We start from the raw sequence: 506,128 nt of genomic DNA on the forward strand, positions 1-506,128 counted from the left end.
TTTTTTTGACAGAGAGAAATCACAAGTAGACGGAGAGGCAGGCAGAGAGAGAGAGAGAGAGGGAAGCAGGCTCTCCGCTGAGCAGAGACTCGATCCCAGGACTCTGAGATCATGACCTGAGCCGAAGGCAGCGGCTTAACCCACTGAGCCACCCAGGCGCCCCTCAATTCTTTCTTCTTAACCTGACTATCTATGCTGGTGGTCACTGATCTCAGGATCCACAGAAAGGTTTTAAAAGATAATTCCTAGACCCATATAGCAGATTTTCTGAAACCTCAAGAAAACCAATTCTTCCAAATTTCAAAAATATAGATCTTGGAGATCAAGTCAGGTACTTGAGTGCTTATAAATAAAAGCTTTCAGAAATTATTTTTGGGGTTTTCTTCAACACTGGGATATCAGTACCTCCTATGAACCTGATATCTGGGAGGAGGACTTCAACCTATATTTCTTCAGGGATGTCCTAAAATCAAAGATCATACTATTTGGGAGAAAATTCCTGGAGACATTTTGTATTTCTATGGTCTGTTTAAAATTGGCCACTGAACCTTAGACCCAGTGATTCACAGTCTCACTGACAGTTCAGGCACAGGCCCTGGGCAGTTCCATAATGGTTTTCTTCTCTAATTCCCTTTGTTTTTTCATCCATTCAGTCTACTTAAGAAGTTCTGCATCACAAGAGCTATTTTTGCATCTTCAGTGATTCTGCTTGAAAGTCAACTCCATAGGGGCACCTGGGTGGCTCCCCTTGGTTAAGCATCTGCCTTCAGCTCAGGACATGATACCAGGGTCCTGGGATCAAGTCCCACATTGGGCTCCTTGCCCAGGTTATTTGACATGATGGGGTGGCTGTGAGATAGCAAATAGGTGGCAAGAATAAAAGCCCCATACTGTATTTTGAAATATTTTAATTTTTAAAGATAAACTTGATGACTTTCAAGCTCATCACCTTTTTTATTTCTTTGTTAAAAAGCTAGTTTTGGATACTGGTTTCCTTTCACATGGAGATACTATACTATAAATGATACTGGAAACAGCTTTTCCTGTATTCTTTCCCATCTTTGTAAATCAATCTTTAAAGGAGGGATTTACTTTTCTTCCATTTTCTAAAGGATGACAAAGACCAATAAATGGCAGTCTCAAAGGGAAACCACAACTAATATAATGCCTAAAAATTTGTGAAAGAACAGACTTGAAGAAATTACTCTATTTCCTGATCGTGTTAGTCATAAATGAAATGGTAGCCAGTTTTTTGAGATACTCCATGATGAAGACCAATTTATATTAGCAGAAAATCATGAGTATCCTATTATATACTATATTTTTCAAATGTGATAGATATTTAGTTAGCTTTAGAATGTAGATTTTCTTTTTTCAGTAAATGATTAATATGACTCTATTAAGTTTCATATTGAAACAGTATAATTAAAGGTAAATTTAAATACACATGTATGTACTTAATAAATAGTTACCATACTAGGAGCGTTGCTTGCTAAACACTCTTAAGATCTATCTTTGGCTGTGAACATCTTATGGGTGAATGAATATGAGAAATAGTCCCCACTGAAAAAGTAGAGTAAGTCACAATTATATATAAATAAGAACTCAGTCCAGTGGAAGAAATCTCATTTTTTCCAAACATAAACAGTTTTCAGAGCTCCTCTTTCCAGAAAGAAAGCTCAGCCATTGTCAAATAATATGCGGTAAGCTGAACTAACTTCTTTTATGTGAAGCCATAATTAGGGATACAGTCACCGATATTCAGAAACGTAATCTTCCCCTTGATGTCCTATATCTCTATGTAAAATTGCGCTCTTGAAAACGACAATGCAAAATGATAACTCAAAATCAAGATAGTTTCATTTAAGTCAGTTTAACTAAAGTATTCGGATTACTTTGGCTTTATAAACCCAATCAGTTCCCTGTTGGGAGTCACCTAACTCCTTTCAGCAATAAAGTAAAGAAAATTTAACCTACTAAATGTATATGCCTTGTGGTTCAAAGTTAAGATAAAAAAAAAAAGTCCATTGTGGGCAAAGCCAATTTTGAGCCATATGTGTAGTTGAGTGATGCCTATTCTTATAGAATTCAAACAAGGAACCTGACTTTTTTCTTTAATTTCTACTTACATATTATAAATAAAGTACCCTGAGCTACACAGATATGTTCCTCATTTTAGCACAAATTTTTAAGGTTAGATAATTGATTCTAAGCAATGAATGACCACTTAACTTTTTTGTAATGACAAAATTCATTGCTTAATTAGTAATTTCTGTGATCTGATAGAGTAATTTGGATTGTGTAATTTGGATAGATAATTGTGATTTGGATAGAATAACTAAAACAAGGGATTAACAAGCATCTTTGTGCCCCAATATCACAATATTTCAGGACTAGAAAATCGTGGTACATTTAGAATGCTCTCATTTTACAGACAATGAAAGGCAGTATACTGTAATGGCTAAGAACAAAGTTCCTGGACTCAGAACCGGCATCAGATCAGATCTGCCACTTCTTGGTCAGTATATCTAGATAAAGTAAAAATTATTAATAGCATATAGCTTAACATTTATTGGATACTTACCATGTTCAAGCACTGTATTCATAGCACTGTATTCAAGCACATATTCATATTCTTAATGAATTCTCACAACTGTATGAGGTGTAGGTATTATTATTATCCACAGTATGAAGACGAGGAAATGAAGCTTGGCAAGTTTGAATAAATTGCTTAAGTTGGTAGAAACTCTGGTACTAAAATCATATTGGATTGAGACTAAAGACCATGCTATTATGTGCTACCTGTCCAGTAGTTTTTCTTAAATGTTCTTGAGTCTCAGTTTTCCCAATGGCAATGTTGTGCAACAATATCTCACTTGTGATAAAGAAAGAAATATGTAGTAGTACCTGGAAAGATTAAGCCCAAACTCTCAGTAATTAAAACTCATTTCTTATATCCAACCCAGTGATTTGTTCTTGTTGTTGTTGTTATTAAACAGTGTGTCACTTGGGCTTCATGTTTATTTCAAGCTGATCAGTGTGTATTGATAATGAGTTTTATTTGTTGACAACATATTGTTTCACAACCCTTCTAATCTTATTTTTAGGGCACACAAAACTAGTTTGAAACAACCTCGTATTACTTAAGAAAATGAGATAATCTGAAATATTTAGAAAAGAAGGAACAGTCTCCTGTAAATTGCACAAACTGTGGAATTCAAGAGAATTAGAGTTTCTTGAATAAAATGTGAACAGAAGCTTATTGGATCTGATTTGTCCATCTTATTTTGAGTTCTAAAATTATAACTTAGAATTTTTAGTAGGAATTTTCTAACTGATGAAAGCTGGGAAATTAAAATATTCCAAAATCTTGTTATGGTAAATTATTTGAGACTCCATAATCATACTCCTCAGCAGTATCCCATAAATAGCTAAACTCGGACTTACACTTTTACCATATTTCTCTAGATAATGATGCAGGGACTGATGAAGTGGCAAAATGGCCCGATGAGCTCATCGCACTCTGGGTATGGAGGGAGTGAGTGCTGCTTTTGGCATGCTTTGGAGTGGTGTAGTACAAGTCATTTAACATCCAACAATGAACTAATATATGGGAAAGTTGTAAAGTGCAGTTCAGCTGAGAGTTATTATGGCTAATGCTAATTCAATTCTATTTCTTTTGCTCTAAAGTGAAGACTAGGATTGGGAAGTGCTTTGTAAACATACAGTCACTTATGGATGTATAATTATAAAGTAATGAATTCTGCATTTTTCATTTTCATTTCCTAAATGTTTTCAGCAAACATTATTGAGTGCCTAAATGTTTTAACATATAAATGTTTCACTTGTATGTCAAATTAAACATTTCAGAGAGAATAGGAATCAATGAGTTTTCACCCAGTGTTTTCTCCTAACTCTGGAATTATTGTCCTAATATTCACCCTGGCCTAATGCCTCAGTTCTTTCTTAGAATGCTCAGAAAGCAAGGAATTATTGTCACACAACTTGCCTCATGCTGTGTCCTGCTTTCTATTGCCAATTGTTTCTCACAGACCTATTTTTGATTCATATTTAGAAATGGGTAACTAGATAGAGTCGTGAAAAGTATTTTTTTAGATTACTCTCTCTGAGATTAAAATACAGTAACCATCCAAGTAGAACAGGTTTTTAAATAAATTTTCTGAGCTCCTTGGGACTACTCCCTGATAAGGATCTAAGAATGAAAGAAATGAAAGGGAAGTCCTCTCGTCTACCTTGAACTTCATTTTGTTGCCTTTATATAGCAAAACAAAAATTTTAGGAGAATTCTTTGACTGTCTTTTTAAATAGGCTATCAGAGTTTCCAAAGGTTTGTTTTTGTTTGTTTGTTTGTTTTTTTTGTCGTCGTTGTTGGTTTTTTTGTTTTGTTTTGTTTTTTGGTTTTTGGTTTTTTAAGTTTAGCACTAATCTCATACTTACAGGCCTTCTTTTCAGAACTTTCTTTTTATTGCCAGCTTTCTAAAGAACTCAAGTTTTGTTTAACTGCTTTGCGTAGTTATTATTAGCACAGCCCATTAAAGCCCAGTGTTTACCTTCTTGGAGAGACTGAAGCAACAGGGCTGAAGTGTTCACTTGATTTGAATTGAAAGATTGCAAAGCAATTAGAACATAGTGTATTTGGTTGGGAGTCTGAAGCATCTGTTTAAGCATTCATTCTATACGATGTCATTCGTAATTGAAATTAGAACCAGTTAGCCGTAATGCTTTTTTAGGGTCCATTACTGAAATTGTAATACTAATGTCAGTCCATGAATAAGGCTTTGAAATACAGGATAGGAGAATCTGCTTCCTAATTGGCAAAGTTTCAGGAGAGGAAGAACACTGACACATTCACATCCAGAGACTAAAAGTGTAACTGATGTGTAATTTAGCAATCTGCAATCCAAGAAAGTGTGTTTGCTGACAATGGACTCATTAGAACTTCTCTTCTACTGCCAAGAGGCACAGGAAAAAAAAATTAAATTTTTCTGCCAGTTCCTAGTGTTGATGGAGGAATCTAAGTGACCTTCAATGGGCCCATGGTTAAAAGGAAAGCTTTGTTTTGTGTTCCAGGAGGCCTGAAAACGGTCATTTTGTAACTCAATAAAGGTGTGTGTTCTAGGAAGTCAGAGGAGTTATTTGTTAATACACTAGGCTCCAACAGAGGAAGTTGGGTTAAATATGTCAGTAGAAAATTTATGATGCATGCAGGAGGCTTCCTGAGTTTAGGTTCCTGAGGGATTCTGTATTAATAGAGAAAAATCAGAAGGAAAAGCTTTAGTGTGAGACTCGAAATAGGATGGCTCCATGAGCTTTATAATTAATTTGGGATGAATTTTCTCAAAATAAAATTTACTGTTTGAGGCTAATTCAAATGATCCAGTTAGTAACTTACTGTACATAAAGCCAAAAAGTGTGTATGTATATTTGTAACCAATTTCATTATTAATATCTCTTGTTAGTTGAACGTGACCATTACCCTCTGCATTGGAGGAAGCTATACATCCTCACTGCTGGGGTACATATTTCTTTCATATTGCCATAAAACATTACCCTACAATGTTTTCCAAAAACCTATCACTGTCTTTTAGTTTTCTTCTTTTTAATTAAAAGAGTTGTTGATGTTTCAAGAAACCTAGAGAAAAATCTATAGCATCATGACATATAAATACCTTAGATTGCTAAGACATAAGGAATTTCCATTTGGGTAATAATTTCCACGTCTGCATTATTTTAAGAAAGCACTGAAATATGTTTTGAATATTTTACAGAGTGGTTAGAAAATTATTTGTTAAGGATTAATCTTAAGAGTACAATGCAAAGTGAAATTGTTGCAAGGTGTAAAGATATTCATGCAGTCAATTTCAGCTGACAATACTAATTTATAATAAGAACTAAAGTTATTCGTGTATAAATTTCCAACACTGAAAAACTAGGTAATTGGTATTTTCAAGCACTTACTAGTCTATGGGTAAAGATAAAGTAAGATTAGCAGTAAAAATTCAGACATCGTTTTCCCTGGGCTCACAAAGAACGATTGCTAGGTGCTGTCAGCGCACTACTGGGTGTCCTCTAGGTACTGGCATGTGTATCAGATATGTTTGACATATTTTTAACTTAAGGGCTATCAAGAAGCCAAAACTACTACGTTTTCTAAGCAAATACTGCCTCCTCACCTTTATGTGTTACTAAATTTGAAGGCTCAAATAAAATGCTGCTTTTACTCTGAATTTTAGTGGAAAAGCTTTTTGTAAAGAAATGTATGACTCTGAATAATTTAAAATAAACTCATTTTGTTTTTCTCTTATTATCCACTTTATTTTGTAAAGTGAAGAATTTTAGATAGTCTGATTAAAGCATTTTTAATAACATAAATACTGTTTATTTCTTCACAAAGTTGTTAAAACCAATTTAAACATATCCTAAAATAATAAATTCCCTATTTAAAAAAAAACAAACTTTTTTTTTTAAATGTTCTTTATAGAACTTCTGTATACAACTTCCAGTAAAACACAACTCTGTCCTTCCAGTCACTTGGGCCAGAATCCTTGAAATTTCCTTGACTCAGATTTTTCTCTCATACTACATTCTAAATACCAGAAACTTCTGATGGCTGAATTCTCCAGATCTAGCCAGAACTTCTTTGCTGTTTCCACTACTAATACTCTGTTCCATGGCATTGTCACCACATCATGGATTATTCCAACAGTCTCTCCTTAAATGGTACCCTTGCTCATGTTCTCTGCCTCTAAAATCTGGAAGAAAAAATATTCCTTTTAATATGCAGGCTGGATCTTGTTACTACTTTGTTTAAAACTCTGCCATAGATTTCATCTCACTTAGACCAAATGTGACTTTACATGATCTGCCTTCCCCATTCCTCCTCTCCAGTACATCTTCTACCCTCTTCCTCACTGTCTCTAAAGCACCCATACTGGCCCTCTTACCAATTCTTTTAGGGACCAAGGCACATGCTGACATTATGTTGGCATTGAGCCTCTCTCTAACCATCTGATATTAATTAGCACACACACATGCAACACATATTCTCTATATTATTAAGTTGTTTTATTTATTTTGTGTATTATGTCACTCACCAAATATTCACTGTGTACCTGTTATGTTCAAGGCACTGTTTTATGTATCAGGGATATACTACTCAACAAAAATAGTCAAAAACTCTGTTCTCATGGAGTCTGTATGCTGGTGGAGTTACATTTTTTTGTGGCCCTTATGAAAATGTGACCATATATTTACTTAGTGGGATTTTAGCCCTTCAGAGCTTAGAATACTCTTTGTCACATGGTAAGCACGATTTTATAGCTGAATAATAAATGAATGAAAAGGGATACCAGGGTGGCTCAGTTGTTAAGCCTCTGCCTTTGACTCATGATCCCAGGCTCCCAGATCAAGACCTGCATCAGCCTCCCTGCTCAGTGGGAAGCCTGCTTCTCCCTCTCTCACTCCCCCTGTCTCTGTTCCCTCTTTCACTGCCTCTCTCTGTCAAATAAATAAATAAAATCTTCAAAAAAATCTTCAAACAAAAAAAAGAATGAATGAATGAAGTAGTTTAAGCCAAAACTGAGTTCTGCCATCCCTCTTCTACAGATCAGAATTGGAAAGACGTCTCTCTAACTAACCTGATATCCCTATAACAGATAAGCTAGGATTCTCATCAGTTATCCAGATTTGGGGATCTGAATTTAGGTGTTTTTCAATAAAAGATCAATATCCCAGATGTAAATATAATAATATTTTTATTTATAAAATCAGCTGAAGTACATATTAAATAATTTCAGTTAAAAAAAGGGTGCTATAAATTGGTACTCATGCAAGGTTGTTGGAAAATGATATAAGAAATTTCTGGAAAGCAAATTTGGCTTTGTATAGGTTCCCCCAGGAATTCAGCACCTAAGAATTTATTCTAAGTAACAAGAAAAGCCTACAAGTTATGTACAAAAGTCATCATCCGGGTATTATTTATAATAGTGAAAACTTTGAAGTAATATACCACCTGACGGAAAAGATAAATACAAGAGAAAGGTTAAATAAATTGTGGCATGTTCATATAGTTGAATACTATGCAGGTATTAAAATCATATGTTACAAGAATATTTAGTGATAATGAAATATATCCGAAATAGAAAAAGAAAACCCTATATAGAATTGCCTAAGCAGTATGATCTTGATGTTCTGATTATCTCATAGTACAAACATAAAAAAAGTGATAATAGTTACATATGGGTGGTGGAAAAATGGATACTTTTCACTTTGGATTTTATCTGATGAGTTTTTATTTCCTCTTTTATGTTTTTTTTTTAAACATTTCTAAATATTCCTTAGCACATGTTGTTTTCATAAGAAAAAATATCACATTATTGAATTTTTAAACTAAATGAAAAGAGCTCAAATCCTACCTCTTCAGATAGGTCATCTCTGGCACTCCATAAAAAAATAGTACATACCTACCAATAATCATTATTTCTATCATTTTGTCCTATTTCAAACTTCTTTACATTTTTTGCCTCCTGACATATTATGTAAATGTTGATTTGTATTCCGATTGTCTCCCAATCTATGCCCATTAATATATAAACTTCCTCAGAACAAGAATTTTGAATTGCTCTACCTCATTTGTACCTAAACAGTGTTTGGCACATGGTAAGTACAGAGTAAGTATTTGTTGATTGGAGAAATAAATGAATGGGTAAATCATTTAATGAATGAATCATTGTTAGTTATGTAATGTTGGGCAAATCCCTTAACTCTGGGTTTCAATTTCCTTATATATAAAACAGGGACAATAATAGTATCTCTCTGTGAAATAGTAAGAAATACATATATTGGTCTCTGTCTCCAGTTCTTGACACAGAGCTCCTAAAACCCTTGAAAACTCCTAAGTGGTAAGAGCACTGGGACCGTCTTTTGTTCTATTGAGGCAACTCTTGGTGGGCTTCTAGATTGCTGCTGGATAGGTGCTGATCACCAGAAAGACAAGCCCTGACTTTCAGCTTAGAATTTTCATCCCCACCTCCCATCCTCCAGAGAGGAGAGAGAAGCTCAAAGTGGAGTTAATAAATTGATCATGCCTATGTGAGGGAGCCCATATAAAATCCCAATGGCAGGTGTTTTGGAGAGGTTCCAGGAGGACAAACATACCCACATAAGGAGAATGACACAACACAGCTTCAAAGGGACAAACGATCCTGCACCACTAAACATAAATGTTTCCCTGAGTTCTGTGAGCCCCTCTAGCAAATGAGTCAAATCCAACAAGGTGATCATTGGAACCTTCCATCTATAGTAGGTTGGTCAGAAGCACAGGTGACAACCAGGGTTTGAGACTGGCATCTGAAGTTGGGGATGGGGAGGAAATTTTGTGGGACCTAGCCCTTAAACTGTGGGATCTGGTGCTACCTCTAGGTAAATAGTGTCAGAACTGAGTTGAATTGTATGCCACCCAGCTGGTGTCACAGAGTTGCTTGGTGTGGGGGGAAAACCTCCATACATCTGGTGATCATAAGCATCCTGTGTGCCTGTGGCAGTAGTATGGAAGTAAAGGAGACACACAAGAAAGAAAGACACAGGAGATGGAAAACCAGGTGGTTTTTCTTATACCCTATTTCATGAAAGTATGAAGAAAAAATGAGAAAATAAATGTAAAGTCTATAATACCAGTGCCCAGCACACAGTAACTGCCCTAAAATGTTAGCTATGCTATTTATTAACTGGTTTGTCTGCTATTATTTATATGACTCTATCTCCTGCGAACCACTACCCCACCCTTGCTGGGTTATGAATAGCTATATGAGCAAATGCTTCAGTTAGTTTCATGTTTTACATAGGCTTTTACAGAGCTTTACATATAGTAGATAGGATGGGACTATTTATAAGTATAAAATATATTAATCATTTAAACATTTAATTTTTTAATAATGCTTTAGAATCTTTCTGGATAATCTTTTATCTAATATACTTTGTTGTTTATGGCTAAAGTAGTATACTAAAAGAGATGATCATTACAACACACACTTACATATACCCCACGTACATATCATATTTAGACTATATTAAATGGGAAATAACTACAGCAGAGAAATAGTGAAAGGCTGCTTTCATAGGTTAACTGAGATCTTCCAAAGATGATGCAGTGTCTAGTCACCTCTCTATTCCAGGATGTCTATATTAGGGAGAGATATTTTGGCAACTTTCAGCTTGCTGTATGAAGGGGTGAGAAAATAGATGATGTTTGAAATTAAATATGCCAGGAAAAATAATGAAAATTTTAAAGCTTAAAAATACTGCCTGATAAATTTATTTCAAGCCTATGAACCAGCTGTTGGTGTGCCTGGCTTTGAGAGCTGGCTGCCTGTATCCCAACTTCTCTATAGTCAATGGCCTTGCTTGTCCAGCTGAGCTACCAAGAGTCTCCAGTACACTTTCCAGTTCCAGTGCTCTAATTATATACCATTTCGCATCTATAATGACAGTGCACTTGATTGTAAGACTTTTGTGGGAGATGGTTCAACCTGCTGTCATGATAAAAAGTAGAATGCTGATTAGCCACGGATGTTTTGGATTTTTTAAATTTCCATTTTGAGAGATTATTATTGGGAAGAAGACATGAAAAGAGCATGAATATTGCATTTTCATTTTGTTGTGATTTTTCTTTAGTATCTATTTTTCTATAATGTATAGTTCTGCTGACAGGACCAATGTTTATTATTTTCTTTTACACTTTTGGCAAAACTCATAAAATTACCAGGCTATATTCTTTAGATTTCACTCACATAAGTTTCTTAGCAGGTCTGTTTTAATTCTTCTTTCACTTTTTCAACTTTGTGGACGAAGCTTATTCTATCAGAACTAAAAATATGCCATTCAGCACCTCAGTCTCATCTTATCTGTTCTTAGCATTATGAGAGAAAATTCGAGCTAAATAACATGAAGTAGCATTTAACTATATGAGGCCAGATGTCAAACTAAACTTTGTACATTCTACTGATGAAAAGTGAATTTTATCCAAAGGAAGAACAGCTGGAACTAGTGCTGTTTTCTTTCTAATAGAGATAAAATCCTATTATAAACAACTCTGGAAGACACCTGAGTTGTTCTGTTTCAGTGGAATTTTACTAAAAGTAATAGAAGTCTATAAATCATATTCCAGTCTGCATTAATAGAATATGAAAGTGACACATGGAACATGCTTGAAACTCATTAGGAAAGAAAGAGTCCAACACACACCCACTTTACTCTTTTTTCCCTCTAAATGTTTGCTCTCTTGACTGGTATTTTTGTGGTGGTTTGCAGATTATTTAGACTTTAGGTTGTGGAATATTCGAGTGGGGAGGAACTAGGTGGAAACAAGTGATACTTCATAGGAGCGGAAATAAAGAACAAAGGGCTTAACTACAGGGACTGTCTCCTTATCCTTTCCACTGAATAGTAAAGTACTGAATGAAGCAGTTTGGTTAGAACAGGGACTATCATTTAGAGAGGAAATCAGATAAAGTTCAGACTATTTTTCTTAAGGAAATCGTGTAATTAGTTGAAGAAAACATTACTGTTTTCTTGGGCAGTCAACCAGGACATAGGTCTAATTTGGCTGAATAGAAATAACTGAAGGTTTTGGAGGGGCGGCGGGTGGGGGGTGAGTTAGCCTCGTGGTGGGTATTGTGGAGGGCATGTATCGCATGGAACACTGGGTGTGGTGCATAAACAATGAATTTTGGAACACTGAAAAAAAAATGAAAAAAAATTATTTTGTGCTAAAGAAAAAAAAAGCAAAAGATTTTCTGCTGATATTGTTGGACTGGTATTTTACCTGTAGTTTCTGGTCTTGGCCTGAGAAGCATTTCTTTCTTAACTGCCCAGGGCCTTAAAGCAAAGGAACAAAGGATGCAAGTTCTTTGTCAAGTATGTTTACTTATTGAGGAATTGGTATCATTTGTGCTGTTATCCAGTTTGTTTTCACCACCTTATTCCACAGATGTCAAAAAGAAGAGGATGTCTCCTCCATGTACTTATAACTAATTTGTTTCTCTTGAAGTTATGTCTAGTGACTTACCTTCTCTGAAACTGCATATCTGGAGAACTGTGCCTAGTACTTACACTATAGTACCTAGTACTATATAGTATTTATTAAATATATATGTATAACACATTTATTTATTAAAAGACAAGAGTTTTATATCCCTGCCCCTATAGGTTCTATTGTCATATACTCCTCATGTTTTTGGCATTTGCTGAAAATGGAATTTGAGGAATGGATTTCTTGAGAGGAACATACCCCAAGGTTTTTGAATTTATTTTTGTTTTTTACCTACCATTTAATATGTGCCAGCTCGTCTTCACACATGATCTCACTAAAAGCCCACAAAACTCTATTGAATGTAGGGGAAAATTTGCCACCCCAAAATATGTCTCTTTGACATGTGGATTATTTTAAGCTGATTATTTTTAAGAAATAGAACATTCAGGACAAAACTGACCTTCCAATTAGCTGTCTAAAGGAATCTGGAAAGTAACTATCATCATAGATAACTACAGTGTAACATGAACTAGATGCTGTAGACAGGGAGAAGCTTAGCAAGGTCTATTAAAATTACTTTTTATGTCCTGTTATTTCTGTTGGTCCTGCAAACATTTGTTTATTAAATATTTACTTTTTTCATCTTTCTGTATATTATCTTCTTTCATTTGTAGTCCCAGATTCTTATCCCCATCTCCTTAGCTCTGGATGGCATATAAGCCTCAACTGCCTGACTGCTTATGGGCCTCATTTTCTTTGGGAACCCCTGTGTGTATGGAATTAAACTTGATTTTCTTCTGTTTGTTGGTCTTATGTCAATTTAATTCTTAGAATAGTCAAAAATACTTTTAAGGGTAGAGAAAATTTTTTTCTCCCCAACAGAATTATTGTGCCCATTTTAGAAATAGGAAACTTGATGCTCAGAGAATTGTATGGCTTGTCTATGGCCTCTTTATTGGTAAATGGCCAAGTTAAGAGTAGTAGAAGCTTCAGTTAGGAGGGACGGAAAAGAGTGATAAAGGAGATATTTTCTTCCTTTGGGTACATAGTCCATAATGGTGACTTTTCAGTGTGTTTCAGATAGTATGTCAACAGGAAATTTCTTGGGTCAGAGGAAAAGATGTTTTAGGAGGTAATATGAAATAAATTTGTTTAAAAAAAAAAAGGTGCAAGAGATTTGGAGAATTGATGTAAGACAGTATCTTTTTGTTGTTTTGTGTTAACTTACCTGATCATTCATCAACCAGAGATTTGCTCATCCAGTACTGTATAGTATTAGAATCCAAATCTTTCTATTACAAAGCCCTTACTCTGATTAACTATATTATATTGCTTCTCTAGTTCTCCATTCCAGATGAGGCATATGCTTGTGGTTAACTTTTTGTCTCAGTAGCCACCTAAAACCCCAGGAATTCTAATCCAAAGAATATAAAGGGAAGAAAACATGGATATCAGTTATCTTCCTCCCTACATACATTTTCAGAGCTATGGTAGACTGAAAAATGACCACCCAAAGGTACCCATATCCTAATCCCTGGACCTGTCAATGTGTTACTTTATATAGTAAAAGCATACTTGCACATATAAGTTAAGGATCTTTAGATGGGAGAGAATATCTTGAATTATCCCAGTGGAGCAGATAATCACACGAACCCTTATAAGAGGGGAGCAGCAGCGGTGGAGTCAGGAAAAGAGATAACCATGTTAAGACACTAGTGTTGAAGATGGAGGAAGGATCTATGAGGGAATGCAGGCAGCCTCTAGAACTTGCAAAAGTGAAGAAATTACTTTTGCTTTAGAGCCTCTACAAGGAACCAACCCACGTGACACCTTGATTTTAGGATTTCTGACCTCCAGGACTGTAAGAGAATAAATTTTTGTTTTTCTTAAGCCATTGTTTATGATAGTTTGTCACAGTGACAGTAGAAAACCTAATATAAGTGGTTACTAGAAAACAAGCTTTCCCTTCCTTCTCTGGTGAAATGTTTAAAAGAAAAACAAAAAACTAGCTAGGCTTAATCTTACCAGTGCTGTATAATCCGTACAACTATTAAAATATCTGAAGTTTTCTTGATCTACTCATGGAACATACTAGAAATGGTTCAGGGACCTATGTAGAATTTACCATGTATGACCTACTTTTCCCTGTCACTATGATGCTTGAAACATTGAGTCTTCTATTTATCAATCTATAAATGAAAGTAAAGCATTAGGTTGCCCAACTCGTAGAAAAGCTGTTTGGCTTCATTTGTTAAAGTGCTGTGAAGATAATAAACACTAATCTTTATTTAATCAACTAGGCAAGAAGACAATTAAATGAAAGACTAGGAGTGTGCCTGGTAGCACAGTATCTGATGGAGTTCTGTAGCTCAATCCAACAGAGACCTGCATTTAAAATACAGTTTTTATAATCTGCCCTATCAAAGTGATAAATTAAGGTTTAGGGCTTCCAATTCCTTGTTTATCTCAACTACTTAAATTCAATTGCTTTAATTAAAATTGCATTGAGAATGCATTTTCCAATTTAGACTTTCACAGGCCTTTGGGGGTTTTGTTCTATTACATCCTTTTCATGTTATACTATTTGAATAATCATCACTTAATTTTCTCAACAGTAAAAAGAAATTCTCCTTCTCAAATGAATAGTTATTGTGTTTTAACTACCAAGTCATACAACAGATCAAAAATTGGTGATTGCTAGGTTAGCTGTGGGTAGAGATATTTTATAACCATTTTAGCTCTGAAATCTCCTCTACTTTGATCTCAAAGATTATATGCAGCATTATAACATTGCAACAAAAAGGCATATTGCAATTCAATAGAGTAGCAAAGAGTAAGTATACACCAATAACCAGGTCAATTTAATATTTCCTTGTATTTTGATAGTCAAAGTGAAGAGTATGACAACAGCAAAGTACTACAAAATCTGTTAACTAGCCCCTCAGGAATAAGTTTGGATGGATGGCCATATAAAAGTCCCACCCATCCATCCCTTACCCCTTCATTCTAGACAATGAAAACTACCAAGTCAGAGGAAACCCCTTCTACCTTAAGGTCACAGCCAACCTCCCTCCCTCCTATCTTCCTTCCTCACTTCCTTTATTACTACCGCTTATATTTTAATATAATTTCAGACTTGCAGGGAAATGTCAAAAATAATGTAACAGCAACAACTATGTTGTCCCTTTATCAAGATTCACAAATTTTTACATTTTGCCCCATTTGTGTGACCATCAGTTGCTCTTTTTTTGTTTCTGAACTTTTTGAGTTAAGTGGAAGGATCATGCCCCTTTACTTGTTAGTACTTCATTATGTATTTCCTAAATAAAAATGCATTCTCTTGACAAATTATCAAAACCAGGAAATTTTAAAATGATGCAAATATTTTTTTCACCCCCCCCCCCAACCGTCCTGTATCCCTGGGTCTCTACCCCAGGGAGCCCAGTACAACATCAGCGCCCTGGTCACCATTGCTACTAAGACCTTCCTGTGTTAAAATCGGCTACGGGCACTCATCGCCAGCATCCGTCGCTTCTACCCAAAGGTCACCGTGGTCATCGCCGACGACATCGACAAGCCAGAGAGCATTAGCGGTCCCCACATCGAGCACTATCTCATGCCTTTTGGCAAGGGCTGGTTTGCAGGTCTGAACCTGGCCGTATCCCAGGTAACCACCAAGTACGTCCTGTGGGTGGACGACGACTTCGTGTTCACCGCGCGGACGCGGCTGGAGAGGCTTGTGGACGTGCTGGAGCAGACGTCGCTGGACCTGGTGGGTGGTGTGGTGCACGAGATCTCTGGCTTTGCCACCACCTACCGGCAGCTGCTGAGCATGGAGCCTGGTTCCCAAGGCCGCGGGAACTGCTTCCAGCAAAGGCACAGATGAACTCGTCGGCTTTCCAGGCTGCGTGGTGACCGACGGCGTGGTCAACTTCTTCCTGGCGTGCACCGACAAGGTGCGCGAGGTCGGTTTCAACCTGTGCCTCAGCCACGTGGCGCATCTGAAATTCTTCCTGGATGGGCTTGGTTCCCTTCGAGTGGGCTCCTGCCCAGACGTCGTTGTGGATCACGCATCTAAGTTGAAGCTGCCTTGGACATCAAGGAATGTGGGGACAGAGATGTATGCCCGCTACCGCTACCCAGGATCACTGGATGAAAGTCAGGTGGCGGAATACCGCCTACTCTTCTTCAAACACCGGCTGCAGTCCATGACCTCGGAATGAGGGCCACTCGGGGCCTTCAAACTGTCAAGCTGGGCCTGCCTCCTTGTCCCTGCCAGGAATTTCTAGCAAACCCCAGCACCCAGTGACCGCTCCACTGACTCTCCCGGATCCCCTTCAGAAACTTATCCCAAGCAGGGGCTTGTCCTGATGGCACCCCTCCTTTCTGCGAGTGCCCAGGGATGTGATGGAGCCGTAACGGTCCCACAGCCAGTGCCAAGTCCTCCCCCCACCCCCTTTGTCATGGGGCAGGAAGTGGGGGGGGGGGTCACTTTCCAAGTGCCAAAGAGCCCATGGAGACTCTAAGAACCTAAAGTGGAAATACTCTCATCTCCTTGGGACTGAGGGGGTGGGAAAGTCCCTGCGTGTATTCCTAGGGCTGTACCCCCTCCCGAATCTCTGGATCCAGGACTCTGTGCACAGGCTCTAGCCCAACCCCCATGGAGAGAACTGGAGACTTCAGGAGTGGGGGGGGGGGGCGCGGGTAAACACACAAGTGAAAGTCATTTTTAGTTGTGTCTGCAATGCTGTGAGCATGGAGAAAGGGGCACCAGGGATGATCAGTGGCGGACACCCAGAGGTTCACTTCATGAACCCCAGAGGTGCTCAGCTTTGTTTTATTAATTATAAGAAGTAAGGGGACTCCTCAAAAAAAAATCTGTAATTAATATCCAAATTTTGTCAAAGTTCCCAATAAAATACTTTATAGCTATAATTTTCCTAGTCCAGTATTAAGTAGTACAGCAAGTTGTTATGTCTTTTAGTTTCCTTTAATAGGAAAATTTTAAGCTTTTCTTTGTTTTGCTTGATCTTGACATTATTGATGAATGCAAGCCAGTTACTTTGTAGAGGATCCCCCAGCTTGGGATTCTTTTTTTTTTCCTCATCATTAGTTTCAAGTTAAATAGTTTTGGTAAAAAGGTCATGTTGCTCTTCTTCCTTAGTGAATCCTATTAGAAGGCATTTAATGGTTTCCTAATGTTTGTAATGTTACTTTATCATTTTTTTATTGTGGAATCTACCAGATTTCTTTACTCAGAATTTACTGTTTTCCATTTGTAATTAGTAAGCAGTTTGTGAAGAGATAACTCCAGACTATAATAATATTTTGTACCTCATAAATCTTTAATCCACCAGTTTTTTAATCCATTGATTATTTTCTAGCTCTTTATTCATCAGTTAACATCCCACTGTAGGGAAAAATGTTCCCTTCTGTCCCATTTATTTATCTACTCATTTATATATTTATATCAGTAGAAATCCACAGATATATATTTTAGTTAGTGTGTTGTAATCCATTACTATATTTTTTTAATACCCAAATTTTTCCAAATTTGACTACATTGACCACTTGAACCCCATTCAGTATGATACCTTTGTCCTTTTGACATGACTCCATCTCTTTTGAAGCACTTCCTTACTTCCTGGCACACCAAGTTAGTCCTGGTTCTTCTTGTATTTTCCTGTCTCAGCCCTGGAATCACTCTTCTCTCTAATGTGCCATGGATCATTTTAGTGAGTAATGGTATTTAAAAACCCCAGATTTGAGTCCTGTATTTATGCTTATTGCTGCTAAATGAGGTCATTGATTGCAGGTCCTCTCCCATCAACAAAGGATATATGTATGTGTATATACATAATACATACACATATTTAAATGTATTTTCATATATGCTTATCTATAACTTTATATTAAAAACCATGAATTCCTGTGCATAGCTTAATCTAACCACCCATACCACATTCTTTCCCCAAAGTTGTCAGCTCTTAACTGAAAGAACTTGAACTTGACTTCAGATTTCTGACTCTAAAATTCCTCATTCAAACCCAGTGAGATTAAATTTATTGTTCAGCCTCCATCCACTCTATAGATATACCTTCCACTTTCTTCTCCTCCATCAGTTACATTAATTGAATTCCCCCATCACTATTTATTCTTTCTTAAAGAGATGGTTAAAACGAAGGTTACTTTGTGCATTCATATTTGACAAAAGATTGCAATTCTTGTTATTTTTTTAGGTCATGAAAAATGGCTTGTAATATATTTTTATAATTTTTTTATTCCTTTTTTACTCTGATGAGTGATACAGTTTGTAAATACAGAAATGGATTTTCTCTTCAGTCAACTTCCAGCAACTCTGAAGTGATGTTACAAGTGCATGTTTTTCACATCTATTAATTTGTTGACTTCCTTTGCTTTCTATAGACCAAATATATTCCCTTCTAAAATGTAAACTATATAGCTAGAGTAAATACACATCACACTGTTTCTCCTGTTTTCATTTCATTTATAGCACACCAGATTTTTTTCCACACCTGTTTTAAGAACACTTTCATTGGACTAATTGAATGAAGCAGATTTGTGGCATACTGTTTCTTTAAATCCTTGAAAGAATAATAATTAGGAATAAGCACAGAACATTCATCAATGTTTCCATCCAACACATGCACATTATTTGTGGGACTTTCAGAGGTTCTCTAAGGTGCCTGGAATCCTCCTCTTGATACTGCCCTAATTGTGGAAATTATCAACACAACTCATTATTTACAGCCAGGTTTTAGAAGCCTTTCCTAACTATTAGCCTTATTTGCTAAAGAGCCTGTTAAAAGTGTGCATTTGAGTCCAGCACTGGCAAAGCCTTGTGGAACTCTAGGGAAATAAAGACTGCAGTACAGAAAATTCAGTTCAAATTGATTAAAGAAGGTTGTTAAAGAAGAAACCCACAGTTTTGTTCAATACCAGGCCTGAAGCTAGAGCACTGTATGTAAATCCTTCCCATTACCACAGTGAGCAGCAGAAAAAAGTTATTCTGATGTTTATAATATGAGATATCAAACTATGGTGACTCCTTATTTTTAGCAAAGTCCATGAGATTGATATATCAATAGTTCTTCTTATTAGGATTAATCATAATACTATATAACATACTACTTTGAAAATATAAGCCAAAAAGTTTCTGCTTTACTCGTTTCTGTAATACAAAGTCTATGAATAAGCCACTACTTTTTAATACTTTTTTCTTTTTTTTCCCTCTGATTAATATTTTAAAATTATTTTTAAGGAATTTAATTTTTAAAATAAGAACTGTTTCTGACTAGACATGAGAGTCAGGGATCAGTTTCTCTTTAATTAGAAATTCTCTCCTCTGTAGAATATATTAATTGTTTTTCCTTAAAATATATTTTTGCTCCGGGCAGATGATATCAGAGTAGATAGAACCCTGAAGGCACTTTCATTAACAATGGAATTAATAGCAGTGTTTAATTTGTAAATATAACTCATATATAAGTAGTCTTGGAATGGTTAAATTGCAAAACTGCTGAGAGAGAGAAGGAGAAAAATATCTGATTGTAAAACACAAAATATACCAGACTATGATTTCTGCATGGAGAAGAATTTTACTTGACAGACAGCATAGGCATTGTTCTCTTCCAGTCCTAAAGCTAGAGCACTTTTATGTAGACCCTTCCCACCATCACAATGAGCAACAGAGAGGGGAAATTATCTGACTTGTACCAGGCATTTTAAAGAGCTTATAAATCTGTATTTCAAGCATCTCATGGAACTGTGTAGCATAGAAAATGGGAAAAGGAATAACTGTAAACATACAGGATATTTAAGATGAAACTACTATTTTCAGAAAGAGAGGGAGATCTTAATTCTTTGAGAAGGAAATGACTATTTGGTTATATCCATCATGGCCACAGAATTAAACAAGAGATGGATCAGTGGACAATGTAGAATAACAGAATAGTGAAAGTATAAGAGCATTGAATTAAGGATGGAACAGAATAGTCCTTTAGCCATACCCAGTCTTATTCTTCCACCTGGGCAATAGGGTCTCTGTACTAGGCTCCTGCTTTTTGAGCTCTTCTGGCTATATTCCTTTTTATAAGGTGTGGAGTCCACAGGACTGAGCAGGTGTATCAATCCAGAGATCACACACATGCTCTGGCACTTGGGATCTGGAATTCTCTGCCCAAATAGCTCTGAACCTGCTTCCAGGTCTATCCTTTTTATAGTAGAGTGTGTCATTGGGGTACATAAGAAGTAGCCATCAGTTGGAGGGCTGGTGGAAGGAGCTTGGGTGTATATACAAGGTAGACCTGGGAACAGAAGAACAAATGGGTGAGCTATGGGCTTGCATGTATGTGTTGGTTCTCCTCCACCTACTCCAGAGTGACTTGGAATAATCCAGTTCAGTAATTTTATTTTACAGTTAGGGAACTGAGGCTCAGAATAGCATCATTAAACACTAACTGATAATCTGTTTTACACCAAAATAAAAGTAATTTAATTGACCTAAAAGGTAGCTCTTAATTAGTGCTAGAATTTTTAAGAAGTGATTTTCAAAATTTTTATTCCATACATGTGTTCTGGTTTTGAGGTTAAATGTGTATTGATTATTCAAATGCAGATAGGTCTAAGAGATACACACATTTATACATTTTAAGCTAAGCTGGTTGATAGCTGAGAACTTTGAAACAGAGTACAATCTGTAAGCCTGCAGTTTGAAAGGTAGTATGCAGGGGCAGGGTGAGGAGGTATGCTGGCAAGTGAGATGGAGGAGGGCCAAAAAATTTTGCATGTTAGACAGTTTTGCCTAAAGCCAATCCTATGTGCCGGGAAATGCTGACTGGAGAAGAAGTGGCCCAGTTGAAACTGCAAGCAAAGAACATGTTTTGTGACAAACAGGAAATGACAAAAATAACCACCTTTTCAACACAAGCATCAGATTTAAATGATTCACAATGAATTTTTCATCTATCAATTATTTTTGCAAACTAGAAAGTCATGGATAACAAGGATGCTTCCGTATGTCACTTCAGGGGACTGTTTAAAAATAGAAGACTGCCGGAAAATAGGGGAAGCATAATCAATACTGTGATTAATGGCAGTAATTTCACATAAACATCTGGGCAATTAAAAACGCCCTGTAGGAGGTGTTTCACATGCGACTGGTGAAGGAATGAATGAGTTTCAAATCAAACATCACTGTCAGTGTATTAATACTTTGCAACCACAAACAAATTCAAATTGGAACAGTTCCAGCTGTCAAATCTATTTTAAAAAAAGTCTTATTTAGAAGGAAATACACTTTGGATCACCTTTTCATTCTATAGTCCATGTTCATTAAATTAAAAGCACCCTGCCAAATATGTACACACATATATACTATCTATTGTGTCCCCAAACTTTGGCTTGGCATTATGGGAAATGATAAGACTGTGTCACATGGCCCCTGCTCCCAGGAAAGTTAAAATTTTTGTTGGCTAAGCAATTAATATTCTCAGGGAAGGATTAGCCAACAATAGCAAATAACTGTGTTTCCAAACTTTGGCCAAATATCAAAAATATTTGAAGTGTTTGTTAAATTTAATTCAGCAAGCCTGAGGTGGAACTCAGGAATCTATGACCACTCAGTGCCTTAAATGTTCACTACAGTTAGCAATCTTTGAGAAACACTGCAGTGCTGAATTTAAGAGAATATGATGTGAAATCAGTATCTAAAATGTGTGATTTAAGAGATGAAACTCTTTTACTACAAAATAGCCCCCAAAAGAACTGTTGTAATATCAGCTTATTCATGTTATCATATAAGTACTTGGTTTTTTTGAAGCCTTGTTATCTTAATAATCCTCTCATATCAGTCATCTGTAGAATCCTGGGACAGAAAAGGACTAGTAAAACAATAATTTTGTATAGATGGAGAACAGAAGGATCAGGGAGATGACTTACCTAGTTCCCAAAATTTAGTCAGTGATTCACTGGACTCCTATCCACCTCTACTTACCATACTACACTACCTCTATCAGTGAAAAGTGAGAAAAAATTGGAAGTGGTACTATTAGTTAAACTAGTTTAATAGCTTTGCCTCTAGTTTAAAAACTTGTATATCTATTAACAAGCCAGACAACAATGTCACATCTCTTATATTTTTCAGAACAAAAAGTTCTTACATCTCAAATATCATATTTTATAATAAAAATTCAAACTATAAGCAATACCATTAGTTAAGTAGATATTGATTTTAATAAAGAGAAATCATTGTTGTGAAAATGATTACTCTGTTTCTAAAAACCGAGACAATGAAGAGTATCCACTGACAAACAGGTTATTGTGATTCCAGTCTTGTCCCCTTCTACTCCCAGATCATCCAGTGAAACTATTAGCCACAGTCTGTGCGTCAGTGTAGACACTTGAGACCGTCTCTCTTCTAACAAAGTGAAAATTTATCACTGGAAGAATTTCTTTGCCCCACTCTCCTTCAGAGCCACTCCTGAGTTGGACTCTTACACTACAGCAGTCCTTTTCTGTTGGTACCAGCATTTCAAAGAACCCATACAACAAGCCAGAAATTCTTCCTCCTGTTTGCTGCTGTAACTTGGTTGCGGGTGGTGGTGACTTTGTAGCAGGTTCAGGTAAATTGGGAATATGCATTACTTTTGCATGCAGCTTGTGTATTCATGACCTTCTTGGACTTTATCCTGTATATTCCACTTCCCCTTGATAATGGAGTCCTGCTGATGTGCTTAACTTTTTGGCATGGTACAACAGGTATTCAATTCATGGAAAATGCCAACACTTGTGGTTGGTGGTTTAATATCTAATACAGCACAATAACAAGTCAAGAATTATTTCTCAAGATGAGAATAGTTACTTTATTAAAAGTGCATGATTCTTGTTACAGAGCTCTGAAGATTTTTCTTATCACAGGTTTGCTGTATGTTGAATCTTCTAAAGACAGTTTGAACATGAGAAGGTGTACTGTGTAAAGATAGCTAGATAGCATATTGTTCACACTGTGGACAAATATCTCTTTCTCTGAGCTGCACGCAAATTTAGCAGTTTTAGATTATTAAGTAAATGAATTAAAGAGCTGTATCCACAATAGTACATTGCCTCTTTCTTTCTTTCTTTTTTTTTTTTTAAGATTTTATTTATTTATTTGACAGACAGAGATCACAAGTAGGCAGAGAGACAGGCAGAGGGAGAGGAAGGGAAGCAGGCTCCCTGCTGAGCAGAGAGCCTGATGTGGGGCTCAATCCCAGGACCCTGGGATCATGACCTGAGCTGAAGGCAGAGGTTTTAACCCACTGAGCCACCCGGCACCCTACATTGCCTCTTTCTTGATGGCAGTGTCTGTAAGGTATAGCAACTTATTAATAATTTATTGTTATTAATTTATAGAGAATATTCTGACATTTCCTGAACAATTAGACATCTAGAAATTTCTTTGTCTCATATTCATATCTCATATGTTGACCTGTATGCATGTGCATCTCCTGACTGTTTTATCACCATTCTGTCATCAGTGTAGTTGGCAAGTTAGAATTGTATGTAAGGGTAAGAAGGATTTATTTCTCTTCAAACTAAATTATAACACAGTTTTGATATACCATGGTGGCACTATGTCAGAGATATATGACTCTTCTTGCCAAGTGGCAAGTGAATCTGATATTCTATATTAATTGGAATAAACAAACAAACAAACAAAAATCATCTGTTAGATCAGTAGCTACAAGTTAAGTGACAGGGACTGTAAAGTTTATTCCAATAAAGAGATTACATCTGGAATACCCATGACAATTTAAATCATCATCTGATTATCATCATCACAATCCACTGCATTCTCCAAAACCCATTCATATTCTTCACTGGCTAAGGCAGAGTATTATATTGTTATGTTTTGAATTTTTCAAATCTCTGATGATGGCTTTTGGCTTTAAGTTTTTAATGCATTATTCCAGAGATATAGTTTTAATTTTTGTATGAATAGGGCACCCTGGGATCTTCCACTGGGTCGTATTTATTATAATCACTCTTCACTTAGATGGATACCCAAGAAAAGACTATCAAATACTATAGGTAATATTCCCAGTTCATTACGTAAATAACTATAGTATATGCTGTGATCCTTTTGGGGCTACCTTGAATCAAAATCTCTTTCCATTAGATACCTGCCTAGAAGTTCAGAGTTGCTATTTTGATCCCTAGGAATTTGGGTTAGAGCAAAGTCAGTGTTAAAATATCCATGAAAAGACTAGCTCTTTATCTTTATCTTACTCTGGAACATGTTTATGCTGGAAAATGGCCTTTAGGAAAGGGAAAAGGAAAGATTCACCATCACAATTGTGAGGTTCTTCCTCAAGGGTAAGCAGATGCTTCATTTTTATTTCTATAGATCTTGACTCTATGAACAGTTCAGGTCTAAAAACTGATTCAGGTCAACTGTGAAAGCTCTAGATCTCTAATGAGGCTTCAGTCAGGCCTCTGTTCACCAGGTTTATTATTTTTTCAGTCCTTCACTTCAGATAGAACTTTATGGGATGATCTTTATTTTGCTCTCAGGGACTTTTATGAGTAAATAGCTACCTCCAGAGATCCACTGATTTTAATGGTAACCACACACCCCTTGTGCCTCTGGTGATCATTTACTGTTACTTGGGCTTTTCCATTCTCGAATTCTATCATTGAAACAGTAATAGAATCTTCATTGAAATAGCAAACCATTTTCATCTATAGTTTATCTTACTAGCTTTCTGACTTAGTGGGGAATAACCACTAAATAGTTCTTTCAAAGTGGATAATGCTCCTCCTTTCACAAAGACAGCCTTCTGGGCCCTCATCTGGGATTATGTTTGGGTGTGGTTGAGTGAGTCACGTGTGATATATTCACCCCAACATTCCATCTTACTAAGTCTTCAGATCCTTTTTCTTTATCATACCAAGGAATTTGTGGCATCTCATCATCAGTTATGGAACCAATCTTGATTCCAGTTGTACAATATTCCCTGCTGCTTGATCTAGTTCATTTGTTATAGAACCTCTAGTAATTAAACCATATTGCTAAATTTAGCCAGTTAAAAAATATATTATTCCCTTTTTGGTCCGGCACCTTCAGAATCCATTCTCATACATATTCCCTGGAACCTGGATGCATAAAGTAGCTAAATTTTGTAACTTTGGTATGTAACCTGTTTCCTCCTGTGTTTGGCGTTATAATTAATTCTTCCTTAGGGCATGTTAGAATATGACTCTAGTTTTTAGATCTGGAGACAATTAAGGTGGGGAAGGGAGATACTTAAGGTTATAGTAGACTGGAAATTTGAGAATACTCTGAATACCATAAAGCCTCCATTTTCAATGACTATAGTTCTGTTTTTTACTAACCCAACCTTCCATTTTATGTAATATATCTAATGAAGCTGTGAATTAATGGATATTGAAATCTGGCAACATATTTAGTTCACTCAAACCTGTGATTGCAAAAATTAAGAAATTCATAGGAAGTCCTTAGTTTTCGGTAAATGCCTAAGCCAAGAAAATATGAATATAACTTACAATTTTCATTCTTTAAGCTTTCATATGATATTAGAAGTAAAATCTTTAGCTTACTGTTTTAATGTCCTTCATGTCTTCATATAGCTATGTAGTGTAGCAACGGGGTCTTCTGAAGCCTTGCCTTCAGTTGTACCTTATTCCAGGTAAAGTAGGTGATAATTTGATTATTTGCCTCTATTTTCCATTAGGTATCAAATATATATCTCTTTAAAATAATTTTCACTATTCATTGTCTAATTAGTTCAGATAAACCATTCCCAATTCTCCTATCTCACTAAGCTTCTACCACCAATGACTGTTTCACTCAAGGGTATTAGTAGAATGGCTAAAAAAACCACTGTGGAGAAATAGACAGCAATACAATAGTAAGGAGCTTTAATACCCAACTTATATCAATGGACAGATCATCCAGACAGAAAATCAATAAGGAAACATAAGCCTTAAATGGCATGTTAGACCAGATGGACTTAACAGATATTTAAAGAACATTTTATCCAAAAGCAACAGAATATATATTATTCTCAAGTGTACATGGAACGTTTTTCAAGGTCATATGTTACAGCACAGAATAAGTCTTAATAATTTTAAGAAGATTCAAATAATATCAAGTATCTTTTCTGATCACAGTGGTATGAAACTAAAAAATAATTATATGAAGAAACTGGAAAATTCACAAATGCGTGGAGATTAAACAACATACTACTGAATAACCAGTGGGCAAAAGAAGATATTAAACAGAAATAATAAAATTTCTGAGACAAATGAAAATGGAAATCCAACATACCAAAATTTATGGGATGCAGCAAAAACAGTTTAAGAGGGAAGTTCTTGCCTATGTTGAAAAACAAGAAAAGTCTCAAATAAGCAACCTAACTTTACACCTCAAGGAACTAGAAAGAGAAGAACAAATGAAGCCCAAAGTTACGAAGGAAGGAAATAAAAAAGAGCAGAAATAAATGAAATAGAGATCAAAATGACAATGAAAAAGATAAATGAAACTAAGAGCTAGTTCTTTGAAAAGATACACAAAATTGACAAACTTTGAGCTAGACAACTCAAGAAAAGAAAAGGACTCAGATAAATGAAGTCAGAAATGAAAGAGGAGATGTTAGACTAATACCACAGAAATAAGAGACTATAATAAACAATTATATACAAACAAATTGGACAATCTAGAAGATATGAATACATTCTTAGAAACAGAGAACCTGCCAAGACTGAATCAATATGAAATAGCAAATCTGAACAGACAAAAGTCCAGGACAAATGGGTTCACATTTAAACATGAAGTAATACCAATTTTTCTCAGGCTATTCAAAAAATAAATAGGCTAAGGAGAACTCTTCCAATTACATTTTGTGAGGCCAGAATTACCAGAACTAGACAAGGACACCACAACACAAAAAAGAAAATTACAGACCAATATCACTGATGAACACAGATGCAAAAATCCTCAACAAAATATTTGCAAACTGAATTTAACAATACATATTCAAAGAATCGTACACCACAGTCATATAGGCTTTGCTGCAGGGATGCAAGGATGGTTAGCTTCTGCAAATCAGTGTGATACACCACATAAACAAAATAAAGATGAAAATCATATGATCATCTCAATAAATGCCGAAAAATTGTTTCACAAAATTCAACATCCATTTATGATAAAAACTCTTCAAAAAAATGGATATTGAGGAGATGTACATTAACATAATGAAGCCTGCATGCAAGTCCACAGCCCACATCACACTCAATGGTGAAAACTTGAAAGATTTTCCTCTGAGTTCAAGAAGAAGAGAAGGATGTCTACTCTTGCCAATTTTATTCAATATAGTATTGGAAGTCCTAATCAGAGAAATTATGCAGTAAAACTAATAAACATCCAAACTGGAAAGGAAGAAGTAAAACTTTTGAAGTTTGCAGATGACATGATGCATATGAAGACTAAAGACTCCATCCTAAAGGCTCCATCATAAAACTGTTGGAACTAATAAGAGATTCAGTAAAGTTGTAGGATACGAAATCTACACAAAAATCTGTTGCATTTCTTCACATCAATAATTATCAGATAGAAAAATTAAGAAAATAATCCAATTTACAATTGCACTGAAAAAAAAACCTAGTAATTAATTATAAAAAAGGAGATAAAAGACTTATATATTGAAAACAAAATATTAATAAAATAAATTGAAGAACACACAAATAAATGGAAAGGTATTCTGTGCTCATGGATCGGAAGAATTAGTATTGTTAAAATGTCAGTATTACCCAAAGCAAACTGCAGATTCAGTGCTATCCCTATCAAAATTCTAATGATATTTTTCACAGAAATAGAATAATCTTAAAATTTGCACGCGCGCGCACACACACATATATATAATAGAATATTATTCAGCCATAAAAAAGATTGAACTCTTGCCATTTGTAACATGGATGGACCTTAAAGGCATTATCCTAAGGGAAGTAAATCAGGCAGGGAGAGACAAACACTGAGTGATCTCTCTTGTATGTGGAATCTGAAAAACAAGTGAAAAAACGAAGCTCATAGCTAATAGAGAACAAATTAGTGGTTGCAAGAGGCAGGGGTGAGGAGTTAGAGAAATTGGTGGACTGGTTTTTCATTTGTTTTAGTTTACATACACTGAATGAAAATGGAAAAAATAGCATAAGTCTGCCTGATTTTATTTAAAAAAAAACTGCATTGAAAGGGTAGTTGGTAGGTCATAGAATCACCAAGTAGGCTGGGCAAAAAATATTCAGAGGCATCACATCCTTTCATGATCTAGCACTTGCCTAAATCTTTGAACTTATTTTTTATAATTCTCCTTCATGTCCATGGGGCCCAGTTCCAGAATAATTAATTTTTTTTTTTTTTTTTTACAAATGTGCTATGCTCTCCTATACTTGTATGGCTATCTAGAAATTATAACTTTTGCCTAAAATGCTACTTTCCTACTTTTTAAAATGCATTACCCTTTTTATAAAGTCTTTCATGATAATCCCAAATAGAGTCACCAGAGAGATTCTCTCATGATTTTGTTATACCTGTAAAATTACAAGATTTTTCATATGACCTATCATATGTTATGTTACATTGTGCTCTATATCTTAGGTTATATAATATGCTAATTACAGTGAGGTACAATAACTTAGGAAAGTTGACTCCCATACTTTGCATATCCTATTCTCTGTCCTAGGTAATATTTAAAATGTAGTAAAGATTTAATACCAAAGGAACAGACAAGTGAACCAATAGTCATCTTTTCAGAAAGAATAATTTATCATTTCACTGTAACACCATTAAATTGACATATAACATGTTAAAAGCTGTAAGTATTTCTTTAGAGCCTACAAAAATTTGTATCAGATCTTGAATGTTACCTATTTCTTCAGGATTCGTACTTTCTGGTAGGACATATGACCTAGAGTTGGTTGACATCCTGTTCTAGTTTAATTTTACTATTACTCCACTAACCCTTCCTCTGACAAATATTTTTTACACTCAATAAACTGAAACATCTATCTTTCCTAAGCTGTTATCATCCAAAAACATTTGACCAAGTATCTCTCTAAGGCAAGGGTCAAGTGTCCTTGAAAAGGGTTGCCAAGATTTTCATCACTCCCTTTTTTCTCTGCCAAGGGAGGGACCACAAATGCTACAAAAGAACGGTGGAGAGTGGAAGTGGGTGAAAAGAAAAACTGCAGTCAAATTAATATGATTAATGTCCAGAGGCAGAGGAAAAGCAGTGGAGTCATGGGCAGAGCATCCTTACGTTCAAGCAAATTTTGGACTTGCTGACCATAGATAGATTTTGTGCTTTCACTTAAACTTTGTATTATTGGATTAATGCCATTAAGTCATTTAAAACATCATTTAATGCTGAAATAACACTATAATAATTACAAGCATTCCCACCCTTATCCCACTCTCCTCTTCTCTAAGCCTCTTTTAATGTTTTTGGCTAATTTTTTTTTCTTTCTGGAATTGAACACCTCATTATTTCTAAGTAATACGGATGTACTTTAAATCAGTTTTAGACATCATCTCTTGATTTCCTATTATGTTAGATGAAGACTAAACTGTCTTCCTTTGTCATCTCCCCTGCTTCCCCTCCTTCATCCTCTAAATATAGTTTATTAGAGTTTTTGATTAAAGGTTCAATTTTTACATTATCATGCCTATATCTATTCAGAACTGAGCACTGAACCGGACCTATATTTCAATTTTTTAAAACTGTTCCTTAAATTAATATTTGCCTAGTTTTTACAATTGCTTCATTCTTTATCTATTGCTTATTATTCTTAAGTCTAGGTACAATTTCCCACAAAGTCAATCACATCAAGTAATCTCTTGGTTTCATTTTGTGTTTATTTATGAATACACACACACACACACACACACGCACCCGTACTAGAGTTATCCATTTCTCCTATTTAGACTAGCTGTTCTCTAGGCCTGTTATTTCAGGATCTATCTTTGTGTTATTGTAGGAAATTTCTTTGAATTTCTCAAAAAATGGAATCTCTGTTCCTCAGATCTTATGTGTTAGTATTCTTCATTTATTTTCATGTTCCAAAGGAGCACATTGCACATAGTTTCATAGGTTGGAAAAGGTGGCACAATGACAAAAGTCATGAAGATGGAGTCGTTAACATGCTTCTCTCTTGGTCTCCCTGCTCCAGTGTGAACTGCTTGTCTTTATGACTGGTGCACCACTATAATCCAAGAGTCCCTCACCACCCTTTTGGATAATCCCTTTACCTCTTTCTTCCTTTTGTTGAAAATCCTGTTCTTCTGAATGCAGTATTATCTTGGATTTCTCATTATTTAGTGGAGGATATTGTATAGCTGAGAAATGAAACACGGGAAGAAAAAAACTTAACTTTGCTTCTAGTTTATTGAGTTTTTAATTTTCCTATCAAGTTTTAATTTCTATGCAAATTATTTTAAAAATTGTTCCCTCTAAGAGATAATGATTGTTTTGAAAGTTTTTTTTAATGATGCAGTCTCTTTCCTTCTTGTTATTTTTGTGTGTGTTTGTTTCTTTGGGTCACTATGGTTGTTTGAACTTTCCTTTAGATGCCCAGAAATCCTCAGTTGTCTGATCCTGTTTCACAGGAGGAAACAAAAAACTAATAGGAAACACTGACTGTATGGGTGGGACTTGTCAGTATGAACTTTAATAAAGGGTAATCTTGCTGGCCTTTTGTTGGGGAAGCAAAATATTGCATATTTTATTGTTTTTCCTCTTGGATTGATCCGACTTACCAGAGAAGAGTATTCCATTTTTTTTCCCCCTCAGTGGGTTAAGCCGCTGCCTTCGGCTCAGGTCATGATCTCAGGGTCCTGGGATCAAGGCCCGCATCGGGCTCTCTACTCAGCAGGGAGCCTGCTTCCCTCTCTCTCTCTCTCTGCCTGCCTCTCCATCTACTTGTGATTTCTCTCTGTCAAATAAATAAATAAAATCTTTAAAAAAAAAAGAAAAGAAAAGAAAAGAAAACAGCAACAACAAATTCTCCCCCAAACTAGCTGATGACATCCCAATGATGAAGCAGACGAAGTCTGGAAGGTGCCTATATTAACATTCCAAATATGGAAGTTCATTTAATCTTCTCTTTTTGGTAGAGAACACTGGCATTCCCCAATTCAGAGACCTTCTTTTACCATCTCCACAGAACAAACCTTGAGTTATTGGCTGGTGAGAGGAAGAACAGTTGCCCAAGGGCAGGGAGGCCTGGACAGGACCTAGGGTATTTAACTGTTTCCTATAAACGGTATTTAGTTCTACTTTATTCAGTTTTGTTCACCTCATTTCCACAGCTACTTGGTGCTTCCATTCCCTGAGCCTTCTACATTCTATGTGATGTATTTTGAGGTTGTTCTCTGCTCCTGACAGTTTATATGACTCCTTGGGTCTGTTAAGCCAGTTACCAGATGTCCTCTTTTTTCCAGCTTCCCAAATGTTGGTGTTGGTCTTCTCTCCTGTATTCCCTTTTCCTAAGTCTTTTGGAGGAAAAAAAAAATGAAAGGAGAGAGGAGGGGAGGAAAGGAAAGGAAAAAGAAGAGAGGAAAAGAAAAGAAAAAAAAAGAAAAGATCTATTTCCTATAGTTTTAGTAGGGCTTTGGAGGAAGTGAAATTATATGCCTGTTCCTGATTCATCATTTGACCTGAAAGTGTTGCTAATGCTTTTAGACACATGTTACATGCCAGGTAAAATCTATAAAGCATTCTTTGGTGAAAGCTATTGTTAGTGTAAGGGCCCAATAACTGCTCTAAGCAACAAATAATTTTTTTTTTTTAATAGGGAAGAATTTCACAGCTATTTTCGGAGTTGCTTTTTAAAATTTTTTATTTTTTAAATTTATTTGACACACAGAGATCACAAGTAGGCAGAGAGGCAGGCAGAGAGAGAGGAGGAAGCAGGCTCCCTGCTAAGCAGAGAGTTGGATAGTTGGGGGGGGGGGCGGGGAGCTCAATCCCAGGACCATGAGATCATGACCTGAGTTGAAGGCAAAGGCTTTAACCCACTGAGCCACCCAGGTGCCCCAACAAATAATTTTTTAAAAAATCTGTTTCTTGCTGTTGAACTATTTATCTGTATCTTTCCTTTTGTCTGTGACTTGATTCTTTCCTTTTTGAACCCCTGTCACCAAACTTACTTATCTTCCATATTGAGTACTATGTCGACATCCTATCCTATAGACCCAATACTAACCCTGCAAGAATTTGAACTGCATTTCCCTTCAGGAAGGCAGAATGGTTACTATTTCAAAGTTTTTTTTACCTTGTCTCTTTTGTAAGGGAATATAAGAAAATGAATAACCATTTCTCTTATATCTGTGTACACATTTGAGTAAGAAGAATTTGATATTTTGAGTATTTTATTTTTATTTTTATTTTTTTAAGTAGGCTCCATGCCCAGTGTGGAGCCCAGCATGGGGCTTGAACTCACAACCATGAGATCAAGACCTGAGCTGAGATCAAGGTCTGAGCCACCCAGGCACCCCACGTTTTTTTAAATATTTTAAGTCCTGATAACTGTTCTCTAATCACTGGTGCCTCCCAAACAATCTTCCCACTTTTACTTGGCTACTGTTGCTGGAAAATTTCCTCTGGTTGAAAAGGTGTTTAGTTGAAGTAAAAGATACATATTAAAAAAAAAAAAAAGTTAGCCTAAGCTTGAGGCTTTCTTTATGATTTAATAAACAATATTTAAAGAGCTCTGGAAAAAAGTAATGCCTTGGAAAGAATCAACTGCTTAAAAGATTTTATCTTGGAAATAAATACTTTAAAATATCTTTATTCAAAAAACTCCTAGAAAACAGGTTAGAGAATATATAATGAAGCAAAATAAAACTTCTGTAATAACAGAATTTAAAAATACCATTTGATTTAGTGTAGTAAGCATTTCTAGAGCTTCTTCATTCAAGGCACTGAATTAGAAGCTACAGGGGGGACCAACAAAGCAAACAAAACAAACAAAACAAGAAGAATGCAGTTCCTAAGAGCTTAGACATTCATAAGGAATAATGGCTTAAATTCACATAAAATTATAGATTTTGCCTTAAAAGTTGCATGAGTATGATCATATAACTTACTATTAAAACTGGAAGATTTCCAAAGAGAAGGAGGGGGTGCAATATTAATAATTATACTGGGGTCACTCTAAGCAAAACAAATGCAAGGAGATAAGACGAGGTTTCAAAGTTGGTGGAATTTTACCTGTTCAGTGAGATCAGGGAAGATAAGGAAGGGAAAAGTGGAAATTCAAATTTGCATGAGCCAAACTATAGATGAGGGGTAGCAAATATTTGGATGGTTTGGGTATAAAAATAGATACTGGTGAAAAAGTTTGAAAAGCAAGTTAAAAGTAGATTTTTAAAGGTCTTCTTATAAAATCTTTGTTTTAATAATAAAATCTTAGATATGATTCAAACTCTAATTTGGAAAGATTGTTCTGCCAGGAATGTGTAAATAGGCTAGAAAAGAAAGAGATTGAGTTAAGCAAGAAGATTCAGTTATGAACCCTAACTAGAACAAGAATGTCAAAGAGAAATGAGATGCCAATAATACCGTTGAGGCAGAATTCATAGACGTAATAAATATCAAAAGGGGGACATCAGAGGCAAAGGGAAAGGGAAAGGCCAAGAACACAATATTTTCATGGATAAGAGAATTTAGTGCATTAATAAATAATTCAGAAGGAAGCATTCTTATTTTGGGGAAAAAGGGATGTTGATTCTTTATATTTAGCAGATTGAATGTGGGAAGCAGAAGAAAAATCCAGATTAGTGGGTCCAGCAAGTGGGTGGAAATTGTCAGTCTGGATTTTTGAGACATCCTATCCACAAAGCTAAAGCCATGTCTATGCAGAAGGGTCCAGGAGAGGGTGTAGAATAAAGGAGATTAAGATCATAAAGGGGACTTACATAAATTAACAAGAATTAGTTTAAAAAGTTAGATATGATATGGAGAAATATTTTTAAGCCCTAATATCTAGAAGCCAACATTTTCCTGAGCACTGACTATGAGCTAGCTTCTGTAGCAGACTATAGGTATAGAAAAGGAATAAGAAATTAATAGGACCTGACTAGGGGAACAGAAGGATTAATAGCAGAGTTACTATCAGTATTAAATACTCTTAAGAAGCCAGGTAATATAGGGAATCAGACTAGATTTAGTTATAAATATATTATTTAAATTTAAAGAAATAAGTGTAAGGAGTGCCACAAAATTATAAGTAAAGAACGAGTATAAAGAACACATGATAGAAGTGAATTATATCTATATTTTCAAGGAATAGAACAATTAAGTGCGGGGAAAGAAGAGAGAGAGGAGGTGGAGGTAAGGAGGAGAAGGAAGAGGAAGAAGAGGGCATCAAACTGGGTGGAAGTTATGCCCATTCAAATACTTTGTGTAAAAGATTTAAAATATGCAAATGTTGTCACTCACCTCAGTAGTATTTATGTTTCCATAGCATGCTGGTGTCATTTTAGTTTGGTCCTTGATTGTGGCAACAATCATGCAAGATAGGTCACATAATACTATATTTTGATATTAAATAAATAAAATTCAGGTATGGAAGAAAAATACTTTACTGGATTAGGTCGCTATTTTCTGGTTTGTTTTTTTTCTCTTTGATAATAAAAACAAGGAATATTTATTCTTTTATTTTCTTTTAAGATTTTATTTTTTTATTTGACAGACAGAGATCACAAGTAGGCAGAGAGGCAGGCAGAGAGAGAGGAGGAAGCAGGCTCCCCGCTGAGCAGAGCACCCGATGCGGGGCTCGATCCCAGGACCCCGGGATCATGACCTGAGCTGAAAGCAAAGGCTTTAACCCACTGAGCCACCCAGGCATCCCAAGGAATATTTATTCTTGAATTCTGCCTGATTATTTATGGTTTCATGTTGACAGCCTTATAAAAATAAAGGTTATCTTTTGTTTAAAAGCCTTCTACAAATACAACAAATACAAATACAAATTGTTGCTTGTCTAACCTTTTAGGTTCTTATGGGCAGACATGTTCCAAAAGTCCAACAACTCTTATCTGTGAGACTTCCTTTAAACTCCTTTGCCAGTTCTCAGGGATGAACCTTAGAAGCAGATTTCAAAGAACTGAACACAAACAATTCTCTGTCACTCTAGTCTACTGTTTATTACTTCAGACAATTAAATCCCTTATGATTGTCTTAGCTACCTTGCTTCAGCTCTCCTCTTTTACATTGTTTGATGTTGTAAGATATTTAATAGTTGATCCTGTGTTCAAAATAATTTATGAAAATGTAGATATGGAAATGTTTACCTTTGCTTATGTTTTTTATGAGTCAGCTCTTTATTCATGGCCATCCTTTACTGTAGTCCTATTATTTGAAAAAAAAAAAAAAAGTTCTTAAATGGGATCCTGTCAAAGACTTTTGACACAAAAATTAACTACTTTGATTAAATTTACCTAGACAATCATGATGTATGACTTTAAACAATAAATTCTATTCACCTATCCAAAAATTAATCTTTATTCTTGTTAGGTAGTGATGAAGTCTTAACATATTCTGTGTTCATGGTTACTTGCCTGAAATATATATGAGGCAGTAATGCTTCCTGCTCCTCTCCTTGGCCCTTCACATGCATCTAGTTAGTTAAATAATTCTCCAGTTGATATGGCAAGTTTAATATACTTGCTCATTCAGAGAAACACAGGAAGTTTTGGCCTAAATTTCTTAAGAATTTTCATTTTGTTTCATATCGATTAGGAAGAAATAGGTAATAAAGTCTACTGCTATAGATTACAACTTCCATATTAGTTATAAATGTATATATATCATTCATTGAGTAAAACCACAATGTCTATGAACTGTTTTTCTTTTCTCTTATTTATTGACAGTTTTTTTTTTTAATTACAACACAATGAATTGATGGTAAATACAGAAGATGCAATAGTATAAAAAGCCATTTAACCCTTCCCTAGGTTAAGACACTTACAGCAGACAAAAACTGCCCCACCCAAAATTCCCTCCTTGAATGGAAACAAAATAAATATAAATTAATAAATACAAAACAAATCACTGCACAGCCCTTAACTCTTTGATTGCCATGGCAAGAACCATGCTGATGATTCTAGCTTGTGACATTTGTGTGGTTAAAGGTTGCCGCAGCAGTCAAAGGGTTATAGCATTGTAAACATAAGTACTTTGTGGAAAAGTTCAGTCATGTTAATGGTCTACAGCGATGAGATTAATAGCATGACCCCTTGACCTTTAATGACGCAACATTATAAGGAGTTGAAGAGATAGTAGCTTGGTGAGCTGTTACATAGACTAGTCAACCATTTTATTTAACAATGTGCTATGAGGCCTTGATTTACTAATAAAAGACAACTTGTGAATAATAAACACTGTTCAATGCATTGATCAATAAAATCAATGAAAAAATTAAGCACCACAAAATTTTGCCTGATTATATCTGACAGTCATAATACACTTTAGCACCATTTATTTAGCCTTATATTTGCACACAAACAAGCTTTGTGTTTGTCAGTAGAAGCTATCTGAAAAAAAAAATATATATATATATGCCAGATTTAAGATGTTATAAATGTATAGAATCCTATGTGGGGGAAAAAAAAAAAACCCAAACCAAAACCACTAACAACTTGCAAACCTTAAAGCTCATTCAGCAAATAAATGTGTTATTTATTTCTTTCCTTACACACAGAAGACTACATATTATCAGAAACTTAATGAAGTAGTGTTGAGTGTAATGTGAACAATCCAAAAGCTCAAAGTTACATGTTAATATCCTCTCCATAACTGAAAATATCATGGGGAATTAAAATAAAGGCAAAGTATTGTCAGACAACCAAGAGATAATAGCCTAAATATTTAATTTCTTAGTGTTTCTCTCTGCTTCATGTTTTAATATTATTTAAAGTCTACATTAATCTTATGTATTACATTCTTTTAATTTCCCATAACCACAATATAGAAAGGAAAAATGATTTTCATAAAAAGCTATAAAATGTCTACTATTTACCCAAGAGACAACTTTCCTTTGCAATTGCTTGCATCTCATTCTGGCTCTGAAAGACAAATGTATGTGCAATTATTTTTTAATATACCATATGGTATTTATTTGACAAACTAAATTTATGGGAGCTTTTCCCCTTTAATCTGTATCTTAAATATGTATGTGTATGTATATACACACACATGCATACATACACACACACTCCATACACACACACAGTATGTATTTCCAAATCTATATTACGAGATAGCTCATATGGGTGGAATAAATTGTGTTCATTATCATACTGATCCACTACTGGAATCAAGATAATGTTAATATAGATATACAGATTTTAAAACATCTTGAAGATATATTACTACACTGATGAAGCAGGCAATTTTCTCAATATCAATAATTGATTCTTTTAAAAAATCATCAATAGACTATGGACTATGTTTTTGCTAAAAATTAGGTTTATTAAAAGTTATAGTAGCACAAATTTGAACTAGTAAACTCCATTTATTTCCTCCCTATAAAAACAAGATATCTTTGTTTAAAATTATATACCTAAAAAAAAAATCTTTCAAGATTTTAAGCCTGAAGCAAATTTTTTTGGGTGAGTCTCTAAAACCCCTGAAAATAGAGGTCCACAGTAGAAATGCTGATGCAGTCAAAACCAATGCAGCAAAAAGCTGCCACTATAATACACTTTATTCTTTTATTCTCTCTCTTTATAATATATAATTTATGTAATTCACACATAAAAGGAAATAGACAAAGAATTGAGGTTTTAGGCATTCATGTACACATGATGTACCTTAAACAAAACACTATGTTATGGTATTTACTTTCTGGTATAATTATTTAATATACATTCTCCAAAACCAAACTTTCTTAGCTGGCTTATCAACAGACAACAGCCTTCATACTCAGCATTTCACTTTCCTCAGGGGAATAACTCTAAAAAAGTTAGAATCCAATGTAAGAGATTGGAAAATGTGTGAAATTGATTGGGAGCTGTCTTTGCATGAAACTTGTGAAGGAAATTACTGAGGAACACAAACATTTTCTGGGCCCATGTCTGATATACGGTGCTGCTCAATTCTGGTTTTCATAAACAGAAGGTAAAATCAAATCTGTAAAAAAAAGAGGGGCAAGGTAGAAATGGAAAGGAATGCAAAATGGGGACAGACTACATAAGACAACACAAAACAATATATCTCTCCCAACCATCTGTATTTTGGGGTGACACACAGAAAGCAAACAAATAATTTCAGAATTGGAGGAGCAGAAAAACCAGACACCCAGTCATCCTTGTTAAGAAATCAGATTTGTTTGAAAGTCACAAAATAACTAAGATTGTGAAATTTTGTATTTCTGAACATATAAAAGAATAACATATTCCACTTCAGACAGAAAAGAAGTAATAAAATAACAAAAACAAAAACAAGTCTAATTTTACCCAGGCAGTAGTAGTACTACTAAAGAGCTGTGAGAAGACGGGCAATAATGTGGCCGCAGTGATGTTATTTCAGTGGTAGCAAAGATTATGACATTGATTTAAGGACTGAATCAGTCACTCAGGGAAATTGTGTTTTACCTTCACAACTGGGTTATCAATATATAGAGAGGGAACAAGTTCAAACTGGCATTATGAAAGAACAAATGAAACATGCATTCTAGTGACTTTGTAAATCGACAGCTCACACCAGGCTTTATTCATCCATATCTTAGCAAGACAGGCCAACATAGAAACATATATTCATACAAAATGTGGCAAGTACAAGCAGCACCATATCCTATCCTAGGAAAAAAGCATCCTAGCATGCAGTCACATCTCACCAAAGCTTCATCGTATATGAGGCATTTATAAAAAGGCCTGTGTCAAAAAGTGTTATGCCTGGGATCAAATCTAGCTACAGACCAAGTACTACAGATATGTCTGTATTTCATGTGTTTTTTTTCATGGAGAAAACCAAGTAGATAAAATACTCAAGAAACATCTTCGTAAGTCAAAAAGTTAATCATTTTATTCCTTGCACCATTCTTTCCTTCTGGTTTTTCTATGTGAAATAAGGGTTAATGACATCTTACTCTGAAACTACGTGGCCTAACAGGATACAATTATCATATTTTCAGATCTATATTTAATTGATTTTCTTCTCCCTTCTTAAGGGCATATAAATCCAGCTCTATAGCAGAGCACATGGCAAAGTTTTATGAATCAGCATGACGTTCTAGTTTATGATGTATATGTCTTACAATGCCCAGTGTGCCTTCAATATAAGGCCACATTGAGTGCAAACTTGAATATTATCCCCAGTCCAATGTAAGTATAAGACAGATTTTTAAGACGCAGTGCTCTTTAAATTGGAAAGGCATAGAATCTTTAGAAATCTTCATAAATATCTTTCTTTTTTTTTTATACTTATGCGCTAACCATGAATTAACTGGGTGGGCCCTCATTTTCCTAAAAGAGCTTCAGTTTTGTACTGTTTTACAGTACTCATGACTTTATACCCTTACTTCATATAAAGAATTAGCGTTGTTTTTTTAAAAAGATGCATGTTGCTGTCCAATTATGTGCTAAAAATTGAAGGCTGCTACATCAGTATTCTACCAGAATAGTGACACATTTTATATCTGTTTTCCACTCAATTTTTGTGAATTTGTCGGGTTTGTTTAAATCAGTGTTCATTCTTAGGCTTTATATACTATTGGTTTAAGTTTCAACATAGAAATATGTATAAAATATTGAAAGAGATATTTGTAATTGATGTTGTTCATCTGAACTGAAATATCTCTGGATCATTTCAGAATGATACCAGTGGAAATACAAAATGATTTGAGTAGGACAGAAAGACAAAGGTTATCATTAGATGAGATTAGAACACTAAGGCAACTTCTTTGCTACTATGCCAAGTGTTTATGTTATATGATTTCTGAGGTAAATTTCTATCCTAGAGAAATGGCTTTTCTTAGGAGATTCTAACATATATCTTTCCAACTGAGATTACTGAACACCTAACTTTTGACATATTTATCCTATAAGGCAGTGCATTACTATCAGATGTATTTATGTAGGATAACATCTAAAAACCAGTGACTAATTATATACATTGATATATCACATACCCATTACTAATATGAAGAGCTTGAAATTGTATTTTTCTCTATTTTTATACTTGCTAAAGTAAAATTTCCGGTTGTATTAAGGAGTGCTGTAGTTAAGATTTCATATTTTACAAAACACTCATTTTTCTTTTTCCTCCATTTCCATTATATTTAATAAATATAGTATTTAATTTTCAGATTTATGGTGTGGTGCTCCATCTGGTTGCTGTTTATTATATAAAGTTCTAATTTTTAAAATATAACTGATAAAATTTTTTCAGATGTAACTTTGGTTCCCTTTTCAGCAACAAGGAACCTAAAACATAGATACACATCCTTTGCCAGTTATAACCTACAGTCACAATAAATCAGTATCATGAAGGTGCAGGAGATGCAGTGGAATGATTAAATCCTTTAATACTATTGACTTAAAACCTTTTGTGATATCATGTATTGGCTGAGTTTATATTTACAGCTATTTAGAAATAGCTTATCTGAATTTAACATTTTCGGTTTAGACGGCATGTTCTGTTTGACATCTGTGATATTTTGGAATGTGCTCTTGAGAGCATCAAAAATGAAATGAGCTCTTCACTATGTTTGCTGAAAAAGATTTCACCACCATCCACGAGGTTGTTTCAGTATATGTTACAATCTCACAGACTCAATACTATCATTAAATCACCGCCTTTATTAGTTTCTGGAAATAATTCCAAAACTTAAAAAAAAAAAAAAAGATCTTTTCATGACTCTTGTGTTAACTCAGTCTACTTGATTTTAACATCCATTTCTCTTCAGATAGCACATTGAATTTAGGCAATATGGACACATATGTTACTCTATGTAAGATTCACAAAGTGTGGGCATGTATTTGATACTAGAGATATCAGCATAATATGCAGAACTTGGAAGTATTATATTACTATACCTAGGATCCAGTATATACACATCATCCACATATTGGAACTACCAGTGAAGTTGGGCAATGTTCTCATCCACCACATTGCATTTTTTAATCACCCACAGAAAGGGAATAAAAATAAGTATATTGTATCTGAAACAAATTGTGTCAATAGAAAAAGATTACAAGCAATCTGACTAGTAAAAGTAACATTTGCTTATTTCAGTAAATCAGTCTCTATCCTTTATTACTTAGTAATTATTTTCTGTAAATTATTACTTAGTAATTTATTACATCTGATTCAGAAAAGCCTCGCCCTCTGATTTATAACAGAAGTTGTCTTTGCTAGTATCATATAATGTTCTCTAATTTATCTATGGTATCTCTGCAGTTGTAAAGAGCTTCTGTATTCACCTGTTCTGATTGCCATGTCAGCAGACACTTTGTTCTAAAAGGAGTCAATAGTTAAATTCATAACCTCCTCTACAGTTTTGATGTGCATTTACTGCTTTATAGGGAATACAGACTGACTGGCTATTTTAATACTTCATTTCAGTCCACTTAATAATATATAGAACAATAATTTTGGCTAAAATTATAAACTATAGAGTTAATTTATGTAAGGAACATTACCTTGTTTACATTTGTATTTATATTAAAGTATTAATAATGAAACAGAAGAATTATGTTTTGTGATCATGAATGTGTTTTCATTTTGAGAAATCCTAGGTCTGAACTTTCCATGCTATTAATGATGTTTGATGAAAAATATTTGATAGATTTTATGTTTCTATAAGATACTGAACTTGGTACATTATGTTGTTGACCCATGGAAATTTACTCCACATTGTTTTTGAATCACTATTCTTATTTGCTGGACCAACTGGTCTCTCTCTCTTTCGTTATTCCAATAGGATTGAGACTTTTTCCCCCAAACCCCAAGTGGAAGAGGAGTAAGGAACCATACTCACAAAGTGCCCTGTGTACAATAAACAAGTAGAATCTTGATGTTTGTGATTATATAGAACTTAATATTTTCTTATCTCTTGTAGCCTCACAGCCTGAAAATTTATTCTATTAAAGAGAGAAGCTGTATATGCCTTTTCTTATTGTATAAATCTCATCTCATATTGAAGTAAATATGACCCAACACTTATCCATGACATTTTCAGAATTCAAACACAATGACAGGGTCTTTCCTTTCTTAATACTATGATTATTTTCTAGCCCTTATATACTTATAGTCTTATGACGAATCAGGGTATTGTGACAAATGAGTAAGAGGCAAAAGATTGCTTCTTCAGGTTTTTTTCTCATTTAAAAAAAAAGTAAAATCAGTGTTTAATGCAGGTTGATGGAATGCCTCAATGATTTACCCATGTCCCCAAATGACATAGTTTCTCATTTCTGTGTTTAGCAAAATAAGATTTCCAGACATCTTTTTTCTTGACACCAAGGTCCTAAAAGGATTAAACCCTCCCATAAGCAAACACTGTGTAAGTGAGCTTATGTATATAGTTCTCCATGCTCAGTAGAAGTGACTAATTCTTTATAATATCAGCATCATCTAGAATGGAAGCACTGAAAGCAATAGGACTGATTTTGGTCCTCTCCCCATGCTTTCTTTCTTGGCCTTCACATACATAATCTCTGATATCTTGTCAAAATACAGTTTGCATTGCATAATGTTTTGCTGTAAAGCCATTCCTCTTTTTTAACTGTTCTTTTTTTTCTTATCCTTACATTATATATGTTCCGGTTGTAAGAAATAACAATCTGCAAAGGCTTTGCAGCATGCCACCCATGATTACAAAATATTTTCCCAAACCAAATCATAAACATGTTGTTTAACTGAAAGACATTCTAATTTTCATGCTATGTTGAGTATAAATATAAATTCAAGGCAGCCAAACTCTCCCATTTCCAAATAAGAATATGTACCTACACTCATTAAAAATCATCTGGAAATGTGTATTATTAGCAAATGAGTAAGAAATTTTCACTAGTATAAAATTCCTGCTTTATATAAAAGCCACACTGGCCGTTCAAGTATTTTGAGGTTTTTTTTTTCCCCTATAGTTTTATATTTGTACTGAAAATGATGAATTTAGACTTGAAATTATATTAAAGGAGAATTAAAAGTCACTTCTACCTATAGGGCATTTTTCGAGTGTGCATGTAAATGGCAAAGTGTCCATCTGCAGATCCACCATCAACACTCTTTCTCTCTCTCTACTCTAAGGAAACAGCTCATGCTTACTAGGGTTTTAGAGTACAGTTAACACTCCAAAGGAGAAGCAACACCAGATTTCCTTCAGTTTGTGCCAGTTTGCAAGTTAAAGGTCAAAGGGCAAAGACATAGAACAGGACTCTTCAAGGAAAATTTTCACAGAAGACAATGTTTAAGTTGTTGTTAATGACAGTCAACAGATCAATAATCAAGTACAAGGCAAGCTGTTCATTGTTTCAAAAGCTAATCCCCTCAAAAGCTGGCTTTCACACAAAGCCAATGTCTGACTCATGGGGTGCATTCGGTCTGACCATCTCTGATAAGTTCACAGCCCAGTGGCTGTAAAGCCTTTCACTGCAAGAAGCAGCTCCTAAAAATCAATAAAGAGGTCTGTCAGTTGCTGACTTTTCTCTAGGAAAAAAATATTGATACAAACCTGCACTGCAGGTCACATGAAAATGACAATACTGCTGTTAGGACAAATTACACTCAACAATGAAATGCTTTGGTGGTCTCTTGGCTCTGTCAGTGATCAAATGGATGGCTAAATGCCAGAAGCCACTCTAACCCTTTGAGAACTATGGTTGACATGCAATAGGTAATGCACTGGAGGATATTCATGCAATCTCAGAGTCATCATTATAAGTCATTTTTAAAATGGCAATGCTAACTGCATGTACCAAGGCAAATTGAATTTTCATGCAATGATTTTAAAACAGAAATTCAATATGTCTAAGGAAAAAAAAAGACTTAGGCTATTATAATCAGTTCTTCAAATAAAATTTCACTCTTACATTTTCTGAATAAAATATCTTTTATTTGCCAGGAAAAATTTTGGCAAGTAACATTTCTGTTTGCTATAAATGCATTTAAGTAGTACCGCAAATTACTTAAAAATTACATGGGATTATAGGATGTCTGTTTTAAAAACCTGAACTTCTTGAACCTGTGTCTGTTTTTACCATTGTCCAGTTCTATAATTTACTAGATAGCAAGACTGACAATCCTAAGACTCTGAAAGCTAGTCTGATAGTTCTCAAAGGGTTACACCAATGTATTACTAGTGTCACATATCCTTGCAAAATAACTGTCACTTTAAACCACTTTGGAGACATACTGCTTCTTGCTCTTAATGAATATTCCTGACAGACCCATGGAAGGCCTGGGGCAATGGCCTAATACAACTTGGGGAGATTATCACAATGATGTAGGGTCAGGTGGCAGGAAGGGGATTAGAAACACTTCAAAACAATCAAAAGGTCCTGTTTGAATATAGCTATGAATATAAATGTGATGAAACATTGAGGACATAGCTGAGAACAGCTGTATAAAACGAAAAATGGATGTATTATTAAGGCTGTTACTATATTGCAGATATTTTGGCCCCTTGTTTGTTGGAAAATGGCTGTCCCAACAGTCTAAAGTCCTGCATGTGTATTCCAGATCTCCCACCTGACAAAAATGAAGTGTAGGTAGGAGACTATCCATAGCAGTCAGAGAGCTATCTTCTTTGGAGACAAAGCTGTTTTGGGTCTTCACACTTTCCTGAAAGTTCAATTGTGGGTTTTTTTGTTTAACCATTTTTTTTTTCTTTGCTTTAAAGCAAAAATTCATGGGTTTTTCCATTTTGCTTTTTTCCCCCAGATATGGGCTCAGGCTTCAGAAGAAAAATAATATTGGAAACCTTTAAGAAGAATCTTTTTTCTTCTTTTTTTTCCTCTTCTTTAGTTAATCCTGAAAATTTACTGGGCATTGAGCGTGCAGAGGAAAGGCCTAGAACTGAATGACAAAGAAAGACAAAGGACTGAAGAACGGCAGATACTGTGCATCATGGAAGCTTCCCCATGAGTGTATTTCCACTCATGTGCAGGACCAGCAACCCTCTGGGTTTGAAAGGTCAGCCCTGAATCAGGCTGCCACAAGCCTGCTCCTAGCTAGGAAACAGCATAACAGCTCTTGTCTTGAATCTCAAGTTACCACAAACTCCTGGAAAAGAAAGAAAGAAAAAAAAACCCTACATCACACCCACTCTTGCATAGAGCGTTTACAGTACAGTATGTGGCGGGGTGTTCCTTTCCTCTTGAACTGGAACACAGTGTAAACCAATACAAGGAGGCATAAGGCCAAGATGCAGGGAATGACAATAGCTATGGCTTTCACAGTGCTGGCTGTGTTGTCCAGTTTGATGACAATGTCTACATCGTCTGGTGGGCTGTGTCCTTCTTTATCTCTGTCTGTTGGTCCATCACAGCCCATAAAATCCTTGAGGATGGATCTGGGATATCCAGGTTCTACTTTGAGTATCTGGTTGTTGAATTTCCAGTACTCCTTTCCTTTGTAGAAATACGTAAAGCCTAGAGGGGGAAACACACACACATAGGTACCACTTATTTTGAAGGTGTATATGTATAGAAATTCTTATTGATTTAAATTAGGCTACTTTTTAAAAGATGTATTTTAAGGCCTTTCCATTTTGGTAGGAAGAAAACATTATCTTCAGCTTAGCTGTCTTTTGAAATAAATCTGGCTGGTATACTGTAGAAGTTGTACTCTCTAATGCCTATGGAAAGCTTAGCCAAGAGTCAGAATATCCATAGAGGACTACTGAAAGATCATGCTGAACACATCTTGTCCTAATCTGGAAGAAGAGCTTTACCCTGTTTCTTACTTGGAAGGTTGCAGTTTCAGATTTACCCATCAGGGTGATAATACCAACTTGTACTGAAATATGCTGAGACAGCCTTATGAACTGAAGCACTATGTGCCTGCAGAACTGCTGTTGAAGACATTGTACAATGCACCCGACGAGGCCACTCCATGAAACACCTCAGGGGAAATTTCTAATCATCTCAGAACTGGGAGCAGTTGTACTTAAACAGTAGGTTCGCTTTTGTCATTTGGACAAGAAATCACAACAATTTGTAAGTCATGAAGCTATGGAGATGTTTTCTTTGCTAGGAATCTTAATAAGTAAATAGGTATTTGCTTTTCATCCAGAGCTCCTTCATGTCAAGTTTCTTTGTGACTGCACTTTTTGGACTTAATTCCTGCTTTGAGACAAAATTCAAGAAACCAAGAGGAAATACTTTAATGTTATCATGACTTAAAAACTGTATTTTAGGAGCTATTTTGAATAGTATGCCTACTTAAGAGTTCATAATCATTAATGAGGGTTTTCTATATCCTGTATTATTGAGCACTTATTATGGAAGAAATATTGTGCTTAAAGCCCACTAAATGACATATTTTAATACTCATAACCACTCTGTCAAGTAGAATTATTTACCTATACTTTTCAGGCAAAGATACTGATGCTCAGAGGTAAGATACTATGTCCAAGTTCTGGTGAAAGCAGAAATTAAAGCTTTATCTAGTTCTAGAGCCTGAACACTTAATGATTTTCTTAGAACTGTGTCCTTTAAAGATCTCCTGTCATTTAACAAACACTTCTTGATTAAACATCACAGGTTGTGATAGGTAAAACCCATGCAACAAAAAACTGACACCTTTCAAAAAAAATTCATCTAGAATAGACCATCACTTCAGGTCACTTCATTTTGGAAATCATTCTGTTCAATGACATAAAAATCTGCTGTTACTTTTTATTTCAAAGGGCAGTTTTGCAATCAGAGTAACATGCCAAGTGAAAACAGGTGTATGTAGATTCAAATATTTCAGCAGGGAGCTGGTATTTGATCACGCTAATGAAATCCAATATAATTACTCAACAAGCTTGGATGAAGAAATGTTGAGGACTTGCCAAATAATAGTACATTAGACAATCACAGTTGAATAATGGCATTGATTTAGAATTAAAAAGACCTTCAAAACAGGTGAACATACTTCTTATATTTATAAACTGGAAACCCAACAGCTAGAATTATCTTCATCTTTAATTTTTTTGTCAAAGCTAATTACTGTGAACCTCCTGGGTAACATACAAAAGTCAGAAGTTTCCATTTTAATATTTATGCAGGGCAAATTTTATAGTAGCACATTCCATATACAGAAGTAGAATGGTAGTTTATTGAGTATATTTGTTAGAGATAACAAGTCTGGTGAGTAGAAGTTAAATAATAAAGGTATTTGAAAAGAAGTGGCCTGCAATCTTGGTAATAGGAATCTGTCAAACTTTGATCCCACAATATTCATCTCATTCAGTAATAAGAAATATGAAACAGCAGTTGGTGGAAGAAATGTTGATGTACTCATTTTTTGTCCTTTTTAAGAACAGCTTTGATGTTAAACTCTTGTAGGTGTTATGCTTATTAAGAATAGCAACTTCAGATGAATTCTTACCTGAATTATTATTTTTTGAGAAATCCTGAGAAAGAATTCAGTGGGTACTGTAATGAATTATGTGGTGATTTTTTTTCCTCCCATATTTGACCAGATTTTACTCGTGACTTTTCTGGTGTTTAGTCCTAAAATGTAACAAGACACTGCCCATCATAATTGTCTTGTTCTAACTTAGTAGATGTCTCTGGATGATAGTGTCTATGTGTTCTCTGTCTTCCACTTTTATGTGTTTATTAGTAAGAAGTTAATTAGTATTTAAAAAATGTGAATGAATAACTTTGCGTTGTGGAAATACAGGTCTGAATCACAGTTGTACATTTTGACAGAGAATGAGCATAGGGAGTAGGGACTCAGCAAGTCAACAGAATCAAGAGTCAAAACTATTTTAACAGCGATCAGCAAGATGAAATGCAACCGTTTGAATAGTGTTTTGTATTTGCCTCAAGATTGCATTTTCTAAGGAAGGCATAGAGAATACCTAGGTGGTATGGCTTGACAGCAATTAACATAGAAACAATTTGAAGGAGAGGGGATGCAGCAGTTCTTTACTACAACTTTAGTATCTGTTAAAAATTCACTGTTGCTTAAAACATAGTCAGATAATGAGTGCCAGGAAGAAATCATTCCACTATATTCTGCATGAGTCAAATCTCATTTAGATTATTGCATTTTCAAAGACTAAAAGTAAAGAGAAAAATGAAAAAAACTGTTAAATCAAGATGGTTTTGCGAAAAGCAGGAGGATGATGGCTCAGGAAGATACATTCTGAGAAAGCCTGGATTTGTCTAGTATGACAAGATAAAAAATTTAACCAGACATGACAAATAATCAGTTACTTTAATGATACACCGTAGAGAAAGGTGTTAACTTTTCCTCTTTGGAGATAATGCATTCCAGCACATTCAGTGGGGCTAGAATGTTCTAGTTTCAAACCTCAAATATATAATCTTACCTTTTTTTTATGATTATGAATAAGTTGCTTAAACTGATGCCAACTTCCTCATTTATCAATAATAATAAATGACATAAAAAGGTATTTATGTTAGACAAATTATATAGTGAATTTATGTAGTATATCTGATATATGATAGTCATTCAATAAGTAGCACAAGTGTTCATATTTATGAAGATGGCAGAATTAATATCAGTAGGTGTATATGGAGGCACATTCCACCTTAATATGAAAAATATCCTTCAAACACTTATAGCTGAGTTGCTGAATTTGTGGACTTTCATTTCTTTGTTTAAAATTACAAGTAGAAGACTCCAAGGAAGAAATTCCTACATTGATGGAAGAATAGACCAGAGAAAACATTCAGTGTTCTACAATCTCCAACTTTTATGACTATCAAATTTCATGTGCATAGACTTAAAGGGAATTACTTTGGGTCAAAATATAAGTATAAATGTATTTACTTAATAATTTGAACTTGTTATCTTTCTTACATAAACCTAAGGGAAGAAATTGTATAAAATATGAATTTAAGGTAAGAAGCTACAAGCAAGAAATTTGTAGATAATAAAAAGTGGAGAATTTGCTGTTGATAGACCAAAGCCTTCCAGATTCTTTGATATTGCTATTGCACAGAACAAGGCTTCAGACAGATGAAAAATCTCTTTGAGGGAGGGAATTTTTAGAATAATGGAAGGATAAAATTAATTTATATGACCAGTAATTATTGAATGTTTAGTATGTGAACTACCTTCAAAGACTTTATACTAGAGGGGATAATGAGCATATAAACTGATCATTATAATATGAGATTTGAGTAGAAGGGATGGAGTAATCACAAAAAGATATTCAAGGGGAATATTCTGAAAGATGAAGAGTGAGTTCAGTGTTGAGGGATATCAAAGAGGGGGCTAGACCAGGTAAGGTCCAGAAGACATAGATATATTGCAGTTTCATCTGTAGTTTCTATTCACTTGTAAGCATTGATTTTCCCAAAATGCTTCGTTTGTCAGGATTTTACGAAGTTATTTTTTTGTTATGTGAAAAGAAACCGTGAAATTCTGAATATAAGAAAACTTTTTTTTTCCTCTTTTGAAATTGACCCTTGAGGTGGGAAGATCATGGGGAAATGCTCATGGAAATATGATCTTGGCAGTCTCAGTCCTGTATTGTACAAAACAAAATTTTCACCTTTGTAAAAATTGATAGTATTTTATTAATTGTATTACTATAACATAAAAAGGATATAATTACATATTCTGACTTTAAAATAGTTGTTCAGAAACTGTTTCAAGGTTGTTTAGAAACTGTTTATGAAAGAGTTGATTCAGTTCAGAGTATACTTCCCAGCACAATTTCACTGATTTATACAGGATATTACTAAATATTCAGGTGGAAAAGAATATGAAAAATCATGGGGTGTGGGTAGCAAGAAGATTTTTTTTTATTATTTATATATATATAATTTTATAAAATATCTCAGGTATTAGTGGCCTTGTAGATAGAAACAGGGAAAATGAAAACCATTAATGTGATAAGGATTTAAGATTATGTGTACTGTGTCTACTTTTCCATCTTTTGAAATAATTTATTACTTATTTTATTTTATTTTTTTAAAAGATTTTATTTATTTATTTGTCAGAGAGAGTGATGACAAGTAGGCAGAGAGGCAGGCAGAAGGAGAGGGGAAAGTAGGCTCCCTGCTGAGCAGAGAGCCTGATGCGGGGTTCGATCCCAGGACCCTGAGATCATGACCCGTGCCAAAGGCAGAGGCTTTAGCCCACTGAGCCACCCAGGTGCCCCTACTTATTTTAAAAGTTATTTTTATCTTAAAAGATAAACTCAGTTTAAAAAATTAATAAAGGGGCGCCTGGGTGGCTCAGTGGGTTAAAGCCTCTGCCTTCGGCTCAGGTCATGATCCCAGGGTCCTGGCATAGAGACCCATATCGGGCTCTCTGCTCTGCAGGGAGCCTGCTTCCTCCTCTCTCTCTTGGCCTGCCTCTCTGCCTACTTGTGATCTCTGTCTGTCAAATAAATAAATAAAATCTAAAAAAAAAAATAAATAAAAATAATAAAATATTAATAAAGATAAGAAATTATTAACCAAACTTCCTAGAATTAATAACACTGCAGTTAAGATCTTGGTTGAATTTTCTTTGCATTATTTTTGTATGGTATGTGATAGCTTTTATTGACGACAGTTTAAAGCAGTGGTAAGACTTCTGTAAATATTAGCTAGAGTTGGTTTTATCTGGGCTTTAATAAACCCCTTTATTCTAACCTCAAGAAATCCCCTCTCCCTCTAGTTTCTTCCGTGGTGACACCTATAATTCATAGGGGTGATCTCAATTTTCTGCCTCCATGTGATCATTTTTCACATTTCTTTTTTTATTTCTTTGTTCTTTTCACCCTCACCTGCATAGTTTGAGTTTGGGGCCCTATTTTGATCTGATTAATTGCCTCCAATGTGACTGCACTGTTACTTCCTTCATTTTCTTATTGATACCCTCTTGACAGCTATGTCTTCATCTTTATCTCTCCTCATCTATGGATTTCTGCTTTGATCACATACAGGCTCTCTTAACTTTTTCTGAACCAATAGAATATACACAAAATTGATAATTCTCAACAAGTGCTATGATCAGGGCTTCAAGTTTCTTTTTTACTTTGCCTCTCCCTGTAGCATACTGCATGTGGAGCACTATCATACAGAATATAGTATGTCATTTCATATAACAAGGGTCAAAATACAGCTTGTGTACTTTGGCTTTTCTGACTGGTGTTCATTGATCCTGGGTCACAGTTCCTTCAGGTGTTTACTCAGTGTATAGTTGTCTTAAACTCTGGCAATATGCTGATTGTTAATTGTAGTCTTCCTTGGTGCTGTTGATTTTTCATTCTCCTCCCATTTCTTCAGTTAACTTTTTTGTTCTTTCCTCAACTGATGTATTTAATTTTGTTTTTATAAGTGATGTTAATTTTATTCTTGTTGCATATATGTTACAGATTTTTCATTTTGAGGACTCAAAATGGTATATCATTTGAGGACTCAAATGGTATATCATTTTCTTATGGCTCCTATTACAAATCATTTGATGGGGTATGTTTTTGTATATATTTTAGAATGATTTATTTCCTTTGTTCTGGAATATTGTGTATAAATCCTATTTTGAATTATTATTATGATTTATTCCTATTTACTGATTTCTGAATGAGGAGAGAAATGTTGAGATTTTACATATGCCAACAGATAGGAGTGTATGGGTTCTCCCTCACTTGGCTGAAACTCAAATCCCGAGATGGAGAACAAGGAACAGGGGCAGCTCTCTGCTCTGCTTCTTGTTATTAAGCAATCATACAGTCACTTAGCTTGATTGTGTTGAGTTGGGATCTTCCCTGTTTGCTGACACTCTAAGCCAAAGATGACATTGAAAAATTAAAATCTTCAACATGCACAATTGCCAGGTATCTTTGTGTCTCAGCCCATATGTACAAAATACCTTCCTTGTGACCAGCTCTGTCCCCTGTATGTCTGTTACTAACTTTATAGGCATTTTGATAGAAAAATAGGTGATATTGCTTTGAGGGTATCCACACCCTCCATTTTTAAAAAATTGCCTCTATTTTTTCCTCATAAATTGAAATAAGCTGAGGTTAGAAAACATCTGGAGCATAATATTAAACATAAATCTAGGATGGATAGTTCATGTAAATATAATACATGATAGCCCTAGTATGGTACTTTCTAATGATTTAAATTAACTTTGTGAAAAATTAAAGTTCATTGTTGAAATAGTAAACTCATGAAATACATAATGTACGTGCTGCATACCATTTTCTTTGTGCACAAAGGCTCCTTGAGGAGATTCAGGGATACCTTTCCAGACTGTGATTGGTTTGGGATAGCCAGGATCCATGGTCTTCATTTCTTCACTGTATCTCCAATACCTAAAAAGGATAATAAAGAAAAAAAAAAACAAAAAAGTGCATAGGGAAGGAAATTATGTATACACAGTAATAGTATTCATTGACTCCTTGCCGTATACTATTGTTAACGGTTTACAGGACTCAGTAAAAACACTAGAAAGACAGTGGACACAAACAGCAGTCATTCTGTTTCCTTTCTTGCACATGTTAAAATTGAGTATTGTTACTGTATATTTATTCAGTCTGTTAAAATTAATTTAAAAATTCTAGCTAAATACATTGTGCTTGCTAAATATATTTGTTATCACTAATCTATGGATAAATAAGAGGTTTTTATCATTTTTTATAAAACTTGCTTAGGCAGCAGAGCACTTTTTTTGGGGAATCATCTTTAGCAGAATCTTTATTTATTTATTCATTTAAGAAATATTTACTGAGTACCTTTTATGTCCCTGGCATATTTTAGGTGTTAGAGATACAACTTTGAACAAAACAGATATTCTCCAGCTCTCATCAGTCTTACATTGTAGGATATGTACGGTCATAGGCAATAAAACAATTTCTTAGTAAATACATACTGTGATAGGAGGTGTTAAGATTAAAAAACAAGCAGTAAATTTAGCTAGGAATATGGAGAAGCAATTTTAATTAGTGGACAGGGAGCCCTTTCTTTATCAGACATTTGAGCAGAAAGGAATAAGGTATGACACATACCTTATTGGGAGAAATACTTTCCAGGTAGAGGGACTAGTTAGTGAAAAGTTACTGTGGCAAGCACAAACTTGGAGTACTTAAGCATCCACAAAGAGGCTAGGGCGACTAGGATTGAGTTAACATATGGAAGAAAAGGTCAGAGTGGGAACCAGAATCTAAGATTAGATAGACCTTTATACAATTGCAAAGCCTCTGGTTTTCCACTAAGGGATATGTGAAGCCAACATAGATTTTGAGCAGGGAAGCTTCAAGCTATGGCTTATGTTTGAAAGGAATATGCTAGCTGCTTTGATTTAAATAGACTTAGGGGGTAAAATAGAAGCAGGGATACCAATTCAAATGTCACTGCAGTAAACCTTGGACTAGAATATAAATTGTAGAGTTAATGATAATTCAAGAGATTAGGATATATTTTGAAGGAAAATCCCAAAGAGCTTACTAATGTATTGAATGCAGGATGCGAGAGGAGGAAGTTGAGCATAACTCGAGAATTGGGGCCTGAACATGTGGAAGAATAATGTTGCCATTCAGTAAGATAAGGAAATGGGGGAAAGTAAGTTGATTTGGTTGGAAGAATGACGAGTTTGGCTTTAGATCTGTAAAATTCAGGTACCTGCAAGACATCAAAGGGAAGAATTGTTGATGAGGCAACTGGGTATCTGAGTATAGAGTTTAGGGCAGGTCTTGACTGGAGCCCTTGGTGTATAGATAGGAGAACCAGATAAGAGGAAAGCTTGTGAAGAGTCAGAACTCTTGGATCCCCATGCCTTCATAGAGTGGCCCATGAACCACTCCCACAGAACTGCTAGACATCCAATGAATAAACTGTAACAAGCCCTACTATCCTGGCTCATTATTGTTTAAAATGTTCTAAGAATTAAATGAGTTTATGTCTTGAATGTTCAAAAGAAATGACAAAACTGGAGTGAAACCATTGATAGTTCACAGTATATTGCATACTTTAGGCAGCCATATGATCTATGTATTATCTCATTTAATCACAATAAACCCATGATAGTCATCAGTGTCCCCTTCTAAGAGAAGACAATTCTAAGAGGACAGTGAGGGTTACATTTATAACCAGTTCTATCTGACTTTAGAAGTCCCTACTCTTGGGGCACTTAAGTGGTTCAGTTGGTTAAATGACTGCCTTCGGCTTAGGTTTTGGGATCAAGCCCCATATCAGGCTTCTCCCTCTCCCTCTCATAGGCCCCCTGGTCTCTCTCTCTCTCTGTCAAATAAGTAAATAAAAAATATATATATATATATATTTTTTTAGTCCATACTCTTTTCTCCAAGTGCACCAAATATGTTTTCCAAATTTAAATTTATGTAGCAACCTTTTGTCTTTTTTTCCACTAAACATCTCTTATCATTTGCTAAAGCTAGTGTTTTACCAACACAGGTTTGGGAAGTGACATACTTAATGCATTATCTTGGGATTAGGCACTTTGGCTGAAATCAGAAAAAAATTAAGTTTTTCTGGTCCTTTTTAGATTTTTTTTTTTAATTCTAGGCCTATGGAAGATTCTTATTCTACAGAGTTATGGGGTTTTTTACATTAGGTTTTGCTGTAATTCCCTAGAAATATCCAGTCAAGTAACATCTGGAATATTAGCAACCATTCCATTCTCAAGGTTTAAATTATTTTTAATTTTTTTTTTAATTTATTTGACAGACAGAGATCACAGGTAGGCAGAGAGGCAGGCAGAGAGAGAGGAAGGAAAGCAGGCTCCCCACCAAGCAGAGAGCCCGACGCAGGGCTCGATCCCAGGACCCTGGGATCCCGACCCGAGCTGAAAGCAGAGGCTTTAACCCACTGAGCCACCCAAGTGTCCCCCATTCTCAAGGTTTAAATGGAAAAGAGAAAAAGATTGTTTCAGGAAGTATTCCAGTAAGTAACCATAAGGCAGATTTTATCCAAAAAGGGAAATACCCTCTTATAGGTATTTATTGCAGATTCTTATCTCAAGAGAATGAGAACAGATCTGATGGAAAGGTCAGGAAAATCTTCATGGAGAAGACTGAGCTAATATAAAGGAGATTGGGCCTATCTCTTTGAAGACAAGTTGGCAGAATCATTAGCGTATTATCCTACCAATTTTGAAGTATATTTTCATTCACGTTTAGTTCATGGGAACATCTGGTTTAAAAATATTCCTGAATATTCTTTTTCACAGACCAATTCTAGAATGCCATACTTTAATGGGATCTTGCTGGATACTGAATTCAAACTGAAAAAAAAGTGGCTTCAAGGGTTATTTCACATGACCCAGCCATTTCTTCATCCTAGTTTGTCTCATTTCTGTACTACGAGTCAAGACTACTTGCTTCTCTTAAGTTACACTTAACACTAAACATATAGGATGACTTCTTTTTTTTTTTTGTACCCAAATAGTTAGAAAAAAAATTATACTTTTCAGAAACATTCTTAAACATGCAGCAGAATTGGAAATATTAATTTACACTGTGTTGGATAATTTTAAAAACATATATTGAGTAATTCATAAACACACAAGTTAAGCTGGAGAAAAGAAATTGTTCTTCTGTTTGACTCTTAGTGGTAAAAATAGTAAAAACCAAAGTGGATCTAAATTTTGTCTTTCATTGAAAATATCTTAAAATTCTTAAAAGTTAAGCTTAGAATGAAGTATGGCAATAGAGTCCTGTATATATTTGTGAGAAGATGCTGACAGATGATTTAGAAACATAGCATTTTAGAGTTAAATGCTAGGAGGATCCAAAATGTATCCAAGTATCAAATTATAGTGTATTAAGAAAAGGGCAAGTAGGAATCTGAGGAACTAAGTTCCAGGCGATATGTAAAATAGTGAAATAGTGGAAATTTTAATCTTATTTTACAGATCTATTTAAAGAGCCATCATTTCAGCTATTTTTCTGGCTCTCTCTATACTTAGGAGATTTGAGGTAGGCCCCTACTCTTAATGATGTTTACCATTCTCTATTATGTACCTCAGACTGATCTTTCCACTGAGAAGCAAACTCAATTATCCAAGTACCTACTTGATTCATCCAGTTGGTATGTAAAATAAGCATCTCAATCTAAATATGAACATTTCAATCTTTTAATCCCCTTTCCCCTGTATTTTTCCCCTGTCTGCCCTATCTCCTGAAATGGCACCATCTACTCAGTTTTTCAGGTGAAAAACCTAGAATTTATCTTTAATTTTCTTTTTTCTCACCTCTAGGATCCAAGCTGTAACAAAGACTTGTTCTGATTACATTCAAAATATATCCTGTACCCACCCTTTTTGCTCTGTCTCGGCTACTGCCATCGTATCCCTCTGTACTACTCCAACAACCTGCCAGTTATTCTCTTTGCTTCCCTCCTGAAGCCCATTCTTCATACAGAAACCATAGTGATGTTTGTGAAAACAAATCAGGTCATTTCCCTTTCCTCTTGAAAATTCTCCAATGCCTTTCCATTGTTCTTAGAATAAAATCCAGTGTCTTTGCTATGGTCTATAGGGCCCCATTCAATCTGGTCCCTACTTACCTATTTGACTTCCTTTACCACTTAACTTGCTATTCTCTAGCCAGAATGTTTTAACTGATTTAAACATTCCAGTATTAAAGTTTTTGCACACTATGTCATCTGCCTACAATATATTGTTCCAGACAGCTTCATGTGGCTGAAACTTCACCCGTTCAAGTCCCCACTCTAGTGTCCCCTTCATAAGTGAGGCGTTCTCTGACTTCCACACTAATTTTCTAAATGTTCCTTACCACCCATGATCTCTATCACATACTATGATAAATCAAATTTATTTCTTTGTAGCATTTCTCAATGTTAAAGTTTCAGACTCATTTACTTGTTTACTGTTCACCATTGTCTCCTTTAATAGAAGTTAAGTGCCATGGGAGCTGAAGACCTGTCGTCGTTCCTAGCACAGGTCACAACACATATGCTCAAAATATTTTTTTGAATAAATGAATTGAGGGTATGCCAGGACTACTATTGAAATCCTAAGGAAGTAGGAATTAGAGCTATTGAGAGTGGAAAAGACTGTCTCATAGTCATACTTCACCATGGAGTTGGATTAGAGTAAGATGAATTCCTACTGTGGAGTGTAATTGAGTGTGTCTATACATTGGGTAGGACATGAACAAGATTCAGGGCTGAAATATGGTAGCACTTGGACCAAATCTAATTTAAAGCTGTGCTTTGTTTGTCTAGCAAATTAAATAAATGATTCTGGTTTTGAGTGCTTTTCTAGTGTATTTGTACTTTCCAGTTCACTACAGTACCCATCATTTCCTACTATCGCCTTAACATACTATTGCTGTACCTAGTAGTTTATTTCTTATTTGCCCAACCCTTTAAAGCAATTGAGTATTTTATGCCTGGGCTAGATTATTTCTAAAACCCTTTCTAATCTTAGTCTTAGAGAAATGGAAACCTGTTAATCAACACCCATACCCCTCACCTGCCCCGCCACCCTTCTTAAGCAGAAATATTGCAGTGGGAGAAAAAGGAGAAGTAAGTAAGGACAAAACAATTTCTCTCAAAAATATACATAGAACATAAAACATTAAAAATTGATAAGTATTAAAAAATATACAATATCTATAAGGAAGAAAGACAAACTGAATTTGTATATAAAAGTGACAACCAAGTTGTTGTTTATATGTTTCAGTTAGGTAGTTTATTGTCTTGTCCATATACTTTTAATCTTGAATGAATATACTGATAAACTGTAATTTTGGAATTATAGAATTATGTGATATGAATTAATCTGCTTATAAAACATCTATGACTTATGAAATCATACGTAAGATAATACACATGGAAATTAATAGCGTGCAAAATATAAAAATTGAACTTTTAATATGAAAGCAAAAAAAAAAAGCCTTTGTGAAAGTGTGCTTTTCAGACGAGATCGGGCGCGTTCAGGGTGGTATGGCCGTAGACGAAAGTGTGCTTTTCAAATAAAGTTAAGTAAAATGACAAGAAAACGTATTACAAGATTACATAAAGACTGCCTACACAGATTTATAAGCATGTTAAGCTTATGCAGAAGAGGAAGAACATCTACATTCAAAGGTCATATTATTTATGTATATACAGGAAGATTTATCTTGAATATTATTTAAAAATATGTTAAAAATATTTTTGATTTCATTAATTCTTGTCTTTATATTCACACAGATTCTTAATCAACAGTACATGTCTATTATAGAGTAGAAATATTAACTTCAGTTAACTAATCAGTTAACTATTAACAGTTAACTATTTTCCTCATGTGAAATGTGTACTGACCTGTCCCCCTTGAAGAAATAGGTTTTCCCAACGTCTTCCCACCAAATGGCTGAATCAATACCATGCGGAGGAATTCCACTTCCAAGAGTAATCAAGTCGTGAGGATAACCGGGTTGAAGAGTTGTATCCTTAAACACCCAGTATTTATTACCTATATGAAATAAGTGCAAATGCAGAATACAATAATTTAATGTTAGAAATTAGAATATATTTATTAATGCAGTGTATTTAAAGTTACTTTAAATGAAATCCGTAAAATAGGTAATAGTCACATTTGGAATACAGATGTTGCTGTTGGAAGATTATCTTCAAAAGTGGATAAAATGAGTAACTATTTAGTAATAGAATTAGAATTTGTGAATTAATTTAAGAAATAAAAAAGATCTACAACTTGCATAATACAACAATTCTGAATCAAGAATCAGGATTTTTCCTCTAGGAATTAGACGTGCTATTTTTATTTAAGACTAAATCATTACTGTTTTATGCATTCTACATACGCTCAGATTGCTTTATAACCTCTACTCTATTGAAACACATCCTCCCAACTGATCCTTTCCTATTACTATAAAATTCACAGGTTCCTTTAATCTTAATCATCCTTTTTCTTCTTCTTTTTTTTTTTTTTTTAAAGACTTTATTTATTTGACACAGAGAGAGAGAGAGAGATCACAAGTAGGCAGAGAGGCAGGCAGAGAGAGAGAGGGAAGTAGGCTCCCTGGTGAGCAGAGAGCCCGATGTGGGGCTCGATCCTAGGACCCTGAGCTGAAGGCAGACGCTTAACCGACTGAGCCACCCAGGTGCCCCAAGTTATCCTCCTTTGACCCTAGGCTCTCTTTTAGCTGTTGTGCTATCCCTCTTTTTAAAGAGTGGAAACCTAGGGGAGGAGAATTTTAACCCTAACCTTTTTTGGAATTGCTAGAGCATGGCGATATTAAAAAGAAGACAAAATTAGTCAGTTTTATTTCTGTTTTGAAATTATCTATAGACAACACACTTCCTCATGTTTTATGTCTCTGGTAGACTATGTCTACCACTTGAGTAAGCCTCTCAAGTAGTCTATAACCATTCCTCACACCTACTTTCTAGTGAAAGTAGATTCCTCACACCTACTTTCTAGTGAAAACTTTTGTTTTTGAGTCAGCAATGTCTTTCAAGGAAACAGTTCTCTAAACTTACCTATTGACACAGTTGCCCACTTAAAGCTCTTCTCTCTCTAAGCTGCTAGAAAACCATTTTGGGGGGTGGGGAATCTTTTCTCCAGTTTTTCCATTCTGGGCTTCCCCCCACCATCAGTTCTGTCTGTCTCCCTTCAACCCCACACTCCAAGTCTTCTTCCCCTGGTCCTTCTGGATCTCTCTGCAATTAGTATCTCTTATCACTAACTCCTGGAGTTAACATCTGGTAAAGTAAAACAGTTAATAATCTATTAATATCTGACAAAGTATCCTATGTTCTTTTTAATAGATGCAAACCTTACTTGTTAGAGTATTTCAGTACTACCCCTAGATGAGGACTAGGATAGCCTATAGCATTCATATTACACCTTAAAGAAATTAAAAAAAAAAATTAAAACCATGCTCCTGCCTAAAATAACACAACACAAAGCAAAAATAACATGTTTTCAGACTAGATTTAGTTAGGTGTCTCTAGTTTGTAACAGGAGTAATCTTATTTAAATACTTCAAGAGCTTCTACTACCATTTAATATCATTTTTAAAAAAGATTTTATTTATTTATTTATTTGACAGAGACCCAGTGAGAGAGGAAGCACAAGCAGGGGGAGTGGGAGAGGGAGAAGCAGGCTTCCCACCAAGCAGGGAGTCCGATACAGGGCTCGATCCCAGGACCGAGGGATCATGACATGAGCCAAAGGCAGACACCCAACAACTGAGCATTGTTTTTTAAAAAACAACATTTATTGAGTCCCTTCAGGGTCCTAATTATCATGTTAGGTACTAAGGACACTAAAGGGAAGAAGACAGACCTGATTACCATATTATCATCACATTCTAGTGGATTGGGCAGATGAAAATCAAATGTACACAAATATAATTGTAGTAGTTGAAAAACTACTGAATGCTACAAAGCAAACATGTCAGGGGCTGAGAAAAAAGAAATCCCAAGGGGATAATTCTTTCAAGTAAGGAGATCAGAAAAGCCTCTCTGAAGAAATAAAACTTAAATCAAAATTTAAGGAAAGAGAAGATGATATCTATGCATTGAATGTCAGGAACAGTATCCCAAGCAAAGGAGTTTGGTGTGATTAAAAATGAAAAGATCAGTGGAGTGTAATGAACAAGAAGAGAGTGGTACTGGAAACGTATATGGTAGCTTTCAGTCTTATTTTGAGTGCACTGGGAAACCATCAAAAATACTAAACTAATGGAGAGGTATGATGTGTTTTATATTTACAAAACATGATTTTTTTTTTTGTCTTTTGTGGAAAATGGACTATAAAGAGAAGAATGGAAATGAGAAGACCGGTCAGTGGTCTTTTGTAAGAATTAACTGAATCATTCATTGACAACTTAGTACATTTACTAGGCAATGTTTTAGGCACTGGAGATGTAGCAGTGAATAAAAAGGGTAACATCTCTGCCTTTTGGAGCTTAAATTCTAGTGAAGGGGTTTGGGAAAACTGACCTTAAACAAGGAAACAAAGGTAGTTTCAGAGAGAAAATTATTGTAAAGATACAAAAAAAAATACATTAATGTAAAATTGATGGGATTAGGTCGGGGTGTTGCTTGTACTGGACACAGAAAAGACCCCTTTATTCAGAGGACATATGAGTTGTAACTTACATAATTCAAAAAAGCCAGAACAGTGAATATGGTTTGGAGGGGTAGAAACACCAAGGAAAATGCTCTAATGGGAAGAACCTTGTTAGAGAGGTAGAACACAATGTTGTAGGAATGTGCTAAGGACAGAGGCAAGGATAATGTGGTCTCTGTCAAAATCTAAACTTTATTCTAAGTGAAATAGGAAGCCATTGGATAGTTAAATTAAAAAGTTTCTGCTAATAGCCTGAAACAAAGTCACAGCAATAGTGGTGGAAGGAAAAAAATGGAGTCATGACACATTTTAGAGATGGCACTGATAGACACCGCTTTCAGGCTGGCTGTGGAGAATTTAAAAAAAGATAGTATCAAGAATATCTTCAAGTTCTGACTTTTGTCAACAAAAGAATAATAATTATATAAAATAAGCCAAAGAAAACTGGGATATATGAGCTGTAAGGGGTTCAAATTGAGAGTTTGAGATGTGAAGTAAGCAACCGGATATATGAGTTTAAAGATAACAGTTTGTAAGTTACAAGCATAAATATGTTATTTACTAATTTAGGATTTGAAGAAATTATCCAGGGAAGACTATATAGAGAAGATGAAGAGGAACCAGAATTGGGCTTCTAGAAATATACGGCCCTCAAAGAGACCACAAGAGAAGAGGGAAGAGTAGGCAAATGCAAAGGCCGCAGAAGAGGCAAGAAGACTAGTCAAGTAAAAGAAAACCTTAGAAGCCAAAAAGAGAGTGTTCATAGATGGCTGTCTCTAATCCAAATAGCTCTTGGGAGCCAAACAGTATATATAGCTGCCTACTGGGATTTTCTACAAAGCTGATCCACAGGTTCAAATCTGAACTAATCACGGGACCTTTCTTCTTGTTTTCCCTATTTAGGTGGCTGGCCTGCTAATTTCTCAGTGCATCCCAGCTGAAACCTCCCTGTTTATTATGTTTCATATCTGATGGATCATTACATTCAACCGCTTTGATTTCTAAACTTTTCCTTAAACCGCTCGCCTGCAGTCAATTCTTATTGCCACTGACGTAGGTAAACTTCAGCTACCCCTTCTAAAGGTAATTATTCTGTTTACAAGCTCTGAAGTAGGTCCCACTATTCTCCATATCCTCTCTATCTATTACCATCCAAGACGAGAGCCAGTCAAAATTCTGCAGAGTTATGGATCATAGGTTAGGCAGATGAGCAGCGATGAACAGAGCCATTCATTTTTCTTTCTTGGGAATGTGACCCAGGGAATATTGAGAGACATTCCCACTTAGCGGAGGGAAATGCCTATTCATTACATAGTATGAGGCTTGAAGAGCCATGATGGCCATAGGCAAGTGTACATTATGAGGATGTATAAATTGAGTAACCAGAGAGGGGAACCAAAAGAGAAAAGAGAATGGAGCAGAAGCAAAGAACAAAGGTACAAACAGGAGAGAGACCAGGAGGCTTTTTAGAGAAATGGCAAGTGTAGCCGGTTCTTGAATGACTTTCTGTCACATACCCACCCCTAAGCTCAATTAATCTGGTTGGGTTTATTTTTCTTTTAACTGAGTAAGATTGTTCAGTATTAATTTTTGGCCACCCACACATCACACAAGGTATTATGTGCTTGAGCCCCCAAGTCTGTTAGCCAGAGTCGTCAATCATTCTCTAGATGAGGACAAGATTGCTGTCTTCCATCCCTGTGTCTTAAGAGCAACACTTTTGTTTTCTAGCTTACAGTATTTCAGTAACCTCCTTTCTTCTCTCAGTCCCACTTTTATCTATCTTCCATAAAGTCATTAAAATGATCTCTCTAAAAGGCATACCTGATAAAGAGAGATAAGAGAGATAAAATTATCTCTTTTGTTTAAACATTTCAGTGGTTTACCATTGCATTCAGCATAAAACACAAACGCATCCATATGTCATCTCAAGGTTCTTCTCAATGAGTCTCTTATTTCATCTACATCTTATTTATTTCCATTTCTGGAAAATGGGTTCTCTTTCAGAACTTGGCTTAACATCATTTCTCTGGAAAGCAGTTCCTATATGAATAAGGTAGGCCTCTGACATTGCCAGAGTATGTAGTCTTCTCCTTTACCATATTAGTTAGTACACTTTTAGTACATATAACTTAGTACTTTAATGGATCACAAGCCTGTCACCTGCTCTAGCCTGTGAGCAACTTGAGGACACACACTGTGTCTAACACCTTATATATAATGCCCAGAAAGTAGTAGGTACTTAATAAATGATTATAAATTCAAAGACCTATGTTTAATATTACATGAATAACCAAATAGAAGATCAAAACAAAAATGGAAAGGCTACATAAACAACATTGTAGGCCTTAGTCTTGAATCTTGTTCATAGAGCAGAAAAAAATGAGTCTTCTAACCAGTAACAAGTCAGAAAAAATAAAAAGGCATGTCCCAGTATTGGGTGGGAGGGTCATTTAAATAATTATATTTAACTGTGTATTGGGAAATAATACCATAAAAATATATCCCTATCCTGAGCCATTGTTTAATCTGAGTATTTTATAAAGAAAAAAACACCCCAAGGGCCCAGATCACTTACTTGCCAGAGTTAGTGAGATGGAAAATCCAGACCGCTGTTTCCCAACCTGTTCTTTATTTTAGTCATATCTCTACAGCATTTAAAATAGAGAGTCTTTAAAACAATACAATAAAAAGAAAGTCCTGTTCTATGCTAGACTCTGCCTTAGTGACTATCGCATTCTTTCCTTTCATCTCAGTTTTATTTAGGGAAGAATAATACAGTTCCAGTGCCTTCCATGCTTGGTATTTAGAGTAAACCTGTTATCTGCCAAACTCGGTTGGTTATGTCTTCTTTTAAGCAGCAATATTCTATTATCCTTTAGAATACTTCCGTTTGCAGTTCCTTATCTTTATCCTATCCATGAAAATTTCTTCATACTCTTTCCAGGCCTTGTACAGTGATATTACTAGGCTCACAGATACCCAGGATGTCCTGGTGCATGTAGAATGAGAGTATGTTTATAGAACCTGAGTTTATGTTTTCAGGGTGTCTCAGAAGGGAATAATATGTGAAAAAAAGAAAAAGAATTACAGTTCTTCCAGGAAATTCTTGTTTAAAAAGAAAAAAAAAAATTTAAAAAAATGTGTTTTAGAAGTACTTCCCTATACTGTTGGTCAAGAGTTTTCAGTCAATAAAAAGGAGAAACAATGAGCCTCTCAACTTTTAATAATCAAGGCCTTCCTACGAAAGATTAGCATTCAATTAGCATGTATCCCCCTGTTAGGAACATACAGCAGGGGATTTTTTTCCCCCTTTTTAATGCACTTATAGTCCCTTCAAAAAAGAAAGCAAAACAGGAAAGTCATCAGCAAACATTTCCTATAGAGTTTTACAATGAGATCCTGCAGTTATACACACAAAAAATTAAGAAAACAACACCTTGCCTGCTGAGTATTTGTGGCTTAGAATTCAAGAAAATAACTCAGCAATGATTATGAGTTACATGTTTAAATTTCCAGGTGCTTATTAATAAACACCTAATTAATACAATTATACAACTCCCTTTGTATCTTGGTAAGATTTTCACATGACAAAGTTGAAGTAACTTTCTCTTGTTAACAGTTTTGATTAAGTATGTGAGATTCATATGCAATTTTTTTTCTTTTAACATTGGAGAGGTAGATTTTTAACTACCTTACCATCAATGATCTGATTCTCAAGGAAAATATTGCCTCTTTGGCATACTGAAGGCATTTACTGGATTTCCTATGAGGTTCACACATTCTGGAGCAAGAGGAAGGAACTGGTCCTTACTGACATTGTACTTGGCAGAATGCAGAGGAAAATATCAACAAGTCTGAGTTAAAAGACAGAGAAGCCTTATAAATAAAAAGAATAACCTAGAAGAATGTTTACAGTTGGAGACAACTTTACAGACCATCTATTCCAGTAATTCACCAATGAGATCCATCCATCCATCCATCCATCCATCCATCCATCCATCCATCCATCCAATGTCAGTTTATTAAGAGCCTCTTATAGCCTGTCACTGAGCTTGGAGCTGTAGGTACCAATGAAAGAAACACAGATTCTTACTCTTATAATGCTGATGGAGCAGCAGAGGAAATAGGCACTAAGCAAATAATCTCTTGAAGAATTCTTAAATTATATGCTTATTCCTACAAGGAAAACTGCATTGTCTAGTGACTTTTTAAAATTTTTATCGAGCTAAGATTCATAACTTCTTTTCTAACACCCTTGAACTGGCTCATTGTTACTAATGAGGAAGTGCACTTTATTGTTCACATGTACTGGATCAGAAAAATGGTTGAGAATCCAGCCCAACACCTTTATTTTACAGGCTAAAAAGGGAAGTGATGTACTTAAAAAAGCACACAACCAATTTCTAATATATTTGCACTACAGTCCAGGTATTTTAATTCAGTGTTCAACTTGCTATTCCAAACTGATTCTCTCAATAGAACACATTTACACTCTGTCTTTCAGAATTGGTGATGATTTTCTGCTTCCTTCCTGCTTTATCAGTAATCATTCCATATTTATTATTAGAACTGTTTATTAATTAATCCACTGTATTCTTCTCATGGCTTGTTCATTACATCCTCAGTAATCAGATACCCTTTATAATTTATTAACTAAAAAAAATTTTTAGTTACTTTTTTTGTCTTATGGAGGCCACAAAACTCTATTTACGCATTTTTTTTTTTGTATCTTCTATTATAACATTGGTTAGTAAACTAGGGCCACCAGCTGTTGCCTGTTTTTGTAAATAAAATTTTATCAGAATACAGTCGCATCTATTTATTACATATGGTCTAGTCTGCTTTCATCCTACAATGGCAGAGTTTAGTAGTTATGATTGAAAACCATATGATCCACAAAGCCAAACACATTTGCTATGTGTCCTTTTACATTCAAGATCAGAACATTAGTTCCTTAAAGGCTAAGATTTCATCAAATAAAAGAAGGCTGCATTTAGATTACTTAACAACTATTGTTTATTGGGCTAACTATTATTCAACATTGACATATTCTTAAAGAAAACTTCAGGGATTAATAAAAAAAGTAATAAAGAGTTAATATTTTCTGTATTAGAATCTATGATTTAGTGGACTGTTCAACAGTCCTGAAAGCAGGTAGAACTAAGGGGTGACAGCTCTGCCAATTATTAGCTGTGGCAAGTAACTAAATCTGAATCTTCCTTTCCTATTTTGTACATTAGATACTAACATTTTTCACTTAGAGACCTGGAAATAATGAGATATCAAGTGTATAATATAGCCATACTATACTCAGATCATGGTATCCAATACATGGTACTTACTGTTTTTATATAATGGAATATTATACTGTTCAAATTTCCTTGATACCAATTCAAATAAATAATATCAATAATAAGTGATTAAGTACACTGATCTATGTTAGTGCCAATTATTTGAATTAAGTGCTAATTTCCATATTGTTTGTAGGCTGGTTACTCAAGAAATTTGAAAAAAATGCCCAACTACGGGGATTGTACAGCTTTTTGTTATCAGCATTTATTTTGCCAGGTTCTACAACATCATTTAGTGAGCAGAGAGTTTTGAATATTTCCACAAATGTGGCAGCCATTGACTCGGCAGCTTCTTAGACTTCTCTTCAAGAAAGAACTGGCCTATTTATCAGCTGAATGCCTTTGGATCTGATAATTGGGCCAAGAAGTCAGCTAAGTGCTTTGGGATGGGCCAAAGCCATGATCTCTTTGGGCATCGTCCAGCCAATGACTGAGCATGGCACATCCTAAATCCTGGCCATTTTTCTGCCCTACATTGTAACCATCCCTCAGAATAATATACTACTTAAACTCTAACTTCAACTAATGAGGAGTTGTACTGGTCATGCAAGCATGCTTAAAGATGACGTTGAGAAAAACACCTACTGGCAGAGGCCTCTGATGGAGGGGATGATACACGTCCTTGAAGCCAAACAGCTAGGAACACCTGGCCGGCTCATGGTGGAACATCACCCTGCTTCCCTTTTTGTCTCCCCTACCTCAGAGAAAGCTACCCGCTGAGGTAATCCATTTAAGTGCATTTGCACAACTATGAATACCATGCTGCTGGACCAGACACACCCTACTCCTCTTCTTTACTTGTTTACCTCTAAAACTTGTGACCAACAGATGACTAGACCTATGGCTAATGTATAACCTTCTTCTTTGTTTTCTTGTATCTAATAAATACTGGATTGAGGAGTTGTTCCACGCAACAGTCCTTCCAGCTCTGGTCCCCTGCTCCCATTCTCTTAGAGCTGACTCGTTTGTGCCTCATTCTTCTCCTGTGTGCTGTTAGGAAAGCCGCACTGCATGAGACTCCTCTAACAGTCAGTCTTTGCTCTCGAGCTCTTTTTTGGTTTGCCAAGACACTGTCACATCTACAGCATAGTCCAAGGCTTTCCAGGCCAGTCTTGTCTTTTCTCTCTTTGCTTTTTACAGGCTTACTTCTCTCCTCATAACGTTATTTCAGTGTTTGCTTCCCAGGAAACTCAAACCTGACACAGTAAATAAAAGGATATGATAAAAGTTTTTGAAAATGAGAAAAAAATTAGACACAAGATTTACTGATGGGAAAATACTGTAGTTTAAAATGTAATGCTATGATGAGTGCTGTGAAGTGTGTAGACCTGGTGATTCACAGACCTGTACCCCTGGGGCTAATAATACATTATATGTTTATAATAAAATAAAAAATAAAAAAAAATGTGAATAAAAACAGACATAGTAAAAACATGGAATTTTTGAATTGTTATAAATAAGTAGAGGCAAATGATCAAGGAAGATTTTCAAATACATGTTTGGTCCCTTGGTTTAGATGATTACTTCATATATATAATATATGTATATATATTGTATATATATACTTCATATATATAATATATTACTTCAATATATAATATAAACATTAATATTAAAATCAAAATATTAAAGTATAAGCACTAATATAAAATTCATATATTTATATAAAATATAATTATAAAATTATAAATATTTATAATTCAAGAAAATAGCACAGTTCACATGTTATGAATCCATTTTTGTGTGTATCAAGGGCACTGAATGTAGATTCCTTAATCTAGTGTAGCTCTTTAGGAATAAATTTTCCATTATCTCCTATAGGGTAATAAGTAATCACTGTATTCATTTATTTATAGTAAAAGATCTTTTAGGTTATCTATTGCACTATGTAAGCTACCTCAAATGAACTTCATTAGCACACCCTAAACTTCTCAAGAGTAAAGATCTACAAGAAGCAAAAGGAAATTGCTGATTTATAGGAGTATTTGAAATAAAAGTATAATGCAAGTTATATACATAATTTTTAACCAGCTATTTTCCTTGCCACTTTCCAGTGTCACATATTTTAGACAACTCTTGTTTTTTTGATATACATCTTTTATTCCTCTTATTCCTAAACTTTATTACCCTGCTCTTTAACATCCTAGGTATTTTGCTTCCAATTCCATGAATGATTTTTGCCTCTTGAAACGAAACTGTCAAAACAGGATAAGTACCACTTAAAGTTATTAAATGATAGAAACAATATAAATTTGAGACCTTTTGACTACTTGACTTTGACTGTTACTGATTTTGACAACACTGGAAAGTTCATTTTAAGAGTTATTTTCAGTTCTTGAGAGAATTGCACCAACTCAATTTTCAATATTGATTTTTGATATTATTATCTCATAACCATTCAGCCTGAACATGGCTAGTAATTGAGAATATAAACATCTAGGTTGATTGTACTTATAAAATGTTACTCTATTATATTTGATTTACCTGAGTGATGTTAAGATAGCTGACTAGCGAAAATTGTATGGCTTCTATACAGGCTTCACACTCAAATATAAGCAGCTACACTGAGAGGAACCTTGATTAGTAAAGGGAGATATTGCATACTTGCTTCTTAAAAACAATACATACACATATACATATGTGAGGCAGAATGAAAAAATTCCTTAAAATATTTATCCACTTACTTACACCTTTATTACACAAAAATCTGAAGGCTCTTAAAGGAAAAATATGTGGCAACATTACAACATAACTAAAAATTAGACAAAAAATAAGAGTAGGGAAATTAGAATAGAGTAAAAATAACATAGATAAGCTATATAAAATAAAAATGATGAAATTATTTCAAGTGCAAGTATCAGCCTATATTTTATAGTTATTCCAATATAAATACTTATTAGAAAATACATTTACAACCATTAGAAGCAGTAAATTCTAAGATTAAATTGAAATTATGCTTTAAATATATTTTCAGTAGATAGATTATATTAAGATATAGTTAATTTCTCATACTACTATTCTCAATGATACTAGAAATGTAGCCAAGAGGCTGCTGGTAATGAGACATCTCTGCTAGATGGGGACCCTCTGCTTAATTATCACAGAGCTCAAATAAGGGACTGAAACCAGCACAGTGTTAATTTGGATGCTCATAATTAACATGCTGTAGAATAATGCAGGAGTCAAATTTTACTACCCATAGTCACCAGTATATTAAATTTATGATATACTTACTTAAACTATTCCAACATAAACCGATGTTCTTAGTAAAACTGTTTTTTAGTAAAGCTGTACTGTCGTACCATTAACATGCAATAGATAGCACCTATTTCGGTATATACTACGATAAGTTTTCACAAATGTATGTGTTTGTCAAAATATCAATATATCAAAATAACAAACATATGCATCACCCTGAAAGTTTTCTCAACCTCCTTTGTGTTCCCTCCTGCTCAATTCTCACCTGACTTCAGGCAACTTTCTGTCACTGTACATCAGTTTGCATTTCCTCAAGTTTAATATGAATACTCCTTTTTGTCTGAATTCTTTTACTGAGCATAATTACTTTGAGGTTCATCCATGTTGTAGTGTAAATTCATAATTCATCCTTTTTATTGCTAAGTAGCATTTCATTATATGGATATAATGATCCATTCACCAGTTGAGGATATTAGAATTACTTCTGATTTGGGATGATTACAGATACATCTGTTTGGAGTATTTCTGTAGACGTCTTTGGACAAATGTTCTCATTTGTCTTGGGAAAATACCTATGAGTGCAATGGCTGCATTATCCAGTAACTGTGTATTCAACTTTTAAAGGAATTGTCAACACTTCGCATGATCAGTGTTTTAAATTTTAGCCGTTCTATTAAGTATGCAGTAGTATCTTAATTGTGTGTGTGTGGGGGGGGGTGAGTGTTTTAAGATTTTATTTCTTTGAGAGAAAGAGAGCGCACAAGTGGGGTTGGGGTAGGAAGAGGGAGATAATCCCAAGTAGACGCCACACAGAGTGAAGAGCTCCATGTGGGGCTCAATCTCACGACCCCGAGATCATGACCTGAGCCAAAACCGAGAGCCGGACCCTTAACTGACTGAGCCACCCAGGTGCCCCCTCATGGTGGTTTTAGTTTACATTTCCCTAATGATTAATACTGGTAAGCATCTTTTTATGTGGTTATTTACTATCCATATATCAACCCTGGTAAAGTTGCTGTTTAAATCCTTTGCTCATTTTTATTGAGCTGTTTCTTTTCTTTTTTGGTTTTGAGAATCCTTTATTTCTTCTGGATACAAACCCTTCATCATATATATGGTTTGCATATACCTAGTGTATGGCTTATCTTTTTATTAAAATTGTCTTTGAAGAGCAGACATTTTTAACTTGATAAACTTCAGTTCATCAGTTTTTTTTATGGATTGTGATTCTGAAATCAAACATAAGAAATTTTGCCTACACCAAAGTCACATATACTTGCCTCTTACTTTTTTTTTTTTCTAGTTGTTTTATAGTTAAAACTCCTACTTAGGTTAGGACCATGTAATTTCTGTATATGGTACAAAGTTTGGATTAAAATTTATTTATATTTGCATATGGATATCCCATGTTTCAACATCATTTGTTGAAAAGATCATCTTTTCTCCACTGAATTTCCTTTGTACCTTTATCAGAATTATTTTTCCATCTTTTTTGTCTTTAGGGAGTCTGTATTCTGTTACACTGATTTTTGTTAATCTTTACAACAATGCCACATTTTCTTCATTACTGAGCTTTAAAATAAGACTTAAAGTCAATTAATGTTTTAGAAATGGTTTTATCTATACTAGATCTTTTCCATTGCACACGAATTTTATAATCAGCAGGACTAAATTACTACAAAAAGACTTGTGGGGATTTGATTGGTATTGCACTTAATGTACAGACAAATTTGGTGACAAATTTGGTGAGTGTTGTAATAATATTGAGTTTTCCAAACCACTAATAAGACATATTTGTTCATTTATTTGTCTTCTTTACTTCATTTAGCAAAATTTTGCCTTTTCAGTGTAGAGGTCATTCATGTACCTTTTGGACTGATCCCTAAGTATTTAATATATTTTTTTAATATTTTATTTATTTATTTGACAGACAGATCACAAGTAGGCAGAGAGGCAGTCAGAGAGAGAGAGGGGAAAGCAGGCTCCCTGCCGAGCAGAGAGCCCAATGTGGGGCTCGATCCCAGGACCCCGGGATCATGACCTGAGCCGAAGGCAGAGGTTTTAACCTACTGAGCCACCCAGGTGCCCCAGTATTTAATATTTTTGATGCTACTGTAATTTTTGAAAATTTTCAATTCTTGACTATTCTTTGCTACTATGTGATGGGAGACAATTCTCCGTAAAGTCACTTGATTTTCAGCATGCCTGATGAACACAGGCAATGACTGCTTTTGTTTTGGACTACATTTTTAAAGATATTGATATAGCAACAATCGGGTTATAGAGTGTGTCTCCTTCACAGCTAAGGAAAAAGATGTGCTTATTGTCCAGTATAATAAAGAAAACGTCTCCCTTTGGGGTAAAATTTAAACAAGCCGGGCACCTGGGTGGCTCAGTAGGTTAAGCAGCTGCCTTCGGCTCAGGTCATGATCCCAGGGTCCTGAGATCGAGCCCTACATTGGGCTCCCTGCTCCATGGGGAGCCTGCTCCTCTCTCTCCCTCTGCCTGATGCTCCACCTGCTTGTATTCTCTTTTTCTCTCTGTCAAATAAATAAATAACATCTTAAAAAAAAATTAAACAAGCTTACTGTTCATTATGAAATATTTGGGTTCTCTAAGCTTGGGGTTCCTCTCCTGCAATGCAACTGATTACATGTACAGGATTCACCTGGACCTCTTCACATTACCCTTTGAGGCTCAGGGGACTCATACACATGGCTATACTCTAGCTACTGCCTCTGTCTCTGTCTTCTTCTCTGACTTGGAAATCTTGTGTTTCTGCCAACATCCATGAAAGTGAGGCAGGCTAACATGTTAGCTTATAAACGGGGTAAAATCTCAGACCTTCACAGTTTTTGAAAATATAGAGAAACACAATTACTTTTTGTATAATGGTCTTACCTCCTGCAACCTTGATAAATTCATTTGTTCATTAGAAATAATGCATTGACTGCATCTAATTTTCAACATGGACAGTCATACTATCTGTGAATATAGTTTTATTTATTATATATCTTACCTCATTATGCTACATAAAATCTCCAGTACAATAATAAATAAAATTGATATACGACATCTTGTCTGTTCCCAAGCTTATGGAAGAGGTCCCATGCTGTGAATTTGACCTCATTGGGTGAATATTTTTGTATCCTTAGAAATATTCTTGAGATTTGTCCTAGGATTGATACGTGGAAACAATGTGATTGCTTCAGTCTTTGAAGATTTTTTTAAGGGTAGGAATGGAACATTCTAGATAATCACTCCCACTACTTAAGTAAGACCCTTTTCGGTGTTCTATCCAATGGCCATGGAGTGGTAGCAGGTAGAAATAAGTACTGTTAGTGCTGTGTATCAGGACCTGTTCTATTTTATCCTATTAAGTGATTCTTACTCTATACATCAGTAGTTTCCCTACATACATATGCTGATCAATTCCTCCTCCCATACTTTAGGGGATTCCTCTGCTAATTTCTGTGTCTGCACTGTGCAGCTCTCTCCTCTGCATTGTTTTTTGTTCCGCGCACTGCAGCTACCTTGTTACCCCTTGACTCTCAGTTCTGTTCCTTTCAACTGAGGCAATCTTCTGAACACCACCTGGATTCTCCTAACTTCATCCATAGCCTGGAAAGTTTCCCAAAACAGGAAACTGGGACAATTTCCAGGCTCATTTCACTTTGTTTCCTGACTCTCAGGTTTACTACTCTTTGTTTCTTGCTGTCTGCTGTCATGAAAATCATGGTTTCATATACTTTCTCCAATTGTTGGTAGATGTAGTTAGGAGGATAAATTTGATCCCTATTATTACATCGTGGCTGGATGTAGAGGATACATCAATATATTTTGATATACTATATTTTAACATACTGAAAAGCAGTAAGATTCTGTGAAGAATGTAGAGGACAATTATAGAGGACAATTCTAGAGGACAAGTTGCTTACGTTTTCATAATTTATGTATTGACTACTCCCACTCCATATGACATATATGTACACATATAACTTCACCTAAACTTTTAAAAATTGTATAAATTATACCAAAATGTTAACTTTTAGTCAGATCTATGGCTTTCCATTTTTCTTAAGATATTTATAACGATTCATTTGAAAATAACATATTATGCCTATTTTTATATTACTAAGATAGTATTTAGACTTTATAATTGAACACTCTTTTTTACTTATATTGAAATCCATACCTTCAGATTTTTAGGAAGATGAAACTAAGGCTAATACTGAGTACATTTAGGAAATGCATGATTAAATAAGTTTATATCCCAACACAGACTTTAGTTCAACAGGATGAATAATAAAAGGCAAAGCTACTTAAGTACAAGTACTATTGCAGAGTATAGATGAGAAGAAGAGAAGAAACATAAAGGAAAAGAAGGGAAAGACAAAGAGAAAGAAATTGAAGGTAAATAAAGCCAAGCGAAAAGCAACCTAAAGAAAAGTAATATTTAAGTCCGTTAGTAGCAAAGGTCCAGTATGGCCAGGACAGACTAACTTTGATACAGCTGTGAATATGGATACAAATCAGAACTGGAACTTTATTCTTTATTCATTCAGTAAATCTTTGTTTAGTGTTTACTATATTGCAGGTATTATTTAAAACAGAGGGCAGCAAACTAGACCAATACCTATTTTGTACAGCCTATGATCTAAGAAGAATTCTTACATTTTTAAAGGTTAAAAAAGAAAGGATATGTAATAGAGATGGTGTGGGCTGCAAAGCTTAAAATATTTGCTATTTAGTCATTACTGAAAAAGTCTGTCAATCCCTGGTTAAAGATATGGGGAATACAGCAGTATAAAAAAAAAAGAACAAAGGAGAGAAGACCTTGCACTTATGGGGCTGATATTCTAGTAAGAGGAATATAGATAAGCAATAAATAAGTGAAATATATAGTTTTGAGATGGTATGTAGATAATTAGAATAGGAAGGGGAAACTGGTCTGCTAGAGATGTGGTTTAGACTGTCGTATGGCCCATAGAGCAAATGAGGGGATAGTCTTAGGATGAGGAATGATTTGATTCCTCAGAAGTGCTGTACTTTTGAGGTGAGAAAAGTCATAAATAGATGGTGGCAAGCTGAGATGGTCATTTTGATTGTGATTGTTGTGGTGGGGGTAGCAAAGGGAGTGGTAGATAAAGTCTAGCGTTCTGAAGCTCTTAACTCTCCTGCCAGTGGTAAGGTGGATACTAAGGAAGGGGTGGTCTTATTGGGTTACCCAGCTTCTGGCTCCCTCTAGAAAAGCAAAGATATTTGGAATAGGGGATCTGCATATTCACGGCTGGGTTTGGAGAAGGTTTACTGGAAAGAACTGTGGAGAGAAAAGTGGAGGAAGGAAGTACCATAGCCCGGTCCTTGGAATGACACGAGTTCTAAGATCAGGCATTTCCTGATACTGGCAGTATATCAGAAGAGACCACTGACAAGCACAGCGTTCCAGAATTTGAATAAATATGTGGCAAGAAACCAAGTTATTCCTATTGCTAGCATCATAACATAAGAAACACCATACCAAGTTAAATCATACTCACCCATATTGTTTTTATTAAAATGTTTGTTAAGCACCTACTGTGACTAGCACTGTTCTAAGAACTGAAAATACAGTAGTGTGCAAGAAAATATGGATAAATCTCATGAAATTTACATTTGAATGTTGTAGGTAACTTCAGATTTTCCCATGTGCTGTGCTGGAAGTTGTGATTTCCATGTGCAAGTTGGTAGGTACTAGTTTAAAGAGGAGGGACAGAGGGACATTCTGAGGTGGTACCTTTTCCACTGGCTGTTGAAAAATCAAAAGGAGCTTGCCCATTCCACGAGTGAATGGGTGAGAAGAAGCAAAATGAATAAAAGTAAGAAGTCCCTAAGGCAGTAAAGAGCTGTCAGAACACTGATTTATGACTATGGCAGTTTCTGCTCAGGCAGTTTTGTCAGAGAGCACTAAGGATCCAGTGGAGACAATGCCTCCTGGGATGGCCTTCAAGCCGAAAGCTACCTTGGGCTTATTCTTGTTTATTCTTCCTTTGTTTCTGTTGCTACTGTTCATAGGACCAACAAAGAGTGTAGGGGAGGGTAATTTCCTTCCAAATATCATGCCCCTAAGATTCAGAACCTTTACATGGTGTCCTTTCTTTGTCCACAGTGGTATAGTGCATGTCCACTTCATTTATATGCTTATTTTAGATAGCAGGAGGGCAATAAATTACCAATAACCATTCTAGTAATACCAGTAGCTGAGATTTATTGAAAATTTGTATGTGCCAAACACCTCACATGTAGTAATTTATTTAGTCCTCAAGCTAATCCTGAGATAGGGAGTAATACTAACCCCATTTTTCCAGATGGAGAAACTGAGACAAAGAGAATTAAATGATTTGCCCGGTACATACAGCCATTAAGTGTTCAAAACTGGCAGTATGATGGCAGAATCCTCATGTGCTTAAAACTAATGTACTAAACCCCTTCTTTCCTCCAGAAACAATTTGTAAAGAGAAAATAAATCCCACTTTCATTTATATGGATAGTTTGCATCTCACCTAAAATATCACAAGTGTTTCTTATACTCTACATTTTCATTATCCTCATCATTACTATAAGTTCATTTAGTTTGAAGTTGGGAACAATTGTTTTTTTGAGGTGTTAAGATCCCCTTTTTCTTTCTTTCTACCTTCACGCCTGTTTAAACTTCTTTTCAGCTCTTTAGGCTCTTGGCTAATACATTCATTCCATCAGTCACTCATTCAGTCAGTCAATCAATTGATATGTTCTGCACTCTAGATCTCCTCAGTTTCAGCTCAAATATTTTTGTTTGTTTCAAGTTTTTATTTAAATCCTAGTTAGTTAATATATGGTATAATATTGGTTTCGGGAGTAAAATTTAGTGATTCATCACTTAATGTAACACCCAGAGTTCATCACAAGTTCTCTCCTTAATGTCCATCACCCATTTAGCCCATTCCCTCCCTTCCTCCCTCCATCAACCCTCAGTTACAAGTCAGTCCCCGGTTTAAGATATGGGAAATGTGTAACAGCATTTCTTCTCGCCCCCCTTCCTCTATATTTATGTTTTGTGTCTTAAGTTTGTTTTTATATGATGGACTTATTTCACTTAGCATAATACACTTTAGCTCCACCCACATCATTGCAAATGGCAAGATGCAGTCAGTATTTTTGTATCCTTGGGTAAATACCTTTGGGTAAATACCAATTGCTGGGTTGTAGGATAGTTCTATCATATCTTTTCCTCATAATTCCATCAATCTTCCAACTCAGTCTCTTTCTTTTCCCTGCGTTTCCCCCCACAGGTTTATGACTTACTGTTTAGAAGCAAATTTTAAGGATGGAATACCAGGCACTTGACTAAGTTCACTTTTTAAAAAAATGTACTTTATTTATTTATTAGAGGGAGAAAGAGAGAGAGAGCGAAAGCACAAGAAAGGGGACAGATAGAAGGAAAGGGAGAGGGAGACGAAGACTCCCTGCTGAGATCAGAGCCCAACCCGGGGCTCAATCCCAGGACTGTGAGAGCATGACCTTAGCTGAAGTCAGTCACTTAACAGACACCCAGATGCCCCGATAAGTTCATGTTACCATGTAATCTTACTTTTGCATGCCAGACAGTTAATATTTGTGCAATTAAAACGTGTCATTTAGATAAATAACAACCAATAAACTTTACGGGTTGAAATTAATTGGGTGAATTTTTTTCCTACTCATGAATTTTCCTCACCTTTATGAGCAATTTCTTAGTTTACTGGAAACTAACAAACTTACTAAATCAAGTAAATTAAGGGATTATACCATATATGAAAATAAGAAGTAATATAGGTTTCACTTTATAAAAAATAGCAAGTAACTCCAAATACTTTTTTAAAAAACTCAAAAACCTTTAGTTAGTGACTAAATGACTTTTTTGAAATGAATAAATGACTTTTTATTAGGAATTCATTCATTTCATTTCTTTTGGTATTTTAAACCAAATCTAAAAAACTCTAAGAAATCACACAATGCCTTCTAAATTTGACTTATATATGAGAATGCCATATAAGAAAGCATAAATTAGAGAGTTAAACATTATCACTGATTTTACTTCATTTATATTTCCTTTTTTCCCTTTTCATTTATATTTCTAGTCTACATGTACAGTTCATTTCAGAAGCTCAATTAGCTACCTAACTTCACTGAACATGTTTTACTTATTCATCTCTATGTGTGCTACAGAGCCCTGGAGAAAACAACCAAAATATAACAGATGAAGACATGGGAAAAATTCCTTACCTTTAAAGAAGACAAAATTCCCATCACTGTTTTCATAAACTGCATCGATACTAGGAGGCAAGCCCCGCCAGAAGTAAGTAATTTGCATGGGGTATCCATCCATCACCCTGTTGTTCCTCACTCGCCAAAACCACTGGTCCTGCAAACCAAGCAAAAGCATCTCTCAACAAACATGCAGGCCTCCTTAGCATTTCCCTGTGCAATGGTGTAACCCTTCTAAAACTAAACTAGTGTCATTTTCACTGTCTCAAATCAAAAACATCAAAGAAACAGCTAATCAATTTGCTTACAGTGATGACAGTTGTTTTTGTAGCTAACTGTCCAATCTCTAATCCATACAAGGTGATTAAAAGATAATGTAAAAATATTTAACTTCAACATTTTACATTATCTCCAGGGCTTTTAGATGGAAAAAAGAGAAGTAGTACAGACAAGTCCTTGCCAGATTTGTGGATTAAGTCAGTATTCCTGAATAAGAGAGCAGCATATGGACATGTATACATTTACAGACACAAACTTAAAATGTTAGGGATGGAATAAAGAGGCCATCCCTCCTGCTGTGCCCACATTATACCCATCGTCCCCTGTAACTGTAAGTAGTGTCCTCTTTCACCCTCAAATACGTTTTGGTTTGGATGATAAATTATATGGTCACCCTAAATGAACAAAGTTATCTTGAAAAAAAATTATCAAAGTGATTCCAGTCTGCGTCATCTGCCTCCCCAATATGCTCTCACAATATCTGGATCTTACTCAATCATAGCATCAGTTATTTTATGTAAGAAGTGTCCACTCTTATCTCCAGTGAAAATATATGACTTGTCTCATAGCAAGTGCTTATAAATGTTGTTGAATTAATCATTAGCTTGCACACAATATGTTTCTCCATAAATTCTTAGTAATGGCATGACATTCAATTATTTTCCATGGAAAGTTTCAGAATGAAAACTATTCAAAGTGCTTTAATATTAGAAAAATTAGGTAAATTTTGAAGTATACCCTTTTACTTCATTTCAAAATTTTGTATTTACAAACAACATTTCACTTGGAAAACATTTATTTGTACTACTTAGATAAGTATGTTTCATGAAAATATTTCCAATTTCCCTTACTTAGATATTAACAAATGATTTATTATAGGGCCTTCCCAATCTTTTGGCTTACAATAGTTTTAACTCACTAGATTTTCTAGGATTTGTGAGTTATTCATATAGTCATTCATACACACACACACACACACACACACACAGTCAACTGGGGATTCTTGGATTTCAGGTGATATGATAAAAATGAACCTTTCTCCATCTAAACCAATCCAAATATAAAAATTTTCTTAGGAATCTTTGGGTAGTTGCGCTTCATTCTAGTTACCTTGAGTTGTCTTCTCTATGAACTTTGTTATTTATAAAAAGAAGGAAGTAGCTTAATTAACACCTCTAAGTTTGTATCCTATTCTTGCTCTGTCCCTTAATAATGGTCATCCAGGTCAAGATACTAGTCATTGAGTTATTACAAACTAATAACTGACTTGTAGTATGAATACTGCCTTATTTTATTTTTATGTAGGCTCCATGCCTGGTGTGGAGCCCAGTGCAGGGCTTGAACTCAGAACCCTGAAATCAAGACCTGAGCTAAAATCCAGAGTTGGATACTTAATGGACCAAGGCACCCAGGCACCTCTAATTACTGTTTTAAGGATTTCCTGAAGACCTGGCACACAGTTGGTTGTTATTATTGTTAAAATTATATTGAAACTCGTTATCTTACTTTCCTTCACAATTCTGTTTACAGTTCTGCTGCTCTTCTTTGTTCTCTCTTCAGATTTCAGCCATATTATGGCTCTAGCAATGCATCTCTCTCCTACCAATATCTTCTTACATTATTAACCTCTTCTTGATAATTTTTATGCTACCAGCTAACCTGAATTAATACGTATCTTGATTCACATATAGTAGATACATTAAACTGATTTTAAAATACAGAGTTATTCTGTGAAAAGATTGATCCAGGAAAATTATATGGGCATGAAGATCTAGGGCTTACTCCTATAGTATGTGAGCAGATGATATTCTGATTATTATTTTTTAAAATAGATTTATTTATTTATTTAGAGACAGAGAGAGAGAGAGAGAGAGAGACATGGCAGGGAGGGGCAGAGGAAGAGGGAGAGAGAAACCCAAGCAGACTCTATAGAGTGTGGAGCCCTAAGTGGGACTCCAGGCCAGGACCCTGAGATAATGATCTGAGCCAAAACCGAGAGTCAGAGGCTTAACAAATGTGCCACCCAGATACCCCTCCACAAAAAATATTCTTTCTTTTTTTTAAAGATTTTTATTTATTTATTTGACACAGAGAGACACAGCTAGAGAAGGAGCACAGCAGAGGGAGTGGGAGAGGGAGAAGCAGGCCCCCCATGGAGCAAGGAGCCCAATGCAGGGCTTGATCCCAGAGCCCTGGGATCATGACCTGAGCCGAAGGCAGATGCTTAGCAACTAAGGTACCCAGGCACCCTCACATAAAATATTCTTAAGTTATTGTAACGTATATCCAAAAATAATAAAAATGGCTAAATACCTACTGGACCGTGACAAAGAAATAACTGACCATGATTATTAATGGAACAATGAAACGGAAAGCTCTCTGAGCTGAAGGATTGGAAAAAAAAAAAAAATCGGGGAAAAAAAAGCCTGAACCATATTCCAGTTTTTCTCAGAGAAGCACTTCACATTGTTCTGTCTACCCAGTATTGAGACAAGGCCAGTGGCTCTTTGGAACAGCCATATGCTGCTATGTAAAGATAGGAACACAACTTCAGCTTGCCACTAATACAGGAAGAAACAGAAATTTTGCCTCAAGATCAGCCAATTTGCAAAAATTCAGAAAGTAATACGGAATAATAGGTGAAATCAGAACGATTTCTCATTGACAGCAGCCTTGGCAGAGAGTGATATAAACTGTCGATATTCAGGTTGTGCTTCTATTCAACTTATCCACACCTTCCCAGAGTGGTAGAAAGCAACGGTACAAATAAGTTAGCAAGCACTCTCTCACAGAGGATGTAAACATATCCTAGTCACTATAGAGTGCCATTTCAGAAATTGAGCTTGTGAACGATTCGTAGAGAGAGGATATTTAAAATGTTATTTAAGTCTCTATGCAAATTTTCCTTCTAAGTGAAACCTCCTCTGAGCGCACAATCTAAAATTGAATTCCCTCACTCCGCCCACCCACATGTGCTTTCACTCTCCCTCTCCCTTGCTTTATTTCCCTTCACCACGTCGATCGCTGTTTAACACAGTACATGTTTTGTTTATTGTTCATTCTCTCTCCACTAGAATGTAAGCTCCATGATGGCAAAGTTACGTTTGTTCATTTGTGGCTCCCCATTTCCAGAAAAATATCTTGCACATGGTAGGAGCTTACTAAATAGTTCTTAAGAGCAAACACATTTAAGGAGGAAAGGACAAAGTAAAGGTTAAGTTATCCTTTCAGAAGTCAAAAGCTATGCAGATGTCACAAGAGTACACAAGTTCCACTTGAACAGGCAGACATTTAGTATATATTCCATTATTTAGAAAGGTATGATATATCAAGATCTTTGAAACATGCAGGGGGAAAAAAAAATTGTTTCACCCTTCCAAACACTGTAGCTTTTGTTTTGGCCTTCGGTATAAAGGGAAAGAAGGAAGAATCTGGGCTCTAAATCTGTTGTTTCTATCTTGCCACTGGCCTTTTTTTGGCTACAGCCCTTATAAAAGGGAGTGGAAGGGGTGGAAGCATACCCTAAAAATAATCAAAACTAGCACATTTGCAAAATCAACTCATGAAAAAAACAGTGCTTAAAAATTACCAAAGAGGAATTCCTACTTGAAGACCAATATTTCTTTAGATACAAGTTTAGATACAAACTTTAGATACAAGTTTACGCAGATTTGTCTTTCCATGTAGCATGGGACCCAGGCAGAACACTTTGTTTGCAAAGATAAATACACAGAGTATGGCAGGGTGTACACCATGAGGCAATAAGGAGAAATTTAGTTTGCTTTTTTAAAATTCCCTTTAAAATTCTGTATTAATACAGGCATATTGTTTGCTGACAACTCTAGAGAAAAAGTATCCTCCTGCTGTCTGAATATGAAGATCGGTTATTGATCTTCTCTCGGGAAAGGGTGCTATTTTCAGACCTCTTTTTAGAAGCCAATTAGTAAACTTGATCTACTTTGGCTTCTCTTCTAACCTATAGATTCATTATTTAACCAAAAACTTGATGTAAATCTACGAATACCTCACATGTCTACATGAACATTTCCAGAAAGCATCAGTTGCTCTCTCAGCCCTCGCCTGCCAGGCCACTGTGGGCTTCCTCCAGTCTTCCCTACCTCTGAAATAGCATCTCAAAACTCTTGATTCCTTGCCATCATCACTGTCACCATCCTACTCCGAGCTGCCACTGTATTTCACGGAGATGACTGCAATGCCAACTCAGAGCTACCAATTTGCCTCCTACTGCATCTAAAATGGAATTCAGACTCCGTCCGTCTCCAGCCCCTGCGCCAATTGCAGGTCCCTTTTGTGCTCTTGACGCTCTACCTGCATCGGCATCCTTTCAGTTTCTGATAGAGTAAAGCTCTTTTCTTCCTTAAGACTTCTATACCATTTGCTCTACTTTGAATGTTCTTTCCCTTCCTCACACCATTCATCCAATTAACTGTGAATCACCTATGCATTCTGGCTGAAATTTCCTTTCCAAAGAAAGGCCTTACCTGACCCATGCCTGAAATTAGGTGACACTGTTTATACTGTTCCATAATAGTCTGTAATTTCACTTTACAGCACTTACACCATCTGTTACCATACCACCATTTTTTTAAAATAAAAGATTTTATTTATTTATTTGACGGACAGAGATCATAAGTAGGCAGAGAGGCAGGCAGAGAGGAGGAAGCAGGCTCCCTGCCGAGCAGAGAGCCCGATGTGGGGCTCGATCCCAGGACCCTGAGATCATGACCTGAGCTGAAGGCAGAGGCTTTAACCCACTGAGCCACCCAGGCGCCCCAACTATATTACCATTTTTTAAAAAAGATTTTATTTATTTATTTGACAGACAGAGATCACAAGTAGGCAGAGAGGCAGGCAGAGAAAGAGGAAGAGAAGCAGACTCCCTGCCAAGCAAAGTGCTTGATGCGGGGCTCAATCCCAGGACTCTGAGATCATGACCTGAGCTGAAGGCAGAGGGTTTAACCCACTGAGCCACCTGGGCACCCCTATATTACCATTTTTAAAGTGACACAGTCTCCCCCCTGCTCCACTGTGCTATATGCCCACAGAAGTAGGGACAGTATATTTTGTTACCATTGAATTATCAGCTTTGGGAACTTTGTCTGGCATATTGTGGAGACCTACACATGCTTAATAAACACATTTTTCTATTTTTTCATCAAACCACCATAGGATGACATTGTTCAAACCAAGGTAACTGCTTAATATGAGTATCAGACTATTTACTAAAATGGCATTCTTATCAAGGAAACTCACTAGCTAAGGGGAAAAAATATAGAAAAATGTTTGTTTATAAATACAGATTTCTTTACAGGCAATCATGTACTGTTTCTGGGGATGTATGAGTGGCCAAGAGAGTGTCTGGGAAATATGTTCAAAATTAACGTAGATCCTGTGAAAAAAAAAATCAGGCATGTAGTAATAGCGAATGAAAGACAAAGTCACGGCAATAATAAGGGAAAAAGCTATTCGCACGAATGCTTAAAGGGAAGAGGAAAAAGTAGTGGCCTTCTGATTTGTATTTCCTTCTACTTCTTCTCAAAGCCAAAGGACACCTGTGACAGACCCAGCTGAGTGCTTGCCACCCTGGGGCCACCCTTGCTAGCCAGACTTATCAAGTGGCCTCACAGAACTGGAGTGTGGGAGGCCACAGTGCGTATGTCATTATGTACATCTGAGCAAGAAGAAGGAAAGAGCAATGAGTTCTGAGCCTTGGACAGACACCTACATTTTACCATCCGAGGTCACTGTTTGAAGGGGCAGGCAGAACGAAGGAAAATTTGAGGATAAGATGACTGATGGCCATGCTGGAGTTACAGAGAGAAAAAGTCTATCTTGGTACAGCTGCTATTGAATAGCTAACACTTGCCCCATTCAACTGATGTATTGCCTTAGACTTCAAAGCACAGAGTAAAAGTTAATGATCAGAATTTCTTATAAAATTTAATATTTAAGCAATGTTTAATAATGGCATATGCTTGACAAAGCTCATACATACTTACTGAACCTATTTGGCATAAAAATTGATAAATACAAATTATTAGGTTAACTTATTCATTGTTAGCAGTATACAGTACTAAAAATCAGCCCATAAATTAGCTGTTTAAAAAAGAAAACATTCTATATTGAAGTAACTACAGATTCACATTACACCTATAAGAAATAACAGATTCCTTATATACTCTTTCTTAACCTTCCCCAATGATAACTCTTAACATAATTATAGTACAATATCAAAACTAGGAATCATACCATCACACTATTAAAATTTCACATGCACTAGTGTGTATATGTATGTAGTTATGCTAAATTTAACCTGTAAATTGTACCTTTACAACACAGAGATACGGTAGTTGCCACCTTAAATAAGTGCTCAACATTGTATCAGTCATGATGGCAACCTTGGTATTATATGTAATGCAAGAAAGAATAGCTAAGCATTAAAGGCCACAGAATAATTCATGAAGTAAAAACAGGTAGAAGCCAAACGTGTTTAAATTAGAATCTAATTGAGCCTTTACACCTAACTTATTTCTTATAGGAAGAAAGGAGTTAAGTTAATGACACTGAAAGGAAACAAACAAATACATTCCAGCATGTGGCATAGTTTATAAGACAAGTGACCTGGTCTCAACAAGAAAACAGTAACAACAACAAAAGCCATTGGGAAGAATTGTCATTTAAAAACATCTACGTAGATTTAACAACCAAATTCAGTGCACAGATAGTCCTGGATCTGGTATTTAGAGATGAAGTCTTCTGCTATCAACAACTTTCTTTCAAATGTTTCACCAAAAACTTGGGCATGCATGCTGTATTGCCTTCTGTCTCTCTCTCTCTCTCTCTCTCTCTCTCTCTCTCAGGCAAGCACTTAAAGTTGTTAAAGCATTCTTCCAACTTCTCTGTATTTTTGAAATTTTTTATAAGTTTAAAATATATACTCAGTTTATAAAAAAACAGAAAATACATAGGCAATTCCCTTATGATAAAATATCATGATATTATATCTAAGTATTTGCAATGGTTGTATCGTATTCAGGCTAGCCAATGTAAGATTATTAAGCCTCCATTTGAGCCATTTATTTTCATTTTTATTTTTTAAGATTTATTTATTGATTTGAGAGATGGGGGGATGAGCAGAGAGAGAATCTTCAAGTAGACTCCCCATTGAGCACAGAGCTAGGCTCTGGCTGGATCCCACAATTTATGCAATTGTAACCTGAGCAGAAACCAAGAGTTGGAGCCTTAACTGACTAAGCCATGCAGGCACCCCCATTTTAGCCATTTAAATTTGTTACTGTAAATAATGCTACAACCAACATCTTTAGGCTTTAAAAAAGAAACAAAACTATGTCCGTGCCATTTAATTAAGTGTAATTCATGCTCCACTCAACAGTAACGTGTGAACTGAAAATAAAAAAAATCACACCTTATAAAACTTTACAAATATATTATAAATGCACTAATTTGATTTCACACTATTGTATTCAAATTTACTGCCTGTACCAAGAATTATAAAGGGTACTGTAGTATTTAAAGAAAGAGAACAAGGCCATTTACATTTAATTAGCTATATTTCTTTTTCAACACTGGGAAGAAAAAGTAAATTTATAACTTGGAGGAAAAAAAAAATTCTAAGGAATGCTTAATAGATCTATCTGGCAAAGACAATGCCATTCTGGGAAGCTTTCATTATCTTATCACAAGAGCTGACACAAACTGGCTTTTGTTATATAAACCTTAGGAGAAAACCTGTTCAAAGCAACCACTAAAATATACTTGCTTACAAAGGCAGTCATGAATTTCTGCAATGATTTTGCAGGCACAGTTTTCAGAGATTAACCAGATGTAGGGCACCTGGGTGGCTGAGTTGGTTAAGCATCTGCCTTCGACTCAAGTCATGATCCCAGGGTCCTAGGAGCGCATCCTGCATTGGGCTCCCTGCTTGTCAGGAAGCCTGCTTTTCCTTCTCCCTCTGCCTGCTTCTCTGACTACTTGGGCTCTCTGTCTGTCAAATAAATAAATAAAATCTTAAAGAAAAACAACAACAACAACAACAAAAAAGATTAACCATATGTAGTTCTGGGAGAAGTAATGCTGCTGTGCATCACAACAGGTCTGATGGGGAGCAGAATATGCCATCCCCAAAATGTGCCTCTTTGGCATGTGGATATTTTGAGCTGAAGGCAATCAAGACCCAGCAGTTTCAAGAAAAAATTTTGCTTCTCCCTGAACTACCTAAAAAAATTTAGATGGTGGCCTGGTGCAGAAAGAGAGCTATTACCAGAGATAACTTTTTATCGGAACAACCAGTATGTATGGCACGGCAAATACCTAATTACCAAACATCTGCTTTTCTTATGTCCTGTGAATTACCCTCTTTCCCTTTGAAGCCCCAGGCTCCTTTCCCATTTCTTAGCGCGAGATGGCATATAAACCTCAATTGTCTGGTTTACGTTTGGGTCTTCTATTTTTATTGGGCTCCACAGATACAGAATTAAATTTACTTTTCTTCTGTTAATCTGTTTTATGTCAATTTAATTATTAGATCAGCCAAAGAACCTACAAGGAAAAAAAGGAAAATTCTTCCATCTCTATGGGTCAAATCACTTTGCATAGTGTCTGCATTTTTGAAAAATGTTAAAAACACAGATTAATGATAATAGGGGAAGGAAGTAACAGTAACAGGTGACTCTTTCTATATCATTTCAGAATGCACAATTCTGGAATATTCCTTAATGTCTGACTATTTTCAAGGAAGAATGAAATGTAAATTATTCTAATAAATAAAATATATTTGTGTTTCAAAGGAAGGGAGATATGGCCTTTACAGAATATTTTGTTTACTACTTATGCTAAATATACACAGTAACTTTTATAGTCTCCAAATGTTAAAAAAAAAAAAATCCTTTGTTTTTGATTTAGATTGAAAAATCTGGACACCAAAAGGTTGAGTGATGTGTCAGATGTGGATCACTTTCTTGTTAATTAACATTTATTTAGTCCTGACATAGAGAATACTAATTTTTGAAACTTAAGAATTCATAATTATTCATGTATAACACATAATAACAAATATTTATGGTTTTTAATTCATTTATATATGTGAATAATGAATGGTGAATAAGTGTTGCTTAGGTCGTAGAACAGAAAGATCCGAGGAGAAAGAGAAAAATCAATGTGTGTATGTTGACCCTGTTTTCTTTTTACATCCTTACCTTTGTTCTTGTTTCTTCTTGTATCCACTCTTGTTCAGAAATCACTTTGTGATGGTTATGATGCTGGAAAGAACAGTGGACTAAAAAATGCTTCATCAGCGCACTGCACTTAAGGTAAGGAGCCTCAAATTCCAGATGTAATTGCACCACACAGTACTATGACATTTTGCTTTCCCCCCCTTCTTTGGGATCTGAGGATCGTGAATACTGGCAGAGAGATTAAATTTCAATTCACATATCATATAATTAAGTGTTGAAAAATATAAAAGGTTTCATTCCTCCCGCTACACTAGCAGTTCTGGATTCCAAAAATATGAACTCTTTAAGAGTGTACATTCAATCGAGAGGGGAGCAGAGGCAAACAACTAATTTCAAAAGACTGTGTGAAATGCTGTTATCGCTGCCTCTCTAAAATGGGAACTACCATTTAGTGAATATAATGAGCTGGAAAACAGCTGTGTCATTAGCACACCTATCAAGAATTACCATCACTTTATTTTTGACCTGAAGAAAGATGCCTCATTTACAATAAAAACTATGTTCCTGCTGAATAAAGTATATGGCAATTTTTACTCAAGGTACATAGGGCAGTGTATTCAATTTAGTTTTTAACCACCCAATCTAGACTTTCCTCAGTCGTTTTGCGATCAACTCATCAGGTTTTATTTTCTTCATAATACCTATTGTACTATGAAATCATCTTGTTTATTTGCTCAGCTGTCTGTCATCAGAGTATGCACCTTATCTATCTTATTCAAACCCTGTACTCCTCAGCCCTGCCGCAATGGCCAGCACTAGGTATTGAGTAAGAGTTCAAGGAGAAAATCAGACAGTGAAAAGGAAAAGACAGGACCAATCTTTTCCTTGGCCCGGATGGAGGGGGACTGGTTTGGTCAATATTTAACTTAAGCTGTCGCACAGAAAGGCTTTCTCAGACCCTCTTTATTGCCCCTGTAAACACCAAACACCTACCAGCTTACTTAGACCACTGTATGGAAATGGTCCATTTGCCAGTTTGTTTCTCCATGTTACCCTTTCCCACGAGTACCATTATCATTCTTTCCTTCCCACCCCCCACCAACCCCACCTTTTTTTTAAAGACTCAATTCAGGCTTCACTACCTCTAGGGATATTTACTTAAAACGAAGGCTGTATTCTCCAAGGACTCTTATTGCCCTTTAGGTGATCTTTCCATTTATTCCCATTGCATCTTGTAGAGTGGTTGGAGGTGGTCACAATGCTAGCACATGATCATGCCATAAAGGGCAGAAAAGAGATGCTTCATAGGAAAAGTCAAAGGTTGAGTTAGTGCTCTGGATGCTGCTGCTGCTGCTGCTGATAATTATTATTGTTATTATTATTATTTTGGCTTCTTCTTCAATCACAAAAGGAAACTCACTGAACTCAAAGAAGGGGATAGTACAGGCAATCAGAAATAAGAATAACACGCTGAACAGAAGAGTCATCAATGGATTCCACTTAAAAGCTGAGCAAGTGCAGAGGCTTGGGCTGTGATTGGGGAGGATGCGGGAGGAAGGCAGGAGGCAGCCCAGGAGGGAAATGTGCCAGGGGGAAACTTTTTTTTTCATTTCCAAGGGACACAAAGTGAGTTGTCAACAATTACATGTTAAAGGCCTAAGTTGAATTAGAGGTTTGCTCCTAAGAGATGAGTAGATTGGGCAGAGAATTCCCATGAAATTACAGAGCAAAAAACCCTGAAAGATTCCTAAGTGACTTTGTTTCAGGGTTCAGGAGCAGTTGTTGCCATAACAGGAGAAACTAATCCTCATTACCATTGCCTAATTGCTTTATGCTAATATGGTCTTGAAAACATTCCTTCTGTTGCCAATGTTTTGCTGTGGTGTATTTACTAAAAAACGAGTTCAAAAGGTTACTGCCCTTCCTTAAACCCAAAGAAAATTGTCAACAAACTCCATGTAATAAAATAGTGACTGAGTTCTCTGGCAGATCTGAAGAAGTCAGGTTATCACCATTAATAAATGGAAAGCACTTGTGCTATTGTTTCATTTCTACCAAGTAAAACAAACATGAATAAGCACTATTTTCTTAGTTTTTGGGAGGGAGGAAAAATTTCTCCAAAATAAAAATAAATAAATAAACTTTCCTAATCATTCAGTTAAATAATAGAGCCCCGGACAACTATTGATGGCCAAATAGCTTTTGAGAACTATTCTAAGCAATAAGGAACCTAATGACAGAATATTAAACACAGTGTATATTGGATTTGATGTTTTGACAAAGTATATTAGTTCAACATGGTAATATTTTTGCATAAAAGAGATAGAATGTCTCTTTTCACTTGGCTGGAAGATTCATAATTTGAGAGGAATTTCAGAAGCTTCTGCAGGTAAAGAAGGATGTGTTGCCTATGCTTTCATAGGTAAGTTTTGGGGTAGTGTAGAAAAGGAAGTTGATGCACCAAAGGAGAGTACAAAATAATCTATGCCCCATCAGGCAGAGGGTGATGATGGGCAGGAGGGGACATATCTTTTGGGGAGAAGAGGAAAGGAGGTTTGAAAACCTGAAGTTTAAGTGGCAGGTGATGGAGATGGATACTCTCAGAGGGGCGGAGTGGAAACTAAGGAAAGAGAGGCAATTCTAGAATCAACTGCACAGAATACACTACGAAATGATGAAAAGATAGCAGCTTGATGGTGCATCCAATGTCAGGTCAATAAAATAGAATATATAAGAAAACGGATATAGAAATGAAGGACTAAAATTAGGAGGAAAGTAAGTAAAAAGAAATGAGAACTACTGATGAGGGAACAGAAGGCAAGCAGAAGCTGACACCCTGCAACTTTCTCCTTCCCCCCACTCCAGGGTGGCACAGGTGTGACATCCTTCCCTGCATCTCCCAACTATCCTAATGTTAATATGTTGCTAGAGGGGGAAAAACAACCTTAACCTAACAATGGCAAGGTCTCCGGTATCTTGTAGGTCCTCTTTAGCATATGAAAATCCTTTTGAAACTTCCCTTGTCCTTACCTCGCCCAGCCCCACAGTATAGAATCAGCCACTTGTCACAACCCCGGTACCGTCGTTCTGCCCACAGGTCTTGTGCCCAGGCTTTAATAAACCACCATTTTGCACCAGAGATGTCTCAAGAATTCTTTCTTGGTCACCGGCTCCAGACCTCACCCCAACGAACCTCACTTATATCCTAAAACTTCATTATTATGGGGCCGCCTGGGTGGATCAGAGGGTTAAGCATCTGCCTTCTGCTCAGGTCCTGATCTCAGGGTCCTGGGATGGAGCCCTGCATTGCCCGGGGCTCTCTGCTCAGCTGGGAGTCTCCTTCTCCTTCTCCCTCTCCCTCCGTGCTCTCTTTCTCTCTCTTAAATAAGTCTCTTAATTTTTTTTTTTTTTTTTTTTTTTTTTTAAGAAATGAGAATTAGAAGTGTCTGACAGAGATTGTGCTCTACCTGGGAGGGTCAGAAAAGAAAGCCTTAGGGATTTTTGGAGGGCAGCACATTGGTAGTGCCTGGAGAAAAGAAGGAATTTGAGTTAGGTAAAGTAGTAAACACTAAAAAATGACACACATTCCTGAGAGAGGATATCAAGTGAACAAATCAATATTGCAGAAAATAATAAGCAAATTAGGTGTTAAAGTAATAAAAAAACAAGTGTTAAAAAAGACGAGTTTATGTAAAATATTTAAGTCTTGGAAAAATTCCTCCCTGCTCAATATAGCATGTATTTCAAATGATCATTTTTGATATGCCCATTTCAAATTTGTCTATTGGAGGAGATAGATGAAAGTTTCAGTATAATTGAAACTGTGTAACCCTGCTTGCATCTCTTCAAGAGGATTCAAATTCATGGAAGTGAAGAGAGGAAACCCGATTATTTACTTGAGCAATTTAATTTTTTTTCTGTCTTCTACTTATATATAAAGACCAAAATAAATTCATATTTATCTTTTTTGGAGCTTTTCAACTTTTCTTGATTTTTATTGTATGGTTAAAATAGAATTTTGCAATTGTAATTCATTTTACAAACAATGAATATAGATGAATCTCACTTTATGTCACATATCTATTCCTGAAAATTTGGTTATTGGTTATTATATGAAGAAAGTACTATTTGAATTGAACTAAAAGGGTTAATATTTAAATGAGTGTTAAAAAAATGAATCATTTTACTCTAAATATTCTATATAAAATGAAATAAAAACAATATAAAAACATTGTCGTGACATGATGTTTCTGAATGTTAGATATTTGTGGCTCAGATTTTTTTGTATCTGGCAACATTTAGAATATTATTTTCTGAAAAGAAAATAATGAGTTATCTCCTGCATAAAGTGAGTGAGTTGGTGACATATGGTCCAGCTCACCTATCTTTTAGTGCTCAAACTCATTAACAAAAATTATCAGTCATTTGGCAATTAAAAACATTATCTGTGTATTACCGATAATACTAAAAAATGTGTCCTACAATATATTTTTATAGAACTTTACAAAATATGTATTGCTGCTTTCAATTCCAAGCCAAAGTTGAAGATGAGGAAAAAAAAAAGATGGCCTTGGGTAATATGGTAATTATTACTAGCTTTCATGGTTCAAATAGGTCTCATATGATACAGTTTATACAAAATTAATGTGACTATCAATAGCCATTCTCAAACATGTATATATATTGAGCTCAATCTGCCAAACTAGAATAACAATCTATATTGTCTCTGGAAAATCTTGGAAATCTTTCTTCCTCTTTTTTATTAACCTTCTTAAATGCATTTCCACCTGTAATAACTTCATTCATTATCACTTTGATAGCTGATTTCTGCAGATTTTTTTTAAAATTAGTAACGAGCAATCATAAGTAAATAAAATAGTCATTGCTATGATAAAAAATGAGATATTTTCTACTGTTAATGACCAATAAATAATACAGATTATCTATTGCTTTGCAATATTTTTATGCTATCATTCATTCATTCTTTCTCTCTCTCTCTCTCTTTTTTTTTTTTTTTTGGTACACCAGTAATACCTACTTTTTCCCCCAGAAGATCCTTTCAGATTTTTCCTCTTCAATCAGATTCTGTCACTGCTTTTTCTTACTAGTCAGAAATGGTGGAAATTAAGACTGTGAATGCAAAACACATCAAGGGAACAGAGACTAATGCTTTTCAATTTAATAGCTTTTTGTATATTGTTCTGGTTTAGTTCTTCCCTATGTAGAGTATTGCACCATTACCTCCAAAGTCAAGGAGAGAAAACTAGACTTCAGCCTTTGCCACAGGAAAAACAAATGAGAAGGTGCGCTGGCAGCAACATGACTAATTTATTATAAATATATTGTGTTTAAGATATGCTTTTAACCCATAAAGTGTAAATTAAGATATAAATGTTTCATTTTTTTTAAAAGAGTTTATTTATTTATTTGACAGAGAGAGATCACAGTAGGAGAGAGGAAGGGAAGAGATCACAGAGAGAGAGGAAGGGAAGCAGGCCCCCTGCTGAGCAGAGAGCCAGATGTGGGACTCGATCCCAGGACCCTGAGATCATGACCTGAGCCCAAGGCAGCGGCTTAACCCACTGAGCCACCCAGGCGCCCCTGTGTTTCATTTTTTTTCTAAAGATTTTATTTATTTGACACAGAGAGATACAGCGAGAGAGGGAACACAAGTAGTGAGAGTGGGAGAGGGAGAAGCAGAGCTCCCCCCACTCCAGGCAGACGCTCAAGGGGCTCAGCCAACCAGGTGCCCCTAAATGTTTCATTTTTACCTCTTCTAATACTCCAAAGGTGTGGCTTAAGAATTTTAAAGAATTAATTAACTTGTATGGTCCAAAACACTGATCATTTATTTAAAATTAATTTTCTAGACCTGTTTTGTCAATATGGTAGCCATTAGCCACATGGTACTATTTACATTCAAATTAATTTAAATATAATTTAAAAAAAATCAGTTCCTCAAGTGCACTAGTTACATTTGAAGTACCTAATAGCCACATGTAACTAGTGGCTACCATTCTGGACATCATACATACATAAAACATTTTCATCACTGCGGCAAGTTTTATTAAACAGTGCTGCTTTAGTTCCTGATGAATGTTATAATTTTTTCCCACATCCTGATTTGTTTTAAAGCTCCTGTATTGCTAATAAAATAAATTCCTAAATGCAGTAGTGGTCCAAGACTATGTGAAAATGTTGACTGAGATAATCCTAAGGCACTAGTGTTTCTAGAGCCAGTCTGTGGCAGAAACACTATCACTATTGATCAGGAACTTGGAATGTTTCTACAGCTCTGCTGGGCCAGTCCCTTGAAATGTTAATTGTGGTATCATAGGTGGAGGCACCATAGCTAAACTTTCAGAAACAAAAACGTAACGTTATTTAGCTGTGAGTCAAACAGGAATGTTATTTCCTCATATCTTTACATGGCTGGTTAATTTTGCTGTTTAAACCTGCACTAAAATGTCGCCACTTTAGAGAATCCTGCTTGACCATTTAAACTACATTAGCCCCATCCCCCTGTTTCAGTCCTAACTACTATAATATTGCTCTGTTGCATTTTCACCATTGCATTTATTGATTCCTTCCATACTTGTGTATATTTATTTGATTTTGACTGTCCCTCCTCCACTCAAATAAAGCTTGTTACAGGAGAAGGATTTTGTGATGTTCACTGCAATATCCCAGATCCTAGAAGGCTGCCAGGCAAAGGTAGGAGCCTTATAAATATTTATCACACAGATCAATGAATGCATTGGACAAGAGATGGAGATTAAAGTTATTCATGGTGAAAATGTGATTTTGTAAAATATAAAGGTATTTTTTCCAAATAAAAAATACATTTACTCTTTTCTTCCATTTGATCTTTATTATTAATCTCCAAACTTTATATTTGAAATGTGGTAACTTCAGAGTTATATTTATACAAATAATTTACCTTTATGAAAGTTAAATAAGAAGTTGGCTTATAATCGAGACTGGCCATCTGGAACAATAACACACTCAAGAGATGGAGGGTATCTCTTGGGAAACTGGAGAGGCAAATCTATTGAAAAATGATAAGGGTATGTAAGTCTCAGATCCTCACTATTCTAAAGAAATCCTCTGTTAAGTGGAAATTTTGTTTTCTTTAATTTTTTTTCTTGCAAGATTTTATTTAAATTCAAGTTAGTTAACATTGTAAGTGGAAGTTTTCAAAATGGGTGATTTTGACTGTACGTTGTCTAGAAAAGAGGGTACAAGTAGGCATATTTTGGTGAGGGGATTCAATACTAGGGAGTATGTATCTGGAAAACTTAACTGATGTAACCATGTACAATTTCAGCTATGTGCTAGCAGTTAACTCTGGGAGTATCAAGCTATCAAAAAATGATGACTCCAAGGACACCATTAGGATTGTTCAACTGCTTCAGAAACAGCCTTCTGATTATTCTATGGCTTATAGTGAAAATTTTTCTTAAGCATTTTTTTGTGATAATTATAATTATTACTATAAATTGATAAGTTGTCATTTTAGCTCATGCATCAGCCAGTCTTTTGTGACTTTAATTTGTTAACTGAATTCTTTAGAGCCTGAACTACTGAAGCAGACTGCCCATAAAGCCAAGGACTATACCTTGAAACACAGTGACTTTCTCCACTGAATAACAGTTGGTCTCCATCCCAGACATTTTTAGCATCTCAAAGTACAATGCAATTCTGATTTACACTCCCTTAATTTTCTTTTATATCCAGATTTTGGTGGTTCTCTGCATATTTTACAAATGCAATTTAATGTACAAGATTTTTAAAATTCAAAAAATAACACAAATAATTGTTGATATTTTTAAATAACCCCCAAATGGCATTTTTCAAGAAGAGACATCATTTTACATCTTATGTGGATAGGCAGATTACAAATGCTGAAGCCTTATGCCTTGTTTCAGGAATGTCTGGGTTACTGCTGAACATAAAATGCAACCCTTAATAGTGTTTTTTTCCCTTTTATTTTCATGTATATATTAGCAATTTCAGTGATACTATATATGTTTCATGTCTGAAATGCGTAATTAAAGACCTTTAAGAAAACAATCTGTATATGCTGTATCAGTCTCTGCCCAAAACTCACACTGAATTCTCACTTTAATATGAAGTACCATAACATTTATTTAGCATAAGGCGGGTCTATCTTGGGCCTAGACCAGAATGGAATATGTTACTGGAAATAACAGAAAGAACTCTTTATTTCATGTACAACATAACCACATACTGTGGGTTTTTGGGGCAGCATGATGGTATATTTTAATGTAGGATAATTATATTCATTTATTTTCCCCAAACATGCTTTAACTCTAAAATAACTATTCTACATTACTTTCCCTTATATAACTCAACAAAATCCTTGCAAATAACAAATACGTGAAAGATAACCATAGGATTTTATTTACAAATATTATTACTACCAAAATAATTTATTAAGATTATTTTTGTGCTATTATTAATTTGTAGACTAATTTCTTTTTTTTTTTTTAATTTTATTTATTTGACAGAGACAGAGATCACAAGTAGGCAGAGAGGCAGGCAGAGAGAAGGGGGGAAGCAGGCTCCCTGCTGAGCAGAGAGCCCGATGTGGGGCTTGATCCCAGGACTTCTGGGACCATGACCTGACCGAGGCTTAACACACTGAGCCACCCAGGCACCCCTGTAGACTAATTTCTAAAAAAATTATAATTATCTGAAATTCTTGATAGCAATTAGAACAGTAAAAAAGAGTATTAGATAATGTTATTGTTAACTAATTTTTAAGTTTACATTGTTTTCAATGCCAAGTAAGAGGGGTTACTGCTTTATTTTCAAAAGTTTTTATTGATCAAAATGTAAAACATGAGATAACCAAAAAAAAAAGGTACTTTTTTCCCTCTTGCTATGTTCTGATTATTCTTTAGTTTAAGGACCCAGTGTTCAAAATATCTCTTTACTTCTATAATTTATAAAATATGTATGTCACTGCAATACACAGCTCTCAAGGAAATAAGAGAGGTAGATATTGACCAACAACACATCCTAAATGAAGTTATGTCTTTCTTTCCCTCATCCAACACTTCAAAAACACAATTTTAAACTGAAAGGTCAGCAATAGGAAAGTTTGTCCATTTTCTTTCCAGGTCTCATGGAAAACTGTTAGTCCCTTGTACTGGAGTGGCAGTTAATAGGTTTTACTTGGTGTGCTCTGCAAAGCCTCTCTGTGTGCCAACATGAAAAAGCCTTTAAAGGAATGTCAGCAGCTTCAGAAACTGCTTGTCAAAAGGTTTTCAGTTTTCTTTCTTTGGCCTTCGTAACCACTTTCAAAGACTTATTTCATTCCTGTAGTTTCCATATTATTAATGCATATAGCTTGCAACAGTAATTCACGGTGGGCCACATGGTTACAAAATTATAGAGAGAGTTGATTAGGTACAAAAATAAAAGGCAGAGCTTCACAGATTTTACAGTACATTAATATTTTACTACTGGCGATGGTTAGTGGTATAGCGGAAAAGAAGGCAACAATTTGCTGAAAGGTATTTTAAAACTATTAATTTTGCCTTGAAAATTGCCTTAAAATTTTTGCAAGTTTATTGTAATTATTATAATTACAGACAGACTGAAATGTCCAAAGGTTTTTTTTTTTTTTTTTTTTTTTCTTTTACCACTGAAGACAAAGCCAAATAGCATAGTAAGGAGTTTTGATTCTGGATTCTGGCTTTGGTCTTCTGTATATCAGGGTAATTCACTTATCTCTGTGACCTAGGATCTTAGAGATATATGACATCAACACCTTACAGAATGGAAGTTTTGAGTTTCTCTCAGTTTAGACATAAAACTATAGGGAAAATGGGGATTGTCAACAAGCTTTCAGCTCTGCTAAAACTTAATGAAAATTGATAGGAGTGACCATTCTATTTACAAATATTTAAAAGATGAGCAACAACAGAAAACCCTCTTGATGAATTAGTGAGTATTGTTTGTATGATGATTTTCTGCTTTCACGAAATATAACTCAACTGAGTATAGATCTTAAATATGAATCTAGGCCTAATTATCAAATGATTCTACGAAAATGTAAGGGTGTCTCTGAAAGTGTCTTCTTGAATAACATGGTCAAGTTATTAGCTGACCATTAAAAGACTTTTCAAGTAACTGATTATCTAGAATTCATTCATTTAATAATGACTTGTTTTTCACCTCCAAAGGCTAGGTGCTTTGCTAGACATTGGGACTAGAGCAATAAATAAGAGAGAGGTATAAAACAGCCAATTATAACTTGTTAAACTTCTTACTGCACACAACTTCTTACTATTTGTATCTTATAAGGTTTCCAAACAGATAATGTTATTCCTAAAATATCATTAAAGGAAAAAAATAGTCAAAATGACATTTATTTAGGTTATTGTACAGTACTCATTGCTTATGTCTATAATCTCTTATTCACAAATGTAAAATTCAGACAGCTTGAAAAAAGAAAGGTATTTCTTGAGTTGGGAACAATTTAATTGGCAGAGAGCCTGATGTAAACTGACATGAGACTTTTTAGAGACTCTTAACTCTGGTTTATTGGGACAACTTGGAAGTTTCGGTGAAGAACTAGAGAATCCGATTATGGGTTGTTTCCCTGGATCCCATAGGGATATTAAGGAAGAAATGTTTAATACACTGTATCACTAATTAAAAAAACTGTAAAAATGTCCTGTTTGGCTACAACGTATTAAAATGAATCAGTACTTCAAGTGTCTTTATTTCAAATTCAAATGCTAATGACATTTTGATCAAAACTGAGAATTTTATTTCCTGCTTTCTTGTTTCCTTAGAGGATCACTGCATTTGCTTTTGGCCTTTTGGTGTTTTTAAAAATAAACAAGATAAATAGAATTAGTTCAAAAAACAAGGAAATTAAGTTCCTGGGTCTTTCATCTGAGGCCTTAGGTATAGAATTTACTGCTAGACTAAGTGTTATGTCCAGAGATAGCCCCTGTTAAGGAGATTGATTAGAAGCCTTCCCAGCAGGCAATGAGAAGGCTGAGAGACTTCATTAAATATTCAACTCTCACCTGAAAGTCACAACCTCCTATTCCAAGTACCATCTAAACGTGGAGCTGTGTGAGTGTATATGTATCAATTTTTTTTTTAATTCCCAGATTCACTCGTCATTAGAAACATGAGAAAATATCTTAGTAATTATAAGTTCTAACACTGAAAACACTGAACGTGATCATCTTTATCAGGTTCAGTAGAGCAATCTTAACCTCAGTCTTTGAAATTTGAGCATATGGCCTCAGCAGTGACAGTTTCAGTGTGAGGGACATTATTGAGGCAAACTCTGCCTTCCTAATATTGGTTCCTATTCTACCTCCACACATACCCAGAATATGCCCCCTTCATACTGCAGTGTTTTAAATATTTGAGGTCACCTGCCATAGGCCTTTTAGGAATCTCTATTGGAAAATCAGTTATTTTAACTTTTCCTATGAACTAACTGTTGTTTTCCCCTGTGAATTAACTTTTAATATGAGTTTTGATATACCAAATTGGGGAAAATGTTTAATGATTTTAGTTTAAAATTTTTACTATTTGAAAGAAAAAAAAAACAACTTATGCTTAAGTTAAATCAGAATACGATCTGTATGTATCCTTAGTAAATAAGTTGCCAAGGATTGTTTCTATGTATAATTCATGCTACTCAAACATTCTGTTCAAACTATGGGAATAGCTGGGACATGCCTTGGGACATGAGAACACCCCATCTTTCCAATCTGAAAATGAAAACCAACCATAAGGAAATTTACATATAAGTTTGCTAAAGAACTACAAAGCTATGTTCAGATTCAAGAAGGTATTCTAGTAGAAAAGACGATACATTATAAGCTATTTATTTTTCAGAACATGAATTTAAACTGAAGAATGTGGAGCTGTCACTGAGATGAAGAAATTTTGGGGATTTGGATATTATCAAATTCCTAGAATTAACCAAACTGAAGTTAAGAGCATATAGTCCTCAGATTTCCAAGACCTCCTAAGCTTCTGACCCCAACTACAAGAAGGTAAGGTCCAACTATAAAGTTAGATACAGGAAAGACTCTGCACTGAACCACTCTTATTTCTCACACCAACTACAAGTTCAGGGGTTCCAAAAACATTCTAAGATTTGAAGACTAAAAAACAAAAACCAAAAACCAAAAACCCAAAACCAAAAACCCCCAAATCACTGGAAACTATTATACTTCAAGGTTTTAATTCTTACAGGGAAAGAATGCAGATCAAAAATCAACCAAATGGGCGTGCCTGGGTAGCTCAGTGGGTTAAAGCCTCTGCCTCCAGCTCAGGTCATGATCCCAGGGTCCTAGGATAGAGCATCGGGCTCTCTGCTCAGCGGGGAGCCTGCTTCCTCCTCTCTATCTCTGCCTGCCTCTCTGCATACTTGTGATCTCTGTCTGTCAAATAAATAAATAAAATCTTAAAAAAAAAAATTCAACCAAAGGAAGAGATTTGTAGAGTAGCATCTGAGAAGCTTCCATTAGGGGTGCATTAGCATGCTGGTATCAGTGTATGACAATATCCATGGGCTACTGCCAAACAGGGAAGGGCACCTGAGCTTCAGTGTCTTGAGTTTTATCAGTCCTTTATTTTGCAGGCATGTCTGATTGATTGGCTGTCCACATGACTGGATTCAGTATCTAGGTCAATGGATACCACATAACCCAAAACCTCTACCCACCCTAAATCACATTTTTTTCCCTAAACAAAGACTCCGCTATCAGGTATGACAGGGAATAGCTCCATAAAGCCCATGGCAAAAGGCCAGACCTCCTTTTGGCCTACGAAAGTATTTAATTCAAGGCTCAAGGACAGATTTACAAATTTAAAAATAAAAACAAAACCCTGAAACCAAACACTTAGTTGGAAATTCTTAACATTCATTCATTGACTTTTAAGAAAAGGAAAGCAAAGTAGAAAACAATTTTAGCGCCCAGTATCAACATGACCCAGCTCTAAGTTTGATGTGAAAGTAAATCCAAGTGCAGTGTTAGGAAAAGCAATTTACCTATATAAAAAACAAAACCAAAATAAGTAAATAAGTTTATAAATTTGAAAAGAAAATTACAGGTAAACTTATGAAAAGTTTTAGATGTCGATAGAATTATATGACCATTATCTTGCTCTCATTCAATGAATAATAAATGCATGTGTTCTTTAGGATGAACTGTTTACCTTAATCACCATAATTATAGCAAAATAAGTGATCTGTTATTAAAATATCAATTTTTTCTTAGAATTGCTGTAAAATAAGGGATATATTCAAAATTAATTATTTTCATAAAATCTAACTTATGTAATGCTTCATAAGAGCCAAGGTATATACATATTCAAAGAAGAATATAAGAATCAGTTTATTCACTATGGAAAAACAGAAGTCTTTAGGTGAACGCCAAAGAAGATGAGGAAAATAGGTGGTTATTTAGTTAAAACTTTACTTCCCAACCTTGATTTTAATTTGTCATACTTTTCAGGTTTCATATTGTTCCTGATAACTGTTACTTTGGTAACTGTGCTCTTTAGAAACTTAGTTTTTAAAACCCCTATAGCTTCCAATATAACATATATTGACTTCGTGAACTTTAAAACTGTAGAAGTGACATATTGGGTGTTATACCTTAAAAAAAAATTCTAAAATTTGTGCCAATCGTGGCAACATCGTTCATTAGTGCAGCTCTTTTAAACATTCAAACACATTTCACATATCTTATCTCATTGTGAAATGGATTATCTAGCTATTACTGCCTTATTTGATATCTCTGAAATATATAGTCCAAAAAGGAAATGCTCTTCATGTTAACAATATTCTGGCACCAGAACCCATGCCTCTAACTTTTAGTCTGAATTTCTTTTCTACAGAATATATAGTTTATCTTACATGAAATAGGGGATAGCTCATTGTTCTTTCAAGTACCTCTTCCTCAGAAAAGCCTTCACTGATATTATTGATCAGGTTTTAAAAACTAAAACAAAACAAATATTTATATGTGTTTACTGCACCATATACTTTCTTTTCTTTGAAGTTACTACAGGTATAATTTTACTTGTCTTCTGATTCGGTGATTAATGTCTGTTTCCCACAATGAGTAGTAAGCGCTTTAAGCAAGTAGCACTTGGGCAGTCACAAGATTCTAATCTTAGAGAAGAAACTCGGGCTTAATTGTGGAATCCTGGTCATACAAGTCTCCAAAGCCTGGGTTTTCCATTTTTACTTTAACCTAGTATATTTTCTTAAACACAACAGAGACTCCATACAGATTTTCAACTAAATTAATTAAATATGACTATGTGTCAGTTACTACTTCCCATATTTTCCTACATAAACTATTTCCCATATCATATATTTTTTGCAAGGAAAGAAAAAACTCCCAAAAATACCCAAGAGGGAAGTAGAGGAATTATCCTTATTACATGTACATTTAGTAAACTGTAATATTTTTTCAATAGTGTTCAGAATTCTCATCACAAAATTTATTTTTTATCCTCCTCAACAGAGAAACTAGGTTGATACGCATGATAAAGATATTTTAACTCAATTACAGTATTACAGGACAAAGTTTTAGGAATAAACCAGAAGCTTCAGCATTTCTAATTCTGACATTAACTTGGAAATGCTAGTCTCTATTCCAAGGGACTTTAGGATTATGGAAGAGGACATTTATGTGTAAGTGGCCAGCTCTTATACCAGTTCCTTTGAGCTTCAGCTCAAGTATATAAATGGTCTTTGTTTGCATTTTAATGTTCTCACCGGTTACTGCTACAAATCATAGCACTTCACAAGTAGTGCAGCAAGTGAATGCAAAGACTCAGCAACTGTTCCAGGTGAGATGCGAAAGAGTAGTGCTTTCACAATAACCACCTTTAATTCTCCATAAAAATGCTTCCTGTCCTGACAGATTAAGAATATGATGCACCTCTCCTTGAGTGAAGTTTCAGTAACGAATATTTTTACAGAGAAAGGGAAACACTGTAACTTCCTTCTTACAAAGAAGTCTCAATATTTTTAATATTCTTGAAAGACCTGGTACTTTTTCCACCCAGTTCCTGGTAGGATATCTTGTTCTTTGGCCCTCTCTGAGCCCTTCATAATTTCAGCTCCCTGTGACATTTAAAGGAAAGCTTGCTTGCTTGCTTGCTTGCTTTATTTATTTATTTGTTTGTTTGCTTTCAGATTCAGTCCTGGCCCCCTGTTACTCATTGTCCAGCCACCCATTCCTAGAGCAGCACTCTTAGAACTGCTCTTTTGTCCTGATCTTCAGATCCCTGTTTTGCTAGTTGTCTTCAATTCCAGCTTTTAGGAATGGGACTCAGTCTTGCTTTAAGCAGCTCCACTCCCGAGAGCCAGCATTTGCTCAGTGGTTCTCATTAGCTCTATTCCCTACGTTCTGTTCCTACCTAGTCACTCCTGGGTCAAGTCTGCTGGCCAGTTAACCTAGCCTGCAGAACCAAGCCTTGAGTTCTCAACAGGGCATATAAGGCTCCTTTATGAAGGAGTCTCACTTGTGTCTCTCCAGCCTTGTTTTTAAATTTTCTTGCTTTGGTTTTTAAAACAAACTTGATTAGCTTCCTACTGCACCAGACCCCTTCTTGGGGGTTGGCTAACTTTACATTGCTGGGCTTGAGCTTGGCTAACTTTACATTGCTCTTACCGATCCAGATTAGATGCTCTCTCCCAGAAGTCCTTCGCAGTTTATGTGGCTTTCCATTGTGTCCTCACTGCACTCTGTGCCTTACTTAGCCTATTACAGCACATCGTGATGCGTTATGGTGATTTAGTGACTGATATCTCCTCTGTTAGACTGTTATCTCACTGAAGGAAAGAACTGAGGATGACCTGGTGATCACATCATTCCCAATGTCTAGCTTTTCTTTGGTAGCCAGTCAAAACTTCATTAAAGAATAAAAAAGAATGATTAAAAGAGTACTAGTAGTTAGTTTCTTAAGAGCAAGGACTGTTGTCATAGACTCCTCTTTAAGTCAACCATAGAGCTTTTCACAACATTGTCAGTGCTAGTAATAATAACAACAACGTCATCAACAACTATTAAAACAATAAGAGCAGTTGCTGAAATTACCTGAACAGCTATTGTGTACCAGTCTCTGTGCTCAGTGCCTTGAACAGCCTATAGTTCATCAGTGTTTATTAAACTGACAAACATTGCTATATGGCAGTCCTCATGGTATATAAATTAATAGTACTCTGGATTAACAGTCAAATATCACGTCCCTTTGCATGATTTTAAATTATTTCCATAGTGAACTGAAAAAATTCTCACCATGGTGCCTACAAAATGGCAAAACTGTAGATAAAGAAAATATTTAGTGAGCTTGATTCACTAGAGGCTAATCCTACTCAGGATTAAGGAATAATCCTCATCTAATTGGACATCTTTGCTAGCCAGGTTAAATTATATTATTGAAAGTTGTTAATGCAATTTTGAACAAGGACATTTTTTGTCACAGTCCAAGGTAAAAGTCATTGAATACTTTAATAGCTTTTGCCTACTTGTATTTTTTGAAATGATATGGCTTCACTGTCACTTAATATGGTACAACTTTCACCATTACTGAAGTTCTCTTATGCCACTACATTTTGAGCTATGGAATGTATATATAATATCACTACACTCCAGATTTTGAAAACCTACTCACAATTCCATCATTCTAAGATTTGTCTAACATAATTTTTCTATAATTTCCCTGTTTTGTCAATACATATTTCAAATAATGCAATTCATGTTATGTAAAATTTTAAATTTTACTATTTTACACTTGTGTATACATCATAATCATGTTCTATTGTTTCATACATTCTCCTTTTAATTAACCTTTTAAATATTATATTTCTTTGGGATGATATACTATTTGCTATACCACTACCATGTTACCAGATAATTTGGGTTGCTTGCCAAATTTTCTCCTACTGGCAAGAAAGCTGTGATTAATATCATTGCTTATTATATTTTATTTTAAGATTATTTATTTATTTATTTTTTTATTTGACAGAGAGATCACAAATAGGACACAGAGAGAGCGGGGGTGGGGTGGGGGGGGAAGCAAGCTCCCTGCTGAGCAGAGAGCCTGATGCTGGGCTCAATCCCAGGACCCTGAGATCATGACCTGAGATGAAGGCAGAGGCTTAACACACTGAGCCACCCAGGTGCCCTGAATATCATTGCTTATTTTAGATTTACTTTATTATTTCAGGATAAATTACCATGCAGGGGATTACTAATCTGGAAACTATGCACACTTTCCTTTTTACTGTAAGATATACTAATGCTGTAGTTTAAACTACATTTGCTACTGATACAAATTATAACTTCTTTAAAATAGTCATTTAAATAAACATAATATAATGCTCTGAAACTTTAAAGTATCATGAGAAGCACGCATAGAAAAATGAACAAAATAGCCAAGAACCTCCCCCACCAAAGTTAAATGCAGAGAAGATAGAGTTAGAAGTAAAAACATTGTTCATTAAAAAAATAAAAAAAGATTTATTTATTTTTTATTTGAGACAGAGAAAGAGTTTTGGGGAAGGGTAGAGAGAGAGACAGAATCTCAAGCAGATGACTCACTGAGTGTGGATCCTGCCATGGGGCTCGATCCCAAAACCCTGAGATCATGACCTGAGACCAAGAATCCTATGCTTAACTGACTGAGCCACACTTGTGCCCCAAAATATCATTCATTTAATAAATATGTATTGAATACTGCCAATAGGACAAGTACCAATAATTACGTTTAATCCTAAGAGTATTTTCTTATATCAGGAAATATATTTTTCAATTATATAGTCAAAGTGCTTATTAGAAAAGCTATATTTCACTTTTGACTGTGGTTCAGGACATCTTTCTTAGCACCACTAATGGTCCCCTACCCCACCATCACCAGCACTGATTTTCGAGGAATTTTTGAGGTAGACTGACACATAATTTTCAAATAATGATTGCTTTGGCCTCTATTTTATATATTTCCACATGTTTTATATATTTTCACATGCAAAAGATAAACAGATGCTTCAAGAAATTCTGAAGAGCTGGCTAAAGAGCTGTTTAAATAACTTCACATACTCCACAAAGCACAATGATAATCACAATATTGTTAACTGAAAGTTTAAAAAGGGAATGGAAAAAATAAAGTCTCATTTTTGCTTTATAGAAATATAAGAGGTCGGGGTGCCTGTGTGGGTCAGTGGTTTAAAGCCTCTGCCTTCAGCTCAAGTCGTGATCTCAGGGTCCTGGGATGGAGCCCCATATTGGGCTCTCTGCTTGGTGGGGAGCCTGCTTCCCTTCCTCTCTCTCTGCCTGCCTCTCTGCCTACTTGTGATCTCTCTCTGTCAAATAAATAAATAAAATCTTTAAAAATATAGATATACATGAGGTCAAAAGTAGCACAGTCACAAATGCCAAATATAAAAGAAAAAAAATTGGAGAAGTGCTATTTTTAAAACTTTTAAAATAAGGGAAAATATACATACTTTGTATGTACAGTATAAATCTTATAATAAACCGCTTATTAATCTTGCATTAAAGTAAAAGTGCTATGAACAATAAATTGTGAATGTGAGTACTTTCTTTGTAAAAATCTCAGTATAAAGCTGTAGATTATGACAAAAATGGAATAAAATTATTTTGATATTGAAAAGACTTAGATTACTCATAATTGTAGAATAGAAAGATTGGTATTGCTTGGAGTGAGGGTTTTTCAAATTAGCTCACAATATACTTTCAGAAAGCACTTTTGCATGACTATATGGAACTTGTCTATTCATATTATAAATTTATATCAAACTGTACATGATAAAACATAGTTTAGTCTCCCATATATGCACTGGAAACAAAGATATATATGTAATTTTTAACTTTTTTCCATTGAAATATAGTTGACACACAATGTTACATTAGTTTCAGGTGTGCAACATAGTGATTTTTTTTTTTAGTATTTTATTTAAATTCTAGTTAGTTAACATACAGTGTAATATTAGTTTCATGTGTAGAATTTAGTAATTCAGCACTTACATACAATACCTGGTGCTCTTCATAAGTGCCCTTTTTAATTTCCATCACCTATTTAACCCATCCCCCACCCACTTCCCCTCTGCTAACCATCAGTTTGTTCTCTGTAGTTAAGAGTCTTATTCATGGGTTTCCTCTCTTTTCTCCCCCTCATGTTCATTTGTTTTATTTCTTAAATTCTCCATGTAAGTGAAATCATATGGTATTTGTCTTTCTCTGACTGGCTTATTTTGCTTAGCATAGTACTGTCTAGCTCCATCCACACTGTTGCAAAAAGATTTCATTCTTTTTTATGGCTGAGTAATATTCCACATATCATATATACCATATTTTCTTTCTCTTTTTTTTTTTAAGATTTTATTTATTTATTTGACAGACTGAGATCACACACAGGCAGAGAGGCAGGCAGAGAGAGAGGGGGAGGCAGGTTCCCTGCTGAGCAGAGAGCCCGATGTGGGGCTCGATCTCAGGACCCTGGGATCATGACCTGAGCTGAAGGCAGAGGCTTTAACACACTGAGCACTCAGGCGCCCCTGTACCATATTTTATTTATCCATGTGTCAGTTGATGGCCACTTGGGCTGTTTCTATAATTTGGGTATTGTTGATAATGCTGCTATGAACACTGGGGTCTGTGTATCCCTTCAAATTAGTATTTTTGTATCTTCAAATAAATACCTGGTAATGCGATTGCTGGATCATAGGATAATTCTATTTTTAACATTTTGAGGAACCTCTATGCTGTTTTCTAGTGTGGCTGCACCATTTGCATTTATGCTGTCCTCACCACAGATGTAGCTACTATCTGTCACCATACAATGCTAATACAATACCATTGACTCCATTTCCTATGTTGTACTTTCATCCTTGTGACTTATTCATTCTGTAATAGGACATCTGTACCTCCCACTCCCCTTCACTTATTTTGCCCATTCCTGTACCCCCTCCTCTCTGTCAAACACGCATTTGTTCTCTGTATTTATGGGTCTATTTGTAAGCATATATTAAATGTTCTATTTCATATTATTAATAAAAATAGATTTACTAAATCCAAAACAAGTATCCAAAATATATGCTTAAAATGTTTGAAGTTACCTAAAAATAAGGTGACTAGTGAGAAGCTTGGAAACATAGATGACTGTGAATCCATTCTTCTGAAAACTTAGACACTTGCCCCAACAGTCAGGAAATATCAGTAAAGAATTTAAATATTTCAAGAAGTAAATCTTAAGCCATAGAGAATACAAATATTTTGAAAATTAATTAATATTGACATTAAAATTCAATATTACACATAATTCCAGTTGTTTCCTAAAATGTTTACTTACCTAAAATATTTGAAGGTCTGTGATTTTGTACTACAAGGAAATTTAATTAATACTCTGCTTTCAGTGTCTTGGCGATTGTTCCCTTTGGTCTAATGTGAATCTAGCCCCAATTACAATATACTATTAATATCAGTTAATACTTTCTGGCAGTACAGAATCAAACTATGACTCAGAGTAATTTTAGATTACCCTCTGTTGTGTAATTTCTTTAAGTATTTCTTTTTAAAATATTTTTTGGATTCTCTGACAACCAAATATATATATTTTTAAGATTAAATTATTTGAGAGAGAGAAAGAACAAGAGTGCATGAATAGGGGGATGCACAGAGGGAGAAGATCTTCAAACACTCTCCCCGCTGAGCACAGAGCATGACCCAGACCAGCTTGATCCCAGAACCTATGAGATCATGACCAGAGCAGAAACCAACAGTCAGATGCTTAACTGACTAGCCACCCATGCACCCCCCTGTGACAACAGAATATTTTAAATTATTTCATTGAAAAAGGTGATAGGAACAACAATAATCACAAACCATTCCATTCCTTTCCCTTAAAAATATAAATTACAGCCATTTTCTGTGATCTTTACTCACCTAAAAGTTATTATTATTATTATTTTTAAAAGATTTAATTTATTTATTTGCCAGACAGAAATCACAAGGAGGCAGAGAGGCAGGCAGAGAGAGAGGAGGAAGCAGATTCCCCGCTGAGCAGAGAGCCCGACGCGGGGCTTGATCCCAGGACCCCGAAATCACGACCAGAGCCGAAGGCAGAGGCTTAACCCACTGAGCCAGCCAGGTGCCACTAAAAGTTATTTTTTTTTAAATAATTTCAAACAACATGGGAATGTGAGTTAATGAATATAATGAGTAGTTCCGAATGCCAAGTCTGTCTTGGGACAAAAAAAGCTACCATTTCCGGAGCTTACTATATACCTATGATGGAATTTGTTAGCCATTATATAGATAAGGAAAATAAGCTCAGAGATATTTTTAAGAATATTTATTGTCTGCTACATTCATGGCATGGCACAATCCACCAGTAAATACAGGAGTAGTTCCAGTCCTTGTCTGGAGCCTATGACAAATGGGATCTGACTCCAAGTCTATCTCTAATGTCTAAAAGTGAGCATTATCCCATGCTGATGGAAACAAGGACATAAACGTATGAAACAAGAATGAATGACATCATTAGGTTAAGAGCTTGGAGAGAATTTTTCCAACAAAAATGGCACCAAGTTTATATAAACCACGATAAACTCTTCTGAAATTCTACAAATATTGTTGTTTCCTTTCATGTATCTAGCCCCATGCAGACCTATGTAACAGGAGACTGCACAGGAATAGAGATTGGAGATAGCCTGCTGCTGCTTTACAAACCACCACAGAAATCTGGAAGGTACACGAATATTTGGTATTTGACAGGGAAAGACCCACAAAGCCAGGAGTGCCTGGCAAGTTCAAATACAGCAGGAAGACAAGGGTGCCTGGCACTGAGTGAGTAAGAATGAGCAGACAAAGAAAAGAGGGGGTGAGACCAGAGAGGTCAAGCAAAATGCAGGGATTACGGAGCCTTGTGGGCAACTGAAAGAACCTTAGCTTTTTGCCCCAGCTTTTTATTTGTCTATTGACAAATAAAATGGTGTGTATTTAAGGTATCCAACTTGACAATTTGTTATAAGTATACACTGTTATATAAGTTATAAGTGTACATTGTGAGATGATTACCACAATCAAACTAATAGACCTACCATGCCTTACATAGTTACCTAGTTTTCTTTTTTTTTATGGTGAGAACAACTGAGATCTACTCCAGCAAATTTCAGGTAAGTGATGCATTTTTTAGCTACAATGACCATGCTGGATATTAGGTCTCCAGGACTTATAACTGAAAGTTTTACTCTTTGTGCAATGTCTCCTCATTTCCCCACGCCCTGAATCTCATTCTCTCTCTCTGTCTCTCATAAAATATCTTCTTTTATGAAACAAAACCACCATCTTGCAGATGAAATTGGGTCATACCCTGTACTTACTAGGCTTGGTTAATGAGACATTGTACTTTCAATGTAAGTTAAGCTAGTATTAATAAGGGCAGAATCTGGACAGATCTGTTTCTATGGAAATAAAAGGAACTATGATTTTTCAGTAGTTAGTCATAAGTGAAGATGGTCATGTTTAAGAATACATAGTTTTGTGATGAATAAACATGAATGGACAAGAACTTAGGAAACAAAAGGACCAAGTGCTTTCTGTGTTGGTTTGCTTTCTTTTGTTGTGTGTGTGTGTGTTTCTTAGTAAACAATGAAATGCTTTCCTTAAGAGCCTTAAGCCTTGCTCTTCTCTAATTGGGAAGACACTTGACTGTACTTCCGCGAATGCTGTTCCATGAAAGCTCTGCCTCTTAACACTGTCATTTCTAGCTTTACTATAAAGCACTGGCCTGTGTTCCCCTTAATAGAACTGGTCAGCTGCCAAATGAAACCTGTGTGTGTGTGTGTGTGTGCGCGCTCATGCACGTGTCTGCAGATGCTAAAAGAACTCCAGGTGTGCGTACAGTTTATCTTCCTAGCTTCAATTTCAGGAAGAATAGTTACTACTGCATTCTTTCCCATATCACAAAATATTGTGTGCTGAAACACACCCTATACAAGTTTGGCTAATACTGCTTTCTTTTACACCTATTTTACACCTATCTATTTTAAAATAGCTAAACAGTCAATGCTTTTATCTTATAGTCCAAGAGAACTTTGAGTCTTCATTTGAACGATCAGCTCTTCCTGTTGTCAGATTAGTCACAACAGCAGCTCCTGTGATACACACAGTATAAGCTCTGTAGGGAACACTCTTAAGAAATCACCTCTGTAGAGGAAGGACAAAACTTCTGTTGTATCACTATTTTATTTTTCTGTTCCTTGGTATTTTGTTTTAATTTTCATTTCCTCACTTTACATGGTTTACGTTCCCCAAAGATTATGAAGCTGCATGGAAGGCTTAACTTTCTCATGTGAATATAGCTAGGATTTTATCTATAGGATAGGACAGAAATATATATATATATATATATATATATATATACACACACACACACACACACACACACATATGTATACATATATATAAAATTAAAATATGTGTTATATTACATATATGTACTGCTTACTATATTTCCATTTAGAAACATATCCAGGTGAACTCACTTCAAATAAATGAGTGTCTGCCAAGCTCATTGTAAATCGAATTTCTTAAGAGGACACTTGCTCCCAAAAGGAATTATGCTACGACTAACATTCTAAAGAAAGGCTCCTAAAATTATCTGATGATGTTACCTTTTACTTATATCTAGATCTTCAGAATTTAAATAAAAACATACACACAGATTTTAAGTAAATCATACTCCTGGAAATCTTTGGGAAAGGAATAACAAACTACCAGAATATAATATTTTCAGTAATGACATATTGGTTGATTACTGTTATATAAACACAATAGTAGCTGTGTTTTCATTAGCTAATTCTTATACTGAGATCCTTATTCATTAGCTTGAGCATTATGAAGCCCATGTGAACCAATCCCTGCTTTGAATAAGTTTATAGTCTAGTTAAGGAGTGCACTACCATGAGAAATAGAGAAGATAGAAATTTAAAACATGCTAATTGAATGTAGAGAATAAATATAAAAAATCGCTAGAAAGAGATTTGGGGTTGAAGAATAGTTGGAGAGGGGGGGACATGTGGAAGACATTGAGGAGGGGAGCTTTAGATAAGCAGAGGCTTGCAAGGAAGCCCCAAATATTAAAACCAAAGTGAAATGAGTGTTGCTTGGGTAAGGGTTGAGGAGAGGAAGAGGTTTTTAATTTGTGAGGAGAATCTGTACTGAAGAAAAGTAGAGAATCAAGTTGCATGAGTAAAAGTGAGATCAAAGAGTGGGTGATCTTAAAATATACTTGAAGGAATAGTTGATAAGGAGCAAACTATGAAACTAATGATGAGTATATTAAAAGAAAACTTCAAAGGCAGGCATGCACCAGAGAGACTGGCAGAGAACAACTTTAGGCAAGTAGAATAGGTACAGGGAAATGGCATTAATTTGAGGTAAAGTTAGTCTAGTCTATTTAGGTAGAAAGGGATAACTTAGGGGGCCAGCAGTTATTAGTAAAGGAAAACAGAATTTGTGGATGCTTTCCCACATGGTTCAGTGACCCATGGGGAACCTCTGTGTGAGGCACTTCGAAAGCTAGAATGTAAGCTCCAAGAGGCCAGGGTCTAGCTGTTTTGTTTACTACCACATGGCCAGTGCCTAAAACAGCATCTCACAGTAGGAGCCCAATAAATATTTCTTGCATATTTACTATTTTCAAATATAATTTAAAGCCTACCACCTTTCATGAACTTTCCCCTACTGTTTCAGGTAGCAAAGCTTAGTGGGAAAAAACACAGATTTTAGAATCAAATAGACCTGCGTTCACCTAGTGACTACTACTACTTACAAACCTTGTAACTCAGACAACTTAACTTTTCTAATTCTCAGTTTTTTCATTTGTGAAATAGAGAATTCTGTGCATCTTGTAGAGTTATTATCAGGTTTAGAGATTATGGATGTAAAGTCCCTATGTACATTCAAGGACACATTAGTTACCCAGTCCTTAGTAGCTATTAATTAAAAGCAGGTATCATTCAATCATACTTTCTTGTTTATTTCCAATCTATATCATTTGTCATTTTGCGCTACAGTTAGTATGTCTATCATCTCTCCCTCAATACACCAACTTTTTAGTATATCAAATACTAATTTCTTTAATATGCTTAAGAAATTTTTCTCTAATAATACAGCATAAGCTTTTTCTCAGTCAAGGTTTCTTGAACTATTCAACTGGACTTCAGTACTTTCTCTTCATGTCCATGTTGTACCTTTTACTACTACATCTTGAAAGTACCTAAGTTCATGTTTGTCTTCACTCCTGGAATATGAGCTTCGTAAAGACAGAGGTGCTACCTTCTGTTTATACATCCCCGGTGCCTAGTAAACTACCCGTGGCATTATACAAAAGAGGAGATGAGTATGAAAATTATCAAGTAATGTGATACAAAAATCCATCAAGTAAGTGGAGATTAAAAAGAATGCGATGCCTATCAGAAGATATTCTCAACAGTAATTATTATTAGAAAGATGGCAAGGACCAGTGGAAAAAAACTGAATTCAGTTAGAGTTTAGGAACTCTGTCCTATAGAGTTTTGATTAAGGAATCCAAGGTAACATTAGAGGTTAGAGAAACAGACCTTACTCATATTTTTCATATACCTGTTTTGATATTAATAATAGTGGCTACTATATTCTACGTGAGAGCTGGTCTATGTGCTTTTTATCCATTCCTGATTCCAGGAACCAGTGATCACAAGACGTCATTTTGTCAATCCAGAACACTCCCAGTGTACAGAGCAGAAAAGCTGGTGAAAATGATTATTACACTTGAGGATACCAGTCTTTCCTGAGATTGGCCATCTAGTTAGACAGATAGGAAGGATGGAAAGGATATACCCAGAGTCCATTTAACATCACATTCTCAGATAAGTTTATCACTTTGTTGCTATGACTATGATATCAGGGTATAAAGCCAGGATGTTGGAATTTGGCCAAAATGGAGAAAACAAAATCCTTCAAATGTCATTTGGTGTCTTGTAGAATAAACAAATGACTGCATTTTGTTTTCATTTCAACTATTTGCTGTGGGCTGAGCCACAATGAGTAGCTATATATAAAGAGAGAGAGAGAGAGATTTTATTTTTACTCCTTGACTCTGAATTTATTTATCTACTTAAATTGAATGGGAGATATCTAATTAAGCATTGCAGAGCATTTATAGAATTCAAAAATGTATTCATGTGTTTGAACAAAAGCATCGATTTTTCCTGGAAAGTATGATGCTCTTGTGCATATTATATCAAATCCCAATCTTGTTTTCCAATAAAGGAAATAGAGTACTTTGTCTATTAAAAATTATATGAAATCTATATTTTTCAAGTATAGCCTCTGGTAAATAGGAAATTCTGTATAAGTAGGACAATATTTCATTATTTATTGATTCACATCTACCCAAAAAGAGAGTACGTTATTTTCTTTTTAAATGGATGGTATTGGTAAAATGTGGTTATTTTAATATGCTAATGCCAACATAAAACTTATATTTTTTTTCACCAGTTTTTCGGATCAGTTTACAGTATTGAGGGAGAAAATATCTTTCACTATTACACCATATTCACTTTTCAACATTACATTAAACTTACTTTGTAAGTTCATTATGTAACTTACTTGAATACCCTGCTTGTTTGTGTTGTCTGAGAACCTAATGGCATTAAAAGGCACACTTAGCAAAATGTAATACTTGTTTTACTTGTGACCTTTTTAAAAAATAATATAAATCAGGTATATAAATGCCTGACTGAAGAAAACAATAACATATACTTGCAAAATCAAAATGATGGTTTCATATTAACTCAAATTTCTACCACTAGACCCCAAACAAAATGATCACTACTACTTCTAAAAAACAATGCTCTAACTGTCAAGTGGAATCATAGGGATCTCATAAAGATGAGCAAATCAAAGATAGAACAGTGTTAGCGCGCCTGGAAGTGGCTAAGCTCCCAAGTAAATCATCCCTATTAGTTCCTATTCATGATTTCAATTATGCTTTTTTATCTGTTCGTAACATGCAGCATTTTCTTACCCTCACATTTCTAGGCATTTTAGCTTCTGCTGACATAAATGCATTCCTCAAATAGAATGTTACAGCAATCTTCTGCTAGACATTTAAGCCCATTTGTGCGTTTATTTTTTAAGATGCTTTTTTGAAACTTCTAACTGTGAGAGGTCTGGGAAGGTGGTGCGAGAATGAATGAGAACTTGTTTTCTAAAGCGACACCATAGACACTTGATCTACACGTTAAAAAAAAAAAAAAAAAAAAAAAAAAATCACAGCCTCCTACCTTGAAAACAAACATCTCCCGGCGAAGAATAGCTAGAGTGTTAAAGTTCCCATCGCAGATGTTGGGTTTGGCTCCAGGATAGGAAGGTCTGCCAGTGGGAGGCCGAGGAGGTTTGGGCCTGTCATTCTTGCGTGGGTCCGCGGGAGGAACGGAGCGGTGTGGGGGCACTGTCGGTAGAGGTCTTGTTGGTGGAGGAATCTTGTCAGGTGGACCTTTGAAAATATGAGGAAAGCACTTGGTTCACTTAATACTAGAACAGTGCTGGGCAGTCTGCTGCCGAAGACAATCACTCACTCATGAGGAGAGGGCACAGACTAAGTGAGCTAAGAAGTCTTTAAGCTTGTATGTTTTCTGAAAAAACAAACCATCGCACCGACAAACCACTGCCAAATCTTAGAAAGTCCTTATCATGCTAAGTTCTGAATCCAAGTCACTGAACTTTCTTTGTTAATTTTTAATGACATTTTTTATAGCTTTGCAAGAGTCCTTATTGGAAAAGCTGCTTTCAAATCTTTTTTGGAAGTAGGTGGTGTATAAATAATACATAAATGAAGATGAATACTGGAACCATGCATGTAAGCTCCACCAAAGTTAATCCTAGATTTTCACAGACAATGATTCTATGCAAATAGTTTTAAAAGATAAACATTAATGGATCAAAGTTTATTCTACCCTGTGTCTCCAACTGTATTTATAACCTTTTCCTGGCTTTCATTATTTTCTTTTAATGACATGTTTTGACAAATTGCTAGATGATTATTTCATTTGAATACTGAATCTAAAATACCTATTGATTAAAATGCCACTAGTAAAATATTAATGTGAATAAGTATTTCTAAAAAGAGGTCTTTAAATTAAGCCAAAGTTTACACATATAATTTGGTACAGATGTAAAGCATCATTCCTCAAGGGATTTGAGTTTTTAAAAAGAAATAGAAAGCTGTTCACACTTAATATTTAGATATGGAAAGAATATTCTTTTGCAGACCTTCAGTCTAGACTACTAATTCATGAGGTCATGAGAAAGAGCCTTCCTAACCTCAGTTAACCACGTAGGAGGAATTCCTGATGGTACAAATTAGCCTATAGGCTAGTGCGTTCGACACATGAGCTACTTAGTTTGGACTCTGAGACATTTCCCTTTTCTCCGTATCCCCCAAATAAAGAGAAGCACAAAAGTTGATTTTTTTTTCTCCAAATCCTATTTTAACCCTGAGAGATCGGTTACCACTGAGATATTGAAATTGAAAAACTAATGAATGCAAAACAAATTAGTGAACTTAAACTATGCTATTTAAAAATGCAAATGACACCTTCTGGATACTGGATATTAACATACAGATAACACACATCTGCTTTTGTATTGTAAAATGGAAGCATCATTTCATTAGTTTAGTAAAGCATACTCTATATGTAAATTACAAATGTCAAGTTCTTAACAATTATGTGTGAAATGAATGTCTTTATAAAGGTCAATGGTTCTTTTGAGGAAGTTAGGATTATAGTAAATTAGTAAATATGTAGAATAGTCTTTCTCCCTTTTGTCTTCATTTGTATTCACTGACTGAACCCCATAAATAAAAATGATCTTAGTATATTAGAAGTTTATTTTGAATTATGTGTAAGTAAACTTTGCCATTTGTTAAGTTCCACTCCCATGTTTGTTAACTTTCACCGAGTCAATAATTACATGCTTTTGAGGTCATTTTATTATAGCCATTACACAAGAGTATTCTCTGCAACCTCCAAAGAGATTGATCTACTAACTATTTAACTATAAGTATCATAAACTGAGGGTAAATCTGTCAGTTTTTATCCCAATCTCAGTATCTTTTAAGAAAATCTTAAATTTCTCACTGTTTTTATTGTTTATATTCATTTATTACATTTTTAACCTGAATTGTAAATATTAAATTTTACCAGATCTTTGCTGTAATTGCAGGTTTCAATTAAATTCAATAAGAAAAATCTGTCAGTGTATAGATTTACTAAAATCTGTATATTAAGATATTTGGACCATTGCCAACAAAACTTGATTGATATAAGACTTCTGCCAATAGGCCAGACTATTTTTTTCTTATTTTGGTATTTCTCTCTCGCATATACTTAGAGCATCCATCTCAAAGAAGAAAACACCGCAGGAATTCTGGACTTCACTGTAGGGTTAACCAAAGAGAAACAGTGGAAACCTACCATAAATTTTCTGGATGCCTTGCAAATCATCATTAGGTAGTTTGAAGTTGTCAGTTTCCATGTACTGGTAAAATGGGGCCATGATGGCAGTGGGGTCATTGGAATGCTCCAATCCCAGAGCATGTCCCAGTTCGTGAACTGCTACAAGAAATAAGTCATTTCCTGTGAAAATGAGAAGAAAAGATGCTATTGTAACTAATACCCAAGTACAGAATTGGAAAGGACAATTTGGTGTTATCAAAATTTCGCCCAAGAAAAATAGGAGGAACTCTTTATTTCAAAGATCAGTCTGATTTTATCATTGGATTTTTCTACTGGCAAAATCCAATATGCTATTTTTGAAAAGGCTGGGTGGGGGGAGGTGATGTTAATGTAGTCACAGAAATTTAGAAACTGAATGGAAGAACGAAGACTAAAAGTTTCAGAAAGAGTAGCAGCATCAGAGATTGCTACTACTACTGTTGAAATATCCTTCCAACTGGAAAGCATGTAATATTCTTTCAAATATCTTTACATTGCACATAATGCTAACAATAAGTCCGTAAAAAATACAGGGTGGATACAATCCCTGCTTTTACACAGGTGAGTAAATTAAGGCATAGAGATGATATGTCTTGTCAAGAACAACAAATCTTTGCATTTACAGAGGTGTGACTAGAACTCAAGTTTATTTTAACTTTTCATATTAGCCTAGAATATAGGAATACAGAAATCTAAAATAAAAGTTATAGGCTGGCAGTCGTAATAACTAGGATTCTAGTCTTGGCTTTGTGAATACAAATTCTAATCAATTCATACGCAATCTGAACAAAGTATATATATTTAGAGTGGCTGTTTCTCATGGGGGAAAAAAAAAAACTCTCCCACCTGTGGTAAACTTGCACAGTGAAATTTATTTAGTGCAGACTCTCAGAGAAACTTTGTGCATTCACAGCCCTACCAACGACCCCTACATGTTGCCCCCTTCTGGATCATCATAATTAAATTCATGAGCAAAAGAGCTAGTCCTGCATGTATATTTGTTTATTCTAAAAATTTAGTTTAACTATGTGAGCATCCAACAGTTGGGACTATTATATTTTTAAGGGTTATGTTCCTAAGTGGAAAGTTTAAAATGATTGAACATAAAATGTAAAGTTTTGCATAGATGAATTGCAAATGATTTCAGTGAACTTCCTGAGTGTCATTTTTAGGAAAACTCTCTTCCAAACATTTTTATAATGCACTGAGATAATTCCTTTCAGAGTTTTATTTGTTTGTTTACACAAAAGCCAAATACATAATAAACATTTTTTCTTACTCTGGAGTAGTCTTCCGTAGAAAAATGGATGAAACTGTGGGGCTGATTCATCATATGACCTTAGCATACTGAAAATGAGCCATTCAAAACACTTCAGGGGCCTACCTGACTCTCAAAGAATAACTGATTAAATGCTGGTGTGAAACAAATTGGAAGGGTTTAAAAAAAATGGAAGTTAACATTTCCAATCTCAAAGAGCTTATCTTCTCCTCTTATAACATTACTTAAATGTGCAAATCAAGACACAGAAAGAAAAATAATACATATTAGGTTTAATTAAAAAATATTAATTAGACTTATTAAAAGTTTACTAACTTTGCCCTGGACATTTAGAACCTGCATTTTTAGCATTTTCTCGTTTAATTCTTATAATTATTCTTGAATCAGTTACTATTATTATGTCCATTTTTAAAATGAGAAGACAAGACTTGGAGACATTAAGTGCAATATGCAAATTTATGTAGCAAGGTGCAGATGAAATTCAAACTTCTCCATCTGATTAGAGATCCTTTGAATTGCTACAGTAAATCATCACACAGCTACTAAAGCATTAGCTTGCACAACAGACTAGATAATGTAGCCATGCGAAAACAATCTCATTCATTCAATCATCCATTCATTCCACTACTTTTACTGCATGCCTACTCTGAGTTAGGCATTGATCTAGGCTTTGGCAATATAGTAGTGAATAAAACATACAAAAAAATCTCTGCCCTTACAGCATTTACATTTTAAAGGGTATTGGAAAAAATCAAGATAGAAAAGTAGAAAATACAGAATGTTACACCAGTGATAAACTGAGAGTTTTAGAGGGGAGAGGGTGGGGGGTTCGGTGAGCCTAGTGGTGGGTATTTTGGAGGGCAAGTATTGCATGGAGCACTGGATATGGTACATAAACAATGAATTTTGGAACACTGAAAAAGTAAAATAAAAATGATAAGGAGAAATAGTAAGGCAGAAAAAAGATAAAGTGAGAGACAAAAACATGTATAGAAGTTTTTTTTTTTTTAAAGATTTTATTTATTTATTTGATCAGAGAGAGAGATCACAAGTAGGCAGAGAGGCAGGCAGAGAGAGAGGAAGGGAAGCAGGCTCTCTGCTCAGCAGAGAGCCCGATGCGGGGCTCGATCCCAGGACTCTGGGATCACGACCTGAGCCAAAGGCAGAGGCTTTAACCCACTGAGCCACCCAGGCGCCCCAAACATGTATAGAATTTTAAATAACAGTAATGGTTTGGGCTTCTAGTCTGACTGTGGTGGGAATTTTAAGTTTTTGAGTAGGGGAGGGACATAATCTGACTTACATTTCAAACAAGACTACTCTTGTGATTGCTCTCGAGAATCAAGTACAGTAGACACAGGAAGCAGCATGATTCAGTCTCTGAAGTGAGTGCAATAATTCAGGCAAAACTGCTGGTCACCTGGACCAAAGTGGAAGTAATGGAGGTATACAGAAGCATAACATTCTTGATATTTTTTGAACGAAGAATCACAGGGTTTCTTAAAGGACAAGATGCAAGGTGTGAGCAAAGAAGAACATCAAAGACAGCACAACATTTTCTGGTCCTATACCCAGAAGAATGAAATTATCGTTCACCGAGAAGGAGAAAAACATAGGATGAAAGAGTTTTTGTTGCTTTTTGCGTTGGTAGGGGTGAGAGGTAGGTAACAAAATCAGGAGTTCCTTTTTTTGAGTGTTAAGTTCTGAATGCTTGAATTTGCTTAATGAAACAGGAAGAGTCATCAACTGAGAGAATAATAGAAAGGAAAAAGAGAGAAGAATGTATGAAATATTTGAATAGGTCAGTTGTAAAGAGTGGACTAGGGAAATTGTATCTATCCTGTAATTGTCAGGCAATATTCATGACCATGAATTTAAAGGGAGGTTGGGTTCATTTTGCACACCGTCTTCCTTCTTCCGCTTTATTTGGCAGTGTGTATGCAGATATCAAAGTGGCAGTATTGATTTCACCAGACTTTTGGTATCTTTAGGTAACCGTGAAAAACAGGAAAAGACGAAGGGGCTGTGGATATATGTAAGGGAGTGATTTTTGACTTTGCCATGGTAATTGTGTCATGTAAGGAAGGACTAGCATGGGATGATGGAGGACTGTGACAAGCTAAGATGATAAGATAACTTAAGATGACCCTTAAGTTCTGAAGTGGTCAAAGGTTTTTTTGTTTTTGTTTTTGTGTTTTTAGTCACAGTATTAGCAGGAGTGAGCTAGAAAAATATTCAGTGATAGTCATAGTAGATATCTGAAATTGAGATTTGTAAGAGCAATGTCAAGGGTATACCCACGGAAGTGAGTCTCTGAGTTGGGACGGAATATGAAATTAGAGAGGAGATTCAATATCTAAGAGCCCAGAACACGGCAAAATTATCTACATTAACACTGAGATCAGAGAGAATTAAAACAAGGATAGTGTTGAGAGTAGGATTGAACTAGGAGATAAAATCATCAAAGAATAATGAAAATGACTTGAGAATTAGTGAATGATAATAGCAAGGAGAGACAGTGGATGGAACAGTTTGACAAAATCACAGTCAAATCTTTAAGTTTTTATGGATCTTGAATCCATAATCTTGAAGTAGCATTAAAAAGACATAAGGTGGGACATATACCATGACACCAGCCCTTGCAGTAGAAGGAATATGAAAGAGAAAATGGAAGGAGTGAAAGAGAAAAAGTATAAGCAATGGAAAGACCAGTGTTAGTTACAAAAAAGAACTTAAAGGGAACGTTTTCAAAATAAGTTGATTATTAAGGGGATTTTGCTAATGACTGACTTGAAACTTCTCTAATGTAAACAGTTTCAGAAATTAGAGAAGGGAAGGAAATGGAGGGAGAGATAGCAATGGAGAAGTCCTAGGCGAATTAGATCCCAGGAGAGAGGGGTGTCTTCTGTGTTTCCTATGGTGATAAACAGGAATGGAGGTAAGGGTCCTAACCAAATTAGACCTCAGATTCCAATATATCAAATATAAGAGATTATTATTACTTGAGTATGTTTAAAAGAATTTAAGAACATGACTTAAGACAGGGAATGAAATTAAAGAGGATACAGGGGAAGAATGTACAGTGGTTGCAAGGATAATTTCCTATAATTGTCTTTGCTTCAATTTTTGTTGCTTTTCCAATGTCTGTAAGATAATTTCACATTCCTCATCAAGATAACCTAAACCCTTCATACATAAGTCCTTGTCCTTCCTTTCCAACTTTATCTCCCCCATCCCTTTATTTTCCTCTTTCCAGTCATAGAAGAATATGCTTGTTCTGTCCTTTAGATCTCTGCATTAACTGCCTTCTTTCTGGAACCCCCTCTCCACCCATGCCCCCAAGCTGACCTGATGTGACTGCTCAAATGTTACCTTCTTTATGAGGTCATTTTCCCAAGAGGTGTTGTTCCAGCACACTCTCTGCTTTAGGTTCCCACAGACCCTTGAGAATCGCCCTATCACAGCAATTGCACTGTTTTGTCATCATCTATTTTGGTAAATCTTCCCAACATATTTTGAATTCTTTAAAGACTGAAATTGTGCATCATTTATGTTATGTCTCCAGTTCAAAGACATTGCCTGGCACATAGTAGATGACTAATCTTTAAATAAGTTGGATGAATGGATCAGTTTCCAGGGACTGGAGGACTAATTTGAATATGGATAGTAAAGAATAGAATGCTATTTTCATCTAAATGTGGCTCAGAACTTTTTTCTTTATTTCCCTAGCTTTACTGAGGTAGAACTGAAAAAATAAAATTATAAGATATTTCAAGAATACATCATGGTGATTTGTTATATGTACATATTTTGAAAGGATTCCTCTGCATTGAGTTAATTAATATATATATATATATGACTTTACATATTTAACTTCCTTTTTTTCTTTCTAGGTGGGAACATTTAACTTTTACCAAACTTTAGTCATCTAAGAATGTTATCAACTATAATCACCATGGTTATACAGTAGATCCTCAGACCTTATTCATCTTCTGACTAAAAGTTTATACCCTTTTACCTACCCCTCACTGCACCCCCCCCCCCAAATCTGTTTTGTGACAATCATGTCAAGAATTAGAATGGAAAGAGAATGAGATAAGAGTAGACCGAGGAGGCCACTATTCTTACATAGTTCAGACAATGGAACTAAAGTACCCAACATCATTGCTGAATGAATGTCAGCAAATACTTGTGCTCACAGCTGAAGACAAGAGGACAGGGTCTAGAGAAAATTGCTAGGGAATGCGGAACAGGCTTGATTTTATTAACTATTAGGGATAAGGAATTAAAGTGACTGGAGGGAGTAAGGAAGTGAGGGGATGGATGGTAAAAAAAGTCAGGCGGTAGAAAATCAAAAGACACAGAAGTTCAGGCTTCCTGAAAACAGGAAATTGTTTTTTAAGGATGCCAGTTTGAGTGAAAACCAATGAAATGCGACTATTGGAGACCATCTAGTCCGCATGTTACTAGGGAGCAGAAGGAAGCAGTTATTTAGGAAGAGATGTGGGAATTATGAGTGTTTGGAAGTATGTTAAACAAGAAGACTTCCAAGGATTGTGTGTCAGAGGGTAATCTCAGGTGAGAGTGGGTGGGGAAGGAAAGGAGCTGCAGGCATTTTTAGACACCACACATTTAACACCAACTCGCAGTGAATACCTTTGTGAGTTCAAATCAGAGACACTATTCTTAAGATACACACCTGATGCTGATGAGACTTAGCAATTGCAAATGACATGGAAGTGGCAGAAGGACAGGTGTATGTTTGGCCTCTGGCCACGCCCACACCCAGAAAATATGAGTAAAGTTTGGCTGAAATGTATTATCAGTGGGCAGAAAATGAAAGAAATTTTTCACCAGGAGCATACCTAATGCCAAAACAAAGATCTAGCAAGCAGTCAAAGGACCAACAAAAACCAAGGCAATTGAACCAAGAACAGAAGTTGGCACTTTGGTTTACTGGGAATAGCTACAGTGACAACTCAGCTCGTGAAGAGAGCGCTGATTCAGAAAATACCTTTAGACACTCTTGGCCATCTTGTGGCAAAATGGATACAATTTCTTAGCCAGAAAGTCCCAATGTAGCCTTACAGGGATTATGTTTTGTTTTTATTCTTCAAAAGGAAAAAAAAAAATCCATTACAACATTCCTCCTTGTAGAGCACGTCCCCTTCCCCAGAATAAAGTACCCTGAACCTTGTTCCAGAATAATTATGTAGGAACTCATCCTCTCACTCTCTGGCAGATAAATATTGCTTTTTGTCACACATCAACCCTGCTAACTTTGTTGAATTATTAAAAGCACTTCAAATCTCTCACAGGGAAATAGTCTTTTAGTCACAGTTTCTTTCTTTTCTTTTTTCTTTCCTTAGTGAGAGAAATACAAAAAACCAAAAAGGAAAACAAAGTAGTAACAGCAACAGAAGTTATTTCATTTCATGTATCTGTTCTCTTCAGATCAATCAAATTTTTCTTAGGCACCATTTCCAAGGGTGGAGTCACTCCTTGTCTAAGGAAGAAGAAAATTAATAGGATCAGGATGTGAACCTATGACCTGTTCAGTACGCCATAGCACTTTTAATCAGAAAAACTGGCCAAGAGCTCCAAGTAATTACCATTCTTCAGATGATTGGCAATAATATAATTAAACCTTACTTGCAGCTTCACAATAGTTTAAAAGGGTAAGTTGTTAAATAAAGTACCACCCTGTGATTTGAATTCCACTAGGAACAAAAGTTGTTGGCATATGATGAGGTTTAGACAATTAAAATGCACCAGACCTCTTTCCTAATGATGAAAATAATAACTGCTTCTGTAACTTATCATTAATTCACATTATTTGAGATTCTTAATTGTCGTATGCCTTGATCTTATCACCATGCAGGCAACAAAGGATAAATCAGCCTCCTGATTCTCAATACAGAAATAGTACTTGCTCCTTTTGTAAGATTTTGAGTTTTGAGTTTGTTGCTTTCAATTGTATTGCTAATCTTCTTTCCTTTGTATATTCCAATACAATTTCAGAATACTGAACTGTATATTACGAAAGATAATGCATTATTTATAATTTCCTTGTCATAATTATGTCTTTATATTTTATTCCAAGCTGTTTCATTCCCCATGCATTTTCATATGCTATTCCTCTGCTGACGACATATCCTGAATGTTAAAAATGACTATATAATAATTCATACATAAAGAACTGTTATAAATATTTCTAACATTTATAATCCTACCGACCCAAGCAAACACTAGAATATCATGAGCACCATTGAGTCTCTCCCTAGTTTCTCTCTTATTTCATACCTTTGGCTGTCCCATTCCCTCTGTGGGTAATCACTAACTTGAGTTTTTCATTTCTCATTACCTTGTTTCTATTTTGATATTTTTATCAAACATGTATGTTTAAATAACTTCTAGCTTTATAAAGTTGGTATGGTTCCCTACATTGTCTTTTGAAACTCAGCATTTTTTTTTCTTATATCTTCTTGCTTGTCTCTTAGTGAGTCTTGCAAAATCTCATTAATCCTTTAAAACATAACTCAAAATGACCTCCTCTGTGAAGCCTTCTCCAGCTCCCTGGGTAAATTTGATTCCACTGTCTCTGTTTCCGTGGCCTTGTCTAAACATAACTGGATCATAACACATACAAAATTGCCCTGATAGCTTCTGACACATAGAAGCTCTTAATATTTATTTGTAAGTTAAATGACTGACAGAACAAATTTAAGTAGATTCATAATTTTTAAATGTTTAAACATTTAAACCTAAAATTTAAATCCATGTGTAGAAATAACATTCAGAAATCATCATCTAATCTTTGATTAGTATAAATTTCCCCAGGGCCTGATAAATAGAGAAGATGAATCATCTTAAATCTCAATCCTTCCACCCTCTCCATTCAGCATGTTTTGCCAGTTGAGAAACTAAAAGGATATATGTACTCAGTCCCTAAGAAGGTCCCATAATACCCACCTCCTGGTATATACTCCCAGTCTGTATCAGCTCGCTGTAGCAGAATATGGTAGAGCTGATGGTACTGGACTTCTAATAGTAGGTTATAAATTACACCATGATGTCCACCTTGGTGTTCTCTCTCTCTCTCCCTCTCTCTCTGATTCTCTTATTACTCACTCTTGAAAAGCCAGCTGCCATGTCGTGTAAACAGCCATGTGGAGAAGAGCTGAGGCTTCCTGTCAACAGTCACAGGAGTGAGCTGGGAAGTAGATTTTCTAGTCCATTCAGGTAACTGCAGCCCTACCCAATTATTTCACTGCACACTCATGACAACCTTGGACCAAAATCACCCAGCTAAGCTGCTCTGGATTCCTGACATTCAGAACTGTGTGAGACAGTAAATGTTTGTTGTTTGAAGTTGTTAAGTTTTGGGGTGATTTTTTATGCAGCAATAGATAATACACAATACAGGATGGTTTAGCACGCTCCCTTTTCTCCATTTGATTAGGATTAGGAGATAGGGAAGAAAAGCTGAAAAAAAAAAAAAAGAACTGAGTAGAAAAGGAGGCTACTCTAAAACATCTACAGATAGATAATTCTACAATAATCTTGAGATGAAGATGGGCATTAAATATTGTTCAGTCCAGCTATTTTTGGTTTCTCCACAGAAACCAAAAAGTTTGGCAATAACCCTAAGTCTGAGAGAAAGTCTGCGACTGAAAATTTCCAGAGATGGAAATATCAGTTATTTCTCTGCCTCAGATGTTTTTCCTTTTTCTTTTTATCTTTTTTTTTTAGATTTTATTTATTTGAGAGAGCATGAGAGTAAACAAAAAAAGCACAAGTGGGAGTGGGGGGCTGGTAGGGGGATAGTTGGGGGTAGGGAAAGGCAGAGGGGGAAGCAGACTCTCTGCTGAACAGGAAGTTCCAATGCGATGAAGGGCTCAATCCCAGGACCCTGGGATCATGACCTGAGAGCCAAAGGCAGATGCTAAATAGACTGAGTCACCCAGGTGCCCCTCAGATGTTCTCTCAAATGTATAAAGCTTGATACCTTGATTGCACTTACACTAAATACTACTTTCTTTTTATACACCACTGAAGAGAGGGTCACTCCCTTGGTGGCAGGCAAAACCTGTGCTCCCTGCCAGATAGCCAGAAAACTCTGATAGGGTAAAAAAAGAACAAGACTGAACTAGTTTTTATTGAGCATCTATTATGAAATCAGAATTATGTCACTGGACTTGTCATTGAAACTTCATGACCGGTACTTGCTTGCTGTCCTTTTCCACTAATGCTCTCAGAGGCAGTGGAACTTGTTCGGCCAGGCAGCCCCTACGAGGAGAGCTGGGCTGTATTTTACATCCTGGCTGCCCAGCTCCAGACAGGAGGGAGATCACAGCTGTGCTCTGCAAGATAGAAGCTGACAGAAGCTGATTTGGGGCAGATTTGCTCACATCTCTTTCTGCCACTTTTACTCATCCATCAAGTCTCCAGTTCCTCAAAGGCTTGGCGCCCTTCTCTTGCCTTCTCCCTGCCTCCAGTTCCTGTCCTCCACACTTCCCCCAGATTGGCTCCTCCTCAAGGGCCTCAAACTTCAGAATGATCCCATCAAGTCAGACATGGTTTGACTAGGAAAAAGCTTAATATTGCAGCCATTAATTAGTTGTTCATCAGATATGGGCAAATATAATGCAATAAAGTTTCAGTTACAAATGGCACTTGTATGTGTCAGATCAATTTTACCGAGTTATTTAATGACAAATCTAATTTACTCTCACATATACTTCAAACTGTTTTGTTGTACACGGTACCATCAACGATCCCTAAGACTAAAAGAACTAAAGGAAACAAAACATTTTTATAGAGTGTTCTAAAAGCAACAACAAGAAGTATCAGACATCCCCTATCTGTGTCTCACCACAGTAGCTAAGTTTTCTGATTATCACCGTTTTACAGATTAGGAAATGAAGACTTCCACAGACTGTGATGGCCAGAGTTAACCAGTAATTGGCAAGAATGGATTTAAGCCTTCCATATGGTCTTGGCCCACAAGCCCAAACTGAATGTGCTGAGGAAACGAATTTCTCTTTTCCTCCACTTTAAACATCTCCTCAAGGCTTCAGATTGTTCTCCAGAGGACAGCTTCCACATAAGACCTCTTTTCGGGAGTCTGAAGCAACAGCTACTATTTCTTTTCTCCACTGAAGTCACATGAAACTTAATATTTTAAAATGTATTTCCTAAAATAACATAAAATGTATGTCCTTAGTACAACCCTGGCTGTTCAAAAAGTTTCAATCATTTTCAGTCAAATTTTTAGTTAAGTCTTAAAGCCTTGGGGTAAAGAAAATATTTTCAAGAGAGAAGGAAATAGTACTACTGCTATATGTACTTTGATTTTTAAAATCTTATTTCAAAACATTTCTTTAGCAGTTTAGAAGGGTTTGCTATGGAGTTGCCTGTTTGGATGTGCTAGTTAGCTTTAAAACACACTGCTAGTGCACAGTATTAAGGCATGCACTTAATATATAAGGGAGAAAAACAAAACAAAAAACCCCCCAAAAACAGGCCCTTATATATAAGGGAAACAAATGGCCATCTAATAGATCTTTCAAAAATCAGTAAATGTATTTTCAAAGATAGACTACTACCAAACATTTACAGTTTTTAATTTAATAAGCACTTTAGAATAAACCGATATAATTAAAACAACTCAGGCCTATGCAAGCCAGATGAAGTGGACACCCTAGGAAGATATTTGAATTATCAAAGCCAAAGTACAAGTTTTATTCCTTTAGGCTATAATTTGGTTTGGTGAATTAGACATATTTTTATTAAATTCAGAAAAGTCTTGCTAAATAAAACAAAAAAAATCAAAATTGGATGTGGCTAATTGCACCATGATATTAACAAGAAATTTTTTTCCCCTCTCCTGTTAAGACTAGTTAGGAGTCTAAGAACATTTTCAGTTATGTCCCATGTAATTTATTCATGTGTGGTTTATCTGTGCCATACTTTTCCCCTGGGTGGCTCAATTTGAAGGTCAGAATGATTCTGGAGGCCTACTCCACTCTCTCTGTGCTAGTATAAAAGAGATCAATTTTAGTGACTGTTTAAACAAAAGTAATCATATAATAAATTGCAATGCCACTTTCCAGCAGCTGATTTGAATTATATGCCCTTTTACTCTATGTGAACGGTTAAGTACTGTTTACCCAGTCATCATTCTCAGTACGCCTGGTGTAGCAATCCTAGTATTACGTGCTACAGTTTCCAGACCAGCCACTGTGTGACATATATTCCTTAAAAAATTACTAATTATTTATTGTGTGCAAGGAACTATTGATGGAATAACTGAACTATTGATAAACAATTCATCCTAACATGTAATTGATTTTTCTGCTGTGTGCCAGACAATATCAAGTACCAAGGTCTGTAAAGTTAAATTGCCCAAATACTTTGTTCTTAAATAAGAAACTATGAGTTTAGTTCAGAGATTCTGGGGTTTTTTTTGGGCTCAGAAGCTCCTCAGAGAACCTGAGTAACTATGCAAATTTTCCCAAGAAAAATGAGTGCATTTGCACATTATTGTGTGTGATTTTGAAGTTAGTTTTACTCCACTTATATCCTTTAAGGCAAAACAGGTAGAAAATTCTAACTCAGCCACTGTGTGTATAAAATTTAATAAATTACTAACCTCCCTGTGATCAGATTTCTTTATTTGTAGAGTCAGTCTAACATCACCTACTTATGGGGTTATTGGTGGGTTAAATACCATCATATATATAAAATACTCTGCACAATACCTAAGACAGAGTTTAACACTAAGAGAGTGCTAGTGAGAAACTACTATTACTTCTATTTCTATCATCAACAGACCTATCAGCTTTTGAATTAAAGACTTAATTCTTCATTTCACATTGGCTTATTCAGTCAGAAACCTATTAAGTATCAAAGCGGGAATTTAAAAATATCAGTTCTGACTTCACCAAAACCCATGCACCAACTGGTTAGACACACTCTTGACACAAATGTATGTGAATGATGAGGTTGGAAAATATGTTAAGATCAAGTTTGTGGAAGTTTTGGATGCTAGCTTTAAGAGTTTGATCATTACGAAGGAGGCAATCCAGTACTATGAAAAGTTAATACCAAGCCAATATCGCCTAAGGTAATTTGGCATCAGTATGAGGGTATAATTGCCGTGGGATGTGACTGAAAGCTAAGAGAGCAGGTAGAAGACTACTTCAATAGTCAAGATAATTAGATGAGGAAAACCTCAACATAGGCAGTGACTAAGGGAAGAGAAGACAAGAGTCCCTGAAACAGGAAAAGAAAATACTTGGGTGGTAGAAAGATTTGAAATAGTTCTTTGAGTTATCCTATTTCCCATTATGAAGTTCAAGTTCATCATAACCCCTTGAACACCCAAATCACTGTAAAAACTACCTCATATTTTACTATCATTACTGTTAAAGAGAGCAAAGTTGAACCTAGATTCTGATTCTCATTTTCAAAGTATACTAAATTTTTATGATCTCAAAAGTTGTCCATTTAAGACCTTTATATAAATATTTCACAACATATAAATATGTCCATATAACACCTTTATATAAATATAAATGTTCATGTATATAATTGTTTTCATCTGACATTAGATTTTTGTTGTAATTTTTGTGCTGGATGAAGACCAATTAGCAAGAAATGGTAAAAAAAAAAAATAAGGTTTCATGCATTCGCTTGTAGCAGCATATCTAGACTGTAATTCCTATATGCACTTGGCTTCAAGAATTTCTTTACTGACATGAGTTTATACTATGACAGAGGTGCTTGAAAGGCTTACTGTAACACCCACTGATATTCAGAAGAGCTAATACACAAGGGCTGGCTCACAATAATGAGATAGGTTAGCTCTTTTTGAGTAAGAGCTTTGGGCTTACTATGATGCAAAGAGGCAGAATCAGAAAAGGCAAGGTCTCTAAATAGCATACACAGCTGCAAGCTCAAGGTCAGTCTTTCTGCACATGCAGTGAGAAATGCCGGTTTCCTATCAGCCTATCTATCAAAACCCTCATAAAGCTGGAATCCAATATATCCTTACATAATAATTAATACCTACTTGCTTTTTCAGACTAAAGGTTTGGGCACCAAAAACTTTCTGGTGTTTTTCTTTTGCTTTTTTCCTTGGAGAACCTTCTTGTACTTTCTAAAGCCAATCATGAGCCTATGTCTCCAGGAAAATGTTGGGGCAGTGTTTTGTTTTGTTTTGTTTTAGGATGGGCAAAGAAGAGGCCTAAGGGAGTTGGCATGAGGGTGGGGCTCTTGGGCACCTGGGCAGACCTGGTAGTTACCTGGTTCATTTCCACTTCCTGAAGGAAAACAAAAATTAACAACAGGTTAAAATGATCAGTTCTTGAGGTCTGGAATACAGTCGACCACAGAAGGGGTGTACAAAGGAAATTAGGTAGCAAGAGGAATTAACAGGAAAGGAAGTGAATGGGTACTACAAAAAGTTTTGAATAGATTGTGTACTCAGTGGGTGTGTATTGCCCCAAGAGTAATGCCATACAACATGCTTCTTCGCACCTGGATATGTTTACAGGGGTAGAAGGGACTGAATTCAAGTACAATTGCTTGTTTTCTGAGAGAGAGGAGAAGATTAAAAAATTACAAAATTTAAAATTTGGAAGGAGGATAAAATTTTAGTTGTTTTACGAATTTTGCTTTATTTAGTTCATTTCCACCTGAAATTCGTTTTTCTGCTATTACAGACGTAGTCATTTAGGTATGGATAATCTTCTTGTTTCAGGGGGGAATAGAAGCAAAAGCAAATATATATAAAAACAATCCTCTATACCCAAATATTTGTATAGAGATTTATTGACAGATTATAAACAAATGTGTTTTTTAAAACATTTATATATAAATCAAACACCAGCAAATACAGTAAAGAAGCCATAGTAACTTAATGACTCATTCAGAACTCCTGATGTTTTCTCTTCTTTCCCTAAATGAAGCATTTCTCTACAAGAACCTGTTTTTCCTCAACAAAATGATTTTTTAAATATTAATTTTTAAAAGGAAACTTTTCATTTTTTTTTTTTTGCTTTTTTCTAAAGCAGTTTTCCCTTCTTACTCTTCCCAGCCTTTCTTTATTCATAGGATAATAAATAGTGAAACCAGACCAAAATATATATGTATGTATATGTACATATATATTTACACACACGTATCGCATATTATATATAATACATATATAAAATATGAATTCATACAAAAATAATATATTTGAAATACATAATATATGAAACATAAGAATTTATAACTATTTACAGCCATTGATGCGAATGAGAAAAGGTAAATTTGACTTTCTGCAGTTCTCTTTTTAGAACAGTGATCTGAGTTCACATTTGTGTTCTGAAGTGATAAAATAAATGTATAATTTTAACTAGGCAATAATTTATCCTTCACGTATGAAGTAAGAATTAAAACAAAGAATCACAAATTTGATAATTATTTGTTCAGTCAACAATAAGTGTGAAGTAAAATGGCTCATCAAAAATATTTAAGTCAAATAGTAGACTTAATATACATCTATATGGCACATCCGAATAAAATCAGAAGATTCATGTTTGGCTTGATGTTCTCACAGCAAATTTTGAAGAAAAATATTACTGGATCTTTCAAAAAGGATGTAATGTCACCTAAGTGTCTTCCTACCTACTGATCTTTAAATTTGCTTTTAGAGAGGTGAAATAGAGAATGAAAATGAAGATAAAAATGAAAGGACATTTCGCTTTTTTTTTTCTAATAATAGAAATGGTTTCCTCTGGCTGTGATTTATTCAACATATTCTGTAAGTCTCATTTTAACCATTTCACCATAGGTGTAGCAGAGCAGCTTGTTTCATTTTATTTAGTAAACAAACACTGGAAAGGCCAGAGTTTTAGCTTAAAAACTGGGAGAACAATCTTTGGCAATGTATTTATGAATTTCAAATGTTCGGAAGAATGAGACTGTCCCCCCTCACCCCTGCCCAGGATACATGACTTGGAAGGAAACCATAACCTAAATGTCTTGACGTGTGTGTGTAAGTGTGTGTTACAGGTAAAGAAATGAACAAAGCATCTATGTTTCATGATTTTCACAAATTCTACAAAAATAAATTCATAAAACTTCAATGCAGTCTTGGAAATTTTTTCCAGCAGACAGAAAACTTAACAATGTATTAGAAATATGGACTTTAAAAGGAAACTGGGCATGTAATTCCTGATTTTGAAATTTCTTTTCCTACTAATTATCTTTTAATTGCAAAACGCCTAATTAACCAGGGAGTAGTTTCCTCATTTACACTTGATCTTAGCCAAAAGGCCGAGAAGCGATTGTTTCCTCATTTACTAAAGGAGAATGAAAACTGACATCCATGGAATAGTCACTAGGGCCCAGAAATTTAATCCTCACAACACCCTTTGAGGTAGGTACCGTAACTCCCAAATAATAGTGGAAGAAACAAAGCTTCGCAGTAAATAACTTAAAAGGCACAGGTAAGTTTGTACCCAAGTCTGCTTGAACTCAGAATACTTCCTGCTGAACAGGACTCTCAATTACCACCCCCAATCCCACCACATACACTAACTTGTCTTAAATAAGCTTCATCACTGAAATCAACATAAAAGACATTAACATAACCATATGACCCAAAAGAAAGAGAAGAGAAACAATGCTAACACCAAAAAGAGTATCATTCCCTGTAATGTCTGAACTGTTTCCATGAATTTTAATAACAAGCAGTAAGAATTTATTGCCCACTGCATGCCCAACCAGTGACAGATGCCATTCAGAGGAGATACAGAAGTCTTTGAGGAACTTAACGATACTCTTCTAGAGAACACCTACCATGCTATGCCATATGAAGAGGTATTAACAAAACAACTTTATTATCACATTACTCCATTGCTCAAAATATCAAAGTTGTTTCTTGCTAATTACAGTTCAATTAAGCCATTAAATACTACCCTCCATAATCTGGTACGACCTTTCCTATGCAACCCATCTGCCAGTTTGTCAATACATAGTTTATTTCTTAACATACCTCCTTACTGTATTTTTACCTCTCGCACTTTTTGTCATGCTTCCCCCATATAAAAATAGTATAAAACATTAATTACTTTTCTCTCATTGTTTAAAATTTTAGTATTTGCTTTATTGTGATCAAACTACCTTGAACAGTCAATCCTAAGAAATGAAAACTGAACTACAAATGAATGATTCCATTTATTCCATCACATCACTTATTGCTGCAAGGGATAGGTCTTCTTCAGAAATAGAATTTCCCTTTGAAACTACCTTGCCTATTTTCATTATTCCCTCTGGCCTTGTTCTGCTCTGTTTCCTTAGTTATCCTAACAACAAAGTGATATTTACCAAAAGCTATTTTTAGCTGTGGAGACACAGAAATTTTGTATATTCCACTAAAATTATTAATGTATCTTCTGTACAAAAGTGGAAATAAATGAATATATTGTATGTATATTTTGTATGTATATAGAAGTTTTAATAATTGAAAAACCTTGGAAAAAAATCCTTAAAATATGATTTTTTTGGTCTTTGCAAATTACTTCTATAATGATAACATGGTTTTATTCATTGCTATGTAACAAATGAGCAGTTTAAAACAAGTCATTAATTATCTCACAATTCCTGTGGGTCAGGAATGGCAGAGTGGTTTGACCGTTCAAGATTTTTCATGAGGCTGTAGGAAAGCTGTTGGCTGGGCTGTCACATCTTGACCGGAACAACTCTGCTTCAAAGCTGAATCAAGTAATTGTGGCTATGCCTTGGGCCCTGCTAGCTGTTGGATAAAGACATGGTTTTCATCACATTGTCTTTTCATATGTTGCCTAAGTGTCCCCATGATATGCTCTCTGGCTTCCTCTACTGTGACTGATGAGACAGACAGATGGAGTATCTAAGACAGAATCAGCAGTTATTTTAATTTAATCTTGGAAGTGACTTATGATCACTTCCTCTATTTCCTGTTCATTAGATGTGAATCACGTCCGGCTCTCATAGCTGTACAGGGGTAGGGGATTATACAAAGGTTTGATGGCCAAAAAGTAGATCACTGGCAGCCATCTTGGAGGCTGGCTACCCCAACATCAGTAATAATAGTGGCTGTTACCATTTTGCTACCATTTTCAGATATTGTGCTGGGTGTCTGCTCTTGTTACAGTAACTAAGCAAGGGAGGATTTTCCATCTGCATTTTCCATATCAGGAAACTGGATAGCTAGGATGTTAAATAAATAATAAAGAATATTACTGGTAACTGTCAGAACCAGAATTCAAATTTCAGGTCTGTTTGTCTTCAAAGTCAGCAACTTCTCTCCCCTCTAACACTGTACCTTCTTTATTTTCTACAATAACAGTGATAAATGATCTAAATTATGACGAGTTTTATTTCATACACTGTTTTGGGAATTCATGTTGCTTAAGCATAAAGTAAATAAGAATTATCCTGCTGTTAACTTTGTTAACTTTAATAAATTGGTTTTAGGGGAAAATTACAGCCTTCAAAACCCGTTACTTTTCAATATAATTCTTAAACAGATACAGAGCAGATCCAACTTGCCAAATTCTGAAATGAAATGTTTATGTTCAGAATTGTTCTCCCAAGAAGCATGAAGAAATACAGAGTCTTCTTTGTCTTTATCTGCACACTGGGAATTTACATGAGCTCTCTTCACTAACTTTCTTCTAAACAGGCTGGAGAATCAGGAAGTAAAAGATAAAAAGGAACTAGTGGTAGTGAAACTGAACTTTACAGGATGAGTGATGATATTTGTTGATTTACAAAGAATATACTTCCCATTTTGTTCTGCCATGGTAGTCACAATCCCCACATGTTATAATAATGAGCAATCTAGAGTCCTCCCTCTAAATCTTTGGCAAGGAGATCATGCAGTTATATTTTCAGATTGGTGACTCTTAAGGTTCAGTAGCCAAATTTTTGGGCAAAAGAAAGTAGAGCTGAAGATAATGATGCAGAATTAAATGTAACACTTGGAACTTGAATAAACAATGTGACAAATATTAGTTAATATGAAAATCTCACTACATTTTTCTCTAATTATCATAGTTCCTATTACAACTATCAAATCATCACCCAACATGTTAATTATGTTCACTTTTTGTCATTTTGTATCCTGCTGACCTTCATCTTGTGATATCATCTTCAACTATGTGAAAAATGAAAGAAAGTGGATTGTAATTTATCACTAGCAAGCAGATCATTAAGCATCGCTGCTCTGTTATATAGAAAATGGATGCAAAACCAAAGAAAAGTCAGAGCTTTTCTTGAGAATCAAAAGCTTAAAAAAGCAAAACCCTCTTGAATAAAAATGTAAAACACCTATGGAAAAATGGACATATAAATATATAATTTAAAATCATTTATAACATATACTTCTTACTCAGCTAATTAGAAAACTCTAACAATATGTTACCAATTTTCACCAAAATATTAAACACATGCAATCACTTTAAAGACTCCAGAGTTCCCTTTGGGCCAATAAGCTATTACAGACACATAGCTCCTGGATTACTAAAAGCATCTTTTGTTCTCACATTCACACAAATAAAGAGATTTGGCTTTTATTCCTTTATATTTGAATATTCAATATCTAGGAGAGTTTAAATCATCTTAAAGGTACTCAAATTTCTTTGAATTATATATGTGGAAAAGATATTCCTAAGAAACACTATTTTCATGCAGTGAAATACTTGTTTTCCACACATTTGATCTTCTGTTTCTAAACCAATTTTCTTTTCTTGATAAAGTGGGTCCACCTACACCATAATTTGATAGCAGTCACCTGTTTTATGGTCTTTAAGATTAAGCACCATCAAAGATTTCTGAAAATCTAAATAATTTTTAACCCACGTATCTCTTCTGACTACTTTCTTACGTATCTTCTCAACACATCCCAATTAATCAGTAGGTCATACCTTTCTAGAAATAATACTGGTTTTCCTCTAGCAGCTGATTTAATACAAATGTTCCTTGTAACTGCCCTTTATTATTTCCTTCCAAATTGCCTGGTTATATATGTGACTTGCTAATCTATTTTTCTGTCCCACCCTATAAAAACATATGAATTTGTTGGCACTGACATATGTAGGCTTATTTTCATGACCTAGCCTAAAATACCATAAGACTGACATCTATCTGATTTCTTATTCTCTAAACTGTTCATTTCTGGAAAGTATTTGAATAGAACTTTCACCAATAAGCTTTTCCATCAAAACAACAACAAGAACAACAACAAGAACAACAACAAAGAAACTCTTTCCTATTTCCTATCTCCTAATGAATCCACTATCTCAAAATCACTCCACTGATTCTTTATGCATTCTTTTCCTTTAAGCTATTCGAAGGCTTAGTTATTGATTTGTTAGTCTCTTACAAGTCCCTAATCAAAGTTTATTTCAGCCAAACCTAATTCTACTACATGCATTTATTCATTAAGCAAACACTTATTGAGTATTGGATTAAGCACATAGACCTGACTCTCAATTAGCTTAGTCTGATAAGGGAGACTGATAAATAAACAGAAAAATACTTACAGCTAAAATCAAGGGATATCAATTCATTCAAAAACCGTTTGCTTAGCATCTAAGGTGTTGCTAGCATAGTAGCTTCAGAGACCAAAAAGATAAAGTCTCTGTCTCAGTCCAAGATTGTTAGATAGATACATTATTAAGTACAAGAAAGTCTTACAAGTGTTGCAGGTGCTAAGAGAAAAGTCCATATACACTAGTGAAGACTCAGATGAGAAATGAACAGTTCCATTAGGATACTGTTGTGGGACTAAATTTCAAGTTTAAAAACTGGAGGTAGGGTGACCAGTTATGCTGTAATCAAAATGCATATATGAGAAACAATGAGAATCTGAACCAAGTCACAGGCAGCATGGATGGCAAGGATGATATGGCCTAACAGAGTTTAAAGAAAAGCATACATGAACGGAGTTTAAATGATAATAATATCATGAACAAGTTAACATGGACAATAGGTAAGATAAAACACAGTGACAAACACTGACACTGACAAAGAAAGAGAATATTAAGACTGCAGCAGGTCTAGAGGGACATGATAAGGTAACTTTTGAATATATTCATTTGAGATTCCTATGATGCAGTGAAATTTGGGTTTGGAACTCAGAAGAAAAAGTGGCTTAGTATATGCTTTTACAGTCTCTATTGTATAAGTAGTTTAAGCATGGTAGTGATGAAGGAAGCATAGGAAGGGTACAGAAAGAAAAACAAAACTAAAACAAAATCCACAGTTAATATTTAGAGGATGGAGGAGAAAAAAATCATAAAGAAGAGTACCTTGGAGTAGCTGAAACAGTAGAACATAAAGTACCCTGGTGGGGAAGTTGAAAAGAGCTAAGTTTTAAGAAAGCAGATGCTAAATAAAAGTAGATGTCCAGAAAGAGATGATCTGGACTTGGCAACTAAGAAGTGGTGACCATTCCTGAGAGATGGAAGGTGAACTTAAGTTTAAAGATGAGGGAGAAGTGAAGTAGTAGAGATATAAAGCACTCTCAGAACTTGGATGTAAAGAAGAGAACACTGTCATAGTGTGTGGGTTCCCATGTCTCCCTCAGTCTCGGTAACGTTAATTTTTTTTAGTAAACTTTTTTATTAATGTAAAATATTGATATTATAAAATTTCACAGATCCTAAATGGTTAGCAAAATTGATCTTCACAAATTAAAAAAACCAAAAAAGAAGAAACAAAAAACATGCAATCTATCCCCAGATCAAGAAATAGAATATTGCTATAATCCATCTCTTGTGACACCTTCCTGGTCACTAAATCCCCAATGTCACTGTTGTCAGATTCCTATCACCCAAGATTAATTTGCATGTTTCCGAACTCTATGTTAAGGAAATCAAACTGTATATTATATTCTGTGAATCACTTTTTGAAAGTAAACCTATTATGAGATTAATCCATGGTTTTGTATATTATTCATTCTCATTACTGTATAGTATGCTACTGAATAAATAATACCATAGATGATCTCTTATGTTGTTGATATACAGTGGAGTCATTCTAGTTTGGGGCTACTAAAAATGTGGAAGATAGCCCAGGAGAAAATGAGTAGTTGGTGCTTGCAGGAAATTCAAGAAGTATATAAAGAATTCTATTCCAACAATATATTCTCCATATGGTTCCTTTACATCTAGGTGTTACAGATACCTACTTCTAAGTAAATAACTTGTCTTCTCATACTTTTTTTTTTCAAAGATTTTATTTATTTATTTGACAGACAGAGATCACAAGTAGTTAGAGAGAGAGAGGAGGAAGCAAGCTCTCTGCTGAGCAGAGAGCCCAATGCAGGGCTCGATCCCACGACCCTGAGATCATGACCTGAGCTGAAGGCAGAGGCTTTATCCCACTGAGCCACCCAGGCGCCCCGTCTTTTCATACTCTTAATGATGCCTTTTTTTTTTTTAAAGGAACAAATGGTCCTGATTATGATGAAGTCTAATTCATGGTCAATGCTTTTTTAATGTGTCTTGTTTAAAAAAATTCCTATTCACACTTCTATACATACTTAATTCTATAGATACCTATACATACTTCTGAAGATACACTCCTATAACAGACTTATAAACTTACTAGTTCTACCTTTCCCATTAAAATATACGGTGTGAAGTTAGCTGTCAGTGTTCAACTTTTTGCATCTATATGAATATCGAGTCAAATTAGAACTATTTGTCAAAATGCCGTCTTTTCCTTATTATACTATTATATAATGACTGTCATTAAACAATGGATTATATATGTGAGGATATATTCCTGGAATCTATGCTGTTTCAGTAATAAAGTCCTCTTATCTATCCTTATGGCATTATAGCACTCCAGTTATTACGGCAGCTTTTACTAACATTCTTCATACCTGGTGATTTAAGTCCTCCATTGGGTATTTTCCTACTTCAGGGCTGCTCTTGGACCTTCGCATTACCATCTGCCTGAAATCCTTTAGGATTTATTCTACTGTGGCTCTGTTACCAACAAGTTAATTTGGGTTTTCTTTGAGTGGAAACTTATTTTGTGTTCATTTTTGAAAGATATTTTTGCAGGAACAGAGTTGTAGGTTAGCTGTTATCTTCTTTATACACATTAAAAAAAGGATATCATTCTTTTATCTTTTGACTTTCATGTTAATGCTGAGAAGCCAAAAGTCAGTACTATTGTTTTTCTCTTAAGGAAATTTGCCTTCCTCCCCTTTTTGACCCTCTAACTGCTTTTAAGATTTTCTCCTGTGATTTTAGTAGTTTTATCATGATGTGTCTTTGAGTAGTTTTCTTTGTGCTTAATCATACTGAGGTTCCAAAAATTCTTTAATCTGTGGTGGGATATTTTTTATTTGTTTTGGAAACTTTCCTGCCATTTTCTCTTTAAATATTGCCGTTATTCTATTTTCTCCCTTTCTGGGATCTGAGTTTCGCCACGTTAAATCTTTTCCAGTGTGAAGTATTTGTATATCTGATTTGTTCTCTCTTAAAAAATTACTCTTGATTTCTCTATGCTTCAGCTGGATATTGATCTATCTTCCAATTAACACATCATCTCTACTTGCCTGCTCTTCCATTGAATACATTTATTAAGTTCTTAATTTCAGTTATTTAGTTCAAATACTTCTTTTTGATCCTTTGTAATGATTCCAATTAACTGCTGAAATCCCTCTCCGTCTTCTGCTATTTCTTAGACATATTCATCACTGTAAAAGTCTGTGAATGATAATTCCAATATTTGGATCACGTGTACATACATGCACGTGTGCACGTATATCTCTGTGTCCAGTTCTTTGGGTTGCCTCATCATATTTTTACTGAGTGCCAAGCATTGTGTCTAAGAAATCAGGAGGTTCTAGATGATGATATTTTCACCCACAGAATATTCATCATGTTCTCTGGTGGGTACCTACAAATGAGGGCATATCTCTTGAAATCTTTCAGACACTAAGTGGAGTCTGATTTATACTCCCTTTAAGATCTTGCTCCTGAGGTGCAGCTCCCTACACGTCCCAACAGGAGGTGTGATGTTTACCAAAGTCCCTCATTCTTGACAGGTCTTATACTCTAATTTTTGTATCTTTGCCACCAAGAATCAACTTAAAGCTCTGCTTGGTGCTTCAGTGGTTTGCTTGTCTCTGGATCTTTCATCCAGTGCAGTTTACACATTTGGCAAAAGGCTGAAGGGCACAAAAAAGTAGTGAGGCTTCTCTCTCAGGGCTTCCCTTCTCTTAGGAATCTTGGTCCCTCAATTCTGGCTTCCTTCATGGCTCCAACTCTAATTTTTTTTTTTTTTTTTTTGGTCTCTCTATCTTCATTATTCTTGGAAGTTCTTCTGGCTTCTCTGTATCATAATAGCAACTTTACCTGAAGCTCCAACCATAATCTGCAAAATGCCTCAAGATCACCAAATATATAGGTTCACCTTTCTTTTTTTGGCTTCCCCTCACCCCATGGATCTTCACATTTCAAGTCCTGTATTTCCTAATAGCTCTTTGATATCTTTAAACACATACACACACACACATACACACAATTTTATTTATTTATTTAGTTAGTTATTTAAGCTCAGTGGGAACATCCTTCTGCCATAAGCTCTGTCATAGGCTCTGTTGTTTAGGTTTTTAAGGTACACTCAACTACCCTTTTGACTCTGCCAGTGAGCAATAAAGATATTTTCAAATGCTTCTGATAATTTAAATTCTAAGCATACTTTTTTGGACATAAAAAAAAAAATTCCCCCTAAATTATCTCTAAGCTTTTTTGGCACCAAATAATAAGTTCTTCACTTATAGCTGATTGTTACATTCTGACATTTTGTACATCTCATTTGAATTATTTTTCTACAGATAAATTCCTACACATTCTCATAATAAGCACATCTTCCAATTTTATGCCCAATCATATTTCTGTGAGTTCCCTTTTAGCTTTTCAGACTACCTCAGCATTTTTCTTGATTGTGTTTAGGGTTTTTAAAAAGTCAAGTGCTTCTCAGTGCATTCTCATCTTTAAGTAATTTGTGAAATCATGGGCCCGAGAACTTATTCTCAGTACCCTATTATTAAGCATTCTCTTGTCAAATGTGTAACAGTTTCTACATATTCTACATCTTCCCTATAGGTTATCCCATTTAAACTCACAGTATTTCACACATGTGTATTACATAAACTTTGATCTAAGACCAAAATCCTTCTTTCGGGGGGGCAAAAAAAAAAAAAAGATTCATCTTTGTGTATTTGAGCATAATTTCCATTCTTTATCCACATAATTATTGACTTTCCTTTTAAAAAATAGGGAAAAGCAGGAAACATGGTCATTTCTCTACCCCTGTTCTTCATTTTCTGATGTAAACAATCAAAGTTAATAGTATTATGCTGGTTTACATGTTCGTGAATGAACAGAAGTAAGGTTAAGACCATTAGAAACTCTGGCCATATTTCCATTAGTAAATTGTATTCATTTCCCCCACTCTTCCTATATTTATTATCTACAAAATATTGCTGTGATTTTGTTTTGAATTTTCTAGGTAATTTCATAAATGTCCTTCTTTGCCTCGGTATAAAGTTGTGTTATTTATTTTGTGCTGTATCACTGATCTCCACAAAATGGAGTGCATTTAAACAACAATAATCATTCATTGTCTCTCACGGAATTTGTGGACCAGAAATTTCTAAGAAGCTTGGCTGGGGAGTTGTGCCCTCGTGGCTCTCATGAGGTTGCAATTACATGTATGCTGGATCTGTATCATCCTAAAAAGCTGGCTGAGACTGGACGGTCCATTTCTGAAATGGCTCACTCACATAACGTGGAAATTGGTGCCGGTTACTAGTAGAGGTCCACTTCCACCTGTGTCTCTCCATATGGCCTGGGTTTCTATAAAAATGGTGAGTGGGCTCTTCAGGCAAATGATTTGAGAAAGAATAAGGGAAAGAGAGGGAAGTGTGTAGAGGGAAAGAGAGAGAGAGAAAGGGAGGGAGGTGTCTTAATAGCTCCAAGCAGAAGTTGTACCCTTTTTATGACCTAGACTTAGAAGGTAAATAGTATCGCTTTCACCACATTCTATTCTTAAGAAGTGATTCACTAAATGGTGCATATTCATTGAGAGAAGAATTAAGCTTCATGTTTCAAAGGACCAAATGTCAAGGAGTTTGTGGACATACTTTAAAAGCATCACAACAGCTACATATGCCTTAAACTCAAATTATAATTTATCCAATTATGGAAAATGGAAAGATAAAATTAATCTGCTTTCCACTGTTGACATGAATACAATTCTACTGAATTAGGTTTTTTTTTTGTAAGAGTCTAAATATATAACAAAGTTCTTTATAGTGTTTTTATATATTTTGCAAAAGTCTTAATAACCTTACTGAGCACATTTCATAACATTTTGACTAGAAAGCACTGCTGCCTATAAGAACTCAGAAAAGCAATTATTTCACATCAAAAATTTAAGAAAAGAAAATGGAAAAGTACTGTCTGCTAAACCACATTCTATGCTTGAAGAAATATACACTGCATATTATAAGAGCCAGAGTTTTAAAACTCCAAAAAGATAAAAGGACATACCATTTGAAGAGTTATCCAAGTTAAAATATCACTGAGATCAAATATTGACACTGGCCTCATCCAAGTTATCAATAAAATATCTGCGATGCAACAGAAAAAATGTAGTACAACAATAGTGAAATAACATATGACTGCCAATCAGGTACCCAAATAAGGGAAGAATGTTCCCCATCAGCAAGCCAAATAGAGGTGGTAAGCTTCCTTATTCTTCCTCATGAAAGAGGGCAGTTTTGCACTCTCCTACTTCCTGAAAATGAGCAAGTGGGAGAAAATGAGATAAACAATCAATATCCTTTCTATTTAAAGTCCTCTAACAAATTAATGAAAATAGTTTGGTAGTATAGCCCAATAGGAACAAAGGTGAGAAATAGCTAGTGAACATTCACAAAACACATACGAGTGAATAATACATACAAATGTATGTGTCAGTCAGTAAACAAGTATGTGCCAATCAAGTAACAAAATATGTAAACAGGTGAAATAAACTTCTCTATTCAAATTGGTCAAGGTGAAAAAATTAGGGAAAATAGAGTTACATTCAGGTGGGGGCTTTAGGTGCTTAAATGTGCATGCTGTGGATTATCCTACATGGGTAACTGACCTGGATCCCCACCTATAAACTATTACATTGGACACACTACTTAACCCTTTGTATTTCACTTTCCCCATCTGTAATCTTGGGACAAGAGCAGAATCTACATAACAGAGTTGCAGTGAGGACTAAATGAAAATTCATTCATGGTACCTAAAAGCACTTAACAACTAGAACATACTAGTATCATTGTTTTTTAATTATCATTTTTACCTCTATATCATGGCTATTGTTATGCTCATGTTCAATAGGTTGTACACTCCTATACACTGCTGGTGGAAGAGCAAATTGGTTCTGTATTTTTTTTTTCAAAGATTTTATTTATTCATTTGCCAGAGAGAGAGATCACAAGTAGGCAGAGAGGCAGGCAGAGAGAGAGGGAAGCGAGCTCTCCACTGAGCAGGACCCTGAAATCATGACCTGAGCTGAAGGCAGAGGCTTAACCCACTGAGCTACCCAGGTGCCCCTAGGTTATTTTTTTAAATGGAGAACCAGGTGCACCTGGGTGGCTCAGTGGGTTAAGCCTCTGCCTTCAGCTCAGGTCATGATCTCATCATAGGATCCAGCCCTGCATCAGGCTCTCTGCTCAGTGGAGAGCTCGCTTCCTCCCCCCGCCCCCACTCTCTGCCTACCTCTCTGCCTACTTGTGATCTCTCTCTGTATCAAATAAATAAATAAAATCTTAAAAAAAAATAACCTAATAACATATCTAATTCTTTTTGTTTTGTTTTGTTTTGTTTTTCATATCTAGTTCTTTTAAAAGATTTATGTTTCTTGGCCAAATAATTATGTGACTCTATTCCTGAGAAATAACTAGGAAAAATAAATAAATAGCTACAGTGTCAACCAAAGTTTGTGCAAAAATATGTTCACTATAACTAATAGCAAAAATTGAAAATAACTAAATTTTTGTCCATTGGTATAATCTCCATAGATTATATTTATTTACATGACAGAATATTGAGCTACATCGATGATGTTTTACTGAATTCAGGAGAACTATGGGCAAATAATGTGCAGAGAAAAATATAAATATTTTAAAATCATATGCAATATAATTATATGTATATCTGTCCAGGTTTATAGGTCTATTTTATCTATTAATCAATACATTAGGATATTAAATCTCTCAGACCTTTCAGTGGTTGCCTTTGAGTGGAAGTATTAAAGATGATTTTAATGATTTTCTTTCTAACTCCTGGATTTTATTATATTTCACTCCAGGAATTCAAACATATGATTAATCATATTATAAATATATCACAGTTAAAGAGTTATTAGAAATCATGGATTCAATACTAAATCAAATGTGCAGTCAACACTACAGCTATCAGGAAGAAAACTATTGTTTTAGCATTTAATTTTATTTTTATTATGTGCCAGGCATTGCAGTAGGTGTACTGACATGTTTAATGTGTTCAAATGGTGGTTATAACCTTTTAATCACCATCCTCTGCCTGTATTACAAATAGGGAAACAAAAGCTTGGTTTAAGAGATGACTAAATACGGTAGACTGATATCTCAATTGGTCTATTTTTAACAGCCATGGTATAGGCATATAGAAATATAGTCTATCTTCATCTGAAGGTTAATAATCATTTTGCTCTTTATTTGTAAGATATGGAGATAAATAGCTATTTCAGAGTGGGCATATGCCTATATTGGTACTTTGAAGAAAAAAGGATTTGATGGAACCCATCAGGTCAAATCTAAGAAGAGCAAAACAGGAAACTGACTGCATCATCTTAAATGAAAACACTCCAGGTAAGTCAGTGTCACTAAGACATTCTGAGTAGAAGGGTGGGTACTTCTAGATCAGTGCCATGAAAATAAAGAAACGCTTAAAGCTGCTTCAAAAAAAGAAAAAAAAAAAAAAGAAGAAGAAAATTTCACTTTATTTTAGATATGCTATTTTGAACCTAATCATTTGAGGTCTATGTAAGCCAAAGTGCATGCCTACTTTCCGAGTATAAACTCATGGGGTCCTAAATAGCGATGAAGAGAACATTCAACTTGAGGGTAGGGTGTGATGATATTGATACCCTTCCTCCTATCATTGCCCCAACCCTCTGTCTTGAACTGAAGATAGGGAAAGGCTGGGTACATGCAAGAGAACAAAATATGGGGAACTGAGTCTGACCACTGACAGAATGTTTGACAACTGAGTAAACCCTGTGATAGCTTTGTGTTTTCTCAGGGCCACAAGCCTCCTGTTGTTACTCCAGCCCACAGGCAGGCATGTGCATGAAGACATTGTTAGCTTAACAAGATGGAGAATGACCCCTCCACCAGAGGTGTTAGAAAACCAACTGCACATTCAGAGTATATTTAGAGTATATGCCCAAAAAATCAGACGGTGCCTGGGAGAAGCAGGTGTGCCTGCACTCGCCCTCCTTTGGAGTGTGTACTCTTGCTTTACAATAAAGGTTCTGCTGTTATACTTTACTCTGACTTGTCCTTGAATTCTTTCTGGAAGTCAAGAACTTGGCACCAGCTGTTGTGGCAGTTGAGGTCTCAGGGCCCCAAAACTCCCCCAGTCTCTGGTATCAAAAGGATAATATTTAGGAATAGTCTCAGGGTTGAACATAAATCAGGGTGAGTTAGGTTAGTTTAACTTAACTCATATGAGTAGATAATAAACTTAGGTAAAGGGAAATATTTCCTAAAGCTTCCTGAAAGATTCTCTATTTCCTCCTGGTGACTTGGGCCAACTGACCCCAGGCTGAAGTACAAAGACTTCTACCTGAAGTCATGATTATTTTTAAATATAGTAAGCAAATGACAAATTTATGCTCTATTCTGTCTGGAAATTTATTTTGTAAGACACCCTATCTCTAGTTTTGATTTCATTTATTCCATAAGAATTCACTGTTTTTAAAATAGTAAAGAAATGGGGCACCTGGGTGGCTCAGTGGGTTAAGGCCTCTGCCTTCAGCTCAGGTCATGATCCCAGGGTCCTGGGATGGATTCCTGCTTCGGGCTCTCTGCTCAGCAGGGAGCCTGCTTCCTCCTCCCTCTCTCTCTGCCTGTCTCTCTGCCTACTTGTGATCTCTGTCTGTCAAATGAATAAATAAAATAAAATTAACAGATCAATGGAACAGAATACAGAATTCAGAAATGGACACTCAACTCTATGGTCAACTAATCTTCAGCAAAGCAGGAAAGAAAATCCAATGGAAAAAAGTCTCTTCAACAAATGGTGTTGGGTACATTGAACAGCCACATGTAGAAAAATGAAACTGGACCATTTCCTTACACCACACATGAAAATAGACTCAAAATGGATGAAAGACCTAAGTGTGAGATAAGAATCTACCAAAATCCTAGAGGAGAACACAGGCAACAACCTCGGTGACCTTGGCTCAGCAACTTCTTCCTAGACATGTCTCCAAAGGCAAAGGAAACAAAGGCAAAAATGAACGATTGGGACTTCATCAAGATCAAAAGCTTTTGCAAAGCAAGGAAACAGTTGATAAAACCAAAAGACAACTGACACAATGGGAGAAGATATTTGCAAATGAAGTATCAGATAAAGGGCTAGCATCCAAAATCTATAAAGGACTTATCAAATTCAACACCCAAAGAATAAATAATCCAATTAAGAAATGGGCAGAAGATGTGAACAGACATTTCTCTCGAGAAGACATACAAATTCCAACAGACACATGAAAAAATGTTCAACATCACTCGGCATCAAGGAAATACAAATCAAAACCACAATGAGATACCACCTCACACCAGTCAGAATGGCTAAAACTAACAAGTCAGGAAACAACAGATGTTGGTGAGGATGAGGAGAGGAAGCAGAACCCTCTTACACTATTGGTGGGAATGCAAGCTGGTATAGCCCCTCCAGAAAATAGTAGGGAGATTCCTCAAAAAGTTGAAAATAGAGCTACCCTAAGATCCAGAAATTGCACTCCTGGGTATTTACCCCAAAGATACAAATGTAGCAATCCAAAGGGGCACCTGCACCCCAGTGTTTATAGCAGCAGTATCACAACAGCCAAACTATGGGAAGAGCCCAGATGTCCATCGACAGATTAATGGCTAAAGAAGATGTTCTATATATATATATGTATACAATGGACTACAACTCAGCCATCAAAAAAAAAAAAAAAAAAAGAAAAAAGAAAAAAAGAAAAGATATCTTGCTACTTGCAATGAGAAGGATGGAACTACACGGTATTATGCTAAGCGAAATACATCAATTAGAGAAAGACAGTTATCATATGCTCTCACTCATATACGGAATTTAAGAAACAAAACAGAGGATCATAGGGGAAGAGAGAAAAAAAATAAAACAAGATGAAATCAGGGAGACAAACCATAAGCCACTCTTACTCACAGGAAACAAACTGAGGGTTGTTGGAAGGGAGCAGAGTGGGGGGATGGGGTACCTGGGTAATAGACATTAAGGAGGGCATGCGATGTAATGAGCAGTGTGTGTTATATAAGACCGATGAATCACTGAACTCTACCTCTGAAAGTCATAATACACTATATGTTAATTAATAGCATTTAAAATTTTAAAAATGTGCTATATATTTTGTGCACCAAAAAGTTACAACTAAAGGAAGAACGAATAGGACAAAGCATAGTAGGCTGATTAGATAAAGGCAGAGTCTTTTTCTTTTTTTCTTTTTAGAGAGGGGGAGGGAGCAACAGAGTGAGAGGGAAACAGAAAATTTCAAGCAGGCTCCACATCCAGTGCAGAGCCTGACCTGACAGGGGGACGGGTATCACCACCTTGAGGTCAGGCCCCAAGTGGAAATCGAGTCCTGTGTTTAACTTACTGAGCCGCCCGGCACCTTATGGGCAGGATCTTGAGGACTGAGTAGGACTGTATGTTGGAGGGGGTGGTGGACATAAAATGTAGCCATTTTTCCCCAGAGGCTGAAATTCAGTTAGAAATAATGAGTAAATGGGGGCCCCTGCGGGGCTCAGTTGTTAAGCATCTGCCTTTGGCTCAGGTCATGATCCCAGGGTCCTGGGATCAAAGAGCCTTGTATTAGGCTCCCTGCTCAGCGGGAAGCCTGCTTCTCCCACTCCGTGTGCTTCTGCTCCCTCTCTTGCTGTGTCTCTCTCTGTCAAATAAACAAATAAAATCTTTAAAAAAATTAAAAAAAAAAAGAAAAAGAAAAAGAAAAGAAACAATGAGTAAATGTCAAGGAGATAGAAAGGAGAAGTGTGACTATAATTATATAAGCTGACTTCAATATGAGATGCATGGTTATCTGTTAAGTCAAAAGGATTAGGTTAGAAGTTTAAAGGTTTAAACATTACAGTTAATTTAATTCTTCTGGATCACCTTGCAAAGAAATAAGCTGTAAAAGAGAAGTGGACATTTCCTCTGCATATTTCTATTAGTTAGAAAAACATTAATACCACTCATCTAGCTAAAATTTTTGTTGATAAAGTCACTCTCAAAAAGGACTCTAATGAAAAATTTCATTAGGTAAAAACTATTATTTTAAACTGGTTTAATATGTAATTGAAAAATGTATTTAATAAAAACATAAAAATGTATTTTCTTATTAGTGATTTCCTTCTTTGGTACCTGTTTTGAATTAAGTGATGGTATAGGAGATAATATTGAAAAGAGGCTGCACAATTTCAATAAAGAAATTAACCCTGAACAGATGCACACTCAACTCTTCCTATTTTCCTCCTTTCGAGATAGTGTATATTCTGTGACCTGAATAAAATTTCCTAAATCATCGGTATGTTCATTTTATTCCCTTGGTCAAAAGAGTTTAGTGGATTCTAATGGGCCATAAGAAAAATCAATCTCATTAACATGTCACTAAATAATTTCAACAAATTAGAAAAAAACAAACTTCCTAGTCTCAGCTATTACTACTATTCACTCTTAATTATCCTGTTATCTACAGCTGTGTTTCTCAGGTGAGGGTGATTTTTGCCCCAAGTGGACAGTTGACCAAAAAGAGACACTTTTAAAAAAAATTTATTTATTTGACAGAGAACACAAGTAGGCAGAGAGGCAGGCAGAGAGAGAGAGAGAGAGGAAAGCAGGCTTCCTGCTGAGCTGAAAGCCTGATGTAGGACTCGATCCCAGGACCCTGAGATCATGGCCTGAGCCAAAGGCAGTGGCTTAATGCACTGAGGCACCCAGGCGCCCTGAAATTCTCTAATTTATGATAGAAACTGAAAACTTAGGATATAAAGGCTAGGGAGAGATTTTCCATTCTGCATACGAGTGAACTGTAGTTGGTATTCCATAGCTATGGGAGCAAATCCCCTCAAATAGTAGTGGCTGAGCTCCAGTGATCAAACAAATAAACAAAAAACACCACCAAACTAAGAAACAAAACAAAAACAAAAATAAAACAGTTGGTTTTAATTGGGATTCTATCATATGCTAGTCATTGTACTGGAAAGTTCGAGTACTATGATATACTTATGTGTCTTTCATGGTTTTTCCTAAGTATGTTTTACATTTTTAAGGGTGAATATATAGTGTACATGCACACACACATACATGCTGAAAAAATAAAACAAAAAAAAAAGACAAAACTCAAGCAACAATGAACAATAGCAAAGCATTACCTTACCATCCCCAGTTTCTTGGGACAGAAATAATTACCAAAACAGTAGCTACTTATATTAGTCGTTAACATGACTCTATTTTATATTTAAGTCACTTCACAAATCTAAATAGAGGAAAATTCTCCTCAAATCTGTGCTTCCCCACACTAGTTGAGTAAAGTGCTGTACAAAGCATACTCTGAATTTTCTAAAAGACATGCCTTAGAGCCTGAGTCAGGTAGACGATCAGCTCAACTCACCCTTACTTTCTGGGGCAGAATATGTCTTACCAACACAAGATAATGAGGAGATTAATCTCAGGGTCTTCAAAGTCAGAGTACAATATGTCCCATTGAGATGGAGGCCCAAAATGCCACAGCATTTTATGTAATGTATGCATCCACACATTTATGCATGAATACACTTATCTATAAAATAAGAAGAAATGAACTTCACTTTTGTTTAATGTTCAGATTGATAGGGGGGCACTCACATGGACAGACATTTATTAATCACCTACATTCCAGCAGGATCTGGAAGGTGGAGGTAGAGTTGCACAGTGTGGAGGGGTTTGCAGAATCTCCTGTGATAGCTTGATTCTAGCACATTAAACCACTATTTTTCTGTGACAGATTAAATGAATTTATGGGTTTTATCTTAGAAGTAAAAATTTTAAAATACGTTGTGCTATGATGGGGACTGACCAAAAAAATAGTCTGTACCATATATGTTTTCCGGTTATCTTATGAAAAAGTACTTTAAAGAGTTGTCAAACTTAAATAAGCTATGTATTTCTTTTACAAAAAGACAACAGTGTTGCCTTTTTCTGTAAAGGGAACTGGCTGTAAATAGTATGCTACTCAATAGCTACTTTGAGAGTAATCTGTCTCGAGATGAAAGTGATGTTGAAGCAATGTGGGAGAAAGAAACTACTTTTGAAAAAAGATGTGCCCTATAGAGTATGTTAAAAATGCATGTTTAGAAATGTTTCCATTATCACATGACTTTGTACTCAAAAAGATATAAATACTTACCTATTAAAACACTTAGAAAAAACTCTCTTAATTTTGTACTTTAAAATTTCAGCAACAGGGGCGCCTGGGTGGCTCAGTCAGTTAAGTGTCTGTCTTGAGCTCAGGTCATGATCTTGGAGTCCTGGGGCAGAGCCCTGGATCAGGCTCCCTGCTCAGTGGAGAGTCTGTTTCTCCCTCTCCCTCTGCCTTCCCCCACTTCCAGCCCCTCCCAAAGCTCTCTCTTTCTCTCTCAAATGAAATTTTTATTTTTTTTAAAAGATTGTGTTTATTTATTTGAGAGACAAAGATCACATGTAGGCAGAGAGGCAGGTGGGGGCGGGGGAGGGGAGCGGCTCCCTGCCGTGAAGGGAGTCTGATGAGGGGCTCAATCCCAGAACCCTGAGAGCATGACCTGAGCTGAAGGCAGAGGCTTTAACCCACTGAGCCACCCAGGCACCCCCCAAAAAAGAAACACTTTTGATTGGAAGAAATATCTGGGTTCCTACTGGCATTTATGGACAGAGGCAAGAGATGATGCCATTAATGCATGGAACTCTTCCCCACAGTTTTTTAAATCTACTTCAAAAGAGATGAACAGTATCATGGTTAATGGAATCGTTATATTTACTTTTAGGATGCATTTATTTATGGATCTGATTTTGTAAATTTTGCAATGAATGCAATGATTTTGAATTGCATAGTACTCTCTTATTTTAGAAAAAGATGTTTTTGCTATTATGTGTTTGTATATTTCCTTTGGTTATATTTCCTCTCTTCCCTCCTTTGGGAGAATATATAATTCTTAAGCTGGAGCAATCTACCAGCTCTTCTTTATCTATCCTTGAATTTCACATCATTTTATCTCATCATGCTTTTCTGAAATGCTTACAAAGATTTCTTTCCACATGACAGACTCAGTTTTTAGAGTAATGATACGTTTCTTTTCCTATTCCATAGAGAGCCTTCATGGGTATTCAGAGTTGTTTTCAATATTGTTGTTTTAAATCACTAGATAAAATATTTTCGGGGATGGGCTTTTCTCCTGAGTCTTCAAGTAGATTCTCCCTTTCCCTGGTTCTTTAGTATCCTTTTAATGCTCTCATTTTGTTATTACCAACAGGTAACCTCTAGCTAGTTACCAAACTTTCTGTGCCTCAATTTTCTTGCAAAGTGGAAGTAATTCCACTATCTATAAGTTTGTGGTGAGGAGTAAATGAGTTGAGGACATATAATGAATTTAAAACAGTATCTGAGACATACTAAATGCTCAACTAAATTTGGCCTTATGAAACTTTGAATGAGATTGATGATAAACTGGCAGAGAGGTGTTTTTTTTTTTTTTTCCTTGAGAGAGAGAACTGGTGCAGGATGAGTGGGGAGGGACAGAGGGAGAAAAAGATTCTCTCCCATGCAAGCTCCTTGCTCAGCATGGAGTTCAACATGGGGCTCGACCTCACAACCCTGAGATCATGACCTCAGCTGAGAGCTCAAGAATTAGATGCTCAACCAACTGAGCCACCCAGCCACCCCAGCAGAGAGATTTTTAATTACTTCTTGATGCCCCTGTTTTCTTAGGTTCTTGATTTCCCATGATCGTACGTCAATCTCCATTCCACACATGCATTTATTATAATAGCCTTGCCTAAGAGAAGTGCAACCTTCCTCCAAACCCACAGTGCTCTTGTTCTCTGATGTATTAAATCAATGAAAAACTACAATTTCCACTGTGGATTACACTGAGAATTATTTCTGCTGCTGCCTTGATATGTAGTCAATATACTGGGAAGGAGGTGAATTGTGGCAACATTTGATTTCAAATGAAGAAGTGAGTTATAAATTAGATGTGAGTATAACTAGTAGACAGTTTTGTTGTGCTTAAACGGTAAGGAAATTATTAAAGAGGTACTGTGCCAGGTTTTATAGTGGTATGGTTGTAATTCTACAAACAATAATTATGCAAAACTACAGTAAAAATTAATTACTAGTCTTAATAATCTAGACAATAAAACACTAAAATTATTAATTTTAGTAATTGCATTTTCTCAAAAACTCAAACACATTAATTCTTTATTGGTAAACTAATGGTTAAATTTGAAATTTGTACTATATTTTGCCTTGTTGATGACCACCTAAATGCAAGGATAAATAATATATATGAAAGATAAGTTACAAAGCAAATTCTATAAATACTATATAAGGAGAGGAATAACAAACTAAACAATGGTCAGTAGGTCAAAATCTGAATTAAGGCAAATTATAATTAAGCAACTAATTCACAGATGCAGAGTGTATCTCATGTCATGTACCTCATGGACATAGGAGGTCAAACTAACCTCCTAACATAATGGTGTGGCAGACACTTGCTAGTTGCTCATCAAACCCATCACCTTTCTCCAGCCTTTTCTGAGATTAGGTGTGGCCATGGAATTGAATTCTAGTTCATTGAACTTGTCAGCAATGTTATTACCACCTGCAGGTCTGGCACAGAACACCACTCTGTGAGCAAATCTCTCTCGGTTCTCCTAGCTACTGTCTGGATGTTAATGCCCAAGGCAACTCTGGAAATCATGTGCTGATGATGGCTGAGCCTCGATTTTTCTCGTCTTGGACTGAGTGAGTGGACAGTCCTCTGCCCTACCACATGAGCAAGAAATAAAATTCTATTGTGGTAAGCCACTGAAATCTCTGGTATTACCCATTTCATTTATTAAGAGTTCTCTATCATATGTATTTTAATGTTCACAATCCATCTACACGCTTCATTAAAACTGATATAATGAAATGTTTTGAGCATAATGACACCAATCCATCTGCTTTTCTCTAACTGCACACAAGGATCTAATAAAGAACTACATTGTGAAGCAATGTAACTGAGAAGTTCTGAAGAATGGAAGACTATTAGTCACCAGTGTACTGAAATAAGACAAATTCAGTGAAATTAAGTTTATTCCAGGAAAGAAGTCAGAAGGAAAGAAGTCATGTTTTGTTTTTGTTTTTGACAAAGATCACAAGCAGGCAAAGAGGCAGGCAGAGAGTGGTGGTGGTGGTGGGGAAGCAGGGCTCAATCCCAAGACCCCGGGATTGTGACCTGAGCTGAAGGCAGAGGCTTTAACCCACTGAGACACCCAGGCACCCCATAAGTCATGTTTTTAAAAACACACAAAAATATTTCTATTACAGATTTGAAAGCCAAGTTAATTTGAGAGAGAGAGCTTCTAAGTTTTGGTAAAACATGGTAAGGTAAGAACTATGTGGTAGAAAGATAATATTTTTAGATTTTAAAATCTCAGTAAGTACTCTGCTTTTAAAGATAGATTAAGGCCCTGACTGCCTTGTCCTATCAAATGATTCCCTAGTCTTCAAAAAGCACAGGAAAGATTGATCTGGACAATATTCCCACAGACTATAGCACTTCCAGGCCTCTTGGTAAATATCTGTTTGGCATCCAAATTTTCCTGTCCTCAAAGATCAAGGTTAAGATCCTGTAAGCATTGAAAAAATATTAGATAGCAGTTACGGTTGCAAAATGAGCACAAGATTTGGGAGAAGGCAGACAGCTGGTTAAAGCTTAAGTCTACTTCTTGGCACCAACTCATCTCTAGTGTGCCAACAACAAAATGTCTCCTATAGAAAGTTAACTCTTCCCAGTCAACATAAATCAAGTCCATTGACTCAGGCATCCGATCATGAAGAGTTTTAACATCAACTAGATTTATTCAGAGAATGAGCTGGCTTACATGTAGAATTTGACTGCTTCACATTTAATGGTTATATTAGCCAGGACTCTCCAGAAAAACAGAACCGATAGGATCTATAGAGATATTTAAGAGGAGATTTATTATAGGAATTAGCTCAAAAGGTTATGGAGCCTGAGAAGTCTCCCGATCTGCCTGTCATATGCAAGTTGGAGAACCTGGAAAACCAAAGGTGTAATTCAGTCAGAGACTAACAGCCCAAGCCAGGAGTTCTGGTTTCCAAGGGCAGGAAAAGATGTGTCTCATCTGAAGAAAAGAGAGAAAATTACCCCTTCCTATTCTTTTTCTATTTGGCCCTCAATGGATTAGATGACGCCTGCTCACATTGGGGAGGGAGGATCTTCTTTACTCAGTCTACTGAATCAAATGCTAATCTCCTCCAGAAACACCCTCACAGACACATCCAGAAATTATATTTATTCACTATCTGTGCTCCCCTTTTAGCCTGCACAAAACTCCATACAAGCCCCCATTAGCCCACACAAAACTAACCATCACGATGATGGATTAGGTTTTAAAGGTTTTGCTTTCTTGATAAAGATGATAAACTTTTCTTTGATGATAAAATTTTTAGCATCATCACTCTTTCTCCCTAGTTTTTAGACAAACAGCCACAGCAGCCCTGAGCACCTCCTGACCATCTTATTTCCGGCAGTGATTTTTTCTGATAATAAACAGAACCAATGCCATGCATTCTTCTTGTTAATGGAATTGCAACTCTATGGTATAGTAAGACTTGCCTCTAGATATTTTCTGCTGTAGTTTTATATAACATTTTCATATTTAACCTTTTGCTTAGAGATCGTCAATTTGAAATCCTATTACTGTGGTACATACTTGTCTAATTAGAAAGGATCTTTGTGTTAAGTCTGTGTTTACGTTGATAGTGCCGTTTAAACTTTATACTGTAGCCAAGGAAACAATATGATAATGATGCTCAAAATGAATCTTAACAGTTTGCTAGAGTTAAATTTTCCAGCTCACATTCAGGCAATGTATACTTTTCAGAAAAAAAAAAAATACCACAGTAACATTTTCTATTTAGAACTACTATGCACATGTTTGGCTTATCCACTCCATGGGGAGTTAAAAAAAAAAAAAAAAAAACCTCTTGGAAAATGTGGCATTATTTTTATTAGGTAGGGGAGTGTGTGTGTGTGTGTGTGTGGTATTTATTTATTTATTTTAATATAATTATTGTATAATTTACTTAATGGGTTTTAGCTTGAGTTTTTGAAAGGTAACACGACTATAAGCAAATTGATAGGAAAGTGGATAACAATGAATTAAAGGTTACTGGCAGCCCAAGACACTGTTTATCTCTTTTGAGGTAGACAGAATTCAAATTGCCTTCATTAGCTGAGCAATATGCTGTGGAAAATGAGCTAGGTGCTTATCAAGAGGCTCTTTCATTTGCATTTTTGCTAAATTATCAAGCTGCTCTGTTTTCTAGGTGCTTAAGAGCTGTGAATAGGAAAGAAAGAAAATTTTTCAGTTAAGTAAGCTTGGGGGCATTTGAGGACTAAAGAAAAGAAGTTTATCAATGAAGATGTCAGAATTGTTCCTTGGATATATGTGATACAAAAAGGTAATCTTACAGACAGTTAGGATCTAGGATGTAAAGGCATTAATTCTCCCCACATTCACCAGCAACACAGCAAAGCTAGAGGCTGTTCTTTTGATAAATGATCAATACTTCAGCATGACACCACCCTAGCTGCCCTGCTGTTGCTAGTTAAAAGTCTGAATTTCAATTAAGCAGTAAATCTTTATGGTATTACATCTTGAACAGACAGTTAACTTCTCCCTAATCCCCTACGATTCTGAAATACTATGATTTTGTAGTCATTTTCCTTAAGCTCACTCAAAAGAAAAAAATGTGTATATGTGATAAGTAAAAAAAAAAAATCTTCCAAATGAAACACTAATTATTAAGTAATTTGTTTTGTCTTAATGGAATGCCTACATACAAAATTATTATATTTCTATAGTATAGATTGAGAGGCTTTCGAATGCATTAATACATAATCTGAATTGAAAGTCCATTGACATGCTTGTGTATCTTTAGCTCATTATGTTCTATTTCAATTCTATTCCACATATATATTCCTTGGAAAACCTCTTAAGTTGTGCCAAAACCCAAAAGCATTCATAACAGCAATTACACTTAAATCAGTGTCAACATTCTAATCTCCTCTGTCATCTCAAATATTCCTATAGATTTTTTTCTTAAAGCTTTTTGTTTATTTTCAAAAAGTATTTCTTGATACCTAAAAAAATGCAGCTAATAAAGGATATATCTAAAAAATGTGTGCAGCTTTCTTAAGGATTTCAATATTTTAAGAGCAAATATAGGCCATTTGATAGGCACCATCACCAAATTAACAAGATTTCAAAGCTCCAGGTTTATAGTAGCCTTAACAACTGGGTCTATTATTAGAATAAAATACAATTTTGGAATTGTAATTACTGGAATAAAAAAAATTTCTCTGTTTAGAATTTTAGAAGAAGTCTTTTCCCAGAAGCAAATACAATTTTGCCTCAATCAGCAAAATTCTTCCATTATAGGTGCTATTCTTCTCAATCATTTAGAATGCAAACATTTATATTAACAACTAAATTGAAGATGTCTGAACTTGTTCATTAGAATACTTGTGTAATTTTGGGGTACCTGGATGGCTCAGTGGGTTAAAAGCTCTGCCTTCGGCTCAGGTCATGATCCCAGGGTTCTGGGATTGAGCCCCCGATTGGGCTCTCTGCTCAGCGGGAAGCCTGCTTCCTCCTCTCTCTCTCTGCCTGCCTCTCTGCCTACTTGTGATCTCTGTCTGTCAAATAAATAAATAATATCTTAAAAAAAAAGAATACTTGTGTAATTTTGATAAAAATAAGATAAGGGTGGCTGGGGTTGCTCAGTCGGTTGAGCATCTGACTCTTGATCTCAGCTCAGGTCTTTGTATCAGAGTTTATGTCATGTTGGGTGTGGAGCACACTTAATAAAAAAAAAAAAATTAGAAGTAAGATAAACACAGTTAATTTTTAAATGATTTATATATGAAGCAGTGTGGGCCTACTATCACATTGCAAATATTTTATTATTGGATGCTCAGGCACAGCCTAGGTTAAACATTCCTGAATAGAAAGCATGTCTACTTGCAATGTCCCAGCCCTACAATACAACATCCAGAGTGAGAATAGGTATACAGCATGGTAGAGGCTTCTTGAGCTAATGATCAGTTAGCCAGGAATTGAATGCCGCCTACTCAACTTCAAAGTTTGGCTTTCATTCCCCTACTATACAGTAACATCTCCCAGCATACTTGCCATTGACTCTAAATCAGTTCTTAAGAATGAAGTCATAGGTTCATAGTCAATATACCTAGTAAGAACAATGCAAAGGGCCATTTTATTGTATATTAGATATTTTCTTTTAGAAAACAGAAACAGGTATTTATTTTATTTTCTTTCTTTGAAAGCTGATATTATTTTAAATTTAGTTCAACTTACTTCATTCTACCCATATGTTTGAACTTTGTGCTTTTTCAAAATGCAAGGCTATTACACTAATTCAACTAACTAAACTTTCTGATGAACTAACATAGCTTAATTTAATGGCTGGGTTTAACTCATCAAGGAGGAATTAAGAGTTTTATTAGCTGATTAGCTGTTATTACAACAATGCATGCTGTATTTTCAACAACATTCTACTACGGTGAGGAAGAAAAATATTTAAGTCTTGATTACAAGAATTGTAAGAGGTGGATGCTTAGGAATCTTCTAACTCTAGGATCTTGTAATTATGTGAATTTTTTTAAACATTAAATTGAAGTATGGATTGTTATCTAGGAAGAAACACATGCTTCTTATGTGAAATAAGTATTATTTTAGTTATCGAATTTTTTAAAATTTACTTTTGTATATCAGAATAATCATAAAGATTAAAAATCTGACAGATTTGTTAGAATAGATTTGCAAAAAGTTGTTTTTTGAATAAAAATAAAGATATAATACGAAATAATAAATTATGTAGTCATATCATACTGGGAGACCAAGAAAATGGAAATAAGGATGAAAGAAGCAAAATTTTGCAAACTAGAAAGGTGATAACAGAAAAGAAAAGAACAGGAAGATGGCAGAAGCTGCATCACAAATGTCAGTCAGGTTAAGTTTCAAGTGGCAACACTGTAATACGGTGTAGAAAAAATGGCAGAATTTCTTTAAGCATGTTCCATGACTTAAAATACTATGAAGTCTTTTAAATGGCATTTTATAGAAAACAAAATTCACTTTATTTACAGAACACAGTGTAAAGTTCTAATTCCTAGGCACAGACCACACAAAAAACCAGCATGTCTACTGACATTGACATACTAATTCTTGTTCTAAAATGTTATGGAAAAGCTTTTAAAATGTTTTATCATTTTAAAAGCAAATTTGGAACCAACACCTTAAAAGTTTTTAAACTAGTAAATCACCTGGGCATTCCAAAAATAGAAATAAAAACAGAACCATCTGCAATGAAAAAAAGCTATGCACTTACCATCATGATTAGGATTTCCTAGTGTCCATGGCTCATCTGAGTCAAAATGAGTGTCTCCCCCAATTCCTGGTCCAGGGAAGTAGGCATGTGCCAAAAACCCTCCCTCTCCATCAAAGGGAGAACTGTCTCCATGAAAACCGGAGGCGAAAATGATGGTTATATCCACATCGCGTTTGCCATTTTCCAATTCGCTGTAAGGAACTTCTTCAAAGGTCAGAGGAGTTACATTCTGCCACACATCAAAGGCACGGCGAATAGCTTTGCGGGTTTCAGGGTCTCCTACTTTGGGAGTTACGTTCTTTATACTGAAATTTAGAGAAGAGAATAAGAAGTATGGCTTTTTAATATTCCATCCGACTTACTACAGATTGGCTTTTTACAGATTTTGATCTATTCAGTTGAGTAAAATACTGGAAAAACAGCCTTACATAAATAAGGAAGAAATTAATCAATGCCTCATGTCTTTATATCTAGGTTTCATCACCTGGGGTCATTTAATTCTCAAGAGAATAGTATTCCTCTGGCAAGGCTATAAATAGAAGTTCTCTGCAGAATGGGTTAACAGTAGGGTAACTGGATCAATCAGTCACTTTGCCTCCTGAACAAAAGAAAGGCAGCTTTGCCAAATGATCAAACAGGTGCAACAGTCTCGAGCTGAAACTAAAAATTCAATTTCTTTCCTGTTATCATTACTTTTAGGGGCTACTTCCAAACAATGTCCTTGTGTTATTCTTTATTGATGAATACCAATTTGGCTGACAAGAAGTTATTTCTTTGTTTTCATAGAAAAGGTTAATTACATTTTCTTATATTCTATTGTTTTCTTATGATATATTTAATTCTTTCTACTTATAAAAAGCAAGTGGCTTTTTAGTACAAAAGTTTTAAATTATATGAATTTAAAGAAGTGACTAGGACATCATTTATTTAGTTTACTTTTCTTGAGGCTAATATCAAATGGATACTTTAACCTGAAGAATCTTACAACCATGAATCCATATATTTACATTAAAAAAACTTAATACATAAAAGACAGTATAATATTCAGTAATGAAAGAGAACTGAAAGTAATAAAAGAGAACTGGAAGCTAAACAATTTACAGTAATGGAGTAGTAGTTAAATTACGGTGTCTCTATCACATATCAAAATATAACTAGGACTCAAGACTATTTTTTGTCACTTAAGGCTATTTAGTAGCATAGAAAAAATTTAAGATATGCTTTCCAGTATAAAGATAATAGACAAATTATATTTTTAGCCCACTTGTAGCTTATGTCTCAATAATTACAAATGTTGGGCAGATATCATACTGAAATAATAATAATGGTGTTAAGTGAGCATTTACTATGAGCCACGCAAGCATTTTACAATAGGAAACTTAAGAGGAAATTTCCAGTGGTTTTTCAACTTAAACATTCTGACTCAAGAATCCATTGTTGTACAGTCTAAGCTAGGCCACATATTTAAAACAAGGTTTTCACTATTTTCTAATACATATCTATACTGATTATTTGATGGTAACTATCATGCATTGTATATAAGAAAAATGAAGAAGCAAACCAAGTGGAAATGAGGTGGAGGCAGGGAGTGTTCTAGGAAGGAGAAATGACAAGTGAAAGGCCTTGAACTTGGACACATGCTTAGCAAGTTCCAAGAACGGTGCGGTGGCCACAGCTGAGGCCAGAAATGTAGCAAAAAAATCAAAGATATTGGCCACTGTAAGGAGTCTGGCTTTTGTTCCAAGGGAGAGGGGAAGAACTGGAGCATCATGAGCTAAGTGACATTGGACTTGCACTTTTTAAATAAATGACTGAGCATTGCGTGGAAAATATATCGAAGTGAAGCAGGAGTTGAAGCAGGGAGACCCACTGGGAACTCTTGCAGAACTTCAGGTGAGGGATGACAATGGGGGGACTACCAGTAGAGATACAGAAAAGCAGAGAGATTTTAGATAAATTTTGAGCATACACCTGCCAAGATGTACTGATGGTTGGACAAAGGCTGTGAGAGAAAAGGAGGTGCCAAGGAAGACACTGTATTTTCTGAGCTGAGCAAAAGGACGGACAGAATAAAATAAGTCAAACCTGTTCAAGGAGAATGTTACACAGTATTTTGTTATTGTTGTTTTACTTGTTTGGTTTAATTTCATGTGTTCCAGCGTGATGCTCTGAACTCTATTTCTATATTGAGACATCTGGTGATGCTTCTGTCTGGCTAGCCTCTGAAGTGCCTCTCTGTGGCTGAAGAGCATTCAGATTAATGTTGTAACTTTGAATTTTGTCTAACTTAATTTTCCCAGTAGTCTTCTACTTGACTCCCACCATGCAGGAAGACCCTCATTAGTGGGGAAGTATTTTTATGACACATTTGAAAGAATGTAGTACATAATGGCTATTGTTCTAGATGCCTAAGAGATACAGCTGCGAGTAAGATTCTGCTCTTGTAAAACGTACATATTTTAGTGATAAAAGATACACAGGCACACAAAAACCCAACCCCATCAAAAAGATAACTACAGAGGGCAACAGGTAAGGGTGAGAAAATGAGATAAGTAGATGATAAATGGGATTTCAATGATGACAAAAGGAGCCACACCTGCTTCGCTAGCACTAGTTGCTAGCCAGAAGAAAGAGTGAGCCGCCCACACACACTCGGCCAGTTCAAAGAATGGGAGTGCTCAGTGGATTGGTGTAAAACGAACCCTCAGGACAGTGGTTTGAGATTGAAGACAACTGGCAGGAAGTGAGTTATCTTCCATGAAAGGAAACCACTGGTGAGTTTTAAGCAGACGAGTATCCTGGTATTATTCTAGTTTACAAAGATCACTATTTCTGATGAAAAATGATTAAGGAGACAAGCATGGAAGCAATGAAACATTTTGGAAGTTCAAGCAAGAGAAGACAGAGACATGTCCCAGAGTGGTAGGAAGGGAGACATGAAGGATTGGATCATTTCAGTGTGTGTTCCGAGGGTATTATTAATGGGAATTGGTATTTATTCAATGTGTAATGAAGAAGTTATTTTGTTTTAAAATAAAAGATAATCTTAGAAAAGAAAAAATCATTAGTATGATATGTATAAAAGTACATAATGGTTCTGAGAAAACTGAAGCAACATAATAAAGAATAATAAATGTGGGGGCACTTAGGTGTTTCAGTTGGTTAAGCGTCGGACTCTTGATTTTGGCTCAGGTCATATCTCAGGGTCCTGTGATCAAGCCCATGTCGGGCTCTGTGCTCAGCACAGAGTCTTCTTGTCCCTCTCCTTCTGCTTCTCCCCCAGCTCATGTTCTCTCTCCCTCTCAAATAAATAAATGAAATCTTAAAAAAAAAAAAATCCAAAAAATCATTTGGATTTGTAAATACATCACGGTGTTTTTCAAAGCTATGCCCCGATTAACTTTGGTTAATCAAAGTTTATATTTATATACTTAAGTTATATACTTTGGTTAAGTATATAAGTATACTTAACCACAATATTTGTGATGTCATTAGTAAATAAAGACACATAATGGATGTCTGGGTGGCGCAGCCATTAAGCTTCCAACCCTTTTCAGCTTGAGGTCATGATCTCAGGGTCCTGATCTCAGCATCATCAGATCAAGCCCTGCCTGGGGCTCCTCCCTCAGCACAGAGTCTGCTTAAGATTTTTTCCTCTTCTCTGCTCTTCCCCACCGTCTTCTTGCTCATTCACTCTCTCTCAAATAAATAAATAAATCTTTAAAAGATACATGAGTGTACTTTGGTACATGAATGTACAGTCAGAGTTCTGAATGAAGTACAAAGAACTAATTTGGGAATTTTTATGCCATTAAGATGTATTTTGTATTTACTAATGATTGAAATAATAAGGGGAACAGAGCTATCATATGGTATAAAGAATAATAGGACTGCTATTCTTAGTAGTTCTAATACATAATGCACAAAGTTATTAATATATATACTTGAAGAACAAAAAATGTTATAAATGAATAAAATGAAATTTGTTTCAAAAATTTAATAGAACTAATTTTAAAATGTTTTCACTTTGCTTTTCTGTAAACAGAGTAGTTAGAGTGAACATATTTTTCATTCTAATAAGACAATTGATTGCATTTTTTGAAGACTTGATCAGGTCTTTTTCATTATACTATTTCATTGATTCTTTTTTAAACTTCCATGCTGCTAAATTTTGGAACTTTTACCTAAAAAAGTTAACAAATGTTAATTTGCCTTATACAATCCTACATAATAATCCATGCCTTATACAATCCTACATAATAAAGCTGATCAAGTGGAAATTTCTTGACCTTTTTATCATCAGAACTATTAGTAGTGAGGGCAAGGTATGTCAATCGACTTATAAGATAACTATGTAAAATCAGGATTCCCTAGCTTCAGCTGTACTGAATCCCTATTAATTCATTTAATAACAATTCTGAATAGTAGTCATGCAGTATTTCCCCTTTAACTTTTTCAGAGAGTAATAAATCTTTCCCAAAGTTACAGCATTATTTTATCTCTAATATGAAAGTAAGAAAAAAACCTAAATATTTTGATATTTGTATTGTATATTAAAAGTTAAAAGAAGTTTGTACTCTGCCTTATAATTCTTAGTAGAAACATACACATCTCAATAAGTGAGATGTTAAGTTTACTATGCTGCTTCTAGGGTAATTTTTAAAAGTGTAAAAATTTGACATTCAGAGAAACAGTAAATTTTGAAGGAATGAGACCTTTACTAACAAAACTCCACTGAAATATGCATGTGTTTTCTTTATTGATGACACTGGAGGAATTATTTTGCTTCATTAGTTCTGTAAAACAGAAGAACATAAAATGTAAAATATCACACATTTGTTCATTTGGACAGATGTTATAAGAGATGTGAAACAAGGCCATTGCAATAGGTTTTGTCCTTTCAAATGAAGTAAACTCTAATTAGTTACTCTAGTGACATAGTAAATATTACCCTATGCCTAATATTACTGTGGAAAGTCGGATTCTCTAGTTACATCATCACTGGATCTATAGCAATTTATTTAATAACATCTCTATATATTAACAATGACTATTTGCTTTCGGAATTTTGACAGAGTGATAAATCTTTTCCGAAGTTAGGGTAATGTTTTATCTCTAATTTTGAAGGAAGTACTAAAAAAACTGAATGCTTGAGCATCTAGTTAAGATCCAGAAGTTGTATATATACTTGTGTCAAAATTATTTTGGTATGGTCAAGAGTAAATACCCTTTAATCAATTCAACAGACAAAAATTAGTTGTCCAAAAAAGCATACTAACATTTTATGAAAAATGACTGGCAACTAAATGGAACTTACTGTAACTAGGAAAATAGAAAATTGCTAAAAGTATAATAGAGTAGAAATAATAAGCTATATAGATATTTTCAGATCCATATCCAGAATGTATTATAATATTCTATCAAGAGAGAATTAAATAGACTAATATAGTTTCATTCACACTATGTTTATATGGCTTCACTTTTCTTTTTTGTGCAAGACATGGTCAGAGAATAGAGATTGAATATGGAGTCTCTTTCTCTAGAAAAGCTTACATTAAATATTTTGTGATTTCACAAGATGCTAGTTTTCCAGGTAAGGCATACTGAAGTACATACTATTTTGGGTTTTATTTATTTTTTTTTAAAGATTTTTATTTATTTATTTGTCAGAGAGAGAGAGAGCACAAGCAGGGGGAACAGCATAGGGAGAAGCAGGCTCCCAGTTGAGTAAGGAGCCCAACGAGGGACTGGATCCCAAGATCTTGGGATCATGACCTGAGCGGAAGGCAGACATTTAACCCACCCAGGTATCCCAACTCTGCATATATTATTAAAGTAAAATAATAACTTCTGGTGTGTATCCTCAGAGTCAAAAAATTCACAAACATTCACTAAAAATCAAGGTTAGCTAAAGGAGAATTTACTAGGAAAATCAATACCAGTTAATATAATATAACATACTATTATCACATTAATTAATACTAATGTTAATAAAACAAACTATTAATTTTAAGTTATTATAAAATAAAATAATTTTAAGTTCTTATAAAATTATTAATTTTAATATTAATTAAATATTAAAATATTTTAATTTTAAAAATATTGATTTTAATAAAATAAACTATTAATACTATTGTTAATAAAACTCAATTTAAAAAACAGATGCATCTGGCACTTTAAGTACATATTCCATGAGACACTTACTACATAAAACACAATTTTGGAATTTAGATTTTATAAAGAAAAAAAATTTAGCTAAGCTTATTTTATATAATAATAAATGGGGAATAAAGATATATTTGCTAAAAATGAGCTTACGCATTACATTCCTATTATTGTTTGAATAAAGTTTAACCAGCGCCTACAAAGAATTCATTAACTTATTCAAAAGCTATTTAATTAGGGCATAACACACAGCAGTACTCTACTAGGTTCTAGGGAACATAAAATGTATATGGTCTCTGATGTAATGAAGTTCCTGTAAGGTCCTGAAGAAACATATAATGTACTATTTTTTTATTATTATTTTATTTATTTATATGACACAGAGAGAGAGAGTGAGAGACAGAGAACACAAGCAGGGGGGAGCAGGAGAGGGAGAAGCAGACTCCCCATGGAGCAAGGAGAGCCCAATGCAGGACTTGATCCCAGGACTCCGGAATCATGACCTGAGCCGAAGGCAGCGGCTTAACTGACTGAGCCACCCCGGCACCCCACAATATACTATTTTGTAATTACTCACTTAAACACACCTGTCTCTCACATTTGACTATATTTCCTATGAGAGTGGGGACCTTGCTTAACTCATCTACTTCCAGTGCTGTCACATAATGCTGTTCAATAACTATTTATTGAATATACAACATCTAATTACCCAAGAAGCAAAATCTGCCAAAAGAAAAATTGGTCATAATGATTCAATTAAGAGGGTGACTGGGTGGCTCAGATGGTTATGCATCTGCCTTTAGCTCAGGTCATGATCTTCAGTTCCTGGGATGAGCCCCACATTGGGGGGGGGTCGCAGCTCAGTAGGGAGTCTGCTTCTCCCTCTCTCTTTGCCTATCACCCTGCTTGTGCTTTCTCTCTCTCTCTCTCAAATGAATAAACAAAATCTTTTAAAAAAAAATTCAATTAAGAGATGAATGGCTACCAATACTTATACCATAACTATTACCAGCATGTAAATTATGTATCAGCCAGTGTTATATATACCCCTAACAGTACTTAAATGATTCTTCTGGTACAACCTCAGAAGTTCCCATTTCCAGGCATCAAGCACTGAGGTCATTAAAGTGGAAGGCATTGCAGCTAGACATTCCCTCCAAATGGAGTCTTTATAAAAGATTCCTTCCAATTCCACCTTTTAAAGATAGGAAGAGATTTTAAAATTATATAATCTAACTTTCCAACCATTCCACAAATGGTCCCTAATTTCCTTGACAAGTGAATAAATTGCTTGGTTTATATGCTTCCAACAATGAAGACTTATACAATGAATAATTTAATTTTCCAATAGCTCAAAATATTAGGTTCTTCTGAAAGCCTTTAAGTATTTGAGCATAACTGGAAATTTCTCCTTTAAATATTTTTTCCATCATGTTGAGAATCCTTGGCTCTAATCTTGAGCCCTTTCTAATGCAGACTGTTTGTAAGATCTCTTAGCATTTTGATTTCTTTTAGAGGTGCACTTTAATTTGCCAAGAAGCAGCTGGAAATGTGGTAGACCAAAGCGAAAAGGATACATCAGGTAAAGCTTGGCTAACAAAGCAAAGAGAAAACTTGGCATTCTCACTACTTTGGACACTTTGCTTTCTATCAGTCTGATCTGTTTATCTGAGTTCTTTTTGAACCACACTATGCTGTTGGGTCATAATGAGTTCGCCAACAAATAAAACCTAGATTCGACCACTCCCACTTCAACTCCTGGCATCATTCTATAATGGCACATTTCCATTATCCTTTTAAAAGAAAATTTTTTAGCCAAAATGTAATATTTTGCATTAGTTTTTCTAAATACAGTAATAAAAGTGGCAGCATATGCTTATACAGTACTTATTTTACACAGGGTTAAGTTCTTAACATGTTACCTACACTAACTTTAAAATTTAATATCCTTAGCTCTTACCCTCAACTTTCTATAATTCTATTAGAATACACTCATCAATTTCTGTTACTTGCCTTGTAAGTTAAAACAAGATGATAGTTGGTTATTTACTAAGCACTATGTTTCAAGCACTGCGCTGAGGTATTTTTGTTGGTTTGTTTTTTGGGCGTTCTCACCACCATGACCTGACCTAATTACTGCCTAAGCTTCATGAGGTAGCCAGTGTTAACAATACTCACTTTGCACACAGGGAAAATGTAGAAGATTAAATAACTTGATCCTGGTCTTATAGGTGGCAAGTATCAGAGCCAGGATTCAAATCCAGATCTTTCTCACTCCAGAATAGGACTCTTAACCGCATTATGTATTTATAAACTGGAATAAACAATAAGCTGGAAGTTTATAGGGATAGACACCTAATTGTTTGAGTATTCAAGACTGGCTGAGACAATTGTCAGTATAGGGACACAGCTTCAAGGGAATTATGATTAGTTCTGAACATAATGGCTCTTAACAGTTCCTTCCTTCCTTCCTTCCTTCAATGAATGCTGTAGTCAGGGAGTGCCTGGGGGGCTCAGTTGTTTAAGTGTCTGCCTTTGGTTCAGGTCATGATCCCAGAGTCCTGGGATCCAGCCCTGAATCAGGGTCCCTACTCAGCAGGAAGCCTGCTTCTCCCGCTCCCACTCCTCTTGCTTGTGTTCCCTCTCTTGCTGGGTCTCTCTCTGTCAAATAAATAAATAAAATCTAAAATAAAATAAATAAATAAAATAAATACATTACAATACAATAAATAAAATACAATAAATAAAATAAATACAAGACAAGATAAGACAATAAAATAAAATAAAATAAATGAATGGTGTAGTCAGTACCTAAGTATGCAAAGACACTAAACAGGGTACACTGTTAAGTTGGGAAATAAGGTCAGAAAAACGACACTATCTGAAATGAAACCAACAAATATCAACATGCAGAGTTGTGTGCTTGTCCTTTTAAAATTGATTATACATAGTAATCTAATTAATATGTATTAATTTTTATATGTAAGAATATAATTTATATGTAAGAATTCTAATTTCATTGTTTCCTATATGGATAGCCAATTATTACAGAAGAACTTAGTAAGTAAAAGAGCTCATCCTTTCTCCAATGATATACAAGGTTTTCTCTGGCATAAATAAATTGAAGCCCCAACCCCCATTGTAACTATATTTGGAAAGAGAGCCTTTAAGTTAAGTAAATAAAGTTAAATGAAGTCATAAAGGTGGGGTTCTAATTTGGTATGACTGACATTCTTATGGAAAAAAAAAAAATCCCAGCAGAAATCTTTCCACATATGTACAGAGAAAAGATGAGAGGTGGACACAATGAGAAGATAGCCATCTATAAACCAGAAGGAGAAATCTCACCAAAACCAACCTTGACAGCAGGTCTCCTAGCCTCTGGAACTTGAAAAATTAAATTTCTGTTGTTCAAGTTACCCAGGCTATGATATTTTGTGATGGCAGATTGAGCAGACTAATACAGATTTAATGGACCAACTCCTTTGAAAAATACAATCTATAAAACTTAACACAGAGAGAAACAGATAATCTGAACAGGACTACATCTATTAAATAGATTTCATTAAAAATTAATAACTGTCAAAGAAAAAAGAACCAGGCCCAAATAGTTGCAATGGGCTTACTAAACATTTCAGTTAGAAATCATACCAATTCTCTACAGTCTCTTCCAGAAAACTGAAATAAAGAGAAACTTTCTAACCCAATCTATGAGGCTGGCATTACTCTCCAATCTAACCCAGATAAAGACTTTAAAAGAAAGAAAAAAACCACATATCAATATCACTCATGAACATGCATATAAAAATCCTCAACAAAAAATTAGCAAATCAAATCCAACAATGTATAAAAATATTCACCATGACAAAGTAGCATTTACCCTAGGCATGAGAGGCTGGTTCAGCTGAAAATGAATTAATGTAATCCATCACATTAAAAGGCTAAAGAAGAAAAATCATATGATCATATGATTGTATGAATAGGTGCAGGAAAAGCATTTCCCAAAATCCAACACGTATTTATAATAAAAACTTTCCTCTACTTGATAAACATCTAGAAAGTTAATGGCAAGGCACTAGATGCTTTTCTCCTAAAGACTGGGAAAAAGGCAATGATGTTTGCCTTCAACAGCTCTCCCTTATGTAATAAGAGATGAAAAAAGAAAAGAAAAAAAGATACATGCATTGGGAAGGAAAAAGAAAAACAAAACTCCTTTTTCTCAGGTGATAGGATATGAAGTTGACAAAGAAGAAAAACTAAGTGACCTTGGGTTTGGAAATGAAATTTTTTTTTATATATATACAATACCAAAAGCACAATAAAGGAAGACAATAATTGACAAGTTGGACTTTATTAAAATTAAAACTTCTGCTCTGCAGAAGACACTGTAAAAGAATGAGAAGACATCCACAGACTAGGAGAATTATGAGCCCTATTGTAATTATGGACTTTGGTTAGAAATAATAGAGCAACAGTGACTCAGCAGTTTTAACAAATGGATCACACTAATGCAAGATCTTAGTAAGAAAAACCAAGAGTGTGTATATGTGGTGGGGGGGGTGTGTGTAGTATATAAGAACTCCTTGTATTATCTGCTCAGTTTTTCTGTAAACCTAAAATTGTATTACCTAAAACATAAATGTATTACTTTTTTAAAAAGTCGGCCATATTCTTTGATTATTTCTGAAAATTATCTAGAGTTAATTCTGTGCTTTCTATATAGAAAGTGATATAAACTTACTAATGATAGTTTTATTTTTTTACAAGTCCTTATATCTTTTATTTCCTTACAACTATATGTAGCTATGCAATGTTGTTGAGCAGACTTAGAGGTAGCAGATATTTTGTTGTTGCTCCTGAAGGCATATTTCTAACACGTCACATTTCCTATATGGGCTTGGCTTAAGACTACTTCCTCTTTGATTTCTTTTATCTGCAGAAGTAACTGAAATGTGTTAAATAAAAATTCTAGGAGCATGCTATCTGGGAGGATTGGCATAAGAATATAAAATAACACTGAAAAGTGTTATCAAAATAACTAAAATAAGTTCCAATGGCACAAACCAGATATATTGGTAGAAAATCTATATATTGAGTTTTAAATTTTATCCTTAAGCATATGTGAAGGGTTATTTATACAAAGAACGAGAATTATAAATGTCTTTTATTCATGTACTGCTGACATCCTAGTCTTCCCCTGAGGTGCCTTGCCTCTTCCCTTGCCCTTTGGTCTAACACACGCTTTCTCTCTCTATGGGTCTTGGCTGAAAGGCCATTTCTTCAGGAAGCCCTTCTCTGGCTTTCTAGAGTGGGTTGGATGGCCCTGTTTTACATTTCTCTTGCATCCTGTTCTTTCCTTTTCATAACACATATCACATTTATATGATTGTCCAACTTAACCACATGACTGTAAATTCCAAGAGCACAAATGGAGTCCCCATATTTTCTTTCTTTCTATATCCCCAGTGCCTAGAACTGTTTTTGTTTAAACTGAGACTCAATACGCAGCTGTTCAATGAATTAATGAGTAAATAGGAACATCTCCTTTAGCAGCCACTGTCCCTCCAGGTTGAAAGACACTGGCGTCCCTTTGGCATCCTTCGTTGAAGACAAAATAAGAAATAACAATCCGTCTGCATTGTTGCCAAAAAGATAGAAAGTAAAATGACTGAACTGATACTAAAAGTTAATTAATAGATTCAAAGACATTTTGTTTAGATGACAATTATTTATAAACTTATTATTTGATTACTTTTAGATTATGAATCCTTACTAAAGAACATAATGGGTGCCTGGGTGGCTCAGTTGGCTAAGCGTCTGCCCTTGGCTCAGGTCACGATCCTGGGGTCCTGGGTTCGTGTCCCACATCGGACTCCCTGCTCAGCCTGCTTCTCCCTCTGCCCCACCCCGCCGCGTGTGCTCTCTCTCTCAGGCTCTCTTTTTTTCAAAAAAATAAATAAAAGCTTAAAAAGAACATAATGTGCTATAATACTCATCTCAGAGTTCCTCAGGATTTGTTATTCTTTCAAGAATATTAAAAGATATAGTTTACAGATGAGACCAAGTATTTAAGAAATATTTGCAAGGCCTCCAAATGGGCAATTTATTCTCTTCTCAATGGCAGTTCTCAGTTCCCTACGTTAACACTATATTCTATAATTGCAAATTACCATGTAGTCAATGTGCATAAGATGTCAAACAAAATGTCAAAATAAATAGTGGTGAAAAAAATGGAGAGAACAGTAATTCATCATTAGTTCTTATACCTGTAAGTGATGTGTTTGTGCTGCCACTTCTGTCCTGTTAATGCATATCGCTTTCGACGAACATTAAATTTGGAGCTACCTCTTGTCTGGTCAGGTACACCACATCGAGGCTTCTTCATCCAGCTGCAAAAAGCAGTATTTTCCAGTTATTTACCAACAACCCTAATCATGAATTTCAAAAGGAAATCAATGGAGAAGTTAATCTATGGTAGTGATAATGAAAATGGGAAAACATAAAGAAGAAAATTATCAGTTTTCTTGCAATTTGAATCTAAGTAGAAAACAGATTTTGTCCCCGAATGATCAAGAATCAATGGTTTGGAATTCAGCTCTTTTAGATATTTTTTCTTTCTCTAATTCGTTTTGAGCTTACTGTAGAATGAGGGCCTCTTCATCTTCCAACTAGAATCTGTTTTTAATAAGATTTGAGACTAAGTCAAAGTCAAGTCACTAATTCCTAGTCTCATTCATAAAATGAGACTTTTAAAAATAAAGTTTCACTAAGGACTCTTCCAGGTTTAACATTGAACAATTTTAAAAATATATTACATGACCTTACATTTCAGGATTTGAGAGGGTATGTTCTATTCTTTCTTCTAGCTTATATAGAAGTAAATTATTCAAATAATATTTGCCTTTCTCTATTTTTTTCTTCTTTTCACTTTGATCACTACCCCAATTTACAAGTAACAACATTTGTTAAATCAATAACTAATAACCAAATTCAATGTTTAATTTTTTTTCTGCATATGAGGTGTTAGCATCACACAAACAAGGTTTAACATAAGTGTAGTAGGAAAATTACATGCTGTTTTTTGATTTATTGATTTTTAATACTTATATAAATACAGTCATGGAATTTCTTTTATACAGAGTCTCATTGGTCCAATATAATATTTTCTATGTAGTCTTGCTTCTTATCTAAGAAGAAAGATTTTCATGATTTTGAGTAGTGTTTCTTTGGTGACTCATAAAATGGCTTTACCATTCATTAGCACATTTAATTTAACAATTACAAAGCTAGTTCAAAATCTTCATGGTGCTACATTCCTCAGAAAGTAGAAATGAAAAAAAAAATCAATTTCTGCTGTATTTCATCAAATACTTTATCATTTCTATACTCTTTAAATGGAAAATAATTGACTACAGAGATGACTATCTAAAGATATCCATTTTGTGAAAATGAAATAAAAAATTTCTATATTACACGGATAAATCAGCTAATTAGCTCTAATAAACAACAATAACTTGAGACAACAATGAAATCACGACTTTTGCTTTTTAAGAAAGATGACACTTTCACCATAAGTATTGAAAACGTCTCTCCTTTTTTATTCTGCCTCTACACTGTAGACAGTGTGGTTACCAGACTTAACAAATCCCATCCCAGTTTATAATGCATTGTGGAGTTACTTCAGAAAATTGCTTTCCCTTTATTAAAGTCTCCCAACTCCAAGGAGGCTATATGGTCCTATGGAATTGAATTCTGTAGAGTTGAGAATGGAGATCTCCTATTTTTAACTAATACTCCAAGGGCATTCCTTAACCACTTCATTTGAGAGACATTTCACTAGATTGTAAACACTCAAGGGTAGGGGATCTATATACTCCTACTACCTTGTACAACCTCTGGAATATAAGAGATATTCAATGAGTAAGTGGATAGGGATAGTTTGTATTTTTAAATGCGAAATCATTAATTTTTATTACATATTGTAAGATACAGATATAGATTAAAGTAGCAAATATTACGCATTGGAGGGGTTATTATGATTTAAGTGGCTTTTATACATGTGTATTCATTAATTATATTCTCAGTAAAAATTATAATATTTCTAAGGCAGGTTTTTATGCTTATTTATCTCACCAAAAGCACTAAGAGAATGAATAATATATAGTTATTAAAAATGAATAAATTTACTAAATGTGAGAAGTGATTATATGTACATTTTGCTAAGAAAAATATTTAAGTTAGCACTTTGGGAAAAGAAATAATTTTGAAATGGATAATGGGATGAAATTTGGCAAAACAGAATTACCTACTATCAGGATAAAATGTATTTCCAATGAGGACATATTCTCTAAAATTACTTTAATAACCAATAAAATTTAAAAAGGAAGGTAAAAATTAAAAAGAAAATTAAGTTTATTAAAATAAATTTCCATTTTAAATCATGCATATGTTGGATCTAGTGAAAAAGTTTTTCAGTGAAGCATTGTACGTTCCAAAGAATGGGATTTTTATGGATGAGTATTAGATTCTTGTGCTCAAAGATATCTCTGCCGAATTCTTTATGCATTTCCTAGGCTTTTGCCCATTAAATATATATATTTTTTCTCATGTTCCAACCTCTTCATTTATTTACTCATTCAGTCCTTATTCATTCATCCTGTAATATTTTTCGGCTTTTATAACATGCTAAGAGATATAAAGAAAAAGTGTGACTAAAAAGATAAACAAGGCAAGAAGCCCTTGTTGAGTTCAGTCTATAAGGCAAGACATGCATGATTTAAAAAACATGACTGTACAATGGCTTAAGTGCTATCATATCTCTGTCAAGATACCCTGTCATTATTTCTAATTTTACATGTAATAAAAAATTGTGATTTTCCTACCCAGGTTTGTACCAATTCCTCTGATGCTTTATTTCAGCCAGAAGTTTTAACACCCAGGTGACATTTCCATGTTCTCTCCTCACATCTAATCTATCAGAATGTAGTTTCTTGCTTCCAAAATTTTTCTTCCCTCTCTCACTAATGCCATCCTTCTCATTCCTAAAGATAAATCTTCCCAGAGCACAGATGTGTTCTCTATATGTTATGGGTAGGAAAATACTTATTTGGAAAGAATCTGATTCAGGCTTACTTAGGGAGGATTTTCCCCAAGCGCCCCCCCCCCCCAACTTTCCAAGATCCACTCAGGTTCCTATAGACTTAAACCTCTCTCTGCCTTCGTATGCAGTGACCTCTGTCTGGCATAACTTCATCTTGTTTCACACTGAGAATCCTAAACATCCTTCATTATTCAACTCACAGAGCTACATTTACCATCCCAACACAGTATGGATTATACTATGTGTTTGGATTTGTATCTCTATCTTCTACCAGCGCAATCAAGGCAGAGAGCCAGGAATGGGGCCCATGCCCAGTGAAGTGTCTTCAATAAGCAAATGAAGCAAATGAATTGAGTCTGCATGTCTTTTTTGTTCATGCTGATCTCCCTTATTGCCCATGTTTCTTGAAGACTTTGTAACTCTTCCCAGCTGTGTGCCTTGAACAAATGTTTATTGCATGGACATTGTGTAGATATTTTTATGCAAAACTAAATCATAAAGCAGATGACTTAAGTATAAGAGATAAACATAAGAACAGGAATAATCTAATATTTATCAGTAATTTAATGCAAAGAACTCTTAATAAGGGTTGGTTGAACTGAGAATACTCTATGTTAATTTTGCCAATATTTGCATCAAATATTCTGGCATAGAGATATTAGCAGGTATTATTTATCAAATTATGCAAAATCCCCAAAATATGATAGAAGCACATCAAGCCGCTGAATATGACACACAGTATTTGAGCTAACTTGGCCGTGGGGCCTTCTATGTGACTCTAAATATTTAAATCATTCTTTAATTTCATAAGGAGTCAGGTTCTTTCTACTACAATTTTTAAAATTCTTGGTGGATAAAAATGATAATTAGTGTTTAACAACTCATCAATGAATTGAATGTCTAATACTAAAGGTAAAGTTGGTGTATTAATATTATTCAGGTAGAGTCTGACACTGGGATTTCTTCCTAGTTAACATGCACCAAGTATTAGTTGCATTCATATATCAATCTGATAAAACCCATATATACTTGTACATGAGAGTGCAAAACTCTACATGTACAAATAGAATTGATTGATTGTTTCACCTCAGGTTAACAACCATATCACCTAATTGAGCGCTATTTTCAAGCAGTGCTTTTGTGAAAGTACCATTGCTAAAACACACTTATTTTTCTGCATGTCAATACATGGCTCATATACAAGTGCTTCTTTACTAACTCATTTGCTAAGAATTTTAAGTTGACATTCCAAAGCAAACAAAGACATGGGAACGGGCACTGGGTTTGGGAGGGTGCTACAAGGAAGTCATTTTATAGTTTCAAGGTGTAAATCATGGCATTACCTCAGTTTGCATAAATGTAATACTGATATTCAATACTGACTTAGTTGTTTAGAACCCAGAACATTTTCAGATTAGTTGGTCACAGGGTGCCTGGGTGGCTCAGTAGTTTAAGCCTCTGCCTTCAGCTCAGTCATGATCTCAAAGTCCTGGGATTGAGCCCCACATCAGACTCTGTGCTCAGCAGGGAGCCTGCTTCCCCCCCCTCTCTGCCTGCCACTCTGCCTACTTGAGATTTCTCTCTCTGTGTCAAATAAATAAATAAAATCTTTTAAAAAAAATTAGTTGGGCAGATCATTAGTAATTTCTTTAACTGAACTCAGAAAGGAAAAATATCTGAAATCAATGTTTTTGAGAGGAGTAATATTGTAAAAGTTAGGAGCAGGTATTCTAGGGCCAAACTGCTAGGGCTCCCACCCATCTCCACCAGCTCCCCAGCACTGGGACAGTGGTCTGGCTACTATTTCTTTCTGTTTCTCCATTTCCTCATCTAGAAAATGGAAGTGATAATATTATTGAATTAATGTGAGGATTAAATCATGTGAAACATTTAGAACAGTGCCTGGCAAATAGCAACTGCTATGATTATTAATTTATCATAGTTATTATTATTTTACAAACATTAGGAAGCAGCTGTATTAGTAGCAAAAGCGGCAGCAGTAGCAACACACTGATAATAACACATTTTAGATCACCTTGACCTATGTGTTAACATCCCTTGTTATTCAAAACAGGGATATCCTGGTATTTTGATAATACAGATACCAACAGAGACACAATCTTCTGTTTTATGTAAATAAAGCAGCTGCAAACTTCTAAACACATTTGCAGTAATAAAAGCCACTATATATGAGTGTTGTTGGTTTCAGTAATTTTTTAATCTTTTTTATTTCTTTTCTTTCTTTTATTATTATGTTATGTTAGTCACCACACAGTACATCATTACTTTTTGGTGTAGTGTTCCATGATTCATTATTTGCATTTAACACCCAGTGCTCCATGCAATGCATGCCCTCAACAACCATCACCAGGGTAGGGGGGGCATCTGGTAATTAAGCGTCTGCCTTCAGCTCAGGTCATGGTCCAGGGTCCTGGGATCAAGCCCCACATTGGGCTCCCTGCTCCAAGGGAAGCCTCCTTTTCCTTCTTCTGCTCCCCCTGCTTATGTTCCCTCTCACTGTCTCTCTCTCTCTGTCAAATAAATAAAATAAAATAAATAAAATATAAAATAAATAAAATAAAATAATAAAATATCCACCACCAGGCTCATCCATCCCCTACCTCACTCCCTTCTAAAACTCTCAGTTTGTTTCCCAGAGTCCACAGTCTCTCACAGTTCATCTCCCCCTCTGATTCCCACTCCTCTTCATTTTCCCTTCCTTCTCCTAATGTCCTTCATGCTATTCCTTATGTTTCACAAATAAGTGAAACCACATGGTAATTGACGTTCTCTGTTTGACTCATTTCACTTAGCATAATCCCCTCCAGTTCTATCCATGTCAATGCAAAAGTTGGGTATCCAACCTTTGTGATAGCTGAGTAATATTCCATTGTGTATAAAAACCACATCTTTATCCATTGGTCTCTGGAAGGGCATCTTGGCTCCTTCCACAGTTTGGCTATTGTTGACATTGCTGCTATGAACATTGGGGTACATATGGCCCTTCTTTTCACTACCTCTGTATCTTTGGAATAAATACCCAGGAGTGCAATTGCTGGATCATAGGTCAGTAACCTTTTTTGTTTTTTTTTTTCAAGAGTTGGGTATTCAAGTCAAACATATCAGGCCTCTGATTGTATGACTGTCAAGGATGCCTTCAGGTTGAGTTCACTTGTCTGGTGCCCCCAGAGTGGGGCTATAGGAAGATAGTATTTCAATAAAATGCATATAATGGGAGTGGTATCCCTTGGAATTGGAGTGGTACCACACAGGGGCTTTGTATACATATACCGATTTTAACAGGGGGGGGGGGAGGGCTCACAAAATTGTATCTCCTGCCTTATGGATTAGTAATGTAAGAAAATGTTCATCTGCATAATTAACAGGTTTCTATCCTCCAGACTCTTCCATGTTCTAATGGAAGGTAAGAGTAATATCTACTATTTATAGTTGTCCCCAAAAGATCATTTCACAAATTTTTAAAAATGCTAATTTTTATGAATTTAAAAAAATCCTTAGGTTTTTATTTGTCCTCAGAGAACGAAGTCCAGGAGTCATGAAGAAGATTTTCTAAAGTAAATTAGCTTAGGGCTCAAAATGTAGCTAGGCTGACAGCTCACTCGGGTCCACAGTTTTTTTCTATCCACTCATGAATTACCTCCATGGACACAGCTTATTCACAAAGCTGAAACTGCAGTTAGGGTACTTGAAAACCTGATCACAGAAAAGAGATGTAATAAGCCTCCATGATCTGCAATGTGAAGAAAAAGCTCAGCTAATGTCAGCTCTCGTTTAAGCTTTCCCCTTTCACCTTCTAGAAGGGGAATAAGGCTGATTTAGCTAGCAGCCACCCTTCTGTAGTTACCAAAATAAGAACTGATCCATCCTATAATGTTAGTGTTTCAAACCTATTGCTATAGTCAGAAATAAAGAAAAAGAAATTTAATTACTGATGAACCTATCTTTTATACTTAGATTGAAAGAGTCTTAACTTGATAATTTAGACAATTGACTGAAACTCACGAAACATATTGAAAATTAAGCCCCAAAGCTTATGGTTCTTGATATAACTAAATAAATATTTCAATTCTCAAATTAGGAGAATTCAAATACACTGGGGTTTCATAATAATTATTTGAAAAAACTATACATTCTGTCTTAAATTAATTTTAATTAAGATGAATTAATAAACAGAGTAACTCAGATCATCCTACATATGTGTGATTATATGTCTATATTTGCATATTTATGTGTGTACACATATATGTGTATGTATATGTATGTACATATATATATGGAGGGAGATAAAAAAGAAAGTTCTCCTTAAAAATGATATCTCATCAAGCATGCTTCAATGCATGATAATATGCACACACAGAAGATGAATTAAAATTTTAAAATACTACTATTAATGTTGTAAAAACACATTAGCCTTATTTTCATTATTGCCTTGCTACCTTTTTCCCTCCATGCTAAATACAATCCTTTTTTCATGCATAACATAAACTGCTTCACTTATTAAGGAATGTAAGTAAGCTTGCTTATAAAAATTAGCTAAGCAACCCACAATTTTGAACCATTGCAACAGATGATAATGAGTTCATTTTGGGGTAGGGGAGTAAGTATTCCTTCCTGTCTCTCCAACACCAATGCTAACTGATATGAAAGCAATATAATAAGCCATTTAAGGTAATACTTAAATTTGTCACTGGAAAATGGTTAACTTCTTCAACATAATATAGGAATCACCACAACTGCATTGTTATTTTTAATTACTCAAGAACTATAGACCGAATGCATCAAATGTCTGTCTGACAAAGAAGGACATAATTTAATTTAAAAACAACTGATCTTGACAAGAGCCTACAATTAGAAAAAAGTTTATAGCATCTGAAAATGATTCTTAAGCCATTTATTTTAATACTGAGGAGTAATTTTAGGTCTATGATTGTAGTCCATATTTTATGTGATAAGGTTTAGATAAAAACTCATACTTTATAATTTGGCTATGTGAAATAATAGAGTACAATTTCAGCAGGGATTGTTACGACACATTCGAGATTATAAAAGCACAGACAATTGCTTAAGTAGCATGATTATGGGGATTATACTTCCAAAAATAGTACATTATTTGAGCTGAGTACCCTGCGCAACACTACCTCAGGACTGGGGATACATCAGTGGAAAAAAACAGACAGGAGACCGAAGAAGCCACAGGGTTTCTAGTATGAGTGACAATGTGGGTGCCAGAGGGGACAGAGGAAGCAGGGTCATCTAGGAAGGAACGGTGATGAAGGTTTAATAGGGCTTTAGTGGGCTCACCTAAAAATAATACTGTATGTAAAGAAAAAAATGCATTTCCAATTCAAAACAAAAAAAGAGAAAAGAAAAAAACTGACTTAGAACAAAGTTTGGTTAAAGAAAACCAAACAGACCAAAACACTGGTTGGTTTTAAATTAAAGGTTGCCTATATAGTTGATCTTTTCTCTACAATGCTATAATTCACAGAAATGCTACTTTAACTCCTACACACTGACACAGTCATTTTTCCTGGTCTGGAATCTGAGCCACTGTGTGGCAGAAAAGGACATGGGGTCTTTTTCTGGACCTCTGCATTTGACGTTGTCCTGCTGGAGAATAACTAAAAACCGTTCAGACACTTTCCACCTAAGCAGCCTAAATAAATCCTGCACACATTCCTCTTCCATCATCCCCTGACAAAGACCTTTTTCCAGCTATCTCAGGAAATCAAACCTATCCATCTTGAGTGCTCCCGATGACCAGCAGGAGCTCTCAAAACGGAGAGGAAACACAGATGCCACCTTCTATAGAACTCTGCTTTCTGAATTTTAATATCTGGTAATAAGCAGATTCAAAGGAATTTGTTTCCCAAGCTCTCAATTTATTGTGTTTTTAAAAAAACTGTGTCATATGGTCCAAGAAAGTGAATCAGAAGATAACAGCTCTGCATTAGGGAGCACAAAAGCTGTTCAGAGCACTTTGTAAAATGTTGGGATTAGAAGGATGATTTAAATGGAATTCTGTATTCTACGCAGCAACAAAATGTAGGACTTGTGGGTTTGCTTATTAACTTAATAAGCAATCTTTAAAATTAATTTATAATTGTAATTAAAATTAATTTAAAGCTATATTTATTTAGGACACTCTTAATCGAGAATTGCAATGAATAGAGGGCAGCAGGTTCAAAATATCCAAGTTCTATTCCCAATACTAATAACAAGTTCCTCATTCTTGCAGAATGCATTATATTAATTCTTGGTTCTATTTTTCCCAGATGGTATACCAAAGTTAATATTTATCTATCTCTTAAAAATGCTAGGAGAGGTAATTATATTTATTTTGCCAAACTGCTTTAATGTTTAATCTTTAAGCCTTTTATCATGTACTCGTCCTGTCTTAGATGAAATAGAAATTATATGACTAATATCATGCTGTAAGTATTAGAAGGCAAAATATAATTTTTAAATTACATATTAAATTAGTTTAATATATAAAAAGTATATATACCTGGACTAAGTAATTTCAGGTATTTAAGGTTTAAAAAGAAAAATAAATGTGTCCTTTCTTGAGATCTACAACATGGTATAGTAGAAAGTTCTCCAACTAAACATCAAAAGGAATGGATGCTACAACTCTGGACTTCACTTAGCCTTTGACTTTCAGTTCCTTTATTTGAAAAATTAGAGAGAAAAATGTATCCTTGTCTTGCCTACTGTGGAGGGTTGATGTATGATGATCGTATTAAATGATGAAGTAGATTTACTTCTGAGTATCAAGGACTCAATAAACAGAGATGATTCTTCCCTGCATTCAGAGAATTAATCACTTCCTCCTCTGCTGTCCAAAAACAATAATGCCGTTTCATAATGTTGCAGAACTTATAGTGTACCTGTGCTAAAATAATTTGTGATTATGTCTAGCTACACAGTTAACCTGGTTCCTCTGAAGAAGAGATTCTGTCCTCTGATCTGTATATGCCTCTTTCACAGGTGAAATGCCCCGTAATGAGTCATTGGTTGAATAAATAAATGAACAAATGATTGATGAATCAATCCATAGAATCACAAATATTATTAAAGAGTAAAAGCAATCCATTTGCTAATCAAAAATTAAAAGGAGAGCCTTTCAGTGAACCTCTCCTTGATTTAACTCATGTAGAGAATGACCACAAATTGGAGGCTAATAAACAGTTAAGTGACTCTCTAACACCCTTTCCCTCAAAAAGAGCCCGGATTTGTATTGTGTCCCATTTTCTTTAATATTCCTACTTTGGCCAATTTCAACCTACTGATATCATGTCACTTAACAGGGAAGAGATGCGTCCAGTATGTCCACACCAGCAGCACAAGCCGGCTCCAACGCATCACTGACGTAGCTCTTCCTGCAACAGCTTCAACTGTACATTTACTCTAACTCTCATTGTTTCTTTCTCCCCTCCTATTCTGAAGAAGTGTCACTAAAGTCAAGTGAGTAAATGTGACTCTGACAAACCTGACGTCCTAGGGGAGGAGGGTTGAGACAGGTTAAATTCCAAAGAATAGGACAAATTGTTCCACTTGTGGTTGAACTTTCTCAGACTACTAGGTTTGACTCAAGGATCACAGAAAGAAAAGAGTGTGGATGCCATTACTTACTCAATTGTGTTTCTGTCCACTTTTCCTGTCATGTTAATGCCGTAGAACTGCTGCATGGCAGCTAAGGCGGCCTGCATGGTCTCCGCAGAGCGCAGCACCGACATTCTGGGGTCAGTTGGTGGAAGGTAGCCGTACTTTTGTAACCAAACCTGCAAATAAGGAAGTTCCTTTTAAATCAACCTCATAATTGAACAATAACTGTACAGTAATTAAGTTATGTCCATAATGGATCTTTAAACATTATTTCCTCTACAAGGGCATGTATTAAGATTTTTTACCTCTTTTTAACATCTATTCTGTAGTTTAATATAAATTTGGTTTTTGTTGTTATGAATCTTTCTAGCACACCTACAAACACTGAACATCAACTGAAAAGAAAAAAGTTATTTGTTGCAAGCTTACTATTTACAAGAATACTCAATATTGGATAAAAGAAACAAATAAGATGATCCCTGGCCTCTAGGAACTCAAATTCCCCAAATAAGGAATGATACCTTTTCAACAATAACCCCAAAGAGACATCTGTGCTAAAAGGGGTAGTTAATGTGCATAAGCTGCATCTAAAATGCCACTTTCCTGAACAACTAACCAAGGACTGCAACCATCACGAGTAACATCAACAATATAGACCATATTATTCTGTTATGACATTTTGAGTACAAATTTCATGCAACTGATCTATTCAGTTGTAGCTAGATGCCTTCAAGGGTAGGTAAGTGTTTCTCATGTAAAGAATAGTCTTTCATTTATTTAAGGTGACTCACTTCAATCCAAACAATGTAAGTGACCAAACTTCTCATATATAGATGAAATCAGACTATCTTGGTAAGTATATTTGGGTCTCTCTTTAAGGATCTCATGATTTTTATTCTCCTCTTCCCCAGAGAAGGGAGATCTGTGTGGATAGTGAGAGAAAGAGGTCAGAGTTGAGCTCACATCCCAAGTGTGATTGTAGCAACAATTCAGTCATTTAACGTCAGATTTTCAAAGTAACCAAAAATCAAAGTATTTGGGGAAAACAAAAATTTTCAGCAGAGAGCAGATGCTTTCCAGTTCTACCATTCTATGCATTCATTTTAAATGTACAATCATATGCTCAGCTCCTAACCCATCCTTCTGTCCCTTACCTCAGTCTTCCATGGGGCACTAAGATTTCTTTAAGTGCAGTGAACTGCCTGTCAAATTGAAAAAGGCCAAGTAATTCTGCCTGTCACACAGAATAGAAGCTGTGCTATTTAATGGAAGGTACCCACCAGTATGTATTTCCCTCTCTACCTGGATCTAATCCTCATATCAATGATGATCCTATGAAGTTACAGCTTTTCCCCAATACCTGATCTACCTCCACTACGACCTGACAACTAACAGAGAGGAGTGCTATTTTCTCAGTGAAAACAAACAGTAATTATTTAAGTTAAATTTCACCAAAAGAGACTGATATTAAATATACCAAAGCCTTAACATGTAAAAAAACAGGGTAGAGTCTTTCGTAGTTTTTCTAAGAAAACCGTGCCCCCAGAAGTTCAGAACTATAAGCACAACCCTTTGAAAATAAAATAAAACATTTATTCTAAAACTATTTAAGAGATCAACAGTACCTCACTGTCAGGAAGGTTTACTGTTGAAACTCCATCTAGTAAACTCATCTACCACATAGTAAAAACATGCCAAGACACTTCTCTCATCTAATCTGTAATGAATAGGGTTCCAGGGAAGACACATATATTCAGTTACCTAGTCAACAGTGCTGCAGTCTGAAATAGATTCCATTTGTTTTCTGAATGAAGGAGACAAGATTTCACTGGCAATGTATTATTTACTAGAAAATACAATACTTATTGTAATGTAATTTCCCCCAAATTGGAAGATTTCATCTTGATATTTAGCAGTATACATGCACTAATATTCTGAAATTGAACTCTTTTTCCCATAACACTTTGTTTGCATTTATTTCTTACTTGTTAGAGAGCTGACTTGTTGCTAGGTTACTCATGGGTGTTCAGCTACTGGCAACCACGTCATTTATAGTGACAGCAAAGAGACAACTGTTAACAATAAACCCTATGATTTATATACAAATAGAAAGACTATAAAATATATAAATTTTAGATGGATAGTGAAAAAAACATGTTATAAAATGCCCATTGATTTATGCCTTACCCTTTCAAACAAATGAGTTGGAATAATAAAAAAATTGTGATTTTTCTTCAAGTTCTCTTTTCTATTATGCCATTTACCATGAAAGTCAGTTTTTTTTTCCTAAATGACTGAGAAGTGCATAATTCTTTTTAATTGAAAAATATCAGAAAACCTATGGGACCTACCATTTTATAGTCAAAATTTGTTTTGTCTGATAACTGTCATTGAGATTATAGGCCACCTTGAGTTTATCTTTCTTAATATCATTGTTATTTGCTAATCAAGAAATCTCTGACATCATCAAGAATTGATCAGGAATAATTCTCAATGGAAAGCTGCAATGCATCTTTCCACCAAACAGTGGAAAATCAAGCATATCAGTGTCATATTAAGAGTATGAAACCAGCAAGCTATCAGTAACATTTCTTATTACAACAAAAACTGCTTGGACAATCAGCTCCAGGTGGCTATAAAAAACAAGTAATTATACCTACAATGACCCAAAGTATTAATTTGATCCACAGTGCTTCTTTATATCTACTACTCAATATGGAAACTGCAGGGAAAAACAAATAAATATGTACCTAAATAATCTTAAACACTGAGAGAGGATAGTCTCTTCAGTTTGTTTTTGTCTTATACTAATTACTTCTTTAAGTGTCCACACCACAGAATTCTGAGAGTCTGGTCATTTTTTATATGATAGAGAAAAGAAATATGTACCAAATAGCTCTACATAAGATGCTAGTGCTGCTTGGAGGAGACTAAGTTGGTCACTATGGTGCCTGTAAAACTTCCAAATACAAGGTGGACAGGACACTCGGCATCAACGGTAGAAAACCACTATGGCCAAAATCCCTAGAGCTTTGTAAATGCTGACTCTTAAGTTACCAATGAATGAAGATCAGATCAGGTATACACAGTGTATATCAGATTCAAATTCCTGTCCATCATCATCACAGAAGTATACGAAACTTTGTTAAAGCTACCTTATTCTATGTCTATAGAACAAAACCCTTGTGTTATAGAAATAGAGTATGGTGGGTAGCCTTGGCACCTTATCAATCTAGAATAAAGAAAAGGAAATTTTAAAAATTGAAATAAGAAGACTCAATCTCACAAAACAAATTGAGGATTGCTGGGGGTAGAGGGGTAGGGAAAGTGTGGCTGGGTTATGGACATTGGGGAGGGTATGTGCTATGGTGAGTACTGTGAAATGTGCAAGCCTGATGATTCACAGACTTGTACCCTTGGGGCAAATAATACATTATATGTTAATAAAAGTAACTAAAAAAAGAAAAATTGAATTATGACATAAGTGACAGAGAAAACCTGCCTCTTTTCTATTAAATTATAACTTTTAATATCTTATTTGATAGAAAATTAAATTAAGTATACAAAGTAATATTTGAAGGTACACCTTATCCCTTAAAGACTATATCATAGACTTCATACTTCAGACTTCATAGACTCCTCATACATTGTTATGAAATAGATCCCTGTTTTAAACATTGTTTTTAAAATATTGCTCTCCTGGGTAATAGGAAATAAACTTGCCTTCTGAGATTGCTTGTCTCTTGCTATATACATATGTATACACACACACACATACACAAATATATATGAATATATATTTATTTTAGTGCTCTCAAATGCATATAATGGATAATTAAGGAATGATTTCCTCATGTATGCATTTGGGGGAAATGATGTTGAATTGGCAGGTTTGATGTGATGATTGAGACTACATAAAGACACCAGCATATTTTTGCTCAATCCATCATATTATTATTTTATGTTTACTAATTGCTCTGAGTTCTTGAAATTATTCCTGCTCAGGTTAAGACCTATCCTTGGAATGGGACAAGACTGAAATGCAGATTAAGATGTAAGGAATCAAGAGTTGTGAGGAAAGATAACTTGTTTTTATTTTGTTTTCTTTGTTTTGCCCTCTTTTGCTTACTGGATGGACACATGCATTTGAGAGCACTGGAAAACTATCAAGAAACAGGTTTCTCTGGAGATACAACTTGCCTCCTTTTACTGTCTGGGAGTTAGCCCGTGTCATTATGATCAAAACAAGTAATCACAGAACCTCAAATTCAGCAACAGTGTCTAACCTTGAACTACCTTCCCTGCGTTACTTACATAGTCAAATTATCTTGCTATTTTGGAGACAAAACCAATTTCCTTTATTTGGTGACCATTCAGATGGAGGAACAACCAGAAGAGTGCTGGTCTCTACAGAGTAAGGGGACTTATCAAGCCATAAAAGGTAAACATTTAAATATTAAATTCTGTGCCAATAGATATTGCTTTTACCAGACTGTAATATAAATATGAGTAGCAGGCATGCAAACTTTTAGTAAATCCCTTAAGAAAGAATATCTTTGTCACTTAATATTTCATGTAACCATATTAGGAAAACCTGTATTAATCGACTCTGCTATCCATACCATATTTCAGTGTGGTATCCTGGAAGATGGTTATCAACAACAAAAAGAAGACATTAGCAGTTTTCATGACTAACACCAAATATAAACAGAGGATTTTTAGAATACATATTTTATTTAGTCTCTCAGGCCAGTACTAAAATCTAGAGAAATAAATTTTCCTCCAGTTGTTAAAGCTAGTAAGTTTATCAATGCCTTAATAGAACATTAAGATACTCCTATTTATGGTGAATCACAAATGCAAGAAGCAGATTAAAATTCCATCACTAGCAGGACCCAACATACAGAGAAAATATCTTGAAAATTTTCCAAGAAGAATTTAAATAATTAAACTAATGAATTTACTAGGGCTGGTAAGGATATATTTTAGATATTATGGAAATTACTGGAGGTGAAGAAAAGAGGTATGGTTTAGAATTTTATTTAACTTGAAAAATCACTTTGCCAGACCACATATCTATTTGTGACTGAGCCAGTAATTTCAAGTATAGCTCACTGTAGCTCATGTGTGGTGTGGCCAAATGCAAGGTCCATGGGCCCAGTAATCATATAATCCAAGTTACAGCACTCAATATAGAAGGAAAAGGGCAGAGGTAATAGTTTTATTTCTAGTATTTACTTTATAGCATTTTGTGGTATTTATTTAGAAACAATCACTTCAATTTACACAATTGTATAACTTTTGTTGTTTTGGATGTCATTTTTAAAATTATTGAATTCATGTTAAATTTTAACATATTTACTAACAAAAATATTTACATATATAATGATTAACATATATTCTGATACAATTAATTGACTTTCCTGATAACATAGACTAAAGGAAAGCATTTTTAATAGTTTTAATAGTTTTCAATATTATAAAATTATTTTCCCTCCTTTAGTATGAGACTTCTAAATGTTATTAGTTAAAATTCTATTATTAACTAAAATTAACAACTAAAAAGTGTCAACCCCCTATTTTGTGTATTACCTACGGAGTTAGCAGAGGCTAAAGGACATTTCCCCCTGAAAATAGCATATATTTAATAGTTATAAAAGAAGGGCAGAATTTAGGGGCTAAATTTTCTAGTCTGAAAAGTGGCTATAAATATGAATTATAACTACCTATTAACCAAAAAACTAAACTGATGTGGGAGTAGTCATTCAGAATTGGTCAAATTGAAAATTCATAGGATAAGTTAATGAGGCAGAAATTAGCCTTTCTGTTCATTCAAAAATCTAAATGGGTTCTAAATCACCATCCCATCCCTACCATGAATGAATCAGTGTATGAAATTGCACATATAGAATTCAATTCCTTTAGAATTTTACTGTCTATTTAAATGGCTTCTTAAATGGAAATCAAACAGTGGAAGGACCAAAAGTTACGCCAATGAACATCGAAGCAATCAAGAGACAACCTTCATTTCAACAAGGAGATAGAAAGCAGCTGGATCATTAGTAAAAATTATAATGATCATGATGACCATATTTTTTACCTTAACATGAAATTCTCTAATTTATGATAGAAACTGAAAACTTGGGATATAAAGGCTAGGGAGAGATTTTCCATTCTGCATACGAGTGAACTGTAGTTTTTATTCCATAGCTATGGGAGCAAATCCCCTCAAATAGTAATGGCTGAGCTCCAGTGATCAAACAAATAAACAAAAAACACCACTAAACTAAGAAACAAAACAAAAATAAAAACAGTTGGTTTTAATTGGGATTCTATCATATGTTAGTCATTGTACTGGAAAGTTCGAGTACTATGATATACTGGTCTCCTTATGTGTCTTTCATGGTTTTTCCTAAGTATATTTTACATTTTTAAAGGTGAATATATAGTGTACATGCACACACACATACATGAAAAAACAAAACCAAAAAAACTCAAAAAGACAAAACTTAAACAACAATGAACAATAGCCAGGCATCATCTTACCATCCCTAGTTTCTTGGGACAGAAATAATTACCAAAACAGTAACTACTTATATTAGTCATTAACATGAAGTGAAGTGCTGTACAAGGTATCCTGTGAATTTTCTAAAAGACATGCCCTAGAGCCTTAGTCAGGTAGATGATCAGCTCAACTCACTCTTACTTTCTGGGGCAGAATATGTCTTAACAACACCAGATAATGAGGAGATTAATCTCAGGGTCTTTAAAGTCAGAGTACAATATTTCCCATTGAGATGGAGACCCAAAATGCCACAGCATTTTATGTAACGTGTGCATCCACACATTTATGCATGAATACACTTATTTATAAAATAAGAAGAAACAAATTTCACTTTTATTTAATGTTGTTCAGATTGATAAGGGGGCACTCACATGGACAGACATTTATTAATCACCTACATTCCAGCAGGATCTGGAAGGTGGAGGTAGAGTTGCACAGTGTGGAGGGGTTTGCAGAATCTCCTGTGATAGCTTGATTCTAACACATTATAACATACCACTATTTTTCTGTGACAGATTAAATGAATTTATGGGTTTTATCTTAGAAGTAAAAATTTTAAAATACGTTGTGATATGATGAGGACTGACCAAAAAAATAGTCTGTACCTTCTATGTTTTGGTTATCATATGAAAAAGTACTTTAAAGAGCTGTCAAACTTAAATAAGCTATGTATTTCTTTTACAAAAAGACAACAGTGTTGCCTTTTTCTGTAAAGGGAACTGGCTGTAAATAGTATGCTACTCAATAGCTACTTTGAGAGTAATCTGTCTCGAGATGAAAGTGATGTTGAAGCAATGTGGGAGAAAGAAACTACTTTTGAAAGAAAGGTGTGCCCCATAGAGTATGTTAAAAATGCATGTTTAGAAATGTTTCCATTATCACATGACTTTGTACTCAAAAAGATATAAATACTTACCTATTAAAACACTTAGAAAAAACTCTCTTAATTTTGTACTTTAAAATTTCAGCAACAGGGGCGCCTGGGTGGCTCAGTCAGTTAAGTGTTCAACTCTTGATTTTCCCTCAGTTCATGATCTCAGGGTCATCAACTCAAACCCTATGTGGAGACCCAACTCAGATTCTGTGTCAGGCTCTGAGGTGGGTGTGGAGCCTGCTTAATATTCCCTCTCCCCTCTCCCTCTGCCCCTCTCCTACCAGCGTGTGCTCTCTCTCTCTCTCTAAATAAATAAATAGAGAACAAATAAAATAAAATTCCAGGGGGCACCTGGGTGGCTCAGTCAGTTAAGTGTTTGTCTTGAGCTCAGGTCATGATCTTGGAGTCCTGGGGCAGAGCCCTGGATCAGGCTCCCTGCTCAGTGGAGAGTCTGTTTCTCCCTCTCCCTCCACCCTCCTCCCCTTCCAGCCCCTCCCCGAAGCTTTTCATTCTCTCTCGAATGAAATTTTAATTTTTTTTAAAAGATTGTATTTATTTATTTATTTGAGAGACAAAGATCACAAGTAGGCAGAGAGGCAGGTGTGTGGGGGGAACAGGCTCCCTGCAGAGTAGGGAGCCTGATGCAGGGCTCAATACCAGGACCCTGAGATCATGACCTATGACCTGAGCCAAAGGCAAAGGCTTTAACCCACTGAGCCACCCAGGTGCCCCTCAAATCAAAAATTTTTAAAAAATGAAATTCCAGCAACAGAATTTTCTACCTATAAAATAACTTGCCAAAAAAGAATAATTTTAGTGGGATTTTAAACCCATTTGTTAAAAATATGAAAACACAAAACCTGAGTATTTGTCAGGAACAACTGACAGACATCATGGAAGATGGAAAATTACTGTCTGAGTTTTACCAAAACCCTTTTGCATAATTGGTGGGTAGGATTATAAAATGAGGCTCCTGAGTTATAATCAGCTAATGATACAACTTTTTAAGCTGCATGTACGTTTCCTTATGAGGTGGTGAGGTGTCTTTTTTGGCCATGGTAATTTTAAACTGCTGTATTTCAAAGTGTTAAATCAATATTGCTGTGCAGTTACAGAATTCTCCATGATAATAATTAATGATATTCTTGATAGCAGCAAAACAATATAAATATAATTAATAAGGAAAACAAAAGTAATTTTAAATTTTATGACATCCTTAGCTCATCTTAATATTTCTATTTTAAGTATGTTTCACAATATATGCAATGTTTAAGTACATCTGTTCATGAATAGAATTATAAATAAGAGAGGTTAAATGTTAAAAAAATTGATTGATGGAGATATGCAATCAAAGAGACCACTGATTTGATAGGAAGTACTCTATTTTTAAAAATGAAGCTACTTCCTTAAATTCTCTCCAATGTGATATACTTACTCACCCTAGGGGATGAGAAGACAGTTTATCAATATCTATATATTACATTCTGACCGTGGCAATTCCCAAGTTCTTCCTTTTCCATCATACACTACTGAAGTTACTCAAGTCCTATAGAATAAATCCCTTAGGGGGTGCCTGGGTGGCTCAGTGGGTCAAAGCCTCTGCCTTCAGCTCAAGTCATGATCCTAGGGTCCTGGGATCCAGCCCTGCATCAGGGTCTTCTCAGTGGGAAACCTGCTCAACCTCCACCCCGCCTCCCATTCTGCCTACTTGTGATCTCTCTGTCAAATAAATAAATAAGATCTTAAAAAAAAAAAAAAAAAGAATAAATCCCTTAGAATGAATTCCAAGCATTTGTGATTTAGTCTCAAAGTATGTCTTTGTTGCTTTGTTCCATGGAGTTCTTTAGTCACACAGAAATTTGAGTCCCACTCCCATAAGACATAAGATGTCTTATCCCATAAGATGTCTTATGGGATAAGACATAAGATCTATAAGAACAACAACCATTCCTTTACTGCCCACCATGCACCAATTTACATGCATTATCTTTATCCTTTATAACACATCTGTAAATTAAGGACTATTATCTGTTTTCAAAATGACAGAATACATCCCCAGAATGATTAAATAACTTGGCCAACGACGCACAATTTTAAGAGGGATGATCAGTATTTAAACAGAGATCTGACAGATACACACGCTTGGCTCTCTCTGTCATCCTAGGCTGCCTCTTAGACAAGGAAAAGACCCAGCTGCCTGTCTGTAACCTGGGAAATCCTAGGAGACCTATTCACATTTCAAAACAAGAAGGCAGACCATCTGAAAATATATCTACAGTAACTGACAGTGTTCAGTTTTTATGCAAACAAACCATCCCATTACACATCACAAAAGTATACCTTATTGTGGTTGCCTATGTTCTGTGTGTTAACACTCCCTCCTTCCTCCAAGGACTTCTCTAATTACCAATGCAAAACAGGCTTGCACAGTCCAATCTGCCCAGGCCAATTAATATTCTTATTTCCATTCTAGAATATTTCATGTACGGCCACTTCACTTTTACAGTTTGAAAAAAACCACTGTAACCCTCTTTGCCAGAGACTTCCCTTTCTTCATTCATTCTTTCACAGCACTTTCTTATTGTAGCCTTAATATTGCTAGTTGACTACATCTACACTTTCCTTGGTTATCTCTTCTATAATTAATCCTTCAAATACTATCTATGTGCTGATGACAGACCAATTCAACCCTCTAACCCTGACTTTGCCCTAATGCCAGGAGTTCTACCACACTGCTGTTTACACCTCCAATACAGAATTATCCTTAATTCTGCTTTTTCCTCATCATTCACATCTAATCTATCATCACTCCTTAGCTTCAACTTACCCTGAATACAAACCTTACCTCTGCTAACAGCCCTTTGTCTGGAACACTATCATTTATGACCCCAAACTACAAGATTCTCCAATTGGTCTCTGCTTTCAATTGCTACCTCTCTTGTCTCATCTTTTTCTTTCTTTCTTTCTTTCTTTCTTTCTTTCTTTCTTTCTTTCTTTCTTTTTTTAAATAAAGACACATAACCTAAAATTTACCATTTTAACCATTCGCAATGTAACAATTCAGTGGCATTAAGTACATTACATTGTTATATATCCATCACCACTATCCATTTCCAGAATTTTTCATCATTCCAAACTAATTCTATATGCATTAAGTAAAAACTTCCCTTCTCCCAATTCTTGGTAACCACTATTCTACTTTCTGTCTATGAATTTGACTACTGTAAGTAACTCATGTAAGTGGAATCATGCATTATTTATCCTTTTGCATCCGATTTATTTCATCTAGGATGTTTCAAGATTCATCCATGTTACAACTTGTAGTATGTAACATTTTATGATAATATGATATTGCATGTATATATACCTTTTCATTTACCCATTGATCCATCAAAATTTTAGTTTTTCCTATCTTTTCGGATATTATAAAGGATACTGTTATAGACACTGATCTACAAATGTCTTTTCAAATCCCTGCTTTCAGTTTTGGGGGGTATATATTTAGAAGTGGAATTGCTGCATTTTATGGTAAATCTACATAAAACTTTTTGAGGGACTTACTGTTTCCAGTGGCTTTACCATTTTACATTCCCACCAGTAATGCACAAGGGGGTCCAATATCTCTTCTTCCTCAAAAACACCTGTTATCTTCTGTTTTTTATTTTTCAAATAAGTGGTATGAATTAACTTTTTCAATGTAGATCAGAGAATATTATTCACTTGATTATAACCCTTCGGTAGTTTCCCAGTGACTTAATGTGAAACTCAAGTTCCTTACTGTGGCCAACAAGTCCATGCACAGTCATTGTTAAATCTTTAACTTCTTTTCACAGTATCCCTTTTCAATATTCCGGGCATATGGTCTTTTTTTTTTTTTTTTTTTTAAATTTCCCACCCAGGAACAGCTAAATTCTTTCCTGCCTTGGGGGTACTACATTTACCTTTCCCATGTATGAAATACAAGAATACATTTCTCTCTATCCTTTAAAATTTAGTTCAAATAAAACTTCTTCAAAGAAACCTTCCCAGACCCCACTTTACCACTACCAGCGCCATGGAGCATCCTGTTTAAGTCCCTGACAGCACTTAGGATCACCACGTGGTAGCTTGGTTTACTTATGTGTTTGTTCTTTATCTTCATCTATCTCTTTCAACATGAGAGGCACAACACCTAGAACAATTTTCTGAGCTGAAGTAATGGAATTACAAGGGCTAGATAAGTGGAGAACCCACTGGGTTGGGTTAACTATCCAATTATTCATTCTCCCATCCACATATACAAATAGGCTCCAAATGTGAACAATAAATCTCAGCCCATCACATACATAGCAAAGGTTAGTAACTTCCAGGAACCTCAGAATAATTCTAGGAAATATGGACAAGGTAAAATATGAGTGACAGTTTGGGTCAATGTTAGAAAAGCACTTAGCAGTTTTCATCTTTGCCTTTCCAGATTCAACTTCTATTCCCACACCTGGAGATGAAAATCAATGCGGAATTGTTTTTACAGCTTGAAAACTGCTTTCAGGAAAGTACTGATATTCAGTGTAAACAACACACCAAGAGCTTACATTTATTAAGTCAGGTGCAGTGTTAATCTCCTTAATACGCTGACTCATATAATTATCACAACAAGCCTGTGAGATTAGTATTATCTTCATTTTACAGATGAGCAAACAGGATGAGAAGGGTTAATCAACTTGCTCAGGGCTATAGAGTAAATAAGTGATATCCAGGGATATGAGTCTCGGTGTGAATCTAAAATGGCTCTTATTCTTAACAACTGTCAGGAAGCCAAGAAGAGTGAGTTCTTGATTAACTAGCCTTTATGGTATAAGATTAAGGATGAGCCAAGCAGGCCATTCTAGGTCAGAAATCAGCTGTCTTATTTCACATAGCTGAGTCTCATTCCAGGGTAGTTGGGACATTTTGCTGAAAAAACAAAACAAAACAAAAAACAACTGAAAGACTTTATTACTTATCTGTCCAACAGAACCCTAGTAACTAGCAAAGAGATAGGAAAAGTAAGGAGCTCTCAAAAGGCTGAAAAGTGTTCTTATTCTCTAAAAGAGAAACCCCTATTTCTTTCAAAACAGCATAGCCCTCTCAAGGCAAATCTCTTTCTGATCTCCACCAAATGGTAAGAAAAGAGGTTTGGTTTTACCAACTATTGTACTGAGATTTTGAAAGCACTAAACTTTGTACTTAATTTTGAAGTCAGAAAGGACAATTAATAAGGATTGATTCTCCTGATAGAACTCTGGAAGACAGAGTGAGTAATGGAAGAATATTTATAAACAAAAGGGGCTCCTGGGTAGCTCAGTCAGTTAAGCACCAGACTCTTGGCGTTGGTTAGGCCATGATCTCCTGGGTTGTGAGACACTGTCCTGATTTGGGTTGCACACTCGGCAGGGAGTCTGCTTAAAGACTTTCTCCCTCTCCTCCTTCCTCCTTTCCCTTGTGCACACACACACACACACACACACACACACACACTCTCTCTCTCTTAAATAAAAAAAATAAATAAATCTTAAAAAAAAATAAAAACAACAACAAATAACTTCCAGCACTCATTAATCAGCTTTCTATCTCCAGGGACAGCCCTGTGCTTCAAAATTGTGAAAGCATCCTTTGCCTCAGAAGGTATATGCACTTCTTGAAAATATGAAAAAAATTTTTTTAAGGGAATAACATAGTATGAAGGTAGAAAGAGTTTAAAATCTATTATAATTAACGTGATTTGGAGAATATATACTTTGTGAAAATTAGGAGGGTTTTTTTTTCCCCAAAATAAGATACCTGTGTTTTAGAACTACATATGTTTTAGGATTAATGAGCGGAAATTAAAGTTTCTCAAGGGTAAGAAGTATTCCAAATTCTTCTAAAAAAGATGGAATTTAAAAAACAAATGAACAGCGATGCCTGGGTGGCTCAGTGGGTTGGGCCTCTGCCTTCAGGTCAGGTCGTGATCTCGGGGTACTGGGATTGAGCCCCACATCGGGCTCTCTGCTCAACGGGGAGCCTGCTTCCCCCTCTCTCTCTGCCTGCCTCTCTGCCTATTTGTGATCTCTGTCAAATAAATAAATAAATAAATCTTAAAAAAAAAATGAACAAAAACAACAACAAAACAAAAACCCCTTCCATGGTGCAGTAATTTTTACTGAGATATTTACTAAAACCCCATTATGTACAAGTTCTTGGCTAGGCCTCGAGGTCACCACACTGAACAATACATAAGTAGCCCTTGGTCTCCTGGAGCATTTAGATGATGGCTTGGAAGACCAGTAAGTAAGCTATCTGCAAATAAACACATCATTTCAGATTGCAACAAGCGTTTTAAACAGAATAGAGTGTTGTGAAATCTATCTGAAGGATCTAATTTAGATTTCGAGGATAAGAAGACACATGAACTGAGAGTTGAACTGAAGCTCAAAATGTAAGAAAAAGCAAAGGAGAAAAAAGAGAGAAGCTCATACTAAAGTGGGAGATGGACAGGCACGTATGCCCAGAAGCATGGGTAGTGGGTTTAAAACATGTGTATAATTTCTTTGACACTTGTCCCATGAAAAGGAGGAGTCTAATTTCCCCACCCCTTGATTATGGGCTAGTTTTATTACTTGCTTTTTTTTTTTTTTTAAGATTTTATTTATTTATTTGACAGACAGAGATCACAAGTCGGCAGAGAGAGAGGAAGGGAAGCAGGCTCCCTGCCGAGCAGAGAGCATGATGCGGGGCTTGAATCCCAGGACCCTGGGATCATGACCTGAGCCAAAGGGAGAGGCTTTAACCCACCCACCCAGGTGCCCCTTATTACTTGCTTTTGATTAACAGAGTATGATGGAAGGATGAGATGCTGCTCAACTTTTAAGGCTATTTTAAAAAAGTCTTCTGCCTGGCTCTTTCTTTAGAGAGAAAATCACCCTGGGACCTGGCCTCCATACTGTAAGGAAGCCAAGGCCACATACAGAGGCCACATGTAGATTCCCTTTGACATTCTCATGTGAAGTCCCAGCCAATGGGCCAGCATCAACTGAAAGATAAGGGAATAATATGCATTCACATGATTCTAGCTCCCAGCCTATGAATAGTGCTTATAAATACAAGCTAGCCTTGCTAAGCCTAGCCCAAACTACAGATTTGTGAGTACAATGAATGGGATGTTGTTGTTTTAACCTGCTAAGCTTTGGGACTAATTTTTTCACAGTAACAGATAAGTGGAATAGCATGAAAGAGCTTTGTATTTTCATGGAACTGAAAGAAAGCCACTTTGGCTAAGAGGGACTGAGTCTAGGAAAGAGTTATATGATCAAGTCATGCAATAACTTATAGCATTTAATATGTGTGAATATAATATGGAAAGCAGGGAAGGGTTTTAAACTTCTAAGTGATGTGATCAGATGTGGGTTAGAAAAGTGTCATTCTGGCTACTGTGTGGGTAATTAACTGGAGAAAATATGAATAAAGTGGGACAGGTAGGAAGTAAAACCAATTCTGGCAGTAGCTGGGGAGATGGCTAAGATGACTTCAGAATACAATTGAGAGGCAGATACAACTCTGTCAGTTATAAAGTATGTTGCAGCTGTTGTTATACCACTTAAGTACAAACTGTTTTTGGAGGGTTGATTGGCAGGCACAAGGATACAAAGAAACTTCAAAGTGTTTGCTATTAAGGAGTTCATAGCCAAGGTGTCAAAGAAGCAAGCATTCCGAGGAAAGCTTATATGGGCACCAAAGGCGCACCTGGATATGTCAGCCAAACCTCAGAGGGAAGAGCTTTGGGGTGATGGTAACAGAACTTAAACATACCTCAAAAAGTATTTCAAGGCATTTAAATCTCCTTAGTTTATAAAACGGCTCCTCTGTCTTCTTTTCATCTCCAAGGTCACTTCCCTAGACTAGGTTCTCCTTTACTTGTACTTGAATATTGCAACACTTGCCTAATTGCCTAATTCATTTCCCTGGCTCCATATTCTTTCCATTTTGATCTATCCTACTTAGTACTGAAAGATTAATTATCCTAAAATATCATTTCCTTTTTTTAACGTTCCTGCTCAAGACACTATGATTGCTATCATTTACTTCCTGAACTGGTTTAAAATTCTTTTCTTGCATTTAATAAACTCCAAAAGTTCAGAATGTATCTACTTCTGCAAACTCAACCATCTTTAAAAACAAGTATACTAACTGAATATTACTCAAACTGATTTATGGGCCACAGAATGTGTTTCCCAGTTTGCTTATGTTCTCACCAGTCCCACACCATCCTTATTGTTGGGGTGGCATAAAGGGCTACCTAAGATGGCAAAAGTTCCCGCCACAAAACCTGAGCTCGGACAGGAGAACAAAGACCCAAGCAGGAATCTGAAAATCCTCCCGCCCCGGCTCCCGTGGACCAATGGGACCCCAACGAGCAGGCGAAATATCCAAATAAGGGAAACTAGCCAAAAGACCCCTGAGCTCCCCTCAAGACCCCTTAAGTCCCCTCCTCCCTGCCTTGAGCGTGACTTCTGCCACTCTGCTTTTCCAGAGTCGTGGAACCTCACCCGAGTGTGCCCACCTTCTCCTGGTGCAACTTTCCTGGCTCTCCTTCTCCTGAGCCCTGAAACTTCACTGGAGAGTGTTTTTAATAAATCTTACCTTGCACCCACTTTGCCTGGTGTTGTGTTTATCTCGCCAGAAAAACTTTACACTTATCCCGAACACACCAAGGTTTCTTGGCCAATCAAGACTCAGTCCTCCTTGAAGTCTTTATATTTCCTTCTCTCTCTCTCTCTCTCTCTCCAGTATTTGGTGTGCAAGAAGCTCACTGAACACTTACAAAGTCATCATGTGACAAGTAATGCTCAAAAGTGGGTATGGGCACAGCCTTTGGGTCCAGAGGATACATGTTCAAGCCTGGATCACATACTCACAAGTTATGGTCTTGAGTAAAATACAGGGTCTTTGTAAGTTTCAGTTCATACATCTCTGAAATGAAAATAATATTACCACCTAAAGGTTGTGGTGAGGATTCAATAAAATATCCCTATAAGAGTACTTATCATAGGGTATGGCACAAAATAGTTCAGCAATAGTGAATAAAAAATATATATTTGTGTATGTTACAATTATTTATGTAACAATTACACTTCCAAAATATCTGAGGAATACATGACAATTTTAGGTAACAGATTTGTTACGTTCTTGACAAAAGTATCTCTGATCTCTACACCCACTGAGAGGAAATCACAAAATAAAACAAAAACTCTTTCCCTGCTACCACATACCATTGTTGATGAACATCTCATGAACCTCTCTGGGATCTTTTCTTCTGAGGTTCCAGTACTTTGAGCTGTATCCTCTCTTGACCATAAATCCTGTTTTTTACTTCCTAAGTTTCTCTCAGTCTCCTGTCATGTCTTGTAAATTATATTAACAAGATAATACTCTTAAGAGACGAGCTCAAAGTCTGGAACAGGCATCAGTGTTAGTTTTTTCCTCTTTTCTTCTGAGAACTTGTCCCTAACTGCATTTATTTTATCTATATGAATTGCCACCTTTGCTTAATTCTACAAATCCAAGGCTGAGTTATCCTGTGGGTTCCAGTACTCCTTTTATGCATCAGCTGAGCCTGCAGTCCCTCACCTTTAATTGGCTTCCCTCTGGTAAAAAGGCAGATAAACTACATCTTTGTTATCTTATGTTTCCTGGTGATATGAACATTCATATAGCAGGACTGACAAAATTTAAAGGGCTGTGCTATTTGAGGACAACAGTGGCACAGAGAGGGAGGTAAGAAGTAAAAAAGAAAGAGAACACGAAGTAGGAAAATGAAACACCAACAGTGAAGGGGAGCCAAAGAGAAGAGGCCAACAAAAGACACAATGGAGGGACGCCTGGGTGGCTCAGTTGGTTAAGCAGCTGCCTTCGGCTCAGGTCATGGTCCCAGCGTCCTGGGATCGAGTCCCACATCGGGCTCCTTGCTCCGCAGGGAGCCTGCTTCTCCCTCTGACTCTGCCTTCCACTCTGTCTGCCTGTGCTCGCTCTCACTCTCTCTTACAAATAAAAAAATAAAATCTTAAAAAAAAAAAAAAAAAAAAAAAAAAGACACAATGGAGACACCAGAGAAGTAGTGGAAGAATCAGAGGTGTCATGGAAGTTGACAGAGGATTACCAGGTCACATCCATCAAGACTGATAAAACTTAACCCTCCCCCCAACAGCCCCCACAAAAAAGCTCCGCATCACAAAGCATTGGCAAAGCTGTAGAGCAACAGGCCCTCTTTCACAATGCTGACAGGAATGTAAATTTATACAGTATGTCAGGGAAACAATTTGGAATGTATTAACATAGATATAAACACTCTAAATAAATTTGTAGGGTATATCCTTGGAGAAATTCTTGCACATGTGCACCAGAGAACTGTGTGCAAAACAAAACAGAACAAAACAAAAATTAAAAGGAAACCTAACTTGAGAATGGAGTGGACAAATGAACTGTGCTATAATATTTCAGGGAGATTCTATGTAATAGTGTGAGGAAGAAACCATGACCTTCTCTTGGCGTCTCGTTGCTTCCTTTCAGTTCTCAGGTCTCAGTTCAAATGGTACCTCCTCAGAGAGCAGCCTTTCCACGTCATCCCAAACAAACAGACCTCTCCTATTATTTTGTATTTAAATAACTTATTTAATTCTTCTAAAGTAATTTCCAAAATAGATATTTATTTTACTTGTCTCGCACTTTCTGGACTCTGGGCTCTATGAACGCAGGGACTATGTGTGTCTTACTAAACTACAGACAGAAGAGTTCCTGGCATGGAGTAGGTACTCAATAAATATTGAATGAATGAACAAATGATTATATTTGAATATTATTTACTCATAAAGAAGAATCCAATGGACTCATATGTACACACAGGTACATATCTATATGTTATGCTTCCATGTGCACAGAAAACTTCTACCTGTTTACACAAGAAATCATTAAGGACGTTTATCTCTTATAAAAGAAACTTGTGGGTAGAAACAGAAGATTCCAGGTAACTTTTTAACTTTAACTCTTTAATTATTCTATGATTATGTTTTTGAAAGACCTATTAAATAAATGAAAAATCAGAGGCAAAGTCTGGTTAAAAACAGTCCTTTCTATATATAACAGATGATACCCCACATAATATTCAAAGATTGCCTAAAACAATGCAATTTAAATGGATTTCAAGGACTGCACTTGCACTGATTAAACATAATGAGTTCTGTATTTCTGTAGCAATATCATTAGACCACTAATCCAGTAAACATTATGTTTAAATCTTCCACACTGATTCTTATATGTTACTCATTTGTGTTTAATTTAACATGTTATTTTGACTTGATAAATACAGCAAATTAAAAATTGAAATGGGGTAACCTTACAATTCCAAACTGTTGGGGAATGAGGAAAACTGCTTGTGAAACAAAATTATATGATTACATTTCGATTCATTTTAAAAATATTCCACCCCATTCAATATGTGATGTTGCTCACAAAAAAAATATACTCAATAGGATTAAAAGAGGTAACACTGATATTTAAGGGCAAAAGAGTAGACAATTAAGGTAACATCCCAGTGGCAAAATTAATATAGATTATTATGTCTACTCTAATATCCTATATAGATGCTATTCATTTAATTCTCTGAATTCCCTAAAATTCAGAGTAAAGACAGAAAAATGAGCAATTATAAGATCAATTATGACAGTCACAAGATAATTTTAGAAGGAACATATTTTTATTCTCTACTCCTAATCCTAAATGCTGCTTTTCTCTGTGAACTTGAGGCTATATATTAGTTTCCTAATTAAAGAAAAGCAGTCATCACTTGGAATAGTTAATAACATATATTAAGTTGGAAAAGAAATCAGATTATTTTCTTTCTATTTGCTGATGCTTCTTCCTTCTCAATCTCTCCTCACTTCCAAATATATTCCAGAAGTTTGAGAATAATCTATCTATTCCCATTTTTCTACATGCAGAAAACTCATGTTCTCCTAAGGAAGCAACTTATTGAACTTCTCTGATTCTACCAAGCACCAGGCACACTGTGGTGGTTTTTCAATACTTGGAAACTGCTAATAATAAAAACAACAACAATGATAATGTCTTGGGGCATCTGGGTGGCTCAGTCGGTTAAGTGTCCAACTCCTGAGTTCCGCTCCGGTCATGATTTTGGGGTTGTGAGATCGAGCCCCACTTTGGGCTCTGTGCTGGGTATAAATCGATTAAGATTCTCTCTCTCCCTCTCCCTCTGCCCCTTCCCCATGGCCTAATAAAAAAAAAATTTAAAAAAAATATCTTTAATCAATACCTAAATGTTGATGACTCCTCCAAGTATAACTCTAGATGAGGCCTCTCCAGAGCTGCCAAAATGCATATCACATTTTCTGCCAAACATCTATATCAGATGTTTCCCCAGGCACCATTTTTAAAATTGAGCCTTTAGCACTGCTCATTTGGCTCCCAGCGTAGGCAAAGTGTAGCCCAGCCCTTACGTTATTTATATAGGTAAATGATACTGTCCTGCAACCAATTCCCAATCTGAAAGTTAACTTCAACATATTCTCTTTCTCTTGTCTCTCTCAACCAGTCAACCAATGTACACATCTGACTGACTGCACAGTGAACATCTCAGACTCATCTTCATCTCTCCACTCTTTGCCTTAGATTAGGCTTCAAACTTCTAAAACTGAAAAGTGGTAATGAGCGCCTACAAGGGTAATTATCTCCCTGTGGCTACTCTTGATTTACCTCCCTATCTACTGCCAGTGTGATACTCTTTAGTCAGAAATCTTTCAAACACTGAGAGAAGAGAGCTTAGCATAAGTAGGCAGAATTCATTTGGACTCATTCAAAGAATGAACTATCATTCTAATCTTTGAATCTGAAAGGAAATGCAGAGATAATAAATTGGAGACAAGGGGCACCTGGGTGGCTCAGTCAGTTAAACATCTGCATTTGGCTCAGGTAATGATCTCAGGGACCTGGGACAGAGTCATGGGCACTCAGAGGGGAGCCTGCTTCTCCTCTGCCCCCTCCCCGCTCATGCTCTCTCTCTTGCTCTTGCTCTCTCTCTCTCTCTCAAATAAATAAATAAAAATGTTAAAAAAAATAAATAACCTAGAGACAAGTTTCATGACTGAACAGATAGGAAGCTTAAGAGAAAGTAAGAGCAACTGAATCTAAAAACTTTTCTAAAAAATGCTATGTGGTTTAGTTTTCATCTTTGTTTTTTACAGTGGGTCTAACACCCTTGCTCTGTACCTTAGGAGGCTGACCTCTATGGGCTGCATCATTTGGGCTCCCTTGCCACTTGACTTCCAGTTGGATGGAGCAAATAAGAAGCTCTAACAGTAGACAACAGAGAACAGAAGAAAGAAGCCGAGATATTCATGCCAATTCCACTATCTTCACTGCATTTCCCTATGGTTACACATCTGTTGGGCATGTATTTTTCCAGAATCTGACTCCAGATCTCGCCAGGCTCTAAAAATGGAATCACTCCCCTCTTGCCTTCCTAGTCCTAAAAATAATAACGATACCCAGCTGTTGGTAATCTCAGGACTTCACACCATCCTCCTGTAGGTTCCGTTAACCCTCCCTAAATCTCAGGAAACAGACCCCTCACAAAACTCTTTTTGGTTCAACACTGTAGAGTGAACCACTTGCTCCGCCAGGATTCTGACTCACATGAATGACCAATGCATATACCAAGTTAAGGTTATTCCATGAACAGGAAAATGCAGCAATACAGCATCATCTTTAGATTCCATCTTGATAGCCTTTTACAAAACCATTAGATAATGCCTATGCCTATTCAAAAGAACATCTGGGCTACCTGAAAACCACTTTTATACAATAATGAATACATATTTTATCACAAAAAAATTGTATGTAATCTAGAGCAGTGTTTTTCAAACTATGGTCTACAGACAGGTAGAAATACGAAGTCATTCATGACTATTTCTGGCTTATCTGTGACAAGAGAAAGCTTTTAACAACTAGTATAGCATTCTGATATTACATAATATTTTTACAAGATTTAATAAAAGTATTGATCCATTACAGATGTAAAATTTTAAAACTGGTTTATTACCACAGATTTTTTATTTTCACACTAGTAAAAAATTGCAGGTACAGTACAGAGATTTTTTATAGTTTTGGACTATTTAGAATAGGCTTCCAATAACATGATGCTACAATACCCTGAAAACTCTATTTCTTATAAATATGAACACTTCCCTGGGTAGCTAAATATAAGCACCAATGTCAAGAAATTCACACTAAAACATTATTATCATATAATCATCAGATCCCATTCCAAGATATCCTGTTGTCTCTATAATATTTTAAAAAAATATTTTATTTATTTATTTGAGAGAGGGATAAAGAAGAGCTAAAGCAGAGGGAAAGGGAGAGAGAGAAGCAGATCTCCGCTGAGCAGGAAGCCCAACATGGGGCTCCATCCCCTGAGATCATAACCTGAGCCAAAGATAGATGCTTAACCGACTGAGCCCCTCAATAATATTTTTAATACCAGAGGATCCAGTTCAAAAGCATGAGTTGCTTGACGATGTCACCTTAATCTCCTTAATCTGGAATATTGCCTCAATCTTTTCTTCACTTTCATGATATTGACACATTGGGAGAATATCAGCCAGTTATTTTTGAGAATGTCCATCAACTTTGGGTTTCCTAACACTGTCTCACAATTAGATTTGGTTATGTATCTTTGACAGGATTATCTTGAGGTGATGCTGTGAGCATCCATCATTTCAATAAATTGAATATTTATTTCAATTTCTCCCATTAATGACAATGTTTACATTGATTACTTGATTTAGGTGGTGTCTGCCTTGTTTCTCCACTGTAAAGTTATGGAATGTACTAAAACTATATAAATATCCTGTTCCTCGTGAAATTTCAAATTATTTACTTATGTATTTATGTCTGTATGTACTCATGGTTTGCTATTTTATTCAATGAGTTATAATTGATTACTATCATTTACCTTATTTTGATGTTCTAATAGTTGGAGGGTCTTCAAGATATTATCTGTGTGCTTTTGACATAATTCTTGAAGGATTTTCTTTTTTTTTTAAATTTTCTTTTCTTTTTTTTTAAGATTTTATTTCTTTATTTGACAGACAGAGATCACAAGCAGGAAGAGAGGCAGGCAGAGAGAGAGAGGAGGAAGCAGGCTCCCTGCTGAGCAGAGATCCTGATGCAGGGCTTGATCCCAGGACCCTGGGATCATGACCAGAGCCGAAAGCAGAAGCCTTAACCCACTGAGCCACCCAGGCACCCCATTTTCTTGTATTCTAGCAAAACAAGAGATTCTAGGGTCATGTTAGGCTTTCCTTGCCTCAGTCCTGGAATTGGTCATTTCTCTAAGAAGCTGCAATTATTTTTAATAGAGAATGCTATTTAGAAGGCAATATCTGGAATTTAAGAAACAAAATGTATGTGAAGGGTTAAAAAAAGAGACAGAGAGAGAAGGAAATGAACCATAAGAGACTCTTAACAATAGAATTTAAGAAACAAAATGTATGTGAAGGGTTAAAAAGAGAGACAGAGAGAGAAGGAAATGAACCATAAGAGACTCTTAACAAACTGAGGGGTTGATGGAGGGAAGTGTGTGGGGGATGGGCTAAATGGGTGATGGGTAATAAGGGGGCGTTAGTTGTGATGAACGCTGGGTGTTATATGTTAAGTGATGACTCACTAAATTCTACTCCTGAAAACAATATAATACTATATGTTAATTAATTAGAATTTAAATGAAAATTAAAAAAATAAAATTAAAAAAAAAGGCAGTATCTGGGGAAAAGATGATTACTGGACTGTCACTGATCTTAGCTCTCTCAAGGTATGAGCTAAGGAAAACATGTAAGTATATACTTACATGTTTGTGTGTGTACACAAATGTTCATATACACAAATATATTTACATTATTAATTATTATATTGCTTTCTTACATACTCACTATTATTTAAATCTACATTTCTTTGTGTCCACTTACATATGTATTTAAAAACATGGCTTACAATTATCAGTTAATCCACCACAGGGTTCAAACAATTATTTTCTCCTTTTGCATCTATAATGCCCTTCTTTGACAATATGAACACTAGGTTCCATTATCCTTCATGTATTCAGTCATGTGATCAACCCCTCTATGTAATTAACCTCCTATCTCCACCAGCACCAATCCTATCCCTAACCCCATGCCAAAGTTAGTTCAAGTAGTTCTGATCCAGAGGCACTATCTTAAAAATCAGAAAAAAATACTGACCCCCTACTATCACCATTTTCATTTAATTCATGTAAAGAAATAAAAAAACAAATATGAAAATAATAAAAATAACATATTTTGCAAATTACATAATTGTTTATGGGAAAATTCAGAAAAAATCACCTGGTTAAGCCAATTAGAAGTTTGGAGATATATCTTTCATGTCACAGGAAATGCATATGTCTATGTGACGTGACCTGTTCGTCTCCTGCTCCCCACCCCCGACTGGACCTTGGTTCTTGAACACATACGAAAGACTATTTTTATCATTTTGTTTTGTTCACTTTTACTGTGTCCCACTTTATCAAGCAAAAGATCTTGTAATTTTCTACTTTTATTACCTATCTCTTTTTAGTAAAAAAAAACAACTCCTAAGGACAAAACAGAGGAGGGTGGGTATGATACAGTCATTCCCCAAAGGAAAAATGGCATAAATTATTACTATTTAGGTCATAATACATCCTTATCTCTTAATTGCACATTGGATAAACATAAACCAAAACACTGTTGGAAAGTATCCATAGTCTATGATGCACAGGAAGCCAAGAAAATCTCAATAATCTAAATTAGGACAATTTAAATCTAAAGCAAGAATTTCAGTAACTGAAAATGTTCACCAAATCTAGAAAACATTAATGGTGCTCTGGTGCCAAGTTCCTGCTACCGGAAATATGATAGACTGTCAGGAGGAGCATTGCACAATAGTCAGACTTCATAATACGATATTGAATTAATATCCTAAGCAAGATGCAGACAAGAGCTAATAATAGTTTATGATTATTAAATTTTAGAAACGCTTAGAAAATAACTAAGTAACATTTTAGTCTGTAGCCTAAAATTGCCAGATAATTCATTAAATCCAATCACTAAGTATTTATGGAGCAGCATCTAGGTGCAAGACACTCTAGCATTGGGGCAGACCATAAAAAAGACAGAAGTCTTGGTCCTCATATAGCTCTCAGTTAGGTGAGGTGAGAAAGTAATAAACAATAAAGAAATAGGATGACAAGAAGGGAAATATACAGAATACGATACAGAGATAAGAGCCCCCAGAAAAAAACAAAGCAAAAGATCGGGATTGGGAAGGGCTAGTTAATGATGTGATAGGCAAGTACAACATCACTAAGAAGGTGACATTTTGAGGAAGACCAGAGGAAGATAAAGGAGTGAGGTATGCAGATAGATTAGGGAAGAGCTTCCTAGGCAGAAGCAGCGGCAATTGTCAAGGACAGAAGGCAAGAGGATGTTTCTGGAGCTATGGTGGAGAGAGAAGGGGAGAGAAATAGGAGATGAGTCAAAAAAAATTTCCCAAGAGCCAAGGAATGTTAGGCCATATAGCCTGTTTTAAGGACTTGAGCTTTTCCTCTGCACGAGATCATGGACCACTAGAGAGTGATAAGCTCAGAAGTGATATAACACATAAAAAGGAAAGGCTATGGCTTTATTATCCCATATGAGTTTTTCTTTTTAAGTAGCATTTTGGGATCAGAATCTCATTCATTTCAGGGATTCATGGAGTACTCTGGCACACTGAAAAACCTAGAGATGCAATGGACTATAGGACAAGTAGCCATTTAATGGAATATTTTATACAATGACAATGCTCACTGGAATAAAATAAAACAAAATTTCAAAATATTCCAGGGTTATTTATGACTATTTCAATATTTGCCTCTGATCTGTATGCCTATCTCAGTGCCGACACTAGCATCAAATGCAGAGCTTTGCATTTCAAACTGCAAATTCCATTGTCTTATTTTGAATTAGAAGTGCTTTGAATCCGAGGGTTGCCTGGCTGGTACAGCTGGTTAAGCCTCGAGTCTTGGTTTTAGCTTAGGTCTGATCTTAGGGTCGTGAGATTGAGCCCCACCTCGCCCTCCATGTTTAGTGTGGATTCTGCTTGGTGTCTCTCTCCCTCTCCTTCTGCCCCAACCCCTCCCTCCTCTTTCACTTTCTCTCCCTCTAGAATAAATAAATAAATCTTTAAAAAAAAAGAAGTGCTTTGAATTCTGGGTTGAACTTTTCAGAAGCAGATAACACTCATCTTTTGGAGTCAAAGCAGTCTTCTTTTTTCTTTTTTTTGGACTTCTTATTTCTTTTCTTTCTTCTTCTTTTTTTATTTAAAATTTTATTTATTTATTTGACAGATAGAGATCACAAGCAATCAGAGAGACAGGCAGAGAGAGAGGGGGAAGCAGGTTCCCTGCTGAGCAGAGAGCCTGACCTGGGGCTCGATCCCAGGACCCTGAGACCATGACCTGAGCCTAAGGCAGAGGCTTTAACCCACTGAGCCACCCACGTGCCCCAAATATCCCATTTTTTATTTCAAATATCCAATTCTTTATTTCCCCAGTTACTTTGTAATTTATTTTTACAGTTTGCTTTCAACAGAAATCCAACTAAATCCCATGCACTTTGATTACTATATCTTTTAAATTTTTATTTTTTAGTTTCTAAGTTCCCCCAAGGTCATCTTTCTTTTTCTTTTCTTCCAATTTTGCTGTCATTGTTGAAGGAACCAGAGTGTTTCAATCCCTAGATTCTTTCAATCCCTGAGTCTAGATTCTGCTGACTGCATCTTTATGGTGACCTCATCATAGTCTGCAATCCCCTATGTACACTGTAAGTTGGTAGATAGAGCTAAAGGACAGATTTGTGTGTGTAATATACTTTTTTCAGCTAGAATACTTCATATGTTGTGCTATGTACCATTAATATATATCTAATCAGTCACTGATAACTATTGCCCAGGTAAATTTTTTCATTAGGAGTTGCAAAATCTTTATTTCTTAGGGGTATAATTATATGCACATAATTATCAAAGAAAAGAGATCCCAGCAAAAGAAAGGAAAATCACTAAGGTGAGGTCAATGTGAGGCGGCTGCTATGAACAAATCTGCTTTTCATGTTCTGTCATATCAAAATTATGTCCAATAACATATAATACTGATGTTCTGCATATATACAAAGGGGATATTTAATATTTCTGTATACACTTAGCAGACTGAATATATGCATTTATCTTGCACCTTCCTGAAATCCTATTAAGTTAGAAAAAAAACCCACAAAGGATCGTATAAAAGTCATATAAGGATCAGACTCTCAAGAATATAATCTGGGTCAGCTGTGCATCCAGACGACTATCTTGCAACCAGATAAGGATTAGTTTCTGGGACATTTAACCAAAAAGCCTCAGAACTCAGGAATGGGAGGCATGGTAGGAGTTAGGTGAAACACAGAGATCAGGCATTTGAATGACTAATGTTGGGGGAAGGAGGTTTGGATGAATGGTAGCCTGCATATTGAACAGTGAAACTCCCTGTCTTTTCCCCACCTAGGTAACAGGCTGGCAGCCAGGCATATTTTCCTCAGGCAGTAGTACTTCTCAAAAGAAATCAAATGCCAAAAGAAAACTCTCTTTAAATTGTGAAAGCTGGGGGTGCCTGGGTGATACAGTCAGCCTTCGGCTCAGGTCATGATCCCAGAGTCCTGGGACAGAGCCCTGGGTCAGGCTCCCTTCTCAATGGGGAATATTCTCCCTCTCCTTTTGTCCCTCCCCAACTGCTTCTGCTCTGTTTTGCTCTCTCTCAAATAAGTAAGTAAAATCTCAAAAAAAAAAGTGAAAGCTGAGAGGCTAGATTGCTATAGAACTATCTATGCTGAAGCATCCAATTAGCAAGCCCAGCCTTGATAGTAAATTTTTAGTGTCTTAGTCTTACATAGGTACGGATAGCTAAAGATCACCAGATAATTGAAGAAAACCTCTAAACTCAGAACTAAAAAAAAGTAAATAATGTAGCAGTAAAACATCACAAAGAAGTCATACCCAAAGCAAATGCAAAAAAAAAGAAAAGAAAGAAATTTTGCTATTTGCAAGAACATGGATGGACCTAGAGAGTATTATGCTAAATAAAATAAGTCTGACAAAGACAAACGTGGGATGATTTCACTCATATGTGGGGTCTAAAAAACAAAACAAATGAACAAACAAGAGAACAATCAGATTCTTAAATACAAGGAACTGGTTGTTGCTGGAGGGGATTGGAAGGCAGGGGTGGAGGGGTGGGGGGTGTGGAATGGCCGAGATCTGTGAAGGGGATTAAGAGGTACAAACTTCCAGTTATAAAATAAGTTAATCACAGAGATGAAAAGTACAGTATAAGGAACATAGTTAATAATATTGCAATAACGTATGGTGACAACTGGTGACTACACACTTATTGAGGTGATCATTGAGTAATGTATAGAATTATCAAATCACTATGTTGTACACCTGAAACTAATATAACATTGTATGCCAACTATACTTCAATAATAAAATAAAATCCTCATAATTATTATTCTCAGAGAGAAGAGAAATCATAAACATATACAAAAAATAAGAGAAAAATAAAATCCCTTGGGAAAAAAAAATTACTGCAAAACTGTAATGAAATGCAATCGGTAGACAGAATGAATTGAAATATCCCCCCCAAAATAAAAATGCAAACGAATGCAAAATAACAGATAACATTAAAACATCAAGGGATAAATTAAAAAGTTTTAACATTGATTATCAAAACCCAGAGAGTGAGGAGTATTTTACTTATTTTTGATACTCTTACCTAAAGTGCCACTAAGACATAAAAAGTGAAAGGCCTATAAACATAATTATTTTAAACAAATACAAATAAGTTAATGTCTCTTCCATCACGGCTTTAAAAGGTTTTTGACTTGAATTACAAACTGACCATCTTTTTATATACTTGTTCTTTTGTTTTTATTTTAGAAAAAATATCATACTCTTGCTTCATTTTTTTTTTTAATATCTATCTTGATAAAATAGTCAATAAACCAACTACAATCAAGTGACTTAGAAATAGTATTGGGGCACCTGGTTGGCTCAGCTGGTTAAGCCTCTGACTCTTGGTTTTGGCTCAGGTCATGATCTTGTCTTCCTGTATCAGAGTCCGGAGTCAGACTCTGCTCCTTGCGATTCTCTCTCTTTCTCCCTCTGCCCCTCCCCCTACTTGCATACTCTAAATAATAAATACATACATAAATAAAATTGTTTTAAAAAGACTTAAAAATAGAATTAAACTACATGAGAAAGAGATCATTTCTTCTGAGACAATCACAAATGGTTTATCAGGCAGAAAGTACTTGGTATGGACCTAAAAAATGCCAGATATTGATAGAAAAAGTAGAGATGAGCTCTAAAAACATGATAAAGGACAAAATTGCACAGGTAATAGAGGAAAAAGTCACAATCTGAGTGTCAGTAGGCCAGAAGGATAAAAGGGTGAATTAGGCCACAATGTGAGGGCCTCTGGAGGACCGGGAGGAAGGTACTATTCAGGTCTCCTGTGTAAAACCATTTCAAACTTTAGAATGCTGGTATTGGTCCTATGTATCTAATGGCAGCTTTTACTTATAAGGAAACGGATCTGTTCTCATTCAGTACAAAAACATCAGGCTACAAACAAATTGAGGTCTACTTTTATTTTTAGTGGCTCTTCAAATACTTAATGCAGGATTCTGGACACCATATAATATGACTCATTTGTCTGACTAGGACATACATAATTACCTAGGAAAGACTCAAAATATGGCAATAAAAATAGCTACATATATTATAAACAGAGTTTTTTGGTTAATTTGTCTCCATCAACAGTAGTTACCTTTCCTAATATGCATGTTTGTTGCTTGCCAAAGACTTTTTTTTTAGGCAGTTTATACAAATGATCAACTATGTGACTTGTATATCAAATGCTTAGAAATACATTTTGGTGACTAAATTACGATTTACTACCTTATTTTGTTCTTATTTTTAGGATGATCTGAATAAATCAGCCATGCAAAACTACTGGAAGCAACTATTTTTGACCTGAAAATAAATGTTATTATGCTTAAACTGAAGAAGTTAGCACACCATTTCTCCAATTACAGAATTCTACTTTCACAACATGTGAATGAAAAAGCAAAAACAAAAACTAAAACAAAAATAAACAAACAAACAAACAAAAAAAGAGAGAATTCCACAGTCATATTTACATGGTATATGCTGAATTAAACAAAGTTAAATAGGTTTCTTCCTAACGGACCTGAGAGAGCTAATATGAACTAAAAATCAATAGGAAAGGATTAGAGTAGATAGCATTTCCCAATCTTATTTGACCACACAACCTTTAATTTATATATGTTTTTCCAACATCTCTGAACACAATTTGAGAGAGTCTCTGGCCTAAAGGATTAGATTAACCTCTGATTTTTTTTTCCTGCTATGTTTCCTGAGTGAGGTGTTAAATAAATCCTAACACTTCAAATCATTTATGAACAAGTACCACCTGTTTAAATATTTGAAATAATAACCTTTATTTTATAGTGAGGCATAAAGGATCTTTTTCAAGTCAAAAATACATTCTGAAACCATATACTTTAAAGTTTAACTAGCTTTAATGTTAAATATCCATAAGACTTTTTATGTGTTTGGAACAGATCAAAATGCATTAAGAGAGAAAACAGAATAGCTCACCTAACATTATTTAGTTCAAATTAAAACTTCACACTTCACACATGAAATGTTTCCATGGTATAGCCAAAATGTGTATACAAATTGTTGCCTGTCCATTTTCTGTTCTTAAAATTCATCCACTTTATCATCTTATCCCAGTTAAGGAGAATTTATTAGCATATTTATTGGAATTTAGAGGTTACTTATAATCCTCAGAGATACTTATTTATAATCACTGAAAATATTTTTATTTTAATTAATTGTAACAATCTTTCTCTATGTATAATGAAATACATGAAAACACACAAATGCTTGAAAACACATCCACTGGAGAAAAAATATAATTAAGAAAACTAATCCTGCCTATTCAACTATAGCTATGATGATCATTTCAATGTACTGCCTTTGAATTTCTTCATTTTTGGATATTTATTGACACATTCACACATAAACAAGGATACATACCTACAAACCTACACGTACCCCAAAAATACACATTTCCATATTCTCACAAATGCCCCACACCCATAAACATACTCACTAACACATCCACTACCCTCATATTCTCTACCATATACACCCACACTCCAAATACACACACACACACACACACACACTCACAACCTCCCACCCCTCCCCCAACAAACATAAAAGTTTTCAGATGTAATTACGTGTTAGGTTTATAGAATATATAATTGTTTTCATCCTTCCAATCTATCTCACGAATATTTTTCTGTAACATTAATCCTCTAAAACATGAAGGATAATGCTCACACAGGATTATTAGATGTAAATTTACCATCAATTAAACCATCTCTACTGCTGGAAATTTAGATGGTTTCAAATTATTCGTTATTATATATAACACTTTAAAAGAAGATTTGTACATAACACTGATTTTTCTCATGTGAAAATTCTTAAGAGTGCCAAGTTAGAATCAATGTGTGTAAATATTTTAAAGTTTGACATTGCCACATTCCATTCTGGAAAATTTGCATCATTTTTCATCATATCCATAACCGATGTTTGAGATCATCCTTTTCCCACATTCTTGATAACATTCTGAATTATAATTATTTTTGTCAAAAAATATATCTTATTCTTTTCATTTATATTTATTAGAATATTAGGGAAATTAGACTCTGTGAGTGTGTGTGAATGTGTGAATTGCAGATTCATACTCTGTCCATTTTTCAATTGGTGTGTCCCCATTTCTCTTAGTTTGTTTAATATATTGAAGTTTGAAAACTTTTTCATATAAGTTAAAAATATTTTCCTAGTTAAACATTTGCCTTTCAACTGTGTTCATGGCAACTAATATATAGGACCTTTAAAAAACCCACTTCTTAAATAAAACATTTAGGAGAAATTTGTTTCTTGAAACACACTAAAGCAAGATATACTCAAAGGGCCTACTATTTTTTTTTTTAACTTTCTTAGAAATAATTGATGAAAATATTTAGGAATAAAGTAACATTAACTAGAGGTTTAATATCCAGTTTGCTCTGTTCCTTCTTTTTCCTACATACAAATACATGAAAGTAATATAGAGAGAATAATCAACAAATCAGTCAACTATATCCCATTAGGAAACCATCCTGTAAAAAATGGGCAAGAAAATTAAAATGAATAATACTTAGGCAAAATCTGTAAGGTCACAGTTTGTCTCACAAAGGCAGTTAAGTATCTCTGCTTTCAGACAACGAGTTGACTTGAGGGAAAAATAAAATAATTCAAATTTCTACTATACACTAAGAGCACAGTTAATGCCAAGATATTTAAAGCATCAAATATAAAACATTAAATTACATTTTTATGAAGCAATAGGGAATGCTTATTTAATATCTTATAAGGGAGGGAATTTTGATGTATAAAAGAGATGAAAAATTACCCCAGAAATGATAGATTTTTATAATGTCAAATTTATAACTCCCAAACCTAACAAGAGGTTTAGAAAATTACAAACATAAATATTAAAAAATCTTACTAAGCCAAAATACCCTGTTATAAAAACCTGACAAAGATGTGTCATTCTCAGTTGGGTATATGTTAATTCTCCTCACTTCCTCTTTCCCTAAGGTCAGGTTATGGAAATCTTCCCCACCCTATAAACCAGCTTCCTAAGTGTCCTGGTTGTTGCTTTGCCCCTCTCTAGTATACATTTCCTAGGTTCTGTGTTTGTTCTTTCTCATGTATAAAGCTGATTGTGTTCTCTGCTCTTGTTCAAAAAAATTAAAAGACTCTACAATATCTATAGGAAAAAAATTAATTTCTGTTATGTGGCCTACAATTACTTCATAACCAGCTACTTCATATCTGAAGCACAACAATCACTGTTTAAATTAACTTTGGAGAGGAAACTCCATAAAATATCTAAGAACTTAAAAAACAATTGTCATTATTTTTTAAATGACTTTAATCAACAAAGGGTTAGTATCTTAACAGCACATAGAAAATCACACAACCATAATTTAGAAATTGGCAATGACTACATACAGAAAATTCCTAGAAGAAATACAAATGACTAATGAACATAGAATATTCAAAGACGACTAATCAAAGAAATGCAAATTAAAACAAAATACTGTTTTCCCCTATAAATCTAGCAATGATTAAAACATTATCATCTTCAATGCTAAAAAAGCATGCACTGAATCAAGCAATCTCCTACATTTATAATGGTATGAATTGGAAAACTATTTTGGAAAGAATTTTAGCAAGATGTTTCAAGGGCATTTATGTTCACACCCATTGATCCAATTTCAGGAAATTATTATAAGAAAATAATGAGGAACCAGAAAGACACTCTGTACAAAAATTTTCCTAAAGAATTATTATTATTATTATTATTTAAAGATTTTATTTATTTATTTGACAGAGAGAGATCACAAGTAGGCAGAGAGGCAGGCAGAGAGAGAGGAAGGGAAGCAGGCCCCCTGCTGAGCAGAGAGCCGGAGGCGGGACTCGATACCAGAACCCGGAGAACACAACCTGAGCTGAAGGCAGCGGCTTAACTCACTGAGCCACCCAGGCACCCTCCTAAAGAATTATTTTAATAGACATATCAAAATACAGAAGTATAAGTAATGAAAATGATTAAGTACTGATATCTTTTAAATGAAATATCACACAGCAATTAAAATTATTTTTATGAACTCTAATGACACGGTAAAATGCTTGTGATAATGTTAACAGAAAAATATCAAGAGGAATGCCTGGCTGGCTCAGTGGGAGGAACGTGCACTCTTAATCTCGGGGTTATGATTCAAGTCCCATTTGGGGCATAGAGATTACTTAAACAAAAGCTTAAAAAAGAATAAAAATATCAAGAAATAATTTGTATGGTACCAACTGCATATAAAAACGACTGTGCCCAAGAAAGGACTGGAAGTACATTTATTAAAAAATAACAAGTAGTTCCTTCTAAATGATGTATTACAAGTGATTTTTATTTATATATTTATAACATTAAATGGAATAACTTTACTTCTGAGAATCTAAACACCAAAAATATGAGCACAGTGGAGATATACAAAGATTTCTTTATGGCAATATTTATAACAGCCTTTCCTTCCCCCCACCATGAATATAGCCTAAAATGCCCTGCACATCCAATCAGAAGGCAACTATTAGATAGACTATGGAACATTCCTACTAGGCTATTGTGAAATCAGTGAAATTATATTTAAAAGCAAAAATTTGATAGCCTAAAAACTTTTATGTAAAGCACTACATAAAATCTGAAAACTTGAAGAGAATGAGAAAACAAACCACAGACTGGGGGAAAACATTTGTAAAGGATTGCTATCCAAAATACACAAAGAACACTTACAACAGCAAAAAAGAAAATACCCCAGTGAAAATATGGGCTAAAGACTTTTTACAGATACCTCACCAAGGAAGATATACAGATGGTAAATAAGCATATGAAAAAAAAATTCCTATCATAAGAGTTCAGGGAAATGCAAATGAAAACAATAGTGAAATGACAGCATATGCCTATTAGAATGATTGGAATAACCAAATGCTGGTCAGAATGTGGAACAATAGGAACTGTTATTCTTTGCTAATTGGAATGCAAAATGGTATACAGACACTTTGGAAGACAGTTTGGTGGTTTTTTATAAAACTAAATGTACTCTTACCAGATGATTCAGCAACCAAACTCTTTGGTATCTACCCAAAGGAGCTGAAAACTATGTCCACACAAAAACCTGCACATATATTTTATAGCAATATTCACAACTGCCCAAACATGGAAACAACCAAGATGTCCTCTAGTAGGTAAACAGATAAACTGTGGTTTGTCCAGATATGAGAATATTATTCAGCACTAAAAACAAATGAGTTGTCAGTCCAAGTGAAAGAAACAATCTAAAGAGGCTATTTGCTATATCATTCCAACTACACGACATTCTAGAAAAGTCAATCAAAACTACGGAGACAATAAAAAAGAATACTGATTGCCTGGGGCTGATGAGAGAAAAGATAAATACATGGAGCAGAGAGGAATTTTAAGAGTAAAAATACTCTGTATGATACTATAATGATGGACATATGTCATCATATATTAGTCTAAACCCACAGAATGTACAACAAAAAGCAACCTTAATGTAAACTACGGACTTCGGATAATTATGGTGCGCCAGTGTAGTTTCAACAATTACAACACATGTGCCACTCTGGTGGGGGATATTCATAATGAGGAGACCTTGCATGCGTGGGGGAAATCTCCATACCTTCTCAGTTTTGCTGTGAATCTAAAACTGCTCTATTAAGAAAGAAAGAAAGAAAAACATGGTTGATGGGAGTGCAAATAAATAATAAATAAAAAGAAAAATAAAACATGGTTTTTGAGAGTGCAAATAAATAAATAAAAATAAAAATAAAAAACTGAGTATACAACCATGTCACATGTAACCATATTACAACTATGGGAAAACACAAGAGAAGAAGATAAGTAATAGAATTGTTAAAAATATTTCTTTATCTTAGACAGAGAGGCAAGGGTGGGGAGCGGGGGGTGGGGGGCAGAGGGAGAGAGAGTCTTAAGCAGATTCCACATTGAGCAGAGCCCAAGGCAGGGCTTGATCTTTTAACCCTGAGAATATGACCTGAGCTGAAACCAAGGTTTGGGTGCTTAACCAACTGTGCCACCCTGGTGCCCCTATAATAGTATTATTAATATAGAAGTATTATTAATATAAAAGCTTGAAGTGACATGATAAGATTATATTGTTATTTTTTCCTGTGTATTTTATATATATGTTCTGAGATTTCTAGACTGTATGATTCTATTCATCTTAAAAAAAAAATGGGGGGGGGGCGCCTGGGTGGCTCAGTGGGTTAAAGCCTGTGCCTTTGGCTCAGGTCATGATCCCAGGGTCCTGGGATCGAGCCTGCATTGGGCTCTCTGCTCAGCAGGGAGCCTGCTTCCCTTCCTTTCTCTCTGCCTGCCACTCTGCCTACTTGTGATCTCTGTCTGTCAAATAAATAAATAAAATCTTAAAATAAAAAAAGGGTGCTATTGATCTAAGGATACAAATTTCTAATTATAAAATGAGTTAAGTTCTGGGAATCTAACATACAGCATGGTGACTGCAGTTAATAATATTGTATTATATACTTGAAATTTGCTGGAAGTGTAGGTTTTAAGTGTTCTCTCATATACACAAAAATGGTAACTATGTGAAGTGATCGATGTGTTAATTATCTTGATCATGGTTTTTGATGTAGAAAGGATGTTAGGGTTTGAACTCAACAACCAAGAAAGAATTCTTGAGATGTCTTTGGTGCAAAAAGGTGGTTTTATTTATATATTTATATATTTACATTTTTAACATATATTTTATATTTACATATTTATATATGGGCCCATGGGGCATGGGGACAGGACCCCTGGGCAGAAAGAGCTGCACTGGGGTCATGAGAAATGGCCCATTACATAATATACTTTCAAGTTCGGAAGGGTTTAGGCATTGTATAAGTCTCTAAGGAATTTGGAATCAAGGTTTCCAGAACCTTGAGGGGTTAGCTATTGTTAGGAAAAGGTCATTTATTATTGTCTAGAAAACCTCAGTCATGAGACTCTTCAGATATATATTCGTGGATCATTAGCTTGGGAGATGATTGCCAACACATATTCAGGGGGTAGAGATAAAGGAAGTTTCCAAAGGAATTTTTATATATTAAAGTAGATTTACAGGATCCTGGGGGTTGGCCCAAGACTGCCTTTTGCCTTTAGGCAAAGTATCAACACTGAGGCAGTCGAATCTCTAGAGGAATGTCACTCTGCCTGTTTCAAGGACTTGTCAGTGGACTGTAAGAAGTAAGGAAATTTAATATGTTTTCTTCTGCTTTTGTTTCTCACATCAGTTTTCATTTTATAATATATATGTATATCAAATCATCATGTTGTACACATTAAATATATACAATTTTTATTTGTCAATTATATCTCAATAAAGTTCAAAATGTGAATGAGGTTAATGATTCTATTAGATGACCACATTCTGTGAGAATGCATATTCTAGAGTAAACTAAAGAATAAAGAAACAATGTCAAAATGGGAAATAAAAACATAAAACACAGTATGCTCTCAAATCTCAATTTGACTAGAAAACATAAGGAGAAAAGGAGGGGTAATAAGCAGAAGAGACATGTCATAACTAGATTACAGAGAAGCCTTAGCTAAGATAATAGAGTTGGCTTTCATGAGGTAAGCAATAATCTGTTTTGTTTAGTTTGGTTTTTATTTGAGAAGAATGACAGGGTAAAAGCAATAGTTTAGTGACTTTTATCTATACATAATAAATTAGATTAAAGCACCTGATCAATTCAAGGGCCAGAGCAATGACCTAATGACCTGGTGATTATGAGAAAAAAAGAGAAGAATGGCCTTGAATAAATTATGAGAATAGAACTGTTAAATTTAAAGACCAACTGACATGGATAAAAAGGAAGATAAAAGTCTCGTGGATGTGTGTCCAAGTCTAAATGACCTTGAGAATAAATAATTCTGCATTTAAGGCATACAGGAACATGGGGTGGAGAGAATGGTAAATTTAAGATGAGGTGAGAATACCTAACATATTTTGATTATTTGTCTTATTTCTCCCTCTTTGAAAGAGTAGTTGTGTCTTTTCATCCTTATATAAAAGTACCTTGGAAAAATACATACCCCTTTCCTAATAAAAGTAAGTAGATATTCAGAAACAAATGTAATAAAAAATCTGACAATTTCATGTGGAAACTACCACACAACAAAGATATAGCTATATATAAACATTCATCATCATTTTAGCATATCCCTAGGACTAGGGTTCTCAAACTTTAGAGTGCTTTAGAATCCTCCAGAGGGCTTTTAAAAACACAGATTGCTGGGTTCTACCCTCAAATTTCTAAATCAGGAAGTTGGGGTGGGACCAGGAATTTGCATTTCTAAGAAGGTCCTAGGTGATGCAGATGCTGCTGGTCTGGGGACCACAGGTGGAGAGCCACTGCCCTAGAACCACATCACTCTAGGGCAGCAAAGATAAACCTTTTAAGTAACTGAGGGTAAGTGAAATATTGTCAAGGACAAACATGTGAAAAGATAATTGGAGCAGACTACACACAAGGCCTTCACTGGAACTGCAAAATGACAATTTGCACAAGTGATGTTTCATTATTTAAGCATCAAAACCGATGTCCAGAGAACCTCAACTGTCGTTTCAAACTGAATCTAAATACTTACACTAGATAGTCACTAGATCAAATTCTGTTTTTAGTGAGGGATAGAAATGAAAGCAATAGAAAAGTTTTTAATAACTGAAATTTCCCTTTACTATATTGATTCTTGATATGCATTAAGCTAATTTATGGGGTAAAGAGTAAAAAGTCATACTGCATATGACCTACTTAAAGTTGTGTTTTTCAATAACACTATCAATAACAAGAAGCAACATTAATACCTTCTAAGAAATGTTACCATGTTTTATAAGATTACCAAGAAGTTTTATAAATGTTGGATAAACATGCTACACAGTTTTTCTTATTCACAAATTTGCCACCTCCGTATCTGTTATCCATAATTACTTTAGAAGTCATATGAAGTTTCATATGTTACAAAATCCTAGAACTCAGAAATCAAGTCACTCCAAGACATCTAATGAAAGATCTGTAAAATCTGTGCAAGTATGGGAAGTCATATAGCCTATAATCTTTCCAAATCTCAGTATAAGTATGGATAAAATGGGAGTGAAAACTTCCATCTTGAAAATATTGAACTGAATTAAGCAATATATCTGTTAGTACCAACATAAACAAGGATCTTAACAAACATTATTTACTTATTTTGCCTGAGAAATCTAAAATATCATCTTGAAAATGTTACAAAATTGAAAAACTTTAAACTTGAAAAAGTTATAAAATTCACTTTTTGATCCCTCCTTATATCCATGATGGATTTGAGAAAAGAAAGAACTAACAACCAGAAAGACTAGATTCTATAATGATTCATGGAAATAACTGGCTTATCCGCTTCAAAATTGAGCCATTACTTAACCTAATATAGTCATAAAATTATTAATTCTATAGTCCATATGAGATTTCCAGTGTGTCCTGCAGTTCATTTGATGAGCTATATATACAAAACTCCCCTAGAATCAATTGAAAGTGGAATCTAAAATTACCCAGCTTCTCTCTACCTAAAATCTGTAACCAGAAACTGTTAGCACAGGAAAGTACTCAGCCACATTCCACTGAACCCAGAGATGAAAATCCAGTGGTAGCAGAAAGCAAAAACAATCATGGTACATGTCATTACTAAGTCAGGCAGTTCTTTTCTCCAAGCAAACAAAGCTCAGGAGAGCCACAGAAGTTCACTGGGCAGCCACCCAGGTGATCAGCTTATAAATATTAAAGGTTCCCACGTCTTATATAGTTTAAACAACACTGACTGGCTCCCTCTTTTCTATACCTAAAATATCCACTTTACCAAAATGATCCTTACTTCTTTATTTTAAAAAATATGTTAAAGTCCAGGGGCGCCTGGGTGACTCAGCGGGTTAAGCCTCTTCCTTCGGCTCGGTTCATAATCTCAGAGTCCTGGGATCAAGCCCCATATTGGGCTTTCTGCTCAGTGGAGAGCCTGCTTCCCCCTCTTTCTCTCTGCCTGCCTCTCTGCCTACTTGTGATCTCTCTCTCTCTCTCTCTCTCTGTCAAATAAATAAATAAATAAATCTTAAAAAAAAATGTTAAAGTCCAAACAAGTTCTGTATTAGGATCTGATTATTTAAAAACCTTTTTTCCTAAAATATGTATGTATTTTCAGATTATAACTTTGAAAATATCATTCTGATTCATCATCATCATCATTCAAGATTCTGACATAAAACAGTGCTAATGATACTTCCTAGACCAAGATATTTTAAAATTTGGGTTTATTTTGCTGCCTAGACATCAAACCACAAAAAGAGGGAATGGAGTGGAGAAGAAACCTAGATATTATCAAGAATTTAATTCTTGAGCCTTTTATCTATGAAGATCAAAGTTCATATACAGGCAAGTAAAAAAGTGATCCCCACCATCTATTTAAACCCTGATGGATATTTAATGCCAATTTGAACTTCTCAAATAGCTTTCATCTTATATTTCAAAGTGATTTTATAACTATGCTTTGACTTTTTTAATTGCATTGACTTAACCATATACTACATAGAAAACCATTTTACAGATGGGGAAACTGAAGCAACCATCCAATGAATCAGGAAGGGGGGCGCGGGGGTGGGAAACCCACAACAAAAAACAAAAAACAAACCACCTCTTAGTTTAAACTAACTGAAGTTTCCAAATTCCACAAAACCACATTTACTACGTATTAATCAGACTACATATTATGATGTTCTCTTTATTATATATCAGAACATTTCTCATGATCTTTCTCAATAGAAATGACACAGGGCCACTTAAAGAATGAGCTTTTATACTGAATGATCCACATATGGTTCTGTATTGTGAAACTCTTCACAGACACACACAGAGTCACAGGCACATTCTGAAGTTTTTTAAAATAGTTTTACTCTTAAGAAAAAGTACTCAAGCTCCCTACACATCTAATATTTAAATATATGACTACTGTGCAAACATACTTTACCCACAGAGTTCATGCAAGTCAGCAATACCTAGCTTGCGCAGTGAAATGAATCAAATACTGTCAACAGAAACAAAAAATGGACTTTCAATATAGGTTGACAACTTCTTTTTGAGCAACAACTCTATTCAGCTTCCAGCTAAGGCAGTGTGGAATAGATTCAATAAGAGAGGCAAATTATTGCTTTCAGGGAATTTAGAGTCTACCTAGAAAAATGAAGAGCTCAACAAAACAAAACAAGTTGGCAGAAGCAGTGATTAGTACTGGCCAAATATATATAATATATGTAAATATTGTGGATCATATGGATTGAAGGCACCATGTAAGCGCACTCTACTTAAAAAGGAAGAAATCCCTTCAGGAAGCTGTAACATCAAGGCCAAGTTCCCTGCTTTGATCTTTGCACTGATGCTAATGCCCATTCCACACATTCTGAATAATAATAGTACCTTATTTTCATGTCTCACCACTTCTTAATAATCCCTAGTGTCTTCTCTCAACGACCTAAGCTATACAGTGTTTCTAGAATTATCTTCCTAAGGCCCGAGTCAGATCATGGTATAGTGAATAAGGGGGATAGACTCTGGAGTCAAGAGACTCAAGCATTGAACCCTGGCCCGGTCACTTATTTTATTACCTAAGTGATTTGGGCCAATTTACATAATGTCCCTAAGCCACAGATTGTGGAATACTAATAACACGCCTACTTTTAAATCTTCCATAAGGCCTAAATAAAATATGAAAATTCTTAGCAGAATACTCAGCAGGTAGTAAATGTTCAAAAAATATGAGATGCGATTTTAACTATGTCCCTCCCCCGACAAATAAAGGCTTTTAAAGTCTATCGGATAAATTATAAGCTTCTTCATAAATTCATACTCTTTCACTTTATGGCCCAGCCTACTTTTTCTAGATTTCTATCATAACCTTTCCTACTGGCAATCCATGTTGCAGCCAAACCCGATGGTGTGCCTTCTCTACATTCTCCGTATAATGCTCTGTCCCTCTATGTTTGGGCAGTGCCTTTGATCAGCCTCAAATATCCTTCTCATCCCATATTCCCCTTGTCAAGTACAGTTCCTCGATGGTCAGATCCAAGTGCTGCCTCTTGCATGATACAACCCTTATCCCTGGACCAGACATGGAGTCTATTCTTTTAATTGCAAGAGCACATTCTATCGGTATAGATGAGCACCGACACGATCAAAGCTGAGCTCTGGAGTGTCAGAGGCTGGGCTTTTCTCTCCTTTTGATGGCCAAAGTTGGCAGCCTACCTTCTGCACAAAGCAAGACTGAAATAAAGGTTGAATGGATGATGAATTCACAGACTTAACAAAAGAAATATCAGAACACAACTGACCCTGTCCCTTGGGAACTTCTCATATAGCAAAGCTGATTCACATCTGAACAAATATTTAATGCACAGCATACAAAAGCACTGGGCTTTCCAGTACTATTCAATTACTCTACTTGAAAGAGCCCCAAAGTGGGTGTCAAATCTGGTTACTGCACAGTGATCGTTCTATTTTATGGCCAAACATGCAAACTGACATAGATTATGTACAACTTTAAGGAGGTAAGTATAGCCTCTTGAGAGTTTTTCAATTAAAGATTATAAAAAGAAAAAAGAACCTTACAATGAATGATTAAATCCGTTTTGTTGTACGCTTTAACAGATCTCTCAGAAATGCAGAGATCTATGCTCATTTTTTAGGGATAGAAAAAAATCTTAAGTCACTTATCCGTAATAAAACAACATTGAGTGGATTGTGCTTATACTATCTGATAGCAGACAGATAACTTAGAAACTCATTTAATTAAACAAATAGGTTTATTCACATGACTCTGTCATCTTGCAGCCCTAATTTCATCTGAAATACAAACTAGAACTTTGGGTATGCTACAGGTCAAAAGCATGGTATTCATGTTTCCCTGAGAGTTTAATAAAAGTTAAAGTAATTTGGCAAGAGTATGATGTAATTCAAATTGAGTGAACACAATTACTTTTCTTACCCTTCCATTCCAGGAATAGATTTGCCCTTAGGACAGATGTATCCAAGCTCTTTCTGCTTTAATGGCTCAGGGTTCCATGGGGTCTCCCCAGCAATTATTTTAAAATTAATGACTGCATTCTGATTTAATGATTTAACTAACTTTTCTTCCTTGACCCTTCTTTAACTACAGCAGATCTTTTGTTTCCTTCAAAAGACATTAGGACAAATATAGCAAATTCAGGGTTAGGCTCTGACCTTTACTTACAGACACAATTACAGCAGGGCCCTTTTAACTCTGGTGACTCAGTAAAAGCAGACCTGCTGTCAAGAAGGGCAGTAAAGAAAGGTCAAAGACTAATGGAGGAAAGGTGCGAGGTGGCCTTTCAAAACCCCAAAGTATATTGCCCTTCATTCCATTTACTCATTCATTGTTTAAATGTCTTTCAGAAAGTAATTTAATAAGTTTACAGCATTCCTGAAGTTACTGCATGTGGGTAAATAAAGCTTAAACCATGGGTCAGATGTTCTTAACCCATGGCTTCAGGAAGGGCTTCAGATGATCAAACTTCCTGGAAGGGCATGAAAATTTTGTGTTTATGCACATTTCTTTCCTTCCTTGGCATGGAGATTTCATAGCATTACCAACTTCTTGAAGGAATCTGTATTGCCCCAAAATATTAAGACTCATGAACACAGAATAATCAGTAGGTATTAAAATAAATTCAATTACATCCAAGTGACTTTTAAAAAAAGTTTTACACGTTACCTTCAAAACCTCCAACATTCAAGTCAGACAACCAGAACAGAATTCCTAGCACATGGGCATAGGTGTCTTTAATGAAATAGCTAGATTTCTTAGAAGGGATATACTGGATATAACCCAAAACTCCAACTTTTTACCTTGAAACTGATGATTTATTGGAAACAGAGGAGTTTCATAAAGTGAAAATGTGTGCATGGAGATGGAAAGCATGCAGAGAGCATGTGCAGCAGACGAAACAGAACAGGGCAATTAGGAGGTGGTGGAATGGTAGAATGGTCATGAGCACATGTACTGGAGTCGGACCATCTGAAAAAGAATCTAAATCCATCATTTTCTAGTTAGCGGTGTGACCCCAAAATATGTATCCCAGTGGGTTACATGTAATGTGCTTAAAAGAGCTTGCCTGACATATCGTAAGTAAACTTAATTATTACCTCCTGATGACATTAGGTGCTGATGACCGCACTCAAGATGAAGGAAGGCCCCACCTAACATCAATATCAGTATTTAAAACTGACCTTAGGACAGAGCCTGTTCACCTTCTTTTACCTTGTAATGAATCACTTTTAGGTCTGGACCACCACTGATCTACACTGTATGAATGAGGAGCCTGGGAAATGAATAGAAGTGGCCCCCAACCTGTGTCCTGGGGACCTAAATTTGATCACTAACCAGATGTGTCAAATTGGCTAGGCCATAGTACCCAGATATTTGGGCAAATACAGTCTAGATATTTTTTTTTAAATGATTTATGCTGTGAAGATATTTTTTAGATGGGATTAACATTTAAATTAGTATTGTTGAGGTGAAGCAGATTACTCCCCATACTGTGGATCTCATGCAATCAGGTGAAGGCCTTAAGAGAAAAACAAAACAAAACAGAAAAACAGCCGTCTCTCAAGGAAGAGAGAAGTCTGTTATTTGATTGCCTTCAAGCTTGAACGACAACCGTGTCTCTAGCCCACATGCCTACTCTGCAAATTTTGGACTTGCCAGCCTGCACAATCACTTAAAACAATTCCTTAAAAATCTCTTTCACATCGGGTGCCTGGCTGGCTTAGTCCATATAGCATACAACTCTTAATCATGAGGTGGTGAGTTTGAGCCCAACATTGGGCATAGAGATTACTTAAAAAATAAAAAAATAATATGGGACGCCTAGTGGCTCAGTGGGTTAAGCCTCTGCCTTGGGCTCAGGTCATGATCTCAGGGTCCTGGGATCAAGCCCCTCATCAGGCTCTCTGCTCAGCAGGGAGCCTGCTCCCCCCTCCCCTCCTCCCCCCCTCTCCGCCTATTTGTGATCTCTCTGGCTTTGTCAAATAAATAAATAAAATCTTTTAAAAATAATGATAAATAAATACATAAATAAATAAAAATTTTTAAAACTCTCCCTCTTGCTCTCACTGTGTGTGCATGTGTGTGCACACATTTGCTACTCTGTAAAACAGGGTAATAATATATACTTCCTCAATTTTTTAAATGATTAAAAGAGAGAATGTACATACAGTGCTTTTTAAGTTAGACAAATATTAGTTATTAATGAATCCTCATTGAGAGGATGTTGCTTTTTTTCTTTATCTTCAGATTATATCTTCAATACAAGGATAGTGTCTAGAAGACAGTGACTAACAAGGAGAAAGGCATTGCAGAAAATGTCAAAACTTATAAAACATGGGTTCCACCATCAATTTTCACTAACTGAGCACAAACTAGTGACTGGGCATTATAAACAGATGTTACTCTATGTTTTTCATTTAGTATCCTAACAATCATAGAAAGTTTAATGAAATAATCCCCATTTTTATTTTTATTTATTTTTTAAAAGATTTTATTTATTTATTCATCAGGGAGACAGAGAGTGAGAACAAGCAGGGGGAGCATCAGACAGAAGGAGAAAGAGGCTCCTTAAGAGCAAGCAGCCCCATGTGGGACTCCATTCCAGGACTCTGGGATCATGACCTGAGCTGAAGGCAGCCACTTAACCAACTGAGCCACCCAACTGTCCCAATAATTTGCATTTTTTGATGTGGTCACTGAGCCTTGAAGATGTTAAAAATTCAATCATGACCCTAAAATAAGAGTAGGGAATAGCAGAACTTTTAACCCAGATTTTCCTGACTGTATTCTTAATCTCTGCACAACACTAAATTTCCAGAATAAATCAGTTCAAATCTAAAATGGTGGGAGATATAAATACATCAAAAACAATTCCGTTAAACCAGTTAGAATGACAACCAAACAGCTTCCCTTATCAGAGGTCTAAGCCTAGGAATCAACTGTCAATTACTAAGAATTGGCAATTACCCATGAACATGGCAATATTGCCATGTCTCCCTCTTCTACAGATTACCTTTCACTTTCTTCTCCATATGTGTTGTACTTTTAACATCTTGGCATTCTTTGCGTTTAAAGCTGCACCACAGATATCTGAACTGGCCCCTGCTGCAGGCAGGATAAGCCAACATCTGTGACTCTAGAAACAGGTGACGTTGCCCTGTCAAGAGTCTCTCTCAGTCATGTCTTGAGGCCTGAAACTCCAGTATTATTTCTTTGCACTTGAAGTAACTTTTTACAAGTCTGTATGGCTTTTCATTTTAAAAAAGAACTTATACGCAAATATATGAAAATTTTAACATCTGTAAACATTATTTTATTTGAATGACTTCCTCTCCTTCCACGCACCACTATAAAAACACTGGCAGAGGGGCATCTGGGTGGCTCAGGTATTTGAGCATCTGTGTTCAGCTTGAGTCATGATCCCAGCCAGGGTCCTGGGATCAAGCACCACAGCAGGCTCCCTGCTCAGGGGGGTGCCTGCTTCTTCCTCTGCCTCTGCTTCTCCCCCTGTTTGTGCTCTCTCTGTCTCTCTCTCTCTCAAATAAATAAATAAAATCTTTTTAAAAATTAAAAAAAAATTAAAACACTGGCAGAGAAACATCTAAATGAGGCTATTGAAAGGAGAAGTACAGAGCAGATCTTTTGTTTTCACTCTCTTCCCACTTACTCTTAGGACTAGCCCTGTCCTACAGAAGAAGACTTTGAGAGATAGACGTGGATAGAAGGGAGAGTTGTATCTCTACTACTTTTTTCATTTTTTAAGATTTTATTTATTTATTTGACAGATCACAAGTAGGCAGAAAGGCAGGCAGACAGAGAGGGGGAAGCAGGCTCCCCGTCAAGCAGAGAGCCCAATGCGGGGGCCCGATCCCAGGACCCCGGGATCATGACCTGAGCTGAAGGCAGAGGCTTTAACCCACTGAGTCACCCAGGCGCCCCCGTAGAAAGATACCTTTTAAGCCAATGAAACTCAAAACTAAGAAAAAACGAAAAGCAAAATGTCCTTATGTAAGATTACTTAAGTTATGGTTAAGACTAGACATGAGAAGAAAGTGGTGACAGAATATAATACTTAAAACTATGAAGATTACTTTCTTCATACCCCCTTTATCTAGGAGTCATCATAGGAAAAGGACAGATTAATCTAAAAGGGATCTATTTTCCCTGCAAAGGAAAAGTGATTATATTCTGTTTTCTTTCCCACAATGCCTTTATGAGGTTTTAATTATAGTTTTAGAAGACTTCCAACGTAGCAGGTAAGCACACAGTTTTATATTTAGTATAATTTTTAAAATACACATAACCGGTAATGATTCCACCAATATTCAAAAATTTCTTTGGTGATCCTTAGAGCCAAAAGCATGCCAATGATTACAGACAACTTTCAGATCTTTATGTGATAAACACAAAGGTCAAATGTCTATTAATTGGAAAATACCTAGAATAGTCTTAAAAACTTGTTTCTCTATTTGTAACCTTAGAATTTGCTTATCCCCAATCTATGCAGATTTTACTACTGCTATTTCTAATGGAGAGGTAAGTTGCAAACAAATGGTTAAAACTCTGTGTAAATGCACTAAATGGGAAAATAAAAACAAATTCCGTTATACCTATATGATGCAATACTACTCAACATTAAAAAATGAATGAAGTACTGATAAACACAAAACGTACAAATACCAAATGGTACGCTAAATAAAAGAAGCCAGACACAAGAGTTTATACAAAATCACCCGTACAGCTGTATTCATTTCTCTCTCTTTTTCTCTCTCTCTCTATGCATTTATATATATAAAATGAACTCAATAAAATGAAACCAATCTATAGTGACAAAAGCACGTCAGTGGTTGATTTGGGAGTTGGGGGAGGCAGGAAGAAGAGTTTACAAAATTAGTATTTATGTACATCAAAACTTACCAAATTGTATACTTTAAATATGTGTAGCTTATTCTATGTCAGTTATACCTCAGTAAAGCTGTTTTTTAAAAATTTTGTGCAAAGGAAGTATGTTGCAATATAACTTAAAACACCTTAATTCATTCGAGTATTCTTTAATATTCAAAAGCAGTAACTGGACGAGGTAGGTATGATGGGAATTAAAGGATAAAAGAGTTACTATTACCTTAAGTCTGCCACAATCAAAGCTGGCAAGAGACAGGAAATTAAACAACAAATTAGAGTGAAATTTTTATAAATACGATTTTTTAAAAGCCCTGAGGAAGGAGCGATTATCTCTTTTTCGGGAAGTATTGCAGAAGTCTCTTTCAAAACATCACTCAAATATCAACTTCTCAATGAAGTCTTCCCTCTCCATACTACTTAGAAGTATAATCCTATCTCTCTCACATCTTCTCCATGGCACTTATCATCATCATCTGACAGCATTTTTCTCATTTATTTGTTTGGCATCCACACCTCCTCATATACATACATCAAATTAAACTTGACAAGGGCAGTAATTTTGCCTGTTTTGTTCACTGCTGAGTTTCTATAACTTCTGGGAGAACTAAGTACATAAAAAAATGTGCAAAAAAAAAGAAAAAAACCCCACTTTTTCCCGAATAAATGAGAAAGTAGACTGAAAATTTACAATGGGAAATATCATAATATCATAGGCTGGTCCTGGGGGGGATTAAAGCAGTTAATTCAACAGACATGACTCCTGATGTTATAATATGTATACATGTATGTAGTGAATAATTAAAAATAAATTCAATAGACTCATGCCTAAATGAGACTGGTCTTATCAAAGAAAAGCACAGACTAATGGGAAAGGCTATACCAGGGCAACCTAATCTGGGATTACAGTGTTTGAGAAGCTCTCATGGGAAGAAGTAATATTTAGCTGAGATCTGGAAGGTAAATAAGAATTATCCAAGAGAATGTGGTGAAGGAATGTGCCATCAGTGGAGAGGAGAGCATGGGTGGAGGGCCTGAGACAGAAAGAATTCAGCACATTTCTGGAACGGAGAGAAAGGACAACAATGTGGCAGGAGAGCAGAAAGCAGGAGGGAGTAGGGACAGATGAAAATGGAGTGGTGGGACCAAGATGCCACCTCTTGTAGGGAACATTAAGGATTTTATATGTTCTCCTTAGAGTCGTAGAAAGTCACTGACAGCTTATATTTAAATAGAAAGTAGCATGATTAGATTTGCTTTATAAAGGTATCTCTGTGCTGTGTGCATAATGAACTGGGAAGAGGGAAGAACCAAGTGTCAAGGACTTGACTCAGAGCCCCCTGCACTGATCTCGGGATTGGGTCCTTCCATCTCTCTTCTGAGCAGGAAGTTCTTCACAATATTTTCTTAGTAGCGCTTCAACCCCAGTGCTACTGATAGTTTCATTTCCACTTTCAGTACTTTTTAAAATTATTACTCCTTCCAAAGGTTTGTCCATTTTCTTAGCCATTCACAGGGCCAGTGGGACTTTGTGGATCCACTGTATTACCCGTTTATATATCACATACCTATTTTTCTACTTCCTGAATCTATCATCTTATTTTCACAAGTTGCTTTTTCCTGCACTCTTTGAATATATTCAGCTGTTTTTTCTAACTTCTAGACGAAATGTTTAGCTAATGCATTTCAAATGTTCTTCTTTCTAATGTAGTATTTGGGCATTTGTTGTACATGTACTGACTCATAGTGGTTGTTTCCATTCAGTTTATATTTTATAAGTTGTATCATCATCTCTTCTTTAATCTCTGAGTTGTTCAGAAGCATGCTTGTAAATTTACAAAGGTGGTTCTTTTTATTTCTTACTGCCAAGTTCCTACATTGGCAGAAAATGGATTCTGCATGAAACATTTTTTTAAATAAGTTAAAGCTAACTTTAGAGTCCACAAATGGTTTTTTAAATAACTTTTCATGTAGTCTTGAAAAATACATGCATGTTCCTTGGCAGTGGCTGAAATTACCTAGGTAGAGAGTTTCATAGGATAAAAAGAGGAAGAAAAGCCATTTTATCCTTTCTAATTTATAAGTATTTGCCGTATATTTGAGAGTTCCTGATATCCGTGTATTGCCATCAGCCATATAGAACCATTTACTATGTCTTTTTTACTTCTCTGTACTTTCACAGATTCTCTTTGCTTTTCTTAAATGCCTGCCACCGTTGCTCCATAGCAACCACTTTTCTTCATCAAATAGCATGGAGTTATTCTTAAAAAATCAGCAAGCTCATCAACTCCTGCAGAAAAGCTCGAGGATTCCTCTAATTTGGTTTTGATGCCTCTCCTCCATGCTCCCATCGTGCCCTGCCAGATCACTTAACTCACTAACCACGGTTATTCTCCTCTGCTAGACTGTGAATGTCCAAGGTCAGGGATAACTGAGATGCTGCATTTGTTGGCCTTAGTATGACTCAGATATGAATTGAGATAAATGAGTCAATGAATTTTGTTTAAGTCCCAAATGAAAACATATTAGAGGAAGATTAATTAATTCTACGACTGGATTATGTTATGAGATACATGAAACACTTAAAATTAATTTCATTATAAGAAAAAGTTCATATCATCAAGTTAATTATGTAAGATTAATAAATTCTTTAACACACAGAGAATCTTGTACAAAAAATTATACAAAAAAGTTCAACTAAATAGTGGTTGTATTAAATAAAAGATGTTTTCCAGTACTGAACAAAAATATCCTCAAATGGAATGCTTTTTTTCTTAAAGGGGCAGTTTATAGATTTTCTATATTCTCCATGGTAGCCAGAAATAGTGAGGTACCCTTTAATCTGACATAAGGAAAAGCATGACTCCTTCAGACAGAAATAACGTCATTTACAGCTCTGTTGTAGAGTGCTAATGTTTAGCCTGGATCAATTATACACATTCATTCATTCATTCATTCAGTCAAGTGTCCATTCATATGTACTTACTAAGTATCTACTATTTACCAATCACTACTCACTAGTCATTATTCTGTGTCTCATAAGTTAAGAAATCACACAAAAATCCCTGCTTGCACAAAGATTATGTATAATTACTAGCACATTAACAAATCTGAAGTAAACAGTTATTAACATATGGATTTGCCCAGTAAGGAAATTGTTCATGTGTCTGAACAACATTTGAAGGGCAGAAGATGCAAAAACCGTGGGCATACAATCTAATCATTAGAAAAGCATACTTTGAGGGACACCTGGGTGGCTCAGTGGGTTAAGCCTCTGCCTTCGGCTCAGGTCATAATCTAGGGTCCTGGGATCAAGACCCAAGTCAGGGCTCTCTGCTCAACAAGAAGCCTGCATCCCCCTCCCCCTCTGCCTACTTGTGATCTCTCTCTCTCTCTCTCTCTGTGCCAAATAAATAAATAAATAAATAATCTTTTTATACTCCCAAAGCAATCTAGAGAATTCTGCTTCCCAATTTCCCACCAGGATTTTTTTTTTTTCTGTTGAAAGGACAGATCTCAGAGAAATATATTAAAAATTATATTGCCCTTTAGAAAATGGAAATGTAGTTGAAGTCTAATACTGAAAGCCTAGTGAAACAGAACTTTCTGCCAGGCTGATTTTCAACCACGAGGCAAACTAAGGTTTCTTTGTGGCATAGAGCCAACACCCTTTTTCAATGGCATTGCAAAACACCAGATTATCTCCTTCAAAACATCCACATCTATTAAAAAATAAAACACGGAAAAATGCTTTGTAATTCATACATATATGATGTAAGAAAAATTAAAAACTGTAAGCAAAAGGTAGCTAGTTGTACCTGCCAGCACAGTTTTCAAATTATTTTCAGAAAAAAAAAAATGCTTACCAGAAAGTAATAGGCATGATTAGCATTAATTTTAAGTTCCTTTTAACTCAAGGAGACAATTTTAAGTGTATAGAAAAAATTACTAATTAATCTTTTTAGCTAAGATGGGTATGCAAAGATACCAAGGGCAATATGATTTACATAATATAGGTCAGTATCTCAAAAATGATATTTTAGAATACTTGTTTTTGCTGTAACTTTAAACATAAGAATTAAAGAATCAATATAGCATTGACTTGAACAACTGTTAAATATATAAATGAGATATTAAGGGGCAGGACCAAGATAATGACACAGGAATCTCCTAAATATCCCTCTTCCCACAGATGCACTGAATGTACACAGCTACAAAGGGAGTAATTCTCTCCAGAGAAACCCAGAAACTAGCTGTATGACTCCTACACATTTGGCAAATAAGAAAATACACACACCTAGATGAGTAGGAAAGGCTGAGACACACTCTTGCCATAATAAACCCCACCCTTGAGTGTCATACAATTGTGAGGGAACCCTCAGTTCCCAGTTTCTCTCTGAGGAGTGAGGGATTTGGACCACACATCTAGGACCTCAGATTTTAAGGCTCCCATCTGAGGGATAGATCCCCACCCCCAAAATCCCAGCTCTAAAAGTCAACAGGGCTTGGAGTCTCACAGTATTTTTTTTTTTTTTTTAAGATTTTACTAATTTATTTGACAGAGAGGGAGATCACAAGTAGGCAGAGAGGCGGGCAGAGAGAGAGTGGGGCAAACCCCTCTCCCTCTGCCCCTTTAAGAGAGAGAGCCTGATGTGGGGCTTGATTCCAGGACCCTGAGATCATGACCTGAACCGAAGGCAGAGGCTTAACCCACTGAGCCACCCAGATGTCTTATAACAAATAAAGAGAGAGTTCTTCATAGGAGCACAACAAGCATTGGCCATGGCTATTCTCCCAAGGCAGAGCACAGAAGGAGTAGGCATAAATCTGCCATTCCCTAGTCTTTCCCGGGAAGGGGACTAACTACTCCTGCCTGAGAGTCCAGCTTCTAATGAGCACACTAGTGCTGACTGTAATCCTCCCTGGAGACCAGAGGGATCAGTGGGCACCTCCCTGTATTCTTCCTCAGCCTCATTCCAACAATTAAATCAAGTCATCAGAAAATAAAACCAAGTTGCCAGTATCTCTCTGGATTGAAATTGTATATATATATAGCACTCCAAATTTTATAGCAGCTGCCACTCAAAGGATTGTATTGAATTCGTGAGTCACACAGAACTATAGCAAAGAATCAGCAGTTAAGGAGCACATGAAAATTCACCACACCACTAGGAGTCCAGAAGGAGCAAGCAAAATGCCCATCTTCTGGTTTCTTCTGGGAAGAGGTATATAGTCAACTGCACACATGCGCAGCTGCTGCCTAAGGGTCCTGCTTCTAAACAGCCTACATCTAGGTGCTAACTGCAATCTTCCCTTTTGGGACACTGATGGGTCTGGGCATACCCTTCATTGCTGGAAGCCTCTAAAAACAAAGAGAGTGCCTCAGACAAGTGCAAAGGTCTAAGAAGCAATTAGACTTCTTGGGCTATGCTTATTGACAAGCTCATCTCCTACATAAGACCAGTCTATAAAGACTGGAAAAGGTGGCTGTTTTAGCCAACAGGCAAAAACTAAAATGGAGCCAAGGAAAATCAAGAAACAAGGGAATGTGTTTCAAACAAAAGAATAAAATAAATTGGAAGAAACTGATCTTAACAAAACAAAGATAAGTGATTTACTCAGTAGAGTTAAAAATAACAATCACAAAGACGATAGACAAAGTAAAAAATGCAATGCATGAACTAGTGAGAAATTCAATAAAGAGATATAAAACATTAAGAAATAATGAATAGGCGTAGGGGGGTAGGGAGAAAGTGGTGGGGTTATGGACATTGGGGATGGTATGTGCTGTGGTGAGTGCTGTGAAGTGGGTAAAACTGGCGATTCACAGACCTGTATCCCTGGGGCTAATAATAATAAACATTGTATGTTTATAAAAAAAATTTAAAAAATTATAAAAACAAACAAACAAAAAGAAATAATAAATAGAAATCATAGATCTGAAGAATGTAATAACTATGCTGAAAAATCCAAAAGAGGTGTTCATCTACAGACTAAATTAAATGAAAAAAGGATCAGCAAACTCAAAGACAGGATGGTGGAATTCATCTAATCAGAGGAGCAAAAAGGAAAAATAATGAAAAAGAGTGAAAACAGCTTAAGAGACTTACTGATCACCATTAAGCAGAACATGTTTGCAATTACATAGAAGGAGAAGAGTGAGAGAAGGGGGCAGAAAGTTTATTCAAAGAACTAATGGCTGAAAAACCCCCTAAGCTTAGGGAAAGAAAGACATTCAGATCTAGGAAGCCTAAATAATGGCAAAGAAGAGGAAGCTAAAGAAATCTACACTGAGATACATTTTAATTAAAATGTCAAAAGTTAAAGTCAAAGAGAAAAATCTAAAAAGCAGCAAGAGGAAAGAAATGTGTTACATAGGAAGAAACACCCTTAAGACTGTGAGCAGATTTTTTAGCAGAAACCTTGCAGGCCAGAAGGCAGTGGGATGATATATTCAAAGTGCTGGGGGAAAAAAAAAAAAAAACAAAACTGTAGTCCAAGAATATATGGGAAAGTTGTCTTTTAAAAGTGAAGGAGAGATAAAGAGTTTTCCAGAAAAATAAAGCTGAAGGAGATCACCACAACTAAACTGACTTTACAAGAAATGCTTCAAGTTGAAATGAAAGAATATTAACTAGCAACATGAAAATATAAGAAAGTATAAAACTCACTGGTCAAGGTAAGTATACAGCTTAATTCAAAATATTCTAATATGGTAATATAATAGGTGAATAACTTTTAATGCTGTTATGAAGGTTAAAAAACTACGAAAGTATTCAAAGAAAAATAATAAAAATAACTTGCTAATGGATATACAATATAAAAATATGGAAATTGACATCAAAAACATAAAATTTGGGGGGGAGAGGAGAGAGTGTAAAAAGTAGTATTTTGTGTGTTTGATGGTAAGTTGTTAGCAGGTTAAAGTAGACTGTTATAAGATGTAAGCTTCATGAAAACCACACAGTGAGAATTTACTGTAGAGACACAAAAAGTACAGAGAGAAAGGAATCAAAAGATACCACTACCCCAAAAAACCCTCATCAAATCACAAAAGAGAACAAGAGAAGAAAGAAACCAAAGAACTGTAAAACAGCCAGAAAACCTTTATAAGATAGCAACAGTAAGCCCATACCTACCAGTAATTACTTTAAATGTAAATGAACTAAATTCTCCAATCAAAAGACTACTCTTTTGGACATTATATAATAATAAAGGGGTCAATTTATCAAGAGCATATACCAGTGATAAATGTGTCTGAGCGCAACATTGGAGCACCTAAATATATCAAGTAAATATTAAAAGACCTGAAGGAAGAGATGTCAGCAATACTGTAATGGTAGGGTACTTCAAGAGCCACCTTTCAACAATGGATAGATCATTCAGATGGAAGATCAATAAGGAAACTTTGGTCTTAAAATACATATTAGACCAGACAGACCTAACAGATGGATACAGAACATTTCATCCAATAGCAGCAGAATTCACATTTTTCTCAGGCACACATTCTCAAGATAGACCATATGTTAGACCATATGTTCATAAATTTAAGACTGAAATCCTATCCTGCATCTTTTCCAACAACAACAGTGTGAAACTGGAAATCAATTACAAGAAGAAAACTGCAAGATTCACAAATATGTGGAGATTAAACAACATGCTACTGAACAATCAGTAATAGAAATAGAAGAAATCAAAAGGGAAATAAAAAAAATATCTTGAGACAAATGAAAAAGGAAATACAACATACCAAAACTTAAAGAATTAAGCAAAAGTAGTTCTAAGAGAAATGTTCATAGCAAGAAATACCTACATAAAAAACCAAAACTACAAAAAACTGAAACAAAACAAAACCATTTCAAGTAAACAACTGAACTTTGCACCTCAAGGAACTGGGAAAAGAACAAGTTAAGCCCAAAGCTAGTACAAGAAAGGAAGTAACAAAGATCAGAGTAGAAATAAATTAAGACTAAAAAAGATACTTAGGACAAAAAACAATGAAACTAAAGATAAAATTGACAAACCTTTAGTTAGATCAAGTAAAAAAGATAGAAGACTTAAATAAATGAAGTCAGATGGGAAAGAGGGGACTTTACAAGTGATAACATAAAAGTATCAAGGATTATTAGAAACTACTATGAACAATTATATGCCAACAATCTAGATAGCTAGAGGAAATGGATAAATTTCTAGAAACATACAACCTATCAAGACTGAATAATGAAGAAACAGGAAATTTCATGAAACCAATTCCTAGTAAGGGGATGAAATTAGTAATCAAAATTGCATATGGTTCAATATATGCAAATCAATAAATGTGATATACCACATTAACAAAATGAAGGAAAAATTATATGGTCATCCTAATAGATGTAGAAAATCATTTAGCAAAATTAAATATTCTTTCATGATAAAAAATAAACAAACTGAGTATGGAAAGAATATACTTCAACATAATAAAGGCCATATACGACAAGCCCACTGCTGACATCATAATCATCAGTAAAAAGCTAAAAGCTTTTCTCCTAAGATCAAGAGTAAGACAAAGATGCCCACTTTCACAACCTTTATGCAATATAATACTGGAAGTTCTAGTCAGAGCAATTAGGCAAGAAAAAAAAAAGATATTCAAATTAGAAAGAAAGAAGTAAAATTGTCTTTATCCTCAGATGACATAATGCTGTATCTAGAAAAACCCTATAGACTCCACCAAAATACTGTTGTAACTAGTAAACAAATACAGTAAGTTTACAGGATACAAAAGTAATATACAAAACTCAATTACATTTCTACATATTAACAACAAACTATCCAAAAGAGAAATTAAGAAAACAATCCCATTTACAATAGCATCAAAAAGATTAAAGTACTTTAGAATAAATTTAACCAGAGAGGTGAAAGTTCTGTACACTGAATACTATAAAAGTTTGAATAATGAAATTGAAGACAAAAATAAATGGAAAGATAATCTGTGTTCATGGATTGGAAGAATTAATATTGTTAAAATGTCCATACTACCCAAAGCCCTCTAGACATACAGTGTGATACCTATTAACATTTCATTGTTCATTGAGTTTTTTAATCCTAAAATTCATAAGGAACCACATAAGAACTTGAATAGTCCAAAGCAATATTGAGAAAGAAGAACAAAGCTGGAAGCATCAAGATTCCTGTTTTCAAACTATATTACAAAGCTATATTAATCAAAGCAGTAAGGTATTGAAAAACAGATATATAGACCAAGGGAATAGAACAGCGAGCCTAGAAATAAACCCACATACATATGGCTAATTAATTTTCAGCAAAGGAGCCAAAATATATAATGGGGAAAGTATAGTCCTTCAAATGTTGCTGAGAAAACTGGATATTCACATGCAAAAGAATGAAATTGGACCACTCTCCTATACCATACACAAAAATCAACTCAAAAGATTGAAGACCTAAACATAAGAACTGAAACTATAAATTTTTGCAGAAGGAAACAAAGGGGGTAAGCTCCTTGATATCATTCTTGGCAATGATTTTTTTTTTTGGGGGGGGGGATTTGATATTAAAGCAAAGGCAACAAATAGGAAAATAAACAAGTGGAATTACATCAAACTAAAAATTTTATGCACATAAAAGGAAACCATCAATCAAATGAAAAGCCAACCTACGGGATGAGAGAAAGTATGTACAAACTGCATAACTGATCAGAGTTTAATACTCAAAATATACATGGATTTATATACCTCAATAGCATAAAAACAAATAATCCAATTAAAATTGGATAAAGCACCTGAATAGACTTTTTTCCACAAAAAACACAGAAATGGCCAACAGGTATATGAAAAGGTACTTAACATCACTAATAATTAGGGAAATGCAAATAAAAACCATAATGAGATATCACCTTACGCCTGTTCAATATTTATTAATAAAAATAGAGATAACAAATGCCACTGAAATTGTATAGTAAAGGGAACCCTATACAACACTGTTGTATGTTGTATGTACATGAGAATGTAAATTAGTATAGCTACTATGGAAAACAGTATTGAGGTTCCTCGTGAAATTAAAAATAAAACTACCATATGATCCACCAATCCTACTTCTGGATATATGCCCAAAGGAAATAAAATTTTTATCTCAAAAAGGTGTCTGTACTGCCAGGTTTATTGTAGCCTTTTTCACAATAGTAAAGGTATGGAAACAACCTAAGTGTCCACTTATGGATGAATGAATAGAGATAATATGGTGTGTGTGTGTGTGTGCGTATGCGTGCGTGTGTGTGTGATGTATTACTCAGTCTTCAAAAAAGAAAGAAATATTAACGTTTGTGACATTAGTGAAACTGGAGGGCGTTATGCTAAATGAAATAAGCTAAACAGAGAAAGATAAATATGCATAGTATCACTTGTATGTAGAATCTTTTTTTTAAAAGATTTTATTTATTTGTCAGAAAGACAGAGAGAGAGAGAGAGAGAGCGTGCTCACACAAGCAGAGGGAGAAGCAGGCTCCTTGCTGAGCAAGTAGCCCGATGCAGGACTCCATCCCAGGACTCTGGGACCATGATCTGAGACGAAGGAAGATGCTTAACTGACTGTGCCACCCAGGCATCCGTTGTATGTAGAATCTTTACAAAATAAATAAATAAATAAATAAATAAATAAATAAATAAATAAATAAAATCACAGTCATAGAAAGAGAGAGTAGAATAGTGATTGCCATGGGTTGCAAGTAGGGGATATTGGGAGACATTGGTAAAAGGGTACAAACTTTCAGTTATAAGATGAATAAGGGCTTTGCTGTATAACATGTTGACTGTAGTTGGTAATACTGTATTGTATAATTGAAACTTACTAGGATGGTAGAATTTAAGCTTTCTCACACACACGAAAAATAAATATGTGATGTGATGGTTATGTTAATTATTTCAGTTGGGGAAATATTTTTGCACTGTACATGTATATCAAATCATCACATTGTATATTTCAAATATATTATAATTTTATTTGTCAATTACATTTCAATAAAGCTGAAAAAATAAATGAAGCATTAGGAAAAATACTGTATCTACTTGAGCTACAGGGTAAAATATGTAATATTTTAGACTTGGAAGGAAAATACAAAAGAAAGCTATGGAACCAACTCACGTCAAAATCTTGAAATGAAGATAATAAAACATATATCTTTTGGGAATAGAGCATATATTATATTATATGGGAATATTATATATTATATGGGAATAGAGCATATAACTGTAGGTAGTTGTATTTAAACATGAAAAAAATAGATTTATCACTTTTTCTTTTTACTTTAGTTTCCAAACATTTGTATCTTAAAATTTGTAGTAAAAATTCTAGACAAAAATTTCTAAATCAATAGTCAAATGGTTAGACTGCCTTATCAACAATATACTTTCTGGATATTTCCAGACAAAGATTAGAGTGCAAGAGGACATATTTAAAGCCAAATGATACTTTGCAATAAAGTGTGGACACAGAAATACAAAGAACTGTGCCCAAAAGAAGACTTAAAACCAAGCTCTCATAAATTGTAAAGGGGACAGTACCACAGGAATGCGCTGTTACCAAGTTGTCCACATAGCTTCCACTCAGAGAGGGTGAACTCCCAATCTGAATGCCACGTGCATACCAAAACTGATGGGTTGAGTCCATTCTAAAGTAAAAACAGTACTCTGAAACTGTAAATATAGAAGAACTCTATCACAGGCAATATAAGTCACAGTAATAAAGGCCTTGGGTAGTCACAGTTTAAATACTATGACTAGAAAATTTTGATCTTTAGCCTTCTTCAGGTTAGCCAGAAGACAGTAGTTAATCCTTACATCCATTCAACAGTGAGAAAAAAATGAGAGAGAGAAGAGTGTTAGTATTCTTTTATTCCCGCCAATGGCCTACAGTTGACTAGATAAGTCAGTTGGCTGGAAAGTGACAGTAAATCTATACACATCTTTAACATATCTGAAAGCAAATGCCCTGTTCCCAGAAGCCAAAGTTAACTAAACTTGTAAACATACTTTTCTGGATTCCTCATTCTTCTTAAGAATGTGAGTTTTCAGTCCTTTCAATAAGCAATCATCCTCCTTCCAGCCTCCACTCTAGGCATAAAGAATGGTTCTTCAAAATGAGAGTCACAGATGTTAACAAGTTTTGGAGCAAAAAGATAAAAATATTCCTAAAGTCATCTGGTCATCTTCCTCTACAAAACTTCACTCCTGTCTTCCCGCGTCAGTCTGGAAGATTCTCCAGACTCATGCTAACAGGATCTTCAGGATGATCAAACTTGGTCCAGGCATTGACGAAGTCGACCCCACCACCACCATTTGCGAAGAGATGCCACCCCCCCTTGAAGGCAAGGACAACACGTCACATGAGGAAGAAGTCTTCTAAGTGCTGCCCCTAAGAACTACTTGTACATGTATCCACTACTTTATCTTCATTCCCTCTGAAAATATATTTTCAAGGATGTTTTTATTTTTGTTAACATTTAAAAAATCTGTGTGGCATTACAATAACTACTTAAGGGGAAGATTAGAGATCTTTCTGAATGTGATACTGTGGCATGTAGGAACTAAAGGCCAGCTTGTTTTTCTTTCCTCCTTCCATGCTGGCTTACTTTGACAGGACAAGGTAACATTTGTTATAAGGCATATGTAACCTAATGTTAACTGTGTGGTCTAAAGTGTTTAGCTATCAAGCAGATTCCTTAGTAAGACCAAGCCCCCCTCCCCACACTGAAGTGGTCTGAGCTATGCCTTGATGTTCAAAAGAAAAATACTAGTGAAAACAACTTTCACCTTCTAGGATCTACTTTTTAAATCTCCCATCCTCTGTAGTTATCTAGTACGTTAAACTGAACCAACTTGATGGGAATAACTATGTACAGGGCTTATATCCAAAGAAAAGCACTATTTAGGGTAGCGAAATTATAAGCCTACTTAGGCATGTTGTAAAGCTGTTGGAAGAAGGAACTCACAGGTGTTGTGAGTGGAAATGTAGTGCTCAAGTCCCATTCTGCTGTAAAAGGTTGTTACAAATACAAATGAGTTCAAAATATATATTCTTAAAGTCATATATATTTGTTGAGGCTTCGTTTTGGATAAAATGTCATTAGCAGTCATTCTGTGTGGCATGATTTAGGAAGGCAGAAGGTGCATTTTGCTCATACGTCCACCTGTAGAAGCCACAGGAAAGCTAGGTGCAGAGACCCATCAGAATGAGTCCAACACCTGGTTCTCTCTTCACAACATCCAAGGCTCCATTGTAATTGAAGGTGACAGCAGCCCTGGCTGGCCATTCTTGCTACTAAAGATATCTAATTCCTGCCACAAAGGTCTTCCTAATTTTATTTCTAGTCAGCATGATTTCACTAGAGAAATGCAGCAGCGGAATCTGGAGGAAGATGGAATAAGATCGTAGGAGCTAAAAAAGCTGTATTTAGGGCAGAGTCCTTGGATTTATCATAGCATTGCATTAAATACTTGCTTTCTGCTGATGTAAGTAAGTTTTTTACGTTAATAGTTGGAAGGAGGCCCAAGCCTTTCCCGAGCTCAGAACTGTTTAGTAAGCAGAGATCTTTTGTGCTGCATGTTAATATAATGTATGACACCATTGTTTCATTTGGGCAACTGCTCAAAAGAGATGAATAATGAACTGCTTTCTAGGTAATAGTCCTCAGGTTGCCTATTGAAGGTAATGTAAAGCTCAGGTTGCTCGAGTTTACTCTTACAGCCATTCATTTGAGCCAAAGTATTCAACGGGAGGAAAGTACAAAGCAAAAGACATCTACTATTTAGTATTTTACAAAGGTAAATTAGTTACCAGAATTGTTTTTATTAAAGGTAAAAGTAATGAAATTTTTTTTTTAATTTACCCAGTAAAAAAAATCCTAATAAAGAACCTTTAAATTGAGTTGATGATGTTTCCTTTGCTCAAGGCAAGAGCTGATTACCACTCTCAACATAAATGTTTCTTTGGCCTGAAGCCAGCATTGTAGTCTATCAAGTTACAAGTTCATAAAGGCAAATTTCTAAACAGACTTTCTTTTCTGATCTGTAGAGTTTTACTGCCTTATCTATCTGCAAAAAACAACCTTATAAATTAGAAAACAAATGAACAAAAAGGATAAGATATTGTTATTATTTTGTGAGTTTGCAGAACTATATCATATTCCCTACAGGATCTTAAATATGACCAAAAACATTTATGGATCTGAATACAAAAGCCACGTCAAACTCTGCGGATGAGGTCCTGAAAACTACTTGCAGAAAAGTACTTTAAGGCCAAGTGGTAAAAACAGGTACAATTTCCCTTGTGGCCTATGATTCTTTTCCTTTATCATAAATATCCTGGTTACTCTAATGTTTGTTTGTTCTTAGCTAACATGTATTTATTATTGTTTTTTATGTACCGAGCACTGTTGTAAGTACTTTATATTCATTAACTTAAGTCATTCTAACCATAGCCTTATGTTATACATTCTAATACGAGAAAGCCAAGACACAGAGAGGTTTAATAACCTATCAAGAGTCATCCAGCTGATAAAAACTGAAAAAAGTCACCCAGAGTTTGAACACAAGTGGCGCTACTCAGAGTCACGGCTGGCAACTGTTCTAACATTTCTCTTCACTTTCATGACTTTCACAGACATGACCAAAATTATGTGCTCGAAAGGTTTTGAACATATTTGTGCTATTACTCAATTATTATCCCTCCTAGTCTCAGTAGATATTACTCGGATGTCTCTCCAATACCCAGGGATTTATGCTCCTAGCACTGTCAATAAACCTCAGGCCAAACATATGTCCTCAGCTCAAATGAAATATCTCTCTGCTCCTTCCTTCCACACCAACACACCCTGGAATGTGGAGTTTAAGACCCAGACTGATTTAATTTCACTTTGTTTTTCTTCCCAGCTTTTAATACAAAATCTTTATTCTATCCTTGCCATATGTTTTACATGACCCTTTCCCTTTCAACCCTGAAGCTTTCTGTTTTGCTAATTATGCCTAACAGGTGCAATTCTCAATATAGTACAAATATTAAAATAGAAATCCTTCTGGTTCAGGATATGTATATACCCATGTTCTCACATCACAGCTTTGACCACACAAGGTCCTCTCTGCTTGGGAATCAATAACTACACAAGCTATGCCTCACTATTAAAAGTCGAAGGATAATCTCAGTAGACGACCTTAGGAGTCCCTAAAACATCAGACACGGAGTTTGGCGTTGTATGGGTGTGCTCTCGACAGGCGCAGAAATCAACAGTCACACTATTATGACAGCTGAGCTAGCCTCTTTTCGGCAGACCCTGTATAAGGCAAAGAGAAAGACTTTACCACTGGAACTGCCTCAAAGGAAGAAAGAACAGCTGGAACACTGAATTTCCAAGAAGAATACAGAAGATCACATCGGCAAGAGATGGAGAAAACTGAAAGATTCTCAGCCACATCCACCAAAATGATAAGGTTAAGGACCCAACAAAACTGGGAAAAAATCATTCTTTTATCAGATAAGCAACCGAAGAGTTCTGATTTGTTTAGTGTACTCTGAAGCTGGCATCTTTCGCAGGTTTTCTGTGATGTGGCAGGAGGGGTACTTTTTACAGGGGAGAAACTCAATTTTGGTAAAAAAAAAAAGACTGATTGCATTGAAATTTTAATGAAATGCTGTGGAGATAACAGGAGAAACAAAATTCAATCCACTCTCGGTGGCTACATGGTTACCTAAAAATACATATTTTATAGTGTGTTAATTATCAAGCACAAGAGCAAATCAGTGATTTGATAATATATTTTGAGTAATACTTAAAATAATATTGGTTAAATCTTATTTAAAACATAGCCTATTATGGGAATTTAAACGTCCTTGACAACGTTAATCAGATATTTTCAAGACAGTGTGATAATGTCAGCATAGATCAGGGGCAAAAAATGTAAAGATTTCATGACATGAATTACTTTATGCTTCTACTCTCTATTTTCTCTCTTCTACAAGTTCTCTGCCTCTAACGGTACATATAAGGCAAAGGATTTCAAAGTCAGATGACATTTTAAAAGATCTTTTGATAAGTACTGTATATAAAGCGAACTATTCCCATTCTGACTAAAATAGTGCTATATTTGCTTTGTCAAAATTTTGAATAATCAGAGGGTAAGCTGGCCCTTTTCAGTAAGAATGTATTTATATTTAATGGTACATTTCATTTGCCTCATGGGCATTAAATTATCCTATTGGCAGGTATGACTGCAAAACATCATACTTCGTAACACAAATAAGTTTTTCTGTGCAAACCATGCATTACAAAAAACATTACAGAGTGTTCCAATGACCTATTTTAATCAAGGACCTACATAAAGTGTTCCTTCTTTATTTCAGTATATTCAGTAATGGCATATTGGTTAAAAAAAGAAAAGTGAGGAAACTAGAAAGATACCTAGATTTTTATTTCAATGTCCTATTTATAATTATCTATTTTATATTCTAATTTAATATTTGTCATTCAGGTGTCTTGTTGAGCTGCAGATCAAATGTTTCTATGAACTACTTGTTATATGTAGAAAATCGAATCCATCAAATAATTTGGTCCTATCCAATTCAGTAACATATACCTATCTACATCTTGTACAGCACACCTGAGGACTAGAGTGCATGAATGCCTCTGTGTGATAGGTAAAATGATGAGCAGAGTGGCTGATCTGGTCACCTTAAATACTGTGTAGCTATCTCACATCAACTATTAAGACGGTTGAAAATAAAATTTCAGTTTGGTGGCATATCATCTGCACATAAAGAGAGTTCTTATAAAACTCTACGGAATGATAAACACCACCCAGCCCCCTTTTTCACCTCAGTTTATAGTAGAATGCTTATGGAAACATTTGATGCAACCAGAACAGTGTGTACCAAAGAGCCGGGCATGTGCTCCAGAACTAAAGGAGGAAAAGAGAGTATGCAATATAGTGGGGGTGGAGGATTTAATTCTACTGTTGTTTAAGGAAAATAATACATTAGGAACCATGGGATACCACTTAATTAGAGTAACCACCTTTTCCAGTGGTTATTTCAATCCAGCAAAGTCAACTATCTGAACATAGTTCTAAAATAAGAAATATACCAAACATTGTTTCCCAAAAGTGTAAAAATAAATTTCACAAAATTGGGCAGAGTTTCATTCCTCAAATTAAGCTTCACTTGTGTGTATTTACTCTTTTTTATATAACTCTAAATAAAATGGGTAACCTTTTATTTAAACTATTACAGAACAGGGGCGCCTGCGTGGTTCAGTGGGTGGGGCCTCTGCCTTTGGCTCAGGTCATGATCTCAGGGTCCTGGGATTGAACCCCGCATTGGGCTCTCTGCTCAGTAGAGAGCCTGCTTCCCCCCTCTCTTTCTGCCTGCCTCTCTGCTTACTTGTGATCTCTCTCTCTCTGCCAAATAAATAAATAAAATCTTTTTAAAAAGAAAGTATTACAGAATAAAACAGAGAATCAGGGATAGCAGTTCTTTTTAAAGATAGATCTATCTACTTGAGAGAGAGAGAGCGTGTGCACGTGAGAGTGAGCACAGGGCGGGGGGGAGGGGAGCAGAAGGAAAGGGAGAGAAAGTCCTAAGCAGACTCTGAGCTGAACACAGAGCCCCACGCAGGCCCAGTTTCATACCCCTAAGATCCTGATCTGAGTGGAAACCAAGAGCTGGACTCTCAAGTGACTGCACCACCCAGACCCCAGAACAGAAGTTCTTCTGAAGGCATAAGAAATAATAATATCCAGTTAATAAAGAATAAAACTATTAAATAGTTCCAAGAACTACAAAGGCATAATGCGGCAAAGTCAGAAATATTCACTATGATTACCTTACGTCTTCACTAAGTGTTTAAAATATACTCAGAGGACATGTTTAATACAATAGGAAAATGCAAAGTAATTTTAAAAGAGTCTCAACAAAAGTATACTGGAGGGGCACCTGGGTAGCTCAGTGGCTTAAGCATCGGACTCGATTTCAGCTCAGATCATGATCTCAGGGTCCTGAGATACAGACCCCTTGTCAGGCTCCAGGCTTAGCTGACAGTCTGCTTCTCTCTCTCTCTCTCTCTCTCTCTCTCTCCATTCCCTCTCCCTCTGCCCCTCCCCTATCTTTAAAATAAATAAATCTTTAAAAAATTATATTGGAAAATTTATTTTATTATGTTCAGTTAGCCGGCATATAGTACATCATTAGTTCTCATAGTAGTGTTCAATGATTCATGAATTGCATGTAATACCCATTCCACAGGAATATTTCCTACTATAAAGCACTTTCAATCTTATCATTTTTAGAATTTTTAAAACTTGAATAACGTAAATTGTTACCATGATGCTAGTTTTCAGAAACAGCCTATTAAGTACCCCGGGGTAGGGGGAGTGAAACAGACGTGGCAGCCACCGGGGAAACACATGATACAGAAGAGTCTGTGCACCACCAGCTGTCACTGAGCAAGCACTCTTTGCCACGGATCACAGGGCAAGGCTCACAGACTAGAGAACTCAACAGTGTGCTTCCCAAAAGAACTTCTTCCCTCCAATCCAGGAAAGGGTACATAAAAGGAGAGGGAGATTGATAATAAAAAGGTGGGAAGACCCTGGGGCAACTTCAGATGCAGCAGTCCAGAGAAAAGGCAAGTCCTGGGTCATGGATGGAGGACAGGTACGAGGGATACTGGTTGTCCTTTCTCTCCACCTTGCTCTGGACCAACCATTAATCACTTCATTACCATTCCCAGCTGCAGTCATAAAGTCACGGGAAACATGGCAGAGTATGTGTGCCCAGCTGTCCACAAGCATCTCCTCCCACTACCATTTCTTACCACAATGCTTAGGACTCTGAGGTTCTCAAATGTGGCTACACGTTGACTTTACCAAGGCAACTTTGAAAAACCTGAACCTTGGGTCCCATACCAGGCCAACTGAATCAGAAGAGGAGAGGAAGAGATTCAGCAAGCAGAGTATATTTAAAAAATCTCTCCAGATCATAACACTCACTATCCTGAGATGCCTGCCTCACCCTTGCACACGCACAGCTCCCAAAGACTGGGAGACAAAAGCTGAAAGCTGGGGCTTCATTAGCTGGTAATCTCTGCAGGTTACACCCACCTAGAACACAAGCTTTGTAAAAGAAAGACCATGTACAGAACCATCTATACCATACGATACAGAATGAATGAATTCGGGCAGGACAAATATTTAAAATAAGTATACAGAAGACCATCAAAGGATAAGAGAAAAATTTGAATATCTGAGCAGGCGTTAAGAAGACAGAATAAAAACACAACTGGAGATATCAGGTGCAAAAAATATATTTGTAGAAATAATAAACTCAACATATTGACTGAAGAGTAGAACGGTTCAGGGTGAAGAATGAATTAGGGAACTGGCAACATAGATTAAGCATCAGGGAAGAATAAACAAAAAATGTAAAGAAAAATTTCAGAGATACAGAAGACAGGCAGGGAGAAAAAAGCTAAGGTTCCCACAAGTGTCCTCTGCCTCTTTACTGGAGAAGCTCTATTTCCTTAATCCTCCTGGATTAGCCCCATGGCCTCTAAGACCTCCAGTATTTCCACTCTGGATTTCCAAGGACAGTAATTTCTCACGTATCTGTTCATCACAATACACGCAGAAGGACTTGACTAGTGAAATGTGGTAGCACCAAGATTTCTGAATTGAGAACAGGAAAAAGGAACTGTCCCCCAGGTAGAAGGTGATGAAAATAATTTTGTTCCTGGAGTCACCTTGGACATAGTTAAAAATAAACTTTCAGTGTGTTTCCCTATCACAATACTGTTAATATTACTACAGCCAGTTTCCAGAACTTCAAAGAGTATTTTCACCAAATTAAATTTGAAATTCCACTTATTATGATTTGGGAGGAAATCTCATATTTGATCTGTTAAAAAAGAAAGGAAAGTTTATAAGCAACACAACTCTTTAAATAAGAGTTGGGCTGGGACAGATCAAAGTTTAAAGATCTTTGGCAAAGCCTGGAACCAGCAACCCAGCAATCCTAGAGACAATAGGGGGCACCAGAGGGCAAAAACAGATAAAATCGCAGGATATAGAAGAGTCCAAAGTTCACAATGTCATTTGAAATGCCTGGGGTAGGGGAGGGTCAGCATAAAGAGGGTCAAACTAATGGGGACTGAAGCGAACTTAACTAAAAAGCCAAATCTGGAAGTCAGAGAGGCAAGAATGAACATAAATAGGCCCTGATAAGAAAGGGGCACTTATGTGCTGTGCTCAGCAACTGCCCAGGAATTACACAGTTCTTTGTCACTTGCCTTTACGTTCAGCAGAGGTCTGATGAATGGCTGAAATGAAGCAAAGTAAAGATGGAAAAAAAAGTCATGAAGGCCTTTCAGATATTACAATTATACTCACATCACATTCTTAGCCTAAACACAAAATTCATCTCTTAGAACACTTACCCTTTTTTCTTCTATCTTCTATCTTTTTTTTTTTTTTAAGATTTTATTTATTTATTTGAGAGAGAGAGAGAGTGAGAGAGAGGGGAGAAGGTCAGAGGGAGAAGCAGACGCCCCATGGAGCTGGGAGCCTGATTCGGGACTTGATCCCAGGACTCTAGGATCAGGACCTGAACCGAAGGCAGTCAGTCGTCCAACCAACTAAGCCACCCAGGTGCCCCCACCCTTTCTGACTCCAGGGTAGTCTCCCCCCTTTAACACCCATATGCCAAAAGGGACCTTTAACTTGTACTGATTCAGGAATAGAGAAGCTACATTCTACTGACTGACAGCTAACAACGTCCTTCTCCCGGCCAGACAGATACTTCCCTGGAGTATCATTCCCTTTTCCTCGGCCAACACCTCCTCCAGGCAGTGACTTAAAGAAGGGAAGCAAGAATCCTAGTGGATGCAGACTCCTACACCATAGAGTCAGGATGAAAGGAGAGAGGGGTTGGCATAAAGATGGAATTCTGTCTCTGTCCAACAAAGTATGTTTCTAATATTCCAAAGCAATACAGCTCAGCTAGGAAGCAGATTTTAAGAATCTGTTTTTCAGCAAGCACTGAAGTGCTTAACTAAGTTAAATATAATGTTCCTTAAAATATTTTTTTTTGTTTCTTTTCTTTCGTTTTGACACTATTTGCATAGATTAATGGTCTAGTTATATAAGCGAACATTCATCTTTGTAACCATCTTACCTACTTTTCTATCAGCTGCTTCTACGAGACCAGTGCTCTAACCCCTGAGCTACGGAGCCTATCAGCTGCTTCTATTTCCCCATCATTCAAAATAGGCTCTAGCCATAGAGAGCAACAATTTCATTCCCAAATTATTTCATTTCTTAATATTTTGGTTAAACATGTATTTTCCGTGCCCAAAAGGCTTTACTGCTGCCTTGCAAATTTCTATTGCATTTTCATGATCTAACTTCAGAGATCATCAGTGCTTAATGGATTCCTAAGCAGAAACTTTGCAAAGCTTTGCATAAACCTCAACTGTATAGAATATATTGCACCAGAGTATATTTTTTTCTTTAAATAGCCTGGGCACAAGAATCATGTCTTGGTTTTCAGTTCTAAGCGCCTGATACAATGTCAGTATGGAAGACACTCTAAATAATTCTACTATTGAGAGCTAATATTAAGAAGATTGAAAATTTCCAAACTTTTCATTTCCTTGAATAAAAATCCATAAAAGTTTAAAGGTGACACTACAACTATTAATTTCACTTTACAACCACTTAATCAAATGTGAGCAATTTTATTTTTCCTTGGGAAAGCCCAGAGGGAGCTCAACGATTAAATCTGATTGTTTTGTAGACTAATGACCAAATCATCAACAATAACCAACTTAATATAAAATATGCAAAAAGATAATTGGTAAATGATGAAAATATTTTATCTCCTAAAATTCATATTAAACACGTTTAAGAATGTCATTAAGAGGTCCCTGAAATTTATCAAAGCAGCCCCAGTGTCTCTAATTCTTTGATGTAGTTTTATACTCCTCTAGTGTTTATGACACTCTGATAGTTGCAGTTTTCCTATGGTGCATTGTACTAGCCCTTTTTCCACACATGCTGTTTCTAGCTCATGGTGTTCATTATCTTAATGGACAATTACAGCTCTCCAACTGATTTCTCAATCACTACAGTTAATAGGAAGATTTTCTTTATTGCCCACACTTTTAGCTCTTGAATAGCAAATGCATTTTACTTATTTCCCCTTTGAACTATTTTCCCAGTTTCACTAAAAACAAACCAATACTCTATCTGTCAAACATAAAGAATGGAGAAATAAAGTTCCAAAACCCAATATTCTGAGATAAAAATAAAGTTGAATAGCATTTTTAATAGGAAAATTTCAGGAAAAAAAGTGGTTTTTTTCTGCTTTTTAACAAGAGAAAAGAATAAAATGTGACAAAATTGAACAGAGTTGCAGGAATTTAAGTGACATTTCACCTCTTCTTTCAGACTTTTTAATTATATCCTTCAAACATTTTTAAGGGCACAATAAAAATTAAATGAACTTAAAACTCTCCTCAGGATATTTAGCCTTAACACTTTGGGCCAGTCAAAGCAACATAATTGGTTACACAACTGTAACATAAATTTCCCTGAGTGGTGTATGTACTTGTTGGGGAATCTAGAAATTTTTAATAGTTATTTTCTCAAAGTAAGAGCAAAGCATCTTAAAATTTCTTTTTCAAAAGAAGCCAATGTGAAGTAGCAGTCATATACACCAGAGTTCAGTGTCAAACATAAATTCCAATGACATATTCTCTTCAATGAGCATGTACCACATACTGGTCACTTCACAGACATCATCTATAGGCCTCTACACATACAAAACAGACGCAGAATGGCTAAGCAACTTTTTGAAAATCACACAGCTAATAAATGAATGATCTGGGATTCAAAATCGAATCTGTCTTCACACTACTTCTTGCTTCCTTTCAATAGCAAGAACTACACAAGGATTACATAGGACCCTTATTTTGGATTTTAAGGAGTTCTTCTTAAAACTGACCTTGAATTTCCAAACCGATCATGGCCCTTTGGCAAATCTGTAATTCCTGGGCTCTAAGTTAGTTGCTGGAAGACGCTGAATGAAAATATTTGAAAAATGGTATGCACCACTAATTTTTTAAAAAAGAGATTTATTTATCGAGAAAGAGAGAGAGAGAATGTGCATGCAAGAGGGTTAGGGGCAAAGGGAGAGGGAGAGAGAGAATCCCAAGCAGATTCTGTGCTGAGTGTGAAGCAAATGCAAGGCTCCAGCCCATGACCCCAAGATCATGTCCCAAGCCAAAACCAAGAGTTGGAGGCTTAACCAATGGAGCCACTCGGGGCCCATGCACCATTAATTTTTGTTGGTAGTTTAATACATGGATTTCTATGTAAAATAATAAATGAATAAAATTACAGCCTTTCTTTTCTACATTTCATGTAAATACCTATAAATCTATTCAGTATCCAACTTTCCATTTCTAGTATTCACAACTTACAATTTTAACTTTTATTATTGTTTTCCCACTCATCGCATTTTTCCCCCAAGTATATGACCCGTTCTTTTCTGACAGTTTTCTCTATTACCTTAAATAAGTGATGAAATACCAGTGTCACTGTTTTGTTATAATATTTTTTTAAAAGATTTTATTTATTTATTTGAGAGAGAGAGGGAAAGAGCACAAGCAGAGAAGAGAGGGAGAGGGAGAAGCAGACTCCCCACAGAACGGGTAGCCCGACAGGGCTTGATCCCAGGACCCTGGGATCATTGAGTCGAAGGCAGATGCTTAACTGATTGAGCCACCCAGGCACCCCCTTCATATGATATTTTTTATAGTTTCTGTTAAATGAGTATTAAGTATACTTGTGCACCAAAACCAATTTTTTTTTCCTTTTTTTAAAAAAATTTTATTTATTTTTTAAATTTCTTTTCAGTGTTCCGGAACTCATTGTTTACGTACCACACCCAGTACTCCACCATGCAATTTTCTGTGGATATTTACTTAGGAATGAAATTTCAGGATATAGATAACCTAGATGGCTGCAGTCACTCATTCTTGCTGTATAAAAATAGTATTTAATTCTTGTTCTTTTCTTCATATCCAATGGGCACACACATCTAAAAAATAATAATTGAATTGCATTCTCTCTGTATTTTTGTATCACTCTACAAAGTTGACTGGTTATAAATTGAGTGTAAAGGGAGAGTCTGTAAAACTTTGGTACATAAATGATAATGCAAATTAGGTATCCTGACATCTAAGCCAAACAGATTTGGGGAAAACAAAAACAAAAACAAAAAAACCCACTTGCTAACCAAGTAGATTTGAAAAATAAATGAGCACATGTCTGCAAACTAGTTCAGAACACTTATAAGATAGAAATGAAATTCTGATAAGTTAATTCCTTAGAAAGATAGTTGCTTTCTTAATTAAAATTCAGTTTTCTTTCTTTCCATCTACTCCTTCAACTTTATAATATATTTATCAGTTATTTGCAGGAATCTTGATTAAATAGCATACCCAGCAGCCATTTGACACTCTTAGTACTATGATGGTCATTGATACTATTCATTTAAAAGATACTGTACATTTTTCCAGGCCTTTTATATACATTTAGTTTTATATACATTTATATATATTTGGTCATCACAATATCCTTCATAAAACAGGATTTTCCTGGAGGTAGAATAGAATCCCCCACTTTTAAGTGTGGGCTATGTGCAGTAATTTCTTTCCAAAGACTGTAATATGGAAGGGGGAAAAAGTAATTTTGTGGTATGGAACTCTGAAAAACACGACCTCAGCCAAATGCTCAAGATTGACATCAACAGTATAAGTCATGCTGACAGGATGTATTGGGTTTTTTTTTTGTTTTTTTTGTTTTTTTTTTAAGATTTTATTTATTTATTTGACAGAGAGAAATCACAAGTAGATGGAGAGGCAGGTAGAGAGAGAGGAAGGGAAGCAGGCTCCCTGCTGAGCAGAGAGCCCGATGCGGGACTCGATCCCAGGATGCCGAGATCATGACCTGAGCCGAAGGCAGCGGCCTAACCCACTGAGCCACCCAGGCGCCCCAGGATGTATTGTTAATACAATGTAATGAACATGGTACTTTTCCACTGTGGTCTTCCTCTTAACACTGGTAAGTTCAGTCTAATTATGAGAAAAACATTAAACAAGTACCAATTAAGGGACATTCTACAAAAACATCTGATACTCCCCAAAAGTGTCATAGTCATCAAAATAAGGAAAATCTGAGAAACTGTCACTGTAGCAGAGAGCTGCTAAGGAGATATGGCAACTAAATGTAATGTGGTATCCTGGATGAGATCTTAGAACAAAAGTTGGATGGCATATAAACTAAGTAAATCTGAATAATGTGTTCTGTAGTCAATAGCAGTGTATCAATCTTGGATCATTAACTGTGTATGGCATATGTATCATACTCATATAAGATGTTAAAAATAGGGGACACTAATTCTGGAGAATACAGGATTTATCTGTATTATCATCATAACCTTTCTATAAATCTAAATTTATTTTTAAATTAAAAATTTATTTAAAAAAAGGAGTGAAGAATTCAAACACACACACATACACACAACACAACATGCACACAGTGTGCACACACATCCTAAGTTATAGTTACAAAACAGAGCTTTTCTGAGATCTGGTGATCTGCCTAGATCATTAATAGAAGCTGAATTTAAACCAAGAGCAGATTTTCAAACCTAAAAGTAAAGGTTTCCTCTAATATAACTGAACTTCTCCTTGAATAGCATGCATTGTAAATAGAGGTTTGATACATCCATTTGAGTTAAAAATAAATAGATCCTTACTTGCCAATAGATAAGCAGGAAGAGAAGGGTTAATTGTAATTTTTAGTATATGTGAATCAAACACAGAATATTCCTGCATTCACACACACCAATGATGGACAGCAGCAAGAGTCTAATTTTGCCATAGTAAAGCATACAGCTTGGGTGGTTTTGTTTTGTTTTAATGGTGGAATCCAATCATTTAGATGCCAATTTCTGCAGCGATGGCTTTAGGGAACTTTTCTGCAGATACTGAGTTTCATTTTCTCCTACTCTATCTTTTCATTTATCCAGAGGTCATTCTTATCTTTCCTCTTGGTTGAACCTCAAGGTTGTCGCAGCTTATCTTCGTAATGTCTCTGCACCTGGTGTCCCTGATCTTATTAAAACAGCTCATCTCCTGTTTTCAGCTTGTGAATTTTCCTAGGCACTATTTTTAACCCATTTTTTCTTCCTTCACCAATTCTGTTATATAGTTGAATATTTTCTAAGCCACGCCATGTTATAATCAGTAATGTTCTAAATGCTTAAAAAATAAGGGGAAATGCTACTACTATATTATTCATCAAAGACAGGACCGCACTCTAAAATTAATAAATAAATCTAAAAAAAAAAAAAAAAGAGTACCTGACAAAATTACTAAGTTTTATTTGTAGAAAACAATTTTATTAATTTACAATTAGCCTGTATCTAACAAGAATCAATCTTTCCAGCTAGATGAATGGGCTAATGTTCTTTCTTTCCAAAACGAAAAACTGAATGGTAAAAAGGATTTCCCATAACAAGCTGCGATGTTGAATGACCTACACATGTGAGCATGTAAACTAATGCTTTGTTTTCTCTTTTAAATAAAGCCTCTTCTGAGGTAGGATTTTAACCTCTTTCCCAGCCTAGGAAGGAGGGTCCAAAGACATCTAGAATATAGTGAACTTGTTCCTGAATCTAATCCTAACTTTTACATACCCAAAACCCTAAATATTGGCCACTAAATCAGTATAGCCACACAGAATAAGAGCAGCCAAAAGATACTGTTGTTAACACTACTGAGGACCCTTGGTGCTGAGCAACAATCTGTATCTTTCTGAGTCCTCTCTGACAAGTCAGTGGTCAACATTAGTCACTGACCCTACTTCCTATGTCCATCCACTATAGCAACTGCTCCAAGAGATCAACATCTGGAGAAACAGTTTCAGGAGGCTTTGGGATAGAGATCGGGAAGCAGAGCACAGGGGCAGAGTCCTGAGCACCAGTGTACAAAGGTCTTGATGGAAAGGAAGAGTTCTGGGCACTGCTAGTGCTTGGGAAGGTGGGAAGCAGAGGGTCGTCTTCAGGATATTAAGCCAGGCAGTGACCCAGTGGGACTGAGCAATCTGTTATGATTGCTCAGTTCTGCATTCCCAACCCTAACTTCCATCTCTTCACTTATGTCAAAGAAAAACCAGAGCTAGAAAATAATTAAAGCAGTAAAGACAGATGTTATTCAAGACTATTACAATAGGGGAAAAGAGTCCTCAATATGTAACTGAGCTCAATTCCAAATACAGCATGGACAAATGAGAATTTAGAGCCATGGAGAGGGGTGGGGATCAGAAGATGAAATATTACTAAGAGGAACCATGGGGTTCTAGATAAAAGGGATTCTTGTGATCAGGTAATGTCTGAAGGATGATGGAGGATAAGCAACCTGATCATTGGATAAATTGGGTGATCACATCAAGGTTGGGGAGATACTGGTTAAATTGATCTAGTAGTCAAGGAAGTGCACAGATGGGCCTATATAAAGATTCAAGATTCTGGTTAGAGTTTAGTCAAACAAAGAACCTTTGTCAAAGGATAGAAGAGACGTTCTTTTCTTTGAAGAAGAGAAGAATATATATAAGTTTGTTTCTCATTTGGTTGCCTTCTGTTCATTAAGGACCAAATTGAATGATCTGTTGGGGCCTGGTAGTAAAGGGTATTTGTTGGATGGTATTCGAAACCAGGCATTTAATGAAGGAAGTTTAAAAATCCACTTTTGAAATCCAGAGGTAAGCCAGTTAAGATTTCTAGATGCTGGACCTGAAGTAACATTAGATGGTGGAGTGAGAACAGTACTGACAACCCAGCAGAGTACCTGGTTTGCAGTCTGAATGTCTCTTGTGTTGGCACAGGTGTACTGCTGAACTTTCTGAGTTCCCCAAAGAGCAGCAGGCACAGAGGTTGCCCACACATGATCTGTTATGGGGACTTTCTACCAAGTCATCCGACTTCAGCTTGCAGGGCTTTAGGAAAAGAGTTTTAGTTCACAGTGATTTCAAGTCAGAAGGAAGAAAGAGATGGCATTAATTTGGAGAGATGGAGCCCACTATGGGAGGAAACTAGAATTTGGGATCCAGTCTAGTTTACAGGGAGATAACAAAAGCTTCAGGCAATGAACAGGACTAGAATCTACTATCCATAAAGACATGCTATGATTTTTCCATTGAAACATAATTTTTCTCTCTGAAGTCACTCCCATTTCTATCAAAGTAAAATCATTTTGCTTGCAAAATAAGTCTCTTCTCTTTAAACTTGGCCTGATTATTTATATAAGTGCAGCAAGAATAGTGACTGACTACATGGGTCTTTTGGGTTTACTCTGCTCGAACTCCTTTTTCATTGTCAGTTTTGGATTAGACTTAGAAGCCTCTCAAGGCTAGGAATCCACACAAAGGAGTCACCGGCAGACCTTGCTTGAAACACCTATAAATTTGAGTGAATTTTTTTCTTCTTGAGGTCCTCAAAATATCCTGAGGTCCCTGCACCTGCCAGGAAGTGATCTTCCTTACTCATCTACAAAGCTGGAAATTCTACACACAAGATACCAGGCAGTTTTTCAAAGCGTGTGTTGGGGGAGGGGGGAGGCTTTATTGACTCCACAGAGTCAACCATAGTTCCTTCAAGTTATCTGGTCATACTCGATTATATACACATCTTTCTCAAATATGATATTCCAGTCAAAGTCTTGGTATTATAATTAACATTTCCAATTGTGTCCTGTATGAGAAGAACAGATTCTTACTAAACTTACACAAATAACTATATTGCCATGAAAATAAGAATACCCTATAAAAGCTTCTAAAGTCTAGAGGGATCAGATAAGGAGTAAAAGAGAAATGTTCCAATCCTGTCCATAACACTATCATTTACCAAATTGTTTTAAGCTATACAGAGCTGAAGAGAAGAGGGAAAACACTTCCATAAATCTGGAAAACAAAAGATTAAAGAACCAGCAATATTTCAAACAAAAACTCATAAAAGCATAATCATCTTTGTCAGCTTATTTAATTCCATATACTTGATTCTTGGTTTGCCTTGATCTCAGGAATCCAGCTTTTCTATTAGAGTTCTGAAAATTCTTAGTTCAATGGTATGATTTTAAATATTTTATTTATTTAAGTAATCTTTATACCCAATGTGGAGATTGAACTTACAACCCCAAGACCAAGAATTAGATGCTGTACCAACTGAGCCAGCCAGGTGCCCCATCAGTTCAGTGGTATGATTTTTTTTTTTTTTAAGATTTTATTTATTTATTTGTCAGAGAGAGAGGAGCGAGAGCGAGCACAGGCAGACAGAGTGACAGGTAGAGGCAGAGGGAGAAACAGGCTCCCTGCCAAGCAAGGAGCACAATGTGGGACTCGATCCCAGGACGCTGGGATCTTGACTTGGGCTGAAGGCAGCTGCTTAACCAACTGAGCAACCCAGGCGTCCCCAGTGGTATGATTTTAAAGTTATCAGAAATCTGTACTTATTAGAGTTCTTTGCATGAATTTCTTAGATGAAGCACTTTTACAGAAGTATCACAGTAAAACTGATGCTAACACAGCTTCTGTTCTTTATGGAGACAAGCCTCTCACAAACTGAGAAGTCTAGGGCTCTAACCCAGCTTCTGTTTGTCTAGGACTCTAACCTAGCTTCTAGAGTATACTCAGTCTGAAGAATCAAAATTTGTCCCTACCAGCTTCATTGGATGTGTGAACAGAGCAAGGGTTTAGCAGTTGGATTCACCAAACAGACCTCTAATCAATCAATCATCAGTGAAAACAAAAAAGTTCAAAGATATGTACTTAAGGCCTAGGTGAGTGGTCAGGGGAGTCCAATGATAAGCTGATCCTGTCTGAGTCAGGGCAGGAGAACTGTCAAAGAAAAGCCAGGGCTGGACAGTAGTGAATGTAGTAAAACCAGATTTTCAGAACTACTGCAATAGGGAATAAGAGACCTTAGTATGGAACTGGGTTTAATTCTGAATATTCAGCAAAGGACAAGGTCTAAGGAACCTGGCAGGTGTCATGGGATGGAAAATTACTAAGAAGAACCATCAAAGATAAGGGAGCTCTGGCTAAACCAATGGAACAGGATTCTTATTGAAGCCAGAGTAATAATACATCCCTTGAAAGATGGTGAAGGTTGAGGGGCCTAATCCAATATAAAGGGGGCAGAGGGAAAGTTTTGGTTAAACTGACTTAGCAGGGTGTTTTTTTTGTTTTGTTTTGTTTTTTTTTTTTAAGATTATTTATTTATTTATTTGACAGAGAGAAATCACAAGTAGATGGAGAGGCAGGCAGAGAGAGAGGGAGGAGGAAGCAGGCTCCCTGCTGAGCAGAGAGCCCGATGCGGGACTCGATCCCAGGACCCTGATATCATGACCTGAGCCGAAGGCATCGGCTTAACCCACTGAGCCACCCAGGCGCCCAGCAGGGTTCTTTTTTATAGGGAAATGACAGATGGACCTAGAAGAAGGTTCAGGAGCCTGATGTAAGTTTGGTCAAGCAAAGACTCTTTCTCCCTTACTCCATCATTTTGAAATAATCTTTTGTGAATAACTCCCCAGGTACTTAATATTCCCCCAGGGTGGGAACACGGCATAAGCACTTTTTTTTTTTTTTAAGATTTTATTTATTTATTTGACAGAGAGAGATCACAAGCAAGCAGAGAGGCAGGTAGAGAGAGAGAGAAAGAGAGAGAGAGAAGCAGGCTCCCTGCTGAGCAGAGAGCCCGATATGGGACTTGATCCCAGGACCCCGAGATCATGACCTGAGCTGAAGGCAGCAGCTTAACCCACTGAGCCACCACCCAGGCGCCCCAGCACTTTTTCTTTTAATCCCCAGGCAGAACTTTCATAAGTGTATTTTGAATTGTTGAACTCTTTCAGTATAGGAACTAAAACTGAAATGTGAATACCATCCCAGAAAGTGAGTGTATAAAAAAGAATGACATTTTGGTTTAGTCTCAATTTGTTTTATTGCTGCCAACCACTTGAAAAAGACCTATGGGATTCAAGAGCACAAGAAAATTTAGAGAAGACTGTGATGTGAAGTTGGCAGATTTCTAATAATGCTTTTATTTTCTTGAATAATGTTATGCTGTTAAAAGATTGTACAAAGTGGGCATTAGAGAAAATAGCTAAGTCTAAAGTTAAAAATTAAAGAACATTCAATTCAACTATTAAAAGGGCCTTTGAAATACAGCTGATAATCCTTGGGTGCAATTATTTTTAACTGTCATTGTTTTGGTTTCACTGTCAGAGTATTGTTTAAAGCAGATATACCGACAGAGCTCTTCTATGAACAGATTTCATACTGGTGTCCTTTCTGACACGAAGCCTGACTCTAAAGTGACAGAGATGCTAGTGCACATTTCCCTTCAAATAATGCTGCTTTCATGAATGAAGGCAAGGAGGAAGACAGGAAGAATGCAAATGAAATGGCATCATCCTATTTCTTTCATTGACTTCGGACTTTCCTGTGCTCTCCCATGGCTGCTACCCTGAGGTGCCTTCACAGAAACACAAAAGTTTACTGTTAGAGAGCAGGAAAAGCGAATCATAAAGTTCTGCCAGGAACTGCTGGAGTCAAATCTATTACTTGGTGATTTAGGGTAACTCTGAAATGGCATAAAGTCCCAGTAAGAATCTGTCCTGCGCTGAATTAGTTGAGGAGTACCAGGGTGCAGAAATTGGATCAATTTCTTCCATTTGGTGACAACCTTAGTTTTCACAGAAATCTCTGCAAAATTTTTGCTAATGATATTTAATATTACCAAATGCTAAATATTTTCAGATGATTCATTTATGGATACTTGAATAGAATTACTCTTTTAGATGTCAACTATTCTAGTTCAAAAGGTCTCATTTCATAAACAATGAAACTGGCTGGCACAGAAATTAGACAACTTGCTCAATGTTACATAGCTAAGGAGCCCAAGATAGTAAACTAGGTCTTCTGATTATAAGACAAGTGCTATTTCATCATGTCCTCCTTCTGTCTAGTAAATATTTCTGTGCAGAATAATTAAAAAAAAAAGTTTTTTAAATGAAGGTAAAGCCTTGAAACAGAATTTGTTTTCCTCTCTAAATGAAGGAGTCTTAAAGTATCTGTAATTAATGAGGAACAATCTGGTTTTAAAATAAATCCAAAGAATTTGGCAAGTCTTTCCCAAAATCAACAGTGATTGATCCATGGAAAATCTTCCTCCCGGCATATGAATTTCTCTTTGAGCAAACATGCTCCATCAACCAACTGTGAATGCCTGCTATCTGTAGGAAAATGTCCTAATGCTGATTATAACATGATAGGCTTTGGAGGCAACCAACTGAACATATACTTGCCAGCATTATCTATGGAAATAGCTACATACGGTCAATTAAAGGAAATCATTACTTTTTAGCTTAAGTAAACTATAAGGTGAGATAAGATTTAGATAAACAGTTAAATGTCTACTACCAAAAACTGCTCTGAGCTCCTGCCTTCTTTTCTGTTTTTGAAAGGTGTTCAATATTCTAGGGCGTTGGGCCCTTTCTTGGCTTCTCCCAAAACATCAGGAAAGTCACACTTACTGACACCAGAGCCCTAGGGTTTGGCTTGCATAAGGTGATGGCAGGCTGCTTTCCTCAGTCCCCGTTCTCCTCTACCCTACATGCATACGTGAGCTCTTGATTTCCTGCCTCGGACTAAGAGCCAACTTACTCTCAGAAAAGAAACAAAGTTTACTTTATAGCCAATTCGCATGGCCTGTTCTATGACGAAAGTCAACCTACAGAAGTAAGGATATATATAAGTCACTATCTGTGATCACCTTGCTTTCCTCCCTTCTCAATTCCTAAGCCCTCCTTCCCTAAATATCCTATCTCTCTCTCTCTCTCTCTCTCTCTCTCTCACACACACACACACACACACACACCCATACACACCCAGAGAGTGGCAACATACTGCTAACTTGGGGGCACTGGCTTATAATTGCCCTAGCAGAAATATAAATGTCCACATTTTACGACTATCCTTTTTTTTTTTTTTTTTTTTGCTGGAAGGTTTTGTTAGGTCACCATAGCTCAGTGCTATTCTATCTTTCTTTCACAACCTATTTAAGCAATTCTAAACATAATAATATGAGAGTTTTCAAAAATAAGAACTATGGATTCATTATAATTCTGCTGAATTTCTTTTGTCCTACCCTCGATAAGATGACCACTGCTTTCTGTACAATGTCTTTTCTCACTTTCTTGTATTTCAAATTTAGTAATTTAATTTTCTTAAATGTTATAACTCATTGTCACTTTGTATCCTTTTAAAAGCTCTTCTTTATTTCAATTAATCTACTGAATCTACACATAGAAATTGGGTTACACTTAAACTTAAGGATCTGCATTCATTCAACAAACCCACAAGATAGTCTTTTTCTCTTAAAGAGCCCAGAATTCCTAGACAACAGCCCTATATACATAATAGTAAATACCTATGGACAATACACTCTAGGACCTGTAAAAGGAAAAGAATAAAAGGAAGGGGTTACCTTCCAGGAAATCAGTAAGATTTACTACAGGTTATGGCTATGCGGAATTATGTATGTGCAAAACCATAGCTAACAGGGAGACTAAAATACAAACAAATGAAAAGTTAAATATATCCCTACGACCCAGCACCTGCACTACTAGGTATTTATCCCAAAGACACAAACATAGTGATTCGAAGGGGCACTTGCACCCCAGTGTTTATAAGCAGCAATGTCCACAACAGCCAAACTATGGTAAGAGCCAAGATGTCCTTTAACAGATGAATGGATAAGAGGATGTGGTATATATATACAATGGAATATTATTCAGCCATCAAAAGAAACAAAATCTTACCATTTGAACTAGAGGGTATTGTGCTAAGCAAAATAAGTCAATCAGAGAAAGACAATTATCATGATTTCACTCATATGTGGAATTTAAAAAACAAACAGAGGATCATAGAGAGGGGAGGGAAACAAAAAATAAGACAAAATCTGAGGAGATGAATGACAAGGGACTCTTAACTATAGGGAACAGACTGAAGGTTGCTGGAGGGGAGGTGGGGAGGGATAGGGTAAGTGGGTGATGGGCCTTAAGTAGGGCATGTGAGGAAATGAGCACTGGGTGTCATATGCTGCTGATGAATCACTAAACTCTACCTCTGAAACTAGTAATACATGATATGCTAATTAACTGAATTTTTAAAAATGTTAAATTTACTTTATAATTACTTTTGACTGTTGTTGGCATAGTTCATGCATCTAATAAACATCAAATCTTTCTTAATAGATTAATTCCTTCTAAGGCATCTGCCATTAATGGGGCTAAATATCCCTAACAGTAAAGCTTGTTCTAATTTTATTTATAATTTATTGCCATGAATTCCACTAGAATATAAACCCATGGGGACAGAGGTTGTTCATTTCTTTTACCCACCAATGCATAATAAGCATTAATAACAATGCTTGATTCATACTATGCATTGAATAAATATTTGTTAAACTGACTAAATGAACAAATACCTTGGCATTTCATTTTTTAAAACATTTCTAGAGTGTACTGTCCATTGGATACACTTGATCTCACTCTCCCATTAAAGGTGATACAAAACGATCATACCAACACCTTGTCTTAACAAAGTTCACAATTAAATGGAAGAAAATACTAGAGTCAGGGAAGTTACTTTCTCAATTCTCTGAAACTCTCTGAAAGAAACACATTTTCCAGGAGGAAAAGAGTAGGCTGGTGGGGAGGAAGGGTCACACACAATGGAAGGGCACCTAACTTCACAGCCTAAAGCTAGGAAAGTCACAGTTCAATATGTTTCCCTTGCCCAGGACTTGCTTCTCATCTTCTCCTTCCCTATAGCTTTGTCCAGGCTGCGTGTGTTAACACCTCTGCTAGGTTAACATAATTTCCTTTCATGCCTGCCTTCAAGAAGAAAGATGATTAAAATGCACCTAGTTCAGCAGTCAGAAGCCTATACTTAAGCTCAGTAGCTAAAATAGGTTTTCAATTTCAAAAACTATGAATAGCTTTACCAGAGTGAGTTTCCAGTGAGTTGGCTGTAAGGCATACTAATTCCTGTCTAACACCACATCAGGTCTCTCCCTGACTTAAATCTCTCTCTGCCTAAGCCCTCATTCTCCTTCCCATAGTCTCCCCCTCTTTAGTAGCCCTTTGTTCTAAAACAAAGAAAATCACTTAAACAGCCCAAACTAAACAAAACCTTATGTATAAAGCGTATACCTTTTAAATAAAATTTTATCCTGTGATTTCCACAACACGTGGTGCATGGTAAGTGTTAAGTAACTGTTTACAGTAAGAGGAAAGAGAAAAGGCTTAAAACTCTCAACAACGTAGAAATTCTGTTATTTCTTTTCATAGAGAGAAGGCATAAAGTAATGAGGGAATACTGTAGAAAAAAAATACCTCTAGCTGACAGAAAGTCATTAAAAATCAAAATACTTGATTGAGTTCTACCTAATTTATATAAGTTGCATAGCTATGATTCAGAGATTTCATCTGAACAATTTGAGAACTGTGGAAACCATCGTGGAAGTCCAAAGAGTTTTACATGGTAACTATACGAAGAGGTATGCCCCCTATCTTTCACCATCTATCTTCATTTATACATGAAGAAAATGAAGACTCTGAGGCACAACGAGATTAAATGCCTTGTCTAGTAGCTGCACTGTTATTTCAACCCATGTCTGTCTAACTCCAGAGTCAGAATCTTCAGAAGCCACAGATGTATACCATCTACATGTAGCACTTACAGAACTCTCTGGATACGTTCTCCCAAGTCAAAGTGACAGCTTTAGGGAAAAAAATAGGTTCAGCCAGGAAATTAGATGATTTCTCAACAAAAACGTCTCAAAGAGAATATAAAATAACGATAAGACCAAAAGCTCACAAATTTTAAAGAACAAAAGTGAAAATGATCATGTTCATATACTGGTAAGGAAGCAGTTTATATACAACTGAAGGCATTTTATATTGTTACAGTCCTACTAACAGTAACACATCTACCCTAATCTAAAGTAGTAATAGTACTTTGGAGAATGAATCCATCAAATCCTAGACAAATAATTAAAAATAGTGAAAAAGTGAAATGTACAGAGAGATTCATCTTATTATTAGTTATAATAGAAAAAAGGGAAATTTTCAATAATTAGGATTATAGCTATTAATATGGAACATTGATTGCATCAAAACCTACACAGACATGAAAAATACCGATCACGTTGAAGATTATTTTAGGAAAAGGTATCAATATTTATGGCACATGTAGGTCCCGTCCCTTAGCTCCAGCTACCACCAAGCATCCCACCATACATACACATCGATGTTTGTCCATGAAAACAGAAACAATGAGCTGAAGCTGGATTCCTTAAATTTCAGTCATTCTGGTAAACGGGTATGAGCAAATTATCATCTAATAAGTAACTCAATTGTTGGCTCCTTCTTCTGCACCCAAAACACGTATTTCATCACAACCACTAAAGGTAGACAGCACTAGGTTAACTGCGTTGACCAAGTGAAGTGAACAGGTTCTCTATGGAAAAAATGTACACTTCAAGGAAGTAGAAAAAACAGTTCCCACAATGATATCATTAAGAAGAAACAGACCATTAAGAGTACTTGAAGGGTGCCTGGGTGGCTCAGTCAGTTAACCATCAGGATCTTGATTTCAGCTCAGGTCATGATCTCAGAGTCCTGAGATTGAGCCCCATGTCTGGCTCCGTGCTCAGCAGGGAGCCTGTTTGAAGATTCTTTCTCTCTGCCCCTCCCCTACAACTTCTCTGTCTCTTTAAAATAAATAAATTAATCTTTAAAAAAATAGAATACTTGAAGTGATAAAAATGTTTCATTCTTTTCACTTTTGTTTTACTTTCCCATATTCCCATAATATTGTTCTATTACTTTGCAAAAAAGAAATTTTATCTGTACAGTCATTCATATGAAACATTTCTCAAAAAATACTCATATTTAATGAGTGCATGTCTGCTTTTGCAAAACAAAGTAACAAATTAAAACATAATGAAAGTAAAAGACCTATTTTTTTTCTTGCCACTTAAGACATCATCAATTCATTTCACTTTTTCACCAAAAAGGTTTATTTTTTCTAGAGTCAAGTATTGAAAGTCTCTGAATAGGTTACTAAAAGAAGTATATAGTGATTTTTTTTTCTGTTTTGTACAGCCCTAAATGAGTATTCATATTACCAATAAGAAGAGGATATCATCTCTCCATATTCTAATATCTTAAATGATTTAATCAATTTACAAATAAAATCCAAAAGACAGATCTTTTCTACTTCTGCCAAGAAGGAAAGACAATGAACTCGGACCAAAACTATTAGGAGGATAAAAAAAAAAATCAACATTTTAAACAATGACAGTCAGATGAAACTTAGCAACTACAGTATAGATTAAAAATTAGGACAAAGAGTGTATATGAAGTATAAACATAACCACAGAACTGAAAAATCCTCATGTTTCAGTAATGAATTCTGTCATGCTCCTCAGTTAGCAGGCACTTTAAAAACTGGCCTTTACACTTTGATATCTAAGTGCTCTGAGGGTAATCTATTCCCATTTGAAGAGCATTGTTGGTTTAAATCATATACACCTTCCAATACACTAAATGGCTAATTCTTATGTTGGTGATCTCAGATAACTAACTCATTTGCAGAAACACCCTGTACTCGAGCACCCTGGCAGCCCATTTCAGCAGTCCAGCCTGCCATGGGCAAGGAAATATACTGCATTTTAAAATGCTGAATGTACCTAACACTTTTTGTTAAAATATGCCTCAAACTTAGTATACATTTCCCTGCTTTATTAAGCAGAACACACTGATGCTAATTTAATCATTCCCCTCAGGGTCAAGGGCATCACTATAAACAATCTAGGTAGTTACAAATAATGTAACTGATTAGATCTGTACTGATTTTGGTTATTTAGTTTATTAAAGTTAGAAAACATTTAGGAGACAAATATGCCAACTATGAGTCAAATATGGACAGTCATATTCTCCATTCCAGAAAAATATGTTATTGTATATTCATTGCTCCAGCTTTATGAAGAAAAAAAATAACCTCTACAATTTATAACAGCATTATACCTCTAACCTACAATCTCCTGAATTCCTATCCTATCAGTCATTTTTCACTACTATACTTGATAATATAATCAATACTTCTCTCTCTGTACTTCACTACTCAGAATAGGTTTCCATCCAACCACTCAATTAAAACTCCTTCTCCAATTCAGATTCCCTACAAACCATTGGGCAAAAAGATATATCAGGCTAAGGAAATCATGAATTAACATTTCTCTATATATCTATACCTATATACCCATAACTCTAACTACATACACACACACAAACATAACTGTCCATGGATGGAAGAAGAGTAAGTTAACTAATATTTACTGAGTGTATCCTATGCACTAAGCACTATACCAAGCATGATGGACACATTATATTATTTAATTTCCAAAAAATGTACAGTTATAAATAATTTAAGCTTCCAAAAGTAACCTGGTCAAGATTACTTAGGTAGTATGCAAGCAAGCTCTGAAAGCTATGAGTTCCTTAAGACAAAGGACTATGGGGGCATCTGAGTGGCTCAGTGGGTTAAAGCCTCTGCCTTCGGCTCAGGTCATGATCCCAGGGTCCTGGGATCAAGTCCTGCATCAGGCTTTCTGCTCAGTGGGGAGCCTGCTTCTTCCTCTCTCTCTGCCTGCCTCTCTGCCTACTTGTGATCTGTCTGTCAAATAAATAAATAAAAATCTTTAAAAAAAAAAAAAAAGACAAAGGACTATGTCTTCCTATTTGCACTTCCCAGCACTGAGTATAGGGCCAGAACAAAGGAATCCCAACGTTCAGGACCCAGAGTTCCAGTTCAAAGAAAGTCTACTTTCTGGATCAATTCAAGCCAAAGCTCCACTCTCACCAAAGACAGAAACAAACAAATGAAATAACAAAACATAAATACTGAGGACTATGCATAGCAGAGATGTATTATTAACAGAAAAAAGGTAGGCATGAAAACCATAAAAGCTATAAAGTTTTTAATAAATGATAAAATTTACTTGCATATGGCTCTGTAGAAGACTGCCAGGTGTTTTCAGGTCAGAGCCACGTAACAGGCTTGACTGAAGCAACACAACTATGTCCACATTTATTAGAGCGAGAAAATATAAAAATTTTGAAATATGTCCATTGCAGATTTACAGGTTGTGTTTGGATTTTGTTTGACTCTCAAGGGTTTCCATGAGGTTGGCAGGGTAATGCGGACTGTCTACCAATATGACACTTCTTAAAATCCTAAAGCACTTTTCTGGGATTTCAGTAGAAACAAACGTTAAACCACCCACTTATGCTTTACTGCTTTTGCATCTGTGAGGCAGAAAACACACACCTCCAGGCCCCTGGCTGGGAGAGCTGCTTACAGCTCAGCAGAATCAGCATGGGCAGGCCTGGGGGCTTCCATCAATACCATGGCAGGGATATAGGCTGTTGGGGGGTTTCCTATTTAGGTTTCTGAATTTCTCTGGGCTTTTGCAAGCATTTTAAACCCTTGTTTTTAAAACCTTCTTTTCAGGTAATTGGCAATTTTGGAGCAAGTTAAAGTTTTTGAATTCAAGAGGAGTGCTTAGATACCACTATCTTTGCTATCACGCTTCTATATAAGTGACAAATACAGAAAATCAATTGTGACAATCTCGATTCTGCTCCATGCATTGGAATAAAGTCATTTTCCATTATCCCAACAAATATGTTCAAAAGCAAATATAACACAGAGAAAGATGCAATTTCCAAAAAAAAGAATTGCTTTTTTTTTTTCTTTTTAGACGTCTAGAGACACTGACTTCAATCTTCCAGACATTTCTCCTCTCACATGTATCACACATATATGAATTGTCCTGGCATAATTATTTAAAGCAGGACTTACATTACAGGACAGCTAAGGCAGAGGGGAAGGGACTCTATAAGGACAAATCCCCCATCCACCCTGCAGAGCAGTGTTGAAGTAACAAAGTACCACAAACTAGGTGGCTAAAACAACGGAAATGTATTCTCTCACAGTTCTGGAAGCCAGAAGTCTGCAACTGAGGTGCTGCGGGCTAACTCCACCTGAGGGCCAAGGGAAGAGTGTGCTCCAGGCCTCTCACATTTGCTTGCACACGGCCAGCTTTTCTTTATGTCTCTTCCTATCATTTCCCCTCTGTGCATGTCTCTGTGTCCCCTTGTTAAACATTTTTTTCAATGATTTATTTATTTAGAGAGAAAGCAAGCAAGTAGGGAGTGGGGCAGGGGTGGGGGGAGAGAGAATCCTCAAGCAGACTCCCCTCTGAGGGCAGAGCCTGACCTGGGATTCCATTTCACCACCCGTGGGATCATGACCTGAGTGGAAACAGAGAGTCAGATGCTTAACTGACTGAGCCACCCAAACGCCCCCATGTTTCTCCTTTTTATAAGGACGCAAATCAGGGGAGTCTGGGTGGCTCAGGGGGTTAAGCCTCTGCCTTAAGCTCAGGCCATGATCCCAGAGTCCTGGGATCGAGCCCCGCATCGGGCTCTCTGCTCTGCAGGGAGCCTGCTTCCCCCCACCCCAACTTCTCTCTGTCTACTTGTGATCTCTGTCAAATAAATAAATAAAAATCTTTATAAAGACACAAATCATACTGAATTAGGGCCCACTCTTGTGATTTTATAACATAGAAAAATTGTCACATGATTACCGGAGAGCTAGGTCTCCTGCCCCCTCATCCAGGGCTTTAGTCCGGGCGTCATACTTCCACTAATCGGACACCCTATTTTTCCCAAGATCCCTCCCCTACTATGAAATGAGCATTTCACAATTTTGAGGACATTTCCTCATAGTGGTAAAGTCCACTTAATGCTCTCTGAGAGATCATCTATTTGGTAGCTTGTAGAAACATAAAAAGAAATGTGCCTACCCAAGGTGAGTAACTGTTCGTTTTTTGTTTTTTTTTTTTTTAAATGGGAGGCCCTAGAGCATGAAAAAGGGAACATAGTGCAATCTTTTTCCAACCAATTTTGTCATTTGGATTTCAATCACACTGAATCAGTGGCAATTACCTTCAAATAGCTATTGCGTGACTCCGGAAAACCTCTGCTTTATACATTTCCTCACAAAAACCAGTTACATTAGTTAAGAATCTAAAACCATTCTAAAATAGTCGCCAAAGCAGAAGAACACAGGACATGAATATGCACATGGAAGAAAGATGCTTATGTGATAAGTGCTAATTTATAGGACATTTGTGGGAAACTAAGATACCATTCTCAGGCATTCCACATTTTGCTAACTGATACCTGCCTCTAAATATTATGAACCTTCTTTTCTTTTTAGTTTATTTATATAAGAGAGAGAGAGGAAGAGAGGGCATGAGCAGGGGGGAGAGGTAGAGAAAGAGAAGACTCCCCACTGAGTAGAGTCTGATGCAGAACTCAATCCCAGGACCCTAGGATCATGGCCTGAGCCACAGGTAGATGCTTAACTGACTGAGCCACCCAGGTGCTCCAATATTACAAACTTTCATTTGCTTTTACATAGGTGGACTCACAGAGAAAAAGTTAGTATTTCTTAGAATTTTTTTTGAGAGTGAGTATGAGTGCAAGCTGGGGGACAGGGGGAGAGGCAGGAGAAGGAGAGAGAATCTTTTTTTAAAAAAGATTTTTATTTATTTATTTGACAGAGCTCACAAGTAGGCAGAGAGGCAGGCAGAGAGAGGGAGGAAGCAGGCTCCCCGCTGAGCAGAGAGCCTGCTGTGGGGCTCAATCCCAGGACCCTGGGATCATGACCTGAGCTGAAGGCAGAGGCTTTAACCCACTGAGCTACCCAGGTGCCCCAGGAGAAAGAATCTTAAGGAAGCTCCATGCTCAGTGCAGAGCTGGAATGGGGCTTGATCTCATGACCATGATAGTCAGTAACTGAACCGGAATCAAGAGTCCAGTGCTTAACTGACTGAGCTACCCAAGTGCCCCTTTAGAAATTTAGGGAATCACAAAACACTTTAGAAAGCATGACCATTTGATTCTTATAAAATTTGGGGTGATCCATTGCCATTTTACAGCTCAGAAAACTGAGTGGAGTCCAAAGGGTTACGTAACTTGCCCAAGACACTTCTGTCAGCAGTGAGTAAGTTTTGTTTTGTTTTTTAATATTTTACTTATTTATTTATCAAAGAGAGAGAGAGAGAGCACAAGCAGGGGGAGCAGCAGGCAGAGGAAGAAGCACGCTTCCCACTGAGCAAGGAGCATGATGTGGAACTCAACCCCAGGATACTGGGATCATGACCTGAGCTGAAGGCAGACCCTTACCGACTGAGCCACCCAGGCACCCCTAGTAGTGGGGAAGTCTTAAAACTAAATCTTTTCATTTTGGATTTCAACCACTTTCCTTTAACCAATCCCACTCCCATTCACTGTGAGATCTCTGTGCCCTGACAATACCCAAAAGAGCCTGCTGACAGAACGCCCTTGCACCTATTAATACTCCTGACTCCTCACACCAGACTGTGAGCTTTTTGTAGGTTAACAATCACACCGGCCTTACTTCTATTTAGCCAGCACAATATTGGTAAGTACCAGGCACTTAACAAACACTCACTGAATGCATGAAAAAGAATGTCCCCTCAGGGTTAGTTGCAAATCTTCCTTGGTATGTTAAAAATTAAGAGTTTGCAGAATTATCAGATATAACACATGGTGAAATGATGTTATTCCTAAATATGGAAAGGAAATTCATGAGGAAGTTTAGGTTATACTATACTGAATACAGTCAAATTTGTGTCAGCTCATCATAGTTTTAACAAAGAAAAATTTGAAAATATAGAAATGAAAAGGAACATATTTAAGAGACATAACCAATTCTAAAATTCACACATTTTTATTCATTGATACTTATAACTGAGTTATCATTATACACTACTGTGAATAAAGAGATCAAAGGAAAGAAACTACAGTTTTTAATATAGTGTATATAGAAAAATAGTAGAGTTAAACAACGTTTTAACTGTATGAGACTCCTGCAAAATATACTAGGATTTTCAACAAATGGATTTTTCATCAAAAATGAATTCATCTTCTATTCAACAAACATGCCGAAGAACTTGAAGGAGTATGTAGTCTTTTTCTATAATTTGTATGCTCTTTTTTTTTCTCAGACAACTTTTTTTCTCCCTCAAATAAAATCTTTACAGGAACTCTAGTACACACTTAGGTCTAAAGGGGTGGGGGAGGGGCCATAAAAGTTCAGCTTTTCTTATTCTTTGAGAGCTAATTTCTCCCTGGAAGTCAATTACAAATTCATTGATCTAGTCTTCCAAGCTGGATTTTAGGATTTTAGGTAAATGGATTTTAGGTAAATGCTTTAATTTTCCTTCTGTCCATATGATGGTCATCAATGCAAATGTACTATTTTTATCCCTTCCCCCATCGATGGGTATTTCTCTCTCATTTCTTCCCCAATTTCCCACTCCTTCATTGTTCTTTGTTTCTTGGTATTCTCCCTCACCATTCTTCCATTCTCTCCATTCCCAGTGTGACACCCCCACATTGAAAGCATTGACCACTGGCCTTGGTTCTTAGCTGCATCTCCTACACAAAGGCAGGCTAAGTTTCTCATAGGACCTTGTGGTGTTTGATCTATGCAGAGTCCCCCAAGTGTAAGAAGCTGAGGCACTGGGCTGTATATAACAGGCAACTAGAAACCACCGTACTTGCTGATAATGGAAAGATCCTTCTAGGGTGTGCAGAGCTGACCACAAGAAAAGCAGGACATATTTGTAATGTGCCAAGGCATTTTTTACATTAGAATATCACTGCTTAATAATTATTAAACTTTTTTCATGGAAAATAGCATTAATCCGCTATTAGTGGATCATGATAAAATTTGAAATCACTCAGGCATTTTTGTCAGATTTGAAGATTTGACTAATATTTGATGAGACGGTGCAACTGCTGTCAGAGTGGTCACTCAGGCTTTTTCTGAAGCCCCCAAAGGGGCCTGATCTAAGGCAGCTAAGACCAAACAGCCCTGCCTCTGTCTTTCCCAGCTTGTCTTTCACTGTGAACAGTCTAAATATGAAAAAGAACAAAATAACAAGTGATCTCACTATAAAGAAACTATCACAGAGCAACCAGGGCGAGCCATGACAAAAGTGGACAAGAACCTTGTACCTACCTTAGCGATAAACAGGAAGACAGAAGAGATGAGAGACATATTTACTCAGATGCATAAAAAAGAAGATCGAGCAAAACAAATAAACTGAGACCGAGACCAGGGCTGGTGATTGGTTGAATGGGCCACTGTAGGATGACTGATTGCTACAACACAAAACATCTTCTATCCAGCTTCATATATAGCTATTATCCTAATCAGTCCCTTCAAATAATCAAGGATCCGGCAACTAAAGTGTTAATTAGACGGCCCTCCTGGATCCTGAACCAGCTCTTGGAATGGTGTCCATACCACTAGTCACTGCTCTGCTCTATTAAAACATCTTAATGTTACTCTTGATGGAGACCCATTTGAAATAGAACAGCGTTTAGGTAGAATTTAAAGAAAAACTAGACATTATACAAGGAGTTCATTTCACAAGCCATTCTTTTATAATGCATATTTGTTTCAAATGTTCACTGATACTAGAACATCATATTAGATTCAAGCATTAAAAAGTCTTTACCTCTTGTTTCCTTTATCTAATTAGAATCAATTATAGAGCACCTTCTAACACTGTTGTTGTGGGACTAAAGTGATAGATTCATGTTCATATTTAAGTACTTCAAACTTTTTGGAATGTTGTAACTACATATATATGTGTGAATATATAATGTATTATTATTATGAATGCATGTATTATTAAAATGTCATAATTCTCAAGTAGGAATCTGAAGAACAACCAAAGTTATTCAGTTCATAAATTCGTTTTAATAAATTCAGAACATCTAACGTTATAATCTCACATCCAAACTTCCTCTAAGATTTATCAGATCGCTTCTGAAAACCAGGGAGAAAAGAAGGAAGAGTGGTTAACCTGTGCAGGAATCAGAGAATACGATCTGCAATCATTGTATTCCCACTGCAACCCATAGAGCATCTGGCATATAATTAAAAGCATAATAAGAGAAATTATTTGTTTGGTTTTTAAAAAAATTTTATTTTATCTTTTTTTTTTTATTTGACAGAGATCACAAGTAGGCAGAAAGGCAGGCAGAGAGAGAAAGAGAAGCAGGGTCCCTGCGGAGCAGAGAGCCTGATGCAGGGCTTGATCCCAGGACCCTGGGATCATGACCTGAGCCAAAGGCAGAGGTTTTAACCCACTGAGCCACCCAGGTGCCCCAAGAGAAATGATTTGAAAGTCAATGTATAGTTTACAAAAACATTTATAGATATTTCATTGATTATTTATAATAATCTATTACACTGACATTTTCTCAACAAGGACACTGAGAATCAGAGAAATTCCTTGTGGTAAAGGTATGAAGCAGTTATTGACTTAATAGGTGCCTACCCTAAGCCTATAAAATCTCTTTGGCACAAATTAAGCACCCAAAGACAACTTCTATTCATTTACCTGGTTAGCAAACCAATTGTCATTTCCTTTGAGATGGTTCCTTAAAACACTAGATAAGCTAAAGCTCTTTATTTTGTGCCTTATAGTCTGCTGGTATCTTTTTCAACATTCATCAAACTTGATTACATTTACGTAATGAATTGTCTTCCCACCAGTGCTCCTAAAAGGAGTTGGCTTAGTTGAATCAGAACCCAAACAAGTTTCAGACATTTCAGCAACTATGTGAAAAATAACTAAGTAGGTACATCTACCTTAATTTACCTCTCTATATACCCAAGACCTGGTACAGTTCCTGGCATTTGCTAGATATATGCATACAAAATGAACAAGACTAAAGTAAAGTAGGCACAATTGATTTGAATTTAGGATATAGCTTAAATTCCAATTGAGCTTAATATAAAAAGAATGAGGGAAAACATGATATTCCATGGGGGAGTATACCAAGACTATCAAACCAGACAGAAGAAAGAAGTGATAATTTATGGTTTATAAAACTGACAGAAAGGAGACAGGAGTTATGAGAAATTTCAACCTCTGATAACCTATGAGAATTCTCATTTACCATGAAAGAAGAACACTATTGGGACTCTTGACCCCTGGTGGATTTTTCCACCATTCTTCCATAATAGAAGCAAATGTAGGAGTATCTCCTATAGATCTGACTCTGACTGAAACAGAAAACAACACCAACAGCAACATATTTTCGTTAAATGTGTATAGCGGAATCTTGAAAGAAAATTATTCATATATGAGCAAATAGTGGTATATCAGGCATTGTCAGTCAAGAATTAAGATATTACTGTCTTGGGCGCCTGGGTGGTTCAGTGGGTTAAGCCGCTGCCTTCGGCTCAGGTCATGATCTCGGGGTCCTGGGATCGAGTTCCGCATCGGGCTCTCTGCTCAGCAGGGAGCCTGCTTCCCTCTCTCTCTCTCTCTCTGCCTGCCTCTCCATCTACTTGTGATTTTTCTCTGTCAATAAATAAATAAAATCTTAAAAAAAAATATTACTGTCTTGTTGATTTTGGCCATTCTAAATGGTATAAGGGGGTATCTCAATGTGGTTTTGATTTGAATCTCCCTGATGGCTAATGATGATGAACATTTTTTCATGTGTCTGTTAGCCATTTGTATGTCTTCTATGGAGAGGATGTGGAGAAAGGGGAACCCTCTTACACTGTTGCTGGGAATGCAAGTTGGTACAGCCACTTTGGAAAACAGTGTGGAGATCCCTTAAGAAATTAAAAATAGAGCTACCCTATGGCCCTGCAATTGCAATACTGGGTATTTACCTCAAAGGTACAGACATAGTGAAAAGAAGGGCCATTTGTACCCCAATGTTCATAGCAGCAATGGCCACAGTCACTAAACTGTGGAAAGAGACAAGATGCCCTTCAACGGACGAGTGGATAAAGAAGATATGGTCCATATATACAATGGATGGAGTATTATGCCTCCATCAGAAAGGATGATTACCCAACTTTTGTATCAACATGGACAGGACTAGAGGAGATTATGCTGAGTGAAATAAGTCAAGCAGAGAGAGTCAATTATCATACAGTTTCACTTGTAAACAACATGGAAGACATTGGGAGATGGAGAGGAGAGGTGAATTGGGGGAAATTGGAAGGGGAGACAAACCATGAGAGACTGTGGACTCTGAGAAACAAATTGAGGGTTTTGGAGGGGAGAGGGGTGAGAGGTTGGATGAGCCTGGTGGTGGGTATTAAGAAGGGGACATATTGCATGGAACACTGGGTGTGGTGCATAAACAATGAATCTTGGAACACTGAAAAAATAAAGTAAAATAAAACTACCCAGTAATGATAATGGACATCCCTGCCGTGTTCGTGACCTTAGCAGAAAAGCTTTCAGTTTTTCTCCATTGAGAATATTTGCGGTGGGTTTTTCATAGATGGCTAGAGGTCCTAGCCTCAGCAATCCGACAACAAAAGGAAATTAAAGGCATCCAAATCGGCAAAGAAGAAGTCAAATTATCACTCTTCGCAGATGATATGATACTATATGTGGAAAACCCAAAAGACTCCACTCCAAAACTGCTAGAACTTATACAGGAATTCAGTAAAGTGTCAGGATATAAAATCAATGCACAGAAATCAGTTGCATTTCTCTACACCAACAGCAAGACAGAAGAAAGAGATATTAAGGAGTCAATCCCATTTACAATTGCATCCAAAACCATAAGATACCTAGGAATAAACCTAACCAAAGAGACACAGAATCTATACTCAGAAAACTATAAAGTACTCATGAAAGAAATTGAGGAAGACACAAAGAAATGGAAAAATGTTCCATGCTCCTGGATTGGAAGAATAAATATTGTGAAAATGTCTATGCTACCTAAACAATCTACATATTTAATGCAATTCCTATCAAAGTACCATCCATCTTTTTCAAAGAAATGGAACAAATAATTCTAAAATTTATATGGAACCAGAAAAGACCTCGAATAGCCAAAGGGATATTGAAAAAGAAAGCCAACGTTGGTGGCATCACAATTCCGGACTTCAAGCTCTATTACAAAGCTGTCATCATCAAGACAGCATGGTACTGGCACAAAAACAGACCCATAGATCAATGGAACAGAATAGAGAGCCCAGAAATAGACCCTCAACTCTACAGTCAACTAATCTTTGACAAAGCAGGAAAGAATGTCCAATGGAAAAAAGACAGCCTCTTCAATAAATGGTGCTGGGAAAATTGGACAGCCACATGCAGAAAAATGAAATTGGACCATTTCCTTACACCACACACAAAAATAGACTCAAAATGGATAGTAGGAAAGTCAATTTAAATGCATAGACTCTGTATCTATGTATTGTATTATGGTTATATAAATGGGCTTTACATTTAGAGAAGGCTAGATCTGAACACTAGCTCAGCAATATAAGAGATACTTAAGTTCTCAACTGGTCCACCTACCAAGTGGAGACAAAACCTACCCCATAGGGCTTTTATGGAAACCAAACAAAGTGTATATTAGGTCCTTAGTACAGTTCATGGAATATACTTAATGCAGAGTTAAACAATTGTGTGTGCTTGTATGTGTGCATGGACATGTGTGTGTATGAGTGCAGTGGTGGGTGTCATAGTAGTAGTAGTAGTAGTAGTAGTAGTAGTAGTAGTAGTATTGTTATCAACTAAGAATGAGTAGCATTCTCATTACTACTAGCACCATGTCATCATCACCATTTTCATTATCCTCATTATCTTCTGATCTTTGGTCAAGGAGAACATGTTTTTAAAACACTGGGGAAAAAAAAACATATTGGAGTAAAAAAAAGACAAGATATAAAGCTTGGGGCTTGAAACATATGTGGAAGAGCAGAGTGACTTGAATTCTCCTTTGTTTCTACTTCTCTATGAAGGAAAACCACAGTAAACAGTGAAAGGTAAGCGGCACTTGGGTGGCTCAGTTGGTTGAACACCCACCTCCTGATTTCAGCTCAGGTCATGATCTCAGGGTTATGGAACCAAATGCGCTCCACGCTCAGCAGGGACTCACCTTATCCCTCTCCCTCTGCTCCTCCCCCAACTCATGCTCTCAATTTTTCTCTATCTCTAAAGTAATAAATATGCAAAATCTTTAAGAAAACACAGTGAAAGATAAAACAGAGACAGAAGACTAAGAAGTCACTACAGTTATCTTTAAACCCCAAATAATTTAATTCTAAGGAATATAATAATAATTACTTTCATAAATCATATATATGTATATATAATAAATGGAATAAATTTCAGGTAAATGTGATCACATAACCATGGTGGATATTTCTGTTGTTAGGAGAAATAGGAAAGCAGCCAAAGCCTAGAGGCATTCAATTGTGAAACCTATGTTGAAAAGGTTGGCAGGAGATGAATTTTCAAAATTGTAGACCAGTGAGCATTGATCGCTAGTGAAATTCTAGCAGACATGTTTTCTAAGCACGCAGTAAAGGGAGCAGTGCTCACCAAAAGTGAACATGTCAGGGATATTGAAAAGAAGCTTAGACTATCTGACCTCAAGATTTCTTCCCCAGAGCCTACTGTAAGAGTCAGTCCCATGATTCCATAATTTCAGACAAATCAAACGAAAAAGGACCGTAATGAAACTCCAGAGCTCAGTCCCTGCTTCCAGGCTAACTTGAAATAAATCATTACAGAAAAAGTGGTGTCTCTCTTGCTTTGAATAGCTAAATAGTAAAGAACCTGGCTTTGATGAGACACTGGTCCTGAATCCTCTGAGCTCACTCGTCTGAAGAATATGACATTTTGCTCTGGGCTAATCTTTCACAGGATGATATATAATGCATAAATTCTGATACAAAAAGGCACTAACTCTATATTCTAGCTACAAATTAAATTGAATAAATTAAAGAAAGCAAATGGCCATATACCAATCTTATAGTTTCCTAATTAGAATGGTTGAAATGAAATGTTTTTAAACACCTCACTGATTTGCAGAGATTTTACCTATGAAATATTTTTTCTGATTCAAACATTGAAAATTCCATATAAAATTGTTGCTGAAAGCATACAAATACTAGAAACTGTCAATAGGCTTCTTCAAATTCAATCTTTCCCCTTAATAATTTAATAGAACAAAAACTCTATGATAAACATTGTTTTTTTTTCCCCCAGGAAAGAACTTAGCAAACAAATGAAGTGTCATTATCAAAGATTCTTGATGCTCACAAAATATAAAGAGAAGTCATCAAAAAAGCCAGGAAGGAGAGGAAGACGCAGTAAGAGGAAATCCAGGACAGGATTTGGTCATAGAACCAAGAGAAGAAAGGGCTTCCAAAGGGATGGAGGTGTCAAGTAAGAAAAGAACAATAAAGCCACACAGCCAGTTGGACTTGGCAACATAGATATTATCGGGATTCTTCACAAAAATGAGATTCTGTGGAATGGTAGTAGACATCTGATTGGTTGTTAGAGTGTTAGAGAATGTGTGGTGAGGGAGTGGTAAGAAAACATATAGAAAAAGAAATATATATATATATGATGTTTAAATGCCAATGGGAATGACAGACTGAAGGAGAAGCGGATGTTACAAAAATAGAGATGGAATAATGGGAGAATCAAAGTCCTTGATAAGATGACAGGACAGGACACAAAGCATCACCATCATCAAAATCCTTGTGATCATAACTGTAATCTTCATCGTCAACAACAACAACATTGTCAACATTTATTAATCCCTTTCTGTATACTAGATACTGTTCTGATGGCATTACATATATAAAATCCTGGATGGACTGACCTTTGAGAGAAGTAATTTTATGGAAAAGAAGGTACAGAAGAATTATCTTGGACAGTGAAAAAGCAAGCATACTATGGATGGGCAGGAGAATATTCAGCAGGATAAAATATCTCGGATTTGTGATGAAGAATTTAAAGTAAGACCAATCACCAAATTCGTGGGGGGGGGTGGTTTTTGTTTTGTTTTGTTTTTGTTTTTGTTTTTAGCAGTGTTCAGTTGCTTGAGTGCAAACATAGGATCTAGGGATTGCTGAGCCTACTCAGGGCTAGAAGCTTGCCTGAGGACTACAATGAAGGAAGAAATGGGGAATTTAAGGATATTTGTAAGGGAGGGCAATTATTACCCAAACCTTCAGGTGTGTTTTGTAACACTCTTTGTGACTGGTTTCTTTACTTCTCTAATCTGTATTTATTTCTCACCCATCTTTAATATCTAAATCTGCAGACCTTCTCACATCCTTGTATGTCCTTAAATATGCCAGATGTTCTATCACCTTTATGCCTTTGTACATATTGCTCCCACCCCTTCTCTTGGATTTCTCCCCTCTCTTCCTCTTCTCCATTTGACCAACAGTTCACTGGTCTTTCAAGCTTTGTTTCTACAATTAGCTCCCTCTGTGCTCCTAGACGCCCCATGCTATCTAGCACTTCTCACCAAACTCTCACCTGCTTTTACCAACAGAAGGTGGAAAGTCCTTGAGGATAGAGACAGTCTTATTTCCATTTATAACTTTAGTATCCAGTTCTTTTCTTGGCACCAAGTAAATGCTAAAAAGAAATGTGTTGAATAAATGTATAGAAAAATAACCATCTGAATGAAAAAACAGACGACATGTAAAGTTCACTGAAAAACAGATTCGAGCAGATGCACTACCCAAATGTAAAAGATTCAATCTGTAGTCATTAAATTCGTACTCTGTGAAACACCAGTCTGAATGGACTCTTTCATGTGTGCTCCTCAAGGAAGCAAGGGGATTAGTATCTGCTATGTCTCCAGGTGCTAGGTGACCAAAGAATCACACCAGAAAAAGGATACTTAAGGCTAGCCTGGAGTGAAAGTAAATGATGAGAGCAACCAACATCACAACCAAGAACATTCCTGAACAAAGGTGAAAAACACAGGCTGAAACAATTTTTTGCTAAAACTTTCCTTAAAAGTATGCACACAAATGCATATTTATTCATCATTACCCAATTCTCTGATCTGTCCTTACAAAAAGATTATTGTCTTCTAGGTACAGAATCACATTAAGAAGTAAGGAACAATAAATGTCACTACAGTTAAAGCAAAGGTTAGCCAGATAAGATACTGGAGGGGAATTCAAACACCTAAAAGAGATAGGAATATAAATATTTTAGCTATACTTATAGGACCTCTCTGGAAAAGGAACTATGAGAATTAAAATTGCAGGCTAATCCTCCCATTACTTTCTGTGTCTAGATAAAGATCAATGGAACTACAGCAAATCATTAAAAATAATAAGAAAAGTAGTTATGATAGTCTAAATAAATGTGAGACTGTCTGAAATAAAAATATTATTTATTAATTGATACAGAATTATAGAATAAGACTAAATAGTTATGGAATGCCTTCTTTAATATCTTTTTAAGACTAAGCTAGATTACCCGTAGTTATTGGAAGAGATTTGGAATAATGATTTTTGTTCCAATAAAGATTAGCCATTTTTTTTTTAGAATCCCTTTCATCCCATTCAGTCCTTATCATATATTACTTAATATCAAAATATGAGAATTGGGTCTAACGAACTGCACAATGAGAGATGGTCACTAATAGTTGGAGCAACTGTCCTAGGGAACAATTTCTCCAATATCATAAATAATGTCATTGTGTATACTTAAAAAATATATAGTGGTGTTCATTTTCTTCTTAGCCAAGATAGGAATCTACTCTCATATTCCTGGAAGCTATGAAGTTCATGTCCTCATGACTAACCTTCACAAAATCAACTAATAGCACTATTACTTATTCTGCAAATAATGGAGATGTAAAGATGGCCACATATATCCCCATTCTTTAATTGTCACCCCAAATCATCTTTTTGAGACCCGGCACACACAACTTTTTTTTAAGGCTAGTCTAACTCAGGTTTCTTAACATTTCAAATTAAGCATTTTCAAAAATTAAAATTATATGCAAATAAACTTTTAAAAATTTGCAGACGTAGACGCAGAAAATCAAGGCATGAAGATTATCTTTTTTTTTTTTAAGATTTTATTTATTTATTTGACAAACAAGAGATCACAAGTAGGCAGAGACAGGCAGAGACAGAGAGAGGAGGAAGCAGGCTCCCTGTTGAGCAGAGAGCCTGATACGGGCTCCATCCCAGAACCCCAGGATCATGACCTGAGCAGAAGGCAGAGGCTTTAACCCACTGAACCACCCAGGCACCTCTGAAGATTATCTTAATAACGACAAGAACGTGGTGCCCACTAAACACACACAGAAATATTGCTTACTCTGCAAGTGGTATGAAGCTTCTTATATCCCTAAAAATGTAAATGTATGTATAGAGTGTAAGTGTATGCACATGTATGCTAAAGTTTTTATGTGTGTGTGTGTGCATGCAAATGTTTGAATATTCTGCCAATATTCTACAGTCTGCTGCATCTTTAGTCTCTAGTGTTACTCATTTCCCTTGTGGATAATTCTATTGTCTCTATAGAAGCTTAAATAAGATATGAAAGTAATTCTCTGCTTCTGCATTCAAATGCATTGCTTTATGTTTATTCAAATGTTCGGCTCAGTCTCTTGGAAAATTCCAGAGAACTACCCTAAATAACCATGAAGACAAATATTAGTTACCTGTGATTTCAAAGAAAATATTTTAAAAATTTCCTTTAAATATGTCATACTTGCAACAGCAAAATCTCTTGCTTCATCAGTCCACATCTTATGCCATGAAAGGAAGTGTATGAAATAGTCATTCTGATTCACATATTTTACCCAGTACTGCTTAGGGGTTGGTAATTACCTGTCACTAAAGAGAAGTTAACACCCCTCATCTCTATATTATAAATATGACAACCCCTGTAAGATTAATTAATCTTTCTTCATTGGTTAAATTAATTAAATGTTAATTAGGTCAAATCTCATTCTTTCTGCTTCCATATTTAAAAAAATAGTACTAAGTAAAAACTCAACTGAATTACAAATCACAGAAGTTCAACAGTAATATGCTAACTAAAACAATTATCTTTATTGTTGGGTCAACATTTTTTTCACTTTATAACATTTTCACCATCAAAGATATTTTTCTGTATACTGAATATTAGTAAAGTTAGAATATCTTTTTTTTTAAGATTTTATTTATGACAGAGATAGCAAGAGAGGGAACACAAGAAGGGGGAAGCTGGAGAGGGAGAAGCAGGCTCCCCACTGAGCAGGAAGCCTGAAATGGGACATGGGGCTTGATACCAGGACGCTGGGATCATGACCCGAGCCAAAGGCAGATGCCTAACGATTAAGCCACCCAGGTGCCCCTAAAGTTAGATATCTTAATTACACTATATGGTTTAAAAGAGTTAAATAAATCTGTTTTAGGAAAAAGAACATATGCAATACATATTAACTATTCTTAAGCCCCTGAAGTACAACTAAGATGTTCAACTCTTACATTTTAACTTTTTATTCCCTTTTTCAAAACATGTTGAATTTTGATTATGAGCAAAACCAGTGAAAAGCTCAGCAGCTCAATACTAATTACTTTGGATGTATTTCCCCTTTATATTTAATTTGTCACTATGATTATAGTATTTTCTTCAAATCCCTTTAATTATGAATATTTTATTCAGGCTATTTGGATGAAGTCCCAAAGCCTCAAGATCTCTGTCTACACCCAGGTGTGTTATTTGGGTGAAATCCATCTAAGCTCTAGGAAGATTCTAATCAAGGGATTCACAGAAGCCTTCGGAAGAGAGCAGACTGGAAACATGTATCACCCATTTCTCTCTCCTGATCTACCACGGCTGAAACTGAACTCTAGGCAAATGCATTGGTTATTTTGAAAATTAATGTTCACCCAGACTTTAAATATAATACATAAATACCTTTGTGAACCACAAGGGTCATTATGTTTATTTCACCATTACTAAGGAATATGTTATAAAGTTGGCTACTCTTTGGACAACAGATCTGACATGGAACAAATTTATGGTTGGTTACCAAGCCTGCACTTTGTGTTATACTTGTGATGCGTAGAATAATCTTCAACACATGTACCTTTCAAATATAATAATATCTTGATTTCATCACCATCAGGTCCAATGAGCTCTCAGAATGATACTTTCGCTTTTGTTTTGAGAAACCAAACACTCATGCAATGATATCTAATATGGTAGTATTTGAAGGGGATTTGCCACCAGCACTATTGATTGCATTGAATTCCCAGAAATGTACTGAGCATCTTCAGTGACTAAGGTGACAGTGCTGGCTACATGTGCCTGAAACTCTACATATGGCAGGAAAAATGGTTAAAAATAATTGGGGGGAAAAAAAAAAGACCAGGAAGGGCAAACACAAATTGTCATCACTGACGCATAAATATATTCCTCCTCCTGGTTTCATACTTTTAAAACCACCACCATTCCAAATAAAATCCTAAAACCTGTATTTTTGGCTGTTCTGATGTGGTTGCTAATCTGTTCCTCCAGGTAACACTAAGTTTCACAACATGGGTCTAAAATATAGAATTTGTAATGGACTGTGAGCACATATCTATTGTGTAGGAAATCCTGCTGTATACTGTTAGGTCATAAACTGCTTCAGTGGCCACATTCGGTCCTGAGATCTGGGTATGTTGTAATATTAGTGCTGCAATATCTTCACGAAGGCTGCTAATTCTCTGGGGCTATGAAGTGAAGGGAGGCATTAGAGACCTAAGATTAGGAGAATCCAATCTTAAAAGTACTGCATACAATACATAAAATTACTGTGGAACATATGCCATGGTTATACCTGAACAAATGACTCAGGCTCTAAAAGTTACCTAAGCAAAACTCCTCTAAATTGCTCAAGAAAAAAAAAAAAAAGAGAACATGAAGAGAGTTTAGTGCATAGTTCTGAAATTTCACTATTCTGACATAAAATGGGAGAATCATTTTTATAATTTGGTGGAAACAAAGGATTGTCTTGGGATGGAATACTTTTCACATTGTAGGAAGCAATATGAGAAGATTTTACAATGTTCTACTTAGAATATGATGCATTTCTTTATACAGAGTACATCATATAATCCTGAATTTGCAATGGATAACACAACTATGAAGGGAAACAGATACAGGGTGAATTATTGGTCCAGTGCTGCAATGTTCACTCTGATAGCCAATAGGTACATGTGGCTAGAGCCACATTTTAAAATCTAAAATCTAAAGCAATGTACAAAAAATGTAAACTACCCCAACAATTTTTTATTAGTTATATGTTGAAATAATAATATATTGGATATAACTGCATTAAACACATATGGAAATTTATTTAATCTGTTTATTTTTGCATTTTTTTTTACAAGGCTACTAGAATGTTTAAAATTACCTACATACCTACATTATAATTTCTATTGGGCAGAACTGATTTAATGTGTTGCCAGAACATCCTTCTGGAAATATTCCAGAGGCTTTTAGAATAACATCAAAGAACTTTTTGAAACTTTAATGAGTGTTTTGACGGGATGAATTGCTCACTCTATTGTTCTCACGTAGGAGCAAGGAAGCATCGGCAAGGTAAAAACCACCTCATAAATTTGTAGGCAGGAATTTTCTGGGACCTCATGAATTCCAGTCCCAAGAGGGACAACCCCTACTTCCCCATCAAAGGGGATACTGCCTTGGGTGATAAGGAGGAAAAAAAACAAAATATGGAAGAGTGTTTGAAACAAAGGCTTACTATTAGAGGACGCTCAATGTTTTGCCATATTTCCTCAGCATACTATCTAAAAAGGATGCTAGTAAGAAACAGTATTCAGTGAAACACAAAGAGGCCTCAGGGAGCTCCTCTGATACCTCTAGGTAAGAATCATTAAGCCCTGCAAGAACTAAAGTGTTAGAGAGAGAGAGAGAGAGAGAGAGAGAGAGAGAGAAATGCCCTGAGGCCAGAATGCTAGAGGCAGCAGAAATTAAGAGGAAACCCGAAATGGGAGATGAACCTCAGTGGTTCAGCATTCAGACATCTCCCCATCATTCCCCATCTCTGTCCTACATCTCTTCCTACTGAGCAGTCTCCATCCATGGATGATCTTAAAGAATCTGCCTGTGGTTTTACAGAACTATCAGACCCAACAAAAAGCCAAACTGTATCTGTTTTAAGCGGCATAACTCGTACACATATGGTTTGCTCTGTATTTTCTTTTACATGTCATGTAATTTAACAAAGATATCCTGAAGTTAGTACTACAATATGGTTGTATTCATGCTATTATTTATCCTTATAGGAATAAGGATATTATTTTATACACACACACACACACACATATATATATATATACAGGAATAATAATATACTTTTCTGAAAAGTATACCAAACCTCAAACTACATCAGCAAAACTTACTTTTCCACATAGTGAAATTAAAAAAGTGGTTATATAAAAGAGAACTCTATCCATGCTGCTATAAGCAAGTAAAATAAAATGGCAGAAGATTAAAAATACCTATTTATATCATACTTCAGAGAGAGAGCGCACATGTGCAAGTGGGCAGAGAGAGAGAATCCCAAGCAAGCTCCAAGCACAGAAGGAGCCTGACTCAGATCTCGATCTTAAGACCCTGAGATCATGACCTAAGCCGAAATCAAGAGGTGAACGTTTAACTGACTGAGCCAGTCAAGTGCCCCAATACCAAAATGTTTTTTAAAGGAAGAATTCAGATTTTTTGTCTTAAATTTAAGTGCCGTGAGCACTGAATATTTCATTTACTTATATACATAGAGAGATGATGGATTAACATAAAATACTTTTGTTTTTTGTCTTGAGAAAAAAAATCTATTGAAATTCAGACTTGAATTGAAATTTCCAGATTTAATGTAATAGAATATTGGTCCATAATATAAACTTTATTCATACCAGGAAATGTAGAAGATAATCTACTGGGGAGATGGAATAAAATATCGCAATTTCTTGTTACACTGATATATAAAAATCACATTCTTTTTTATTTCTGTTTTGCATATGCTCTATTTCATGCATGAAAGTTATCAATAACCAAATAAAATGTATGGAAGTACGCTCAAAAGTTTTAACACTTCAATTTCATGGCCATTACAACAATGAACTGAATAACATAAAACATGATTTAATAAAACTAATTTCAATCTGCACTAAACCAATTTTTATGTATTTCTTGAAATATGTACATTTATAATTAAATATGGACAATTTACATTGTGTAAACTATGGATATCTTTACATTTTCTTAAAATTCACCTTCTGCTTTTCTAAACCTCTCGTCTTATGACAGACATCTTACCCAATATTTAAACGCACATCGCTATTCTCTTTAAATCAATTTCACTAGTACATATAAAATCAACACAACGCAAAGTAATAAACATTAAATTTCACTCCAAACCAGGAGCTTAAATCCATAAATACAGCAAAGCCAAGAGTGCAAACCTTGGTCACAGAAAAAGTCTTTGGAATTTCAAAATTTAACTTAATTCCTCTGCTCATCTATTCATACAGAATTATAAACCATTCTCCCTTCAATTTCTTTTAAGAATATCTGAAGGGAAAAGAAAAAAATATGGGGTGCCTGGGTGGCTCAGTCATTAAGCATCTGCCTTCGGCTCAGGTCGTGATCCCAGGGTCCTGGGATGGAGCCCCCTATTGGGCTTCCTGCTCAGTGGAGAGCCTGCTTCTCCTTTTCCCTCTGCTGCTGCTCTGCCTACTTGTGCTCTCTATCTCTCTGTCAAATAAATAAATAAAATCTAAAAAAAAAAAAAAAGAAAAAAAGAAAAGAAAAATAAGTTATACAGATAACTCTGTTTTAACCCAGACTATTAAAGATGGGTTAAGACCCATCTTAAAATCATCTAAAGATTCAAAAAGGAATATAAAAATACATTCTTGGTGGGGTGCCTGGGTGGCTCAGTCAGTTAAGCATCAGACTCGATTTCAGCTCAGGTCATGATCTCAGGGTCCTGAGATCAAACCCTGCCTCAGGCTTCATGCTAAACGTGGCAGCTCCCCCCTTCCGCCACTCACATGTGCTCTCTCTCTCTCTCTCTTTCCCCCTACAAAAAAACACATTATTGGCTTATAGGAAGAAGTAGATGATCAGCACAAGATTTAAGAGAGAGCTCTCAAGAGTAAGAGGGCATTCCAATCTGCTTCTTCATCAAAACATCAGTGGAAGGGTCAGGGGAAGGTTAAGGTCATTTTCCAAATGATCCTAAAGCAAAGTTGATATAATAAAGGAATAACAATGGCTTTGGCCTTCTTGAGAAGGATACTGGGACTTTTGAGGCTGATAATGTCAGAATCAAATTAGAATCCCAGCCTACTCTTCTAGGCTGGTGATCCTTCCAGTCAACAGCTCTTAACCAGGGCACCCATGGCAATCACCTACAAGCCTTTAATCAGTGCGTTTACTCGGGCTTCAGAGCCCAGAGTCGGATTCTGTGTAAGCAGCCAGCCTCACCTGCCCTTGTCAGAAGCATTGTGCGAGGATGCCCCGTTATGGAGTGGACAACTATTACTTTCCCAGACCCATTATGTCTTGTTAAGCCTTTCTACGCCACACTATCAACCGGGAAAACCTGTCTGACCACTCTTTTGTTTACTCATTCTTTCCAAAATTTGTTTTTGAAAGCATCTCCTGACTACTCCATACCCAGAGCTTGTTGATATCCCATAGCAGGGTTTTTAAGTTTTGCACACAGTTCCTGCTGGTTCTTTGGCAATTAAATTCTACATATTTTCTTTTTAAAGAAATATAATGGATTTTAGTAAAGAATTAAGATTAATATTAAAACTTCCAGAGTTTTCCTACATGCAAATAATGAGTTAAAAATACAATGAACCGAAAAGTATAAATATTTATTCGATATAATCTATTGAGTTTTCCAGCAAAAATCATATTTTAGATAATTAATGTTAAATATGCCGTCTTTTTTTCCCAATATGTGTCATACCTTTCTTCCTCTTTTCCTATTTGTACTGATTGGCTCTCCTCTAGAACAATATTAGCAATAGTGAACATGAGCTCTTTTAGGTAATTTTCCACTGAATTAACTAAAAATACTTCCATCGCATCATTATTCCGCTCGAAGCTGGGAGGTAAGCAGGTGGTCAAGGAGGTAGGCATGTAGTTGAATTCTCCTAAGCTATTTTGTTTTTGTTTCTTAAAAACAAATCATGTGGAAGTTAGATTGTCAAAAGCTTTTTGCATTGTCTGCAAGAACCACATAGTCTTTCTCCGTAATCAACTACCACAGTGTAGAATATTAATAAATTTCTTCTTTTAAAACAACCTTTACGTTCCTGGGTTGTTTCACTTGGCTCCCTATATTATTCTTTTAATACATAGTTTAAGTTATTCAAGATTCTCACATTCACAATACTTACCTTTACATTTGGGTTGGCAATATTCTGTGGCTTTTTTTTTTTCTCTGCATGAAATGGTTTTAAGTTTTGTGGTTATCTATACAAAATTATGATATAAAGGTATTTATGGATCACCTTTAATTGCTAAGCATTTCTTATGTACAGCTCTTGTCCTGGCTTGGCTGGCAATTGATTTTGGGTGCAATGAAGTAAATCATTTAAAGAACAGTATAAATGCTCCTCTTCAGCGGCATTCCCTTGGTTCCATTTAACTGTGGAACATGAAAGACAACAAGGTCGAGATGAGATTGAATTCAAGTCTAAAGTTTGCCATATTTATGTATACAAAACTATGGTGCTCATATGCCTCTGCTGCTTATCTTTCTTTCCTTGCTTATTATTTTTTCATATGTTACCATTACTGAAGCAGTGCTGTCCTAATATTTTTCAAAGCCTGAGATGGAACTCACAATTTTGTATTTGAACACTGAATAGATGTTGAAACAATTAATGATAATTGTTAATAGTAAATGCATAGATTTTCATAAATCACCTGTCCCAAAGCATCATCCATTTTTGCCCATAGGCAGTATTCTGTCAGAAAATTAACTGGATGATACCATTAAGATAATATTTTTCTTGAACTGCTTTAATAAAAGTAACCTGAAATGGCATGAGGCACTAGCTCCATTCCCCAGGGCAGCCCAGTACTGTGTATTAACTCTCAAAATACAGGAAGCCATGCTTTATCACACCAGTCTAACAGCTTTTACAAATGATGCTGCTTATGTATCACAGATGTACAGTCATGGGTAAACAGCTTTGGAAAAATGTCTGTCAACACTTGGCTTTTACTATCAATATGGTGCACGGTGCATATGTGCATATCCAGCTTCTAATAACAGTAATAATAATAAACTGTTCAGTTAGAAGGATCTGAAGAATCATCTAACTTAATTCCTTCCATTTACATAAACGATACTGATTTTGAGAAGTTAAGGAACTTATCCAAGGCCTTGCAAGCACTGTGTGGTAGAATCAGTCCTAGAGGGAGGTCTGCTGCTTCCTAACTCAGTGTTCTTCCCTCACAACCTGTTGTCTCCTGAAAACCAAGGTCAGTAGCAGCACTGTGGTCTACAAACACTGGAAAGTACTTCTGAAGAGCAGATGACAGAAGGCTGAAATGGCCAGCCAGAAAAAGTCTGTGGAGTGCCGTTACTCACCAATGGGCACGGTTGGTCTCTCTCTACCGCTCAAGTTTCTGCATCAGCACTTCCTAAAATAATCCTACTCCAGCCAATGATGAGCTGCTTTAATTCCTTCCTTGAATGATTTAAATTCCCTCTTCCTCCTAAACTACTTCCTTTTCTCCTAGGCTTTGTTTTTTGTTTTTTGTTTTCCTCCTCTGACAGAAACACTCTTTCCTCCTCCTGGTCTCCTCTTGGCTGATTCCTACTTAGCCGTGAGGCTACAACTTAAATGTTATTTCTTCAAGGTAAACTTCACTGATTCCTAATAATCTGTATTGTGTGCCCACGTTATTAGGCTCCCATAAGTGGTTTATTTTCCTTACAACAGCATTTAGCATTTGTTATTGTTATTTCTTATTTGTCTATCTCCCTGACAGACTGTAAGTTCCCAGGACAAGCACTGTGCTTTATTCTTTCTCACCACTTTACCTTATCCCCAAGACCTTTTAGACAATACAATCCAAAGAGGGTACCCCGTAAAAAGTCCTTTGCTTTCTCACTTACTTATGAAAGATGAGCTATTTCTTCTTTCTAAGGCAAATCTTTCCATCCACATTAGATCCCACCCCCTTTCTGCCTTTTATTGGGAGGTAAAACCTTTTGATTATCTCTTTTCTTTAGGTATATATGACACCTCTCCCTTTCAATTGGATCTTTCCAATGGCCTTCCCCCCCCCCTTTTCTTCTTAAAAATTATATTATTGTGGAAAATATATATAACATACAATTACCCTTTTAACCATTTGTAAATGTACAATTCAGTGACATTTACAATGTCACTACTACCACTATCCATCTCCAGAACTTTTTTCAATGGCTTTTAAGCACACTCAACCATCTGCTACTTAAAAATAAAATGTGGAACTATCTGTCATCTCCTCTCCTCCAGTGAGAGGACACCCCTTCTCTTTCTCTTCAAAGCCATCTTTCTATTCCCATGGTATCTCTTTTCTCACCAAATGCCTACTCCTAATTTATTCCAATCAGGATTAAAGGGTCATCATTCTTCCAAGATGGTACCAATTTGTGAGCAACAGTGGCCCATACTGATGAATTCAATGAGCTTGTTTCACTTCTCAACAGTATGCTTAACTGTTGCCCACTTTCCTCCTCCTCAATACACTTCTTCCTTCACTTCTCTGGCCCACTATACTCCCTGTTTTCCTCTTGTCCCTCTAGGTGCTCCTTTTCTATATAGTTTTTATATAATTCCTTCACCCACACAATGTCACTCAAAATAAGAGCCTTCCCTCTAGGTCCTCTTCTGTCTTCATAATATCCTTTCCCCCCTTCCCACATAGGTAGCCTTTTCTCCATGCCTTGACTTGACTTTGGGTAAAAAAATATATATTTATATTTACGTATTTTACTTTTATATATTTATACTTACTTGTATGTGACAGTCAAAAATTTTCTTTGAGCTTTTAAATAAGTGTTAAAAATTGCTTTATCTTATGCTACAATGCCTCAAACTCTACATTCCAAATCAAACTTCCGATTTTTTTCTCTAAGTGTGTTCTCTTCCAGTGTTATATTCCCTCAGTGAATGTCAATGTCACTCAGCCTGTTATATGAGGCAGAGACCCACTCAATCTTGATATATTCCACTCCTCTGGTCTCCATGCTTTTGATCACCAGTGCTATTTGTTGAACAGAATAATGGATACACAAATGCATAAATGAATTATAGGGCCCTAAAATATTTGTTTAAAAAGCGCATTTATCCTCTTCTTTGTAGCTTCTGTGCCGCCACCTTAAATCCAGCATCATCTCCCCACCTAGACTGCTCTAACAGCCACTTCACCGGTTTATCTACATATACTCTGGCTTCAGCTTCAGTACTTTTTCCACTGCAACATAAACCTCATATTCCCTGCCCACTGAAGACCATGCAAGGGCTTTCCTTGTTCCCAGAATAAAGACAAAGTCCCCTATCAAGCTCAGTGTGGTCTGATCCTCTACGGACATCTCAGTCCTTACATCCAGTGGTTACCTGTCTCCTTCTGAGCCACAACCACTTAGGCTTTCTTAAGCCTTCTGTTCTCAGCAGCATCCCTCCCAACCCCTTCTGTGTATTATTCTATGTGCCTGGGAAGCTTCCCCACCCCTGTTGTACTTCAAATAGATAACAACCATCCATTCTTTAGAAAACAGTAAATGTAACTTGTTAGGAAAAGCCTGGAACAGCTAGATCAAAGACTACTATTAGTTTTCATACCATCAGATATATATCAAAATATATCCATAGCACCTACCATACTATTAATTTTTTTTTTTTATTTAATTTAAATGTATCCTCTGCTTCAAGCCCTTGACTTGATGCAGGGACATGCCTCTTTCTGCTTACCATTATAGCCCTTAAACCCAATTGGAATTAGCCCCTGGAATTAGGACTTGTAATACAGTAGGCACTCAATAAATATTTGAACAAAAATAATGGATATATGAATGGATAAATGAATTGTAGGGCCCTAAAATATCTGTTGAAAAAGCACAATCTTTCACCAAATAATTTGCTGAGTACCTATTATAGTCTAGGCACTATCCAAGGCATTGGGCAATAGCTAATGTTTATTGATCACTTCCTACGTATCAGATAAGGTGCCCAACGTTTTGGCTAATCAGGCATTTTTTGAGTTATCACCACAAAAAAATGGTGAAATAGGTACTAGTACTGGGCTTATTTTATAGATCAAGAAACTGTGGTTCAAAGAAGTTCCATGATTTCCTTAAGGTCATTTAAACAGTAAGAGAATAATATCTAGAATAAATTCCAAAGTCTGACTGAACTTCTTGAATGAGTGATGATATTCATTCATTTCAAACATAATAATTTAAACAAATGCACCTGCTGACTTCATGGGCAAATAATAGTTCTGAAGTTGCCTAAAAGTGAACGTTAGTTACAACACTTTGCCAATACCAACTCAAAGCCTCAGTTGCTTTTCAGTCACGGATCTATTGCAAGTTAAAACAGTGAAGAGTCCATTTTTTTCACTTCAAATATACATAATATAAAGAAAGTGATGTTGATGAGAATGCAGTAAGATAGAAATTCTCCCAACTCCTGTTGGGAGTATAAACAGGTAAAAACTTTCAGAAGAGCAACGCTTATTTGATATCAAGAACATCAAATGGCCACAAACTTTGATTTAGTAATTCCATAATCTATGATTTAACTCAAGGAAACAATCAGAGATGTGGATGAAGATGTGTTTATTCATTTGATATTCTCTAATGATTTATTTATACCCATTTATCCATTCACTCAATAAATAGTTACCGGGCACTTTTGGGGAAGAAAAAAAAGGGCATGAAAAATTCTACCTTCAGGAATCTACATGGGAGACCTCACAGGTCTCTTATGAGAAACACTCACACAAAAAACAGACAATTTCAATTTGTAGGTAAGAGGTAGGGCCCTTCGTGCAGATGGCGGGGGTGGGGGGGGACGGAAAGACTCAAGCTGATGCCCTTACAACAAGTATGGGCTAGTCGGATGACTGGGAGACAGACACCTGGAAGAACATTCCAATCAGATGGTACGGCTTGGATAGGGAGAGGAGCACATTAGAGGGGTGAATCAGAGTGATAAGAGATCACAGAGGAAAAAGGAAAATTCCATAGGCAAAGGAACATGAGTCACTTTTGTGTTCTACTTTATATACTTCGATATTTATAAAATTTCAATATTGTTCATCAGGGGAAAAAATTTAAAGCTATTGTAAAAGCAAGCAAAATAGAAAGTAGTTGTAATAGCATGTGTAGTTGACCCATAAAGCTCGTCATCAAATAATTCTCACATCAGAGGTCTGTTGTCAGGGAGAAAATAGAGCAAAAGATTTCAAAAGCTTGAACAAATAAAATACATGTACATCACATACACACACACAAGAAGTACTTTTACAATAATGCTAGTTACCTTACACTAAACATTTCTTTTAGATTTCACTTAAAAATAGTCATTTCTTGTTTTTCACAATAGTTTATGTTCTGCAAAGTCACTATCAACACTAATTAGCAAATACTGAATTACGACTCCTGGAGGAAATACACACACACATGCACACCTACCTCACCTAGATAATCTTCAATCCTAAAAACAACACAGATTTTTTTTAATTTACAGAGGAGAAAACAAGGTTCAGAAGTGTTAAGTAACCTGCCTGAACCCACCCCACTAACCAGGGCCAGAGTTGGGATTCAAACCTGTCCACACGAACCAGAGCCTCTTGCACTGTCCTGCGCCTCCCCTACCATCTCTGTCCTCTGCTCATCTCTGCATGAGTGCCAGTCGAGAAGGCCCAGGGCTGCCTCATTCGGCCTCAGCTGGGAATGGGTATGTCGGTGACCCCTGTTTTTCACTTCTCTACGTAAGTCTGCGAATGACCAGGAAAATGCTATTGCTTCTTTCTGAAGTTACAAATTATAGTGAGTAGGTAAATTTGCAAATATAGAATCCATGAAAAATGAGGATGACCTAGGTGTTAACGCATGCATTATGGATCAGTTCGTGTCATCCTATGACACATACATAAAAAAGTTGCTGTGTGGTGTGTGGCACAATGGAAAGAGCCCTGTCAGCTGAGGGGCTTCCATCTAATAAATGTGTGATTAAAAAAGTCTCTAACTGTTTTGAACTGAAATTTTCTCCTCTGTATAATGAAAGTGAAGTGAATTATAATCCCAGAACTTTCTTCTGACCTCAAGTCTACAGATCACTAAGGTTTTTCTATCACTATTTTCTATTTCAAGTGTTTTATGACCTTCTAGACATGTATTAAATTGAGTTATTCAACAACAGCTCAGTAAGTTCCTCCTCACTTGTGAGGAACTGCTTCCTCACCAGGTATTAAAATCTACAGCACCCTATGGCAGAAACCAGGGAGGAAGGGATGAGAGAGAATACCCAATGCATTTCACATGAAAGCTAAACACTAATTCCAAATTGATTAAAAAAAAAAAAAAAAAGCCAAATTGATTAAAAAATAAAAAGTCATCAAATCATGACACCTGACTTGTTTGCAACCTTCTGAAAAACAAAAGCAAATACAGAAGAAACTATAACTTACGCTGGATATATTTTTTACTCACGTTTTCTTTCCATACATAAGTGATAGGGAAAATTTCCTATTTAAGAACTGAAATGATTATGCAATTATCCAATTCCAATGACTAAAACCTTGTTTGATTTGGCATTTCATGTCTGTTCAAAAATAAGGTCAATTCTTAAGGAAAACAGGACTGAAGAGTACATTCTACTTAGGAAGTAGCTGAAATGTTTTAAAGCCCTTATTAACCTACACATATGGCTATATGCCAAAACCAGTAGCTACTACCAAAGCTACAAGGAGCTATAATAAGAGAAGTAAACTAGAAAGAGCCTTCCTGTTACAGGAAGATTTTATGCCTTGGACAGGCACTTCAGGATTCTGATCAATGAGTCTGTTTTCACCAGAATTCAAAAGTGAACTCAGTGTCTTAGTGTAGGGAGGCAAGGAAGCATGTGTTTTTCCAAATCAGGATAGTGGCAAACTAAGCTCTCTTCAAGTAGAAAAATACACCTGCAGTGAACAAATTAATAAAAGCTAAAGTCTAAGGGAAGGCAAAGACTAGATTTTTAGAGAATAATCTTTGATTACATTTTTAAGTTAATATTCAAGGAAAATGATTAAAATGGAAACAAAAAATTAATATATCAAATTGTATTCTCAATAGATAACAAGTTTTGTTATTTAATGTGATTAACAGTTACACTTTGAGAATTTGGTGTTTACCAAAAGCTTTATATGTATCTTTAATCTTCATACTAGCAATACTGGGTAAGCATTATTGTCTTGGTTTATACACAAAGACAGAGACTCAGAATTGCTAAAGCATTTCCCTAAAGTTATAGACAGCTAGTATTTTGAGGAGGTGTTACTGTTAACATAGATCTGCTTGGATACAAAGTCCATTCTTATTCCATTGCACAATGGGTGCCTCCTCCTGAAAATAGTAAATCAAAAGCCAAAATCAATAGTTATTAAGTAAGAATTATTCCAAAAGAATTACCTGCTTTATTGAAAAGATTAACATTTAATAAGAAATTATATCTGTAAGTTAGATGTCAGCAAAATCCTTCAAAACTCTTATAGTTTAAAATGTTAACTCTTGGGGCGCCTGGGTGGCTCAGTGGGTTAAGCCGCTGCCTTCGGCTCGGGTCATGATCTCAGCGTCCTGGGATCGAGCCCCGCATCGGGCTCCGCATCGGGCTCTCTGCTCAGCAGGGAGCCTGCTTCCTCCTCTCTCTCTGCTTGCCTCTACCTGCCTGTAATCTCTGTCTGTCAAATAAATAAATAAAATCTTTAAAAAAAAAAAAATAAATAAAATAAAATAAAATGTTAACTCTTTTTTTAAATATTAGGTCACAGTATCAGTAGTTTTAACTCTTAGCTGATGTCAGGAAAGTTATGGAGCCCCTTCAGAATCTGAAGAAAAGATCCTAAGAGTATATTCATATACAAATACTGCCTTTGAGAGTTCACAGCCTCTCGATATCCTCATAGACAACTCTCTAGGGTTCTGTGAACACCAGTACCTCAGAACCAGTTCCTCAGAACTAGTTCCACAGAACCTCAGCATTGAGTAAAAACACTATTCTAGCTCAAGCAGTCGTAAAATAATACTGGTTGTTACACACCCAAACTGGCAGTTAAAAAGATTTTAATCTTTAGGGCAATCTGGGTGGCTCAGTGGGTTAAAGCCTCTGCCTTTGGCTTAGGTCATGATCTCAGGGTCCTGGGATCGAGTCCCACATTGGGCTCTCTGCTCAGCAGGGAGCCTGCTTCCTCCTCTCTTTCTCTCTGCCTGCCTCTCTACCTACTTGTGATCTCTGTCAAATAAATAAAAATCTTTTTAAAAAATTTTTAATCTTTAAAAAAAGTTTTTTTTTTTTTTAAGAAAAACAAAATAATTCAGAGTATTTAAGCAATTTGTCCAAAAACATATAGAATAGTGAAGTGAGGATTTAAATTCAGGCCAGAGAATGCCTTCTCTTGATTTCCACCCTTTACATAAAGTGTTCCTAATTATTACAAATCCTATTAGCCAATTTTTGGTGAGTAACTATTATGTGTCAGATACTTTTCTAGGCACTCTCCAATTTGATAGGAAAGAGAGAAAAGGAAAAATAAATAGAAGTCTGAAGCCCATGCTTCAACACTTCAAAACTAGACCAAGCATCAGTCCAATTGCTATGTATAGTCATGTAGCAGCATAAATGAAAAGTTACTGAAATTAATATATGAAGATATTTGTGTTTTTAAGTTTTTTTATGTAAAAGGGCTTTATAAATCCTAATATTACATTAACGAAGCAAACCTCACTGTTCTATCTATATGTCTCCAAGTGCATGCACATAATAGCTTTCTTGACAGTCCATCTGGGCTTGGGTCACAGTCCCTTAAATCAACAATCTGAAATTAAAATCCATACTACGAGGACATACAAATTGATGATTAAGCCTGTATTGCCTGTGTGTATGTGTGTGTTGGTTTTTCTTTTTGTTGGACCTGAATTTTTCACTATTAGCAGGGAAATACAGGAGAGAAACATCCACTTACATCTCAATTCCAGTTTTCAAGGGATTAGTGTTGCAAGTATCCCCTGCATCTTACAAAATATCACACATGCTCTAGGATACGGCATGAAGGATGTAGGAATCAAAACTCATCCTAATTCACAAACATGACTAGTAGTTAATAAGGGCACATATTGCTTCCACATTTTCTCTAGATGTAAAATTAGTCTCCTCTCATTTGGAAGATATACTCCACACTGCATTCTAATTTTCCATCAATAACCAAATACCTGATTGCTCATCCCTAGAAAACAGAAGGTAGCTTCTCCAAACACCCAGGAAGGAAAAATAACAGCTGTACGAAACCCAGTAATTTCAAGTGAAAACTGCTATTAGTAACAGTAAACCATGATGTAAGAAGTTGGAAAAGATAAGAGAATGAAAGAGAAAGGTGACAGACTTACAGATTTGACAGAGCCCAATAAACCCCACATTCATAGATGCTTTCAGAGAAAACTTTGTACTATAGAGAACTATTATATACCTTAAAATAGCAATTTAAATTAAGCATTTTTTTGAGTTATGATCTCAATTTTCCAAAGGGGCTGAGTCTATCAAAGAAAGATATTTTCAAAAGCCTTTTTTTTTTTTTTTCCAAATTGTTCCTCAAATCTAATAACCATGGTGGTTTCTGGAAAGAATTCAGAAATGCTCTCCAACCCTTAATCTGTTTTCATAAAACACATGTCGGCTAAAGAAGTAAGGTAATTCTGGAAATTGTGTAGTAATTTCTTTGGAAATTATAAGTGAAGCACAGATGGTAATACACTGCTTTTATAGGATATATTTTTATATGCAGATGATATTACCATGAACCCTGTACTTCACCATTTTTCTCTAACAAGATATGAAACAGTACATACAGGCATACAGAGGGGGGAAAAAAAGGAAAATAAAATAAAACCTTGTGTATAATATCTTGCTTGATGAATTAAAGTGATTCATAATGGAAATACATACATATATCTGTATATATGTTGTACATTACTCCCAAGTGCTGACAATGGTCTGGATAAAATACTAAGAATGTGCTTATCATCAAATACTATCTCCCAGCTCAAATTTCTTCAGTCTCTATCATTCTATAATCATTTATTTAGCTTGTACTAATTGCCAGGCTCTGTTAGAATAAAAGAACCTACCTTCAAGAATTCTACGATATCTGAAATGAAGTCAACAATGATTTAAATCAATGTGGCTTCAACCACATTTACTACTAATGAGATAGCTGGTAACATTTTTCTTCAAAATTAAAGTTCAAAGTAAGTTACTATCTGTGACAAACATTTAAATTATTATTTTTAAAATTAAAAATGAATTTCTGGTATATTTACTGTAAAGAAATGGTAATATTATGGTATTTAACACTGGAATTTTAATAGTTTTTTTTTTATTATTCTAGTATAATTAAGATACAGTACTATACTGGTTGCGGGTATATGACATAATGATTCAACAGTTCTATATATTTCTCAGTACTCATCAAGATAAATGTATTCTTAATCTCCTTTATCTATTTTATTTTTTTAAATTTAAAGAAAAATTTTTAAAGATTTTATTTTTAAGTAATCTCTACACACACTCAAACTCAGAACCCCAGGATCAAGAGTCATGTGGTCCAGCAGCTGAGCCAGCCAGGCACCCCTCCCTTTATCTATTTTAATCATCTCCCTATGCACCTCTTCTCTGGGAATCACCAGTTTGTTCTCTGTATTTAAGAGGTTGTTAGTTTTTTTCTTTTTTTTTTCTTTGTTCATTTGTTTTATTTCTTAAATTCCACCTATGAGTGAAATCATATGGTATTTGTCTTTCTCTGACTTATCTTATTATTAGGTCCATCCTCTAGGTCCATCTGTATCATCACAAATGGCAATATCTTGTTCTTTCTTATGGCTGAGTAATATTCCTGTGTGTGTGTGTGTTTATAGAATATCCTCTTTACCCATTCATCTATCGATGGACACTTGGGCCACTTCCATATCTTAGCTATTGTAAATAATGCTGCAGTAAACATAGGGATCCGTAGCAGTTTCATTTTCTCTGGGTAAATACCCAGTAGAAGAATTTCCGGATCATATGGTAATTCCATTTTTTATTTTTTAAGGAATCTCCACACTCTTTTCCACAGTGGTTGTACCAATCTACACTCCCACCAGCACTGCACAATGATTCATATGGTATTTAATGGAATTTCAACAGTTTTAATATTTCATAGTTATATTTTTATCAGTTGGCTAAAAATATAACCGTCCAAAGGGTTGGCTCCCACAAAGCTATGTACACATGCCTGACACTCTACATGCGTACTCAGGTCTGAAAGGTGACCCCTGAGAGTAATCAGGAAGGCAAGTTTGCTAAAGGCAATGTGGTAGGCATGGGTACCACTGTCACCAGTGGTGACTATTAACGGAAGAAGACTGAAGAGTGCTCTAATGAAGAAATGCTAACGTCTGGCAAAGAAACCCTGTACGTGTGCTTCTCCCAAACTCAGACAACTTCTCTGTAATAACCAAGAAAATCTTTGAGACCTGAGAACAGTGCCCTGTGGGTACTGGAGAGAATAAAGCTACATATGTCATTTCAGCTAACTGTAGAGATGACCTCTCAGAATATGGCCAACCCCAAAGATCAGGATGTTTTAAGGACCTGTCCATTAGAGAAAAAAATGATGGCACATCTTCCTTAAAGATGTTGCTCTGCCAGTGAGGTCCTTGGTAGAGTCAAAACAGAATGTCTACCCCAGCTTATTACTGTATGTGCTGTGCAAGGTTGCCCAAGTGTGCTCTGGAGTTAGACTATCTGGAATTGATTCCCAGCTTTCACATTTATTATTAGTTAGGCAAGTTTTTCAACTTCTAAGTGACCTCAGTTTTCTTGTTTGTAAAGTGAGTATGGTAATAATATTTTATACCTCCCAGAAAGTTAAAAATTGAATAAGGTTTTATATATATGTGTGTGTGTGTGTGTATATATATATATATATATATATATACACATATATATATATAAAACATTTAGCACAGTCTGGCACATCGGCAAGTGCTCAATAAATATTGGCTTCTTTTCAGGGCAAAGGACCTATGTCTATGAAGATGACAACGAGAGCAAAGATATTCAAACCAACCAAACGCAACCAACGCAAACCAACACTATAATTTTACCATATGCAAATGAATTCAATAAGTTCAGCTGCACACAAAGCAAAGATCTAGGTCTCTTAAAAAGGATAGAGAAAAAAAAGAAAATGATGGGTAAGTAAACTGAGAAAGGTAGCTAACGTATACTTCTGCCTGTTCAAAGTGATTAGAAGGTAAAGAGAGAAGGGGAACAAGCCAGTAAGAGGTCACCATTAGGAGAACTGAAGGAAAAAATGTGATAGAAACATTTTGAGTACATTCAGTTAAAACTCATAATAGCCTTAAAACATTTTTATCTCCTCTTCCCCAAACCCCCCATGTAAGGAATAATATAAGAAAGCAGATCCATGTAAGCATCAAAGTGCAGACTGGGAGGTAAAAAATGTACTGCTTGTAATTGCCAAATTGACGTGTGGAACAAGAGATGAACCAGAGAATTACAGGCCAATAAACCTGAATTCAATTTAGAGGAAGAAATAGAAAACACGTGGAATTGCTCAGATAACAATCCTTGAGGAAATTCTAGAACCATGCTTCCCAAAGCCAGATCGATGGTTCGGCAGCAAAAAAATCACGGAGGGGGAGGGGGGACATTTTTCAAAATGTAGACTCTGAAGTTCTACCTCAAACCTCCTGAAATAGACCTTCTGAAGAAGGAGCCAAGGAGTCATCACTTTAGACAAGCTCCTCCAAATGATTCATCTGCACAGTGAGTTTGACAGCCTCACTGCACAAAAAGTGACAGCAAGCGAGGATGAACCAAAAAAATACTAACAGCTTCTTTTCAATTCAGCGCTTATTCTATGACTGCCTATGTAAGTAATGAGTGTCATCTACCTTGTTTAAGAAGTGTTATCTTACTTCAAATACATGTCATAATGGTAAGGGTACACAGTTTGAAAAATCAAATTGAATTTCAATATATGACTGCATTTAACTTTATATGCATCTGCTAAATTTTTTAAGCATGGACAACCTATAGGTAAAATTGCCTTAGCTCATATCTAACATTAGATTTGTAGGTTGTAATCTTCTTAGTACAAATGCAAATTTTTTTCTTCTTAAGTTTAACATTTTAAAATTACACAACCTGGGGGAAATGAGGTAGAGACATCTCCATGAGAGAAAGGTACGATGGACAGAGGGATAAAGCTGAGTTTACTCTGTGAAAAACTCAGTCCTGTTTACCTACACTCTGTAGCTACACATGCATCTGTTCCCAATTTGAGGAGAATATATTGCAAACACACTAATTCATATTTTTCATGGCCTAACCTCTTCTGTTCAGTAAATGAACATATAAACTCCTGCTTCATGCTTTTGGTTGTCCACTTGTACCAACATGATGTTTAAATAAAAAAGCAAAAACTTAAAGCCCTCCAAACTCCAAAGTCTTCACTTAGTGTTCGCTAACACTCTGTCTTTTGATCCTCTGTCTGGATCCTACCTGGAAGAACTAACCCAAAAAGGAAAGGATCCTGGAGCTGAAGTCCCATTCCCCATCACTCACTTCTTCCACACAACCTCAAAGAATATTTCAACAATGGCACCACCATAGACATTCCTACAATAAAAACATAAAGGTGAATAATACTTCCTCCTAATTTTGAAGCTATCCAGATATTAACCAATATGTTGCCACTTAAGAACTCAACCATCACTATTTCATCCGAAGAGTCAGTTTGAGGTGATTCATAATGATATTATGAGACTAGTTGTATTGTATCCTGCAACAGTTTAAGTCTTGGGAAAAAATTTAGTCATTTAATTTAGTCAATTGTATTTCAGAAAACAGATAAGAGCCCTCTTAGTCACAAAGTCATTCCTCTCCAACCTCCTATAATTGAGTCTATAAAGGAGTCTATAAATGAGAGTTTATATTACAAACATCAGGACTTGGAAACACACTGCCTTATTTTCTATTCTAGTTTTACGGCTGCATCCCTTGTCTCACCAGTCTATATACACAGTGAAGGCCTTAACATTCACTTTTTGTGTGTTTTAGACACAAATTAGAATGCATATCTATATATTTAGTCTTATATTTCCTTTCTATTAAAGCAAGTATAAATGTCTGCCATGTTGGAAAATGCAAAAAACATTCACATTAAAAAGGCAAACACAATGCAGACCATATGCAAGTGGCCTCTCTAGGAAAGAGTGGGCAATACCCTTATAGTTTCAGCCGCCATACCTTTATTCAGAACATTAAAAAAAACCACACATTCTATCAGGAAAACCTATGATGGGAATTCTATTCCATTTTTCTATCTTGTAAATTATCCTCTAAGATTGAGGAAAGGCTGGATATGAAGGGCTTGTTCTTTCAGAGTCTGGAATTAGAGTAACTCTACTACCAGCTAATGAAATACCATCTGTCACCAGCACAAAAATGACTTCAAAACAATGGACTGATGGGAAAAAACAAGACCAAGAATTGTAACGTTTACTACTTTCTAAACATATGTTTCAAAGGTGGAGAGAATCAGGAAGTTGAAAGACTAATGTGAGAAGCAATATTACTTGAATATTTATTTTTGCCTCATATTAATGCATTCCAATTTAATATGTCATTTACCCTACCTTGACATAAAAACAATATCATCCTTATTTTAAACCTAACTCAATAAAAGACTAGGCTTACCTCTCCTAGGGCTCCATACAATAATCTACAACAAAAGGTAAATATTCTTTTTAGCAACATCAATTCTTCCAGGGAGGATGGGCAGTGGGGAAAAGGTCCTTTCTCAGACTTCCCTTTGTTTCCTCAATATCCCTCCTTCTCATCTCTGCCTCCTTGCCTTTTATAACTGCAATAAACCCCATAAGTAAGACTTAAAAAAAGAAAAAAAAGAGCGAGCTCTGGAAGCGTAAGTGATCCTTTTCTTTACATTTTCTTGGAAGCAGGAAAACAGTTATCTCCCTTTAATATCACTGTCTTATTTGCTACAAAATTTTAAAATAAGATGAAAATCCCAAGATGTATATAAAAAGCTAATTTCCCAAATAGCTCAGAAAGTTCTTTCAATATATGCATGCATACATATGCTGTATTCTATATCTTTCCTTTATGAACCCACATATATATGCATGGATATGAGTTTATGTGTATATAGTTAGAAATGTGTTTAATTGTAACATTACAGATAAATTTAAACAAAGATGAAACAAAGATGCTCTTATTTAATAGTGCCTAGAACTGTGATAACTGAATCATAGCTACAACACAACATCTTTGCTACAGATGAAGAAAGTGTATCTCTAATAAAATGATTTGAGACAAAATGAACTTGTCCAAGTATGCATTTAGAAGGTATTTGGTAATGTCCTACTATTTTCTCTCTATCCTTTTGCCCTATTAAAACTGTTTTTCAGGAAATACATAAATAATAAATCCATATTATCAATATCCAAATGGCTAAACTTTTTATTGTTTCACAAGGTATTTCTGTCAACAATAGGCAAGAATCCAAATAACAATAAAATAATATTTATCAGTCACACATCGTGATGATAATTTCTGTGATATCATTGGAATGCCCATTTTTTGACATCAGCACATTTCCTCATAAACCCTGGTGAGAACATGGGAATCCCAAGCCCTTTTTCGGAGAGGAAACAGGTTTCTATCTGTTTCTACCGCAAACTTTCTGTGAAGCCTTAGGGGAAGTTATGCCCACAACCAGGTCCTCAGATTCCTCATCTAAAGAACTGGTCTAGAGGCACCTGGATGGCTAAGATAGCTGAGCATCTGACTCTTGGTTTTGGCTCAGGTCATAATCTCAGGGTCATGGGATCAAGCCCCCGTTCAGTTCCATGCTTGGCATAGTCTGTTTGAGATTCTCTCTCCCTTTCCCACTCCCCATTCCACTTGTGCTCTCTCTCTCGCTCTCTTAAATTTTCTTTCTTTCCTTCTTTCTCTTAAAAAATTTAAAATAAAAATAAAAAATAAAAAGGTGCTGATCTAAATTATGGTTAAGATCCTAATGTGGAAAAAGAAGAATGGCGGGGGGGGGGGGGCAAAGAAAGAGTCTCAGCACTTTGGTATTACATGTCAAATAAAATTAGTTGAAGAAGTTTCTGGAACAAAAAAAGTTTTTTATTTCTCATCTCTTGAGCACAAATACTGAGGGTAAGTTCAAAAATTATTGCTTGAATCCGACAGTAAGCCTCCTGGCTTTGTGATTTTCTCAGTCACACTAGTGACTCTGCCACAAAACTTGGCCACATCTATTCTAATTTCTGGGCTCTGTTATACAGAGTCACTTTTGCATGGTGACTATTATTATTCCTTTTCCACTGAAACTTTACTCATGGTAATTGTTTCTAAATAGGCAACATCCTATAACAGAAAACACACCTTAATCCTAGCTTGTTCGGAGAAATGGAGGGATAATGACAAAAAAAAAAAAAAAAAGAAAGGGGAAGAGAAAAAATAGCCAGAAAGGTCACTGTGTATATGTGGGGGGGGGGGGGGGGGAGGGCAGTTGGAAATGCTGAAGGAAGGGGAAAAGAGATAAAAGGGAAAAGCAGAAAAGAAAAAAAAAGAATAAATCAGTTGAACGGCTTTAGACATCTATTGCTAAAATTTTATTCAACGTGCCTTCTTTTTCCTGAGGAAACTACAACTCCCCCACTCCAACTATCAGATTATACAGGAGCTGCCATTCATGGTCCCACAAAGTATTTCCAGCTACAGGAATAGGCAAGTGATCCAAACTGGGTTAATGAGAAACTTTCTTTAGGGCTTTTCATAGCAGAGCTGGAAGTATAAGCATATGGGCCGAGGGAAGATATTTTCTCTAAGAAAAGTGATAAAGAAAAATGGTTGCCAGGTGATAAGAAACCGTATAAAATGGAAAATGACAATCTGCAACAAGAGAATGAAGCAACCAACAAAGAGAAGCAGGAGTGAGGGTAAGACAGAAAGCTCTGCAAAGGTCTCAGCTTTAAGATATCTGCTGCTGCTTGTTTGGTCAGCCCCTTCCCATGATCTCTGACCTACACCAGTATTTTCCAATTAACCTCCTATACTGGAGAAGGTGGTTCAAACTGGCTTTCTGTTGCATGAATCCAGAAGTCTTAAATGAAAGTCTTGAATGAAATGTCCAAATTTTATCACAAAATTAATCCATTCATTGTTTCATTCAGAAGACAATTTTTGTCCACCCACCACTGTGATATTCCATGGAAATACCATGACTACTAAGTCAGCGATCCAAACTTTAAGGAAACTTTCAATGAAACTATAAAGAAACAGTAAAAGAAAAACCACATTAAAACTGAGTGAAAAAATAGAGGATATTGATAATATACCAAATTTCAATATCTTGCCATGTTGGTCATGCTGTGTCTCACCATCAATCTTTAATTTAAAAACAATATACAAGATTTGAGAATTAATTATCCTGGATAAAGTGAATAGGATTTTAAATATTTTTAAGGTTAACTAACAATTGAAAACAAATGGGTATTCACTTCCCCTAACGTCAGAATAAAGACAACATGTCTACTGTCACGATAATTACTTAATACTGTTCTAAAAGATCTATTCAATACAATTATCCAAAATAATGAGAGAAAACACGAGGTAAAATTATCTTTAAGTCTAAATAATATGACCATGTGTCCAGACTACTCAAGAGGCTCTACAGAAGGATTATATGATACAATATGATGATTCAACAAGGTGGGCATTTGATAATTAATATATAAAGGTCAATAGCATTTCTTCTTGTTTTTTGGGGGGGGAAATATCAAGGTCTGTTTTATTTTATTTATTTTTTTTAGAGAGAGAGTGAGTGGACGGGGGAGGGCAGATGGGGACAGAATCTCAAGCAGGTTCCACACTGAGTGCACAGTGCAAGGCAGGGCTCAATCTCATGCCTCTGAGGTCATGACCTGAGCCAAAATCAAGGGTCTGATCCTTAACCAACTGAGTCACCCAGGTGCTCTTTATTTTACTTTTTAAATTATAATTGACATATTACTTTCAGGTATAGCCCTAGTGAAGTGACAATTACTGTATATACATTAAAGAAAGGCTCACCATAATAAGTGTAGTTCTTTAAAAACAAGTTTGGATTGTCCCAGGAAGATTTAAATATATCAGTGGGAAAAAACTGTATCCAAAAATAGGTTGAATTATTTGTGAAAATTAGTATATAAAAAAGGCAGCTTTTAAATCAGTGAGGATGGGGAGCCTATGTGGCTCAGTAGGTTAAAGCTTCTGCCTTTGGCTCAGGTCATGATACCAGGGTCCTGGGATCGAGCCCCACACTGGGCTCTCTGCTCAGCAGGGAGCCTGCTTTCCCCCTCCTCTCCGTCTGCCTCTCTGCCTAATTGTGATCTCTGTCTGTCAAATAAATAAGTAAAATCTTAAAAAAAAAAATTAGTGAGGATATTATAGATTAAATTACTGATCCCAACCTTTCCCTCCTCCTACATCCACACTCTTGTGCTAGCCTCATCACAAGCAAGTGTATCCAAACTCCTTGACCTTGGGCCATGCTATGTAACCAACCTGCTTGGGCAAAAGAATGTGGTCAGAAGACACTGTGTGCTGGTTAACAGGCTAAGACTTCAGAGGCATCATATGTGGCTGCTTGTCCTCAAATGCTTTTACCACCACCAAGGGAACATGTTCCAGTTTTCCTCTAGTTTTAAGACTACATGCAATACACACAGCAGAGTGGCCCTAGCCTAGCTGTGAAACACAGGTGCCCTGCACCACCCATGAATCCATCAGATCAAATCAAATCAAATTAAATCTGTCTTAAGGCATTGTATTTTATAGTTATTAGTCCATAAGAAAACCCAAGTGCTAAGAGAAAAGATGTATTGCTAATGCCTCTGTTAACCAGTTTTGGGGAAAATGAGTTAGATTCAATTTTCTGTACCTGCACCGAAGTACTTTACTTAAAGATTTAAACCAAAAAAAGAAGAAGAAGATGAAGATGAAGAAGAAGAAGAAAGAAAGAAATGAGTGTTTTTAAAAACAGTTTTAAAATGCTGGCTAGTTCTTAAAGCATGATACAAAACTAGAAGTCAAAATATAAATGACTAATTAATCTGAAAAAATAAATTAGCAAAACAAAAATATATCAACAAACTCATTATTACACGGGGTCAACTTAACACAAACAAGTTGTTATAAATCAGTGAAAAAGAGAAGACAAAAATAAAGAATGCCAGGAAATGGAAACCTTCGCAATAAAAATGTAAGTGGATTAAAGTATTTTTTAAAATGCTGAGTATTGGGACACCTGGGTGGCTCGGTTAAGCCGCTGCCTTCGGCTAAGGTCACGATCCCAGGGTCCTGGGATTGAGTCCCACATCAGGCTCCTTGCTCAGCAGGGAGCCTGCTTCTCTCTGCCTCTGTCTGCCACTCTGCCTGCTTGTGCGTTCTCTCTCTCTGAGAAATAAATAAATAGATAGATTAATAAATAAATACTTTTTTAAAAGAGGGAAAAATGCTGAATATTGATATTCATTTAAATTTGCATAAAATTATTTTTTTCACCCAGCAGATTAGGGAAAATATCTTAAGTAATGGCAGGTGTGTGTGGAATCAACCATGCTTAAGCTCCAAGAGTTGAAAAACATTTTTTTTCTTAGATGGGGAGAGAGAAAGAGAGAGAGAGGATGCGCGCACACACCCGTGGGGAGGAAGGGGACAGAGGGAGAGAAAGAATCTTAAGCAGGCCCCATGCCCAGATGCAGGGCTCTATCTCACAGCCCTGAGATCATAACCTGAGCCAAAATCAACAGTCCCACACTTAACTAACTGAGCCACCCAGGCACCCCAAGCACTGTTGAAAACTGGTAAACTGATGTACTTTGCGGGCAGCAATTTGGCAGAATTCACCAAAATTACAGATAAATATACAACCAATAAGAGAGCAACTACACTTCCAAAAATATTTGTTAAATAAACTCACACATGCTTAAGTAAGCATATGGTATTATTATTTATAATAGAAACAACCTTGAAAATAACCTAATTTGTCCAGCAATAATAATGTTGTTAACTTACCACATAAGTTATAAGATACCATACAAGTATGAAGTTGTTCTTTACATACTGATATGAAAAATTCTCCCAAGCGTATGTTTATGTTAAAAAATACATAGAACATTTTAAATAGCGTATTTCCATGAAACGGAAGAAAAGGAGAAATGAAGGGTATATATGTGTCTACACAAATCTCTGGAAGTTATTCAAGTAACAAGAAGAAAAGAAAACCAGACTGTTGTTTAAATGAATGAAACCTATAGCCCTTGGGCAGATGGCTGTCTTCAACCAAAAGACTCTGTAAGTCTTGCCATTCCTAATATGATGCTTTACTAGAAGACTCATTCTTCCTGGTAAATGCAGAAGTGAATGATGGACTGTTTAATATCCGGAGGTCTACATTTCCTCTCCTCCTAAGAAAGATGTAATCTAGATAGACAGTACATGTATCAATGAAAGACTGAAGAAAGTCGTATTTTCCCTGTTCTTACCCTGCCAATTACCAATCTGTAGGTGTTCAGCAAGAGAAAATCCATAAAATTTTCACATCTCTTAAGTCAGTTCTTCATGGGTCTTCAATACTGTACTTGTTAGAACAATACACACGATCTAATTTTAATGTAAGTTAGAAATTCAAATTGTTATGTGATTATGCACTCTTAGGGTTTTCATGCTCATGGATGCAAAAGTTGATAGCATATCAATATTGTTCTCATCTGTATAGCTAAAAGAGCGATTGAAATGAATCAAGATGTCCAGTGAAATACAAGTAAAACTGTTTTTGCTCTTTCCTGGAAACTATCTTGGGAAAGTTGCCATTTATTAATAGCGGTAGCTACAATTGAAGTCACTGAACTAAACCAAAGTTATTTTCCTTTATATTTATTTCCCTAGCTATTTGGATACACATTTCTGAAAAAAAGAGACCAACTTTTTAAATGTCAAGCCAGTGGGTACTTAAATAAATGTTACACCAGTGAAGGAAGATATAAAGTACTTATTTATACCAGATATACTAATGTAACATAATGGACATGGTGAGAAAAAAATCTGGAAGTCCTAGCTCCTTACCAGTTAACCAGTGATCATTAAAATAAACACACCTTTGATTATTAGAAGCTAATACTTTTAATAAAGTAACTGAAGCAAATGTAAGGTATAAGTACCATATTTTCACCCAATAAGGGCTAAATGAGTTAAGGGAGGTAACAACTATCGAAATGGGTCAGAAAATATCACTTAAACTAAAAACACCTATGCAAAGGGATGATGTAATCCATTCACTCCTTCAGCACATATCTACTGAGCTCTGTACTTTTCTTAGGGCAGTGTTAGGCTCATGAATTATAGTGGTGACCATGGCAGATATACTGTCTCATCATAGAGTTATAATTTACTGTGAAAGTCAGACATGAATCTATTACACAAGAACCTGGTACAACAGGTTTTTGGAACATGCATTTAATTTACAAAATTTAGCCATATGCTCCAGGGAAACAGAAAAATTATTTAGTTCCAATCCCCTTAAATTTTTCCTCCAGCAAATATAATTTTGGCCTATGTGATTCCAGAGATAAGAAGACCAAAACTCAAAGGCACAGAGAAACAAAAGATGTTGATACTTGGCTCCTAAGTGTCCACGTGCCAAGTTACAGCAATTAATGAGCTATTAAATGAATTTTCAACAGTAACGTTAAAAGTGAGCCTTTTGTCTTACATACATACACCAGTATGCAACTTTGAGGTAAAACACTCTGTGATTACAATTATGAAAGGTACTTTGAAGAATAAGTAGTAGAGAAGGTCATTATAAAAGCATAAGGGGGGGCACCTGGGTGGCTCAGTGGGTTAGCGTCTCTGCCTTCAGCTCAGGTCATGATCTCAGGGTCCTGGGATCGAGCCCCACATCGGGCTCTCTGCTCAGCAGGAAGCCTGCTTCCTCCTCTCTCTGCCTGCCTCTCTGCCTACTTGTGATCTCTGTCTCTCAAATAAATAAAATCTTAAAAAAAAAAAAAAAGCATAATGGGCTCATTTTCTGGTGGGGGTGCAGATGGGGATTAGAGAAGGCCAGATAATATTTGCTGGTTACTAAGGGATGAGTACAGGGGTAGAAAAGAAATGAAGGATTTAAGCATTCTAATGAAGACACTAAAGTACATGGATCTTGATATATCCAGGAGGAAAAGAGAAAACAATACCTGCTCAAACAATGGTTCTCAAAGTTTGGTCCAGGAACCCCTGGGGGTCCTAAAACTCTTACAGGAATCCAGTAGGGCAAAATTATTTTAATGATGCTATTTGTCTTTTCAGTCTCATTTACTTGCAATTGGCAGCGCAGTTTTCCACAGGCTACATGAGTTACAGTATTTTAAGTGTGAATACAGAAGTAAATACAAAAGCCCAACTATCTTTTGTTAAGCCAGATATTAAAGGTCTTTGAAAAAATAGAAGACAATGTCTTTTTCAGTATTGTTACTTTGTAAAGTTTTTCATAAAACTTTCTGTTTATCACTCATTTTAACAATTTGATTACGGTATGTCTTGGTTTAGTTTCTTTCATGATCCTTACACTTGGGATTCCCTGAGACTCTTTGATCCATGAGCTTAGAGATTTTCTAAAAAATTAGGTAAAGCTATAGCCATTATGTCTCCAAATAATCTTTCTGCCCTGTTCAGGGACTCAGATTACACATATATTAGGCCACCTGAAGTTGTCCCATATATCCCACGATCCACTTTATAAATGTTCTTCTCTCCCTGTGTTTCACGCTGGGTAACTTATATTGCTGACTTCAAGTTTACTTTTTTTTTCCTTCAGTAATGTCAAATCTGTTATAAATTTCAAGTGTGTCTTTAACGTCATATATTGTGGTTTCAATCTCTACAAATTCAATTTGAGTCTTTTTCAATATCTTCCATGTCTCAAGTTTTTGAACAAAGAATACAGTTATAACAACTGCTTTCATAGTCTTATCTGCTAATTCCAACATCTATGTCACTTCTGGATCAGTTTAGATAGACACTGCTCCTCATTATGAGTTGTGTTTTTCTGCTTCTTTACATGCTTGGTGATTTTTTTTTTTTAAATTGAATGCCAGGCATTGTGAATTTTAAACTGTTGAGTACTGCATATTTTTGTATTCCTGCATATCTTATTGAGCTTTGTTGTGGGAAGCAATTAAGTCACTTAGAAATAGTTCGATCCTTTCAGATCTTGCTTTTAAGGCTTTTTTTTTTTAGATTTTTTTTAAAAGATTTTATTTATTTATTTGACAGAGAGAGATCACAAATAGAGAGGCAGGCAGAGAGAGAAAGGGAAGCAGGCTCCCTGCTGAGCAGAGAGCCCATGCAGGATTCCATCCTAGGATCCTGAAATCATGACCTGAGCTGAAGGCAGCGGCTTAACCCACTGAGCCACCCAGGTGCCCCATTGCTTTTAAGACTTTTTAAGCGGAACTAAAGCAGTATTCAGTCCAGGACTTGTTTGTTCCCATTACCGGAGCAGGACAGTTCTGAGTACTCTACCCTCTGTCCTGTAATAAATGAGGTTTCCAAGTATGGCTGATGGGAATGGGCACTATCCCCAGCCCTATGTGAGCACCAAGCACTGTCTCTTCTGATTCCTTCAGCTGCTTCTTTCACTGTCCCCTAGTTGCTACTTCACAGGAATGAGCAGATCAGTTGTCAACTAAATATTTAAGGGAACTTTCTACAGACCCTCCAATGCTCCTCGCTCTGTGTAGCTCTCTCTTTTCCGGAATTCTGACCTGTGAATTCTAGCCACCTTGGTCTCCTCCTATCCTCAGCTCCATCCCTAACACAGGAGCCTGCCTGGCTCAACCTGGTTCTGCATTTCCTGTACTGCTGTCTGGAAACCCTGTCAAGGTGGTCAACTGAGACAATTTTAGGGTTCACTCTGTTTGTTTACTATCTCTTGGGGATGACATCCCTTCACTATCTGATGTCCAATGACTTGAAAACCATTTCTTCCCTATATTTTCGTTATTTCACAAGGTAGAGTAAATTAAGAGCCTGTTATTTATATTGCCCCATTATCCCTTACCTCTTTAATCTTACAACAACAACCCATGAGTTGGGTACTATTATCTGTACCTTACATATGAAGAAATTGGAGCACATGGTCTATGACCTGGCTCACTCAAGTTCACTGAGCTTGTAGGGATACAGCTAAGATTTTTAAGCATATCTTCACAGGTTCTTGCACATAGCCATTATGATATACCGCCTCTAGAGGAGGTAAGAGAGAGCTGGATGAATTTTCACACTAAGAAATGTTCCAAAATCAGCTAGATTCTTACCTTTGTAAATGGGTTTAGAAACGGTTCTCCTTGAAAGGCTAATGAATGAACTAAGTGAGCCTGAAAGCTATACACAGCAATGATCTTAAGGACTAAAGATTTTTTTTTCAGCCTTTGGTCAACCACCAAGTTGAAGTTTCCATTCCCTTCACATCAAAGACAATAACCGGATATCAGGTCTATTCTCAAAGAGTGAGAAGGTGCTCACTAATTTCTGAAGCACGGATCCATGTCAAAATTAACCTACCTCTGAGAAAGTTCTCATTTCTATTATAACTAAATATATTAGAAGTAATAAAATAAACTGGTTTCCTTACAGCTTCTATCCAATTGATGCAACATATAAAAATAACAAATTCCAAAACTCTTAGAACATGCCAGATAGTCATTGTATACATACACCTTCTTCCCCTCAGGGCACAAGAACACAGACCTGACACGGGTTTTCCTTTATATTTTCTCCAGTGTTCTATTCTTTTCATCTTGGAATGTAATCATATCTTTCTGAAACTTTTGAAAATCACATTTAAAGAAAAACTGCAACACGGCAAACAGCTGCGAAAGGAAATACTATGATAAATTTGAAATCATGTCACTTTAAATATTACATGTAATGAAACATAGGTTAGCAACTTTCTAATAAGCAAAAAATCATAAGGAGTATTCAAGAGGAAAACTACTGAGCGCACATACTCGATCTTGAATCAACAAATCAAATCAACAGCAGCCCATTCAGTTTTTTACTCCAGACAAGACTCTATGCTAGGGTAGACCTAGCATTTTCATGATACATATTAATTATCTCTTTTCAGTTTGAAATACAAAAGATGTGAACCATGGAACTAGATCACCCGGTCTTCTTGGGAAATTGGAAATTCTTGCCTCTATTTGGTTAAGAGCCTGGGCTCTGCAGCCAACTTGTCTGCTTTGATTCTGGGCTACTCCACTGTGGGAGGAGCACAGCTATGTGGCCTTAGCAAGTTCCTCAACCTCTTGGGTGTCTCAGATTCTCAGATTCCTCATTTGTGGAAGAGAAACAGCAGTGTTAACTCACAAGATTGTAATAAAATTTCAATGAGTTGATATATATGAAGCACGTAGAACATAATCAGGCCCTCAGCAAATGTGCAACGAATGTTAATTAACATTGTTTTTATTATTAAAAGAAGGTATTCAATAAAACCAATTCTATATATCTCTGTTTTATTGGTTATTTGGTTATTGGTTATTTGGATCTTGTCTAATTAGAATATAATGCCAGCTCATAATTGTTTCTAAACTCTGCTCATCTCATTGGTGGGAATGAAGGCACTGAGATACACCCTATTCTTATTTAAGGATTTTGCCTGGCATTTTCTCAGTGCTATAATTACATAACCTGTGCTACAGACAAACAGTAAAGATCACAAATCAATTTCATGAATGGTCAAAATAAGGCAAAGACTGCTTAAGTGATTTGCTTGAGTCACCCATGGAACAATTTCACTCAATCCACACGCAGTAAATCAGTAAGTTATATGAATAGAGTTTTTTTTTTTTTTTTAAGATTTTATTTATTTATTTGACAGAGAGAGAGATCACAAGTAGACAGAGAGGCAGGCAGAGAGAGGGGTAGGGGAGAAGCAGGCTCCCCACTGAGCAGAAAACCCAACGTGGGGATCGATCCCAGGACCCTGAGATCATGACACCTGAGCTGAAGGCAGAGGTTTAACCCACTGAGCCACCCAGGCATCCGAGTTGTTACAGTATTAAAACACCCAGACAGCTAAAACAGCTTTATCTGTAACCGCGAGTGATTTTTTTAAACTTGTTCTCAATTTCATACAAATCATTGAGTATACATTTGATTCCAGAAGCCATTTGAATCTATTCTTACTTCTTCACAAAGAAACAAGGGAGGGATGCAAACCTGGCTTTTTGTAAAATTTTATCTGAATTTCAAGCCTGAAGGCCTGTAAGTCAAATCTCAAATAGGAAGTCCCTCCAGACCCCAGACGAGAAAAAACAAGTAGGACCAGAAGGAGGAACTGCCTAGCAATTATTTAAAGTAAAGAGGGAATAAAGGCACAGCCATTAGAAACCCAAAATAAGTTCAAATATCTAATCAGTATAAACAATGAGAAACTATTAACACATGGTATGAATTCAACTGTGGAAGTTCCTATGGAAAAAAATGCCTCCACTGACATCACTCAGGGTCTGACTCTGCATCAGCCTGTGCTGAGGCACAAGCCTGCATTCCACTGACATCACCTCAGGTGCGTGCAATTTGGGGACGTGAAATAAAGTTCATAAAAGTATCCAGCTTCCCTTAAAAAGAAGCAGTTTATTCCCCCTTAAGTGTGACTAAAACAAATACTGTAAAATTCCATTCCAGTGAGCAGTTCATTTGGGTTTATTTGGTCATTTGAATACATCATTCCAAGGACTATTTCTCCAGAGAATAACTGTGGAGCCATGTCTTACTTCATTTACCCGTATTTCACTTAACTGACTAGATTAAGAAACATTTAAAAAATCTGAATGATGCTTGCAAGGAAATTATAATATCTTAATTAAATGTTGGTGTGCCCCTTGCATTAGTGGCTGCCTTTTTTTTAATCCTCCCTCCTTCTACCCGAGGTCACAATATAAACTGCTCAACTGAAAACATGTCTGAGGTTCCTATTTAAAGAAAAAACAGCTTCACACTTTTGTGACTCATTTCATACATATTTTTTAAAAAAGAATAGGTAAAACCTGTATTTTAAAATCTGCTTTTGTTGAAAAACATGTATTCAACAAAGGCCTATGGTAAACATTAAAAATAAGATAAGTTTAGTCTCACAAGCTTTTAAAATTGGATTTTTGCTACATGTAACTTAAAAGGCACGATCCGATCCGTTTAACTTTAGCCCACCTCTCATCTGTTAAGACTACAATATCTCACTAGACATTTTAGTTAAAATAAGAACTTCAAAAGCACCTGTCACTATATGTATAGTTTATGACCTACTCTACACCTAAAAGCAAGGGATATATAATGCAGTCCTGCATTAAAACATTCTTGGCCAAGCAGTCATGCCCAGAACTCCCGGCCTCCCTGAAAACTGCTAATTTCCTTCTTAGTTCATCAAATATGTAATCACGGGTGCCAACTGGCTCTCAGTAAACCCATCTCACATCTTTAATCATAAACCATGTGTTCATTGATTTCTTTAAACTCTCTATGATTGGTTATGATTCATTTTAAGGCATGTGATTGCACCTAGTGTCCTTGATTTTAAACCAAATTCTTCTACTCTATTGGAGTCTTTAAACAGCTCAATAGCTCCCTCTAGCCTCCTTTTGTAGACTACACCCGCAGATCACATTTAATCAAAGGTCAGGGGGCCATAGTGGGATTATTCTTACTCCCTTGGCTAAACTTCTGTTAAGAGGCTCATCAACATATTCCACTGATCCAAACCCAAAGATACATAATGCCAAACGACTGTGGTGAAACACTAAGACAAAGAACATCCATTCAGAGTGCTAAACGACAGGAAGCAACAATCAAACACGGTTTTAGGAATAACCTCAAAATCTATTAATAACTTACCCATGAAAAAGAAAAAGAAGGCAAATAAAAAATTGAGTATCACACATATTATTACTTCGTATTTTATCCTTATAGCATGGAATATTTTGCTGTTCACATAGGCTGCATATTTTATAAAACAAATGGAATCTGATTTTTCACATTCAAAATCAGATGTGTTATGAAGAATAAAAATAACCCTCAAAGAGCCATGTGCCAAAATTATTTCCCACAATGGGTAAAAGGGATAGACAGTATAAGCACTTCATTTCACTACAAAATACATGTATATTTTTTGTAGATAATAGATAGATTTGAATTTTGAGACCCTCTCCCACCACACACACAAAAAAATAATAAATTTTGATACTATTTCACCTTGCCTTTTTAAGATCAAAGTGCCAACTTATAGATGATATAGATTTTTCAAAATAACATCAATCCATGTTTTTAACATTAAATTTTTAAAGTATGCTACCTTGGCCAAAAATTGATTTCAAAATTACATGTAATTTGCTGCCAATGTTTTTATTACTCAGCAGAAGGCTAGGATTATTTTCAAAATGGAACAGCCTGTGTCATTACAGATGATAACAAATGTTAGCAATAAGTTGCCCATTCTGTATGTCTTCATGATATCCACTTCAGAAAAAAAAAATTTTTAAACAAAAAATCTGAACACTCTACCTTTGGCATCTAGTTGCCCCCAAATTTATATGGTTAATATGTACAATTTTGCTCTGTCTATACAAATTAAAGATTGGAGCCTAAATACAATAGAATTTCAAATTTGGAAATGTCTTTGATAATAGTTTCAATTAATTTTTGTCTTTGCAGATGCAGGCATTAAAGAAATGACTTGTCCAAGATCAAAGCTATATTAGTACAAGAATCAGTTAAAGCCTGTATTCCTTGACCTCTGGCCTAGTAGGGCTCCATCACATTATATTGTTAGCTACCTTTTATTCTCAGTGTTACAAGAAGATCTTCGCTGTTTAAAAATGTCTTTGTCATTGTAGAAAACACTTTAATATCTCTTTCTGCCCATCCCCCCTCTTCCTCTATTAATTAAAAAAAAAAGACTTTTATGTTCTGGATTAGGGGTAGAACAAAGACCTGGCCTAAGTTATATACTGAATCCCACTACTGTAGATAGGAAGCACATGGGCCTTGAGCCAATTAAAATAAACAAGCCCACTGAATCATAAGGCCTATTTATTTTCCATGGTATTACAAGATGAACAGATTTCTGTAAACTCAGTCTTGTAAAAGAAGGTGTGAGCTGAACTTGACATTCTATGATAGTAACAGATGACAAGACAAAATGTGCAAATCATATTCCTAAGCTAAACTGTCTAAGAAAAGCCCACGGGAAGAAAATGTACTAATGTTAGTGGTTGATATTCAGTATATTACACTTTTTAAAAATTAAAAAGGTATTAAAATAAAATCTTCCTGGACCAGCTGGTATGTCCTAACCTGATAGACTTTTATGTAATTAAATGCTATCATGATAATTTACATTTTTATCAGCATCCTTTTTTTTTCCTACTAATAATTTTAAAAAGTACTGAATGTTTAACTAGGTGAAGGTATGTTCCTATCTATCCATCTATCTAATACGATATACATGTATTCATTTAATCATCAAAACGTTCTATGATACAGGTACTATTAATATCCCCATTTTACAGACACGTACAGTAAGTCTCAGAGATTAATGAACTTGTCCATTATTAACTTCGCAAGTAAAAGAGGTGGGATTAGAATCCAGCGATCTGGAGCCAGAATATTTGATCTTAATCATTATACTACTCTACATAATAAAAAACAATTTGATGGATGTAAGTATAGTCACAGATACTTAAATTGTGACAGAAAGTAACATGAAAAGTGACTTTCTCAATTTGCATATTCATGCTGAAGGATCAGAAGTTTCCTGAAGGAGCATAACAAAAAATCTTTTCCTTTTGACACTGAACAAGTTTAAGTAATTGATTCAAATGTCCAATGGCGTGTTTTTTTTGTTTTTTTTTTTTTTGGTCCTGAAATAATTCCAAATGGTCATTTACAAAATATTCTAAACAGGTACATTTTGAGTAATTGGGGTAGGTCAGGCAGTAAAATAAATTGACATAAAATAATTGATTAATGCAACTTCAGAGAAAAGAATTATACCACTAAACAAGAACCTTAAAATTTTATGTTCATAACCTAAAATAGCATGAATAAGAGGAAGTAAAAACTTTAGATCACTTTTAACCTGACTCCAGAGATTAAAAAAGCTGCTACTGAATCCAACTCTATCCTTACTTGATGGGGAAGAAGACCCTGAGAGAGGAAACACAACTCTACAGGAAAGAACAGACTTAGAAAATTGTTCTTTGTAGTTTTTTCAGGGGTAGTAAGAGACAATGTCCCTTGCTGGCCTACACTAACCTCCAAGAGTTTCACGAATAATCTTAGATTGGGGAATTTGACCAGGCATCTCTGAACAGAGAAAAGCATCAAGGGACACACAGGAAGGAGAACCTGAGGGCTACTGAGTCTTCTGGTCTCCTGGTCATAATTTTTGGTCCTTATGAGCATTCCAAATGGCCAGCACACCTGGGATGTCTTGAAAAGCTTGGAATTTGCAGTAAATAAAAACCTTCATGAATCAGTCACACAGCCCCTGTTCCTGCCCAGTAAAAACTGCTACACTGAGAATTATGGGATGTAATCAAAACAGTCCCTTACTCAAGGGGGCTGACCAGATCAGCGTCAGCAACCTTCCATGAGCAAATGAAATAAGGCATGTTCATTATTCTGACTTTCAAGTACATTCAGATAAACCTGATAAAGGTGAATAAAATATGAAACCAGTTAAAGAAACATACTGCAAGGTAGGAAATGGTTACACTCATGATACATAGTATTTGTCATGAAACATCCTCTTTAAAAAATCTAAAATCTCTCTTCTTTTGTGAATGAAAAAGAAAAAAATCAATTTTTCTTTATCAAGAATTTTTGTCACAAAAAAGTAATCATCTTCTTATGCTTTGATACGGGCATCATTCAGAATATCACATTTTTATTTTACCATTAAATTGGCTTAAAATAATTTTTCTCATTAGAAATGTATGTGATACTTTAAGAAACAATAAGGAATATGTTGCTCATATATTTAACATTTGGCAAACTATTAAAGGTGATGATGAATGTTAGTACCCTCATGAACTATATATATACACACACACGTACATATATATGTATATGTATATATGTACGTGTGTGTGTGTATATATATATATATATATATATATATATATATATATATTTAAACTAGGCTCCATGCCCAGAATGGAGCCCAATGTGGGGCTCAAATTCGGGACCCTGAGATCAGGACTTGAGCTGAGACCAAGAGTTGGACATAACCCACTGAGCCACCCCGGTATCCCTCATGAACTATAGTCTATCTCAAATTTCATAACAATAATGCTTGCAATGTCCAAAAACCCCACAAAAATTAAAAAATAAAGAGCTCCAGGATCATGGAAATTCCTCTAAGACCATTATTTTAGAGACAATATGATATTTTAGAGCACAGAGATTCAATCCTGATTCTCTGTTAACAATTTAGCATCATCTGACCAATGAACACTTCTGATTCAGACTGCTGTTGTCCAATGATAGCAGTCTTTGACTTTTAGTTAATGTTAATGTCATGGTAATGACTACACACCGAAAGGCCCATTCCCCAAAAATGCATCCTATAGAGTATAAAAATCTTTAAACAAATATATGCTGAAAATCTGGCATTAAAAATAGTGTTCTTCCTAAAACATATAAGGAGAAGAATGAATTGAATCTCTTCTATAGTACTACTTCTGGTAGTGTCTGACCCTTTCTTAGCTATTGAGATATTTCTTTTTGCTTCTTAAAAACAAAAATAAACAAAATGTACTCTTTTTCTATAACAAGCTTTCATCAGCATATTAAAACATATTAAGCTCCTATTCTGATAACTGAAAATTATAAATGCTTATATTCTTAAGAATAAGGTAGGAAAGAGTTAACATGAATATTTCTACTCAATGCCCACACCTCCAGGGGGAAAATGTTTTTGAACCTTAAATTATAGGGATGAAAAGTAGAAGGGTCCCACCAATTGTGAAGTTCAGTGAGGAATAAAACATTGTAATCTCAGCTGTCAGCATAAAAAGCATCTCTCAGAAGCTTCGTTCCAACTATAATAACTTGGTGTGCTTGCTGGGAAAAAAAATTTATGATCATGTGAGCTTCATGCATGATTGATACCATTACTGTTTATTTTAAGACTGTCCTTGAGAATCAATCAAACAAGCATTTCCAGTGTATGTTTTGCAACCAAGAATGAAGAACACAGTATAAGTGCTTTTCTGGAGAATATGTGATAGATATTCTTCCTAGTAGAGCTTCCTACCAAAAAGAAATATCTAATAAAGGTGAATCAGGCAGAAATTCATGTCAGAAAATATCCTGTCATTCCATGTTCTTCATAGTATGTTGAATTAACGAGCAGCTACTCTTATGATTAAAAAAAGAAAGATAGAGGTTATCATTACACATAAGGAAGTACATAAACCCAACTAAGGATATGCTCAAGTGCTTAAAAAAACTAACTGGAAATAATACAAACTATGAAGCATAATCTAATCTAAGTCATTAGGAAATCTCCATTGTAACAAATAAGGTTTGTAAGGTCTCAGATGGCACCAGCCCCTTATCATTCATAATTAAATATTTGCATTGTGTAATAAATATGGATGACATAACTAAATACTCTAAAAAAAAAACCTCTTTTTCCATGAACATTTTTTTCACATACATATAAAAGACGGGATCATGTATAATTGAAGTGAAATCTCTTTTTGAGTAAAATCAGCTTTTCTTGCATAATAATATCTGATTGAACTGAGGGATTCAAACTATAAAGAAATACAATAAAATGTATGTCTAGTCTCAAAAAGAAAACCTAATAATCATCCAAACACTGATGCTATCCCAACAATCTCTGAAAGCAAATCTAAGACTTTACCAAAGCAAGTAGCCATCAATCCAGACTTTCCCTTCTGCTTCAGAGTGAGCAAAATAAAACCAAGCACTTACTTTTACCCACCTTCCCCATGCCCCGACTTACCACCATCACTTTACTAGCATCAAACTGAAGTAACAGGCCCTTCGCTTACAATATAAACAACAGCTTGCCATTTTCATTCCTTCAGTCTATGAACTCATTACTCCTTCATTTCAATATTAAATCATCTCTTGATTTTAGTATTAGATAGAAAAATTCATCGGTGGCATAGAACTCTAAAAGTTCAAATTTGCTATCAAGAGAAGTCTGGACTCTCAGCCCCTTTGCATCTCTTTTTTTATTCAGAAGTTGAATTTTTCAAAAGGTTAAACAGTTTTGGTTTTCAAAATGGGTTTTTTGTGTAATACAATCATACTTAACATCTGTAAACTTTTTAAACTCTTGATAATGGCTCTTACTTTTTCAAATACTTTCTCTACCAACCATCACTTATTACATGGAGTCCTAAGAACAGTTTATATAAACAGTTATATTCAGAATACGGCCTCACACATGGCCTTTATTATGCACACTTTGTATATAAATCTGTTACATGAAACATGTTTAAATGCTGTGCAACAGGTCCTGCTATTGTGTAAACACACACTCCCACCAAAATGACAGTAAGCTTTAAAGAATCAACAACATTTTAAAAATCACATTATTCTTCAGAGATTTAATTGTAATTCTTTGGAGATGTCAGAAGACAGAAGATTTCATCAAAAGGAGTATATTTTACTAAAACCTTCTAACTGTCTTTGTATTCCACTGTGTATGTTATAAACTGGAGTTAGAGCCCAGGTGTATACACACTTTCATTGATTTACTGCGCATTACTGGCTTTAGTGCTGAGTTGATGACAGGAAGAGTACTTTGGCAGAGGTCTGACAAGTCCTTATCCTCAAGTTCCCTTCTGCTTTATGTCTGTCTGTTCCCAAAGCTATCAAAGTAAAGCAAATGACAGACTAAAACCTCTCAGTTTTGCCATGAGAGTGTGAAATCAGATTAAAAACACACCTTGCAACTATTACATTGGGCCACGTTTTATTTTCAGTTGGCGGGGGAGGGGAAGAGAAGACACTTTAAAAGAAATGGATTTCATGTCAGATCTAGTTGCAGTGTAGTAAGTTATGTCTAAATGAGAAAAAGACTGTCTAGTCAAGTGTTTTATCACAAAGTAATGTTATTAAACATATCAAGTATTCCCACGCTCTCCTCTAGATTCTTTGATTTTAACCTCCTTTGTTAGGCACAGAACACGGGGAGAAAGATTTCAGGAACAATACCAAGGAAGCACATGATGCCAAGCAATGAATTCTGTATTTCCTGAACAGTTTATTCATCATACACTCAAACTGCTTTTATTAAAGCCACACGTTTGCTATATGTAGGACTTCGCCTCTAACCTGGGTGACAAGCATGGACCGGCTACAAATGTATCTCCGAGCGCGCAGCATCGTGCTTTGTGCTGCTGGGGATAACGGATTCTCAGTCTCGCGCGCATCCATCACCTAAGACACAGGGAAACTCAACCAGGGTCTGGGCGGCTGCAAAGGAAACAATGTGCAGAGACCCAGGCTGCTCTGACCAGATCCCAGGAGTGAACGAAATGTTTCAGGGAGCAGCCCAGGCAAGCGAGAAGGAAGAAAGCTCTCATACTCTTACCTCCACATTGAAATACTGCTCCGTTCCGCAGACGGTAGCACATAAAATCCAAAGCAAGGTTTGCAAGAAAAATACCCCCGAATGATGCACGAAATCCAACCGTCTTCCAGTGCTGAATGTGAGTAAGATCATAGTGAACTGTGCTTCAATGGATGGACGAGCTCCCCTTCGTTTTCTCTCTCTCTCTCTCTCTCTCTCTCTCTCTCCCTCCCTCCCTGGTTTCCTTTCAAAAAAAAGTCCTCCCGGTGGGTAAGGAGCCTGCAGGTTCACCCACAGCCGGGCAAGGGGAGGAGACTGAGGGCCCAGCACTCAGCAGCCCCCGAGAAACGGCGGCGGAGGCAGGGTCAGCAGCAGCCTGCATTCACCATCCTCGGGGGCCCGTCACCGGGAACGTGGCGCCCAAGTTCACCGGCGGTTCCGGCTCAAAGCGCCGAGTCGCAGCCGCAGCAGCAGCCGCCGCCGCCGCCGCCGCCGCCGCCTCCAGCCCGTGCGTCCTCGTCCTCCTCCTCCTCCTTCTCCTCCTCCTCCTCCACCGCCCACTCCTCCGCCGCCGCCGCTGCCGCCTCCTGCTTCTGCGGGAAGGGCCTTCGCCGCTCCTCGCTTCTCGCCTTTGCTTCTCCTTCCCTCCTCTCCTCTCTCCCCTCCAGAATGTTCATCCGTAATCTACATAACTCCTCCTTCCCGGGGTCTGCCTGACTCTCCAGCCCTCAGCGCGCGCGCCCGCGCGCGCGCACTCACACACACACACACACACGCACACACGCACACACACACACACACACACACACACATATATCTACACATCAGCACACACACAACTCCACACACATACGCGCGCGCGCTCTTCTTAAAGGAGACTGCTTGTGAAGGGGAACCGCTACTGTAGCGCGCACTGGAAGTGGCCAAACCTTCAGAAGGGCCATGGATTGGGAGGAGGTCCTTGGCATGCCGCCCACCCCCTCATCCCCGAGACTAGAACCCGGCAACCTGGGCGGCTCCAACCTTTCATCTCGCCCACCCACTCCGGAGCATCTAGAAACAAGTGCGCCCCTCCCCAGCCGGGGACTGGGTGGGGCTCAGGCTGCGGACCCTGGCTTGGGCTGGGGAGTGGCCCAGGCCTGGTGCTGGAGAGCCGCTGGCGTCCTCAGTCAAGCGTCCCTGGAAGGTCAGGGGGCGCTGGGAATCAGGGAGCGCCGGAGTCACTGTGCGCTGTTTGGGCGTTCGCGTAGGTTGCCAGGCTGGTCAAGTTTGGGAACCTGCGATGGCAAGTCCCGAGCGTCCAAAACTTTATTGGGGTCCACCGACCGAGCCTGTGGCCTGTTGTTTCCCTGAATTTCTTCTACCATCACTACACCCCACCTTTTCGGGCTAAGGGAGTAGGCACGGGGTTTGAGGGTTGGTGTCTCGTCAAATACAGAAGCGGGAAGAAAATGCTCACTTTCCAAAAATGCCCTATCCGCTGGACGTACGCACACTGGGACCCAAGAGAGGTGGTCCCGGACGTTAACAAAACACCGGGCCAAGGAGGGTGGGGACGCTGGAAAGAAACCCTGCTTGCAAGAGCAAGGGGAAGGTCTGGGGAAGAAAGGAGCGGGAGCAGCCTGAGGAAAGGCGAGTAAAGCAGCTGGCAAGGGCGGGAGGAAGAGGCTGCGCGCAGACCGAGCGGGGGAGACGCTGGCGGGAGCGAGGAGAGCTGCAGGCAGGAGGAGGAGGCTGCTGGCAAGCAGCACAGGAGAGCTGCGGGCAGGGGAACTTCAGAAGAGGCTGCCAAAAAGGACTGGAGCAGCAGCAGTGTGAGGCAGTGGACAGCGGGGGCAGCAACCGCCAGCCCCTGGCAGGTGATGCTTTGGCTGAAAGAGAAAGGGGGAAGGGAAGCAGGCAGGCATCTGTTTGGGGGCCATGCCAATAAATGTGCTTCTCCTTGGCAGCCAGCAGAGGGGAAGAGGAGCCCACGGGAAAGAAATGCAGGCGAGGTTGAGAATAAAGGCTGCTCCCAGGTATGACAGCTACCTCGGTAAGATGGAAGCAGAATTGACAAGGCAAATTTCATGGATGAGTTAGTAAAGAAGTAAAACTGCAAGAGGTCATATTTGGTAAGCAAATGAAAAAAACATTGAAAAACTTTTTGCCAAAAATTGCATTGGACTGTCATAATATGTATAGGAAAGAGAAACAAAAAAGCAAAGGAATAGGATTTTGTAGCTAATGCTTTAAAAACTGAAGGAAATATGACCCACCTACTTTGACCCAAGACTCAGAGAGCTTTTTCTGACTGACTGCTCTATGCACATATGCTATCCATAAAATAATCTTGAAGACATAAGAAGAAATACCTTATATTGTACAGCATATTAAAATTTGCAGAATATTTTCACACATAGTATCTCATTTAATTCTCACAACATTCTTGAGGATTTTGTTTTTGTTTCACAGATGGAGAAAGGATGGTAATAAAAGATAACATTCCAGGAAACCATTCAAATAGCAGAACTCAGACCTGAGTTTTCCGACTCCCAGTTCAATGCATTTCCTGCTACATGAAGGTGACTTTCCATATAGGAATCCATTTCTCCTCTTAACACTTTTATAACCCATAGGTTGGAATGACTACATAAAAACAAAAAACAAAACACAATGATTAGAAAGCAAGATCATTATATACAAATTATTGTGTTGTGTGCCAAAATAAAGTAACAAAACGTGGTAGAGAGTATTTGTCAATCAACAATCATTTTAATGTATACATTATATTTAGCAAAGTGCAAAATTAGAGAGGGGAGAGAAACACACAAAAAATTATACCCTTTTCCTAATCCTTGAGATAGTATTGAAAGGAGGGAGATTTTAAAAATTTATGCAAGTTGTACCTTAGAAAATGATTCTAAATGGGGAAGTCCTTGCTAAATGAGCCAGAATTTTAGCAGACCTAGTCAAGGAAGTGGAATGCAAGTTGAGTGCTGCTGGCTATCTGCAAAGAGGGATTTCTCACTGCAAGCAACCTGTTTGTTGAAGAAAATACCTACGCTCAGAATAAAGAGATGTGGAGGATAAGATTTGGGGAGGGGCTTGCAATGAAATATTGAGTTAACATTTCATCAATAGTCAAACAAGGATTGCTAAACCATTTTAGATAGGAATAGATACTAAGAAAGATTATCTTCAGAATTATACGTAGGATTGGCGATGGGGACAAACTGAGTGCAAAGAAGTAATGGTTTTAAAAGGCTGTAGTCCAGCGGTGAAACTATAAGGGCCTATTTTAGTGAGGTATCCTTGGAGACTTAAGCCCTTAAGGAGCCAAGAAACAAGGAAATAAGAATAGGGAATCATAAAGTCAAAAGTTAATCTCAAATTAATGATTAGTAATAATACATTTTTGCAAACATTTATTAAAGTCTTTGGTGGGCATTCAATGAGCAATGAATGAATTAATATGTATTCAGAATTCTAGAAATACTGACAGAAATAAAATAAATTAAAAAAAATACTGAGACCGACATGTAATAATTATGGTACTGTTGTAAGGACTCAGGTAATTACATATGTGAGATGCTACAGAACAGGGTGAAAGAAGGCATTTGATTTTCCTTGAGGTCCTTGGAGAAAGCACCATGAAAGTACTGGTTTTCAAAGGGTATCTTGAAGAAAGAGTAGAAATTGACCAGTCAGATAAGAAAAGGAAGGATATTTCAGACGTGTGTGCCATGGAGGAGTAAACATTACAAGTATCTGAAGAACTACAAATGGTTTGTCAGGCCTGGACACCAAGGGGGTGTGTAAAGTAAGGTTAAGGTCAGAGGTTGCAGAGATCTTATCAGGAAAAGTCCTGTATGCCACTTCAGGCTTTAGACTTTTACCCTAAAAGAATTCTTGGGAGGAGGTAATTGAATTTTCATTGCATTTGTTGTATGTTTGCCAACTCTGTGGAAACAGTCACCTTTTAGAAGTGCTTATATTTTTTACTTCAAATGTTCTAGTAAGCATTTAATATCTACTGTTTTTTGGACCTTTTATCTGTGCTAGTAAAATAAGCCTGACAAAACAGTTCCCCATATGGACTCATCTGGGTACCTGTGGAAATGTAATCGCTTTCCTTGTCAGGTAAGTTTGTTATTCCATCTCTCATCTGTAAGGGAGGCTCATCTTTTAAGAGTCAAAATCATGAAGAAGTTCCTACTTTCATATCTCAGTAGTGTTAGCTTCTTAGTTGGTGGTCTTCTTAGAGAAGGTCTTGTTTTTCTATCCTCAGTAAGTTAAAATGTAGAATATCATTCTCCCCTTTAGAGTGTTAATTAAATCTGTCCTCACAACTCTTGGCCCTTGCTGTGTGTACTTCCTGTCACATACTTCCTTTCTTCTCACAATTTCACAAAACTAATGAACAATCTCAGAATTTCGTGTGAATGGAGAACAGAGAATCCAAACGAGATTAAAAGAAAATGAATAAGAAAGCCAAAGGAAAATAACAATGGACCCTGGCAAAGGTTAATAGCAATTCAATAAAAATTACTTAGGAGCAAAGGGGTCTGAAAAAGGAAATGATATGTATGACTCCCAAGAGGCAAATGACAGGTACTTATAAGTGAGCAGTTGAGTGGCATGCTGAGATGTGTGAATGATTACAGCTACCTAAAATAACATTAGAGGTGAGTAATATAACCCTCCTGGAGCCCAATTTCTTAATGAACTAGAGCCTTAGAAATGAGTTCTCTAGCTTAGAAGTTATATAAACTTGTTGATTCTTCTATCATTTGAATTTATGGGCTTTCTTCTCCATTTGCATCCATTGAAACTACAGTGTTTAGTTTTATTTTAATTCGCAGAATATGAGTTAGGGCTGAGCTATAGGCATTCTCACATATATCTGTTATTAGCAGGAGCATGCATATGTAGAACAGTCCCCTACAGCCTTATCATTTAAAGTGTGCTCCCTCGTGGAACCTCAAGCTCTGAGAGCTTGTTAGAAAGGCTGGGTCTCTGCTGCACCCCAAGATCTCCCTGTGATTCATACACAGGGTAAAGCTGAGAAGTTGTTAGCTATTATCACTGCCCTGGAACCCTGGAAGATAATTTTTTTTTCCCTGCTTCCTTCATCAACTTATGCTCTCCTTTAACTATATATATCTCAAATATTTGGTTTTCTACTCATTTGTTCACTCTTTCCTCCACTGAACATTCATTAGCCACTGTAAAATACCAAGTGACTGAGAATGTAAAAAAGGTAAAGGTAAAGAGTTAAGACAGACCACCTCAGTTTGGTTAGGGTCTCAGACAGATAAGAATGAAGTCTTGGATTTTAAAGTTGTTTTCACTTGGATTTACCATCGACATAAATAAGTAGCTAGCAGTACAAAACGTAAAAGAGATAAGATTTGGGTCTAGGTGAGTGAGTAGAAATGGCCTCCAGGGCCTCCCCATTTCTTTATCAGGTAGTACCTGAAGTTTGGAGGTCCAAGATGGCTGGGAAGTATGAGGAATTCATCAGACGAGAGAAGGAAACAAAAACAAACTGGGCATACATCCTTTGCTACCATTAGGCTAAGGTGGTGGGGGAGTCTTGTCTGTGGCTATCGCTGGGTCCATCACCCTGTAAGGCCATTCCTCCAGCACTACAACTCCTATGTTCTCCCCAGCGACCTTGGTGTGCTGTAACACACAGAGGATTGGAAGCTCAGAGTCTAACTCTGTTGTCTTGCTCTACCATTTTCCTCAGAGAGATTCTTGGCTACTAAGTTTTATCTGTTACTTCTACCCTAGTGATTTTCACATTTCTAGCCCTAAGCTCAATCCTATGGTCTAGAATTCACGTTATCGCTTTCGTCTAAAACCCAGTAGGTCCCCAACCCACTTTATCACCTTTTCCTGAGATGGGGTATCCCTTAGTTCCCACATTTCAGTCTGGGCCCACTTGTTCATCTGGACCCATGTTCTCACTAAGCCTTGAACACTTCTGACTAATAATAATTTATGCTCTGTGTTGAATCAGTCGCTGGTAGCTGTCATGTCTTCCTGTCCAATACAACTGTGATTCATTCCTTCACTTGCACTTGTAGTTAATCACGTCACACTCTGCCGTCTCATTACTAACCACTGCAGTAGCGTCCAGTATGTTGTGCGTACATTTGTTCTTCTTTTTGTCTCCCATGTTTCTTCATGCCAGTCCATTGAAGCATTCCCTTCTACTCTTCTTACATATCATGTTCAGCATAGACATGGCATGAATAAGTCGGAAAGAAATTTTTAAAGTTCTCTCCTTTAAATTCCTTGTCCTTCCGAAGAGGTGATAGAGGGCACCTGGGTGGTTCAGTTGGTTAAGCGACTGCCTTTGGCACAGGTCATGATCCTGGAGTCCCGGAACCGAGGACCACATCCGGCTCCCTGCTCAGCAGACAGTCTGCTTCTCCTGCTGACCTCTCTCCTCTCATTCTCTCTCTCTCTCCCTGTCAAATAAATAAATAAAATCTTAAAAAGAAGAAGAAGGAGGAGGAGGGGGAGATGGGAGGGAGGGGGAGGGGGTGGGGGGAGGGGGCGGAGGAGAGGCTCAATAAACAGATGGAAGTTAAGTAAGTCCTGTGACTAGTTGGCAAAGGTAACGACAGATAGATTCTGATTTATAGCTGGATGGCTTCTCCAAAAGAAAAAGATTCATTGTAAACTATGTTGGACATGCAGGAAAACACCAGGAACAAATATCCCATGTTAAGACATAGTTTCATTGCTGTTTCACCCAGGCCATATAAATAATTGTGGTAGACTAAAATTGTATAGTGCTCTATGGATTATCAGACTTGTCATGATTTAGAATGGGGTAACAGAGCTGATAAGAAAGGACATATTATTCTGCAGGTGGCTGGAGAGGAGGGGAGGTGCCTGGGTGACTCAGTTAAGCACCCAACTCTTGGTTCTGTCTCAGAGTCCTGGGATTGAGCCCCATGTCTGGCTCCTCACTCAGCACAGTGGGCTTGAGATTTTCTCTCTCTCTCTCTCTGTCCCTCCTCCTACCCCATGCTCATGCTCGTGCTCTCTCTCTCTAAGTAAATAAATCTTTTTTTTAAATGGAGAAAAGGAATTAAGGATACCTTTAGACACTGCACAGCTGTGGGGAAATCATATTTCTAAATCTCATTTTCTTCATCTATAAAATGGGATGTCATACTCTCTGGGCAGTTGTGAAGATTAAATGAAGTATTATGTGTAGACCCTTTCTATAAATTTTGAACTGCTAAACTGCATAAGGAATCATTACAGCATGTGACTATGTCATGCTATACGTGCAGAAAGCAAGCAGGAAAGGTTCATTGGGACTGTTGTTAACAAAGGAAGTTAAAACAAGTAAGAAATGTTAAAAGTGAAGACACTATGAGAACATTTCTAATAGGTTATATTAGAGAGTAACAAGTGCTGTGTGTTTAACTGGTATTAATAGAAATGATAAAGGTTTTCATTTCTTAGCAAAAGAAAAGGAGCTATAGAATGGCAGTCTTTAACATTGTTATCAAAATATAATTAGCCTCTTTTGAACTATTGAGTGGTATAGTAAATGTGCTTTTCATTAGTTCATGGGCAAAGAAAAGAAAATGGAAAACAGAATGGAAATTAGATTGGCACCCATAAAAGCCGTAAGATCACAATAAAAATGTATGATATAGAAGTGAATATTTTATATTAAATTAGAGGCATTGAATTGGAATTTAAACTTATGGAGTTCAGAAAATCTTTTATGAGCTAATTTCCCACAGTAATGAGAAACTAAACATCTAAGTTGAAATGTCCTTTTCTACATATAAGAACAAAAATAAAAGTGAATTAACCTATATCACTGTAGTTATAATTAGAGGAAAGACAGTAATAGAAAGATGAAAAAGATGTTGAATAATCTTAGTTCCTTGTATCTAGTGCTTCCACTGTACGTTTCATGATTTTGAAATGATTTAACCTCACTCCCTTAATTCTCAAATAGGCAGAATCATTCATCTGTTGCTTATTAGTAACAAACTTAGTATGATAATGAACTTGGTTGTCTACTGTAACTTTTACTATCTGACTGTTTCCCTCTTCATTGAAGAGTAGAGCATTCTAATGGTCTGATAGTCTAATAGGGAGTTCCTGTTCATACACATTTATAAAATCCTTGCCCCCAAGAGATTCATTTTCCCTATTATACATATTAGATGTTATCATTGTTTTAGTAATATCGTTAAGATATCTGATCCCATTTTTATTGGAATAGTGTTTCTAGGCAAGACCAAAAATAAATGACTGATTCACTGCAAATTATAAAGTAATCAATATCTGGAAATGGGAAGGCTTATAAGAATTTATTTCTTCTTTGAAAAAAATAGCTACAGTCATTTCAAATGAGCTAAGACTTACAGAATTTGTGAGTATATAATCAAAATGTAAGCAGTCTGGTTTTTATATAAGAGCTTAAGTCGGTGTCAATTCATAATGTGATATCACATTTAGTAATTACTTAGTTTTTTTGGTAAAATATGTGACTGTTCTTTATAAGACTAAAACTAACTTATCCAAAAGAAAGTCTTAAAAATGAAAGAGAAAAATTATCTAAATTGTTTACACCCAAGATTTTCTTCTATATCAATTGTCATCATGTATTTTAAGTAAAATTATCATCGTATTAACCTAGGGAGTCAGGAAAATATTCTATGCCTTGGCTTAGACTCTTATAGTTTCTATAGGACAACCAAATATACTACCCAGAGACGCAATTTAAGACTTAGTATAAAAGGAACACTTGGGTAGCTCAGTCAGTTAAGCGTCTGCCTTTGGCTCAGGTCATGATCCCAGGACACTGGTGTCAAGCCCCTCATCATGCTTCCCGCTGCATCAGACGCCCTGCTCAGAGGGGAGCCTGCTTCTTCCTTTACCCCTCTTCCTGCTTCTACACACAGGTGCACGCTCGCGCTCTCTCTCTCTTTCTCTCTGTCAAATAAGTAAATAAATACATAAATAAAATCTTATATAAAAAAAAGAGCTACTATAAAATACTATAAAATAATTCTGGAACATGATTAACTCTTTTTTGGAATTTGTCCTTATCAAAGGTACTTCTGCGTTTATTTTTAATTACTTTTACTTTTTAAAAAATTCTTCATGTAGTCATTCATTCTTTTTTTTTATTGTGTTATGTTAGTTACCATAAAATACATCATTAGTTTTTGATGCAGTGTTCCAAGATTCTTTGTTTATGTAAAACACTCAGGGCTCCGTGCAATAAGTGCCCTCCTCAATACCCTCCACCAGGCTCATCCATCCCCCCCGCCCCCGCTCCCCAGTTTGTTTTTTGGACTCAACAGACTCTCATGGTTTGTCTCTCCCTCTGATTTCCCCAATTCACTTTTCCATTCCTTCTCCTAGTGTCTTCCATATTATTCCTTATATTTTACAAGTAAGTTATACCATATGATAATTGACTTTCTCTGCTTGACTAATTTCACTCAGCATACTCTCCTCCAGTCCCATCCATGTTGATGTAAAGTCGAGTATTCATCCTTTCCGATGGCTGAGTAATATTCCATTGCATATATGGACCATATCTTCTTTATCTATTTAGTGTAGTCATTCTTAAGATAACTTTTACTTTTCTACCTTTAAAGAATCTTACTCAGATGTTCATTTTACCTTGGAAAATAAGGTAATGAAGTTAGCTGGATATAATTTATATGAAACGTTGCTTAATTTTAAGCTTTCATTTAAGTTGGATTAAAGCCAAACCTCATAGGACTATGAGGACTCAATTGTTAATATAAAAACTACAGAAACACTTCATTGAATGGAAAGGAGTAGATGTCTCATTTCATGCTCTCACCCAATGAAAACATTTATTCTAAATATTCCTAATGAGTAGTCATTCAACTACTTCTTGAAGACATCCAAAGATGGGAGTTTGACTACTTTACAAAGCAAAATATTCAGTGGTGTTTCCAACCACATATGATCTTTGGGATTTTGATCAACTTGTTCATAATTTGTCCATATCAAAATTATATAGCAAATAATTTTTGAATTTATACACACACACATATAAAATACGCTATCAGCAAAGCCATTCAACTACCTTCATTTAAAAATAAAATTAGGGGAGGGACACCTGGGTGGCTCAGTTGGTTAAGAATCTGCCTTTGGCTCAGGTCATGATCCCAGGGCCCTGGGATCAAGTCCCGTGTCAGGCTCCTTGCTCAGCAGGGAGCCTGCTTCTCCTTCTGCCTGCCCCTGCTCCAGCTTGTGAGCTTGCTCTCTCTCTCTCTTGCTGATAAATAAATAAAATCTTGAAAAAAAAATGATATTAGGGGAGCCTGGGGCTCAGCTTGTTGGTTTCAGCTCAGGTCATGATCTCAGGGTCATGAGATGGAATCCCACATTGGGCTCCAGCTCAGTGGGGAGTTTACTTCTCTCCCACTCCTCTCCCTCTCCTTCTGTTCTTCCCCTCCCCCACTTGTAGGCATGCAGGAACACCCTCTCTCTAAAATAAATAAATAAATATTTAAAAAATAAATAAAAATGAACATTAAAAACATGAAAACTCTTGATTTAGGATTCTGACCAGGAGCAGAAAAATATACCTGAAAATCTCCTCTGAGGCTGCAATTGTTTTAAACAAAATAATACATACATATAGTTGCCAAAAAATATTTAACTCAAGGTTTAACTCTGTAAAGATTAGCTAGTTCATTTTTCTTTCTGGGATTTGAATCCTCTCTACCATGTCCCCAAGATTTTAAATTTAAAAAACACCTTTATTACATCATAATTATTTAAATATTTATGAGCTCTTACTAAAATTCCATACTAAAATTGAATGTAAAATTCTCTATGCAAATGAAATCTATATTTTCAGAGTTTTGTATGGTTATATTTCTTGATCCTTTGTTATTATAACATAATGGCTTAAGATTATTAAATTCAATTTTTAAAACTTTCCAAGTTTTATTTGTCATTGATATATATACTTAGCTGTACCTTAACATTAATCAGAAAGCAGGACTTTATTTCTTTCCTCTTGGGGTATGAATATATTGTGTAAAGAATAAGATTAATACCTTCCTTCAGGAAAGATATCATAGGCTTACTTTAATGACTATTAGATCCCTATACAGAACCACACATTTCTGCTTTTTTTCCCCTATTACAGTAAATATTGTGACCTTTTTGTAAGAAGGCACTTCCAGGTATGAGAATTACACTGAGACAGTAGTCTGGAGTCTACTTCATAGTTCTAGCTCTGTCAGTAAATAGCTGACTGAATTAAGCCTCCCAGCCATTCTTTGCTCCATATAGTCTCTATGAGAAATGAAGAATTTGAAATCAGAGGATTTCTGAAGTATCCTAAATTTCTCAAACACTGTGAACATATAAATTGGCGTTAACTCAAAAGCCATAACCAGTACCCGTATTGCAAAAAGTCAGAATTTAGGGGCACCTGGGTGGCTCAGTGGGTTAAAGCCTCTGCCTTTGGCTCAAGTCATGATCCCAGAGTCCTGGGATTGAGCCCCACATTGGGCTCTCTGCTCAGCAGGGAGCTTGCTTCCTCCCCACCCTCAACTCTCTCTGCCTGCCTCTCTGCATACTTGTGATCTCTGTCTGTCAAATACATAAATAAAATCTTTTTTAAAAAGTCAGAATTTAAAATATTGAACTAGGTATAAATACAATTTAACCTGATCTTTTCCCCATTACTTTAGTTAAGATTCATATTCTGAGTGTACTAAGGAAATGAAAGTATTTCCTAGATCACTCTGAATAAAATTCAAAGGAAGACATGGACTGATGTAATAGTAAGGTAAGTTTTTATACCCACATGAATCTTCTTAAAAGCTATACACGCATGTGTATCTATCTGGCTGTGTCTGCTTAAGCATGGCACATTTGCCTGACTTTACCACTAGGGGTCATCATAGCGTATATGTGAAAGGGGAGGAAAGCTTTTAATCCGGGCAAATGCTTTTTTTTTTTTTTTTTCCTCAGAGTAGGTGTAGCAGCACACGATAATCACTTTTCTTCATGAATTATATAACTTAAAAAGATAACTTCTATGTAAAAATAGCTCTTCATCTTGACGCCTATGTGAAATTGTTCTACCCTAAGGACTACTACTTTTATGAAAGAAGAAGAAAAAAATCATGTTTTATAACCATCCCCATTAAATCATTTAAGCTTCGGCATCTGCTGAGTTGCAATCTTCTTGTATTTGATTTTTCTTGTGTACTATCAGTTGCTCAAGGAAATTAATAAAATTTCCAAGTGGTTTAGAATAAATAGGTTATTGATTCAGTGTAAAGTGACTACCTGTTTTAAACAAATATTTGTGGTTTTAATCCTAATAAAATGAATTAAAGATAAGTTATACTAAATAAAATACAATAATGAATTATCATAAGAGTAAAAATAGGTAGTTTTATGATAACAAGTATAATATACATCAATAAAGAGTTTTATCAATTAAATTTGGCAATTTCTAATTTTCTTAATGTGTATGTGGTCCACCTTCTTGGTGGAGATGTTGTAATGTTAAAAATTATAAAGTGGTTTTTGGGGTGCTTAGGTGGTTCAGTCAGTTAAGCCTGTAACTCTTGATTTCAGCTCAGGTCATGATCTCAGCCTCATGAGATAGAGCCTTGCATCATACTTAGTCTCCTCACTCAGCAGGGAGTCTGCTTCTTTCCTTCTCTTCTTCATCCCTTGGCCCCTCCCCCTGCTCCTGCATGCACAGGCTCTCTCGCTAAAATACATAAATAAATCATTCAAAAAAATATAAAATGATTTTTAATGCTGCTTGATTTAAAAAAAAAAAGTATCTATTAGACCTGTAAAATATACTTTAGTTAAGATTGCCATATTCAGCGTATAAATAAACAGGTCTCATGGATAAATTTGAATTTCAGGTAAAGGACAAATTATTTTTAGTATAATTATTTCCCATGCGATTATTGGGATATACACTAAAGAATTAACTGTTGCTTATCTGAAAATCAGATTTGACTGGGAATCTTATATTTTATATGGCAAGTCTTCTTAGGGTACAAATAGGTACAATAACTTAAAGCTTTTTTTAATTATATCTGTAAATTAGATATAATGTGTGTATTATATATATATAATTTATTTATTTAGTGTATATATATACTATTATATTATATATATATAATATCACACACATATATATATATGTGATATTAACAAGAGCTTCATTTCATTTATCTGGAGAGCAAAGTTTAGACTTCCTTAAACCTAAGGAAAGAAGTACAATCATAATTACAGGAGAACAGGTATGGGAGGAAGGAAGATTAGAAGGGAGGGAGGAGGTGCTAAAGGAAGAGAGAAAGTAAACAGGAAGAAGAAGAAACTAACAAATGTTCCTGGCTCTGTAAAAGTGACCTGTGATCTAGCAACTGAAAGTAGCCAAGTACAATGTATGAAAAAGGATTATGCTTAACGCTTAGAAATTGGTGTACCTCGTACCAGGTGTAAGGCAACACACAGAACAAATAATTGTTCAAAACCCGAGAATTATGTGAGAGAGAGAGAAAGCAAAACAAACAAAAGAGAAATGATGGAGAAAATAACAAAGGAGTTGCAAAGAGTCTAGGCAATGGCAAGAGGAGTGGAGGTCTCAGGGCACCTGGGTGGCTCAGTGGGTTGAAGCCTCTGCCTTCGGCTCAGGTCATGATCCCAGGATCTTGGGATCAAGGCCTGCATGGGGCTCTCTGCTCGGCAGGGAGCCTGCTTCCCCCTCTCTCTCTCTGCCTGCCTCTCTGCCTACTTGTGATCTCTGTCAAATACATAAATACATAAATAAAATTTAAAAAAAAATAAAAAAAGAGGAGTGGAGGTCTTGACAGAAGTGGAGATCCTATGACTTAAATCAGCTGCAGTTCCTGTGAAGATACAATGGGCTGCATCTTTCTTTCTCAGGAGCTACCAGGAGCTTGCACACAGTGTGCTACATTAAAGCTGAATTATCAGTTGGCTAACTTGATAGAATTCTAAGAGTGGAAATTACAAAGGTGATGGCAAAACCATTTTTAGTTCAATTGATCACCAAGTACACAAATCTCCCTTGCCACAGATCCGCAACTTTTAATGGTATGAGAGAAGATATGTAATTTGCCTAATGTCACATAGCAAGTAGAGGGGTAGTATGCTTCAACCCCCTTTTTACAACAAAAAAAACCCATATTCACTTCATGTAGCAAAATGAGCAAACCAGCCAATAGTTTTATTTAATCAGGAGGCAGATTCAATATGATAGAGATGAGTTAAAACAAAATGCAGTAGAGGTGTGCGACTTGCATGATAATGAATTCATGGACAGCAACCCCAAATTAACTATATTTTAGAATACAACTAGTGAAAATATTAGAGAATATCCTTATCATAATCTCATTCTAATAGGAAAGACAATGATTCATGTGAAAACTTAGGAGTGAGCTATGTACAAAGAGATACAAGGAAAGTCTGGGAGATACTGGATATGTCTGTTACCTTGATAGTGATAAAGGGTTTTGGAAGTGTTTCCATATGTCCAAGTTCATCAAATTGTACACATTAAATATATAGTTCTTTATATATCTATTATAGCTCAAAAATCTGTAATTTTATTTAGTTTTGATATTGGAAGCCTATTCTATTTTTTTTTTTTTTGTCAGTTTCCCCAGAAGGTGTTGCTCCTACTTAATCTGGTAAAATTCAGAGATATCATTATTTCAGTGAATTTCCTTCTGTCATATCATTGAATATTTTTGTTTCATTTGTTTTGTTCCCTATGTACATATTTGTTCCTTAATATGTACTTGATGGATCTCCTTTATCTTTCATATATAATAATTTTTCTTTAGTCAGTCATGTTTTGATTTCCATTTCATTTTCCTTTTTCTTTTCAAGTTTTCAAGTGTTTCATCTGAACCATTATGACACCCTTTCTCTTTTTTAAAGCTTTTACTATAGCATGTATTGTAATATACTTATTTTTATTTTATTGAGTTTTTAACAGTTTTTAAAAAATATTTTTATTTTTTAAGTAATCTCTGCACCCAACATGGGGCTCCAACTCACAACCCTAAGATTCAGACTTGCATGCTCTAACGACTAAGCCAACTAGTCACCCTGAGCCATTTTTATTTTATTTTTTTTAAGATGTTATTTATTTATTTGACAGACAGAGATTACAAGTAGACAGGCAGGCAGAGAGACAAAGAGAGAGGAGGAAGCAGGTTCCCTGCCAAGCAGAGAGCCCGATGTGAGGCTTGATCCCAGGACCCTGAGATCATGACCTGAGCCGAAGGCAGAGGCTTTAACCCACTGAGCCACCCAGGCACCCCAACCATTTTTATTTTTAATTAAACAGGCAAATGAGAATAGCTCATTTGCAATTAATTCCCAAATAATCCATGAAAATATTTATGCTTATACTCAGGAATTCATCTAGTTTTTCCTATTTTCTCAAATCATCTTCTCATACTTATTACATGTTGAAACATCTCAATACTCTGGATTTTTATATCAAGTAGAAAACTAGTGAGAGCTGCAAGTGTTCATCTAAATAAAAATCTTTTACATTGAAGAGAAAAATACTATTACATTCCATAAACTTTTGACATGATCTTAGTTCCATGCAATCGTTATTTAATAAGCACTTAGTGTGTGCAAATTTTGTGCTAGGCTCTAAGTACCATAATGAATAAGCCTTAATCTTTATCCTCAAGGAGGTAGCTGTGAAAGCTATTCAGATAGGTAAGAGACATCCAGGAAGAGCAATGTTATTTCATTTAATTATTTATTTAGTAATAGTATGACTTAGTGCATAGGAAGCAAGGTTTGATGTCATATAAATGGTGAAGACACCCGGCTCTTCCATTTACTTGCTATTATGTGTTAAAGATCTCTGTCTGCTGAACTGGGCCAAAATAAGCTAGTTCATAGGGAATTTGTAATAGTATATGGACCTATAAAAACTAAAAATGGTTAATTACTGTCAGTTTACCCTTAGAATCTTGTGAGAGCCAGATGGTCAGTTGGACCCCTTGTTGTCACCTTGTTGACATGTCCATGTCTCAGGAGGACTCACATTAGAAGGCAGGGTATTCTTTTCCTGTGATTCTCCAATCAAAATGCTAAGGTGTCTTGGGTAATGTCTTTGGTCAGTGTCACGACTGTGGACTCATTATTATCACATTTCCTAAAAATTTCAATATTATTTATAGACAGAAAGCACAATTGGTTAGTAAGAAGGTAGATATATTCATCAATCTAACTTGCCCACACATTTCTTAATCCAAAAGAAGGCTTAAGAAGACAAGTGTATTTCTAATCACCTCATTTGATTACCAGAAAATTAATTCCAGATAATTCAAGTCAAATTACTCGAGGTTAGACCAGCTGCTCTCTTAACTCTTACTTCATTACTTTTTCCATTAAATCATTTTTTTGTTACATTTAGAAATTACAGACAGAAAGATTTGAGGATATAGAACTCGTGAGCATATGTAAAAAGATTACTTTTTGCTAATTGTTCAAACATCATGGATTTCCTCTCTCTCTCACTTCTTCTACATTGAAATAGTTCTTCAGGTTGGAGAAGACAGAAGTGAACCAAAATTTGAATACTTTGTCTCTGTTAATAGATAATTTCAATGAAAATCACCTCTGAAGAGTATGACTGTTTCCATCTATTGTATTTCTCTTATCCTGAACATGGCTTTAAAAATCTCAAGTCTTTTTGTGTTTGGTAAACGTAACCACATTGTGAGTTTTGTTATCAAGAAATCATTATTCCTTTTCATTATATTTAAAAAATACTTGCTTCATTATGTGCTTATATGCTGAGCACCATTGTAAAATTAATTACAAATTCACAAAAATGTGTTGGTAATGAAATCACTACCTTAAATCAGAATTTACGATCCAAATTGTGTAAAAAATCATAGTTTTTAGCTAGCAAGAAGTAAATTACCATAAAATGCCACCTTTGAGGGGAAAAGTACTGCTCCATCCCTCCAAAACAGAGTTTCAATATGTAATTTTGTGAAACAACTCTCTTCACTCCATATGGATCCTATTAAGTCACTACTACAATAAAATAAAAGCAGATGTTACCAAATACAATACTTGTTAGCTCTCTTATCTAAAGCATGCTATTACATGGTAAACATATATTAATCTATTTCAGATGAGGACTTAAGGCCCTCTGAGCATCAGTAACTCCCTCCTTCTTTCGATATCACCAAGGTACACCAAGCAGGAACTCACCAGCTTTGCTTGACACTGTCCAGCTCACAGGCAATCCCCCGTGACTTGTTTTTATCCTTTCTTGTTCAACAGACATTTTAGCACTGTTTCTCAGAACACAAAGCCATAATGTTACTAGCTAATTTGGGGAATATAAACAAGTATATGAACTTCAATAAAATACATTAAAGAGACATTCATTCATTTTCATTGCATAGATAACAGCATGAAACGTACATGGGAAGTATTTGTTTATTAGGAAAGATATTCTTAATTCCCTAAATGAGTCTACGACAATTTTTATCAAAATTATGAATTATGTTTAGTGATAATTTCACATTACTATTATTGTTAGGGAACAGTTTTCAGTGGATCTCTTGTATATCTGCATGTCTCGTAAGTGAGGTATTAATTGCTTTTGTTCTGGACTTTGTTTTCAAAGATGTTTCATAATAATCAGACTTGGAAGGCGTAGTGTCTCACTCTGAAGCAAAGAGTAGGCTTGCTTGCTGCTAAAGCTCAGCAAGACAGCATTCCTATATAAGCAAAGGGCAAACATACTTACTTCCCATTATAGAAGATTCAAGTTGCTTAAGCTTAGGATTCCTCTCTTGAAATGTATTGTTTGCAGTGGTCATCTTGCCCTCTGCATGTCTGTCTCCCTGGAAGAACTGAGATTCATATAATGTATGCAAAATTTCATGGACTCTGACTCCTGGTACTGTTAGGAGAAATAAAGTCCTTTATCTCTGAATTGGGAGTATTGTGTCTTCTCCCAGCATCCATGAATCTTTGTCTCTGTTTCATGGCAGGCTAACTTATTACCTTGCAAGTTAGGTAAAATCTCAAACCCTTCACAGTTCTTGAAAGATGTTTCAGCAATGAAGCTGGGATAAAGTGGGAGAGACCATGATTTCAGGTAGAGTAAAAATGAGAGCCATGCAGGTTGACAGAATTTAAAGGAAAGCTTTGAGAATTGATAATGAACATGCCGATCAAACTGTTTGGTCAGCCAGAAAATAAATGGTTCTCAACTTTATTGTCTGTTAACGAAAAGAAATTGGGGCACAGTTGCATGCTGGCCACTGGAAAATAGGTTCAAAGACAGCTGTCTGAACAGTGTGCAGTGATGGTTAATTCTTCTCTGGGTAGGGACAAATGGGGAAGGAGGGAGAGAAAGGGTGGAGGAGGGACTTACTCACCAATATGGTGAGCAGCCTCAGGTCCACCGATTGTAACAACCAGTACAAAGATTAGTGCTAGGAGGACAGATTTCTGCTTTGTTTCAGACAGCAGTTCTAGAGATGGTAACCTATACCAGCACGAAAGGAGGAGATTTCACAGGAGCTTTGGGCAGAAACCAGGTGAACCTTGAAAATTTTGGCTATTTCCTTTCAGAGAAAAGGGGAAGAGCATATAGTGCTCATTCAGAAAGAATGGAAATAATGGGGCTGTCTTATATAGCTCAGCCCCTCTTACAGGCTATTATGCCCATCTCAGACCCACTTGAAGATGACAGTAAAAGATCTGAAGGTTTTGTTGATTTGTTTTGCTTCGTTTTGTTTTTGTAATGGCTCCTGGATGCTATGAGGGAGCTTTGATCCTCTGAGGAAGCATTTCCTGAGGGAAAACAAAAACAAACCTCTCATGGGAAACCATTGATTAGGCATTGATTGGAATTGAGTCTGCTGCTGCTCCAGATCATTTACAATGCTGACAAAGTGACCCAGTGGAGAATGACCCAGTGGACCCCCGAAATACAGATAAATTCTTGTGAAACAAACATAGATAAGTTCTTGTGACCAAGTGCAGCACCCCTTGAAGCCAGAAATGCACCTTACTTATTGGCGTGCCTCGCGTCTTTCCCTCTTTCCCCACTGATCTCTGCTGTCCCGCTGTGCCTTTAAAGAGAAGGCTGCTTTAAAGAGAAAGCTTTTTAGGGGTGGGATCCAGTGCTTCTGGTGTCCAGGAGGATATTGGGGAGCTTTGGGGAGGGGAGAATCACAAAATTTATGGCTCTGCTGGATAAAGTCACTGAAGTCACCACCATACTTGGCTCCATGAAAGGAAGGGGTATGCAAGTTTAACATATGGGTTTTAGGCAGTGCTCATAATGGGGAAGGAAACCTGAGTAACCTTGTGGGTGGAATCCCTCAAGCCAATTCAATGTGCCGCTGTTATGGCTTCTACTACTGAATCTATAATTAGTCATATGGATATAACAATGACATAATTAATTTGTAATCCAGGGTGCCTACAACTTTTTCTTAGGTCTTTGCAAGAGGCTAAATGGCTTATTTGTATTTATACAAAATGTAAGTGCCAGCAGGAACTCCCCCCTCCCCCGCACCAATAAGCAATACTAGTGCTTTAAAGCCAATCAACCCTCATACCCTATTTGAACTACATACGTTGGTGCTGATGAATTTGCCATGGGAGCCTTTGACAGTGAAAAGCAGCCTTTACACCATGGCATCATGTTTTGCCGTCATGTCCTCCCTGACATGGTGACCAGGAAAACTCTTTCGTAAAGGAGCTCTTGGTTTGTCATTGGAGCCCTTATTGAGACTGAGCCCTTGAACCATGGAGGTGTGTGACTCTCCACCTTGCTATTCCCAATGTCAAGTAACAAGGTTACTTACACACAACAAACAAGGTAGAAAGGGCCAACAAGCCTCTCTTATTAAATGGAAATTGTGTAATCGAGAATGCAGCAGGCTAGGCCCCAGCAACACTGCAGCTTTATATGAAAAAAATGGCAGCTATAATTTAACCCACCCATGGCCTTTGAAAGCAAAACTGGCTTGACAGGGTTTTCGATTCACTAAGGTTCTCCTAAATTCTTAGGTCTGGACCACTGATGTTTTGACTAAGTTAAAATCTGATGGTGTCCCAAACTGAACAAATTCAGTGTCACCCCAGCTATGCTGAACTAAAAATGGAGAGGCAATCTTATCTCAGGGGCAGAAGTCTAGGATGTTGCACTAGCTCTGGCCAATATTGTACCTGTTAAGTCCCATTACAATTTTTCTGGCTTTTGGGCTTTTGTCAATGAACTAGATGTTTGGTCTGCCCCACAAATCAGGTTGGATCATACTCGTAGATGTTCAGGGTAAGGGCTCATTCCTTGATAAGTCCAACTAAAATCTAGATGTTGTGTGAGACTTCATTGCTAGACTGCCAACCTTGTTGCTCAAATCCAGTCTCATACTAGACATACCAGCTCACCCTCCAACACAGAGTGGGTATGACTTGGAGGACTCTGTTTCTGAAGTTGGGTGATCTTAATCAAGGAATAAAAGAAAACCCTATTATGTATTCTGAACCATGGGGAAGAATTTCCTTTTAAAATTTAGTGAGAGAAAATCTTTTCTTTCCTGCCAAAAGCAAGGAAGTCTATAAACTCCTGGTATTTCACCTATGAAAGTCATTTAGCAGAGATTTTGCAGATTGTGGAAGATGCACTTTGACTCCTTGCTCTGCCATTTACAAGCTATACGACCTTAAGTAAATCAAAAACTCTGGTGTTATTTTTTAAGAAGAGAGAAATGGGGTAGTTTTAAATATCAAAGAAACAACACCTGTGAAAGTGCTTTCAAACTATAAAGCACTCTATAAATATTGGTTATTTTTCTAGTATTTCTGTACATTTAAGCTGAAGAACTAGAAACAAAGCACATAAATATAGCCCACTGTCTATACATTAAAACTAAGGAAAATGTGCAGAAAACAAACTATGACTTTAAAGCATTGGGCACATTAGCTGTGATTCAATATAATAAACAATACACTTTGACTAAACAAGGAATGGGAACTCAGGTTAAGTACACGACAGCCTGGAAGAAAGAAAGATGAAAGAAGAAGAGAATAGAAACCAGAAGGGCAAAGAACTGTCCTTTATGCAAAGACCATGTGGTAGTTATCTATCTATTATTACACAAATTGTCATTTTTATACTGGCACTTAACATTTAATAAAATGTATATGGTTATCAAATAATATGAATCTAAACACTTCAACTAATTATCAAATTAGCTATTAGTATATTGCTATGTTAAAATAATCCTTTAAATTTTGATTAAGAAAACTACCTGGACTTTTTCAGTTTAATGGAGGTCACTAATCATCATTCCCATTTTCACACTGGGAAGCCCAAGCAAAAAAGTATCCACATATTTCATTACAATTTATTTAGCCTGGTATCTTTTGTTTCCTTTGAAACTATAACAATGACATAATTAATTTGTAATCCAGGGTGCCTACAACTTTTTCTTAGGTCTTTGCAAGAGGCTAAATGGCTTATTTGTATTTATACAAAATGTTTTATCTTCTTAACTTAATTACCTTATATTTTCTTCATGGAATTTCATCTTGACTTTATATATTTTATGTCAGCTTATTTCAGAAATCATATTTGACCTTCTATTGTTTATATCTGCAACTTTAATCAATGAAGTAAAAAATAATAACATTGGATTTGATTTAAAACATCTGACCTTTAAAATTCCAATGGATCCTCAAAATCCATAAGTTAAAATGCCACCTATTTCCCAGTAGACACTATATAAATCTATTCAATGAATGGCATTGTGCTACAATATCTAAGGCAAAGTTTCTTTTGTAAGGGATCGCAAGTTATAAAATATGTAAAGCTTAATTCTGAAAAATGTGTGAAAGTATAAAAACAAAGGAGAACATAGGACATGTCACAAAAATCATTCAGTGGACTATATGGATTTAGGTAAAAAAATTAAAGAGCTACAGTGTTATTCAGTTTAACATGAAAAATATAATAATAAGTGTAAGAATAACAGAAACAGAAAAAGAACAAAACAAAGGAAGGAAGAAGAAAGAGGAGGAGCAGGAGAACTAATACAGAATATTTACTATAGCTTAAGTATGTGATTACCACATTTAATCCTTAGACGATTCTATGAGATGAGTATTGCATTTTACAAGTGAGGAAAAGGAATTTTCTTGTAGAGAATCAGTAAATATGACTTAGATAATATATGTTGGGATTCAGACATGAGGGACTTCAAAATAGGCCAAAAAAAAAAAAAAAAGCAAAAATCAGCATCTTCTTGAAGAGTAAGTGGGTTTTATGATTTTAAGAGTGATTGCTAATAGAAAATTGCCTGAATTTGAATTTGAACACCCTTATTTCCTTTTTTTTAAGTTTTATTTTAATTCTGTTTAGTTAATATACACGGTTGTATTAGTTTCAGGTGTGCAGTGCAGTGATTCAACAATTCCATACACCACCAGGTGCTCATCGTGACAAGTGTCCTCCTTATTCCCCATCACCTATTTCCCATGCCCCACTTCTTTCCTCTGGTAGCCATCAGTCTGTTCCTTTAGTTAAGAGTGTGTTTCATGGTTTGCCTCCCCCTCTCTCTCCTCTCTTTTTCCCCCTTTGCTTGTGTATTTTGTTTCCTAAATTCCACATATGATGAAATCATATGATATTTGTATTTGTCTTTCTCTGACTGACTGACTTCACTTAGCATTATATCAGCATCCTATTTTTTTTTTTTTTAGATTTTATTTATTTATTTGACAGACAGAGATCACAAGTAGGCAGAGAGAGATGGAGAAGCAGGCTCCCTGCTGAGCAGAGAGCCCAATGCAGGGCTCAATCCCAGAACCCTGGGATCATGACCTGAGCCAAAGGCAAAAGCTTTAACCCACTGAGCCACCCAGGCGTCCAGCATCCTATTTTCTAAGACTTTGGTAAAGTTATTTAATCTCTTGGTGGCTCAGTCTTCCAATCCATTAAAAGGGGAACAGTACCTCCCTCATAATGTAAAGTACCTCCCTCATAATGTAAGGACCACATGTAAGAATACATGGAGCATGCTTAGAGCAAATACCATACAGCTTCCAATGTGACCCAGCTTCAAAAATCACTGTATGACTGGATTATTATTACAACACTGTTTCTAAAAATGACACAATTTTTCATCAAGAGAATGACATGACGAGACAGCTTTTTTTCAACAATTGATCTAACAACATAGACTCAAAATCTAAAATGAGGAAATGCTAAAAGTATGGATGTCATTAGGAACATAAAAATAATTCAGGCGCTTCCTGTTGTCCAATGTCTGAAAGCTGTTTTTTTCCCACATCTTTCGTTTAGTTTACTGGTATACCAGGACCGTTCCTGTTGCAGTTCAGTTCATGGGTGGTGGTGCAAGATGAATATACTAGTTCTAAGTCAGTTTCCTGCAAAGTTTTATGCCTATCTGCATGCCTCCATTGTCATTTTCCTGATTTAGGTAGCCAGCACCGTTCACTTAAATTCCACATCACTTCTCGGAGCCTGTTATGACGACACTTCTAGCCTCATGCTTGAATTAATCACTCTTATACTGGCACCAGAATTATCTTTTCAGGATGAAAATCCAAAGGTTTACTTATCTTTTCCAGCTACTTGTCAGTAAGCTCTTTGAGGGAAGGATGGTATCCAGCATTTAATAAGCTGTGTGCTGGTAAATCATCTTTCCTGGGGGAAAAAAAAGTCCATTTGTCCATTACCATGTTGTAAGTACTCCCATCAAGGTCACTTTCAAACTGCTGGTGTAATGTCACACATAATATAGAGATATGAAGAGATGCGCACAGTCAGCTTTCACGCAGTGCAGTTCAGCTTCAGGTCCTCAGTAGGTGCTTGATAAATGTTTCTTGAATGAAATATTGTTTAATTATTTTGCTCAACATGAGAGTGTGAAGAAAATGACTGGCAACTAACTAAATAGTTTAGGCAGCCCCCAAAACATAGCATCACAGGTGGATTCATCTAGATAATTTGGGGGACAAAGGATCTTAGATTATGAATATGCATGTATTAATAATTTGGTATTTAAATACTGATCTTAGCACAGAAATTAAGTAAAATCTTGGTGAGAAGTGAAACAGTAGGTAAACTTTGTAAAATAGGTTGAATGAGATTGAGCATGTAAAAAATTGTACTTTCCTGGAAATAATGATCTTAATAGCTGGAAGGTATTCAAAGTACACAGCATTAGGTCTGAAAACAATAAACCCTTAAGAGTAAACACATCATACAACACATAATAAAGAAGAAATGTTGGGAGATTGTCTGGATTAAGAATTTAAGACAAACAAAGCTAGAAAGTTCGGTTGGAAGCCATAATTGCAAGATAATGCCAATTGCATTGGCAAGTTATTACTAACCACAAATCTTTAGCAACATAATTTCCCACCCATATTGGTCCTACTTCACCTTATTTAGTCAATGCCAAAGTGTGATAATTAAAAGAATCCATCTTTTAATGTGTTTTGGGACAGTGAATCACTGAGAAGTATACATATGTTATGATGTACTATACTGTGTTTCTGTCTCTGGTATCTAGACATGTAGAAATTGTTCTTGAGTAGGCCAATAGATCCTACTCAAACTCCCAATGAAGGGTAGACAGGAAGTGGCTCTGAGTGGAATATGGGAGAAGGGAGAAAGGAGTGGTGTAGGGCATTACGGGGTGGGGAGGAGGGGAATAGTTAGGGACTTAATCCAATACCGTTTGGCTTATCTTGCCCACATGACCTAATAGAGGGAATGTGGGGTGTCTGGGTGGCTCAGTGAGTTAAAGCCTCTGCCTTCAGCTCAGGTCATGATCCCAGGGTCCTGGGATCAAGCCCGGCATAGGGCTCTCTGCTTAGCAGGGAGCCTGCTTCTCCGTCTCTCTCTGCCCGTCTCTCTTCCTGCTTGTAATCTCTGCCTGTCAAATAAATAAATAAAATATTAAAAAAAATAAAAAGTAAAAGAGGGGATGCAACCAATAAAAGTTCAAGTAAAGTCCTAAAAACATGCTTTGCTTCTTCTAAGTACTTCCCTTTATGTTTGCTTTTGATGAAAATTGTATTTATGAATGTAGGTATATACTTCTACTTACTTTTTATAATCGGACAGAAATGAAGAAATCTTAGGAAAAAATATACACTATCTGATACTTAATCGTTATTCATACCATTTCAAAATGTGAATGATCTATCTTTTAAACAAGTCCGCAGAAGACTTAAGAGTTATGTTGGGTTTAATGACAATACCAATTACAAAGACATGCCCACTATGGTTCTGAATAATTCCTAAAGATGAAGTAGTAACTTGATCTAAATATTTATGTGTAATTTAAGGTGAAATAATTTGCTGTCATACAGATGGTTTTAGAAAACAAATTCCATGCTTTGTCTTTTATCATTACAGTGTCTTAGAGAATGCCCTTTCAAATGCTGTTTCATATTCAGATAGAAGGGAACATAGATCTGGTTTCTTAAAGCAGAAGTCATGAACAATCTCTATGAGAATGTTAGATTTTGGAAGTTTCTAACCATAAAAAGCTGTTTAGAAAAATTTCCTTGGGTGCCTGGTTTGCTCAGTGGGTAGGTAGAGCATGTGACTCTTGATCTTGGGGTCATGAGTTTGAACCCCACATTGGGCATAGAGATAAGTTAAAAAAAAAAGAATAGAAGAATTTTCCTATTTATATTCATGATTATTTTCTTTTGACGAAAAACCAGTCATTAATATATATTACATGATGCCACATTATTGACACATGTATCATTTAGCTCTCCCAACTGACTGCCTCACTTAAGAGAACTAAAAGAAATGTGTGCATCTATTACTTTATTTGAAGTATTATAGAGAAACAATCAGCATTCTAGAAAGGGGATTGAGGACAAATTAGGTGAAAGCATCTGTTTACAGTCTTCTTAGGGTTAAACGGAGTGAAAATCCTGGGATATCAGTAGCATATGACCAAATGAAAGGGTACATATATGTCTGGCAAAGAAGGAAAGGGGGATCATTTCATGATAGGTAATTAATTTATTAAATAATCTCAACTTTAATAGATTTTATTTTAAAAGAACAGAATGGTTGAAGTACAGCTCCCCTCTGAAGTGAGTTGGATAAAGCCAGGAGAATTTGAAAATGAATTCATACAGAAGGCCTACAGGCCCAGGGGCAGATATGTGTCTCTTTCTCATTTAGTTTTCTTATTTAATAAACATACATATATCTTCTTTTTACTTAGTCTCCCGCAATCAATGTTTTTACTCTTCTAATTTCCTTTAATGTACATGTTTTACTCCATCTTGAGGTTTCCACATAGTTGATCCTTCTACCTAAATCAAATGTTTCTTTTTCAAATGCAAATTCTGAACCCTACCAGATTGTACTCAAATCAGAATTACTTAGAGTGGGTCCAGATATTTGCACTTTTAACACATACCTATTGTAATTCTTATGTACATTTGAGTTTTAAAATCACTACTGCTGGTCTTTGGATAAAGCAGCAGGGCCATTAGCAATGATAGCAATGTCCTCCACAAATGAATTAGCCCACAATATCAGCAAAAACTATAATAACAACAAAAAAGCAGGCCAAACAAGAAAGGGAGGGAGGGAAAGAGAGAGAGAGAGAAAGAGAGAGAGAGAGAGAGAGGATTTATTGGAATTAACTAAAAAAAAAAAAAAATGACTGTACAGACTGGCAGAATCAAGACAGTCTGGGAGACCTCCGGGTTCCCAAATATTTAAAGATCACCCTCTTCTTCTTTGACTCAGAATAAAGTATGAAGCAAGTAAAACAGGTTAAGACATACATTTTATCTTAAATGTGATAAGACATTTTATGAATTTAACAGAAATTGTGTTTAGTATAAACACTATGAGTTGTGTGAAATTTCCCAAAGTTCACTGAATTTTTTTATGTTTATAAATGATAATCGGAACATATTGGAAAGCAGATGGTGTCCTTTAAGCTACCAGTAATTACCTGAGAGGAAAGATCTATAAAAACGGAAGAAGGAAGAAAGATAGGAAGGAAGAGAAGAAAAAGGGAAATGGGAAAACTTCATATTCATAAAATAAAATATCTTTCTTTTCAATATTATCTCATTAGTTTTTACTTACATTACATGGACCTTCTTTTCATCAAATTCCATTGTTTTGTCTTAAAAAAGAGTTTTTTAAATTCTACTGTAGTTTGGAACATTAATTGAAATGATAAATTCCAGTAACTACTTAATTAAAAAATGAGAAACAAATGAGTTCACATCTACCTAAAAACACATTCTCCATAATTTCTATTAAAAGATAAATGTAAAAACATTGTCAAAGAAAAATCATACCAAACTTAAACAGGCAAGGAAGACTTTATTCAAGACTATTGCAATAGGAGAAAGAGAATGAACACAACTGGGTTGAAATAAATGGTGGGAGAGTTTTCAGTGCTTAGGTGAGCTAGTGCTAAGCTACTGGAGGAAGTTGTGGGGAGGCAGTCAATGTGATTAGACCATTTGTGTTTGCTAATTGGCAATTGAAGTTAGGCTTCTATTTTCCCACAGGGACTACAAGACAGGGACACTATCTTTCTTGGTGGTTAGTTTCATAGGGATGACTCTTATTCCTTAAGAAAGATATTCCTTGTTGTAAGACTATCTAGAAGCTGGGGAATTATATCTCAAAGGGTCAGGGGAAGAATTTACAATCCCAAGTATTTTAAAGTAAATGCAGTAAGAGGAGAAGTCAGAGGCTTCTGGGTAAAGTTCTGTCAGGGGGCACCTGGGTGGCTCAGTGGGTTAAGCCTTTGCCTTTGGCTCGGGTCATGGTCTCAGTCCTGGGATCGAGCCCCACATCACGCCCCACATTGGGCTCTCTGCTCAGCCAGGAGTCTGCTTCCACCCCCTCTCTCTGCCTGCCTCTCTGCTTACTTGTGAATTCTCTCTCTCTCTCTGTCAAATAAATAAATAAATTAAAAAAAATAAAAGTTCTGTTAGTCTGAAGAGAGTTTTAAGGCTATCTTGGTCAATTTCCTTTCTTTAAGCTAGATGACAAGGAGTTTTCATATGCATTAATTCATGTGCTGTGACTCTTTATTAGACAGAGTTACATTAGCCCAAACTTACTTCATCCAAATCTTATGGGCATAGGCTAATTGCCTGATTCTAAGGCTGATCTAACTGTCATATCTAATTATAGATTGTTTTGAGCTTTTTCAGAGTTCTGTTGAGGACCTAAAATGCCTTCCTGTTTGTTGATTTAAACAGAATTTGTCTCTTTGAAGAAGATTTTAGTTTACGATTTTTGGTTAAGAATAGCATTTGGCAAGCCATCTGCCTAATACTGCCTCTTCTGATTTCTCATGAAAATTCCCAAGAAGACCCTGAAAACAACAACATAAAATCTCACAACAACTCTAGGTAAGGAGAAGGAAAGAGATCTACCCATTGCCAGAATATGGCAAAAATTAGAGAAAATAGTGTTCTTACCTGGTGTCTCTTTTGCTGAAACATAATTAAGAGTGGATTAAAAGTCATCTTACCCCCAATAACTGTCCCCTGGCCCAAAAATCCAAGGTCTGTAAAACAAAGTTCAATACTCTTCCCTTCTGGAAAAGTACTGCTTTTTGAGATAGTGAGAACATTGTTTCCTCATTTCACTTCATCAACTTGCACATAGTCATTTGGATCTTCAAAGCTCAAGAAGTCACCAGGCATGAAATAGGGGTAATGGCTGATGGCACTTTGCATTCTAGAAGATGTGGCCCCACAAGGAAAGTATTGTCAGAAGCTCTGAAGAATTAAGGTAATTTGATAGCAGTACTCAGTAGCTAAATCAATCAGATGACAACCATATAATTTGGGATGGAGGTTGTGCCCGAGTAAGCTTTTAGCAAATCAGATTCCCAGCATCTGGCAAATATTTAAATTTGGTTCTGCTGATCTTAAGTAGAGTCATCTCTTATCCACAAGAATTGGTCTCTGATATTTTATATAGATGGAGTTTATGGTAAATCTAACTCCAGTGAAGATACAGTACATTAAAGTAACAATGTTGAACTTTACCTCTGTGAGTACTGTGATCCTAGAAAACAGAGATGGTTAAAGAAATCCTTCCCTATCCCCAATGCTTTGTGTTTCAGAAATTTCTTATGACAAGGAACCCCCTTTCCCCATATGACTTAGAAAAGACTCAAGGAGACATGTATGGGAAGAAGTTGCTTCAGCCGAGCTCAAAGATGTTACCTGTGTTCTCTTCTAGTGTTTTTATGGATTTCTGTTTCACATTTAGGTCTTTCTTCCATTTGTGTGTGTGTGTGTGTGTATGGTGTAAGGATATGGTCCAATTTCATTCTTCTGCATGTGGCTGTCTAATTTTCCCAACACCATTTGTTGAAGAGTCTGTCTTTTTTCCATTGAATATTCTTTCCTGCTTTGTTTAAGATTGGTTAACCATAGAGTTGAAGGTCCATTTTTGGGTTCTCTATTCTGTTCTATTCATCTATGTATCTGTTTTTATGCCAATATCATACTGTCTTGATGATTACAGCTTTGTAATAGAGCTTGAAGTCTGGAATTGTGATGACACCACCTTTAGTTTTCTTTTTCAACATTCCTTTGGCTATTCAGGGTCTTTTCTGACTCCATACACATATTAGGATTATTTGTTCCAGTTCTGTGAAAAGAGGTGATGGTGTTTTGATAGGGTTTGCAACTTCTCCAAGGGCAAGGGAAAGGAAGGCAAATGAACTATTGGGACTTGACCAAGATAAAAAGCTTTCCACAGCAAAGGAAATTGTCTACAAAACCAAAAGACGATGGACAGAATGGGAGAAGATAGTTGTAAATGTCTTATCAGATAAAAGTTCTATAGAGAACTTATCAAACTCAACATCTAAAGAACAAATAATCCAATCAACAAATGGGCAGGAGACATGAACAGACATTTCTGTAAAGACATCCAGATGGCCAACAGACACATGAAAAAATGCTCAACGTCACTTGACACCAGGGAAATACAAATCAAAACCATAAAGAGATACCAACCTCACACCAGTCAGAATTGCTAAAATTAGCAAGTCCAGAAAGAACAGATGTTGGCGAGAATGCAGAGAAAGGGGAAAGCTCCTACACTGTGGTGGGAATGCAAGCTGGTGCAGCCACTCTGGAAAACAGTATGGAGGTTCCTCAAAAAGATGAAAATAGAGCTACGCTCTGACCTAGCAATTGCACTACTGGGTATTTACCCCAAAGATACAAATGTAGAGATCCCAAGGGACACCTGTACTCCAATATTTATAGCATCAATGTCCACAATAGCCAAACTATGGAAAGAGCCCAGATGTCCATTGACAGATGAATGGATAAAGAAGCTGTGGTATATCTACAATGGACTCTTACATGGCCATCAAAAAATGAAATATTGCCATTTGCAACTATGTGGATAGAACTAGAGGATATTATGCTAAGTAAAGTAAGTCAATCATAGAAAGACAATTATCATATGATCTCACTGGTATGCAGTCATTTACCTATGACAAGGCTAGACACTGACTCTCCATATTCCATGCTTTGCTTATAAATGATTAGCTCCACTGATTGCCCCACTGCTTGCCCCACTGATCAATGGGAACAAAATGCCTATTAACCAAACTTTGGTTAAGTTTCTCTTTGCTCCTGCCCTGAAATCTGATTCACTTTCAGCCTGAGCCATCATTACAGTTTCTCCTAAAGGGCCTCTCCTGAGCATCAGCTGGCATCAGAGTAAAACAGTCTCAGATCCACCATCCAACCATGCCACCTTTCATCCCACTCCCCACATACCTGGTTCTTTGCAGCCTTGTTAAAGGAAAAACCCTTTGTCTAACCCTTGAGAACCCTGATGAGCTCGTAGCAATGTCCTCTCTATTGCAGTGGTAATCCTCTTCCCTTTGCCATGGTCCCATTCCTGTCCTTTTGAAATAATCTTTCAAGAAAAGAATCTCTTACAAAAATAAATAAGTATATAAATATATAAAGTCTGAAATTATTTTTTATTTGACAGACGTTCCTTCCAAATTTTATTCATTTATTGTCTCTTAAATGCTCTTGCATGGGGACTATATTTCTTTCAGAACTATGCATACACACATCTCTCTAATGCATGCCACCTTATTCAGCCAACATTAATCACCCTTCATATATCCTTTTAGATATTGCTTCCTTCAGGGAATCTTCCTTGACCTCCTAAGCCCTATGTTCTTACCTATCTCACACCATGTTTTAAATTCTGTTTTATTTTCACACCAAACTGTAGTGTCTTTGAGAGACCAATGTCTTATTCTCCCAACAAGCTAATATAGGGACATATAGTTGATGTTCAATAGATGTTTGTTGAATTAATAAATTTTTTAAAAAAATTGGAATTAGTTTATCTAGGCTTCCTTCTTTATACCTTATTAAAAATTTAATAAAATAGAAAACAGTCTCAAAACTAACATTGATATTTTCCAGATATGACTGTGCCCTGATTGGTTAAGAAAATGCATTTCTATCCCAAGAGACGGGGAGAAACAGATGGCCTTCCTGTCTTCAATCAGGCCAGCAGTTTTACTGTTTCTGGCACCTGACATTCATGGGAAATTCAAATTAGTTTTTCAAGTGAATTCCATCTACCTTCTAAATGGTGCAAATTTTTCCAACTCTGGCAATAGTGTGCAAATAATTCCTAAATTTTGGTGTTGTTGAGTTGCCATTACTTAGTCTGTGTTTGTTCTGGGCATTTCAGTGGAGAGTTAGGAGAAGTTATATAAAGACCACTAACTAAAGAACATATTAAACCATAAACTTAATCAGAGAAAATTTATTTGCAAGACTTTGGAATTAACTCTCAGAGTAAAGATTCTTTGCCTCCCTCACGCCACCCTCCTCTCACTTGCCAGCCTCAACTAAGCTCACCACAAATAGTTTTAATAAGAAAGTATACAAGGAAAAAGTGGACATGGATATCCAGTTACACCTAGCAAGTGCCTAATATGTATGTATGAGAGATAGAAAATCATGTTATCATATACTTAATCTGAGAAATTAGTATCAGTATCTGGACCAGTTAGGATCACAACAGAAAATATATTTTTAAAATTAAGATAGGTTTATTAACCATTTATAAAGTCACATTGTAGCGAACCATAAGGGCAGCGCATAAGGCCAGGGCCCACAAAGCTGGAGTCCTCTTACTACCCCTATGCATGAAGGAACAAGTGTAAGGAGCAGTTACTGTAACCTAGAGACAGAGAGAGCTGTGTTTAGAAGGCTACCTGACAGGAATTAAAACCTTCAGCAGAGGGATGCATCCTTAAAAGCTTCAGGTGAGATATGTAACCATTCTGTAGCAATCACACAGAGGGCAGCAACAAGAAAATAGATACCCCAAACTCACTATTCTCCCTTTCACCAGTCCCCTGTCCATATTCCCTACTGACAGACCCAACCAGAATTCAGTGGGTGAGGAAGCCTGTGGATATAGTCCAAGTTGATCGGGGAATCCACAATGGCCTATGGACCAAATTCAGTGTGCTCCCTGTTTTTGTAGACCTGCAAGCTAAGAACGGTTTTCACATTTTTAAAGAGTTGAACAAATATGTTTTTTAAATATTCTGTGACACATCACGATTAAATTCAAATTTCAGCATCTACTGATAAATTTTTATTCGAACCCAGCCATGCTCATTTGTTTGCATATTGTGTCTGTCTGCTTCTGTGCTGAAATGACAGAGTTGGGTAATTGCAGAAAAGACTTTATGTGGCGCTCTCACAGCTTTGCATTGCTGCCACAGTGACACTGTTACAGCCTGACAGCATTGTGAATGCCATATGTATTATTGTACTGTGGTATTTTATTATTTATTTACTACCTGGGCATACTCATGATGTCAAAACAAGAAAAAAAGAGAAAAGTGGACTTTAAATGTCATGATTTTAAGGCAAAGTGGTGTGCAGGCTATTCTGTTATAGAATTAGATGACAAAGGTGGTGTTTCTTATTCAATGACATTATAGCTGTGCTTAAAGAATCAATATACATTGATATCTACTTTAACACTCATGACAATATTCGAAAGAAAGTGACTGAAAGGGGAGCCTGGATTAAGTTAAGCATCTGCTTTTGGCTCAGGTCATGATCCCAGGGTCCTGGGATTGAGCCCAGCATCAGGCTCCCTGCTCAGGGGAAAGCCTGCTTCTCCCTCTCCCATTCCCCCTGCTTGTGTTCCCTCTCTCGCTGTGTCTCTGTCAAATAAATAAATGAAATCTTTTAAAAAAAAGAAAGAAAGTGAGTGAAAAATTAGAAAGCTTTAAATGGGATATTTAATAATGGTAGAATTTCTTCATAAAAATAAAAACAAAATGAGACGGGAACAAAATTAAGTTTCTGAGTGGCTTATTTGTAAACCAAGCAAGGAAAACTATTTACTGATGGTGAGTTAATTAAATTGTGTTTTAGTGCAGTGGCCAAACAAAGGTCACCAGGAAAAAATAAGACCAAACCAAACAAAACAAAACTTGATTAAGTCGGCCAGCGTTTTGGCGAGAGCAATTGTTCAAAGATTGGAATACTTGGGTAAAACAGCAATACTCAATTAAAAAGAAAACATAGCAATTGATTTCAAGTGATTTTCTGTGGCTCTTGATGAGTCAACGGATGATATTGATACTGCTCAGATGTTGTGTTTCTTTGAGGACTCAAAGCCAAGTTTGAAGTGATTAAAGAATCAGTTTCTATGACTGTTATCTGTGGTCAGGCAAGACGACTTTCAAAGAAGTTGAGAAAACATGAATTCAGCACAACCTGAAGTGGAATCCGTTAAGATATATTACAACAGATGGTGATAAAAATGTATGTGCCTTAGAAAAAGGAATAGTTGAACAAAGGTACAAAACCTGTGAAAATGTAATGTGGGTCAAGTCTATGAATATTTACTGTAATATTCATGCAGGCAAAGGCTTTATCACCATCACTTGTAATTGTTAAGAGTTTCACTTGTTCTTATGAGCATCCCTTACAGACTTATGTTTGGTCAGTTCCGTCAATTTTTGATAGAAATAAAGGCTGAATAATCTGACCTGCCCTACTTTCACAGAAGTTTGATAGCTTAGCAATGGTAAAATTTCACTGGGATTTTTCTGAGCACTGGACCGAAAGGTTTTCTTTTTTTCCTGAATGAAAAGAATTGCTTCAACCACTGTTAACTACAGACAAAATTTTTTTTTTCATTTTCATTTTTATATTATTTTTTGATGTTTCCTAATGAACGCAACCTAAAATTATAGGCAGAATAGTGCTTAAATGTGGAGTTTATGCTGTTGTGTGGTCATTTAAACAACTGATGCTGTTTGAATCACAAGTAATGTCGGGCGGGCTACTTGAAATACTTTCCATGCTGTCAAAAGTTAAAACAGGAGATGGGATCTCTATTCCCATGCAAATTTGTAGTGGATGTATTTCCTGAACTAAAACACAGATCTAGCTGTGTTTTTTTTTTTGGCCTTGATGCAAATGTAAAGGAAATTTTTATACTTTAAAACTCATTTGACTGTACAGTTGAGGAGGTTCCACTGATCCTTCAAATAGAAGTGATTAATCTACAACATAATGACATACTGAAAGGTGACTATCAAGAGGAGAATCGGATAGAATTCTATAAATGACTTCCAAATGATGAATATGTTCAATTAAAATAAGCTTGTGGATTGATATCAGTACTTAACAATTCTTATTTGATTGGAAAGACATTTTCTAAGTTGAAATATGAAAACTCTTACTTCATAGCAGCACTAAACACTAAATTTCAACCTCTATTAAACAAAATGCTGTCCAAAAAAATTGCTGAGATCAAACATTATTTTTCATTTGGACTCTGACTTCCAATTTTTAAAATATGCTTTCTGCTTATTTTCTATCTCTTTTTAAAAATTCTGCACCTTTATCCTTGCCTTTGTATTTTCCAAGTTTTTGTTTTGATATCTCTTCCATCATATCTGCTAATTATTCTTAAATCCTCTCTCATGGTGGCCAACCATTTCCCCCTTCTGTATCCAATTTGAATTGTTGCCCCGATCTTTCAATGAACTCCAAGAGAAGATGAATCTCTGTCTTTTCCCTGTCCCTGTTCCACGATTACCAGCCTTGTTTTTTTCTAGACTACTCAGTCACTTAATTCCTAAGGTAGGTTTCATGGGAGATAACACTTATAGCTCTGAAAATATCTTTGTTTTGTCCTCACATTTGATGACATTTTTGACTGGGTATAGAAATCAAGGCTAAAAATATATTTTGTTTTATTGCTCTGAGGGTTTTTCTCTATAATCTTTTAGCCTTTAGTATAACTAACAAATTTATCATTTACATCCTCATTTATTAATGGATATCTTATATTGATTTATTTCCATTCCAGGGTATATCACAATTTTAAAAAACTTTGAATGCTGCCATTTTACAATCATAGAGCCAGTCATAAGTCTTACCTTTCATTCAATTTGGAATTCTTTAGGTTCTTGTGGTATCTCTTCACTGGATGGTGAACCCCAAATGCGGGGTAATGATCTGGTGGAAGCTTATGGTGCCCAAGGAGAAAGAATTCACTCTGAGGCAGAAGAAATGAAATAGAAGTGTATTGAATACACCACAAGGGAGCAGCAGGCAGGACAGCAGAGGAGAGGCTGTCCACAAGGAGGCAGTGGGTGGGGGGCTGATTTTAAAGGTGGAAGATGAGGAGGGATGGCAACATATGGAATTTTTTCTCTTTTGGTAACTGTGCCTAGTTGTTAGTAGTCCATTTGTCAGTTAGAGGATTCTTTGAGGTGGGTTGCCTGATGTCTGTGTTTAGCCAGGTGGTCACCTGGGTTCTTTTTACATTCCATTGCTAAAGCCTATTTGCCTACAACTGGCTTCTATAGTCTCTTCAATAACAAAACTCTGGCTTCCTTGTCTCTGCTAATTTCTACCTCTCTATTAAGTGGTCAAATAGAAAACATTCTATATTGATTTTCAATAACTTCTATAGTTCCTTAAAAATTATATTTCACATATTGGGGCGCCTGGGTGGCTCAGTGGGTTAAGCTGCTGCCTTTGGCTCAGGTCATGATCTCAGGGTCCTGGGATCGAGTCCCGCATCGGGCTCTCTGCTCAGCAGGGAGCCTGTTTCCTCCCCTCTCTCTCTCTGCCTGCCTCTCTGCCTACTTGTGATCTCTCTCTGTCAAATAAATAAATTAAAATCTTTAAAAATTATATTTCACATATATATACATATATATGTATGTGTATACTTGTTCTACAGTTTTTGAACGTCCCTCAAAATTATCTTTCTTTTCTTATAGTTTTATTTTTGAATTGTAGTTCTAGGTTTAATATTTTGAATGGTTTCTTGTCTCTAATAATTCCAGTTTAATCACTTTAGGAATATTAATGCAAGGTTTGCTTAATTGTTAATATTTTATGATATATTTTTGAATTCCTCTAGGATATTCTTTTCTAGTTATCTTGGATTTCTCTTTTGTGTTAATTGTTGGGTGATGTTTTATTATCTATTTATATCTTAAATTAAGGCAGTAAAGAGGACCTCTCTGTCTTTAGGTAAATAGAGTCAACTGGCTTTGCTTTAAGGTAATAGGGAGGTACCCTAGAAAACTCCTCAATGCTAAAACAAATAAAATTTTGATTTGATATGATTAACTCACAGTATTGGGATGCCTGGGTGGCTCAGTAGGTTAAACATCTGCCTTTGGCTCAGGTCATAATCCCAGAGTCCTGGAATGGAGTCCTGCATCAGGCTCCTTGCTCAGCGGGGAACCTGCTTCTCCCTCTGCCTGCCACTCCCTCCCACCCCGCCTCTTGTGTGCACGCTTTCTCTCGCTGACAAAGAAATAAGTAAAATCTTAAAAAACAAAAACGGACAACCAAAAACCTCACAGTATTAGCTTTAACTTTACAGATAATTTTTATCATTTCCATAGACAATAAAGCTGTAATATTTTTACCTAGGCTTAAGTGACTGTCTGAAAGTCTTTCTCTATCCATATAGGATATACAAGAGAGATATGGGTAAATCAACTGTTCAATTTAAAAAACTTCAATTAGTGTCCATGTTTCAGCTACATATCTCAGGCTCTCCCTTTGTAGAACTTGTTGCTTGTCTTGGCCCTCTCCCTGAATGCAGCCACATTAGTGTTTATTCTAGACTGTGGCTTCCTCTGCTCCCTCTAGTTAATCTATGATGGTGGTTTCCTTTTGATTTTTCAAGTATTTGTTTAAAACTTTGTTCAGGGGCTTCCTGGGTGGCTCAGTGGGTTGAGCCTCTGCCTTCAGCTCGGGTCATGATCTCAGGGTCCTGGGATCCAGTTCTGCATCGGGCTCCCTGCTGGGCGGGGAGACTGCTTCCTCCTCTCTCTCTCTACTTGTGATCTCTCTCTGTCAGATAAGTAAAATCTTTAAAAAAATAAAAATAAAAAAAATAAAAATTTGTTCAGTAATTGAATATCTTCATGTTCTCTTTAAGTTTCTTCCACAGTTTTAAGTGGGGATTATTAAGAAAGAGAAGAAATAAAGTGAGACATGTGTCCTAGTCTGCTATATTGAATAGAATACATATTCAACATATGTTTATTGAACACTTACTGTATGGCAGCACTTTGCTATATTTTTATGAACAGAACAAAAATGGTCTTTAATCTTATAAGTTTTACCTTCTAGAAACAATTGTTTCTAGAATCAATCATTGATAGGTATATAAACACTTACAATATAATTAAAAATTATTATTTCTTAAAAGATTTTATTTATTTATTTATTATTTGAGACTGTGTGAACAGAGGGAAGGGCAGAGGAGGAGGGAGAGGGACAAGCAGACTCCACACTGAGTGCAGAACCTGACTCAGGGCTGCATTTCGCAACCCTGAGATCATGACTTGAGCTGAAACGGAGTCAGATGCTTAACCAACTGAGCCCCCAACTGAGGCCCCAGACACCCTTAATTAAAAATTATGATAAATAACATGAAAAAGGACAGTATCCTGTGAGAAGGAATGTCAGGTGAGACCAACTCAAGATGTGACAGTAAAACAAACAAACAAACAAACAAAAACAACTGAGTAAAAACAATTACATTCAACCTTAAAAGATAAGCAAGAGGCAATTATACAAAGAGAAAGTGGGTAGAATATATAGGCAAAAGGATATTTGTTTGATAAGACTTTTATATGAGTGACTGAAAGAAAGCCAAGGAGTCTGTGAGTGAGAGGGTAATAGACCAGAACAGTCGAAAGTAGAGACAAAAAGTAAAGACAAAATCAGAGGCCACATTATTTAGAATGTTGTATACCACGGAAATGTATAGATTTTATTTTATGTACTTTGAGAGGTTTTATTCAGGTGTATTAAATAATTTATCTTCTACAAGGACCATTTTGCTTTTCTGAGGAGGAAAAGGTTAGTGAGGAAAGGTGGGAGGTAAGGCTAAATGATAAGAGCTTATCTCAGTAATTCAGGGGAGAGAGAAAGGTGACCTACTCTAAGATAGTAGCAGAAGAGAAAACAAAAGACAATTGATTCTCTATGGATATGTAGATTGAATTACTGACATTTATCAATGTGTTGGTTATGGGAGGTGAAAAGAGGAGAACCAGATGACTCCTGAATTATTTACTATAAAATTGATTGTCCTGTGGAATTTTTATTGAAATGGAAGACTGGGGAAGAAAGGAATGAAGAATTTAATTTTGGACACATTAAGTTTAAGATGCCAATAAAACATTCAAATATAAACGCCAAGATTAGAAGGCTAGACTTAGAATTCAAATTTTGTTTTATTAGTACATATGTGGTAATGAAAACCATGTGACTGGATAAGATGATCTAAGGAGAAGGAAGGAAGAGAAGAAGAAACAGAATCTAGTTCTTAGGTCAGACAGAAGCAGAGGAGCCAGCAATGGAGGCTGAGAGATAATATAATCAGGAAGACATAGGAAAAAAGCCAGGATATTCTGAAATCAATCATAAAGGGAACTAAAAATAGAGTTCAAAGAAGGAAGCTTTCAAATAAGAGAGATAGAGAGAGAGAGATGCAGTAGATCTGTTGATTTTTGACAATAACAATTTCAGAGAAGGCGACTTGATTGGAGTATTCTGAAGAGAATATTTTAAATGAGAGATAAGGAAATGGTTGAAAAAAGCATATGTAGAAAATCATGGTAAGACTTTTTGATATAAAGGATACCAGAAAGAAACTGAATGGACACATGGGGTTAAGGAGGGTTTTGTTTATTTGCTTATTTGTTTGATTATAAATGACTACATAAGTGCTCAGGTCCACAGTTGCTCCTGCAATGCTCCAGATGGCCCGAGAACAGGGGGACCACTTGCTTCAGTACTTGAACAGTCTCACTGGTTTTCCCCAGCGTCACTTAAATTTAGTATAACTTTATATGTATGCCACGATGTGAAACATATTGTGAGGCAGCGACTTCTAGCATATGGAAATCACTCATGAGAGAGAGAGAGAGATAGATATTAATGATTCATGAAGAAAGCAAAGAACCAAAGAGGCAAAGTCATGGAGAAGGTAGCATATATGAAATGATTCACCATTGCCAAGAGAAAGAAAGATTTTCCCCATTTTTTCAGTAAAAAAGGAGAGAAGTTCCTGGCAGAACTTACAACCACTTACAACCACTCTATATATAACCATTCTTCTGGTCGTGAGGAGATGATAAACATCTTTTGGAATAATTTCCATTATCTGTGTAAAATATAACATGAGATTACAATGTGCAAGTGAGAAGGAAAAAAAAAATCTAATGGAAGACCAAGAAAGAGATACGGAATAGTTACTGCAAAGAAAAAGAACTATTACTTGACAATATGGTTATACGCCCGTCCGTGGTGTCACTTTTTTGCTGAACTATTCCAATCAAAGCAAATGAAACACCCCTAAATATAGTTATAATAGCTATTTGCATAATTGCTTAGGTTTTAATATACCTAGAAGGGTAAACTCCTGGAGGTCAAAGTGTTTGTCTCCCTTAGAGCTTCATCACTTACATTATATCCAAAGTAAGCACACAATACATATTTATTGAGTGAATGAATGAATGAATGAATGAACGAATGAACAAAAATTATGACTCCTACAAAAGAATTTTATGGAACTAAGAGATTGTCCAATAATTTGCAACATTGCTTTTTGAGAAAAAAGTCACATTTTTTCCCATTATTTATCTTCTCCTCCATCTTCTCTTTCTTTTCCTTTTCCTCTCATCCAAATGAAATGAAACACTGGAGCCACCATTTTCAGCCAAACCCTTTTAAAAAATATTGTTCCCTAATGTAAAGGTTGACTCCCAGCCAAAATGCCTATAACTGATTTAATTGGACAAATATTAGAATGAATTAAAATTTTAATCATAAATCCTCCAAGTAAGAATTATCTTTCTAGCATAGTATTTCCATCCCCGATGGTCTTTTCACACAGAATGCCAAAGTCAGCTCTTTTCTATGAATCCTCTGCAATCAGACTTAAGCTATAGCTTTAGCTTGATCGGCTCCCCTTTCTTCTCTGCTTCAAGGAAACCTGTTGCCTTTGTTGGCATATTTACTGCTGTTCCTGCAGATATATGAACGATCCCAAGCATAACGTGACCACAGATGGTAGAAAGCTCACTTTAATCAATCCCTTGCTGTGTTTCTGGAACTGCCACTGGCAGCCCCCACTTCATGGCTGATTGTCATTGCCCAGCCTGTGCACACTGGTTGTGTGGGACACTAATCAATTTAAATTTAATAGAGCACAGTGTAGCATCTTTGTCTTGCAGTTTTTAGGAGAGTAAATATTTTTCTTACACTGCTTTCCAGCTATTTCAAGGATGACTACTCTGAGCTAAGATATTTCAGTGTCTTGAAACTTCCTGTTTAAAATAAGTAGGCAGATGATGTGGAATGTTTTGGTTTTCCCCAAATGACTATAAAGTCATTTGGAGCAGTCTTTTGCCTTTTTATACTAATAGAAAAGGGGCATGGCTTTTTATACTAACCAAATGGATATCATCATTATCTGCTTCTAGGGAAACCAATCTTGAGGTTTGTCTGCCAACCTTAGGTAGAAAGTGCTGTACAATTTCTTGGTTCAGATTTTAGCAGAGAGTATGGTCTTTCATCTTTGTGGCTGTAACACCTGTTTGTGAAATAAAACTGCAGTCTTCTGTATCCACAACTAGATGCAGGGCAAATGCAGCATTTCTACCTGCTCTTAAGGCTTTATGAAGAATAGAAGGAAAAGTAGAGGAAATGCACTGTAAAAGATGACAAAAGGAATGATCTGATTAGACTGAATCTGCTTCCTGTGTCTTAGCCAATCAAAGAGGCTGGGTCAAAAATTGTGGGGTTGTAGCAGAACTCTAGAATGATGAAAGTTATGAACCTTATTTACAAATAGGGAAAATTAGATCTGATATTATCCAGATATAATACACGTACACACATTTCTCTTCTGTCAAATTGATAAAAATATTCTGAAATATGACCTTCAAATTTTATGTTAACTGAAAGAGATCTCTGTAAGAGATTTTTCCTGGTTATCAAAAAATCTGTTCATATTACAAAAGTTCCAGAAATAGAAAACAATTCTCAAATGCTGCTTGAATTTATTCTATGTTCTAATATTACAACTTTTACTATTTTTTATGTTTTTTACTGTTTCATGAAATAAAAATAATGTATGAATAAATCCAAACAACTTAAAAAATATAATATTTTTTATTTGAGTATCCAGATACCATCTGGTAGATACCATCTATCATTAAGAGAATAAATATTGAAAGTTGGGTCAAAATCTCAACAGATGAAAGTAAACTTTATACCATCAGGATGTCAGACTTCATAGACACATAGAGGTATATCTTCATCATGTGTTAAACAGCACAATGAAAGAAAAACCCTGAAAACACTTGAATCGTAGTAACACAAGGGTTTGATCAACAAAACACTTATGCATTTGTAGCTAGATTTATGCAGAAAACTGGATTATACTTGATATTAATTTATTAATTAACTCATCAATATTCTTATTGAGAAATGAGGGAAAAATTATCCAGATAACTCTAGGGAAAAATTATCCCAATAACTCTAAGAAAAAATTAATATAATACTGATACAATATAATAGTTCATATATGGTTTATATAATTATACATATATAATTTTAATTGCTATGTAATTATTATAATTACATATTTCAGATTCCACTAATAAATGTATACTTTACAGAATTTTCAGATACCAATATCAAGTTTTTTTGTCTACAATATAATGCTATGTGTTAACGCATAACTTATATAAAAAGAATTACCAAGTATCTTTCTATTATTATACTTTGAAACAGGTATTTGAACAACTGTATTTGAATTTTTGTGACTTTGAGACTTCAAGGCCTTTTGCTATGTTATCCATCACTAGGCTAAAACATAACATTTGTTTATAATTTTGGTTATATCATTAGATAATTCACTGAAAAATATGAAGAACATCATCAATTACTTAGAAGAAAAATCCCACAGGACCACTCATTATGAAAATAAGGCCAAATGGACATTATTTGTTGCCTTCTCTGCATTTAATCCTGACTTTTTCCCTCCCCAAAAGTACCCTAATTTTAGTTTCAGAGTTCCAGGTCTGAGCTACTGGTGTAAGGGTAACTCCTACTCCTCTTGCTGCAATGATTGACACAATAGTCTAACCCTAAGCCAATTAGTCCAAGACATTTATCTAGCCCCCAGTAATGATTTATATATGAGAAAGTTACCCAATTCAGCCCAAAAAGCTTCATGGCATATTTGCTGGGACTTATATATGGAGAAAGGACATAGTTCCTCTTTCTTTCTCTGGACAATGTGGTGTGAGAGTGTGCAACGTGGATTACAAGAAACTTTTTTCCAAAAATCTCCCTCCTCATAAAGCAAAGCAAGGGAGAACACAGCAAGGAAAATCCCATAGACATAGCACAACAGCAATTGAGTTAGCCAATCCTGAGGACTACCCTCCCCTTGGTCCTTTAGTTTATGTACATGAATCACTATATTTCCTTAGAATTTGGTCTAGCTTGGGTTTAATGATATTTGTAAAAGAAAGTATTCTAGGAACACCTGGGTGGTTCAGTCGTTAAGCGTCTGCCTTCAGCTCAGGTCGTGATCCCAGGGTCCTGGGCTTGAGCCCTGCATCAGGCTTCCTGCTCAGGGGAAAGCCTGCTTCTCCCTCTTCCACTCCCCCTGCTTGTGTTCCCTGTCTTGCTATGTCTCTCTCTGTCAAATAAATAAATAAAATCTTTTTTAAAAAAGTATTCTAATATATGACTCTTATTACTATTTATTGGTTGCAGTTTTCTCAAAAGAGTGCCAAGTAGGTTCTATGTGTTATCTTACCTGATAAAAAAAAAATATGAAGTAAGTATTATTATAAGTTATAGTCCAGAATCACATAGATGGTAAGTGGTAGAGGTGGGATTTGAATGAAAATCTCTTTGACTCCAAAGTCTTCAAAGTTATTTATCTCAACACTATTCAATGATCATTCAGTGATCAGTATATTAGCACCTTCTGAGGAAATTCAAGAGTGTCTATGTGAATACTTTTTGATTATGGCAAATATGAGGTATAATTTCAGGGGGCTCTCAGTCACTCCTGTTTGGAGGGGAAAAGAGCATTTTACTAATCTACTTGATATTAAAATCCAGTTCTGCTCCTCAGCACCACGCATCACTTTCTATATCACATGACGTCAAGGTGGCCATGTATATTCAGAGCCCTTTGAACTAAAGTAGTTACGTAAGCCATATTATGAAGACAGTTGGAAAGCATTTAGGCATAGGAAAAATGCTTAGAAAAGAATCAAGACTTCTTTCTTATTGATAAGTCTGAGCTCTTGCAATTTTTGTGATGAGAGTAGGGAAAGACAAATAAAATAAATGTCAAGCAAAAAACATGAGGTGTTGTCCTTTTACTGTCGATAATAGTGAATAAGGTACCAATGAAATAAAACTCCTGTAGGTCATTGAGGTCATGTTCCTTCACACGGAAAAATTAAGGAATTCTTTCTGGAAGATGAAATCTGTCTTTTATAATTTTATCCTTCATACAATTAAATAACCTTTAAACCACTTCTGGTAGAATTGGGATGATTACTTCTGTCATTGCTTCCTATGAAATGTTGAGTATACCCAGGGTACAGAAACATTCTTTCTTTCTGCAGAAATGGGAAAAATCCAGTCAGAACAAAGCAATAACTAAGATTTTCATTGCTACAATTATCTTTATTAAGATGTATAAGGAACAAAGACAACTGAAAATATTCCATCTTAACAGGATAAAAGAGAAGGGATATTTCCCCCTCACAAATAGTAGTGGTGAGATTCAGCAGACAGTAGGAGCTCAGAATTTGGGCTTTGGAATCAGACTGTCAGAATTTGAATTTTTCCTGTGCTCTGCCACTTATTAGCTGGATGACCTTCATAAAATTATTCTATTTCTTTGTATATCATTTAAAAAAAAATGACTTACTCTGTACTCCTGTAGGATTTAAAGGAATTTATATATTAAAAACTTGAAAAAGTTTAAACTCTACCATAATAGGTAATACACACTCAAATATTTTCTACTAGTAGCAGTTATGTTAATACTTACAGTAATAGCAATGAAATGTTTGCCGTATAATATGTCAGACACTGCATTGTTTGCTTTACAAATGTTATCTTGTTTAAGCATCAAACTATCACTGTAATGAAAGAGAGAAGTATTGTCCTTATTTTCAGGTGAGAAAGTTAAGAAACAGTGTAAGAAATGTTTCCAAGTTCTAATAGTCTGGGAATGCTATGTAAACTAAGATCTACCTGATGTTAAATCTAGGATGTTAGCAACTACTCTATGGTATTTTCCTTGACATGATCTTATATGAGCTAAAATAAACCGCTGAATCTCATATGAGGACATAACCCTCATTGATTCAGACAAAAAAAAAATTCTATATCCCTTGAACACAATATAATCCTTAAAATAGAACTTCTCATTGAGAAAGTGAATTAATGATAGCATCATTTTAAGGAAACTATTAAACCATTGCTATGATTTAAATGGTGTCAGAAAAAATGACAGGGAATATCAGTCTATGCCAACAGCTTGCAAACATATGATTACAAAAATGGGTAAGTGCAATGAGGCAAACTTATATCTATGCTCCTGTGCCATCAAAGTGCAAGGACCAAAAAATAACAACTTGCTGGATAGTAAAAGCAGGTAAAGTTGCCAAAATTTATATAATAACTAAATATAATTAAAATATTACTGAAAAGGATAATATGCAATACAAGAAAGGTTATTATGGTTAATTATTTGACTGTAAATTTTTAAGGGTAAGGATCCTTTCTTGTCCATATGCTTGCACACTATGTTACTGACTTATCCTCATACTGCTCCTTAATTTATTTATTTATTTATTTATTTTTTGTTTCTAAGCTTCTACTTTAATTCCAGATAGTTAACATACAGTGTTATATTAGTTTCAAGTGTACAATATAGTGATTCAACACTTTCATAAAGCACCCTGTGATCATTTCAAGTGCCCTCCTTAATCTCCATCATTTATTTGGTCCATCTTTACACTCCCTACCCTCTGGTAACCATCAATTTATTCTCTATAATTAAGAGTCTGTTTCTTGATTTATCTCAGTCTCTTTCTTTCCCCCTTTGCTCATTTGTTTTGTTTCTTAAGTTCTACATATGAACAAAATCATATGGTATTTATCTCTCTCTGACTTACTTATTTCTGTTAGCATTATACTCTCTGGTTCCACCTATGTCATGGCAAATGACATTTGACTCACTTTTAATGGCTAAAATTATGTATGTATATATACACACACACGCACACACACACACACACACACACACCACCTCTTCTTTATCCATTCATCTGTTGGTAAATTCTTGGGATGCTCCCATAATCTGGCTTGTAAATAATCCTGCTATAAATATAGGAGTACTTGTATCATGTTGACTATGTGTGTCTGTTTTCTTTTGGTAAATAGAGAGTAATGTGTTTGCTGGATCATAGGTAATTTTATTTTTAACTTTTAAAGAACCTCCATACTGTTTTACACAGCGGCTGTACCAGTTTGCATTTCCGTGAACAGTGCATGAAGGTTCCTTTTTTACCACATCATCACCAACCATTGTTTCTTATTCTACCCCCCGCCCCCCCCGCTTTGGCTACTGTACACAATTTCTTTTATTTTTTATTAATTTTTTTTAAATTTTCAGCATAACAGTATTCATTGTTTTTGCACCACACTCAGTGCTCCATGCAATCCGTGCCCTCTCCAATACCCACCACCTGGTTTCCCCAACCTCCCACCCCCAACCCCTTCAAAACCCTCAGATTGTTTTTCAGAGTCCATAGTCTCTCATGGTTCACCTCCCCTTCCAATTTCCCTCAACTCCCTTCTCTCTAACTCCCCTTGTCTTCCATGCTATTTGTTATGCTCCACGAATAAGTGAAACCATATGATAATTGACTCTCTCTGCTTGACTTATTTCACTCAGCATGATCTCTTCCAGTCCTGTCTATGTTGCTACAAAAGTTGGGTATTCATCATTTCTGATGGAGGCATAATACTCCATAGTGTATATGGACCACATCTTCCTTATCCATTCGTCCGTTGAAGGGCATCTTGGTTCTTTCCACAGTTTGGCAACCGTGGCCATTGCTGCTACGAACATTGGGGTACAGATGGCCCTTCTTTTCACTACATCTATATACTGCTCCTTTAGACAAAACCTGTACCAATTCCATTAACCCACCCCCTTCTATACCATATAATTTTTATTATGATAAAAGACAAATTTCTGATTCCATTTAAAGTCATCCCCTTCATCTGTGTCTTGAATTCCACTTCAAATAATTTTTCTCAAGGATATTACTTCTGCAATTATGTTTCTTTTTTTCTCCTGCAGCAGCAAGTTTTTTTTCCTCCCTCTGCTGGATTATTCCAATTGGTATGCAACATTACTCAATATGATCCTTTTAAAACAAAATCATCACATAACCCCACATTCCTTCTGGTCACTGCCCCAGTTTTCCATGCTCCTTCATGGAAAACTCCCATGAAAGAACTGTCTATTTTTATTATTCTTTCCCTTTCCTTACTTCCCATTCTGTATGAGGTTTTTCTCCCCACAAGGCCAATGAAAAATCTCTTTTCAAGATTACAAAAAATCACAGCCAGTGGTTAATTCACTGACCTATTTTACTTGACTTTTAGCAGCATTTGATATACATGATTATAGTCCTTTCTTGAAACACACACTTTCATTGCCTTCAAGGATACCCCAAATGCTTGATTTTCTTCTTTCTTCATTATCCTCCTTTCAAAGTCTCCTTTAATGGCTCCCTTTCTCCTCTACCAGACTTGTAGGCACTGTGGTACTCCAAATATTTTCTTTTTCTGGGTACACTCTCTAGATAATCAATCAAGTCATATGACTTTAATTACAATCTATGCATAGATGGCACTCAAATTTATCTTTTTCTTTGAACTCCCTACTGACTTCCATGCATTTTAGAGTTTAAATGGCCAAACTAATTTTATCAATAAATGCAACATTCTGTTGAACTATTTGCTATTTCCCCAAATCTAGATCACTATAGATTCCTCACTCCCTTTACACTACACATTCAATCTATCAGTACATCTCCTTGGCTCCACCTTCAAAATATTTTCTGCAATCCTGGCATTTGTCTGGTAAACCAAAGCCCACAACTCCATCATCTTTCACATAGACTATTACAATTGTATCTTTCCTTTAAGATTTTATTTTTAAGTAATCTCTACACTGAATATGGAGCTCAAACTCACAACCCTGAGATTGAGTTACATGCTCCAACAACAGAGCCAACCAGGTGCCCCGCAATTATATCTTAATGGTATCTTCACACCCTCCCCCATTCTTGTCTCATTATATTCCACCATTTATACAGCAGCCAATCTCTTCTTTCAAAAGCATCAATTAGATTATATCCTTCCATTGCCCAAACTCTCTAATGGCTAAGCCTGCTCCTTGGAAAAAAATGAAAATTCTCTATCATATCCTTCAAGAGCACATATCACCAGGTACCTAATTACCTCTTAAACCAATCTTGGAAACACTTGCTCGTGCTGCTCTAGTTACTCTGGCTTTCTCTATATAGATACGGTTATTTCCCCTTTTTTGGTGTTTTTTTTTTTTTTTTTTTGTTGTTGTTTTGTTTTTGTTTTTGTCTGAAATACCCTTTTTTTATCCTCCTAAATGACAAATTCTTCAAGCAATTTATTCCTCCAGGCGCATTAACTATTCAGTCTTTCCCTGATTCTCTATTCTAAAGTAGCTCGCCCATTGCTTTCAAAGATCTCACCATGTTTCATTTTGTTCTTAGCATTTATCACTATCTGAAATTAGTCTCTTTGCTTACTTATTCATTTATGTGTATATTTCCTTATCATCTGTATCATTCTATTCCCAGTCACTGGAATATAAGACTCATGATAATGAAGATCTTCCTTCATTTTTCCATTATTGTGTGCAGTGGACAAGTCCTGATTCTTTGCAAACCTTGGGGGAAGAAAGATAATAAAGGAGGAATTATGAAGGATAAAATAAATAAAGACAGAGCATCATTTCTACTGAAAATGTAATAGCCATGTAATTATGTTAAACTTAAAACTCTCGGGATGTGCATATTTTTTCCAAAAGATGAATGCATGATCCAAATCTATCATTTCTGGGTCACTGTGATGAGATCCAGCAGCCTTTAAATACAAAAAAACAAGTGACTGGAACAAGAGATCGCTGAAGCATGTGAAGTATAAAACATAGAGAAGAGAGAGAAAGATACTTCTCTTTGCCTCTACCTGTTTTTTTTTTTTTTTTCTTTTAAAAATTGTTTTCTAGGGGACCTGGGTGGCTCAGACATAAAGCATCTACCTTTTTTTTTTAATTTATTTTTTATTTTCAGCATAACAGTATTCATTATTTTTGCACCACACCCAGTGCTCCATGCAATCCGTGTCCTCTATAATACCCACCACCTGGTACCCTGACCTCCCACCCCCCGCCCCTTCAAAACCCTCAGATTGTTTTTCAGAGTCCATAGTCTCTCATGGTTCACCTCCCCTTCCAATTTCCCCCAACTCCCTTCTCCTCTCTAACTCCCTATGTCCTCCATCAATTATCATATGGTTTCACTTATTTGTGAAGTGTCTACCTTTGACTCAGGTCCTGATCCCAGGGTCCTGGAATGGAGCCCTACACCAGCTTCCTGCTCAGTGGGAAACCTGCTTCTCCCTCTCGTATTCCCCCTGCTGTGTTCTCTCTTTCACTGTGTCTCTCTCTGTCAAATGAATGAATAAAATATTTAAAAATTTAATTTTATTCATTTGTTTTTGTAATTTTATCTTTTTTTCGGTGTTCCGAGATTCATTATTTATGCACCACACCCAGTGCTTCATGCAATATGTGCCCTCCTTAATACCCACCACTAGGCTAACCCAACCATCTGCCCACCAAAACCCTCAGTTTTCTAAAAGATAGCATTTGATTCTATTTTAGTTTTTATTTTCCTTTAGCTTTTTAGGCCTCTGTCCTTGTCATCTTCATCATTATCATCAACAGAAGAGGTAATATTTTTTGAATTCTTGTTAAACTTTAAAATTCCACTAGATTTTAAAATCCAGCTAAAAGAATATTGGTATATTTAGACTACCACTGTATTCTTGCTAATGAACACAGATCTTAGGGCCTAATACATTAGGTCAAATGTTGTAGGAACCCTGGTTCAGCACTTCACTGTGCTGTTTGCTTAATCCTCATAAAAACAATATAACCGAGAGTCTATTGTTTTCTCTTTTTACTGAGATTACATGTGCCAAGGATACTGAAACATAGACAGGTTAATTTGCCAAGTAAAAATAACAAGCTTACAAATAAAATGGCTGGACTCCAATCAAGTTGGTATAATTATAATGATCCATGCTTTTAATGACTAGCCCAATAATTGTTAAACTTTAGTGTGCAAAGAAATCATGTGAAACATTTCTTAGAAAGGGAAATTCCCAATTCTCAACTCAGGTGTTCTAAAAGTTTTTGGGTGAAATCCATGGATATGTAGTTTGGACAATATTAAAGTTACTTCACTGCAGCAAGACCACTCTATGAAGAACAGTGTAAAGACATACACTATCTCATTGGACTCAGACATAGTGTAGGCATTTGCTAATACTTCCTAAATAGGACGTAATTAACTTGAAAGAATGAAGTTGTTTGACATAAAGTCCCTTTCAAATTAAAAAATATACCAAGCATCCCCTCTGATAACCTCATTATTACATATGACCATGTCAAAACAGTTAATATGTACTATAGCAGAAACACAGAATCAACCCTTTGAGAACATTATTTCTCTCATGATTACATGCTTCCTGTTTAAACAATTTCAATAAGGTCTTACCAACAATGTAACCTTAGTAATTGCTAGCCTCAGTAATAGCACACTTTTGGAGTCTTCCCATATAATCTTTTTTTTTTTTTAATTTTTTATTTTTTATAAACATATATTTTTATCCCCAGGGGTACAGGTCTGTGAATCACCAGGTTTACACACTTCACAGCACTCACCAAAGCACATACCCTCCCCAATGACCATAATCCCACCCCCTTCTTAAACATAAGATTTTGTTACTGTTTTGATGCCTTTTAAGTCAAATAATGGAAATGATCCAGATCTCTTAAGCAACCAACATGCTTTTTATGGAACCGTACAAAAACTTTGGTCACATTTATATTTTCTATTACTGCCTTTACCTGACCTAGTATAAGATCTCTTTGCTGACTTGTAAAAACATTTCACTCTTGGAAATGTATAAATATAAATAAGAAATAAGGATATGGTACATATGAATATGATGTAGACTGAGGTTGTTATTTTAGGAATTTGTTTATTTTTAAAAAGCTGGTGTTAGCTTTTAACTTTTACCACATAAAATCAGAAAGATGATGATTAAAGTTTAAAATTTTTCATGGTTATGCTGGCAGGTGAAGGAAAATCTTAATGTTATCTATTTAGGATCTATGTAAGATAGAGACAGACTCATTCACTTAAATGATAATCAAATGAGAAGGAAGAAATAGTTTTGCTCATTCAGAGAATAAAGGTGTAAAACATTCTTCCAAAAATAGACAAGAGCAATACACCTAAGAAGATAAGAATGTAATCATAGTGTTTATAAATATCTTTAAATTAATAAGCATACAAAGATCAAATATAAGCAAAGACCTTTGCTTTGTCAAGAGGAAAGAAAACAAATATATTCATAATATGTTAATTAAAAATATAGTTTATTATAGGATATAAACACACTTCCTTTATCCTTACTCTTTTTGTGTTTGTTATAAAGATAAGCATATAATAAACACAGCAGGAAAAAAATGCTCTAATTATCCATTCCTGAGGAGAACCATCTGTAATTTTTTAAAACACTGATCAACAAATAAGTATTAACTAAAAATCAAGCATGCTGTATTCATCATATCAAAAACCCCCAGAAAATAGAAAGTACTTTTCCTACTGTCCAATAGCGTAAAAAGTAGTTGAAGCCCCTTACTTTGTATATTTTCTGTTCTAAAAAATAAAAACTAAAATGAGAAATAAAAGCAATCACATTACAGGAAAGAAAGATAGGTATGTGTCAACAAGATTAGGAATGTTTTCATGGAGAAAGTGGCACCCACCAACAATCTTGAAAGACAGATTAATTTTAAAAATGGGGGGTAAAAATGCAAAGCGAAGCAAAACCATGAAGTCATGAGGAAGAATATACAACAAATATGTATAGAAAGGGAATTGGTTACACTGGTGAAAGTTGAGGGTATAAGAAAATGCAAATAAGATTCCAAGGACAATAGGGTCACAATCTAGAGGGTTCCCATTGTCAATCCAAGAATGTAAGAAGGTCTCGGGTACTAAAGGCTTTTGATGCTACAAGTGACATTTTGAAAGTGTAATTTGAAAATATTATAATAAAGTGTAATAAAACTGTGGAAGAAAGGAACAGCCAGAGCGTTTGGAGACCAATGGATTCTGACTACAATAGCAATCAGAGTGGAGAGAAGAAACACAATCACATTATGCTATTAAAGATATTTTGGAAAATAGCTTAAGGGGGCCCAAAACCTCACATACTGATCACTTAAAGATTTTTTTAATTGACTGAAACAGAAGATATTCATAGATGATCATTGTTGTCCTGAAGAGAGTAACCAACCATCTCTGAAAATTTTTCCTGAGAGACATACTGCAAGACTTTAGGATTAATGAGAAATAGCCACTAATTCTCTTATTTAGGTATTTGCCTTCTTTATCTTTGGATATGTAAGTCCCCAAAAATGGATTAGAGAAAAACATTTTTTTTTTTAACTATACAATGCAAAAAGAAGCCTTGAAATAAATTTCCCTACAAATCCAAGATTTCTACTCCAGGCAGAAGAATAATGAGAGATAAAACATCCTCTTGTTTTGCTGAAGACCATCTTTAAATTTTAGGTCACTACCCTTCGATGTATTCCAATTTCAGAAGGAGCAATTCTAGTTCAGTGGCTCAGGGCACTTTGAACAATGAAGTGTCCTCCTCAGGCAGAACGCTGAGAAAAGTGGGAGTAACATCTAGATCTTGACGGATATTGAACTTGATTGCAGTTAGAGAGCTTGCAAAAGCCTCGACAGCCCGCCACTTGCTGTAGTATTGAATTTTTCATCTAATTAAGAAAAGATAATCATCTTCTGGCCCAGATTAGGGAGACATCTCTAAATTTGGCAGACCTCAAAACACCTTGCAAATGAAACTTTAAAAAACAATTAGTTATGAAATTAGAATACTGCAAAATGTGTGATAAAACAGATCTGAGTAGCTGGGGGAAAGGAGAGACATCACAGGTAACATATTTGAAATGACACTGCTAAATTCATTTTGTACATTATGAATATGAGATAATGGAATATCAATGTACTAAGGTACAGGCAGAATGTAAATAGGACTGGATGTCAGCAGAGAGATATTGGAGATAAAAGTGTTGAAGTCATCTATTTACATAGAGGTTAGAAATCGCACAACAGGATTAGGAGTGAGTTTGGAGAAAGAAGAGCAAAGATCCAAGACTAAACCTTGATGATTTTCTACTTTTAGAAGTTTGAAAAGAGCTATTATTAACAGGAAAGAGAAGGCAAACCTGGAAGGCAAGAGAGGAATGAGAAACAAGATTACTGAAGTCTGTTAGGTAAGTATTTATCTTTTATTGATCAAATTAAAACCAATACTACTTTTGCCATCTTCCAATAAGTTTAGTAATAATACTACCTGGTAGTAATAGCATTTTTGAATGCTCAAAATGTACAGCTAGGGTCACACTCATCAATCTGTAGAGCGATTTGTCCCAGTCTATTTGTTGCCCATCACTATTACAGCAGAAATGACGACTGAAACTCACTTTTTTATTGTCTCAGGGTTACAAAGAAGATACGGTATAACATTTTTATCAAATGGCCATAAAGTTAAGTTCCATGGCACGATATTTAGCAATCTGGTTGGTCTCGGACCCAGAAAAGGCAAAATTGTAAACAGAATGCCAAATCTAGCACCCTATAATTTCATTAAAAACCTCCACACTGTGAAGAAACAAGGCAGAGTCCTAATCTCCTAGAATATGAAATTGTTCGTGACATCCTGTTGCATGAGAAAAACTGTAATTATTCTATCTAAATACATGATTATGGTCATCATTCTTTTTTTTTTTAATAGGATTTATTTATTTATTTTAGAGAGATAGAGAGAGAGAGAGCGAGCAGGAATGGAGTTGGAGGGAGAAGGAGAGAGAATCTCAAGCAGACTCTCCATGGGGCTCCATCTCACGACCCCGAGATCAGGACTGAGTTGAAACCAAGAGTGGGAGGCTTAACTGATTATACTACCCAGGTGCCCCTATGGTCACCATGTTGAAAAAAAAAAATACATAGTCTTAAGATGGCTCATTTGACATAGAAAGAAAGTATTAAACTGTGAAGAATTCCTAATTTTTTAAACACAGATTGGTTTTTCTGTTCTCTATAAACTAACATGAGAGTGACTGACTTCTGCATAAAGAATTGTAACCTTCTAACTGAATAGAGTGTGACCTTAAAATTATTTTAATCCTCTATTTAACTCAGAAAATTTCATTAGAGGTATCCTTTGGTCTTCTCTGACTCTGTCAAGCCCTGCCATCTATGCTGCTCGTAATACCTCACCTTTGGCACTTAGGGGAGTGCACCAAACAGAGGGGTGCCTAGCTCACAGTGCACATTCCTTGTAGATCTGGGACCTGTCTGAATGGTGACACAAATTTGACTCACAGCTCCCTCAGAGACAATTGAGCACCCTATGCTTGTTCTTTTTCAGATGCATTCTTTCTGATTATCTCTTTGTACCAATGGTAAATGACGTTTCAATCTAGAGGAGGTTGGTTTTTTTTTTTTCCCCCCCTTCCTTTTTGTTGCACATAAAATTAACCTTGGGCTGAGTTGCAAAACTAAGACTTCATGAATGAGATTACTGGTCCCATTCCTGATTTAGTCATTTTGGAAGGCCATCTACCAGGAAAAGCTTGGGTCAGCTTAACCTGAGGTTAAATATATATATATATGTTTAATATATATATTTATATATAAATATATAATGAACTCGAAAATATTATTTTCAAGTTTTATACTTGTATTCCTACTGTTAGGCTGCAAGAATATATTTTCAAAAAATGTTGAGAAATGATTATAAATATCTTGCACATGGAAAAGTAACAAAGTAAAAAGGAAAAAGTCCTTAAATTTTTCCAGGCCTTTCATTTTCCAAGGTGAGAACAGCTATAAGTCTATGAGATGTGAAGAAAGGGAAGAAACCATCAATTATTGCTATGTCTCCATTTTTGTTTTCTTCCCTTTCTTAACATCTCATAAACTTAAAAAATGTATTTACTAGAATTGTTATGGCAGGTATTGGCATTCCCTGAATTAACCATTTTATTCTTACAGAACTAAAAATAAAATTATGAGATTTTATTGCCATATGCCTACTTATCACCCATAAGATAGATTTATTTATTTATCTAGCTATTTTTGCAAAATCTATCAATGCTTTGCTCTTCAGACACAGATCATAATACTATAAATGTATGCTTTCTTGAAAAAAAATCTTATTTTTTGAAAAACCAAACACTAAACATATCCAGGATTATGGGGAAAACAGGCTCATGTAGTTCATTCTATATCTATACAACTTTGTAACTTAAAATAATATAAGTACCAATTTAAAATATTAACATTCAAAAGACATGATAGATTCCTAATAAATAAATTAGTGGTCCAGTTGCATCAGCATCACCTAGGAAGTTTTTAGAAATACACATTCTCAGGCTCAATGAACCCCTGGCCAACTGAAACAGAAATTTGGGTCAGGGCTGAGTAATCTGTTTATCAAGCCTTCCAAGAGACTGTAATGCAATTCACGAATAGGTGAATTACTGTACTACACTAAATAAAACATTTTACCTTTCAAAGGAGAAAGAGGTGATGTTGCTAGATGGAGAAAAAATAAGAAAATAATTCAGATTGTTCCATTATCGAGGAAAATATGCAGATGTCTAGTAGGTAGGCAGCCTTCAAATAGGTCCCCATGACCCAGCTTCTTAATATCAATGCCCTGTGAATATGGGCCAGTCTCAGTGACTTGCTTCTAATGAAGAGAATACAGGGATGGGATATCACTCTGATATTAGTTTCTGTCTTGCTTCTCTCTTGTTCTTTCACTTCCTCACTACTACCTTCTGAGTGGCCCTGTGGAGTGGCCCACATGGCATGATATCTTGGCTCAGCAACTAAGGAGGAACTGAGGCCTTCAGCCCAAAATCCCACAAGGAACTGAAACCTCCCAACCACCAAGGGAGTGAATTTAGAAATGACTTTCCCTGTAGCTGAACCTTGAGACGAGTGCAGTCCTGGTCTATACCTTGATTGCAGCCCTGGGGTAAATTCTTAGCTCGAGGACCCAGTTTAGAAGTACTGTATTGCTGACAATAAAGTAATACAGTAAAGAAACCCCCTCTCCAAGAAAACCACAATAAAATACAAGTTGTTTTAAGAGACTAAGTTTTGGGAGAACATTTCCAATATGCAATCCAAGGGGAAAATTTTTAGACACGCTCTATGATACCATGTTTGTCCATGCAGGGCCAGCTTGTGTTGGTGTGCTTTGCAGCAACTGCTATTATTTGATGAATAAAGCCCTAGGAACACTGGGGAATTACAAATGACCCCATACTATCTCACATGTTGTTGGCATCATCTCTCACATACCAATGGTACATGAGCTAAATTACTTCACAGAAACATGCATGTTAGGTTGAGTCTGCTTTTCCAGAAGTAGCAATGTTCTTAAGAAGAACCAGGGAACTCATTAAAGTGCTTTTCAATTTCCTGAGGTCTAAACCTCATGATTCCTTTAAGGATTACGTGATGGGTATGATAGGATAGGCACAATTTTTTCTTTTGCCCCTTTTTTTAGCCTGGAAAGTGGTTCTTAGGTAGAATGCATGGAAGAAGGGTTAGCAAAGTAATACACACACACACACACACACACACACCAAAAACAAAAAACTCCTATTAACCATAGAACAACAGGAATTGGCTTGCTCCAGTGAGATGACTTTAACATTCCAAGCTGCTTCTCCCTTTGCTCAGCCAAACTGTCTCTTTCCAGAATGGAGAAAAGACTATCTGTAGGACTGGGCAAAGGTGGGGAAAATACAGAGTGAAGGAAAAGACATAGGTGAACAAGGCAGTGATGAAGTAAGAACTGAAACAATAGAAGATTCCTAGATCATGTTTTCAAGAATGATTCTACACACAGAAAATTTGATAAGGAGAGCTGGAAATATTTTGCATCATATTTTGGATGCTGTATGTGTTCATAAACTGTGGTTAAAGACCGTTGTTTTATATCTCGTACTGACAACGTATCTGCATAGCTTTCTGAGCACTGTGAATGCACTAAAGAGTGATAGATGCATATTTCCATTTCTTCTCATTTGCTTTTCTCATATGTCAAGTTTAAATGTGTTAAGGTGGCCCATTTAAATGAGATAATTTATGCAAAGTATTCCGAAAGTGCCTAAATATTAAGAGTCTTCAACAAGTATGAGTGAATGAAGAATTTTTTCATTTAATTTTAGGATACGGTATTCAAGTTTATAGCTATGACTATTGCAATTCAATAAATTTCAATTAGTTAACATTCAACTGAATAAACAGAATTTTTTAAACTAAAATTCATAATAATAAACTAACCACAGGAAAATATATCATGCCGTCTACTAGGGAAATCTGAAATTAAGGGAGTCCCTGCTGTGGACATGATTCTTTAAGGATCCAGAAATGCATATGAACAGCTCCAACATCGAATCTAGCAGCAGAGAGTCAATCAGTATTTCTTTAGGTCAGTAGTATAAATTAAGTATCTTCTATAAGCTGAGTGTTATGCCAGAAACTAAGAAAGAGAGGAAGATAAAACCAACAAAGGTAGGCCCTGACACCATGAAGCTAAGTCTGGAGAAGACAGACTTCAACAAATGAGTACAGGTAGGTCATTAATGTAGTAATTGCAAATATGAAAATACTTCAAAAGTAAAATGGGTTTGCAAAGTGCAAGGTGTTGGTAACAAAACCCTTCAAAATATTGCTACAAGTCACTGTATCTAAAAAACATACCAGTGACTGTATGCCAAAATCAGCCATTTTCTTCCCAAATTATTAAATAAGCAGCCCTTGCCCTAACTGAGATATGCTCTCTGATAATGAAGAGACATTTTCATCCCCCTTTTTGGACGGTATCAGAGGTATCCAAGGAATTAAATTGGATGGTTTCTCTGGAGCAAATGGAGCAGAACTGATCATCTTTTCTACTCCTCTGGGAAGTTTCAGTTTTGTTGTACCTTCTACTGCACAACTTCTGGTTTCCTTTGGTCTCCTTATTTCACTGTACCTTTAAAGAACAGAATGACTCATGTCTCAACACTTTGCTGAATGTGTAAGTCTGAATTTCACCATGATCATCACCTGTCTCCAACTCAGCTACCCAAAACCACCCACATCTCTGTGTGATTGATGAGATTGTGGCTAAGGGTTCAGATTCAAATGGGACAGATTGTCTCCATCAGTAATAAAATATTTTAGAAAGACATTCTCAGTGTCAATACACATTCAGTTAGTTATCTTCTACAATGTTAGTAATATTCCATAGTAGGATCAATGATATCTAGGGAGGAAAAAAAACCATTCATGTCACTAAGAAATGGAGAAATAGATCATTTTCAGTTCATTTAAAATATTGCCTAAAGCTGGAACTAGATTATATTTAAGAATAATTTTTAAAAGCAGATTAAAATCAAAGGTTTTTTTTGGCTTATCTAATATACCCTCTGTCCTTTTAGCCATTCAGCTAATCAGAGTTAATGTAGTAATATGGAATTAATGTAGGGATTCTGTTTCAAGTCATGAATTGGTTCCAATAGATTGTAATATATTAACTTAATAAGTTTTATTAGACCAATTTTTTTAAAAGGTCAGAAAACCCATGTAATATTCTGCAGTATAAGCAAAGTCAGCATTAATTTAGATGTGCATTGTGTCATTTATGTTGAGAATAAACAGTAGATATTAAATTCAAAAAATACAATGATTGAAAATAGTTATATTCCGGATGGGGTGCTTTATCTTATTGACTAGAATCAATATTCAAAGTATGAGGGCTTTTAAAAAAAAAACCAATGACCGCACACAGTGTTTATCTTTTTAAACAAAAAGGTCGAATAACAACTAGAAAATTTAATTAAAATTTTTAAATTTAGGGTACTTGAGTGGTTCTGTCAGATAAGCATCTGCCTTTGGCTCAGGTCATGATCCCAAGGTCCTGGAATTGAGCCCCACACTGGGCTCAATGGGAGCCTGCTTCTCCTTCTCCCTTTGCCTGCTGCTCCCCTCATTGTTCACTCTTTCTCTCTGTGTCAAATAAATATATAAAATCTTATTTTTTTTAATTTAGAAATAAATCATTTATGGGCTGCATTTATGTGGCTTAGTTGGCTAAGTGTTAGACTCTTGATTTTGGCTCAGATCATGATCTCTGGGTTGTGAGATTGAGCCCGTGTTGGACTTCATGCTGGGCACAGAGACTGCTTAAGTTTTTCTCTCTCCTTCTCCCTCTGCACCCTCCACCTGCCTAAAAAAAAGAAACAAAGTTTTTTTTTTTTTCCTCCTAAACATTAAACCTGAACAATCACCACACATAATAGTCCTTGTTTTAAAAAAGTTAAATAACTCTTGGCTTATATGTAAAGTGAAAGGCAAAGGTTTTCCTATATTTTAAACAGAAATATATTGTAAGATTAATAATGAGTTCAACAAACACTTATTAATAATAAATACCACTGTCTCTTTCAAACACTGGGATAGATGCAGTAGGTGTACTGGGTTGTTTAATAGTATACATCCTGGGTATGAGGAAGTCATGTAAAATCTTGGTTTTAGAAAGTGACTTAGGAAATTCATTAAAATTCTGTATTTTATTTTATGTCAGTCTATCTGATCTAAACCTGAATTGTAAGTAGAGCTCTTCATTTGCTAGGAAGGGTTATGAGATAATGGGGTAAATGTTATTTTATTTATTTATTTATTTATTTATTATTTTTATTTTATTTATTTATTTATTTTTATTTTTATTTTTTTATTTCTCATAATGAAGATGTTATTTTCAGCCCTTTAAAATACAGGGTAAATCCTACAGTAGCAAAGTAAATTTTAAAAGATTACATTTGCACAGGTTTAACTGTCAAAACCTACCCTGGTGCTTGAATTTAAAAATTTGTCTAGGACCACAAAGTAGACATTATCACTGACTACCTCACTTTCAGTAACTTGCTCCATTCCTTAACCAATTACTGCTCCTTTTATCCTTTCCAGCACACCAGAGTTGTCCCTCTAATGACTTTACACTGCTTAATTACATCTTTTTTTTTATTTACTAAATTTGGCAAGTCCCATTGTGTAAGTTTAAGATATACAGTTATGTTACTTTGATACATTCATATATTATATGATTGCCATATATCCAATTACATATCCCAAATACAAATACAAATACATACATGCCAATATCCTATCACATAATTATATTGCTGTAATTTGTCTATATTCATTATACTGCACATTAGCTCTCTATGGCTTATTTACCAAGTGTTATAAGTTTGTATCCTTAAATACTATCACTCTAAATCCTCCATACTCATCTACTGGTAACCACTATTTTACTTTTGGTTTTTATAGGTTTAATTTTTTTAGATTTCACATGTAAGTGATATCATACAGTACTTCTCTTTCTTTGGTTGTTTTATATCACTTAAGCATAATGTTCTCAGAGTCCATCCATGTCATTGCAAATGGAAGGATAGATTCCTTTTTCCTAGCAGACTAATATTTCATTGTGCTTTTGTACTACATCTTTTTAAAAATGCTTTGAGAAATTCTTTCATAATTAGTTTTTATTGGTTGTCCTGAAGATCAGTACAGACATTTCAATTTGTACACAACACTTAATGTGTGTACCAAAAATCTAGAAAATCATGTAGCTGTGACTCTTTTCTAAAATTTATTGCAGTGACCTTCCAGCTTAAAATTTGGAGACAAATTTTCCAAACAGTACATCAAGCATGAATATATTTAAATGTTGATATGCTGTTACATTGTTAAGTCTCATTAATTCACAATTTAACATCATATACACTACATACTCAAATTTTTAGCCTTGCACAGCATATTAACAAAGTTGGTAGGAAAAGTAGACTACCACGACCAAAATGCTATAGAGTACACAAAATTCTGACAGATCAAGGAGTGGTTTTCTTTAGGAAATAATTCTACCCAAACAACACGGAAATAGAAGTAATTTAAAATGTTCAAGACATTAAGGGGCACCTGGGTGGCTCAGTGGGTTAAAGCCTCTACCTTCAGCTCAGGTCATGATCCCAGGGTCGTGGGACTGAGCGCCGCATCAGGCTCTCTGCTCAGCAGGAAGCCTGCTTCCTCCTCTCTCTCTGCCTGCCTCTCTGCCTGCTTGTGATCTCTGTCTGTCAAATAAATAAAATCTTTAAAAAAAAATGTTCAAGACATTAAATGCATGGCTGACTCCAAATTGCCACTTAGTATGCTTTGTATTCTAGGATACAAAAACTACCCCATCTATAGAATGTTAAGCTGACACCCAAGACAATCAAAGCCTCCCATAATCAATATCTCACTATATTCTGGTTGTATCAAAAAGTAAGCCAGCAAATTATTTCACCTCTTAAAAAAAGCATTTACACTTAAAAATGGGATGAGGTTGGATTCCTTCTTTCTTAAAAATGCTTCTAGAGCTACTAAAAAATCTTGTATTTACTAAATAGTTGATAAAAATGTTCCTATAAATCCTACAAAAAGGGAGACAGGGACCCCTGCTAAGAAATGTTATATGATATTAATCAGACTGGATTCTTTCTCTCCTCATCCACCAGAGGCTGGAGTTTCATCATTTTAGTTTCTCGGTTTTCTGCAGGTAAGTTTTTTGATTCTTGGTTAGTCACTTCAGCCTGTTTCCCCCCTGCTCCCCTTTTTCCCTTTTGTTTACACTTTTTTGTCTGAAGATTTATTTTTTCCTGCCACCTTTTTTGGCTTCACTTCTACTTTTGTTGTAGCAGATTTGGCTGACAACTTTGCGGATCTCCTCTTGGGCTCCTCCTTCTCTGCCCTCTTAGAAGAGCTGACCTTTCTCTTGGGTGTGGTGGTAGTGTGGTGGCAGGTGGGGGAGAGCCTTCAAGAAGCTGGGCTGCCTGGAGGATGCCACTCTTCCCACGCCTCTCACCACCCAAACTGCTGCCTGCTCCACATCTTTTTATCCACTCATGCACTGATGGGCATACGGGTTTTCATACCTTGGCTATTATGAATAATACTGCAATAACTTGGGATGAAGATATCCCATCAGAATCCTGTTTTCATTGCATTTGGGTATATATCCAGAAGTGGAATTGCTGGATCATATGGTAGGTTTATTTTTAATTTTTTTCAGGAACCTCCCACAATGAAAGGACCAGTTTACAGTCTCATCAATATATGTAATGGTTTCCTTTTCACCACATCTTTTTCAACACCTAATTTTGACACTTAATTGGTGTCAACACCAATATTGTCTCTTCTTGATGAGAACCGTTCTAGAGGTGTGAGGTGATCTCATTATGGTTTTGATTTGCAATGCATATCATTCCTTGTGAAAAGACTCAGAGAGACTTCTAATTTATGGATTGAGTGGTTGAATTAGTCTCTGACTACCTGTGTTTGTTTTGTATTCTTTATATTTTTAGTATCAGAGAGAATATTTCTTGTCACTTTTTAGGAGGAATGTAGTTTTAAAAGAAAAAAGGATAAAGAAAAAAGAACCTATGGGACACCGGGGTGGCTCAGTTGGTTAAGCTGCTGCCTTCAGCCCGGGTCATGATCCCGGTGTCCTGGGATCGAGTCCCACATGGGGCTTCTTGCTCAGCAGGGAGCCTGCTTCTCTCTCTCTCTGCCTCTCCCGCTGCTTGTGTGCTCTCCCTCTCTCTTTCTCTCTGACAAATAAATCAATAAAATCTTAAAAAAAAAAAAAAAGAACCTATGACATATTCACTGCTGCAGTCAAAACTTGTACATGAGCTGTCTCAGCTAGTCGGAGAAGGCAAAGAAGAAATTGGCCTTTCACATCCGAACTGTTTCCCATTAAGTTTCTGCCTCTTCATCTTCCTTTTGTTTATGCTTCTGAAGTTTCTTCTTGGAAGCTATTGATGTGGTGGTAAGAGTAAAAACTTGCTTTAAGCACTCATCATACAAATTAAATTTTAAGTAAAAGCAATTGGTATTGCTGCTGAGTAAGTTCTTCCTGTAGAATGCTCAGACACTCTGCAAAATTGCCTGCTGACCTACTCCATGGGCCAGAGATGCCAGTGGCCTGATAGCCAATAGTATCTATCAGAGGTGACACTTATAATGGAGAGCTCTGTGCTGTTGTGCCAGAAGTACACAGCAACTGAAAACAGGCTATCTGGGAGGAAATGATATATATTAAATTATTTGCTGCACTTTCAATTGAAAAATGAGCATCATAAAGAAATAAAACACTCCTGAAAACCCAGCTGGAGAAAGATGAAAATTTGAAAGTAGTAAAGTACTTTTATTTTGACAACTGAGTATGCAAAAATGCATGATGGTGGCATATGCTCATTACATTTATAAGATGTAAAGTCCATCCATCCTTTTAAATCTCAGCTTATTGTTTGGATATAATATATGGTATTATCTTCATTTTACAGGTGAGGAAATTGAGATTAGATTGATTTGTCTGAGATAAAACAGCTATTAAAAGATTCACAGGTCTATGACATGCACATATTCAGTCCAAAGCATATTTTTTTCCTTTTTATCATGTTTTACATTATAAAGACCATTGTTTAGTTCTGAAGAATCTTGTTCATGAATATTTGCAGGAGAAGAAAATGAATAAATGTACGGTGTGATTTCAAGAGTACAAGAAAGTTTCTAATATCCCAAATCATCCATTAAATGGTAATCTATACCCAGAGATTCTGTGCAAATAATCTGAGATAGATATAGAATGATATATATCTTGGACTTGACTGTGAAACTTTGAACCTGAAACGGACTTGATGATTAACCTAGTTCTATTTTACCCTTTTACTGATGGTGGGTCTAGGCCAAGAGAGATGACAACTTGTATAAACTCATTTGTAATTTGGTTTCAGTTTTAGAGATAGGATTCTGGTATTTTAATAAAGTTTCAAGTTCTTGTCTTTGTTCTATACCATTTTGTTTTCCTTATCACTAATTTATAAAAATTCAATATTGGATATTAATATGTTGGGATTTTGGTGAATTTATTAATGTTATCTAAGACCTTTTTATTCCTGACCTGGGAATCCATTAACAGTCAGTATAAGAGACATAATGAAGTAAAGTTCAGTGATATGTGAAGGAGTAAAAACACATTGGCTAGAGTAATTCTTTGATATAAACTTTACTCAGTATCAGAGCTACATTACAGGAAAAAGTTGTCACCTGTATTCAAGAGCTACTCTTATGCCTGCGTTTAAACTTTCAATAATGGGAAAAGAAAATAATTAGAGAGTGGAACATCATTACATATAATCCATTTCCTTTTAATTTTTACCCCAAATATTTTTAAGTTTGATTTTTATTTTTACTTCTCAAAGGGGATTCAGACTATATTAACTTGGTTTTTTTTTAATGTTGTCAGCTTACTTTCTGTTGTTGGAAGATGCTTGTTATAGATATGACAATGAAAAATATAGTCATCCAACATTACCTCTTCAGCAATCATGTGTGGGACTGAGAAGAGGTGTCCTGTGAATATAGCAAGGTAATCATGAATTACTGAGTCTCTTCCAACTTTCTCTCCACCAAAGAGTGCCTGTTCAAATTTGCATTTGAAGCCCACATATTCATCTGAAAACTTTAGGATTTTTAGGAGAAAAAATACCATTCTCGTATTTTTGGACATGGGCCAACAAAAATGTGAAGAAAAAGGATGGGCGTGTCTGCTTATTCAGGTGTAGTTTCTTCCCACTACAACCAGAGATTTCTCTTAGGCCTATGGGGGCATTGCCTTGGAATGAATTGCTTCTGATGCATGTGGCTGGGAAGAACTACCTCAATTTGCTACAGATCCAAATGATTAAAATCTACCTTGTCATGCAGAATGTTATAACTTGGCTCTGTCAAGAAGATCTGACTTTTAATGATGTTATTGTTGGGGCCAATTCCACGTTAAAACTTGTTAAACCCCTAGGGCCTGCCTGGTCCTGCTTAGCCAGAGTAACTCCATGTTGCCTAGATAGCCATTTCATTGCCATTTTGTTTTTACCATGTTGCCTAGGTAGCCATTTTGTTGTTTAATAAATGCCTTAGCAGTTAGGGATATTGGTTCTGGGTAACTGTTGCTAAAACACACACCTAAAATAAGGTCAGACAGGTAAAAGACATCCAGTCAGCCAAAGCCACATATGTAGAGGTCTACGGTTGTGCCCTATAAAACTAGCCTGTAAGACCAAAGGGGGTTCGCTCTCTTCGGAGGTGGCCCTGGCCAGTCAGTCTGACTTCTAATGCTTGGCATAGAATAAAACTTTACATAACTTTCACTCTGTCTCAGCCTCATTCCCCTGGCCGGTCAGTCTAACTTCTAATGCTTGGCATAGAATAAGGCTTTACATATCTTTCACTTTGTCACAGTCTCGTTCCTTTGAAAATGGACCTAACATTAAAGAATCATGGATGGCTAACAATGAATTAGAGTATATTTCAGGAAAGTCAATAAACTGAAGGAGGAAGATCAAGATGAATAATTAGAATTATGGCTTCTAGCAGTAAAACCAATAAAAGGGTAAAAAATCATTTAAATAATGAGAATTTCAAAGGAATCAGAGAAAACTTTCTAAACTAAAAGTTATAATTTCTAAATTTGAAAAATTTGAAAAATTCTAATTCCACTGATTTGGCAGGATAGGTATGGAGGGCTTGAAAACACGCCTACACCACTACCTAGAAATACTCCAGACAATATTAAATGTATAACAAAACTTATAAAAAAGTAAAGGCAAGATATTAAATCTGTGCATTCTTATATTTTATGATCTATCAAGTCCCATTTTAGGTACCTATTAACTCAGACAAGGATTGGCAATTGGTGTTAAAGCCTTTGTGATTATTTTAAAATCATTTTATGCCAGTATAACTGCCAAAGCCCTGCTTTATTCTCTAATTTATGTGGTGGTTGACTAATTGGCTAACAAGGTCTCTGAACTTTCTTTTTGTGTACTGCCTTTTTAAATATCACAAAAAATGTTCACGTAAAATGCTTTTGATATCACAACTCACTTCTATTCCAAATTTGAGTAGGAAATCTCTGAAAATGTTTCCATGGGGGGGAAAAAAAGAGAGTGGATTTAAGGCCAATGAAATATCATAATTCACAAAATAATTTTAATTTCCATATTATTCTGACAATTTTAGCTGAAAAAATTTAACATTTTTAATATCAGATTATTTGTTTAAGTTGTGAAATTCAGATATCAATGGTGTTTGATTATCTCTAGTGTGTAAGATCAAATGTATATGAACCCAAAATAAGAAGTTATTTATAGACAGATCTAGAGAGTATCATGCTAACTGAAATAAGTCAGTCAGAGAAAGACAAATACCATATGATTTCACTTATATGTAGAATTTAAGAAACAAAACAAATGACCTAAGAGAAAAAAGAGAGAGAGAGAGAGAAGTAAAGGAGCAGATTATTAATTATAGGGAAAAACTGATGGTTGCCAGAGAGGAGGAGGATGGGGGAATTGGTGAAATAAGTGATGGGGATGGAGGAGTGCACTTCTTGAGACCAGCACTGAGTGATGTGTGGAATTATTGAATCACTGTATTATACACTTGAAACTAATATAACACTATATATTAACTAACTGGAATTAAAATGAAAACTTAAAAATACAGACAAAAAATGAATTTACTTAATGATTTCAGTATTCAAATTCAAATTAGAAATTTTAGTCCAATGAAATTTATGTCTTAACTAGTTCTATGGCCAAAGTCCCATCTTAAAAAAATAGTCAAAAACCAGTATGGAAATTTGAGAAATTCTTGGATGGCAGATCTTTGAACTTGTTTGTGAATAGTGGCCTTGACCTGAGGGAGGAGGAAGCCCAACATGGATGTATGAGGATTAAGTAGGAAGACTTCTGAACTTCTAGCCATGCTTTTCCCCAGCCATTGTCTTGCATGATGGGATTTACTCAAAACTCTTGCTCAAATGTCCTCAGGAACAAATTTAGAACAGTGCAGAAACTCTGTGCTTTCCAGGACTTGAGGAAAACAGAAGGTTACTACCTTAACTTGGGTGGTTGTTTTCCCCTTCTTGCCTTCCAACCATCCAGGGCTAGTGAATTAATATCTAGGATTGTTTTCTTCTAATGGTGGGATGAAGAAGTGAAGAGGTATTACAAAGGTGATGTTAGAAAGAATGAAGCCCTGACATAGATTTGTTTGGTAAGGTAAAAAATGACGATGGTATCTGGAGCCTAGGACACTTGAACATATGAGACATCTATTGCCCATCCTTCAAGCTCTTTGGGGCTAATTTGGACCAGCTTTCACTATTCTACAGTCCTATCAGAATAGCTGATATCTCCAGGAGAAAAATAAGTTCATAGGTCAAATAAAGAAGACATTTGAAGAGCAAATTTTATCAAAACAACAGACAAAAATGTATAGGTTCTATCAGAAGTATAAATAGTAAAGCATAAATTTAAACTTTAAGAATTTAAAATTAACTTTAAAAACAACCCAAAAGATATAAGGGAATATATTACCAATATAAAACATGAGTAAGAAACCATAAATAAAATGGAAATGTTATATGTGAAAAGTATAATAGTTGAAATGTTGTTGATTCAAAACCTCAGGTGTTCCCTGGGTGAAACCTGAAACTGTTCTCAATATAGAGAGGGGAAGGAGAGAGTGAGGAAAGAGGTAGGCCACTCCAGACTGATAGGTGGTGGGTCTAATAAGCAAAGGAATTTACTTAAAAGTTTCATCTTTGGTGGCCACAGATAAGTGGATCTTCTCACCCACCTGCCAGAATCTTAAATGTTTATATAGAGGCTTTACTTGGATTCAGTTATGTATACTGCCTAAGAGTCTCAACAACACATTGCTCTCTCAAAAGCCACCTCCTGCAAAGGGCCTCTGTCTGTAGGAACAGTGGGCTGATGATGCATTCCAAGGACTGGGGAGAGGGAGAAGAGCCTCTGAGTGTCTGGGGTTAGCTTCCTGTCAACCAACATTCATATTCGTTTGATAATTTCCTCCCACAGACATGCAATTTATGATAAGAATAAATAGTAAATATTAGTAGACTTGTACCAATTTAAAAAATGAATTGTATTTAAACATTTTTCCACAAAAGAATCCATGCTCAGATAACTTTACTAGTAAGTCTACCATACATTATAGAAATTGTACTAATCTTTAACTGTTAGAGAACAGAGAAGAAAGTCTTTTCAATTCATTTTATGAGGACAACATAGCTATAATATAAAAATCTGACCTTGTATTATACTTAACAATGAAATATTGAATGGTTTTCCTCCCTCCAAGATTGGAAAGGGGGGGGGGAAGTCTGCATATACCACTTCTACTCCACCTTGTATTGGAATTTTAGCACTTGCAAAAAGGCAAGTTAGAGACATAACAAACAAAGTTTAGAAAGAAAAAGATAAAACTGTTTATTTATGAAAAATATGATTGTGTAATCAGAAAACTCCAAGGACTCTACTCCTCAAATCATTAGGACTAATAAATGGATATATCATGGTCTGAGTATACAAGATCAATAGAGAAAAATCAGTACATTTCTATATATTAGCAACAAGCAATTAGAAAAGAAATCTTTTAAATTACCATTTATAATAGCATTTCAAACATAAAATAATTAAAACTAAATCAACAAATTGTGTGCAAGACTTTACCTTGAAAAATATAGAACATTATTGGAGATGTTAAATAAGATCTTAATAAATAGATATATCATATCTAAAATAAATAGATATATCAATACTATTGAATCATCTAATCTGATAAGATGATTAGATGATTCAATAGTATTAAAGATGTCAATTCTCCTAATATTGTCAATTCTCAACGTAATCCTGATTAAAATCTTTGTGGGCATATTTGTTGAAATTGACAAGCTGATTCTAAAATGTTGATACCTTTTTGGTAGTCTTTCATAAATTTAAGCCTATATCTACTCTATGTCTAGCAATTCTATCCTTGGACGTTTACCAGAAATGAAAGCAAATCTCCACAAACAACTTTACAACATTTTCATTGTAGTGTTATTCCAAAATATCAAAAGTTTCAAATATTGGTTAACTATTTATTACCTCTAGGCTCCAAATTCATCCTTTTAGACTAATCTGTTGAGGAAGGATCTGGGCCCTTTAAATATTTTTGCTTGTTCCAGCTGATGCTGACATTTAAATGGTAGGATTAAAACTGTTTTTTCTTTTTTTCTTCAGCAAATTGTTACTTGGATACATAGAAAATCCAAATCAAATCTAGATTTTATGTAAAATCTTTGTGGAAGATTCTATTTTCCTAAAATGACATTGTAGTACATCTGGTCCCTTATGCTTTTCAGAACCTTCCACTCCTTTATCAAATCTTGGAGTTTATTTCCTCTCTCTTTATTTCCTTTATGATTGGCTTCACAAATAGAATGCAGCAAAAGCGATGGTGCATATTTTCTAAGACCTTTAAAGTACAATATAGCTTCACTCTGGCTCCTCTCTCTCTTGCTCTTCTTCTCACTCTCTGTCTGTGTTAGGACACTTTTATCTGGTATATTTCCACTGTGTTACAAGGAAGTTATGGCCACATGGAGAGGCTATGTATAGGTATACTGGTGGACAACCCTAGCTAAAGTCCCAGCCAACAGTTAATACCAATCTGCAAGACATGTTGAGTGAACAAGTCTTCAGATGATTCCAGATTCATTTGGACAATGGATAAGTGGAAAAAAGCTGTCACTTTACCATCTTGCCAATTCGTAAGTTCATGAACAAAATAAATGCTTTCTTTTTTGGTTTTAAACTTCTAGTTTTTGTAGTAGTTTTTTATGCAGCAAAATAATGAAAACATTTAAAAAAACAAAAGTTCCAAGAAAATCCAGGACACTTATGAAGGGTAGGGGATTTGTCCTCTTGGATTCTGGGATCGGTTATGAGCCTGTAACAACTATGACTGTGGTATTTGTGCAGCATTAGTAAAATTGCCCAATGAAATATAATAGCCCAGAAACAGACCAATGCAACTTTAATAAGAAACAGACTAGCATGTCAAATTAGGAGTAAAGGAGGAACTGTTCAATAAATGGAGATAGAATAGTTATGCAAATGCAAAAGACTAGATCTGGATTTCTATCCCACACCAAATACAAACTTCAGATGGATTAACAATTTAAATGTTAAATAAAAAAATCAAAACTCTTATTAGACAATAAAGTCAATAAAGACAATAATACACCTTAAATCTTGGGGTAGAGAAAGTTTTCATAAAGAAAATGCATAATGTACTGACTAAAATAAGATTTATTTGTCTACATTGACACTGATAACTTTTGTTCATCAAAATAATCTTGGGGACCAGGGTGGCTCAGTCAGTTAAGTGTCTGCTTTCCGGTCAGCTTATGATCCCAGTGTCCTGGGATCACATGCTCTGATCATGCAGTGGTATTTTATTTTATTTTTTAAAGATTGTATTTATTTATTTGACAGAGGAAGATTACAAGTAGGCAGAGAGGCAGGCAGAGAGAGACGGAGAAGCAGGCTCCCTGCTGAGCAGAGAGCCCGATGCGGGACTCAATCCCAGAACCCTGAGATCACGACCCGAGCAGAAGGCAGAGGCTTTAACCCACTGAGCCACCCAGGTGCCCATGCAGTGGTATTTTAATGTACACATGAGAAATTCTGACTCAGGTTCAGCTGGAGGAAATAAAGAGACATAGAGAAGAAAGTCATGGCAGCAAAACTTAAAAATGCCAAAACCTTGAAACTACCAAAATGTCCATGAATGTAATGAATTAATGAATGGATCTGTTCCTATAGTAAAACACACAGTTCTTCAAACATATAAATTACAGCAAACTTAACAATATGGATGAATCAGTGATACTTGATTTTCAAAAAAGTTCCTGGAAGATCATATAAAATATAACCGTTTTATACATTAAAACAGCTAAAAAATTATAAATTTATAAATTTCTATATTTAACAGTAATTAAAATTGTGCATATATATTCTTTTAAAATTCTGACAATATACCTATACTTTCCAGGAATGCATATATATATATATATACAATGATGAATACAGACCTCAAAATAATGCTTACCATAGGTAGGAGAAGACAGATAGTGGATGAAGGGACCATATATAAGATGGAGATTACCACTATGTTTCCAATTTTGTGCATTAGATTGTTTTTGAAACCAACCAACAAATAAACAAATAAGCAACCAAATGTACATGGATCAGTTATGAGAATGTGTCATAAATCTGCAATTGTGTTTTATTCAATTCCTAGTGCATCTGAAGTTCATTAAAGAAAACAAAATATATAAAATACATTTATTTGGATTTGTATTGTCGTGAATTGTTGTTAGAATAAAAATTTAGCTTATGATTTTAAATAACTCACTTCATCACATCTCTGGGTTTTTAAGTTCTTTTGTATAGTTTTTTTCTATATTGGTGCCCTCTCAAGTTTTGATCTTTGGAGACTTTCATTCTCTTTGATTATTCTTAACTATACAAAAATACCTCCTAATTTGCTATTTCCAGCCTACATCTGTTTTCTATGTTCTAGGATCCAGGCTTCTTTATACAACTGTATAATAGACAGCCACATTGAGAGAGCTCATGTATTTCTCATAAGGCATAGATGTGCCATTGATATTTTTTATTGATCTATTCCCCCACACAGCCACAGTGCCTGACAGAAAGCAGGTTTTGAATAAATATTTGCTGAGTGAATGAGTCTCTCCAACTCAGCAACCAAAATTATCTCATTATATTCCATACACATAAATGCTTCTCTTCCTCTTATACCTTTTATATCCTTTATTCTATGAATGAAACTGCATCCAGCAGGAAACACAATCCAGAAACCCATATACCCTTCCACCAACTCCTCTTGTTGATTCTAATTCCTATATCTCTTTCATACCCATTCCCTCTTCAAATTCACAGCTGCTGCCTTCATTCAGAGCCTTGATACTTCTTGGGTGAATGGTACTAAGACTCCCAATTGGTTTTGCATTTAAAACAACTAAAAAATTTATAAATTTGTAAATCTTTAGATTTAAAAGTGATTAAAATTACATATATGTGTTAACTTAAAATTCTTATAATACACCTTATACTACACCTATACTGCAGCCTATTCTCCCATTCTTTTTCCAAAATCATAAATATATTTCAGGTTTCCAGTGTTAAATTAGAATGAGACAGACTGAAATTTGCACATAGGGGAAGACATTGCCAAAAAGTTTAAAAAATATTTTGAAATTGTATATTCACCAATCTCCCTCTGTTTAGTCCCTCTTCTAAAAAAATATGTTGAGGGGCACCTGGGTTGCTAAGTGGGTTAGGCCTCTGCCTTCGGCTTAGGTCATGGTCTCAGGGTCCTGGGATCAAGCCCTGCACAGGGATCTCTGCTCAGCAGGGAGCCTACTTCCCCCCTCTCTCTCTGTCTGCCTCTCTGCCTACTTTTGATCTCTCTCTGTCACATAAATAAATAAAATCTTAAAAAAAAAATATATTGAGTGGGGAAAGTGAACAAGCAAAACAAGAGGATAAGGATCTTGTTTATTCTAAATTCATATTGAGATATATCAAATGCTTGCTTATGCAAATTATTAGAAATCATAAATTACTTAGATTTTATTTACCATATGAAGAAAATACATATTGTTAACTATTCCATTGTGACTCTTCACAAGTGACTGATGCTGACCTAAGGAAAAATGCATATTGGAGACAATAAAAGATGAAATGGTACAGTTTTTAATTGCAGCTAAATCTCTCATCTTCTAAAACTTCAAATCTTACTAATAATTGTAAAGATTATAAATCTGGAAAATTGGCTTCTGGCAAACTGGTTAAACAGAATTGAACTAGAGCCAAATAAACCACAGTGGGGTCATCTTACCTCAAAGATTCTCTTATCAGAGATAATACATTTTTCTTAATGAATAAAACATATAAAATAGTTCTTATTTTGTTGCTACAAACACAACCGATGTTTTATTTCACTGCAATTAGCTGTTCAAGCCAGATTGGTCATTCACAACTGTTCCTCTTTAAGATTATGCTGGCAAATAAAAAAAGTTGTACTTAAAAGTCACATGCTGTTTTGAGCAATCAAACATATCTAAAATAAATATCTTATGTCTATGTTATTACTAATATCACTGTTTAGTAATTTCTTCCTTCATATCCTTTGATGACCCTTCTAGCTGCAGTAGTATTATATCCAGACTCCTTCCAAAGATCTGCAAGACTTAAGAGATTTGACCTTTACTCATGTATGAAGAATTCATTTTTGTTTTTCTTTGCCTTACATATTAACTTTCAACTGTACTGAAATATTTGGAAGTCTCTATGCTGGTCATGCTTCAGTGATGTTTCTTTTCTTTTCTTTCTTTCTTTCTTTCTTTCTTTGATTTTGTTCTTAATTGAGCAATAGTTCTCCCCTTCTGCTCTTCACTTTTCTTCAAGACTCAATTAGAACATCCATATTTTCATGATGGATTCCTATAAAAGATACTTATTGTTTAATCTAGATTTCTGGTTCTTTGTGCAAATCTTACAGTTTTTGTGCATTCTGCTTTTATTTGCACTTGCAGCTTTCTTCAAAACTCTGCTCTGGGGCAATTGGGAGCTGGAGGTGCCTGGGATCTTCACATTATTCATAATCAGTGGTTTATTGCTGTGGAAAGCCAGTTACCTTATTTCTAGGTGGGACAAACTCTGGAGTGGGGGGTGCAGGTAGAATTTATGCTCCAGACCTGTGTAATAAGGAATTTGGCCTTGCCCAAAGATATAGAGCTGGTCTTTGTGCCTAGTTCCTGAAAGGTAGTCTTTAAATTTTCCTAGTGTTAGAAATGTCTTCGTTATTCACAGTGGGTCCCTTGGACTACATCTGAGAGTTTATGTTAATGATATTAGTCAAGGTGAGACCAGCCATACTTGGTAGTCTTGGGGTACCAGCTGACCATGCTAGAGAGCTTCAGCATGTGATTTAGGGTGGAGACTTTTGATCACAGTGTATTCATTGACCTAGAGACTGATTTCAACCAATGAATCTTGACAATGTAAGAAAGTCTCCACAACAGCTCTGAATACCAAAGCTTGATGAACTTCCGGAGTTGGCAATATACCATGGATATTGTTACACATCAATGCCAGGTGTATAACAATCCTTAGGGCAAAAGAGGCTTCACCTTTGAAATCTTTCCTGAATTGACTCTATGCATCACTTCCCTTGGCTGATTTTAAATCTATCCTCTCCCTATAATAAATGTAACCATGAGTACAACAAGTTTTTATGAATTCTATGAGTTTTTTTAGTGAATTATCAATGGTGGTTTTGGAAAATTCCCAAACTTGAAACTGGTGTCAGAAATGAGAGCGGTGTTGTGTGGGCTCTTCTTTCTAACTTTGTAGTTGGGACCCCCACCTCTTTGCTGTTAGGATCAGGAGTCTTGGGCAGACTTTGCAGACTGGAGGACTTAACATCACAGTTTGGCTAACTCCACAGAAGACCTACATCAACACCACCCCACCACCACATGGTTAGGAAAACCTCTTCTGGGCCGGCAATGTACTTGATGAATATTTTTATGAAAGCACTTAGTCATTAGTGTTATAATTAACTCTATTAGTACCTGTGTAATAAATTTGAATGTGACATAGCTAAGGGCAGGAAACTTGTCTAATTCTCCTCTGTATACATACTGCCTAATATGGTGATGGTAGCCACTCAAAAATTTTTGTTGGACAGGTGATTACTTATCAATCTTTTGATATTCTTTTTAATTACTTTGCACCTTTGACCTCCTATAATATTTACTGACAGTACTTCATTTCAGCTTGGAAACTACTCTCTGCCTTTTCACTTCCTGCAGTCAGGGACTAGTGGGGAAAATGATACAACCAAGAAGATTATACTGACTCTCATGACTGACTTCAATTGAGCCATCGTAATGATTTTCATTTCTGTTAGATTTCTTTAGACAGGTCATTCTCATACTTCATTCTGTGTCTAGGTTCAATCTTCCTTCTAACTTCGGACTGCCTTAGCCACTTTCTGGGCTTTTCAAAATATGATTTTGTTTCTACTTAGGAGATAAAATAGAAACCAATTAGTCCATCAATTTCCCATCATCAAATTTCCAAATCTTTCTACCTCTGGAGCATTTTTTAAATCTTGTCTCATATTAAAATATAGAACTACATTGCTGATCTTAGATCAGTGTTTAAAATGCCACGTGCTAAATTCTCAGAAATTTGTACTATTGATTAAGTGCCTCTCCTATATTTTATAAGATATTAAACATATGCGAGATTGCCCTGACCTTTAAAATAAAAATGCAGTGTGGACACTCTTAACCAAATTCATTGGAGAGGTAGAAACCTACATTCACGGGCTCCATTTCCTTACCTTTTTCACTCATTAAGCCTAAGCTGGATTCTATTCCATGATTTCACTAATTCTATTCTCTTAGGGGTCTCTAAGGACCCCCAGTGGACTTATGTATTTATTTATTTATTTAGCTCTCAGGTACTTTAATTCTCAGTTTCATTGAACACATTTGATCACTTTCTCTTTGAAACAAGCTCCTTCCTTCACTTCCATCACCCTGCATTCTCTTGGTTTCACCATAACTTCTTTTGGTTGCTCCTTTTCCTTCTTCTATACAATCACTGCATATTGAAGTTTCTGAGGGCTTTACCCTAAACTTTTTTTTTCAATTATTATTTTCTTAGATAATTATATCTACTGCCTTAGTGACTATTACCAATTCATCTGCCGAGTTATATTCCAATTCAGTGTACATTTACATTATATTCTCTTCCTAATTCCAGATCCAAATATTCACCCACTTACATAGTCATCTAAAATTAAGTTTCATGTTATTTGGTACTGGCTAGACAATAAACCAAAGAAAAGATCAACATCAGCATTTTTAGACTTTTTAAATTATCAGGACCAAACCCAATTTCTGAAATAATGTCAGATACATGGTAGACAAATAATAATTGACCTAATTAAAAGAATGAGTAAATACTAATAAGGAATTAGTACATTTTCCAAAATAAATGTTTTGTTTCATTTTGTTTTTACTCTTCTGGGGAAAAAAAAACAACAAAAGACAACTTGTTCAACATTCATTAACATAACTTAAAATCCATTGATTAGAGGACTACTTTCTCAACTACTAAATCTATAAGTCATATGGGGTATAGTTTCTTTCTATTTTTTTTTTACCTGTTGCTTTGTATTTATTTGTAAACAAGATTTTAAAAATGTAAAAAATATAAAAATGTAAATATTAAAAATTATTGGAAAACACAAATATATATAATGAAAAAATACTATCTCACATCCCAGGATAAACTGTTAACAATTGTTATACTTACTTTTTTAAAATTTATCTTTCCAAATGTCTATTTGCATGTGAATACATGATTTTAAAGTTTAAATATATTGAATATACATTTAGTATTCTGTCATAGTTCATAAAATATTTATTAAAATTTTTCTTGTTCTTAATACTTTTTCAGAAGTATATTCTTATTGTTTAAAATGAATGTTAACTAGAAACTACTTGTGCTTGTGTGTATATATTATATAGGTATATATATCATATTCATCTTGAAACATGGAATAATTTTTACTGTATTGCAGGTGATAGAATTATATACTAAATGGCTCTTTTTATTCCAAAATTCTTACATAGTACAATATTTTTTAGTAAATCCTTAATACATGTTTATAAAAAATAAAAAAAAATTTTTAAAAATAAAAAAATTCAAAGTAAAACAGCTAATATTTTATATAATCAAGCCCTGACAAACTGAATTCAGAGCTCTTAAGATTGAGGAGTTTCTTTCTATTTTTGAAGAGAGTCTGCCATGGACTCGTTGGTGTGTATAATTTATATATATATGTATACCTAGAGGAATGTATATAACTACACATGCATATATATGCATATGACTATATATACATATGTACACATGTATATTTGTATATATGTCATGGGTATGTACAGTATATATGCACATATGTGTGTATGCACATAATACATGTGTATATATACAATGTATATATGCATATATATGTACAAGAATATGCACATGTGTATTTATGTATACATAGAGGACGTAATAATATTTTTACTAGAACATCTTAATGATGATATTAGCTAACATCTATGTTCCCTCACAATTTAGACACATTATGAAAATGATCACATTTTACTTTCAAAATAATTCTATGAGGAAGTTATTATTGTGATGATGCTGTTTTTAGCCATTGCTCTCAATGTGAGAGCTCCTCCAGTGGAAACTTTTGTAAACACATTTTGGCTGCTTGTCAGAGTTCACTCAAATTTAAAATGTTCCTAGCTGAAAAGATTTGTTCCTCATCATAAAGCCTCATTTGCGATATACAGAAATTGTTAATGTTTGTACTCTTTGAATCCTAAGAATGAATAAAAAGCAGAATTCACTTTGAAATGAAAAAAAATTTAAAGCCTGGCAACTCATGAATAAAACTAAGGTGAGACGGAAATGGAAAACAAGAACTGGGGCTTAGCCAAATACCTTGTTTGTGCTTTGCTTTTGAAAATAATGAGTAAAAGGGGACTTGTTTCCACCCACCTCACAGTAACCTGCATGTGTTGCTTTGTATATACACAAGTAAGACTATGGCACAGAGAAGTTTTAAAAGTCTGGGAATTAAACATTACATCCAAGAGAAAAGAAATAAAGTTATAAACTCTCAACTATACTAAGTAACCTTTAAAAAGTGCCCTATGTATAATTCTTCTCCAGAGGAAATAACATTAAAATTTTGCATATATTTCCTTGAATTACATATTCAATGTCTTTTTATTAAAGAGTTCAAGGTGCTTTGCATAGGATTTAATTTTATAGATAACCACAGAGAAAAACACAAGTAATCAGTTGATAACGAAGGCCACAAATGACATTGAAATGGGGCAGAATATTATAGGATTGTTTTAGATTTACAGAAAAGTTATGAAAGTGGTAGAGTTCCCATTACTCTACCCCCAGTTTCCTACCAACAACAACTTACATCAGCACAATACATTTGTCACAACTAAGAAACCAATATTGATACATTATTAACTCAAGAGCATTCTTTATTCATATTTCCTTAGGTGTTTCTCCACCCCTCCCCTTAATGTCCTTTCTTTTTCTTCCTCAGGATCCCATGCAAGATACCACATTACACATAGTCATCTTGTCTCCTTCGGTTTCTGTAGAGTATGACAGTTTCTCAGACTATTCTTATTTTTGATAACCTGAAGATTTAAGGAGTACTGGTCTGATGTTGGATAGTCTGCTTTTTGATTTGAATTTGTGTGATTTTTCTCATGGTTCCACAGAGTTTATGGATTTCAGAGGAATAATACAGCAGGAAAGTACCATTCTCCTCACATTATTCCAAGGGTACATGGTACAACATGACTTATCACTGCTAGTCTTGGCAGCCTAGCCAAGGTACTGGATTTTAGATTCTGCCACTCTAAAGTTAATCTTTTCTTCCATTTCCACAGTTATGTAAGGAAATCGCTGTATGAAGCCCACACCTAAGGAGAAGAGAGTTACATTTCACAGGTATCTACATAAATTATTTAGAATTCTTCTGCATGGAAGACTTGTCTATATTCATCCATTTACTTATTTATTTATATGAATTTAGATTCATTGATATTACTATTATATCATGGGTTATAATTTAACATTTCATTACTTATTTTGTTGCTCAAACTGTTCTAGCTTTGGCCAAAGGGAGCTCTTTTCAGTGTGTCTCTTGACATACCTCAATTTGTGTATATGTTTATGTATCTTTGAGCATGTCCTTATTTCCCAGTACTATAAGATGCTCCAGCCTCATCTTGGATATTCTAAGCTCTAGCCTTAGAATTAGCAAGGAACTCTGCTTCCTGTTATTGAAAAAATAGTATTGGAGACCAAGATTTGGGTATTGGGTATACTCATTGTTACCAGGGCATACATCTCTTTTTGTAGTCTGATTAGAGGTATTGGCATTATTTGGTAGAAAATCATACCACCAATTTTCTTAAAAAATCAGCAAACCACATATAGCATGAAGTGTTTGTTTCACAAAATTATAAGGGCTGCTTATGGTGTTACTAAAATAATATAGGCAAGAAGAAAAGAAAACAGTATTGTAAAGCATTGTTTTATACTTCACTGCTTTTTTTTCAGAAAATTTTATAGAATTCATGCATCTTTATGGAAAAATCCAATATATGCTTCTATAATGACTATTAGGTGCCCCCATAGAATATGGTCCAGAATACAAATTAATCCACAAACTGTTAAATTTTAGAGTATATATGATTTACACAGAGTTTTTTATTAAGGATATATGAGATTCTGTTGCATAGCTAATGAATACATTTGAAGAGGCAAGGCATATACAACAGTGATAAAAAACAAACAATGGAGCTGTTATTGGCAAATTATTAGTGCATCTCTTGATGACAGGTCAACTTTCAAGTACCTCAAAGTAATTTATAGATACAAATTCAAATAAAAACAATGTGCAGATTAAAGATGAGGATGTCCATTTGGACAAAATAACAAAATCTGGTTCTCATATACAGCTACTTTGGAAGAACCTCTGTGCCCTACCTGTATGGTAGTTAAAATATGGTCTGAGAACTCTTTTTTTTTTTTTTTTTGGTCCCTGAGACCCTTTCAGAAGATTCACAAATATCACAACTATTTTCACAGTAATATTAATATGTTATTTTTTTTTCACTTTTATTCTTTTAAGAGTTCCTACTCTGGAGTTCTCCAGAGGCCACATTACCCTATGATGACATATATACTCAGATGGTTAATGTTATGTGTTGTCAATGGTATTTTGTGCTTTATTATTACCTCAGTTTTCATTCTTAATAATATAGAGTCAAAAAATGTAACTCAAAGAAACAAGAACTTTTGGAGGTCTTCAGTATTTTTTAAGAATACTACTGGGTGAGACTAATCACTCCAGAAATTAAATCTAAATGTAAGAAAAATGAGTGGCAATGCAGAGAGATCTGAGATACAATTAAATATTAAGATTCTGGAAAATTAGCCAAAATTTTATAAAAGATGACATTTTTATAGGGTTTTCCAAACTGAAGAAAGAGGGAGAGGAAGAGGAAGAGAGAGGGAAAGAGAGAGAAAAAGATGGGGTTGAAGTAAAATCAAAGGAGAAAGACTACCAACATTTGAAATAACAGAGCAACTATCACCACAGATCTTATTGATATCAAAATAATAATAGGTTAAATGTGGACATTGTAACAATAAATCAATAACTTAGATGAAACGGACAAATTCCCTGAAATACATAACTTCCAAATGGGCACACATGAAATAAAAAATCAAAATAATCTTATATCAGTCAAGGAGATTTGCATTTGTTAACAAAAATCTCCAAAGATAATTCCAGGTCCAGATGGTGTCATAGATGAATTCCAACAAACATTTAAGGAAGACATAATAACAAACTTATACAAAGTCTTTTAGAGGAACAAACATTTTCTACTATGTTTTAGGAAGTGAACATAAACCTGATATCAAATCTTACAAAAACATTATGGGAAAAAAGTGCTAGGCTAATATCAAGACATAAAAGTCCTTAAGAAATATTAGCAAATCAAATTCAGCAATAAATATGAAGTGAGGTAACTGAAAGTAGACAGGAACTTCTCTTTGAAAATAGTCATCTGGCTATAATCACTCCATACCCCCATGTCCAAACTTCTGAGAGCCTCTGCCATATTTGTACATCTATGTCTGTTGAATTCAAGTATATCTCGTCTTAAAATCTTCCTATCTAACAGTTGGCATTTATTTTATTCATAGAAATGGATTTGAAAAAAAAAAGCACATTTGAATATCAGATATATCTGCAATGCACAATGACATAATTAAGAATCCATAATAGTTTTTATTGAAAAAGATTTTCTTCTTTAAATATAAGACTTGGAGTAAAACCAAATAACTTTTCTTAGTTAGATATCTTTGGAAGTATGATTAAGGATTTATAAACTGAGAGCCATATCTTTGATTTATAAATTTATAATGATATAAGTCTAAAGAATGAGTAATAGTTTAGTCTACTTGTCTTTAAGTGACTCTCTTGCTTCATGAGTTGGTTGTTCAGTTGGGATGGTAGCCTCTGATGTTTTTGACTTTCTGTTCTCAGAGTTGAATCTCTGCTTTATAAGCAAGCTGAAGAGGAGGGATTGGCATCTTAGTGTTTTGATCTGCTGTACCAGAAACACAGCCTCCAACCTACAAGTGGGGCTGGGTGGCAAAAGGGACTCCCTAACTATTCAGTTGCATTTGCCTATAATTTAACCTCTGCAACATGGAGCTTGGTGGATGCGAAATGCTAGCAGTTTACCCCTTCTGAAGAGATACTGTAGTCCTTGATAAGAACTTGGGCAAAGAAGGAGCCAGAGTGGTTTCTATCATGCTAAGTTGAGGGTGGAGAGGAGACAGTGAGTCAATGTTCAAATGCCATAGACTCTTACTGTTCTTAACTGAGAATTAGACTTTTTCTTGAATAAGTATTTCTTCATTAACTATTTGTCCTTAGAAAAATTTCCAGAGACTTTATTTTTCAAAATAACTTTTACCAGTTATGGTCTAGCTGGGAATGGTCTCTATGGAACTCCTCACACTACCATTCTTGTCCTAGTCTTTGATATTCTTGAAGTAATGCCCTGATTTAAGCTGTCTTTCTCCAAGAATTTAACATCATTACACATTTTTCTAATCCTAAAAGTTGCAATAAATTATGAGACCAACTTAGAACTATTACTTTCTCTTTTATATGTGACTTTTTCCATTACCTGGATGCTTATAAATTCCTTTCTTTTCCTTGAAATGCATGGACTTCGTTAATGTGTATGTTAAGGGTGACTATTCTATATTATTTATATTTAATACGGTATGCTACTTTCTGTCTTTCAAATATTCCACATTCCCATTGTTTTATATGTGAGTATGAAGAATTATTATTTTATTTCTGCCATCCTTTTATTGTGTAACTACTATATGCATGGTATTGTGCAGGTAATTTCTTGGAGTGATAAGTGCTATGAGAAAAGGATATTAGGGAGGGATAAAAATGTACTTTAGAGAAGGAAAAAAAACCAAAGTTACAAAGCAGTCATATTTTTGTAGAGTGATAAAGAATAAGTAATAAGCCAAACAATTCACACCATAAGGGAAGCCATATTTTAAATCAAGATAAGAATAAATGCACAGGGTCTGTATAAAGAGAAGATTGGAATATTTTAAAATAGAAAGAAGGCTTATATGGCTGGGCACAGTGATCTAGGGGAAAGAGGTACAAAGAGATGACAGTAATCTTGAGTAGTTATTTAGGATGGGTTGGCAAACTATGGCCCACAGGCCAAATCCTACCCACTGCCTCATTTTGTACTTGACTTACATGTCTGTGAGTTAAGATTTTTTTTTAAATGGTTGGGAGAAAATCAAAAGAGTAATATGTAAAATTATGTGAAATTCAAATTTCAGTGACATAAATAAAATTTTATTGAAACACTACCACAGGGGCACCTGGGTGGCTCAGTGGGTTAAGCCGCTGCCTTTGGCTCAGGTCATGATCTCAGGGTCCTGGGATCGAGTCCCGCATCGGGCTCTCTGCTCAGCAGGGAGCCTGCTTCCTCCTCTCTCTCTCTGCCTGCCTCTCTGCCTACTTGTGATCTCTCTCTGTCAAATAAATAAATAAAATCTTTAAAAAAAAAAAAAAAAAAAAAAAAAAAAAAAAAAAGAAACACTACCACACTCATTTGTTCATATATTGCCTACGGTTGCTTTTGTGTTACAGTGGCACAGGCACAGGGGTTGCAAAGCCTAAATTATTTACTATTTCATCTTGTACAGAGAATGGTTTGCTGACCCCTACTTCAAAGCAACCTCAGTTCAGTAGGGAGAATAGATATAACTTTAAATTCAACAGGAAATTTTTAGAGGTTTCGAAGCAAGGAAGTAGCAATCTGATTTGCTCATGTGCAAATTTATTGCAGTTTGAGCAAATCGGAGAAAGTAGATACAGGGAGACTATTTGCGGGGCAGGGTTAACTCAGTATTGCAGGAATCCAAGTGAGAGATGACAGGCTGTGGGAGGGGAGCTGCCTGAAAGTAGACAGAGAGATTTCAGATGTGTTGGAGATAGACCCTCCTGACACTGAAGATAGAGTCAATACAGGTGCATGAGAGAATAGGAAGAATCACAGGTGAAACTTGACTTGGTGTGGAGCAACCAGGTAAACAGTGACACCATTTATTAATAGGAAACATCTGAGCGAAACTTTGTTTTGAGTGGTGGGTAGGGAGAAAATAAGTTTTGATTTGGATATATGTGTGTAAGGACCCGAGATAGAAATATTAAGTAGGCAGTTGGGTTATATGAATTTGGTTTGTAGGGGATTGACTTGGGATTGAGACATGCATATTTGAATTCTTAGCACAGAAAAGCTATTTTAAATCATTGAGAATAAACGAGCTCATCTGTGAAGAGGTGGGAAAACAGAAGAAAAGGCTCAGAATGGGATCTCCAAGTAAATAAAACTGGAAAGCAGGCCAGTTCTCAAGTTGCCTTCTCAAATGGCCAGTTTACCAAATTAATTCATTCCTTTCAGTTACTTAAGTTTCCCTTACTAATCTTTATTTACCTTGCATTTATACTGCATTTAAAAAAATGTTTACTTTTTCCTGCCCCATATTCCTGATGCTCTAGTTGAAGACGGGGGAATATACAGAGAAGAACAAAGAGAGCGTAACATATTTGGAAAGTGAGAGATAAAAAAGCTTCCCTTTGAGAACAGGAAGTGGTGCCCTTGGGGGAAAAGCCATTTCAGCCTGGATAGGAAGGAGTGGAAAAAGTTCAAATAAAAGATTGTTGGTATGCACGAGTTTGCTAGTTCAGACATTAATACCTGAGGGCACAATAAAAGGAAAAGAAGAGTTAGAAAGGGTAGGTCAGATTAAAAGATGGAGACATGTGATTGATATTAAAAATCCTAGTGAAAATGGATGTCCAGGGAACTCGAGGCTTCTGACCTTACCAGAAATGAATGGATGCCAGCATTCATCCTGATTAGTTAGGCAGATGAGTGTGTACGATTCATTCGAGCCATATTTTTACTAATCAGCTTGGTCAAAAGGGTCTCTTTTATAATTGGCTATCTGGTAGGGATTTCTTCTTCCTTTGGGTCTGAATAGTGTGGCCATTTGATAGTTGTAATAATTATATTTAAAAAGCACAAAATATGGAGTGTTCTTCCTGTTTCTTACAAGGATTTGATAGCATTGATGGTTGGGGGGGGGGTCGTTTTTTGCTTATTATGTTCTTTTCCTGATTTTAAAAACAAATATCTTGGGATAGGCCTTGTGCTGCTTCTTTTCTGTGTATTACTTACTTCTGAAATGGGATGTGGAAGTAAGCCAAGGCAACCAGAAATTTCAATTTGTAAGTCTGGAATAAAATAATTTCTAAACAAATCTCCCCTAATTATTGTCATCTTCTCCCTCAGGGGGGGAAAAAATCAGTGGGTGATTCCCATGTGCCAGATTCTCATTGTTGTACTTCTGCTCACTTCACTGTAAATAGCAGCTGTGTGGATGATCATTCCTGCCCTCATTCCTTGACCCTACCTTTTCCAGGTAGTTTTCCTCTAGATTAAAAGGATGGATTGCTGGAGTAGAGATAGCTCCTATGGCATTTCTCTAGCTCCGTGACTCAGCTATTCTGTAGCTGGAATTGAGTCTTTCAAGGATGCCCTTTCTTCTTCCATGATCTATTCTTTCCCTTAGACTTATTCCAATTAAGGATCATTCCTTGGAATTTCCACTTATTTTTGTGAAAACTTTCCCTTAAATTAGGTCCAAGAGGGATTTGCTAGAGGGGGAACTAGCAATGCCTTCCAATTCGATATCTATAGCATCTGATATTTTTTCGAGTATTCTCCTAATCTGGTCCAGTTTATAACCTTTGAAAGACATTTCTCAGTTTTTGATTTAGTGACAAGGAGCTCTCCTCGTTTTTATGTTTTTGATTACTTTTATTGTTTGGGGTGCGTTGTATTAGTGTCCAGACTGAAAATACCCTAATTTGTCAACTGATACCGGAGATTTGAAGAGTAGAGAAACAGCACATGGTAATGGACAAGAGGAAAGATTCTGCAGACAAACTCACTAAGTTTGAATCACAGCTGCAACTCATTAACTGTTCAGTCTCAGAAACCAACTTACATAATCTTACTTTTTCTCAATTTCTTTTCATTACCACAATAGGGATAATAAGAGTATCTATATCATGATATTGTTATTAAGATTAAATATGCAGGGATGCCTGGGTGGCTCAGTGGGTTAAGCCGCTGCCTTCGGCTCAGGTCATGATCTCAGGGTCCTGGGATCGAGTCCCGCATCGGGCTCTCTGCTTGGCAGGGAGCCTGCTTCCCTCTCTCTCTCTCTGCCTGCCTCTCCATCTACTTGTGATTTCTTTCTGTCAAATAAATAAATAAAATCTTTTTAAAAAATTATAAAAAAAAGATTAAATATGCATATATAAAGCATTTAGAACAGCACTTGGCATACAAAAAGCACCATATCGTTGTTAAACATACTATTATTGCTACTGTTATAAAAATTGTACTTAAAAATTAATTTAAGTACAATTAATATTGTACTTAAAAATGAATTCTACAGTGATATCTCTTGTCTTTAGTTTTCTAGTTTGGCTACTTCCGTTTGTCTAAATGAACTATAGCATCTTCATGGGCAAGGGACCATATCTTACTCTCCTTTGTACTTTTCACAGTGCTTGCTATATAATGTGTTTCATATTGTTAGCAATCAGCAAATATTTCTCGTGTTAAAATGAATTGAGGAGCACCTGGGTGGCTCACTCCATTAAGCGTCTGACTCTGGGCTTTGGTTCATGAGATGGAGTCCCACTGAGGCCTCCATACTCAGTGCAGAACCTGCTTGAGATGCTCTCCCTCCCCCTTTCCTTCCCCTTCTGCTCCTACCCCTACTCATGCTCTCTCTCTCTTTTTCAAAGGCATAAATAAATAAAAGTCTTTAAAAAAAATGAATTGGGAGGCTACTGCAGTTTAGGTTTATTGAAAATCTGATCATACATATTTTAAAAGGTCTGGCCCTTCTTAATCTGAGGAACTAGTTGCTTTGCTTTCTAAGCCTTTGAAACTAAAGACATAGGAAGAAATATACAGGTACAATAAAATGGAAAATCAGTAGCCCTTTATTTTCCCTTTGATGTTGACTGGGTATAAAATATGCATCACAGGTGTAAACTTTAAAGCCTAGCCACAATTGTTTGCTAACGCTTCTTATAAAAGTAAAAGGGGTGTTTTTTTTTTTTTTTTCCATTCCTGTTAGAAGTGGTTTCACAGGGCTTTGTCAGTTAAGAAATCATCAGATAAAGTGAAAATGAGTTAATTATATCACTTTTGTTCTGAAAGAGTTAGCTTTCAGCCAATTTCAGATTGGTTCTCTGTATGCCCTCAAAAAAAAAATCAAATAACTCTTCCAGTGAACATATATTCCATCAATCTTCAGTAACAGCACATTTCAAGGTCAAATTTTACTTAATAGATAAAGGCACTGGATTTGAAATCTTGAAAATCTTATAGAAGTAGCTTTTGAACTCATTCTTACTGCTCATCTACAAGTCATGGTTATTTCCCCCAAAATGGAACTTTATTAGAGACAAACAAGTGGGTTTCATTTTTGATTTATGCATGAATAATTTGAGACTTAAAAATACTATTCCAAAGTCTGAGTGTGAGAATATATTAATCTTTTGTTTGTAGGAAACATTTATATGTTGGTGTGGGTTGAATTGTATCCTGCTAAAGATTCACATTGTTAAAGTCCTAGCCTCTGGTAACCTCAGAAAGCAATCTTTTTTGAAAGTAAGTTAATTGCAGATACAATTAGTTGGGATGAGGTCAAACTGAAATTGGGTGGGTGCCAATACGTGTGGTATACATATAAAAAGGGAAAATTTGGACATAGACATGTACACAGGACGAATACCACGTGAAGACTGAAGATATACACAGTATACCATGGAAGTACTAAACACTAGGAGATAGGTCTGGGACTGATCCTTCCTCTACTCCTTCAGAGGGAGGATGGCCTTGTTAAATCTTGTGTCACTTTGTTAAGGTGTCCCCAGTAAACTAATACACATGTGATATATAACTACACAGTTAATTCTATGATTCTTAATAAGCTTAACATGCTATCATATATGCAAAAAATTGCCACCGTCTGGATCCTGAAAGACTAATATCATGTTTAGCAAGTGTACTTGTCTCTATGTGGTTGGTCGGCAGTCCAAACTTTGTTAATCAAACTCTTGGCAAAAGTCCCAGCCTGTCCTCAACAGGAGATGCACTTTGGTTACCCCTATGACTATTTGAGAACAGAAGCTCTTCTCTAGTAGCTTCTGCTTAAAGCATTTTGCTATATATTGTGTTTCTTTTAAGAGGGCTTGCTAGATTGCTTTTGTTCTTTGGGAAATATGACAGAATATTTTTAAAATATAAAATCAACAACTTCCACATTGTGTTTCACATATAAAAGGCCCTCAAATCTATTCTGACAATCTGAGGTGATATTAAGAAAACAAATGTATCTACCACAAATCTATGTAACTTAATTATTTTCCTTTTGTTTTCCTGTCATAAAAACAAATATATATATTCATGAATAGTTATCTTATATCTGATAACACTAATTCATTTTTTTTATGGTTATAATAAAGTCTTGAGAAGCATCGGCTTTTTTTTCATTAAATCTTTTTAAGATATTTATTTATTTATTAGACAGAGAGATCGCAAGTAGGCAGAGAGGCAGGCAGAGAGAGAAAGAGGGGGAAGCAGAGTCCTCGCTGAGCAGAGAGCCCAATGCGGGACTCAATCCTAGGACCCTAAGATCATGACCTGATCTGAAGGTAGAGGCTTAACCCACTGAGCCACCCAGGCATCCCGAGAAGCATTAGTTTTAATAAAAATTCTGACAGTGTCTCCTTGTCATAAGAGTAGCTGTTGAGTATAATATGTCTATTTGAAGTGTGGTTTCTACATTCGAGGGATGTTCCAATGTGAATCTCTAACCACCACCACTCACAGTATCATTCATTTTGAGCCACAGTTACATACATCTGATGCATTGTCATTCCACATTTTGAATGGTCATGACATAAAGTAATAAATTGAGAAGTAAAAGAAAAATCTCTCTTAGTGGGACCAACCATAACTGAGATCTACTTCAAAGTCTCTAGGAAATGTTTCACAGGAGAAATAGAAAACCAGGATATGAAGTAAACGTCAAATAACTGTTTTTTTCCTATGTCAGATTCAATGAGGGGAGATTGCCTTTCTTGTGGATAAACATCTACATTGCTCTAGAAAAAGAATAGAGAAAAGAAGTATTTACCAATTTTTTTTTTTTTTAAATAATGCTGGGCTGTTTTCTTTCACCCAGTTCTAGCTCTTTCCTTAAGTACTGGAAAAATCAGTTCTACACAGTGGGTAGGTACTCAAGAAAACTTTGTAATGGCTATGACGGACATGCTCTGGAATTTGTTAAGAGTAGACACTCTATTGAGATACTTTACTAGGGAGTGTGAAGAAAACTAGAAGAGGTCTTAGAGTTTGGAAAGTTAGGTCATCCAAAAATGCATGGGGTAGGTATGTAGGGTGATGTGTGGAAATGATTATGAAAAGTATGATGACCTCTTAATGATCATAAAAGAACACGAGAGGTTTTTTGTTTTTTTTTTTTTTGCCCATTTTGGTTCTCATTTAGACTAATGGATTCTATAAAACATAATTCCAGAAACTTAATTGATAATTTCATATATTTTAAATGTTAATATCCCTTACATTTATAATGGGTATAATTGTATTATATAATCATATTCTAATCCAGAATAAAAAGAATAAAATTCTGGATATATATATTTTACTTATGTAAAAGTACTCTTTAAGTAAAAGAGCACATGTACATTGAACACTGTTATTGAGACCACTACAATATAATTTTCTCCAGTCATGGAGGAAAAAGAATAGTATTAGTTTTAAAATTCCAGGAAAAAAGGAAGTGCAATTTTATTTTTTTTAGCTCAAATATTACCTTTATATTTAAAAATTTATTTTTTTAAAACTCTAGTATAATTAACATGGTGTTATGTTAATCTCAGGTGTACAATATAGGAATTCAACAATTCTATACATTACTCAGTGCTCATTGTGATAAGTGTACTCTTAATCTCCTTCACCTATTTCATTTGTTCCCCTCTCTTCCGGTAACTACTAGTTTGTTCTCCTTATTTAAGTCTTTGTCTCTTTTTTTTCATTTGTTTTGTTTCTTAAATTCCTCATGTAAGTTAAATCATATGGCATTTGTAATTCTCTGACTGACTTATTTCACATTATATCTTTAGATCCATCTATACTGTGGCAAATAGTAAGATTCCACTCTTCTTTAAGGCTGAGTAATATTCTATCAGATACATATACCACTTCTTTATCCATTCATCTATTGATGGACACCTGAATTGTTCCTATATTTTGGCTACTGTAAATAATGCTGTAATAAACATAGGTGTACATATGTCTTTCTGAATTAATGTTCCCATATTTTTTGATAAATACCCAGTAATGGTACTACTGGGTCATGGTAATTCTTTTTTTAAATTTATTTTTTAACATTTAAAAAAAATTTTTATTTGACAGAGAGAGAGACATCACAAGTAGGCAGAGAGGCAGGCAGAGGGGAAAGGGGAAGCAGGCTCCCTGCGGAGTGGAGAACCTGATGCAGGGCTCAATCCCGGGACACTGAGATCGCGACATGAGCCAAAGGCAGAGGCTTAACCCACTGAGCCACCCAGGTGCCCCTATTTTTTAATTTTTTGAGAAATCTCTATGTTTTTCACAGTGGCTAAACCAGTTTTTATTTCCACCCACCAACAGTGCATGAGGGTTCCTTTTTTCCTACATCCTTGTCAGCACTTGTTTTTTGTGTTTTAGATTTTAGCCATTCTGACAATGTGAGGTGAATCTCATTGTTGGTTTTGATTTGCATTTCACTGATGGTAAGTGATGTTGAGCATCTTTTCCTATGTCTTCTTTGGAGAAATGTCTGTTCATGTTTTCTGCCCATTTTTAATCTGATTATTTGTTGTTTGGGTGTTGAGTTGTATAAGTTCTTTATATATTTTAGATATTAACTTCTTATTGAGTATATTATTTACAAATATTTTCTCCCATTCAGTAGTTTATCTTTTAGTTTTGTTGATTGTTTCCTTTGCTGCACAGAAGCTTTTTATTTTGAGTAATCCCAATAGGATATTTTTGCTTCTGTTTTCTTTGCCTTAGGAGCCATGAGAAAAATATTTTTATGGCTGTTAAAGAAATTACTGCCTGTGATCTCTTTTACGATTTTTGTGATATCAGTGTCACATTTAGGTCTTTATTCCATTTTGAGGTTTTTTGTTTGTTTGTTTGTTTTGTCTATGGTGTATGAAAATGGTCCAGCTTCATTCTTTTGTGTGTAGCTGTCCAGTCTTTCCAACACCATTTGCTGCTGTCTTTGCCCCATTGTGTACTCTTGCCTCTTTTGTCCTATATTGATAGTATAAGCACAGGTAAATTTTGAGGCTCTCTATTCTGTTCTTTGATCTCTGTGTGTATTTTAGTGCCAATACCATACAGTTTTGATTATTGCAGATTTGTAATACATCTTTAAATCCAGGATACCTCCAATTTTGTTCTTCTTTTTCCAAATTGCTTTGACTATTTGGGATCTCTTGTGGTTCCATAAAAATTTTAGGATTATTTGTTCTATTTCTGTGAAAAATGATGCTGGTATTTTGAGAGAGATTGCATTAAATTTGTAGATTTCTTTGGGAAGTACAGCTATTTTAACAATACTTGTTCTTCCAATCCATGATTCCAATCCAATTCTCTTTGTGTTATCTTTAATTTTTTTCATCAATGTTTTGTAGTTTATAGAGTACAGGTTTTTCACTTCATTGGTTAAGTTTATTCCAAGATAGTTTATTCTTTTTGGTGCAATTGTATATGGGATTGTTTTCTTAAATTTCCTTTCTGCTTCATCATTATTAGTACATAGAAATGAAACAGATTTCTCTATATTGTGACCTGTGACTTTACTGAGTTCATTTATCAGTTCTAGCAATTTTTTGTTGGAGTCTTCAGGGTTTTCTATATAGAGTGTCTGCCATCTACAAATACTGGAAGTTGTAGTTCTTACTGATTTGGATGCCCTTTATTTATTTTTCTTTTCTGATTGCTATAGTTCATACCTCCAGGGCTATGTTGATTAAAATTGGTGAGAGAACATCCTTGTCCTGTTCTTAATCTTAGGGAAAATCTATCAGTTTTTCACCATTGAGTGTGATGTTAACTATTTTTCATTTATGGCCTTTATTAAGTTGAGGTATGTTCCCCCTAAACTTACTTTGTTTAAAATTTTTTTAAAAATCAGGAATGGATGTCGTACTTTGTCCAGTGTTTTTTTTTTTGCATTTATAGAAATGATCATCTGATTTTTATCCTTTCTCTTTTTGATATGATATATCATGTTACCTGAGTTACAAATATTGAACCACTCTTGCATCCTAGAAATAAATCCCACTTGATTGTGGTGAATAAATTTTTATTTATTATTTTTCAATTTGTTTGTTAATATTTTGTTGAAGAGTTTTGCATCTATGTTCAATCAGAGGCATTGGCCTATAGTTCTCTTTTTTGTAGTGCCTTTATCTGGCTTTGGTACCAGGGTATTTCTGGCCTCATAGAATGAATTTGGAGCTTTCCTTCCTCTTCTATTTTTTTGAAAAGCTTTGAGAAAAATGGTAATGGATTCTTCCTTAAATACATGGTAAAATTCACCTGTAAAGCTGTCTGGTTCTGGTCTTTTGGGGGTTTTGGGGGAGAATATTTTGATGCTGGTAATCAGTCTGTTCAAATTTTCAATTTCTTCCTGCTTCAGTTTTGGGGGTTACATGTTTCTAGGTATTTATCCATTTCTTCTACATTGTCCAATTTGTTGGCATATATTTTTTCATAATATTCTGTTAAAAATCTTTATTTTTCTAAGGAGTCAATTTTTATTTTTTCCCCTGTCATTTCTGATTTTGTTTATTTGAATCCTCTCTCTTATTTAGATGGGTCTAGCTAAAGATTTGTCAATTTTGTCAATGTTTTCAAAGAACTAGCTCCTAGTTTCATCAATCTGTTCAACTGCTTTTTCTTTAGTTTCCATATAAGTTCTGCTCTAATCTTTATGATTTCCTTCCTTCTACTTGTTTCGGGTTTTGTTTGTTCTTTTTTCAGTTCCTTTAGGTGTAAGGCTAAATTTTTATTGGAGATTTTTCTTGCTTCTTGAGGTAGGCTTGTATTGCTGATAATCCTCTTATATGGCCTTGTTGTATCCTAAAGACTTTGGACCATTGAGTTTTTATTTTCATTTGTCTCCATGTTTTTTTTTTTTTTTAAATTTTCTCTTTGATTTCTAGGTTGACTCATTCATTGTTTAGAAGAATGTTAATTAATCTCCCATATACTTGTGTTCTTTCCAGATGTTTTCTTGTGGTTGATTTCTAGTTTCATAGCATCGTGGTTGGAAAAGATGCATGATATGACTTCATTCATTTGTTCTTTCTTTCTTTCTTTCTTTCTTTCTTTTTTATTAACATATAATGTATTATTTGCATTAGGGCTACAGGTCTGTAAATGCACAGCATTCACCATAGTAGATACCCTCAATTCACAGCATTCACCATAGTAGATATCCTCCCCAATGTCCATAACCCAGGCACCTTATCCCTCCCACCTACCCCCCAGCAACCCTCAGTTTGTTTCCCAAGATTAAGAGTCTCTTATGGTTTATCCTTGTTTATGGTTTATGACTTGTTTTGTTGCCTAACATGTGCTCTATTTTGAAGAATGTTTTATGTGTACTTGAGAAGAATGTGTATTCTGCTGCTTTAGGAAGGAATGTTCTGAAAATATCTGCTGGCTTTCTCTAGTCCAGTTTGTCATTTAAAGCCACTGTTTTCTTGTTGATTTTCTTTTTGAATGATCCATCCACTGATGTAAGTGGGGTTTTAAAGTCCACTTCTATTATTGCTTTACTATCTGTTACTTCCTTTATGTTTATTTATATGTGCTTTATATATTTGGGTGCTCCCATGTTCGGTGCGTAAATATTTAAAATTGTTTTATCTTTTTGCTAGATTGTTCCTTTTATAATTATGTAGCATCCTTCTCTGTCTCAGTTTTGGTTTTAAAGTCTATTTTGTCCAATATAAGTATTGATAGTCTGGTTTTCTTTTCATTTCCATTTGCATGAAAAATGCTTTTCCATCCCTTCACTTTCAATCTGCATGAATCTTTAGGTCTGAAATGAGTCTCTTGTAGGCAGAATATAGAAAGGTCTTCCTTTTTTATCTATCTCATCACCTTACATCTTTTGACTGCAGTGTTTAGCCCACTTACATTCAAGGTTATTACTAACAGGTATGTTTTTATTGCCATTTTGTCTCTTGTTTTATTGTTGCTTTGTAGTTCTTCCCTGTTTCTTCTCTTGCTCTCTTCTCTGATGATTAGTCAGCTTTCTTCAGTGATATATTTGGATTCCTATCTGTGCTGTTTAATTTTTACATATCTAGTACCAGTTTTCAATTTGTAGTTAACCATTAGGTTTACATATAACACCTTATGCATATAAGTCTACATTAAGTTGATGATTGTTTAATTTTGAACCCATTCTGAAAGCATTAAATTTTTACTCCTCTACTCCCCACATTTTAGATATATAGTATCATACATTATGTTATTTTATTAAACCCTTGACTGATTTGTATAGATATACTTAATTTTACTGTTTTTGTGCTTCCTAGTTTTCTTACTCCTACTTACGGACTTATCTTTCCACTGAAAGAACCCCCTTTAGCACTTTTTGTAAGGTCGATTTAGTGGTGATAAATCCCTTTAACTTTCCTTTGTCTGGAAAACTCTGTCTTTCCTTCTTGTCTGAATGATAGTTTTGCTAGATAGTTTTGCTAGATTCTTGGTTCAAAAAAAATTTTTTTTCATCTCTTCAAATACATCATGCCACTGTCTTCTGGCCTACAAAGTTTCTGTTGAAAATTAGCTCTTAGCCTTATGGGTTTCCCTTGTACATAATAGTTTGCTTTCCTTTTGCTTCTTTTAAAATTCTCTCTTTATCACTACGTTTTTGCTATTTTAATTACTATGTGTCTTGGTGTGGACCTCCTTACGTTGATCTTGGGGGTTTTCTCTGCCTTCTGGATCTGGGTGTCTGTTTCATTTCCCAATTTCAGGAAGTTTTCAGCTATTTCTTCATATAAAATTTCTGCCCCCTTTTCTCTCTCTCTCTGGGATTCGTATAATGCAAATGTTGTTATGCTTGTTGGTGTCACTTAATCTATTTTCATTGTTGATTAGTCCTTTTTCTTCCTCCTGTCAGATAGATTGTTTTCCATTAGTCTTTAGCTCCAGATGACTGATTTATTCTTCAAGTTCCTCTACTCTACTATTTATTCTATCTAGTGTATTTTTAATTTCAGTTTTGAGTTCTTCATTACTGATTGGTTCTTTTTTATGTTTTCTATCTCTTTGTTGAAGCTCTCACTGAGGTCCTCTACTCTTTTTTAAGTCCAGAGAGTATCTTTGTGACCATAACTTTAAATTCTCTATCAAGCATTCTTATTTCCATTATATTTAGCTTTCTTGCTGTGGTTTTGTCCTGTTCTTTCATTTGAGACACATTTCTCTTTCTCCTCATTTTATCTAACTCTGTGTCTGTTTCTATGTGTTAGCTATGTCTCCTGCTCTTGCATACAGTGGCTTTATGAAGAAGAAGTCCTGTGGTGCCCTGTAGGTCATTGTCTCCTGTTCACCAGAACTTGACACTTCAGTGATGTCTCTAGTGTGTGTTCTGTGTGCCCTGCTATTGTGGCTGAGCTATGTTTGCCTTCAGTCCAGGTATCTATATAAATCTCTTTGCCTGTTGTTGGCAGGATTTGATTTTTGTGTTGTTAATGGGCCAATCTGGGGTGACTTGAGCTTGTGTTGGGTCTGATCAGGGACTTGCCAAAGCTGTGATTGCACAGAACTGCTAGGTGCTCTCCCCGTATTGCACCTGGGAGGCTTTCATTGGTGGCTGAGGCCTGCAGTCAACCAGATGTCTACCCCCAATCCACTGCTAGAACCGCAGTTGAACTGGTATGTGTGGTTATCTTTCTGTTTCCTTGGGATTGGAGTCACTTTGAAATGGTTTTGGCTTCTTTGGGTACTGCTTGCATAATTCCATGCTTGTGGCACCACTTCGTATAAACTCCTACAGAGGGCCAGTCAGAGGGGAAAATTTTACAGAAGAATGAGGGAGTAAGGTGTTCTGTTAGCAAGTTAGATGGAGAATGTTCAGACTGAACTGGTTCTTGCATTTGTCCCTGTATCTAGGCTAGAGGGTAGGGAAGGGAAATGGCCCATCAGCTCTTCAGTTCTTGAAGAAGTCTCCTAAAGATCTCTGCCCCTCCTGTGCACTCTCTATGACTAGTAAGCAAATCTCCCTCCCATATATACCAAAAGCATTTTTCAAAGGGCTCCCTCAGTGCTATATCTCAGCAGGGCTCTTTGTTGTGCTGCCACTTTAAAGGCAGGGATTTAGTTACCTTTCACCCTCTGGCTCTGCCAGAACCAAGCCCACTGATTTTTAAAGTTCCAGGTGCTAAACCCCACTGATTGTAAGAACTGGAGAATTAGGCCCCTCTGGTTTTCAAAACCAAGTGCTATGGATATTGGTATTCCCTGTGTGGGTCCCTTGTGCCTGGGGTTCCTGGTATGTTCTGTCCATTTCCTCTCTCTGCACCCATGAAATTCCTCTCCCTGTAGACTGTCCCACTAGTCAGTTTGGCTCCCAACCATGTCTCCACACTTCTGTCCTCTTCAGTGTGACCTCTTCTTTTTTTTTTTTTTTTTTTTTTTTTTAAAGATTTTATTTATTTATTTGACAGAGAGAGATCACAAGTAGGCAGAGAGGCAGGCAGAGAGAGAGAGAGGAGGAAGCAGGCTCCCTGCTGAGCAGAGAGGCTGATGCGGGACTCAATCCCAGGACCCCGAGATCATGACCTGAGCTGAAGGCAGCGGCTTAACCCACTGAGCCACCCAGGTGCCCCAGTGTGACCTCTTCTATACATATAGCTGTGAAGAGTATTTTCTGCTAGTCTTTGGGTCATTTTCTGGGCTATTTACACTGATATGGGTATTATCTAAGTGTATCTATGGGACAAGGTGAATTTAGGTTCCTGGCCTACTCTGCCACCTCCCCAGAAGTCTCTGCTTTCTCTTTGTCCATAGATTCTCCTGGTCCTGGATGCAATTTTAAGTCATGCTCCTCCATCTTCTAAACCATTTTAAACAGATGCTAAATAAAATAGAATTGATTAATTTGAATTTCTATTCTAATCTTCCTCCAACTTTTGGTAAACATTTTGAGATGTTTATTATTGACAGGAGAATGGTAACAATTTATGTCTAAGCATGTACAGGTTAGTTGATTAATTTAGTCAATTAATTTAGTAAAGATTGTTCTAATAGGTTTGGCAAAATTTATATAAAATATTTTATTTATTTTTTCTATCATTTTGTTAACTGATATAAAAATCTTAAGGGCTGGTTTATCTATGAAATGTATAATTAGGTGTGGGATAGCTGGGAGTTGGATATTGTAAAATAAAGTATTCATTATTGAATCATTTACATTTCAAAAATGTCTGTCTGAGGCAAGAGATAATAGTTCTTTACAATCCTAAATTCTTTTTTTTGACAAACCATTTTGGTTTTTTTTTCTGTATTGTCTCATCCTTATCTTTCACTTCCTTTCCCTCCTTATGGTTTACCATGTTTATTTTCCTATTAAGTAGTAAGTGTTATGTAAATAGCCATAGAATGAAGCCCATTTCTTCTGATGCCAGTTCACAGTCTGAGAAGTCTTTGAAAGTGTTTTCTTTCAAAGGAAATGATTTTCTTTTAAAGGTAGTGAGAATTCTGAGGCAGAGATTTCCCTAAGGGGAGTGAAACATTTAAACATTTCCTTTAGCTTATAATTGTCCATCCATGCACAAGAATTGCTGTGCTTGTCTGTGACCCCTTTCCACATTGATTTTTGGAAGTAGTTGAACAGTCTAGCATTTAATTCTTACAAATTTCTTCAAAGTGCAAGCTGTACACAGCCTGCATGCAATTATTACTTTTTAGATACTTAATGCAGTCTAATTCTGGATAAACGTTTTTTCTTTTTTTAAAATAATAATGAGGGGTACCTGGGTGGCTCAGTCAGTTAATGGTCTGGCTTCAGCTCAGGTCATGATCTCAGAGGCCTGGGGTTGAGACCCACATTGGGCTCCCTGCTCAGCGGGGAGTCTGCTTCTCCCTCTGCTTCTCATGCTTGGACTCTCTTTTCTTGCTCTCTCAAATAAATAAATAAAATCTTAACAAAAATAAGAGTAGTGAATATTTTTCTAAATTAAACTTGGGTACAGGTTTCCCTCACTTTTGAAAGTTTGTGTTATACCACTTTTCTTTTACAAAAGACCTACATTAGTAGCTATTTTTCACTAATCAAAAAAAAAAATAATAATTCCAAGGGGAATTATCACTTTTTTGAAATTGTATTGCTCTTTACTTTATGTGATTTTGGTGTATGACATGTTTCATACACTCTACTTTTAGATAGCTGGAAAAACCTGTATTTCAAAATGATTCAAAATTGTTAAAGGTTATCATTCTAATATTGTTTTCATAGCTAAGAGATAAGCTTTAGAGACTCTTCTAGCACTTTGATTCCTGTTTCTTTTTACACATGATTTCATAACACTGTTCTTTGTTTATAATAAAATTCTTAGTGGAACAAAAGCAAAGACATATAATAGGCTTTCTATCTGTTCTTTCAATGTACAAAACTCATATTTCATTTCATTTAACAGCAATATTCTGAAAATTATAAATATAAATAGTGATCTGCTTCAAGATATTACAATGAATCTTTTATGTTTTATGATTCTTATTACAAATTGAAATGAATTATTTTCCTTTTACAGATGTGAATACATATTTAATATGACCAAGTTCAGTTGATGAATTAAGAGTATTATACTCAATGAAAGATTTCCTATTCAAAATTTAGAGCAATCGAAACTTATCTTTCTTTTACAACATACATTTTATTTTTAGTAGGACATTTTTAAGAGAAACTTATTCATTAAAATGAGCCAGTAAGTTTTTCTTTAACATGGTATTCATAAAGGGTTATGCAATTGAATTAGCAGGACATAAATACAGTGTTTATGTCAAGGGCTATGGAATTAGTTTTGAACTCCTGGCCATTAGCAGTTCTATTCTAGAGTCACAGATCAGGGACACCTGGGTGGTTTAGTTGGTTAAGTGTCAGACTCTTGATTTTGGTTCAGGTCATGGTCTCAGGATCATGGGACAGAGCCCCACATTGTGTTCTGTGATGGGGGTGGAGCCTGCTTAAGATTCTCTACCTCTCTCTCTGCCCCTTCACCTCTCAAAAAAAAAAAAAAAAAAAAGTCACCAATCACATAATCTTAGAGTAAGAAAAACAAAACAAAAGAGAACAAAATTCTAAGAACACCAGATTTAATCTTATTTAATAGGGGGATGAAACTAATGGACTCAATGATGAACAATTAATTTTTGTCACCTTCAGCCCTCTTTCACCTGTCACCTTTGCGAGGTGGGGATCCTGGTGATCAGAGCTGAAGTGATGGGGGAGGGGACTACCAACTGATGATAAGTAGACATCTTAATTTCTGACAATCTCTTCTTTTATACCTCCCACAAGATCTAATTACAAACATATATAGATTTATGTGCAGGGCATGGGCTATGTGTGAGATGTGATTTATGTGTAGGCAATCAAGTGAGACAAGTGAACAAGGATTATCTCTTAGCCTTAAATGACAATATCTCTTAGCTCTAAATGACAAGAGCAAGTTAAGGATTCTCCACATTTATCAGATCTATCTAAAGACATGGAAACACTCCAGGGATCCTCCCATGTTTATTCCGGGTATCCACCCAGGAAGACTCCTGCCCTCCAGCTCCTGGAGTTTTCTCACAGGATTCCACAGGACCCCAGCCACATTGGCGAGGATCCAGCTTGTGTTCCAACATTCACCTATGCCTCTTTCCATCTTTTCCTCCCAGGATTATGTAAAACCCCAAAACACAATTTCTCAAATAACAAATTCATTTTTAGTTCTTTTTGCTTTACTCAAATCCCAATCTTAATAACAGTGTTTCTTTTATTTTTTCCACCCTTTGTACCCTCATTTATTCCTCCCCAACTTATGGTAATCATTATTCTATTGTCTTATGAAGTTTTATTATAAAACAGTGATTACTTAATGTAATTTAAATAAAATGAGATTTTCTACTAAAAAACAACATCTGTGAACCAGGACTGTGTTAAGAACAAGGTAAGATAGATGAAGGAGTCTAGTTTTATTTATTTTTTTAATCACACTTATACAGGTATAATTATCATACAAATAACTTCCAAGTATTTAAAATATATAATTCAGTAACTTGTGTCATATGTAGTCACCCAGGAAAACATCACTGTAATCAAGATAATGAACAGATCCATCTCTTCCATTAGATTTTTGTGTGCCTCTTGATAATTCTGCCATGCTCTACCTCCTCATCTTTCTTGAAATAACTGATTGAGTTTCTGTCACAATAGGTTAGTTTGCACTTTTAGAATTTTCTATGACAGGAATCACATAAATGTACTCTTTTTTTTCTTCTTCTTTTACTCCACAAAATTATTTATGAAATTTATCCATTTCATTTCACTTATCAATAGTTCATTGTATTGTTGAGTAAATTTCATTGTATGGATATATCATAATTTATCCACTCACCTACTGATAGACATTTTCTTTAACCAGTTTTTGGGCCATTACAAATAAATGTGCTAAAATATCCATGTACAGGTCTTTGAATGAAAATATACTTTCATTTTTCTTGGATAAATGCAAATGAGTGAAATGGGTAAAATGGATGTGTTGTGTGGTAGCTATATGATTGTTCTTAAAACATTTTACATTTTCACCAGTGTATGTAGAGTACTAGTTCCCCCATATCACTGGCAACTTGTTATGGTCAGGCTTTTTAAATATATTTACTCTTTCTTTTTTTTTTTTAATTTCTTTTTTTTTAATTTTTTTTTTTTTTTTTTTTTTTTTTTAGAGAGAAGGAAGGAGGAAAGGGAGGGGGAGGGCAGAAAAAGAGGGAGTGAGAGACTCTTAAGCAGGCTCCATGCCCAGTGCTGAGCCTGACACCAGCTCAATCTCAGAATCCTGAGATAACCTGAACTGATACAAGAGTTTAACTGACTGAGTCACCCAGGTGACCCTTACATATATTTATGTTAATAGTTATATGACATTGTGGTTTTAATTTCCATTTCTAATGATTAATGATGTTGAGTATCTTTTCCATGTGTATCTATTATCCCATCACATTTATTAGTGTCTAGAATGTAAATATTTAACCAAGGCATCAACTCTTATAATTAGTTTCCTAAGAGCACCTCTCCCTAAATCTTCCATCTACTGAATTGTGATAGGTACCATGTGTATTTCTTTATATTTGCTAGTTTAATTGGTTTTACAATGAAAGTCTGTTTCTCTCACTGGTCTTTCCATCAGTGTATCCATAATAAAATATGAGTAATTAACTTTGCCTACTGGATAAAAAAATAATGAATATATTTTTGTTTCCTTACCTAACATTTTTGGGTCCCATATCATTATGCATCTACCTATAGGAAATGTCCTCTGAACATATTCAAAGTATATATTACCATGAAAATTCAACATAAAGTATTTGCCAATTTATCATTAAGCTCACTTTTCATTTTACTGTAATAACTATTATTTAGACCATTCAGATTCCTTTTAAATTCTGAATTCTCAGTATGTACATTATTATCAATATTCACCTTTACATTATATATTACTGTATTCTTGATGCTAATAAATGCAAAATAGAAATTTCTGGCAAATGAACACAAAATGAACTTATAAACACATTATCAATAAATGATCAAAGTTAGGAGTAAAAAATGAATTTTATTGTAGTTGTCATTTGATATTTAAAAAAAATTCTATATAAAACCAGCACTTATCAAGTCACCGTATTTGAAATTTATCAGTTAATAGAAGGTAAAGTAGCAAATTTAGAGACTCTTGAAAAAGTAGTAATGTCTAGCTACTGATCAGACACAATTGTCTTGATAGTTTCTCCAAAATTGAGTAAAGTTTGAATGAGCTCACCTACTTTTTAAAACTTTGTAAAAGTTATCTCTATAGTAAATATTTTCTGAAAGAATGTAGGAGTAAAATAATTTATATTTCTATACTTGAATAAACCCTTACCAGGTTTAATACTATTTAATGTCTGCTACATAGATTTTAATCTATCATTCAGCATTGGTACTCTGTGTTGTGCAGAAACGTTTTACATTTCACAGAAATGTGAGTTTTTGGCAGGGTATGGCAGCACATTACTAAAAGGTCATTGAACGTATTTTCTCTCTGGAATTCCTATTTTCTCAGGAGAAATTACAACCCCAAATCATTTCTTTGCCTTGGTTCAAAGAGATTAAGAAACTACTTGTTCATCAAATTGAAATTTATTTTTTTTACTTGACTTCTATGGGAGGGAGTTAAAAGCCATAAAAGGATTTAGAAAACTCTCAGATTGACTTGGATATAGTAATTATGTTGAATAAAATGTAATAAATGTGAAACTTTACTGTTCATAAAAATAGTTGGTTAAATCACAGTAGAGAACAAACATGTCAGGTATCATTTTATGGATAAGAAAGACCAAAAGATTCCTCGAGTGTCTGAAACAGGTTATGCATTTAGAATTCTTACCACTTAATTCTAGTTTCACTATAAATTTTCTCCCTCCTAATTTTTTAATCATTATATGAATAGCTGATTTCATTTTTGGGGAAGAAAAAGAACAAAATGAGTCTTAACTATCTTATGGCTCAAAGAAAGGAAGAGGTTAAAAAAAAAATGATAGTTACATGACAAAATGATTCAGGAACCAGTTAGAAGTAGTTCCCAATGGCCTCATATGATTTAGTGATAGATTAACACATGTAGATAAAATAAATATCCAGGAATATATGTTGATACATAAGTAACTAAGAAATAAATTACTGATGAAAAAAGAGAAAGTTCTTTATAGTAAAATACCAGTTAATGAACATTGAAAAATAATGGAAAAAGAAAATCACCATTTGGCTAACACCACTTGGCTAATACCTCAGTAATACCTGTTGTAAGCAAGAATGATTAACAGATACTAAGATTAATAGGTAAAATTATGAGGAGAAATGAGATATTTACATAATCTCAAAGTATATTTCTACAAGATTATTATTAATTATTATGGGAAAAAATAGTACTTTTACAATGAAGATGAGGGAAATAATAGGGCATAAGAAGTGACTGGAGAAATAATGGTTGAAAACTACCATATTTTGTGAAAAACATAAATATACAAGTATAAGAAATTCAACAAACCCCAAACATGATAAAATTCAAATAAAATCACATATAGATACAGCATAATGAAATCACTGCATACCAGACATTAAAAAAAAAAAAACCTCTTTGAAGTAGTCAAAGAAAAGTAACACATTATATAATACAGAAATGATTATTTGAAAGTTACATATTTTTTCATTAGAAACCACAAAAAAGATAATGACACATTTTTAAGGAATAATTTAAGGGGTGCCTGGGTGGCTCAGTGGGTTAAGCCTCTGCCTTCAACTCAGGTCATGATCCCAGAGTCCTGGGATAGAACCCCAGCATCGGGCTCTCTGCTCAGCAGGGAGTCTACTTCCTCCTCTCTCTCTACCTGCTTCTCTGCCTACTTGTGATCTCTCTCTGTCAAATAAATACATAAAATCTTAAAAAAATTTAAAAATTTAAAAACATATTCAGGAAAATAAAAATGAAGAAAATTTGTTACCATATGACCTCCTCTACAATAAATGCTAGAAGAATTTCTTCAGAATGAAAGATCATGACAGAGGAAGGATGCTTCCTTTCAAACATATTTTGAACATTGATCTGGAGATCTTTAACATTATGATAAGGCAAACAAACAAACAGAAGGTATGCAGACTGGAAAGGAAGAAGTAAAACTGTAATTTAATTTCAGATAATTGTTTTCTTAGCAAATTTCAAAACATCTATATTAAAAAACTGTAACTTCTATGTCAATATTTGGAAGTTGGGGATGCGAGGTCAATTTTTTTTTTAAAGATTTATTTTATTTTATTTATTTGACAGACAGAGATCACAAGTAGGCAGATAGGCAGGTAGAAAGAGAGAGAGGAGGAAGCAGGCTATCCGTGGAGTGGACAGTCTGATGCGGGGCTCAATCCCAGGACCCTGGGATCATGACCCGAGCCGAAGGCAGAGGCCTTAACCCACTGAGCCACCCAGGCGCCCCACAAGGTCAATATTTTTAAAAATCAATTGTATTTTTATTTTTGGGGAGGGTATGTGATTTGGTGAGTGCTGTGAAGTGTGTAAACCTGGTGATTCACAGACCTGTACCCCTGGGGATAAAAATATATGTTTATAAAAAATAAAAAATTAAAAAAAAAATTGTTAGGAGAAATAAAATTCCAAGATTTGTCCTGTAAAAAAAAAAAAAAAAGGGGTGGTTCCTGGGGGGTCTCAGTCATTAAGAGTCTGGCTTGGGCTCAGATCACCAGAGCCCCATATCTGGCTCCCTGCTCAGCGGGGAGCCTGCTTCTCCCTCTCCAGCTGCCCTATGCTTGTGGTTCCTCTCTTGTTCTCCTTCTGTAATAAACATAAAATCTTTAAAATAAAACAAAAAAATAAAAAAGAATGAAAAATGAAGTTATAAAACCAATTTCATCTGTAATGGCACCAAAAATTGTGTAATACTAATAAGCAATTTAACAAAGGTATCTACGGTCTCTCCACTGAAAGTTGCAAAGCACTGCTCAAAGAAATTGGAAAATGTAGAGAAATATAACAATTAATCACGTTCATGTGTAATCATCCCTCAGAACAAAGTACTGATCAAACATATTTGAACAAGTACCAGCAACAGGCCTCTGGGGAGAGGATGATATACATCCTGGAAGCTGAGCAGCTGGGAACGCCCGGCCCACTCAGGGTGGAACAGTGCCTGCTTAGTTTTTCTGTCATCTCCTTTTCTCCAGAGATCACCATAGTTAATTAGATGATTCCTTTTAATGTGTTTACTCAACCACAAATCTTATACTGCTTGACCAGGCATATCTTGCTTGTTTATAATCTTCTTCCACTCCTTGGTTGACTGTTATCTTGTATCTAATAAATACGGGACTGAGTTATTGTTCTGGGCAGCAGTCTTCTCATCTGCCAATTCCTGCTCCCATTCTCTTGAAGCTGACTTGGTTGTGCCTCATTCTTCTCCCATGCGCCGTTGGAAAGTAACAAGTGGCTGTTGGAAAGTGGTATTCATGGTCTGAAAGATTCTAATCACCCCAATCTTCTATTAATCTATAGATATTAACAACATTCTAGCAGGCTTTTTTTTTTTTTTTTAAGATTTTGTTTATTTGAGAAAGAGAGTGCAGTAGAGAGAAAGGGCAGAGGAAGAAGGAGAAACAGACTCCCCACTGAGCAGGTTGCCCCACATGGGGCTTGATCCCAGGACTCCGGGATCATGATCTGAGCTGAAGTCAGACACTTAACTGACTGAGTCGCCCAGGTGCATCACTAGCAGGTTTTTTTTTTTTTTAACAGAAACTTTCAAGCTGATTCTTAAATTTAAAAAAAATAATAGACACTTTGGTTAGAGTGAACAATCTTTAAAATGCAGAACCATCAAGATCATTTGGAATTGACAAAAAGATAGACATGTTTAGAACAGATCATTGGAACAGAATAGAGAGTCCAGAAACAGCTCCACACATATTTGGTCATTTGATTTTTCACAAAGTTGCCAATCTCAATCAATTGGAAAAAGAAAGTTTTTGCAAAAAATAATAATGGAATAATTTGATATCTTTATGGATCAGGACATTGAAACTTACCTTAGACCAAATTTACCCCAACTGGGTAATAGCCATAAATGGAAAAGCTCGAACTATAAAACTGCTACAAAAAACATAGGGGGCTGCCTGGGTGGCTCAGTGGGTTAAGCCTCTGCCTTTGGCTCAGGTCATGATCTCAGGGTCCTGGGATTGAATACCGCATCGGGCTCTCTGCTGGGCGGGGAGCCTGCTCCCTCCTCTCTCTCTCTACTTGTGATCTCTCTCTGTCAAATAAATAAAATCTTTAAAAAAAAAAAAAAGAAAAAGAAAAAAGAAAACATAGGAAAATAATCTGTGACATTGAGGCATGGAAAGATTTCATAAATAGCATCCAGAAAGCAAAACCACAACAAATTGGTAAATTAGACTTTATCAGAACCAAAAACATTTGCTTTAAGAATGACATTGGTGCAGGGGTTCCTGGGTGGCTCAGTGGGTTAAAGCCTTTGCCTTTGGCTCAGGTCATGATCCTGGGGTCCTGGGATCAAGCTCTGAGTCGGGGTCTCTGCTCGGCAGGGATCCTGCTTCCTCCCTCTCTGCCTGCCTCTCTGCCTACTTGTGATCTCTGTCTTTCAAATAAATAAATAAAATATTAAAAAAAAAGAATGACATTGGTACAAAAATGAAAAGGCATGATGATGGAGAGGAAACTTTTGCAACAAGTACAACAGATAAGGGACTTGTATCTGAAATATATAAAGAATTCTTACAACTTAATAGGAGAATACAAACAGATTTTGAAAATGGACACTTCACAAAAGAAAGTGATATCTCTTTCAAAAAGCACAAGAAACATTGCTTAACATCTGTCTCTAGGGAAATGCAAAGGGAAACCAAAATTAAACATCACTATATACCCATTGGAAAGACTTAAGTTTAAAAAAAAAAAAAAAGAGAGAGAGAGAGAGAGACTGAGGATACCAAGTATTGACAAGAATGTGTTAACATGATACTTAGTTGCTTCAAATACTTAGCTGTCTCCTGAAAATGGTTAGGATAAAATTCTCATATGCTAGTATGTTATAACAGTTTGTCCTGATTTTGTACTAGCGACCTAATGTTATGTGTACACATTCATTTTCACATGAATGACTATTTCTCTCTCCACGCCTGGGTAATCTTCCCTCAGCTAATTATCTCCATTCCTATTTTAAGGCATCCTCTGGAAATCCAACCCTGGCTCTTCCATGGAGAGTTAAAAATTCCCCTCTTGGGGCGCCTGGGTGGCTCAGTGGGTTAAAGCCTCTGCCTTCGGCTCAGGTCATGATCCCAGGGTTCTAGGATCGAGCCCCACATTGGGCTCTCTGCTCAGTGGGGATCCTACCCCCCCCCCCCGCCTGCCTCTCTGCCTACTTGTGATCTCTGTCTGTCAAATAAATAAATAAAATCTTTAAAAAAAAAAATTCCCCTCTCTGGGTTACTCTACCTTTGAATACAATCTCTCTGGTTTTTTTTTTTTTTTTTTTTTTTTTTAAGAGTTTATTTATTTATTTGTCAGAGAGAGAGAGGGAGAGAGAGCGAGGAAGCACAGGCAGGCAGAGTGGCAGGCAGAGGCAGAGGGAGAAGCAGGCTTCCTGCTGAGCAAGAAGCCAGATGCGGGACTCGATCCCCGGACACTGGGATCATGACCTGAGCCGAAGACAGCCACTTAAGCAACTGAGCTACCCAGGCGTCCCACAATCTCTCTGTTTTAAAAAGTTATTACATTATCACATTTTTATATAATTAGCTTGACTGTCTGTCTTACCTATTAAAAACTATAAACCCTCTCATTGAATGAATTCTGTTTAATGCCATGCATTTCCTTAGAAATAAGTACAGTGCCTGAGACATAAACTTTAAAAATTACTTATAGCAGAATATATATTCAACATTCAAAAGTGCTTAATAAAAATAGAGTAATGGATGAGTTAATTTATTGCAGCAATAATGACCAGAATCGAACTTTATTTCTTTGAAGACCATCAGCAAAAAGAAAAAGATGCACAGAAGAAGATTATAAATATTTTAACAATATTCTTATGTTATAGTCTGGGTTTTATATATATGCGTGTGCCTTGAGAAAGAGTAGAGATTCTCATATTTTCATTTTGCCTTAGGCTTATGTCAGACATTTATTAGATTAAGAGCTTCTGATTCAATACTTCTCTGTTTATATTAGTATGATTCCTACATATCCTTACATCAGTGTTCTTGGTTTGAATTTCAACTTTTTTGAAATTAAGAGTTCAAATCTACATGTCATTAATTAAATGACAAATTTGGATTATATTTTGTAGTAAAGAAGAAATAAGAATTGCCTTTATTTATATCTCATTTTTAAAATATCCAGGGATTTCATAAAGCTAAAAATACCACATATCATTTATGTTTATGTGGTTTCCATCCCAGAGAGCTCTAATACTCAGGACAGAACTAAATTAAAGCAAAAAACAACAACAAACTTACTTTGTTAGCGTATCTCTCATTGAGTCTTTTTTAAAGCAGTTCACACATAAATATAAATGAGTTGAGACAATACGAAGATGGCAACATCAGAGCCTCCTGACTTGCCCTCCTCCCATGGATGCATAGCTGCACACAGATGCATTCCTTTCTGAGACAAATCCAGAAACTAGCTGAGTGACTCCTACATACCGGGTGGCTGAGAAAATACCTAAATCAAAATGGTTAGGAAAAGCTGAGATACATTCTATCCACAAATCACACCCCCAGAAAAATATCTTACGATCCTGAGGGAATTCCCAACTCCCAGGTTTTCCTTGAGGAGTGAAGAGCTTAGACCACATATATAGCTCCCCAAATTTTAAGGTTGCCACCTGAGGCATGGACGCCAAATTACCTAGCTCTGAGAGCCAACAAGGATTAATACAAAAGTCCCACAGGACTATAACTAACAAAGAAACAGTTGTTAAGTAGAATCATAAGCACTCTCTCACTGCAGAGAGAGCAGACAAAAATGTCCATCTCCCAGTTTTTTACTGGAAGGGGTGTGACTGTACACTTCCCCAGCTGCCGCCAGAGGGTCTATCTACTAATTAGCCTGCATCTATGTGCTGAGTAGGATCATTCCTGGAACCCAAAAGAACAAGGCACTTTCCCTACTTGCTCCCTCCATCTAACTCTGACAATGAAACTAAGTTGCCAGCAACTCCCTGGAAGGAGCAAGTCTATACATCTAGCACCCCAACTTTTCAAGTAATAGCTACTACTTGAGGAATGAGCCCTCAAGTCTCCTAGCTCTGACAGCCAACAGGGCTTGGCATTCATATCTCATAGGACCATATTAAACAATAAAATCAAATTTCAAATAGGTGTCCGTGCACTTCTTGCAGTTAAGGCTTTCCCAGTCTTAGTGCAAAGGGAGCCAGCAAAAATATCCATTTTTCAGTTTCTTCTTGGAAAGGGTTTGTCTGTATACTTTCTCAGTGGCTGCTCAAGGTTTTATCTTCTAATCATCCTGAATATGGGAGCTGATTTGGATCCTTCTAGGCGCTTCAAAGAGCTGGTGGGCATGTCCCTTTTTTCTCTGCACAGCTCGTTCCAAGGGTGAAATAAAATCACCAGTCTCCCCTAAAGGAGACTGTGCACTGATCCACCACACCACTGTTAATGTCTGTTTCCCAAACCACTTAGCTCTGGGTGGTGATGGGGCTTGATACTCATTAATCCTGGGAATACACAGAACAAAATGGTGGTTCTATCTGGGTACATAGATTCTCCTAGTGACTATTCCCTCTGGTTCAGCACAGAATCAGGAGGCAAAAACACCTAGTTCCCATTTTTTCCCAATGGGAATTAGACTGCAGATATAACACCCTGTTATTCCCAGCTACTGCTGGAAGTTGGGCTTCCAATTCGCCTGCATCAGGGAACTAAAGAGGCAGGCAATTAGTAGTTTTCCAGGAGCCTGAGCAGGTATATTGGCATTTTCCCAAACCATTGGGACATTGATTGGTTTGGGCATACCTCTTGTACTGGGAGCCACTATTAACAAAGATGGGGCGGGGGGAGGTTGGATAATCACAAATGTTTGAGAGGCAATCAGGAGCTCAGGCCAGACTAATTGATGAGGCTCATCTCCTACACAAGTCTGTCAAGACTGGGAGGTGGCTGTTCTATCCATTGCTCAAAAACCAATATAGAGAGTCCAAAAGAAAAGAAGAAGAAGAAGAAGAAGAAGAAGAAGAAGAAGAGGAGGAGGAGGAGGAGGGGGAGGGGGAGGGGGAGGAGGAAGGGGAGGGGGAGGAGGAGGAGGGGGAGGGGGAGGGGGAGGAGGAGAAGAAACAGGGATATGTGTTCTGAACAAAAGAACAAGATAAATCAGAAACCAACCTCAGTGAAATAGAGGTAAGTGATTTACCCAATTGAGAATTCAAAATAATGGTTACAAAGAAGCTCACCAAAGTCAGGAAAACAATGTATGATCAGTGTGAGTACTTCAACAAAAAGATAAAAAATATAAAAAGTATCAAGCAGAAGTTATAGAGCTAAAGAATACAGTAACTGAAATAAAAATTTCCAAAGAGGGGTTCAATATCAGACTAGACCAAATGAAAGAAAAGATCAGCAAGCTCAAAGGCAAGGCAGTGGAAATAATCCAATCAGAGCAGGAAAAAAAAAAAAAAAGAATAAAAAGATGAAGATAGCTTAAGGGGCTTATTGGATACCCTCATGTTGACAAATACGCGCATTATAAATGTCTCAGAAAGAGAAGAGAGAGACAAAGAGGCAGAAAGCTTACTCAAAGAAGTAATGGCTTCCCCCTTAACCTGGGGGAAAGAAACAGATATGCAGATCCAGTAAACCCAACTACCCAAATAAGAGAATCTAAAAAAGACCCACACTAAGATACATAATAATTAAGTTGCCAAAGTTAAAGACAAGGAAAGATTGTTAAAAACAGCAAGAGGAAAGAAACTTCCTACATGTAAGGGAACTCCCAAAATGCTATCAGCAGAAGCTTTCTAGGCTGGAAGGGAGTGGCATGATATACTCAGAGTGAAAAAAGGAAAACAACAAACTTCTAAATGTGAATTAAAAAAAAATGTAGAGTTCATCATCACTAGACTGACCTTATAAAAAATGCTCAAGAGAGTTATTCCAGTTGAAACAAAGGGACACTAATTAGTAATATGAAATCATATGAAAGTACAAAACCCACAGGTAAAGGTGAAAAAAAACCTGATGAACATATTTCATTTGCACCTTTAGAGACAACTTCTATATTAAAGATTTAAAAGTTATCTTTTGTTTCATTGATGTCTCTGTTTATAATGTCACATCATCAAAGAGAATTTTGTGACATTAATCTAAAATAACACTTCTTCGGGACGCCTGGGTGGCTCAGTTGGTTGGACAACTGCCTTCGGCTCAGGTCATGATCTCGGAGTCCTGGGATCGAGTCCCGCATCGGGCTCCCAGCTCCACGGGGAGTCTGCTTCTCTCTCTGCCCTTCTCCTCACTCATGCTCTCTCTCCCTGTCTCTCTCTCAAATAAATAAATAAAATCTTAAAAAAAAATAAAATAACACTTCTTCTCATCCTTTGACCCATTTTATGTTGTCTTCTTAACTCATATGTATTATCTATGTATTGATTTTTAAAACTTCTTGTCATTCAACAAAATATATGTTTCATGAAAGTAAGGACGTTGTTGTTCACTAAAATATTCCTAGCATTGTAAATAGGTAGTAGCTAATCTTGAAAAAATGTGTAACAAATTTTTGTTGAATGAAAGAATGACCTGAGATATTTTGGCCTAAAAATAATGCAAATGGAGAAGTTCAAACTTCATTGCCTAAATATGTAGAGGAAAAAGGACTTTTGTCAAGTTAAAACTTTTGCTTGTGCTCATCAGATTTGTATTAAATAGAGGAAGATTTCTTAAATTTTCTCAAAGGGTTACACTTCAATTTCTCCATCTGTAAAAACAGAATAAATACCTACTAGAGATAGTTCAAAGTCCATCTTTAACCACTAAATTTTGCTAAAAGATTTTCTCTGGTTTTGCTAAAGATTTGACCTTCAGAAGGATCAATAGTTATATATTCATTTAAGTACATTTCTGGTGTGTAACATGTAGATTAATTGCTAATATCTGAATATTTACTATCAAAAATAAGTAAGCATTAATTTGTAATTCCAAATGAAAAAACCTTGTTATGTGTTTTATATGTTGAAATTTATCGGTCTAATGTGGTTTTATAAGAAAAAAATGTTAAATAATAATTCCTAGCAATTATGAAGAACCTTAAAATAATTAACTAAATAAGAAAACTGACTAGTAGTTAGCACAAACACTAAGAACATATGTGTTACATCTCTTTAGAAATAAATATTATCCTTTAAATTATATAAATGCTTAGAAAAAATTTAGTAAGAGAATATTATTAGATTATACCATAACTTAATAATCATAGAACCACATATTATACTACTAATTATAATATTAAATAAAGTAAACAATAATTATATTTTATGCTTATTTAATTCCACTTAGGTCACTAGAATTTTTAAAAAGTAAAGTTGTATTTTTAAATTCTTCTCTTCTAGTGTAGTTAAATTATTATTATTATTATTATTTAAGATTTTATTTATTTATTTGAGAGAGAGAGAGGGAGCATGAGAGGGGAGATGTCAGAGGGAGAAACAGACTCCCCACCAAACAGGGAGCCCAATGAAGGACTCAATCCCAGGACTCCAGGATCATGACCTGAGCCGAAGGTGGTCGCCCAACCAACTGAGCCACCCAGACACCCATGGTGTAGTTAAATTAAAAGTCCAATGTCAATTTCTTGAAAATGAAAAACACTGATGATAAATCACCTTTGATTCAGTAGTGAATCCATCTTTGATTAAATTATAATGAAAATGTAAAGATTTATGGAGAGTGGTTCATAGAGTTACAGAAAAAATAAGTACCCAGATCCCAGATATAAGTTGTTTCTACACCAATCTTAGCTGAAAATGTATTTCTATTTTGTACATCTATTGTATACTATTGTAAATACAGGAGAGAACAAGTAACTGATAGTGCCAAGACACTCTTTTTCCTTCAGTATAATTTCATACTATTAAAATTTAGCCATTAAGGCAGAAGATATGAACAGACACTTCTCCAACGAAGACATACAAATAGCTATCAGACACATGAAAAAATGTTCATCATCACTAGCCATCAGGGAGATTCAAATTAAAACCACATTGAGATATCACCTTACACCAGTTAGAATGGCCAAAATTAGCAAGACAGGAAACAACATGTGTTGGAGAGGATGTGGAGAAAGGGGAACCCTCCTACACTGTTGGTGGGAATGCAAGTTGGTGCAGCCACTTTGGAGAACAGTGTGGAGATTCCTCAAGAAATTAAAAATAGAGCTTCCCTATGACCCTGCAATTGCACTACTGGGTATTTACCCCAAAAATACAGATGTAGTGAAAAGAAGGGCCATCTGTACCCCAATGTTTATAGCAGCAATGGCCACGGTCGCCAAACTGTGGAAAGAACCAAGATGCCCTTCAACGGACAAATGGATAAGGAAGATGTGGTCCATATACACTATGGAGTATTATGTCTCCATCAGAAAGGATGAATACCCAACTTCTGTAGCAACATGGACGAGACTGGAAGAGATTATGCTGAGTGAAATAAGTCAAGCAGAGAGAGTCAATTATCATATGGTTTCACTTATTTGTGGAGCATAGCAAATAGCATGGAGGACAAGGAGAGATGGAGAGGAGAAGGGAGTTGAGGGAAATTGGAAGGGGAGGTGAACCATGAGAGACTATGGACTCTGAAAAACAATCTGAGGGTTTTGAAGGGGGCCGGTGGGAGGTTGAGGGAACCAGGTGGTGGGTATTAGAGAGGCACGGATTGCATAGAGCACTGGGTGTGGTGCAAAAACAATGAATACTGTTAAGCTGAAAAAAAATAAATTAAAAAAAAGCAAAATCTCAAGCTCCCCCTCAAAAAAAAAAATTTTAACCATTAAAATATTTTATTTAATTTTAATTTTTATTTATTTATTTTAAGATCTCATTTATTTATTTGACAGGCAGAAATCACAAGTATGCAGGGAGACAGGCAGAGAGAGGAGGAAGCAGGCTCCCTGCAGAGCAGAGAGCCCAATGCAGGACTCTGGGATCATGACCTGAGCCGAAGGCAGAGGCTTCAACCCACAGAGCCACCCAAGCACCCCTTTAATTAATTTTTATAAAGATCTTATTTATTTGTCAGAGAGAGAGAGAGAAGGAGGGAGAGCACAAGCAGGGGGAGCCACAGGCAGAGGAAGAAGCAGGTTCCCTGAGCAAGGAGCCTGTTGTGGAATTCGATCCCAGGATCCAGGGATCATGATCTGAGTAAGGCAGATGCTTAATTGACTGAACCACACAGGTGTCCCCCATTAAAATATTTTACTTGGTAAATTATAATAATCATTATCTGTAGAGATTTTCAGGTTAATCTTGTGTTAAAAAAATGTATATATTATAATGAGCAATTAGTTTCTGCTTCCATCAAGTGTTATTGATTCTCATACCCAGCTATTGAGTATTTGGCCAAAATTGCTACTAGCTAAGGTTAACCTATATGTTTAAGCTATATGTAGTGCCTGGTTATAGCAAATGCACAGTTAAGGTAACTATGTTTGATGTTCTGATCCAGAAAACATGGAAGTACTTAAGATTCAAATAAAGTCTTTTCTTTCCCCTTTGCTGTCTTTCCTACAGTAACAACAAGGAATCTATTTCCTAATTCTTGCTACTTATGTTTGCATATATAATAATATATCATGTTTCCAAAAGAATAATTAAAAAAAACATTCTTTTTAATGAACTTCAGTACAAAGAATCGTTAAAAGTGTTTTTAGAAAAATAAACTGAAACTTTGGTTTAAGTTGAAATATGTATAGTAAAAAATGGAAAAATGTATCTTTTATGAAAATAAATTTCATTCATACACTGAAGTATTTAGAATTCCATTAGTTTTATCCCTTCATGTTGGAGTAGATTGCAAATATAATATGCAACCTATATTTTTCATTTTTCAGCACAAAAAAGAATTACTTAAGCATAAAAAGAGTATAGTAAAGAAGTAGGAAATAAATGTTTCTCAGAAAAGCTGTATTTTGGTTAGTTTTCGACTTAAAATAATGAAAGAATGATAGCGATTGTATAATTTCAATTTTTCTATTTTTAAGAAGTATTCATTATTATATTTAAGAATGAAAATAATTTTAAAGTATCAATATATGAAAAAGGAATGTTAATATTTGTAATTTCTTAGTATGACAGAGCTGAGGAAGTATTCAGGTTGTTAAAGGGCTTCAAAATGCACAAAATGCTTCATATGGTGTCCGAAAGAATGAAAGAATATGCTCACTGGGCATTTTCAATCTTTTCAGTCATTTTCCCATTCTGTTCCTTAAAAAACAAACACAAAAAACCTGTTTTTGTCTACCCTTTTCATCTAAAATAGCATGAGTTGAAATGACAAAGATCATTTGTGTATGTTATATTTTAAATAAGTGGTTAATAATTTTCAGGTATATTCCATCTGGAAAAGGACATCTACAGAACTTTAGGATGATTATTGTGGGTATTTGCCCAAAATTTCTCTTATGAACAGTGGCTCCTTGACATTCCAGTAAACAACGAAATTGCTCGTCTGCATCACTACTTAAAGAAATAAGGAAATTGGACAAGATTCTGCCTTATGACCTTTGTCTGAACGAAATAAAAATGAATGAGACAATAAAATACATTTTCTTTGAATGGGAAGGTAATGATTTCCTGTACTTGGGTCCTTCCAAAGAATAACGATATTGGTTAGAGATGTATCTCAAATTTATTATCTCCTCCCCAAGGACTATGATTAATAACCATCAGAAGAAGCCAGTCAACATAAGTAAGTAAAGCTATGGTCTTGTGTTTGTAAACTTTCACTGGGTGAATTTGTTACAGCAACTGATAAACAGAATTCCAGTATCAATACCTGTGAGATTTAAAAAATGGAATCACTCAAATAACGTTTCTCTGATAGAAGAAAATCCTGACCATTTGCTATAAACTGAATCTATTATTCTGAAATTAACAGATATACAAGTCAAATAATAAAAAAAAAAAAAAAGATACAAGATGGGAAACAGTTCCAAAATCCTTTTCTCTTTGATCTGAAATATATTTATAATCCCATATTTTCAATTTCAGTATATGGAAGAAAGAAATTAGAGAAAAATGTAAGTAGAAAGTAAAAGTGAATAATGAGGAAATAGGAATATTGGTGAAGTTGATTGTGACCAAAAAAAAACCCGGTTTGGATTGCGTCACGTTTTCTAAGCACATTTTTAAGCACAAGGATCCCATCATGATCCCTTCAGAAGGGATTTATTTGAGGCCTTCAGGGGCTCCTTTGCACTGGGCAGAGTTCTACTCACTGTGGCACCATGATAAACAAATCAGACATATTTCTTGCCCACATGCAACTCACATTTACCAAAGAATACTTCTAAGAGAGGTATTGAATGGATTGTTACATTGTTTTATATAATACCTTAGGTGAAACTGTGTCTGATAAATGTTTTGTTACATTAAGAATTATGAAGTTTACATCCATCAGTATAAAATGATATCCAGAAGGAGTCAGAATTTGCGTGGCATATTTTGTCAAATGTTAATGCTTCTAATCATACAGCTATTGGAAAGGACTCGATTCTGAAGAGTTTTTAATGGTACTACTGTAATCTTAGAATGAACTGATACATAAAATTGCAAATCGTGTGCACATACTCTGTTATTTTCAACTAGCTATTCTGGAACAGTCTTCCCCAGATTAACACATTGCAGGTAATTTGCAGTCAGTTCTGTTATGTAAAAGGAAGTACTTTCGAATTTGCCATGCCTTCATCCATGTCATACTTTAAGGCTTTTCATATCATAGGCAAAGAAATGCAGTACAATGCCTTGGAAGGTCTAATAACTTTATTATAAAAATGCCTAAAGTGTCAGAGTTAAAGGATAGTATTAGTCAATAAATTCTTTCTTTATTTTGTTTGTAATATTAAGAAAAGTTGTTAAAAGAACTGGTGTGAAATCAGTGAAACACTTTTACAAATAATTATATTTTAGACTCTTAGAAGGGAGTAGATATGAAAGTTAAAAAATAAGAAATTTAATTAGTACGAAAACATGGTAATAGGAAGAACTCTAGTCAATTTTGGAATTTTTACTTAGTCCCTCATATAGAGCCAGAGGTATATATATATTCTGAATGATGATATGCAGAAAAAAATAAAAAGAAAGTAACTCCACTTTAGAGTTGGAAAAATTATACACATGTTCATAATCCTTTACTAAGATTGATGCTATCCTATTAGATCTTATGAATAGAAGTATAAATTTTTGACTGCCCAACTAGTTTTGTCTGATTAATTATTTTGTGACATTATATTATGTTAAACTAATACATACATGGTAAAGAGTTTTCTAGCCAGATTACTTCACCTTTATATAAATTACCATGAACTGTTAATACTCTCTACTGTTTTTCGCCAACAGCCCATTAAAATTTATCTGGTCACAATTATAAAATTGATGGTATGGGGACATTTGGTGTCTCTACTTCTCCCCAGTCTCAAACAATAATAAGCATATAATTATGGCTTGTGCTTAAGTCATGGTAGATTTAATTATAGGGTGACTCAAGCACTCTGCTTTCACAAAGGGTTATCCCCTTTCCATATAATTTTTGGAAGAAATGTTTCCTTATAATATTTATGCATCACAAAGACAAAAATTTAATAAAATCACTAAATCCAATATGTTCTTGGACATGTTATCATTAAATAGACATGACTTAAAGATATTGAAGTGTCTAAGGCCCAACAGTAGACTCTTTTCTTTATTTTGATAGATTTCCCATCATTGAAATGTGTTTTTATTTAGCTTAAGTGATTTTACATTCATTATATCATTTAAAAAATTTGAATAAGTTTTAATCACTACTGTTGAAACACACTATGCATTCTTTTATTTAATGAGAAAAATACTCAATAGGAGAATTTGAGAATTTAGTTTCCATCCCTGATATAACAACTTGTTTAGATTTCTATAGCTATTGTTAAAAGATAATTAGCTCTGCCATGGGCCAAAATAGGAATGAAATTTAAAAAGGGACTTCTGAAAAAAGTGACATACAAAATTAAATTCAAGACATAAATGTACTCATGATGGAGGAATTGAACAAAATTGGATGCAGACAGCTAGCTGAGCTCATTAATCAGCAAACTGAATTTCTTTTATTTGGGATGAAGAGAAAATTAAATGTAGAAAAGGATGAAGAAAATGAAAATGCAAGTTCACTGAGATAATTACGCTGCTAGATTATTACCAGATTTTTTGACAATTCTATTTTAACTGCTACAAAATTCAAAATAACTAACCATAAAGTTAACTTTCTTGATTTTTGACATGTGAAATTTTATAATAGGAGATCATCTTTCATTTATACATCAGATGAACATGTCATAAGAAAGTAATTAGAACAATAATATGATGTTTGAAAGAAGTACCCCTGAAAGTGTACCCAGAGTATGACCATAAATAAATTAAAAACCAAGAAATTACTCATACATTAGGATCTTTACTAAGCACAAAACTGTTATGTTTTAGAAAGATAATTCTATATCAGTAATTAGTTTCGAAAGTACACTTTTATGGAAATTCTAAGGCTAACTTTATATAATTTAACATTTCCATTTTTTAGAATGTGAAATCCATTTTTACCTTAGCAGAAAACTAGTTTCATTTTGGAATAAATCTTAATTTACCTACTATTTAATATTTTACTTTACATACTGCTTGTTATGGACAAGAGTTGTACTGAAGTCATATTATTTATCAAAAAAAAAAAAAAGGAATTTGCTATTTAAGTTAAGGACTTAAACAATAAAATTAGGTATTTTAAAAATATTGTTTTTATGATGTGCTAGGAGAAGACAATTGTTGATATTAAAATTATGCAGTGAAAGTCTCTCTTCTTCATTAGTAGAACACATTTAATCTCTGTATAAAACAAATTTTATTTCATTTCCTAATATGTGTAAGACTTCTGATTTCCAGTTTTGCACAAAAGGAACTTGGAAGTTGCCACTCTATTCTAATAGGTAAAGAGCTAAATGGATCGATGGCTCAACAATAATAAAATACAAAATATTTTTATTTCTTTTTCTTTTTTTTTTTTTTTAGAAAGGAAGAGAATGGGGAGAGAGGGGAAGGAGAGAGAGACTTGAAGGAGGTTCCACACCCAGCACACAGCCCCACGTTGCACTCAGTTTCACAAGGGCAAGATCATGATCTGAGTTGAAATCAGGAGTCAGACACTCAACCAACTAAGCCACCCAGGTGCCCCCAAAATACCTTTCAAAAGGCAAGTTTTGCTGAATACAAGTTGTAAAGGTCTAGATTTTTTGCGGTTACCAAAACTGTGTGCTGTATTTGTATTACATCAATACCTGATAAGGAGAAATTTAAAGGCAGTACTTTTGGCAAAACAGGGAATTCTCTCCCCTGAAGAACAATAAAATATGCTTCTCTTTAAAGTTAAATTATCAAGTTTTCAAATATTCAATACTCAAATACTCAAATATTTTTGAAAGTTGAAACCATTGATATAATCACCATATTAAGTTTTATCTCCATTCTCTTTTTAATAATGACAATGTATATTTTGATGGGCATTATTAAGTGGGATAAATATTAATCAAGATAAAGTGGAACAAGGCAATTATTCATTTTCCTTTCAAGAAATAAAAATAATAAAATTCTAATAATGGAAAATATTACATGATTACCATAATTTTCAAATTATCTGGTTAATTGCTAAATTTTAAATTTATTTTGATAAAGTTGCATAATCTTTGTTTCTAGATGACTGAGTTCAAATAATTGGAAATTTGCATAAAAGAGGTTAACACATACTTCATCAGAGACTATAGTTCTGTTTTTATGTTAAATTGTTTAAAAAATGACCACACTTATTTTCTTTCTCTTCTGGAATTTCTCCTTACTTCACATAGCAAATCAAATCTTCAGATTAGTTGGTCATGTGTTACATTTTACCTTTAACATATATCAGATGAAAAATACATAGTAGAAATGATACACCTGTCTTTACTATGAATGCTGACAAACATTGAATCTTGATGACTGAAGACAAACCAATTTGAATATATATATTTTTTGAGGTCAAGGACAATAATTCTAGAGCAGAAGGATCATGGTTTTGCCCCAAGGGGCTGAAATTTAAATGGAAAAAAGTTTGAATAATTATTTTGAAGGCCTGTAACCTAATTAGGAAAAAATAGTAAGCAAGAATAGAAAACAAAGAGTTAAAAGGTATTGCTAATTATTTGATCATCTTGACCCATATCACAAGTTGCAGATGGTTAATTTGTATGTGGCTTCACCAAAATTGTTCTTGAGCAGAATTTAAAAATAATTCCATTTATTTATTTATTTATCTATTCATCATGCATTTATTTATTTATTTGTTTGTTTATTTATTTTAAAGAATTTATTTATTTATTTTAGAGAGAGAATGACAGAGTGAGAGAGTTGGAGAGCATGAGTGGAGGGAGGGGTAGAGAGAGACAATCTTCAAGTGACTCCCTGCTGAGTGTGGAGCCTGATACAGGGCTTGATCTCATGACCAATGAGATTATGACCTGAGCCAAAACCAAGAGTCAGACACTTAATGGGCCACTTAAATGACTGTGCCACTGAGGCGCCTCAGAATTTGATAATAATTTTAAAATAAAACTTCCTATTTTGGTATAGTTGAATAGAAAAACCTTCAGCCATCAGTTAAATTTGCTTAAAAGTCTAATGTAAGGGGGCACCTGGGTGGCTCAGTGGGTTAAGCTGCTGCCTTTGGCTCAGGTCATGATCTCAGGGTCCTGGGATCGAGTCCCGCATCGGGCTCTCTGCTCAGCGGGGAGCCTGCTTCCTCCTCTCTCTCTCTCTGCCTGCCTCTCTGCCTACTTGTGATCTCTCTCTGTCAAATAAATAGATAAAATCTTTAAAAAGAAAAAAAGTCTAACGTAAGAACTATTATTTCTAGTTCTGCATAAGAGAACTGGAAGTTCTGCAAGTTGCCACTCTGTTCTAATAGTACAGAGCTGAATGGATTGACAACTCTTCTAGAATTCTCTTTAAAAAAAAAAGATTTTATTTATTATTTGACAGAGAGAGACACAGCAAGAGAGGGAACACAAGCAGGGGAAGTGGGTGAGTGAGAAGCAGGCTTCCCGCTGAGCAGGCGGGTTCTATCTCAGGACTCTGGGATCATGACCTGAGCCGAAGGCAGATGCTTAACTACTGAGCCACCCAGGCACCCCTCTTCTAGAATTTTTAAGAGAGGGGAGGATACAGGCAAATCACGGTTTCCAACACTGATAGGTGAACACAGGGAGTCACGGCTTACCAGAGCAGAGACTCACCAGTGGAAATCACTGTGGGAACCAGTGCCATGAATTGCCAGAAGCTCAATGTGGACAGCTCTGAGAGTTAAAAACTCCAGAAGAACAAGTCATACTCCTTCCCACCATAATAGTTAAGATTTATTTCTAGAAGCTCCACTAGGTTAAATATCAGAGAAAAACCTCTTTGTGCATTTGGTAAGGGAAGAAAAAACCATCTTGAAGTATGCCAAAACACACTGTTGTTCTTAATAAGACCTGCCCCCAGGGGAAACTAATTAACCAAAGTCTGACCTCCTGGGGTCTTATTGGAGTCTAACTGATTTGGGGGAAAATAAATAGTCCAGCCACTCTAGCCATCTTGTCCCACCTAACATGAGAGAAAAAAGTAAAGAAACACTTGGTAAAATTCATAGTTGAGAGGCATAGGTTCATTAAAAGATAAAAACTATTCAGAGGATTAGAGAATGCTTGCCCTCTTTCCTCACAACTCACCAGCACAATACTAAAGACTATTTACAACAATTTTTTTTACCCAGCACAAAGTATTAGGCTATCAAGAAAGAAATGTAAGGTATACCAAAAGACAAAAACACATCGTAAGAAAAAGAACCAATTTGGAGGACGTACACTGCGAATTTCAATATTTACTATAAAGCTATCATAATTAAGACATCATAATATTGGTGAAAGAGGAGACAAAAGAATCAAAGAAACAGAATAGAGGGCTCAAAAACAGACCCATACATATAGAGTCCAAATACAGCTCCATACATATAGAGTCCAAACCCTTGAACAATATGGGGTTAGGGTTGTCAATCCTCCATTCACTTGAAAATCTGTATGTAACTTGACTCCTCCAAAACCTAACTACTAACAGCTTACTGTCGACTAGCAACCTTACTGATAACATACGCAGTTGATAACACATATTTTGTATATTACATGTATTATATACTGTATTCTTAGAATAAAGTAAGCAAGAGAAAATGTTATTAAGAAAATGATAAGGAAGAGAAAATACATTTACACTACTGTACTATAAAAAAATCCATATAGAAGTAGACCCATGGATCCAAACCAGGGTTGTTCAAGGATCAACAGTATAAAGATTTTTGACAGGAAAACAAAGGCAATTTAATTGTAAAAGGATAGTCTTCCCAACAAATGGATGTCCATATACAAAAATGTATCTAGCGGAAATTGAAACATACATAAAAAATTAACTTGGAGTGGATCATAAACCTACATATTAAATGTAAAACTGTAAAACATCTAGAAAAAAATATAGGAGAAACCTCAGTGGTCTTGCATTTGGCATTGAATGTTTTGATACAACATCACAATTAAAACCCATGAAGAAAAAAGGGTTTTTATTAAAATCTGAAACTTCTGCTCTGCAAAAGACACTGTTAGAGAATATAAAGACAAGCCACGTTGGGAATAATATTTGCAGAATGCACATTTTATATATATATATATATATATATATATATATATATAAAGAACTCATAAAATTCAACAATAAGGAAATAGACAACCTCATTAAAGAAATAGCAAAAGATCTGAACAGAAACTTGATCTAAGGAGACATACAGAAGGCAAATAAACATGTGAAATATGCTCAACAGCTTATGTCATTAGGGATTTGCAAATCTAAGCAACAATGAAATATTACTACACACCTATTAGAATGTCTATAATCAAACACAACTGATGACGACAACAAATGCTGGCAAGAATGTGAAGAGACAGGAATCCTTTTTTATTGCTGGTAGGAATGCATAATGGTATAGCTATTTTGGAAGACAGCTTGGCAAGTTCTTATAAAACTAAACATAGTCTTACCATAAAATTTATCAATTGCACTCCTAGATAATTACCTAATTGATTTGACAATCAATTAGGTCTACACAAATCTGAATTTGTGAATCTACAAATCTACAGAAATCTGAATCTACACAATCAATTAGGTATACACAAAACTGAAAGTGTGTGTTTTTAATAGCTTTATTCATAATCATCAAAAACAGGAAGCAGCTGTATATACTTCAGTATGTAAGTAGATAAACTGTAACATATCATACAATGGAATATTCTTCAGCAATAAAACAGAAAATGCATAGATGAAATTTAAATGCACATGGATAATTAAAAGAAGTGAATAAGGAATTCAGTGTGAGGCTTTATGTTTATCTGGCTAGGGCTTAGGCTGTATTTATCATTTGCTGCCACTGTAGTTATCAGAGCCTCAGATTTCCTCTCATGTGCTTGTTTTTATCTCTCCTGTTGGTTTCGGGCTTCCCTAGAGACTACTTAAACAGAATCTTGAGCTTTGCATTTTCTTTCAGCTTTAATCCCCTGTTGTGATATAGGAACTTTCTAGATATGGATGGCATGGTTTAAGAGGTGGAGAACATTCTACATTCCTAGATTTTGTTCTCAGTCTTTAGTGGGCTAATATCCCAAAGCTGTGACTTCTCAATCACTTCTCATTTCCAGCCCCCCTTAGGTGAGACAGGAAAGCTACAAGGGGCCGAATTTGGGTATTTTCTTCCCCTAAGTAGGTTAGGCTCTGGTAAAACTCATATTGGTCAGGCTCTAGTAAAACAATTTAGCTTCAAGGCAGGACTTCATTATTGAGAAAAGAACACTCGGGATGTATTTGGAATGGTTATTTTACACTTCCCTGTAGGAATTCCCTGTAGGGGATTTTTCTTCCATCTTCACACTGAGAACTTGGTGGGGCATCTGGAGTCAAAACTCATGAATGTGGGGTTAGCACCCCTGCAGCCGTCACCCAGGAGTTCTCTCACAAACTAATTCACACTCAAGTTTCCAGCAATTAGTTGATTACCATTAGGTGTTCACAGTGGGTTCTAGCTGTGATTTCAGCTCCCAGGAAGTTCTGATTATCTGTATTTACCTCTCCAGTATTTCAGCTAGTGATTTGCCCTGTGGCCTGAATTCTCTGACGTGTCTTGGAAGAGTTGTTTGTTTTCAGTTCGTTCCGTTTTTCTAAGGTTGCTAGTGGTTGACTTCTAAGCTCTTTATATGTTGGACTACAACTATTTTTTTTTTTTAATTTTTAAAATATTGACGTGATGTACCAGATACAGTAGCTGAGATAAATAGATTTTTAGTATGAGGTTTTAGTTGATTTGGCTGAGTTGGGCTGTATTTAATGGCTGATCAGGCTAGCGTCAGAGGCTACGATTTCTTCTAGGGTGCTTCTGTTTGTCTGCTCTGATCCCCCCCCCCCACAGGAATTTCTTCTTAAATAGAGTCTGTAGCTTGCAGTTCTTTTAGCTTTTATCTACTGTTATTTTATTGATTCTGTGGTGATGTGGTGGTAGGGTGTAGGGGAGAGAAACTATTCTATGATTAAATTTTAGTCTTTTAGTGTGTTCTGTATCCCTGGTTTTTGACCTTCACAACTATTTCTAAGACTCCCCCCAACCCCCCAAGATGAGACAGTCCAGGGAACTGCCCTTCCCACAGGTCAATTAAGTCTCAAAGTTTTTTCCCCCTTGAGTGTTGGCCTTTGTTATGGAAAATATTCTGAAAGCCGTTAAAATTAGTTCTTTTTTTCTTCCTATTCTCCCAGAAACGTGATTTTTTCCCCCTTGCTCTTCACTGTGAGAACCTGATGATTTCCTGGTTGTAAACCCCACAGAAGTGGAGGGTGGCTAAGACCGTGACCCCCAGGAATTTCTCAGTCCTGCTACTCTACAATTCATCAAAGTTACCATTCAAGCATTATTACCAGTCTATAGCTACAAGGTCATTTTCTCCAGGTAAGCTGATCTCAGCTATTCTCTGTATCTACCTATCTCTCCTGATTTCAGGGTGATGGTTTGTTCTGTCACCTTGATTTTCTGATGGGTCCAAGAAAAATCATTGATTTTCAGAACAGCTCTTTTCTTGTTGTAAGAACAAGACTGAAAACTTCCAAGCTTTTTATATGTCTGAGCTGAAAGCTGAAATCCTAAATACCTCTTTTAATAGTGTAATAAAAGGCAAATGCCAACGTTTTCATGAAATATTTTTGAAAAAGTCTCATATGTTAAGAAGGAACTACATATTTAGAATATGTTTTTAAAATACTTGGTGGTAGAAAAAGAAAAGACAAAAGTAAAATGTCAAGTTCCTGTTCTTTAACGAGAAGACAGAAATTTTCAGTATCAACACTGGAAAGTTAAGAAGTGTAAGACCCATAAATGTTACCACAAATAGAGATAAATGCACTGCGTATTTCTTTCATATGATCACAGAAATAAAACAGTCTCTGGGACTTCTGATAAGGTAGATTCTGTAGCACATACGTCTAATTTCTACTACACCAAATTAGAGAAAATATGAATATGAAAAAAATAAAAGAATAAACAAGCACATAATTTCTATTATAGTAAAAACAGCTTTAAAAAGTGGCAAGTTAACAATGAAGCATAAGAAAGGCAATAAAAAAAGTATATACTTAAAAGAACAAAATACAGTTCTAAAAATAATTCTCACACGATATTAAGAACAGCACATAGAAACAGAACACTGTTGACTTTAAACACCACTGCTATTCAAAGAAAAGCCAGAGAGGATCCAGATTCTTTAATTATCAAGGTTGAATACTCCTGTTTAATTTCGAACTAAATCATCAAAGAATATCTCTTCTAAAACCTAGGTACAAAAATTGACTATACCTGTCTCCACAGTAAACAACAGTAAGACATAAAAACATCTGAAACTTCCTGAGCTTTTTGACCGTTACAAAATAAAAATAGAAATTGGTAACAAATTTCTGGAAAACACCAGTTTAGGAATTTAATAGGGCACTTATATTGGATAAAGAATATAAATATATGTACTTCTAAGTTATTTGCAGAATAATGAATATCCTATTAAATTTTATGAGAAGCATCAGAAGTGAAACTGATTGGAAAAATACACAGTCCTGGATTATCTCATTTTTAGAAACCCTGAACTAAAATAAATGTTCTGAGCTGTATCTCAAGAAGTTAGGCAGATTTTGCGATAATTTTCTATGATAAGGCATTTTTTTTTTTTTTTTAAACTCAGCAACGTGTTATGGAAGAAATCAACCAGGTAACTGTTAGCAGAAACCTTTATTGGAAAATGCTGGACTTGACAAATTTTACAGGAACATTCTACCTTGGGGTAAAAAGGCAGATTTTTTAAAATAAGGTGTGACAGGGAAGTTTTTCAGGTGATTTAATTTTGGTTTCAGGAATCTTCTCTCTAGATAGAAGTTGCCCTTTTATGTTAACTGGCTTTGTTTTTGCAATTTCGATTTTATGTAAGAGTTAGGAACATTTAAGGGCTAATGTCCTATAAGGGAAGGTAAGGAAAAACAGTTGTGAAGGACAAGAACATAAACCGGCCACAGTGGAAAGTTCTCAGGTCTGCAGTATCTCTCACATTGTAAATAAACCTGTTGGTGAGACTCTAGCCTCCCCTTCCCCATTGCTCCTGTCTCTCCTTATTTGTGTCTTTGTGTAGTCTTCCCTCAAGTGTGATGAAGACCGGTGGCTTGCTTGGAATTAGTAAAATATGCCAAAAGTGATGGGTTTTTACCCTTCTGATTCTCTTACATATAAGACCTCAACTTGATTACATAAATATGGAGATCTGCCCTAAAAGTAATCTTCTATTTATCAAAGAATAAACTGCATATATATGTAAAAATTTGCATATATATGTAATGTATGACAAATGTATATTCAAATGAACAATAAAGAGATGAATACTTAAAAATGGCCAAAAGATTTCAAAAATAATTTCACAAAATGAATTCTAATTGGTATTAAATACATCAATAAACTTCAAAAATAAATGTAGAACTGAATTATAGAAGTCTATAATTTTCTACCTATCAAATTAGAAAAAAATTAATTTTGTTGCAGTTAAGTTGGCACAGTTTTAAAGGAGTAACTCTGTAATATATATAATTAGCCCTTATTATCCTATAGCACATCCTTTATTGTAGATTTCCCTTGGAATTTTAAGGAAATAATCAGGAATATTTGCATATATAGTCTACATTTTTCATAATTATGAAAAAAATGTCTCACCCTTAATAGAATTTAAAAAAGGTAGTTTCATATGATCAAGTTATGCATTAGAGGAGTGGTTTAGAACTTATTTATAGGTATTAAATAATAATGAAATACCAAGCATAGAAAGGAGAATGCAAATCTATTCAGTAGAATCCTAATTTTACAAATGGGTATATACTGAACAGGACTAGGAAAAAACATGCACATTTTAACATTAGTTTAAAATTATTTGGAACACTATTTTTCTTTTCTCATTGAACTATATATGAACAATAACATTAGTTTCGGGTATATGACATAATGATTCCATATTTGTATATATTGTGAAATGATCACTATAATAAGTCTAGTTAACCTGTCATACAGAGTTACAGATTTTTTTTCTTGTGCTCTGAAGAACATCTTAAGATCTGCTCTTTAGTAACTTTCAAACATGCATTTCAGTATTATTAACTATAGTCATCATACTGAGTATTACCTATCTATGACTTACTTATGAGTGAAAGTTTGTACCTTTTGACCCCCTTCCCCCATTTTACCCCCTGGCCTCTGGCCATCACCAATCCGTTGTCCAAAGAGTTCAGATTTTTTATCTGGTTGTTTTTTTAAGATTCCATGTATAAGTGAGGTCATATGGTATTTGTTTCATTTTCTTCAAATAAATACCCAGAAATGGAGCTACTGGGTCAGATGATAGTTCTTTTTAAATTTTTTTGAGGAACCTCCATACCATTTTCCAAAATGGCTGCATTAATTTACATTTCCCCCAGCAATGCACATGGCTTCCCCTTTCTCCACATCCTCACCAATACTTGTTACTGCTTTTTTTCTTAATAAGCATTCTAACAGATGTAAGGTGGTATCTCTTTGTAATTTTGATTTGCATTTCTCTGATGATCAGTTTCATTCTTTTGCATGTGGCTTTTTGATCCTGGATTTCTTTCATTGGTATATGTGCGTCTGAGTAATGAGGCTATTCTTCCAGACCATATGGGTTTGCTTTGGCAGGAGAAGTTTTTCATCAGTTAGTTCAGCTTGGGGTACTGGGCATTTCTGCCGGTAATGTCCTTGGGAAGGTGGTGCCTATTACTATGGTTTACTTGGGGGCAAGCCACTGTTTGAGGTTTGAGGGTGTGTGTCACTGGCTGAGAATTGTTGGATAGTACTGCTCCTCATAGGAGGTCACAGGCTCAGCTCTATGGTTGCCTGGATTCTCTAGTTAGGCTTCCTAGATGGTCAGGGCTGGGTACTATATTCAGCAGAAATTGGGGCTGTGAATTTGCTTCCCTTGCCCTGGTGGGGCAGCAAGACAGGGCCCAGGGTCTGGATAAGTCATTGTTTGGATCCAAATTAAATAAGACTATGTATGGACTTCCCTGGTTGGGTGAGGCTACCAGTTTTAACTCTGCAGTGGGGGGAAGCCACAGGCTTTGCTCTCCATTTATGCACCATGGTACATAGGCTGTTGAATGGGCTGTACAACTTTCTTTCCAGGGCTGTGGTTAGGTTCCTTAGTCAGAAAGGAAAAAGGCTGTATTTAGTAATAAATTGGATTTCCTGCCAGGATGCAGTGCGAGAAGCTGCTTTTAAACACAGTAAAGTTGCAGGGCACCTGGCTGGCTCAGTGGGTTAAGCCTCTGCCTTCGGCTCAGGTCATGATCTCAGGGTCCTGGGATCGAGTCCCGCATTAGGCTCTCACTCAGCAGGGAGCCTGCTTCCCTCTCTCTCTCTGCCTGCCTCTCTGCCTACTTGTGATCTCTCTCTGTCAAATAAACAAATAAAATCTTAAAAAAAATAAAATATAATATCTAAATTAAAAAAAAAAAGACAGTAAATTTGTAAACAGGGCCACTGGCTTTGCTCTGCAAACTGTTAGCTCTACCTGCTTGCCTCTCAGCTCTAGGACTCCCAGGAATTTTGTCTAGCCCTTCTGATCATATGGCTCTGGAAGATACTCCAGTGGATACTCTGCTAGACGTGGGAAAATTGGGCTCTATAGGTGGGCAAAACTCCTCATCTGGGGATCTCAGGCAGATCTGTACCCCACCAAGTTACCTGATGAGAGTTTGTCCCCGACTTGGTTCTGCACGTGAACAAGCCACTGTTTGAGATTACTACTTGGAAACTGCAGGTATGAATTTGGTCTGCTAAGATCTATGTGCTGGTTGTTGCAAACCCTTCCCACCTTCTCCATCATGGCCAGATTTCCAGTGGCCCTGCAGATTCTCCTATAATCCCTGTGGTGCAAGCTCAGGAGAAGGGCTCCCGCAAAGCATCTCAGAATGCTGGGGGAGACTTGTTTTTCCCCTGATTCCCCCCATGCCCCTACCCAGGTTCTCTCTTCCCAGTGAAGGAAAGGAAGGCTCAGGGGAAACCCTTCTTCATGGTGCCAGGCTGGCCTAGGGGATGGGCAGTGCTGTCAATGAAAAGCTGCTACTTTTACCCTTCTAATGTAGTCTGTCTTTTTCTTTGTGATGGAGAAGTGTACTTTACATTGATCCCTGGGTTCTAGGATTCTCTCAGCAATGCGTTGTTCTTGAATAACTGTGACTTGTTGTTCTTGGGAGGGGTAGGGAAGTTTGGAGCAGCTGTTGTCACCATATTTGTGATGTCCCTGCTGTCAAATATGTCAAGTTCTTCTTTTAATGTAGTAAAATTTATCAATTTTAGTGGTTGTTGCTTTTTTGTCCTATTGAATAATCTTTGCCTGTTCTTAGAGTCTTGGTTTCTTTGGGCTATTATAACAATACCACAAAGCGAGGTGCTTATAAACAATGGAAAGGTATTTCTCACAGTTCTGTAGGCTGAGCAGTATGGTATCAAGGGACAAGTATGTATGGGTGAGAGCTCTCCTCCAGGTTTCAGACTTCTTTTATCCTCACATGATGGAAGAGGCAAGGGATCTTTTTTGAGCTTCTTTTATAAGGGCATTAATCTCATTCCTGAGGTTTCACCCTCACTGTCTAATAACCTCCTGCAGATCCTATCTCCCAACATTGTCATATTGGCCATGAGGTTTTTTCAACATATAAATTTGGCAAGAACACAAATCTTTGGACCACAATTCTTGGTTAAGATATTCTCCAGTGTTTTCTTCTAAATGTTTTCTTTGCTGTGTTCACTCTGCTAGATGGCAATCCATTCAGAATTTATTTTTAAAGATCCTGTTCGTTAAGGATCAAGGTTCGTCCTCCCTCCATTGCTTACCTTTAGAAATATCCAATTCATCCGGCACCATGTATTAGAAAGACCAACCTTTCCATTTGAAATTCAGTGTTTCTTTTGTCAGAAATTGATAACCACATATAAAAATTCTTTCCTTTTATATTGTCTTCATTTTCATTTAAGTACAGTTGACATACAATTAGTTTCAGGTGAGCAACATAGTGATTCAACAATTAAAAAATGCTCACCACATCTAATTACCATCTGTCACTACACAAAGTTATTATAATATTATTGACTATATTCCCTGTGCTGTACTTTTCATCCTGTGACTTATTTTATAACGAAGTTGGTACGTCTAAATTCCCTTTATCTATTTTACCCATACCCTCTGGCAACCAGTTTGTTCTTTGTATTTATGAAGGAGTTTCTGTTTGTTGTTGTCATTGTTCAATTATTATTATTATTATTATTTTAGATTCTTATGTGTAAGTAAAATCCTATGGTATTTGTCTGTCTGACTTCATTCACTGAGTGTAATACCCTTTAGGTCTACCCATGTCATCACAAATAACAAAATTTTATTCATTTTATGCCTGAGTAATATTCCTCTGTGTGTGTGTGTATACATACTACATACCACATCTTTATCCATTTATCTGTCGGTGGACACTTAGGTTGCTTCTATATCTTGGTTAATGTAAATAATGTTGCAGTAAACAAAAGGGCATGTGTGTGTTTGCTAATTAGTGTTTTCATTTCCTTTGGATAAATACTCACAATTAGAATTTCTGGATCATATAGTAATTCATTTTTAATTTTTTGAGGAACCTCCACACTGTTCTTCATTGTGGCTGCATCAACTTGCATTCTTACCAATAGTGCAGGAGGGTTCACTTTTCTCCACATCATTGTTAATGCTTTTTGTCTTTGATACTGGCTCTTCTGACTGATGTGAGTTGGTATTTTGCTGCAGTTTTGATCTGCATTTCCCTGGTGATTAGTGATGTTGATCATCTTTGCATGTGTCTATGGGCCATCTGTATGTCTCTTTGGAAAAAATGTTTATTCAGATCCTCTGCCCATTTTTTCAGTTGGATTGTTTGGGGTTTTTTGGTGTTGGGTTGTATTTGTTCTCTATATACTTTGGGAATTAATCCCTTATTGGATAGATCATTTATGAATAGCTTCTCCCATTCAGTAGGTTGCCTTTTGTTTGTTGGTTGACTTTGATGTGCAAAATCTTTTTAGTTTGATGTAGTTTATTTTGCTTTTATTTCCCTTGCCTGAGAAGACTGATCCAGAAAAATATTGCTAAAGTTGATATCCAAAACTTCACTGCATGTTTTCTTCTATGAGTTTTATGATTTCAGGACTCACATTTATTTCTTTAATACATTTTAAGTTTGTGTATGTGTAGGGGGAGGTCTAAGAAAATGGCCCAGTTGTATCCTTTTTAAAATATATTTTTTAATTCAGTAAACTCTATACCCAATGTGGGCTCAAACTCAGAACCCTGAGATCAAGAGTCAGATATTCTACCAAATGAGCCAGCCAGACACCCAGTTTTACTCTTTTACATGTACCTGTCCAGTTTTCCTACTACCCCTTATTGAAGAGACTTTTTCCCATCATATACCTTTGTCTCTCTTGTATTAATTGATTGTAGAAGTGTGGGTCTATTTCTGGGTTCTCTATTGTGTTCCATTGATCTATGAATTTTGTACCAGGACCATACTGTTTTGATTTCTAGTAATCAATATATATAAATAATATGTAAAATATTATACTGCTTTGCAGTATAGGTTGAAATCTGGGATTGTGATACTTCAAGGTTCATTCTTCTTTCTCAAAATTGCTTTGGCTATTCAGGGTCATTTGTGGTTCCATACAAATTTTAGGAATATTTGTTTTAGTTCTGTTAATATCAAACTGGTATTTTGATAAGATTTGTATTGAATCTGTAGGTTTGCTTTGGGTAGTAAGGATGTTTAACAATGTTCTTCTAACACATAAGCATTATATATGCTTCCATTTATTTGTGTTGTCTTCCATTTCTTTTATGAATCTTTGTTTTCAGAGTATAGGTCTTTCAACTCCTTGGTTAAATATCTCTAGGTATATTCTTTCTGATGTGATTGTGAATGGGATTGTTAATTTCTTTTTCTGCTAGTTTATTAATGTATAGAACACAATTTGTATCTTGCAGCTTTATTAATGTATTCTGATAGTTTTTTGGTGAAGTTTTTAGGTTTTTCTACGTGTAGTATCATGTCACCTGCAAATAGTGACAGTTTTATTCCTTTGTTATCAATGTGAATGAATGCCTTTTATTTTTGGTCTGTACTGATTTCCAGTACAATGTTGAATAAAAGTGGTGAGAGTGGACACCCATTTCTTGTGGAAGAGTGCTCAGTTTCTCATCATTGAGTGTGATGATAGCTGTGGGTTTATCATATATGGCTTTTTAAAATATTTATACAGTTTTTTTTAAACTCACTTATTAAGAGTTTTTATCATGAAACAATATTGATTTTTTTAGATGCTTTTTCTTCATCTACTAAGATATCATATGATTTTTTATTTTTTATATGATTTTTATTTTTCAGTTTGTTAATGTGGTATATCACACTTCTGGGTGTGGGTGTGTAGTATGTTGAACAATTCTTGCATCTCTGAGTCAGATCCTTCTTGATCATGGTGAATGATCTTTTGAATGTATTATTGAATTTGGTTTGCTGATATTTTATTGAGGAGTTTTTGCATTTATATTCATCAGGAATATTGGTCTATACTTCTCTCTTTTATAGTATCTGCCTCGTTTTGGTATCAGGGTAATGCTTACCTCATAGAATGGATTTGGAAGCTTTCTTTTCTGTTTTTTGAAATAATTTGAGAAAGATAAACATTAATTCTTTAAATGTTTGGTAGAACTCATCTGTGAAGTCATCTGTTGCCAGACATTTGTTTTGAAGTAATCAGTTTGTTCAGATTTTCTTCTTTCTTTCTTTCTTTATTTTTTTTTGATTCAGTCTTGGAAGATTGTATGTTGCTAGGAATTGATCCATTTCTTGTAGGTCCAATTTGTTGCCATATAGCTTTTTTTTTTTCTTTAATATAATGGTTCCTTACAATCTCTGGTATTCTTGTCATGTTGGTTGTAACTTCTCCTATTTCATAAAAATTTAAAAATTTTTCTAATACTCAATAACTGTAGGTTGGTACAGTACTTTGTAGTTTAAATCGTTTCCAGTTTGTACTTATTCAAGATTGTCTTGGCTACTTTCATTTTCATTTCCATACAAATCTTAGATTCAGTTAGTTTACAGATGCATGTATACACATACACACTGTGATGGATAATGGCTAAGGACTGCATTAAGTATTAAATCCCCGTGCAATTTAAGTAATATTGACAGCTTAAGATGTTGAATCTTGTTATACTGCATCACTACTGTATATTCCCTCCATCTACTTAGATCTTCAGTATTTTTTGTACTATTTCTTATTTTTCTATTTTCTTTCTTTCTTTCTTTCTTCTTCTTCTTCTTTTTTTTTTTTTTTTTCATTTACTCATTTATTTTAGAGCAAGTGCAAGGCAGGCAGTGGGGTTAGGGAAGGGAGGAGAGGCACAGGAAGAGAGGGAGAGTCTTAAGCAGACTCTGCCCTGAGTGTGGAGCCTAGCTTGGGGCTTTATCCCACTGAGATCATGACCCAGAGATCAGGATCTCTGCCCAAACCAAGAGTCAAGATGTTTAAACTCTTCCACCCAGGTGCGACTTTCTATTTTATATTTTTAAGGTCTTGTTAAACTTTCAATGGATTTATGTTAAATATTTGAATATTAATATCATTAATTTTTTCAATTAGTTTGATAATATGCAGAAAAATTATTTTTATATATAAAATTTATAAGTTAAAACCTGGCTAAATGCACCTAACATCCCAAATTTGTAGTTAAAGTATTGAATTTTCTATATGCATAACCATTTTAGCTGTGAGTGAAAGCTGTAATCCTTTTACATTTTATCATCTTATTTTATGCCTTATGACCTCCCTTACAGTATTGCATTATATATCTTTTCTACTTTTTAAATATGAGTATGTGTATATATATATATATATATACACACACACACACACACACACACACATATATATATATATATATATACAAAGTTTTCTTGGAAGCAGAATATAGGTGTTTGTTCTTTATTTTCTATGAAGTCTGATCTCCAGTTGGAATCTTTATATTTAACGTAGTTATGGATGTATCTTTTATCTTTCTGCATTTTCATTCCGTTTGTATTCACCCTTTTCACTTTTTCTTGGTCTTTCGGATTAAGCATATATATATTTTTTAAGATTTTACTTATTTATTTGACAGACACAGATCACAAGTAGGCAGAGAGGCAGGCAGAGAGAGAGTAGGAAGCGGGCCCCCTGCTGAGCAGAGAGCCCGATGTGGGGCTCGATCCCAGGACCCTGGGATCATGACTTGAGCCAAAGGCAGAGGCTTTAACCCACTGAGCCACCCAGGTGCCCCTGGATTAAGCATATTTTATTTCATTTTCCCTGTTTTACATTCTTTAGTTGTACTTTAACGTTTTTCCTAGAGTTTATAACATATATCCTTGGATTTTAGTATATCTTAACCTTACCACTTTTTAGATAATGACCAAAAAAATAGAATATTTTAGCTATTGCCATCACTTTTGTTATTGCTATCATATATTTTGACTCTATACATATTTAAACTTACAGGATATTGTTGTAAACAGTCAGTAATACTTTTGCTTGTTCTGTGGCTGGTCTTTCTTCATTTCTTCATTTTTGTTTGGTATCAATTTTCTTTTGTCCAAAAAATGGGCAATAATTTTTTTTAATAATTTGGTGGGTTTTTTTGGTTTTTAATAATTTGTTTAGTGTGGGCAAATTGAACATTTTTATTTGACTAGAAATATCTTTGTTTCATCTTCACCATTAAAAACAACTTTAGCTTTTATTTAAATGCAAATAAATAAAATCATTCAAGTTAGAGAGCTTAATACATTATTTTATAACAAATACCTGTGTGACCTTATTCAAGTTAAGAAATAGAACTTTGCCACCCAGAGGACATGCCCTTATATGTGGTCTACTCCAATCAAGCTTTCTTCCTTTCTAGAGAAAAGGATTGTTCTGACTCTTACAGTCTCATGTCCTTGGATTTTTGTATAGTTTTGTTTTTATAAGCATTCCTATACATTATACATGTGTGGTAGCAATAATCCTTGCTACTGATTGAGTCACTCTTCCAGGCCATTTCAGTGGACAGATATATCTATATAGATATAGATATAAATTTATCTATATCTATATATATGTATAGATATAGGATATCTATTTTCAAGATATTATAAAAATAAATTTCCAATTCTAATTCAAGCCATAGAGTTTTTATTAACCAGTCTCTACCGAATTTGCATATTTCTTAACATATTGAGAATCCTGGTTTTCAAGGGCATAGACATTAATTAGAAATAGAATACAGTTAGAATACCCCATAACTACTCCTTTGTTTTATTCCATATTTTATAATTAGTCTTGAAGTGACAGTACTACTACCATCACTAATATGATTATAGAAAACACTGAAATATTTTTTCTTTTTTTAAAATTTTTTTGACTATTTATTTGAGAGAGCAGGAGAAATTGAGAGAATGAATGGGAAGAATGATAAAGGGAGAAGAACACTCCCTGCAGAGCAAGGAGCCTCACACAGGACTCAGTCCCAGGATGATAGAATCATGACCTGAGCTGAAGGCAGACATTTAACCAACTGAGCCACCCAGGTGCCCTGAAATAAAATAAATAAAGAATGCTTTTCCATTCCTCTCACTTTTTAAATACTCATAGCTACATTTTCAGAACATGTATTCATTACATACCATAAACACCATCTTTTAAACCTCATTTAATCTTAAAGGGCTGTCCAAGTAATAATTCTTGCTAGCTGTGCTTATGGTGTTGTCCTTACAGCTGTTCTGGTTTTCTGAGGCTCATTCTTAGGTAAACACCTGAAGTTTCCAAGCAAATGCTATTCCTTGATTTCTTGCGTGTTGAAAAGTTTGTTCCAATTATACTTGATTAGTTTTGTTGGGTTTAAAATTCTTTGCTTACACTTTTTTCAGTATTTAAATATTCAACTTTTTTTTTTTAAATGTAAAAAAACCTAGTTCTCAAAGCATCTGATGATAATCTATTTTCTTTCCCTTAAATGCAATATTCCTGCCCCCCCATCCCAAGATACTCAAACTCTTTTTGAAAATGCCCCCAAATTTATCAAAATAATACATTAGTGTTGTACATTTAGGTTAATCTTCTTAGTGTACCAGGGGTATCTCAAGATCCAGATTCAAATTTCATTTGATAAAAATTTTTGTCAATTATGTTTTTTGTATTTTTAGATTTTGTTTTCTTCTCTAGGGACTTCCATATTCATGTGTTCAAAATTCTTAGCCAATCCTGAAAATTCTTTACTTTTCCCAAAATCTTATTTTCATATCTTTCTTCATAATTGATTTTTATATTTAAGTTCTCTTTTCTTGGTATTCCAGTTTACTTAACACATTTATCTCCTGTGTTCATTTGCTTCTGTAGTGTTGCTTCTATAATTTTCATTGAGATTATATAAATATAGCACTCAATTTTGAGATAAAAGAATATAAGTATTGGATTGAATAGGTGAGTATATGTAGAAACATGTATTTGTAGATAATGGAAAAATTGGGACATCTGCTTAAGAGTAACTACTATAATGCTAGAAATAATTGTGTAGAAAATTTGATGTTCATTACAACCCCATGAAGCAGGTGATATTATCCCCATTTTATAAATGATGTAACTGAGGCAGAAAAAGGCTAAGAAATATTTAGATCACATAGTTGGGAAGTAGTAGAGAGAGATGTTATATAAATATTGGAGCAAAGATGGAATGGTTTGTTTATTTTTAAAAAATTTTATTTAAATTCTAGTTAACATAGAGTACAATATTGGTTTCAGGAGTAGAATTCAGTGATTCATCATTTACATATGACATCCATTCCTCATCATAACAAGTGCCTCCTTAATATCCATCCCTCACACACCTCCCTCCATTACCACTTAGTTTGTCCTCTATTGTTAAGAGTCTGTTATGGTTTGTTTCCCTCTTTCTCCCCTAAATCATGTGTTCATCGGTTTTATGTCTTAAATTCCACATATGGGTGAGATCATATGGTATTTGGCCTTCTCTGATTGACTTATCTTGCTTGGTATAATACACTCTAGCTCCATCCATGTCATTGCAAATGGTAAGACATCATTCTTTTTGATGGCTGAGTAATATTCCTATATATATATATAGAAATATATATAATATATATAATGTATATATGTATATAATCATATATATACATTTACATATGTATGTGTATATGCACCTCTTTATCCATTCATCAGTTGATGGACATTTGGTCTCCTTCCATAGTTTGGCAGTTGTTGATATTGCTATTATAAACATCTAGGTGTATGTACCCCTTCAAATCTGTATTTCTTTATCCTTTGGATAAATACCTAGTAGTGCAATTGCTGGATCATAGGGCAGTTCTATTTTTAACTTTTTGAGGAAACTCCATACTGTTTTCTAGAATGGCTGCACCAGTTTGCATTCTCACTAACAATGCAAGAGGGTACTCCTTCCTCTGCATCCTCACCAATACCTATGGTTTTTTGTGGTAATTTTAGCCATTATGACCAGTGTGAGGTGGTATCTTATTGTGGTTTTGATTTGTATTTCCCTGATGATGAGTGATACTGAGCATCTTTTTCTGTGTCTATTAGCCACTTGGATTTTCTCTTTGGACAAATATCTATTCATGTCTTCTGCCCATTTCTTAACAGGATTTTTTTTTTAAAGTTTTAGTTAGCTAACATACAGTACAATATTGGTTTTGGAAGTAGAATTCAGTGATTCATCACTTACGTACAATCCCCAGTGCTCATCATAACATCTGTGGACATAAAAGGAGACCTAGACAGATGGAATGGGTTCTTGGAATGAAAAATGCCAGGCCACCTATTTTGGCTGTCAAAGTAGCAAGAATATTAATCATAGGGGAATCTCAAGACTAATCATATTTCTTAAATTCATGCTTTATAAGTATCATGCTTTTACATTAGCACTGTATATTATTCAGTAAACAAAGCAAGCCTTTATAATACCAATGTCTACTGTGGAAAACTTAGAAAACTGCTGAAAGCTTAAGGAAGTAAAAGATGGTGTGTAGCTTCATAGGTATCCATTGTTAAATTGTAGCATGTTTTAGTTTTCTCTCCTTCTACACGTTTTGAAAATTTTCTTTAAAAATTCATATGTAAAATTCAGGCATTATAATTAAATGTGCATTTTCTAATCTAAGTTAATGATTTAAAATATTTTATCTGCACTTTATTATAAAAGCAGCTGTATTTTGGTTTCTGGAGGTAGGGAAAGGACAGGTAGAGATTCTGAAGTTACTGGGATGCAGTTGGCATTTGAAACCATAACCACAGATCAGGATTTCTCAGGGATAATATGCAGAGAGATACAGGGCCAAAGAAACAATCCTGGGGAGATAATTGCACATAAGAAGGTAGCAGAGGGGGAGAAGTTCTCATGACCACTGAGATAAAGGGCCTGGGAATATGACAAAAATACAGACATGGATGACAAACATGGGAGATGTAAATAATTTAATGACAAAAGATCAACAATATCAAATGCTTGCAGAGAGACCAACCGGAAAGGGATCATAAAGTATTAACTGAACTTAGCAACTAGGTACTCATTACATATAAAGAAAATTTTCAATGGAGTAGGACTTACATAGAAATAGTAGGTTACTGGGAGGTGATAAAGTAGAGAAAGCAAAGGGACGTGATGGGGAATAGAGAGCAGGGCTTAGAGATGGTAGGAGGAAACTGAGACACAGCTATTGGTGTATCAATCAAGGTTTTTAACCAGTCTGTTATGAACTCCAGAAATTCTATATACATAACCATTATCCCAATTAAATTTATAAAAGACCAAAGATGAGATAATTGTTATATAAGTAACTTTCATTTTTCTATATATCTACTACATACTTAAATTTCAACTAATACAAAGTCTGAGTATTTTCTAATTAGGAAATTTCAATTATTAGGCTGAATGTCTGGTACATGCTATTTAATTTAGAATCATAACTAGCAAAACACTTATTTTTTTTAATCTTTAATAGAATCTACTCTGAATAGAGGAAAACATTCTTTATCCTGTTAGAATTGCTCTATAATTCTGTGCTCTAGCTTTTGGCAATAACAAAGAAAAGCTTGTTGAAAGCCTATGATTATAGGAGTTTTATAAGGAGAAATCATGGCTGATAATTTAAGGCTATTAGGCCCTTTTCATCTTCATAATTAGCAGGTATTTAATGCTTTGTGAACCTTTCCAAATTAATCATTAATTAGTATATTTTTGCAAGTCAGGTCAATCCTATTATGTATTTTGTGAGGGGGAAAAATAACATGCAAAGGCAAAATGAGAAGTCTTTCTTAGACCTTCTGTTAGCAACAACTTTTTGGGAATATTCCACACTTAAGAATAAAATAATACTGAATCCCGTGAAAATAAGTTTAATGAACTTTCTCCTTGATACAGTTTGAGACCATTCTGAAGAATTTGCAGGATATTTACAATTCAGGTTTGAATATTGTGACTCAAAGATTATCTGTCTTTATTAAAAAATATTAACTACAAGGATACCTGGGTGGCTCAGTTAGTTAAGTGTCCATCTCTTGATCTCTGCTCAGGTTTTGAAATCAGGGTCATGAATTCAAGCACTGTGTTGGGCAAATAAAAAACCCCTGCATATTGAAAATGCCGGGGCATTGAATATAGTATAATGTGCCAAAAGGGAGTAGGAACAGTTTGGAGTTACTAGAGTATTATTGATAGAGTTGAAATCCATATGTATGGTAGAGTAACACAGTACAGAGCACATTAATTTGCATTGCTATTTAAAACTACAACAAACTCAAAATGGCTGCAAAATATGTAGTTACTTCACTTATTTCTTTTCTAATCCCTGTATACCCAAATCCTTAGGTACCAAGAGCAATAAACACCTTTCCAAGGCACCTACAGTATCAACACACATGTTGTTTGTTCTGTGCTTTGGTTCCTTAATTTTGGAACACAAATTTTCTGTCTTTTGAATTTGATTCCATCCACAATAAAACTGGGAAAACATGTATTTCATCTAGAATTTCTAGGTGTCAGTAGAAGTTTTTCAGGTTTTGTTAGCTTGCCATATTGATGTAAGCTGAAGTCACTGAATAATTACCAAAGACAATATATTTTTTGTAATCACTTAAGTATTTGTGCTCTAATCTATTTTTGGTCTTGTTTCACTATTTTTTGGAAAATTTAGAATGTTTCCAATTTTTACTATTATAAAAAGTCCATGATGAACTACAAAAAACATTTCCCATATGGAATCCGGCACTACCTAGTAACTGACCTGGAAAGATACTTTTCTTGTCACAAAAATAGTTGCAATTAGCAGAGTGTAGCCATTGTTCTTATAGAAAGTATGCCAAGATCTGTGTGTCATTTTCAAGTAATAGGGCTACATAATTGCAGTGAGGGAAGAGAACTTAACAAAGCGACTGTGTGTTGCTTATGAATGTTCTTTGCTTGATTCTTCTATGTGTTCATTATTTTATTTATAGAAAAAAATAAGACACTTTCTATTTTCCCAAATAAGTGTTTTTTCAAGTTTAGATCAAAAGTGATCAGTTTAATTTATTCTCTAAGTGGGGATGGGGTAGAAGAAAAATAGATTCCACATTCTTATCACCGGGAACTGATGATGCATGGTCATCCCTATAAGTGTGTAGCCCTTAACAGTCCTCCTTACTAATTGCCACCATTACTATTAGTAAATTAGCTTCTTCTTTACCAGGGGTCTGCAAGCTGTAACTGTGAGCCAATTTCCTCTTATTTTTGTACAGCTTCTGAATTAAGAATCATTGTTAGGTTTTTAGATTTTTTTTAAAGATGGTTAAAAAACCCCCACAAATATTTCATAAAAGAAAAATTACATAAAATTCAAATTTCATTGCCTTTAAATAAGGTCCTATTGGAACATAATCACACTCATCTGTTTAGGTATTGTCTATGGCTGCTTTTGTACCACAAGACCAGAGTAGTTGCCACAGATACTTTATGGCCTGGGAAGCCGAGTGTTTACTAGAATAAACAAGGCCATTTATTCCAAAATGCACTGACTACACTTTGATAGTTTGATAACAACTATGGATCCTGTTACTGTTCATGTCCTTATGGACTTGCACTATGCGAAAGTGACAGGGTTAGGCGGGTTGATATCTTGTGTGATAAAGAAAAAAAAAAGATATGTGAAACCCTTTAGCCTCAGTCTCTCATGTAGTCATGTGGGTTTCATTTTGTTATCAAAAGTATTAAAATGAGATACAGAACTGAAAAGAAGGTGGCAAAATGACGTATTCTAAAAAATGTATCTTCGAGCTTATCTGATAATTTCCTTAACTTGCATTTTTGCAAGCTAGACCTAATTGTATGCAACATGTAGGTATCGATGCCTCTTGTCTCACTCTTGTGTGTCACGATCATGCCAATTTTCACATGCAGTTAGAAAGTTTAAAAGGAACTATTTTCCCATACCTGTACCTAAATATGTGTGAGAGTATTTGTGTATTCATTCTAATTTTAAAGTTGAAGAAGTATTACATTGGTCAATTCCACTTCTAATTTATATGTTCATCTACATTGCTTCTATTAGTGTTTCTCCAATTTTATGTGTCAATTTTAATTAGTTTAATCAATATTTTTACTAAAGGAAATATGTATCAAGATAGAAGTGTTTTATACCTATGGTAGTGTGAAAATGCTTAGTCTTTGGCTTAAATCTTATAATAGGACATTTTTCTCTTGTTGACAAATTCAGTTCTACTAATTCAGGTTGACTATTAAGTTTAAGGGGTTCTGTCTTACATTCTGACTTATTTTAATGACTTTATATACCACAATTCCCTTGCTCTGTGCTTAAATCTCAAATTCACTAAATGTTTAATAAACAGTATCCATTGATTTCCAGCATAAATATGTATATGTGTGTGCATATTGTATCTATATGTGTGTATGTGTGTGTGTATATATACACACACATATATACACATGCTTAAGTATATATATATACACACACACAACATATATATGTATTCACTCCAGTAAGTCTTTGAAGCATTTATTTTTTTTCCTTTTAGGGTTGCCTTTAGTTTTATCTCTTTGTTAATTACCAGTTGAGAAGAGCCATGTGATAATAAACTTCTGAAACAAGTGAAGTTCCATTATAGTCTAGTGATTTAGATCTTGACATTAGTGTGCAGGTGAGACAGATGGCTATTTTGCAACATTTACTCCTAATTTTCTTCAAATTATGTTCCGTCTGTATCAGAATCACTTGAAATTGAAAACTTTGTCTAGGAATATTTTTTTTTTCCTTTTCACTAAGAAACACAGTTCTTTCACATACTAATCCTTGCATGCCAGTGCAATCAAGGTTTTCATCCTGAGGCTTATGATCCTGTCTTGTTATCTATTTATATGATATTTAATGATATATTAGTTATATGCCTATTGTTTGTTACCATTAGGGAATGCTTCTGTATAATGTTCATTTATGTATTGCTAAGGAAGTGTAACATAGTTATAGAATTTTTGCTGAACAATGATGTAAATCACGATTTTGAACAGTTTCCCAGAGCCTGCATGGAAGGTCTGCAGAGGAGCGAGCCCCCATGAGCAAGTACTGGGGAGAGGGAGCTGGGACTGAAGGCAAGCCTCCCAACTAATACTCTATATCCTTTAGCCCTTATACAGAGAAAGCTATTCTGCTTGACCATTTTATATTTTCAAATACTTCTATGTTTTATATTTCTTTTTTTAAAATTTTTTATTTTTTATAAACATATATTTTTATCCCCCAGGGGTACAGGTCACAGCACTCACCATAGCACATACCCTCCCCAATGTCCATGGTCCCGCCCCCCTTCTCCTAACCCTCCTCCCCCCAGCAACTCTCAGTTTGTTTTGTGAGATTAAGAGTCACTTATGGTTTGTCTCCCTCTCAATCCCATCTTGTTTCATTTATTCTTTTCCTACCCACTTAACCCCCCATGTTGCATCACCACTTCCTCATATCAGGGAGCTCATATGATAGTTGTCTTTCTCTGCTTGACTTATTTCGCTAAGCATGATACCCTCTAGTTCCATGCACGTTGTTGCAAATGACAAGATTTCATTTCTTTTGATGGCTGCATAGTATTCCATTGTGTATATATACCACCTCTTTTTTATCCATTCATCTATTGATGGACATCTAGGTTCTTTCCACAGTTTGGCTATTGTGGACTTTCCTGCTATAAACATTCGGGTGCATGTGCCCCATTGGATCACTACATTTGTATCTTTAGGGTAAATACCCAGTAATGCAATTGCTGGGTCATAGGGCAGTTCTATATTCAACATTTTGAGGAACCTCCATGCTGTTTTCCAGAGTGGCTGCACCAGCTTGCATTCCCACCAACAGTGTAGGAGGGTTCCCCTTTCTCCGCATCCTCACCAGCATCTGTCATTTCCTGACTTGTTTATTTTAGCCATTCTGACTGGTGTGAAGTGATATCTCATTGTGGTTTTGATTTGTATTTCCCTGATGCCAAGGGATATGGAGCACTTTTCCATGTGTCTGTTGGCCATCTGGATGTCTTCTTTGCAGAAATGTCCGTTCATGTCCTCTGCCCATTTCTTGATTGGATTATTTGTTCCTTGGGTGTTGAGTTTGTTAAGTTCTTTATAGATTTTGGACACTAGTCCTTTATCTGATAGGTCATTTGCAAATATCTTCTCCCATTCTGTCAGTTGTCTTTTGGTTTTGTTAACTGTTTCCTTTGCTGTGCAAAAGCTTTTGATATTGATAAAATCCCAATAGCTCATTTTTGACCTCGCTTCCTTTGCCTTTGGTGATGTTCCTAGGAAGATGTTGCTGCTGCTGAGGTTGAAGAGGTTGCTGCCTGTGTTCTCCTCAAGGATTTTGATGGATTCCTTTCTCACATTGAGGTCCTTCATCCATGTTGAATCAGTTTTTGTGTGTGGTGTAAGGAAGTGGTACAATTTCATTTTTCTGCATGTGGCTGTTCAATTTTCCCAACACCATTTGTTGAAGAGGCTGTCTTTTTTCCATTGGACATTCTTTCCTGCTTTATTGAAGATTAGTTGACCATAGAGTTGAGGGTCTGTTTCTGGGCTCTCTATTCTGTTCCATTGATCTATGTGTCTGTTTTTGTGCCAGTACCATGCTGTCTTGATGACAGCTTTGTAATAGAGCTTGAAGTTTAGAATTGTGATGCCACCAACTTTGGCTTTTCAATATTCCTTTGGCTATTCGAGGTCTTTCCTGGTTCCATATAAATTTTAGGATTATTTGTTCCATTTATTTGAAAAAAAAAAAAAAAAGCGGATGGTAATTTGATAGGAATTGCATTAAATGTGTAGATTGCTTTAGTAGCATAGACATTTTCACGATATTTATTCTTCCAATCCAGGAGCATGGAACATTTTTCCATTTCTTTGTGTCTTCTTCAATTTCTTTCATGAGTACTTTATAGTTTTCTGAGTATTTATAGGTATCTTATTGTTTTGGGTGCAATTGTAAATGGGATTGAACCCCAAAATGGGTTCAATTTCCTTAATTTCCTCCTTAATTTCTCTTTCTTCTGTCTTGTTGTTGGTGTAGAGAAATGCAACTGATTTCTGTGCATTAATTTTATATCCTGCCACTTTACTAAATTCCTGTACAAGTTCTAGCAGTTTTGGAGTGGAGTTTTTTTGGGTTTTCCACATATAGTATCATATCATCTGCGAAGAGTGATAGTTTGACATCTTTGCTGATTTGGATGCTTTTAATTTCCTTGTCTGATTGCTGAGGCTAGGACTTCTAGTACTATGTTGAATAGCAGTGGTGATAATGGACGTCCCTGCCATGTTCCTGACCTTAGTGGAAAAGCTTTCAGTTTTTCTCCATTGAGAATGATATTTGCGGTGGGTTTTTCATAGATGGCTTTGATGATATTGAGGTATGTGCCCTCTATCCCTACACTTTGAAGAGTTTTGATCAGGAAGGGATGCTGTACTTTGTCAAATGCTTTTTCAGCATCTATTGAGAGTATCATATGGTTCTTGTTCTTTCTTTTATTGATGTGTTGTATCACATTGACTGATTTGCGGATGTTGAACCAACCTTGCAGCCCTGGAATAAATCCCACTTGGTGGTGGTGAATAATCCTTTTAATGTACTGTTGAATCCTATTAGCTAGTATTTTGGTGAGAATTTTCGCATCTGTGTTCATCAAGGATATTGGTCTCTAGCTCTCTTTTTTGATGGGATCCTTGTCTGGTTTTGGGATCAAGGTGATGCTGGCCTCATAAAATGAGTTTGGAAGTTTTCCTTCCATTTCTATTTTTTGGAACAGTTTCAGAAGAATAGGAATTAGTTCTTCTTTAAATGTTTGGTAGAATTCCCCCGGGAAGCCGTCTGGCCCTGGGCTTTTGTTTGTTTGGAGATTTTTGATGACTGTTTCAATCTCCTTACTGGTTATGGGTCTGTTCAGGCTTTCTATTTCTTCCTGGTTCAGTTGTGGTAGTTTATATGTTTCTAGGAATGCATCCATTTCTTCCAGATTGTCAAATTTGTTAGCATAGAGTTGTTCATAGTATGTTCTTATAATTGTCTGTATTTCTTTGTTGTTAGTTGTGATCTCTCCTCTTTCATTCATGATTTTATTTATTTGGGTCCTTTCTCTTTTCTTTTTGATAAGTCTGGCCAGGGGTTTATCAATTTTATTAATTCTTTCAAAGAACCGGCTCCTAGTTTCATTGATTTGTTCTATTGTGGTTTTTTTGGTTTCTATTTCATTGATTTCTGCTCTGATCTTTATGGTTTAGGGTATAGGGTTTCTTTCTTGTTCTTTCTCCAGCTCCTTCAGGTGTAGGGTTAGGTTGCGTACCTGAGGGAATGATCCCAATCTTTTGATACTGGCTAAGACCTGATTTAGGACCGAGGATGTGATCTATTCTGGAGAATGTTCCATGTGCACTAGAGAAGAATGTGTATTCTGTTGCTTTCAAATGTTTCAGAACATTTGAAATGTTCTTAATATATCAGTGATGTTTATCTGGTCCAGTGTGTCATTTAAGGCCTTTATTTCCTTGTTGATCTTTTGCTTGGATGATCTGTCCATTTCAGTGAGGGGGGTGTTAAAGTCCCCTACTATTATTGTATTATTGTTGATGTGTTTCTTTGATTTTGTTATTAATTGGTTTATATAGTTGGCTGCTCCCACGTTGGGGGCATAGATATTTAAATTTGTTAGATCTTCTTGTTGGACAGATCCTTTGAGTATGATACAGAGTCCTTCCTCATCTCTTATTATAGTCTTTGGCTTAAAATCTAATTGATCTGATATAAGGATTGCCACTCTTGCTTTCTTCTGATGTCCATTAGCATGGTAAATTCTTTTCCACCCCCTCACTTTAAATCTGGAGGGGTCTTCGGGCTTAAAATGAGTTTCTTGCAGGCAACATATAGATGGGTTTTGTTTTTTTATCCATTCTGATACCCTGTGTCTTTTGATTGGGGCATTTAGCCCATTAACATTCAGGGTAACTATTGAGAGATATGAATTTAGTGCCATTGTATTGCCTATAAGGTGACTGTTACTGTATATTGTCTCTGTTCCTTTCTGATCTACCACTTGTAGGCTCTATCTTTGCTTAGAGGACCCCTTTCAATATTTCCTGTAGAGCCAGTTTGGTGTTTGCAAATTCTTTCAGTTTTTGTTTGTCCTGGAAGCTTTTAATCTCCTTTGATTATCAATGATAGCCTAGCTGGATATAGTATTCTTGGCTGCATGTTTTTCTTGTTTAGTGCTCTGAAAATATCATGCCAGCTCTTTCTGGCCTGCCAGGTCTCTGTGGATAAGTCTGCTGCCAATATAATATTTTTACCATTGTATGTTACAGACTTCTTTTCCCAGGCTGCTTTCAGGATTTTCTCTTTGTCACTAAGGCTTGTAAATTTTACTATTAGATGACGGGGTGTGGGCCTATTCTTATTGATTTTGAAGGGCATTCTCTGCACATCCTGGATTGTTCCCTTTGCCATATTGGGGAAATTCTCTTCAGTATACCTTCTGCTCCCCTCTCTCTTTCTTCTTCTTCTGGAATCCCAATTATTCTAATGTTGTTTCGTCTTATGGTGTCCTTTATCTCTTTATCTCTCGAATCCTTCCCTTGTGATCTAGTAGCTGTTTGTCCCTCTTTTGCTCAGCTTCTTTATTCTGTCATTTGGTCTTCTATATCACTAATTCTTTCTTCTGCCTCATTTATCCTAGCAGTGAGAGCCTCCATTTTTGATTGCACCTCATTAATAGCTTTTTTGATTTCAACTTGGCTAGATTTTAGTTCTTTTATTTCTCCAGAAAGGGCTTTTATATCTCCCGAGAAGGTTTCTCTAATATCTTCCATGCCTTTTTTGAGCCTGGCTAGAAACTTGAGAATCGTCATTCTGAACTCTAGATCTGACATATTACCAATGTCTGCATTGATTAGGTCCCTAGCCTTCGGTACTGCCTCTTGTTCTTTTTTTTTGTGGTGAATTTTTCCGCCTTGTCATTTTGTCCAGATAAGAGTATATGAAGGAGCAAGTAAAATACTAAAAGGGTGGCAACAACCCCAGGAAAATATGCTTCAAACAAATCAGAAGGGATCCCAAATCGTGAGGGGGGAGAAAGGGGATAAAAAGAGGTTCAGAAAGAAAAAAAAAAAAAAAAAAGAAATAAAAAAAGAAAATGAATAAAGAATAAGTATAAGAAAGAAAAATATATATATATATTAGATAAACTAGTTATAAAACATTAAAAAAGAAAAGGGTAAAAGTTAAAAATTTAGCAGAAGAAGAGAAAAAAATTGAAAAAGAAAAAAAATTTAATTAACTGTAAGACTAAAGGATCATGGGGAGAAAGGCATGAGTTCTGTGCTTTGCTTTCTCCTCCTCTGAAATTCTGCTGCTCTCCTTGGTATTGAAACTGCACTCCTTGGTAGGTGAACTTGGTTTTGGCTGGATTTCTTGTTGGTCTTCTGAGGGAGGGGCCTGTTGTAGTGATTCTCAAGTGTCTTTGCCCCAGGTGGAATTGCACCACCCTTACAAGGGGCCAGGCTGAGTAATCCGCTCGGGTTTGCTTTCAGCTTTTGTTCCCTGAGTGCTTTCGGTAGAGTTCTGGAGGACGGGAATTAAAATGGCGGCCTCCTGGTCTCTGGCCCTGAGGAGCCGAGAGCCCGGGGCCCCACTCCTCAGTGCGCCCTCAAAGAACAGTGCCCAATAACTCCTTCTGTCTGACTTCCGGCCGCACTCCAAGCTCATCGAGCTTGCGACCAGTTCAAGGTAACCCCGAGCTGTGAGCTCACTCTCGGCTCTGTCTCTGTAGCCGGCTTCCCCGTTCTAATACCTGTAAGCTCTGCAACACTCAGACACCCCCGATCCTTCCGTGACCCTGCGGGACCTGAGGCCACGCTGACCCTGCGTGGGCTTCACCCCGGTTTAGCCTCTGGAGCCATGGCCCTCAGCAGAACTGACTTTTAAAAGTCCTGATTTTGTGCTCCGCTGCTCTGCTGCTTGCCAGGAGCCGGCCCTTCCCCCCGGGGTCTATCGTCCCATCACTTTGGATTCACTTCTCCGCCAGTCCTACCTTACAGAAAGTGGTTGATTTTCTGTTTCTAGAATTGCTGTTGTTCTTCTCTTCGATCTGCCGTTGGATTTGTAGGTGTTTGCAATCTTTACATAAGCTATCTAGCTGATCTCCTACTAGCTGAAGTAGTCTCAGCCTGCTACTTCTCCGCCATTTTGACTCCTCCCCTCTATGTTTTATATTTCATACAAGAATTTTTCTGTGTGTTGTGCCATTAAAGAAAGTTTGAAAATTAGTGAAAAGCCATAATATTTTACTTTTAAATTTATAAATGTTTTTCCTTTGGAAGATAGAAAATGTATTCATTGGAATTGGTACTACAAAACTCTACCTGAACAGAAGCATGACATTCCTCTTTATATTTTGGGGTGTATTTAGTTCAGTCACCTGTCTTCCCATTTCTGAATCAGAATGAGTGCTTTGAAATCATCATAGCAATCACAACTTCCCAGACACGAATAGGACTATTGGGAGTGGGTTACAACCTTTGGAGATGCTTTCCTATTCGTTATTAAAAGTTGCACATTAGATTTTCTCTGTAGACTTTCTGTTTCTAGCTTTTAAAATTAGAGTAGTTCTTTTGTTGTAAGATAATACTTTGTTAAAATTTTGAGAAAACTGCTAAGCTAATCCTACCACACAGAGATAAGGGGTAAATCCTCATATCCTTCCATACTCTTTGATATTTATATAGATTTACAATTTTTTACTGCCCGTGTGTTTCATAAAAACTATTTCCTATATTTCTTTTTATATATTTTATAAAACAATGTATTTTCTAAACCAATATCTTTATAAGATTTTACTTTTTCAAGAGATTTTTAAATTTAAATTCAATTAATTAACATATAATGTATTATTAGTTTTAGAGGTAGAGACCAGTGATTCATCATGAAGAGAACACTTCATAATACGAAGTGCTCATTATACCAACATGCCCTCCTTAATGTCCATCACCCAGTAACCCCTTCTCCCCACCACCTTCCCTTCCAGCAACCCTTTATTTCCTATGATTAAAAGTCTCTTATGGTTTGTTTCCCTCTCTGATTTCATGTTTTATTTTTCCCTCTCTTCCCCTATGATCATCTGTTTTGTTTCTTAAACTTCACATATGAGTTGGATCATATCATTATGTTTCTCGGACTTACCTCACTTAGCATACTACGCTCTAGTTCCATCAATGTTGTTGCAAATGGCAAAATTTCATTTTTTTTTTTGATGCTGAATAGTATCCCATTGTATATATACACCACATCTTTATCCATTCAAAAGATTTTCCTTTAAGCAATCTCTACCCTGATGGTAAGTTTCAAATTCACAACCCTGAGGTTGAGTCTACACTCCACTGATGGCCAGCCAGGTGTCCCTAAAACAATATTTTTAAAAGACCTTTCTGTTAATATGAACTTTAAAAATATTATCATCACTAAATAAAAATGTGCTGATGTCTCCTTAAGATATTTTCATTTAGTGTAAATATCTTTGTTCATCAATTTTTAGTTAGAACATAATTTTTACTGGGTGCATTAACTTTTATTATATTGATGTGCCTTGATTTATTTAGGTGTTTATATCTCAGTCGAAATTCAGGTTGTTTCCACTGCTTCACTATCATAAAAATTGCTTTGACACATTTCTATTTTCTATATGTTCACAAATACTTTAAGGTATTTTTCTTGGAGTGGAATTATGGGGTTAAAAGCTATGCAAACATTTTATGGCTTTTGGTATACCTTATCCAGTTCACCTCAGAATGATTGGACCCATTTGCACTCTTACCAGCAATGAATAATATTTAAGTTAGACTTGAATTCCCAATAAAAAAGGGATATTGATACCATAAATGTGGTTAAATACTTAAGGATAAATGATTTATGGTATTTTATGGAAAGTTTATTTGAGTAAAAACTACTCTGATAAATATAGAATGACCTCTTAAAAATGTTTTAAAGTATTTAAGTGGAATCTTTTTTTTTTTTTTTTTTTTTTTTTTTTGCTGTTTTTTGTTACCTGCAATACAGAACAAAGACTTATTTTTAATGTCAACATTGTTTCTGAGAAATATAAATAGTTGGGGAATGCATAATGGTATATGTATGGTAGAAAAAAATACCACTCCAAAAGGCAATTCCTTTCTGCCACTTAATTACCTCTCTCTTTTTTAAATAGTCTGAGGTGTGAAAACTTTCATAAATTTGGAATTATGCCTTTTAAAATTCAAGTTAGTAAACTGTATCACTGTGGTTAAAATCCTTTGGTTATCTTGTAACTTAATTAGACAAGGTACTAAGTAAATTCTGTTGGGAACAAAGGTATTCGTATTGGTTTTGACTTAAATATGTGGAAAACATCATAGGTTATCCTTAGAATTGTAATTCTAATTAAGTTTCTTATCTACATATCACCGTGCCAGAATTTTCATCAATAATCACTTTTGTTAACTATTGCTTAACATTGTTCTTTAAGCCAGTAACATTAAATCGGTAATACTGTTGTAGTTAGTTTCGTTTTTGCCTAGTTGTTTGTTTTCTTTAGGTCACAGTGAATATATAAAGGACATCTTACATAGCAAATATGATATATTTATAACCAGAAGATATAAGTAGTCTTTACTTACATGTAAAAAGCACTTTTACATTAGTTTTAATATTTTTTCTTCTTAACTATAAAATATTTCAAACATAAAATACTGTCATTTACATTCAATGCTTAAAAGGCTATTCCTTTTTTTCTCTCATCAGGGGTATGAGCTAGAATAAAATTGCCCTATTGATTTAAGAGCAAGAACTTAGATGAGAATACATTCTCACCACACTAATTAATGTTACGATTGGCAAATTTTGGAAAGGAAGAGGAGAGTCTTCAATTGTAACAAAATATAAATAACCACATTTTCTACCTCATTAAGATAGTGACAAGGATCTATCCATATACATTCTTAATTATATATACATAATATATAAAATATTTTGGAAGCATGTATATCAGGATTCCTATCTTGGCAGATGTTAAATAGAAATCCCATGAAATGGATTTTTTTTTTTTTTTTAAGCTAAGGCTGGAGACTCAAGTGCAATCACTGGCAAACTGGTATGGATCTATTTGTTTAGTGTTGTCACTTGAATAGCCTCTCTTAATTATGCAAAGGTAAGATGAAAAGTTATTTTGGATAAGAGCATAATAACATAGGGTATTGTGTATTTTTTAGTTGCTTAGTATAGGTTTCCTCACCTCTTGATATGAGCACAAGGGAAGAATGTGTGAAAATGTGAGGGATGACACAAATTCTCTCCCTTCCTTTATATGAGAGAACTACTGAGGAAGATCAGAGTGGATGAGAAAGCCCATGATCCCCTGGAAATAAGACTCAGAGACTCAGAAAAGGGCCTGAGAATTTGGGAATGGAGGATAGAGGTAAAAGGGGATGGCTTATTGGTGGTAGGCTTCTTTTTTCATGGCAAGGGACTGATATACTTTGGTAGAGTTAGTTTTGGGGGGTAAAGTGATTAAATACATAGATAATTAGCTGGAAGAGTGATCAAACCAGAACACAAGTGTAAGACGTCTGTCAGATTTCTGAAGATGAGCCCTCAGGATGATCTCCATGTGGCAGAGTCATCCTCAATATTTGACTGAGTTTGTGCTGCACTCAGATGAGAACGGAGCCCCTCAGAGCTGGGCTCCTGGATTATTAAAAGAGGGAGAAAAACCTCAAGAAAGAGATAATGGCCTCCTTGATATCAGGGTATGCAGATTCCCATGACTATTTGAATAGTTGATCACACTGGCTATAGATGGAAAAAATGAATATTAAAATTAGTTGGTGATGGATTAATAACAAGTGCTAAATAAAGGTTACCATATGACTAACGTTACTTGGGAAATAATGAGAGATCTGGCATTTAGGATCTGTCACAAATCTGACAAATCTCTTTTCATCATTGTCCTTGCCACAGAAAGTCAATCTCACATGTGTTTTGGTGTTAAATTCATTTCTTGAAATAGTTTCTTATGAGCCTAGACATATTCATCACTGCTTATGAGTCTCCTGTCACTGAGCTATTCAATAAGGTCATTGGAAAGAACTTACATTCTTTTTGGTTTTGTTGGACTCCTCACAGTGGTACTCTTCATCCTTTTCTCTCATTAATTGTGGGAAAACAAAAGATACATTTGAGTCTTCAAGTCGTGTTAGGTAGATAAACTCACATGCTGGGCCAAAAAAAAAAAAAAAAAAAAAAAAGAAAGCTCATATTCTAAATTGTCCTTATAATTCTAGGTTTAATCTCAAGTCCCAAGATAAATGATGGAGGTTTCCATTAAAAAAAAAAAAAAGGATGAACAAAGCATGTAGAGCCAAAGTAATTCTTTAATATTAGGTTGGAATTTCATAGACCAATCTGAGCAAAAGATAAAGGTTACATCTCATTGATTCTTCTTGTGAATGTGAACTATAAGAACTTATATAATCAGATAAAGCATGAACATATAGCAATTAAGTGGGATCTGCACACAATGGTGACTTAACATTAAATAGCTCAGCATATTTCATTATATCAGTAAATTCAAAGAGTAAAATCAAGACTACCAGATGCCTTCTTGGCATCTATTGAGATAAATAGAACATCCCTTCTATATTAAAACAAAAAAAAAAATAGAAAAAGTCACTTCCTTAATATCACAGTACCTAGTGAATATCACCCCAAAATATGCCTCTTTTGTTTATGGATTATTTTGAGTAAAAGACCATTGAGAACCAGCAGGAAAAGCCTTGAAAAGAGGCACAAGATTTCCTTTTAAAAAGGAAATCCATATTTATAAGGAAATTTATATTTGTCAAAGATGTCTCCCTTTCCAATACCAGGAAAATGGGACTCTCAACAACTCTTACACATGGAAAGGACACAGACTTAAATTTGCATAACAAACCCTATAAAAAAACCTTCGTCTCCTTATTTTTTCTGGTCTCTACTTACCTTCCCATAATTTGCTTCCTCATCCAGAAGCTCCTAATCTCTTTTCCTTTGATTTAGTCTAAGATGATATATAAACGAAATTCTAACCATGCTTTTGAGCTCCCCCATCTCTTCGTACTCCCATGTATGATGCTGAAGCAAACACCAATAAATTTCTGTTTTTCTCTTGTTAATGTCTTTGGACAGTCTAGTTTACAGAGCCCTTGAAGACCTAAAATGGGTTGAGGAACAGATTTTTTTTTTCTTCCCCTAAAATCTCAATGAGTAGTGAAGGACTGATAATATAACCATTAAACTTGAGAATACCATAAGGCTGTTTACTTTTGGCACAGTAATTAACTCTACTCTAGAAGCATTCTCTAATGTAACATACACACAAGGGGTCTGTGTTGGGTGTTCTAAATAAAAATTTATTCAACGTGTTTAAAAATAGAAAATCACTGGTAAACGCTAGGACTACTAAAGATATTAGTTAAAATAAAAAATGTAAAAGAACTCAACAGCATTCTCTGACACTACCAGATACAACTTAGAAGATGTGATGGGCAAACAAGATTGCATATATCTTATGAAATGCTGAGCATCTACATAGATCTAAACATCAGACAGGCATAGATGACTTGGTATATTTCCACATTTATTTATATTTCTCAAAGGGGAGATCCAATAATTCTAAGAAGCCAGCTTCTATCTAGCTTATATTTAATGCAATTCTAATAAAAATTATAAAAAGTTCTTTTAAAATAAAATAGAGATAAGAATAGCTAAACCATAAACCTTTTCCTCCAAATATCAAAATCAATGTAATACTAAAAATATGAAATGATGATTATTGGCACAGAAATAGATGGGACAGAGTAGGAAGTCTAGAAAACAACTGCAGGACGTATGAAAAGTTTAGTTTATTGAAAATCATCATTTCAAATCTGTGCAGGAAAGGATGCACTGGTTAATAAGTGTTATGACAAGTACTTGGAAACAAGTTTAGAACCGCAACTCATACCATGTACCAGCACAATCTCTAGATTTAGAAATACTTATTACAAATTAAAATTTAAAAACAAATAGACATAAATGATGATGTCATCTCAGTAGATTAAAGCCTTTTAAAGCCTTTTAAGCCTAATACAGTAAAAATTTAAACAGATTATAGAAAAACCTAGGTGCTGCTATCACTTATCAAATAGCAGCATAAATGAAAGTGAGAAAATAAATATTGATGAAAACCTTTAGAATATAGAGAGATAAAAGTTTAACTATCCTTAACACCAAGCATACAAACAAATGGCCAAGGGACACTAATGGACAATTCATTTTCATTTTCGAAAGAAAAATACAATTTTCCATGAACTATTTGGAAAATGGTATTCATCCTTCTTAGAAATCAAAGATAATCGTTTAGTATAACAATGTTATATCCTTGTTTCACTTGATTGTTCTGTTGCTTTCCTTTCTGTGGAGATCCCATTGTGAGCTCACAAATGTTTCCCCCTAAGTATTTATAGCTCCTCTCTAAATGACATCACAAAAAGAAGTACTAAATGGTATAAATTTTCTCTTTAAGGATGACAATACTTTCACCAATCCCTAAGTTCCTTTTAATGACTATATGAAACTCCTAAAGTTTTTTACACTAATGTGGTTCATATTTTAATATTTTACCAGGATGTGTTATATATATATATATATATATTTTTTTTTTTTTAAGATTCGATTCATCTATTCGACAGAGAGAGAGAGATCACAAGTAGGCAGAGAGAGAGAGAGGAGGAAGCAGGCTCCCTGCTGAGCAGAGAGCCCAACGCGGGACTCGATCCCAGGACCCTGAGATCATGACCTGAGCCGAAGGCAGCGGCCCAACCTACTGAGCCACCCAGGCGCCCCGTAAGTTATATTTTTTAATGAATGATTGTTTTGCCAGAATAAAATTAATAAAATTAATTAATAAAAATTAGGCAGGGGTGCCTGGGTGGCTCAGTGGGTTAAAACCTCTGCCTTCAGCTCAGGTCATGATCCCAGAGTCCTGGGAACGAGCCCCACATCGGGCTCTCTGCTCAGCGGGGAACCTGCTTCCCCCACTCTCTCTGCCTGCCTCTCTGCCTACTTGTAATCTCTGTCTGTCAAATAAGTAAATAGAATATTTAAAAAAAAATTAGGCAGAATACTATTTTTATTAACAAACCAAACTCATTCTTGTTAAAATGCAAGCTTTTTGTCAAAATGCATAGGGAGATATCAAGGTCTTATTTTGGCTCTTTCTGGTTATGTTTAATAATGCTACATGTGCACTTTAGTGTTGTAAACAGTAAACTGAAGTGTATTGTAGAGAAAGATCAGAGTGGCCAGGAGGATATCTATAGTATCCTATGTGGTAGCATGCTTTACTGATACTCCCAGACCAGTATTCCTCCAATCTTATATTAAAAACTTGTTTTACTTTAATGCCTATACTTACCCCTTCTTCATCCTTACCATTATAGGAATTCTGGTTTCTTACCTACATCCATTGAAAACTGGCACCAGACTGCCCACCCATCAATCATCCTTGTGTCTCAATACGTGTATCATTTGTTTAACTCACTGACCTTTTAGTCTTATGATGTTTATATTTCCAATGATCTCCCTTTCACGTTACTGATGTCTCCCTCTTGACAACATTCTGGGTCTAGATATCATCTGCATTACTTCATCTCTGAAATCAGATGATTTCTTATCTCAGGAAAACCTCTATTTGCCTGCTCCCTCTTTAAATTATTCTACTTCATCTGTTTAGATACATTTCCTTTTTATCCATCTCTCTCAATTTCCTTCCATGTCTGTGTTCATTGTCTTTTTGGTATCCCTAGTCCTACATTAACCCAGGATCAACACAGCCTTCTCCATACCTACGCTTGAGCTGAATAAAATTATGAACCGATCATACTGGTGTTTGTATCAGTTGGGTTCTTTGGAAATGTTAGGAATCAATTCTGACTGACTTAAATAATACAGGAATACTAAAGAATATTGAGTGATGACATAATCTACAGGAGGACCAGTCTTTTTGGTGATAAAAAATGCTCAAAGTCAAACTACTTTGTGAGATTCTGTGAGACAAGGCACCTCATCATACACAGTGTTAGAACACTTAACTTAAAAGCCTCGTCACAATTATCTTTGAAAACCAAGTATAGTCCTGGATTTTTAGACGAATGTAGGGCTAGAAATTCTGAATCATCCAGAAGATATGCATTAAATAATGATAAAACATATTTTTGAAAGATTATAAACATTCAAGAAGGAAAGGATTATCCTTAAGCTCTACTTGTCTCAGAAGAAAAAAAGATTTATCTGAAATGGTAGAAATAAGCCAGGGAGAGAAAACATGGTCCTGTTTTAGAGGTGAATTCAGATTCATCTAGCGCTTTGAGGTGAGAGATTGTTCCCATACTTTTTCTGTGGAGCCCACAAATGGGAGCGGAGTCTCAGTGTCCTGCATAAAGTGATGTTATATATATATAAATATATATATATATATATATATATATATATATATATATATTTTTTTAATGTAAATGTTTGTAAGCCATTAAAAATAATAAAGTTACTCAAGTTCCCACCATTCATTTTAAGAAATGTAGCACTACCCCAAATTTTGAGGTCCCTGTGTGACCCTCTACTATCCCATCTTGTCTTGAGCATCAAGCCTATTGATTTTGCCTTCCAAATGTATCTCAGGTCTTCTTCTACTATTCCAGTTTTCAATCATCTTCTGTATCAGTAGCCTGAAATCTGTTTTTTTCTATATCTACCATGGCCCCACTCCAAACCATTCTCAACACTGCTGAGTGGCCTTTTCCAAAAATTGAAATATGTGTATGCTGTTTTCCTGTTAAAAGCCCTCAGTAGTTTGCTGTTGCCTTTTTAATAAAGTTAAAACTCCGTACTATTGCTTATAGGCTTATAAATCCTTCCTTTATTCCCTACCACCATCTACCTGTCCAATACCTTCTCTGTATGGTTCTCAATTTAGATATATTTCCCCTGGGAGCTTAGTGTGGGTGTTCATTGTTTATTGGCTTCTCCACATCCATTTTATCCAGGCTTGGTAAGACTGAAATGTTCTTCCTATTCAGATCATGTGCTCTTTTTAGGGTGGAGCTCAGGACTCAGCCTTAGGTCACTTAGAAGGTCTCTCTACTCTAGCCCTTGTGATTGTTTATGTTAAACATATGAAGCTCAGCTAAGTATATGTCCATACTTTCCTGGGGCCATTTAAAAAGACTCCTTAGGGACGCCTGGGTGGCTCAGTAGGTTAAGCAACTGCCTTCAGCTCAGATCCCGGTATCGAGTCCCACATTGGACTCCTTGCTCGGCGGGGAGCCTGCTTCTCTCTCTCCCTCTGCTTGCCACTCTGCCTGCTTGTGGTCTCTGTCAAATAAATAAAATCTTTAAAAAAATAAATAAAAAGACTCCTTGACTTTTGCTGGGCTTAGTGTTGGGATGCAGCAAGCCCAAGGATACCAGGGCCATTATCTGCAATTGAGTCCAGAATCAACCATAATTGTATCCAGCCTTTTCTGTGGGTATTTCATTTACACGAGCTAATATGTCTTTTTTGTTTTAATATTTTGAAACTGAGTTCTCTGTTACTTGAAATGGAAAGATTGATGACAGAGTCCTGCCCTGATTCTGCTGGACTAGATCACAGGACACTTTTCTGTTCCAGATTCTCTACCACGCCCATGTCAAAGCAGTTGATACATTCTGAGACCTTCTCTCTGACTCTGCTGATTCTGTTCCAATCACACTAAACTTCTTGCTATTTCTCCAACATGGGAGGCTGTGGTACCTCTGGGCCTTTGTGATTCTTTTCCTTTTGCTTGAGAAACTCATAAATACACACATAGTTCATTCTCTCCCTCCCACAGGCTGTTTCTCAGTATAACCTTCTCATTGAGGCCTTTTGTGAGGCTTCTCTTGAAAACTATATTCCTGAACTCAAGCTCTTTTTTTCCACCTAACACTTATAACCATTTAATATACTACAAATATTTGTCAGAGTCCAGACCTCCAATACCCGCTTAAATGGTCATTTTGCCCATTTGGTTCATTGGTACTATGATACCTAGAATATTATGTTCTAGGCACTCAATTTGAACAAATGAGTAAAATATTTTTGAACATCAACTCTGTGTCAGGCACTGTTTTAGACTCTAGGAATACATAAGTAAATATCACAGACATTGGGTCTTGTGCAGACAGAATTTATAGCCTAAGAGGAGAGAGAGTAAACACGTAATTTAAGGTCTACAAAGTTAAAAACATGGCCTTTTTCACCATTGTATCCATTGCACCCAGCAAACATCCATGAGTTAGTTACAGGTTTTTCAAATGGTGGAAAAAATGAATACTCTTGTCAAAATATAATCTATCTCACCGAGGTGATTAGTTGGGTAATTCGAACAAGTTATAATTGTAATCACATTTTTTTTTTAGATTTTTTTTTAAATTTATTTGTTTGACAGATAGAGATCACAGGTAGGCAGAGGGAAAGAGAGAGAGAGAGGAGGAAGCAGGTTCCCTGCTGAGCAGAGAGCCCGATGTGGGGCTCGATCCCAGGACCCTGGGACCATGACCTGAGCCGAAGGCAGAGGCTTTAACCCACGGAGTCACCCAGGCACCCCTGTAATCACATTTTTAAAATTGCAACTGTACCAACTGCCTTCCTTACTAGAAAAATATCAGGTTAGGACAATGAGACCATACATATTAAAACACTTAGGAAGTCATGAAATGGAACATAAATAAAAATATCATTACTATCTTTTAAATAAGATTCTCTTAGAATTTATTATAACTATTTGAGGTAATACAGGCTTTCAGTTGAGAAAATAACATAAAACAGACATTATGATATTATTGAGATTTTTACATAATTATAACTTGTTAATTATCTTGATCATAATTGTTAATATTTAATATCTTTCAAAAGCATTGCTCAGCTATATAGAAAACTCATTATCTCTCTTTAGCTCCTCTGAACTTTAAACAAAACCCACAGACTTCAACTACATGCAATCAGTAGCCTACCAGTATTTATAAAAAAAATGTTGACAAGATTGTTACTTTGTTTTCTTAATTTATAAACTAAATTACATTTATTTTTTAACTAGCTTAAGAAAAGCTAGTCTGTAATTTACAAAGAAGATTTTTTTCCATCTCATATGTTTTACATTAATGCTTGTGTCATCCACACCCTGGCTAGTGTGACCGTCTTCCCCATGAGGATATTTAAAAGTCACTTTTGATCACATCATCATATTGAGAATATATTGTACCATTATCTCTTTTGTGGAAAAAAATGACTCAATCCTAATAATACATTACTTGATTCATTTTTTATTTGACTACTGTTACTTCATCCTGTTTCCCAAGTTGACTGGTTAAAATTACTAATTGATTTAATCTGAGAAAAAAAAAATCTATCCTCCATTATCATTGTGCTTGGCTCTTCTTCATACTTGACACTCTTAATATCTCTTTTCTGTGTTATAGTTTTCAAAATAAAGAAGACTGATTTGTGTCCAAAATGCAACCTTTATATTGCTTTAAGTTTTACAAATTTTGAATTCCTCTGATTAACAAATGTCTTTGAGAGGGGTTGGTAATGACCATGAATTACTTGTAAAGGGATTTTTTTAATTAGGTTGGTTTCCTAGCTAAGAACTATCATGTATGGAAGGGTTTGATTCATGTTAAAGAAGTAATGAGTTGATGGGTTGCATGAGAAAATGGTGAGGGAAATACTTGAGAGAATACCAGAGGGATGCAGATGAAAAGGTATTTCTATATTCTATTGTAGAATATGCTCCATTAAATTGTATTTGTTGTCTCATTTTTTATTTTTATTTTTATTTTTATTTTTTTTTAAAGATTTTATTTATTTATTTGACAGAGAGAAATCAGGCAGAGAGAGAGAGGAGGAAGCAGGCTCCCCGCTGAGCAGAGAGCCCGATGCGGGACTCGATCCCAGGACCCTGAGATCATGACCTGAGCCGAAGGCAGCGGCTTAACCCACTGAGCCACCCAGGCGCCCTGTTGTCTCATTTTTTATTAGATTAGCTATTAAATGACTGTGGTTTGGCATAGCACCTAATCCACAGTAGGTGTTGACTAAAATTTTGTTGAATAAAATTTGTCATCCCTGCTCTGGTAGTTTAGCATCCTGGAACATCTTCGTTGGGACAGTTGCAAGACTGAAGAATTTGAGTGTGGGGTTTGTGTTGTGTGTGTGCGCATTGTGAAGATATTTTTTTTTTTTAAAGATTTTATTTATTTATTTGACAGAGAGAAATAACAAGTAGATGGAGAGGCAGGCAGAGAGAGAGAGAGAGGGAAGCAGGCTCCCTGCTGAGCAGAGAGCCCAATGCGGGACTCGATCCCAGGACCCCGAGATCATGACCTGAGCCGAAGGCAGCGGCCCAACCCACTGAGCCACCCAGGCGCCCCGTGAAGATATTTTATATACATGAACACAGTAGCAGAAACCATGTTTTTAGGCTGTTGGTCATTTGTTTGTCATTAGGTATTTTGTACCTGCTGAGAATAAGCAACAATTTTAAGCTCTTCATTGAAAGAAAACTTACAAAGATAAACTTTCTAATGAACTTAAAATAAGTACAAAATAATTTGCTGAGGGAACTTGAAAACTTGCAACATTAGAAGAAGGGTTTCTAGGTTCCTACCTGCCAATACGTGGAACAGTGATAAGCAGTTCTATAATCAAGTAAAAGCATACAAGACTGAAGGGACATCCCTTTACCTGCTAAATGTGACTAAAATGGAGCAAATACTTCAATAGCTGTTCTTGTGTGATATGAGCTTGAACATTCAATGTTCGTTTGTTTTCTAAAAAGAAAAAAACAAAGGCTGAAATAATTTTGATAGCATCAAGTAAGATGGGAGAATGACCTTTTAAATTGTAGAGTTCTTTTATTTTCCCCTTGGTTTTAGTTTTTTGGGGGTTTTACGTTTTGTTTTGATTTTTGTGTTAGTAAAGGGACTCCAACACAAATTGTTAATAACTTTGGAACTATTGTGAGGTATGATCAGAATTTTGTTTTTGGGGCGCCTGGGTGGCTCAGTGGGTTAAGCCGCTGCCTTCGGCTCAGGTCATGATCTCAGGGTCCTGGGATCGAGTTCCGCATCGGGCTCTCTGCTCAGCAGGGAGCCTGCTTCCTCTTCTCTCTCTCTGCCTGCCTCTCTGCCTACTTGTAATCTCTCTGTCAAATAAATAAAATCTTTAAAAAAAAATTTGTTTTTGCTTACATTTCAGAATGTATAAATGCATTTTCTAATTTGTTCAAATGCTTTGCTCAGAATCCATCCCACAAAATATATTCCTTTTTTGAAATACTTAGTAATTTTTCTTACTGTAACACAGAACTCCAAAATCTTCTATCCTTCTCTGACACATTGTTGTGACTAATGCATTATGCAAACTGCTGACATTGTTCCAACCTTGAAGCTGTATTGGTCCGTGCCAGCCACTGAAGTATCTTCATTTTCCAGTATCCTTATCAGTAGCTCCTGAGTCATCACCTTAGTCATATTTAATGGAAAGCTCTTGTCATAAGATTACTTAGACAAGTATTTAAATTTCTTAAAAAATCTGGTTAGGTTTATGTCACTAGGTCTTAGGTGTTTTCCAAATGCAAAGAATCCATTTCTCTTTTCATGTTCATATATGGATCTCTCTCTTCATATCCCTAACTGGTATGCTAGACTTATGTGGATACTTAGCACTAACTAATTTCAGTTGTCTTTATGATCTATTTTTAAGAGCAGAAATAAAATCAAACATTTAATATATATATTCTGTCATTTCACATATCTCTCAAAGGTCTTTTAAGTTATACTTTGGTATTTTCTTGAAAATATATTTACCATTTTGAAGATAAAAATGGCTATTATTATAGGGTGTTTAATCACATTTTTATATTATGAATTCCAATTATAGCTTGTTTTCCTGGATAGCTGTTTACTTTTTTTAAATGTCCCAAATATTAGGGTTTGCTTTAGCATTTGGTTAACATTTGTTGCAACATTTGCTAGCCATGTGACCTTGAGGAAAGTTGCTTGACCTATCTGTACCTTCGTTTTCTTATCAAGAGGATAGGGTAAAAATAATCCCTACTTAGTACTTTCTGGCAACTATCACAAAATGCCGCAGACTGGGTGGCTTATAAACAACAGACATTTATTCCTTATTGTTTTGGAGACTGGGAAGTCCAACTTCAAGGCTCTAGCATAGTCACATTCTGGTCAGGGTGCTCTTCCTGGTTCACAGATGCCAATTTTTCTCAGTGCTCCCACATGGAATCACTTTTATAAGAACATTAATTTCATTCATAAGCAATCAACATCTCAAAGGTCCCAAATGCTAATATAATATTGAGCATATGATTTACAACTATGAATTTGGGGTGACAAATATTCAGACCATAGTGCTCTACTTCATAGGGCTTATTGCTGAAAGCAATTTTTAATGTATAAAGTGCTAATAATATAAAGGACTTATTAACACCATCCCTATTATTCTGTATTCTTACCTTGCTGAGAGTTCAAAGTATGCTTTGGGAATTATTATTAATTTATAAATAAAATAAAAAATTGAGAATTTTTAAGATTTTTCTGGGATTGTGGCTTTTACTTGAGTCATGATTTCTGGCCTAAGAAACGCCTATAAATCAAGCAGATTATTATGAAAGAATCCTCAATAGCTAGTCCTTACCATTTACTGAAAATGTAGTTAAAGCTCAATTTCATGGGCGCCTGGGTGGCTCAATGGGTTAAGCCGCTGCCTTCAGCTCAGGTCATGATCTCAGGGTCCTGGGATCGAGTCCTGCATTGGGCTCTCTGCTCAGCAGGGAGCCTGCTTCCTCCTCTCTCTCTGCCTGCCTCTCTGCCTACTTGTGATCTCTCTCTGTCAAATAAATAAATAAAATCTTTAAAAAGAAAAGCTCAATTTCATGAATATCAGTGTTCTTTATAGGACAAAACAAGGAAGAGTGTGATGGGAAGGGAAGATTTTCATGTTCTCCTCACACCTGTTAACATCAGAAAAAGACTTTGATTTGACCATCCTGATCCGTGCACTAAATGGGGAAGTGAGCATGGAAATGAAGCCTCAATGCAGACTTTCCCTAGAGTCATCCTGAGGCATCTCCTGCCCAGAGAAGTAATAGATAATAGGACAGTTATTGTATAGTAGTATCAAGCACAGAAAAGGAAGATGATGGAAGAGATAGTTCTAGAAAGAGAGATTTGCAAACAATTGACAATATGGATAGAGAAACCTAATCATAATAAAAAAAAAGAACTTGAATTCAGAGTGTTTCAGATTTGTGGTACATTTTTCATAGAAGAGCACTAGGGAATGATACAAATAACAAAATATTGATCACCAAAGTTTGGCCTCTTGATGTATATTTCCTGCGCACAAGACAGGTGCTACTCATCTATTTCAGTTTAATAGAGTATTAAATCCCTTCTTTCCCCGTGTGCAGGGTACAGAGAGATGCATGTGGACATTTGGAACACGCTAGGCATGTAGTAAAACTGGTGAAACCTAGACCGATTTGTGGTTTCTCTGAATCCATGAATTTTCTTTAACACTTTAGAAAACACATAGCGCCTATAGAAAGAAGGACTTGATCACACATAGGATAAGGTGATGGTTAAAACATTTTCAGAGTGATAATGCCAAGACTGGTGGATATTTAAAAAATAGAACAAAACAAAACAACCCACCAAACCTTATAAATAAAATGTCACAATGTTAATACAGAAAAGTTTATGATTCATTAAGGTATGGTACGATGAATGATTGTAAAGATAACATGTGTGTTTACATTGAACCCAAATCAAGAAATTGAGCATTACCCAGAAGTCCCCTCCTGAGTCTGTTTAGTCATTTCACCTTCAAAGGCAACCATTACCCTGACTCCTAACACCAGAGTAGCTTTGCCTGGTTTTGAATGTTATATATGTAAGTTCATACAGAATATACTCTTTGTGTCTGGCTTCTTTTAATTCATGTTATTTTTGTGAAATTCATCACTGTTGTATACATTAGTATTCATTTATTCTCATTACTATGTAGTATTCTACTGACTGGCATTTGAGATGTGCCCAATTTAGGGCTAGTATTAACAATGGTTCTATTATGGACTTTATCATAGATGTGTTTTGGTGAGAATACATACACATTTCTGGTGGATGTAGGAACGTGGGTTTGGGATTACTGGACAGTCCTAGATTATCTTTAGTAGATACTACCAGGTTTCCAAAGACCTTTGCTCAATTTACATTTTAAATAGCACTGTAGGGGTGCCTGGGTAGCTCAGTGGATTAAGCCTCTGCCTTTTGGCTCTGGTCATGATCTTGGGGAGCGGGGGAGATCCTGGGATGGAGCCCTGTGTCAGGCTCTCTGCTCAGCAGGGAGCCTGCTTCCTCCTTTCTCTCTGCCTGCCTCTGTCTACTTTTGATCTCTCTCTCTGTCAAAGGAAGAAATAAAGTCTTTAAAAAAAAATAAATAGCACTGTATTAAGTTTCTACCTGCTTCATCTCCTTGATAAAACTTATTATTGCCCATCTGTGATTGTTTCTTTTGTTGTGTGGAAGCTTTTTATTTGGATGTAATTCCACTCAACTATTTTTGCTTTTTTTTTTTTGTTTGTACTTTAGTTTTTTCACTTATTTGTACCCTAAATGTTCTGTAGGCTTTCTTCACTTCATTCCCTTTTCATTTTGCTTGAATTTACAGATTCTTTTTTTACTTGACCATGTCTGTTGAATTTTTTAGTTCAGTTATTATACCCTTCTCCAGAATTTTTGTTTGATTCTTTTTTAATGGATTTTATCTCTGTTGACATTCTCATTTTGCTCCTGTACTCTTTCTTCAGATTTTATTTATTTTGAGCGAGAGAATGCACATGCATATGGGTGGTAAGGGGACGGAATGGTGGAGAGAAGGAAAGGGGGAGAAAGAATCTTAAGCAGGCTCCATTCTCAGTGCAGAGCTGGACACTGGGCTGGATCTCATGACCCTGAGATCAGGACCTGAGATGAAATCAAAAGTTGGATCCTTAACCAACTGAGCCACCCAGGTGGCTACTCGTGTATCCTTTCTTGATTTTTGTTGAGTGTTCTATCCCTTGTAGTTTTACCTTATAGTTGACTGAGTCCTTTGAAATAATTATTTTGAATTATCTGTCAGGCAATTCATAGATCTCAATTTCTTTAGGGTTGTGTACTGAAGACTTAATTTATTGTTTTGGTAGGATCCTATTTCTTGGATTATTCATGCTCCTCATAGTTTTGCTTTTCAAGAAGCAGCCAACACTTCAAGTTTTTATGAACTGGCTTTGGCAGGGAAATACCTTCCCAATAACTCAGCTAGACATTCTGGGGCTCTCTCAATGTTTTCTGTGCATGCTTGTTCTCCCTGTGAAAGGAGATGCTTTTCCCCAATCTTGCAGAGCCATGGAGGCTGCCTTAAACCTCCCGCCCTTCTTCTGTAGGGCAGTGCACAGAAATGTGGGAGATTGGGAGCAAGTTCCATTTCTTTCCTTTCTTCTTAAAAGAAAGGATTTTATGTTCATGCCTTCTCTCTATTCCACAGAGAGCTATGTCAAAGGTGCTGAGAACCACCAGCGCCTTTTCCCTGGGAGAATGCATTGAGCACAAGCTCCACTTCTCTCCCTATTTCCTGAAAATGTCTAATGATTGTGCAGGTGGTTTTCATTTTGGAATACCCTTGTGTCATAACGCATGAAGAAGCTTCACCCACTTCCTTCTAGGAATCAAACCTAGTACACATTTTTTGTTGTTTTTGTTGCCCATTTCCAGTCCTTAGGGATCTGCAGATTCCTGTTAGGACTTGCCACCCATTGATTCATGCTCCATTTTTCTTAGTCTACCTCTGAAACTTCTGTAGTTATGTTGTCCTATCTGTGGCTCTGGACTTCTTGCTCTACACTTCATTGTCCTGGCTGAAGTTTGAATCACTCTTTAAAAATGCAGATAATAGGGGCGCCTGGGTGGCTCAGTGGGTTAAGCCGCTGCCTTCGGCTCGGGTCATGGTCTCAGGGTCCTGGGATCGAGCCCTGCATCGGGCTCTCTGCTCAGTGGGGAGCCTGCTTCCCTCTCTCTCTCTCTGCCTGCCTCTCCATCTACTTGTGATTTCTCTCTGTCAAATAAATAAATAAAATCTTTTAAAAAAATGCAGATAGTAAAGTATCCCACTTCAGCCTCAGAAGTTTTCTGAAACTCTCTTAGAAATTTTTGGATTTTTGTATCATAAGTGAACTAAATTGCAGAAGCATCTCAACTTTAGTACTGTTTTACAGTCTATAATAAGATCAACTCATTCTAATTTGAAATCTAACACTAGATCCATGGTTTCCTAACAGCAAGATGGCACCATCTGGCACACTATTAGTGCAAGACACTGAGGTTTTTATGCGACATGCATATCATTGGGATATATACAAGTTTTTTATCCAAGAGCTGACATTTTACTATGATTAGTTTGTCAACTTACTACAACTCATTATAATAATAGAAAATATTATGGCTTTGCAAAAATGCAAATAATATAACAAGATGAGTGTCATTTTCTTGATGAGAATTAGTTACACCAAATGCAGACACCACTGGCATTCCTAGGGGACCTGTGAAAAAATCCAGAGCAATGAGGAGACTATTGTCTGTGAAATTAATATCACAGTCCTATTGGCTAGCAGGAAGGTCAGGAAAACAGGGTAAGTTTTCTATTGTTGTTTCAAAGTTTTAAGAATTGCCTTCAAAGCCAGGGAATGGGTGTGACATTCTTTCAAATTCAAAATTAAATAGGGTCATCTATTCTTCCCAATTTCCTCATGTATCCTGTGCTTTACTTATTCAGAGTCTGAACTGTGGCTATTTGGTAGTTGTTTTGCCTCAGACATTAGATCTTCAGTGTTTGATTTTTTTTTTTTCCTTAGAGTCCTGAACTATGTATGACTTAATGAAGTCCCTAGTTTGATCTTGATTTATTTCATTTCAAATATGAAGCTTGGAAAAACACTAAAACTCAAGAGAAAATATGGCAGAAGGAGAAGAGACTAAAAGAAAATTTTCTTGTAAGCAGTTTTATAAAGGCAAGTGTTTTTTTTTTTATTTTTTTGAGGAAAGATAACATTATTCTTCTGTACATAAATTACCTGAAAAATAGGAGTAATGAAATGACCCACAGCCTGCTATGAAGATAGCCAGAGTTGAAAGTTGATATTTACACTTGTTTCTGGAAGCTAATTTTTCCTCACTTAACTCTAATAGAGATATAATGAGGAAAATATTGATAATTTTGTTAGAGTAGCAGATAAACTTAATTTATAAATCTGTAGCCTTTCTTTCCTATACTCATATCTAAAAGTTAAAAGAATTAATTTATAAGTCTGTAGTCTTTCTTTCCCGTACTCATATCTAAAAGTTAAAAGAATTAGAATGTAAAAAAGATCTTTGTTGTAAAACTTTTAGTTGGTGCTGATTTTTTAAAAAGAGTACATGTGATTAAAATTGTGTGTTTAAATGTTCTACCTAGCTATCAGGAGGATAGAGCAGCAAAAAGTATTAGATTCATTTTTTAGGTTACATCATCTATCGACTTGGTCTTCCTATACTCTTTTATGAGTTTATTTATTGGTCATTTTCCTCTAAGGACTCATTCTAAGAGGCAGATTTAAAGAACAAAATTCTATTAAATAGAACTAAATGCATTTATGAACAGAGAGAAGCTATAATGTATCCCTGACTATTTAGGTTGTGAATCTTCCGTTTGGCCTCCTTTTTCTGCTACATAAGGTGAACATATTGGCCTTAACTTTTATCAAGAAGAAACAAAAGTATTAACACATTAAATTTCCTGAAGTGACCTGTTTTCTTTCTTCATTAAAATATTTTCCATATAGGAAGGGAGAATAATGAAAAAAAAAATTAACCATTGACATGTGATAGCTAAAAATTGGTAAGAAAGATAATGCAGTGGTAATTAATATTTATCATTATAAATATGTACTTATTATGAATATGACATTATAAGCTACACATTTCAAGTTAAAAGTTCCTGAAAAGTGCCACTTAAAAAATTTCAGTACTAACTATAGAATGAAAAATATTATGAGTATTTTCAATGTAACATGGATCATGACCCAAGACCTTAGGAAAGATAAAAATCAAAGTTGATGTGGATCATCCCAGGAGAGAAGATGGAACAGTCTTCTGCTTTTTTTCTTAAAACACCATAGTTTTACTCAATAAATTTTGTTGGCACCTTCTGTCCCAGCTAGAATGAGGAACATGCTCTTTTTCCAAGAAGTTCATAGCTCTGCAATACCTCTCTTTTGAAATAAATTTTAAAAAGTCTTTGAGGAAATCCATGTGTCTCCTTTCATTGTCTTCAATTTAGCAAACACATTTCTAGAGTTGAATAGAGTTAAATATTTCCCTGCTCAATTTGCTGCTCATAAGATGACTTATTCCAACTTCAGGGAGATTCTTCCGATGATAAAATCAAATTGAATGCAATCGTTTTGGAGCAGGTATTTGGTCTTTCTATCAAATGCACATCAAAGTGACTGACATATAATGGTCCTTGAGTAAGCACTCTTTAAAGGGATAAGTTGCTGGATCAGCCATTGAGCAGCTGCAATTGTTAGAAATGTGTGTGTTTAGGATCATATACTGGATTGACAATTTTCATGATTAATGCTATCTAAGTCCTTTTCTTTTCTTTTCTTTTTTTAAGATTTTTTTTTATTTGACAGACAGAGATCACAAGTAGGCAGAGAGGCAGGCAGAGAGAGAGAGAGAGGAGGATGCAGGATCCCCGCTGAGCAGAGAGCCTGACGTGGGGCTCGATCCTAGGCTCCTGGGATCAAACCTGAGCTGAAGGCAGAGGCTTTAACCCACTGAACCTCCCAGGCGCCCCTCTAAGTCCTTTTCTTTTAAATTATATCTCTCTCATCATTCATTTCTTTTAAAGGATTTCCAAGTTTTGTGTTTTCAATCCTGTTCATCAGAAGAATTTCTGTAGGTAGTTTTTATCCCCAATCCTCATGACTCTCAATAGGTTTTACATATTATTTTGCCATCTTTGAATGGTCTTCAAATTGTTCTACCCTTTGCTGCAAACTTATCAAGGGAGTGTTTGCTTGTAATACGTTTTTCCACCTCTCCTTCTGTAAAAAAGTCCTTCCATCCTATCAGAATCTGTGAGAGGAAATATAAAATCTCCTAGTGACGAGTAATAACAAAATCATATAAAGTCAACTATCCTAAAGTGATCTACAAAAGACCACTTTTATAGATCTGTAACCAAAACAAAGCTCTCATGTCTGCTCCTAGTCCTTAAGGAGTAAACCCAATGAAGCAATTTCAGGAGTTGTAGTAAGTAATGGAGGAAATTAGTCACAGATTATTTCAAGGGACAGCTGCTGACATAGGCAAAATGTGGTTTCATAGCCTCCATTATGCAAACAGGAAATATTGATCATTCAAATAGAAAATTTTTAAATTAACATGTAATGTATTATTTGCTTCAGGGGTACAGGTCTGTGAATCATCAGTCTTACACAATTCATACCATTCACCGTAGCACATACCATGTCAATGTCCATAACCCAACCACCCTACCCTTCCCCCCACCCCCCCAGCAACCCTCAGTTTGTTTCCTGAGATTGAGATTCTCTTATGTTTTGTCTCCCTCCCTGGTCCCATCTTGTTTCATTTTTTTACTTCCCTTCCCCTCATGACTCTCCATTGCCTCTCAAATTCATCATATCAGAGAGATTATATGGTAACTGTCTTTCTCTGATTGACTTATTTTGCTTAGCATAATACTGTCTAGTTCCATCCATGTCATTGCAAATGGCAAGATTTCATTTCTTCTGATGGCTGTATAGTATTCCAGTGTGTGTGTGTGTGTGTGTGTGTGTGTACCACATCTTTATCCATTCATCTGTTAATGGACATCTAGGTTCTTTCCATAGTTTGGCTATTGTGGACACTGCTGCTATAAACATTCAGGTGCACGTGCCCCTTTGGATCACAATAGAAAATTAATGAAAATGTCCCCATCCCTATCATTCTCAGAGGATTCTTTCTTCCCTTCCCATATCCAGCTTTCAGTTTTGAAAGCCAGCACTGTTGCTGCTATCATCCCTCATTTGACAATAAGACCCTTCATTCAATATTTGACAAAAACATTAGTACTATACTACTGTGGAGGGAGGTGGGGGGATGGGCTAGATGGATTCTGGGTATTAAAGAGGGCACTTGTGATGAGCACTGGGTGTTGTCTGTAAGTGATGAATCACTGAATTCTCCTCCTGAAACCAATGTTGCACTGTAGGTTAACTAAAACTAAACCAAAAAACAAAAAAAAACAACACAATAAAAAACCCACAGTGCTACTGACAATACTAACAACAGCAACAATGATTATAGGGGAAATATATTAAGCAACTAGTATGTTCTGGGTACTGCTCTAAATTCTGTTAGATGTATTTCATCAGTATACAAATATAAAAATCCTGGTCATGAAGTATAAATTATTATCGACCCATTTTATATTTTATAGGTGAGAAAACTGAAACATATTAATTGCATTCATTCTCACATTTGCTTATTTAGCAACCCACCTATTTAATAATTACACAAATATAACTGGATTCTGGAAAATGCAGCTCTAAAACTCATGATATACCCAACACAACACTGTTAATTGCAAGTACCACAAATCATTGAGACTCTCCAAATTTAGAAGCAAGAGTCAAATCAGATTGGTTTGCTTTCTAATTCCTGTGATAGTCCATGTATTCTTAGGATTCTGTACATGTTTTATAACAATGATAATTTTCCAAATGTGCTGTCTTTGATCCATTACTTTTTTCCATCTGTATTAGCTCCCTACTGACTTCTCTATCTTTACTGATGTTCCAGATTTTATGGCTTTAACTTCATCTTCCTTCTCATTGACAGGATTAAATCACCACTTGGTTCTTGGATCTTTACATTATTCCTGGTCAGTGACTCTCTCATTTTTCTCAGAGGTATTAAAACAACTGTTTCCTCAATAGTTTTTACCCTATTCCAATTCTCCTTCCAAAAGATAAACATGTGCATTTCACACATATTGCACAAGTTCTCTGGTATGAATGTTTTTGACTTCTCCTCCCATCTGCTTTCCAATAAATCTCTTCATCGCTCATATTTTATCTCTAGTCTCCTAGTAGGTGAAACTTTTTCTTAACCAAGACTAAGCTTTCACCCTGTCCCCTTGCACCTATTCCTTTCCTCAGGATCTTTTTTTTTTTTTTTTCCTATTTCCCTCTCTCTAGTCATATTCAAAATCTCCCTCCCTGCTATCTTTCTCTTTTCTGTCAATATGCATGTTAAATTATATAGAAAAAAACTCCCACTCCATCTCATCCCACATCACCAACAGACTTTCTTGCCTTCTTAGCCAAGCATCTTAAAATTGTAGACTACTTTTCTTCTCTCTTTCCACTTTCTCGCCTCCCTTAAACCTTCGAATACCTGGAGAAATTGTCTTCTAACTTTACCACTTTATGAGAACTGCTTTTACTAAGATTGATATTTTCTAATTGGTAAAGCCACTTGTTTCTTTTTAGTTTTTTTTCTACTTGACATCTCTTCTGTATTTGACAGTTGAGAAATCTGTGTTCTTTAAGTTCTTTTCAAAGTTTTCCTGGTCAACATAAGCATAATACTTAGTTTTGAAACATCTTACTAGATTGTATCACTAGCTTTTTTTCCTGTCTTAAAACATAATCTTTCTTTGGTCCCATCCTTAACTCTCTTACTCAAACTATGTCCTTGGATGAGTTCATTTGCATTCATGACACTGTATAAATACATGTGCTGATTATTCCCAAATATATTTTTTGATAAAAATTCATCTATCCAACCTACTTTAGATATATGACACTGGATATATCAATGACTTTAAATGCCTATATATATATATACATATATATATACATATATATATACATATATATGTATATGTATATATATATGTATATATATGTGTATATATATATATAATTTTCTTAAATATTGTACTATTTTACTTTCCACATAAAATAAACAATGACAAAAGAACTCTGTCTAGCACTGTGCTTGATGCACTAGGAAAGTATTATCTGAGAGTTATTATACTTATTACACCTACAGCAGTGTCTGTCTCTCTTGTTTGTCTGATGGCAATTATTGGTTTAGTCCCACATGAAAAACCATCCCTTTGAAGCTGCTTTATCTTGTTCTTTCATGATAGATTTTTGTTCAGTACCCTTAGGACTATGGTTAACTTGCATTTGTTTCATGGCCCCTGTATTAGTTTTCTATGATTGCCATAATAAATTATCATAAAATTAGTGGCTTAAGTAATACAAATTTATCATCCAACAGTTTGGTAGGTCAGAAATGTGATACCAGTCTCACTGGGCTAACATCAAGGTGCTGGTGGCTATATTTCTTTCTGAATACTCTAGAGAAGACCTGCTTTCTTGCTCATTTGAGTTGTTGGTAGAATTAATTTCCATGCAGTTGTGGAAGTGAGCTCCATTTTCTTGTTGGCAGTCATCTGAGAGTTGTTTGTATCTTCCAGCAACCTCTTCCCAGTCTGTGTGCACAGTTTCTACATCTCTGAAACAGCAATGGGGGCTTTGAATCCTTCTCATATTACATCGCTCTGACGCAGCCCAAAAGGATCTTTTTTTTTTTTTTTTTTTGAAGATTCATGATTAGATTGGATCACCCCTGATAACCAAGGAAAATCTCCTGATCTCAAGGTATTACCCGTAATCACACTTAGAAGATCTTTTTTCCTATTTGAGTTAACATATTTGCAAATGCCTGGAATTAAAGCATGGACATCTTTGGAGGATCACTATTCTGCCTGCCATAGTCTGCTCTCTGATCCCCAAAACTTTGCAACAACCTTAAATATATTTCTCATTCAAAAGTCACATAAGGGGGCACCTGGGTGGCTCAGTGGGTTAAGCCTCTGCCTTCGGCTCAGGTCATGATCTCAGGGTTCTGGGATCGAGCCCCGCATCAGGCTCTCTGCTCAGCAGGGAGCCTGCTTCCCCCTCTCTCTCTGCCTGCCTCTCTGCCTACTTGTGATCTTTCTCTCTGTCAAATAAATAAATAAAATCTTAAAAAAAAAAAGTAACATAAGCTCTCAACCCACTACATCATTATCTCAAGGTCTGAAATCTCATTTAAATCTTAGCAGCTCAAAAGTTCCAAATCTCATCATCTACATCCCATAAATTATGTATAAATATGGCTCTGCTTGTAATCTCATGATAATTGTGACATAATCTCTACTTGTATACCTGTGAAACTAGAGAAATTATCTATTCCCAAATGATAAGACAGACATAGAATAACATTCATAGACATTCCAACTCGAAAAGGGAGAATAATAGAAAGAATAAAGGAGTTATGATTCCAGGCAATTGCAAAATATGTTCAGGCAAACTCCACTGGGTATCAAGGCCTGGGAATAATTTTCTATGGCTTCAAGTTTATGGGTTCACAACTCCACCCTCTGAGCCATCCTTTAATCATGAGAGATACCATGTATTTTCAGGTAATTACTTGTCATCCTGTTTCTTATTTGCAGAATTCTGGGGTTTTGATACTCTTCTTTCTTTAAATACTCTGTCTCAATCAGAGATAGTGCTTTTGCTGATGTAATATTCTCAATACATTAGTGGGTTTCCTGTGTATATAACATGTATTTATTCCGTTAGCCAAGAGGCTGGACCACAGATCTTTGGCTTTATCTGAGATTGCTGAAAGATAATGCCATTAAGCCTTCTAGATATTCTCTTGTTTGGTTAAGGAGATCTGGGTCCACCGTCAGTTTTTTCAATGAATCTTCTATTTTATTGAAAAGTCTGTTCTTTGGGTCTTTTTGAGGCACTGGCAAAAGATTATTTAGCCAAACTCAACTTTTTTTTTTGAAGGCATGCTTTCTGGATTGTGAATCTCTAAAACTCTAATAGTTTTCTGCCTTCTGGATAGGCTAAAAATTTCCCATTTTTAAGTCTTGTTTATTTTTATTTGATAATTATTGCTTCAATTTATCTTTCTCTTCTTCACATTTTATTTTAAATATTAGGAAGAAACCAGGCCACATCTTTAATACTTGGCTTGGAAATTTCCTCAACTCTAGCACTTATATTTCTTTAATATTTTTATTTGTACGTCAACATCTAGCATTAGTCTCTGGGCTCTCTGTAAATAGACAATTGGTCTTGGGAATTCCTGGCACATATCATTGCTTAATAAACACTTTTAGTGGAACATGGCTTAATAAAAACTTGTTAATTGAATGAATACAAATAATTCATTTAATAGCCCTTCTCTACTTTCATTCTCCCATTGACTATAATAATAGGCGAATATTTCAACTGAGAATAGTTTTAAGGGTAATCTCTCTACCTTGAGAGGTGATTATAAATTTGCCAAGTTTGAAATTACAATCCAAAGAGTCTAAATAATTATTTTATTCAACTAATATAAATATGTGTGAAAACTAAAATTCCTTTCCTTAAAAACGCTATATACTCACTATAGAAAACCTTTAGCTCAATACAACTAAATTGTGTTGTATAAACACACAAACCCAGTAAATGTTGAATTTATAAATAGATTTACTCTTTTTTCTCCTAACACCACTTTAAGAAGGACTTTAATATTCAAAAGAGAATAGGAAATGGGACACCTGGGTGGCTCAGTTGGTTAAGCAGCTGCCTTCAGCTCAGGTCATGATCCCAGCGTCCTGGGATCGAGTCCCACATGGGCTCCTTGCTCGGCAGGGAGCCTACTTCTCCCTCTGCCTCTGCCTGTGCTCGCTCTCTCTCCATCTCTCTCTCTGACAAATAAATTAAATCTTAAAAAAAAAAAGAGAGAATAGGAAAGTTGTACAACTGAGCAGTTGTCAGTTGAATCTTTTTGTTCACTATAAAACAAAACTTTATAATTCCCTGAAACCTTCTCATTCCTCAAGTGATAAATTCTGTATTAAATGTAGAATGAAGGTCATCTTCTGCATTTGAGGTGTATAAAGTAGTTTAACACCTGCCTCCCCAAAAGCAAATAATGCAATCAGATTTTTATTAAGATTTTTCCTTCCTATTAACTCATATGATCAATGCAGCTGTTAGAGATAGAGTTATGAAATGCAGTTTTCATTTAAAATAATTTTTTTGACTCCAAATAGGAAGAATTTCTTAAACTACCATAGAGAGAGGTTTTATTTTCATTAACAAAATATCTTTGAAATACATTAATTCCATGTGCCATCCAGGATTATATTTACCAGAAAGAGTAAATTTATTTATTTAAAATTTTATATATGTGTTCACCTAAAGAATGGTATAGTAGATATTTCAGATTTAGAAATGTTAGATATATAAAAATATTTTAAATAGTCATTTTTAGATTATTTATGAAAACCAGAATATAACTTCATTCACTTGGTTTGTTCAGTATAAAATATATTATATATTCTTTATATCACAGTCTTTCTGCTAGTCAGCTAAGTTGATGTTTGTTGATTGTACAGCCTTAAAAAGCCTGAATAATGGTGATTAATTTAAGTGGCTATAATATAATCTGAACCCAGCAGAGTGAAATAAATAAAATGAAACTAACAAACAAAAAAATATGGAGGACAAAAGGATTTAACCTTTCCTTAGAAACTGTTAAATGTGGAGAATTAAAAAAGAATAGTTACATTAAAAAGGACGTCTTTCCTGCTACTGAATATGTTTCTCAGTTCAGAGGGGGTGGCATTCCATCCTACATGCTCGCTCTCCTGCAATCTGTTCCCGACAGGACCATCCATCTGTTTAGCCTGAACAACCCTGCCGTTGCTTATGTGCTTATTCACAGATGTAAGTAGGAGGTTGACTACAGGTTTTCTGACTTATACTTGAATCCAAGCTAATGTGACACATTTGCAAGCATAGCTGCACATGTTCTGGTTTAATTGGGAAATCTCTCCTTTGACTTTCAGAATAGCACAGAAGCAGAGACTGAGTCTAAACAGACCTAGATTCTGAACAGATCTGACGCTGCTTGAAGAATCCTGGAGGTGTGGTAAGGAGACAAGGGCTGTCAGGAAGCAGGGATGGCTCTGGAAGGGGTGAGCAGCTGGCCTTCTTTGTAAGTTCTCCGTTCAGCATTGATGGGAGGTGGGAATCTGGGGAAGAGTCTGTTGGTTTAACATGGACTTTAAATGATCCAAAATGTCCTAAAGGTACAAAGTAATTAGGGCCCACTTTGTTCCCATAGCTGCTAGAGGCACTCTTCTAAATTCCTGTGATGCTCTAGCCACTTTCATTTGATATTTTTGGATCCTAGAATTATTTACACAGTTGGAATAGCATTTTTTGGTTGGAAAATTTAAATGTCTGAGGCATACATCAGTGGACTTCATTCACACTTCTGTAGATCTTAATCAAGGCACCCTATAAGCCTTGTTGGACATTACATAATGTTTACAAGTGCAAAATGTACCGAACATGTGTCAAGCATTAAAAAAAAAATCTGCAACTGTGGAGTAGCACTTCAGTATGATTTATAATAATGCATTCTGCCTCTAAAATGTTTTGACTACTTGTGGTAATTGTCTTACAAGTGAAAGCTAGCCTCCTTCTCGGAATACTTGTGATCTAAGCATATCAAACCTCCACATCTTTGCTCACACTCCTTTCTCTGTACCTTTTATCTCTTAGGGTGTGTGTGTGTGTGTGTGTGTTTTAAGATTTTTATTTATTTATTTATTTGACAGAGCGAGAGAGAGCACAAGCTGGGGCTCTTAGGGTATTTAAATAGTTTTAAGTTCCAGCTCAAATGGCATCTCCTCCATGAAGTCTTCCTTGATCCTCTCAGTCAATAGGAATCACTTACCACCTCTGTGATCTCATACTACTTTGTTTTTTTCTGTCATATCAAACATCATCACAAGCTGAATTGGGTCATTCTTGTAAACTTGTTCACATTTTCTAGTGGACTCTGAGATCTTATTTCTGTTTGTGTGACTTTGTGTCTTAGTAAAGGATATTAAAGTATGTTCTCTATAAATGCTGATTGGGTTGAATTTTAGGTATTCATGAAATGCAAGTTCCAGTAAAGCTTTTCTATAATTGTATCTGGATAGTTCAGTTTTAAAAGTAAGGAGAGCTCTTATAATTCTTATGATACTTAAATTTGCTTACCCCTTTATGGTTTAAAAATACTTCTATAATATGTGTATGCAAATGTAAGAGTCCATTTAAAAAAACAAAACAAAACAAAACAGCCACTAACTCTAGAGTAGGTAACATGCAATGGGACCTGGGAAAAGAAAAAACCAAAAAAAAAAAAAAAAGCAAAAAAACAAACAAAAAAAATAGAAATCTTCAAAGAAGTGGAGGACTGTTTGTTGGGGTTAATGTAGAGCATGAAATTGACCAGAATACTTGCTTGCTAAAATGTAACACGGAGGCTGCTGGGGGTGAAGGAGGATTTTGGAGAAGGGCATGGGCCTTGGGAATGCAGAAGTCTGAGTGACCACTCGTGGTTGGCATGCCATGGGGAGTTACCTTCCACTAAGATTTCTCAGCCCCAACAGCTGCCCTGTGATCTAAGAGATGTATGCATTGTCTCTTAGGCTGCGTTTAGCAGAACTCATGGAACACGCAGATTAGTGCATCTATCGTTCTCTTAGATCCTCCCAGTTTCAGTGAGACCTCTTGTCACACATCACGTGCTTGAGAAACAGTGATAAAGATTCACGATTATCCTGAAGGACCATAAAAGCAGGAGCAAAGAAGAGCAAAAGATCTTGGTCTTTGAGGGTTGACTCCATTAGTTTTTCCTCTCTGTCACAGGAAAGTTTGGAGTAATCTTTCATTCGTGGGTGCAGGGATTGCTGGCCATTACTGGCAGTTATTCAGGGAGTTCTCAGAATGTGTCATTCTCTTCCTCACAAATATTTGGAAAATATGGGATAGAGAGAGCGAGAACTGTAAAATAGCAAAGAATAGACAGTCTTCCCCCATTTCCACTAACTTTTATGAAGCGTTCCCGCTAAGTTTACATTGGAGGACAATCTTATCTCAGAAGTCTGTACATTTTCACAGGGGTGTGCTATAACAAAGAACAACAGAAATAGAGCACTTCTAAGTCATTCTCTGGGAGGTAAGCTCTAAGAGTTCATAAGATGTATTTCAGCATTTCCCAAGGGAAAGAGATCAAAGGGTGGGATTCTAGATGTCCTAACACACACTCACACACATGGACATACACACACACACCCCTGCCTCAGTCTGGCAGAATTAAGTTGATCTCCCTATTAAAATATTTGAAAAAACGTTTCCTTGACTAAATATTCTGAAGACCATTGACCTAACAGTAATGAAGACAAAAATTAATACATTATTAAGTAATCGTTTTATTGCAGCTTTCTAGAAAGCAAAGCTCAGGCAAAGATTAATATGCGGAAGGTTCATCAGGGAGAATGTTGAGGGAAAGGAAGGTGAAGTTAGGAAAGATGTAAAACTCATTTCACAAGGAGCAGTGAAGAGACACACAGGTCCCTCAAGGGGTGATCATCTGTTTACAGAAACTCCTTTTAAGATTCCCTGAATAGCAGGAGGTGGGATAATTTACCTACTGGCTGTCTCCCTTTACACACATCCCATTGCTTGCTTCATTCCACAGCAAGCTTACTCACAGAACTTCCAAGTTGCATCATCAGGTCCCTTGACAGTCACTGCTAGAGGCAGTTCCCATGTCCATGGTGGGCATTTCTTCCAAGCCTAGAAGTAAAGATGAAACCCAGCAAAGTGGAGCTTCAACCAAGAGAAATAAAGAAAGCAGTTGAGGGAATTTGGGGAGAAGCACAGGTGTGTGTCCAATGTAAGTATAATTCTAAGAAACTTTGAATTGTAGAAGGAAATATTTTTACTTGAATAAATGTCAACCAGCACAAACCTTAGACTGGCATTATATAGATAGATGTTGTAGAAGAAATGCACAAGGAAAGGCATAGAGGTACCAAAATAACACATTAAATGAGAATGGGAAAATTTTGGCTTGTCTGAAGTATAGACAAATTATTCTTGGTTATAGCTTCACTTCACTGGACAGTATCTAGGAAAAAGAGGAATTGTGTTATGGAGTTGGTAAAGGTCATATAAGACTAGAACATAGCCAGTGCTTTAACCCAATCTGCTTGGGGCTTACCTAAATGTCTTATGAAAGAGAGAATTCAGCAATGTTCTAAGCACTGTGCAAAGTACGAGGGATTCAGGTATAACAGCTCGTAATTATTACCATTAGTTTTGAAGTGCTATATGATATATGATAGCTTACACAGAAATATGCTTATCCCTCCATGCTGTTCCCACATACCCAGTCTTACACAGTGCGTATTAAAGATTTAAAGATGGGTTGGCCTGAATTCAATTCCCAACTCTTCCACTTTGAATGTCTTACTCTGAACCATAGTAGCTTTTTTTTTTTTTTTTTTAAATTTTTTATTTTTTATAAACATATATTTTTATCCCCAGGGGTACAGGTCTGTGAATCACCAGGTTTACATACTTCACAGCACTCACCAAATCACATACCCTCCCCAATGTCCATAATCCTACCCCCTTCTCCCAAACCCCCTCCCCCCGGCAACCCTCAGTTTGTTTTGTGAGATTAAGAGTCACTTATGGTTTGTCTCCCTCCCAATCCCATCTTGTTTCATTTATTCTTCTTCTACCCACTTAAGCTATAAAATAGTGATTGGAATACCTCAAGCATAGTGATACAGAAAATTCACAAAGAATCTTTGATAGTGTTCTATCACAG

General features: G+C 35.7%; 1 protein-coding gene, 1 long non-coding RNA gene, 1 other non-coding gene and 2 pseudogenes across 6 annotated transcripts in view; 2 read left to right on the forward strand and 3 right to left on the reverse strand.

The window, feature by feature from the left end:
* Positions 1–15,482: 15,482 nt before the first annotated feature.
* Positions 15,483–16,272, forward strand: LOC132013188 (beta-1,4 N-acetylgalactosaminyltransferase 1-like; annotated as a pseudogene).
* Positions 16,273–35,313: 19,041 nt separating this feature from the next.
* MMP16 (matrix metallopeptidase 16) lies at positions 35,314–325,189 on the reverse strand. Of its 2 annotated transcripts, none has more exons than XM_059394824.1 (10): positions 325,049–325,189; positions 182,489–182,637; positions 171,999–172,121; positions 159,568–159,872; positions 117,204–117,365; positions 115,011–115,222; positions 78,153–78,291; positions 58,542–58,692; positions 52,452–52,567; positions 35,314–35,478 (listed from the first exon to the last, which is right to left on the reverse strand). In XM_059394824.1, exons 1-10 carry the CDS (start codon positions 325,178–325,180, stop codon positions 35,468–35,470), a joined length of 1,500 nt encoding a protein of 499 aa, XP_059250807.1. In that variant the 5' UTR covers positions 325,181–325,189; the 3' UTR covers positions 35,314–35,467. The 2 variants fall into 2 exon arrangements, with proteins under 2 accessions (XP_059250807.1, XP_059250806.1); XM_059394823.1 differs by lacking the exon at positions 35,314–35,478 and adding an exon at positions 39,132–45,722.
* LOC132014634 (U2 spliceosomal RNA) lies at positions 132,652–132,843 on the reverse strand. Its single transcript, XR_009403327.1, has one exon. It is a non-coding gene; the product is annotated as a U2 spliceosomal RNA (small nuclear RNA).
* Positions 325,190–386,474: 61,285 nt separating the features above from the next.
* Positions 386,475–389,866, reverse strand: LOC132014571 (uncharacterized; annotated as a pseudogene).
* Positions 389,867–502,111: 112,245 nt separating this feature from the next.
* The window catches only part of LOC132013189 (uncharacterized), a 153,373-nt gene continuing 149,356 nt past the window's right edge, over positions 502,112–506,128 (forward strand). For all 3 annotated transcript variants that reach the window (XR_009402905.1, XR_009402907.1, XR_009402906.1), the window contains exons 1-2: positions 502,112–502,176; positions 502,299–502,447. This is a non-coding gene — a long non-coding RNA (uncharacterized LOC132013189). The remainder of the gene's footprint in view (positions 502,177–502,298; positions 502,448–506,128) is intronic.

This window comes from Mustela nigripes, chromosome 3 (assembly GCF_022355385.1).
Source record: "Mustela nigripes isolate SB6536 chromosome 3, MUSNIG.SB6536, whole genome shotgun sequence".
NCBI classification, from domain to species: domain Eukaryota; kingdom Metazoa; phylum Chordata; class Mammalia; order Carnivora; family Mustelidae; genus Mustela; species Mustela nigripes.

Excerpts from the sequence above, each read along its gene's own strand:
- MMP16 (XM_059394823.1), bottom strand. The coding sequence starts at position 325,180 with ATGATCTTACTCACATTCAGCACTGGAAGACGGTTGGATTTCGTGCAT. Across the intron at positions 182,638-325,048 it reads AGCAGTATTTCAATGTGGAG|GTTTGGTTACAAAAGTACGG; the intron begins GTAAGAGTATGA and ends CCTTATTTGCAG. Across the intron at positions 45,723-52,451 it reads CTTTGTGCACAAAGAAAATG|GCTTTACGTATTTCTACAAA; the intron begins GTATGCAGCACG and ends TTCCCCCTCTAG.